The sequence below is a fragment of the Oncorhynchus mykiss genome, chromosome 17 (assembly GCF_013265735.2).
Source record: "Oncorhynchus mykiss isolate Arlee chromosome 17, USDA_OmykA_1.1, whole genome shotgun sequence".
Lineage (NCBI taxonomy): Eukaryota > Metazoa > Chordata > Actinopteri > Salmoniformes > Salmonidae > Oncorhynchus > Oncorhynchus mykiss.
Genome location: NC_048581.1, coordinates 26950028 through 27479571, shown reverse-complemented (window position 1 = coordinate 27479571; position 529544 = coordinate 26950028). Strand labels below are relative to the sequence as shown.

Here is a 529544-nt window from a genome sequence, read left to right as displayed (position 1 = left end):
CTATAGGCAGTCTATAGGAGACCAATATGACTGTTAACCGTTCATATTGTTCTCACCTGCATATTCTCCCTATCATATTTCATGCATTCTTTCATCAAATAAGGGTTGTGTGTTTGAGGTGTGTCAGGAATGGAAAGAGCACAAGGGAGTAGCTAACCACAAAGAAAGAGAACTTGATGGGAGAAATGGGAATGTAGTATTGAGTGGGAATCTGGGAGAAGATGCACAATGGGCTCACATGGGCTTTTAGTAATAAACAGGGTTAACCGTTAACTTTACAACAATACACACCAAGGTCTATCCTCATGGCTGTGTCAGAACAGACAACCTCAATTCAAGACGGAAAGCTAGGCAGACATGGGGGTCGTTTTAAGCAATCAAGACCCAGACAGTGGAAGTAGAAGTAATGAAACATCTGTGCAGTCCACAAAATGGACAAGGTTTTATTAAGCCACAAGTAGGTAGACAAGGTCTCACTTCCCTGAAATCATGTAATACCTATACTCTTAATATAACTTGAATGTTTTGCATTTCACCTTGACTACATTTTTTGTACTGTTACACTAATATCAAAACCACCGGAATGCTTCGCCTTTCCTGAGGTGCTGTTGCTATAAGTATTACTGTACTGTACTGGGAGTGTCTGCAGTGCTCACCAGCAAGCCGGGTATAGTTATCTTGGTGTTAGCAGAGCGGTGGCTACAAAGGTGGAATGTCAGTAAGCCTAAATGTGACTTAAAAGCACCGGTTACATTTTAGTCCAGCCAATAAAATAAACACGGACTACTTCTACGGATTTTTATGAATGACCGTATTCATCCCCAAGCACGCCCCCCAATCAATTTGTGGCCCTCTCCTTAACTCCACCCATTTGGAATGTCTGGCCCGCTGCCCGAATGATAATTGGCTGGACATATGGCGACGCATGGGGCGGAGTTTCTGCGTAGCTCACGAGTTGGTATAAAGTAGATCAGGATACTCTCTCTGTTGAATTATTTTTTTTTAGAGTGCTGTAACGATCTCGGGGAAGGGATGAAAATAACTGTTCTCTACACTTCAACGACTTCTGTTCATCCAACGCAACTGTGCGACTGTAGTCTATTCTTGAAAGAGGATTTAAAAGTTCAGAACTGTCTTCAAGCAGACTAATAACGGGGGCAGAGCTTGTTTTTTGACAACTGTCTACTGTTTCTTTGTGATTTTCAATAATTATGGCAAAACGTATCATCTTTGTTTTCTTGACAATGGCAGTCACCAGTCAGGTAAGTCGTATCACCTTGGCAGCTGTCAAATTAGTATGATTTTGATCATATGCAAATCATGCAACAAAATAGCAATGGATGAGTGGATTGCTTAGACTGTTTTGTAACGAGCAGTTGGCGGTGATTTGACTGTCATACACAAGTCATTGTATTTTAGAGACACAAGTGAGAACTTTGTCTACCGTGTTTTCTGTTAACTGAAGATATATATTTTCAAACTGCTGTCGCCTACAGACTATTTGGTAACACGCTTACAAGAGCGTGCTACTGTGTAACTGCTCGTGTAATTACAGTGTAACAATTTTTTGTAATTACTCATTGTTATAATTAGTTACAATGTACTTACAGTAGAAATCCTTAACCCTAACCCAGTGTTCTAATGAGTAATTACAATACTGGTTACACTGTGATTACAGGAATAATCACAGTTATGAGGGCACAGTAATGTAAAATGTGACTGACTTTTTTTGCAGCCTACCAGTCCTACCTTGACTTGTGTCTCTTTTTTTATAGGCATGTGTGTGCTTGTCAAATAACTTTGACTCACTGTCTGAGGGTGGGACTTTTTACATACTGTTGATTTTTTTTTTTTTATTGGAAGAAGTTGGCATGGAAGACTAATGTACTGTTACTCGATTCACGAGTTGGCAGGGGATTGGGTACAACACTTAAACAGCTGCCTAGACAGACAAGACATCCATGGGGATGAAGGGGTAGAAATTATATGAGCAAATTAAATTGACTACTTCAAATTGAAGTTCAAGTACATACATTCATTGTAAACGGTGTTCAAAACCACTCCAAAGGGGACACAATAATCAATTTAAATAAATCAGTTGACATCTCACAATGAATATAAAATGATCAAAATAGACTCCTAGAGCATCTTTATCACTAGTAGTGTTTTACCCATGAAGGCAGACCACAGCAAGAAAATACATGACAAAAATGACTTCCTTTCCTATGCTTCTTTCTTTATGCCTAGGAACCTAAACCTCTCCTCTATCCTCTTCCTCTCTCCTCCCCACACCTCCAGGTGGGTGCCAGCTGCCCGGCGGTATGTGAGTGTCCAGCCATGCCCCTCTCGTGCCCCCCCGGGGTGAGTGCAGTGGCCGACGGCTGCGGGTGCTGCAAGGTGTGTGCCTCCCAGCTGAACCAGGACTGCAGCCCCACGATGCCCTGCGACCACCACAAGGGACTGGAGTGCAACTACGGCAATGACGTGACCCTGGCCCAAGGCATCTGCAGGGGTAAGGTTGTGATAGGGGGAGGAAGTGGGGCGTTTGGAAGTGTGTATTGTAGAAGTGTTGGGATTCAAAGTGTGTAATGAAGGTTGTAGGTGTTCAGTGTTGGAACTATGATGAGGTGTAAATAGTGTATATCTTGTCAAGTGTGATGTGTAGTAGTTAGTTGATGCTGAGTTTTTATGTGATAGCATCTTAGGGTGCATGTATGAGAAATATTACCGTAGGACTAAACCATGTGTTGAACGTCACCACAGCCCCGGACTTAACACGTTGTATCCCAGTCGGGGAGAATATTTGGATGTTAAGTAGATTCCTTATGGAGCTCAATCTCACAGACCAAAATGGAACTAGTTCTAGCTACATCAAACCAAGATTCCAATCCTTCATAGACTAAGATTGGAGGCTTCCACCGTGTCCATGACATGCAGACAATGAGACTCTTCTGGATTCTTACTCACAAGACTTCCTTTCTCTGACCTCCCTCTAGATCTAAGTGTTCTCTCTGGGTTACAGTCTGTGTGCCGTGTCGGTGTCGTTTATTGTGTGTTTGCTAGTTGTTAAGGGGAGGATTGAGTAAAGGGGGTTTCAGCTGGTGTATCTGGAGTATATGACAGATTCCTCCCGGTCATACCTGGGATTGTCAGTGGAAGTTCTTGTATACTTTGACTTTAAAACACATCCTCATATTTAGACTCTCCAGAGACGGGGATGGATGGTTCCCAAAATACCCCCTCGTTACATGATAGCACATTACACACTGTAGACAGTAAGCAGTTCCTTGGTCCTGCTGATGTTTTTATGTGTATATAAATCATAAATATGTTACTACCTCAAAGTGGTCTTAGTATCCATCTAAATTGCCCCTAAAGGAATTATGAAGTTGAATTGAGTTGTACTGCACTGTACCGTACTGTACTGTACTGTGCTGTACTGAACTCAATGGAATTCAATGCATTCTCCTCATTTCCCTCTCTTAACAGCAAGAAAGGAAGGTCGTACGTGTGAGTATAACGGGAGGATCTACCAAAACGGTGAGAATTTCCGCGCCGGCTGTAAACACCAGTGTACCTGCATCGACGGTGTCGTGGGCTGTTCCCTGCTCTGTGCCAACCGTCTGCCCCCCGCCATCCCCTCCTGCCCCTACCCCCAGCTGGTCAGGGTGCCAGGGCAGTGCTGCTTCACTGTGGACTGCCACAAGGGTACCTGGCGCCTTCCCCCCACCAAGCAACATCGCCAACCAACACAACCCAAACATCATCCAGACCAGTACCAGCCGGATAACACACTGGGCAATGAGCTGGTGGAGAGAGGCAAGGGCTGGGAGAATGAACAAGGCTACAAGCACCTGCCTGGTGAGGAGCTGTTGCACTCTTGACATTGACCAAATGCATTGTTATTGATCATGATAGATACTTGGCTGTAGCTTATCATGTACACTGAGTGATCATCGCTAGCACTATTAGCATTTTTGGTATAATAGTTGAGGACTATTGGTCGATAGTTACTCATGTTTGTCTGTACATCAGTCAGTCATGTATCCTGGTTTCTTCCCTCTGAGGTATATTCTCCCTGTAACTCCCTTCCTTCCTTCCTTCCCTTTGTCTCCCATGCTCCTCTTCCTCCCACCCTTCCCAGTATGGAAGAATTCGTTGAATTGTGTTGTCCAGACAACGGACTGGTCCCATTGCTCACGAAGCTGTGGGATGGGAGTGTCCTCGCGCATCACCAACGACAATGCTCAGTGTAAGCTGGATAGAGAGACTCGCCTGTGCACCATCCGGCCCTGCGGTGACGTAGCCGTCCCGCCCAAGGTAAATTCCATATTTAGACAACGCAGTGGGCAACTGTAGTGTGTCTGTGTGCCCATCAGTGTGACTGCACATATTTTCATCCATCATCATCATCATCCCAGGCAGTAACAATATCTCCATTATAATTTACTGATCTGATATCACTTTGATAACAAACCCCAACCCCCTAGACTGTTTCCTCTGCGGAGCACGTCCCGGTGGGAACAGACTAGCGTTGATTTACTCACAGTGGCGGTGGCGCCCTTTTAAATATAGTCCCCTCCACCCCACCCACGGCATTCCTGCCAAGCAACTGTCCATAGCTAGGCGCCTGGGCCCTGTGCACTCAGCCAGGGAGATGGTGTGTCTATATTAATCCTCATCTGTTTCTCTGGATCAGTGCTTGCGACCCAAATGCCACACCCTATTCCCTATTTAGTGCACTACTTTTGACCAGGGCGCATAGGGCTCCTGACAGTGCCCATAAGGCTCTGGTCAAAAGTAGTGTACAATGTAGGGAATAGGGTGCCATTTGGGATGCACCACTGTGGGCTGGGAGATTATAGCTGATTTACCACTGAGACTAATAAGGCCTCTGTCTGGCTGAGTGCGAGATTAATGAGTTTCAGTGAGTTTGATTTAAAACTTTGTTTTGTCACTGTGTTCAGTTAATTTCATAACTTTACTATAATTTAATAAACTTCAGTTTTGTTTTCAGTACTGACACTTTGTTGGTGATAAGTTCATGATTTGGTTGCATAAGCCTTCCGGACATTTAATTCAAAGATGTTTTAAAGATATCTGCAAAAGTTTGTCATTTTATTGAAACAATACAGGTGCCCCGACAGTACAGCATGAAACTTTTACTTTCCTCTGCCCTCTCTGACTATCTCCCTTTTTCTCTCTTTCCCCTTCCTCCTTCTATTCCCTTTACAGAAGGGCAAGAAGTGCTCCCCGACTCCAAAAGCGTCAGAACCCATGCGTCTGTCATATGGCGAGTGTCAGAGTGTCCGCCTCTACCGGCCCAATTACTGCGGCGTGTGTACGGATGGCCGCTGCTGCTCGCCGCGTCGCACGCGCACCGTTCCTGTGACTTTTGTGTGCCCGGATGGCGAGCGTTTCCAGAGAGACGCCATGTTCATCCAGTCGTGCAAGTGTAGCAAGGAATGCGGCCATCTCAATGAAGTAGCCTTGCCACCACAGCACTGGATGTATGGAGACACACATAAGTTCATCGACTAGCTTGATCGTGTTTTAACAGAATCCTCAAACTTGACTGAGAACATTGACAAGGGAAGGGTGACATTTAAAAAAATAAATACCATGGGCCTTGAGGGTGTTTTTCTCTGCAGGCCTCAAATAACAGAACTGAGCTTCACAATGGGCTCTCAGTGAAAGCCTGGCACTATAGTAGCAAACCCCCAAATAGTAAAGTACTTACTGTATGTTTGACTGGAGTGGTTTTGATTGACAGGTGATCCATCCACTCCTGAATGTTCCTCAGACATGGCTCTGAACTCCGGCCTACAGTCCCACCTGGCGTTTTTGTTTAGTTACGGTGTGACATAATGAGTTGCTAGGGCCTTCACAGCAACGACAGAGAGAAAAAGATGAGAAACAGGTGACAACACAGCACTGTGTTGTAGAATAGAAACACATGAAGGAACTGTACAGGGTTATTTGCTGTATAAAGTGATATGATGCTTTGCCTACACTAACCAGGGTCATATTCACTAGGCACCGAATGGAAGAAAAGAGTCTGACACAGGGAGGGACAAGCTGAAGTTGTTCAATAATAAATACTTGCTTTGGTTATCCGTTGCAAAACATTTTTCTAGGGTGTGCACTAAGACTACAACCCAGCTCTATGAGGGCTGGCGTGATACTGGGGCATAACACAATGCACTGAGAACAGTGACTTTAGAAGATAAGTGACGTCAAGCCTGGATGGGCTGAAACGTCTTGACGAAGAGGCTGACAAGATGGAGCATTTAGCTCAGCGCAGGGTACTTGAGTATTAACATTATTTATTCGTATTCTTGTCCAAAGAACTTGACACTAACTCTCTGCAGTAGAGAGTGACGTTCAGTGTAGTTGGGATGATGAGCTGTCTAAAAACAGAGGTTTATGTGAGAGGTGGTAATGAAAGAAATATGTGTCTCAAATGGCACACTATTCCCTATATAGTGCACAAAGTAGTTCTCTATGCAGGGAATGGTAATGATAGCCTGTCTCCACTGACTGCAGTACTAAAAGGAGCTCTGTCTGTAAATGAGACGTGTTCAGAAATGACTGGACCAATACCAATTCACTTCAAATGACCTCTAATCTCTTACCAGATTCAGATGAGTTTTATTAACATGAATGACAAAGCCACTGTTGCTAAAGCGAAGTGAGATAATGTAATCAACAATACCAATAAACATAATGAATACATAATAATAATAATAGAGAATAGTCAATGAATAACATTGGTGAATAATTTTCAATATTGTGTATATGTTTGGGATTCATTCATGTATTGTATGCTGTTCCTGAAATCCGAAAAACTATTGCTTACACATCTTTAATTATGATTTGTTACTCAAACTGTCAAATGAAATGTTTTACAATAAAACTGTTATACAATTGTACAACGTCTACTTCAAATGTGTGTTTGTCATAACTGAGAATATGTAGCCAAGCTATTAACATGGCACTAGTGATTGTTGTTGTTCACGTGATACAAAGCTGACCTGCCTGTTTCAGTTACATGTGATGTTTTATTTGAACTTGGCTTGTATCGTTTCAAATTCTTTCATTTGGCAGTCATTTGATTAGCAAGAGGTTGATAAACTGAAAGGATTCGCAAAACACACCACCTTGCCTGCTGACATTTTTGGGAATGTGTTAAAGGGATAGTTCACCCAAATTACAAAATTACATATTGGTTTCCTTACCCTGTTCGCAATCTATGGACAAGGTAAGACAGTAGTCACTGGTTTGGTTTTGTTTACATGGTCACTGTTTCCACTATTGGCACAAATCCAGTGCAAGTCAATGGTACTGATATAAGCATTTTTCATGCTTCATGTCCAAATCATCTATTGTAACTTCCCCGAGCTACACAATCAATTTGAGATACTTTAGGATGATTTGGTCAGTAAGCACAAAACAATGCTAATATCAGTACCTTTGTGCCACACATGCAAAAAAATGTAGGATTTGGAGACAGTAACCAGGTAAACAAAAACCAAGCATGGATTGCTGTCTTACCTTGTCCATAGACTGCTAACAATAAGGAAACCAGTAGCCTGTATGCCATTTTGTAATTTGGGTGAGCTATCACTAACAGAGGACTAATGAACAAAATACTAAACTGTTCCTTTAAGACTACACCTTTAAGGCTGAGCCTGGGTGAGAAAAATGCTAAAAAGCCACTCTGTTATTTTTATCACTAAACAGGAACTCCAGTATTGATTCCATCAACACAAACAGACAGGGTATGGGTGGATTCTGGGGGATGCACGGACTAGACCAGTCAGTATGGGGCAGAATGTATGGAGAGACCCATTGGGGACCATAGACATTGAGGTTTAGGTGGTTTAGACCTATTATTAAATGTATTGAATAGTATCTGCTTCATAGTGTACTGAACACAGAGATATCACAGGACAACACTGACATTCTCACATAATCATATGCCGACATTTACAATAAAAAGCATGTTATGTGGACATCCAAATCTGAAAAACTGAAACGTGCAGTTGGCTGCTCATTCAGGACAAAACAAATGTGTCTAGAAAACTTCGCCCTCAGGTGGTGATTTTTTAACAGTATATTAGGTTTGGGCGAAATTTGCAACTTTACCTGTCATCAACTCCCAGTTTATCAAAAATTATCTGTCTGGATTTCGCATATCGGATAGGATTAAATGCACGGAATTATAATGACTAGGACGGCTGTCCCCATTCAAGTCAATGATTCGTCCGTTATGTTCATAATATTTTTATCCATTTAATCCTGGCTGCTGTTTATGGGTTTTTCCCGCTCCCGCTAGTGTACCTCTTCCAACTCTCAGCATCCAGTGGTCCTCGCGCTCTACTGAGTTGGTGAAGTCACGCACAGGCTGCTGTCGGGCGCGCCAGAGCAGCGGTGGTTCTCGCCTCGGGGATGGTGCCCTCTGCTTCGGTGTTCAAGTCGGGTTTTCAACCTCAGGACAACAAACTTCCGATGGAAAGTGTCCTTCCCGACGCGGAGCAGCTCCTGCTGTTCCTCAGGAAACTCAAAGAGGTGTTCGACTTGTGCGACGAGGATTCGGATGGTTATATTCGAGTGGAGCATTTCGTAAACCTCGGTTCACAGTTCGGCCAAGGAGACGAGGTAATAGAAATGCCAATCAAGCATCCCCTGGTGTTTTATGGAGTAACGTTGCGCTACAGTAGCGTTTGTTTATACGTTTAAAGGCTTCGTTTCTATGTTTCTTGTTGTATTTTATGTCGTGTAGACGATGTTATTACACATGCATAGATATTTACTTACAATATACTAATTCATTCATGTTTGGCTATTCAGAACATATAGCCTATACCATAAAGTGGAACAGGCTCTTTGTACCAAAAGCTGAACAAAGTTCAGTCTTACACCTGTAAAAGTATATTTTCTTGGATGCTAAAATACAAGATAGACGTGAGATTTTATTTTCAAGTAACTGTTAACGTTATAACTAGTTTTCAGTGTGGCTGTGGAGGAGAGTACAGTAACACTTTCCAGTGAGATAATCTGATTCAGCCTTTCTCTCCCATTCCTTGTATTCAGGCTCTAATTTTGGCCCAAAAAGTGAAACTCATTTTCGTCCAAATGTGTTATTTTGTGGTAGAGAAATTAGGTCAACTACTGAGAGAGAGAGACTGGAAAATAGGCTAATTGTGTTCTTCTGACGGTATTAATGGACTATAGCCAATAGCTCTCAATTGCATCAGCCTTTTGATATTTAATATAATATGCCAGCCTCAACATAGTAATAAACATAGGCAGACAGGTTTGTTTTAGTAAAGGAGTTCTCTGTTATAAATTAGGCTTAACACAAGCCTTCTGCCATTTGTCATGGCATGGCTGCGCTCTGCTGAACTGGGCTGAGTGATTGTGTGAGCAGGGAGCGAGCATGCATAGACCTGCCTGTGTAGATTCAGAAACAGATATATAGCCTAGACTAGAAACAGCGCAAAGCACCCAAGAGACTTTATCTTATCCTAACCCGTCACTGACCTGCTCAGTCTGAATAATAATTGTGTGCAATGAATTGGCACTCTCTTTATGTGAACAATTAACTATTTTAATTGGCGCTGTGTATCTTTGTAAATGTAATCAGGTTGGTAATAGACCACTTTGCCTGTCTCCATACAGGCTTTTTCCAGTAAGAATGATTCATAGGCTGTGTCTGAAATGGCACCCTATTCCCTATATAGTGCACTACTTTTGACCAGAACCCTGTAGGTCCTGGTCCCCCTGGTCAAAATAGGGTGCCATAGTATGCATACACAGGCAGATCGGCGTAGCTCTACAGGAGTCCACTGTCCTGCAGTGTGTCCTACTGTTCTGATTGTGAGTTGGGGATGGATGCACTCAACTTCCCACAGGTTGATAAGCATAAACTGATCTCAGACCAGTTTTAATTGGACAACCCATACACTCCCGACTTTGTCATTGGCTAAATGATACCCGTTTGGTCTTGATGTTTTAACTGTTGTTGACAATGGCCCATCCAAAAATAGGTTGTTGTTCACACAAGTCCCTTGTGTTCCAATGTATGTCACAGGGCTGTAACATTAGTGTTGATTGGCTCCCCCGTGTTCTGTTGCTTATCACTTCTCTGGAACATTAGCTCTGATTGGTTCCTTTAGGATGCTTTGCATGGACTGTGGGCAAATGGATCAAATCAAATTTTATTTGTCAAATGCGCCAAATACAACAGGTGTAGTAGACCTTACCGTGAAATACTTACTTACAAGCCCTCAACAATGCAGTTCAAGAAATAAGAGTTAAGAAAATATTTACTAAATAAAATAAAGTAAAAATAAAAAGTAACAGTAGAATGACATAACAATAACGAGGCTATATACAGGGGTCCAGTACTGAGTAAATGTGTGGGGGTACAGGTTAGTTGCGGTCATTTGTACATGTAGGTACGGGTAAAGTGACTATGCATAGGGAGCAGCAGCAGTGTAAAAACAAAGCGGTGGGGGGGTCAATGTATATAGTCCGGGTGTCCATTTGAGTAATTGTTCAGCAGTTTATAGCTTGGGGGTAGAAGCTGTTCAGGAGCCTTTTGGACCTAGACTTGGCGCTCTGGTACCGCTTGATGATGTGGATAGGGGTTAAAAAGGGGTGCTATTAATAGTAGGTAGTGTGGGTGTTCAACTATGCATGTAGCATCAACACTCTCCTCAGCAGATGTAGTGAATAGGTCTATATGGACACTGAATTCTCATGTTGGAACTACTTTAGTTCAACATTAAATGAGCATTTGAGAAAGAGGCAGCTCGATGAAACTACATCTTTTCAGCTAAACAATTTCCACAAAGCTTCTCTCAATAGTTTTATTAGACCACAATGGTCCACTCTGTTATTTGACCCTGATGGTCATCTATGAAAGTTTGAACATCTTGAAGAATGATTTGGCTTTAATGGCCATGTACTCTTATACTCTCTACCCGGCACAGCCAGAAGAGGACTGGCCACCCCTCAGAGCCTGGTTCCTCTCTAGGTTTCTTCCTAGGTTCCTGCCTTTCTAGGGAGTTTTTCCTAGCCACTGTGCTTCTACATCGGCATTGCTTGCTGTTTAGGGTTATAGGCTTGGTTTCTGTATAAGCACTTTGTGACATCTGCTGATGTAAAAAAGGCTTTATGAATACATTTGATTTGAGTTACGCACACAGAACATGATGCAGATGAGATTAAACCTGTCTGGACCTCTGTGTCCCACTGGCCACACATAGCCTCAACATCATCCTTTCACTGCTCCCATATTCTGACCTATCCTGTCCACTCCCTCTATCCACCCACTCACAGTCACACTGATCCCCTGCTCCTCCTAATCAAGCAAAACTTAATATAATCTCCTACAAACTCAGACTCACTGGTCCAAATCTTCCAACACAATGGCCTTCATTTCACCCAGTACTTTCCTGTTGACCCAGTTGCCGTGCCGACAGTAACTAGGGCATTAGAGCCGTAATTGTCTGGTGTGTGTTTTGACTGATAGCTGGCTGACACAGTGAGGGATGGTGATGCACAGCTGTATAGCAGAGGTTGGACAGATGGGAGCAAGGACCCATCGTGCGTGTGTGGTCTGTTGAAGGACTGTCTCCCACCACATTCTCAGACACGCACACAAATGTACGAGCATACACGTACACACACAAACACACGCATACGCAAGCACACACACACAATCTCTCTGGTATTCACACAGTCATTCTCAGTCACTATTAGGTCTCTATCCCCAGCATTTACCATTTCATGACACATTCATGACACATGTTTTACCAGCCCCAGTCTAAAAGTAGGAGTTGAAAGAGTTGCAGGTAGCATCTAAAATGCATTAAATGCATAATTCATGAGTACAGTACAGTACCCCTGTGTCTCTGCTTCAGCCCACATGAAAAAAGAAAACCAGCCCCGTCACAGACCAGGATGTCTTACTCCCAGGCAGACTAAATAACTTTTTTGCCCGCTTTGAGGACAATACAGTGCCACTGACACGGCCCGCAACTAAAACATGCGGACTCTCCTTCACTGCAGCCGACGTGAGGAAAACATTTAAACGTGTCAACCCTCGCAAGGCTGCAGGCCCAGACGGCATCCCCAGCCGCGCCCTCAGAGCATGCGCAGACCAGCTGGCTGGTGTGTTTACGGACATATTCAATCAATCCCTATCCCAGTCTGTTGTTCCCACATGCTTCAAGAGGGCCACCATTGTTCCTGTTCCCAAGAAAGCTAAGGTAACTGAGCTAAACGACTACCGCCCTGTAGCACTCACTTCCGTCATCATGAAGTGCTTTGAGAGACTAGTCAAGGACCATATCACCTCCACCCTACCTGACACCCTAGACCCACTCCAATTTGCTTACCGCCCAAATAGGTCCACAGACGATGCAATCTCAACCACACTGCACACTGCCCTAACCCATTTGGACAAGAGGAATACCTATGTGAGAATGCTGTTCATCGACTACAGCTCGGCATTTAACACCATAGTGCCCTCCAAGCTCGTCATCAAGCTCGAGACCCCGGGTCTCAACCCCGCCCTGTGCAACTGGGTACTGGACTTCCTGACGGGCCGCCCCCAGGTGGTGAGGGTAGGCAACAACATCTCCACCCCGCTGATCCTCAACACTGGGGCCCCACAAGGGTGCGTTCTGAGCCCTCTCCTGTACTCCCTGTTCACCCACGACTACATGGCCACGCACGCCTCCAACTCAATCATCGAGTTTGCGGACGACACAACAGTGGTAGGCTTGATTACCAACAACGACGAGACGACCTACAGGGAGGAGGTGAGGGCCCTCGGAGTGTGGTGTCAGGAAAATAACCTCACACGTTGCGTGTGAGGTCAACAAAACTAAGGAGATGATTGTGGACTTCAGGAAACAGCAGAGGGAACACCCTCATCCACATCGATGGAACAGTAGTGGAGAGGGTAGTGGAGAGGGTAGTAAGTTTTAAGTTCCTCGGCGTACACATCACAGACAAACTGAATTGGTCCACCCACACAGACAGCATCGTGAAGAAGGCGCAGCAGTGCCTCTTCAACCTCAGGAGGCTGAAGAAATTTGGCTTGTCACCAAAAGCACTCACAAACTTCTACAGATGCACAATCGAGAGCATCCTGTCGGGCTGTATCACCGCCTGGTACGGCAACTGCTCCGCCCACAAATGTAAGGCTCTCCAGAGGGTATTGAGGTCTGCACAACGCATCAGCGGGGGCAAACTACCTGCCCTCCAGGACACCTACACCACCCGATGTCACAGGAAGGCCATAAAGATCATCAAGGACAACAACCACCCGAGCCACTGCCTGTTCACCCCGCTATCATCCAGAAGGCGAGGTCAGTACAGGTGCATCAAAGCTGGGACCGAGAGACTGAAAAACAGCTTCTATCTCAAGGCCATCAGACTGTTAAACAGCCACCACTAACATTGAGTGGCTGCTGCCAACACACTGACTCAACTCCAGCCACTTTAATAATGGGAATTGATGGGAAATGATGTAAATATATCACTAGCCACTTTAAACAATGCTACCTAATATAATGTTTACATACCCTACATTATTCATCTCATATGTATATACTGTACTCTATATAATCTACTGCATCTTTATGTAATACATGTATCACTAGCCACTTTAACTATGCCACTTTGTTTACATACTCATCTCATATGTATATACTGCACTCAATACCATCTACTGTATCTTGCCTATGCCGCTCTGTACCATCACTCATTCATATATCTTTATGTACATATTCTTTATCCCCTTACACTTGTGTCTATAAAAGGTAGTAGTTTTGGAATTGTTAGCTAGATTACTTGTTGGTTATTACTGCATTGTCGGAACTAGAAGCACAAGCATTTCGCTACACTCGCATTAACATCTGCTAACCATGTGTATGTGACAAATAAAATGTTATTTGATTTGAAGATGTGGGTTGATGGTGGGAGCGGCTATGGAGTTGCATACATTTCCTCCATCACAGGGAGTGCAGGTCGGTACTATGGGCTGTTTACAGTAAGATACACCCTCTGTCTCCCCCTCCTCACTTTCACGTTGACTATTACACAGGATCATCAACCGAGATCTACCAGTTCACCTCTGACTGGTATTGGCTGGTTTTATTTATTAATTGTATTTTTATTTATTTTATTTATTTCACTTTTATTTAACCAGGTAGACTAGTTGAGAACAAGTTCTCATTTACAACTGCGACCTGGCCAAGATAAAGCAAAGCAGTTCGACACATACAACAACACAGAGGTACACATGGAATAAACAAACATACAGTAGAAAAAGTCTATATACAGTGTGTGCAAATGAGGTAAGATAAGGGAGGTAAGGCAATAAATAGGCCATGGTGGCGAAGTAGTTACAATATAGCAAATAAACACTGGAATGGTAGATGTGCAGAAGATGAATGTGCAAGTAGAGATACTGGGGTGCAAAGGAGCAAGATAAATAAATAAATAAATACATTATGGGGATGAGGTAGTTGGATGGGCTATTTACAGATGGGCTATGTACAGGTGCAGTGATCTGTGAGCTGCTCTGACAGCTGGTGCTTAAAGCTAGTAAGGGTTCGTTCCAGTCATTGGCAGCAGAGAACTGGAAGGAAAGGTGGCCAAAGGAAGAATTGGCTCTGTTGAGTCTGCCGATAGGAATGTGGTGATTGACAGAGTCGAAAGTCTTGGCCAGGTCGATGAATGTCTCTTATCGATGGCAGTTATGATATCGTTTCTGTGTGTGTGTGTGTGTGTGTGTGTTATATATATATATATATACATACACACACACACACACACACACACACAGTGGGGCAAAAAAGTATTTAGTCAGCCACCAATTGTGCAAGTTCTCCCACTTAAAAAGATGAGAGGCCTGTAATTTTCATCATAGGTACACTTCAACTATGACAGACAAAATGAGAAAAAAAATCCAGAAAATCACATTGTAGGATTTTTAATGAATTTATTTGCAAATTATGGTGGGAAATAAGTATTTGGTCAATTACAAAAGTTTCTCAATACTTTGTTATATACCCTTCGTTGGCAATGACAGAGGTCAAACGTTTTTTGTAAGTCTTCACACACTATTGCTGGTATTTTGGCCCATTCCTCCATGCAGATCTCCTCTAGAAGTGATGTTTTGGGGCTGTTGCTGGGCAACACGGACTTTCAACTCCCTCTAAAGATTTTCTATGGGGTTGAGATCTGGAGACAGGCTAGGCCACTCCAGGTCCTTGAAATGCTTCTTACGAAGCCACTCCTTCGTTGCCCGGGCGGTGTGTTTGGGATCATTGTCATGCTGAAAGACCCAGCCACGTTTCATCTTCAATGCCCTTGCTGATGGAAGGAGGTTTTCACTCAATCTCACGATACATGGCCCCATTCATTATTTCCTTTACACGGATCAGTCGTCCTGGTCCCTTTGCAGAAAAACAGCCCCAAAGCATGATGTTTCCACCCCATGCTTCACAGTAGGTATGGTGTTCTTTGGATGCAACTCAGCATTCTTTGTCCTCCAAACACGACGAGTTGAGTTTTTACCAAAAAGTTATATTTTGGTTTCATCTGACATTCTCCCAATCTTCTTCTGGATCATCCAAATGCTCTCTAGCAAACTTCAGACGGGCCTGGACATGTACTGGCTTAAGCAGGGGTATACGTCTGGCACTGCAGGATTTGAGTCCCTGGCGGCATAGTGTGTTACTGATGGAAGGCTTTGTTACTTTGGTCCCAGCTCTCTGCAGGTCATTTACTAGGTCCCCCCGTGTGGTTCTGGGATTTTTGCTCACCGTTCTTGTGATCATTTTGACCCCACGGGGTGAGATCTTGCGTGGAGCCCCAGATCGAGGGAGATTATCAGTGGTCTTGTATGTCTTCCATTTCCTAATAATTGCTCCCACATTTGATTTCTTCAATCCAAGCTGCTTACCTATTGCAGATTCAGTCTTCCCAGCCTGGTGCAGGTCTACAATTTTGTCCTTTGACAGCTCTTTGGTCTTGGCCATAGTAGAGTTTGGAGTGTGACTGTTTGAGGTTGTGGACAGGTGTCTTTTATACTGATAACAAGTTCAAACAGGTGCCATTAATACAGGTAACGAGTGGAGGACAGAGGAGCCTCTTAAAGAAGAAGTTACAGGTCTGTGAGAGCCAGAAATCGTACTTGTTTGTAGGTGACCAAATACTTATTTTCCACCATAATTTGCAAATCAATTCATTAAAAATCCTACAATGTGATTTTCTGGATTTTTAAATAATTTTGTCAGTCATAGTTGAAGTGTACCTATGATGAAAAATACAGGCCTCTCATCTTTTTAAGTGGGAGAACTTGCACAATTGGTGGCTGACTAAATACTTTTTTGCCCCACTGTGTGTGTGTGTGTGTGTGTGTGTGTGTGTGTGATATATATATATACACACACACACACAGTCTTATGCATTCATGATGTGTGCTCTATATGAGTGAGATCCTCTATGTGTGAAGAGCCGTACTTCACCTCTAGGTCATAACAACATGAGGTGTGTTGTAGTGACTCAGTAGTGATTCAGAGAGGGACTGTTAGAACAGGTGATGGTGGGAGGCTCACAGCTACAGGTCACACACACACACACACACACACACACACACACACACAGCTGTCAGCAAGAGTCAGACATTGACAGGTTGTTTACAATTTCATCTGTACGTTTGCATAGATTCTATGAAGCCAAACTCATGACAAATTGTTTTTGTTCAGCCGTTTTGTTGCCTGTCCCATGTTCTCCAGGTGAAGAAGTTGGCCAAATGCTTGGACCCCAATACTCAGGGCAGAATCAACTTCAAGGACTTCTGCCATGGAGTGCTGGCTATCAAAGGTAGGAATGAGAGGCTTGGACAGGGAACCAACCATCGGCAACTGCATAATTCAGTTTTACTGGTGTGTGTGTGTGTGTCTGCGTGCATGTGCATCTTGCATACATGCATATGGTGTCTTCCCACTGAGGCAGAAAAGCATCATTCAGCAACACTATTCTGCCATTACCCTCCTACTCAGGTTATAGATGCTGGGACTGAAGAGGATGGGTAACTCCTACTGCCTAGTTACCATGTAGTTACCATGGAGTAGAGTTGAGTCACATGTTCATACATACACAGCCTACCTACAAAATGGTATTGTGCTCAAACAATATTGTACTCATTTTCATAAGAAGGTAGTCTAGCTCAAACCCCCAAAATATTTTTTTTATGAGAGAACCAATCAAAGCTCAGCCAGAAATAAGTACAACTTGGTGCGAATATTGCATTTACAATGGCCTCAGCATCAGAAAGTGAAGGTGGAGAGACATAAAGGATGCTGGAGAGTTAGTGTCAATCAAAAGTGAAGCCCTACAATTTAGAGAATAAAAAGTCCTGCCCATGATTGAATCTTAACATCTTCACTATGGTCAGTTTGTTTTTCTCTGCTACACACTCAAGGCTGTTTTCTGCCAACTCATCATAACTGCTCTAACTGACCGGCCGGCCTCCTCTTTGGCCTGTCTAGAGAGAGAGAGTCCCTGTAAACCAGGTCAGTTTGTTTTTCCCTGCTACATCCTCCAGGCTTGTTTATAACAACCAGGACACATGAGTGGACACCAGCCAACCAGGACACATGAGTGGGGAACCAGCCAACCAGGACACATGAGTGGGGAACCAGCCAAACAGGACACATGAGTATGGACACCAGCCAAACAGGACACATGAGTATGGACACCAGCCAAACAGGACACATGAGTATGGACACCAGCCAAACAGGACACATGAGTGGACACCAGCCAACCAGGACACATGAGTGGGGAACCAGTCAACCAGGACACATGAGTGGGGAACTAGCCCCGCCAGGACACATGAGTGGGGAACCAGCCCTGCCAGGATGTTGTGGTGTATTGTTGGGGCCAAACACGTTAACGGCTAACATCTAACGCTTACCCCATAGAGCTCCATTGCAATTGATTGACTGCAGGTGTGCATACTTAGCAGTGACCTGCCTCTACTCTGGCCCAGCTCAGCCACTGCAGCCAGGGGCTAAATCCACAACCCGCAGATGGTGCAGTGACGCTAAGGCAAGGTATGGGCACAGGGAGTTTGCCTTGTTAATACGGTGCATGCGTGGTGTCATGTCAGGTGCCAATGTGAATTTAGGATGATGAACCACAGATGATGGACTGAAGGCTCTGTTTTAGTCAGATTAAACTGCTGCTAGTCTACTCCCACTAAGTTAAAGCTGAGCCCTCATGTCTCCCTCTTACAAAGCCGAAGACTGCGTTTCTAACCTACTCCCAACCAATCATTAATTCATACCAACAAACTCCTTCAGCCCTCCGTGTCACTGTTGGCTCACTGTCTGTGTGAATATGTGTGTGTTGAATTATAGATAGGAGAAAAGTAAGTGCACGTGCAGAAGTGCACGTTTCCTAAATACTTACAGGAAATGGATTGTGAACTCAACTAGTCTACCTCATTTAACTGTGGCAGTTGTTTTCTGTCTTGATGTCTCATTACTTTATGCTAATTTAACATCTAACAAGTACAGCAAGGTCTCACATCAAGGATTTCATTTGATGGAAAGAAAAGCTACCCAGGGATGGAGAGACAAGTTGACAGTGGGAGTTAAAGAATATCATGTTATTCTATACAGTATGTATAGAACACCTTCTCCCCCTCTCGCTTTCAGGCTGTGAGGGGGTCCTGAAGACCACACTGGGAGCTCGCAGTATCACACAGCGTCCCTATGAGACCGACAACGGTTACTACTACCAGGTACATAATGTGTGTGTGTGTGCCCTTTTGCCAGGCCAGCCTCTATAGTTGTACACCCCTCTTTTCATTACCAAGTCAAAGTCATGTGAAACCCTCAAACTATATTGTTTTCTTGTAACATGGGAGCTTTGACTTTCTAAGCCCTTCATCCGAAATCAGACCCATAATGTGGTTACATTTTTACACTGTCTTTTCTCTCCCTGCACGGTAAACCTAAATTAATGTCAGCATGTGAATCTGGACATAAACTCTAGCCAGAGTCAAGGCAAACTCCCACACAATGGATTAACAGGCATCACATCAAATATAGTGAGTTGTACCATACCTTTACAAATGTATGTCTTTACCAACATTACTTATTTTGATTTTATTGTGGGCCTAGTAGTTTACTTCAAAGTAAAATTATATAACATGTTTGTGTAATTACAGAGTACAATTTTTCAGCGTAAGTACCTCATGTGACCAGAGGGTGGCGAACTTTATCCATTCCATTGCCAAAGAGTAGTAACAGTAGCTGGCCCAGATTCTCCCCAGCCCAGCCCCATTCTGTAGACATGGCCTTTGTTTCACGCTTCTCTCTCATTTAAGGTCAGTAAACTTAGATAATTGGCTTATTATGTCATGGGGGGGGGGGGGGGGGGGGGGGGTGTGTACAGTCTATAACATTGTTCCCAAGTGATGCCGCCCAAGCTTTCACCACACTGGAGCAGACCTGGGTTCAAATATTATTTAGAATCATTTCCATCTGGCACTCTAGGCAGGCTAGAGCAATCGCTCAATGTATTTGAAAGATTTCAAATAGTATTTGAACCAAGGTCTGCATTGGAGAGGAAGATCCCCATATTAGGTGTTACAGGATGTGTCATTGTAATGTCCCACTCATCGGGTCATCTCTGGGGAAACAAGATATGGTGTGGTAACGATTTATACCACGACACTAGACCAGGGGGTCTCGTACATTATATGTAAGCAATGTTGAAGCATTGATTTAATGTCAGTGGGTATTAACTAGTGAATGTTTTGCGTTTGTTTTCAATTGTGCCAGTGTATGTCAGTGTATCCTTTTATATAAGCCCTCTGAGTACCCAGATTGAGAGCGTTTTTTTCTTCCAAGGCTTCTGCTGCAAATGCATTATCCACATGGAGAAATATATCAAATCAAATGTATTTATATAGCCCTTCTTACATCAGCTGATATCTCAAAGTGCTGTACAGACACCCAGCCTAAAACCCCAAACAGCAAGGAATGCAGGTGTAGAAGCACGGTGGCTAGGAAAAACTCCCTAGTAAGGCCAAAACCTAGGAAGAAACCTAGAGAGGAACCAGGCTTTGAGGGATGGCCAGTCCGCTTCTGGCTGTGCCGGGTGGAGATTATAAGAGAACATGGCCAAGATGTTCAAATGTTCATAAATGACCAGCATGGTCAAATAATAATAATCACAGTAGTTGTCGAGGGTGCAGCAAGTCAGCACCTCAGGAGTAAATGTCAGTTGGCTTTTCATAGCCGATCATTAAGAGTATCTCTACCGCTCCTGCTGTCTCTAGAGAGTTGAAAACGGCAGGTCTGGGACAGGTAGCACGTCCGGTGAACAGGTCAGGGTTCCATAGCCACAGGCAGAACAGTTGAAACTGGAGCAGCAGCACGACCAGGTGGACTGGGGACAGCAAGGAGTCATCATGCCAGGTAGTCCTGAGGCATGGTCCTAGGGCGGGAGAAATACCCCAGATATAACAGACTGACCCTAGCCCCCAGACACAAACTACTGCAGCATAAATACTGGAGGCTGAGACAGGAGGGGTCAGGAGACACTGTGGCCCCATCCGATGATACCCCCGGACAGGGCCAAACAGGAAGGATATAACCCCACCCACTTTGCCAAAGCACAGCCCCCACACCACTAGAGGGATATCTTCAACCACCAACTTACCATCCTGAGACAAGGCCGAGTATAGCCCACAAAGATCTCCGCCACGGCACAACCCGGGGGGGGGGGGGGGGGGCCGACCCAGACAGGAAGATCACGTCAGTGACTCAACCCACTCAAGTGACGCACCCCTCCTAGGGACGGCATGGAAGAGATATATATATATATATATGCTCTTGAATAATATACAAAGCCTGTAATTGAATACATAGCCGTCACCTGCCATCAATAAAATAGCTTTTGTAAAGTGACTGACATTACAAAATGCCTCTCTCGCCTTCACTGGAAATGTCATTGAACTAAGGTAGTCTCATTCACAAGGCAATGGAACTGTATGACCTTGGTGGTATATGTAGTAGTTAAACTGAAGTTGACTCAATTCCCCCATACAGTTGAAGCTATAAATCCAACACACACACACACACACACACTCACAGAGGCAATAGTGTCTGGTTGATTTACAGCTGCCCTAATACATGTGAATCGATTGCTGTTTGTACCGTGTTCCAAAGAGAAAAATGTCATCACCATGGCCATGGGTGGAATGGTGCGGGGCCCAACTTATAGAGAGACACACAGAGTTCCCTTACTACCCTACACTCAATGCGTGCGTGAACGTGTATGTGTGTGTAGGTGCGCGCGCGTGTGTGTGTGTGTGTGTAGGTGCGTGTGTGTGAGTCGGCCTGGTCCTAGATAAAGATGGTTCCAGTTCCAGGGGCTGACTTGCAACCCGTTCACTTCTCCCTCCTCTAGTGTCTACTCAACCTGTTGCACTAGATACTGGGAGAGGTTGGGTGTCTCATACCTGGTATAGGCACAGGTAGCTGTGGTGAACAGGGAATGTACCTTTTAGCTGAATGTATATACAGTCGCAGGACAAGTTTGGAACTATTTGTAAGTACATTGTGAATAGCTTTTCTCTTTAGGATCAAGATTGTTTTTGTATTGATGTTTTGGGGGTTAGTTTGGGTGGGAGAGTGTAGTTTTCTGGGACAGTGGGGTTGTTATCCAGTGTTCCAGCTGAGCTCTCTGGACTAAAGAGGTTTGTGGAGGGAAAACTTGGTTGCCATTGTGAGGAGACAGAGGAATCTCAGAATCTCTGTGCTCCAGTGCAGCCTCTAGGAGGTGAGAGAGAAACAAAGAGAGAGAGATATGAGGAGGAGGAGAAGTGTGTGATCTGCCTCATTAGTGTAAGAGGAGGTACACAGGATTTATTTGCCTGTTCACTCAAATGGATAATGTGCTGAGCGAGTGCACATAGACACACACACACACACACACACACACACACACACACACACACAGAGGGGGAAGGCTGGGGGAATTAGTTTTGGCAGGTAAACAGAGACAGATGAAGCTGGTGCGCTGAGCATTGCAAGGGAGGAGAGAGCGATAAAGACTGTGTGTGAGTGTGTGTGTGTGATGAGAGCTTGGTCTAGATGTGCAGCACCAGGGAGGTAGGGGTAGAGAGATAGCAGATCCGAAGGAAAACCGGCTCCTGTAATTGACAAGCCTGGTTTACAGAATCAGGTCAGAGCAAAGAGTGGGAGCAAAAGAGTGGGATCCCCTACACAGTGGCACTAGCAGGGTAACAGAGTCATGTCTACCACCACTCCTGTTGAAGTTTAAAACTGCCACTGGTATATAGGAGCTAGTACAACGTTGCGTATTGTACCCACGTAGCATCGCATATCAGACATTTCTACACTATTAGACGTCAAAGTTTATGATGTAGCTCTGTGTCTGGTCATTCCGTGTCATCCGAGTCATTAGGATTGAAAATATCATTGTCTGTATTCAATAGCTCAAAATAAGCCAAACTAATTAATGAAAATGGCTAATAAAGTGAACAAAATTCAAGGAACTGCAAACTTCTACTGAAGCATAGGGAGTAGGGATCAAGCTTGTTGGTGTTTTAAGGAGTCAACTGTGTTCTGAGGGTAGATAAATCATGATTGGTTCTTAAAACATTAACAAACTGGAGACTTACATCCCCCAGAGACCCACTTCAGTCCTCCCAAAAGAACCCCCTCTACAAACCTCTTACTGGTACTGACTCTGAGCCACACTGAGCTGAGATATCCCTCACTGCCTTAAGGCGCTTGTCCTCATTAGAACTGCATGGATTACACTGACATTCCACCAGTGCAGTTAGCATGCTAACAGATTAGCAATGAATTCCATTTTGGAATTATCATGCTAGAAGATTAGCATGGAACTCTCCCATTAAGAGGCGAAGGTTAGTAGCTGGCACAGCCACAAAGTAATAACATCTGATTTGAAACCTTTTTATATTTCACCTTTATTTAACCAGGTAGGCTAGTTGAGAACAAGTTCTCATTTACAACTGCGACCTGGCCAAGATAAAGCAAAGCAGTGCGACACAAACACAGAGTTACACATGGAATAAACAAGCGTACAGTCAATAACACAATAGAAAAAAAGAAAGTCTATATACAGTGTGTGGAAATGGCATGAGGAGGTAAGGCAATAAATAGGCCATAGTAGCGGAGTAATTACAATTGAGCAAATTAACACTGGAGTGATAGATGAGCAGATGATGTTCAAGTAGAAATACTGGTGTGCAAAAGAGCAGAAAAGTAAATAAAAACAATACGGGGATGAGGTAGGTAGATTGGGTGAGCTATTTACGGATGAGCTATGTACAGCTGTAGCGATCGTTTAGCTGCTCAGATAGCTGATGTTTAAAGTTAGTGAGGGAAATAAGTCTCCAGTTTCAGCGATTTTTGCAATTCGTTCCAGTCATTGCAGCAGAGAACTGTAAGGAAAGGCGGCCAAAGGAGGTGTTGGCTTTGGGGGATGACCAGTGAGATATACTTGCTGGAGCGCGTGCTACGGGTGGGTGTTGTTATCGTGACCAGTGAGCTGAGATAAGGCGGAGCTTTACCTAGCATAGACTTATAGATGACCTGGAGCCAGTGGGTCTGGCGACGAATATGTAGCGAGGGCCAGCCGACTAGAGCATACAGGTCGCAGTGGGGGGTGGTATAAGGGGCTTTGGTGACAAAACGGATGGCACTGTGATAGACTGCGTCCAATTTGCTGAGTAGAGTATTGGAAGCTGTTTTGTAAATTACCAAAGTCGAGGATCGATAGGATAGTCAGTTTTACGAGGGTATGTTTGGTGTCGTGAGTGAAGGAGGCTTTGTTGCAAAATAGGAAGGCGATTCTAGATTTAATTTTGGATAATCCTAACCAAACCCTAACCTTAACCACACTGCTAACCCAAATGCGTAACTCTAACCTTAAATAAGACCAAAAAGCTAATTTATGTTTTCATACATGATTACAGCAGAAATTGCTCAGTTCTGCCTCAAGGTTAAAACTAATCCCAATAAACGTCAACCTGCTTAAGAGGCATTAGAAGAAGACAAAAATGTATATTACCATTTGAATGACATCTATTGCAGGATAAATCAATGTTAGAGTTTACATACGCTATATATACAAAAATATGTGGACACCCCTTCAAATTAGTGGATTTGGCTATTTCAGCCACACCTGTTGCTGACAGGTGTATAAAATCGAGCACACAGCCACACAGCCAAAATCGAGCACACAGCCACACTCCATAGACAAACATTGGCAGTAGAATAGTCTTACTGAAGAGCTCAGTGACTTTCAATGTTTGTCGGGAGCTTCATGAAATTAGTTTCCATGGCCGAGCAGCCGCACACAAGCCTAAGTTCACCTTGCGCAATGCCAAGCGTCGACTGGATTGGTGTAAAGCTCGCCGCCATTGGACTCTGGAGCAGTGGTAACGTGATCTCTGGAGTCCGACGGACGAATCTGGGTTTGGCGGATGCCCGGAGGACGCTACCTGCCCGAAGGCATAGTGCCAACTGTAAAGTTTGGTGGAGCAGGAATAATAGTCTGGGTTCGGTCTTCTTCATGGTTCGGTCTAGGGCCCTTAGTTCCTGTGAAGGGAAATCTTAACGCTACAGCATACAATGACATTCTAGACGATTCTGTGCTTCCAACTTCGTGGCAATAGTTTGGGAAAGGCCCTTTCCTGTTTCCGCATGACAATAGCCCCGTGCACAAAGCGAGATCCATACAGACATGGTTAGTCGAGATCAGTATGGAAGAAAAGTCATCTATATCTTTTCAATTAAAAAAAGTGTCAGATTTCCAGTCATTCCAATTAATGTAATACCCCTTGATCTTCAGGAAAAGGACTTGGAAATATGGGAATCTAGATTAGCCAAATTGTTTTACCTGAGCACCACCCAGAAACTAAGGACAGCTTAATCTGTTGTTTTTTGTCAAAAAGAAGTTGACAAAGAAATGTTGCTCTTGGAACAGCATGCTTTGAGCACTATTGAAAAATTGTCCATGAAGAAAATTAAAGCCCCACTCGTTGTCTTCTTAAATTAAATTCCTTTTTGACAGTATTGAGCACAAACATTTATTCCATAGGCAGGGATCCGCACCATGCAGCTGTTACAAAATACACATTTTCACTGGCTGTCCACTGGGGGCGTATTCATTACTCCGATCCTGTTGCAAAACGTTTCTTAAACAGAAGGAAACGGAACTAAATGGGGAGGGACCTACCTGAATTTGTTCAATAGAAACTCTTTTTGCTTTATGTTTGGTTTTCAAGCGGTAAACGGTTTCCGTAATGAATACACACCTGGCTGCAAAAACAATGATTGATAGGCAGCTTAAACTTCTTAAATTCAACCTTTTATTGGGTTAAAATGCACATATACATTCATGAACAGCCATCCACAACAACCAGAGGTGCAAATAAATGAGAGCAGCAGGGTGATTCACATCAATGCGCTATGTAGCCTAAATTTCCATTAAAAAAATCTGTATCGCCTGTAGGGTACACCACTGTTGTTGTCCTTACCTCCAAGCGTTTATTCAAGTTCGCTGATCTTTGGATGCCGACAGCAGTCGCACCATTGGTAGACATAGCTTGGACTGTAGCCTTCAAAAGCCTATTCCTGCTATTTTCCCGCGATCCATCAAATGCATTTGGTGTGTCATCATAGGGATTTGTGCTCAGACTCGCTCAGGCGGAACAAACTAAACCTTTTTTCAATGCTGATTTGAATGTTATTGAGAAAGCAGAAAGGTGTCAAAAAAGGTTTCGCAAGCATCTTTTCTGAATTTAATAGTAGTCCTAGAAGTAATCATCTAGTTTTTCAAAAGTATCTATTCTGATTACAATATTTTTGCTGGTAACGTAACTACAGTTACATTTTTTTTTTGTTATCTGTTACTCCCCAACCCTGGGTGGCTGTAGGCTCACTAAAACAGTGACTATTGACTCAAAATGGCGGCTCGTAATCTTCAATGTAGTCTGTACTGCAAGACTCTGTCACAAACAATGAGTTACCCCAGACTTATACTGTAGGCTACGTTCATTGTGTTGGTTCATAGAGAAGTTTAAGAGACATGTTAGTTAACTTTTCTTGTTCTGGTGCCGACAGGCCAGGCAATTCACTAGGGTTTACTCACCTTAATCTCCTGTCCCTGTCGAATTCATCTAGTCTCTCTATTCTCTTAATTTTGTTGAAATCTTTTCATAACTTTGCATCTTATCTCTCCGTTCCCGGAGCACCAGGCAAGCTTCGTGATTCAACATCAGAGCAGAACAGTGTGTGAGGGAGCTCCCAAAACCAGCTCTGAAATTAACTGTGTTATCTCGCCCCCCCCCACTCTCTGTTCTTTCATTCTCTTGCACCATCTCTCTCGTGTGCTTACACTCACTCTCTAAATCGGTTGGTTGGTCTTGCTCTATCTCTCTCTCTCTCTCGCTCTCCTTGCAGGGTGCTTTCTCTCACCCCTTTCCTCTCATTTATCTATTTTTCTCATCCCTCTATCCATGTTAGCATTGGAGGGAGGACTATACACTGTCAGCCACTGCAGTCATTTCATGCTCGAATTTAAGAAGACAGAAAGAGAGAGAGACAGAGGGAGAAGATAAATAAAGCGATATGGAGAGGGAGCAGTAGAAATAGAGAGAGAGACACAGAGAGAGAAATACAGAGAAAAGGGAGAGAGAGAGAGAGAAGGGATATTTACTGTGTGGGCACTGCTGGAGCATACTGTGCGAAACACACTCATCTAGATGAGTGAAGGAAGCGTGCGGAGATGGAACCGCTTTGAGAATACTGTGCTGCAGACTTATGGCTTGTCATAATAGCCATAGAGATCCTATTATTCATCTCAATGATAATAGCTTTTAGGGATCCATAGTTCTTCAGAATTGTGCAGTCAATGGAATAACTCAAGCAATGGTCTTCTTCTGTCTACGTATAGATGGTTAGAGATCTTTAAAGAGGTTGATGTTAAGTCACTGTAACCATATGCAGTACCAGTCATTGCCTTAGCTTGTTACAAATATTCTGAATGATTCAAATGATCATCATTACGAGAGCCTGATTGACTGATTTCACATAGACCCACACATATCATTTGGAAAGATACTGTGACGTAGAAGTCCGTCACTGGCCGCAGGCAGCATTTGGTTCTTTAACGCACACACATATTCATCACTCCTCCCTGCGCCATTATACCATAAGTTAACAATGTGGGTCGACACACAAATTAACTTCTGTCTTGGTGCAGGCATTTCACACTTGTCAATGTTCATATTTGAGAGATACAATAATTATTATACTTATCAATGTTGTGGATGAGCGCATTGTTTGTTTGTTCTGTTCCTCTCTCTCCATCTCTGTAGCTTTCGGGTATGCTGGAAAAGGACCCGAGCTAAGGGAATTGGGTTGGCTTTATAGTGCCTGTCCCAAATGGCTCATTAATGCATATGGGCATATTGAAAGATATTGTCAGTAGTGATGTAATGTTGTAAATGTTATGTTGTGATATTGTTTAAAACCGTGTTGCAATGTATATCCTTTAGTATGTTTAGTTCATGGAAAATGTAGGTTTGTATTGTTAATTGATTAATTAATTAGGGTTAATTGTTCTGAGGGGAGGGGCTAGCCCTACAAAAGGAGCCTCTCTCCAGTCTCTAAGGAGGGCATTTTTTTGGATTGAGCTGTGGATGGGGCAGCATTGTTTTTAAGCTGTCCCATAAGGTAGACGTTGATGGCAGTACTGTTGTTTTTTGTTCCGGAATCACTTGTAAATAAACACCTTTGCACAGAAGAACTTTTGCGGCTCCGCCATCTTTTTATTTTGATAGAGGTTAGGTTATCCAGTTTAGCCTTCTGGCCTACTCTACGTGACATATGGTGGCAGTGGTGGGATGGCGTACCGCAAATCAGTGAATTCCAACAAGAGAGGTAAAGGAATGCGTACAGGATTGCGTTCTCAGCAACAGCAGCAACTGTCAGAAAAGGTACCTGAAGTTGAACCGGGGTGGAATACCATGGAATCGTCTGGAGAAGAAGAGGTCAAGTATGAGAAACTAGGAGCCCGACCGCGGGGCCAAAGACAACCAGAACTGGGTGAGCTGCTGACTGAAGGAGCAGTTGGGGGACCAGAACCACACCCAACCATGGTAACCCTTTTTCAGCAACTTTTCACCTGCCTTGAGAGGAGGGACGAAGACCTCAAGCAGGAATTACGTGGCCTACGCCAATCTATCCTCACAGCTCCCCACCAGGTGGAACTCGTCAGTGAGAGCCCAAGATTGGGTCTTCCAACACCAGGACGACAAAGGCTCGATGCAGCAGGGACTTCAACTCCACAGCAGGCACCCCAAGCAGTAATGAGGCCAGCACCAGGAGACCAGTCCAGCAGTGTTAACGTCCAGCTTCCAGCATTCCTGAGGAAGGAGCCAAAGATGCCCTCATACCAGCAGGGGGAGGACATTGAAAACTACCTGCTGAGGTTTGAGCGCATGGCTAAGACGTGGCAGTGGCCTGAGGTAGAGTGGGCCTGCAGGCTTGTCCCATTGCTCACGGGCAAGGCCTTAGAGGCTTACACAGCAATGGATGAGGGGCTGGCCAATGTCTACAAGGGCTTGAAGGAAGCGCTGCTGGTGAAGTTTGACATCTCACCGGAAACCTACCGTCAACGCTTCAGAGCTGCATCAACGCCATCGGGTGAGTCACCGACAGAGACGTACCACCGCCTCAAGGGTCTCTACCGACGATGGGTTCGACCGGGGGAGAAGACACAGGACGAAATCGGGGAGGTCATCATCCTCGAGCAACTTCTACAAGTTCTACCACACGACATTCGAACCTGGGTCCGAGAGCACGAGCCCAAGGACGGTCTTATGGCGGCCAAGCTTGCACTGCAGTATCTTAATGCACGTAAAGGGGGCCCACCACAACCTGCAGCACCCGCTCCAAGGAGTCTCAGAGACACAAGGGACATCAGAAACGCCAGAGATGGTGGAGGTAACTCTGGGGGTTATGTGTCTGGGAGGGAGGTAAGGGATCATGCAGTTCGCTCTGATGGGAGGGGTCTGACCTGTTTTTACTGCCGGCAGCAGGGGCACAAAGCTTCAATGTGTCCGCTACGTAAGTCCAAGCTCTCAGGTTACTGTTATGTACCCAGAGAGGGGGATGGTGTTCAGAATAGACAGACTCGGGAAGGGTCATGCTTGGTACCTGTAAAAGTGAATGGTAAAAGTCTTACTGCAATGATTGACACCGGCAGTTCCCTGTCATTGATCAGAAAAGGTAATGTACCTGTTAATGACATCGATTATGGTCATCAGACACTGATCCAATGTGTCCATGGTGACCAGTCACAGCAGCCCACAGCTGAGCTCACAGTTGAGATTCAGGGTCAGAAATACCTCCTCAAAGTTGGGGTAATGGAGAAGCTACCTTTTGAGATTATTTTGGGGAGGGATGTGCCTGTACTCTCTGATCTGTTGGGAAGTGTGGGGGGTCAGCTATATGAGGAGTCAGTTTGCCAGTCTGATGTTCAGATGGCATGTTCAGTTGTCACTCGTGCCCAGGCCAAAGCTGGTTTACAACCTCTGCCTGACTTGTGTGATAGTCTGTGCGAGGGGGGAACCAAAGGGCCCAGAAAGTCACGCCGCCAGCGGCGTCTTGAGAAGTATGTGGGAACCCCTGTACCTGTAGCTGATGTGTCTGGGTTAGAGGTGCAATGGGATGTTCCACAAAATTTTGCTACACTGCAGAAGTCTGACGCAACCTTGAAATGTTTGTTTGACAAGGCCTTAGCTGGGGACAGTCAATCTTCATGTGGGGGGATTTACACAGTAGACAACCACATACTCTACCTTGGGTCAGAGGCAGATAGCAGGAAGTTGGTGGTGCCATCTACCTGTAGACCACTTGTTCTCAACCTTGCACATACAGTTCCATGGGCAGGCCATCTAGGGCAACATAAGACCTATCTTAGGCTAGGCTCCCGTTTCTTTTGGCCCTCCATGTATACTGATGTACAAAAATACTGCAAATCATGCCCCACGTGCCAGAAAACCAGTGCTGTCCGTAGGTCTGAACGGGCTCCTATGTTCACTGCCAGTTATCTCTACCCCATTCAAGAGAAGAGTAGTGCAGGTTACAAGTATATATTGGTGATCTGTGACTATGCCACCCGGTTCCCAGAAGCCTTCCCACTCCGTTCCATAACCACTCCAAAAATAATCAGTGCTCTTGTTCAGCTCTTCTCTCGTGTAGGAATCCCAGATGAAATCCTGACGGACCAAGGGACAAACTTCACCTCGCGACTGATGGTTCAACTCCACCAACAGCTGGGCATTAAAGGCTTGAGGACTACTCCCTACCATCCCCAAACGGATGGGCTCGTAGAGAGATTCAATCAAACGCTCAAGAACATGCTGAGGAAGTTTGTGGCTGACACTGGTAAAGACTGGGATAAGTGGTTACCCTTTCTGCTTTTTGCTTACAGGGAGGTGCCTCAGGCATCGACAGGTTTCTCGCCATTCGAACTCCTCTATGGATGGCCAGTGCAAGGACCACTGGACCTGCTGAAGAAGTGCTGGGAAGGTTCCCCAGTAGCTACCTCAGGACAGGGGATTGTCCAGTATGTCCTCCAGATGCGAGACAGGTTGGAACGGTACCGAGAGGAAGCTAGAGCAAACCTTCAGCAAGCCCAGAAGGCCCAGAAGAGAGGCTATGACCAGCACGCTCGCCACAGAGAGTTTGAGCCAGGACAGAAAGTCCTGCTCCTCCTTCCCTCGTCTACCAGCAAGCTCCTTGCGCAATGGCAAGGACCGTACCTAATCGGGAGGAAGATGGGCCCAGTGACCTACGAGGTGCTGCACCCGGACAAGGGTAAGAAGAAGCAAACCTACCATGTGAACCTTCTCAAGGCCTGGGAGGAGAAAGAGGAACTCTCCAAAGGAAAGTCCTTTCTGGTCCGCAGAGTAGAAGAGGATGAGTCGGATGGGGTCACAGAGGCATGGAAAGAACGAGCAGAAGTCATACTGGCTCACCTGGAAGAAGACAAGCAAGATGAGCTGAAGCAGCTGTTTGGCAAGTATCCGGCCCTCTTCAGTCAGAGACCAGGAAGAACCAAAGTCCTGGAACACGTCATTCGTTTGAAACCTGGCCAGAACCCTGTCCGCCAGCATCCTTACCGTGTGCCTGAAAGGCTGGTGGTAGCCCTGAAGGAAGAGGTCCACACCATGATAGAGATGGATGTTGTCGAGCCATCTTCAAGTGAATGGAGCAGCCCTATTGTCATTGTCCCAAAGAAGGATGGCTCTTTGCGCGTCTGCATGGACTTCCGTAAGGTGAATGCCATCTCCCAGTTTGATGCCTATCCCATGCCCCGCATTGACGACTTACTGGAGAGAATAGGTAGAGCTCATTACATCACCACATTGGATCTCTGCAAAGGGTACTGGCAGGTGCCCCTGGATGAACAATCCAAGGCCTACACTGCATTCCGGACGCCAATGGGCCTGTTCCAGTTCAAGGTCATGCCGTTTGGCCTTCATGGGGCCCCTGCGACTTTCCAGAGGCTGATGGACAAGGTCCTCCAGGACTGTGACGATTACTGTGCTGCTTACTTGGACGACGTGGTGATCTACAGCCACTCCTGGGAGGAGCACATACAGCATCTTAGCAGCGTCCTGGGGAAGATCCATGAAGCAGGCCTCACGCTTAACCTCCTGAAGTGTGAGTGGGCGAAACAGGAGACAAAATACCTGGGGTACCAGCTGGGTAAGGGTGAAGTTCGGCCTCAGGTGGAGAAAGTGGAGTCCATCAGGAATAGCCCTCAACCCAGAACCAAGACACAGGTGAAGTCCTTCCTAGGTCTGGCAGGGTGGTACCGGAGATTCATTCCACAGTTTTCGACCATCGCTGTCCCTCTGACCAACCTCACTTCGAAGGGGGCCAGCAACCGTGTGAAGTGGACTGAGGAGTGTGAGGAAGCCTTCATGACACTGAAAAAACAACTGTGCTCATTCCCTGTTCTCCAGACCCCTGATTTTAAGAAGAGATTTCTCGTGCAGGTGGACGCTTCGGCTGTAGGAATTGGAGCTGTACTGGCCCAAGGGGAGCCAAGAGAAGAGCTTCCTGTGCTGTACCTGAGTCGGAAGCTGTTGCCCAGGGAAACCAGGTATTCTACAATCGAAAAGGAGTGCCTGGCTATAAAGTGGGCCCTAGATAGCCTCCGTTACTACCTTCTTGGGAGGGAATTTGACCTGTACACGGACCACAGAGCACTGACCTGGATCCAGACCATGAAGGACCGGAATTCTCGTGTGACCAGGTGGTATCTGGAGCTCCAGCCCTTCAGGTTCTGTGTCCGTCACAAGGCAGGAAAAGAGAACGTTACTGCGGACTACCTATCAAGGCTCCCGAACATGGTCGCTTCAGGAGAGGAGGAAGGTAATGTGACGTAGAAGTCCGTCACTGGCCGCAGGCAGCATTTGGTTCTTTAACGCACACACATATTCATCACTCCTCCCTGCGCCATTATACCATAAGTTAACAATGTGGGTCGACACACAAATTAACTTCTGTCTTGGTGCAGGCATTTCACACTTGTCAATGTTCATATTTGAGAGATACAATAATTATTATACTTATCAATGTTGTGGATGAGCGCATTGTTTGTTTGTTCTGTTCCTCTCTCTCCATCTCTGTAGCTTTCGGGTATGCTGGAAAAGGACCCGAGCTAAGGGAATTGGGTTGGCTTTATAGTGCCTGTCCCAAATGGCTCATTAATGCATATGGGCATATTGAAAGATATTGTCAGTAGTGATGTAATGTTGTAAATGTTATGTTGTGATATTGTTTAAAACCGTGTTGCAATGTATATCCTTTAGTATGTTTAGTTCATGGAAAATGTAGGTTTGTATTGTTAATTAATTAATTAATTAATTAGGGTTAATTGTTCTGAGGGGAGGGGCTAGCCCTACAAAAGGAGCCTCTCTCCAGTCTCTAAGGAGGGCATTTTTTTGGATTGAGCTGTGGATGGGGCAGCATTGTTTTTAAGCTGTCCCATAAGGTAGACGTTGATGGCAGTACTGTTTTTTGTTCCGGAATCACTTGTAAATAAACACCTTTGCACAGAAGAACTTTTGCGGCTCCGCCATCTTTTTATTTTGATAGAGGTTAGGTTATCCAGTTTAGCCTTCTGGCCTACTCTACGTGACAGATACTGTAGCATTTCTGCCATCTCATATAATGACACCATAGTCACAGCAACCCAGACTGACTAGCAGCACACATTACTCACCCTGCTATCACAGCCCACACCACTCACCCTGCTATCACAGCCCACACCACTCACCCTGCTATCACAGCCCACACCACTCACCCTGCTATCACAGCCCACACCACTCACCCTGCTATCACAGCCCACACCACTCACCCTGCTATCACAGCCCACACCACTCACCCTGCTATCACAGCCCACACCACTCACCCTGCTATCACAGCCTACACCACTCACCCTGCTATCACAGCCTACACCACTCACCCTGCTATCACAGCCCACACCACTCACCCTGCTATCACAGCCTACACCACTCACCCTGCTATCACAGCCTACACCACTCACCCTGCTATCACAGCCTACACCACTCACCCTGCTATCACAGCCTACACATACCACATCACTCACATTGCTTTCACAGCCCACACATACCACATCACTCACCCTGCTATCACATACCACATCACTCACCCTGCTATCACAGCCCACACATACCACACCACTCACCCTGCTATCACAGCCCACACATACCACATCACTCACATTGCTATCCCAGCCCACAACTACTGATGATCAGCATGCATCTGGGAAGTGGTGATCTCCATATTCCCTGTTTAGTACACTACTTTATCCTATTCCCTGTTGTCGTGTCTTTACTATCATTAACTGAAGACTGATAGTTTTTATCAAAGATTCTCTGTAATTAGTTATTACGCGATTAGACTGATTAATCATGTAACCGTAATTACTAGGAAGTCAGGGGAACCAAGGAGAAATATTCAGATACAGATTCAGATTACAAAGTTATCATTTCCTAAAATAACTTTTCAGATATTTTATCTGATCAATTAGTCTTCGAATTAATTAATTATTTACCTCACGTTAGTCTCATTCCAAACGTTGTAAATTGTTGGTTATTGTAAGGGATTTCCTCCTCTTCTTCCGAAGAGGAGAGGCGAGAAGGATCGGAGGACCAATATGCGGCGTGGTAAGTGTCCATGGTTCTTTTAATAAGAAATACTACATATGAACAACTGAATACAAAAAACAATAAACGTGGAACGAACGAAACCCAAAACAGTACCGTGTGGTGAACAACACAGACACGGAAACAAACACCCACAAACCAAAAGTGAAACCCAGGCTACGTAAGTATGATTCTCAATCAGAGACAACTAATGACACCTGCCTCTGATTGAGAACCATACTAGGCCGAAACACACAAATCCCCAAATCATAGAAAAACAAACATAGACTGCCCACCCCAACTCACGCCCTGACCATACTAAATAAATACAAAACAAACAAAATAAAGGTCAGAACGTGACAGTTATCTGCACAAACCCAGTCTTCACTATGAGTCATCTATACATCAATTGTCTTAAATAATTGATTTATTACTAACTAAGTAATTCACAGAAATGCATAAACAAACAAACAAACAAGGTAAATGTGGTTACATGAAATGAGAATGTGCCCTAGTGGGCTAAACCGGCATGGCGGCTTGTTAGACAAAAGGGGAAGTGGGGGTCGACTAAGAAGTCACTACAAAGTGATAATTATAACAATTGAAATGCTGTGGAAAACCCGGATGAAGAAAAAGGGCTGTCCCAGGAGGCCTGACCCTAACTGGGCTCAGGGGCGGTCCTCTGAATTAGTTCAAATCAAAAAGGTATTGTATTTTCCTTCATTAAACAGTCCAAAATCATATTACACAATTATACAAACAGTATTATGCTCACTCATTCATCTCATACAACAATTAGATGTAAACCTCATATCTGAGGCTATTATATAAACAGCGTTATGGTAATGTGGCCAAACCGTCTCCCATGAGCTTCCCCAAGTTGTGACAAACGGACCAGTTCGTAGCTGGATTCTTCACCGATCTTTTATACTTTCTCCGGAACATGAAATTTGTTCGTACCTCAAGTTCTGTGAGGTGGAAGGAATTGCTTTGTTCTCTATGAAAATGTACCCTCTCTATACTGTGTGTCCATGAGGAGATCCTCAGGAATTTACGACGTCTCTCTGGCCACAGCAACCTAGTTGAAGGAGGCAAGGGGGAGGCAGGGAGAGGGGGATGGGGCTTGCTATATCCAAAGAGGCCAACGTCATGACATGGTGGTTTGGATCTTGTTTGTCCTGCAAGTTACAAATCAACATAAAATCATGAACACATGGTGTCCTGTTTGTAGATCATCGTTGCAGTCCCCTCTGGTGGTTGACCTTGGTAGGCTTCTCTGAAAGCAGAGCAGTCCACCACAAGGATGGCAGTTGATGTCCGGTTGGTGATCGCCGTTGCGGTCCCTTCTACTGATGTACCTTGGTAGGTTCCCTGGAGGGCCAGGGAGGGCCAGGGGATGTCCTGGTTGGTGATCGCCGCTGCGCCCCCCCCCCCCCCTCTGGCGGTTTACCTTGGTAGGCTCCCTGACAGCGGGGCATGCCGCCACAAGGATGGGCCGTGGGTGTCCGGATTTGGGGTCGCCGTTCCGGACCCGTAGTCTGGTCGTTGTCCAGACTGGAAGATCTGGGCAGTAACTTAGGCAGATGTTAACAACGTACACACACTCATGAAATATATATAATTACATTCATTCCCCAATGAGCGGTGATGGTTGTATGGGGACTTTGTTTATGGCTCTATCACTTCCTAAGTGTCACAGGAACTGAACCGAAAAGGAATGAAAGCATAAACAAAAGATATACAAAATATAGTTCTCACACAAAAATAATCTAATTGGACTGTATTCTATATACAGTGGGGCAAAAAAGTATTTAGTCAGCCACCAATTGTGCAAGTTCTCCCACTTAAAAAGATGAGAGAGGCCTGTAATTTACATCATAGGTACACTTCAACTATGACAGACAAAATGAGAAAAAAATTCAGAAAATCACATTGTAGGATTTTTTATTAATTTATTTGCAAATTATGGTGGAAAATAAGTATTTGGTCACCTACAAACAAGCAAGATTTCTGGCTCTCACAGACCTGTAACTTCTTCTTTAAGAGGCTCCTCTGTCCTCCACTCGTTACCTGTATTAATGGCACCTCTTTGAACTTGTTATCAGTATGAAAGACACCTGTCCACAACCTCAAACAGTCACACTCCAAACTCCACTATGGCCAAGACCAAAGAGCTGTCAAAGGACACCAGAAACAAAATTGTAGACCTGCACCAGGCTGGGAAGACTGAATCTGCAATAGGTAAGCAGCTTGGTTTGAAGAAATCAACTGTGGGAGCAATTATTAGGAAATGGAAGACATACAAGACCACTGATAATCTCCCTCGATCTGGGGCTCCACGCAAGATCTCACCCCGTGGGGTCAAAATGATCACAAGAACGGTGAGCAAAAATCCCAGAACCACACGGTGGTGGGACCTAGTGAATGACCTGCAGAGAGCTGGGACCAAAGTAACAAAGCCTACCATCAGTAACACACTACGCCGCCAGGGACTCAAATCCTGCAGTGCCAGACGTGTCCCCCTGCTTAAGCCAGTACATGACCAGGCCCGTCTGAAGTTTGCTAGAGAGCATTTGGATGATCCAGAAGAAGATTGGGAAAATGTCATATGGTCAGATGAAACCAAAATAAAACTTTTTGGTAAAAACTCAACTCGTCGTGTTTGGAGGACAAAGAATGCTGAGTTGCATCCAAAGAACACCATACCTACTGTGAAGCATGGGGGTGGAAACATCATGCTTTGGGGCTGTTTTTCTGGAAAGGGACCAGGACGACTGATCCGTGTAAAGGAAAGAATGAATGGGGCCATGTATCGTGAGATTTTGAGTGAAAATCTCCTTCCATCAGCAAGGGCATTGAAGATGAAACATGGCTGGGTCTTTCAGCATGACAATGATCCCAAACACACCGCCCGGCAACGAAGGAGTGGCTTCGTAAGAATGATTTCAAGGTCCTGGAGTGGCCTAGCCAGTCTCCAGATCTCAACCCCATAGAAAATCTTTGGAGGGAGTTGAAAGTCCGTGTTGCCCAGCAACAGCCCCAAACATCACTGCTCTATAGGATATCTGCATTGAGGAATGGGCCAAAATACCAGCAACAGTGTTTGAAAACCTTGTGAAGACTTACAGAAAACGTTTGACCTCTGTCATTGCCAACAAAGGGTATATAACAAAGTATTGAGATAAACTTTTGTTATTGACCAAATACTTATTTTCCACCATAATTTGCAAATAAATTCATTAAAAATCCTACAATGTGATTTTTTGGATTGCTTTTTCTAATTTTGTCTGTCATAGTTGAAGTGTACCTATGATGAAAATTACAGGCCTCTCTCATCTTTTTTAAGTGGGAGAACTTTCACAATTGGTGGCTGACTAAATACTTTTTTGCCCCACTGTACGTCCAATGTTCTGGCAAAATGACTATCATGGCATTGTCTCTATTGCCATATCTAGGGTTTTCCTACTTGGTGTGTTGCTTAGGCACTATCCTAAGTTGATAACTATATGATAAGTTTACAGCTGTAAGGCACTAGTTTTGGGCAGTCTACAGGGATGACCTATGGACTTCTGGGAAGAAAACTGGTGAGTGCTGTAGAGTCAAAAGCCTAGAAGTAAATGTTCAACTTTACTAAGGCTGGTATTTTGCTTGGACCCTTAAGTGATCCTAGCATAAATCCTAATTGGATGTTCCGTTGTGCATGTGCGTTTATGCTTACACAAGCGCTCATGTCAAGGGAAGAAAACCAAGTATCCTGGCAGATTACAACTTGTTCAGAATCTGACGTAGTCAGGTAATTTTCAGGTCAATGCCTGGAGGTCAGTCAGAATTGGTGTCGAGGGAGTCTGTAGTAGTTTTTTTAGTAGTCATAGCTATGTTATCCACGGAGGAGCTAACCTCATGACGGAAGTATTCTTTAAGTATTGGACCAGTCGTACGTGGTGTGATCGTGGTTAATGATTCTAATAATTTTCCTCCTGAATGGAGGATTCTATTTATTAGTGACATGTCTGTTAACCATTGGAAGAGTGCGCTGGAGATTACCTTCCACGTGTTGCACTCTGAGTGACTCCTATGTCGCTATTGTCAAGGGTAATTTGATTGGTTAGGTCTCTAACCTTCTTACTGATTGTAGCTAGACTGACTGTCGCTGGTATAGGTACTGGTGCTCAAAGGAACCAGTTATCCTACCGATTTATTCTGAAATATTATACTACCGGAACACATGATTGGAGCATTTTACTAGTTGTATTGTAGTTGAACTGTAACGGCAGATTTCCTCTTCGTCTGAAGAGGAGAAAGGATCGGACAAAGATGCAGCGTGGTAAGTGTTCATGACGATTTATTAAAAACGAACTGAACACTGAAATACAAAACAATAAACGATGTGATGAAAACGAAAACCGAAACAGTACCATGTGGCGACAAACACTCACAAGGAAACAAACACCCACAAACCAACAGTGAAACCCAGGCTACCTAAGTATGATTCTCAATCAGAGACAACTAACGACACCTGTCTCTGATTGAGAACCATACTAGGCTGAACACAAAAACCAACACAGAAAAACAAACAGACCGCCCACCCCAACTCACGCCCTGACCATACTAAATAAAGACAAAACAAAGGAAATAAAGGTCAGAATGTGACATGAACCTACACATGGCAAGGAATGATTATTGTTGCCATTTGTTTTGGAGGTGGACAAGTCCACTGGACTTCCTTTACGACCAGTGTGGTACACCTCAGTACTATCTTAGATGTGTTCTAAGATAATCCCCGTCTAGGGGCCTGTCTGCTCCTCACTGTTCTCATAGGGGAGTTTACAACTAGATTTAATTTATGCTCTGGCGGCCTCGTACGGTGTTGTCCGTAGTCTCAACCCCCCCACCGGCCTCGATGAGGCTCATCATGGGTCTGGGATACTATCCCCCCCCCCACCACCACCAGCGGGTGGTGTTGGTGTCCGAGGCGCAAACAAAAAGGTCGGACCCAATGTACGAGTTGTCAGTGGCCGCGTTGTTATGAGAATGGCTGTAACATTTCAACCAAATCTCCTGGTGTTTGTGCTTCAAAACGCTCAGTGGCTGTAGAGGCATGTCAGTCACCACCGCGTCCGCATGTGGCAACCTCTTCAGTACCTGCGAACTGAGACGAGGATATCGTCTGTGATATCGCAAAGTGTTTCACCAGTGGGAGTCATGGGGTCAGTTGCTGGACTGATGCCATTAGTGTCATTGTAAGGGGTGACAGTCCCCAACAAAGCAGAAGGTGTATCATCGGAAGCAGAGTATACTCTGCGCATCAATGTTTTTCTTGTTGATATGGCCGCAGTGCTTGCGGAAGTGTCCGAAGGGCAAGAGGATTTCATCTCAACTACCGTATTGCATGACTGCAAGGAGGAGGGAAGTTGCTTATTCACAGAGACAGCTGGCTCGAAATCATGAAAAGAATGGTCAATCAGGATGGCTGATGGAATGTGTCGAGATATCGTAATATCTCCTTGGATCGGATTCTGCCCCAAGAGGTTTTTAAACATCTTTTTCCCAAGGGGTGCTTTCGACAGATACCCCTCGTGAATGACTGCGTTGCAGCTAGCGTCAGTGAAAGACAGTGTGGTCAGTGGAGGAGGCACGGTGGCCTGTGACCATACCTGGTTGGTTTTCCAATCCATCAATGGGAGTAACCGATCCATCAAGTCTGCTCCAAGTAGCAGGGTTACAGTTTTGAGGCTGGTAACATACACAGGGTGAACGAGCGATACGTCCTTGAAATGTAGTTTCAGCATGACTCTCAATGTGAGAGACGAGGTAGTCTGAGTGACCCCTCGAAGTGTAGTGTCGCATCGTTCCAATTTTAACCAACGTTTAGTTGGCTTCAAAGACATTTTGAGATCATCAAACAATGTTTGAGAGATGAGTGATATTGTCGCACCCGAATCAATTAGCGCATGACAAGTTAAGCAGTCCTCCAGGACTGTTTCCAGGTATGGCCGTTTAGATTTGTGGTTAGTGGACATATTCCCCACAAAGTGGAGTGGTCGTTCGCAACGACATGATGTGCCATTTCTGTTCAAGGTGGAAGCAGATTGACTTTTCCGATATTGAGTGGGCGTGGCTTTAACGAAGCGTTTTACCTTTTTCTTCGCATCCTTTGTATCAGAGTCTATAGACAAAGCCCAGGGGCTTGTTTCTTGATCAAGCAGGCCCTGGATAGGGTCTTGAATGAGAGCAGGAGAAATTTGAATTTTAACGTCCTTGCTATGGGTGTTAATTCCTGTGGATCTGGTGTCCGGTAATTCCTCGTCTAGTCCTTGTGACTTATCTTTTACCCTTTTCTCAAATTGTTCTCGCTTTTGTTCTTCCCGTAGTGGAACTTCTGGAGAACATTGGTCTATGTTTTGATCGTCCTTCAACCCTTTGTTACCCTTGTGCTCTGACACTTTGTGTGGGTTGGGTGCAGGAATGTAGCGAACAGGTCAATTGTAGCGGTAGTCATGTGGATGGCGACGTACTTTACAGTTATTTCGACTGTGGAGCCCCATGGGCCCTGGCCAAAGGTAGTGCACTTTATAGAGAATCGGAAGCCATTTGGGACTGCACCCTAGTGCATTATGTAGGAATAGGGTGCCATTTGGGACTCACACTGAAAGCGCTCTCTGATGGATGGAGAGGTAATTGCTAGTCAAAGGTATTGATCCATGATGGCTGGCTGGCTTGCAGCCTAATGGAAGCTGAAGGGACATGGCTTGTAGTGTAGTGATTTATCTAATGAGGGGTGTGTAGTGTTAGGCTAGCTGTAGAAAATGGGTTGGTATCTGTTGACATTTCATTCCCTATCATTGCTTTAATTAATGGCTATTTTATTACATGCTACGTTAAGCCTTCCCTTCTTTTAAGAGAGGAATTGTATTACATTCAAGGCAGCCATATAATATTGAAATATTCTCCCCCAGTCATTAATATTGTCTATAAATTAGTCTTTGACTGTGAGAGATGGATTCAATTCAGCAATACATTTCTTCACAGCACTTGAGCACTAGTTTTAACCATGTTTATGTGTGGGTGTTAAAATCCAAAACAGATGTTACCACACCATACCTTAATCCTCTATTTGGGAGGGATACTGTAAGAGGATCTCACTGGGGTTTTGGTGGTTTGATGCTATTGTGCTCCTGAGTGTATTACAACTTATAAGCAGAGTGCAATACACTGTCCCAACAATACCACACACCGCTGTCACTATGGGTCTTTAAAGGGTGGCTTGCATCTTTTGAGCTTTTAACTCATTACACTTTAAAACCACAAGTTCCTAGATGACAGACATCCTCCACTATTCTAATGTGATGTGATAAAACATAATGACAAGCTTTCGTTTAAAGTGAAGATTCAATGTTTGTGACAACCAAGACTGTGCTATTCCTGTGACATGGTAATTACACGGTGCTCTCTGTCATGATAGATGTCACGTTGTTATTTCAACGTCTGAATAAGATACTGTATATTCCAAAGGGAGAACTGTAGTGGGTTTTCAATGCTTGGCTAAAGATAACACAATCCAATGGAATTGGACTGCCTAATAGAAGACAATGGAGTCAACCAACAATGTCCAATACCATATACACTCTTAGATTCCAAGAGGGTTCTTTAGTTGTCCCCATAGGATAACCCTTTCGGGTTCCATGTAGAATCCTCTGTGGAAAAGGTTCTACATGGAACCCAAAAGTGTTCTACCTGAAACAAAAAGGACCGAAACCTGGGACCAAAATGGTTCTACCTGCATCCAAAAAGGTTCTTCAAAGGCTTCTCCTATGGTAACAGCTGAAAAACCCTTTTAGGGTACTGTAACTAGGGCCAAGAATAACTCCTGTCCCATACAGTATATCCCTTCTTTATCTGACTATACAATCACTGTACTGTATTGTACTTGGTCATTGATAACAGCACCCTATGTGTTAACTAATTTATCCATAAACACCTTTACTTTATTTCCTGAATGGGGATTTCGAGATGAATCTCCTTTGATAAATCGCCGGCCACATGCCCTTGGTGTGATGTATGGAGCATTGTTAAACATTTAAACCTTCTACTAGTACCACAGCCTGCAGTATGTACATATCATTGATACTGAAGGGGTCCAGCTATTTGTATTCTGTGCATTCTGTGAGGGAGATTGAGAGATAGGCAGAGGCAGAGGGAGAGAGAGAGATAAGCAGCAGCTCTCTGTAACTAATATATTAACGGGAGCAGCGTCTTGCCACTGGCCCTCATAGAAACCCATTAATATACACTAAATGATGGTATGAGAAAACACTTTTCCATCAGTCTGTCACTCTGTTTCTGTACAGAATACAAGAGGCTGTATGTATTAAGTGTTGGAGTGATAATTTAGGATTCATTTAGCCTTTTAGATCACAATGAGTAAGGTTACATGAACAGGAGGGACCTGATCCTAGATCAGCACTGACCAGTATCAAAGCTAAGCGTTCAAAATAAAACCAAGTGCTGGACTCTTCCTCATAATCCATATTGCTGAATTGCAGCTCTGGATCCACTCTTGCCAAGCCATGTATGAAAATATCAATGGTATCAAAAGTGAATGCTGCTGTTCTCTCATATGTTCAGTACAGTACATCACCCTCATGCTTGGTTGTACTTTTAGTGGAGGCATTTTAGACAGTTTAAAGTTTGAAAGTTGAAAATCAAAATGAGGATGGAGAGAAAATTGTTAAAGGGGTGAGAGACAGACAGAGAGAGAGCGAGAGAGAGAGAGAGAGAGAGAGAGATGAAGTGATGACCAGCTTGAAAATCAGATGGATGGATGGATGGAATAACAATTCTCAGTTGGAGAGATTGAAGAGGAGGTAGATTGCTTATCCTCCACTGGCTTTGGCATGATGATGTTGTGACTGGTTGTGGTCCATAGACGTCCAGCTGAGAGCAGCAGTCACCAGTCTGGATGGTGGTACTGTAGACAGCCCAGCTCAGCCAATTATTTATAAATACACTAGAGGACTGATCGGGGGAGCTGTGTTGAAGCCACTGTGCCTCCATTTTGGCACGCGCCTCCACAGCGCCCTCACCTCCACAGCGCCCTGCCCTCACCATTGTAAACAATATTTTGGAAGCTATAGAAATGTCACGTTTATTATATTACACACAGCTTCATGCAAACTTCTAAAATAAAAATATATATAAAGACATTTTCTTTAAAGTATAATTTTTAGAGATGACTAATGTTTCTGACCCCACTACAATAACAAAATTACTTAAATACATGTCATTTTGTCCTTAAAACGTTTAAGTGTTGGCCTCCCGAGTGGCACAGCGGTCTAAAGCACTAGCTGCTTTACTACATATCCTGGTTCGATACCGGGCTGTGTCACAGCCGGCTGTGACCAGGAGACCCATGAGGCGATGCACAATTGGCCCAGAATCGTCCGGTTTAGGGGAGGGTTTGGTCTGCCAGGATGTCCTTGTCCCATCTTGCTCTAGCGACTCCTGTGGCGTGCCGGGTGCATGCACGCTGACACTGTCGCCAGGTGTACGGTGTTTCCTCTAACACATTGATGCAGCTGGCTTCTGAGTTAAGAGGGCAGTGTGGCTTGGCGGGGTTGTGTCTCGGAGGACGCATGGCTCAGGAGTTGCAGCGATGGGACAAGACTGTACCTACCAATATGAAATTAGGGGGAAAATGTCGAAATAAGATACATTTAAGTGAAATACTGTAGAATTCCATTCATTCCTATGGAGGACTGCTCCTACTAGGGAGTGCCAATATGGCCAACCAGTGGCTTCAAAGCCTCTCAATGGCCAATGCATAGCATCAGCAATCCAGGGTTTATATACATCATTGGCCCCAGCAGTCCCTCAATGATAGCCAAGGACAGAGCAGGCATCATTAAACAGTACAGTCAGTGGTTAACAAGGAGGACTGCAAATGACCATCGACAGCTACCTCCTCTTTCTCTCTTTGTTTCTCTCACTAATTCTCTTACGCATTATTCTTACACAATATTAGGTTATCTCTTAATACATTTTTCACATGCAATACTCTTTCTCCATTTCTCTCCCGGACTCTTTCTCTCTCTCTCTCCTCTCTCTCATACACACAGATTAAAGAATATATACGGCAGGTAGCCTAGTGGTTAGAGTGCTGGGCCAGTAACCGAAACGTTCCTAGATCGAATCCCTGAGCTGACAAGATTGAAAAAATCTGTCGCTCTGCCCCTGAATAAGGCAGTTAACCCACTGTTCCTAGGCCTTCATTGTAAATAAGAATTTGTTCTTAACTGACTTGCCTAGTTAAAAGATATATACAGGTTGCATCTTTGATCTCATTATGTGCGATGATGGTACAGGTTTTACGTGATATACAGGGCTCAACATTGGCTTTAAATGACTTCCCCACCTCAGCTAATGTCACTGTGCGCATGTGTGTGCATGATCTATGTGTTTTTCTTATACGTCCTGGGGTAACAGTTTCAGTATAGATGCAGAACATGAGAGCAACTGCACTTTGAAGTATTGTTTTTATGCAGCATAACTGAGGAGATGCATTGAGTTCTTCAGGCAACACTTACAGCACTATCATCATATAGTAAGTAGTACAGTGTTATCATGTTACAGCCTTGAGAATGGAGACGCTGAGTTATAGCGGTTGAAACATACATTGGATTTAAAATAAGCAGTGGAATGATTCAGGGGAAAATGTGACAGAGAAGAGGAAGATACACTATGTGGACACCGATTCAAATTAGTGGATTCGGCTATTTCAGCCACATCCATTGCTGATTGATGTATACAATCGAGCACACAGTCATGCAATCTCCTTAGACAAACACTGGCAGTAGAATGGCCCGTACTGAAGAGCTCAGTGACATTCAACGTGGCACCGTCATTTGATGCCAACTTTCCAACAAGTCAGTTCCTACATTTTCTGCTCTGCTAGAGTTGCCCTGGTCAACTGTAAGTGCTGTTATTGTGAAGTGGAAACGTCTAGGAGCAACAACGGCTCAGCCGCGAAGTGGTAGGCCACACAAGCTCACATAACGGGACTGTCGAGTGCTGAAGCGCATTAAAAACGCCTGTCCACGGTTGCAACACTCACTACCGAGTTCCAAACTGCCTCTGGAAGCAAGGTCAGCACAATAACTGCACTCAAGCTCAAGATCACCATGCACAATGCCAAGCGTCGGCTGGAGTGGTGTAAAGCTCGTCACCATTGGACTCTGGAGTAGTGGAAATGCGTTCTCTGGAGTGATGAATCATGCTTCACCATCTGGCAGTCCGACAGACAAATCTGGGTTTGGGGATGCCCAGAGAACGCTATCTGCCCGAATGCATAGTGCCAACTGTAAAGTTTGGTGGAGGAGGAATAATGGTCTGGGTTGGTCCAGTGAAGGGACATCTTAAAGCTACAGCATACAATGACATTCTAGACGATTCTGTACTTCCAACTTTGTGGCGTTTGGGGAAGGCCCTTTCCTGTTTCAACATCAGAATGCCCCCATGCACGAAGCGAGGTCCATACAGAAATGGTTTATCGAGATCGGTGTGGAAGAACTTGACTGGCCTGCACAGAGCCCTGACCTCAACTCCATCCTAAACCTGTGGGATGAATTTGAACTGTCAGCCCTAATTGCCCAACATCAGTGCCTGACCTCACTAATGCTTATGTGGCTGATTGGAAGCAAGTCCCCGCACCAATGTTCCAAAATGTAGTGGAAAGCTTTCCCCGAAAAGTTTAGGCTGTTATAGCAGCAAAGCGGGGACCAACTCCATATTAATTCCCATGATTTTGGAATGAGATGTCCGACAAGCAGGTGTCCACATACTCTTGGCCGTGAAGTGTAGCTCCTCCTTCAGTAGCTGTTTTGGAAGTTGAAATGCCCTCTAGTCAGTATATGACTTTGGCATGTTGTGCATGTGTGTTTTGAACATTTTTGTGCCCTTCACTGGCATATGTGTGTTTCAGTGTGTGTGTGTGTGTGTGTGTGTGTGTGTGTTTGTGCCACAGGGCCAGGCTGTCTGACTGGCAGAGCTGAGGTCACCCCCTGCCACGAGCATCTGGACAGATACTCTGAAGCATGGACTCTCTCTGAGATGCACTAGGCCACACACATGTACTGTACTAATACACAAACCTCCATGCTGTTCTTGTTTGGTGATGTTCTATAGGAACTGTGTATCTCCATTCTTTCTGCTGTTTGGCCAGAGGGAGAGAATATGGGCGCTTATTGGGACTGCTGCCAACTTTCTCTCTCTCTCTCTCTCTCTCTCTCTCTCTGATACAGACACACACACACACACGGCTGAGGGAAGGATGGAATGTCAGTGTGTGTGTTTGCTTGTGTGTCTACGTGCGTTGATTTGTGTGTGGGTGTTTCAACCCCCCAACCCTTTGCTTTGCCATCACTTTCTACTGTTTGTTTCCTGGCAGACTTTCACTGTGTTCTCTCTCAGTTCCCTATGGATCCTAGTACTGTACACTTGAACTCTAGCACAGCTAAAGGCACATTACAGACTGTCCTGGAATGAATTTAAGGGGGTCAGCAAAAGGATAAAGTGCATGCACACGCAGCCAGGCACGCACACACACACACACACACAGGCATAAAAACACACACACACACACATTGCTGAACCGTAATATTAACCACTAGTTTGGCTGAATCTGTTCACCTAAGCTTAAAGGGTGTTAAGTCTAGAAATGTCATTAGTTTAGCTCTACCACTCACAATGGTCGAGACTAGACCCTGGCTATGAAGAGTTGATCCTAAAGAGAGTGTGACTGATAGGATTCATTCTGTCATTGATACTCACTGTAGCAGCATGCTGAGTCCACTCATCTAGAATGGTTTTACTTGTCATGCCTATAGCTTGAGTGAATGGTTATCCAGACTTCTCTCTCCCACTCTCTCCCTCTCTCTGTCTTTCTCTTTCTCCCCTGACTCCCTCCCACTCTCTCTATATCTCTTTTTTATTTTTTTTTATTTTTATTTATCCGTTATTTTACCAGGTAAGTTGACTGAGAACACGTTCTCATTTACAGCAACGAGCTGGGGAATAGTTACAGGGGAGAGGAGGGAAGTGAAAACCAATTGATCTCCTTAGTACAGCAGTGTAGGTATGTGTATGCCTATGCCCTGCTATGTTATAAATCTATAATAGGGAATATATTCTAAGGGATGAAGTGCTTGCGACAGCATTCTTGCCCCTCTCTCCACCTCTCCCCAAATCTGAGCCAGCACATCTGATATAGCCCAAGGCCAAGGTTTTAACTCCCTCCCTCCAACCCTACCCCTTTTTCCAATAGCCTCCCTCCTTCCCTCTGTTCTAATCTATCATTCTCTTTCACACTGTAGCTTCTTTAGCTACGCTTGCATGTTGTTCTCCTTGTCATCTACTCATTGATTTGCTTGCTCCTTTCTTATACTGCCCACTTTTCTGTTGTCTTCCAACCCCTTTCTATCTCTCCATCTATCCAAACCCTGTCTGTCCCATCCTTTCTCACAGTCTCTCTCTCTGCTTATTTAATTAGGTCGCTGATATTCCTTTGATGTGGCGGCTGAATAGAGGAGCTGTCACAGGAGCTCTGTTCTGGCCCGCTGCCTCCCTGCGCGCACACACGAGCACACACACACACACACACACTCACTCACTCACTCACTCACTCACTCACTCACTCCAAACCTTTCCGGCAAACTTCACATTCTCCCACTGTACAATGGTCAAACCAACAAACACACGTCCTGTCTCACAGACTCACTCTAAACCTCACACAGTGTTACTCCTTCTCACACCCACACTGTGTTCCTCCTTTGAGACCCAATTTAGTCACAACGGAATAACAGAAGTGATGTTATAGGGTTGGAAAACATAGCCTTTACCAGCACAATGATGTATGGAACACACATTTGGTATCATCATTCCCTGCAGCAATAGAGGAAGTTTATTCTATAGAGGAAGCTTACAGTGCCTTGCGAAAGTATTCGGCACCCTTGAACTTTGCTACCTTTTGCCACATTTCAGGCTTCAAACATAAAGATATAAAACTGTATTTTTTTGTGAAGAATCAACAACATGTGGGACACAATCATGAAGTGGAACGACATTTATTGGATATTTCAAACTTTTTTAACAAATCAAAAACTGAAAAATTGGGCATGCAAAATTATTCAGCCCCTTTACTTTCAGTGCAGCAAACTCTCTCCAGAAGTTCAGTGAGGATCTCTGAATGATCCAATGTTGACCTAAATGACTAATGATGATAAATACAATCCACCTGTGTGTAATCAAGTCTCCGTATAAATGCACCTGCACTGTGATAGTCTCAGAGGTCCGTTAAAAGCGCAGAGAGCATCATGAAGAACAAGGAACACACCAGGCAGGTCCGAGATACTGTTGTGAAGAAGTTTAAAGCCGGATTTGGATACAAAAAGATTTCCCAAGCTTTAAACATCCCAAGGAGCACTGTGCAAGCGATAATATTGAAATGGAAGGAGTATCAGACCACTGCAAACCTACCAAGACCTGGCCGTCCCTCTAAACTTTCAGCTCATACAAGGAAAAGACTGATCAGAGATGCAGCCAAGAGGCCCATGATCACTCTGGATGAACTGCAGAGATCTACAGCTGAGGTGGGAGACTCTGTCCATAGGACAACAATCAGTCGTATATTGCACAAATCTGGCCTTTATGGAAGAGTGGCAAGAAGAAAGCCATTTCTTAAAGATATCCATAAAAAGTGTTGTTTAAAGTTTGCCACAAGCCACCTGGGAGACACACCAAACATGTGGAAGCAGGTACTCTGGTCAGATGAAACCAAAATTGAACTTTTTGGCAACAATGCAAAACGTTATGTTTGGCGTAAAAGCAACACAGCTCATCACCTTGAACACACCATCCCCACTGTCAAACATGGTGGTGGCAGCATCATGGTTTGGGCCTGCTTTTCTTCAGCAGGGACAGGGAAGATGGTTAAAATTGATGGGAAGATGGATGGAGCCAAATACAGGACCATTCTGGAAGAAAACCTGATGGAGTCTGCAAAAGACCTGAGACTGGGACGGAGATTTGTCTTCCAACAAGACAATGATCCAAAACATAAAGCAAAATCTACAATGGAATGGTTCAAAAATAAACATATCCAGGTGTTAGAATGGCCAAGTCAAAGTCCAGACCTGAATCCAATCGAGAATCTGTGGAAAGAACTGAAAACTGCTGTTCACAAATGCTCTCCATCCAACCTCACTGAGCTCGAGCTGTTTTGCAAGGAGGAATGGGAAAAAATTTCAGTCTCTCGATGTGCAAAACTGATAGAGACATACCCCAAGCGACTTACAGCTGTAATCGCAGCAAAAGGTGGCGCTACAAAGTATTAACTTAAGGGGGTAGAAAAATTTTGCACGGCCAATTTTTCAGTTTTTGATTTGTTAAAAAAGTTTGAAATATCCAATAAATGTCGTTCCACTTCATGATTGTGTCCCACTTGTTGTTGATTCTTCACAAAAAAATACAGTTTTATGTCTTTATGTTTGAAGCCTGAAATGTGGCAAAAGGTAGCAAAGTTCAAGGGGGCCGAATACTTTCGCAAGGCACTGTAAGTTCCATTATATCTGGCAGACTATTTCAGCAGATAGTTTTCTCCTCAACACGGTACCACAGCCAGCAAAATAACAAAGAGAATGAAACAAAACCGAAACAGTTCTGTAAGGTGACGAAAAACACTAAACCGAAAATAATCACCCACAAAACACAGGTGGGAAAAGGCTACCTAAGTATGATTCTCAATCAGAGACAACGAACGACACCTGCCTCTGATGGAGAACCATACCAGGCCAAACACATAAACACAACATAGAAAAAAGAACAGACTACCCACCCCAACTCACGCCCTGACCAAACTAAAACAAAGACATAACAAAGGAACTAAGGTCAGAACGTGACACATGTCTTCTACACAGTATCTAACAAAGATATATTGACAGGGGAGATCACCGTGAGGGCTGCATGAGAGTATGAGTAGGGAAAGGTTATAGAAAGCTACTAGGGACCTTGATAAACATCTCCTGTGAGACACTGTCATCATGGTCAAAATGTGTTGGAGACAGTGTCACCGTTTAATCTTATCAATAGATAGATATTAATGATGGGTTCCAATCCCAATTTAGAATTGCCCACTTAACAGGTTATTTGGTAAAGATCTGTTGATGCAGTGTTTGGTAATTGTGTTAATGAGACACATTGTATTCCTGTATAGTTAAATGAGCCCCTAGTTAAGAAGACTAGACCCTACTAGGTTTATTGTTATTCATTCTCACTTCAGTCTTTCATCACACTTATCTTCACAGATGGTGTTAAAACACTCCGTACCAGTGATAGTGGTCCAAAGCAACTGCTCCTGTGTTGCAGGAAGTTCTATGTGCAATCATCTGGTGGCCCTTCTTCCTGCTGCACCACCAGTTCACAGATACACAGACACAGAACAGCGTTGGCACGAGCCAAGAACACTTGTGAGTCTATCAAGATCCATAAAAAAATGCACCTGAAAAGTATTCAGCCTATGCAACAGTAAATCCTTGTTAATTAGGGTGTGAAGCCAGGTCCGGTTGATGGGATAGAGTTCTGTAAACCTACTAACTCGTGTGCTGATGGAATAAGGTAAGTTGGAGGTTCCTAGAATGGAAACATTTAAGAAAACAACATTTTCTTGTGATTTTTTTTTGTATCCAGATGATAAGCCTGAACAGTGGCGTCTTTACGATGTAATGACAAAGACTAGGTGTCACGCCCTGGCCATAGAGAGGATTTTATTCTCTATTTTGGTTAGGCCAGGGTGTGACTAGGGTGGGCATTCTAGTTTCGTTATTTCTATGTTTTCTATTTCTTTGTTTTTGGCCATGTGTAGTTCCCAATTAGAGACAGCTGTCTATCGTTGTCTCTGATTGGGAATCATACTTAGACAGCCTTTTTCCCACCTGTGTTTTGTGGGTAGTTGTTTTCTGTAAAGTTTATGCACCTTACAGAACTGTTTCGGTTTCTTCACTTTGTTATTTTGTTCAAGTGTTTTGGTTAATAAAGAATCATGAACACTTACCACGCTGCGTTTTGGTCCGATCCTCATTACGACGAGAGCCGTGATACTGGGGGAAAATATATAATCTGTATATTTCAATCAATTTTATTTGAACTTTCGGGCTTGTGCTGTTTCTGGAAAAGTTACATGAGTCTTCGTCATAGTAATCTCTCCAACCTGATAAGGTTTTAAAATGTTTGCAGAAGTTCTCTGCAAAGCACTCAATGGATACATGCCTCACATGAACCTTCTCCGCATCCCAGAAACGTATGCCAACTTTTTTTCATTTACTGCCCCTCTTGTGACAACAATGGAAATGTCAGCTGACGTGCTTCTGGTTGAGTCCGCCTTTGGGCCAGTGCAAGCTGGCAGTGTGCTGTCCTATCAACTTCCTCAGCCAAAGACCCGTGAAATTGTGAAGATTGCCGATGCCCCTTCTCCACCAATCCTTCCATTAGATGGCTACAGACTTCAGTCTTCCCAGTGTGCTCACATCCTTAGTTATTAGTGAAGTCATTACAGACAACCTACGAGATGTCACACAAATTCGAGGTTGCTACAAGGGAGCAGAGCAGCAGCTCTGAATGGCATCAGCTTAGGAAAATGAGAATAACATCCTCTCGTTTCCGAGAGGTTTGCCATGTCCGGGGAGAGACCTCAGCTGACCGTCTAGCTGAACGGATGTTCAAGGGATCTGGTATGCAGACCATGGAGATGAAGAGGGGGCTAGCCATGGAGCCAGTGGCTGTACAGCAGTACTGCACACTGAAGAATGTTAACTTCTTTCCGTGTGGCTTCGTAGTGCACCCAGATGCTCCTTGGTTAGGATCCTCACCAGATGGCATCATATTTGATCCCAGTGTGAGACCACACTTTGGACTCTTAGAGGTCAAGTGCCCAAATGTACCAAGTTATGTTGACTGCCCTTACCTGAAGATACAGAATGGAGAGCTGATGTCCTTACCTGAAGATACAGAATGGAGAGCTGATGTCCTTACCTGAAGATACAGAATGGAGAGCTGATGTCCTTACCTGAAGATACAGAATGGAGAGCTGATGTCCTTACCTGAAGATACAGAATGGAGAGCTGATGTCCTTACCTGAAGATACAGAATGGAGAGCTGATGTCCTTACCTGAAGATACAGAATGGAGAGCTGATGTCCTTACCTGAAGATACAGAATGGAGAGCTGAAGTTGAAGAGATCTCATGCTTACTACTGGCAGGTGCAAGGTCAAATCCTTCTCACAGGTTGTAGCTGGTGTGACTTTGTCATCTGTGCACAGGAGGTCATCCTAGTTGAAATTATATATAATTATATATCATCTACAGGTTTCAAAAACTATAAGAGAGCTGATTGGCCACTTATTTTTACCACTATTTGCAGAAGTGTCGATCTCGCACCTGAATGTATCCCCTGCATGGGTGCCATGTTCTTGTTAAGAAAACTACAGTAGAATAGATTTGTTTAAAAAAAATTTATTTCAGCAAATGTTCAACAGTTCAGTTAATCAATTACACATCTCTAACATTGTATTCAGTCTTGCATTCTGGCTATTCTGTGTTGACTTTATTTCTTTCCCCCACCCCTAAACTCATTGCCAAATTAAAGCCAATAGAAGCTCCACACAAACTGATGTTCACTACAACACAAATGATTGATACATGTCGTAGATAAACTAATTATTATTTTGCTGCTAGCAAGTAAACACAAGTACATTTACACTGACTTGGCCTATGCTCTGACCAAAGGTCCGTTTTGATAGTTGGCCAACAGGCACGCCACTGCAAATAATTGGTTGATGCTGCCTGAGATGGTCAGCGGGGTGACTGTGTCAAACAGCCTGTGCTCCTTTACTCTGTGGATCATTCTTTCAAAATGCACTCTCAGCCTGGCAATGGACTGGGTCTCCCTAACCTCATGCGCTGGCCTCTGTGTGTGTCTTGACAGAAAGACTGTCCGGTAGCCCTTGCACGGAACAATGTCATCTACGAGAAGGCCATTATGGTGGATAATGGCCAATGTCAGGGGTGAGTAAGGAAATAATTCCAGACTGCTTGAAGATCTCCATGTCACTCACATATGTGGTGACATTCCCAACATGCCCTTAAAGGTACAGTGTGACTTGTAGGAAGAAAACGCCTCACTCTGCAGTAGTAGGGAAGATGTTGTCTGGCAGTCGATCACTACCTGGGTGTCTGGACAGTCCTTGAACTCAGGTGGCAGGTGGGCTTTGATGGTTTCCTTGGGGATCCATATCCGTGCTGATCCAAGCAGACAGTAGAGGAAGTTGGCCCAAGAGATGATAATCCGGCTCACTGTCGATTGGTGGATACTGAACCGATGGGCCAAATCCTTCTGTTTCAGACCCAGAGACAGATGAGTCATAAACAAGAAGAGGTCGTCGATTGATGGCAGTGTCTGAACGTAAAGAAAACCGTTTTAGTACAATATAGTCCTCATATTTGGCCCATAACAAAAAGTAAATCATGTTTAACAATTACAGTAAGATCAAATAATATTCTCTTAAGTATTTAATGAAGTTGTCCCTTACCAGTTTTCTTAAAGTAACACTTGTTTCAGATGAATTGGTGCTTGTGACTCTTATAAACCTGGTCTCTGCTGCCCCTTCAAACAAGTGCCAGAAGGCCATCAGGTGGGTGTAGCTTGCACATCTAAAGACGAACCCAGAGTATTTGAATACCAAAAAAGCTCATTACTATTATTGCCCATCTTCTCTAAGCATCAAGTAGCACTAGACATGACCTAGTTGCTATTGTAGCCTGTTTTGTTGTTACTGCAATTCATACTGTAATTCACAGCAGCTATCATCACAGCAGTGAATTTGTTTTAAATGTTCCGTTATTTAACCTGGGAAGTGGACTAAGAACCAAATCTTATTTGCAGCAACGATCTGGGAGCATCTGAAAACGAATGTAAAGACGATATGCATTCAATGTGCCTACTTATGCTAAGATATGCTAGCCTAGTTTTAAATAACAATGAACATGTTCTTAAAGGTAAGATGGACTTTGGGATAATAATAATAATTAATAGTAAATATAACAATAGTAATGCTGGATAATAATAAATCATTACTGTACCTTGTGTAAAAACGTATCTCCTCGTCAGAACCAGCAAATCGCTGTAGACCAAAGCCGTGTTGGGCAATCAGTTTCTCCAGCTTGGCTCGAAGCTCCTAAATTTCTCTTACGTGCTCATGGTTTTTCATTTTCTTTCCCAAACACCAGGTCTCTTTTGAATGTGCCAGTTCCACGCCAAGACTGTAGGAACAACACCTCTTTTTAGGTATTGTCACTTCCTAATGTTTACCTCAACAAAGTCACTCAACGAAATGTGTACAACACATATTTGTGTGTTTGGTGACAGTAAAGTTGTCACGACGTACTGCCACCAACCACCTTTTTCTGAGCTCTACACCGACCGGGAAACTATGGAAGCGCACAATACCATTCCATTTGGAAGAAACTGAACACAGACGCACTGAACAATGTTCATTAGCACCTCCTTCGTGGGGCTGTAATTTAAACGTAGTCATTGCAAACTATTTCAGTCAGAAATGCATCAACGACATTTAGATAGCTAGTAAGCTAATGATAAAAACAATAGCAGAAATCGCTCCGGAAGTCATCAACCCGGACGTTGGAGGCGGTATAATGCATAGAGCCTATTGACAGCCATGGTGTGATGCATATCATGTGTTTGAATCTGCTGGTCTTAGTTCAGTTCACACTGATCTTACTCAGGGCTACTGACTTCTGTCTGAAATGGCACCCTATCCCCTATAAAGTGCACTAAAGTAGTGTATTATATAGGGCAGAGGGGGCCATTTTGGACACAGACAGTGACTGCTTTCCACGACAACCCCCAGTAATAGGGGAAGTGATCTATCTAGTCTTCAACATCCTTTCCAACACTTCCCCTTCAGCAGTGATGTGCAGCCTGTCCTCATACATGTCTAGTAGTTTGACAAGCATTCTATCTTTTCATTTAGATTTCTCTCTCTCATACATTTTAGTCATTTAGCAGACGCGCTTATCCAGAGAGACTTACAGGAGTGAGTGCATACTTTTTCTTGTTTGTTCGTACTGGTCCCCAGTGGGAATCAAACCCACAACCCTGGCGTTGCAAGTGGGACCCCTACTCATACTTACTCCAAGCGATCTCACACACACACACACACACACACACACACACACACACACACACACACACACACACACACACACACACACACACACACACACACACACACACACACACACAAAACCCCCTCAACCCGTCTCTCTCCCTATACACAAGTCCACCTCGCCCCCTTCTATCTCTTTATTCCTCCCATTAATTCCCCTTCCCCCCTGGTCCCTGTGGCCTATTAACAGCATGATAGATGATCAGGCTTTGATCCACCGTCACTCACTGGCAGTGAGGTCAGCACCACCTGACCCAACGGCCATGTGAAGACAGATCCCTAAAATAACTTCTGTCTTGGTGTGACTTTGACTGCCCAGTTCCAATGTGTGGTGGTGAGAGATGTATAGGGAAGAGGGATGTGTGTGTTAGGGCGTGTCTGTTTGTGTGTGTGTGTCAGCTCTTGCAGGGTGGGATGAGCGGTGAGCCTTCATACCAACCACTATAGTGTCCTACCACTAGATCATAGCAAGTCAAGGGAAAGTGAATGTTTGTCCCCTTGGCTTTGCACTATTATGGCTAATATCTTAGGAACATACTGTGGACAAGAGTACAGACAGTATACCGTTTTTTGTGTTTATTTTTTGTCGCTTGTGTTTGTTCCCATTCTACATGGTATACTGTAATAAAGAGATCCTAACCTTTCCAGCAAAGGCAGAAGAATGTGTAGTGTTTATCAATACCTCCACATAACTCTTTTAATAGTGCCCTGAGGGCGCCACTAACCCAGTGACCTGGTTTCACCATAACACAGCTGTGTACTGATATCAGTCACACAGACAGAATGGGACTGGGTAACTTATCCTGTTAGAGCTAGAGAGGAGCGCTGTTTTCTAGCCTAGGCTATATATCACCTGTAACACCTTGCGCTGTACAGTCACAGTGGCATGGTAGTTAATAGTGATTTTACCATAGTTTTGATTTTGGGCCAGATCCTGTTTTTTGCAGCCAACCATGTCTTCAAGCTCCGCTTGTATAGACGCTGCAGCTATTGCAGTTGTATGTTATAAGGAGGGCTGTGTGTGTGTGCTGCCATTCTGTTGTGGGTAGAGAACAGCTGAATATTTCATGGCGAGCGGCAGCAACGGGATCTGATCGCTAGTGTGCGTGTGCGACTGTGCGTGCGTCCATGTGTGTGATCTCTCCATTTCATTCCGCCATAGTGTCTGCAGATCACTCCCTCTGAGCTTAGAGAGATAGACAGGGCAAATAGGACTGTGTGGAGGCTTGATTCTGCCTGCCCTGAAAACGAGAGACACTTAACTGCTCTGGAACGCCACTTACCTTGGGAGAGAGAGGGGTTATGCAGTCTGGCCATGCAATATACATTCTAGACCATACTATAGCAATTTGGAGAGAGAGTGCAAATGTATAGGTAAATATCAAGTCAGTCTATCACACACAATAGAGGAATATCAACTCTCTGTCTCTCTCTCCCTTTCTCCTTATTCTCTCTCTGTCTCTTTCTTTCTATCCCTCTCTCCCTTTCTCCCATTCTCTCTCTTCTCTCTTTCACACTGTCTCTCTTTATCCTATTTCTCCCTCCATTCCCCCTCCCCCCCTCTCTCTCCTCTATCCCGCACTCTCTTTCCCTGTCTCCCTTTATCCTATTTCTCCCTCCCCCTCTCTCTCTTCTCTCTCCCTGTCTCTCTCTCTCTCTTTCTCTCTGTCTCTCTCTCTACCTCTGCCTACGTTATCATTTTGTCACTGTGTAAAGTGGTGCAGTAGGTGTTTGCTAATTCTCTCCATGTACAGCAGCTGTGGCTTCAAAACGCTGATAACATACCAGACCAGCAAAATATATACCTTGCTTTAACATCTACAGCAGCCTATTTTTCTCTCTGCGTCCCAAATGGCACCCTATTCTATATGTAGTGCACTAGTAGTGGTCAAAAGTAGAGCACTATATAGGGCTTAGGGTGCCATTTGGGATGCCAATTCTGTTAGAGCCTAAGGAAATGTATGAGAAATGTCTCAAAGTGAGAGGGACATATGTTGTCTGTGTTCTTAATGAGTTATGATGCTCGACTCATTATGTGGTGGTTCCAGAGTCTGTGTTCAAATGCACTGTTGTGTCTTTGGCTATGCCGGATTAAGTGATTTGACATGCTATTCTATAAAATCCTTTCTACGTAATTAATATTACCTGATTGAGCTAATCATGTAAATGTAATTAACTAGAGAGTCGGGGCACCACAAAATAATATTTATAGAGCTGTTATCTTCCGAATAAACTCTTAAAGACCTAGTAATATTTTACATCAATAGCAATCGTCACCTTAATTCAGTCTCATCTGAAAGTTGTAAATTCTTGGTTATCTTCACGAACCCTGGCTAACAAGTTGAATCAGCAACACAAAATTGGGTTTAATTATTTATTTACTAAATACCTAACTAATCACACAGAATTACACATACACATGATTAATTATAACTTGATTACAAATTACGTCATAAAGGAAAACGTCCCTGGCGGGCGGAACAGATATGAGAGCTTGTTACACAAAAGAAAAAGGGCTAGGTTTGAGTGGAAGAGCGGGAAGACTGAGTAACAAAGGAAGAAGCTGTGCTATCGTAAATACAGTATTTTATGCATTCTAAATTACCGCCCATTTGCAAAAGGAAAATGCAATAAATATTTACTCTGAGCTGCGCTTCAGTAGGTTGGTGGTAGATGGAAGGTCGTGTTACCAAACCGAGCCCTTTGAAGAATGTCTCTGGTGGTCAATTGGATACATTGTAGTAACGTCGTTGTGTGATAGACGGAATACTCTGTCTGTTCCTTCCTAACCCTCGTTTGCAGCTGCTGTTGCTAATTCAACGGCTAGGAGGTATCACTTCTGTAGTGAATAAGAGTTCAAAGTTCATAGCATTCGCAACCAAAGCTCACGCTGATGTTGGCTTCGTTCTGTAGTTATTATCTGAACCATTCTGACATCGGACCGTCGTCCTCACATCCTCAGAACAGGAGGTTATAATATGGTCGTCAAGGCTTTATATAGGAAGGGAGAGGAGGGCGTGTTTGAAAAGTTTTATAACCCATGTCCCTTCACAGGGGCGGGCCACTGATTGAGCAGAGCTCTAACCTTATGAAAACTCAAATCTCTCATTTGGAAGCTAAAATTACATTTAATCTCTTCACCAATAATTTTATATTCAAACATTTAAATTGAACAACAATTCCATGTGAATCCGATAACTCTGATGTGTAGACTTTCCACTGTAGAGTTTATGTCATCTTATCATTGATGAGAATGTTTCAGATGACAACCGAACTGACATCATATTCATTAAGTACCACCCCATATGTTCAATTGGTCGGATTAACAGAATATAGTTAATTTCCCTCCACCTTCTGATGTTCCCAGAGTCTCTATATTAACCAAGGGGTTTTCCAAAGGGGGGAAGAGGTATTTATGACTGTCATAAACCTACCCCCAGGCCAACGTCATGACAGCACTTATTGTGAGTCACTCTAAAGTTTCTCCAGAGTGTTCTGCAATTGTTATGCATTGTCTTTTCTGGTATATAAACACTTTTCCTTCTCCAGTCTATATGCCTTTTGAACCATGCATCCCACTGTTGGCACTGCTGGTCGGTCCCTGGATGGGGTACCAGATGCTGCTGGAAGTGGTGTTGGAAGGCCAGTAAAAGGCACACTTCCCTCTGGTTGAAAAAAAATATCCCAATGCCCCAGGGCAGTGATTGGAGACATTGCCCTGTGTAGTGTTCCGTCTTTCAGATGGGACGTTAAATAGGTGTTCTGACCATCTGTGCTCACTGAAGAACCCATAGCACTCATAAGAGTGGGGGTGTTAACCCCGGTGTCCTGACTAAATTCCCAATCTGGCCCTCATACCATATTGGCCACCTAAACATCCCCAGCTTCCAGTTGGCTCATTCATCTCCCTTGTAATTATTCCCAAGATTGTTTCTGTAGATGAGAATGTGTTCTCAGTCAACTTACCTGGTAAAAAGATGGCAAACTATTGAGTCGAACACGCTAATTCCTCATTCTCTGGTACAGATCAGAATCTGGAATTCTCTTCCACCATAGCCAATAATGACAGCATGGTCAGTGGTCCAGTGGCCTAATCAATCCATCCCATTGTCCAGACTGTGTGTGTGTGTGTGTGTGTGTGTGTGTGTGTGTGTGTGTGTGTGTGTGTGTGTGTGTGTGTGTGTGTGTGTGTGTGTGTGTGTGTGTGTGTGTGTGTGTGTGCATGTGTGATTGGCTATAGAAGTCTACAGGAAGAGAGCTACGATGGACTGATAAGCAATCCTAGTTGCACGGGTACCAGTGATTAACCAACATTTCATATTTTTCCCGTTATTAAACAACTAATAACCGATGTTGGTTCAATTACTAATGAACTACAATGACCATAATCCACTGCGCCTGTTCTTTCCGGCTTGGACAGATGGATACACTTTTATGCTTGCTACGAAAGAATAGATACACAGACCGCATGAGAGAGGAAAGTACACAACACAATGAAGAGGGAGATGGATAGAGACGGTTCATGAAAGTATGCCTTATCTACTTTGAAGAACTAGTAAAATGATTTAGTCAGACAGCCCTGCAGCATACGGTGTGCAGGCACAGAGAATGTTGTCTGGCTGTTTGGCTGCTACTGCCTGAGCAGAGATGAGATTAGGATTTTTAAGGAATGAAAAGTAATGAAAAGTAATAGTCATCAATTAAAAACAATGTAATATACATGTAACGATCGTCTTCGGGAGAAAGAGAGGAGGACCAAGGTGCAGCGTGGTAAGTGTTCATGTCTTTTTAATAAACAAACTGAACACTGGAACAAAACAATAAACGTTGTGAACAAAACGAAACAGTACCGTGTGGCCCAAACACTCACATGGAAACAAACACCCACAAACCAAAAGTGAAACCCAGGCTACCTAAGTATGATTCTCAATCAGGGACAACAATTGACAGCTGCCTCTGATTGAGAACCATACTAGGCCGAACTCAAAAACCAACATAGAAAAACAAACATAGACTGCCCACCCAACTCACGCCCTGAGCATACTAAAACAGAGACAAAAACAAAGGAACTAAGGTCAGAACGTGACAATACACAACTGAAATATTGAATTATTTCATAGTAATTTCCTATTTTTCTATTGCTGTCTACTCAATGTGGACCTGACAGAGACAATGGAATATTTCAAATGTTTTGGCAATTGAATGTCCACTATTTTGGGCTTTGGAATAAAAATAAATACATCTAAAATCATTTGAATCTCATTCTTTCATAATGCATGTAATGTTCAAAAACATGCAGCTCTCTTCCTGATGGCTTCTATAGCCAAAGAAGTAGAGTAGGTCTACAGGAAATGGTTTGCCCACCTTGGTAGAGTAGAAACATCGGACTATGTGTGTATGTGTGTGCATGTGTGTGGCTGTGGTTGTGTTTGAATTCCCCCAGTCCTGCATCTTGGCAGTAGGAGAGTAGCACCGTTGTTGGCATTCACGTCAGCCACTCCACAACACCACTCACTGTATCCATGTCTTTACCCCTCACTGTATCCCTGGTACCCCTCACTGTATCCCTGGTACCCCTCACTGTATCCCTGGTACTCCTCACTGTATCCCTGGTCCCCCTACTGTATCCCTGGTACCCCTCAGTGTATCCCTGTCTTTACCCCTCACTGTATCCCTGGTACCCCTCACTGTATCCCTGGTACCCCTCACTGTATCCCTGTCTTTACCCCTCACTGTATCCCTGGTCCCCCTACTGTATCCCTGGTACCCCTCAGTGTATCCCTGTCTTTACCCCTCACTGTATCCCTGTCTTTACCCCTCACTGTATCCCTGGTACCCCTCACTGTATCCCTGGTACCCCTCACTGTATCCCTGTCTTTACCCCTCACTGTATCCCTGGTACCACTCACTGTATCCCTGTCTTTACCCCTCACTGTATCCCTGTCTTTACCCCTCACTGTATCCCTGGTACTCCTCACTGTATCCCTGTCTTTACCCCTCACTGTATCCCTGGTACCCCTCACTGTATCCCTGGTACCCCTCACTGTATCCCTGTCTTTACCCCTCACTGTATCCCTGGTACCCCTCACTGTATCCCTGTCTTTACCCCATCACTGTATCCCTGTCTTTACCCCTCACTGTATCCCTGGTACTCCTCACTGTATCCCTGTCTTTATCCTAACTGTATCCCTGTCTTTACCCCTCACTGTATCCCTGGTACCCCTCACTGTATCCCTGGTACCCCTCACTGTATCCCTGTCTTTCCCCCATCACGGTATCCCTGTCTTTACCCATCACTGTATCCCTGTCTTTACCACATCACTGTATCCCTGTCTTTACCCCATCACTGTATCCCTGTCTTTACCACATCACTGTATCCCTGGTACCCCTCACTGTATCCCTGTCTTTACCACATCACTGTATCCCTGTCTTTACCCCATCACTGTATCCCTGTCTTTACCACATCACTGTATCCCTGTCTTTCCCCCATCACTGTATCCCTGTCTTTACCCCTCACTGTATCCCTGTCTTTCCCCCATCACTGTATCCCTGTCTTTACCCCATCACTGTATCCCTGTCTTTACCACATCACTGTATCCCTGTCTTTACCACATCACTGTATCCCTGTCTTTACCCCTCACAGTATCCCTGTCTTTCCCCCATCACTGTATCCCTGTCTTTACCACATCACTGTATCCCTGTCTTTACCCCTCACTGTATCCCTGTCTTTACCCCATCACTGTATCCCTGTCTTTACCCCTCACAGTATCCCTGTCTTTACCACATCACTGTATCCCTGTCTTTACCCCATCACTGTATCCCTGTCTTTACCCCTCACTGTATCCCTGTCTTTACCCCATCACTGTATCCCTGTCTTTACCACATCACTGTATCCCTGGTACCCCTCACTGTATCCCTGTCTTTACCACATCACTGTATCCCTGTCTTTACCACATCACTGTATCCCTGTCTTTACCCCATCACTGTATCCCTGTCTTTACCACATCACTGTATCCCTGGTACCCCTCACTGTATCCCTGTCTTTACCCCTCACAGTATCCCTGTCTTTCCCCCATCACTGTATCCCTGTCTTTATCACATCACTGTATCCCTGTCTTTACCCCATCACTGTATCCCTGTCTTTACCACATCACTGTATCCCTGGTACCCCTCACTGTATCCCTGTCTTTACCACATCACTGTATCCCTGTCTTTACCCCATCACTGTATCCATGTCTTTACCCCATCACTGTATCCCTGTCTTTACCACATCACTGTATCCCTGTCTTTACCACATCACTGTATCCCTGTCTTTACCCCTCACAGTATCCCTGTCTTTCCCCCATCACTGTATCCCTGTCTTTACCACATCACTGTATCCCTGTCTTTACCCCTCACTGTATCCCTGTCTTTACCCCATCACTGTATCCCTGTCTTTACCCCTCACAGTATCCCTGTCTTTACCACATCACTGTATCCCTGTCTTTACCCCATCACTGTATCCCTGTCTTTACCCCTCACTGTATCCCTGTCTTTACCCCATCACTGTATCCCTGTCTTTACCACATCACTGTATCCCTGGTACCCCTCACTGTATCCCTGTCTTTACCACATCACTGTATCCCTGTCTTTACCACATCACTGTATCCCTGTCTTTACCCCATCACTGTATCCCTGTCTTTACCACATCACTGTATCCCTGGTACCCCTCACTGTATCCCTGTCTTTACCCCTCACAGTATCACTGTCTTTACCCCTCACTGTATCCCTATCTTTACCCCATCACTGTATCCCTGTCTTTACCACATCACTGTATCCCTGTCTTTACCCCATCACTGTATCCCTGTCTTTACCCCTCACAGTATCCCTGTCTTTCCCCCATCACTGTATCCCTGTCTTTATCACATCACTGTATCCCTGTCTTTACCCCATCACTGTATCCCTGTCTTTACCACATCACTGTATCCCTGGTACCCCTCACTGTATCCCTGTCTTTACCACATCACTGTATCCCTGTCTTTACCCCATCACTGTATCCATGTCTTTACCCCATCACTGTATCCCTGTCTTTACAACATCACTGTATCCCTGTCTTTACCACATCACTGTATCCCTGTCTTTACCCCTCACAGTATCCCTGTCTTTACCCCTCACTGTATCCCTGTCTTTACCCCATCACTGTATCCCTGTCTTTACCCCTCACTGTATCCCTGTCTTTACCCCTCACTGTATCCCTGTCTTTACCCCTCACTGTATCCCTGTCTTTTCTTCCACTTCCACCCTACTCCTTCTCTCATTCTCTCTCATTCTATGGTGCCACTCTCTACTCCTCTCTCACCCCCCCCCTCTCTCTCTCACACACACACACACACACACACACACACACACACACACACACACACACACACACACACACACACACACACACACACACACACACACAATCTCGCTATTTTCCTCTGTCTCCCTCTCTCTCTCCCTCCCTCCTCTGTCTTGTTGCTGCATAGTGAATGCTGGCTGCCTCTCAAGTCCCCACGGAGCTTATTGAACTGAACCCTGCAACATACACTATTTGTTTGGCTTATTTATTTTTCTTTGGGAGGAATGTGTGTGTGTCAGAGAGAAGAAGTGAGTTTGTGTGGTTGAAAAGCGGTAGCGTGTGTGTACTGTATGTGTGTGCAATGTGTGTGATGTGCGTGTGTGATTGGAGTGACAGCATAATGCAGTACAATAATTTTGCCACAAATCTCCTCTCGCTTCATTCATCCCTTTTGATTCATTTTTCACCTCACTATTCCTCCAATACACAGTTCCATACCCCTGGAGAATCGTTTAATCACTCTATTCTGCTCTCTGTGAATAACATCAAGAAATCACATTAATGCTGGATCTGAAAGCATTACCCTCAAAGTATTACTACATGTCTCCAACTGAAATACAATACGCCAGTCTCACCCAGGTAGACCTGAATAGAATGTGAAAGGAGAAGGCCAGCCCTCTAACAAATAGCGTATTAACAAATAGCTGTGGGACCGTTGTTTGACGTGTAGCCAAAGTCTTTGAGTGTGAGAGAGAGAGAGAGAGAGCGAGAGAGAGAGAGAGAGAGAGAGAGAGAGAGAGAGAGAGAGACAGAGAGAGAGAGAGCCAGAGAGAGCCAGAGCCAGGAGGGGAGCATTCCTTGCCACATAATTAGCTTTAATTTGGGTCCCCTGGCCTGGATCACCCTCTCTATCCCTTCTTCTCTCACCCCTTCCTTTCATCCTTCCTTCCCACCCTCTTTATATAAATCTCTCTCTCCATATATGCATGTCAAGCACTTGGTGATCTAGTGTCTGTGAGGTGAGGATCTGATACATATGTCAGTTCCCTCCGGAGACAGTCTGAGTCATAAAGACAAAGGGGGCAACAGGAAGAACAGGAAGAAAGGAAGAGGTAGAGGCTGAGAAGCAGAGGGAGAGGGAGAGATGGGAGTAAGCTGAGAAATGAGGAGAGAGAAAGGTGAGAGAGAGGAAGTGGTGAGGGAGAGGAAGAGAAGTGTTCTCCACCCTGAAATGTTACAGGGTTTGGCTTGGCATGCCAGGCACAGTCACCATTGTTTGGAGCAAGTTTGTCGCAAAGAAACTAGTTTGGCACGGTACATAGCGATAAGGTGTATTATGAGTGATCAGGTTGGTTGACAGGAGAGTACCTTGTTTACAACTGTCCTGTATGGGAGACAGCTCCTCTTGAAGAAAGTAGGACATCACTGAGACATAACAGAGACAGCAACTGCTCCCGGAGCGCCAATGATGTGGACGTCAATTAAGGCTGCCCCCCCCCCCCCCCTTTTGATTCAGAGGGGTTGGGTTAAAGGGGAAGAAGGGGAAGGGGAAGACACATTTTGGATGAATGCATTCAGTTGTGCAACTGACTAGATACCATACCCCACTTTCCCTTCCATTAACACAACAGCACAACAGGCAGGTGCACAAGACACCATAGTGACAACAGCATTACCACAGACAGGTGCTAGTGCTACCACAGTGAGATGCTATCGTTTGGAGCTAGGAAGAACAGGGCGATTTACATGGCGTAGTTTGCACAGGTGCAACAGAGAGGCTGCTGTGTAGGTAAAAGACTCCTACGAAGTGTACCGCACCTCTAAATGATAACGCTGATTAATCAAATTCCATATGTTGACCGCAAGGCACTGCAGAGGGTGGTACACTCAGTCGAACGCACCACTGGGTGCACACAGCCTGCCATCCAGGACATCTACAACACCAGGTGTCGCAGGAAGGCTAAGAAGATCATCATTGACCCCAGCCACCGTAGGCAGTACAGGAGCATCATGGCTAAAACTAACAGACTGGCCAATAGCTTCTACCCCAGACCATTAGGCTGCGGAATAGTCAGTTACCTGTCCCTGATATTTATATTAATCATTGTCACAGTGGAAACAGTTATATATTATTAGTATTATTTATTGTTTCATTCACACCTGCACTGTTGGAGCTCGGAGTTTAAGAATTACACTGCAACTACCTGTGACTAATTAAAAAAGATCTATCTAATCTAGAATAAATCATTTGTTTTAATAATGAATTTCACCATGCAGGTGATGCACTGCACAGACTCACCAGTATTCCCCTCACCATTCCACCCTCTCATCCTGTCTAGCAGTTTGAGCTGTTGTCTTGTAGTCCGAGGCTGCGTCCTAAGTGGCACCCTATTCCCTATGTAGTGCACTTTTGACCAGAGCCTGGGACACAGCCTGACTCTATCCTTCTACTGCCCCTGCCAAAGTCAACTTATTATGTTGTGAGACAGTTGGGCTCAGCAGGCTCAGACTGTGTGGGTTTAACATTAAGCTGCTGGGCCCTGGGAGAGGGAGAGGGGGTGAAGGAGGGTGAAGAAGTACAAGGAGGAGGGGAGCTGGGGAGGAGAGGTAGAGGGGAGATTGGGGAGGAGATAATGAGAGAAGGAGGTGTTAAGGCTGTAGCTGTGTTGTGATGTGGTGCTGGCCTTTTGGGATCCACTGTTGTTGACTCAAACACTGCCTCAGCCAGGCTTTTTAGAATATTAATTCATTAATTTATTTATTTTTGTTTATTTAACTAGGCAAGTCAGTTAAGAACAAATTATTGTTTACAATGACAGCCTAAACCGCCTAAATCCGGACGACGCTGGGCCAATTGTGCGCCACACTATGGGACTCCCAATTACCGCCGGTTGTGATACAGCCTGTAATCGAACCAGGGTGTCTGTAGTCACACCTCACGCACTGAGATGCCGTGTCTTAGAACGCTGCGCCACTCGGGAGCCCCAGACTATCAGGAAGGGAAGGAAGGAGGAGAGAAGCCTCAGCCTTCCCCTCTCTTAAGGGTTGGGGGATCTGAGGAGGTTGGTGGGGTGGAGAGTTCATCACCAGATCTCAAAGTCCATTGTTCCAGTGGGAACTGTGTGAGTGACGGAGAGGGTGTGTGTTTTGTGTGTGTGTCTGCGTTTGACCCTTTCTCTCTCGCTATCTTTCTGTCACTCTGTCTTTTTTTCAGACATGAGTTTATTTAGCTCTTTCTTCCAGTGACACTGTAGCCTACCAGCTATCTCCCTCGGTCTAAAATACAATTTCTCACCATTCACTCTTCTCTATCAATTCAATTCAATTCAAGGAGCTTTATTGGCATGGGAAATGTGTTAACATTGCCAAAGCAAGTGAGGTAGATAATATACAAAAGTGAAATAAACAATAAAAATGAACAGTAAACATTACACATACAGAAGTCTCAAAAGAATAAAGACATTACAAATGTCACATTATATATATATAGACAGTGTTGTAACCATGTACAAATGGTTAAAGTACACAAGGGAAAATAAATAAGCATAAATATGGGTTGTATCTATCTCTCTCTCTCTCTCTCTCTCTCTCTCTCTCTCTCATATACTCACACAGAAGCTCAAATATGCAAACAACTTTTTATACACCTGATTGGGACACCTGACACTCTCTCCCCTTCCCTTATCTCTCTCTCCTCCTCCCCACTTTCTCAAATCCTCAAACCCACACAGAAGAACTCCATCACTCCACTTTCCAGGTTTTGAACCTGTAGATAAATGTGCCATGTCATTCGATAAGACTGTTTGAGTGGAGATAGAATGTTACTTCAGCCCTCTAGTAAAGCCGCTCTGTTCAATGGAAGAGAGGCAGGGCTTGATATGCAAATGCAGCTTGAGGGGGCGGAGGCCAAGAGAGAGTTTGCAGCAATGTGACTCTCTCTCTCTAGGGGCTGGCCCAGCTGAAGCCAGTTGCCCGGCAACAGCTCAGGGAGAGGGGAGGAGGGGGGAGTGGCCTAATCTCAACAACTGTTGCCAGAACTGAGCTCCCTCTGTGTGAATGTGAGCCAGCCAGAGAGCGAACAACCAAATGAGTGTGTGTGAGAGAGTTGCTGCATCTCTGCATGTGTGTGAGAGAGTGAGGTAGTTGCAGTGTGTGTGAGTCGTGCTCTCACAGAGGAGCTAAGCCAGCCAGCACAGTTTTAGAGGCTCTGAAAGAGCACTCTCTCCTCTCCTCCTTTTCTCTCCCTCTTTTTCTGGACAACACTGATTCAAAGGACTGCCATTTGGACTATCTAAACCCCCGGCACTTTCTGTGCTGACCTGGCTTCACCTGTGTGTGTAAGACAAAAGGCAGAGGACTTCGCCCCTGGTTTGAGGGGCGCGTTGGATGACTTCTATGGATGAGGGCTTGGCCGGTGGAGTTTTGGGCCAGGCGGACCACCATGGCTCCCCCCAAATAATGGATGGGGTAAGAGACAGCACCTCTTTGCTAAAGGACGGGGGTAAGGGGATAGAGGGGTAGAAGGATAGAGAGAAGGATCTGGGGCGGAGGTTAGGGGTTGGGGGATCTGGGGGGGTTGGTGCAGTGGAGAGTTCAGCACCAGAGCTCAAAGTCCATTGTTCCAGTGGGGTGTGTGAGTGACGGAGAGTGTGTGTGTTTTGTGTGTGTGTCTGCGTTTGACCCTTTCTCTCTCTCGCTCTCTTTCTGTCACTCTGTCTTATGCTCTTTCTTCCGCTGCCACGCTGTAGCCTACAGTCTATCTCCCTCTGAAATACAATTAATCACCATTTACTCTTCGCCTCATCTCTCCCTCTCTCTCGCTCCCCCTCATTCTCTGACCAGCCAGCCCCGGATTTCAATTAATCCCATTACAATCAGAGGAGGGGTGAACCGAGACAGCACCCAGCCACCGGCTGGCTATACAGAGAGAGAGAGAGACTTAAACATTGTGGGTTTTTAGTGTACAGTGCAGTATGAGCTTGGCTGAAGCTCAATGTTGTCCGTTCCGGCTGTGTAACTTAGCCTATGGTTCAGTGAGAAAGGAGAAGTTTATCCCACACAACAATGTGTCAAAAAAGGAAGTCTACATTCAAACTGTTGGAATGGGTGATAGGGTTTCACAATGTTTGTGTTTCCTTGATCAGTACCTGTGACTTTGTCAATATAATTACCGACATGTTGTAATTGTGGTCTCAGTTCCACAGAAAAGAGGAAAGATGTCTATTTGTCATACAGTAACTAGTTTCTCCCACAGTGACATGTGACATGGCTAGCCGTATCTGTTTGAACAAGATGGCTCATGTTCTGTAACAAGACATTAAGTCATGAGATGCGTCCTCTTATTCTCAAACTAACTAACATTTCTCCTTTGCCAAGATAATTAATCCACCTGACAGGTGTGTCATATCAAGAAGCTGATTAAACAGCATGATTATTACACAGGTGCACCTTGTGCTGGGGACAATAAAAGGCCACTAAAAGGCCAGGTTTGTCACACAACACAATACCACAGATGTCTCAAGTTTTGAGGGAGCGTGCAATTGGCATGCTGACTGCAGGAATGTCCACCAGAGCTGTTGCCAGAGAATTGAATGTTCTCTACCATAAGCCTCCTGCAACGTCATTTTTAGAGAATTTGGCAGTAAGTCCAACCATAGACCGCGTGTGGGCGAGCGGTTTACTGATGTCAACATTGTGAACAGATTGCCCCATGGTGGCAGTAGGGTGGCACCTATCTATCACTTTCCACTCTCCATTCCAAGGGCATTTTTAGCACAGCTTTTCTGAACTCTGATATGGCCTGTCTCCATTATGGTGTCTATATCAGGGCTTTATTCTGGTAGTTGGTGTAGGTTTTGTTTTGATATGAAACAGCGGGCTCTAACTGGTTCGTTTGAACATGACCAGGGCCCAGTTGCTCAGCACTTGTTGCTCAATGGCAACAGGTTTAACACCATGAGAACAAATGGATGGTCAGCATGTTGATGACACTGCATTCTGACTCCTAGGGCACTGATACTGATACTAGGGAATATTACACTGACTCCATTGGCTCTCTCACCCTCTCTTTATCTGTCTGAGTATGTGTTCCTGAAATACACTTTCAGATAGTCAGGATGACCGGACTGATTCCTCAGCGGGCGTCTTAACACCCATTCCCCCTCACCAAGGATACCTTTTATCTATCTGACAGACACACACACACACACACACACACACACACACACACACACACACACACACACACACACACACCCTACTCAACATAACCCCCCTAGCCCAATCTTAGTCCTGCTTTGAGGAAAGAAAAAACAGCTGAGGGAAATGTCACCACAGGGCCGTCCAGCCAGGGTGGCACAGACAGGGACACAAACACGCGTTTGTTCCCACTTGGCTCTTCAGGGAACAGATAGCTGACAAAGGACAAGGACAGAATGGAAAGGGAGTGGCTCCCATAGAGGTATACAGGAGACTGTGTTGAAGTATTTTTACTGGGAAACCCAATACAGCCAATTGGGTTGATACAGGGACACTCTGGGAAACACTCTGGGGTGGGTGTGGGTGTGAAATGGGTCCTTCCTATTGTCGAAGAGAAAGTGTGTGTTTGTTTGAAACACACACCCTGAAAACATGACAGATCAATGGCACACAATGAATGGTGGTTTGGAGGAGCTGAGTCCACAGAGAGACTTGAGGACCTACTACTGTACAGGTGTCCTAGAACAAGCATACAGGAGCGGCCATCAGTTATGAGGTTGTGTGTATGAGGTTGTGTCCATTTCTAAGTGTGTGTGTGTCTGGGCTTTATAGTTTATAGTCTATGTGTCAGCACGTGCCTCAAGCATTTCTGTTTGTGTCTGCGTGTGTGTCTCAGTAGCCGAAACCTGAAGTGCTTTTAGAGACTTCTAGTGCTTACTTCACAGAATGCGGCTGGATTATGAGTCATCAGTTCCTGTTCTCTTTTGACTCTCAGGGTTTTTTTACTCCATCTGTGAATGTGTGGGCTGAGAGTCTCTCCATTGCTGTAAGAGGTTGAATCATAAAGATCCAAAACACACACATAGGAAACGCTGGAAATAACCTCAGCTGTACTCAGAGAAGGAAACATACTGACTAAACAGTTAACACATAGGCCTACTGGTAAAGGACAGTAAAATAGACTTAAAAAGCAATATTGTTTAGTGACTGCACAGGTAGACTCCATTGTGTTGGAGAGAGCACTTGAATCAAATGCCGGCTGCTGAGTTAGAGTGTAAGTCCGAGATAAAGAGACTGAAAAGCGCTCTGCAGTGCGTCAACAGTATGAGATTGGATTTGGATCTTATCTTCTCAAGCACAGTCAGAGAAACACCAGCAAAGCCACAGTATGGCTCTCTCTCTCTCTTTCCTTCTTTCTCTCACTGTCGCTCACTCTCCCAGTCTATCTTTCTTTCCCTCCCTCTCGGTCTCTCTCTCTCCCCCACTCCTGTTTCTGCTGACACCCACAAAATCAAAGCCTCCTCTTTTGAATTTCGACAGTCAATGTCTGTCCCAGTGGGTGGCTGCTCATACCTGCTGCTCTCTCTCGCTCTCTTTCTCTCGCTCTCTTTCTCTCGCTCTCTTTCTCTCACTCTCTCTCGCTCTCTCTCCGTCTCTCATCTCTCCAACATACCCAATATCCATAAAAGATCATCCAGACTTTAATTCAGGGAATAATTATCCAGACTATCTAAATATTTCCCATCTCTGGACAGCGGGAGAGAGGGATGCAGATGGTGGGAAAAGGATAGGATCCAGGCTAGAATACATGGAATAGCTAAATTATCCTTTCAGATTTCCCATGCGGAAGTTGAAAGGTATTACGACGCATGGGAAAGAATAGACGGACACAGGCCTTCTGTCTCTTTCTCTTTAGGCTAAATACTTCCGGGGCCGACAGAGATGGCCGCCTCGCTTCGGGTTCCTAGGAAACTATGCAGTATTTTGTTTTTTTACGTGTTATTTCTTACATTGGTACCCCAGGTCATCTTAGGTTTCATTACATACAGTCGGGAAGAACTACTGAATATAAGAGCAACGTCAACTCACCATCAGTACGACCAGGAATATGACTTTCCCGAAGTGGATCCTGTGTTCTGCCTTTCACCCAGGACAACGGAATGGATCCCAGCCTGCGACCCAAAACAACAAAGTCGTAAAAGAGGGAAACGAAGCTTCTGGTCAAGCTCCGGAGACGGGCACATCGCACACCACTCCCTAGCATACTACTCGCCAATGTCCAGTCTCTTGACAACAATGATGACATGATGAAATCCGAGCAAGGGTAGCATTCCAGAGGAACATCAGAGACTGTAACGTTCTTTGCTTCACGGAAACATGGCTCACTCGAGAGACGCTAACGGAATCGGTGCAGCCAGCTGGTTTCTTCACGCATCGCACCGACAGAAACAAACATCTTTCTGGTAAGAAGAGGGGCGGGGGCGTATGCCTTATGATTAACGAGACGTGGTGTGATCACAACAACATACAGGAACTCAAGTCCTTCTGTTCACCTGATTTAGAATTCCTCACAATCAAATGTCGACCGCATTATCTACCAAGGGAATTCTCTTCGATTATAATCACAGCCGTATATATTCCCCCCAAGCAGACACATCGATGGCCTTGAACAAACTTTATTTGACTCTTTGCAAACTGGAAACCACATATCCTGAGGCTGCATTCATTGTAGCTGGGGATTTTAACAAGGCTAATCTGAAAACAAGACTCCCTAAATTGTATCAGTGTATCGATTGCGCAACCAGGGCTGGTAAAACCTTGGATCATTGCTATTCTAACTTCCGCGACGCATATAAGGCCCTCCCCTGCCCTCCTTTCGGGAAAGCTGACCACGACTCCATTTTGTTGCTCCCTGCCTACAGACAGAAACTAAAACAAGAAGCTCCCGCGCTCAGGTCTGTTCAACGCTGGTCCGACCAATCTGATTCCACGCTTCAAGACTGCTTTGATCACGTGGATTGGGATATGTTTCGCATTGCGGCGAACAACAACATTGACGAATACGCTGATTCGGTGAGCGAGTTCATTAGAAAGTGCATTGACGATGCCGTTCCCATAGCAACGATTAAAACATTCCCGAACCAGAAACCGTGGATTGATGGTAGCATTCGCATGAAACTGAAAGCGCAAACCACTGCTTTTAACCAGGGAAAGGTGACTGGAAACATGACCAAATACAAACAGTGTAGCTATTCCCTCCGCCAGGCAATCAAACAAGCTAAGCGTCAGTATAGAGACAAAGTAGAGTCACAATTCAACGGCTCAGACACAAGAGGTATGTGGCAGGGTCTACAGTCAATCACGGATTACAAAAAGAAAACCAGCCCCGTCACGGACCAGGATGTCTTGCTCCCAGGCAGACTAAATAACTTTTTTGCCCACTTTGAGGACAATACAGTGCCACTGACACGGCCCGCAACCAAAACCTGCGGACTCTCCTTCACTGCAGCTGACATGAGTAAAACATTTAAACGTGTTAACCCTCGCAAGGCTGCAGGTCCAGACAGCATCCCCAGCCGCGTCCTCAGAGCATGCGCAGACCAGCTGGCTGGTGTGTTTACGGACATATTCAATCAACCCTTATCCCAGTCTGCTGTTCCCACATGCTTCAAGAGGGCCACCATTGTCCCTGTTCCCAAGAAAGCTAAGGTAACTGAGCTAAACGAATACCGACCCATAGCACTCACTTCCGTCATCATGAAGTGCTTTGAGAGACTAGTCAAGGACCTTATCACCTCCACCCTACCTGATACCCTAGACCCACTCCAATTTGCTTACCGCCCAAATAGGTCCACAGACGATGCAATCTCAACCACACTGCACACTGCCCTAACCCATCTGGACAAGAGGAATACCTATGTGAGAATGCTGTTCATCGACTACAGCTCAGCATTTAACACCAAAGTACCCTCCAAACTCGTCATCAAGCTCGAGACCCTGGGTCTCGACCCCGCCCTATGCAACTGGGTAATGGACTTCCTGACGGGCCCCCTCATCAAGTTTGCGGCTTGATAACCACCAACAACAACGAGACGGCCTACAGGGAGGAGGTGAGGTTCCTCGGAGTGTGGTGTCAGGAAAATAACCTCACACTCAACGTCAACAAAACAAAGGAGATGATTGTGGACTTCAGGAAACAGCAGAGGGAGCACCCCCCTATCCACATCGATGGGACAGTAGTGGAGAGGGTAGCAAGTTTTAAGTTCCTCGGCATACACATCACGGACAAACTGAATTGGTCCACCCACACAGACAGCGTTGTGAAGAAGGCGCAGCAGCACCTCTTCAACCTCAGGAGGCTGAAGAAATTCGGCTTGTCACCAAAAGCACTCACAAACTTCTACAGATGCACAATCGAGAGCATCCTGTCGGGCTGTATCACCGCCTGGTACGGCAACTGCTCCGCCCACAACCTTAAGGCTCTCCAGAGGGTAGTGAGGTCTGCACAACGCATCACCGGGGGCAAACTACCTGCCCTCCAAGACACCTACACCACCCGATGTCACAGGAAGGCCATAATGATCATCAAGGACAACAACCACCCGAGCCACTGCCTGTTCACCCCGCTATCATCCAGAAGGTGAGGTCAGTACAGGTGCATCAAAGCAGGGACGGAGAAACTGAAAAACAGCAAACAGCCACCACTAACATTGAGTGGCTGCTGCCAACACACTAACTCAACTCCAGCCACTTTAATAATTGGAATTGATGGAAATTGATGTAAATAATATCACTAGCCACTTTAAACAATGCTACTTAATATAATGTTTACATACCCTACATTACTCATCTCATATGTACTGTATATGTATATACTGTACTCTATAACATCTACTGCATCTTTATGTAATACATGTATCACTAGCCACTTTAAACTATGCCACATTGTTTACATACCCTACATTACTCATCTCATATGTATATACTGTACTCGATACCATCTACTGCATCTTGCCTATGCCGTTCTGTACCATCACTCTTTCATATATCTTTATGTACATATTCTTTATCCCTTTACACTTGTGTGTATAAAGTAGTAGTTTTGGAATTGTTAGGTTAGATTACTCGTTGGTTATTACTGCATTGTCGGAACTAGAAGCACAAGCATTTCGCTACACTCGCATTAACATCTGCTAACCATGTGTATGTGACAAATACAATTTGATTTGATTTGAAATAAAAGGAGAAGAGAGAGTGGAAACATTGCCGGTGGAAAACTTGTCCTAATGCCTTAGGTATAGTGTAGTACAGCATATATACCTTGTTGTTATGGTGAGATGTTGGCCTGCATCATGCTCACTGTTCAGTCATGATGAAGCAGCTTCTTAAACCATCTCCCATCCTCTTCCTTCTTCCTCAGTCAATAGTAGTGTGAACTGCATGGTCATCCAAATGACTGCCTACTGTCCCTGGGCTGCAGATCAATGACATGTCCAGCACTCAAGGCTTTCCCAATATTGTTAATGTTACATGACATTTGTGAGAGAGAGAGATAGAGTGAGCAAGAAAGATGTGTGAAAGTAGAGACTACAACTTTCCAAATCTGTTTGAGCAGGATGAATGTCGCCCATATTCATCCCATATGTGTATTAACATATCCATGTTATCTCGCCACACTCTGAACAGATGGTGCTTTAGGATGGAAATGTCTCTTTTCCACTAACTTGCTGAATTGACCAAACTATTTATCAACGTCTTTTCTAAAGATTGTGTGCCAACATGCTGTAAACATCATGGACGTGTTGACTACGTAGTTGCGTGAATATCATTTGACTGTGGGTCAAGCTTAGAATACATGGATGCCAAAGATAAGCTGGCGTAACTGATGCTGCAAAATACCAGGGACTCAAATTGAGATGATTCAGAATTGTTATAGAGGTGTATTTTACTGTTGTATAACACATACATGTGCAGGTGTACTACCTTCCTTGATCACTCTGTTGTCGCAGCAGGAAATGCAAGTTGTAGTGTGTTCAAGTTTTAAAAAGGCGTCTAAAGTTAGTAGTTTCCACTCTAAAATGTCAGACTTGACTTATCCTAACAGAAAATGTGTCAAGCCCTAAGAATATGTATCCGGCGTAATAATTCACATTTCCTGTTGCTGCAGGATTATCTTCCTGCTGTGAGGAACTGGTCAGCATGTACATGTCCTGGTTGGTTGAATAGTTGTAGTTGTGTTCCCAGCTCCAACAGCGCAGTAGTATCTAACAAATCACAACAATACACACAAATCTAAAACTAAAAGAATGGAATAGAGATATATATAGATATAAGAAAGAGCAATGTCGGAGTGGCATTGACTAAAATACAGTAGAATACAGTATACGCAGTGCCTTCAGATAGTATTCAGACCCCTTGACTTTTTCCACATTTTGTTAAGTTACAGCCTTATTCTAAAATTGATTAAATTGTTGTTGTTTTTTTACCATCAATCTACACACAATACCCCATAATGACAAAGCAAAAACAGGTTTTTAGAAATGTTTGTACATTTATTAAAACATTTAAACTGAAATATCACATTTACATAAGTATTCAGACCCTTTACTCAGCACTTTGTTGAAGAACCTTTGGCAACGATTACAGCCTCGAGTCTTCTTGGGTATGACGCTACAAGCTTGACACATTGTCACGGATCCCTCCGGTACGGTTGCTCATTCCGTGCACCAGTTTCAGAGGTCTATGTCACCAGCCTCTAGGCACTGAACTGTGTCGTTACGCACACCTGGTTCCAATTCCTCACTGATTTGTATAAATGTGCCCTTTGTTTCACCATTGGGCTGTCGATTATTGTTCTAATGTCCGTTGGTCGTGTGAGTACCTGTACCTTGTCGTTTTGGATTTCTTGCCACTTGTATTGTGCAACACGGTCTCGTCCCGTGTTGTATTATTGTGCGCTTGTGTTTCGGGTCTCGTATTTATTCGAGGTACTCCTCGCTCTTTTGTTTGGGTTTCAACCCTGTGTTTTGTATACGTGTATTATTGGTCTTCATCCCCGTGCCTTTACATGGCACGCTGTAATTTGGGTAGAGAAATTTTAAAAACTATTAAGCATTCCTGCGGCTTTCTCCCGATCCTTTATACCAACGTGACACACATCTGTATTTTGGGAATTTCTCCCATTCTTCTCTGCAGATCCTCTCAAGGACTGTTAGATTTGATGGGGAGCGTCGCTGCACAGCTATTTTCAGGTCTCTCCAGAGATGTTCGATAGGGTTCAAGTCCGGGCTCTGGCTGGGCCACTCAAGGACATTCATAGACATTCATAGACTCCTGCATTGTCTTGGTTGTGTGCTTAGGGTCGTTGTCCTGATGGAAGGTGAACCTTCGCCCCAGTCTGAGGTCCTGAGCGCTCTGGAGCAAGTTTTTATCAAGGAACTCTGTACTCTTTCCCACGATCCTGACTATTCTCCCAGTCCGTGCCGCTGAAAAACATCCCCACAGCATGATGCTGCCACCACCATGCTTCACCGAAGGGATGGTGCCAGGTTTCCTCCAGATGTGACGCTTCGCATTCAGGCCAAAGAGTTCAATCTTGGTTTCATCAGACCAGAGAATCTTGTTTGTCATGGTCTGAGAGTCCTTTAGGTTCTCTTTGGCAAACTCCAAGTGAGCTGTCATGTGCCTTTTAATGGGGAATGGCTTCTGTCTGACCACTCTACCATAAAGGCCTGACTGGTGGAGTGCTGCAGAGATGGTTTGTCCTTCTGGAAGGTTCTCCCATCTCCACAGAGAAACTCTGGAGCTCTGTCAGAGTAACCATTGGGTTCTTGGTCACCTCCCTGACCAAGGCCCTTCTCCCCGGATTACAGTCGTGGCCAAAAGTTTTGAGAATGACACAAATATACAATTTCACACAGTTTGCTGCTTCAGTGTCTTTAATATATTTTTGTCAGATGTTACTATGGAATACTGAAGTATAATTACAACCATTTCATAAGTGTCAAAGGCTTTTTATTGACAATTACATGAAGCTGATGGAAATAGTCAATATTTGCAGTGTTGACCCTTCTTTTCCAAGACCTCTGCAATCCGCCCTGACATGCTGTCAATTAACTTCTGGGCCACATCCTGACTGATGGCAGCCCATTCCTGCATAATCAATGCTTGGAGTTTGTCAGACTTTGTGGGGTTTTGTTTGTCCACTCGCCTCTTGAGGAAGGACCACAAGTTCTCAATGGGATTAAGGTCTGGGGAGTTTCCTGGCCATGGACCCAAAATATTGATGTTTTGTTCCCCGAGCCACTTAGTTATCCCTTTTGCCTTATGGCAAGGTGCTCCATCATGCTGGAAAAGGCATTGTTTGTCACAAAACTGTTCCTGGATGTTTGGAAGAAGTTGCTTTCGGAGGATGTGTTGGTACCATTCTTTATTCATGGCTGTGTTCTTAGGCAAAATTGTGATTAAGTCCACTCCCTTGGCTGAGAAGCAACCCCACACATGAATGGTCTCAGCATGCTTTACTGTTGGCATGACACAGTACTGATGGTAGCGCTCACCTTGTCTTCTCCGGACAAGCTTTTTTCCGGCTGCCTCAGTTTCTCCCCCCTTCTCTCTGACTCCCCCTCCTTCTCTCTGACTCCCCCTCCCTCTCTCTCCCTCTCTCTCTCATCCCTCTCTGTCCAGCTCTGTGATCTCTCCACTCTGTTCTCCCTCAGTGGGTGTGTGACTGGAGGGGAGGAGCAGTTCCTTTCTTTCCCTCCTCTTCCTTTCTCTCTCCCTGTCTTTTCCTTCTCTCACGTCCTCTCCTCTCTCACGTCCTCTCCTCTCTCATGTCCTCTCCTCTCTGCTGCGCTGGATGTGAATAATAGATTTCTCTACTGATCCTCCTCTCAGAGATCCGTGCTGCTCTCTCTCTCTCTCTCTCTATCAGACTGCAGCACACAAACCCAGTGTCTGCAGGAGCATATTCTGTTTAATAGTAATGATTTGGTATGACTGTATCTAGCACTTCTCTGCTGTCCAAAGTACTTTATATTATGACTCAGTGCTTGCACCACCGATGTGGAGCCATTTCTCATTATCTCTTTTTGTGCAGCACTATCACCCACCTGGCAACCATCTCTCAGTAACTCTCATTCTCCTCTACCTGCAATATGACAGCAACTGATACTGACCCCACTTTAGTACCAATTGTCCCTGTGACACACAATCCCACGTCTGTAGGAGCCTCTAGTGTTTTTATATTAGTGTAGATAAAGAACAGGGGATGATGAGAGGAAGACATGTTAGACTATTGAGATGCATCCCTTGAAATATAATTGCTTCCATGTCTGTAGTGTAGATGGAGACGACGAGGACAGGAAGACAGCTTAGACTATTGAGATGCGTCCTTCTGACACAAAAACACAAAAACAGCATTGCATCGCCCAGAGCTGGAGCCGCTCTACTATACTGTGTGTAGCAGAGCATCAATAACAGTAATTTTACTGTTGGGCTTTTCTCTCTCCACTGAGTGAGCAGGCCATGATAAGCCTAATAAAGACGTCCGGCAGGCTGGGTTGGCCGATGACTGAGGGTGTGAGGAGAGATGACAGAGAGAGGAGAGTAGAGATGGGAAAGAGGAAAGGAGAGATGTGAGAGATGGGAGATAGGAGAGGAGAGATGGGAGAGTAGAGATGAGATGGGGGAGAGAGGAGAGATGGGAGATAAGAGATGGGAGAGAGGAGATTAGAGATGAGAGGAGAGATGGGAGAGAGGAGAGGAGAGATGGGAGAGATGAGAGGAGATATAGAGGAGAGGAGAGATGGGAGAGAGGAGAGTAGAGATGAGAGGAGATATAGAAGAGAGGAGAGATGGGATAGAGGAGAGAAGAGATGGGAGACTAGAGAGATGGGAGACTATCTGGCATCATAAACACAAGGATGGGGGAAAGGGCTGAGTCTTTAACATGAACACACCCGAGTTCACATATGTGACCGACCACCTTCAGGTCTTATGGTGCAAAATTACATTTTGTTTTTTACATTGGATAACAGCAGAGACACAGAGCTACAAAATGGTATATCATAGACTGTGTTTGAGGAACAATGGGACTTGTTTCTCACTTTTGAGAAAATGTCAGTTGAATGTTTTGGTACCTATTGGAGAGCTCTTCTTTGTCTATACCAATTCAGCATCATTCACACCCTCTTAAGCTTTAGCCCCACCCATCTCTTTAAGGGTTGATCCGAGCGTCAAGCACCCAAGCTAACTGTCTAACATTGGCTAGCTTGCCAGCTACTTCCAGACACAAGTAGAACAGCTCACTGACCATTTTACTCTCCCTAGCAGAGCTGGTTAGGCTGTTTTTATGTTATCCAGAGCGTTGGTGACAGCAACTGTGCTGCTGGCATCAATTTACGCTTTTCTGCCAACGTTTACTCAAAATCAAATCAAATCAAATTTATTTATATAGCCCTTCGTACATCAGCTGATATCTCAAAGTGCTGTACAGAAACCCAGCCTAAAACTCCAAACAGCAAGCAATGCAGGTGTAGAAGCACAGTGGCTAGGAAAAACTCCCTAGAAAGGCCAAAACCAAGGAAGAAACCTAGAGAGGAACCAGGCTATGTGGGGTGGCCAGTCCTCTTCTGGCTGTGCCGGGTGGAGATTATAACAGAACATGGCCAAGATGTTGAAATGTTCATAAATGACCAGCATGGTCAAATAATAATAATCACAGGCAGAACAGTTGAAACTGGAGCAGCAGCACGGCCAGGTGGACTGGGGAGAGCAAGGAGTCATCATGCCAGGTAGTCCTGAGGCATGGTCCTAGGGCTCAGGTCCTCTGACAGAGAGAAAGAAAGAGAGAATTAGAGAGAGCATACTTAAATTCACACAGGACACCGGAAAGGACAGGAGAAGTACTCCAGATATAACAAACTGACCCTAGCCCATACACATAAACTACTGCAGCATAAATACTGGAGGCTGAGACAGGAGGGGTCAGGAGACACTGTGGCCCCATCCGATGATACCCCCGGACAGGGCCAAACAGGAAGGATATAACCCCACCCACTTTGTCAAAGCATAGCCCCCACACCACTAGAGGGATATCTTCAACCACCAAATTACCATCCTGAGACAAGGCCAAGTATAGCCCACAAAGATCTCCGCCACGGCACAACCCAAGGGGGGGGGGCGCCAACCCAGACAGGAAGATCACATCAGTGACTCAACCCACTCAAGTGACGCACCCCTCCTAGGGACGGCATGAAAGAGCACCAGTAAGCCAGTGACTCAGCCCCTGTAATAGGGTTAGAGGCAGAGAATCCCAGTGGAAAGAGGGGAACCGGCCAGGCAGAGACAGCAAGGGCGGTTCGTTGCTCCAGAGACTTTCCGTTCGTTTACTGACACGGCAATATTCAACAGATGTTGAGCTTTCGTAAATTCGTCAGTTATTCTGTGTTCTGGCACACTTAGACGAGAGTGCTCTGAAATGAGTAGGTAGCCAGCGCGAATTTTGCAGCTACATCTATCAACAGTTGTCACAGTGACATTCTATTTAAATGGTTACTTGCATAGTGGAGTATTTTGTTAGACATGTAGCTAGCTAGCTAGGTAAACAATGAACCATAATCCCCACTCATGACGTTACTACCCTGCATTAATCTGCAGGTAGCTAACCAACCAGGTTCAATGTTAGCTAGCTAACATTAGGCTATAACTAGCAAAGCAAATGGCTCTGAGATATGAATACTAAGATCATATGCGTAACGTTAGCTAGCGAGGCAGCCAGCTAACATTAGCTAGCTAGTTAACAGTACACGTTAGCTTGAAATTAAAACGACATTCTGTCAAAATTAGAAACATGTCATATCTGAAAATGTAGCTAGTTAGACTATCTTACCCGTATACATCATAGATGGACACCTCTCCCTGTCATGGATGCCCTGAGTTTGAAGATGTAATCCGAAGACAGGTGTTTACTCCATCTCCTTAGCTATCATACTCTAATTCCACTGATTTCAAAACTTGATCCTCCAGAAAGTGGAGAGCAACACTTATGCAGTTCTACTAAGTGTATATATTATATATACTATATTATATATATTTTTCAAAGCTGCATTAGACAGGATTACCTACACGTACTGACCAGCTCAAATAGACAGACATGCTACATGGTGAAAGTTTAAATTCAAATGGATACTTATTTTCCACCATAATTTGCAAATAAATTCATTAAAAATCCTACAATGTGATTTTCTGGATTTTTTTGTACCTATGATGAAAATTACAGGCCTCTCTCATCTTTTTAAGTGGGAGAACTTGCACAATTGGTGTCTGACTAAATACTTTTTTGCCCCACTGTATGCACACAAACACACGCGCACACACACACGCGCGCACACACACACACACACACACACACACACACACACACACACACACACACACACACACACACACACACACACACACTAACAGTCTGATGGCAAACCAACAACTCTTTGGCAATAGAAAAGCCTTCTTCCACTCCATCACCTCATCCCCTCTACCTCTCCTCACAGCCCCTTCCAGCCCCTGATGTCATCTGGGATGTGTGAAAGCGGAAGAGGAGGAGAGAGAGGGAGAGGAATGGGTGTTGGCCTGGATATCAGGAAACCAGGCCAGAGCCCCTGGGTCTTGGTCTCTCAGGTTTTTGGGGGCTTCCCATCTCTCACTTGATCTTGAATGGGAAACCAGAGAGAGTGAGAGCGAGAGGGAGAGTTATAGAGAGACAGAGAACTCCAGTAAGTGATCTAGAGCTATCAATATAGAGAAGAGCAAGAATGGGCATATCCTGGGAGGTGGTGATCAACTGTACCCTCTCTGATGTTCTTAAAGCTTGTACTAACATGGCATCATTAAAGAAGAGTGCAACACCCTTTGGCATTCAGGTAACACCCACTGGCTGCTGTGAGGTCATTTGGTAACCTCCACAGACATCTGTATATATGGCTCTGACAGCATCCTGGTACACTTTTGGGAACACAGTGATGTGTTAGCCCGTGGTAGCCTAGTTATTCAGCTGTTATGGCCTGCAGGCTTTTTAGGAGTAGTTTGTTGTGCAAGGATCCGGTAGAGAAGCCGGTCTCCATACACACACACACACACACTCCACCCCCTCGGCCCCTCCTGTTGATCACCCTGTTCCCACCTTTGTCAGAACAGCTCAGGAGTGACTGGAGGAGTGCCAGCTGAACCCCATCCAAAACAAACCACTACCCCATCCTTCTTTTCCCTGTCTCTTCTGACCTAAACTACCAACTGCTTACTGGCATAAAGGCATTCACCCACCCTGACCAAACTGTCCCAGTCTCTATTGTACTGGACTACCAGGGCTGGGGTGACGCGGTTTGGCTGTCTGGCTGTCTGTGTGTGTGTGTGTGTGTGTGTGTGTGTGTGTGTGTGTGTGTGTGTGTGTGTGTGTGTGTGTGTGCGCAGAAGGGAGTGTGTGTTCATTTTGTTTGTTTGTATGTCTGCCCTCAACTGAGCTTTAATTCAGACGGATTGGATGCTCATCTGTATGTAATAGCCCTATCTGAGTCTCATGTCTTGAGGGAGAAGACCTTTGGAAGTTGCTCAACTTCTGTCTACTGAACTATACTTTAACCATTCTTAGCCATGCCCACCATACAGCACCAAACACAGCAGGCAAGATCCTACCCCGTACACACTGGCTATGCAAAGCGGCTTCCTCACGCCCAAATAGTTCTTCAGCAACAGGTGTCAAGTCGGGTTAATCAACACCATTCACCTAAAATCGTAACAACTCTTCCTACTGTGTGTTTTTCTTTGTGTGTTTCCTGTAAGGAATTTACACTCTTCACTACTGCTACTTTTTTCTTGCAGTGTAATATTTCCATCCCGAGAGGTGCGATGGGGCCTAGGTTATTGCCTCTACCCCATGCTGGGTGGCATTCCCTGGGGCATGGAGATGTGAAGACCCCCTCCTGGTCCTCTATGGAATACTAAACAGGCTCTTTCTCCTTGTATTGTCCCTGGCCCTCCCTGCCTCTGGGTCCCTGCTGCTGTCGCTTAATCCTACAGACAGTGTGTGTGTGTGTGTGTTGTGTGTTTGCCTACAGGTTGTGTGTATGGGTGTGTTTGTGTGTGCGATCAAGGGTTGGGTGTGTATTCTGGGAGGCAGACAGGCTCCAACAGCGCTTTAGTGAATTTAGGAATAGTGCTTTTGGCCTCCAGCCCTGAGTTTTCATCCGTTAGCAGTTCAACCAGTATTGAGAGAGAGAGAGAGAGAGAGAGGTGAGGTGAGAGCCCTTGAGTGATAATGCCTTTATTATCCTCTAAAGCTGTCTAATGCTCTGTGTGGGATGTACCTGTATGTAATTGGGCTGGCCTCTGTACCTCCCTCTTTCTCATCTCTCTCTCTCCCTCCCTCCTACTTCTCCGGTATGTAGAGATAAAGTAGGGTTCCTCTATTAGCATTAGACTGGATTAGAGCTGTTGGAGCGACACTGAATGAATGACAAGTGTCTTATGACCTTTAACCTTTAACCCCCCCCCCCCCACACACACACACACCTCAATACCCTCTGTGACCTCTTGGGTCTTCTGACAGTGACGGATTCCACTAGCCTAATTGAAATTCCTTTAGTGTTTCACTTACGACTTTGAGCACTTGTTCTAGCACTTGCATTTTAGGTTTGTGCTCACTGTTCACTGTTCAACCAACATGTTTTGACCTTTACTGAAAGCCTAAGAATGTATCTGTCAGTGTTTAATGCTATCAATGTTTTGACTGGTGATGTTAATAAGGCTGACAGTACTATTTGCGTTGTCCTATAGTCTGCACAAAGATGTCTGTGCGCTTTCCAGGTGGTTACTGTGTACGTGCGTGTGTGTGTATTTATGTGTTTGTGTGTGTGTGTTCTGGGAGGCAGACAGGCTCCAACAGAGTTCTAGTAATGTTAGGAAGAGTACTTTTGGCATCCAGCCCTGAGTTTTTTAAATATTTTTAATTCAACCTTTATTTAACTAGGCAAGTTACAATGACGGCCTACCCCGGGCAAATCTGGACGATGCTGGGCCAATCAGCCTACTGATCAACAACATTTGCATAGAAGCATCACTCCAGCATGTCACGCCTGTGTGGAAGGACATCATGTAGGCACTGCTGTTAGTTTGAGAATATAAAAGGCAAATGGGTCCACTTTAACGTCATGATTTGTGATCATGGATGCTTATCAAACTAGTATATTTTGTCATTTTCTGTGATCTGGATTTTTTTCTTATATTTCTCAGTAAGCATCTCTAATCTGCCTGGACGAAATTCAAAACAACTCAGTTGGCTAGTTCAGCTATCTGTCAACAATTGGGCTGTTTGTAACTTTATCCTACAGCTACGATTGGATAGAGCGAGGAACTCCGCTCCCTTTCACATGTCCTAACATCTATCTCCATCGCTCATATCACTTGGTGATGTTTACTGCTACTATGAGAACTAGCTCAATGGCGATGACATTTGCTGCCAAGCCATAAATGTGCATAATATCTAACAAGGATAGCAAGGGTAGGAAAAAAGATGAAACGACCAAGCACGTTCTGTCTGAATGAATCTGCCAATAGTTTGAGACGTGAGAACGCACAAAGACGTGATGATCTTGTTGCGTCCGTCGTCGGAAAGAGACCAAAGCGCAGCGTGGAAAGTCTTAATTTATAATTTATTTTAGAATGGACACAAAAAAAAGATAAACGAAAATAAAGTTATACAGCTACTGTGCAAAAACAAGATCCCACAACATAGGGTGGAAAACAGTCTGCCTAAGTATGATTCCCAATCAGAGACAACGATAGACAGCTGCCTCTGATTGGGAACCATACCCGGCCAACAAAGAAATAGAAAACTAGAATGCCCACCCAAATCACACCCTGACCTAACCAAATAGGGGAAATAAAAAGGCTCTCTAAGGTCAGGGCGTGACAGATCTATAGCTTTCTTGGTCCATACACATTAAATATGCAGAAATATTCTTAGGTAGCTAAACCTATTGCCAACCTTTATTTAGGCATTTTATAACACTTCTTTCTTTCCCTATTACGACAATCATTTAACCCGACTATCAACTGTCAATTTACGGATTCAATTGCGGCAGGTCAGATCAGCACACCTGTAAATAGATAACTTTACTCCGCAAGTCAGATATTGTCTCGTTGCTGAAAAGGGTGCATGTTCAAAATGATAACCAGCTAACGTTAGCTTGCTACGTTGGCTATTAGCTCCTATCTGATATCTTAGCACCTTGTTTGTCTAGCCAGCTAGTTAGCATAGTAGCTAATATAGCTAGCTAGATAACACCACAGATGAAATGGTTAGTTATCGTAATATTTGCTAAAAGGTCACATAGCTATCTCCTTAACTTATTGCATGCATGTCGGGGCACGTCGACACAAGCCTTATTATTAGTGAATTAACTAAACTAATATTTGCAACAGGAGTTTGATTTTGGTCACTGTGTCAATTTATCCATTTCTCAATACTGCACCTTTCTGTTGGAGAACGAGCTAGTTCGCTGCGGCTGACTTTCCCAGCTAGACATTCCTCTGCATTGTGCAGTGCTCGTGGCTCAGGCAGTGAGTGGTGGCTAGCATAGCAGCAGCTTTGCTACGTAGAAGGGACTATTGGCTAAGCCGATAGAGAAGGGCCGATAGTCGATAGACTAGAAAAGGCCAATATTGGTCCGATATATCGGCTCGGCTGATTATCTGTCACCGGTCGTTCTTTACTCTATTACCATTAGACTGGATTAGAGCTGTTAGAGTGAAACTGAATGACTAGTATCATGACCTTTGACCCCAACTCAATACCCTCCATGACCTGCTGTGACCCCCAGAGTGAAGGAATCCACAAGCCTGATTTAAATCCCTTTAGTGTTTTACTTAGCACCTTGTATGAGTTAAGACCTCATTTTGAGCACTAGTTCTAGCACTTGGATTTCAGGTTTGAGCTCACTGTTCACAACCAACATGTAACCTTTGCTGAAACCCTAAAAACATGTCTAACAGTGTTAGACGCTATCAATATTTTGACTGAAGGTCTGAGAGTACTATTTGCATAGTCCTGTAGTTCTGTCGACTGCACAAAAACGTGTGTGTGTGTGTGTGTGTGTGTGTGTGTGTGTGCACGCATGCCTGTGTGTGTGTGTACCTCCCCTGCTTACCTCACTCCCTCTCTGTATGTAAATGTTAAAATCTTTTGTCTGTAATGTGTTTTTCGTTATGTTTCAGACCCCAGTAAGACTAGCTGTCTCCATTGGCGTCAGCTAACGGGGATCCTAATAAATCACATCTCTCTCTCTCGCTCTACAGCGTGTTGACAAAGCCCTTGCACATCCGGTCCTCATGTGCACGCGGGTGTCCCTTAACCCAGAGCCTGGGTGCCATCTATTCCCAGAGGGAGAGGAGAAAGGAGAGGTGGAGGGCAGAGAGAGGGCAGAGTTAGACATGGACAGTGCTGTGGAGAGCAACCCAGGATCAGATGTCTCTGAAGGGGGGAGGAGTGGAGGAGACAAGGAGTATGGACTGGGAGGACTTTTCTTTCCTGGAGACAAGTTAGTTGTTAGTCTTTGTGTGGTGTTGAACATATGGTGTCTTTATAAGTGAACTCTCTTTATAAAAGAACTGTAGAGATTAGACTTGTTCATGTACATGTAACTCATCTACCTCATGTGAAATATATCATTTGCAATCCTATAAAAAAATCTGCACTGTCAGAATCTGAATAGTCACCCTTATAATTGAAAAATGAATGTACTATTTGTCTATTTTCACTACGACACTTTAAACGTATTGAACGTTACTTCCTGAAAGTCTACTTCCTGTTTTTGCAGGTGCAGTCAGCTAAACCCATCGGTGACCTCTGACCTGTCGACGCGTTCCTCTGCCTCTCTGAACGAGGAGCAGTTTGAGGACTACGGAGAGGGAGAGGACGTGGACTACACTCCCAGCAGCCCCTGCCCCGAGGACGAGACGCGCACCAACGGCTACTCTGACCTGGGCTCCTCTGTACCCTCCAGGTAAGAGGAGACCCTGACACACTAATACACAGACACACTATTACATAGAGTATCATTACAACATCCACATAAAATTGGGGAACACCATATGCAATGAGAAATACAAACGTATACACGATCAAAACTGTGTGTAATGATATAAGACAGAAACACAAACACGAAGATGATTCATTACCTGTCAAACATCATGTGACCCAGAAAGGCCAACTGATCAACTAGAGAAATCTGCATAACACTGTGCAACAAAAAGATGACAAGTGCATGCACAGCATCACCCAACCCAGAATACAAACACACAGAGCTAAGAGTTTGAACGATTTCAGATCCAAGTGATGATTACTTACTGAACCCCACTGAGCATAATGTTATATTTTCCCTGTCCCCCTGTCCTGTAAGTCTGTGACCCTCTTAATCCCCTAGTGTGTGTGTGTGTGTGTGTGTGTGTGTGTGTGTGTGTATGCCCACTTCAGGCTGCTTCTCTATTCTCTCAGAGCCTCACTTACCAAACTCATTAGTTTTTACTCTTGACTGGAACTGAGTGTGATGGTGTCCCAATGTACCCTATTACCTACATATTGCGCTACTTTTGAACAGAGACCTATTGGCCCTGGTCAAAAGTAGTGCACTATAAAGGGAATAGGGTGAAATTAGAGACGTAGCCTATATGGCCCCCAGGGCCTCTCTTGATTAAAATTCATCTATAGAGCTGTTTTGAAGGAGGATTTACTCCCAACACTATTCAGCTTCCTTGGTCCTGCTCCGAATATCAAGTACCTAAACTCATTACTATGGACTTATTTTTGTCCTACTTCTGAGTTTAGAATAGAGCTTTATGATATTTGTAGATGGTTGTGTACGTTTCCATGGGAAATAGTGTGTTATGTGAACTACATGTTAACATGTAGTAAACCCAGACAGCTGTGTGTGTGTGTTTGTGTGTGGTTGTTTGTACGTGGTTGTTTGTACGTGCAAGTAATGTGTTTGTGTGTCTACTGTATTTGTATATTTGTATTTATGATGATCCCAGTAGTTCTGTCATGTACTGTCATGTTGTGTCTTGTCTCTGTCCTTTCCCTTCACCCTGTCTCCCTCTGCTGGTCGTTGTTAGGTTACCTTTTCTCCCCCTCTTTCCCCCAGCTGTGCCTTGTCTCCTCCTAACCACCTCGTCACCCCTTTTCCCACCTGTTCCCTTTTTCCCTCTGATTAGGTCCCTATATCTCTCTCTGTTTCTGCTCCTGTCCTTGTCGGATTCTTGTTTGTTTGTGTTATTCATGCCTGAACCAGACTATCGTCATGTTTGCTGCAACCTTGTCCTGTCCTGTCGGAATCAGCCGGTCCATCTGAGCCTACGTTTGTTTTGTAATTAAAGAATCTCTGTTTACGTTAATTCGCTTTTGGGTCCTCATTCACGCACCGTAACAGAAGAATCCGACCAAGAATGGACCCAGCGACTTCGGATCCTCTCCACTCAGCCGTCGGGATCCAGGGAGCGATGCTAGGCAGACACGAGCAGGAATTGTCTGCTGCTCGACATGCCGTTGAGACCCTGGCCACCCAAGTCTCCAACCTCACAGAACAGGTTCACCATCTCCGCCTCGATCCACCGGCCACTTCCAGGGCTTTCGAATCTCCGGAGCCCAGAATCAATAACCCGCCGTGTTACTCTGGGGAGCCCACTGAATGCCGCTCGTTCCTCACCCAGTGTGATATTGTGTTTTCTCTCCAGCCCTACACTTTCTCCAGGAGCACTGCTCGTGTCGCCTACGTCATATCTCTCCTTATTGGACGGGCTCGTGAGTGGGGCACGGCAATCTGGGAGGCAAGGGCTGAGTGTACTAACCAGTATCAGGACTTTAAGGAGGAGATGATACGGGTTTTTGATCGATCTGTTTTTGGGGAGGAGGCTTCCAGGGCCCTGTCTTCCCTATGTCAAGGTAATCGATCCATAACAGACTACTCTATTGAGTTTCGCACTCTTGCTGCCTCCAGTGGCTGGAACGAGCCGGCTTTGCTCGCTCGTTTTCTGGAGGGTCTCCGCGCAGAGGTAAAGGATGAGATTCTCTCCCGGGAGGTTCCTTCCAGCGTGGATTCCTTGATTGAACTCGCTATTCGCATTGAGCGACGGGTTGATCTTCGTCACCGAGCTCGTGGAAAGGAGCTCGCGTTCTCCGTTGCCCCCCTCTCCGCATCACTACCATCTTCCTCTGCCGGCTCGGGTGCTGAGCCCATGCAGCTGGGAGGTATCCGCATCTCGACTAAGGAGAGGGAACGGAGAATCACCAACCGCCTCTGTCTCTATTGCGGTTCCGCTGGTCATTTTGTCACTTCATGTCCAGTAAAAGGCCAGAGCTCATCAGTAAGCGGAGGGCTACTGGTGAGCGCTACTACTGCTGTCTCTCCTTCAAGATCCTGCACTACCTTGTCGGTCCATCTACGCTGGACCGGTTCGTCAGCTTCCTGCAGTGCCTTAATAGACTCTGGGGCGGAGGGCTGTTTTATGGACGAGACCTGGGCTCGGGAACATGACATTCCTCTCAGACAGTTAAAGGAGCCCACGGCCTTGTTCGCCCTGGATGGTAGTCCTCTCCCCAGGATTCAGCGTGAGACGCTACCTTTAACCCTCACTGTTTCTGGTAATCATAGTGAAATCATTTCTTTTTTAATTTTTCGTTCACCTTTTACACCTGTTGTTTTGGGCCATCCCTGGCTAGTTTGTCATAATCCTTCCATTAATTGGTCTAGTAATTCTATCCTCTCCTGGAACGTCTCTTGTCATGTGAAATGTTTAATGTCTGCTATCCCTCCTGTTTCCTCTGTCTCTTCTTCACAGGAGGAGCCTGGTGATTTGACAGGGGTGCCGGAGGAATATCACGATCTGCGCACGGTGTTCAGTCGGTCCAGGGCCACCTCTCTTCCTCCACACCGGTCGTATGATTGTAGTATTGATCTCCTTCCGGGAACCACCCCCCCCCCCGGGGTAGACTATACTCTCTGTCGGCTCCCGAACGTAAGGCTCTCGAAGATTATTTGTCTGTAGCTCTTGACGCCGGTACCATAGTCCCCTCCTCCTCTCCCGCCGGAGCGGGGGTTTTGTCAAGCGGAGCGGGGGTTTTGTCAAGAAGAAGGACGGGTCTCTGCGCCCCTGCATAGATTATCGAGGGCTGAATGACATAACAGTGAAGAATCGTTATCCGCTTCCCCTTATGTCTTCAGCCTTCGAGATCCTGCAGGGAGCCAGGTTTTTCACTAAGTTGGACCTTCGTAACGCTTACCATCTCGTGCGCATCAGGGAGGGGGACGAGTGGAAGACGGCGTTTAACACTCCGTTAGGGCACTTTGAATACCGGGTTCTTCCTTTCGGCCTCGCTAACGCTCCAGCTGTCTTTCAGGCATTAGTCAATGATGTCCTGAGAGACATGCTGAACATCTTTGTTTTCGTTTACCTTGACGATATCCTGATTTTTTCACCGTCACTCCAGATTCATGTTCAGCACGTTCGACGTGTCCTCCAGCGCCTTTTAGAGAATTGTCTTTTTGTGAAGGCTGAGAAGTGCACTTTTCATGCCTCCTCCGTCACATTTCTCGGTTCTGTTATTTCCGCTGAAGGCATTAAGATGGATCCCGCTAAGGTCCAAGCTGTCATTGATTGGCCCGTCCCTAAGTCACGCGTCGAGCTGCAGCGCTTTCTCGGCTTCGCGAACTTCTATCGTCGTTTCATCCGTAATTTCGGTCAGGTGGCAGCTCCTCTCACAGCCCTTACTTCTGTCAAGACGTGCTTTAAGTGGTCCGTTTCCGCCCAGGGAGCTTTTGATCTCCTCAATAATCGTTTTACATCCGCTCCTATCCTTGTTACACCTGACGTCTCTAGACAGTTCGTTGTCGAGGTTGACGCGTCAGAGGTGGGCGTGGGAGCCATTCTTTCTCAGCGCTCCCTCTCTGACGACAAGGTCCACCCATGCGCGTATTTTTCTCATCGCCTGTCGCCGTCGGAACGTAACTATGATGTGGGTAACCGCGAACTGCTCGCCATCCGGTTAGCCCTAGGCGAATGGCGACAGTGGTTGGAGGGGGCGACCGTTCCTTTTGTCGTTTGGACTGACCATAGGAACCTTGAGTACATCCGTTCTGCCAAACGACTTAATGCGCGTCAGGCGCGTTGGGCGCTGTTTTTCGCTCGTTTCGAGTTCGTGATTTCTTATCGTCCGGGCTCTAAGAACACCAAGCCTGATGCTTTGTCTCGTCTCTTCAGTTCTTCAGTAGCCTCCACTGACCCCGAGGGGATTCTCCCTGAGGGGCGTGTTGTCGGGTTGACTGTCTGGGGAATTGAGAGGCAGGTAAAGCAAGCGCTCACTCACACTCCGTCGCCGCGCGCTTGTCCTAGGAACCTTCTTTTCGTTCCCGTTCCTACTCGTCTGGCCGTTCTTCAGTGGGCTCACTCTGCCAAGTTAGCCGGCCACCCTGGCGTTCGGGGTACGCTTGCTTCCATTCGCCAGCGTTTTTGGTGGCCCACCCGGGAGCATGACACGCGTCGTTTCGTGGCTGCTTGTTCGGTCTGCGCGCAGACTAAGTCCGGTAACTCTCCTCCTGCCGGCCGTCTCAGGCCGCTTCCTATTCCCTCTCGACCGTGGTCTCACATCGCCTTAGATTTTGTCACCGGACTGCCTTCGTCAGCGGGGAAGACTGTTATTCTTACGGTTGTCGATAGGTTCTCTAAGGCGGCTCATTTCATTCCCCTTGCTAAGCTTCCTTCTGCTAAAGAGACGGCACAAATCATCATCGAGAATGTTTTCAGAATTCATGGCCTTCCGTCAGACGTCGTTTCGGACAGAGGTCCGCAATTCACGTCTCAATTTTGGAGGGAGTTTTGCCGTTTGATTGGGGCTTCCATCAGTCTCTCTTCCGGCTTTCACCCCCAGTCTAACGGTCAAGCAGAACGGGCCAATCAGACTATTGGTCGCATCTTACGCAGTCTTTCTTTTCGCAACCCTGCGTCTTGGTCAGAACAGCTCCCCTGGGCAGAATACGCCCACAACTCGCTTCCTTCGTCTGCGACCGGGCTATCTCCTTTTCAGAGTAGCCTCGGGTACCAGCCTCCGCTGTTCTCATCTCAGTTCGCCGAGTCCAGCGTCCCCTCCGCTCAGGCTTTTGTCCAACGTTGCGAGCGCACCTGGAAGAGGGTCAGGTCTGCACTTTGCCGTTATAGGACGCAGACTGTGAGGGCTGCTAATAAGCGTAGAACTAAGAGTCCTAGATATCGTCGCGGTCAGAGAGTTTGGCTCTCCACTCAGAACCTTCCCCTTAAGACGGCTTCTCGCAAGTTGACCCCGCGGTTCATTGGTCCGTTCCGTATTTCTCGGGTCATTAATCCTGTCGCAGTTCGACTTCTTCTTCCGCGATACCTTCGTCGCGTCCACCCGGTCTTCCATGTCTCCTGCATCAAGCCCGTCCTTCGCGCCCCCGCTCGTCTTCCCCCCCCCCCCCCATCCTTGTCGAGGGCGCACCCATCTACAGGGTCCGTAGAATTTTGGACATGCGTCCTCGGGGCCGTGGTCACCAGTACCTCGTAGATTGGGAGGGGTACGGTCCTGAGGAGAGGAGTTGGGTTCCCTCTCGGGACGTGCTGGACCGTGCGCTGATCGAGGATTTCCTCCGTTGCCGCCAGGTTTCCTCCTCGAGTGCGCCAGGAGGCGCTCGGTGAGTGGGGGGGTACTGTCATGTACTGTCATGTTGTGTCTTGTCTCTGTCCTTTCCCTTCACCCTGTCTCCCTCTGCTGGTCGTTGTTAGGTTACCTTTTCTCCCCCTCTTTCCCCCAGCTGTGCCTTGTCTCCTCCTAACCACCTCGTCACCCCTTTTCCCACCTGTTCCCTTTTTCCCTCTGATTAGGTCCCTATATCTCTCTCTGTTTCTGCTCCTGTCCTTGTCGGATTCTTGTTTGTTTGTGTTATTCATGCCTGAACCAGACTATCGTCATGTTTGCTGCAACCTTGTCCTGTCCTGTCGGAATCAGCCGGTCCATCTGAGCCTACGTTTGTTTTGTAATTAAAGAATCTCTGTTTACGTTAATTCGCTTTTGGGTCCTCATTCACGCACCGTAACAAGTTCCTGCCATGGCAGCAGCTACTCTTCCTGGGGTCCAGCAAAATTAAGGCAGTTGTATACAATTAACATTTACATTACATTTCACAACAGATTTCATAACACATTAAGCGTATTCCCTCAGGCCACTACTTTACTACCACATATTTACAACACAAAATCCATGTGTATGTTTGTGTATGTTGCATTTGTTATCATATGTGTTTGTGTATGTGTGTGCCTGTATCTGTTTATGAAATCTGATTTTACTGTGTGTGTGTGTGTATATTCTGTCTCTAACGCGTTGTCTTCACCTGTGTGTGTGTAGTGCTGGCCAGAGCCCCAGGAAGACACGCCACCTGTACAACAATGAGATGATGGACGTGTACTGTTCCCAGTGCTGTAAGAAGGTCAACCTACTCAACGACCTGGAGGCCAGGCTGAAGAACCTCAAAGCCAACAGGTAACACAGGACAGGACACCCACCGACACCATTACACGTACGAGCCCAGAGCCCAGCTGAGTAGGTTGAACGGGCGCAGGTCATGTCAGATCACGTGAACAGTTAAACTCCTGGCTCTGAGAATGAGATGTGTTCTCACAGAAAATGAACCTGGTCATTATTTCAGGGAAGTGACACACTTCTATTGTCCACTATGTTTACCCTGACTGACTATTGTACTGTAGGTAAGATAGGTTAGATAATACTGTCATAGTGACCTGCTGTTTATTTTGATGATGTCACCAAAAGCTTAAATGTCTTGTCCCCGCCCACACACACACACACAACTTGTTACATAAATCCCCAAATGTCAGAATGGGTCACCACCATTCATCGACCCACATCATCAGCGTGTGTACAGTGAGAGTTGTAGGCGGTCAATTTTCAGACACGTTATCCTGTGTGATCTTTATGGATTGAATCACTTCCTCTGTAAACTAACGCACCCACACCTTCTTTGATGAACACACACTGACTGAAACACTCACAGCTCACATAGAACTTACTTATATAGACTTGCACTCTCTTGTACACAGACACACACACTCACACCCACCAAGACACGCACACACCTGCACCCCTACTATATGTAAGCTATAGCAGTAGTGGCCCTAGGCTGGAGAACTCGGTAATGAATGCAATGAAGTGGTGAGGACTCTGGAATCGTTTTGTCTTCCCTTCAACTACAGCTCTGTCTCTGCTGACTCTGCAGTTCTTCTGCCTGAAAAGGTTACTCTCTACTGAGATGAATACCTGGGCTAACAGTAATTAGTCAGACCCCTACCTTTCTCAGGAGAGCAAGTAAAGAAAGGGGGAGTAGTAAAGGGAGGAGAGGGAGAGAGGATGGGGATGGGAGAGGGGGAATGGGAGTGGGAGAGAGAAAGTGAGAAGGAAGAGAGAGAGGGAGAGGAGGGAGGTGAGAGAACGTGGGATGATAAATAGGTGAATGGGCATGCAGAGGAGGAAAAAGCGACAAAGAGAGGGATTGTAGGAGAAGGATAAGTTAAAGCAAAGATGGATGATGCAGAGTCGCTGCGAGTGAAGTGTTGCTGGCAGAGAGATGGAAGACTTGACAAGATCAATCCTTGAAGGAGGGACAGGAGGAGACAGAAGATGCCCCGTCAGCATGCAGTCAGTCTGGGGAGATGCTTGAAATGGCATAAATGTGTGTGCGCACGAGGATTTGTGTGTGCATAAGGTGTACTCTCACACCTGTGTGTGTGTGTGTGTGTGTGTGTGTGTGTGTGTGAGAGAGATTTCTCTCTTTGATTTAATGGTGAAGCAGACACAAAGCTTTGAGACAGAACTATTGCTGAGCCCACAAAACTACTGTTCCCAGCAGCACCCTCAGGGAACGTTATTTCATTAACATTGACATGCCCTTCATGCCATACTCTCTGGTTGTGTTTTAAATGGCACCCTTTTCCCTGTAGGGCTCTACTACTGACCAGGGCTTATAGGGCACTACTATTGACCAGGGCTTATAGGGCTCTGGTCAAAAGTAGTGCACTATATCCTATAGGGAACATGGTGCTATTTGAAACACACACTCTCCTTCTCCTCTTGTATAAAATACTGATTAACAATACTACTACCTAATACCTACTACCTAATTAACCTACTACCTAATACCAATCAAACAGCAATTAGCTTTACTATCTATAATTCACTGTTATAACTAATAAACTAAAGTCTCTAGACATATCCATGACTTCTGACAAGGATAAAGACTAACTGGGATGTTCTCTGACTCTTTTTCTCCAGCCCCAATAGGAAAATCTCCAGCACAGCCTTTGGCAGGTCGGTCATGTCTCCATATGTGTGTGTGTGTTTACTGTGTTTGTTTTTGCATGTTGGCCATTTCCTTATTGTTCCAGTCCGTTAGTCATGTGATCATCATGTCAGCCAGTGTATTTGACTGCTGTCTAGGTAATTCTTCCTAAGTAATATGGTAATGGTTTAGGTATACTGAACCTCTCTACCTCTTCTGTGTTCACTTTACTACTACATTTACTACTGTGTACAGATCTTAATTTGACCAGTTTCTCACAGCAGGAAAATAAAATAAACCAACGGGAAATATGGGCAAATGAAGGAAATTGATCAACAGGGTGATCAAATGAAGATGCTTGTTTGTACACATTGAAGCAAGGGCACTGTGTTCAACATACAAGTGTACCTGTATACAATGCAGTGGAGGCATTATTATAGGTTGTTTTACAATACACATACAAACGACAACATCACACAAACATCAACTACATCACACCTGCCCAGACCCACATGCTGACTGACACCCCCATCTCAAGCGCCCGCCTCACTCTCCGCCACATGGCCTCAAACGGCACCGTCTTGTTTCTTTCTCTCTGTCGCCCACACACTTCCAACATTTAGATAACAAAGCATTTGACCTTTCCACTGTGTTAACAACGGAGGTTTGGTTGATTTCCAGTTTTTTTAAGTATTCGTTTTTTCAAGATGATTGACGAGAAAAGTATCGTCCCAACCCATTGGGTATCTCACTACACCCCCATATGCCATGTCTTGAAATATGCAGACAGACGGATTAAAAGCACATTTACATTGTAATATTTCTGACAGACAACTTTCAACTCCGCCCATACCTTTCCAGAAGGCATGGATTATTGATTCAGAGTTAGTTTTACACTTAAGACATACATGAATCTGCTGTTGTGCTGTAGAATTTTTTAATTTTGTCTCCTCTAATACAATTCTATACATTAGTTCATACTGGATTAAGCGTACATTTTAGTTAATTGTAATTTTGTTAGTTAGGTTCCAACATTCCCTCCATATTGTGCCAATATCAGCTCTTGGTTCCAATAGTTAATTTTTTTCTAAGAAATTGTCAGTTAAATAGGCTCTTTTTTGTATAGCTTACCTATCATATAAATATCCTTTCATTGTGGTCAATGTACAGTGTCTAGGGTTTTGTCCTACTTCCCTCTAGAATGTGAATTAAACTGACAAAGAGATATTGGCCTGCCAGCACTGATCTATGTGCATAGTGTTCTCCCCAACCTCTCCTCTCTCTACTCTCTCCTCTCTCTACTCTCTCCCTCTCTTCTACTCTCTCCTATCTCTACTCTCTCCCTCTCTTCTACTCTCTCCCTCTCTTCTACTCTCTCCCTCTCTTCTACTTTCTCCCTCTCTTCTACTCTCCCCCTCTCTTCTACTCTCTCCCTCTCTTCTACTCTCTCCCTCTCTTCTACTCTCCCTGTCTTCTACTCTCTCTCTCTCTTCTACTCTCTCTCTCTCTTCTACTCTTTCCCTCTCTACTCTCTCCCTCACTTCTACTCTCTCCCTCTCTTCTACTCTCTCCTCTCTCTACTCTCGCCCTCTCTTCTACTCTCGCCCTCTCTCTACTCTCTCCCTCTCTTCTACTCTCGCCCTCTCTTCTACTCTCTCCTCTCCACTCTCTCATCTCTTCTACTCTTCTACTCTCCCTATTTTCTACTCTCTCCCTCTCTCTACTCTCGCCCTCTCTTCTACTCTCGCCCTCTCTTCTACTCTCGCCCTCTCTTCTACTCTCTCCCTGTCTCTACTCTCGCCCTCTCTTCTACTCTCGCCCTCTCTCCCTCTCTTCTACTCTCTCCCTCTCTACTCTCTCCCTCTCTTCTTCTCTACCACTCCTCTCCCTTTCCTTTCCTCTTTACCTCTCTTCCTCTCATCTCCTCTCTCCCTTCCCTTCCCTACTCTCTACCTCTCCTCCTCTCCTCCCCTACTCTTTCTCTCCCTTTCTCCTCCTCCTCTTATTGATGAATAGTCTCTGTAATGGAGGCTGGTGTGAAGCCATTCCATTAGTTAGAGTGGGGCTAGATGTTTTGGTGGCAGTTTGAATGCCACTGTGTGTGTGAGTGTGCGTGTGTGCGTACATATGGGCATGCATGCCTGTGTGTCTTTGTAGTGTAATAGTGTGTGATGTGGGCATGTGTGTGTGATGTGTGCATGTGTGTGTGTGATGTGTGTGTGATCAGCTCCCCCACTAGCACAGCCCTTTTGCTTATAGTCCCTTTTACATCCTATCCTGCAGCATTCTCTCTGCAGGAGTGGGGACACACACACACACACAGTGGCATTATGGTTCAGGACTAAAGCTCAGATTGATGCCCTAAAGGGTGAAGCTAAAAAAGGATAGCTCTAGGACTACCACAGTTGGGAGAGATTGGATTGTTTTTTTCTTCAAGTCTTGTATAACAGCCTCTTCCTCTCTCTTCCTCTCTCTCTGTCTGCAGGCAGCTCCTCCACACCAGTAATTTCAGCAGCAGCAACGGCAGCACGGAGGACCTGTTCCGAGACAGCATCGACTCCTGTGACATCGACATCACTGAGAAGGTACCGTAGAGATACGTTGTGTTCTGTTTAATTCTATGGAAGGGACTACCATTTATCGTATCTGTCTCTATCTGTGACCATTCCACTACCTGCACTCCATTATATTAAGGTGAAAATTGATGGGATACTGATTGTGAAATTGATTGCATTGGCTGCTACTGTCAAGAGGTGTTCTGCTGTGAATCGAGCTGAATGGCTCGAGCTTGTTGCTGATTGTGCTGGCTGAAGTAAGGACATTGGATGAATGAATGATATAACAACATCTCTTACCCTCTCTCTCTTTCACTCTCTCTCGCCCTCTCTCACCCCCCCCCCCCCTTCTCTCTCTCTCCCTCTCTCTCCCACACACAGGTGAGTTACCTAGAGAAGAAGGTAGCAGAGTTGGAGAATGACACCCTGATGAACGGAGATCTCAAGTCCAAGCTGAAGCAGGAGAACACACAGCTGGTTCACAGGTAGGAGATTTACACACACACATGTATGCCCACCCACCCACGCACACACACACACGTAGATACGCACACACACACACACACACGTAGATACACACAAACACATACACACATACACATGTACGAATGCACACACACGTTCATTCTTAAATATATATATATGTGTGTGTGAGCATTTGTGCTAATGTTTCTGTACGTGTGTGTGTGCATGCGTGTGTGTGTCACTCATAGGGTCCACGAGTTGGAGGAGCAGTTGAAGGACCAGGAGGCGCGGGCAGAGCAGAACACAGACGAGGAGCAGAGACGACACCGTGAGGCCTACAGCAAGATGGAGAGAGACAAGAACACTGAGCTAGAGCTGCTACACAACCGGTATCACACACACAAACACACTTACTTCAATCATTTATACATTGCATCATAGATACTCATATTTACATGTATGCGTGTACACAAAGGTGTTATCTATAACTTAAAAGGGTTATTTGGCTGTCCCCATAGGAGAACCCTTTGGGTTCCATGTAGAATCATTTCCACAGAGGGTTCTACATTGAACCCAAAAGTGTTCTACCTGGAATCAAAAAGGGTTCTCCTATGGGGACATCCTAAGAACCCTTTCTTCTAAGAGTGTAGTCCATAGCGCTAGGTAGATACCATAGATTAGGCCTTGAGCTAGATACTGAATCCAGACCTTGAGGTCTGCTGTACTGCTAATGTCCATTTCTCTTTGTTAGTGGCCTTGTTTTGAATAACCCGGACATACAGTATAGTAAACATGGATGAATTATCATAATGTGTTTCCTCTTCTTCCCCTACAGAGTCCAACAGCTAGAGGAGGAGAACGGGGATATATCGGTGAACATGTGCAGACTGAAGTCTCAGACAGAGAAACTGGACGAGGTATGTGCGTGCTTGCGTACATATCATCCTCAGAGACACAGTAGGCTACGTTGAGTACAAACACACGCTCTCACTCATGCAACTTCAGTACTACTATCTCTACACAGACAGAGACCCCATCAACAGCACGTGACCAATTGCCACAGTCACACACACACACACACGTTTGGAGATGTGAAGGCTACAGCTGGGCTCATATCAACACCTCTATTTCTAGCCTGCCTTTGCGAAAACATGCAAGGGAGTTGGCATTACTGGTCTGCGTGATCAATTAATTGTGTGGTTGTGGGAACAGACAGTCACACTAACTAATTACTATACTATACACTTCAGGTTGCCTGACGACTCAAACTAAATTATTTCGCTCACCTCATACTTCAGTCTGAGACTGCCATCGCTGAAGTCATTTGTGGTGACGTCAAAATCATCAGCGATTTGATTGTATCAAAGCCAATGCCGAATTTTCAAACCTCAGCTTTACCGATGTGTATTCTGTCTCTAGCCCAACCCATTGGTTTCTGGAACCAATCACAGTGGCTAGAATGTTGTTCCGTTCTAAAAATCATCGGGGAGGGACTCAGATCCAGACTCATTGCGGAGTAGAAACTCATTTTTCTTTATTTTTTATTATTTCACCTTTATTTAACCAATTTTTTTCATTATATTTTTTTTTCATAAAAATGATAGTTAATTTTAAGGTATGTGTCCTAATGCTTCTTCTTACAGGATTATTCACTGTGCATTATTAGACTGACTGTGTTCTTGCTTACCGCATACATCCTAACAACCCAATGCCTTATTCATACTGTGGGACCTTTATTGTGTGAACACCATGTGACTTTTATTTTGATGAGCTACTCTGGAGGTTGGGGGTAGAGCCGAGATTATTGGGTAATCGGGGTCAGTTTTGAGATTGAGTGACTCCACCCTCCCCAGTTTGTTGCATTATTTTGCCTCTCCCTAAGCTGTTGTACTTGGCTTATAGGGCCGCCCCAAACTGCACTGTGCTGGCTTGGGGCTCTTCTATTCACATTGGCCGTCCCAGCACGGCTCCAGCAACTATAGTGGATGCGTAACCAGTCCAGCCCAGAACAGATTGCCTTGGCTTTGGTCTGTAATGTGAATCAGGCATACGTTTGAAAAACGATCCGTGCTTCATTCTCTGTGCATCATCACATGTATTCGAATGTGTCTATACGTGTGTGTTGTCAGGAGAAGCAGCGTATGACAGACAAGCTGGAGGACACCAGTCTGAGGCTGAAGGATGAGCTGGACCTCTACAGGAAGATGATGGACAAGCTGAGGCAGAACAGACACGAGTTCCAGAAGGAGAGGGAGGCCATGCAGGAGGTGGGAGGAGGGATAGCACACACACAGGGACACACGTGTGCACACACACACAAACAAACACACACGCATGTACACACACTTATGCACACTTTTACATGTAGTGTGAAATGGAAGTTTATGATGCCTCTCCCACTCTTCTGAAATCTCTAGTAGCTGAATGTTTGTACAGAATACATTTTCAAATAAACCAGCCTGCCCATTGCATCAGACTGGTCTACATGGCTACCCCAGGTACTCTTCATACTAAACAGTCTTCACGACAGCTACCGCATATCATCCCTGGTTGTCTCCCTCCTCCTGCAGCTGATTGAGGACCTTCGTCGGGAGCTGGAGCACCTGCAGCTGTTCAAACTGGAGACAGAGAAGCCTGGCCACGGCCGCAGCTCCTCCTCTGGGCTGACGGAGTTCAACGCCAAGACCAGAGAGATGGAGCTGGAGCACGAGGTCAAGAGACTCAAACAGGTGGGCTTGAGAGCTAGTGGCTAATGCTAACTCTGTATGAATGCATTGTTACTTCCTCTTTTGGGGTATTTGCTAGGATTTAATTGGGCAAGAGACTCAAACAGGTGGGGCTCAAAAACAATCTTTTACACAAAGTGTTTTTTTTTTTTTTTTACACACGTTCCCCCTCAATTCCACCTCTAAGGATAGTGTATGTGTTTGTATATGCCACCACTATATGCTTTTGTGCGAGCTAACAGTGTTCCGTGTGATAGTCTAATGCTGGGAGTACACTCTCAACATAGAGAGTGGCATACACTGGTCATATCTACCTACAGTGCGTCTTATCTACTATAGGTTTGTCCTTTTCGACTTCTTAGATAGTGTGCCATTTCTAGGTGGTGAATACCAGTGATATCTGTCGGTCAAGGGCAGTGAAATGATATTGTTAATGTTCCCCATCCTTGTTACGAGCATCGGACCGAGTATAACCATGAGACAAGAGATCAAGATGAAAGTGTTTCAAAGATGTCCTCTCAGACAAGGCAGAGGCTCTAATGCTGAGACATGCAGTATTGCGGTATCTTCATGTGTAAAGATTTGATATTCTACTCTAGGCTTCTTTCTTGCCTTCGGTCAGTACACTCTGTCAAACTGACAGTAACGCTAGGAGAGTAGTGCCTCGCCTTGCCTGCAGCTTTCATCTGGATCTGTCTTGCTCTCTTATCTCTCTCTTTTTTTTTCTCTCTCTCACACTTGCCTGGTGGCCGTCTCTGCTCAGCTGTTACATTTGGCAAATGACAGGAGTGGAATGTTAGCTAAAAAGTCTGGTACCCAAACTACACAGACAAGTAAACCATTTTCTGCAGTCACAGGCTTTGATTCAAAGTTTAAACTACAAGGCTGGAAGAGAAACATCTCTAATTGGTGTCAGGCAGATATGCGATGCCCTTTTTCTCTTTTCTCAACACTTTTAGATCAAATGGTGCTTATCTAAAAACTCCTTATTTAAAACACTCATAGGTTACTTTTTCAAATCGGTTATTTTATTAATGGCACTGTTTCATATTTGAGAAAGGGTTCAAAAGAGAATGCAGATCAGCTAGCTGATGTGATAGTATTCCAAACAGGGATGAATGAGTCTCTTCCCTCTCATGTCTCCCTGTGCTCCTCTTTGCTCCTCCTCTGTGTGTCCAGCGGTTTGTCTCGCAGGATTTTCCTCTGACCTCTGACCTCCGCCACCTCGTAGTATCCGCTGGGGCACGCCTCCGTCACGGTCAGACGGTAAACAAACCCACTGTTGTTTCTTGTGAGCTTTAACCTTTGACCCCTCCCATTAACCACAGCATAATCATCACCATACAGCGCCTATAGAGCTTCACCCCCTGTCGACACAGGGTGCAGTTTGTGCCATAACACCGTGATAAACATAATAACCCGTGTCCTGTCCTGTAGGTGTTACCGTAGATGTGGTGTGCTGTGTCGGCTGCTGTTGAAATCGAGAGATGGTTTGTCGTGGGTGTATTTGTGTGAGGCTTCAGTAGTCTAATCTAACAGGCCTTGCCTACTGACACAGTGTGGATGAAGTGAGGCGCTTGGAGAATTGAGATGAATCTCATCAAGCTGTGGACTCCCTCTAAACCCATCGCTTCAGTCTGTCAAATCAAGCTATGATACTCATCTCGCTCTCTCTCTCTCTCTCGCTCTCTCTCTCTCTCTCTCTCTCTCTCTTTTCTCTTTTCTCTTTCCCAAACTATCACCCTCCCTCTATGTCCCTCTCCTTCCCTCCCCCCTCCACCCAACAGGAGAACCTGAAACTGAGAGAACAGAACGACGACCTGAATGGTCAGATCCTCAGTCTGAGTCTGTATGAGGCTAAGAACCTGTTTGCCACACAGACCAAGGCCCAGTCGCTGGCTGCTGAGATAGACAACGCCTCACGTGACGACGTGAGTTTTTCATTCATAATGCTAATCATTTGATGATTTGATCATTTCGGAGTAACCCTGCAAGAGTAACCCTAATGAATAAGGTCATAGTACGCATGGAATTTAGACAGTAGGCATGTATGTGGTGAGTAACCTTGCCTAAGACCTGAAGAGTTTCATTCTGCATGACATCAGGGTTAGCTGGTATAACCAGATAATGGCACCTCCATATCTAATGGTAACATCACATTGCTTTGATATTTCTCCACAGTTGATGGAGGCCCTCAAGGAGCAGGAGGAGATCAACTTCCGCCTGCGGCAGTACATGGACAAGATAATTTTGTCTATCCTGGACCACAACCCCTCCATATTGGAGATCAAGACCAACTAGAACCCCCCTACTAGAAACCCACTACTAGAACCCCCACCGGGAATGGGGAATTTGAAAGGGAAAGGAAGACTAGCCACGCTGGGGCCTGGGACAGCTAGACATCATTGCCCCCTGCTGCCCCAGGAGTGGAACTGTGAACTTGGGTGTATTCATTAGGCACAAAACAGAAGAAAACAGACTGAAACTGGGAGGTACTACCGGGACTTGTTCAATTAGAAACACTTGTTTTTGTGTTCTGTTGCAAAACGCTACGGTCTGGCCTAATGAATACGGCCCTGTTTTCTCTCAGCGACTGGAGCTATAGTGGATTTTCTGTGTTGACGACTAAAGGGAGTTTTGGTACTTCACCGTCGTACTTCTGTTCTATTCTGTGACTCATCAACAGATGTTGATATCTCCCTCATACTCCTTCATGCACTTTCTTCTATGTTCTCTATTGTTTCCTCGCAGCCTCATCTTTAGTCTAAAACACAATCGAGATGAATTATTACTGGGGAAAATAATTATACTGGGCAGGTGCTTTGAATAGGTAGGGCATTACTGGTTGTTGAACACTGGATATATGTACTCTAGTGGTGTATGTAGAAACAATGTGAACAAAAACCTATTCACCTGTTGTAGCCATTGGGGAATAAAGGAACAGAGAGAGGCTGGCAGATAGCCACACAGATATCTTTAGCTTCCAGACAACCCTATCCCCACTGTTTCCTTAAAGTGGATCTGTGTTTGATCGCTGAAGACCGGTATGTGGGTAGAGGCACGTTGATGAAGAAAGCAAAGCAGCACGTGTTTCTGTGAGTAAGAAGAGTGACAGAAAGAGATGAAAGGAGGGAGAGAAGGAGCGAGAAAGTGTTGTACAAGCATCTCCATGTCAAAAGGTGTTGGCATTGACTGAAGAAGATATCAGTCATGTGAAGTGATAATGAGAGGCAGCAGAACTTGGTGTGATGGAATGCTTTCAGGAGGATGGAATGGCTTAGTGAAGTCAAAGAAGGAACAGATGAAGTGTATCGGTCAGTACAGTACAGGGGAAGAGAAGAGAAGAATGCCTTCCTAGGGAACTCTGAGATGACAGTACAGTATGATCTGTGTAGAGTAATACCATGTGATAAATCCATATTGTAAGTTGTTAATTGGCTGGTTAAGAATTTCAATGCCAATTCCTCTTAATCATGGGTTCCCATTCATTATTTTCTACTCAGACATTCTGTAGTAAGTCTGTCTAAATAAGTTGGTTAGACCCGGGATATCTGCTATGAAGGATGTCCCATTGCATTAAGCTGCTATAGCTACCCACACAAAAAACTATAGTATACTATGGAATAAATACTATAGTATTCACTGTAGTGTTTTTGCAGACTTTTTTTCTGACTTACGGAGTCCGCAAAAACACTGCAGTGAATACTGTAGCATTTATTGTAGTATTTACTGTAGTATACTGTATTATACTGTAGTATTTACAGTTAACTAAAGTATAAATACTGTAATAATAGAAAACTGTAGTGTATACTATAGTAATAATGTATTGTTTTTGCGGTTTGTAGTATTTACTGTAGTGTTTTTGCAGACATTACTGTAGTATTTACTACAGTGTTTTTGTTTTATTATCTTTGACATAGAAATGGAGGCTTTCTCCTTCAGGAAAGCTACTGGAGAAATACCAAAAGAGCACATTTTCCATAACCTGTAGGTAGGACTGGGGTCTAAACAGATTGTTCAGTGCTTCTGCTCTTTTCTATAACCTGTAGAGAACACACTATATGGTCTATACTTGGCATGTAGGTTTCTCACTTAAGGGTGGCACAAATTGCGACATGGGGGAGGGGAATGGGCAGGTTATATGCAAGGAAGATACTGTAGTATTTACGACAGTGCTTTTTTTATGGCTAACACCACAATATTTACTATAGCACCTACAGTATACTATAACGTTACATAGTACTACTGTTCACATGAGCGAGGGATACTACAGTGTGTAGTATAGTATAGTACAGTTTACTCTAGAATTCTATAGTAAGTACTTTAGTATTCTATAGTATAATATAGTGTTTTTTTATGTGGGTATTAGCCTATATGCTTTATATTTCTGTGTCGGACACTGCCACTCCACTCTCCCTATATCCCTACTGAACTAGAGACAAACCCTGCCAGCACACAGGGATGTCAAGTCAACAGCATAACAATGTACAAGCACATGAATGTAACCCAATGGATGTGAATGTACAGAATGCTTAATGCATTCTGCATAGAGATAGATACAGTATTTATCTCTATGTTGTTCCACATCTCAATGTGTTTTATGAATTTCCTCTGGGTGTTAAGCCATGTCAGTGTGGCTCATTAAATCATCCCTATCGTCTCTATATAAGATCCTGTAGTATACTGCGGTATATTCATCAGAAGTTCACTTACTGTAGACTAGAGTTTGGTACTAATAAGACTGGAATAGCAATCATACTGGAGTCTATACAGAGTATATGGGTAGTGTTTGCCCTTTGGCTAGTATACTGTAAATATCATGAATGTCTCACGTAGCTAACATTCTCTCTGTTAAAACCTAATGTTTTTTTTGTGTACAAAACTACATTTTGTTGAGACAGTTTTCAAATGTCATACAGTAGGCCTTTGCTGTACTACTGTATTTGAGAGGACGTTGATAGGCAAGGGGGATAATCTGCTGTAAATTAAATAGCTCTAAACGTACATTTTGCTTCCTTGCACAAAAATATGTCGTTTTTTCTTCTTTTTGCATGTTCTCACATTTTCTGGTATTCGTGCCTTTAAAACAGTATATAGCTATGTTGTTTAGACAACGTAATAATGAATATTTTTACTGTTGCTTTAAAATCTGTGTCTGAACGATGTTCATGACTTGTAAATGTTGTACAGGATTTGTATTGTGCCACTCACCACACTTTTACTATTTTATACAGTTCTATCAGGAAATGGCCAGGTAATCAACTCTAGTTAATAAAACTGTTACAGCACAGGTTTATTTTTATTTATTTATTTTTGTACTTTTTACCCCTTTTTCTCCCCAATTGGTAGTTACAGTCTTGTCTCATTGCTGTAACTCCCGAACGGACTCGGGAGAGGCGAAGATCGAGAGCCAGTCCTCCGAAACATAACCCTGCCAAGCCGCACTGCTTCTTGACACACTGCTTGCTTAACCCGGAAGCCATCCGCATCAATGTGTTGCAGGAAACACTGTACAACTGGCAACCGAAGTCAGTGTGTATGCCCCCGGCCCGCCACAGGAGTAGCTAGAGCACGATGTGACAAGGACAACACGGCTGGCCATAACCCAGACGAAGCTTGGCCAATTGTGTGCCACCTCATGGGTCACCCAGTCACGTCTGGCTGCGACACAGCCTGGGATGGAACCCGGGTCTGTAGTGATGCCTCAAGCACTGCGATGCAGTGCCTTAGACCGCTGCACCACTTGGGAGGCACAGCCCAAGGTTTTTTATTTAAAAACAGATGAGCGTTGGGGGAATATTTAGGTTAACACAGAAACAGAAAAAACTATCTATGAATGCAGTGTCCATTGCTTTTCAGGTTGCTTTGGTTTCTGTGTCCTTTCAAAGTACGTTGATATGGTTTCCCCCTGTCTTCCTATACACTAAATAAACTGGTGAGCAATACTACTTTTCTCTATACCATACCAACCTGGCACTACAAGGTTTACTTCTACAACCTTGAAAGATTTACTTCACACAAATTTAAATGATATTGAGATAAATTGAGATATGTCTTCAAATTGAGCTTTGACTTCGTCCTCATGTAGAAGCCCTCCTGTCGTTTGAGGAGTTGTTGATCATTGGCATCCCATTTCAGACAGTGCAACAGCCAATCACCTGTTGAGCACTGTCACAAAGTTTCACTTGCAACGTTTTTAAATAAACTGAAACGTTTCCCATTCGTTGGCTCCTAAATACTTCTTAACATAATGAAAGATGTAGTCTCCTGTTCTTCAAGATATTGAGAGGTTGGGTTTTAAAGCGCACAAGGGGTGGCATTGTGGCAATAAGAATGGCTTGAGCTTGTGATATCTTGTTATTTTCTGTTACCTAGTTTCTGTCGTCCTATTTCTCTACCACGTACCACTGTTACGCATACATTGAAGCACTGTACTTGCATGTGGCTGTAAGTAGGCTACTACTTATGATATGAGGTCTTATCTGCAATTGTGATGTACAAACAACTTTAAGCTGTAAATAAAGAGATTTGCCCTGGCATGATTACAACCTGATGAATGCTAATTTCTTAAATGAAAATGTCAACTTCTTACAGTATGATGAAAGGAATACTCTGTCCCGTTTTAGGAATAATAATGTTTGCCATTGATTCAGAAATGCAGTAAAACAGGTTTGCTACAATTGATCAAATGTGGGATTTCCTGTATTCCTGTAGACATAACTCTCTAGCTGCAGTGTGCCTGATGAGGAGCCTCTATCTATGCTGACCTAAATCTCACAGTCCTGAGAAATGACTTGTGGGACCCAGAGAATTCTCAAAGAGATGGAAATGATATGGTCCAGTGTACTTCAACACATACATTAAACCCCTGATTCACACTGTCAATTGATTTAATATTATGATGGTGGAGTGGGGAACTAAAACTTGTATTATTTGCATGATTCAATACATTGTCCTACAGAGAATACATAGGGTTGGATTGAAAACAAAAACCCGACACAGTACAAAATAATAAACCAAGCAGTAACCCACGTGGATGTCAGAACAGAGGAGACTCCGCCGTGCGCTTGACGTCATACACCGCATTCGAAGCCCACCGGAGGTACATGTACGATGAATTGGTTAATTAGCTAGCAATTTACCTTACCTTGATTGTATTTTTATAATTGCCCATACTGAAACCCACGTTTATGTAGTTAAATTGGGCTGTTGAGTTTACATGAAAGGGGAAAAATTATATGATAATTGATGCTGGTATAAAGTGAGTTTCCTAGCCAGCAATCGACGTTAGCTAACTATCGAACAATCAATATATTAGCAACCGGAAGACTTAATTTAGCAACGTAATAAAAATAAAAATGTTCATGCAGAATTTTGTTGTTAAATGTAGCTAGCCTATTGCTGTATTCCATGTTGTCAGTTTAATTATTTGTGAAGGAGGACTTGCCTCGACAAAATTTGTGGCAGCAAGGTGATATCGATAGTGCACGCTTTCTCTATCTAGAATGATGCTGTGAAGAAACATTTATTTTGCAAAAGTGTCAGACGTTATTAGCCGTGCTTGACTTGGACCGATATAGGTGCCGGTACTGTTTATATTTTGGTGCAGGAGCTCTACCATACTATTGAACAGGAGCTCAGGAACTCAAGCGTATACAATTTGACGTGCAGCTACTCCGCTCTGGCGATCTCCTGCCCATGTCAATCACGGCTTATTAGCTAACATGACAACATTTCTGTGTTCATGCTTTTCTCTGTAGGACTACAGTATGGAGATGGAGACCTGTAACAGTGGACCATGCTCCAGACAGTGAGTAACCCCCCGGGCTTGTGCATCAGTGCCAAAACCATTCCAGAGAGAAAGCTGATATATTCCTGCCCTGGCGCCACAGACCCTGTTCCAGAGAGGAAGCTGATGTATTCAGGCAATGGTATACTGGACCCTGCTCCAGAGCGTAGGTACAGGCAGGCCTATTTTTCCAGGTATAGGTGGAAATGGAGGAAGAAGTCCCAAAAAAAAACACAGCCGTTGCCGCCAGCCCCACCTCTGCCACCATATGAGGAAGAAAACTGGGAGGACGAGATGGGAATCGTAGAGACGTATGGATTTGCTCCATATGGTAAAGAGGGGAGAGATACAGTGGGGTCTGGAATTATTGGATCTCTTGATTAAAAATGAGGCAAAAATACAGTTTAAAATACAAATACTGAGCTATATTGTATGAAAATTGTTATTTTATTGCACAGAGAAGGGAGAAAAAAAGATGGGGTCAAAATGATTAGTGCTGCTGTTTTCAATACTCCATCACCCTCCCCTTTGAGAATAAGGAAACGGAACATTTTTCTAAAATGTTTTATGAGATTGGAGAACACGTTGGGAGGGAACTTAGACCATTCCTCCATACAGAATCTTTCCAGATATTTGAAATCCTTTGTTTGCGCTGCACTTCCCTCCTCAATTCACACCACAGGTTTTCAATGAGGTTCAAGTCCGGAGACTGAAATAGCCATTGCAAAATGATGATTTTTGTGGTCAATTAACCATTTCTTTGTGGATTTTGATGTGTGCTTGAGGTTATGGTCTAGCTGGAAGATCCACGTGCGGGCAAGTTTCAGCCTTCTGGCAGAGGCAACCAGGTTTTTGGCTGAAATGTCATGATACTTGGTACAAGATCCCCAGGACCACTGAAAGCAAAATAGTCCCGTAACAATCGAAGATCAACCACCATTACTTTACAGTAGGGATGAGGTATTTTTTGCATATGCATTCCATCGATGGCCAAACCGGTCGATCCCGATCTACTGGTCGATCTCCAAGAAATTCCTAATCGGTCGCCTTGCGTTCCTGTTTTTTATTATTTATTTGTTTCACGCTGTTTGTGGTAGTTGCTCTTGATTTAAGGTGCCCTGCGCGCCGGGAAGTCGACGTTTCATGTGTCTGAAGGTACAAACTCCGCGTACCCAACGAGCCTAATCAAGTGCACATATAGGCTTACAGCTGGCCAATCAGATAACTCTGATCACCGTGCAGCTTCCATGAGTCCACAGAGAAGCCTGAGCATCATTTCTTTCTTTCTGATGAGAAAAAAAAATGCTTCTGTCTGGGAAGGTTCTCTTCTGCACAACCAATCCAGTAAATGGGGAGGAGGATTTAAAATGCGGTGCTGCCTTGTAAATGTCCAAAAGCAGATGTCACATCCTTTATTTGTAGCACTGGTGCACCTAACTTCACAAAGAAAGGAGAACCAGACAAAATGTAGGCCCACCAGATTTTTTTCTATTTTTTCCTGCATATGACTGTCGTATCATTCTAAAATGTCATCAGTTGTTACCTTGACGTAGAACGCATCACTAGACATTACAAGACATCACAATAAAAACAACTTTTAATATTTGTATTCAAAAGTGCAACAGCAAACCTATTTACATAGGTCATTTGTTTTGGACAAACAAATGTAACATACAAAACAGATTTTTTTGTATTCAAAAGTGCAATAGCAAACGTATGTATGTGTGTGTGATTTAAAACATTACCTGCATTGTATTTAAAAGTGCACATTAAAATATAATCTCTCTGCCTGGTGATCGGCTTTCTGTCACATACCGCTGCCCGGTACTAGACGTGCCTATGATGTTGCTGCAGCTCTTTCCTCGTACTACAAAGTGTATCGATAAGCTTTGCTAGTATTAGTGGCTTGTCTTTTTAATATCGAGTAATATTTTAACGTTCTCTAACAACATGAATTGGTGGATGAGGCAGAAATATTGAAGTGAGATTCGAGTTTCGCCATCGCCTGGAAGACTGTAATATGCAGGCACCATCAGTCCAGTAAAATAAAAAAAGGCAAATTATTTCAATTTATGCTGACTCAGCTGTGCATAACAAGTAATACAACAAATTATCTAATATTACCAGTGTGATCATAAACCTCAAGTTTTGAAATATAATACAATTGTCTGAGAAGAACAATATTATAATGCCATTTGCAGGGCAATTCAAGCATAGCCAAAATGCTGTGATAATGTATCAGGCTATAGCCTATTGCACAAATTTCATAGGCTAATGTAGCATTTGTTTATGTTTTTTATGTCATGTTTCAAAAATGATCTGAACGGTAGATCTCGGCCTGCATTTTGACTCAAAATGATCTCGGCTCTGAAAAGGTTGGTGACCACTGGTCTAGGACAAGTTAGATTCAAATATTGGACTCTATTAATGTATGTAACTTACTGCCATTACTCCCAGGTCAATAACAATGTATCCATATTACTAGACAATCGGTAGTATAAGGAAGGAACCATTATTTATTTCAGACCTAATATCATATCAAGTCTTGTCTTGTTCTCTTGGTTTGTATAGAAATGTTGACACAAAGTTTTGGTAGCACTAACAGTGCAATTTTACTTGTTTCTATACAATTTCTCTAACTAAGGACTTTTTTAATGGAGGGTGGTGTTCAGTTGTACCAAACTGGAGGACACATTTAGCTGAAACAGAGGTGCTAGAGGACTTCTTCAGTAAGAAAATGTTTGGTTTTCCATTTTGCTATATCGTGCCCTACTGAAGATTTTCAATGCGCTGCTCATAACAAAACATTAGATATAAATATTATAGAACAGACATACAGTTGAAGTCGGAAGTTTACATACACTTTGGTTGGGGTCATTAAAACTAGTTTTTCAACCATTCCACACATTTCTTGTTAAACTATAGTTTTGGTATGTTGGTTAGGACATCTACTTTGTGCATGACACAATTCATTTTTCCAATAATTGTTTACAGATTATTTCACTTATAATTCACTGTATCATAATTCCAGTGGGTCAGAAGTTTACATACACTAAGTTGACTGTCCTTAAACAGCTTGGAAAATTCCAGAAAATAATGTCATGGCTTTAGAAGCTTCTGACATCATTTGAGTCAATTGGAGGTGTACCTGTAGATGTATTTCAAGGCCTACCTTCAAACTCGGTGCCTCTTTGCTTGACATCATGAGAAAATCAAAAGAAATGTGTAGACCTCCACAAGTCTGGTTCATCCTTGGGAGCAATTTCCAAACGCCTGAATGTACCACGTTCATCTCTACAAACAATAGTACGCAAGTATAAACACCATGGGACCACGCAGCTGTCCTACTGCTCAGGAAGGAGACGCATTCTGTCTCCTAGAGATGAACGTACTTTGGTGCGAAAAGTGCAAATCAATCCCAGACCAACAGCAAAGGACCTTGTGAAGATGCTGGAAACAGGTACAAAATGATCTATATCCACAGTAAAACAAGTCCTATATCGACATAACCTGAAAGGCCGCTCAGCAAGGAAGAAGCCACTGCTCCAAAACCGCCATTAAAAAAAGCCAAACTATGGTTTGCAATTGCACATGGGGACAAAGATCGTACTTTTTGGAGAAATGTCCTCTGGTCTGATGAAACAAAAATACAGTGCCTTGCGAAAGTATTCGGCCCCCTTGAACTTTGCGACCTTTTGCCACATTTCAGGCTTCAAACATAAAGATATAAAACTGTATTTTTTTGTGAAGAATCAACAAGAAGTGGGACACAATCATGAAGTGGAACGACATTTATTGGATATTTCAAACTTTTTTAACAAATCAAAAACTGAAAAATTGGGCGTGCAAAATTATTCAGCCCCCTTAAGTTAATACTTTGTAGCGCCACCTTTTGCTGCGATTACAGCTGTAAGTCGCTTGGGGTATGTCTCTATCAGTTTTGCACATCGAGAGACTGACATTTTTTCCCATTCCTCCTTGCAAAACAGCTCGAGCTCAGTGAGGTTGGATGGAGAGCATTTGTGAACAGCAGTTTTCAGTTCTTTCCACAGATTCTCGATTGGATTCAGGTCTGGACTTTGACTTGGCCATTCTAACACCTGGATATGTTTATTTTTGAACCATTCCATTGTATATTTTGCTTTATGTTTTGGATCATTGTCTTGTTGGAAGACAAATTTCCGTCCCAGTCTCAGGTCTTTTGCAGACTCCATCAGGTTTTCTTCCAGAATGGTCCTGTATTTGGCTCCATCCATCTTCCCATCAATTTTAACCATCTTCCCTGTCCCTGCTGAAGAAAAGCAGGCCCAAACCATGATGCTGCCACCACCATGTTTGACAGTGGGGATGGTGTGTTCAGGGGAAGATGGTTAAACGTTTTGCATTGTTGCCAAAAAGTTCAATTTTGGTTTAATCTGACCAGAGCACCTTCTTCCACATGTTTGGTGTGTCTCCCAGGTGGCTTGTGGCAAACTTTAAACTACACTTTTTATGGATATCTTTAAGAAATGACTTTCTTCTTGCCACTCTTCCATAAAGGCAAGATTTGTGCAATATACGACTGATTGTTGTCCTATGGACAGAGTCTCCCACCTCAGCTGTAGATCTCTGCAGTTCATCCAGAGTGATCATGGGCCTCTTGGCTGCATCTCTGATCAGTCTTCTCCTTGTATGAGCTGAAAGTTTAGAGGGACGGCCAGGTCTTGGTAGATTTGCAGTGGTCTGATACTCCTTCAATTTCAATATTATCGCTTGCACAGTGCTCCTTGGGATGTTTAAAGCTTGGGAAATCTTTTTGTATCCAAATCCGGCTTTAAACTTCTTCACAACAGTATCTCGGACCTGCCTGGTGTGTTCCTTGTTCTTCATGATGCTCTGCGCTTTTAGCGGACCTCTGAGACTATCACAGTGCAGGTGCATTTATACGGAGACTTGATTACACTCAGGTGGATTGTATTTATCATCATTAGTCATTTAAGTCAACATTGGATCATTCAGAGATCCTCACTGAACTCCTGGAGAGAGTTTGCTGCACTGAAAGTAAAGGGGCTGAATAATTTTGCACGCCCAATTTTTCAGTTTTTGATTTGTTAAAAAAGTTTGAAATATCCAATAAATGTCGTTCCACTTCATGATTGTGTCCCACTTGTTGTTGATTCTTCACAAAAAAATACAGTTTTATATCTTTATGTTTGAAGCCTGAATTGTGGCAAAAGGCCGCAAAGTTCAAGGGGGCCGAATACTTTCGCAAGGCACTGTAGAACTGTTTTGCCATAATGACCATCGTTATGTTTGGAGGAAAAAGGGGGAGGCTTGCAAGCTGAAGAACACCATCCCAACCGTGAAGCACGGGGGTGGCAGCATCATGTTGTTGGGGTGCTTTGCTACAGGAGGGACTGGTGCACTTCACAAAATAGATGGCTTCATGAGGTAGGAAAATGTATGGATATATTGGAGCAACATCTCAAGACATTAGTCAGGCAGTTAAAGCTTGGTTGCAAATGCATCTTCCAAATGGACAATGACCCCAAGCATACTTCCAAATTTGTGGCAAAATGGCCTAAGGACAACAAAGTCAAGGTATTGGAGGGGCCATCAAAGCCCTGACCTCAATCCTATATAAAATGTGTGGGCAGAACTGAAAAAACATGTGCGAGCAAGGAGGCCTACAAACCTGACTCTCTGTCAGGAGGAATGGGCCAAAATTCATCTGACTTATTGTGGGAAGCTTGTGGAAGGCAACCCAAAACGTTTGACCCAAGTTAAACAATTAAAGGCAATGCTACCAAATACTAATTGAGTGTGTAAACTTCTGACCCACTGGGAATGTGATGAAAGAAATAAAAGCTGAAATAATAATTATCTCTACTATTATTCTGACATTTCACATTCTTAAAATAAAGTGGTGATCCTAACTGACCTAAGACAGGGAATCTTTACTAGAATTAAATGTCAGGAATTGTGAAAAACTGAGTTTAAATGTATTTGGCTAAGGTGTATGTAAACTTCCGACTTCAACTGTACTTCTCTGCCATGCTGAATAGGGAATAATGTCCGCTCTATTACAAAACATTTATCTGCAACATTCAGAGCGTTGCTCCTCTAGAACATGACCCAGGACTGTGTTCAGTAGGGAGAAAATGTTTTGAGCTGAATGAAACTGGGAGGGTATACCTCCAATGAGAACACAGATTTCTGTTGTAGGTTTCAATATGTTTTGCTACAGTTTGCCCAACTGAACACAAACCAGAATTGCCATGAACCTTCTGTTCCTCTCTTCAGGCCCAGAGGATGTGGATAGAGTGGCCCTACAGGGGTTGACCCTGAACCAGGCCCCCTGCCCTCCCCACCCCCAGACAGCAACCGACTACAGCCCTGCCACCCACCACCAAGCCCCCATCAAATGGGTCCGCCACATCATCCGCAGCGTGGAGGAGCAGTTTGTCGACGCAGAGGTTTGAGGTCCGGTGTGTCCCGATTCGCTTTTATTAGTAATACTCTTTAATTGTGAGCTCTTAGGAATGATTTTAGTTGGTTTCTCAGGTGTTTCAGTTCTGCTTGTTCCTTGGTTGGTTATTAATGAATTAGGATGACGAATTTGTAGCCTAGTTGACAGTTGGGTCACGTGTTAACACTTCATGATTTTTGTTTTTTAGGTGTATAGTCTAACTCTTAACTAAAAGAGAAATCATAGTTTTTATATTTTATATACTTTTGTTTTAAAAGCAAATAACTGATATAGGCCCATGTGTTCAACTGTCACACTCCCTTTAAAATCAAATGTGTTAAAATAGAGAAGGCCCAGTGCAAGAATAAGATGGGGTTATCAGGTTTATTACACTGATATGTTTGGATTTATTCTCAAATGGATTCACCTGATTGGACTGATTCTGAGCCCATGGAGAGCAAGAGGTCAGGTCACCATGACTACAGCAACTCTAAGACACAACCCACTGGGCACAGATGTCAATTCAACATCTATTCCACATTGGTTCAATGTAATTTCATTGAAATGGTGTGGAAACAACATTGCTTCAAACAGTGTGCGCCTAGTGAGAATGAAATTCAGCTTTTAAATTCCAGGATCTCTTTAACAGGAATAAACCATGCATTTTAACAACAACCCTTCTACACTTCATTCCCACAGTTTTTGTTGTAGTAGTAATTCAGAAGAGAAATGGTAGCATTAGTTGCCCACCTGGTGGCAGTGTTGGTTAAATATTACATTCACCTCTGTTGTGCTGAATTCTTTCCATGCAGCTCTGGGTTTATATAGTGAGTTCATTCAGTTCACAGGCCCCGTTCTAATACTCAAAAAATGCATCCTTCCTTCCTACCTTTTCTTGAAAGTAATTACAGATCTGAATTTGTGAAAACAAGAAGGAGCTAACCTTGCTCTGGGCCCGGTTTCCCTAAACCATCTTAAGGTTAAGTTCATCGTTAGAACCTTCGTAGGAGCATTGTTAAATCTCTGAGCTGGTCACCAAAACTCTTGTTATTAACGTTGCACTTTAAAACGCTCGTAATTTTAACGCCTGCCTCAGACCACTCATAAAACAGTTAAATGTGTCGTTAGTGTTCTGTTCGGACGGTACAGACCGAAGTTAGCTGATCGGCTCTACCGACTTCAGACGAGTCCCAATATGCTTGTGGGGGTCGTAGAGCAAAACAAAGAACACCCATCGTGTTCGTCAGAGTCATCTTTCCACAGAGGGGTCATAGTAGTTTGGAGGCCAAACCGTTCAGACGCTACAGACGGGATTTTCGGGGTGTCCCCATGGCCTGACACACGGCTCTAATTCTGCCACTTTTCACCGCAGATGCATAAGTGCAACATTGGCGGATGTGGTGGATTGAGACGCATCCAATGCACATATCCCTAGTTTAAACTGGTGATGTTTTTATTATGCTAATTAGACTAACGTGTGCAATGATGTGACAAATCTGTGATTTCATTTTTTTTTTGCCTATTTGGGTAAGTATTAGAATAAGCAGCCTCAATATTGCAGCCGTAATTGGTAATATCTCTCTAGGAGCTGATCCGTTGTCAATATTGTGAAATAACATTACAATTAAGGTAGATTTTAATGGAGAAAGCTGATCCGAGAGCAGGGCTCCCTTTCTTTCGATCCGACCAGGAACGATACATGCGCCAACGACGCACTTAGACTGCTCTCTCTGTGTGTTGTTTTGTGAAATGCATGTTACATCTTCGACCGTTGTAGGAACGACGCATCGTTAAAACGCTTCTAAGCCTAAATTCCATTGTGATCAGGGAAACCGGGTCTAGACCTATCCAATTTCGAATAAATCTGTCTTTACCTCAAGGAAGGAAGGAAGGAAGGATGCATTTCTAAAGTAGAAGTACAAGGCCCACACATTCACTTGCCAATTTAAAATGACTTTCCCTAGTATCATTCACAAAGGCAGTTGTTTTGATGAGCTAAGAATGAAATGATTTATTATTATCTAACATGATTTAGTGGTGTGCTTTGTCCTCAGATATTAGGTGTTTGTCCGAGATGATCAAATGCTTTGGAATTCTCTGCTCCGTGCCTGTAGATTAATTTGAAAACAAGGCTCCTCCGTCTTTTAAAGAGAGAATTATTTAAGATTGGATCAATCACCATCAAAGCAGACCACTTGCAGTTTGATGTGCTTCTATAATCATCTGTGAGAATTTAAATGTTGCTCCAAGGGCACTGTCAGACAGTCAGTGTGATGTTGCACTGTCAGACAGTCAGTGTGATGTTGCACTGTCAGACAGTCAGTGTGATGTTGCACTGTCAGACACTCAGTGTGATGTTGCACTGAAGGCCAGTTCTCACTGGTGATTGTCTTCATTCAAGAGAACAACATCCCTCTTGTCATGATTGGGAATGGGGATACTCAACATAGGCCATACCATCAACTGCTATATAAAGAGCATAACGTGTAAAAGGTTTTCAATCCCTTATGGGAACGTGGCTTTAAAGGAATTAAGCATGAAAATGACATTTTCCCCTGGTAGGCTCAATCCAGGTCTGTGCAAGCACCCCCATAGACTAGATCTGGTTTGCTTGTTGTGAGTTGTATTAACAGCAGTGAATGCATTGTTGAGACACATGTCTATTGTCAGATGTCAGTTCCAATCATGTGGAGAATGATTAATACCCCGCTGTCCCAGTAGATATCTACCACCACTTACATTTTGGAGGAGTTTCCAATGGTGGGTGGTTGATCAACCCTAGCCACAGATCTAGGATCAGTTTACACTACAAATATTTTACTTGACCTTTATGACAGGAAAACACAAAACAGACCCCAAATCAGATTCTAGTAACAACCTACTCGTACTCTCCTGTATCTGGATCAGACTCGGGCAGCTCCATATTTCTCCTCTGTGACTCCGCAGCCATTGCTTTGTGATCTCCATCCAGTGTCCAGTCATTTAGTCCGGTAATTGATCTGGTTATAACCACAGATCTACGATTAGTTTACCCACCCAATCTATAACCATTAGGAGTGGAAAACTTAAAGCCCAAGATCAGTGACTAGGTAGGCGCAACATAACCAGCACCAGCTCCACATAATTTCCACTGTGTGACTCAGCAGCCACAGCCGTGTGATCTCCCTGGTGATTGATCTGGTATTAATAGCCACGTTTAGGCTCTAGCACAGAACAGGAAGAGGCTGTTGTTAGCTAGCTGCAACCAGAACTGACCAGAACAGACCTACAGCAAACTGCTCCTTACTATATATACTCTTATAGCTTAGATACACTTAACACCTCTGACTACCGACATTTTGTTTAATCTCTTTTGTGTTCACACAGCAAAGACCTTGAAGTCGTCAACCACTCAGCCTTGTTAAAATACTCCAAACCTGGAGGTGGCAGTAGTGTTTTTTGGCAATGCATGTCAATGTCTGTTGCTTAGTTTATGGTCTAGTTTCCAATGTTGGTTAGCTAGCTAGATAATGATGTTGCTATGTTGTAGAAATCCCTTGTTGATACTAGCCAGATGGACACAGCTAGATAACTACCTAGCAAGATGATGAAGAAACAACACAATTCACTCTCCATAATCCCATTTGAGTTGGCAAGAAAGGCATTTCACTGTGCATGTGACATTAACTTGAAACTACTGCCAGTGTGTGCCAGTCCATAGCCAAATGTATACCTAGCTAACGTTAAAATATTCGCTAGCTAAGGACATTGTACTAACACAGGCAGCTGTTTCAATGAAACTAATCCACTGTGATTTAATTATAATGTCAACGTCAGTGGTTAGCTAGCTTGGAGGAAGTATTTTGTGTTTTTTGCATTGCATTGCATCTGTGCACTTAGCTAGCTACCATCCCATAGCCTACATTGCATATCAAGTGTGACTGGCTCATCTATTTAACCATGGAGGTGTGGAGAAAATGCTGTATATTTTTTCTATTCCTTTTCCTTTTTGTTGTCACTCCTTTTGGCTTCTCCATGTGGGAGTTTGTGCTCTCTGATTGGCTCAAAGTTGTTGACCACTGATGAACTAATGCGATTTTACAAGTATAATATCGTCGTTACCGGGTCGGCATGCAGCAGGTACCATTTTTGTGTTAATTGCTTTTAGCAGGGGTCTTTTAACCCACCAAAGGGCAAGTCTTGGGAGAGTCTTGTTCAGTGGGGTCTTACTTCATTAGACCTTGTATAGGTTTTTCTTGTTTAGTTGCCACATGAGACTAGTATATTCACTAGATACCACTGTCCAAGGCTGTGTTTACACAGGCAAACCATTTCTAAACTTTTTTTCCCAAAATGTGTATTTTGTTTTGTAGAGCTGGTCTGATTGGTCAAAATACCAATTAGTGAAACAAATATAAGAATTGAGCTGCCTAAGAACCATGGTGATTTGGTTTTAATTCAATGTGACTTGACCTAGTGGGATGCCATCATCCATTCCAGGGTTTGGGGTGACAGTGCACTGACTGACTCTAGTCTTCCATGTCTCCTTTGTCTGTGGAAATAGCTGGCAAAGGTCTCCATGCACATTGCTGACCGGATAGACGTTAGGTGTTTCCTAACGTCCACGTGGGACAATGAAATGGTGCAATGCGAAAGGACAGACACTGGCCAGGAGGGCTTCCAAGTGGGCCAGCCCTGTTAATTTACAAACCCCTTTTCAAACCCCGGTTTCAAAGCTAATTGCTGTAGTCATTGCGTAAGTAATGTTTGTTAAATTGTGTTTTTCTTTAAATATATATATTTTGATTAATTACAAGGCCACCACCAACATCTGGTGAACATGGCCATGTTTTGCTGAGTCACTTCCATTTCAATTCTTCTGTGTTTTTGAGGGTTGCCACACTATGAAACAACAGTAAAGTTCAAAATGGGGTAAGATGGATGGAGTTAGATATATGGAGTTAGATATATGGAGTTAGATATAGCCTTGATTTTAGCAATTTTCTTACAATCAACTTTAGAAGTGTTCTTTTTTTTTCAAGGTTTGTCATTCGCATCGCAACGTGTCTGCCTTACCCTGCTAATGCTGTTCTCGAAATGCTTACAAAACCAATCTCCTGTTTTCACCTCAGTCCCCCAGCCTGCAGTACCACCCCAGGCCCAGAAGGGGCCAGTGTAGCTGTGTCAGTCGATCAGTGGTGGTGGTGCCCTCTGGCCTGTTGGGATGCAGGGCTCATAGCTGGTAGCCTGGCTGACTGCTGTGTCTGTGCTGTGCACTGGCCTGTGACGCCTCCCTGTCTTTGTCTGCAGCCATGTGGTGTCTGGGTTAAGGTGCTGCTAAAACAAAGCCCTTGAACAGTCGATCTCAGACAGATAGAGAGAGAGAGCGAGAGAGATGGTGTGAAAGAGGGAGGAGAGGATGATGATATAGGAAGCACCTATTACGTATTGGTACTTTTAGCCCAAGCAGCAGGACTGTGAATCTATGGGGATTGTATACTGATGAATGTCTGATGTTTCTGTCTGTTTTAGCAGAATTTTTATCACATATGAGACTGACTAGTATGAAGCTGATAATCCAGGGTGGATATTTAACAAATGTAGTGCAACCTATTGTTCCCATCCTATTGGTCTTTTCCTAATGTGGCTATGGTCTCTCTACAATATCTCCACTCCAGAGGAGGCTGGTGGGGGGAGCTATAGGAAAATGGGCTCATTGTAATGGCTGGAATGGAATGAATGGAATGGTATCAAATACCTCAACATATGGAAACCTCGTGTTTGACTCCATTCCAGCCATTACAATGAGCCTCTCCTCCTATAGCTCCTCCCACCAACCTCCTCTGCTCCACTCCTACCCTGTTATCTGCTGTGTTAGCTGTACAGCTCCCTCCTCCGAGTCTCATGGTCTTTAAACCTTTGATCGCAATGCAGAACCCTGCATCCTCATTCTGTGCATTACTCTGAGCGGTGATAAGCATGCCGGTCGGCCCCCCTGACTCCCACACGCTCTCTACATCACAACACCAGGAATGTGCCTTTTACATGATTTACTCTTGTCTTTATCACAGGCACTGATAGACCCTCACCAAGGTTTCTCAGGACCTTTTTTTTTATCCATTCAGTGGATAAATAAACTTCCTCCGGTTCTCTTAACCCCCTAGCTCCCTCGTTTCTCCTCTTTCTTCTCTTGTTCAGGAGTTTGTTTGATCATCCACTGGCCTTGGGTTGGCCGGGGTCGTGTTCGTTAGGGCACGCAACAGAAAGTGTTCTAAAACATGAACATGAGCATTTCTTATTGGGCAAATCCAGGCTGTCCCTCTGTGTTTCAGTCTGTTTACTTCCGTTTGGTGCCTCATGAACACGGCCCAGTTCTTGTGGTCAGTGGAAACAATGTGTGAGTAGCGAACTCCTGTACAGCTGCTTACAAATCTATTAGGCCGAACTTCTCCATAGAGATTTAAACAGCACACAACACTGGTATGTTACATGTCATAGCCCAGTGGGATGTCTGTGGCCACGAGTCTTTGTTAGTCATCAGGTCAGCACTGGGCCACTGGCAGGCGGAGGCTCGGCTGTTTGCTGTTTCCTCAATCACTACTGATGGACTGAGTCAGTCGGGGCCCAGAGTGTTTCCTGCTTAGTTCATGTGGTCTGACCTAAGCATTTGATATATTCCACTGTAATCAGGGCTAGGAATTTGACCTAGCCTGGTTATGTGACCTGTGCCCGTATTGATCGCTGATCTAAGATCAGTTTTGCCCCTCTCATAAATAAGGATTAGATCTGAAGTGATGAAGGAAACGGACACATACAGGGAGGTCACGAAGAAATCAAACCACACAACACTCAGATTTCTGGACGTTGTGTTTGGTGTTTAGGATTCTGTGTTCTCTATATATTGATGACTATTTTTCCACGTTACTTTTGATCAGCACTCCTACTCTGACACACTGACCAGGAAAAATGACTTGCCCTACGTATAGTACAATAACGGGTCAACTATGGAAGTAAAGTCACCTAGTCTATTGAACACCAGTGCTCCAGCACACGCATGAACCGTCCATGTTAATGTATCTTCTATCTAGGCCTTGGGCAGGTGCCAGTAGTAGTGGCAGAATGGCAAATTTTGGAAGCAACGGTGACAGTTGGCACAAGGCAGGCAGAATGGTACCTCTGTGCCGGTAGCATTGTGATTTGGAACACACTGACTGCACGAGCCTGGCATGCACGCAGGTGTGTGTCTGACACTGTGGGCTCTGTTTTCGGCTGTCATTAAGGCGGCGCTAGTGTCAAACGCACGTTAGTTTGCAATTTAGTCATGTAAAAACGCACTACCTTTTTCCAGCCCTAACGCCAGGTTCAGCAATTTACCTGTGTTATATCAGCTCGCTTGCGCTCAGATGAGCAGGGTGGAAATATTTGAGGTGTCCTTTAAAAACATGATCCAAAGTGCCAATTTCAGGCAGTGCTGATAGGGATATTTAAGACCAACAAAAAGCTGGTTTTAGTGGTAACGCAGTTGGTTATTGAGTTCCACAGTCAATGTGTCATAATGCCCATAAAACCTAGCTGCCAAACAGGGAAATGGTTCCAATTGTTTTTCCACCATTCATTTTTCCCGTAAGGGATTTTAGAAACACTTTAAATAAGGGCTGTGTTTCGTGTAGGCTTACCCTGGTGGGACGTTTTGTAAATCTCTCTCGGACAGGGTGACTTTTATCAAGATATTCAGCAAATTTTTATTCCAACCAAACTTATTAGAATGATTCACCTTCCTGGTTTTATCGTGACAATGTCCTTGGCACGCTTGCAATGCAACTTCTGGAGATGTGTGAATGCGATCTGATCTGTAAGATGGTTCTGATTTTTGTTCATAAAACATAAGCCTATTTGGGAGCAGTTTAACGGTTAGTGGACATTCTCCCTTTCTCTTTATATTGGGTCCCCTGTGAAAAGTTTGGATGTGTGTAAAACTCTCCATAGTCTGCATTGTTTTAATATTACATGCCCACGGAGAGAAATGATGGTGCCTGTAAGTGTGACACAGCCTATATTGAAAACAAGTTTTTGCTTAGTTTTGTTTTGAATTATTCGTTCTCTTTTAATGCTTTATCAATTTAATCCTGATTATTGACAATGTTTAGCATGCCCATGCTCAGCCGTAATGCAATTTACGCTCGACCTAGCCTTTATATCAGTGTGAATGCTATTGAGGCTATGCAATTACTTAGAACAATGTGGACTGCAAATGGTTTCAAGTGAACGTATTTAGCAAAGATAGGTCTACGTTTTGTTATCTGGTTTCTGTAAGCCATTTAAAAAGCTATAACAGAGTAACATTGGATTTGGAGTTGATTCCAAGTCTATACATAAGTCCATAAATACACAACTTGAAGCAACCACATATTTGGCCATGGAACACATTCAGATTGACCAGTGAGGGGCCAAGCCTGGACACACCCACAACTTGTTTATTCATCAAAAGGCACCTTTTTTGAGCCAAGTTCACCGATTTAATTGTGATAGTGAAATAAGCAACAAACAAAAAAATTCTGACACACTCTGAACCTATAGTGCTACCGCCTGCGCTTAGATTTACTATTGCGATAGGTTTGTTAAAATAGAGCCGTGTGTGTGTGGCAGGTAGCCTAGCGGCTAAGAGCGTTGGGCCAGTAACCAAAAGGTTGCTGGTTCGAATACCTACGCCGGATAAATGAAAAATCTGTCGGCGTGCTGTTGAGCAAGGCACTTAACCCTAATTGCTCCTGTAAATCACTCTGGATACGAGCGTCTGCTAAATGAACAAAATGTAAAGTGTGTGTATATCCAGGACGAGCAAGGCCGCTGGTGGTTGAGTGCTCGTAGGAGTTGGTGACCTCGTTCACTCGATCTGCGACAAAGGAAAGGCAGGAGACGCAGGGAAGAGCTCAAATCACTGGTGTCTGTCCCAGTTTCTCGCTCCCTCTGGTACACTTACACACACTGGCTCTCTCTCTCTCACACACACACACACACACACACACACTATCCCACCCCAGTCAGACACTTCAAGAGATTGGCAGATTTCCCTCCAGTACTGTACCACCTCTGAGAAGAATGGACCATCGCCCCACTGCCCAGCATGAAAGCTATACCCTGTGTTTATTTATGACTTCCATTTCATCTTGAAGCAGCCATTCAGCCCTCTAGAGTACCTTTGTACATAGCTGGTTGCCACACAATGACTGCATTGAGACATTAAACGGAGCCATGACAGACCTAAATTGGTTGGAGTCCTTGTGCGTAGCAGCGTGTAAATCTGAGTCGGGATCGCAGGGCATCTTCTTCAACTGAAATGTACTGTATTTGCCTTTCGCCAGGCAGGAGCTTTGGTGTGTGTGTGTGTGTGTGTGTGTGTGTGTGTGTGTGTGTGTGTGTGTGTGTGTGTGTGTGTGTGTGTGTGTGTGTGTGTGTGTGTGTGTGTGTGTGTGTGTGTGTGTGTGTGTGTGTGTGTGTGTGTGTGTGTGTGTGTGTGTGTGTGTGAGAGAGAGAGAGAGAGAGAAAAGGACAAGCGTTATCGATGGAGGCCAGAAGTGAGGCTGGTTGGAGGGAAGGATGTTCACTGACTGGGAAGGGATGAAGTTACGTAGCTCTTTCTCTGTGTACGTTTTTCTCTGTCTCCTCTCCCTGTCTGCCTGACCAACTGACCCCCACCCCTCCCTCCATCTTTCTCTCTCTACTATATCATCAGGTCCTGGCACCACCAGTGAAACTCCCACACTCCTCTCCTTTTGGCCTCCTTTACTGGGACGTTTTATCTACACACACACAGTGTGTATGTGCTGGTGGCAGTGTACATGAGTTAGTGTTCAGTCTGACACTACTACACACCATCTGCTTGTAAGGATATCGGAGGAACATTCTAGCCCTTTCTCTCCCGCTTACATAACTGCTTCTATCTTAATTCTGAGCTATCGAGTCACTAGTGCGATTAAGCATGGGATACTTGGGTATTCGGAAACACACCGGATGCTATTCTCTCCCGATGCCCTTTGAGACCCCACATATCAATTATAGACCTGGGTTCAAATACTATTCAAAATCATTTCAAATACTTTATTTCTGCTCATTTGAGCTTGCCTGGTTTAATGGACCAGTAGATTCTTCCCAAAACTCTCCAGGCTAGAACAAACGCTTAAAGTATTTGAAAGATTTTTAATAGTATTTTAACCCAGGTCTTATGTGTTGCTGTGAGGAATGTGGTCAGTGTGACTGTTTAATGTAGGTTCACCTGAGAGGTTTGGCCTTCACACCTCCTCATCAGCCGAGAGGTCAGCGGGGCCACTGGTAACTGATCTCCGTGGGCATTGGCTACGGCTACCTCACCGACTCGTGCTCTGGCTCTCCTTTTCTGACACTAACACACACTCTCGCTCTCTTCTGAATCTCTCTCTCTCGATATAGATACAGTGCCTTCGGAAAGTATTCAGACCCCTTGACTTTTTCAAAATGTTCTTACGCTTCAGCCTTATTCTAAAATGTAAAAAATAAAACAATATCCTCAGCAATCTACACACAATACCCCATAATGACAAACACAAAAACAGGTTTTTAGAAATGTTTGCAAATTTATTAAAAACAAAAAACAGAAACCTTATTTACATAAGTGTTCAGACCCTTTGCTATGAGACTCAAAATCGAGCTCAGGTGCATCCTGTTTCCATTGATCATCCTTGAGCTGTTTCTAAAACTTGATTGGAGTCCTCCTGTGGTAAATTCAATTGATCGGACATGATTTGGAAAGGCACATACCTGTCTATATAAGGTCCCACAGTCGACAGTGCATGTCAGAGCAAAATCCAAGCCGTGAGGTCAAAGGAATTGTACGTAGAGCTCCGAGACAGGATTTTATCTGGGGGAGGGTACCAGATCTGGGGGGAGGGTACCAAAACATTTCTTCAGTATTGAAGGTCCCCTAGAACCCAGGCTGTAATCGCTGCCAAAGGTCCTTCAACAAAGTACTGAGTAAAGATTGATGAGGGGGGAAAAAACAATTGAATCAATTTTAGAATAAGGCTGTAACCATATATAATGTGGAAAAAGTCAAGTGATCTGAATACTTTCCGGAGGCACTGTATGTGGCTGGACAGACCAGGCCAGGGGGGGACCTCTTTGCTTTACTGTTTCCAGGAAGCAGGAAACGCAGTCTTGAGTTTCCCCTTCCTTCCACCTCCTTCCCTCCCGCTTCCAGCCAGGTGGAGAAAATAGACAAGTGTCTCGACATTAAAAAAAATATAAATAATAATAATAATAAAATAATAATGTTCCACAAACAGTGCCTTTGGTTCGTCTCTTGCTTCAAAGAGAGGTTCCTACTACAGTATGTCTCACGATTCACTTATCCTGGCTCGTCATCTTTTTTCCCCCTGCTTTGACGGAATACCCGAACCAATCCAATGCAGCGAGAAGATTGTCTGTCATCGTGACTTAAGTTCTCTCTTACATCATGCCCTGCTATACATCATTAAGAGCTCGGCTACTATAAATCTTCACTCAACGTTGAACTAGAAGAACGCGAATGCCAAGAAGGAGATCCCATCATCCAGATTGGTTTCAATGGAGGGAATCAGGAAAAATCTAGCCTGGTACCAGATCTGTTTGTGCTCTTGCGTGACTCATAGGAGTTGACAAGACTGTGCAGCAGATCTGGGACCAATTTAACCAGGATTTGGATTTGAAAGCTCCCGCTTTGTTTGAGCAGTGCACAATTGACCCAGCATCGTCCAGGTTTGGCCGGGGTAGGCCGTCGTTGTAAATAAGAATGTGTTCTTAACTGACTTGCCTAGTTAAATAAGATTGTTTTCAAATGTTTTTATTTAACATTTATTGGCTGGGTTCGTTTTGGATTCTCGGAGTAAGGGGAAGGAAGAAGCTGTGCAGGCACTTTCTGGAACTAACCGTCAATCATCTGACATCATATTGGCCATCAGAAGAACATCTACACTTTGAAGACCACATCTCTCTTCGACATGTGACCACTTCTGTCAGCACGGTCTGACTAAGAACCTGGATGGTCTTACCCCAGGAAACTGGGACTACTTTGAAAAAGGAGGATAAAGAGCATTCAATGTCTGCATAATTAGTGGCTTATGCTTTAACTGGGACAAAACTATGCAATTATCCCCATACCATCACTTCCGTATCTGACATTTCCCAAATGTATTTTGTTATTGATTGTTCTTGTTGTCATGTGACCAGGCCCTTCAGCATGTATCCCCCCCCAAACAATTAACATTTACCTTTTTGAGGTAGCCTACTAACCTCCTGTTGGCAGTACTCACTACAAACCACTGTTTTTGGTATTTCAGGAAGGCTTACTTCTTCGGGAGGTCCGGAACAATAGGGTTTGGCTTGCTTAGCTTTGTTGTCGGTTGCATCTCTTATTTAGTTAGCTTAACTGTGTGTGTGTGTGTGTGTGTGTGTGTGTGTGTTGTAGCTCTTGTTGAGTTTGCCTGTGTGTGTGTGAAAGAGAGAGAGAGCGAGAGGGGAACTCCAGTTCTCTCCTCCCCCTCTATCTGATGACTCAGAGAAATGTGCTTGGCTCCCGGCAGGCCGGCCTGCCAAAGCACTGGGCCTGATGAAAACACACTGAAATTGACGGGAGAATTCCTTGGTAGAATCTTCTAGGATTATAGGGCCTAAAGCTTTCTCAGAGGCCCAGATCTGATAAGTAAGAGCATAAAACTAAGAGCATAAATGTGTACTGAAGCCTCAAAGCCTCCTAATGGGTTTACTTTGCAGCTTTGGTACGGCATGTGAGTCTCCACGTTTTGTGTACTTTGGATGTGAGCCAGTTGGGTGACTTTAAATCCAATGCAGTTGCACTTACATTAAGGATACAGAAGTGGATTGGTTGTCTTGTACGGAATATATTTTTTTCCTACATGGTCGAACAAGGCTACACTGGACTACAATGCCAATGTGGCATAGTCCACTTCGGGGTCGTGTTCAGTTGAGCACGCCGTAGCAAAACTATTTGCAGTTGACTCTTTTGTCTCTTTCTCTCTCCCCGCCCCCAGGATTCTACTGAATTGCTCTAAGAAGCCCGCACCATTATTTCTTAGAATACACTGTTCTTTTGTTTTTCATAAGAAATTTAGACAGAACCACCAAATGTAGATATCTCGTAACTCAACCGACTGCTTCCACATAGATGGTCTAAATGGGAAGATAACAGTTGAGTTTCTTGGCTGTGGGGTTTAATGTATTGGCTGTAGTAGTAGTTGGCTAACTACCTTAAGACTGCTTTGTTGAGATCCGTCAAGCCTATTATGCTGGCCAACGATGTTCTTGTGGAATTGCATTCTCTTTTGTTTTCTGTTCCAAGGTACCCCTCGTATCACTTCCATCCCATGGTTATAAACAGTAGGGCCACGGTGTGTGTGTGTGTTGATACGATCTACAGTGCATTCGGAAAGCATGTTATGGCCTTTTCCCCATTTACACACAAACCCCATAATGACGAAGAAAAAAGGTTTTTAGAACTATTTGCAAATGTATACAAAATAATCAACAAAGGAAATTATATTTTCATAAGTATTCAGACACTTTACTCAGTACTCAGTCAATGAAAACCGGATGCACCTGAGCTCAATTTCGAGTCTCATAGTAAAGGGTCTGAATACTTATGTAAATAAGGTATTCTGTTTTTATTTTGAAAACATTTGCAAATATTTCTTAACCTGTTTTCGCTTTGTCATTATGGGGTCTTGTGTGTATATTGAAAACATGCTTTATTTAATCAATTGTAAAATAAGGCTAACAAAAATGTGGAAGAAGTCAAGGGGTCTAATTACTTTCTGAATGCACTGTATGCATGGCCTGCATAACAGTGATCAATCTGGACAACTATACTGAGGAAAGAACGACACCAAGCCAAGACAGTCCTAGTCTAGTGTGTTTTTGTGTGTGTACGTCTGGCAGAGTGCTTATGTTTGGGCGGGTAGATGCGGCAGGTAGCTTAGACGTTAGAGCGTTGGGCCAACAAGGCACTTAGCCCTAATTGCTCCAGATCCGCTGTACGACTATGGCTGACCCTGTAAGACAACACATTTAACTGCATGTATCCGGTATATGTATAAAACAAATATGTTCCAAGGGAAAAGGTCCATCGACTTTGATGTCCGTGATGGACTGACTTGACTCATGTACTCCCTCCCGTATGCCAACCATGGCCTCCTGTATATTCCACGTCTGTATGTCAGTTACTCTGTGTGTGTGTGATGTTTTGTACGTCTCGCTTTGTGTATGTCCGTGCAGCACTGCAGGAATGGAGGTGTTTAATATGGCGGCCACACTGCTGCTGGAACTCTCTGTGTGAGAGAGGGAGAGGGAGAGGGAGAGAGCAACAGCTCGTTTGTAGTCTGCGACTGAGCCTCGCATCAAACGGCAGTTCTTCAACCGTTTTCAGCCCGTTCCCTCACACACACACACACACGCTCACCCCAATGCCTCCTCTCACACTTTGCATCCCACCTAGTTTTGATCCCCTTCATAGTTCATACTACAGATGACAGAGTCACCGATAACCAACATCAAACACTCCCAGATAGCGGCCGTTTTGTTTGCTCCCCCATATTACCTTTCGGTCTCACTCCCAAACCTCGTTCGCACTGGGACAGAGACTCTGACTCATGTCTTTGTTACATATATGTTTATATTGACTACTAAGTCCATGCGTCTTATGTATGGGCTCCTATATGTCGATCTTTCAGGACTAATTCATTATCTAATTAGTCATTCAACTAGACATCTGTATTTACATGGGCCTAGTTTAGACGTCTACTTACTCACACCAACTGTCATTGGATGTAGCTAACTGCACGTTGAGGTCCATAAGGACTATGATGTTAGTAGAATAGTCAGAGATGCTGATGAGAGGCATGTCTCTTATGGAGGTGAGGAATTATATGTTCATATGGCTTCGCTCCCTGACACTAGTCCTGTATGGTGGGTTCGGGCTGGGTAGAGTACACGGCCTCTCTCTCTTCTCCTGGAGGCCTATGTGACAGGTTTCCACTCCGCCCTTGCATGGGGTGGTGTGTGTTTGTGTGTGTGTAGTCTGGGTCGTGAGGGTTGAGGGTGAGTCATCCTCTGAGCTCTCCCCTCATTATTCCCCCTCACGTCCCCCCCACACACACACCGCACCGTGCACCAGACACCTTCAAACAACGCTTACCAAACAAACAGGCACAGCACAGTGTTACATGTCAATCATTCTATCCCTTTCACATGTATACAGAGAGAGACAGAGCAGTTATCCATCTCCAGCTGAGTGGCAGGAAGACACCTGAGTCTGCTGAAAATGGTAATACAACAAACCTTTCATTCCAAACTTCCATGCAAAGCTAACATTGGCATGAATGCATGATTTGCGTCTAAGTCAGGATGTTGACCCATAGGCCTTTATGTACAGTACGTTTAATATTATCTCAGTGGTTAGTAGCTGGTACAATAAGACGTGCAGGCTTTTTACCTGTAGGCAGGTAGAACGGGTCGGGTGATATCTGCAAGCATGAATAATTTCTCCCAGATACAAACCTCCCAGATTCCCTGGGGTTTCATTCCCCCTTGAGCCTCGCTGAGGTTTTCAAAGCCAAATGTGTTGAATAAGTCCGATTTGACTGGGAATTGGATTCGCACGCTGAGAGGATCCAACTCATTGAGCTCCCACAGGCAACTGGGTTCTTGTAGTACTGCATCGCTTCCTTTCCTTATCTCCTTTTCTTGTCTCCTTTCCTTGTCTGATTTCTTTCACGACTCTAGTAACTGTCCTTTCACTGCCTACTCTTGGCCTACTTTTTTTATTGTTTTGTATTTATTTTGGTACTTTTTATATTTTCCTCCCCAATTTTGTGATATCCAATTGGTAGTTAGTCTTGTCTCATCGCTGCAACTCCCGTATGGACTCGGGAGAGGCGAAGGTCGAGAGCCATGCGTCCTCTGAAACACAACCCTGCCAAGCCACACTGCTTCTTGACAAACTGATTGCTTAACCCGGAAGCCAGCCGCACCAATGTGTCGGAGGAAACACCGTACACCTGGCGACTGTGTCAGCTTGCATGCGCCCGGCCCGCCACAGGACTCTCTAGAGCGCGATGGGACATGGAGTTCACGGCCTGTCAAACCCTCCCCTAACCCGGACGACGCTGGGCCAAATGTGCGCCGCCTCATGGGTCTCCCGGTCATGGCTGGCTCCGACACAGCCCGGGATCGAACCCAGATCTGCGATGCAGTGCTATAGACCTCTGCGCCACTCAGAAGGCCCCTCTAGGCCTACTTCTAATCATCACAAGAAGGAGCCCTTAGAGGTCTTGGGTCAAGTTGACTAATAAACTGGCTATCCTGTGGAATTCCACTCTCCTTAGGTATGTTTTGCACTTTATTTAGATGGAACAAGGGGGAGAGACAGTGAGAAGGAAGGACATGGGGATTGAACCCGGGTCTCCAGTGGGAAACAACATATGTGGTTAGAGCCGTGAGCGTTACTGCAAGAGAACAGGCTCTGCACCTGTCTTTATAGTTGATACCTATCAACCGTAGAGACGCGTATTGCAATAAGTGGCGCCTGTAGACGTGTACTACAACTCGGCACACACTTGTTCTGCTGAACATCATCGTACGTGTCAGTGTTACGAGATGACGTCAATCCTTCTCCAGTATATTGCTATAAACAAACAATATGCTCTATGTCCCAGATGGCACTCTATTCCCTATGTACACTACTTTAAGCTAGAGCCCTTTTGGGGTGCACCCTATAAATTCCAGAAGACTGATTTGTCCAGCGATGGTCCAGAACCGCTCAGCTGCCCGTCACCATGGGATTGTCCAATGTGGATGGAGCTGGAGCGTGGGCAGGCCCGGTAACCAATAGGAACCCGTTGAGGGCAGCATGCGTGGGACGAGGGTCTAGTTAGTTGGTTAGCAAGGAAGGATTTGGAAGTACCTTCCAACTGGGAGAAATTAAACTGTCAAGACTGCAGTTTGATTGGGTAATGGATCTGGTATGTTTCTCCTCTTTGATCTAGTGCTGATCTAGGATCAGGTCCTCCCTGCCCATACAATCTTACTCAATATGATCTGAAAGGGGAAACTGATCCTAGATCAGAAGATTCAGCTGCATTGGGTAGTGGATCTGGTATGTTTCTCCTCTCTCTAATGCCAGGATGCCATAACAGAAGTTTCTCTGATGTGGTTCAGGACTCCAGGGCAGGGTTGGCTCCGTGGTGGTTTTTTAGAAATAACTGTCAAAATGGTGAGGGCGGAGGGGAGACAGTTACCCAGAGACAACCGGATTGGCTAGGCTTGGTCTCACCGCAGCCATAGCAGTCTGGTGAGCTGGTTTTGCCTGGAGATAGAGGGAGGAGGGGTGGTTTAAGAGTTCTTGGCTAGAGTTGATCTGGTGTTACTGAGTGTTTGAATGGTTCTTTTTGTTCCGTTTCTACCATGACTCACTCTCTTCTAACTGCTGCCCTGAGGGGAGAGGGTACTGATGTGGTCAAATCATTAGGAGACTGCATGTTCTCCTTCTACGGTAGGCATTGGCCTACTTTCTGACCAATCAATAGCCTAACTCAGTCCCTAGGATGATGAAGTGAGAGTAGATTTCACCAAACAGCTTTCCCCTTCAGTTCTGTCAGTACTGCCTGGACACTGTCGATTGACTTATCTCAGCTTGAGTTGTGGTCGATATGCACATACTGTAGCTAATCACATGATACTCTGCAATTCTCAGAGTATTTTCTCAAACACCATTGCCTAATGTAGGTCCAGAATGATACTTATTCAGAACACCACATGGCACTTATCTACGGATGTTGTCTGCCTGATCTTATCCGTAAGCAGAAATGAAATGTATTCCACTGTCATCGGACAAGCTAATGAATAGTCAATGAACCAAATGCCCTCTCCACCTGCCGGTGTCTCCCCTCCCTCATCAGACCACCAGCGGCCATGTTGTTTCCACTGGTGGGTCGTATATTTAGTCCCGTCGAGGACCTTCGAGTGCTCTCCTCGTGTCTCCTGAGGGAGAAAGCCACAGGTGTTTTCTTAGCCTCTCCTCGAGTCTCACCTCACTCCTCTGTCAGCTTATTTAGCCCTCCCATACCTCTCTCTCTCTCTCTCTCTCTCTGGTCTCTCTCTCATTGTCATTGGAGTGCGATACCTCCTCCTTGAGGCCTCGGTCCTCGGGGCACTCGAAGCCCTCCACGTGTCCTTCCAGCTCCGGCAGCATTTCAAAACCATCTGACCCCGGTGTGCTAACTGGGCTATTTTGAGAAGCAGGGATGGCAAAACCGTCTGTCTGCTCTCTGCATGCAATGCAGTGGCCATCTGAAAAAACAGGACTGTTGATTTGGGTGGTGTGTGTGTGTGCATATGATTGGAGAGGAGATGGGTGTTTGGAGATTGCGACCCAGTTAAGTCTTGGGGTGAAGCTGTGTGTTTCGTTGAGTAATGGGGACTAGTGTTGGAAATGGAGATCTCCTACTGTTGCAAAACAGTGATGTCCACAATGATGTCCCTTTCACAGTTGTCTGGGTAATGGAGCAATAGCCTATGTCTTGTCACTTTCATCATCATTGACATTAAATATGACACAATGCCCGAATCCCTCAATTGTAGCCGGGCAGTGAAACCGGTCCTTTCCTTTTCGTAATGATCATAACTAATAACTATATTTTAAACGTATAGCCTACGTAAGATGTAGTTTAGGGTGTATCAATTTAAATAGCACCATGACAAGTCCTAGATCATCACCACGATAACTTCACTTCTCAGCTTATTTAGTCGGCACAAATCTCACAAGAGCTAACCACATGCGTTACCTTTTTCCTGTCTGATTTACAGTCTGCTTTCCTACCAGGTAGACAGAAATCCCCTGAAGTGGAGTACACACTGAGTTTGCGTCCCAAATGGCACTCCGTTCCCTACATAGTGCACTACTTTTAGCCAGAGCCCTATGGGACCCTGGTCACAAGTAGTGCACTTTATAGGGAATGGGGTGCCATTTGGGACTTAACCTGAGGCCTCCTCTCTCTAATGTTCCTGATCAACTGGTTCAGCAGTGGAACATGCCAGCTATTAACAGAACATAACAGAATCTCATGTAATATTTATGTGGGATTTGAAAATATTACAATGTTTACTTTGAGGAGGCCTAGATTGATAGTAGGCTGCGGTTTTGTGGGAATAATGTAATAATGACTGGTAGGTTTTCTTATCCTTAATTGGGTTTAGATTACTTTAAAAACAAATCTGTTCTCATATATTGTATAACTAACATCTTAATTTAATCACAACGCAGAACATTTCAAACTTGTGTATTTGAGGTTTAAAAAGGCTTCTGAAGTTTAATTTCCACTTTGAAATGTTTATTTTTCCTTGTGAAAAATCTATCAACCACTACAAAAATGTAAATGTAATTATAATCCACATAATAACTCACATTTTCCTTTTTCTCCAGGATTATTTTCCTGCTGTAGCAAACTGCCGACCCCTCCCACACTCTACACCCTCAGTTTGAGAGACTTCCCTCTGGCCGCCGCTTCAGAATGCCCATAGCCAGGAAGAACGTGTTCAAACATTCCTTTGTTCCTTGTGCCTATGGACTACTAAATGCAAAGTAAATTGTATCTGTATATGCACTTCTCTATCCAGTGAGTGAGCGAACATATCAATGTCCACTATGTTTTTAGTGTATGAAATGTGATGGACTGACTGGTTTAAATGTGTATGATGTGAAAATGTATGTGATCCTTTTAATGGAAGGTGATGCCAAAGAACAACAACATCCATCCTGGACGAACAAAGTGTTATTCTAAATTTAAGATCCTACATCTGTAGGCCAATCTACATTCTACAGTGCGTATCTAACCAAAACATCTGTAGGCCAATCTACATTCTACAGTGTGTATCTAACCAAAACATCTGTAGGCCAATCTACATTCTACAGTGCGTATCTAACCAAAACATCTGTAGACCAATCTACATTCTACAGTGTGTATCTAACCAAAACATCTGTAGGCCAATCTACATTCTACAGTGCGTATCTAACCAAAACATCTGTAGGCCAATCTACATTCTACAGTGTGTATCTAACCAAAACATCTGTAGGCCAATCTACATTCTACAGTGTGTATCTAACCAAAACATCTGTAGGCCAATCTACATTCTACAGTGCATATCTAACCAAAACATCTGTAGACCAATCTACATTCTACAGTGCATATCTAACCAAAACATCTGTAGGCCAATCTACATTCTACAGTGTGTATCTAACCAAAACATCTGTAGACCAATCTACATTCTACAGTGCGTATCTAACCAAAACATCTGTAGGCCAATCTACATTCTACAGTGTGTATCTAACCAAAACATCTGTAGGCCAATCTACATTCTACAGTGCGTATCTAACCAAAACATCTGTAGGCCAATCTACATTCTACAGTGCGTATCTAACCAAAACATCTGTAGGCCAATTTACATTCTACAGTGTGTATCTAACCAAAACATCTGTAGGCCAATCTACATTCTACAGTGCATATCTAACCAAAACATCTGTAGGCCAATCTACATTCTACAGTGCGTATCTAACCAAAACATCTGTAGGCCAATCTACATTCTACAGTGCGTATCTAACCAAAACATCTGTAGGCCAATCTACATTCTACAGTGCGTATCTAACCAAAACATCTGTAGGCCAATTTACATTCTACAGTGCATATCTAACCAAAACATCTATAGGCCAATCTACATTCTACAGTGCGTATCTAACCAAAACATCTGTAGGCCAATCTACATTCTACAGTGCATATCTAACCAAAACATCTGTAGACCAATCTACATTCTACAGTGTGTATCTAGACAAAACGTAGCATTGAGTTGAGCTGGATACACATCATATGACCATTGAATGATTGCTGTGAATCACTTCAACCCTCCGAACACACACACACACACATGCTAATGTGTCTGGGACGTCACACACTGGTCTGAACATGCAGTAGAATAGATAGCTAGTGTAGTACCCCTGAGAATAGGATCTGTAATGTGTCCCCTGTCAGTTGCGCATGTGGAGCTGCCAGCATTGTTCGCTGGACGCTGACAGCTGTGTGTACTTATCGAGAATAAACACAGCTCACAGATCTTGGACACATTCGCATGGGAAGACAAGGAGAGGAGAAGGCAGACGGGAGTGACTCAAGCCTGTTGTCCACCTACAACACTCTGCTCCATTGACATTAACATGTATCTCAAAGGGGGGGGGGGGGGGGTTAGAATACATGTTGGTTTTAGCCTCCCGATTATCTGCTTTATCTTTCAGCTCTCTGGGGGCTGGCTTGTTCTGTGTCTGGCAGTAGTGCTAGGGGAAGTACAGATGAGGAGTGTCTGCATAGTTGACAATCCTGGGCTGGTCCCACTGGCCTGTGTGAGTGAGTGGGCCTTCTGATGCAGCTCCAGGGTGGGGCTCGTGGACTGTCTGAATGGTCCTCCAGGGTGGGGCTCGAGGACTGTCTGAATGGTCCTCCAGGGTGGGGCTCGAGGACTGTCTGAATGGTCCTTCAGGGTGGGGCTCGAGGACTGTCTGAATGGTCCTCCAGGGTGGGGCTCGAGGACTGTCTGAATGGTCCTCCAGGGTGGGGCTTGAGGACTGTCTGAATGGTCCTCCAGGGTGGGGCTCGAGGACTGTCTGAATGGTCCTCCAGGGTGGGGCTCGTGGACTGTCTGAATGGTCCTCCAGGGTGGGGCTCGAGGACTGTCTGAATGGTCCTCCAGGGTGGGGCTGGTGGACTGTCTGAATGGTCCTCCAGGGTGGGGCTCGAGGACTGTCTGAATAGTCCTCCAGGGTGGGGCTCAAGGACTGTCTGAATGGTCCTCCAGGGTGGGGCTTGAGGACTGTCTGAATGGTCCTCCAGGGTGGGGCTCTCATCGCCAGCCTCCCACTCATCTGAGTTATTAGTACTGTAGGTTTTATCACAAAATCTGTGAGTCTATAGGACACTCAGCATGGCCACATGGTTAATACCAACAGACCACATTGTATCACTGCACTAAATTAGGCTAAGTTAGCACAGTGAATGAGACTCAATGGATGGTTTCGTCTCTGTGTGAACCAGGAAGATGACTCTGTAAGGTAACAGCTGAAGCGCGTCGCCTGAAATGCATTTAAACATGACTTAATGCACCACTTCAACTCCACTCTGAAGTGTTAGACCTTTTGGTAGTCGGAGAAAGCAGGGTGCTTGTCATGCTTGGTATGCTGGTGACTCATCAGCAGAGTGTGTGTGAAAGGGAGAGGGGGATACTTAGTCAATTGTACAACTGAATACATTCAACTGAAAGGTGTGTAACTTGTGTTTACTCTGTGTGTGTGTGTGTGTGTGTGTCAGTCCTCTTGTAGACATAAGTGGGATGTCACCCAGTCAAAGAGATTGAGGTAAACAAGGTTAGAAGATTTGCACATTGCTTTCCCCCTCAGCCTAAAGAGCTCTCTCTCATTTATATATTTGCTTTGCATGGGAGATGGAGTGGCATTGGTTTTACATAGCAGCTGAAATCTCAGGTTTTGCCAGGTGTGTGTGTGTGTGTCATAGAAGCAGGTGTCTGGATCCTCACCCAGACAGTGATTCTTCACACTTCTCCTGTTAAACCTCACAGATCCCCATGCCTGTCATTTTATTCTTATGGCTTACTGTGTGTGTTGAGCTGCAAGCGGTAACTCGATAAGCTAATTCTACCCCCATTTTAATTTGGGGCGCCCAAGGAACCTCATGCATAGTGGCTAGATGCGTTACCGTGACAGCAAAGCGTCTGTCCCATAATATAAAACTCAAGCTGTGACACTCGAGGCCTTTTACCTTTGTACACACTGGACTCCAACACCTCTTTATTCGCTGACTTCATCATGGCAGAGAGCGCGTCAAACAACACATTAACACATCCCACAGCTGCTTCTGTCACATTTCACCTGGCTAGAAGCTACCATAGACAAGTGGTTCCACCATGTTAAATACCATTTAGTACAGTTACAACACAATCAGGCCTTTTCATATCAGTCTGTTGGTGAACCCAGTCCCCTGTACTGCACACAGTTTCTTAAGTGTTCCTTAAATATGAAGGGCCCTGGGTGGCTGGCCTGGTGCCAGCTTGGGTTGCCTGCCTGGGGATTTTCCTCTTAATGACTCTGCCTTGTGATCAGCCAGTCAACCAGCCAACACTGTATACTTCCCTTCCCCTCTATTTGATTTTGCTCTCCTTTTACATGCGTTCAATAATACGATCATTGTTAATACTCTAATTGAATGTAATAGTTTGATTAAATGTTGACATGCTTTGCAAGAAGAATGATTTCCCTTATAATCAGGAGAACGGTTCAGAATGTTGGGGATCGATGACAGAAATCCATCTAAATATATGCACATTCCCCTCCATTTCTGCACCCATTGGTAGATTTAAACAGACTCTGATCTTGTAGATAATTTAGGATTAGGGAAGTATTTATGATTCATTAAAAAAATGGTTTGGAGAGCATTTACACACAATATATTGTGTAGTTGACTTTTGAGTCATCTCATTGAGACATACTGAGAAGTAGGCTATGTCCTCTCATTGGGTACATCTGACATGCATACGATCATTTTGAATACTCTGATTTAATATAATAGTTTGATTTCAAATGTTTACATGCTTTGCAAGAAGACTGATTTCCCATGTCAACAATCTGGTTGACATGGACAGCTGATACTCAGGCTACCTGGTGGAACTTTGAAAAATGCAGAAAATCACCAATCAAAATCAACATTCCATCACAGCGATCATATATGTTCAGATATATAAAGTCTCTGAACCATTTCGAAGATACATTCTGAAGGATTTCCCAAACTCACTTCACTAGCGCCAAAAAGAGGGAGGCTCACGCTGGTCATGCTAGAACATGCGCAGCTGAAATGTTCTAATAATTACAAACATTGGTCAAAAGTCTAGGTGTTTTAGTCTGTTTATGCTTACGGCCCAATAAAAGGCCCAGTGCAGCCAAAAACGTGATTTACTGTGTTTTATATATATTTCCACATTATGTGGTTGGAATAATACTGTAATAAAGTTTGCTAGACCACCTGAGAGGGGGAGCAAGTACTGGATTGAACAGAGTAGTGTGAAGCTGCCACCACATTTGTCTGACCGGTATGGTCCGGCGGCGGAGGTTAGGACACACCAAAACTCAATGATCTTTATTAAATACACCATTTCTTAAGACAACGTGCATGAAATGCTAGGTGACCTACTAAATTCCTGCAGTCTCTGTAACCCAATCAGGAGTGCTGCACCTACTCATTCAAGGATTTTTCTTTATTTGGACTATTTTCTACATTTATAGAATGGTGAAGACATCAAACCTATGAAATAACACATATGGAATCATGCACTAAGCAAAAAAGTGTTTTATATTTTAGATTCTTCAAAGTAGCCGCCCTTTGCCTTGATGACAGCTTTGCACACTCTTGGCATTCTCTCAACCAGCTTCACCGGAATGCGTTACCGGAATGCTTTTCCAACCATCTTGAAGGAGTTCCCACATATGCTGAGCACTTGTTTGCTGCTTTTCCTTCCCTCTGCAGTCCAACTCATCCCAAACCATCTCAATTGGCTTGAGGTCGGGTGATTTGTGGAGGCCAGGTCATCTGATGCAGCACTCCATCACTCTCCTTCTTGGTCAAATAGCCCATACACAGCCTGGAGGTGTGTTGGGTCATTGTCCTGTTGAAAAACAAATGATAGTCTCACTAAGAGCAAACCAGATGGGAAGGCGTATCGCTGCAGAAGGTTGAGGTAGCCATGCTGGTTAAGTGTGCCTTAAATTCTAAATAAATCACTGGCAGTGTCACCAGCAAAGCACCATCACACCACCACCTCCATGCTTCACAGTGGGAAGCACACAATGCGGAGATCATCCGTTCACCTACTCTGCGTCTCACAAAGGCACGGCAGTTGGAACCAAAAATCTAAACATTTGGACTAATTAGACCAAAGGACAGATTTCCACCGGTCTAATGTCCATTGCTCATGTTTCTTGGGCCAAGCAAGTCTCTTCTTATTGGTGTACTTTTAGTAGTTTTTTTGTTGTTGCAGCAATTCGACCATGAAGGCCTGATTCACGCAGTCTCATCTGAACAGTTGATGTTGAGATGTGTATGTTACTTGAACTCTGAAGCATTTATTTAGGCTGCAATTTCTAAGGCTGGTAACTCTAATGAACTTTTCCTCTGCAGCAGAGGTCACTCTGGGTCTTCCTTTCCTGTGGCGGTCCTCAGTTTCATCATAGCACTTGATGGTTTTTGCGACTACACTCATTTTCCGGATTGACTGACCTTCATGTCTTAAAGTAATGTTGGAATGTCGTTACTCTTTGCTTATTCGATCTGTTCTTGCCATAAAATATATATATTATTTACATTTAACCTTTATTTAACTTGGCAAGTCAGTTAAGAACAAATTCTTATTTACAATGACGGCCTACCGGGGAACAGTGGGGCAGCTCGGGATTCGGTCCGGCAACCTTTCGGTTACTGGCCCAACGCTCTAACCACTAGGCTACCCGCCCCGCCAATAAATCTGGACTTAGCCCTATTAGGTAAAATACCATCTTCTGTATACCACCGCTACCTTGTCACAAGACAACTGATTGGCTCAAATGCATTAAGAAGGAAAGAAATTCCATAAATGTACTTTAACAAATTACACCTGTTAATTGAAATGCATTCCAGATGACTACCTCATGAAGCTGGTTGAGAGAATGCCAAGAGTGTGCAAAGCTGTCATCAAGGCAAAGGGTGGCAATTTGAAGAATCTCAAAATATATTTTTATTTATTTAACATTTTTTTGGTTACTATATGATTCCATAATAGTACAAATTAAAACCCTGGAATGAGTAGGTGTCCAAATTTGACTGGTACTGTACATTTAAGGAGAACTGAACATCCAAGGTGCTGCTACCACTACTTCACTGCAAACTGGGCCTAGTCCAATGAAACACAATTGTACAAACATGCAATTCACTGCAGGGGCATAATAGCCTACACACTGTCCAGAGAGCCACAGTTTTTAGCCTGATTAAATTACGTAGAGGAGCGCACTACACTTGCAGAGCGCTCTGTTTTACTAACACTGATTAAAGCTTAGCTAATTAATTTGCATGTCCAAGAACATCCTACAATGAGCAGCGCGGTCTGTTTCCAATAGCGGGGGAGATGGCTTGAACTGCTAGCAATCCCACTATCTAATCTGGTTCCCCAAATTCCCCCTCACTACCTGTCTTTGTCGCCGGCTGCCCTACCCAGCAGCGAATGACATCCTCCCCTGTTAAGGTGAGTGCAATGTAGATACTTGCAAAGGCTACAAGCCCAACATTCATCAAAGCACAGCTCCCCCTCCAAGACCAGCCAGCGCTCTCGGCTCTGCCTTAAATGTTTCTCAGCGTACCGGGCAGAGTCTTGCAAGCAGGCACAGGTGCGTGCAATTAGTTCATGATTTAGTGTCATCCTCCCTCACCACAATACTGTGAAAATTACATGGCAGTTTAGTGTAAGAGCGGTTTGAAAAGACTGCCTGAAATGTCAGCCTGTTTTGGTGGGATGGAGTTTTGGCCTGCCTGGTGACATCCCCAGGTGGTAAATTAGTTAATAGACCAATAAAAAAAGAGTTCCAAACCTCTGCCACAGGTAGTTTTCAGTCCCCTCCCCACTCAGATCACTTGCAGAATTTGCTAAGGAACTATTTTTGTTTCTTTTTGACTATTTTAATTAAAAATCACACTAAGGTACTTCATTGGTACTCAGAAATGATTTGATATTGAGATAAAAACATCTGCTTTAGGCTTAAGATAATCAGAGTACCCTATGCCAAACTATGAGTATTGCCATAATCAGCTTAAAGGTAGACTCCGCGTTACGAAGTAGATGCAGAAAGTAAACAGCATAGTGGGTCAATTTCCACAACAACCTTGAGTGTTGAAGAGAGGCTCAACTTCAGTAACAGCGTGAAGCAAACCCGCAGATACTGTGTGAGAGCGAAGTCTTGCATCTCTACCTTTTTTAATATCGAATTATTACTGTGCATATAAACACTCACTGAGACACAGAAAAATATTGACACAGAAGATAAGAGATTGGGAGTTAGAAAAAATAAGGGCCTGATTCAGATTTTATATGGCTTTCCTATGCATTTTCATTTAAGCACTTTGCAGTATTTGGTATTCAGACTTACCTTATGCGGGTGTGCAAGGAGTTCTTTGGGAGTGGCTCCCTTATTTACACTAAAAACATTTAATTCAACCACTGAAAATCCTCCCACTTGCTGGCCAACAAGTTTCCTCATGGAGTTTTTATTTCAATGGGACTTTCAGTACATTTATCTAAAGCCATCTCTTTAAATACGGTGTACTTTTTACATTTGAATTTTCTCGACAGACTCCTTCTATTCGAGAACGGTTCAGAATGTTAGGGATCGATGACAGAAATCCATCTAAATATATGCACATTCCACTCCATTTCTGCACCAATTGGTAGATTTAAAAATACCCCTTGATCTTGTAGATCATTTAGGATTAGGGAAGTATTTATGAATCATAAAAAACAGGTTTGGAGAGCCTTTACGAACAAAATATATTGATGAATAAAAAAATACATTGAAAGTTGCCATATTCAATTGTTCAAACCATGAAATATTGAAAGGTGAGACAAGTGTACAATAGGGGTTGAACAAAAGTCCTATAAATAACCTATTCCTCACTAATCATGGAACTAATGACAACGGTCAAGTTGTCGTGATCCGTGTGCCAGGTTCCAGGTTTAAAAAGCTGCCACCACCATGCTTCACCGTAGGTATGGTGCCAGGTTTCCTCCAGACGTGACGCTTTGCATTCAGGCCAAAGAGTTCAATCTTGGTTTCATCAGATCAGAGAGTCTTGTTTCTCAGGGTCTGAGAGTCCTTTAGGTGTCTCCAAGAAGGCTGTCATGTGCCTTTTACTGAAGAGTGGCTTTCGTCTGGCCACTCTACCATAAAGGCCTGATTGGTGTGCTGCAGAGTTGGTTGTCATTCTGGAAGGTCCTCCCATCTCCACACAGAGAAACTCTGGAGCTCTGTCAGAATGACCATCAGGTTCTTGGTCACATCTCTGACCAAGGCCCTTCTCCCTCTATTGCTCAGTTTGGCTGGGCGGTCAGCTCTAGGAAGAGTCTCGGCGGCTCCAAACTTGTTCCATTTAAGAATGCTGGAGGCCACTGTGTTCTTGGGGACCTTCAATGCTGTAGACATTTTTTGGTACCCTTCCCCAGATCTGTGCCTCAACACAATCCTGTCTTGGAGCTCTACGGACAATTCCTTCGACCTCGTGGCTTGGGTTTTGCTTTAACATGAACTGTCAACTGTGGGACCTTATATAGACAGATATGTGCCTTTCCAAATCATGTCCAATCAATTGAATTTACCACAGGAGGACTCCAAGTTGTAGAAACATCTCAAGGATGATTAATGGAAACAGGATGCACCTGAACTCAATTTCAAGTCTCATAGCAAAGGGTCTGAATACTTATGTAAAGATATTTTGGTTTTTAATACATTTGCAAAAATATCTAACAACCTGCTTTTGCTTTGTCATTATAGGGTATTTTGTGTAGATTGATGAGGGGGGAGAAATAATTCCATCCATTTTAGAATAAGCCTGTAACGTAGCAAAATGTTGAAAAAGTCAAGGAGTCTGAATACTTTCTGAATGCACTGTAGGCTACATAGCTCAACTTACTGTACAGCATTAGCCTAATATGATCCACTATTGCTAGCAACCCTCAGGAACAACTACAAAAAGAAAGAAAGGTAAACGGAATGGAATGTAAAGGAATAATGCCAAATGTACATATTCAAGGAAACAAACACTAAAGTGACAGTTATAAATGTTTGTGGAAATAACTGACGGTGGCTACCAATAGTGGCTAATACTTAACATGATACAAATTGTAAAAAAATAATAATAATTAAAACGGAGAAAAGCCCGGCCATATAATTAAAACATTCTAGAGCTCATAAATCAATTTGGTAGGTTCGGCGCTACAGAGGTTTATAGCTTGGGTCTCTAAATTTCAACCCGGCAAATTATGAGGACATACAATTACAATTCTGAATAATGGCACAGATATTTATAGCTTTCTTCACTGTGGAAAAGGGGCCAAAATGCATATCATGTTAATATGATTTTCAGTTTGCTTCCATTTGGCTGGTTTCACATTAATCTCCAGCGATCATAAGGAAAAATGATCTAAAACAATTGCTATTTGTAATTAAAATCCCCTTCTCCAAACGGATTACTCATTTACCTAGTTCTTATCAATTTATACTACCATTCCAGTGTTTTACTTGCTATATTGTATTTACTTTGCCACCATGGCCTTTTTTTTCCTTTACCTCCCTTATCTCACCTCATTTGCTCACATCGTATATAGACTTGTTTATACTGTATTATTGACTGTATGTTTGTTTTACTCCATGTGTAACTCTGTGTCGTTGTATGTGTCGAACTGCTTTGCTTTATCTTGGCCAGGTCGCAATTGTAAATGAGAACTTGTTCTCAACTTGCCTACCTGGTTAAATAAAGGTGAAATAAAAAATACGTTATAGTGCATGGAGAATGGTGTTATTTCTATCAGAAATAGTAGGTCTTTCCACCTGGAACCGACTGGTGCTCGACCTTATTCATGGTTTCCTCTCAAGTAAAGGTGGTGGAATTATGAGGGAGGGAAGTCGGGCAGAATACACCGTATTCTGCCCATCACTGCCACACCTCCATCTATGACCTCCGGCCCAAATGAATAGCTGGCTGTCAGGCGTTTCCTCATGCTTAAATTCAAGGTCAGATGATTGCATAGGAAGGGCATGAATTCCCCACTAAGTGAAGAAAAATAATGACTCCCACACACTATGTACTTGCAAATCAAACATTTTATTGACAAACACAACTTTTCGGTCAAGACATACAGAAAAGGAAGTGAATTTATGGGATCACATGAACAGTGTGTGTGAAATAGCTTGTCTGGACTTCCTCAACTCAAAACCAAAGGGGTACTCCCGGGGCGAATGGCATTAATCTACGCAGTCCGGTTCCTGTGTGTGTGTTGTGGCTCGATTGTGTGTGTGTGTTGTGACTCTTGACTGTGTGTGTGTGTTGTGACTCTTGACTGTGTGTGTGTGTTGTGACTCTTGACTGTGTGTGTGTGTGTGTGTGTGTGTGTGTGTGTATGTGTGTGTGTGTGTGTGTGTGTGTGTGTGTGTGTGTGTGTGTGTGTTGTGACTCTTGACTGTGTGTGAGGGGGGTTTTGGCTATAGCGCAAAGTTTTTTTATTATGGCTTTTTACCCACGAGACTCGGCGTGTGGAACGGGATGGAGACCTCATGACTGCAGTCTGGGGCGGCACGTCTCCTTCCTCCCCCCCCCCCCCATCCTTCTCCTCTCCTTCCCTCCTTCTCTCTTCTCTGTGTATCTCCTTTGTCTGATAAGAGGTTGGGCTCCACGCCCCACTCATGTCATGTGCAGCTCATCACCATCGCATGGCAACACACACAAGAGCGTGTGTTGATGTCTCTGACTGGTAGTCTGTGTCTCGGGATGTATTTTGAATGTGAACTTCACATTTAGCATTTTGCTATCTCTGTGTGTGTGTGTGTGTGTGTGTGTGTGTGTGTGTGTGTATGTGTGTGTGTGTGTGTGTGTGTGTGTGTGTGTTGTATCTAAGTGTTTTAGCATGTGGTAGCAGTGGACCAAGGAGCAGTCCTCTGAGTGGTGTTAGGTCCCTGTGAGTGGGTGTGTATGGTCTGGGTCACCGGCTTTTAGTACTGCAGGACCCCCACTCACCATTCATCTACACCCACGCCTTTCTCAATCCATCCTCTCTCCATCCATCTCTAGTCTCTATCCTCTATTTATCCATCTCTAATCTCGATCCTCTATCCATCCATCCATCTTCTCTCCATCCATCCTTTCCTGTGGACCAAGAAGCATTCCATCCGGTGATTGTTGCATGAGATACTGTATTACATTGACACACACACATACATGCATGAACACAGTTACACATTTACACACACACACACACACACACCTTCAGGGGACGTTCTCCTTGCTGTAGAACAAACAACAGGACAATTGTATTGATTTAATTAGCAAAAGCTTCTGTTCTAAAGTAAAGCATTTCAATGATTGGACTATAGCATTATAGGGTTATGAAATCCAATATCAGTTCTGGCCTCATCACCCTGCTACAAGCTGTGTCCAAACATCTCGCCAATAATGGAGAGACAGAGAGCATTGTTGATCTATCAGGTCAAGGTTGGGCTGCTTCTGGATCAGCTGGATTGATCTGTAGACATAAACATGTATGCTGGGCCCGTACACGCCTGTGATTGAGGGCTTTGGGAGTTTGTGTGTGTCCTCTGTTAAGGATCATTCGTCTATGTGTGCGTCTGGTGGGGGTTATTCATTGTGTGTGTGTGCCCTCTGGTACAGGGTGTATGTGCCCTCTGGTACAGGGTGTGTGTGTGCCCTCTGGTACAGGGTGTGTGTGTGCCCTCTGGTACGGGGTGTGTTTGCGTGCGTGCCCTCTGGTATGGGGTGTGTGTGTGCGTGCCCTCTGGTACGGGGTGTGTGTGTGTGTGCATGCCCTCTGGTACGAGGTGTGTGTGTGCCCTCTGATAAAGAGTGTTTGCGTGCCCTCTGGTACGGGGTGTGTGTGTGCCCTCTGGTACAGGGTGTGTGTGTGCCCTCTGGTACGGGGTGTATGTGTGTGTGTGTGTGTGTGTGTGTGTGTGTGTGTGTGTGTGTGTGTGTGTGTGTGCGCCCTCTGGTACGGGGAGTGTGTGTGTGTGTTTGTCTGTGCCCTCTGGCACGGGATGTGGTGTGAATGCACAGAGCGCTATCAGCTACACATCACATTTCCCCTGTATTTGATGTGTGGGCTTTAAATGTACTCTTTCTACATGGCCTGTCTTTAACAAGCCAAGTGGGAATGGGCTTTCTCAGATAGGGCTTAAGCTCCTGCTAGGAATATATCTTGCCTCAGCGTGTGTGTCTGCGGTGTGTGTGGCTGCTAGTAGGGGGGGCATTCACCTCTGTGTGTGCGCCTGCCAGTGTGTGTGTGTGTGTGAGTAAGGAGCAACGGTCGTAACTCACAGTGACTGTAAGCAGAGGCCCTGGCAGGGTGGGACAGCTGTAGACCTGGCCTCAGCGGGGCTGCTGCGGTGCCGGTGGGCCCTTCTCCATGTCACACACAGACCACCAAGCCTCCCTCCAACTTGACACTGCTGCCTGCCAGAGACCTGCCTCAGGCCCAACAGCACAGACCAGCTCAGGTAGCACATAGTCAAAACATATGGAGAAATAACAGCCAGGCTGAGAGAGAGGATGAGAATGAAGGAGAGAGAGGGGTGGGGGGGTCAGAAGAGGAAAAGACAGGAGTATACATGTAGGTGAAGAAAGAGAGAGGTGGGGTGATAGAAAGAGCGGGGTAGAGGGGAAGGAGAAAGGTGAGAGTGAAAGAGAGCGGGGGAGATGGAAAGGTAGAGGGAGAGAGTTTGACCTATGACCCACAAGTTAAATATGTCCTCCCTCTTCAACCTGATCTCTTCAAGCTGTGTGGTCTTCATTTCCACCCGTCACTGGATGCTTCATGACCTTTAACCCAGCCTATATGGATAATATGTATACAGTGAGAATACATTCATTCAACGTTAATTCAACATTTTGGGATGGAGATTGCAAGAGTTGACTCAGTTGTGAAAGCATTTAAAAGGTAGTGTAAGGAGGATGTTGTTTTTACCTGACAACTGCAGCCGAAGTTTTGAATGTAGCAGAGACACATGCTACCTTAAGATGTTTACGTTGGCGGCAGTTGGTGTTCAGGTTGTTTACTTGCTGTCAATGGCAATTCCCTATTTGGTGGAGGTTGAGAAACTCCATGGAAGCCATCTGGTAAACCACTCTAAACAGGGCAGATGACATTGTTGTGTCATTGTTCAAAAACACATACAGCACAGTGAGTTTCCCTACTATATTCAAAATACTTTGTAGTCGACCGAGGATACAGTGCATGAACATCCAAACATCTCAATACATACTGGTTAAAATGATGTACTCCATCTTAGTAGGGAAGTAAACGTAGGGACACTTTAGGAAGGGAAAGCAAGAGTCACTGTGTACAGTGCCTTCAGAAAGTATTGACACCCCTTGACTTTTTCCACATTTTCTTGTATTACAGCCTGAATTTAAAATGGATTAAATTGAGACTTTGTGTCACTGGCTACACACAATACCCCAGAATGTCAACATGTCAAAGTATGTTTTTCTAAATTTGACAAATTAATTAAAAATGAAATGCTGAAAAGTCATCATCCTCTTTGTTATGGCAAGCCTAAAATAAGTTCAGGAGTAAAAATATGCTTGACAAGTCAAATAATAAGTTGCATAGACTCACGCTGTGTGCAATAATAGTGTTTAACAATGTTTTTGACTTGACTATCTCTGTACCCCACACATACAATTATCTGTAAGGTCCCTCAGTCGAGCAGTGAATTTCAAACACAGATTCAACCACACAAGACCAGGGAGGTTTTCCAATGTCTCCCAAAGAAGTGCACCTATTGGTAGATGAAAATACATTTAAAAAATCAGACATTGAATATGTACACCCAGTCACTACATAAATACAGGCATCCTTCCTAACTTAGTTACCAGAGAGGAAGGAAACCTCTCAGGGATTCCACCATGAGGCCAAACAGTTACAGAGTTTAAAAGCTGTGGTAGGAGAAAACTGAGGATGGATCAACACTGTAGTTACTCCACAATACTAACCTGAATGAGAGGGGAAAGAAGGAAGCCTGTACAGAATACAAATATTCCAAAACATGCATCCTGTTTGCAATAAGGCACTAAATCCATGGCAAGACTTGAAAATGGTTGACTAGAAATGATCAACAACCAACTTGACAGCGCTTGAAGAATTGAGCAAATATTGTACAATCCAGGTGTGCAAAGTTCTTAGAGACTTACCCAGAAAAACTGATGCCGAAGGTGATTCTAACATTCATTTCATTTTCAAAAAATATGCTAAAATGTGTAAAGACATTGGGTTTTGTGTGTAGATGAGTGTGAAGAAAATCTGTTGAATCAATTTTGAATTCAGGCTGTAACAGCGAAATGTGGAACACGTTGGGGGGTATGAATACTTTCTGAAGGCACTGTGTATATTTACTGGGCTCAGCGCAAAGCAACCTGGACCTGGGAGGGAGGGAGTAAACACGGACACACACTTCCTCAGGGCAACACACTGCACGGTGATCTATTGGAGTTGGGTGACAGATACTGAGAATGCCTGGGCCTAAATTCAGCCCTCCACTCCATCAGAAATATCCTTCCTCCCTGGCCAAGGTGAGGGATGTATACACTTCTCTTGATGGCTGGGAGCAAGGCAAACAGGCCATGCAGCGTGTCACACTTAAATATCTCCCCCTGTCTGGCGAGAGGTAGATACACATATAGGAATACGCGCGCACACACACACACGCAGGTGCACGCCGGGGTACATACACGAATAGAGGAGCATACATACAGGCGGGTGAAAACATACTACACACACACACACACACACAACACCATGGTGTGACCCACATACCAGGCAGCTGCATAGAAAAAGGGAGGAGAGCAGAGAAAAGTACCACTTCACTCCAGCCCCTTGTGACTCTACTATTGTAGTAAATCTCACCCAGCCATCCCGTCCCACTCCACGCCATAGTAAACTGCTGCCTGCATGAGAGGAAAGTCCCACCTTCATTTATTTGATCTATCCTTTGTTTAACCTGGCGAGTCCCACTGAGATGGTCATCTGGTTTACAAGGGAGTTGATTCTCTAAGCTCATGACTACCTAATGCTCTGTACAGTATAACAGACCTATACAACAGTAGTCAGTCAGCCAATCAGATGGCTATTTAACACACATGACCGGCCTAGATGCAGTTTCTAATGGGAAATGGTGAGCTTTCACTTCACTTCTCTCCCGCCTCTGCTGCTAATACTACTCTGTTCCCACCTCTAATTACTACGCCTTTTGAACAAACCAGAAATGAATCCATTTCATTCTCTTCGCCCAATTAAACCATCCATCCTCTTACTTACGCCCACCACAGGGTTACCTTTCTCTCTCTCTCTCTTTGAATGAGACTTGAGAGTAGTTTAAAGATTCTCACTATTCCGGTTGACTTCCTGGAAAACTAGCCCCACCGTGACTGTCTCGTTATCTTAATGCTGGAGTCCTAGAGTATCCCACAAAGCCGGGGCTCAGTCGGATCACAAGGCCATTAGACTGTCTGAACCTGAGGAGGGAGAGGAAAAGGAAGAGATAGAGAGAGAATAGAGAAAGTGTGGTGTGTTCATGCTATCCTCTCTGTTAACCAGAGGGCATTCGAGGCTACATCACTACTCTGTATGCTAATTGGTTGCAGCCTCTGTTACTCGGCAGCCAATCCCCCGTCAACACCTCCACAGACACCCAGGGTCGACGTGTGTGTGTGTGAAGGTGTTTTCTGCCGGATATACAATGTCTTCAGATATACCCTTCCACATTTTGTTGTGTTATAGTCTGAATTCATAATGCATTCAATAGATTTTATTCTCACCCATCTACACACAATACCCCATATTGATAAAGTGAAAATATGTTTTTAGAAACGTTTGTATATGTATTGAAAATTAAATACAGAAATATGTCATTTGCATAAGTATTCACACCCCTGAGTCAATAATACATGTTAGAATTGCCTTTGGCAGCGATTACAGTGGTAAGTAGTTCTGTGTAAGTCTCTAAGAGCTTTGCACACCTGGATTGTATAATATTTGCACATTTATTATTTAAAAAAATATTCAAGCTCTGTCGAGTTGGTTGTTGATCATTGCTAGACAGCCATTTTCAAGTCTTGCTATAAATTCTCAAGCAGATTTAAGTTAAAACATGTAACTAGGCCACTCAGGAACATTCAATGTCATCTTGGTAAGCAACTCCAGTGTATATTTGGCCTTGTTTTAGGTTATTGTCCTGCTGAAAGGTGAATTTGTCTCCAAGTGTCTTTTGGAAAGCAGACTGAACCAGGTTTTCTACTAGGACTGTGCCTGTGCTTATCTCTATTCTGTTTATTTTTTATCCGAAAGAAACTCCCTTGTCCTTGCCGATGACGATCATATTCATAACATGATGCAAACACCCACCATGCTTGAAAATAGGAAGAGTGGTACTCCGTGATGTGTTGTTGGATTTTCCCAAAATATAACGTTTTGTATTCAGGACAAAATGTTTTTGCCACATTTTTGCCATGATTTTAAGGTTTACTTTAGTGCATTATTGCATGTTTTTAAGGTTTACTTTAGTGCATTATTGCATGTTTTTAAGGTTTACTTTAGTGCATTATTGCATGTTTTTAAGGTTTACTTTAGTGCATTATTGCATGTTTTGGAATATTTGTATCTGTACAGGCTTCCTTTTCACTCTTTTCATTCAGGTTAGTATTGTGGAGTAACTACAATGTTGTTGTTCCATCCTCAGTTCTCCTGTCACAGCCAACTCTGTAACTGTGTTAATGGCACCATTGGCCTCATGGTGTAATCCCTGAGCATTTTCCTTCCTCTCCAAAAACTGCATTATGAAGGACCCCTGTGTCTTTGTAGTGACCATCCATTGATACGCCATCCAAAGTGTTATTAATACATTCACCATGCTCAAAGGGATATTCAATGTGATTTTTTAAATTGTATGTATCTACCAATCGGTGCCCTTCTTTGTGAGGCATTAGAAAACCTCCCTGGTCTCGGTGTTTGTAATTCACTGCTCGACTGAGGGACCTTACACACAATTGTATGTATGTATGTGTGTACAGAGATGAGGTAGTCATAAATCAATTATGTTAAACACTTATTGCACACAGAGTGAGTCCATACAAATTATTATGTGACTTGTTAAGCACATTTTTACTCCTGAACTTATTTAAGCTTGCCATAACAAAGAGGTTGAATACTTATTGACCAAAGACATTTCAGATTTTCATTTTTAATTAATTTGTACAATTTCCACTTTGACATTACTTACTTACTGACTTTATTGTCCCCATGGGGAAATGTTGTTGCGGTGTCATGTACACATTTAAAGTGGCGTTTAAATACAAAACAAAATTGACAATACAACTTTCATAACAGTTACATACCAAAAAACATTAAAACATTTTTTTTTCAAAAGACTAGCCTGCTGGCCTTACTGACTCGATAGGAACATTAGCCGGAGCTATTTAGGAGGGATATCACACCTGGCACAAATGATTGTCTAGTTCTGTTTTTCCTGCTGAGGGGTGCCCTATACCTGCGCCCAGAGTGAAGTAGTTCAAAGTCCGGGTACAGGGGATGGCTTGGGTCTAAAATTATTTTGTGAGCCTTGCGGAGGGCCCTGACCTTAAAGATCTCATCCAGGCCTGTTTGTTTGGGGTATTGTGTGTACGCTAGTGACACAACATCTGAATTTAATCCATTTTAAATGCAGGCTGTAACACAACAAAATGTGGAATAAGTCCAGGTGTGTGAATACTTTCTGAAAGCCCTGTAAGCCCTATGCCCGACACTTTTCAAGCGTTTCTCAGCCTTTGACAGAGGCTAACCTGGTTTAAATTGGTATCTCATCATTGAAAACCAATTATCTTATGTTACTTTAAAGGGCCTCGGTGTTAGCTTAGCTGGAAAGTGTTTCACTTGTTGGAACAGGTTATTTTTAGGCGAGTTCATGAACGAGGCAAAGTTGAGTTCAATTTACTGCACTAGATACATTTTTCTTCTCTCTCGCTCTGGGAACGGAGACGAGTGTTTACTCCAATACAACTTCTTTATTGACTTTATATATATCTAAAATGGCCGTGGCGGAGGCTGCGAAAGCTTCAAAAGGCTGCAGTCGTGTGGTGTGTTACATCATAAATATCCCCCTACTTCAGAAGATATCTACAGCCATATTCTAGAGATGGCGGCATGCATTGATGCAACAGTTGGCTACTGAATAAAAACCTATTTATTGAGAAGAAGGTGAAGACCATGAAGAGGAATAATAAGATGAAGAAGGCAGGGACCACCTGGAATGATCCAGAGCAGGCGGTCACATACCTTTTCTGAGTCGGATCAATTTCTGATGCAAGCCGAGATCTACCGTTCAACCCTTTTTTTGTTGTTGTACATGATTTTAAAAAACGTAGGGCAAGGCAACATTAACCTATTAAAAACGCTACTGTAGTAATGAGGTGTGTGCAGTAGGCTATAGGCCCAATACATTATCACTGCATATTGGCTTTGTTTCGCAGACCCTTTTTTACAATTATATTTCAACATTTAAGGTAGGCTATATGATCACACCGGTAATAGGTCATTTGTTGTATTATTGTGAGGGACCGCTGAATGAGCATACACTTCAGTCATTTTAATTTTACTAGGCTGGTGGAGCCTGCATCTGATGGTCAGTCTCAGCGGAGGGAGAGAGCAGCAGACTTAGGGTCCTCCTCTGACACTGTTCAAAAAGGGACACAGTCTTCAAATCAAATGTTATTTGTCACATGCGCCGAATGCAATGTGAAATGCTTACAAGCCCTTAACCAACAATGCAGTTCAAGAAATAGAGTTAAGAAAATATTTACTAAATTAACGAAAGTTAAAAAAAGTAATAACATCAAAAAGTTACAAGAAAATTGCATAACAATGAGGCTATATACAGGGGACACCAGTACCGAGTCAATGTGCCGGGGTACAGGTTAGTCGTGGTAATTTGTAAAGTGACTATGCATAGATAATAAACAGCGAGTAGCAGCAGTGTAAAAACAAAGGGGGAGGGGGGGTCAATGTAAATAGTCTGGGTGGCCATTTGATTCCTTGTTCAGCAGTATTATGGCTTTGGGGTAGAAGCTGTTAAGGAGCCTTTTGGTCCTAGACTTGGTGCTTCGGTACCGCTTGCCGTGCAGTAGCAGAGAGAACAGTCTATGACTTGGATGACTGAAGTCTTTGACAATTTTAGTGGCCTTCCTCTGACACATCCTGGTACATAGGTCCTGGATGGCAGGAAGCTTGGCCCCAGTAATGTACTGGGCCGTACACACTACCCTCTGTACCGCCTTTGCTGTAGCTTTCTTTTATGCCTGCTATGTTACTGCAGACAGTCCTCCGATTGGTAGGCCTATAGTGTACTTGATTTGCGCCTTCAAACATATGAAATGGTTCAAAATGGGAACACATCGCATACCTGGAGCGCAGGGCAGCTGAATCGGGTGCACCTACCAACAACAGCGTGAGACAAAAAAGAAAAAATAGGAACGCAAGGCTTATTGTTGGGTTTTTTACAGAAATATTTGCCGATCGACTAGGAATGCCTTGGAGATCGACCTGTTGATGACCACTGATCTAAAGAAAGCGTTCCAAAACAGGGTTTCAATGTAGAAGTGCTGTAAAGCCCCTTTACTCCACTACAAACTAAAAGGGAAGTCAAGGAAGTCAAAAGATCCTACTGGCAGTGTTGGAGTGTGAAACGGTCGGAGGATTGATGCCAGTGTCAACTCTAGACGTCACATGACCAAAAAAACAATGCCACGGTGTGTGACGCCTCAGATCCCGCAGAGCTATGTGCACAGGAACTGGCCAAGACAAAGACTTGTGGAATAACAAAAAGCAAAAGGGGCAGCGAAAGATGCTGTCCACAAAAGAAAAATACATTTAGGTGTCGTGAAAAAAACACTTGCCCTCTTTGCTTACACATGGGCAGAACTGTTGGTTTTGGAGTTGTATGGATGGCCAGGCCAAGGGTTTCCATGTCCTGGAATGAGAGAGTGGCTCCAAGAATAAGAAGGCACATCACTAGCTGCTGGGCAAGGGTCTTCTGAGGTCTGCCTTGTCACATTGTGATCCACAGACCTCAATCTGGTGCCAACATAAAACAGCTCTTTGTTCGGCCCTGGAGAACAGTTGCGCTACACACACATTTCCCCCCTGAAACGGACTATAAATGGATTTAGCTTCTCCTTCAAGACGAAAGGGTGTTTGCCAACATAAAGACCAAAGAGGAACAATCATGTTTTCTCTATGATTTTGAAGGAGCTCCAATGACAGTTTTGAGAGGGCCGGAAGACCTTTCTAATGTAATGTAAGAGGGGTTTTGAGGAAGATGGATTTCCGGTCATGTCGTCCTATCAACTGAGCCAGGTTGGACAAGGAGGACTAGACCGTGGGTCTTCAAGCTGTAGCTTCATGCTGTGCTGTTGAGACCGACTGAGAAATCCCAAAGATACTTGAGAAACCATGAAAATCTCATTAAGTTCACCAGCCCCACTGTCACGACTTCGGCCGAAGTTGGTCCCTCTCCTTCTTCGGGCGGCGTTCGGCGGTCGACGTCACTGGCTTCCTAGACACCACCGATCTATGTTTCATTTTCGTTTTGTTTTGTCTTGATCATACACACCTGGTTTCCATTCCATTAATGATGTTCCTTATTTAACCCTCTGATTTCCCTCTCTGTTTTGTGCGTTATTGTTTGTCATGTGGGTTCTCATTGTTCGTGCTTGGGATTATTGTATTTGTTCCTTGTTGGAGTACATTTTGGATGATTACTCAGAACTGTGTCCTGCGCCTGACTCTGCATGTTTTCATTTTACCAACGTCCTCACACCCACTCACCAGTCCTTGAAGACTGCAGGAGGCCATTTGAGGTAGCAAGGTTGTCTCCCCTTAGTCTTTTCCAACGTGCTGTGCAGAGATTTGAACTGTTGAGCATCTTTGCCTTATTCTGCGAAGTCCGTTTTAGCGTAAAAGCTATTAGTTACTGAATGACAGGGATTTTGTGCATTCTTGCCAATACAGACCCCTGACAACATGTAATCGACTGTGAATGCCTCATTCAACGGCCACAACCATATCTAAAGCATCAAGCATCATCAGACACATGCCAGTCACCCAACAGAGTGCTGTGTACATTGCACAATGCACGTCGGGGGCCTCCTGGTTTTGCAATGCAAACTAAGAGAGCCGGCGAGGTTTGCTAACATGCATCGTTGACCCCAAATTGCCAGAAAAAAACAACAAATCTGTCAGCACCTCCCCCATGGCTGGTTGGCGAAGACAAGGAGGGTGGAGAAGTACCTAAATGGTCTTCCATAATATTTGTGCTGAATGAGGCAGTTTCTCTGAAACTGGACCACGTTGGGCTTTGAGGACCTATATTCACAGAATGGAAACACACAAGCACTAAAGTTAGCACTGAATATGAATATGAGGTATGCATATAGGCAAACAAACTCACCATGACAAACACTGGAAAACGTTGGCCCGCCCATTAGTCTGCAAAGGATTCATTCCATGGTTTGTCGGCGACTCAGCGCACAAGCCTCCAGGCCAACAAGCAACTTGACATTCCCGTCCACATGAAACAAACCAAACAGTGAGTTAAGGAGCCGCCAGAAGTGCAGCATTAGTGTACACAGCCATAAGTCAAGAGATCTAATCAAGATCAAAAAATGGACAGGAGTCCTGATTAAAAAGGCAGGGAAAGCCTGGGACAAGTGTTTACCTGACCTTTCAACTCCTCCTCAACGCAGGCTCATTGTGCAACATTGGGCTCTGCGTCTTGGTTGTTTACAATGGTGATATATGGAGGCGGATTAAATTGTTCCCTGCTGTTAAAATATATTGGATTTGTTGATGCTGGTGGGTGGACTCTGTTTAGTGAATGCTCCAATTAAACACAATCAGGCTATTTCAGAATGATGGGGATTTACCAAGGCAGACCGTATTATAAACACTAACCAGGTGATTGGGAGAGAGAGACATTTAATGATGAGTAATTACTGGAGGAAATTACCATTATGGAGATGCAACACATGGTTAAGCCATGGCTAAGTCATTCTATTTACTCCCGGTTGTCCCTATCATAAAGTGTCTCAGAGAAGGAGTGCAGATCTAGGTTCAGTTTTTTGCCTTTTAGACCATAATGAATATGTTTGTATGGACAGGGGGGACCTGATCCTAGATCAGCACTGCTACTCTGAGACGCTTTGTGAATACGGGCCCAGACTCTCAGTAGCTGGTTGGCTGAAATCAGGTTGGAAGAGTTTGTTTATAAAGGGGCATACAGCGGAGGGTGAAGGTGTGCTCCACTTTCTCGCCTGGCCTCTCTGCCTTTGTGTCGGAGGGTTTGTGCAGGATTTGAGTGCCTCTTCAAGTGTTTGAGCTTCATCAGTTAGGACAATACACTTTAATCGTGGCACCCATAGTCAGTGAGATCTAGGACCATGCCGCCGCTGAAGGGAGCCTGGGCTCGTCCCATGGGTGTGGCCTTCCTCTCGTGTTGAGTCATGCATCACACAACATCAACTCCTCTTCATGGAGACACACACACACCATAATCTCCCTCCACACTCACATCACACAAAACATGCACACAACAATACATGCACGCACTGCACACCTATACACACACCCAACACACACCAGCCCCCACCTGTCGGCTGACCAGCCCTCCACTGTTGGCCATTATCAACACCTGATTCACCACTCACAGCTCGGCGTCTTTAGGCCTGATGACTCACACTAGAGGGGGCGCATAGAGAGTCCGTATTGCATGTCATACAGGTAGTTCTCTTTCTGGAAATGTTTGTCATCATCACTCAATGAAGCTTTGTTATTTGAAAGAATTTATCCAATGACAGAGCTGGAGGAGGAGCATCATCACTCAAGAAAGAAACAGGAAGAACTGGACAATAAACGGCCCAACTCACCTCCCCTCCCATCTAGATAGTCACCGGAGACACTTCCCAAATCTTCAAGACTTTTGTAATGGAATATTTTGACAGCATGCAATGCTTAATTACTTTGCTGGAGTTGCAGAGCTTCAAACCTGCACCGACTTGCTGTAATAGAAAGACGTAATTCATTCAATAAGAAGGGGGGCATGACTTTGTTTCAAAGTGCGAGGACAGGAATATACTGCTCTGTTCTGTTCCTCTTCAATGGAAACCAACGGCCCTTAGCCGTCTTACCACTGCCATTACCACTGTGCCTAAGGACAGACTTCTACAGAGCCTCAGAGCCTAGTAGAAGCACAGTGTCTGTCCTGTGATAGCTGTATGAGATTCCACATGCTCGGAGTAATTCGTAATTCCTCCCTCCCTCCCCCTCCTCCCTCACTCCTTGTGCGGTGCGTGGCCCTGAGTCATCAGCCCAGCCAGGCCCCCACACTTTCCTTCACAGCCCCTCTCTGGCTGTGGCGAGGAGGACGGCGGATTCACCGACCAACCGAAGGATCACGATCCTCCCAGAGTGAACTCACTGAATAGCCTCCGAAGGCGATGACTCACCCCCACGGAGGAGCACTCCTCTCCGTCTCCTCCTCCAGCCAGCCTCCCCCTCTCAGACAGTTCTCCAACCCCACCACACCCCACCCCAACCCGGATCAGATCAGAATCCTTCGCCCGTCTGTCTGTCTGGCCTTTGGCACAAAGTCAAGAAACTGAAGGACATATAGCTCACTTGTCTGCATGTTAAACAATGGATACTGGGGAGATAATGACATCCTAAGGCCAACCTGCAAGGTACATAGCTATCATTATCAATCACATTTATTTATAAAGCTCTTCTTACATCAGCTGATGTCACAAAGTGCTGTACAGAAACCCAGCCTAAAACCCCAAACCACAAGCAATGCAGGTGTAGAAGCACGGTGGCTACGAAAAACTGCCTAGAAAGGCCGAAACCTAGGAAGAAACCTAGAGAGTAACCAGGCTATGAGGGGTGGCCAGTCCTCTTCTGACTGTGCCGGGTGGAGATTATAACAGAACATGGCCAAGATGTTCAAACGTTCATAGATGACCAGCAGGGTCAGATAATAATAATCACAGTGGTTGTAGAGGGTGCAACAGGTCAGCACCTCAGGAGTAAATGTCAGTTGGCTTTTCATAGCCGATCATTCAGAGTAGCTCTACTGCACCTGTTGTCTCTAGAGAGTTGAAAACAGCAGGTCTGGGACAAGGTAGCACATCCGGTGAACAGGTCAGGCAGGGTTCCATAGGCGCATAGCTATCATTAGTGAGGATGAAGATGTCTATAGTTCTGTCTGGGCAAAGTGTGCTCTGGTCTTTAATCATCCCACTCATCTAAAGAAGGGGTTCTTAAACTTTTTCAGCCTGGGACCCAAATGAGAAATTCTATGTTTTCCTGTGACCCAAGTTTTGGAAAATATGCAACTCTATGTAAATATTGGTACATTTCATTGCCCATATGCCTAAAAACAAATGCAGTAAAAACAAATAACAATGAAATGAAACATATATGTATTCCTCATTAAAAACACGGTTACATATCTGTTTAGGGGCGGCAGGGTAGCCTAGTGGTTAGAGCGTTGGACTAGTAACCGGAAGGTTGTGAGTTCAAACCCCCGAGCTGACATGGTACAAATCTGTCGTTCTGCCCCTGAACAGGCAGTTAACCCACTGTTCCCAGGCCGTCATTGAAAATAAGAATTTGTTCTTAACTGACTTGCCTAGTTAAATAAAGGTAAAAAAAAAAAAAAAAAAAAAAAAGGTTGGAACTGTTGTTACATATCTGTCTAGGTTGGAACTGTTGTTACATATCTGTCTAGGTTGGAACTGTTGTTACATATCTGACTAGGTTGGAACTGTTGTTACATATCTGACTAGGTTGGAACTGTTGTTACATATCTGTCTAGGTTGGAACTGTTGTTACATATCTGACTAGGTTGGAACTGTTGTTACATATCTGACTAGGTTGGAACTGTTGTTACATATCTGACTAGGTTGGAACTGTTGTTACATATCTGACTAGGTTGGAACTGTTGTTACATATCTGACTAGGTTGGAACTGTTGTTACATATCTGACTAGGTTGGAACTGTTGTTACATATCTGACTAGGTTGGAACTGTTGTTACATATCTGTCTAGGTTGGAACTGTTGTTACATATCTGTCTAGGTTGGAACTGTTGTTACATATCTGACTAGGTTGGAACTGTTGTTACATATCTGTCTAGGTTGGAACTGTTGTTACATATCTGACTAGGTTGGAACTGTTGTTACATATCTGTCTAGGTTGGAACTGTTGTTATATATCTGTCTAGGTTGGAACTGTTGTTACATATCTGTCTAGGTTGGAACTGTTGTTACATATCTGTCTAGGTTGGAACTGTTGTTACATATCTGACTAGGTTGGAACTGTTGTTACATATCTGTCTAGGTTGGAACTGTTGTTGTGTCGTGATGCAGCACCTTCAACGAGACGTGAACTCCGGATAAGAACGCCTGAGGCCAGAGTTGCATCTAACTAGATTTGTTTGACTAATTCATTGACAAGTTAGGAAAGCACCCTGACAACGTCCGTAATTTGTCGAAATGCGTCAGTTGGGAGTAACAAATAAGCATTTTCTATTCAATTTTCAATGCCCTCCAACTTGCTTCAAGACAATCTGAACATATTTCAGGGACTTGACAATGTGACCAATGGATTTCATAGAGCTTGTAACATGTCCGTAAGAGTGCGTCGCCACATAACAGAGACTTGTTCTTATAGAAGATTCTGTTGACCATTGCAAGAGCAATAAGGATTTTTAGGGGCATTATGACTGGGTTAATTAAACACAGCTGCCCCTAAAAGTCCCTCACTTTTCTTGCTGCCTTTTTCTCGTTCTCCATCCCTCCCTCTCTCTCTCTCTGTCTCTGTCTCTGTCTCTGTCTCTCTTTCTCTTATGTCTGTTCCAACTTTTTTGAGATTGAACCGTTGCGTTTACTGGTTGAGGAGTGGGTTCACAGCTTGGATTAGTTGGGTACCATCAGAACCGTGGCTGGATCATTCGGAACAACAAACAGAGGTGAAAGAAGAACCAACCAGCCTGTCAATAGGCCAACACATTGGACTTTGAGTTTAAGTGGATGAGGCTAGAGGGTTGCATATTTCACAGAAAGCAATTTATGAATTGTATATTTATAATGGCTGACTGTTATTGGGATTAGTGCGGGCATTTTAAAGGGGGTTGAATGAGTTCAGAGCTTCAGTCTTTCTCAGAAGGGTCCCTAGTCTAGTTCATTAGCTCTTCAGCTTTACTGTAGCAGACAAGGTAAACACAACCTAGGCCAGTTGAATTAGAGGAGTTTGCTCTATTCACAATTACTACGTAATGACAATATATTACACATGTTATGGCTTTTGAATTGCTGTGTTTCAGTTGGAAACTCGACGAACGAATCCAATGACCTGACATACCTTGAACAAGCATTCCCTGGCATATGCTCGCACATGTAGTGTAGGCCCAGGCCTAGTTACAGCTGCAGCCTGGGTTAGAGACTGATATGGTCTAGTTAAAGTGATTACAAAGACTATTGCAAGTCGCGAGATGAGTCTGACTGGACCTGGAACAATATAAAATGCCATTGAGAAAGGCTTGGCAGGCAGTGAGCACTGTTTATATCCCAACTTAAATCAGCACTCTTGGTGGATATCCCAGATGTCCAGCATAGCCATGGTGCTTATTCAATCCAGGCCCGTGTTACCAGCCTCCCAAGCCTTCCCACTTAGGCACTCTACACTCTCACACTCTTACTGGCTGTTTTCCTGGTTGGTGTTGAGGAGGAGTTGTGTCATGCAATGTTTTTGGTTTAGTTTTTGTAGTGAGTCATTTCATCTTTATGGTGGTAGGATGTAAATCAGCTGTGGCCTACATATATCTTAAAATGACCTGAAACAGAGCAATAGGAACGTTAATGACGACGTCTCACTTAGTTTGAGGGTGTAATCTATTTGATTCTGTTTTTAAACTTGAAACTGAGTTCACGCGTGAGCTCTATCATTTCAGTTAGAAGATACCTGAAGATATCTTAGAGGAAATCATTCCAGTTAGAAGATAACTGAAGATATCTTAGAGGATATCATTCCAGTTAGAAGATAACTGAAGATATCTTAGAGGAAATCATTCCAGTTAGAAGATAACTGAAGATATCTTAGAGGATATCATTCCAGTTAGAAGATAACTGAAGATATCTTAGAGGATATCATTCCAGTTAGAAGATAACTGAAGATATCTTAGAGGATATCATTCCAGTTAGAAGATAACTGAAGATATCTTAGAGGATATCATTCCAGTTAGAAGATAACTGAAGATATCTTAGAGGATATCATTCCAGTTAGAAGATACCTGAAGATATCTTAGAGGATATCATTTCAGTTAGAAGATACCTGAAGATATCTTAGAGGATATCATTCCAGTTAGAAGATAAAGTTTCACAAATGCTAATCTTCAAGGTTTACTGTCTTTTGTCCTTACACTGATGACAACAAACAAATTAAGTGTTAAAATTAGCACACTGATGTGTAAAATAGTTCAACAGAGCTGACAGCTGACAGCCGCAGCTTTGTCACAACTGTAGCTTAAAATGGCAGGCTTCTATAAACAAAGTCTGTTGCAAAGGAGAGAGAAGAACACCGCCTACTTAAACTGTAAAAAAAAAAACAGCACTGTAAAGAAATGTATTGATGTTAGTCAGATGGTGAGATAGTAGGCCTAAATAGTAGAGAGTACTATGGCAATGATCATTATACTTAGATATATAATAATTAGATAGTATTGCATCCATCTTGGAATAAAACACATGCTTCAGCATATGTCTTACCTAGGTGTCATTTGAGCATGTAGATGTCACCATCAGCATTGCTAATATTAATTACGTAACACATTTAGGGAATAGATGCTAAATTCACTAGTGGGGTATGTAGACTATTGCATTTGGCTGGTGAAAATATGCCTGAGACTAATTTGGTAACTGACTTCACTGCTACTTTTATGACTAACACACTTTAAGCTTATTAGAAGATGGACTTTTCTCCCCCTCAGTTGAATTCAACTTTTGTCTTAGACATAAAAAATGTATTCTCAAGTAGACTGTTAAGAGATGTCATAAAAGTTATTGTATCTTTGCAATGAAGACGTTTTTTTTAATGGGCCATTTTAAGATGTAGGTCTGGATAAATGTTGAGAAGAACACGTTGGCCTGTCAAAGAGATTTAAGCCCACGTGTCATATGTAGAAAACATATGGACTTGATATTAATTCATGTAAAAGCAGTAGATCAGTGTTGTAAAAGTTGTTTTGATGACTTGTCATAATTTCTTGGCCAATCTTATTACAATGATTTTTAAAAAAAAGTTTTTTTGACCCTCTCACTTCTAGAATAAGGAACCATATAGGCTATATATTAATTGTGTGTTATAATTGATATTTTGATATCAATCCCTGTGAGGCCCTTAAACTAGGCTTGTGCGTTTTGCGAAAAAGTTATATGCTTGGTTAGGTAGTCCATATTCCGGGCAGTGTGCAGTGCATGTCGTCTCCCTAAATTGCATTAGTGCGAAATAGTTCACAAGTACAGAATCTATATTTTGTCAGTTCACTTGTAATATATTCTGAACGTGTTGGTCACATGAGTCAGAAACTGGGACTTTGTAGGCCAGTTGAATGAATGAGGACTCACCTTGCCCGCAAAGACCCAGCCTCTGGCACACACTGATTTCAGAGCACTCTATAATTGTGTGAGGAATTGTGTCTTGTCCTTGAATTATAAGTGGATTATGATGAATAATGATGAACAAAATAGCCGAAATCCTTTGTAGTTTAGCATTCATTCAGTATATCCTATTCAAAAACGCAGTTGGCACAAACTAATTGTTCCAATAGTGTCGACTTCTTCCTATCCAGACAAGGCACAACAATTAATTCAAGGAAATCCACAGAACCACAATAGGCTATTCATATTCACTGTTTGACTGAGCTAACGTTGTCTTTACCTGATATTCTCCAATGTCACAAACATGTTCAGCATAAATGCGCAAAGCCGTAGGGTCCGTGATGTCTCGTCCGCATCCCTTGGACAGCAAGATGACTTCGCGCAAAACCCTCGCTTGATGAGTATATGGGAGAGATTGGAGATGCGTGCGAAGTTGAAGTTCGCTGCTGCTCATCACACCACCACCGCCCCTCTTTTTGATCAGTGGCGCTGGTATTGCACAATCACCAAATTTAGAAAGAATATCCTTGGGGACGTATTGCACCATTTTCTTTCAAAATAACTTGAAATGTTGTTTTCTCCCAAATAAGAAAAACGCAACAGTGTAGCACTCGGGATTCCCCTAAGGTTAAAAAAAAGGATAAATGCGATGTTTTCCAGTCTGAGCGAACCCCGTGCGCACGCATCGCCGACGGCACTCAAAATATCCATTCTCTAAACGGACTTGCAGATGTTATTGCCCAGTTGTAGGCTATATGACCACGGCAACACCAAGAGCTGAAATGATTAGATATATTGTGTTGCGCCCTTGTGCTGGGACCTCCCCAAAATGGACTTCTGCTAAGTGGTAACCTGGTTATTTTGAGCGCGTCACTTCGTCTTGTCTCCAAGTTATAGGTTCCCATTGCCAAGGTTGGGCGCAGCACTTAACTGATATTGTTATAGGCTACTTATTGATGGAGTAGACATCGATAGAAATCGGCACACTATTGACAACACAACGAAAGAAAGTTGGACACATTCCTGTGGTTTCTTTCTTATCCGAATGATACATTTATTTGGCCTACATAATAATGTCATAAAATTCGCATATTATAGCCTAATAGGCATAGTGGCCGTTATTAAGAAACATCTTAGAATTTATGTAAACTTGGCACTAGGCAATATTAAGATTTTAGATTATTATTATATTGGCCCGTCATTTCTCTTGCGCTCCTACTTCTTTTGGTGGTGTGGTGCGACTCCACGTGGCAACAAATTGAGGATTATTGTAGTAACAAGAACGAATAAACCCAAAGAGCACGCCCTACTCTCTGTGCGTAATGACGCACTTGCGCAGGAGCAATGTCACAGTCGCAACACCGAGACAGCGCCACCGATTTATTCTAAACTGAATAATAATTGTTATAAACCACAGATACGGATGTTCATCCTTATTCCAACAACGATTTGCATAACATTTCCAATCCCTTGGTGAGTATTATTCGTGTGTGTGTAATAGTCGCATAATGTCGCGCTGGCGAACTTTGACTCGAGTTTCGACCAAAGGATGATGTTGATGATGCGGTTTTTTAAAAAGCTCTTGTTTTGGCCAAGTAAATTATCGCAATCAATATTATTTTATCTCCTTCCTGTGTCATGTCCTGTTAAATATTTGCTAAATGCCATTGGCTACAAGGCCATAGAAGTTTAGGAATATGGCGCCTCGATATTTGCGCACATAGGCTATTCAAATTGGTCCCAGTTTTGAGTTGTTTTCTCGTGGGGAACTCATCACTAATTAAATTAGATTTTTACATTCATCGTTTTATTCCATCGCAACGTTCCTTATTTACTAAGATGAAGATTGTCAGGAGGGACCAACAGGCTATATCTGTGCCCTGATGTCAGACAGTCAGCTGGTGTTAGTCTCGAAGGCTACGTAACAGCTGGTCAAAGATGAGAATGATACCTATTCTAGAAAAACAGCAATCATAACATGTTGTGGATGATGAATGAATATCATATTGATAAATTGCCTGAACAATCACAGATATATCACCTGTCAGGAAAACTGTCTCAAAGAACCTGTATGTAGAGCTACTTCACAGTTTCCTCTTTCCAACTGCCCATATGACCTCCATTTAAGGGGTCAAAGGTCACCATAGTGTGCCCTGTGTGTACCTATCTCTCATTCCCCCCCAGTGAGGGTCGTGTAGTGGGGCCCGTGAGCGGCGGATGAGGCTGGGGTCCAGCTTCAGCGGCGCCCTGCAGCCTCCCAATGGTCTCCCCCACTATGAAGGCACTGGTGGACGCTGTGTGGGCAGTGTGGAGCATCGGTGCCTCCGTCTATGACTACATCCACACCAGCGCCATGGAGGAGCGCATCCACACGCTGGAGACCGTCATCACCATTCACCAGTGTGTCATCGCAGCGCTGACCACTGGAGTGGTGGTGCTCTTCACCTACATACTGTTGAGGAAGCATTGAGGGGGAGTGAGGAAGGAGAAGCCACGCAGGGCCCAGGAGGCTAGTTTTGAGGACAACACAGGATTACCAGAGTGATCAGAAGCATTGAGAGTGTGGGTCTGGAAAGTCATCCAGAGCCCTGGAGAGGCCTACCGGCCTACATGGATTAGATTGAGGAGGACTTGATTAACAAGGGATTTTGGCTACTAGAAAAGTTTTTGGCTATTTGGCCTTTATCTCGGCTGCCAATTGTACCATTCTACTGCGGAGGTGTTGCTGGACACTGTGTCTCTGGGAGTCAATGGTTTCACTCACTTTGCACCCATGGAAGATGAAGACATGGACAGAGATGGGCAAAAGATGCATGAAAATGTATCTTTTTACAAATACAAGTTACTTTAAAGACCAATGTATCAAACTAAAATACAAAATACTTTTGCGAAGAATTGTATTTAGAATGATTCATTCTTTAATACAAAATACATTTGCAAGTACATGCCTTCACTACAACAATATTCTCAGTAACAGAAACAAAAACACATTTAACTTGCTATGACTGTAATATGTGGTTGTTTATCTACATTGGTTGAATGCACTGACTAAGTCACTGTGGATAAATGTCTGCTAAATGACCTAAATGTAAAAATGTAATAATTGCAAAGCACACTTGGTATTATTATTGGCCTTATTTTGTGGGCGGAGCTCATCAATAATACCCAGCATGCTTTGCAGGTGTACATTTGTACATTTACATGTTGTTCATTCAGCAGACACTCATATCACACCATAGTGCCGTGACTTCTGATACCAATGCAGGGTGAAAGGGGGCCTCCAAATGTTGAACCGCTATAAAATAAAAAAGGATATAGAAAATGTATTTTGAAAATATAAATGACAGGTCTCAAGTATGTTACAAACTACATTGGATTGTAGTTCAGGCCAGTGAAATACAAAATGACAAAATACTCAAAAGCAAATGAAATATGAATTTCAATTACATGTAACAGGAATACTGCCCATCTCTGGATGTGGGGATGCTAAAACCACAGCGACGACACAGCCTGCAGATTGTAAACTAATAACGCACTAAAGGGATGATAACTATCATTAGGATTGACTGCCTTAATATGCCTCAAGTGGTTTCACTCCCCAGATGGAATAACATTATCAGTTAGTTAGGTTTTTATGTTGGCTCTAATTGCTTATCCCACCTGTATGATGCATTGGAAAATTGGAAACTCCCTCTTCAAAACCATGATTGTACTAGGTGCCAGCCCAACAGTCTATACAGGTCTATAATTGGAAGTCTTGGTCATGAAGATGAAAGTGTTCACTTAGAGGTTAACTATTATATCACCCAGTGAGGGAGAGTGAATATCATGGGACGGGCTGAATGTATTCTCAAAAGGCCTTATTTGTTGTAGAAAACTGGCCTCAAGGTTCTCCTGTGAATTCCTCTGTAGGAGAAGGAGTTTCTGTGAAGCACTCAAAGGTCAATACACTGGTCGCCATGAATGCCATTTAGTACCGTACATGTTCTTTGATAAAACTCCTTTTAAAGCATGTTTATTTGATTGCTAAAATAAATCATTGTAGATAGTCTTGTAATGCAAGACTTTGTAGTGGCATTTCGTGGCGTTAGTTGAACATGGCTACAGCTGTGAAGGTTACGTCACTAGAAAGAGTATTTAGAAGCATCCTTACCTGTCAAATGTGAATCAACCTGAATGTTTTGGTACATTGTTTATAAATGTTTCAGTAATGATCACTCTTAACATTTAAAAGGGTATAAAACACATTGTAGGACTTAATATATTTATGGCAGTTTAAGTGCAATGTTATGTTGTATAATTCATTTAAATTGTTCACTTGCTACAATATGACGAATACACAATGTTTGCCCTCTCATCTTGTTCAGATTGCCAAAATGGGCCTCAATGGAATGTTTCAGGTATATCAAATGTGACTTACAGGTGACAAACGGCCTCCATGGCAACAAAACATTTAATCACCTCCTGGATCTTTGTGTGAATGTACAGTGCCTTCAGAAAGTATTCAGACCCCTTGACTTTCTCCACATTTTGTTAAGTTACAGCCCTATTCTAAAATGGATTAAATAAAAACATTTCCTCAGCAATCTACTCACAATACCCAATAATGACAAAGCAAAAACAATTTCATCGATTTTTTTTGCTAATAAAAAAAAGATATGTAAATATTGTTTCTGTTTTTCATGACTATTCAGACCATTTGCTATGAGACTCGAAATTGAGCTCAGGGGCCTCCCGGGTGGCGCAGTGTTCTAAGGCACTGCATCGCAGTGCCACCAGAGACTCCGGGTTCGAGCCCAGGCTCTGTCGCAGCCGGCCGCGACCGGGAGGTCCATGGGGCGACGCACAATTGGCCTAGTGTCGTCCGGGTTTTGCCGGTAGGGATATCCTTCTCTCATCGCGCACTAGTGACTCCTGTGGCGGGCCGGGCGCAGTGCAAGCTAGGTGTACGTACGGTGTTTCCTCCTACACATTGGTGCGGCTGGGTTGGATGCGCGCTGTGTTAAGAAGAAGCAGTGTGGCTTCTCGACCTTCATCTCAAGCCTGTTGTAGCGATGAGACAAGACAGTAACTACCAACAATTGGATATCACGAAATTGGGGAGAAAAAGGGGTTAAAAATAATAAATAAAATAAAAATAAAAATTGAGCTCAGGTGCATCCTGTTTCCATTGATAATCCTTGATGTTTCTACAACTTGATTGGAGTCCACTAGGACTTAATATATTTATGGCAGTTTAAGTGCAATAATTGTTGTATAATTCATTTAAATTGTTCACTTGCTTCAATATGACCAATACCCTATCATCTTGTTCAGATTGCCAAAATGGGCATCAATGGAATGTAAATTCAATTGATTGGACATGATTTGGAAAGGCGCACACACACACCTGTCTATATGAGATCCCACAGTTGACAGTGCATGTTAGAGCAAAAACCAAGCCATGAGCTCAAAGGAATTGTCCGTAGAGCTCCGAGACAGGATTGTATCGAGGCACAGATCTGGGGAAGGGTACCAAAACATTTCTGCAGCATAGAAGTTCAAGGAACCACCATGACTCTTCCTAGAGCTGGCCATCCAGCAAAACTGAGCAATCGGGGGAGAAGGGTCTTGGTCAGGGAGGTGACCAAGAGCCCGATGGTCACTCTGACAGAGCTTCAGAGTTCCGCTGTGGAGGAACAGCACCACTAATCAGACCTTTATGGTAGAGTGGCCAGATGGAAGCCGCCACTCAGTAAAAATATAAAAATAAAAAAAAAGGCACAGGACAGCTCGCTTGGAGTTTGCCAAATGGCACCCAAAAACTCTCAGACCATGAGAAACAAAATGCTGCAGTCTGAATGCCAAGTGTCACGTCTGGAGGAAACCTGGCATCTAAACGAGACCTGAAAATAGCTGTACAGCAACGCTCCCAATCCAACCTGACAGAGCTTGAGAGGATCCTCAGAGAAGAATGGAAGAAACTCCCCAAATACAGGTGTGCCAAGCTTGTAGCGTCATACCCAAGAAGACTTGAGGCGGTAATCGCTGCCAATCGTTCAACAATGTACTGAGTAAAGGGTCTGAATACTTATGTAAGTGACATTTCACTTTTTTTTTAAAGAAATAGCAACAATTTCTGAAAACCTGTTTTTGATTTGTCATTATGGAGTAGGGTGTAGATCGAAGGGGTAAAACTATTTGCATTTTAGAATAAGGCTGTAACCTAACAAAATGTGGGAAAAGTCAGTTTCCAAAGGCACTGTAATGGTACTAAGGATCAGGAGAGTGCAATGTTCTGACTACAGATAAGTCTTGTGTAGAGCTAAATCTGTTTACTCTGTAATCAAGAAAAGGTTTCACAAAGCACTGGTTGGTGATTGGACATACTGCCATCCCTACGCTCCAATCTGAGTAAGCAAGTCAGGGGTCATTCAGGGACAGGGTCATAACACTCACATGTATGTAAGTAGTCATGTGACGCACTGGTTATTAAGACAGAATAACGATAATCCCATGTGCTACAATGTGATATTGACCTACAGACAGAACACTGTAGAAACACCCTGACCAAGGAGACTATTCATGGTTTTATTTCAAGTTAACAGTGACAAGGTTAATGTTTTGTAAATACATAATGTTATTCTTACTGATGTGTACATTAACATAACTATCTTCAAAATGAAATGATTCAAGTTGTAAACTTGCATGAAACACCACGTCGTATACAAAATGCAAGGAAATGTAAAGTACAAATGTAACTTGTCATATAAAAACAGAACAGCTTGTTAACCCTGTCTCTATGTAGTTGCCCTTAACTACAGATCTACCCTAACCTTAACCATTAGGTTGATCAAATATATCTGACTCTGTATCAGTGGTTAGATCAACTTCTACCTACTCATCCAAACTGCAGTAAGTAGTTTCCTACAACACTGTTGGACCAGCGGGGGGGGGGGGGGTCAGGTGTGTTCTAGATGTGTCCAGTCTGCAGCAGGGTGTACTGGGCAGTGAATCTCTCCACACTCTCCCCCTCCAGCATCTTCATGGCTCTCCAGTGGATCATCCCACAGTTTTCTGGCTGGCCGCTGGGCCCAAGCTCCTCTCGGATGTACTCCAGCCACAGATCTGGAGGGAAAAAGCCATATACAGTCCTGAGTGACCATCTCAACTTACTTTATCCCAGAAAACTACATGGAAGTAAAGGTTTATATGCATGCCATACTAAAACACCTCAATCAGCTAATCAAAGTTGCTGTTGAATCAGGTGTGTTAATGTTGGGCTGGAATAAAAGCCTGCAAACCCTGTAGTTCCAACCATGTGTGTCTTGTTCATTCTTCTACTGGCCTACTGGAAGTCTTTTAGTTGTTAGTGAAGCAACTGACATGCAATTATCCCCGTGGGACTGCGGCTGCTTTGAATGCGCTTTTCAGAATCTCACCATCATCTGTGGAGCCAAATTCCCTCAGGGCTCTCTCATAGAAGTCCCTCAGGTTGCTCATCTTGGGAGTCTCCTAAAAGAACAGTCACACCATTCCAGTTAGTACACCCGCCTTGACAACGACCATAGGAGTTGGCTATGCAGGACAAACAGATCTGAGAACAAAATCCTAACAGTAGTGAATAGGTAATCCCTCGATACAACATTTTGTACATAAAGCCACAACAATATGTGGCAATATTGGAACAACAAGCTAGTTTGAGACTATGCTTTGGTTGGTTGCGACATACATTTGTTAGAGCGTGGACATGTGTTCTTGTTTCCCCATCCATTGTGACTCAACTCACTTGATTTTTCTCCATCTGGATCATTCTGGTGAAAAAGGCCTTGGAGAAGGGCCGGCTCTCATGCAAACTGGAAAATAAGAAAAGGTACAGCTTTGATTTTCCTTCTACAAAATGCTGAACGTAAATGCGTATTAATAAGTCATCTAAACGAGGATACCTTGTTGTACAAAATAACTACTGTGAATTAGAATCATCATTGTAATGATTGCCTTCACAATGCAGAACTGGTGGGAAATGAATAATCTAATAGTACTATTCATATTCAGTACCTTGTGAAGGTCTTCCTGGCTTTCTTGTAGCCTCCGGCCCTGTAGGACCAGTCAAGGTACTTCTCCTTTATCTCCATGGAAACGGCAGGCACCACAGACAGCAGACCTCTCTGAGAGCAGAGGAGAAACGAACCGTTACAACTAATTCTCATCCAACCAGACATTGTATGTAGGGAAATATGACTGTGTTTACACACATTAGTCTTTTGACCAATCAGATCAGCGCTGAAAAAGATCTGATGTGATTGGTCAAAAGATCAGAATTGGGTTGCCTAACCCTAATTACATAAACACAGCTTATGAGGCACTACTGCTTTTGCACTATGACACAATGGAGGCTAAGAATGACATAGAACCAGAAAAAGCTTGGTCAAATCACTGTCTGGACAGAGCTTTGAATTATCACAAGTGTAAACTGTTATTGTATTAAAATGTCATAAACTAATGTAATTTGAGAGGTTGGGCTTGGTTCTGTACCTGAAACAGGGCCTCAGTTTCCACTGGGCTCTGTGATGTCATGCTCCACTCCACCTGCAGCTGCCACAGGGGCAAACTCAACTGGCAACAGACAAGACCAGGGTGGTTAACATCAAGTAAGATCTTATTTTACATATAGACACATATACACATATTTTCATGGGTTGCTGGGCTGGAAAATTGTTACCGGTAAGTACACAGATTTTTTTATTTATTTAACTAGGCAAGTCAGTTAAGAACAAATTCTTATTTTTCAATGACGGCCTAGGAACAGTGCCTGTTCAGGGGCAGAACGACAGATTTGTACCTTGTCAGCTCGGGGATTTGAACTTGCAACCTTTTGATTACTAGTCCAACGCTCTAACCACTAGGCTACTCTGCCGCCCCAAACATTTTTGTAACATACTCCCTTTCTCATAAATCTTAGTCAAAATGTTTTTTTTACATTTTACTATATTATTTCGCAACTCACATTCCCGGATCAAATATGTCTTTGTGACTACATAATTAAATAACGAATTGGAGGGTGACCATACCATCAGCTACCAAAGCTTCTCGTTAGCCGCCCCTTATATTGCACAACACTCGTCATAACATTGATAGACTAGCTACAAGATCCATATTGCAATAAATTGCCTGAATTGATGCAATAACAATAAATAAAAGGATATGTTAATAACAATGTGCACCAGTTGTTTTAAACTACTATTACTAATTGCCCCATAAACAATCAACCATATTAGCAAACCTTTTCATTTCTCTAGTATAGGCTACTTAGCATGACGAAAAGTGATCGGTATGGTCGGTGTCGATAATTGATCGGTTTATCATCCCAGCTCTACTACATACTACCCACTGGGCACAGATGTCAGTTCAACGTCTACGAACGTGAAATCAACAAAGTCCTGGTACCTGGTATTAGTTATAGGTTTTTACAGTACCTGAAGAATTTACCTGTAAGGAAAGTCTACCCGGTATTAGTAAATGGGGTTTAACAGTACCTGAAGCCATTCTGTCAGATTGTCTGTCATGTCATTTGACCACAGGAAAAGGAACTACCACGTAAATACTGCACTGGGGGGTTTGATTGAATTGAGCCCTTCCAGTCATATTGGAACTGGTTTCTAGCAGGGAATAGCAGTCATTTGATGAAGTTCATATGCTGTAGGAAATTATCTGGGACAGAGTTGGAGCTGCCCCACTTTCACAGCAGCCCTTAGTGACCGTGTATGTGTGTGTACCTTGGGATTCACGTGTTTCAGGGCGTCCTGGAATAGCTTGCCTGTGGCGCCACTCCCCAGATGCACCATCGTCTGCAGGGCCAGGCACCACACGTCCACAGATTGTCTGTAGCGCTGGGTGGCTGCCATGGCAACCGCAGCGGTCTGCTCCGAGTCTCCTGATGAGAGTAAGACCTGCAGCTGAACAGACCGATGGAGGGACACACGCACAGGAAACCGTTACATGTTGTGAACCTCATGTATCCTATTGGTTGCTATGCTGTATGTTTGTACGTTAGAAAGCCTATGTTTATACACTTGCTGTCCTAGATTTACTCTTGCCATAAGACATCTTCTTACCCAGTTCTTGTAGAAGTCCTCCTTCAGCAGTGAGGAGTCGTGGGCACGCTGAAGCACTGCCAGCAGCCTCTCCTGCCTCTGAGGGATGCCAACACACACACAGGCCAGATTTCAGTCTTAGAAAACCCTTCACTAAATTTCACTAATATACTAGATCATCAATCTATCAATATTCTTCCCTAAAAAAAAGTGCTCATCGGCAATTATAGTCAACGGTTTGAAATGTTAACCTTCTCCTTCAGCTCCTGGACGTTGGTTTTCCTCTTGAACCTCTCCAGGCAGAAGGACACGTAGCACGCCCACATGGCCTCTGGAACACAGCAGAGAGACCACCCATCACTAGGGTTGTTGCGGTGACCGGCAGTCATGAGTCATGACCACAGTCAAATTCCACATGAAAGTTGAGTCACGGTACTCTCCTCCTATGCTCTCTGTACATGAAAAAGGCACCGATGCGTTGGTAGTACCCAACTCGCTAACGATGTCAGAAGGCTAACGGCCTGCTACCCAGCGCTTCATTGTCCCTCTAATCACTCTGAAATGAATGCAAATGTAGGCTACATTGTTTGACCTCACTATGATCGATCAATTTGAAGAAGTTCAACAGCAGATTGAAACAGTGGAAAACATGGTCGTTGTGGATCTTGTTTCAAAGCCAAACAACGAAAAGGGACAGTGCTTTCTAAGGTGATGATTCATGCAAAGCATTTAAGACGTCGCAGTTATACAATACTGCATATTAAGCACAGCAGAAAAACATGTTATTTTTATTTTTTTTAACTGATTTTAAGATGTACTTGGTACATAATTGGTGTAGGCTACAAACTATAGTAATCCCCTTTGAGTGTGGACTGCAGTATTATGCATACTGGATGGACTGGTTACCTTATGCTACCCTCTAAAACGTTCTCTCCATCAGTCTGGGAGAGAACATATAGGCCTAGGACGGTGTTCCCCAAGCCTGGTCCTTGGGTAACCCCAACAGTACACATGGACAAACACACCATATTCAACACATTGAGGGCTTGATGATTAGCTGACAAGCTGAATCAGGTGTGCTTGTCCAGGTTTACAATACAAATGAGTTCTGGAGGACCACGGTTGGGAAACACTGGCCCAGGCCATGTGTTTTTTCGTTGATTGTGCAGGGAGGCCATACAATTATAGTGAATTTGTATTTGATGTTATTAGGACTTTGAATAACCTAATAATATGGCGTTTGAATTTTTGTTTTTTAATAGGCTGACATATTACCTTTAGCTACAGAATATTTCACCACCGTGCGTTTCCATTTCCTCCTCATTCCTTTCTCCAGCGAGCAGAGAGAGGAGGCATCGGCAGTTTCATGAAATATGTTTTGTTGTGAAAACGTGACTATTGATGTTCCTGAATAGATTTCACTTGGTAGCGGCAGGAAACAGGTTTGGAGACACCATGGCATACAGTTTGAACGGAATACGACCCGTCACACAGCGAGAGGATGCTCCTCAAACAGTGGTTGATGCGTGGAGTGAAAGTTTTCTTAAAAGCCCAGACATTTCTATATGCAATGTGTGAAAGCAGAGTTTTACTGGTTGCCACAACAAACAGAGGATACCAGTGCTACTATATTATTCAGCTGCTAATATACTATTCTGAAATACATTTTCTTCATATCATATTTCTTTACACCTGCCTAAAATAAATGATGGATTTGTGATGGTGTATATTAGTTGGATTTTGTTCCAAAGGCGGAGGCCTGGAGATGCTAACCGGGTTTGTTAATTAACCGTCAGTTGGCATGACAGTTACCGTCTGACAAAATGTAATGACTGCCACAGCCCTACTCATCATTTACAGAGGGAAAACAATCATGGTGTTTGTAGAGATGGGCATGAGTAATCGAGTACACAAACAGACGTCAAAACATGATGTTCAACCAGATTTTTTCTTCTTCAAATACGGTAAAACTATTTCTCGTTTATTTCAGAACTTCTCAATATTAAAATGTGTTATATTGGGAGTACGGGGTTAACTATCACATTACAACTTCTTTATTTAAGATTTTAAAATGGCAAATATTTGATGGCAAGTGCTTCTGATTGGCTGGGGGGGGGGGGGGGTTCAGGCACAGAGTGAAATGGGCACCATCAGCATGTCGGCCAAACGCAGTAAGGGTTGAAAGTATATTGCATAGTTTGCAATGCAAATATCAAGCTCTCCTGTCATAGCACAAGTAACATTCTCGGAGTGGGACAAGCAGCAGCAATCTTGCACAGCATCTACTGTCACTGAAAAGCACCGCTGAGATCCCACCAGAGCCGAGCAGTTAACACAGCTCATTACTGTTTCAATGAATGATTCTCAAATGGCTTGTTTTTTTTATTGACTGAATAGATATGGGGCGATTTCAGTTGATATTTACTTAGTCCTTTTGATTCCTAACAGAGGGCTTCTACAAGCACCACCACCACTGAGGTTACTGCCTTTTTTAACATTGTGTTCCACAATATAATCAGTTGATATTACGGTTTCAACATCTTAAATGGCACTTGTTTTTTGACTGAATATATATGGGGCAAGTAACAATTAGGATTTATTAGGCATTGTTGCGCACTGTTGGCATACAGACAAATGCCCCCAAAAAATCCAGTGCAGGCCTTGTTCTAAAAATATATATTTTTATTTGAATACTCGAGTACCAGGAAAAAAAACTCATGCGAGTACTCGAACAGTAAAAAAAAAAAGAGTAAAATGCCCATCCCTAGTTGTTTGTGACCAATATGATTTGAAGCAGTGTCACCTGGACCCCAGATGACGGCATTAGCCCACCCAGGTTTTGGAAGCAAATGTAACTTTTCAGGTCTCAGGCAAGGTTACCCATCACGAACGTGGTCCTCGAACCTCCTCCGTTTCACTTCATCCAACACGTCACTTCTGTCGAGTTGTGTAATTATTGTATTGTGTCTGTGTTGAGGTCTTTATTTGCATTATGTTATGTCTACCTGTGTTAAGTTTCGTGTTGTGTCTTACCCGTGTGCTTGTAATGTGTTGCGTTTCTGTCTAACCTGTGTTGGTGTACGTACCGGTGTTGATGTGTGCATTTCTGTTGGTTGTGTGTACGTACCGGTGTTGATGTGCATTTCTGTTGGTTGTGTGTACGTACCGGTGTTGATGTGCATTTCTGTTGGTTGTGTGTACGTACCGGTGTTGATGTGTGCATTTATGTTGGTTGTGTGTACGTACCGGTGTTGATGTGTGCATTTCTGTTGGTTGTGTGTACGTACCGGTGTTGATGTGCATTTCTGTTGGTTGTGTGTACGTACCGGTGTTGATGTGCATTTCTGTTGGTTGTGTGTACGTACCGGTGTTGATGTGCATTTCTGTTGGTTGTGTGTACGTACCGGTGTTGATGTGCATTTCTGTTGGTTGTGTGTACGTACCGGTGTTGATGTGCATTTATGTTGGTTGTGTGTACGTACCGGTGTTGATGTGCATTTCTGTTGGTTGTGTGTACGTACCGGTGTTGATGTGTGCATTTCTGTTGGTTGTGTGTACGTACCGGTGTTGATGTGCATTTCTGTTGGTTGTGTGTACGTACCGGTGTTGATGTGCATTTCTGTTGGTTGTGTGTACGTACCGGTGTTGATGTGCATTTCTGTTGGTTGTGTGTACGTACCGGTGTTGATGTGCATTTCTGTTGGTTGTGTGTACGTACCGGTGTTGATGTGCATTTCTGTTGGTTGTGTGTACGTACCGGTGTTGATGTGTGCATTTCTGTTGGTTGTGTGTACGTACCGGTGTTGATGTGTGCATTTATGTTGGTTGTGTGTACGTACCGGTGTTGATGTGCATTTCTGTTGGTTGTGTGTACGTACCGGTGTTGATGTGCATTTCTGTTGGTTGTGTGTACGTACCGGTGTTGATGTGCATTTCTGTTGGTTGTGTGTACGTACCGGTGTTGATGTGCATTTCTGTTGGTTGTGTGTACGTACCGGTGTTGATGTGCATTTCTGTTGGTTGTGTGTACGTACCGGTGTTGATGTGTGCATTTCTGTTGGTTGTGTGTACGTACCGGTGTTGATGTGCATTTATGTTGGTTGTGTGTACGTACCGGTGTTGATGTGCATTTCTGTTGGTTGTGTGTACGTACCGGTGTTGATGTGTGCATTTCTGTTGGTTGTGTGTACGTACCGGTGTTGATGTGCATTTATGTTGGTTGTGTGTACGTACCGGTGTTGATGTGCATTTCTGTTGGTTGTGTGTACGTACCGGTGTTGATGTGTACATTTCTGTTGGTTGTGTGTACGTACCGGTGTTGATGTGTGCATTTATGTTGGTTGTGTGTACGTACCGGTGTTGATGTGTGCATTTCTGTTGGTTGTGTGTACGTACCGGTGTTGATGTGCATTTCTGTTGGTTGTGTGTACGTACCGGTGTTGATGTGTGCATTTATGTTGGTTGTGTGTACGTACCGGTGTTGATGTGTGCATTTCTGTTGGTTGTGTGTACGTACCGGTGTTGATGTGTGCCTTTCTGTTTGTTGTGTGCACGTACCTGTGTTGAGGCCGTTGAGGCCCTCCTCGTAGACCTGGCAGCAGCGCTCCTCTCTCCTGGCGATGTCAGAGGCCCGCCCCTTGGCTGTCTGAAGCTCCTCCCCCACCGTCGCCTCCAGCTCCCGCTTGGCCATGAAGTCCCACGTCAGTGAGTCGTCTGTGTATTTGCTCTGCAGGCTGAGGACAGGACATTCAGCATGGTCAGTGTGAGTCATGTTGAAAAATGAATACAGAGATCAGCAACCCAAAATGTAGCCGTACTCTTGTATAATGGTGTCCTGTAGTTCTTTAGTGAAGTCAAAGATGGCGGCGATGGTCAAAAGAGACAGGATGAAATCGGCTCCTGTGGACAGCACAGAGAAAACCATTAACATCTCCAAAACACTGTCTCTACTCTCTTAATAACCAAAGTAGACATACGGGATGACTGTTAGGCAATACAAATGGCATAGAACAAATACAATGCGATGGAATACAGCTCACCTTGGATTTTCCCAGTAGCATCTCTGTACACCAACTCGGCCAGTTTGCCACTCATGATCTCAGGGGAGAACTCGTACCCTCCCTGTACAGTGAAGAGGACAATCAGTGACCCAGTACAAAAGAAGAAACTCAAAAGGTGTGTGTGTGTGTGTACTCACCAAGTCCATCTCAGCCTGCTCCAGCTCCTTCTGTTGCTTCCTCAGTTTCTCAGCGTGCAACAGCTCCATACGGAAGTACTGTTCAGATAGAGACACAGGTATCAATCATCCTGGGGGTTTTAACAGTGGTCCTGCTACATTTAGGCTTTTGTGTGCATTCATGTTTGCTACCACAGCACTTAGATTTCCATAGCATCTCAGCTTCGAGCCAAATATGGTAATTCTTCAATTAATTGAAAATCAAATGCCACTCTGTACCTCTTGGTAGACCTTCTTGCTTTCCGGGTGGAAGCGCAGGGCACGCAGGAACAGGTGTCTGGCGCTCTCTGACAAGTTTCTGTCCTCCAGCTCGCTCTTGGCAGCCATGATCCAGAGGGCTGGAGAAAGGAGAGGCAATCAATGATTCTGCTGACTAGGCTGTCATCCAATCAAACAACTGGGGCAATGATAGGACCCTGTGTAGTGTAGATAGTGGTCCTTTGCAGCTCAGTTGGTAGAGCACGGCGCTTGTAATGCCAGAGTAGTGGGTTTGATTCCCAGGAGTACCCATATGTAAAATGTATGCACGCATAACTAAATTGCTTTGGGTAAATGCATATGCGAAATGGCTTACTATTATACACTAAGTGTACAAAACATTAGGAATACCTGCTCTTTTCATGACAGACTGGCCAGGTGAAAGTTATGATCCCTTATTGATGTCACCTGTTAAATCCACTTCAAAATCAGTGTAGATGAAGTGGAGGAGACAGGTTAAAGATGGATTTTTAAGCCTGGAGACAATTGAGACATGGATTGTGTATTTGTGCCATTCAGAGGGTGAATGGGCAAGACAAAAGATTGAAGTGCCTTTGAACGGGGTATGGTAGTAGGTGCCAGGCGCACTGGTTTGTGTGTGTCAAGAACTGCACCACTGCTGGGGTTTTCACGCTCAACAGTTTCCTGTGTGTATCAAGAATGGTCCACCACCCAAAGGACATCCAACCAACTTGAAACAACTGTGGGAAGAATTGGAGTCCACATGGGCCAGCATCCCTGTGGAACACTTTTGACACCTTGTAGAGCCCATGCCCCGACGAATTGAGGCCGTTGTGAGGGCAAAGGGGGGGGTGCAACAATGTGTTCCTTATGTTTTGTACACTCAGTGTATATTACAAGGACATATGCCATTGACGTGGTATGTCACCATAGTATAATGATGATAAATCTACCTGGTTTCTCAGGATGAATGGCAAGCATGGAGGAGAACACCTTGCTGAGTTGAGCCTTTGTGTTCTATTTGAGGAGATAACAAAAATAACCGTTTCAGCACCAGAACACAACATTTATTCAATGTTTATCAGTAAAGAACCAAAGAGAACTTAAACTTACCCATTTCTTACAGAAAGCAATGTGAGAGAGCCACAACTGCACATCATCCTGCAAAAAGAGGAGATCTAATGTGTCTGTCCATTGACTTCTTTGGTGCCTTCTGCATAGCGCTGTTTGATATATTCAACATCCCGTAGCTAATAGCTAGGTCATATAGGGCTTGTACAGTACCTTCCATTTAGTTGTGGCCCTTCTGAAAATGCTGTTGATCCTCGAGATGATGGAATACTCTATCTCCTCTCTTTTGAACTGATAGCCGATGCGCTAAAAATGAAACATGATGAGGAACAAATATGAACTCCTGATACAGATATTAAATATTTCCATAGAACTTCAAGTGGATTTGCAGGATTTCATTGGTTGTAAACTATAGCACGATACCGAAAGTGGATATTATTATTAGTGGATTCTGTCGTTGCCATGGCGCTGTAAGGCAGCCAAACAGAGAGCTCTGTATATATATATATATATTTTTTTTTGATAAGTCATTGAGTGTTGATTGGATATATATATCTGGTTGTTTCTACCCACAAGTGATGGCAAGTCTGCTTGTTTAGGCTAGCTAGATAGCTAGCTGCCGACTAACGTTTGCATTTAAAAGACGCATCAGACTCAGCACCGGCTTCTATGTAAATTAAAAAGTGGAACATTGCCTGTCCGACCTCGGAAACAGACAACTAGGCTTATATTAAGCTCTTCCTTATAAGACCTGACTGCATTGTGGAAATGGTAGAGTGTTCGTAGTGAGGATGACTACTGCTCTGGATTGATGTGTGGTGAGCTTTTTTGTGCCATAGTAATAAGTGCAGAGACATCACCCAAGTGGGTGCACAAGTCCAGGCTACAGAGAGGTTGAGCTGAGGACGACATCAGGGCCACCAAGCCAACTCCATCACAGGAAAGCTACAGATAGGCTGAGGACAACATTATGGCCAGCAAGCCAAATTAAATGCATCACCATCACACCAATGGGTTGCCAGAAGCACCAGTCTGCCATGAGCTGGCACACGGCGGAACCCTCCGAAGCTGGCTTCATTAACATCACTTTCATTGTTTTGTTAATCTACCTAATTGTTATTCTCTTTATTTGTAGGCCTATACCACAATTGAACTTGTAGCTGCAAATGTGTAGCCTACAAAATTAAATGAACCAATGAAACAAATCCAATCCAAATCATGTATATAATAGTTAATATGAGATTCAAAACTTACTGATCTTCTCTTCTTTATCAGCTCTAACACATTGATTTCATACTGAAAGAAATAAAACAGATTAATAAATTGTTATTGTTTTTGATTGACCATACTCACATTTTCAAGCTATATTCACTGGTATTTGGCACTCACCTGAATGTATGCAATGAAGTCAACTTTGGTTATGATCAATCGATGCAGTTTGTATTCTAAAGCTGTCGCCCTTTTTAGCATGGATCTGTAATTGGAAAATTAATCGGATTTAATACAACTTCAAAGATTTTTGCCAACATTGCTAGTTGGCTAAGCTAGAGTGGTTTTCATCTTACTTGACTTCTTTTTTGCTGAACAGTCCCACTCTCTCCAACTGTTCCAACTCTGGGATTCGATTCTCGATCCGCTGTTGGACTATCTCAGCCATCGTCACTTACTTGGTGCTTTAATTTTGACTGCCTTCTGTTGTAAATGTTATTAAAGTATTCCGTAAAAACAAGAATAGTGAACTAAATTAGCCCAAAAGCATTTTTCACACGTGTGGAAGTTGTGATTGCTGTACTTCCGGTTCCGTGCTTCAACTGGGTCCGTGCAAAAACATGTGAATTTACAATAAATTACCGTTTGACAAGCGAAAAACTCGGTATTGGTCTTTATTATTAGACCATGCATTATAATCAGATGTAATGGTCTGCATTTACATTCACCATAAAACTATATAACATAGACAGTACATTTCCTATTTCATCAGTTTTCTGGTTTGCATAAGTTTAGAACTGAGAATATTTGGCAACAACTGTTTCTGCAACATGTGTATTGATTTATAATTGGCACCAGAAATATGCAAACGGCTAGGCAGAAAAGTAAACAAGCTTCACGAATCGTGCCCGGTTGGTGGAAAGATTTCCCGCAAAATCGTTGAAAAGCAAGAGAAAGCGAGCGGCAATTTGCCTCTTCCACCGAACATGATGGTGTCACTTACAGTTGCGTCTGCCCAATCACAAGTCTCAAATTCCATATTCGAATTTCTATTGGATGAGAAGTATTTCTAGATGTCCAGTAAAGACTACACGATTTTAGCATAACGTGTAGCTCATCTGAAGTTTTAATGTTTTTCATATAATCAGTAACATAATCTATTATTTTTATGTAAATATGATGGATGTACTTTACTAGTCGACTTTGTGTTAATCGTTGGAGGGAATACTGGACCGCAACATTTGGGATTTCTTCTCGTTAACCCAGTATGCTAGTTTAGCTAGCAGCAGTTTGCTTCCTTGCTAATTTCATGGGTTACCTGTGTTGGTGAGTCTAGCTGGATAGCTAATCTAATGCTCACAAGGTTAGCTTCAGTGTTGTACAGTCAGATAGCAAAAAAACATTTTGTGTTTTACCCGTTTCGAATAACACTCCCACACGTTTACTAGCCATCTAGTTATAATTTAGGACATTTTGACTATTTGTTTATGTTAGCTAGTTAGCCTTGCTGGCTAACTAGCTAACAAAAATCCAGATGCTGGAATTTGAGACATTACGGTAGCTAGCTAATGTGTTTATCTCTATATTTCTTACAAAAATATGTATGTGTGTAGTTAGCTATGGTCTTTCATAGTCTTATGGGATGTTGAAATTGAAAAATATAATGTTATACAAAGCCAATAGTAAAGTAGGTTAGCTAGCTTGCTAACCCAACTAACGTTAGCTGATATGATTATGTTTCCTTTGTTTTGAAAAGGACCATAATAATGTTTGTTTCATCTGCATGGATGCACTAGCTACAGCATTCAGGTGAAGTCATGAGTGGGACCAGTTGTAAAGCGAACGGCGCCGTCTACCCGGCCTCGACAACTGTAATGACCACGGTGAAGAAACCGAAGATGGAGCAGATTCAAGCAGACCATGAGTTGTTTCTACAGGCCTTTGAAAGTGAGTTGCATGACTTTTTATTTATACCAGGAAGTAACGATTTTAAGCCAGGTGGAAATCTTTGAAAATAACCAATAGCGTATAATTTAGATTTTGTTACTGTTGTCTACTTTTCTCACAACTAATATCAATGACACGGACTAATACGAGGCCTATATCTGAAGTGGGCCTGGAACCATAACATGCATAGGATATATATCTGTGCTGCTCTGCAATACTATACAGCTCTGTGAATACATTCATACCACAATTCTATTCAATTCTTACTAAAATCATAAAAAATAAGATTATTGTATTTGCAGAGCCAACTCAAATCTACAGATTTCTCCGCACAAGGAACCTGATTGCAGTAAGCAAATATTACATCCATAATATACATAATGTACAGAAACTAAACTAACCTTCAGAAACTATTCACACCCCTTGAAATTTTCCTTATTTTGTTGTTAGTCTGAATTGGATTACATTTAGATTGTGTGTCACTGGTCTACGTAAAATAACCCAAAATGTCAAAGTGGAATTATGTTTTTAGAAATGTTAACAAAAAAATAAAAACAAAAAACTGAAATGTCTTGAGTCAATAAGTATTCAACCCCATTGTTATGGCAAGACTTTGCTTAACAGGTCAGATAATAAATTGCATGGATTAACTCTGTGTGCAACAGTGGTGTTTAATGTGATTTTTGAATGACTACCCCATGCATACAATTATCTGTAAGGTCCCTCAGTCGAGCAGTGAATTTCAAGCACATATTCAACCACAAAGACCAGGAAGGTTTTCCAATGCCTCGCAACGAACGGCACCTATTGGTAGATGAAGAAAATATCAGACATTGAATATCCCTTTGGGCATAGTGAAGTTATTAATTACACTTTGGATGGTGTATCAATACATTGTCACTACAAATATACGTCCTTTCTAACTCGGTTGCCGGAGAGTAAGGAAACCGCTCAGGGATTTCACCATGAGGCCAATGGGGACTTTAAAACAGTTACAGAGTTGAACCTCTTAGATGGAAATCAACATTTTGCCTTTACATCTATATAGACATACCCAAAAGGAACTGCTATTCATGTGTAATTACATGATACTGACATGACAAAAATGGCTATATCTGGAAAGAAGACATCTGGGAGATTGAGGAAATGATCAGAAGATAGGAGTTACATAGGTCAGAATACACAAGATCAAGCACACACAAATACAAATACTTTGAAAGTAATCTTTCATCAATAAGATAATTATTGATGCCCAGAGCTGGAAACACATCAGATGGGGATTGATAGGCCTAACAACTAGAAATGGGCAGTTGTTTTAGTAAGTGTGGTCACGGGATGTTTCCAAGTGTCCCTAAACTTCTTCAAAGTGGCATATGTCTGTAAATTAGATCATTCCAGTGCTATTACACATTTGCAATCCCTAAATGCTATTTGTTCAGTATAAAAACAATTTCTACTATATCAACCTCACTCAAACATTGTGGTGGTGTTATGTGGTATCCAGGGTACATTCAAGTGTTCTTTCAACCTCTCCAAATTGTCAGAATGTGGTAATTGCACATGGATGTGCCTAAAAGTTATTTTTCACTATAAAAACAAAGTTTCTACAACACCAACCTCTCTCAAACTTTGTGGTGGTAACGGGGGACATACAGGGGATATCCAAGTGTTTTTAAAACCTCTCAAAAGTGCCTGAATGTTTAGCCTAGGCATATCCAATGTATTGGTCCCACATACATATGAACTGTTTACAAAAACAATATAAAAGCAACAGATATACATTCAAAAATATATAAACATGTCTTATCAAACACAAAGTTGGTTACACACGTGTCCTTCACGTGTGCAAAAATAGAAATAAGCTGAACGTTTTATATCCCGGGTGTAGATGATTAGATTTCACTTTCAGCATAGCTTGTCCGTGTCGTGATAGTCTTTGAAGCAGTCCCTCTCTGCCAGGAAACAAAAATCGAACTGGTATTTCGGGCAGAAGACCTGGCATTTCACACTTTTTCGCCCCCTGTGTTTTGTGCAATGCTTGCAGTTCTTCCTTTTGTCTTTTTGCATGTGTGTTGGATAGTGGCGCTCACCTTGAGTGGGGGGTCTTGTGATGGTTGCTTTGGGCCCCCAATTCAGCCATTTCCAACACCAGCTGCTCTCGGAAGGCCAACTGGGAGAGAGGGGGTTGACCTTTTTTGCTTTGGACATCTGCTTGTGGAGAATGAAAGCATTTACTGTAGCAATGTCCACAAAGTGGTTTAAAAAAAATCTTATACCACTTCCTGGTCTTGTGGAGGACCTGGTAGTAGCCTATCGGAGCATCAGATAGGTCGACACCCCCCATGCTGGCACTGTAGTCCTTCATAGAAATAGGAATGGGGACATTCTTCCCTTTTCACCCTCCTTAAGACATGGTTGTTATTGAATGCTTTGTGGTGAGCATGGTTACTTCTCTAGTGTCCTTCCATTTCACAAAAAGTAGCTTGTTACTCCTGTTCCAACGTATGGTCCCCCTCTCCGCTGTCATTGTCATGACGTTTACCTTGGTCTTGGGGAAACCATTTTTGTTGGGACGAATGGTGCCACAAGCCCTTATTTTCTTTTTCAAGAGGTCTATGAAAAGTGGATGTAGAACCATCAGACGGGGTGATTGGCATAGCAGTGGGGGGCGCTTGCTGGGGAGGGGTGGTTCCCAAACGTCATCGTCTAAATCGTCTGCATCCTCCATTCTGTGGTAAACAAAATAAAGGAAAAATATTGTAAGACACACAGTTGACTAAATTTACAAAAAGACATTACTGTGAAGTAAAAACAACAAGTCTTTATCTGTACAGGGATTCAAAATAGGTGTGAAGCACACACACACACAATGCAAACAGTAACACTTTGGACACAAGGGCAGAGGTGAGAACCACAAAAACAATGGTCATGAGAGTTTAGTGGCCTCTCCAAAGTTACAAGGATGAAACTTAGAACAGCAAATAGTGAACTAATATGAAACAGACAATAACAAAAATAAACATTATTACTCTCGGGCTGGTGATCAATAACAGTAGGTCACAGGGGCGGCAGGTAGCCTATTGGTTAGAGCGTTGGGCTAGTAACCGAAAGGTTGCTAGATCAAATCCCTGAGCTGACAATGTAAAAATCTGTCGTTCTGCCCCTGAACAAGGCAGTTAACCCACTGTTCCTAGACCGTCATTGTAAATAAGAATTTGTTCTTAACTGACTTGCCTTCTTAAATATCTAAAAAATGACAAAAAAACAGGCAGACAAATAAGACATCCCCATGATCTGTGGAGTCCCGGCTTTTTGGTGTGTATAGACGTGTTCCGTGTTTATTTTGTTCATGCTAACTGCAATGTAGGTAGCAGCCATCTTGGAATTAGGTCGTCGGCTCGGCCTGCCCTTATACATTTGTATGCCCATATATGGTAGGAAGCCACACCAAAGATTTTAAGGCACAGGTCAATAAGCCAAGATACTGAACTTTCTGCAGACACCCTGCTTTTGCAGATAGGGGCTACCGTTCTCATACCAGACTGAATAGAATAAAACCAATCTAATAGACTTACCCAGAAAGACTCATAGTTGTAATTGCTGTGATTGTAACATGTATTGACTCAAGGGGTTGAGTACCTATCTATTCAAAATATATTAGTGTTTTATTTTCCATAAATGTGATTATTATTATTTTTTTCCACTCTGACATTATAGTATTTTGTGTAGATTGTTGACAAAACATTACATTTATTTTAAACCCATTTTGTAACACAACAAGGGGTGTGAATACTTTCTGAATGCACTGTATATATAATAATAGATATATACATGTCATTTTATTTCTCATTTTCACAATGTCTGGTGTATTAATGATTAACCTCCAAATGCTTCCATTTTAGCCTATATTCTTGCACAGGACTCTTACCTTCATGACCCACAGAAACACTCGAACAAATGCCAAAAGGTAACATATATTGTTCTCTGATTGATCTGAAAGGGATCAGATGATTTTTATATGGTAGTAAGACATTAATCAGAGATGGTATAAAGTAGAACCTCAAAGATAAGAACCTCAAACTTACAGACTGGACGTTAACCCAAACGGTCAATATCAAACCGGGACATGTATTAAATGCAAAACCAAACTTATGTGGGCTACACACAAGCGTACACCTTGCTTACGCGTGTAAATACGCTATCTATATTTTCTATAAAGGTAGATGCGGTTATCAAGATAACTTCAAAGTTACGGACGGCCATTTTATGGACCTCCATTCCCGACATCTTTGAGGCCCTACTGTACTTTTTGTTTTTATCTCATCAAAGTTAAAGCCGCTTCTAAGGTCCTAATTTGGGCTGTGCTTGAACTTGTGTGCTCAGGAAAACGTTCAAGGTGGATGACATGCTGCTCAGAGTTGAGAAGATGAAGGGAGAGCAGGAATCTCACAGGTAAGAGTTAGGGAGACGTAACATATTATGAGACGTGTTACACGTTTTAATGGTTCATGCATGCTTATCATAACTTATAAAGCCTTGAGCCGTATAGTTTTATTTTCTTTAAATGTCTTTTATTTGAGGTGTTTTCACTTTATTTAGACAAAGTAATCGGAGGTGGAGACTGGCAAGTAGGAGAGAAACAGTGGGAAGGGTGGAGAGCCTTATATGTGACTTGTGCCTGAGAGTGTTAGCAGCTCTGCATCTTTTCTGATTGTGTATTACTGCTTTTTCTTCTAGCTTGTCCTCACACCTGCAGCTTACCTTCACTGGATTCTTCCATAAGGATGGTATACCCAATCAATACTCTCCTGTTTGCACCCTGTTCAAATGCAATGTATTTGTATGCCTTATGCCAATGTGTTGGTGTGATATTTGTACAAAAACGGAAGAGACAAACGGGTGAAACATAAGACACAAGTTTTTTTTTCTCTCTCTCTCACTTTCTCCCTCACAGAAAAGCCATCTCAGAATTCAGAAAACGAACAGAGCTCGGTCTCTCTAGAGGTGCTACTTGTCAAAGTCTGCCATAAAAAACGAAAGGTCAAAACAATGCTTTGTTTCTCTCTCACATTGTCTCAATCACGTGAAATTGTTTATAAACCAAACTCCTAACTCAACTCCTAGCTAAATCCTAACTTTTCTCCTGTAACGTTGTTTTCCATAGGATGTCAGCTGCCCGGTGAAGCAAGTGCCTACAGGTAAAAAGCAAGTGCCTTTGAATCCTGACTGCAGCAACCAAACCAAGCCCGGCTCCCTGCCCTCCCTGCTGGTGTCCAGTAACGAGTTTGAGCCCAGCAACAGCCACATGGTCAAGTCCTACTCGCTCCTGTTCAGGGTCTTACGCACCGGGAGGAGGGACATGAACGGCCTTGTGAACGGCGAGGCCAACGAGAACATAGGCAAGTAGTTGCTCAAACACCCTCGGGGATGTTGGATGACTTACTCAAATCAAATGTCTGTTTGTTTGGAGAGAAAACAGATTAGTTGTAGGGACACTACCTCACGAAGGTAGTTGAGAGAATGCCAAGAGTGCAAAGATGTCATCAAGGCAACGGGTGGCTACTTTTTAAGAATATAAAATATATTTTGATTTGTTTAACACTTCACTGGTTACTACATGATTCCATATGTGTTATTTCATAGTTCTGATGTCTTCACTATTATATATATATATAATATGGGGACCGTTTTGATGCTGTGGCATTAATTTCATGAGGCAAATATCTCGTTTTTGTTTGTTTGGTGTCTTTACATGTTCAGATGTGACAGAGGTGCCCAACAGAAAGAAGAGAAGCTCCGCCCACAGAGAAGATGGAGAGACCACAGAGACCTTTGTTGCACAGATGACCGTCTTTGACAAGAACAGGTAAACAACATACCATATATGGCAAAATGGTAGTAATTTATCCCCAGGTGGCAACTGTCATTAGCAAGTTGCTGCTGCACTTTGACCTCAAGGATATTTAGCCGCTTGCGAGTTTTTTTTCTAAAGTGCTATAAACTCTGACCCCTATTTTTGAATTAAAACCATGACCACATATATTCTATAACTGTTCACACTCATTGCTAAATGCATTACTCATTAGTTAATAAGGGACCTCTGTCATGTGCAGGAGATTGCAGCTGCTGGATGGGGAGTATGAAGTGTCCATGCAAGGGATGGAGGACTGCCCTGTCAGCAAGAAACGAGCCACATGGGAAACTATTCTGGATGGGAAGGTGAGTGTGCCAATGGCATGTGTGTGTGCCAACCTAGCAGGCTTTGGTTTCAGGCCAGCACTAAAAACACCTGATTTTAATTACAATAATCAGTCTAGATAAGTCTGAATTGAATCCGGTGTTGTTGTGCAGAGCTGAAACAACAGCTTGCCCAACCAGTAGCTCTCCAGCACCAGGGTTAGGGACGACAACTATACTATCAGTAGGACACTCCACATCGAAATGTGTGAATGATGGTACTGAGACAATGTTTCCGGGCTCTGTTCACACAGAGGCTGCCACCGTTCGAGACGTTCTCTCAGGGACCCACGCTGCAGTTCACTCTGCGCTGGACAGGTGACGCCAGCGACAAGTCCACAGCCCCCGTGGCCAAGCCCCTGGCCACACGCAACTCTGACGGCTCCAGCCCCGTGGAGAGCAGGCCCAGCACACTCAAATCTGCCCCCCTGGGTAGGAGACACAACACACTCACTAGCAACTTACTTGGCTTTTACCCAAAAGGAACAACACATTGTAACCTCCCATTAGATTCACTCACACCAATTTCAGTATACTGTTCTCTTGCCTCGACTCAAAATGTGTGTATCTAAGGCTGGGTTTACACAGGCAGCCCAATTCTGATAATTTTTTCATTCATTGGTGTCCGATCTGATGTGATTGGTCAGAAGGCCAATTAGTGTGGGGGGGGGGGGGGAGATCAGAATTGGCAAGTCAAGGCACACACGCAGCCTTGGTCACCATCTAACCAATACTAGAGCCATAAATATACTATGACTTTAACTTTATAATAAAATTGACCAGACCGACATGCAGCTGCATCACTAGCACAATAATGTCCCGAAAAATGGTTTGTACTATCTAATCATCTCTGACTCCTTCATTTCTCCCTCCCCTCCCTGTTGTAGCTGTGAAGGCCTCTGTCAGCACAGACATACAGATGAAAAGAGAACAGATCCTGTGTGAACCCAGGCAGAAACTGCGTATATTTTACCAGGTTTGTTTATGCACCAATATGAAATGTTTCACAGCGCTTTACATAGTAAGGGGGGAAACTCGCCTCATCCATCACTAATGTGTAGCACACGCCTGGTTATGATTATCCTGATACACCTCTAAGTACAGGGGAAGAGTTGCGTAATATACTTAAATGTAAAACAAAATATTTTTTGAGCATCACTCAGAATGGTTCAGTTATTAATAAACCAGTAATGAACTTCCATCTTTTTGTCCCATGGCAGTTCCTGTACAACAACAACACACGGCAGCAGACGGAGGCTAGAGACGACCTCCACTGTCCCTGGTGCACCTTGAACTGTAGGAAGCTTTACAGCCTGCTAAAACACCTCAAACAGTCCCACAGCCGCTTCATTTTCAATTACGTGGTGAGAGACTAGGGCTGTGTGTGTGTGTGTGTGTGTGTGTGTGTGTGTGTGTGTGTGTGTGTGTGTGTGTGTACAGGATTCCTATGTTTGAACGTTTTCCTATTTCAGCAGGCTTATATGGAAGGACATTCAACAAGCTCAGCACTTATACAAATGGCTGATGATTAAAAGATTGTGGGGGCTGTTTTGTTCGACTTCAGTTTCGCTTTTGACATTATCGATCATAGATCACAAGAAAATAATTGTGTTATGGCTTTACACCCCCTGCTATATTGTGGATAAAGAGTTAGCTGTCTAACAGAACACAGAGATGTTCTTTAATGGAAGCCTCTCCAACATAATCTAAGTAGAATCAGGAATTCCCCGGGGCAGCTGTCTAGCCCCCTTACAGTTGTCAATCTTTACTAACGACATGCCAGCCAGAGTGTCTATGTATGCGGATGACTCAACACTATACATGTCAGTTACTACAGCGACTGAAATGACTGCAACGCTCAACAAAGAGCTGCGGTTAGTTTCAGAATGGGTGGCAAGGAATAAGTTAGTTCTCAATATTTCAAAAACGAATAGCATTGTATTTGAGACAAATTGTTCACTAAACCCTAAACCTCAACTAAATCTTGTAGTAAATTATCTGGAAATTGAGCAGGTTGAGGTGACAACTGCTTGGAGTAACCCTGGATTGTAAACGGTCATGGTCAAAACATATTGATACAACAGTATCTAAGTTGGGTAGAAGTCTGTCCATAATAAAACGCTGCTCTGCATTATCAGCAAGGCAGTTCCTACAGGCTCTAGTTTTGTCGCACCTGGACTACTGTTCAGTCGTGTGGTCAGGTGCCACAATGAGGGACTTAGGAAAATTGCAATTGGTTCAGGACAGGGAAGCACAGCTGACCCTTGGATGTACACAGAGAGCAAACATTAATAATGTGCATGTCAATCTCTCCTGGCTCAAAGTGGAGGAGAGATTGACTTCGTCACTGCTTGTATTTGTGAGAGGTATTGACATGTTGAAAGCACCGAGCTGTCTGTTTAAATGACTAGCATACCCCACAAGATATGCCACCAGAGGTCTCTTCACAGTCCCCAAGTCCAAAACAGACTATGGGATGCGCACAGTACTACATAGAGCCATGACTACATGGAACTCTATTCCACACCAAGTTACTTATGCGAGCAGTAGAATTTTTTTTAAATACACCTTATGGAACAGCGGGGACTGTGAAGCAACACAAACATAGGCACAGACACTTGCATATACACACACACGATAACATACACACACGTACTCATGGATTTTGCATTGTAGATATGTGGTAGTGGAGTATGGGCCTGAGGGCACACACTTAGTGTGTTGTGAATTCTGTAATGAATGTATTGTAATGTTTTAAAAATGTTAACTTTTAACTTATGCTAATTTGATCTTTTGATTAACCCTATACAGGTAAAAAAAAATAAAAACTGTTAAAAAGAAAGGAGATTTTAAAGCCATCTACTACCAAGTACCTGGCATACTGTATGTTGAATATTTGAGTTGTTGAGAGTTTGAGAGATAGTTATTGTAATTGAATTGATGTCCCCCTGTGTGTCTCCAGCCTCACCCTAAAGGTGCTAGGATAGACGTGTCCATCAATGAGTGCTACGACGGCTCCTACGTGGGCAACCCCCAGGACATCCACAGCCAGCCCGGCTTCGCTTTCAGCCGCAACGGCCCCGTCAAGAGGACTGCCGTGACACACGTACTGGTGTGCAGGTAAAGAAGGCGTCTCCTGTCTCCACTTTCACCTCACTGGCTCTCTCACCCTCAGTCAACCAGTAGCACGGATTGCATGTCAGAATCAAAGCGCTGAAGTAAAAAGATTCACTTGGTTATGTTCAGCCTCCTGGGTAATCATGTGAAATGATTTTTGTATTTGCTGTGTGCTTAAAAAGTAAAACTGCCATTTTGATTGGCTGACGTATTTCATATTTCCTCACTTGGATGGTACCATCATAGCCATATAGCTAGCTGAGAATGTGTACTATTTGTCCACTAGCTTGCCTGCGGGTGTGTACCTAACCTAACCATAGCCTCTGACCCCTAGTGCATTTCTCCTGTCTTGTAGGCCCAAGCGGACAAAGCCCAGCCTGTCAGAGTTCCTGGAGTCTGAGGATGGGGAGCTGGAGCAGCAGAGGACCTACGTGAGCGGACACAACCGCCTGTACTTCCACAGTGACAGCTGCATGCCCCTCAGACCCCAGGAGATGGACGTGGACAGCGAGGACGAGAGAGACCCTGAGTGGCTGAGAGAGAAGACCGCCACGGTCAGTCCCTCCGCTCACACTGTTACTCAGACTGAGATGATGTACAGTGGAGTCAAAGATAATAAAAAATGTAACAATGACTGCCTGATGTTTATACAGAATGGACTGCCTGATGTTTATACAGAATGGCCCATGTCCTAACTTTAGATAGATGCATATCAAATGAGTGTCCCATTGAAATCAATGTATGAAATTCGAGCATCTCAAGATAGGATTACACCCTATATGAAGCCAACAGAAATGAGTGTCGGCTTGAACTACAGCTGTGCTTTGTTTCCATATACTAAAACGTACCTTCTGGTTGTGTTGGTAGACTAATCTATGAGTGTTCCACCCACAGCAATTGGATGAGTTCACAGACGTCAACGAGGGCGAGAAGGAGGTGATGAAGCTGTGGAACCTGCACGTCATGAAGCATGGGTATGTACCTAAAAGCTGTGGGTATGTATCTCTAATCACTAGCCTCTTACGGCACTATCGTAGATAACTTAGAAATACACATACAGCCACATCACCTTGAAGAGTTTACCTCTTAACATGTGCTATAAATGGTGTTTAAGTAAGGATAAAAACAGTCATCCTTGTGTTCCTGTAATTTAGAAATCCACATAAAGCCATGACACTTTGAGAGTTTACATCTAACGTGATATAAAATAGCATAATGTATTTTAAAAAAGTTGTCCTTAATCTGACTCATTCTCTCTAGTAAAATCAGTATTCTAACCTCATTTCCCCCCGTTGTGTTCTGTTTCCTGTCCGTATCTAGCTTCATAGCCGACAACCAGATGAACCAGGCCAGCATGCAGTTCGTGGAGAAGTGCGGCGCCTACATCGCCCGCCGCAACCTCTGCCGCAATTTTCTGCTGCACCTGGTCAGCATGCACGACTTCAACCTGGTCTCCGTGGCCACCATCGACCGCGCCATGTCCCGCCTCCGCCACATCCAGGAGGAGCTGCCTGACGCTGGGGCGGACGACCAGGCTGACCGGGCCCTCATGGAGGGCGCCTGCAATGGCACCGCAATCGCCTGCAGCTCTGGCGGGGGTCGTGGGACCAAGCACGGCAAGAGGACAAAAAGCTCCGTGACTGACTGATGAACTGATGGCATTTGGTGGCAGCAGTCGATCCGACCCATTCATTTTCATTGTTATAACTGTCACCCTTGGTGCTTAGCTAGGTGGGAGGAAGATGTCAACGGAGGATTGTCTTGTATTGACTCAAGACATACAAATATAGCTACACACACACAACACAGGCATATGAAGACTCACTATAATGTGAGGTTTTACCAAGTCATTATGCACCGTAGCCAGTTTAGTGATTCTTGGTGGTTTCGGGGGTGTGAAGAAACTGGGGGAATCACTTGAAAGGTATTGTAATCATGCTTTGACTGCCTTTGTTATCACGTTGTAATCAGAAACTGTATTGAGTGGATATGCAGTAAGTCATGCATATTGGTAACATTGTCACTCCTGATGGTCTGTATCCCATAACCCTGTCTGTTTGGCTCTCATGATCCTTTTAGTTGACTATTGTTTTAGCACTTGGTAATAATTTGTATTCGTGAATTGTTTTAAACTTGAGTTGAATCACTTTTTTTTTTTTTTTTCTGCGCAACTGCATCAATTGTCAGATTCACCCCGTCTGTCTGTCTTGAATCCCCTGGATCCTTATCGGGATTTGATGTATGTTGTTTCTCATGTTTCTGTTGATACTATCTTGAGTAATGGAGGATCAGTGGACTATTTTTCCACACGACCGGATTACTCTCTGCATCCATAGCTTGAGGATATTAAGCCAAGATGAACCACAAACTGCCAGCACATTCACCCTTTTTATGTAGACTGCCTAGCTCTTCTACAGGGGTGTGTTCACTAGGAACCAAACGGAAGCAAACGGGACAAAACGGGGCGGGGACCTACCTGCATTTGTCCAATAGGGAATTCTTGTTTTTGTTGCAAAATGTTTTGCCACAGTTTGCTACTGTATGCACTAATGAATACACCCCAGAAAACATGACTACAACCAATGGATGACATGCTGGAACCTGTATTATGGTTAACTAGGTTTGAGGGACATCTGGAACTCAAGCTGTTTTTGATGTTCATTTATCTTCATAAACGGGTGAGATAGGAAGTGTTGGACAACACTCCTTACAGACACTTTGTATACATTGTAATAATGTCAATATTTAGCTATATCCCATTGTGAACCTGATTATCACTGATTATGGACATGTAGGATTATTCTTCAAAGGCAATAATATGCTGTTTGTTCATTGGAAATGGGTCCTAGTTGATATGTGTCTAACCTACTATTAGTCTCTGTTTAAATGCCAAAGGGGGTGATTTTCAGTAAGTCTCTCAGTTCTTCGTACATTTTTGTTTGCCTCATTTCAAAACGTTAAATGACGAGCGGTGTATAAGCCTTAGCTGTGTTTGCGTTGTGTGAGTGCACAAATTGAACATAAGCAGTAGTTTTGGTGCCTCGTTGGACACCTTTTCCCTCAACTCCATGGACCAGTCTTTTACTTCCTTGTACCTTTATGCACGTTTTTGATCGGCTGGATATAAGGGTAGAAAACAATCAATTCACCATATTGTCAAACCACCGTTGAAGTCGTGAACTATGTAATAAACTTTGGATATGGGGATTTTATATTTAAAATAAAATACATTTGACCTTGTCAGTTTTCTTTATTCAACTGATATCAACATTAATGAAATATAGAATATTTTAATATGTTCAGAAAATGTAGATCAGCCTACTACCAAATGATTTGTAACGTAAGTGCCTAGGGGCGGGACCAAATATTCATGACGTAGTACTCAAATTGCTGTCTGATTGGTTGATCTGGGTTTGGCGCATTTATTTGAACATACGGAAGCGGTAAGTTACACAACATTTAAACATTTGGCTGCGCGTGCTGATTAATGTTTAAGGAATAGCTAAATCAAGAAATTAGCGTGAAAGTAAGCATGTTTACAGTAACTTCCTCGGGAAGCTATTATTGTCTTGTTCAGAAGCTCATATCAGAAAGTGAAGTTCTCTAACTAGCTAAGTCTATGTTGTTGCAATGTGTCAACGGTTGTGAAAGTGCTACTTTATATAGGTAACTAATTGCAGCACCTGCTGCCATCTGGCACTTCGAAGACAAAAGTGAAAGTAACTTGAATGATATGAATGCCCTTGATGTTATGACAGTAATGGTGACATCTTCAGAAAGGTATTTGATGTATTTATTTGTATTTAACTAGGCAAGAAAGATGTGGTTATCGCCCTACTTGGCCATTGAGAAGAAGGCAGGGTGCTCCAAATCCAATGACATCACAAAGTACTTCAGTATAACCGCACAACCTCTTGGGAGGAAGAGCCTTATTTCTGAGCAGGTGAAAGAGAAACCTAAGATGGCGCCTTGTCATATTGGGGGGTCTTATGATGAGGTGCCTCTCTCTGTGTCACGGTCAAAAAGTAGGCTGCACAGATTCAAGCAGAACAGATACCCCAAAGCAAGAACAAGCCTCATCAAGGATAGCTCCTGCTCAGACCCTCCTAGTAATGTTATAGTGATTTCAGAGTCAAACTGCTCCAGTGCTGACACAGCATTCAGGAGCAGGGCAGTGATGGGGTCTGTGGACCTGGCTCAAGTCACTGGCCGATGCCATGGAGCAGGAGTTGGACTCGGATCTGGTCAGAGTGAAATAGCATGTACCCTCACAATTCAAGCAGCGGTGCAGTCTGCCTCCGGGACAACCAGGGTCTCGGATGAGAAAGTGGCATCCATTTTCACCAGGAAACGGGACACTAATAAGGCCAATAGTCCCCAACACTCACAGAGATGGATTTTGAATTGGTGTTCCAGGTCAACACTTAAACACAACCAGGCTGAGAGGAAGGGGTCAATTACCTCTGGCTGGAGAGAGAAGTTGTCAGGGACTGCCCGCAAGGGGTCTCTTGAAGAGGTCAAATTGTCTAACCCACTGTTCCCAGTGAGAAGAGTCTTCACTATGCTGCTGAAGAAATACAAACCTAAAATTCTGGAGTCAGAAAGTCCCGGTAAGATTGAGAGACTATAGTTGACTCTATAGTGTGGTGTCATATTCTAGTATCAGATTCCGTCTTATTGGTCGCCTTTTCTTTCAGAGACAGAGATAGGCGCTACATCTACTAGCTCTGTAGGAAAGAGGAAACATCAGAATGAGAAGGAGGACCCTGAAACCGTACACAAGCGCCAAAGGTCTAGCCCGGGGTTAGAGGAGACCAGCTTGACTGGGTATAGTCCCTCTTTAGAACACCAAGTCAGGGGGTCTCTTATCCCCTCTTCCAGGGGTCAGCCTAGAAGAAGCCGGCTGAGCCGAACACAAAGACTCAGGCAGCAACAGCGGGAAAGTCGAGGTCTGGGGATAGGTCATGAACTGACCCCTAACCCACCAAACCAAGCAGAATCTCCTCAGAAGGTGTATCCTGCCCAACCACAGCAATGCCTTAGGAGAGGTGATGATTCCTAATACATTGTAGTTTCAACAACAATCAGTATTTACTTTTCTTTGTCCAATTTTGTATGTCCTAAATATGTATGTCCCTGACCACTAGGATACAGAGGTGCTTTAGCTCGGTCATTGATTGGGATCTGCCATAGGTTTTTAAAATATGTACCTTTATTTTTCTGTTGTGAAGTTCACAACATTGAGGATTTGCTGTGGACAGAGAAGTACCGCCCTCAGCACTCCAGTGAGGTAATAGGCAACTCTGTCTCTGTAAAGAAGTTACACAGGTGAGTTGCTAACACCACTGTTAGCTCCTTCAATGTTTAGCTTTTATAGTATGGTGTCTTAAATGCATTTCCTTATTTCTGTTTGCAGTTGGTTAAAGAAATGGAAACGGAGAGCTGACTGTGAAGAGAGGAGTAAAGAGCGAGACAGGAAACTAGAGGAAAACGCCAACAGCAATGGTAAAAATATATATTTGTTTAGATGTTATGAATTGATGGGGGAAAATGTGTCAAATGAAACCACCCACTGTATTATAAAAAATCAAGAAACATCACTGACGATGAATCTTCCATGAATAACATTGATTGTAGCGTTGACCTCCGGTTTGGCTGTGCAGACTCGTGGGACTGTGGTGAGTTCCAGGGAGAGGCTAGAGTGGAGGAGGACGAGGAGGAAGATCTGTGTAGCACCATGCTGATCACAGGACCTCCAGGGGTCGGCAAGACTGCCTCAGTATACGCCTGCGCTCAGGAGCTAGGCTTCAAGGTCAGTGTGGGCTACTTGGAAGACCTACAGTCCCATTCACATGTGTAACCTTTTATTTAACTAGGCAAGTCAGTTAAGAACAAATTCTTATTTACAATGACAGCCTACACCAGCCATACCCGAACAGCGCTGTGCGCCACCCTATGGGACTCCCAATCACGGCCGGTTGTGATAAAGCTGGATTTGAACCAGGGTGTCTGTAGTGCCACGTCTAACACTGAGATGCAGTGCCTTAGACTGCTGCGCCACTCGGGGAACCCGAATAGGACCTACTGATTGGTGTTAGAATATGGTACAGAGACATTCCTCTATTTTTAACTTTTAAATGACAGTTTGTGGGTAATTGGATAAGATGGGTAAAGCAGAGAACCAGGAGAGGTTGGCTCATGTTCATTCAGTCATATGATTCACCAAAACAGGTTAGCTTTCATACAGGTGTATCCAATCATCTTCTAACCTGTGTAATATATGTACGGTGGCTGTCTTGACTGCTCATTTCCTTGGCCTCTCCAGGTGTTCGAAGTGAACGCCTCCTCCCAGCGCAGTGGTCGCCACATCCTGACTCAACTGAAGGAGGCCACCCAATCTCACCTGGTGGAGATCCAGGGAAGCACCACCTTCAAACCATCTCATCTCAGTAGCTACAACAACACTTCAACTAAATCTGACACAGTAGCTGGTAAGTACACCCAGCTACTGAAAAGAACTTTATTGCAGTCTAAGCATAACCATCTACTGAAAATCACTTATTTAAAGTGACAGGAACTATTTTGTATGGTGTTTGTCCAATGGAGACTGTGGGTTACATCTATTTTGTGCTCTCCTCACACAGGTAAAGTGGCCTCTCCAAGAAAGGTTTTCTCATCCTATAGGAAGAGGCCTCAGCCCCCTCGTAGCTCCCACCATAAGAGAGGTGGCAGTGCAGCCTCCATGATGCTGGCTAACTTCTTCAAGAAGAAGAGTAATCCAGAGATCACAAACTTAGATGGGCCTTCGTTATCTACAAAACAGGATGAGCACCTACCAAACAGTTAAGAAAAACAGGAAACACCTTGCAAGTTTAGTTAACCACACATAGGCATGTGTGGATCTTGGGAGGCTGGTGGGAGGAGCCATAGGAGTACGGGCTCATTGTAATAGCTGGAATGGCATGAATGCAACGGAGCCGTGTGGTTTCCATATGTTTGATGTGCTTGATACCGTTCTATTTATTCCATCAATTACAATGAGCCCATCCTCCTATAGCTCATCCCACCAGCCTCCTCTGGTGTGGCTATAGTTAGTCTTTTTGTTTAATTGTTGATATTATTTCCTACAGGTTTTGTCTCGCTCAAGACCGTGAAGAAGGCAGATATTATTAACCCTCTGTTAGTCAGTCAACTGTCACCAGACATTGAAGAGCCACCAACAGGTAGCCGGAGTAAAAGGATGTCCACATCACTCATTCTATTTGAAGAGGTAAACCACACAGCAGTCAGTTGTATAGCAGTGCTATAGGTTGCAGACTAGACTGCATAACTGTAGTTTTAATGAAGTGACCGAGCTGCACCTGCTCTCCCGCAGGTTGACGTCGTATTTGATGATGATGTGGGATTCCTCACAGCAATCAAGACCTTCATGACGACAACCAAGAGACCTGTGATACTGACCACTAGTGGTGTGTGTATATACTGCATACTGAAAAATATGAATTAAATTGGATTGAAAATGACGAAGTTGAATCATAACACAAACTGTCTTCAGATCCCTCCTTCAAGGCAAAGTTTGACGGCAACTTTGAAGCGATCCTTTTTAAAACCCCTTCAGTAGTGAGTCAAGCATCTTGGCACCATTGCATCCCCTCATCTAATGTGCATGGTATGGTATGAAGCTGCTACTCCATTTAGTTTCTGTCTGTGTTGTGCACCCTCCCAGGTGAACGTTTGCAGTTATCTGCAGCTGCTGTGTCTGGCTGAGAACGTCAGGATGGATGCTGGGGACATCACCTCTCTGGTGACCCTGAACCAGATAGACATCAGACGTAGCCTATTGCAGCTGCAGCTCTGGGTCTGCAGTGGAGGAGGACAAGCATCTCAGAGGGCAACCCCACTGAAGGACCCTGCAGGTGGTGTGCATGGAAGTGAGTGATGACAAACTATTAACTAACTTCAATGGCTAGGTGTGTTAGTATATCACATGTATTGTGACCCCTTAGTTCTTGGTCCCTGTCTAAAAGAGTTTACGTCAAGTCTTACAATTGAATCACTTGATTGTTTTGGATAACCCTAGCTCTGGATGTTGCTGCAGTGGAAGACATTGCAGTGGGTGAAAATACTTCTCCCCGCCATCCGCCCTGTGACGTGGGCTGCACTCAGAGCATGCTGGGGCTCCTGAACTCTGGCCTCGGCCATGACCTGCAGACCACTCTAAAGGCACGTCACCTCAGAGGCCCTGTGAACTTGAACTAGATGAACATGCAATGCATTTATTCAGATAACAACATTGAATGACAGTATAACTGTATGAGGTGCCTTTCTCTTTGATTCCTCAGTGCCAGTCCTGGGCTAAACCAGACACCATCAAGCTGATGGAGATCCTTACTGAGAGCTGGAGGAGAGGTGTAGCTTTGCTCTACTCGAACCTGGAGCTCCTCCTTCCCCTACCAGTCAGGACCCAGCCCAGTCCTCTCCTCACCCCAAAGAAAGTGACTCGCCCTAGGCTTCAGAGTGAGCCAACACCCCCTGACATCCACCACCCTCAGATCCCACTGATCCTGGATCAGACCAGTCCAGTTAAGGTGTCCTCTGGCTCCAGGCTGAGGAGAAAGAAATGTGTGCCAACATCTGATTCCAGATCAGCTCACAGCATGTTAGTAAAGCCTTACAGAGCCTCACTGTCTCTGAGGGCTCATCCAAGTGTATCAAATATTACTGAGACTGTTAATGACAAACTTCAAACTGAGAAGGCGGCAGATGGCTTGGTGTACCACTGCTTAGATGCAATGACTGACTTTATGGACCTCATGTCCTTCATTGATACCTCTCTACAGAGTGAGTCTTCACATAAGGCTGGCCCATGCAGACCAGGGGCTTTTCTCTGGACAGGGGCAGAGGTTAAGGATGGACTGCTAGATGAGATGAGAGAGGAGGATGGGGGCTGTAGGTGGTGGTGTGAGAGGACTTTGGAGATCCAGGCTGCAGTAGAGGGCCTGGGTTACCACAGGTGCCTGGCCAGGGTGTCTGAGGGGTGGACTGGATCCCAGAGGCTGGAGGGGGAGCAGAGGGGGAGGGTGATGGAGAAACTCACCCTCCCTGTCACCCCACCCAGACAAAGTTTCAATGTCAATCAGACCACTTCCTGTGATCCTAGGTGAGTGCAGTTTCCTGATTTGTTCTGGTATTTTTTCACTGTAAGAAATGCGTTGGCGGCTCAGTCCTCTAAATTACCATACATGCTTATGTGAAGTTAGTACTCAAGTTTAATGTTGTCAGAAATTAGCATTATTACAAACAAAACCTTGATATAAGATTAAACTTAATAGAACTCTCATTGTAAAGCTCCAGTTCCATTGAGTCAGTGTGGTATCTCAACAGCAGTTTGTCTTCCAGTGTGGTCGAAAGGAGATATGACATCATCAGAACCGTCCTCTCAAGCAAAGCCTTCTGCACCTTGGGAAACAAGCAGGCTGTTGCCGTGGACTACCTGCCTGTCCTCCGCACCATGTGCCAATCGGAGAGAACTCAGCAGGGCCAAGGCCGGTGAGTCAATACACTGCATGAGAGCACCTTATTCATTTCTACTAAGAGAAAACAAAGTTAGAATTAAAAGGATTGCGCAAGATGACTTATGAATGCTGTTTCTGCATTACCTCAGCAGTATTCACCTTGGCCTCCCTAAGGCTACTGTAAGACTCCTTGCAGATGACTTCCCATGACAATGACCATTTAAGCCAGCAAGACTACACAAACAGATCTGCAACATTTCTGGCTCTACACTGGATGACAGGAAGGTTAATGCCATCATCTCTCCCCATGTTAATGACTTGTGATTTAGTGAATGTAGGCAATATGGATGTTCATGATATATTTTGCTATACACTTATTTTTTCTTACACTGAATGGTAAATTTAAGTTTACTGTATTCATTCAAAATGTATAATTGAAATAATCCTATTCATGCGTAAAAATAAAAACATGTTACTTTTTATTTTAAGCTGGTTCAGTGAGTTGGTGTTTAAAATCAGTGGTATTTCAGGCATCAGGTATTTCATTAAACATTTGCCCACAAAGGTACAGATGTAGGTGGTCACACATGACAAATCATCACTGTACATATTCAAGCCTGTTCGGCTTTACTGGTGGCCCTGAGAACATTTCTATTCATGGGAAAGTGAAGAAAGCCTGATGTGTGGTGTCTGTACGAGGAAAGGCTTGAGTACAGCTGCTGGGGCCTGAACTGACACCTCAAGTGCAAAACCATCTGACTCTACAGGTGGGAAGTGTTGTAGTATACATTTTAAATATAAGCTAGTGTCAATTTCCATCAAGCCTCCAATATGCAGGTCTCTGGTTAGCTCTGAACTTCGACACCACCAGGTCACACATACTGTACACAGTCAACTAGTTTCAGTCTGGTGAAAATGGAGCGTGGAAATTGTCGCTGTAACATTAACTCGATTCACTGAGCAGCTCGTAAAACGCCACAGCCTGCAACATGGCATCACACAGCTCCTCCCCCCGACTCCGCCCGCCCATCTGGAAGGAATTCCTGTATTTCACCAACAGGTTGTGAGGGAATGTCACCCTCGGAATCTTCTGAGTCACTGACTCCGTCATCATCTGTTGCATCGCCTGGGCCCCGCTGGTGCGGGAGTCACCCACCATGAGGCCAAAATGGCGGCCGACGGCGGTGCGCATCATGTTGAGCACCTTGGGTGGAGCAGTGTTGTCAGGCTGGGTGTAGCGGGGCTCCAGCAGGGCGAACAGCATAGCCTCCACTGTACGCATGTGAGCCATTACTGGGTACAGGGCAGTGTTCTGAAGGGAGATGGATGTCTTTTCCACAACGAAGAAGTCAGCTGTGGGGAGGTGGGATACCACACTGGATATCTGGTGATGTTATGGCACATAATGAGATGTGATTCAGTACAGGAGTTAAGCTATTTGGATATTACAGAGTCAATGATTATGTGCTAAGCTGAAACCTAGCCCTGTGACATGGCTGTAGACTGACACCATAGGAGTCTCCACAGTCATGTCTCAGGGCTAACCTACTTACCCAAATGCAAGAATACCTTGGTCGGAAACATTCAACTTACGTCATCCAAGTAGGCAGAAGCCATGTAGGTTCCCTTCAGAAAGTTGTGGCAATCCTCATGTTTCCACTCCAACACGTTCATGCCACGATCCATGTGCGCCCAGGCTATTTTATTCACTCCACACACAATGGACACTATGGAATTTGCTTCCTGGAAGAAAGATGGATTAATACACATGTAATAACACTGATGTATTTCTATGGTGAAATGACAGCGGGGACTGACCCTGTGGGCTGCCAAACTGTGCCATCAACATCCAGACCTCAAGGCCATCCGTCTAGCTAAATAATCTTACCTCTAGCCAGGTCCTTTCCACCTCTGGTCTGATGAACTTGGCTAGCTGGATCTTTACTTTTCTTTTCTCCTTCTTCTCCGGAGGGTTGAGGATGGAGTTGAAGACAATGACTGCACTTTTGTGTTTCAGAAGCGGCACATTTGTGACGCTTTCGAGATTTTTAAAAGGTCCATTTCTAGTCCTGTATTCCACAATGTTGACAGACTTGCGGCCACGAAGGAGCTTGACAGCAGCAAGCTCCGACTCTGCCGCATTGTTGAGGAGCTGCAGAATGACACCTCGCTGCTCTGACGTGTAGTATGCGTCCAGCGACTTGTCGTCGCAAGGAGTAGTAGATGAAGAGAGGGTGTCATTAAGGGTTTCAAAGCCTGCGACTGGGATCCGACTCCTCCAGCAGCACGTGCAGTTGAGATACCGGAATTCTAGTTTGGGGAGTGAGCCCTGGGGTTGGTAGAATAAGCCATACTGCCCTGCAAGAATAGATGGAAACACATAATAGGGGGCGGTATAATTTGTGGAACGTTCCAACAGAAATCTGTTGCAAAAACTTCGTAAAGTACAAGGTTGTCAACAAACAACGCATACAATGTAGCATGACCTAGCTAACTAGCTGCCGAATAGACATCAACTCACCACGTAGTTTATTCTTTAAGTTTTTCCATAGGCTACCAGAGTGAGGACATACATTTTCGGAATAAATGTGGTGAGTGAAACATGAATTAATTAAATAGCCCACTTCCTACCCGGTATCAACTTTGTATGCCGTGTTTGTTGGCAACCTTGTTTCCGCAGTTTTTGGAACAGATTCCTGTTGGAACGTTCCACAAATTATACCCACCCGCTAACAAATAGCACCTGAAAAAAATAATTAAGAAGTTACGAGAAACTTGACAGCTTGAATAAAACATTTGTGCATACCTCTCCGGGCGATCAAAGACATAAATCGCCTTGCAACCCACATTGTAATCGTGATTTTACAGATAATTCATTCAAACTTTTGCCCTTTCATTGTTCGCCGATCTCACGCCGATGCGGAAACAAGGATCACGCATACTTCGTTCCGAGGCACTTCATGTTCCCCCGCTCTCCAGGTTATTTATGCTGCATTTGAAATCTCACTGACTTTCATCTCAAGTGCCTTCGTTTTTATATATTAAGATATTTTATTTATTTACATTTCAATATGAATATGAATTAACTTTGGTGACATTTTCAAGGCATTATATATTATCTCGATATATGTTGTTGTAATATATACTATAAAATCAAGTACAGTTGTTTTTCTTGGATATGACTATTCTGTCAGGCCTACTTGTCCGTTTATAAATTATGCGTAATATATGGTAACGCCTTTTTCGCTTCCCCTACTCATTGTTATTTGATAGTGCGTGTTTGTGTGAAGAACAATAAACGTCATGTTGCTATGCCAGTGAGAAAAGGAAACGTCGGCCAGTGACCGCGGTCAAGTGAAACAACAACAAAAAATGTCCTGACACCTGTTAGAAGTAATACATTTGAGTGAATGAAAAGGCATGGACCTAAGTAAAATAAGAAATTCGTTTGTTGGGACTTGATTGAGGCAGAAGAATAGCCGATTTACTTATGGCAAGTCCGGAGAGAAATAAGAAGATTCTGCTTGATATGGTGAAACAGCCCAGCAACGACCATTGTGCCGACTGTGGGGCCCCTGGTGAGTTATATTTAATAGAATACATGTTAAAACATTATTGATAGCCTCTAACATTTGACATATTTAGGTTACCATTGTGGTTAGGATATGGTACAGATAGGAACTGTAAAACGGGGCGGCAGGGTAGCCTAGCGGTTAGAGCATTGGACTAGTAACCGAAAGGTTGCAAGTTCAAATCCCCGAGCTGACAAGGTACAAATCTGTCGTTCTGCCCCTGAACAGGCAGTTAACCCACTGTTCCTAGGCCGTCATTGAAAATAAGAATGTGTTCTTAACTGACTTGCCTAGTAAAATAAAGGTAAAATAAAAAAAATAAAAAATAAAAAAAACAAAAGTTTAAAGTAGTGAAATATTGAGGGACCCCAAACAGAAGCTATGTCTTCTATGTGACTATTTCATATTAATGATCGACTATTTCAGTGTGATTGTCTATTGTTTATAGAATGTGGAGCATGAGCAAAAACCTAAGCCATGTAAGACAAGTGAGTTATAGTTGCATTTGCATTTATTCCACTGGATTTCACTGCTGATTATGTTCTTACTACGACTGTGATGTGGTTGTCTCACCTAGCTATCTTAAGACGAATGCACTAACTATAAGTCACTTTGGATAAGAGCGTCTGCTAAATGACTAAAAAGTCAAATTAGTACAACCATGGCATGTCTTAAAGTTATAGTCCATTCAGTCAATGATTACAAGGGTTCCTCCTTTCCAGTAACTCTCTACAACTCATCAACCAGCCTAGAAGAAAACAACCAATCAAGGCATGACATACTACAGAGTCCAATATCCAAACTATAGTAATGTGGTGCAAAGGTATACAGGCTGCAAACATGTCCAGTGTCTGATTGATTGATACAGTGTCCTATTACTGCTATTCACAGAGCCAGACTGGGCCTCATACAAACTTGGTGTGTTTGTATGTGTGAACTGTTCTGGGACACATCGGGACCTTCCTGCCATCAGCCAGATAAAGTCCATACGCTTGGATTTCTGGGATGATTTCCTAGTAGAGGTACAGTTTAACATGTCACCATGGCCCAGGAGTGTACCAAGGACCTTTACACCTTGAAGGATGTACTCTCAAGATCACTCAATAGTCACAATCCCTTTGATGTTGTCATGTTATAACATGCTTATTATGTTATTATTATGTTATAACGTTCCTATTATGTTTCTAATTGTAGTTTATGAAGACAAGGGGTAACGCAGCAGCCAATGCGTTCTATGAGAAGTGTGTTCCACCCTTCTACTACCGGCCACAGGAGAAGGACTGTGTGTGAGTGGAACTATATCAATGTCTTCATTCGCTCACTCAATTTAAGGAAGTGTAAATTGTGATGACTTGACAGTTGTTCATTCAGTGGAAGGATGTAGTATTATTTCAAGAGAAGAAGAAGAAACATCTTGGCGTCAATTAGCCTACAATTGACTGAGTTGGCAAATACTACAGGGTTTGTGGTCGAAGTTGAGTCATATATTCAACACAAAAAGTTTGTATTTTTAAAATATTAGTTTTTGTATTTCAATCTTTAACCTTTTGGTTTCCTGACAGTGTTCTTAAAGATCAGTGGATACGTGCTAAGTATGAGAGGAGAGAATTCACAGGAGAGAATAACTCCCTTCAACAAGTTTATAGTTCAGGTAAGTGCTAAATTTTGACAAGCCTTCATGGATAAGTCTATTTATTTTATTCAAATTGTCTAGGAACACAAGACATTACATCGCTGTCTACAGAGCAAGGCATAGAACCAAACGTACCAAAATACTGCGCATGAAGAGACGAGGGATACTAACTAAATCAATGTTTTGTATTGGTTGGATCACATTCAGGACTTTACGAAGGAATATTATGGAAGAAAGGCAAGGACAACAAGCAGTTCCTGAAAAGGAGATTCCTGCTCTCTGAAACTGACTTTACCTTGAGATACTTCACCAAGGAGGATGTAAGTTGGTTGAAATGCAGAAGACACATTTCAGTTGAATGTATTCAGTTGTACAACTGACTAGGTATACCTCTTTCCCTTTAAGTAGCTTCTCTCCATCCTCTTCAATCAGATAACCCAGCTAACAAAATGTCGTCCTGGGTACGTGCCCAGAACGCTTTGGAAAAGTCACAGGGAACAACCCCAGTTACTTAAAACAATGGGACTCCCTAAATCTCTCTCAGATCATTACCAATCCCATGAGGTATGACCCCAAATACCCAGAAAGGCTACTCTCCTTGATGTTATCCTCACAAATAATCCTGATAGGTATCAGTCTGGTGTTTTTCTGTAGTGACCTTAGTGATCACTGTGTTCTGAATTGGCTGCTCAGTTAAATTACCTGTACTGATTTGTCATAGACGCTTGCTGAAAAACTTGAATGAGAAACCTTCCTTCATGACCAAGCCTCTGGAAATTAGCATAGAATCCGCTTGGTCCCTCCCCTCTGTCGAAGATGCTTGGACCTTTTAAAAAATATATTTTCAGTGGTATTGTTAAATTAACAGGCATGCCCCCATAAAGAAAATTATCATTAAAAACAGGTTCAGCCCCTGGTTCGACTGTGATCTGGCAGAGTTACTTCACCTCAAGAACACTATTTGATGAAAGGATCTGTATACAAATACTCAGGCTGACTGGCTGTTGTTCAGGCAATTGAGAAAGAGTGCACTCAGGCACGGAAGGCCAAAGTCAGTTACTTTAAGGAGCCGTTCTCTCTCTGTGGGTCTAACCCAAAGAAGTTCTGGAAAATGGTGAAAGACCTGGAGAATAAACCCTCCTCCTCACAGCTGCCCATGTCCCTCAATGTGGATAATGTGGTTGTGGCTGAGCTCTTTAATCATCACTTAATTGAGTCAGGATTCCTATTTGACTCAGCCATGCCTCCTTTCCCATCCAACACTTCCTCATCTCCCAGCCCTTCTAATGTGACTAGCCTTGATGCTACTCCCTCTTTTTCCCCTTCCTCGCTACTCAGCTTCTCCCTGCAGGCGGTCACTATGTCTGATGTGCTAAAGGGGCTCCTTATTAAACTTTACCCCAAAGAAGCATCTGGGACAGATGGCTTACATCCTTTCTTCTTTAAAGTTGCAGACCCTATAGTTGCCGAGCCTGTCTCTCCTCTCTGGGGAGGTTCCCAGTGCTTGGAAGGCAGCCACGCTGAAACCTTTATTTAAAGGGGAGATCAAGCTGATCCCAGCTCTTATAGGCTAATTTCTACAGTATCTTGCCCTGTTTACCAAAGTGTTAGAAAAACTTGTTAGTAATCAACTGACTGGCTTTCATGATGTCTATAGTATTCTCTCTGGTACGCAATCTGGTTTCCACTCTGGTTCAAATCAAATCAAATTTTATTTGTCACATACACATGGTTAGCAGATGTTAATGCGAGTGTAGCGAAATGCTTGTGCTTCTAGGTCCGACAATGAAGTAATAACCAATGAGTAATCTAACCTAACAATTCCACAACAACTACCTTATACACACAAGTGTAAAGGGATGAAGAATATGTACATAAAAATATATGAATGAGTGATGGTACAGAACGGCATACATATGAGATGAGTAATGTAGGGTATGTAAACAAAAGTGGCATTGTTTAAAGTGGCTAGTGATACATGTAGTACATAAAGATGGCAAGATGCAGTAGATGGTATAGGGTACAGTATATACATATGAGATGAGTAATGTAGGGTATGTAAACATTATATTAAGTGGCATTGTTTAAAGTGGCTAGTGATACATTTTTCCATTATTAAAGTGGTTGGAGTTGAGTCAGTATGTTGGCAGCAGCCACTCAATGTCAGTGGTGGCTGTTTAACAGTCTGATGGCCTTGAGATAGAAGCTGTTTTTCAGTCTCTCGGTCCCTGCTTTGATGCACCTGTACTGACCTCGCCTTCTGGATGATAGCGGGGTGAACAGGCAGTGGCTTGGGTGGTTGTTGTCCTTGATGATCTTTATGGCCTTTCTGTGACATCAGGTGGTGTGTGTGTCCTGGAGGGCAGGTAGTTTGCCCTGGTGATGCGTTGTGCAGACCTCCCTACCCTCTGGAGAGCCTTACGGTTGTGCATCTGGTTATGGATGTGTCACTGCAACCATAAAGGTCCTAAATTATGTAATCACTGCCTTTAACTCTAAGCATTGCTAAACTGCTATCTTTATTGACTTGGCCAAGGTTTTCGATACTGTAGACCATTCCATTCTTGTTGGTCGGCTAAGGTGTATTGGTGTCTCTGAGGGGTCTTTGGTCTGGTTTGCTAACTACCTCTTTCAAAGAGTGCAATATGTAAAGTCAGAACATCTGCTGTCTCAGCCCACCTGTCACCCCAATGCTCGAACCCAGGCTCCACGCTCTTCTCAATTTACATCAACAACATACCTCAGGCAGTAGGCTCTTATCCACTTACAGTGCATTCGGAAAGTATTCAGACCTCTTGACTATTTCCACATTTTGTTACGTTACAGCCTTATCCTACAATGGTTTCAATTGTTTTCTTCCGCTCATCAATCTACACACAATACCCCATAATGACAAAGCAAAAACATTTAAAAAAAACATTTTTGCATATTTATAAAATTTTAAAAAACTGAAATATCACATTTACATAAGTAATCAGACGCTTTACTTAGTACTTTGTTGAAACACCTTTGGCAGCGATTACAGCCTCAAGTCTTCTTGGGCATGACGCTACAAACTTATGGGTAGTTTCTCCCATTCTTCTCTGCAGAGCCTCTCAAACTCTGTCAGGTTGGTTTCATCAGACCAGATAATCTTGTTTGTCTGAGAGTCCTTTAGGTGCCTTTTGGCAAACTCCAAGTGGTCTGTCATGTGCCTTTTACTGAGGAGTGGCTTCTGTCTGGCCACTCTACCATAACGGCCTGATTGGTGAAGTGCTGCAGAGATGGTTGTCCTTCTGGAAGGTTCTCCCATCTCCACAGAGGAACTCTGGAGCTCTGTCAGAGTGACCATCGGGCTCTTGGTCACCTCCCTGGCCAAGGCCCTTCTCCCCGGATTGCTCAGTTTGGCCGGGCGACCAGCTCTAGGAAGCGTCTTGGTGGTTCCAAACTGCTTCCATTTAAGAATGATGGAGGCCACTGTGTTCTTGGGGACCTTCAATGCTGCAGTCATTTTTTAGTACCCTTCTCTAGATCTGTGCCTTGACACAATCCTCGGAGCTCTATGGACTATTACTTTGACCTCATGGCTTGGTTTTTGCTCTGACATGCATTGTCAACTGTGGGACCTTATATAGACAGGTGTGTGTTTTCCAAATCATGTCCAATCAATTGAATTTACCATGTGAACTCCAGTCAAGTTGTAGAAACATCTCAAGGATGATCAATGGAAACAGGATGCACCTGAGCTCAATTTCGAGTCTCATAATAAAGGGTCTGAATCCTTATGTAAATAAGGTATTTCTGTTTTTTAATTTTAATTGATTTGCAAAATTGTCTAAAAACCTGTATTCGCTTTGTCATTATGGGGTATTATGTGTAGATTGATGATGATTTTTTAAAAATTGTATCTATTTTAGAATAAGGCTGTAATGTAGCAAAATGTGGAAAAAGGGAAGGGGTCTGAGTACTTTCTGAATGCACTGCATCCACTTATATGCAGATGATACAGTCTTATAATCATCTGGCCCCTCCCCAAATTGTATATGGAATGCTCTACAACAAAGCTTTCTTAGTGTCCAGCAAGCTTTCTCTGCCCTTAACCTTGTTGTGAACACCTCCAAAACAAAGGTTATGTGATTCGTTAGGAAGAATATCTTACTGACACTGGTGGCTGCTTCGCGTGATGTTTTTTTTTTTATCTCTACCATTTTGCCCTTTGTGCTGTTGTCTGTGCCTGATAATGTCTGTGCCATGTTTTGTGCTGTTACCATGTTGTGCTGCTGCCATGTTGTGTTGCTACCATGTTGTGTTGTTGTCATGTTTTGTGCTGCTACCATGTTGTGCTGCTGCCATGCTGTTTTGCTACCATGTTGTTGTCTTGCTATGTTTTTGTCATACTGTGTTTCTGCCATGTCTTGTTGTTGTCATGCTGTGTTGCTGCCATGTTTTGTTGTTGTTTTAGGTCTCTTTATGTAGAGTTGTGTTGTCTCTCTTGTTGTGATCCGTGTTGTCAATTTTTGTAGATTTTTTATCCCAGCCCCCGTCGCCACAAGAAGCCTTTCCCTCTTGCTAGGCCGTCATTGTCAATAAGAATTTGTTGTTAATTGACTTACCTGGTTAAATAAATGTTAAATATAAAATACCTGAGAAGGGCTCATCATAATGCTGCCTGTTGTGTATTATTGACCCTAGTCCAAGAAGCCCAAAGCAGTCATCTCTATGAAGGACCTCAATGCCGTGTTCCAGCCGGAAAAGATAGGCCACGCCCACGGGCTGCAAATCTCCTACCTAGAGGGAGAACGGACCAGAAACCTGTTTGTTTACCATGACAACAGCCAGGTAATAACCAATGACAAAACTTAATTGAAACGTTGTCATGAAGACGTCTAGAGATTCAAATTCCTCTCTCCTTCTAGGAAATTGTGTCCTGTTTCAATGCGATTCGGGCCACCCGGTTTGCTTACCTCAAGAAAGTCGACCCTAATGCCAGGGAGTGTGACGTGAGTACAAACTGTTTCAAAGTAGAAGTCTTGTATCGCCGTAACTGACATGATATGTCACAGGTGACGTCATACTTTCAAGGATTTCCTTGGTACAGATCTGTCTCCTTTCTATGTTTTTTGTTTGTGCAGCTTGTACCTTTGATAACCAGAAGTAGCATTAAAGAAGGCTACATGGAGAAAACCGGCCCCGCGGTTAGTAATCCATCAAATCCATTGAACATAGTGAAGTTCTATTGTGATATACATCGAGAGCCCCAGAAACTCAACCTGTATGATGGTCAGCCAGGACTGATTCTGTATCTGTTCTTAGCAATGGGAGACATTCAAGAAGAGATGGTTCGTCTTAAACTTAACGGACAGAAAGATGTCCTACTTCAAAACTTCACTGGTAATGACAACAGAGAACATGCATAAACCATTTGTATTTGTGGAGAAGAATGTTGTAACTAGTGTGTGTGTGTGTGTGTGTGTGTGTGTGTGTGTGTGTGTGTGTGTGCGTGTGTCTGGCTGTGTCTATGTGTGTATTGCTGTGTGTCCGTCCATAGGATGCTTTGGAACTAGGAGCTGTCTTCATCGGCACAGAGGTCCATGGCTACTCTGTGAGGGAGGTCCAGCCTAAGGGGAACCGCAGTGGCAGGTGGAGGTTCGGGGTCACCTTGGAGACGCCAGACAGGCAGTTTGTCTTCCTGTGTGACCAGGAGCAGGACCAGAGGGAGTGGATAGAAGCCTTCAAACTAGTAATCTCCCAGCCTATGCTACCGCAGCACTACAACAGTATGAAGACCATTCACTGTTCACCATGTTTACAATATACCAGCAGCATGAGACTTATGATTATTATAAACGTGGTCAATGACAAGAAATTATACTTTTGAGTAGCTGAAATAAGTTTATTTTTTATTTTTTATGATTGACAATGTGTCTTTATTTGTTTTTTCAGCTGAGGCAAACATGAGAAGGATGACAAAATGAATGGTGTATAAACTGGAGGAAAGGAAAGCAGCATTTACATGAAGAAATGGCAATGTGTGAGGCTGGCTGCCTGTTTCAGAGAGCCTACCAGTGACAGGCGGAGGCTTCTCACAAGAGGGGATCAGTGAACTCTTCAATGGAGTCATGTTTATCGGAAAATGATGAGAGGCTAAATGAACTCAGGCTAAAGAGGCTAAACGAACTGAAGAGCTGCCAATGTGGACCAGCACTGGTAATCATTGCAAGTCACCATTATCCAGGGCACCTTGCAAACCGGTGACAGGACTGACTATTATGAGATGGGAACTGATGTCATTGTCGGGGACATTGGGAATGTAATATATACTTTCTATTAACTACTGTTCATATACACTGAGCATATAAAACATTAAGGACAACTTCTTTCCATGACAGACTGGCCAGGTGAAGGCTATGATCCCTTATTGATGTCACTTGTTAAATCCACTTCAATCAGTGTCGATGACGGGGAGGAGGTTAAATAAGGATTTGTAAGCCTTGAGACAATGGAGACATGGATTGTGTATGTGTGCCATTCAGAGGGTGAATGGGCAAGACAAAATATTGAAGTGCCTTTGAACAGGATATGTTAGAAGGTGCCAGGCGCACCAGTTTGTGTCAAGAACTGCAACGCTGCTGGGTTTTTCATGCTCAGTAGTCACGTGTGTATCAAGAATGGTCCACCACCCAAAAGGACATCCAGCCAACTTGACACAACTGTGGGAAGCATTGGAGTCAACATGGGCTATGTTGGGCCTGCATCCCTGACACCTTGTAGAGGCCACGACATGTGACAGACCAATACCTCACGAGGTATTGTTCTCAAAATAAGGTCTGGGCATACTGCCAAATTGCAGCTACTGATAGTGAGGATTCGTTCAGTCAGCCACTTGCATGAACACAGAAATTGGTTTTAAGAAAAGCACTAACATTAAAATTGCCATTACAAAGGCAGTCCCCACCATTACCAGGATTTTAAGGATGTTGCTCTGGGTGGCCAGTCCACCTCACACCACAGGAGCAACAGAACAGCCACCAACTCCTTGAGACAAATCAAATGCTCCTTTAGAGCTGCATCTGGTGGCACCTCACAGAGACTGGAGAACAGCCGGCAACACTGCCCCCACACCACTCTCCACCACTTCTCTTCCCAGGAACTGCAAGCAGATACACTGAGCTATGCCCAAGCTGTACACAGTCAAAGAGGCCCAATACAGATTTTGTAGCCACACTGCCCTCCACACCAACCTCTTCAATTCCCCCTAGAACCTCCCTCCTATGCCACCAGACCAGGCCTATCACAGCACAGCTCAACCAGACCCAGCCCATCACAGCACATCTGTCACACCCTGATCTGTTTCACCTGTCCTTGTGCTCGTCTCCAACCCCCTCCTGGTGTCATCCATCTTCCCCATTATCCCCTGGGTACTGATACCTGTGTTCTCTGTTTGCCTGTTGCAGGTTCATCTTGTTTGTCAAGTCAACCAGCGTTTTGTCTCAGCTCCTGCTTTTCTCCAGTCTCTCTTTTTCTCGCCCTCCTGGTTTAGACCCTTGCCTGTCCTGACCCTGAGCATGCCTGCCGTCCTGTACCGTTGCCCACTACTCTAGATTATCGACCCATGCCTGCCTTGATCTGTCGTTTGCCTTCCACTATTACTGTAATAAAAAAATCTTCAACACAGTCTGCATTGGGGTCTTACCTGAAACCTAATATCTCTACCAGACCCGGCCCATCACAGCACACTGTCGAGGGTAGTGCACCACATGATGCAGTCCACACCATGCATCATTCACATCATCAGCCCTCATATGCTGAGAGTTTGGAGCTTCGCCAGCCACACTGCCCTCCACACCACCCTCCTCAATTCCCGCCACAACCTCTCTCCCAGGCTAGTTTCGGTTTCCCTCCCTACTCCCATCCCCAGGTCAGGCCTGAGACACTCCTGCCCCCCATGGAAGCCCCAACCCTGCAACAGGAGCCACACCAAGGCATCCTGTGCACACCCAGAAGAATGCAGCACTGGCAGCCACTCCGGTCCTCTGTAGCAGCTCCACTCCTTTGGTGGGAGCTTCATCCGGGTGGACTGAGCTCTGCCAACACTGCTCTCCCAGTTCCTGGCCCAGCCTCTGCGTCCTGTGACTTGAGGGACGACTGCCAAATGCTCAGTTTGTTCTGCTCTCACGTGGTTGCCAGGGGCCTTGGCAAAGGTTCAGCTCACTCAAAAAATAGTTACAGATGATCTTATGCCTGTTAACTCTTATGTGAATAAGCTGAATACGCCCTCTGACTTTAAATCTCGAAGGGGGCTTGGGATAATGCACTTAAATATGCGAAGTATGATTTTAAAATGAACACAATTGACATTTGAGCACAAGACTAGTGTCCTGACGTTCTGGTTCTCTCGGAAACATGGTTCAATGGTTCTGTCTTTGATAAAGACATTGAAGTAAATTATTATAATGTATTTAGATGTGACAGATCACAGAAAGGGGGAGGAGTGGCCATATATGTAAAATATAACTCACGGTGTCATAAGAAAAAATGCAACCCCCTCCCCAACATTAAAAATATTTTCACATGACCCTCCTCTTTTACTGTGAAATACATTTAACACCCTCCCCCCCTCATAGTATGAACTAAAAATAATGTTTTTGACCACAAGTAACAATAACTGTAGTGACCCAATGTTCATAAATGTTGAAATTGAATTTGCCCCTTCAGAATACTTTTGTAGCTCAGTTGATGCCAAGCAGGGCTACTTGGACTGACCCCATTTTGGTTGACTGAGAAGTCTCAAATATACACTACCAGTCAAAAGTATGGACACACCTACTCATTCTAGGGTTTTTCTTTATTTTTACTATTTTTTACATTGTAGAATAATATTGAATACATCAAAATTATGAAATAACACATCACATAGTAACCAAAATAGTGTTAAACAAATCTAAATATATTTTATAATTTAGATTCAAAGTAGCCACCCTTTGCCTTGATGACAGCTTTGCACAGTCTTGGCATTCTCTCAACCAGCTTCACCAGGAATGCTTTTCCAACAGTCTTGAAGGAGTTCCCACATATGCTGAGCACTTGTTAGCTGCTTTTCCTTCATGCTGCGGTCCAACTCATCCCAAACCATCTCAACTGGGTAGAGATCAGGTGATTGTGGAGGCCAGGTCATCTGACGCAGCACTCAATTCGACCATGAAGGCCTGATTCACTCAGTTTCCTATGAACAGTTGATGTTGAAATGTGTCTGTTACTTGAACTCTGTGAATCATTTATTTGGGCTGCAATCTGAGGTGCAGTTATTATAATGAACTTAACCTCTCCAGCAGAGGTAACTCTGGGTCTTCCTTTCATGTGGCAGTCCTCATGAAAGCCAGTTTCATCATAGCACTTCATGGTTTTTGTGACTGCACTTGAAGAAACTTTCAAAGTTATTGAAGTTTTCCAGATTGACTGACCTTCTTGTCTTAAAGTAATAAAGGACTATCGTTTGTTTCTCTTTGTTTATTTGAGCTGTTCTTGCCATAATATGGACTTGGTCTTTTACCAAATAGAGCTATCAAGTGTATACCCACCCTACCTTGTCACAACACAACTGATTGGCTGAAACGCATTGAGAAGGAAAGAAATTCCACAAATTAACTTTTAACAAGGCACACCTGTTAATTGAAATGCATTCCACGTGACTACCGCATGAAGCTGGTTGAGAGAATGCCAAGTGTGTGCAAAGCTGTCATCAAGACAAAGGGTGGCTACTTTGAAGAATCTCAAATATATTTTGTTTTGTTTAACACTTTTTTGGTTAATACATGATTCCATATGTGTCTCTCTTGTTGTGATGTGTGTTTTGTCCTATATTTATATTGTATTTAAAAAAATATATAATAATAATCCCAGGCCCCCGTCTCCGCATGAGGCCTTTTGCCTTTTGGTAGGCCGTCATTGTAAATAAGAATTTGTTCTTAACTGACTTGCCTAGTTACCTTAAAGGTCCAATGTAAGACCACTCTGATTACCTTAAAGGTCCAATGTAAGACCACTCTGATTACCTTAAAGGTCCAATGTAAGACCACTCTGATTACCTTAAAGGTCCAATGTAAGACCACTCTGATTATCTTAAAGGTCCAATGTAAGACCACTCTGATTACCTTAAAGGTCCAATGTAAGACCACTCTGATTACCTTAAAGGTCCAATGTAAGACCACTCTGATTACCTTAAAGGTCCAATGTAAGACCACTCTGATTATCTTAAAGGTCCAATGCAGCTGTTTTTATAACAATATCAAATCCTTTCTGATAGCAATTATGTACCTTACTATGATTGTTTTCTATTAAAATGGTAAAAAATTATGCTAGGACTGTCTGGGAGTGGCCTGAGTGGGAGAGGAAAACTGAAAACTACCTGTTATTGGTAGAGAGGTTTGGAACTCTTATTGGTCTATTAACTCATTTACCACTTGGGGATGTCACCAGCCATGCCAAAACTCCATCCCCCCAAAACAGGCAGACATTTCAGGCTGTCTTTTAAAACAGCTCTTACACTGAAGGGGCATTATTATAATTTCCACAACTGCAGAGTAGTACTCCAACCATTTAGTGTGGAAATATATATAAAACATTTAAATCACGTTTTTGACTGCACTGAATCTTTAAAGCAGAAAAGGAGGGTGATCTGCACATCCTACACTTGAGAATACCAGTTTGGGCAAAAAAATAAAATCAGGTGGCAATGCTTTCAGTAGGAGAGAAAGTTATGGTTATTTACAGTTTTGAGGTGAGTGAATATATTAACCAGAAAATGGCAGTCTTGGAAGTGTCTAACTTTTTAACAATTATAATACTATAGGGGCACAAGGCGAGACCCAGATGCAGACACTGGAGGCAGATGGTTTGAGTCTTGATATTTATTTAACAAATCCAAAAGGGGTTGGGGTTATTTTATTAACAATCCATAAGGGGTTGGCAAGAGAATAGTCATGGACAGGCAAAAGGTCAAAACCAGTTCAGAGTCTAGGAGGTACAGTGTGGCAGGCAGGCTCCGGGTCAGGGCAGGCAGAATGGTCAGGTAGAGAGTCCAGAAAACAGGCAAGGGTCAAAAGCCGGGAGGATTAGCAAAAGAGAATAGAAGCAGGAGTACGGAAAACCGCTGGTTGACTTGAAAAACATACAAGACGAACTGGCACAGAGAGACAGGAAACACAGGGATATATTCACCAGGGAAAATAAGCGACACCCGGAGGGGGTGGATACAATCACAAGACAAGTGAAACAGATCAGGGTGTGACAAATACAACAAACAGACGTTATACAAGACAAGCCTACAGTTGCATTGATTGACATATTCTCATGAAACCTCTCTCTCAGCAATGAGCAACAGCCTCAAGACACAGACATACTGTATTTCCGTGCTTTCAAACACACACACAGAAAGAGAGAGATAATTAATTGGTGTTTATTAATTAAGTACATTTTTTTCTTCGAGAGGAAAAATCCCTTTCGGAAAATTTGCAATCTGCCTTACTGTACTTCCCCTTACTGCACTTTCGGTTTCAATTCAGGCATTCTAGCCTACACACCGAACCGCAATGGCGTTGCTACATGAAGAACTTCTTACAGATATAGGAAAATGTCTCACATGTTCAATATGCTTTGACATTTTCACTGATCCGGTGACTTTAACTTGTGGCCACAGTTATTGTATGAAATGTTTAGAGGATTATCTACTTGGAAAAACGAAGACGAGGAAGGATTGTCCCGGTTGCAGAGGAAAAATTCGAACAGGTTTTAAACTGAATAAAAATGTTCTACTTTGTAACATCGTGAATGTTCATTACGAACATAAACGTTTTGTATCCACTGAAATTTTTACAAAAGGACATGAAATGGAAGTGGTAAGTTAAAACGTTTTTATGAACACAGTATGCTTATTGACTCCTGTCACGATCAACGTCGCTACATAATAACACGGAATTTTAAATAGGAATACATCAGTTTGGAGGATTCACTTTTATATATTTTTTACCATAAACAAGTGCACAACTATAAATAACTTTATAGTAGTTATCAATTAGTAGAAATAGTTTAATTGTATTATATAATATTACATTATATAATTGTTAGGACTTCAAAGAGGATAAAGCTGAAGAATGTGTGGCCTCACACTCACAACAGACTGATATCAACAGACCATCTGAGCTGGGAAGTACTATTCAACAGCAACAGGTAAACTTTCCAGATACAGTATTTACAGTAGGCTACAACTTCCTCCTTAGTTGGTTTTCTTTTTTAAAGATCATATTTTTTAAAGATCATATTTTTTAAAGTTAATTTTCATGCTCCGGTGTTGTGTTATCTTGTCATATAGATGGAGGCCCCTGTTGTTATAAATGACACAAGCTCAGAAGTGACAGATGACAGATGTCCAGATGTCCCAGCCTCCCATGATGGTCGGGTTCAGGAGTTGCCTATCTCCCCTCCTTCAAATGACAGACACCGGGCTGAAGGTAGACTGTAGGATTTGTCCTATTCTTGAGTCTCATTTGAATATTACTCCTTAGAATGTACTGAATACTGTAAATATAATGTGCTGTTTTCACCAATCAACCACTAGATGGGGTAGCCTATATACAGTATAGCCATTCGAAGACATCTGTTGAATTAGAGTACATCAGATACCAGTGGATTAAAGTACTTGAATAAAAATACTTTAAAGTACTACTTTTGGGGGGTATCTGTACTTAACTTTTAATATTTTGGACAACTTTTACTTTTACTTCACTACATTCCTAAATAAAATAATGTAATTTTTACTCCATACATTTTCCCTGACACCCAAAAGTACTGGTTATCTTTTGAATGCTTAGCAGGACAGGAAAATGGTACAATTCACACACTTATCAATAAAACAATCCAGGTCATCCCTACTGCCTCTGATCTGGTGGACTCACTAAACACAAATGCTTTGTTTGTAAATGACGTTGGAATGTGCCCTTGGCTATCCGTAATTTAAAAAACAAGAAGATTGTGCTGTCTAGTTGGCTTAATATAAAGAATTTGACATGATTTATACTTTTACTTTTGATACTTAAGTATATTTTAGCAATTACTATTAATTTAGATACTTAAGTATATTTGAAACCAAATACTTTTAGACTTTTACTCCAGCATTATTTTACTGGGCGACTTTCCCTTTTACTTCAGTCATTTTCTATTATAAAGGAACACTCCACCCAAAAACAATATTTTGGTATTTGCAAAATGCATCATACAGGGAGGATTTTGGTATTTTGAAAGTTACATATCTTGAAAACTTGATTGCTGACAAGCAAACATTTTGGGACTTTGTCAACAAAGAACTAATGAAACAAATAGTTTTTGATGGGATTCTTTTTTAATGGTATTTTTACTTTTACTGAAGTATGACAATTAGGTCATTTTTTCCATCATGGTCAGATACAGTAGGCTGATAAACTTGACTGTGTTCATCTAATGACTTCAATCTCACATTTTGTCCATGTCTGTCAGCAGGCTTTGCCCCTCCACCCCATCCTCTGCCTGGGGTCAGCTTCTCCTGGCTCACCTTCAACCCAGCCCTAGGCCACAGGAGCCTGACCTTCATACCCAAAGAGCACAGAGTGGTGACCAAGAGGACGTCCTCCGCATGCCATGACGGCCGCTTTGACATCAGCCAGTGGATGGCGGAGCAGGAGTTCAGCGAAGGCTGCCACTATTGGGATGTAGATACGTCGGCGAGCGTGGGCTGGGCTGTCGGGGTTTCCTACCCCAGCATCGGCCGCAGAGATCAGCTGGGTCGCACAGCCAACTCCTGGTGCCTGGAGTGGAGCAGGAACAAGCTCTGCTACTGGCACGATAACATAGAGGAGTTTATCAAACATGGCTGCCCCAGTATCGTTAGACTGGCTCTGGATGTGACGAATGGGACCTTGTCATTTTATAGCCTGTCTGACAGTCAGACTCTGCTGCATTGTGTGGAGGAGGGATTCACAGAGCCAGTGAGGCCAGTGTTCTGGCTGTTTGGGCTGAAGCTAAACAATGCTCTGTCCTTTCCTCCTTGCGTGTCATAAGGATATGTGAGGATGGGGACAACATAAAGAGTTGTCTGTTTACGAGTGAGATAAATAAAATAACATATTTAGTAATTAATATATTTAGCACAATATTCCTATTAGAGGTCAAAATAAAATGACAATCACCCATATTTTTAATGTTACTTTTTTATTTCACCCAAAGAGTGTATGGAGTTTTGCGTTGTTGTAGTAGCTGTACAATATTTGTCTCCTCGCTCGCCTCGTTGGAGGCGGGTCGTAATTTCATGTTCAGGCTAGCTTGCGCGGTCGTAACACTCAAGTTTGTGTGCAGACGAATGACTAATAATATAAATGTCAACCTCAGCAGCTACGCTTTATGTCTGAGAGGTTTAACTCTTTCAAAGGACCCGTTTGGTAATATCATTCAGTAGGGCATTTACTACAGTTAGGTTTATGTTGGTGAAGCTCAACTGGGAAAATGCAAACGTAAACCAGGCCACATAGCGGAACGCTGGCTGTATTAAACCACACGAGAACATAAATGATTTCATGAAAGCATTTGCAGATTTGGTCTTCAGCAGTGGTGAAGATGCGGAAAGACGTCAGAATATTACTGGTGGGAGAGCGTAAGTGGATTTGTTTTGGTCTACTCCGTAGTTCTGTTTTACTGTCAAGCTCGAACCTGCATGCATGACAGCCAGCTGGAAGAGCGAGTAATGCTGATGAAAGGACTCTGAGGAATAACGTTTTATAGCTAACGTTACACTACCACATACACACACCATGATGTTAACTACACACTACTCAGCTAGTAGTGTCATAACATGGCTATCTAGCTAGTATCCTTAACAATTTGATGTTTAGACCCAAGTGACATTGGCTATTTACCATCTGCTGTGAGGTTGACAAACTGCCTGTCCACATTACTTGTTTGTCATATCAATGCATGGTTTGCCTTTATCTAAGCAATCTAGAATCAGCTTCCTATTTCGCAAACAAAGCCTCCTTCACTCATGCTGCCAAACATACCCTCATAAAACGGACTATCCTACCGATCCTTGACTTCGGCGATGTCATTTACAAAATAGCCTCCAACACTCTACTCAGCAAATTGGATACAGTCTATCACAGTGCCATCTGTTTTGTCACCAAAGCCCCATATACTACCCACCACTACGACCTGTATGCTCTCGTTGGCTGGCCCTCTACATATTCATCGCCAAACCCACTGGTTCCAGGTCATCTATAAGTCTTTGCTAGGTAAAGCCCCACTTATCTCAGCTCAATGGTCACCATAGCAACACCCACCCGTAGCACGCGCTCCAGCAGGTATATTGCACGGGTCATCCCCAAAGCCAACACTTCCTTTGACCGCCTTTCCTTCCAATTCTCTGCTGCCAATGATTGGAACAAATTGCAAAAATCACTGATGCTGGATGGAGTCTTATATCTCCCTCTCTAACTTTAAGCATCAGCTGTCAGAGCAGTTTACCAATCACTGTACCTGTACACAACCAATCTGTAAAGAGCACACACTACTACCTCATCCCCATATTATTTATCTTCTTGCTCTATTGTACCCCTGTATCTCTACTTGCACATCATCATCTGCACATCTATCACTCCAGTGTTAATGCTAAATTGTAATTATTTCACCTCTATGGCCTATTTCTTGCCTTACCTCCCTACTCTTCTACATTTGCACACACTGTGTTATTGTTCTACTGTGTTATTGACTGTACGTTTGTTTATGTGTAACTCTGTTGTTTTTGTCGCACTGCTTTGCTTTATCTTGGCCGGGTCGCAGTTGTAAATGAGAACTTGTTCTCAACTGGCCTATCTGTTAAATAAAGGTGAAATAAAAATTAAGTTTGCCTTAGCTAAATGTCAGCTTTAGTTGATGTGTTCAAAACATTCACTCTCTCACCTAGGTAGCACCTGTCCACTTTAAATATACTTTTGGCCATGAAGTGTATGTGGACACCACTTCAAATTAGTGGATTTGGCCATTTCAGCCACATCCTTTGCTGACAGGTGAATAAGATCAAGCACACAGCCATGCAATCGAGGCCGCCGAGGGCTGAAGCGCGTAAAAATCGACTGTCCTCAGTTGCAACACTCACTACCAAGTCCCAAACTGCTTCTGGAAGCAACGTCAGCACAATAACTGTTTGTCGGGAGCTTCATGAAATGGGTTTCCATGGCCAAGCAGCCAAGCCTAAGATCACCATGCGCAATGCCAAGCGTCGACTGGAGTGGTGTAAAGCTTACCGCTTATGGACTCTGGAGCAGTGGAAACGCGTTCTCTGGAGTGATAAATCACGCTTCACCATCTGGCAGTCCGAAGGTCGAACCTGGGTTTGGCAGATGCCAGGAGAACGCTACCTGCCCGAATGCATAGTGCCAACTGTAAAGTTTTGTTGGGGAGGAATAATGATCTGGGGCTGTTTTTATGGTTCGGGCTAGACCCCTTACTTCCAGTGAAGGGAAATCTTAACGCTACAGCATAAAATTGCATTCTAGACCAGGCCTGGGCAATTATTTTCCATGGAGGGCCACATTAGAATATATTTTTGCCATTGCATGCCAGAATCATATTACAGGATTATACATCATGTGTATGACTGTGTTTACAGATATCTACTGTAAACACAGCAAATCTACTGTAAATCACATCCAGACATGCTACTTAACTTTTTTAACCACATTCATGTTCTCCTTTTGGTAGGTATTTTCATTATTAAACATGCAATGAACTACACAGAGGGAAAAGTACACTGTGCATTCAGCACCACGGACAGAACTCTTGTTAACGGGTATGCACAAAAACACAAGAAATTGAGAGCTCAACATTGCATTTAAACTACTCAATCAGTGTGAAGGGTGAAGTCTCTGATGGGCATTGACTAGAGCAGTGAAGTCGGATATAGTTTCTGACGTTGCTTTGCGCAGGATCGCAGAGAGAGTCAGTAAGAGATGATCTGTGCCTTGACTTGTTATATTTCATCACTGAAAATGTCTGTTCACATGCATAGGTTGACCCAAACAGTACAAACATCTTCTGAGCATGACTCCTAATCTTTGGAAAGTTTTGTTAAGCGAGATGCATAGAACCTCATCAGTGACATTGTTTTGAATACTTCTCCAATCATTGCATCAGACTGAAGATCGGTAAACTCAAGTTGCAGGTCAGTGGGAGCGTTATCCACATTGAAGGTGAAAGGAGAGGAAACCAACAGCATGTCATTTTCCAACTCTTTGAAATCCTCAAAATGACGAGAACTCACCTTTCAAAGCACGTAGCAGCGATGTATACTTCTCTATCTGATACGGAACAGACTATTAGTGTTGGAAGGTGTGTGAGATTGTTGGCTTCTACTTGGCGGGTCAGGAGGATTCATTTTCCCTTGAAGGCTATGACTAGGATGTACATCTAATGTGCAAAAATACCAAAAAACACCCTACATTCATTGTCTACTTTCCTTTTCTTTGAAAAACACATTTTTGCTCAATTTCTAGCTAGCTATTATTTGTAACTGTGACGTGTCAGCCTGTCAGTCACTGTCTGTCCTCTCCACACAATACCCTATAATGACAAAACGAAAACAGGTTTTTAGAAATGTTTGCAAATTTATAAAAAATAAAAAACATACCTTATTTACATAACTATTCAGACTCTTTTGCTATGAGACTCGAAATTGAGCTCAGGTGCATCCTATTTCCATTGATTATTCTTGATGTTGCTACAACTTGATTGGAGTCTGCCTGTGTTAAATGCAATTGATTGGACTTGATTTGGAAAGGCACACATCTGTCTATATGAGGTCCCACAGTTGACAGTGCATGTCAGAGCAAAAACCAAGCCATGAGGTCAAAGGAATTGTCCGTAGAGCTCTGAGACAGGATTGTGTTGAGGCACAGATCTGAGGAAAGTTACCAAAACATTTCTGCAGCATTGACTGTCTCCAAGAACACAGTGGTCGCCATCATTCTTAAATGGAAGAAGTTTGGAACCACCAAGACTCTTCCTAGAGCTGGCTGCCTGGCCAAACTGAGCAATCGGGGGAGAAGGGCCTTGGTAGGGAAACCTTGGTCAGGGAGGCACCATCCCTACGGTGAAGCACGGTAGTGGAAGCATCATGCTGTGGGGATGGTTTTCAGCAGCAGGGAATGGGAGACTAGTCAGGATCTAGGCGAAAATGACCGGAGCAAAGTACAGAGCGATCCTTGATGAAAACGTGCTCAGGACCTCAGACTGGGACGATGTTTCACCTTCCAACAGGACAACGACCCTAAGCACACAGCCAAGACCACACAGGAGTGGCTTTGGGACAAGTCTCTGAATGTCCTTGAGTGACCCAGCCAGAGTCCGGACTTGAACCCAATCAAATATCTCTGGAGAGACCTGAAAATAGATGTGCAGCAACACTCCCCATCCAACCTGACAGAGCTTGAGAGGATCTGCAGAGAAGAATTGGAGAAATTCCCGAAATACAAGTGTGCCAAGCTTGTAGCGTCATACCCAAGAAGACTTGAGGCTGTAGTCGCTGCCAAAGGTGCTTCAACATAGTACTGAATAAAGGGTCGGAATATGTAAATGTAATATGTCATTTTTTTATTTGTAATTTAAAAAATGACATATTAAATGTGTAATAAATTTGCAAACATTTATATACCTGTTTTTGCTTTGTCATTATTGGGTATTATTTGTAGATTGGGGGGGGGGTTAAGACATTTTTGTGGAAAAATTCAAGGGGTCTGAATAGTTTCTGAATGCATTGTTTTTGTTTATACAGCGAACCAGGGCTCTATCTTTCACATTTGCCAAATTCAATTATCTTCCCTTCTAAAGCAAAGCCCAATTGTGATTTAGTAAGCTGTCAAGTCGCTCTGTCTGGCCACGAATGGGCTTAGAGCCAATGCTCATGTCTTAGATTTGGGAGGCAACTTGGTGTAGGAGATGAGGGATAGAATATTTCACTGCCGCAGCATCACTATCTCACCGTGTGTGTGAAGCACAGAGACAGACTGCCAATTTGTACAAAGCATAAAGAGGCTTGCCATCTGATGGTAGAAATGTGCAGAGAAACAATGCATGACAGGCTGCACTTCTAAAACAGTTACTTTACGTACACATAACATTCCAATAGAAAGTGAGGCTGAGCAAATACCCTTTTCTTCTGTCAATTCTAGAATGGAGAAGAGTCTCATTGCCAGGCGTGACACTGAGCCAGTATGACATCCTCTTTGTCTTTTTTTCCAACAGCCAAGGTGGGGAAGACTTCCCTGATCATGTCGCTGGTCAGCGAGGAGTTCCCACAGGTGGTACGTAAAAAAGCTTCCTGGAACCTCTGTGTTTAGTAAATAGATTGAATAATGTCTATTCAGCCTATGAAGCACTTTCCTCAAACTGAGAGTGCTTTGAATTGTATTTGGTAGACTGTTAACTCCCCGTGGGAGATGCACATCTTGATGATCAGCAATAATACTAATAAACAGTTATAATACATGTATTACCTACAGTTGAAGTTGGAAGTTTACTTACACCTTAGCCAAATACATTTAAACTCAGTGACATTTAACCCTAGTAAAAATTCCCTGTTTTAGGTCAGTTAGGATCACCACTTTTATTTTATGTGAAATGTCAGAATAATAGTAGGGAGAATGATTTATTTAAACTTTCATCACATTCCCAGTGGGTCAAACTTTTCCATACACTCAATTAGTATTTGGTAGTATTGCCTTTAATTGTTTAATAACCTGTTGTGACTAAGGGGTAGTATTTTCATTTTTGGAAAAAAAATGTTCCCGTAGTAAACGGGATATTTTGTCAGGAAAAGATGCTAGAACATGCATATAATTGACAGCTTAGGATAGAAAGCACTCTAAAGTTTCCAAAACTGTAAAAATATTGGTTGTGAGTATAACAGAACTGATTGAAAAATCCAATCCGGAAGTGCCTCATGTTTTGAAAGTGCTGCGTTCCAATGAGTCCCTATTGAGCAGTGAATGGGCTATCAACCAGATTACTCTTTCTTCGTATTCCCCAAGGTGTCTACAGCATTGTGACGTAGTTTTACGCATTTATGTTGAAGAATACCCGTAAGCGGCTACATTGCGCAAGTGGTCACCTGATGCTGCCAGAGAGATTCTCGCGTAAAATACAGATGTAGCCATTACTCCAAACGGTCCTACTGAAAAACGAATTGTCCCGATGGACATATTATCGAATAGATATTTGAAAAACACCTTGAGGATTGATTATAAACAACGTTTGCCATGTTTCTGTCGATATTATGGAGCTAATTTGGAATATTTTTCGCCGTTTTCGTGACTGCAATTTCTCAGCCAAACGTGAAGAACAAACGGAGCTATTTCGCCTACAAAAATAATATTTTTGGAAAAAAGGAACATTTGCTATCTAACTGGGAGTCTCGTGAGTGAAAACATCCGAAGCTCATCAAAGGTAAATTATTTAATTTGATTGCTTTTCTGATTTCCATGACCAAGTTACCTGCTGCTAGCTGGACAAAATGCTATGCTAGGCTATCAATAAACTTACACAAATGCTTGTCTAGCTTTGGCTGTAAAGCATATTTTGAAAATCTGAGATGACAGGGTGATTAACAAAAGGCTAAGCTGTGTCTCAATATATTTCATTCGTGATTTTCATGAATAGGAATATTTTCTAGGGATATCTATGTCCGTTGCGTTATGCTAATTAGTGTCAGGCGATGATTACGCTCCCGCATGCGGGATGGGAAGTCACTAGAGGTTTTAACTTGGGTCAAATGTTTTGGGCAGCCTTCCACAAGCTTCCCACAATAAGCTGGGTGAATTTTGTCCCATTCCTCCTGACAGAGCTGGTGTAACTGAGTCAGGTTTGTAGGCCTCCTTGCCCGCACACGCTTTTTCAGTTCTGCCCACAAAGTTTCTATGGGATTGAGGTCAGGGCTTTCTAATGGCTACTCCCAATACCTTGACTTTGTTGTCCTTAAGCCATTTTGCCACAACTTTGGAAGTATGCTTGGGGTCATTGTCCATTTGGAAGACCCATTTGCGACCATGCTTTAACTGCCTGACTGATGTCTTGAGATGTTGCTTCAATACATCCACATCATTTTTCTCCCTCATGATGCCATCTATTTTGTGAAGTGCACCAGTCCCTCCTGCAGCAAAGCACCCCCACAACATGATGCTTCACGGTTGGGATGGTGTTCTTCTGCTTGCAATCCTCCCCCTTTTTCCTCCAAACATAACGATGGTCATTATGGCCAAACAGTTCTATTTTTGCTTCATCAGACCAGAGGACATTTCTCCAAAAAGTATGATGTTTGTCCCCATGTGCAGTTGCAAACCGTAGTCTGTCTTTTTTATGCTGGTTTTGGAGCAGTGGCTTCTTCCTTGCTGAGCAGCCTTTCAGGTTATGTCGATATAGGACTCATTTTACTGTGAATATAGATACTTTTGTACCTGTTTCCGTCAGCATCTTCACAAGGTCCTTTGCTGTTTTTCTGGGATTTTCACACCAAAGTACGTTCATCTCTAGGAGACAGAACGCGTCTCCTTCCTGAGCGGTATGACGGCTGCGTGGTACCACGGTGTTTATACTTGCGTACTATTGTTTGTACAGATGAACGTGGTACCTTCAGGCATTTGGAAATTGATCCCAATGATGAACCAGACTTGTGGTCTACAATTTCTTTTTTTAGGTCTATGCTGATTTCTTTATATTGTCCCATGATGTCAAGGAAAGAGGCACTGAGTTTGAAGGTAGGCCTTGAAATACATCCACAGGTACACCTCCAATTGACTCAAATGATGTCAATTTGCCTATCGGAAGCTTCTAAAACCATGACATAATTTTCTGGAATTTTCCAAGCTGTTTAAAGGCACAGTCAACTTAGTGTATGCAAACTTCTGACCCACTGGAATTGTGATACAGTGAAATAATCTCTCTGTAAACAATTGTTGGAAAAATGACTTGTGTCATGCTTGTCATCCAACTTGCCACAACTATAGTTTGTTGACACATTTCGTGTGGAGTGGTTGAAAAACGAGTTTTAATGACTCCAACCTGAGTGTATGTAAACTTCCGACTTCAACTGTATGTAGAATGTCCGTTTTGAGTATCCCATTGGTGTCTCTTTATGATGGTCATCCTTGGTTGGTTCCTTGTAACAGGTGCCCTACCGGGCTGAAGAGATCACCATACCGGCAGACGTCACCCCAGAGAGAGTTCCTACACACATAGTAGACTACTCAGGTACTGTAACTGTACTAACAGTGTAGCTATATAATGTGTACCTTACCTCTGTTGTACTATGCAAACCATGGATACGCATGTTACTGTACATTCAAGCCACACTGAACTACTACACTAATACTGTCCTGTTGTTCACGCACTGCATGTTTTAACATGCACAGAGGCGGAACAAACAGATGAGCAGTTGTCTTCAGAGATATCAAAGGTAATATTAGAATCAATGTCCAGTATTGTAGAAAGATGTGTGTCGAGGTTTGAGAGTGCTGCCGAGTCCAGATTGTCATGGCTGTCGCTCCCTTTACAGGCCAATGTGATTTGCATAGTGTACGCCGTCAACAACAAGAAGTCCATTGAGAAGGTAAGTTTAGTCATAGTACTTGACATAGCCTAGGCTATTTAATTGTATTTGTGTTTTCTTGAAGTACTGTATGCACATTGTTTTGATATCAGCCAGTTCACACTCAGGTTTGCTTTTTGTATCTTCACCATCTTGTTTCCCTTTAGGTGACCAGCCATTGGATTCCACTTATAAATGACAACACAGACAAGGACAGCAGGTGAGGGATACAGTCAATTGGAGGTGTACCTGTGGATGTATTTCAAAGCCTACCTTCAAACGCAGTGCCTCTTTGCTTGACATTATGGGAAAATCAAAAGAAATCAGCCAGAATCAGACCTCAGAAAAAAATTGTACACCTCCACAATTTCCAAATGCCTGAAGGTTCAACGTTCATCTGTACAAACAATAGTACGCAAGTATAAACACCATGGTACCACGCAGTCATCATACCGCTCAGGAAGGAGACGCATAATGTCTCCTCGAGATGAACATACTTTGGTCAGAAAAGTACAAAATCAATCCCAGAACAACAGCAAAGGACCTTGTGAAGATGCTGGAGGAAACAGGTACAAATGTATCTATATCCACAGTAAAATTAGTCTTATATCGACATAACCTGAAAGGCAGCTCAGCAAGGAAGAAACCACTGCTCCAAAACCGCCACAAAAAAAGCCAGACTACGATTTGCAACTGCACACGGGGACAAAGATTGTACTTTTTGGAGAAATGTCCTCTGGTCTGATGAAACATAAATATAACTGTTTGGCCATAATGATTATCGTTATGTTTGGAGGAGAAAGGGGGATTCTTGCAAGTAGAAGAACACCATCCCAAACGTGAAGCACGGGGGTGGCAGCATCATGTTGTGGGGGTGCTTTGCTGCAGGAGGGACTGGTGCACTTCACAAAATAGATGGCATCATGAGGTAGGGAAATTATGTGGATATATTGAAGCAACATCTCAAGACATCAGTCAGGAAGTTAAAGCTTGGTCGCAAATGGGTCTTCCAAATGGACAATGACCCCAAGCATGCGTTGTGGCAAAATGGCTTAAGGACAACAAAGTCAAAGTATTGGAGTGGCCATCACAAAGCCCTGACCTCAATCATATAGACAATTTGTGGGCAGAACTGAAAAAGCGTGTGTGAGGCCTACAAACCTGACTCAGTTACACCAGCTCTGTCAGGAGGAATGGGCTAAAACTCACCCAAATTATTGAGGGACGCTTGTGGAAGGCTACCCGAAACGTTTGACCCAAGTTAAACAATTAAAGGCAACGCTACCAAATACTAATTGAGTGTATGTAAACTTCTGACCCACTGGGAATGTGATGAAAGAAATAAAAGCTGAAATAAATCATTCTCTCTACTATTATTCTGACATTTCACATTCATAAAATAAAGTGGTGATCCTAACTGACCTAAGACATGGAATTTTTACTTGGATTAAATGTCAGGAATTGTGAAACTGAGTTTAAATGTTATTTAATATTTAATATTTGGCTAAGGTGTACGTAACCTTCCGACTTCAACTGTACGTTGTTTTCCTTAGGAATGTAGTGAAGTAAAAGTATTTAAAAAAATATACAAATAGTAAAGTACAGATAACCCAAGAAAACGACTTAAGTAATATTTTATTTTTACTTAAGTATTTCACACCACTGCACTTATCGCACTAACAGAGGAGTGATACACCTCCAGATGTAGCACAGGGGCTGCACTGATGATAAATCAATGAACTGTTTAAAGAGTGGCTTGAACAGTTCCAGTATCTATTAAAGATGTATAGCAGGGGTGGTGCTTATATTCTAGCAGTCCTTCTTCTACAGCCTATACAGCTTTTGGTGTGCTGCTATACAGCTTACAAAGGTTACATGTTGTAAATCTAAATCTGTAGGGTTTAAAGCTGGTCCCAGCTTGACGTTCTCTATCTCTGTAGCTTTTACCGTCATCATGCAGGGTGACAGTGAGTCCATACAAAGACTATATACACTAAGACTATATGTTGTGCTTGTTTACTGTATATGCACTTTGGTTCTATAGCCTATGTTGGGCATTATTTATGAGTATGACCTTCACCCAGACACGCTTCATGCTATTTTTCTCATGGTGGGAATTCCATGGGTCAATCATGTGCTTAGCGTGACGCACGGGTCAGTTTGGTATTGGTTTCAGTCTAGACTCTTAATGGAGCTATTGCTAAGGGATTTCTATAGCTTGCTCAAGTCGGTATGTGAGTGTACATGCATTTTTAGAGAAATATTAAGCCTAATGGACAGGTTGCGTGTCAATGTGCGTGTGTGTGCTCCTCGTCCAAGAGGTGTACTATGGATACGTTTGATTGTCAAATCAAGGAAACAGACTTGACAATCAAACTGATCCAATCAAACCTGGAGTTTGACCCCCATGGCTCTCCTCCACCCAGCTAGCCATAGAGGCATGTCCACAGTTCAGCTTGGCTGCTAACTCCTCCATGTTTCACAGACTGTCTAATTAGTATTGGCTTATCCCTCAGACCAATCCCCGGCTGGTAGATCCTCCCAGGCCCCAGCCAGCCAGGTCACTATGGAGACCGATCTTGAACACTACTATACTCTACTGTAAACAACTCTCACTTTCCTGACCCATCTAGTGGAAAGAGAGGGAGTTTGCCGTGCACGGCTTAAAGATGGAATCCGCATCTCAGCACCTTTGTTATTGTTTTGTGGACGAAACAGAGGTGAGGTGCGTCGAGCAAATGTTCGTTGTTTCCACTAACTTCATTGTTGTTGCAATATCCCAAATGGACGTGGCTGTTTTCACAATTTTTAAAGATTCCAACTTTAAGTATTTAGGTATTTTAGTTCTGCACAGGAACTGTGTTGTTTTTTTGGTATGTTGGTAAATATTAGTTCAGGATGAATGAAATTCATATTTTGTATGTTCTTCCTTCTGTATTTCCGTAACTTTTTTTTTTAGTGTTCAGCAAAGAACCTGAAGAACATATCAGAGTTGTTTTACTACGCCCAAAAGGCTGTCCTGCACCCCACTGGCCCTTTATACTGTCCAGAGGAGAAACGGGTAAAGAGTGAAGATGCCCTGTTGACAGAATGTTACAGAATAAGAATTGTTCATAAAGTCTCACATTTAGTTTGAGGCCAACTGTGTCATTATACTGTTGATTGGACTTGATTCCCAGATGAAGCCTGCTTGCATCAAAGCGCTGACTCGCATCTTCAAGGTGTCAGACCTGGACAACGATGGGATTCTCAATGATAACGAGCTCAACTTCTTCCAGGTGAGTTTTCAACTCTGTGACTCCTACAGCAGAACAAGTGCACTAACAAGTTCACTAGCCCTTTTCCTTTCAGGTGAAGGGTTCAAATAGTTATTTCAGTGTTTTCCTTGTCAGCTTTGGGGATGTGTTTGTGTGTGTGCGTGTGCAGAGGGCATGCTTCAATGACCCACTGGCGTCTCAGGCTCTGGAGGATGTGAAGAACGTTGTGAGGAAGAATGTGATCGACGGTGTGTGTGACAACGGCCTCACTCTCAAAGGTATGCTCTATTGACAAAGGGAGGGAGCGAAGACAATGAACTTCCTGTTGATCCAAATGTGTGTAATTATCTGTTTCTTTGACCACTGCATTTCTTATAAAACTAGTCACACCTTTCTGAAGCACCATGTTGGGGTATGTTGGGGTATGTTTGAATAATGTCCCAATATTCCACATTCCGAACACACACACACACACACACACACACACACACACACACACACACACACACACACACACACACTGTAGTTGACCTATATCATGGTGGTGGTCCTCAGGGTTCCTGTTCCTCCACACCCTATTCATCCAGAGGGGGAGACATGAGACCACCTGGACGGTCCTCAGGAGGTTCGGCTACGACAACGACCTGGAACTCCACCAGGACTACCTGTTCCCACTCACGTGAGTATGCTGCCTGTTTCTGCACGTCCACTACAACCTGTTCCCACTCACGTGAGTATGCTGCCTGTTTCTGCACATCCACTACAACCTGTTCCTCCAGGGTGTACTGGCTGCTTCTACACCCATACCAACAAACTATTTCCCATATTAGTGATGGGGAGGGGAAATCAATACAGTTTCATATCGGTATGTTATTATTGATGAAATATTGTATCATTTTGACAATATCGTAAAATATAATTTTTACGCTAGTTGCCTGTACCTGCACCAAGACTCCAGTATTTTTCCTTCATAGCTTGTTATCAATCTTCTTTTTAAATAGGGAGACAATTTTTCAGCGCTTTTTTTTTTTCAATGACAGATCAAAACTTGTTTTCTCTTGTCCCTCTGCAGCAAACATGGTGAGCAGTATGTTTGGAAAATCAAATCGCAATAAAAACAGTATCGAATCGCAATACGTATCGTGGTAATATTGTATCGTGGCAATTACCAGGCCTACCTATTAGTGTGCATGTCTATACCTCTACCCACAGGCACAGATATTGACTGTTCCGTGTGCTTAGTTCATCATGCTTTTCTTGCCTTTGTGTTCCTCGGGACGATCTGAGACTTACGAGACTTCAAATACGTAATAATAAATATCAACATTGATTCCCATGCAGAAATACACTTAGGCTTCACCCAGTACAACAAAAGATGTCTGCCTCCCATCTTTCAGATTGAGACGAGCCACTAAGCCCCAGTACAGTCAGGATTAACATCATCCCCCTTCTGGCTCTGACCTCAATTACCCACAAGTCTCTCTCTCTCCCCCCTGCAGAGCGTCCATTGAGGACACCATAATTGAATCTGTGTTCTTATTTATCTCGTAATCTTTCCAGGATTCTCCATCTAACTGTTGTGCGTGCGTGCCTGCGTGCGTGCGTGTGTGTGTGTGTGCGTGCGTGTGTGTGTGTTCCCCACCTCTACTGTACCTCCAGGTTGAAAATGCCTCCAGACTGCACCACCGAGCTGAATCACAATGCCTACCTTTTCCTCCAGAGTGTATTCGACAAACATGACAAGGTATTGACCTTTCCTGTGGTAAATAATGCCATTTGAATTTGGAGCCAACATTTCAGACTAACAAAAGTCAAACCGTTTCTAAACCCTGCTGGCAGTGAATTAACAATAAATCGAGTGGTCAAGCTAGTGTGTGTCCTAATGTTCTAGATGCCAATGACCTGTGAGGTGTGTGTGTTTTTCAGGACCGGGACTGTGCCCTGTCCCCAGAGGAGCTGAAGGACCTGTTTGACGTGTTCCCTTACATGCCCTGGGGTCTCGACGTCAACAACACGGTGTGCACCAACGACGAAGGCTGGATCACCTACCAGGGCTACCTGTCCCAGTGGACGTAGGTTACCACTGCACGCACAGACAGACAGGCATCTATACAGACACAGGCAGACAGGCATCTATACAGACACAGGCAGACAGGCATCTATACAGACACAGGCAGACAGGCATCTATACAGACACAGGCAGACAGGCAGACAGGCATCTATACAGACACACACAGACAGGAATCTATACAGACACACACATATAGGCATATATACAGACACAGACAGACAGGCATCTATACAGACACACACATATAGGCATATATACAGACACAGACAGACAGGCATCTATACAGACACACACATATAGGCATATATACAGACACAGACAGACAGGCATCTATACAGACACACACATATAGGCATATATACAGACACAGACAGACAGGCATCTATACAGACACACACATATAGGCATATATACAGACACAGACAGACAGGCATATATACAGACACAGACAGACAGGAATCTATACAGACACACACAGACAGGCATCTATACAGACACAGGCATCTTTACAGACACACACAGACAGGCATCTATACAGACACACACAGACAGGCATCTATACAGACACACACAGACAGGCATCTATACAGACACACCCAGACCGGCATCTATACAAACACACACAGACAGGCATCTATACAGACACACACATACAGACTTGAGAACGCACAGACAGACAGACCGACCAGAAAACGCACAGACAGACAGACCGACCTGAAAACGCACAGACAGACAGATACGCACTCAAATCCAATTTTATTGGTCACATATACATGGTTAGCAGATGTTATTGCGAGTGTAGCAAAATGCTTGTGCTTCTAGTTCTGACAGTGCAGCAATATCTAACAACTACCTAATACACACAAATCTAAGTAAAGGAATGGAATAAGAATATATACATATAAATAAATCGATGAGTGATGACCGAGCAGCATAGGCAAGATGCAATAGATGGTATAAAATACAGTATATACATATGAGATGAGTCATGCAAGATATGTAAACATTATTAAAGTGGCATTATTATACTGACTAGTGATCCATTTATTAAAGTCTGTATGTAGGCAGCAGCCTCTCTGTGTTAGTGATGTCTGTTTAACAGTCTGATGGCCTTCAGAGAGAAGCTATTTTTCAGTCTCTCGGTCCATCTTTGATGCACCTGTACTGATCTCGCATTCTGGATGGTAGCCGTGTGAACAGGCAGTGGCTCGGGTGGTTGTTGTCTTTGATCCTTTTGGCCTTCCTGTGACATCGGGTGCTGTAGGTGTCCTGGAGGTAGTTTACGCCCGGTGATGCGTTGTGCAGACCGCACCACCCTCTGTAGAGCCTTACGGTTGAGGGCTGTGCAGTTGCTGTACCAGGGGGTGATACAGCCCGACAGGATGCTCTCAAATGTGCATCTGTTAAAGTTTGTGAGGGTTTTAGGTGTTGCACCGCCTTCACAACACTGTATGTGTGGGTGGACCATTTCAGGTTGTCTGTGATGTGTACGCCGAGGAACTTGAAGCTTTCCACCTTCTCCGCTGCTGTCCCGTCGATGTGGATAGGGGGGTGCTCCCTCTGCTGTTTCCTGAAGTCCATGATCATCTCCTTTTGTTCTGTTGATTTTGAGTGAGAGGTTGTTTTCCTGACACCACACTCCAAGTGCCCTCACCTCCTGCCTATAGGCTGTCTCGTCATTGTTGGTAATCAAGCCCACTACTGTTGTGTCGTCTGCAAACTTGATGATTGAGTTGGAGGCGTGCATGGCCACGTAGTCATGGGTGAATAGGGAGTACAGAAGGGGGCTGAGAACGCACCCTTGTGGGGCCCCAGTGTTGAGGGTCAGCGAAGTGGAGATGTTTCCTGCCTTCACCACCTGGGGGCGGCCCTTCGGGAAGTCCAGGACCCAGTTGCACAGGGCGGGGTTGAGACCCAGGACCTCAAGCTTAATGATGAACTTGGAGGGTACTATGGTGTTGAATGCTGAGCTGTAGTCAATGAACAGCATTCTTAGATAGGTATTTGTCTTGTCCAGATGGTAGGGCAGTGTGATGGCGATTGCATCATCTGCGGACCTATTGGGTCGGTATGCAAATTGAAGTGGGTCTAGGGTGACAGGTAAGGTGGAGATGATATGATACTTGACTAGTCTCTCAAAGCACTTCATGATGACAGAAGTGTGTGCTATGGGGCGATAGTCATTTAGTTCAGTTACCTTAGCCTTCTTGGGTACAGGAACAATGGAGGCCATATTGAAACATGTGGGGACAGCAGACTGGGATAGGGAGAGATTGAATATGTCATGTGAGGGCAAAATTGCAAGATTATGTTGTAATGCCGTAATTGCATCAAATGGTTGTTTTATGCAACAGAAAAGAGTTCTTATAACTCTATTGTGTCTGTGTGAACTGAAAGTGGGCCTCTGGGAGATTTAACACTGACAGGAGATTTATTATGTCTTTGGGTGGTACCGCATTCCAGAGCACGAGTTAATGTTTTTGTACTGGGGTACAAGGGCGAGATGGCTCCAGTATGGAGTTGGGGGGCCAGACCCTGGTCTCTACACAATAAGGACAGTATTTACAGCAGATACTGTTTGCTGTGAATTATTAGTAACCTTGTGACCCATTCCATACATCTGTTGTTTGTCATGAACATCCAGGAGGATGGACTTTGTTATAAAATGCTGTGCATGCTCTGAGGACACAGCTAGGAATGCCGTCTGGGCCGGCAGCCTTGCGAGGGTTAACGCGTTTAAATGTCTTACTCACGTCGGCCACGGAGAAGGAGAGCCCACAGTCCTTGGTAGCAGACCGCGTTGGTGGCACTGTATTATCCTCAAAGCGGGCAAAGAAGTTGTCCAGTTTGTCTGGAAGCAAGACGTCGGTATCCGTGACGTGGCTGGTTTTCTTTTTGTAGTCTGTGATTGTCTGTAGACCCTGCCACATCCGTCTTGTCTGAGCTGTTGAATTGCCACTCCACTTTGTCTCTATACTGACATTTTGCTTGTTTGATTGCCTTGCGATGGGAATAACTACACTGTTTGTATTCGGCCATATTCCCAGACCTCTTTCCATGGTTAAATGCGGTGGTTCGCGCTTTCAGTTTTGCACGAATGCCGCCATCTATCCACGGCTTCTGGTTAGGGTAGGTTTTAATAGTCACAGTGGGTACAATATCTCCTATGCACTTTCTTATAAACTCACTCACCGAATCAGCGCATAAATCAATATTATTCTCTGAGGCTACCCGGAACATATCCCAGTCCGCGTGATCAAAACAATCTTGAAGCTTGGATTCCAATTGGTCCTTATCACACTTGAACAGACACAGACAGACACACACAAACACACACACAAGAGAGATGTTCTGCTGTGTTAAATCCACAAAGTGTATTGTTTCTTTATCTAAACTATGAAAGTCTGAATGAACCCCCAAGACAGTGTTTCTTACAGTGTACGTATGACAGTTTCCATTCACTCCTCTGTGTTTCCCTGTGCCCAGGTTGACCACCTACCTGGATGTCCAGCGCTGCCTGGAGTACCTGGGTTACCTTGGTTACTCCATCATCTCTGAGCAGGAGTCCCAGGCAGCGGCCATCACAGGTGGGAGGACAGCCCGTTGTCATGGCAACTGAGATGACCGCTATATTAGATATGAGCAGAGACCTATAGATATGGCTCTGAATGTGGGACAGTGTATATATTACGGTGTTATTAGTGCGCATGCGCAGGAGTCTTGTTGTAGATGAACCTGGCCTGAGTGCAATGGCAGTCATGCATTGTGCTAATACTGTTGAGTAAACGTTGTTAAACTGGAACCTTGTCGTATTTGAGTGAACAGTATAGAAGACGAAGATGACTGATACCAAAGTTAGCTGTAAGCTCTAGTCTACAGCCAACCAGTAAACATTGCGTGTTAGAACTTCATGTTGTACTAACTTCTCTATCTAGAGAGGAGGGACGAAGTTACTCTTACTGAAACCACATTCTGCAGAGGACTAAAGACATCCACAGCATTCATTCATATACTTTCATTTGCTGTATAAACTTAACAGAGTGTGTGTGTCCTCTCCGTTCTACAGTGATGAGGGACAAGAAGATTGACCTGCAGAAGAAGCAGACACAGCGCAGTGTGTTCCGCTGTAACGTCTTCGGGGACAACGGCAGTGGCAAGAGTGGCTTCCTGCAAGCCTTCCTTGGAAGAAACCTCACGGTCAGTGTCAACATTCATTCATTCCCTCAAAGACTACGTTGTAAGTCGGTGGCAAGGAAAACTTCCCTGGATGGAAGAAACATTTGAACAACTCCGCGCAACTCCAAATACTTCCGTCTACTGCCTGTTTAAAACTTTTTGGAATTCCTCTCGGTATTGGTCAACTTTATTGTTTGAAGTCATTTTTCACCCTCTTTGTTTCTCTCAGCGTCAAAACATCATTAGCGAAGAGCATATGTCCTACTATGCTATCAGCACTGCATATGTGTATGGTCAGGAGAAATACCTGATGGTGAGTCGTCTGTTTTGACTAACTCTTAATCGACTCGATGGTGTTTATTTGTCCACAGCTTTTCAGTCTAAAAGTTGTCTGTGTTTCTGTGTGTTCATTACCTTCTTCCATTTTGTTTCCTCTACTCTCCCTCAGCTCCACGAGGTCTTCCCAGACTTTGACGTCCTCTCGGACGCTGACCAGGCTTGTGACATTGTGTGTCTGGCGTACGACGCCAGCAACCCCCACTCGTTCGAGTACTGCGCCAGAGCCTTCAAGGTATGTGCCGTTTACAACCAGTCCTTCTACCATCCCTGTTTGTCTATTTAGTCTTTCAGGATGTCAATACTATTCTAATCTACAGTACCACTGAATGAAAGTAAATGTTTTTAAAGCGGAAACCATCTGTTATTACCATATTATTACCAATATGTGCTTCTTTGGAGCATTTACATATTTTCATTGTCTTTTAAAAAAGTATATTGCTGAATGGAATACGACAGTGTCCAATAACAATATCCCTCTGCCTTTTGCAGCAGTACTTCATGGACACCAAGACGCCGTGCATGATGATCGCAGCCAAGTCAGACCTCCAGGAGACCAAGCAGCTCTACGCCCTCACCCCTCTGGAGTTCTGTAGGAAGCACAAGATGCCCCCTCCACAGGCCTTCACCTGCAACACGGCAGATCTGCAAAGACATCTACACCAAACACACCACCATGGCCATGCACCCGTGGGTAGTGGGTCACTCTGTTGTTTTAGGCCCCATGTCGAACCTTTAACATCCCTCGCTCAAACCCTAACATGCTGACCAGACCGGACACATCGCGTGCATCGCAAAATACATTTTGAAATCCATGTTATTAAATTATTCCACCCACACTGCTCGCGCGCGCCAACGAGCGTCTGCGATGCCAAGGGCTAAAATAGAACTCCTTTCTATTTCTGACGCTGATCGCGCTGAAAGTCCTGCCTCTCCCATCTCCTCATTGGTTTATATAAGCAGGTACTCACGTGCCATCTTCTCATTGGTTATACCCACGTGGGTGATTGAAAGACAAACTGTTTTGCCAGTAGTTGTGGTAATACTATGAAAGTTTAGATGCTGATCACCATATAAGTTCAAAGATGAAAAAGTCCGGAAGGAGGAGAGATGACTAGAAACGTTTCGTTTGGCCGTTTTATGTTTGGATTAATTGTCGGAGTAGAGGACCTTGTGCATTTCAGGTAAAATAACAACTCCATGTTTATATCCCAGGACAAATTAGCTAGCAACATCAAGCTAGCTAAATGTATTTTGTCCCCCCACACCAAACGCGATCACGACACGCAGGTTAAAATATCAAAACACACTCTGAACCAATGACATTCATTTGGGGACAGGTCGAAAAGCATTAAACATGTATGGCAATTTAGCTAGTTAGCAAGTGCAAGCTAACTAGCTAAATTGGGGGGACAAAATACATTTATGCACGATGGCACATGCGCGCAGTTGGTTTGGGTTCCGTGTAAAGCTCTACCGTAAGCCCTTAAACACTCTCCACAATCCCTAAAATAAATCATTTAAAATATTTTAAGACCTCATCTCATGCTGTAAAACCTATTGCCCCAAAACTGCTCCTACCTCAAGCCCCAAAACTGCCCCTTAGCTGTTAAATTCTACCTCATCCCTCACTTCCCAAATTGGTGCCACTTCACATTGAAATATAGAGACTCTGAACTCTTGGGGTGAACAGTATCCACCATCTTGGTTAGACGTGGTGGTTAATGCGGTGGATTCAATTTGCCATTTGCTGCAATTGTATGTTTACTGCCCTTGCGTGCCCCTTTTCCCACTACTCTGTCAGGCTGTTATCCACACTGATCACCTCTCTGGCACGGTGGACTGGACTCATCTGAACTGTACTCCTCAGAACTGTAGCCAACACATGGGGGACAGCATCAACGTATCATGTACTTAAACGAGTGCATTTTTATTTAATCTATGGACCTCTAACTCTGTGGTGGCATAAGGACATTTTAACAATGTTGAACATGATCCAAAGTGGCTATTTGGAGATTACTAACCCCAATAGTGTGAGGTGAAGATTACAATGAATCAGACTTATGGTCATGCTCTCCCTTTGTTCAATTATACAATTATCCTCCTCTCTTCCTGGGTGGGTGCTCTTGGTTTTTAACCCCATAACAGATGAGCTCTATGGCCCAAAGAGCTCAAACCTTCTGGTGACATTGGTCTTTGATCTAACTCTCTTCTTCTTTGTGCCTCTGTATGTGTGTCTTTGAACACGTGTGTGTGTGTGTGTGTGTGGGTGGGTGCACCTCTCTCCTTAGTCATGCTCGGCTGCGCTGTAACAGGTGCACCTTCTGCCACCTGCAGAACTTCATCAACTCAGAGCTGGTGCAGACAGGGAAGGCCAAGCTCTACACCGCCATTCTCAGCAGGTCCTCAGAGACCTTCCAACTCTTCCAACTCTTCTGTTTCACAATCCTCCTCTTCATTTGTCCCTGTTCTTCATCAGTGGCTGTTCATCGCCTTTGTTTTGACCCTGTTCTGGAGTTTGGGCTGTGGATTGTCATAAACCACTGTTTGTTTTCATGTAAATCTTCATGACATCTCACTCTTATTCTTTTGCCTCACCCAAACGTTCCCGGATTCTGAGTTCCTTGATCCTCTCTCTTCGTCATTCGTCACTTGTTTGACCATCTTGTTCTGTTCCAACCTTGTTCGTTATGTTCCTCTTCATTAATGAATAATGCATATGTAGTCTAATAATGCAGATTTCTAGTGTCTTGTCTGTTCATCCTGTTGGACGTTCATCTTTTGGCATCTTTAGTTGTGATTAGTGCATAGGACTGTACGGAGGTTCAAAGCCACACTGTTTTGAGTGAATTCCTACATACAGTGCATTCGGAAAGTATTCAGACCCCTTGACTTTTTCCACATTTTGTTACGTTACAGCCTTCTAAAATTGATTACATCATTTTCTCCCACTGCATCAATCTACACACGTTACCCCATAATGACAAAGCAAAAACAGGTTGTTTGACATTTTTACAAATGTTTAAAAAAAATCGAACTGAAATATGACTTTAACATAAATATTCAGACCCTTTACTCAGTACTTTGTTGAAGCACCTTTGGCAGCAATTACAGACTCGATTATTATTGGGTATGACACTGCAAGCTTGGCGCACCTGTTTTTGGGGAGTTTCTCCCATTCTTCTCTGCAGATCCTCTCAAGCTTTGTCAGGTTGGATGGGAAGCGTCGCTATTGTGTCACAGCTATTTCCAGGTCTTTCCAGAGATGTTTGATTAGGTTCAAGTCTGGGCTCTGGCTGGGCCACTCAAGGACATTCAGAGACTTGTCCCGAAGCCGCTCCTGCTTTATCTTGGCTATATGCTTAGGGTTGTTGTCCTGTTGGAAGGCGAACTTTCGCCTCAGTCTGAGATCCTGAGCGCTCTGGAGCAGGTTTTCATCAAGGATCTCTCTTTACTTTGCTCTGTTCATTTTTGCCTCGAAACTGTCTAGTCTCCCAGTCCCTGCCACTGCCACCTACCATGCTTCACCGTAGAGATGGTGCCAGGTTTCCTCCAGACGTGACGCTTGGCATTCAAGCCAAAGAGTTCAATCTTGGTTACATCAGACCAGATACTCTTGTTTCTCAGGGTCTGAGAGTCCTTTAGGTGCCATTTGGAAAACTTCAAGCGGGCTGTCATGCCTTTTACTGAGGAGTGGCTTCCGTTTGGCCACTCTTCCATAAAGGCCTGATAGGTGGAGTGCTGCAGAGATGGTTGTCCTTCCGTCTGTCCTTCTCCACAGAGGAACTATGGAATTCTGTCAAGAGTGACCATCGGGTTCTTGGTCACCTCCCTGACCAATGCCCTTCTCCACCGATTGTTCAGTTTGTCCGGGCAGCCAGCACTAGGAAGAGTCTTGGTGGTTCCAAACTTCTTCCATTTAAGAATTATGGAGGCCACTGTGTTCTTGGACATTTTTTGGTACCCTTCCCCATATCTGTGCCTCGACACAATCCTGTCTCGGAGCTCTACGAACAATTCCTTCGACATCGTGTCATGCACTTTCAACTTTGGGACCTTTTTATATAGACAGGTGTGTGCATTTCCAAATCATGTCCAATCAATTGAATTTACCGCAGGTGGACTCCAATCAAGTTGTAAAAATATCTCAAGGATGATCAATGGAAACAAGATGCACCTGAGCTCAATTTCAAGTCTCATATCAAAGGGTCTGAATACTTACGTAAGGTATGTTAAAAAAAAAAATGTTTTATACATTTGCAAAAATGTCAAAAACCTGTATTGTGTGTACATTGAGGAGGATTTTTAAAATACATTTTAGAATAAGGCTGTAACGTTACAAAATATGGAAAAGGGGAAGGGGTCTGAATACTTTCCGAATGCACTGTAGCATGTATCGTGATCATCTGTGTAAGCAGAGAGGTTATGTAAAAGCATTACATGTTGTTGTCTCTGACGTAATGTGTCTCACTGTTTTTCTCTCGCTCTCTTTCTGTCTCTGGATCCTCTCTCTCTCTCTCTCTCTCTCTCTCTCTGTGTATCTTTCCTTCTCTCTCTTAGACATGTGACACAGGCTGACCTGAAGAGCTCCACATTCTGGTTGAGAGTGAGCGTGGGAGCCACCGTGTTTGCCGTGCTGGGCTTCGCCATGTACAGAGTGCTGCTCAAACAACGGGGATCCAATGCAAACCCAACCTTTGCGAGACTTGTACCCAAATCTTTTTGTGCTGTTTTGCCAACTACTATGGTGTATGGAGTGAATCCTAGCTTCCAGTTAAGTTGAATTTACACTTAGTCTCCCATTGACATCAATACATGACTAAGTAAAAATTAAACATAAGTGCAAGTTCTGGATCTGCCCCATTGGCAATAGGAGATGGCAGGACAGCACAGACAGATCTGGGACCAGGCTAAACCTGGCACCCTCTCCCAATAAATATCTCTCTAAGATCATAAAAGATCCAGTATGTCCCCCATGTGATGAGGGGGAAAAAAAGCTAACATTATTTAGTTTTATACCTAGAGATTTCACAAGAAAATGACTGCTATTGTTCTTTATTTTGGCTTCTGCAAGTCTGTACTCAAAAGTATATCATATTTATATTGAAAATGTGATTATATAACTACTACTGATGAAGCTAGTGATTTCTTCTCTTTGTGCAAAATATCAATTTCTTTTGGTTACCTGTGTGGATTGAAATGGGAAAACAATTCCATCTTAAGCAGTTGAAGTAAGGGTAGTGAAATGAGTATGCAAAATAACCAATACCATACACAAAAATATATGCTTTAAAACAAGCACTGAAACAATGTGGAAATAATGTATATATAACTGCTTGTATATTTGTTTTCCCTTGAACAAACGGGACGTTATGAAGTTCAAATGCTGACTCTATAATGGCACAACAAAGCCACATTCAATGCTATAAAGGCATTAGCTTTCTATCATGTATTTAGTATTTTCAAATGTTCTCAAACCAGTTCAGTAAAGGCTGCTCTACTGTTATTAAAATGTTGTTCTTTAGTTTGCCTTCCAGGGTCCGAACCTCGGTGGCACACTTACAAATTTGTAAGGCTGAATCAGCCCATATTCAATCAATGGATGTTCCGTATGGGATGATACTTTTTGTCTGCGCCTTACCCCTAGAACTCAGTAAGGCTCTGTAGCCCACCCATGGCTTCCTGTATGGGTATGGACCACCCAGGTGGTGTGTGTGTTGGGCATGCATGTAAAGTCAAATTGTGTGTGTTGGGCATGCATGTCAAAATTGTGTGTGCTTGCTATGTGTGTATGTGAGGCTGTACAGTTATTGTATTTGCATGCTTTGCTTTTTCTGATCATCCTCCAATATTGTTATATCAAATATATTGTTATTATTAAGCCAACATTCCTCTCAATGGTATTATTCCAATTATCCAAATGTTACCCAGCACCCCCAACTCCCAGAACATTAGGACAATTGTGTTTCACGTTTGCCTTTCCAATGTTTATAATAAATACATCTACTTTAATCCTGTGTCAATAATGTTTTATTGCATTTGGGATCATTTTTTTAATGAAAAGCAGCAGTTAATGCACACCCAAAATAGTCAGAGGTGCTGACAAATGGAGAGGTACGTTTAAATAAATAAAGTTGCGTAATATGTATGCTTCCAATGATTTATTGGGTATCACCAATGTTTTCGGAACAGTGCCTTCCTCAGTGCACGTTATGCAAGAGATCTGCCGAAGTGATTGGTATGATTTTGACTTCAGAGTATTTGTTGTAGTATTGAGGTAATGCCAACATGCTGCTGAATGTTCTCTTAATTTCAGGTCCTCACTACATTGGTCCAGGAAGGTCCTACTGAGGGGTAGGGAAGGAGGCAGCCAGCGATGTCATTCCCCCTGATTTCACGTGAAGGATGAGGTAATGTGATGTAGTAACTGTAGGTCTGCCACTGGACACATGGAGGCAGTATTATCAAAATAATGATTCCAATGTCTACAGACAGCACACCACCACGTTTTTTTAATGATTTGTTATACCTTTATTTAACTAGGCAAGTCAGTTAAGAACAAATTCTTATTTTCAATGACTGCCTAGGAACAGTGGTTTAAATGCCTTGTTCAGGGGGAGAACGACATATTTTGACCTTGTCAGCTCGGGATTCCACCCAGCGACCTTTCGGTTACTTGTCCAACGCTCTAATCACTAGGCTACCTAATAACAATATTCAGGGCGCAGTCGGATCCCTCAGGGATGAGCTGTAACTAGTCTCTAATGATCCCCACCAGACTGCATAAAATTGCCTTTTTAACCATGAAGATTATTCCCTAGGGCCTAACTGATTGGTCTGTTCTTCTCTCTCTCTCTCTTTCTGTGTGTGTGTGTGTGAGAGAGAGAGCGAGAGAGACGCAAATACATGGAACGCAGAGCCTTAACAGTGTGTATGTGTGAGTGAGTACATGTCTGTCTAGCAGGTCATTTGATACCCTGATGAAGACAGCTTGGCTGTCGAAACGCTGGTAATTATATTTTTGAATCTGAGCTCCTAGAGTGTGCGGCTCTCTTTTATTTTCAAGCTTTCTACTCCGCTAGCCAGCACCTCGCCTAAATAGGTGTGTGTTTCTTTTTCTTCTAGATAGCAGGTCATTTGTACCTGTTTTCACCAGTTAACACCTACGCAGACAGAGCTACTAACATTCTGAGACAGAGTTGATAAGCATTCCTCTCACCGTGCAGGTGTTTACCCGCGGTTAGCCTCAGTTCCTCTGCGCTCTGTTCCGTGGGCTGTTCTACTTTCAGAGCTGAAGCCACCAGCAGTTGACCTGTGAAAGTTGACATGTGAACTCTTCACCCAATTAGATTTAAATTTAAATATGCGGTTCCCCTCCTCTCCCGTGTTGGGGTGCGCTACAGGCGGGCCAATGGTTTGAGTCACTCACTGGTGATATGGGGGATGTTGATACTATGAGTGTCTCCAAGTGTCGCTGTAACTCATAATGAGTAACATATTATGAGTAAGTGTCTAACTGACTGGCCAAATTGCATAGATTGCAGTATGTGCAACCAGCAGGGGATTGGAATGCTTTGCTCATGGGTTAGTTAAGCCAAGGCTATCGGACGGTGATACTCAAGTGAGCATGATCTAAGTAGAAGTTTGAATGGAAACCACAGCAGTGTTAGGCTAAAGTAATAGGAAAAGTCTTTAGAAATAGAGACCCCACATTCAGTATACGTATAGAGTAGTTGAGATGTGGTTCTGGGTGATGAGATTAGTTTAATTGTGATCTCAAACATGGTAATTGCACAGCTGACTGCAGATGGCATCCCAACAGCTTCGCTCTCTCTCGGAGGAAGCGTTTTGAGGCCAGTTGAGGACGGGTAGTATAGGATTTCGCTGTTAAAACATTGTTGGCTGCAGTTTCATTCAAAAGTGCTGTGTAGGTGTCACAAGACCCATAAGGTTAAAAATAACCTATGGCCATATTGTTTCCATGGTAATACTATCAAATAGCATGTGCAGGTTTTGTGAGAGAGATACAATCTCTTTACAGTGCTACCAGCCCACTCAAAAGCAGCTGCACCCCACAGCCACAAAATAACTTACACACACAAGTGGGCACACACAAGCACATGCATGTGCACACAAACAACACAAAACACACAGGTTGATCTTAAATGAATGGTTTGTTTGAAGTGATTATAGTTAATGGGTAGGTGGTCCTCTGGAATGGAAGACCCATCATTTTGCTGATTGTCATTGCAGGCCTGCAGGGGAGGGTTTGTTTATGACCCTAAAACACAACCTGGAAATTACAGGCCCTTATTACCCTCCTCAACCTCAACCCACTTACCACCCAGATACAGAGGGGAAGGAAGGTGAACAGAGAAGTAAAACAGTGTTTGGTACTTGGTACCATAAGTGTCCTAAACTGACTATCATAGTAGATCAGTGCTATGCTTCATGATTGAATTCATCACCCTTTCAGTGAATGTTGGATGGAAATATTACAGGATAGAATTGTCCCTCTTTGAATTAGATCCGTATCAGGCACTTATACTGTCTGAATACTATGTTGTGTATTTAATAGCCCACACCCACATTTGTGTGTTGAATTTGGATCCTCTTCAGCCAAGTCTACCCGCTGAGTCACATGTGCGCACTGTCTATCTGATGACATAACGTGATAAAGTACCAGAGTGAGAGCCAGCTGGTGTGAACCGGGGTTCCTCGAAGCCTTCTGTGGTTGTGGGTGGTGTTCTCACCTCGCAGCCAAAAATCCATCTTTCTCTGCGCCGGAGGCATGTATGCATGCGACAGTGCAACGGAGCCGAAGGTGCTTGCCTGCTTGCCTACCGGCTTGAACAGTGCTAGAGTGCCGGCTGGTCCCGATCCAACTCCGGGAGCGGAGTCAGTGTGTTCCTAGAGGCTGCTGACTGAGACAGCGGGGTTGGGCAGCTGACCGAGCTGCGTCGCTGTAAACAACTGCGAGGGTACAATGACGCACCTGAATTTACACTTGCGCGACTTTTGGACGGTCGACTAGACATCTTTGGAGTCAGTGTTCCGTGACGGACTGCCATGACATTTAGGCTACCCATGCTGCTTTTTGCGCCGTAGACTGAGTAGCATTATATGCTGTTTTATGCTGAGGGGTTTTCCAACTATGCCTATTTCCTTGTAATGCACCATGACGTCTTACCTTATTCACTATTGAAGTGAGTAGCCAATTTCATTCATTATTGCCACACACACCTCTATTCTATTTCATTTTCAGGTGAGTCACATTGGAATGAACAATCACTGCTGTCAACTTGGATAGTTGCCTGCCTGTCCGTCCCAATGAGATTTCAGTACTTTGGCAGTGAAATATGCCGTCTCTGTCTACAGAGAGCTGGACTGAGGTGCAGGTGGGCTGTCGTATGAAATAGGAGAAGGACTTGGTGGACACACACCCCCAATTCAGTTGTTACACACACACTGTCGCTCGGAGTGGCGAGACGCAGATGCGCACTCCACAGACACCCAACTCGGCACCCAACTTTTGCTCTGTGCGTGGATCTATTAAACATATATTTTCTCTTCAATGAGCTTGTGAACAAACGGAGGATAGATGTTATTTTGCGGGCTAATATATTTTTTCTAAATAGCCGCAAAGGACCAGGGTTGGAGTAAGGATGCCCGATTGTCTTTGAGACACCTGCGTTGATTTATTAGCCTCGCTTGGTGATTTCTCAAATATGGATTATGTGCGTAATGTGGCTCAAATAGCAGAGAATGGATATTGTTTGTCGGTAAGGATTTCATATTGAATCGCCCAGTAGTGCATTGAGGAGAGGGGCAGCCGCAGCCTGACGATGCCGGACGCGTCTCGGGACGTGCCGGTGCATTCCTCTCCAGCAGTGGCGGCGAACGCGGAGGGAGACGAGATAGAAGTGCTGGAGAGTATCGATGTTCTTCCCGTGGCCCCAGAGGACGTAAGTCTGGAGCCATATTCATATTGTCATCAGCGTTTTTCAATTTCATCCCAATACAGAAAATCACATTAAAGGCACGTTTTTCCCACGGTGTATTCTACAGTAGCGAATATTTTTTATTCAACTAGACAATTCAAATAACACATTTGTATTGTACTTTTTATACTGTGTTATGGTTGTAAGCTATGAATATTATTATGCCAGCGACCATTCTCAGACAGCTTCATAGACTCATACATAGACCATAGTCATTATATCATCACAGTCAACAATCCATTGACTATATGTGTTCATTACAGCTAACTGAGCAGACATAGCATGGCTACTACCATACGTAATTGATGATGTCTTCAATTGTTCAATTATATTGATTCATTGAATGAAGGAAAGTTCTTATAGGCTACCTGCTGACTTCACTCCTTAATGACAGGTGTGTCTATCTGTTAAATGGCACCTTTCTCTCTGAAACCTTTTCTTTCCTCTTTTCTCTCTCTTTCCCTACCCACTCCTTTCCTCTTTCCCTATCTCAGCAATGGAAATCTCTGTTCGACAAGGTATGTATAGTTGTTGTGTTACAGACTCTCTCTGTTGCATGCGCACTCATGAAGGGTTTCTACTTACCTGTCTTTTTATGTGAGGAACTGTTTGCTGTCCGAACTTTAACTTGTTACAAGTTCACATGTGCTTTATTGCTACCGCATTTAGTACTAAAACTGTGACTTATGAACTGACCTTGATCTTCACCCAATAGTCATGGAATAGCAAGTCAACTATCCGTGACATTATTATAAAGTCTCTCTCCTGTCATTCCTGCGGTGGCGGTGAGTTGAGCCCTTGATGCCTGAGGAATGGGAGGCGGAGAACCAGATCAAATAAGCAAGCAGGTTGTGTTGGGTGTTTCCCTCATCCAGTCCTCCAGTCCTCCTGACATCGACCCTCCCAAATGCATTTAGAGCAATACATAATCCTGGTTACAGTTGCCGTTGCTCCGCCTGTGGGCTGTCATGTCGGCGGCCACAGTGACAAACAAGGGTGTGTGTGTGTGTGTGTGTGTGTGTGTTATGCCCAGGCCATCAGGTTGGCATGACAGACGGAATACCAGACCCTCCCCCAACTCGCACACCCTCTCTCCCACCACTCCATCCCATGGAGCTGCCTCAACACCTGCCTGCCCCAGCCTGGTTGGCGGGCCCCACACTCACTCCTGGTCCCCCAGGGGGGGACAAAGGAAGTATAAGGGGGTTAGGGAGGGGGACAGGGGGGGAAGTCAGAGGCTCGTGTCAGGCTCGCTCTTTCAAGCTCTGGAGGACTGGCTAGGGATTCATGGGATTACGTGAAAAGGGGTTTGGGGTCGTTGGTGTGTGTATATATGTGTGTGTGGGGGGGGGGGTATACATTGTGGACAGGCATTAAGCGGGCCTCTCAATCCACTGCCTTTATGCGGCTCGGCATCGCTTTGAATTTCTCAAGTGGCCTTCAGACTAGATGGGAGGGGGGCCGGGGGGAGAACCAAATATAGCCTATAGAAGGGGATGCTGTCCAGTCTGGCAGCTACAAATGCCCTTTCACTCTTTTATTCCCTCCCCCATCCACCTCTTAAATGACCCCTTCCATTTGTCATACATTGGAAATGTTGACCTTTAGGATCACTCAGCTCCTCACAGTGGACACTTAAGGAAGATAAATTATAGGGTGGATGGTGGACCAGAAATTGGGGATTTTTACTGGCAACCATTGGATGACTGAAAAAATGGAATAGTTGGACGTTCATAAATGGAGGAATAGGTCTTGCTCATTGGATGTTTAGTTCATAAATGGAGGAATAGGTCTTGCTCATTGGATGTTTAGTTCATAAATGGAGGAATAGGTCTTGCTCGATGGATGTTTAGTTCATAAATGGCAAAGTTTGTACCCCATATAGCACCGTATTTCCTACATAGTTGACTAATTTTGAACAGAGCAGTGTTCAAAAGTTGTGCACTATTTAGTGAATAGGGAACCATTTGGGTCACAAGTAATATGATACAGGGATGTTTCCCATAATTCTTTGCTTTGTCATCTAGAGAGCACAAACACATCACCCAGCTTGTTTAGATGGACCATGTGCCAACGCCTCTTTCTAGATTCCGTCCCAAATGGCACCCTATTCCCCATGTAGTGCACTATAAAGGGAATAGGGTGGCATTTGGGGCACATACCTACATGTCTCCCAGGCTGGTGTTTTAATCAAAGTGCTGTGTGCTCTGTTCAGTTCCCACAATGTCCCCTGAGAGGACTTTGTTGCAGTGAAAGTGCTTTCTCTTCAACCAGGAAATAAGATAATAAACCTACGATAGCTCTGATTTGTGTTACCTATCTAAGATCTTTAAACATACTAGGGAATGGGGACTACTACTACACACACGCGCGCACACACAAACACGCACACACACACGTGCACACACACACACACACACACACGTGCACACACACTACTGGCCTGATTAGTGATGATGGTGAAACCACTCAAGAGGAAACAGTCTGAGTATTTGTGTCTTTCCCTCACAGATTTTCAGCTTGTTTTCCAGGATTGGACCGATGTAAGTAGGAATGTATTAAGGGCTTGTTGTTATAAATGGGATGGAGCAGGAAAAATGAAACAAACAACTTGGTGTTTTCCCTTGAAAGATGACCCAAGGGATATTTGTTTTTGTTTTTATGACTGTGTAAGGCAGTGCAGTGTGCATTACAAATGTTATAGTGGATATTTGTTGCGTCACCTCATTCTGTTTCCTCAGTGGTTGGTGGAGAGGGAGAAGGAGCTTATTGTGTTTCTTGCTTGTTGCGCTGTCAGATTGCTGTGTACAACCCAGACTGTGTACACACTCAGTCATTATCTGGGATGGGAATGTCTCCATTAGTCACACCCCCTCTTACCTTCCCATGGAAGTGCCCAGATGAAGTCAGCACCAGACGTGGAACATTAAGTCCGTATACTGATGCAAATGGTTTGGAACTCCTGGGTGAAGGAACACATGGAGGCTACCCTGCTTGCTAATGTTACAACTCTCTGGCTGACCTTTGAATGACTTTAAAAAAAAAACTCTTAACACCATTTTATTTGAGACACAGAGTACATACCATAGAAATATAATCTATACAGCGGTTCCCAGCCCTATCTACAGATGATATTTCTATGGTACAGACTGTGACTGAACCATTGACCGGTAACAGAGAGAACCTGTGTTGAAGGAGTGCTGTGCGATAACACTTGTTCTACAGGCCCCAATCCCATTATTACCCCATCTGCCTTCCCTGTGTGTCCCCACAATGGCCAGTCGTCCCCACACTGTACCCTTTGTGTTGACATATGTGCCACTGTACTGTACACACACAATCCTGCTCTGCCTGCCTCTGGCCTGTTAAGACGCCAACAGGCACGCGTCCAGAACAGAGGGAATTATGGGGATTAAGACTTTTTCACATGGGCACACAGTGTACACCACAGGAGGTTGGTGGCACCTTAATTGGGGAGGACGGGCTCATGGTAATGGCTAGAACGGAATGGGTGGAATGGTATCAAATACACTAATTAAACACATGGTTTCCATTTGTTTGATGCCATTCCATTTGCTCTATTCTAGCCATTATTATGAGCCGTCCTCCCTTCAGCAGCCTCCTCTGATGTACACACATCCAGTTTAACCAGGATCCTGTCACATTATACGCTACAGTGAACTGGGGACATGAACCAGTCAAATGCTCTTTGATCGGAGTGGGGACCCACCTGTTCTTAGTGTGTGTGTGTGTGTGTGTGTGCGTGCCTCTCAATCTGGGCTCTTTATCTCATGCTGTTGTATGTGTCAATGAGCATGTGAAGTGGAGCGTGGCTGCCATTGACAGAATAGGGAGGCAGGCAGCCATCATTTCGGGCATCTTTTGTTTAGCGCCACTCACTCGGTCACCACATGGTACAGCTGCCAGCCTCTCAACCCTCTCATTCCTCTCCTCTCCAGTGTCATGACTCAGAGGATTGATTGTCAACGGTCCAGGTAACTGGTACTGATTGGGTTTGAGCCAAAATGGTGGCCCTGGTCTGATTGTAGGGTTGCCACACGTCCTCTCTCATCCCATTACTCTCAGCATTTAGGTGTTTACTTCCTGTTAGCTCCGCCAACTTGCGTCTGTCTGTGTTGATGCTGGTTTACCATACCTCCTCTCTGCCCCTCCCAAACCACTGTTCTCTCAGTAATGAGGTTTTCATCATAGAGATAGATCAGTCTATATGTAGGCTATAATCTCTATGCTATTTATTTAGAGACCCAATCTGCTTGCGTCTCTCTTGCTCGTCACTAAATGCTTTAAATACATTTCCTTATTTCCCTAATGAAAGGGAGTTCCAGTCAGTAAGTTGTGAGCAGCTCTTCTAATGTTGCGCTATAAATAGCCCCTCCCCTGCCTGTCGATCTGTCGATAGACAGAAAGATGTGCTGCTGCTTCAGTCATAATTGGCTGCGGACTGCAGTGTGTACACATGGAGAGATGAAAGATGGCAGCACAAAATTAACGTGTATCTGTTGATGGTTCAATGCTATGTGCTCTACCCACATGGCGCAAGGTGGTTCCGTGCGTGTGGGTGTGTGGGTGTGTGTGTGTGTGTGTGTGTGTGTACAACATATGTTTGTTTAATGTGTATTTATTTGTGTATGTGTGTGTGACTGTGCGTACATACGGTATGTCCCTGTGTTTGTCTTCGATATGTTAATCTGTTAGAAGGGGTCAGCGGGGAGGAATCGATGCCAGTGAGTGGTACTCTAGGGAGAGTGTTTGACTGTGTGTGTGACTGTGTGGATGTAGAGACACGCCAGCTGTCAGAGACCCTGTGTCATCTCTCTTTCCCTCTCCTCTCCCCCCTGTTCAGTTTTTTGGCCGATTTGGCTTCGGTTTGCACAGTGAAGTGGATAACATTGCTGAGGAGAGGAGAGTGCCCATCATCCACTTACAGGCTGTCTTAAGTTCACCGCCGCTTGAGTACGTTTATACACACACCAGTAGGTTACTGCAGGGGTCTGATGGGGTGACATCCTGTAAGTGACATCCTCTGGCTTTTTATTAACATGAGTTATTATACTCAGTATGTCATTCCCTTTTTACACTCAGTGAAAGTTCATCTTTGTCATTTCTCTCTGACTGTGGGAGCAAGTTACATGTCACTCATAGCTCCCAGTCTAGCCCATACGCTGAGTACAGTAGTAGAACCTACCCTGCAATGTCTGCAATATTTTTGTGAATTCCCCTATTTCCACAGAAACCCTTGACATACCCATCAAGATTCCCCGAACTTGGGAGCAGGCAGAGGTGCTAAACGGCTCCTATTTCAGCCTGTCACTCAGATCTATTGGGATCAAAGACACTAAGATCCATTCATTCCTTATGGCTGAAACTGTGATACCTTCCCACAGGTTGTGGTTACAGGGGATACTATACTGGGAGAGTCCTCTCCTGGCAGGGAGCCACCACTCTGCTCTAAACGCCTGGGGGCCTGCAGTATGTGTGGGTTTCATGCCTTTTGTGCCAAAGTCTTTCCGTGGTCTTTGTTTGTTGGAGTTTCTACGTTTTACTCATTGGGTTTGTGTGTTTCTTGTGAATGTGTGTGTTTGTGAGTGTGTGTATCAGGGTTATGGACCAGTTATACTGGGGTTTAGGTGAGACAAAAGGTCTAGTGCAGTGCTAACCAACCTTTTCTGAGTCAAGATCACTTAAGTTAGATTTTTTTCTCTTCGTGATATCCAATTGGTAGTTACAGTCTTGTCTCATCGCTGTAACTCCCGTATGGACTCGGGAGAGGCGAAGGTCGAGAGCTGTTCGACTCCTGTGGCGGGCCGGACACGGTCGCACAATGACACGGTCGCCAGTTGGACAGCGTTTCCTCCGACACATTGGTGCGGCTGGCTTCCGGGTTAAGAGAGCAGTGTGTCAAGAAGCAGTGTGGCTATGGAGGGTCGGGTTTTAAAGGACGTATGGCTCTCGACCTTCACCTCACCCGAGTCCATAGGGGAGTTGCAACGATGGGACGAGACTGTAACTACCAATTGGATATCACACAATTTGTGGAGAAAAAGGGGTAAAAACTTATATAATTAACAACTACTTTATATCGAAGGAGTGCCTTTGATTTGATGTCCTGCAGGTGTGCCGTTTGGAGCGAGACGACCATTAGACCCAACGACTTGTTTCTGCACATGAGCTTAGCGGGCCTACAAGTGTGGTCGGGGTTTCTATTGGAGGAGCAGTTTTATCCTATAGTCGTACTGGACTGTCTTTGCCAAGGCTTTATCGTTGTTTTATTTACAGAAATGTTTGGTGATCGACTAGAAATGCCTTGGCGACCGCACACACACACACACACACACACACACACACACACACACACACACACACACACACACACACACACACACACACACACACACACACACACACACACACCTGTCTCTGTGACACATTCCTGCACCTCAAACACTGGTTCAACACCGAAGCCCTGCAGGTGGACTGTTGACACTGCAACAATAAACAGTGTGTTTACCCATCCATGTGGTGAACAGGTGTGTGTGTGAACATATTTCTATCTCCCATCCTCACTCAAGAACTTCCCATTAGTGGCTGTGACGCATGTACAACTCAACATCTTCCAATATCGAACTCTTCTATCTTCTCCCTCGGTAGAACAATTGAGTCTTTCTTGAGTCTAAATTGACTACACGGACAGACAGAGGCTGCAGACAAAACCTCTACAGATGTTTCTCTCTCTGACGGGTTAATGCGTAACATTGACGATGCAGCATTATGCATTTAAACCCTAAACCTGTGTGTGTGTGTGTGTGTGTGTGTGTGTGTGTGTGTGTGTGTGTGTGTGTGTGTGTGTGTGTGTGTGTGTGTGTGTGTGTGTGTGTGTGTGTGTGTGTGTGTGTGTGTGTGTGTGTGTGTGTGTGTCTGTGTGTGTGTGTGTGCTTTTAATTTAAACCTCAAACCAGTGTAACTGAATACTTCCCTTGTGTTCACCCGGCCATGAAGCGGTCCCCTTTAAAACGCCTCACCGTCTAGCTGTGTGTATCGTCTCCCTTGACATTACACTAGTGTTGAAGTGAGGACAGCTTGCGGTTTAGATTAAATAAAGCGAGGGTCTGGAAAATCTAAGCTTGTTGGCCTTTCCTGCAGCAACTTTTCCTCCCACTCACAAACCTTTTCCTCCCACTCACAAACCTTTTCCTCCCACTCACAAACCCACTCTAAAATGCTAAACTGACCCTTTTTCAACACTCCTAGTCTGAGACTCATACTTGGTCTGTATCTTCCGTATTCTACCTCAGTAGCACTATTTCCTGCTTTGGCTGACACATCAAATCACATTTTATTTGTCACACGTGCCGAATACAATAAGTGTAGACTTTACAGTGAAACGCTTACTTAAAAGCCCTTTAACAAAAAGGCAGTTTTAAGAAAAAAACTAAGACAATAACAATAGCTGAACACTGGCATACTACAGAGGGGGAACAGAGAGAACGAAAGGGGGAATCAAAAGGAGGAGAGTGCTTGCTTTGCCCCCAGGGCTCCTGTGGTAACAGGGATTCACACAGCAGACAGCTGGGGGAGTGGTCCCCAATCGCCCTAAACAGTTTACCCACCCCCCCAATCGCCTGAGTCTGAAAGGAGTGTGTGGAATATGCGCACACATACACATGTGATGACTAATTCATGCACACACACACACACACACAGATACATCTTATTCATCATACACAAAAACATACACACATACACCTACAAAAGAAAAGTTGTGGAAGAAGAAAGAGAGGGTGATGGAGAGTCCATGTTGTTCAGACACAGGGCATGGGCAGGTCAGCACAGAGATAAAGACAGGAGGCCATAAAACTCTTCAGACAAATCTCCACATAACATTGGGGTGAGAAACCCTCATTACCAGCAGGCCAAGCCCTCATTTACAGCAACTGCCGTCAGAGGCCATTCTGAGGCCGTTCCCGAGAACGAGGGAACAAAAAGAGGGAGAAACATTTATCTGTCTGTTTTTCTCTCTATTCAGTCCTTTCTGGGGGTCGCCCTAAACTGACCCCTTTTTATGAGGGGGCGGCGGCTCCATTCACCATAGAGATTTATGGTCTTTAATGGGGAAATGGACCCGGCCTGGGGCTGCCCTCAGGGGGGCCTGATTTAAATTCTACAAAAACGTAGGAGAGGGATTGGGAGGAGGGAGGTGGTGATCGGAGTGGGTGGGGTGGGGTCCTCTTGTCTGTGACATTTTCAAGGTTGCCATCTGGGCAGGGAGTGGGAGCCTTCAACTGTCCGTCAACATCTCAAGCAACACTGCCCCCCCCCTGGATAAAGTTGCAGAGGAGGAGAAAGGGAAAACAACATCAACTGGGGGAAACAGATGCCCTCTATCAAAGCCTTGGTGGTGACTCGCAGGCTGCTTGTCCACCTGGGCCTTTTTCTCCACCAATAACAATAAGCCAGTCAGTCAGTCTCCTGATTTGTGGTGGCCTGGTTGAGAGCCCTGCTGCGGTGTGGATCACCCTCTATTTCATAATCCTATTACCATAATCCCAAAAGGTCAGGGAGCACAGAGCACTTTCTCCTCCTCTCTCCTACCAGAACGCCTCTCCTTTAAAGGTAAAAGGGAGTTAAACTTCGGCCCAAAGGTTGAAAGAAACTTCCAGAAAGGCAACTTAAGGGGAGAAGAGTTGGGGGGTATGATAATGGTTCTAACCTCCATGGGGCTCAGCAGAGTTATGACCTATAGGCAACCACCAGAACGGCTGAAGGTCTCCACAGCTAGCCTGCCAGAGGTCACTGTGGGCTATAGCAGCATGAGGTTCAACCACTTAGCCTCTCATATTGAGACCCAGGAATTTCATAAAAGTCCAAGATAAGTTATGATATTCGTGACTGGTTTCATTTTCTCACAGATAAGTTGGGAAGAAGCTGAGGATAAAATGAGAAGATGAGTGCCACAACCGTGAAATGAAAGACGGCCTTGTGCCCAAACTTTCATTCAAGGACATATATCTGTCGGGCTTTTCCCACAAAAACACTTTTCTAAAATGTAAAGGCAAAACCACAGTGTCCAAGCAACACGTAAGGTATCCCTTCATCTGTAGCGTTGGTGTGAAACATCCTCTTGGCAGACGCATTCTCCTCAAAACGTCATAATCAAACTATCACGGTAGGCCTAAAATCTTCTTATTCAAACTATCATAGAAGCAAAGACCACACAACTTTATATCAGACCTCATAGTCAAACTCATATTGACACTTTCAAGGCAACTCCTTGACAGCTCCTTGATTATACCCTGAAGAAGACAGCTTGGCTGTCGAAACGTTGGTATAACATTTTTGCATCTGAGCTCCAAGAGTGTGCGGCTCTCTTTTATTTTATTTTCAAAACTCCTTGACAGCAACCTTGATGAGACATGCCAGTTCTTATATTGTGACAAGTCCCAAATTGCACCCTTTTCCCAAAAGTGTCATGTTATTGAACATGGTCCATAGGTCTCTGGTTAAATAAAGTGCACTATGTACAGACTTTGGTGCCTCTGTGGTAAAGCCAGTAAACCAGGAAGGAATCCCCAGTTCCCAAACTCTCAGATGCTTCTAATTACACGCTTACCAGGATGACAGCCTTGAGAAACAAGATTCTCTGGTCTGATGAAACCAAGATTGAACTCTTTGGCCTGAATGCCAAGAATCACGTCAGAAGGAAACCTGGCACCATCCCTACGGTGAAGCATGTGGTGGCAGCGCCATGCTGTGGGGATGTTTTTAAGAGGCAAGGACTGGGAGACTAGTCAGGATCAAGGGAAAGATGAATGGAGCAAAGTACAGAGAGATCCTTGATGCTCCAGAGCGCTCAAGACCTCAGACTGAGGCGAAGATTCACCTTCCAACAGGACAACGACCCTGAGCACACAGCCAAGACATCGCAGGAGTGGCTTCTGGACAAGTCTCTGAATGTCCTTGAGTGGCCCAGCCAGAACCCAGACTTGAACCCGATCTAACATCTCTGGAGAGACCTGAAAATGGCTGTGCAGCAATGCTCCCCATCCAACCTGACAGAACTTGAGAGGATCTGCAGAGAAGAATGGGAGAAACTCCCCAAATATGGGTGTGCCAAGCCTGTAGCGTACTTATGTGATTAATTGTATTTAAAAATATATATAAATTAGCAAAAATGTCTAAAAAATTGTTTTGGTTTGTCATTATATGGGTATTGTGTGTGGATGGATGAGGGGAAAAAACAATTGAATCCATTTTAGAATAAGGCCGTAACGTAACTAAATGTAAAAAAAAGTCAATGGGTCTGAATACTTACATTTATGAACACAAGTTTGCGTTAAAAAAATAATCGTCATGGAAACATATTCCAGTGGGTGTACCAAGCAAGAAGACAGTAACTACTGTGTCAGAGGTCAGGGTCAATATGAATAAAACATGACCTCATAGTAAAACAACAGATTTCCAGTGATCTGCCTGTAACTCAGGCTGAACAATGAAAATACTTTAAAGACATTTTTCTCAGTTACACTCAATGAGCAGTTACTGCCCTTTTGCTTGGTAGGGCAGTGTAGAGCTCCTACACGCAATGGTTCATGACCTCAGTACCATTAGACACACCCTTCAGTCAAGAAATGAGAACACAAACCACGAGGCCCTGTGACAGACGAGCGTCCTGTCCAGGGGGTGTAGCTGTACATCAATCTGCCTCACGCTACAGAACGCTTCCACACCATTAAATCAAATCAAATCAAAACTTTATTTGCCACATGCGCCGAATACAAGTGTAGACTTTACCGTGAAATGCTTACTTACAAGCCCTTAACCAACAGTGCAGTTCAAGAAGAAGAAAGTATTTACCAAGAAGGCTAAAATAAAAAGCAATAATAAAAAGTAACACAATAAGAATAACAACAACGAGGCTATTTACAGTGGGCACCGGTACCGAGTCAGTGTGCATGGGTACAGGCCAGTTGAGGTAATCTGTACATGTAGGTGGGGGCGAAGTGACTATGCATAGGTAACAAACAAACAGCGAGTAGCAGCAGTGTACAAGGAGGAGGGGGGAGCCTTTTGGTCCTAGACTTGGCGCTCCGGTACTGCTTGCCGTGCGGTAGCAGAGAAAACGGTGACCTTATGGCCTTTCCTCTGACAACGCCTATTATATAGGTCCTGGATGGCAGGAAGCTAGTCCCCAGTGATGTACCGGGCCGTTCGCACTACCCTCTGTAGCCCCTTACGGTCAGATGCCGAGCAGTTGCCATACCAGGCGGGGATGAAACCGGTCAGGATGCTCTCGATGGTGCAGCTGTAAAACCTTTTGAGGATCTGGGGACCCGTGCCAAATCTTTTCAGTCTCCTGAGGGGGAAAAGGTTTTGTTGTGCCCTCTTCACAACTGTCTTGGTATGTTTGGACCATGATGGTTTGTTGGTGATGTGGACACCAAGGAACTTGAAACTCTCAAACCGCTCCACTACTATCAATGTTAATGGAGTCCTGTTCGGCCCGACTTTACCTGTAGTCCACGATCAGCTCCTTTGTCTTGCTCACATTGAGGGAGAGGTTGTTGTCCTGGCACCACACTGCCAGTTCTTAATTATGGTGTTAATTATGGTGTTGTAGTCGTGTTTGGCCACGCAGTCATGGGTGAACAGGGAATACAGGAGGGAACTAAGTGCACACCCCTGAGGGGCCCCAGTGTTAAGGATCAACGTAGCAGACATGTTGTTGCCTTCTCTTACCACCTGGGGGCGGCCTGTCAGGAAGTCCAGGATCCAGTTGCAGAGGGAGGTGTTTAGTCCCAGAGTCCTTAGCTTAGTGATGAGCTTCGTGGGCACCATGGTGTTGAACGCTGAGCTGTAGTCAATGAACAGCATTCTCACATAGGTTTTCCTTTTGTCCAGGTGAGAAAGAGCACTGTGGAGTCACCATCACACTGAAGCTGTGAATGGTAAGCAATACCTGTTCACATCAGTGCCTGTTCACATCAGTGATGCGACATATAGAGAGAGCGAGAGAGAGAGAGGAAGAGGGACACAGAGAAAGATAGAGTCAGAGAGATGTAAGAGGAGATGGCCCGGCGGTCCAAGTGAAAGCTAAGCACTGTCTGTCGATCACCTTGGGCATGTGCTGAGCCGACGAGGTGACCATGACGATGACAAAACAAGAGGGGGGACCGAGAGGGTTTCCCAAAATAACAGACCTGAGATCTCCACAATGCTCCAAGACTTACCAGAGAATTAGAAACAGAGAAAAGTCAATTCTGTTATCAGTTGCCACTTTTCTTTTTCCCCCAAGATGAATGAACTGCGTATCAAGCGGAGGTAAAAAGATATTCAGACAGCAACTCTTGGTAAGACAATGGAAGTTCAGTTAGAGGAGAGAAATAAACATGATTAAGTATAGAATACGTTATTCTATTCTAAAAACTACAGTGTCCTTTTACCATTAACTTCTCATGCTATATATTTAGCTCCCCAGCAGATTAATCGACTTTCCAAATGGCACCCTATTCCCTATATAGTGCACTACTTTTGACTAGGGTCCATTGGTGGTTGTGCACTATGTAGGGAAAAGGGTGCCATTTGATAATTGTTTCTTACGCTCCCATATGAATCGCTAGGGGACTGAAAACTACATTATTGGTTGCAGTGAGAAAACGGGTCTCTGCAATCATCACATAGGCTACAATGTAAGAAGGCGCCGGAGGGCCACGTCTTATCGGCTCTTAACAAACCATGCTATTTTGTTTGTCTTTTCGCGTTGTTCGTAACTTGTTTTGTACATAATAATTCTGCTACTGTCTCTTATGACTAAAAAGAGCTTCTGGACATCCGAACTGAGATTACTCACCTCAAATTGGACGAGGAGTACTCTTTCAATGAGTCGGACCCGAGGGATATACTACGGATGCCCGACCAGGCCAAGATCCCCGTGATTCGCTGAAAAAAGGAAACGTAGGTTTTGCGGAAAGAAATGGGGATGCCTTGTGAGGATCAGGTGACGAGTGGCTAATCTGCCCTTGCCACACATTCTGATAGCTGTCGTTCAATCACTGGAATATAAATGGGACAAACTGAAAGCACGTATATCCTACCAACGGGACATCAAAAACTGTAATAACTTATGTTTCACAGAGTCGTGGCTGAACTACGACATTAAGAACATACAGCTGGTGGGTGATACACACTATCGGCAGGACAGAACAGCAGCCTTTGGTAAGACACAGGATGGGGGCCTATGCATTTATGTAAACAACAGCTGGTGAACAATATCTAAGGTTTTGCTCTCCTGAGGTAGAGTATCTCGTGAAAAGCCGTAGACCACACTATCTACCTAGAGAGTTTTCATCTGTATTTTTCTAAGCTGTCTACATACGACCACAGACCAAGGCTGGCACTAAAACCTCACACCGTGAGCTGTATTACGCCATAAACAAACAGGAAAACCCTCATCCAGAGGCGGCGCTCCTAGTGGCCGGGGACTTTAATGCAGGAAAACTTAAATCAGTTTTATCTAATTTCTATCAACATGTTAATTGTGCAACCAGAGGGGAGAAAATTCTAGACCACCTTTACTCCACACACAGAGACGCATACAAAGCTCTCCCTCACCCACCATTTGGCTAATCTCACCATAACTCTATCCTCCTGATTCCCGCTTACAAGCTAAAATTAAAGCAGGAAGCACCAGTGACTCGGTCTATAAAAAAGTGGTCAGATGAAACAGATGCTAAACTACAGGACTGTTTTGCTATCACAGACTGAAACATGTTCCAGTATTCTTCCGATGGCATTGAGGAGTACACCACATCAGTCACTGGCTTTATAAATAAGTGCAACGAGGACGTCGTCATGGATTACAGGCAGCATCCGCACTGAGCTAAAGGCTAAAGCTTCCGCTTTCAAGGAGCGGAACTCTAACCCGGAAGCTTATAAGAAATCCTGCTATGCCCTCCGACGAACCATCAAACAGGCAAAGCATCAATACAGGAATAAGATCGAATCGTACTACACCGGCTCCGACGCTCGTCGGATGTGGAGGGGTTGCAACCTATTACAGACTACAAAGGCAAGCACAGCCGAGAGCTGCCCAATGACACGAGGCTACCAAACTAGCTAAATTATTTCTATGCTCTCTTCGAGGTAAGTAACACTGAGACATGCATGAGAGCATTAGCTGTTCCAGATGACTATGTGATCATACTCTCCACAGACCTTTAAACAGATGAACATTCGCAAAGGTTGCTGGCCCAGATGGATTACCAGGACATGTACTCCGAGCATGTGCTGACCAACTGGCAAGTGTCTTCACTGACATTTTCAACCTCTCCCTCTCTGAGTCTGTAATAGCAACATGTTTCAAGCAGACCACCATAGTCCTTGGGCCCAAGACCACTAAGGTATCCTGCATAAATTACTACCGACCCGTAGCACTCACGTCTGTAGCCATGAAATGCTTTGAAAAGCTGATCATAGCTCACTTCAACACCATTATCCCAGAAACCCTAGACCCACTCCAATTTTCATACCGATCCAACAGATCCACATGTGATGTAATCTCTATTGAACTCCACACTGCCCTTTCCCACCTGGACAAAAGGAACACCTATGTGATAATGCTATTCATTGACTACAGCTCAGTGTTCAACACCATAGTTCCCTCAAAGCTCATCACTAAGCTAAGGACCCTGGGACTAAACACCTCCCTCTGTAACTGGATCCTGGACTTCCTGACGGGCCGTCCCCAGGTGATAAGGGTAGGTAACAACACATCCGCCATACTGATCCTCAACACTGGGGCCCCTCAGGGGTGCGTGCTCAGTCCCCTCCTGTACTCCCTGTTCACTCATGTCTGCACGGTCAGGCACGACTCCAACACCATTATTACGTTTGCTGATGGCACAACGGGCCTGATCACCGACAACAATGAGACAGCTTATAGGGAGGAGGTCAGAGACCTGACTGTGTAGTGCAAGGACAACAACCTCCCCCTCAATGTGATCAAGACAAAGGAGATGATTGTGGACTACAGGAAAAGGAGGACCGAACACGCCCCCAATCTCATTGACAGGGCTGTAATGGAGCAGGTTGAGAGCTTCAAGTTCCTTGGCGTCCACATCACCGACAAACTAACATGGTCTAAGCACACCAAGACAGTCGTGAAGAGGGCACAGCAAAACCTATTCCCCCTCAGGAGACGAAAATATTTGGCACTGGTCCCCAGATCCTCAAAAGGTTCTACAGCTGCCCCATTGAGAGCATCCTGACCGGTTGCATCACTGCCTGGAATGGCTACTGCTCGACCTCCAACCGCAAGGCACCACAGAGGGTAGTGCGTACGGTCCAGTACATCACCGAGGCCAAGCTTCCTGCCATCCAGGACCTCTATACCAGGCGGTGTCAGAGGAAGGCACTAAAAATTGTCAAAGACTCCAGCCACCCCAGTCATAGACGGTTCTCTCTGCTACGGCACGGCAAGCGGTACCGGAGCGCCAAGTCTAGGTCCAAGAAGCTTCTTAACAGCTTCTACCCCCAAGCCATAAGACTCCTGAACAGCTAATCAAATGGCTACCCAGACTATTTGCATCCCCCCCCCCCCCCTGCTGCTGCTACTCTCTGTTATTATCTATGCATAGCCACTTTAATAACTCTACCTAAAATGTACATAATTACCTCAATTACCTCGACACCGGTGCCCCCGCACGTTTGCACATTGACTCTGCACCTGTACCCCCTGTATATAGCCTTGCTACACACACACACACACACACACACACACACACACACACACACACACACACACACACACTGGCCTCTAGCACCCAGCTGACAACCAAGCAGGAGTTTGTTACATTTCAGCCCCCCAGCGCCTCTTTGTTTTGTGTTGTTGCTATAGAGCAGCATCTGTCTATGCCTTATGATAGTACTGTACCCCATTTTACACTAAGCCTGCAGCCATTATGATGTGTGTGTGTGCATGTATGTGTGTATTGTTTAAGGCCTCAGCCCCCATAACTGAACCAAGAACATGTCTCAGTGCAATAAGACGGTAATTAAGTATTGTTGCCGTCAGGGTTTTGAGAGGAGGAGGACAAGGAGTGGGCGAAAAGTCATCTCACTCCCAGTGATAGATCTTGGCTGTCTTTAGCTGTACAGGTTGGGGCTACTGGTTGGAAATAGTGGACGGACGGATCACATACTGAACTGATTAATTAATTTTCTACTTGTTGATTAGGCCTATTGATACTGTTAAATCCCTGCTTGTTTTGGTTGCCGACCCAGCTACGCTGGATGATGTCGTTTAGATGTGATTGGATTAGGGGTTATGACTTGTTCACCTGTTGGTGTAATATGAATGTGGTTCAGGGTTAGAGGAAGAGATCAAGATGCGGGAGTGTTTCAGGGATACGGTGTTACATTGTATTCATTTAGCAGATGCTCTTATCCAGAGCAATTAGGGTTAAGTGCCTGGTTCAAGGGCACATCAACATATTTTTCACCTAGTTTGGGGGTTTGAATCAGCAACCTTTCGGTTACTGACCCAATGCTTTTAACCGCTAGGCTATGAGAACAGTGTAATACCAGAGACTCTGACATCTCAACCCCTCTCTGCCATGTAACATGGCAGTGTTGCTAGGTTACACACTTCGGGTGGAGCCTGATGAGAGTGATCTGATGAATGAGAGAGCCTAAAACACTGTCAGCCCAACACACACACACACACACACACACACACACACACACACACACACACACACACACACACACACACACACAGCCCACTGCTAAAAGACCAACTGGGCGAGGCGACACGCACCCAGCCATCATCCATTACCCCAGACAGAAAGGCACGTCACTCACCCCCTCCGCTTGCAGCATAGCCCAAAACAGGACTACCAAAAAACCTATAGCCTGATGCAAGATCTATATCTGCTGTCTTGCCAACTCTTATGGTCGTCAGGCATAACAACACAAACAGATCTGGGACCAAGCTAATCAACCGATGTACTACCCTTGTACAGCTCTGAGAGGAAAGAGAAAGATCACAGGTGCATGGTCTGAAAAACCATTTCAGCCAGTAAATTGGACTGTATGCAGAGTTATGAATCCTATCAGCCTTTTTGTGCTTTTAAAGAGATTCAAATGAAAGAGGGAGGAGAGTGAATAAGTTCACCTAGAGAGAGAAAGCAATCACCAGGCCAGGCTAATCTATCTCTTTTCACTTCCCATCCAGCCAGGGAATAAAGAAGATAATGATGCTGTGTCTTTGTAGAAAGGGGCGGTCTGTCTGTCTCTCCTCCTTTAATCAGGGGCTGGTAGGAATGGATAGAATACTGAAGGGGGAAGGAGATTGGTGGACTATACTGTCAGACAATGTATCCTTCTCCTGGGTCATGTTTATTAAAGCGCAATGTAGTAAAACAACCCCATGTGGTCCCTCCATGTTTTACTCCGTTTTCTTTCATTTGGTGCCTACTGATCAGTTTGGGGGTTGTTCTAACACAGTTTGACCTGACATTTCTCACACTGACAGGTCTAGAGACAGTCCTCGTCCATTAAATTAACCCATGTGCACGTTCATTAGACAGAAAGTCCTTGTCTCCCACACACATTGTCTTTTCCTCTCTCTCTCTCTCTCTCTCTCTCTCTCTCTCTCTCTCTCTCTTTTTGTCTTTCCTTTTTTCTCTTGACAATTATTCTGTCAGGGTAGCCTAGTGGTTAGAGCGTTGGGCTAGTAACTGAAAGGTTGCAAGTTCAAATCCCAGAGGCAGTTAACCCACTGTTACTAGGCTGTCATTGATAGTAAGAATTTGGCCTTAACTGACTTGCCTAGTTAAATAAAGCTCAAATAAAAAAAAATATTCCATTGTACCCCGGAACCCCAGTAAAAGTGCTGAACGGTGGCCACTTTAACTTGTTATTTTCCTGCTTATTGTGTGAAGAGATGATTATGGCAGAAGGAGAGTGGACCCAAATCCACTTTCCTTTGACGTAGAAGAGAAAAGGTACAGGAAGAGAGAGAAGGAAGCCTTAGAGTAAACACTAATTAAATATGTAGGCTACATTCTTAGAAAAAAGGGTTCCAAGAAGGTTCTTCAGCTGTTTCCATAGGAGAACCCTTTTTGGTTCCAGGTCGAAACGTTTTGGCTTCCATGTATGACCCTCCGTGGAAAGGGTTTTTACATGGAACCAAAATGGTTCAGCCTGAAACCTAAAAGGGTTCTCTTATGGGGACAACCGAAGAACCCTTTTAGATTCAAGATAACACATCTAAGAGTGTAGCGCAGGAGCACCCTTAACAGGAATCATGAGGTGTTGTTTTGGAATGGAAGGGGTGGGTGAGGACTAGGTGGAGATCTTGGAAAGGGTTGGAGATTGGGAGGATTGGATGGTGGGTTTTTCATGCTGTCCGGGTGAGAGAATGGAATGGAGTCTTGTCTTTCCCATATCTTTGTTCAACCTCCCACCTGCAGTATGAGAAAGTCTAAGTAGCATTGCTGTGGTTTCCACACGTTGCTTTATACTTGGTAGACTAAAATAGTTGCATATTGTCTAAATCTCTTTTATGAAAGAACATTCTCCTTCCCTAAAGGAAAAGCATATTCTTACCTCAAAAAACAAAGTTCTTACTTTGGTCATTGTAGATGTTAGTGTGCCGCCATAGACTCTCTGACCTGTCATCAGGGAACTGTGGACTCAGGCCTTATATTAGCTAGCTCACTAACGTGGATACAGCGTTGTACACAGGAGGATAATACGACTCTAGACACAGTCATTTATCACCTCATCTATTTTTACCTCTATTCTCACTCTCCTCCCTTCTTTTAACGAGTGAACCTCTGCACACACAAACGCACACACACACACACACACACACACACACACACACACACACACACACACACACCTTCCCTCCTGTCCTCTATGGATTATCACAGTCTCTTAGTGAGTGTGGACTTGAGGTAGCGTTATCGGACATTGGCATGGCATTAGAAAGGCTATTAGTGTCCTGTCAAAGCATTAGACATCGCTCAAGTCACAGTGGTGTAGGAAGTCCGCGAGCCTGGTCGTGACACGCATGGCTAACAGGGCTCCATTTGAGCCAGACGCTGACCTTTCCGCCGAGACGTTTGGCGACAGGAGAGATGATCTCTGGCGACGGGAGAGATGATGTCTGGGTAATTGACAGTCTGGAGATGATATCCTTCTCCTAGACCCGCCTCATTCTGCCACTCAATCATCAGCAGTTGCGCTGATAGTAACACCGTTATATTGGCGCTGATTGGATGCAAGACAAATATCCTGCCTTCTGATTGGACGAAGTACTAACATATCAGTGCTTATTGATTAAAAGACTAATGTTAGCACTGATTGGCACTGATTGGAAAAAATGCTGATATATTGGCACTGATTGAATGAGATGCTAATACATTGGCACTGATTGAATGAGATGCTAATACATTGGCACTGATTGAATGAGATGCTAATACATTGGCACTGATTGGACCAAATTATTAGACTGATATATTGGTTCTGCCAATCTCCATTTGCTGGTACCAGCTGAGACGAATGCATAGCTAAACCAAGACACCCATCAGAATGAGAACGAACGTGGAGATTCCAAAAGTGAATCAATGTGAATCTGTCCCACAAATGAGCTTGAATGGAGCTTTTAGCTTTGAACTGGGCAACTTTGAAAGTTGGTGTCTTACAAAAAATAGCATACACACACACACACACATAGACACACATATACACACACACACACTGAAAAAACAACAATCCCCTCATCATTTCCTATTGTATGGTGCTTGGAAAGCTCCTCTCCTTGAGGTATGAAAAGCATTGTTCTGTTCTGCAGAATTAACTCCCTATGTCGAAATCATGCCTGACGCACGTTCTTGTACCCCATCAGTGTCTGAGACAGCCAGCAGCTGTCAAAACACAACCTTTTGCTACGTCGACTTAACTTGGAGTGTGAAGTTGGTGTCAGATCTGGTCTGGTGAACACAGAGCCAGGTTCTTACAAATTGCCCAGGCTGAAGACTAGCTTTCCACAGACAATACTAGCCTAAATGTTCTATTCATACCACCCAGTCTGACTGAAGAAAACATATTTTCTTTACGTTGTCTTATGGTTTGGATGAGACATCTTTACGTTGTCTTATGGTTTGGATGAGACATCTTTACGTTGTCTTATGGTTTGGATGAGACATCTTTACGTTGTCTTATGGTTTGGATGAGACATCTTTACGTTGTCTTATGGTTTGGATGAGACATCTTTACGTTGCCTTATGGCTTGGATGAGACATCTTTACGTTGTCTTATGGTTTGGATGAGACATCTTTACGTTGTCTTATGGTTTGGATGAGACATCTTTACGTTGTCTTATGGTTTGGATGAGACATCTTTACGTTAGCCTTATGGTTTGGATCAGACCAACGGCGGAGGGATTAGAGTCAGATATTAGTGCAAGATGGGAAACACTGACACACCACACATCATGTTCCCATTGACAGCAGGACTACCTTTCATCATTTTTTGGTGTCACCCAATCTTGTCTGTAGGACTGTCTGGGGTGACTCTCTGGACCCAGTTGCCAGTCACAGCCATGACCCTTCAACCCTGGCTGTCAGGTCCTAGCCACGTCCCCTTTGTCCCCGTCCCAGCCCGCTTGCAAGCTGCTGTCTGCACTCAAGTTGAACTAGTCTCCTAGACGACAACGAGGAGAGAGTTAGCGCCATATTTCTCTCTGGTCAATGGCGGTACAGATCAACACGTGGTGTTGTATAGCCAGCCAATGGGAGTAGTGATGTAATCTAGCATTAGTATTGCCTCAGCTGTAGATTGTGGTGTGTGTGTGTGTGGAAACCCTGAATTAGCATTCGAATGGTAGTAGAGCCACAGTGTGTATGTGTATGTTTGTGTGCGTGGGCGTGCATGTCTGATGAGAGGGACGCAGAATATGGGGTTTGAAGGGGTCCCCCCCCCCCTCTTTAATCATGGACCACCCTACCCCCTGCCTCACACCATCCCTCTTCATCTTTCCCGAAAAACTTTGAGTCACAGGAGCGTCCCATTTCCCAGCTGTCAGCTGACCCCTTTAACACCCCAACCTACTGAGTCAAGCCCCTAACAGTGATGCATGGGCCAAAGAAAACTATACCGAACATGCAACAATTTCAAAGATTTTAGTGAGTTACAAGTTCATATCAGGAAATCAGTCAATTTAAATAAATACATTAGGCCCTAATCTATGGATTTCACATGACAGGGAATATTGCTATGCATCTTTTGGTCACAGATACCTTAACAAAAAGTAAAGGGCGTGGATCAGAAAACCAGTTAGCATCTGGTGTGATCAAGATTTGCTTCATGCAGCGTGACACATCTCCTTCGCGTAGAGTTGATGAGGCTGTTGATTGTGACCTGAGGAATGTTGTCACACTCCTCTTCAATGGCTGCGAGAAGTTGCTGGATATTGGCGGTTACTGGAACACGCTGTCGTACACGTCAATCCAGAGCATCCCAAACATGCTCAATGGGTGACATGTCTGGTGAGTATGCAGGCCATGGAATAACTGAGAGATTTTCAGCTTCCAGGAATTGTGTACAGATCCTTGCGACATGGGGCTGTACATAATCATGCTGAAACATGAGGTGATGGCGGCGGATGAATGGCACGACAATGGGCTTCAGGATCTCGTCACGGTATCGCTGTGCATTCAAATTGCACAAATGCAATTGTGTTCGTTGTCAGTAGCTTATGCCTGCCCATATCATAACCCCACTGCCACCATGGGGAATTCTGTTCACAACGTTGAAATCAGCAAACCTCTCGCCCACACAATGCCATACATGTGGTCTGCGGTTGTGAGACCGGTTGGACGTACTGCCATATTCTCTAAAGCAACGTTGGAGGAGGCTTATGGTAGAGAAATTAACATAAAAAAAGCTTTTTGTGGGTAAGAACATTTTCGGGGGTCTTTATTTCAGCTCATAAAACACGGGACCAACACTTTTCATGTTGCATTTTTGTTCAGTGTACATCTGCCACTCTCTTAGATCACTCACTCCATGTGTGTGTGTGTCTCCGTGAGTGATCTAATAGTAAATGTAGCTAAGTGAAGAGTGCTGTTGGAACACACACACACACACACTCCTCTCCATCTCCCTCAGGGAGTCAGATCACATGACTGGAGAAAGCGATCATTACAATCATATCGCTTACCAGGAGAGATGGGATAGTGAGTGAGTGAGTGAGTGTGTGTGTGTGTGTGGGCGAACATGCACATGTGTGTAAATGCATGCATGGGTGTGTGTGTGAATGTGTGTGTGCACTTGTGTGTGTGTGTGTGTGTGTGTGTTTGTGAGAGAGCGAGAGAGTGCGAATCACAGCCCTGAGACACTCCTGCCCTCCCCAGTGTTGCTCTGTAGTTAGCAGAGAGAAACAAGCTCCCCCCCACCAGTCTAGTAGCTTTTAATTAGACCAGCTAATTGGATCATGTCAAGGGAGCACTCTACCTTTGTGTGTGTGTGTGTGTGTGTGTGTGTGTGTGTGTGTGTGAACTTGTTTGTTCATGTGTGTGTGTGTGTGTGGCTCCCAGTCCCATGACCCTGCAGCATGTTCAGCTACCTGCCCCTCACCAGTTCTTCATCTATCATGATGAGTAGCTCGCTGTTGATCAATGGCATAATGAACATGTGTAGTAATGGCCCACTGCAGCTGACACTTCTAGGCTGTGTCTCAAACGGCACCATATTCCCTATATAGTGCACTACTTTTGACAGGGGCGGACTGGGACCACAAATTGTCCCTGGTATTTCTAACACACCGGCCCATTCTTTCCTTGAGGCGTCAGATGGCCAATCCGCCCCTGACTTTTGACCGCGGCCCATAGGGCTCCTGTCAAAAGTAGTGCACTACATAAGGAATAGGGTGCCATTTTGGAGACTAAGAGCCTACAAATAAATATATTCCCTGTCTGTTAATGTGTTTATAATTCTGCATGACCTGATTGTGTAGGTGTCAGGTGTTATCCTACAGCAGTGTAATTCATTGCATGCCTTGAGTGATTGAGCTGGTGAGGCCGATCGAGGGTCATATAAAACATTTAGATCTTCTATGGTTTCATGTAGCTACTGTAGACTCTGTCATTAAGTTGAACCCCATAGGATGGGGTAGAACCCTTCTCTAGAATAGCACGTAGACCATATGCTTCTTCAACTTTTATAAAGCTGGATAGAGAACAATTTTGACTTTGCCGGTTGTTGGTGTCTTGTTAAACGTTCACAGCCTCATCACCTGTTAAAGGTCCTCACCCATCATGCAGAGTACAGGAAGCCCCCAACGGGAACATAGAGTCACTAACGGCCTCCCTCAGCTCCACCGCAGTCTTTTGGCAGCTCTATGGGGTACCATTAGTCCCGTAACACGGCAGTTCTGTGAATTGTGAACCCCTGCTCTCAGGGTAATGCGTGTTGTTGCTCCCCCCCGTCAGTCAGGTCACGCATGTTATTGCACACGTTACTGTGCCGATCGGCCAAGTCATGCATGTTACCACGGCAACCTGTATGTGGTAAAGGAATGGGAATGAGGCGTCTCTATTTGTGGTTGATAATATCATTGTAGGTGAAATACTACTTCCATTATCCAACTTCACAGAGTAGACTATGTAGAATTGTGAATTTATTCCAGTGTTTTTGTGATTGGCATAGATCTGTTGACGATAAACCTGAAATTACCAACCATACCGATCACTTATCGCAGACATTTTGCTGATGTCATTACGATAAGTAGCCTATATTAGAGAAATGTGATGAGATAGTTTGCTAATATGGGTGATTGTTTATGGGACAATTGATGGCTACAATCGTCAAACTAGTAGTAGTAGTAGTTTAAAGGTGCACATTAATGTAATAAACTCTGTTCTGTTCATCGTTATCGCATCAATTCAGCCAGTTTATCGCAATATGGATTTTGGTCCATGGTAGTTTTTCCATGGTTCAGGACGTTATGAATTTGAACCATTTGAGTAAGATATCCACCTACAGGTGTCATGCTTCATGGAGACACCAGACATGGTAGTTCACAAAAGAGAGGATTTAAGATTTTTTTTAGCCTAAATATCAACTAACCACATATTTGAGAGAACCAGGAGCACAAAACTGAGTTGTCAGTTGTCTTTTCCAATTGAACTTCATTATCCTACATCATTACCATACATGATCCTACATCATTGCCATACATGATCCTACATCATTACCATACATGATCCTACATCATTGCCATACATGATCCTACATCATTACCATACATGATCCTACATCATTGCCATACATGATCCTACATCATTGCCATACATGATCCTACATCATTGCCATACATGATCCTACATCATTGCCATACATGATCCTACATCATGACCATACATGATCCTACATCATTGCCATACATGATCCTACATCATTACCATACATGATCCTACGTCATTGCCATACATGATCCTACATCATTACCATACATGATCCTACATCATTACCATACATGATCCTACATCATTACCATACATGATCCTACATCATTACCATACATGATCCTACATCATTACCATACATGATCCTACATCATTACCATACATGATCCTACATCATTACCATACATGATCCTACATCATTACCATACATGATCCTACATCATTGCCATACATGATCCTACATCATTACCATACATGATCCTACATCATTACCATACATGATCCTACATCATTACCATACATGATCCTACATCATTACCATACATGATCCTACATCATTACCATACATGATCCTACATCATTGCCATACATGATCCTACATCATTACCATACATGATCCTACATCATTACCATACATGATCCTACATCATTACCATACATGCTCCTACATCATTGCCATACATGATCCTACATCATTGCCGTACATGATCCTACATCATTACCATACATGATCCTACATCATTACCATACATGATCCTACATCATTACCATACATGATCCTACATCATTACCATACATGATCCTACATCCTTACCATACATGATCCTACATCATTGCCATACATGATCCTACATCATTACCATACATGATCCTACATCATTGCCATACATGATCCTACATCATTACCATACATGGTCCTACATCATTACCATACATGATCCTACATCATTGTCATACATGATCCTACATCATTGCCATACATGATCCTACATCATTACCATACATGATCCTACATCATTACCATACATGATCCTACATCATTGCCATACATGATCCTACATCATTACCATACATGATCCTACATCATTACCATACATGATCCTACATCCTTACCATACATGATCCTACATCATTGCCATACATGATCCTACATCATTACCATACATGATCCTACATCATTGCCATACATGATCCTACATCATTACCATACATGGTCCTACATCATTACCATACATGATCCTACATCATTGTCATACATGATCCTACATCATTGCCATACATGATCCTACATCATTACCATACATGATCCTACATCATTACCATACATTATCCTACATCATTGCCATACATGATCCTACATCATTACCATACATGATTCTACATCATTACATACATGATCTTACATCATTACCATACATGATCCTACATCATTACCATACATGATCCTACATCATTACCATACATGATCCTACATCATTACCATACATGATCCTACATCATTACCATACATGATCCTACATCATTGCCATACATGATCCTACATCATTACCATACATGATCCTACATCATTGCCATACATGATCCTACATCATTACCATACATGGTCCTACATCATTACCATACATGATCCTACGTCATTGTCATACATGATCCTACATCATTGCCATACATGATCCTACATCATTACCATACATGATCCTACATCATTACCATACATTATCCTACATCATTGCCATACATGATCCTACATCATTACCATACATGATTCTACATCATTACATACATGATCTTACATCATTACCATACATGATCCTACATCATTACCATACATGATCCTACATCATTACCATACATGATCCTACATCATTACCATACATGATCCTACATCATTACCATACATGATCCTACATCATTGCCATACATGATCCTACATCATTACCATACATGATCCTACATCATTGCCATACATGATCCTACATCATTACCATACATGGTCCTACATCATTACCATACATGATCCTACATCATTGTCATACATGATCCTACATCATTGCCATACATGATCCTACATCATTACCATACATTATCCTACATCATTACCATACATGATCCTACATCATTACCATACATGATCCTACATCATTGCCATACATGATCCTACATCATTACATACATGATCTTACATCATTACCATACATGATCCTACATCATTACCATACATGATCCTACATCATTACCATACATGATCCTACATCATTACCATACATGATCCTACATCATTACCATACATGATCCTACATCATTGCCATACATGATCCTACATCATTACCATACATGATCCTACATCATTACCATACATGATCCTACATCATTGCCATACATGATCCTACACTCCAGTTAACCGCTCTTCTTTGCGGTGGTGGTCACTGTTCCAGAAAATGCCTCATGGGTTTATCTCAGCGCGGGGCAGGGGGCCTGTTGGACAGTGACCCATATTAGTTCAGGTCAGAGGTCACTAGATGAGTGGAGCAGCTTCCTGGGGTGAGGTTAGGGATAAGGGATGTGGTAGAGTCATTATATCACAGTTGACAATCCCTCCAACATGTCTGTAGCTGCCTGAACACTATTGTTTATTAAGGTGGCTGGAGGGCTAACAGAATCACATTTCCCACGTGTTGGATGGATTCATCTGTTTGATTAATATTAGAAAGATATTAGATCTAAATAGGCCGGGGGAAGGACCTTGTGGTCAGCTCGTACAGAGGGAAAAAGGTTGCTCAAAATTAGACTTGAACCAATGATATTTCTGACTGTTTTGTGGGCTGTTAGGCTTGGTGGACTCCCTAAATTCTCCATTGCTGCTGCCTCAAGCTTCTTAATATGCAGCATTATGAAAATGAGGCTAAGGCCCCAGCCTAGTATTGTCCCCAATCTTCTCTTCTCTTCTCTTTTCTCTCTTCTTCTCTTCCCTTCCCCTCCCTCCTCTTCTCTCGTTTCCTCTATACTTTCCTCTCCTCAGCCCTTGAAGCTAGTCTATGGAGTCGCCCAAATGGCAGGATTACTGGGTGTGTTCGCGTGTCCGTGTGCGTGTGTATGTGTCAAATAAAGGCCTTTGTCTGCATAATACTCTATCATTGGTCAGGGGAAACAATCTGTTTGGTTTGTCTCACACCCCACACCCCTTTGTTATGCCCAAAACAACCCCCATGGTCAGGAGGAAGCAGTAGTAAGTCCTGGCTTAGCTTGTATTACATTTTGGGAGGAGATTGACATTTGAATATGGACAGTACAACATAATGATTTGTCCCTGTGTGTGTATGCCATGGTAACAGAGTTGAGCAGGTACTCACACTCGAACCATAAAGACGAAATCCCAAGGTAGCCCAGATGTAATTCCATACTCGAAATAATTCCAAACGTACCCGTGCAAATTGCAATAAGTGCTGAACAAAAAAGAACACACGTTTCAGCGTTTATGTCATCATCAGTGCTGTTCCCATATTCTAATGTGCCTATGTCATCATCAGTGCTGTTCCCATATTCTAATGTGCCTATGTCATCATCAGTGCTGTTCCCATATTCTAATGTGCCTATGTCATCATCAGTGCTGTTCCCATATTATAATGTGCCTATGTCATCATCAGTGCTGTTCCCATATTCTAATGTGCCTATGTCATCATCAGTGCTGTTCCCATATTATAATGTGCCTATGTCATCATCAGTGCTGTTCCCATATTCTAATGTGCCTATGTCATCATCAGTGCTGTTCCCATATTATAATGTGCCTATGTCATCATCAGTGCTGTTCCCATATTCTAATGTGCCTATGTCATCATCAGTGCTGTTCCCATATTATAATGTGCCTATGTCATCATCAGTGCTGTTCCGATATTATAATGTGCCTATGTCATCATCAGTGCTGTTCCCATATTCTAATGTGCCTATGTCATCATCAGTGCTGTTCCCATATTATAATGTGCCTATGTCATCATCAGTGCTGTTCCCATATTATAATGTGCCTATGTCATCATCAGTGCTGTTCCCATATTCTAATGTGCCTATGTCATCATCAGTGCTGTTCCCATATTCTAATGTGCCTATGTCATCATCAGTGCTGTTCCCATATCCTAATGTGCCTATGTCATCATCAGTGCTGTTCCCATATTCTAATGTGCCTATGTCATCATCAGTGCTGTTCCCATATTCTAATGTGCCTATGTCATCATCAGTGCTGTTCCCATATTCTAATGTGCCTATGTCATCATCAGTGCTGTTCCCATATTCTAATGTGCCTATGTCATCATCAGTGCTGTTCCCATATTCTAATGTGCCTATGTCATCATCAGTGCTGTTCCCATATTCTAATGTGCCTATGTCATCATCAGTGCTGTTCCCATATTCTAATGTGCCTATGTCATCATCAGTGCTGTTCCCATATCCTAATGTGCCTATGTCATCATCAGTGCTGTTCCCATATTATAATGTGCCTATGTCATCAACAGTGCTGTTCCTATATTCTAATGTGTCTTTCCTATGTCTTTTGTGAAGCCCTCAGAGGGACGAGGGGCAACAGGGTCTTATTGGGGGAAAGGGATTGGGTGAACCTTGCATGAAATGTCCATTAGGCCCCCATTGTTAAGGAGGGGTTCCTCACATCATCACACTCATCCCTGCCTGCCAGTGAGCCTGTTGACTGCAGAATTTGAACTGGAGTCTGAAGGGCTGGATGTGGAGCTGGTGTATGGGAATGTGTATGTGTGGGTCTTCGTGACAGTGTGTAGGCATGTGAGAGAAAGGGTGTGTGTTAGTTTCAGTTTGAGAGAGAGTTGTACAAGTGTGTGTCTAAGAGAGATGTGGGAGAGAGGGGGTCTGAGATCTGAATGTAGGCTAAAATGCGGTTTGGGGCTGGGTTGTATTGTTGGGGGGCTGAGAACAGGGGGTTTAGGGGGGGGGGGGGGGTGTTCAGTATGGGACTGTAATCCGTCAGAGGGGTAAACAAGCTCTTATTCTGGACCAGACAGTCTGGTAGATACAGACAGAGAGCAGTGGGACTGGACTAGACACACAGACAGTAGTCTCTTATGACACTATTAACTGGCAAACACACGTGAGATATGGTTCTGGGTTCTGGGATTACACAAACCAGAGACATGACAAGATGTCCCTGGCAGAAACTGGAAGACATCCTGCAGGAAAAGGTTTGTTTGGTTCACTTTCCCTTTCAGGGGGTGGTGTGTGTGTGTGTGTGTGTGTGCGTGTGCGCATGCGAGAGAGCACGGCATCAAGACAGATATAGTGTTGGAGTGCATGACTGTTCACACAGTCTACAGTCTGTGAAATTAGACAGTTAATGTCGATTTCAACATATTTATTTAGCACCAACTGAGTCTTTATAGTTATCAATGATCATTTAACCAAAATGCTCCAACCATATTGCAGCATCTTTAAAGATGACTTTTGGAATCACCGTAAAAAAGGACTCTATGAGAGTCAACTGTCACCTCTCAGTTGTTGTTCTGAAGAGCAGAATGGAACAGCCCTTTATGGCCTCCTGCAATTCTATTGCCGTAGAAATAGAATCGAATCAAATCCATTTGTATGAATCACGTGCGCCGAGTACAACTGGTGTACAGTGAAATGCTTGCTTCCGAGTTTTTACCAACGATGCAACGTTTAAAAATGTAATCAAAGTCAAATAAAACAAAATACACAAGGATGGAGCTATTTACATGGAGTACCAGTACCAGATAAATGTGGAGCTATATACATGGAGTACCAGTACCAGATCAATGTGGAGCTATTTACATGGAGTACCAGTACCAGATCAATGTGGAGCTATTTACATGGAGTACCAGTACCAGATCAATGTGGAGCTATATACATGGAGTACCAGTACCAGATCAATGTGGAGCTATATACAGGGAGTACCAGTACCAGATCAATGTGGAGCTATATACATGGAGTAACAGTACCAGATCAATGTGGAGCTATATACATGGAGTACCAGTACCAGATCAATGTGGAGCTATATACAGGGAGTACCAGTACCAGATCAATGTGGAGCTATATACAGGGAGTACCAGTACCAGATCAATGTGGAGCTATATACATGGAGTACCAGTACCAGATCAATGTGGAGCTATATACAGGGAGTACCAGTACCAGATCAATGTGGAGCTATATACAGGGAGTACCAGTACCAGATCAATTTGGAGCTATTTACATGGAGTACCAGTACCAGATCAATGTGGAGCTATTTACATGGAGTACCAGTACCAGATCAATGTGGAGCTATTTACATGGAGTACCAGTACCAGATCAATGTGGAGCTATTTACATGGAGTACCAGTACCAGATCAATGTGGAGCTATATACATGGAGTACCAGTACCAGATCAATGTGGAGCTATTTACATGGAGTACCAGTACCAGATCAATGTGGAGCTATATACATGGAGTAACAGTACCAGATCAATGTGGAGCTATTTACATGGAGTACTAGTACCAGATCAATGTGGAGCTATATACATGGAGTACCAGTACCAGATCAATGTGGAGCTATTTACATGGAGTACCAGTACCAGATCAATGTGGAGCTATATACAGGGAGTACCAGTACCAGATCAATGTGGAGCTATATACATGGAGTACCAGTACCAGATCAATGTGGAGCTATATACAGGGAGTACCAGTACCAGATCAATGTAAAGTGACCAGGCATCAGGATAGATAATAATAAGGTATATGAGGTAGATATGTACATGAAGGCAGGGTATAGTGACTAGGCATCAGGATAGATAATAATAAGGTATATGAGGTAGATATGTACATGAAGGCAGGGTAAAGTGACTTGGCATCAGGATAGATAATAATAAGAGTAAAACAAAGAACAGAGTGGCAGCAGCAAATGAGGAGTGTAAAAGTGTGTGCGTGTACAGCATGTGTGTTTGTGTTGTGTCTGTATGGACGTGTGTGTGTGTGTGTGTGTGTGGGTATGTAGTGTTTGAATGTGTGAGGGATCTGTGTGGGAGTGACAGTGTAGTGTGAGGTGAGTGTGTATATGGTGTGTATATAAAGTCTAGTGAGTGTGTGTAGGGTCAGTGCAAGATAGAGTCAGAGCAGACGGTTCAGGTACCATTAATTGATATTCATCAGTCTGGATATTTAGCGGTCTAGTGGCTTGGGGGTAGAAGCTGTCTCTTGGTCCGAGAGCCGATGTTCTGGTACCGTTTGCCGGACGGTAGCAGAGGGAACAGTCCATGACTTGGGAGACTGGAGTCTCTGTCAATTTTTCGAGCCTTCCTCTGACACCGCCTGGTATAGAGGTCCTGGATGGCAGGGAGCTCGGCCCCAGTGATGTACTGGGCTGTCTAATAAGTAGAAGGAGAATCCTCATTCAATTCAATGGCCTGTGATGTTATTTCTATGGCCTCTGTCTTCCGTTGTGCTGCCTGCCAAACGTGGCACATGGAGAAGGCAAACAAACTGTCTGAGGCTTTGCTCAGGGCGATGGAATTAGATTCACTGCTCATCTAGTCTGTATGTCACACACACACACTATACGCACGACAGCTGTATTCTGAGCCTATTCACAAATGACCTGACATTCAAGTCAAACACAAGCACATCGAGGAATAGAAGAGGACTCAAATCCAGGCCGTTTTACAGGCCGTTGAACAGACACATCAGAAGTCTAAAGTGGCTCCATTCAATTCAGTTTGAGTTCCATTGGAATTACTGTCACTCATAGCGGAGAGGATTGAGGTAATGTGTAAGAACGTTTGCTCATATAACATTTGGCATGAGAAAAAGCTATTGGTACTGTTCTCTTTGATTCACTGATGCAGTCACTGTGCTGTATATGCGTCATTGGTGAGAGAGGAAGAACTAAGGAGTGAGTGTGAAGAATTCCTAGTGTGGGATGTCTGGCATTTGCTTCTGCTGAATGTGAGAGACTGTTGTGTGGGTGGAGCCAAGGACTTGTGACCCTTGGAAGTGCTTTGTGGGTAGTAGGGGAAAGGCCATGATTTAGACGACCAGGATGGAATTGGTCAGATAGATACAATTTCACTTTATTTCAAGTGCATCTAAACGATTCAGGACACTTGACGGTATAATGAAATACACAACACTAGCTAACTTCTTTAAAGTGTGGATGTTCTCAGAAGTTATTGGCTCTTTCCTCAGCTACTGAATGTGATTCATGAAAATAAAAAATGAAACAAAGTGGCCGTTGGTTAGATGAGCTATTCGGGCTCATTTAAATTCTCGACAAAGTAGCTCAAACTATGAACAAAATGTTATTTTATGGCTTGTTTTTTTTTGTCAGTGTTGAATGTTCGGTACAAGGCTGTACTGTGAGATTATATACTGACTTAACTTATAATTCACTTGTGATAACAACCTTTGTGTGTCTCTATGCGATAAGGCTTGTGAGTATGTGCATTGTGCCTTTGTAAATGTGCTTTGTTTGACTACATCTGTCAAGTCTCTTGTGCGCGTGCGCGTGCGCGTGTGTCATTGTCCTTGTCTCTGTGTTTATCTACAGAACTTCTAACCACATGCCTCTCCCTGTGTGTTCCAGTTCGACTCAGAGAGTTCAGGCTTCATCAGTACAGAGCGGTTCAGAGACCTGCTGGCGGCCCACGGCTCGGAGCTGGACCCTCACAAGCTGGAGGTTCTATTGGCCCTCGCCGACGGCAACGCAGACGGAAAGATCTGCTACCAGGACTTTGTCAACCTGGTGAGAGTCCCGAGTCACTTCATGTTACCATAGTAACTGATAATAGTGATTTGTAGAAGCATAACATTGATTATACTGTACACTGATTGGTCATGTTGAGACATGAGAGGAAGTGGAGAGGAAGTGGTCTTATGATATCAACCCTCTATAAAGGCATCTACACCATGGATATTCCACGGTATTAGACAACACAGCTTGGTCTAAATTGGCAATTTCACGCGTCGTCTAGCACCTGTTGTGTTTCAGGTGCGAGGTTGAACTCTTGACCCTGGACGGTGAAGTCATCTGGAGAAATAATCAATTGTTTGGAAACGGGAAAAGTTGTGGCCGGTAGGGGTTGGGTTTGTGAAGGTTCCCCAACTCTCCCCTCTCAATTTCCATTTCTCCTATTCTCTCTTTTGTCTTCTCCGCTTCCTTCAAAGCTGTCCATTATCTTGTACAGTGGGCTGAGAATGGGCCTGTGGGAAATTGTGAAAGAGGATCTTTGATTGGTCGGTCCAGGTCATGTGACAGGTCAAAGGTCAAGGCGAGGAACTGGAAGTGGGACAGAGGAATGAGGAACGAGGAACATGTTGTCAAGTGATGTGCGTGTGTGTATGTATGTGTGTGTGTTGGGGGGTGTGGCTGCTATTGTTACCCACAAAGACCCCTCACCCCCCCCCCCCCCCCCCCCGTGGCTTTCACATTCACTGGAACCACAACAGAAGCCAAGCAGGATGAGGGAAGGATAGATGGAGAGAGGGAGGAGGAGGAGAAGTGGGAGTGGAAGACAGAGACCGGCTTGCTGGGGTTTATTTGCAGTTCCATCTTTACTTTGCTCAGCTGCCTATTCCATAAAGCTGTCAGTGTGATTGGGAGTTATTGCCTTGCTCTCTCTTTTCTCTCTTTTCTCTCTTTCTACTTTTCCTTCTCTCTCTTGTATCTCTCTCGCTCTCTTTATCTCCCTGCCCCTTCTGTCCCTCTCCCCCCCTCTCCTCTCTCTCCCTCTCTTCCTCTCGCTCCTCTCCCTGACAGTATCTCCCAGTATAACAGTAGATTGTCCCTGGTACCACAGTCCTTCTTGGAGAAATACCAATCTCTCTCTACCCTGCTCTCTTCTTCGCTGTCGGTGAATAGATAGAACGTCACTCCCTTTCTCTCTCTTTTGATTGAAAATAAGAGGAGAAGAATTGCCCCTGCACTGCTGGAAGAAAGAAGACTGTGTCTTTATGCGGTTGGTGACCTGTGTGTGTGTGAGTGTGTGTGTGTGTGCGCGCGCACGGGTCCATTGCCATGTACAGTGGGTGCGTGTGTGTGGTGCAGAATGTGTATGTTTGGTACCGTTTGATTCCAACTCTCTGTTGGCTTTGGGCTGGGAGTGGCCATGGTAACCTACAGTCATGAAGAATCCCACACTGTCTCTTGACTGCAATCAAGACTCACATAATTGGAGATCTGTTCAATTTGAATGGTCATTATAGATTGAAGAACGGTGCTATTGTAAACTACTTTTACGATCGGAGATATAAAAAGAAAGAGAGAAATGTGTGAATGAGAGAGAGCGAGAGAGAGAGAGAGAAAGGTGGGAATCAGAGGGAGAGGAATCAGGGAGGGATAGAGAGAGAGGGACTTGTCCACATTCCATGTTCTATAGGAGGATCATGAATATTGCTGATCTGGGTAGAAGGGCTGCGTTGTCAGGCAGCTGCCGCCAGTACTTGGGACGAGGAGAAGGGCTCAGCGGTTGCTAGGTGATGACGGAGGCATTCTGTTGCTGGGGTGAGGTGCGAGGGTATGGCAGCGTGGTTGCTGTCACAGTGGGATGAAGGATGGGGGTGTCCACGACTTAGGGGAGCTATGACGACACAATGGGGTGTTGTAGGGAAGCCAGAGATAGTGTCAAGACCTGTATGGCTGGAATTTATCCTAATTAAAAATAGACAATTATTTTATGGCCATGTTTCTATGACGTTTCTGTCGCTCACATAAGAAAACTAAATTACTTATTGCAATGAAAGTCTCACTGAATGGACTGACTGTCAATGAAGCCTGACCTGCAGATGGACACTGGGTATTTGATTATGTATTTTGACAGACATCTGCACATGTGCTCATAACAGTCTCACTCTCTCCACCCCTCTCTCTCTCTCTCTATTCCTCTCTCTCCCCTCTCCCATCCCTCCCTCTCTATAAATCTCTCTCTACTCCCCCCCCCCCCTCTCCCTGCTAGATGTCCAACAAGCGCAGCAACAGCTTCCGGCGGGCCATCCTCCAGGGAAGTCGTCAGTTAAAGGGGGCTGGGGCCCTGGGGGAGGAGGTGGGTCTGGGTCTGTCCCAGAGGCTGGTGAGGCACATTGCCTACGAGACCCTGCCCCGGGAGATCGACAGGAAGTGGTACTTTGACAGCTACACCTGCTGCCCACCACCCTGGCTCATCTTGGCTATCACCATTGCTGAGGTAACGTTCCGCTCATGGAGGGGTAAATCCTAAGTTCTACTTCAGTCAAATTTCCCTTAGTCATGCATGAATGTCAATGGGAGACTAAGTGAATATTCGACAGAAGTGTTGAGTTAGGACGTGCCCATGAGAGATTTAGGGCTTAGGTTCTTCAAGCATCTTTGATTAGGGTTTGATGCTGTAAAGTATCGGTTTTGATAACAAAGAGAACCCTATCGTTCAACTTCTGTTTTCAAGATAGGGTGAATAGCGAGATAGCAACAGTATCATTTATCTTTTGCTCTTGGTTTCAACTCTCCATCGAGATAAGCCTTTGAAATCAGTCTAGACTATTGTGAAACGATACATTCTTCATGGAAACAACCTAAATATCTCTGTGAAAACTAAAACGTATCTCTTAGGCTAGTACCCAGGCTAGATCTTATCTTCCTCAACAATAACTTCCCCTTCTGTCCTCTAGGTGGCAGTGTTCATGTACTATGGCCTGCAGTTGGATCGCTGGGTGCTGCAGGTGTCCAGTCCCCACTTCCTAAGGGGTCCACTGCCATACCACCCCCAGCTACGGATTCAGGCCTGGAGATACCTCAGCTACGCCTTCATGCACGCAGGGTGGGTACCTAGCCTGGCTCGGGGAGGGTAAGACCCTCCTATAATCAGATTATGTCCAAATATACATACTTGCATACTACTTAGTATTTGGTGATGTATTGACCGTGCATGCTAATGCTAAGTATGAATATTGGGACAGTCTGATCAAATCAAATTTCTTTATAGAGCCCTTCTTACATCAGCTGATATCTCAAAGTGCTGTACAGAAACCCAGCCTAAAACCCCAAACAGCAAGCAATGCAGATGTAGAAGCACAGGGGCTAGGATAAACTCCCTAGAAAGGCCAGAACCTAGGAAGAAACCTATATAGGATCCAGGCTATGAGGGGTGGCCAGTCCTCTTCTTGCTGTGCCGGGTGGAGATAATAACAGAACATGGCCAAGATGTTCAAATGTTCATAGATGACCAGCTGGGTCAAATAATAATAATCACAGTGGTTGTCGAGGTTGCAACAGGTCAGCACCTCAGGTAAAAATGTCAGTTGGCTTTTCATAGCCGATCATTCAGAGTATCTCTACCGTTCCTGTTGTCTCTAGAGAGTTGAAAACATCAGGTCTGGGACAGGTAGCACGTCCGGTGAACAGGTCAGGGTTCCATAGCCGCAGGTAGAACAGTTGAAACTGGAGCAGAAGCACAGCCAGGTGGACTGGGGACAGCAAGGAGTCATCAGGCCAGGTAGTCCTGAGGCATGGTCCTAGGGCTCAGGTGCTCCGAGAGAGAAAAAGAAAGAAAGAGAGAAAGAGAGAGAGAATTAGAGAGAGCATACTTAAATTCACACAGGACACCGGATAAGACAGGAGAAGTACTCCAGATATAACAAACTGACCCTAGCCCCCCGACACATAAACTACTGCAGCATAAATACTGGAGGTTGAGACAGGAGGGGTTGGGAGACACTGTGGTCCCATCTGACGATACCCCCGGACAGGGCCAAACAGGCAGGATATAACCCCACCTACTTTGCCAAAGCACAGCCCCCACACCACTAGAGGGATATCTTCAACCACCAACTTACCATCCTGACACAAGGCCGAGTATAGCCCACAAAGATCTCCGCCACGGCACAACTGTGGGGGGGCGCCAACCCAGACAGGAAGATCACGTTAGTGACTCAACCCACTCAAGTGACGCACTCCTCCTAGGGACGGCATGGAAGAGCACCAGTAAGCCAGTGACTCAGCCTCTAGGGTTAGAGGCAGAGAATCCCAGTGGAGAGAGGGGAACCGGCCAGGCAGAGACAGCAAGGGCGGTTCGTTGCTCCAGAGCCTTTCCATTCATCTTCCCACTCCTGGGCCAGACTACACTCAATCATAGGACCTACTGAAGAGATGAGTCTTCAGTAAAGATTTAAAGGTTGAGACCTAGTCTGCGTCTCTCACATGGGTAGGCAGACCATTCCATAGAAATGGAGCTCTAAAAAGCCTTGCCTCCAGCTGTTTCCTTAGAAATTCTAGGGACAGTAAGGAGGCCTGGGTCTTGTGACCGTGGTGTACGTGTAGGTATGTACGGCAAGACCAAATCAGAAAGATAGGTAGGAGCAAGCCCTTCTAATGCTTTGTACGTTATCAGTTAAACCTTGAAATCAGCCCTTGCCTTAACAAGAAGCCAGTGTAGAGAGGCTAGCACTGGAGCAATATGATCAAATTAGTTGGTTCTAGTCAAGATTCTAGAAGCCGTGTTTAGCACTAACTGAAGTTTATTTAGTGCTTTATCCGGGTAGCCGGAAAGTAGAGCATTGCAGTAGTCTAACCTAGAAGTGACAAAAGCATGGATTAATTCTTCTTCATCATTTTTGGACAGAAAGTTTCTGATTTTTGCAATGTTACGTAGATGGGAAAAAGCTGTGCTTGAAACAGTCTTGATATGTTCGTCAAAAGAGAGATCAAGGTCCAGAGTAACGCTGAGGTCCTTCACAGTTTTATTTGAGATAACTGTACAACCATCAAGATTTATTGTCAGATTCAACAGAAGATCTCTTTGTTTCTTGGGACCTAGAATAAGCATCTCTGTTTTGTCCGAGTTTAAAAGTAGAAAATTTGCAGCCATCCACTTGATTAGCCCTCCCTAGAGGCAGACTGGCTATCTGGCATTTTGGGCAAATGTAAGATGGGCTGGTCCATTTTTAGCCCCTGTCCATTTTTAGCCTGTCTAACTTGGGTTTTTGCACAAAATGATCATTATCTGGATAATAAAAATTAGCCAGTGTGCTAAAAATGCTAGGGCCGATTTCTCATCCCATTCTGCCCCTGGCTCTCCCCGAATCCTAACCTCTAACGTTTGTCAATCAAGTCGTGTGATGCTGCCACCACCATGCTTCATCGTAGGGATGGTGCCAGGTTTCCTCCAGACGTGATGCTTGGCATTCAGGCCAAAGAGTTCAATCTTGGTTTTATCAGACCAGAGAATCTTGTTTCCCATAGTCTGAGAGTCCTTTAGGTGCCTTTTGGCAAACTCTAAGAGGGATGTCATGTGCCATTTACTGAGGAATGGCTTCTGTCTGGCCACTCTAACATAAAGGCCTGATTGGTGGAGTGCTGCAGAGATGGTTGTCCTCCACAGAAGAACTCTAGAGCTCGGGTTCTTGGTCACCTCCCTGTCCAAGGCCCTTCTCCCTTCGTTGCTCAGTTTGGCCAGGAGGCCAGCTCTAGGAAGAGTCTTGCTGCAGAAATGTTTTGATACCTTTCCCCAGATCTGTGCCTTGTAGAAACATCTCAAGGATGATCAATGGAAACAGGATGCAACGGAGCTCTATTTCGAGTCTCATAGCAAATGGTCTGAATACTTATGTAAGTAAGGTATTTCTGTTTTTTTATGTTTAATACATTTGCAAAAATGTCTGTTTTTGCTTTGTCATTATGGGGTATTGTGTGTAGATTAATGAGGGGAAAAAATGATTTAATCAATTTTATAATAAGGCTGTAACGTAACAAAATGTGGAAAAAGTCAAGGAGTCTGATTACTTTCCGAATGCACTGTATGCTGTACATACATTGTCATATCTACTCTATGGCTCTGTAGAGCAGTGTTTCTTAATCTATTCCTGGATGTGTGTGTGTCATGATATCACTTAAGTATCAGCTGTCTCCTTTCCAAATGATTATGTTCCCATGATCATACCCTGATGAAGACAGCTTGTCTGTCGAAACAGTTGGATATTAGTAGGTTATTAAATTATTGCACCTGAGCTCCTAGTGTGCGGCTCTCCTTTAATTTGTAAGTGTTTTACTTCCCTAGCCAGCACCTCGCCTAAATACAGTGCCTTGCGAAAGTATTCGGCCCCCTTGAACTTTGCGACCTTTTGCCACATTTCAGGCTTCAAACATAAAGATATAAAACTGTATTTTTTTGTGAAGAATCAACAACAAGTGGGACACAATCATGAAGTGGAATGACATTTATTGGATATTTCAAACTTTTTTAACAAATCAAAAACTGAAAAATTGGGCGTGCAAAATTATTCAGCCCCCTTAAGTTAATACTTTGTAGCGCCACCTTTTGCTGCGATTACAGCTGTAAGTCGCTTGGGGTATGTCTCTATCAGTTTTGCACATCGAGAGACTGAAATTTTTTCCCATTCCTCCTTGCAAAACAGATCGAGCTCAGTGAGGTTGGATGGAGAGCATTTGTGAACAGCAGTTTTCAGTTCTTTCCACAGATTCTCGATTGGATTAAGGTCTGGACTTTGACTTGGCCATTCTAACACCTGGATATGTTTATTTTTGAACCATTCCATTGTATATTTTGCTTTATGTTTTGGATCATTGTCTTGTTGGAAGACAAATCTCCGTCCCAGTCTCAGGTCTTTTGCAGACTCCATCAGGTTTTCTTCCAGAATGGTCCTGTATTTGGCTCCATCCATCTTCCCATCAATTTTAACCATCTTCCCTGTCCCTGCTGAAGAAAAGCAGGCCCAAACCATGATGCTGCCACCACCATGTTTGACAGTGGGGATGGTGTGTTCAGCTGTGTTGCTTTTACGCCAAACATAACGTTTTACATTGTTGCCAAAAAGTCAATTTTGGTTTCATCTGACCAGAGCACTTTCTTCCACATGTTTGGTGTGTCTCCCAGGTGGCTTGTGGCAAACTTTAAACAACACTTTTTATGGATATCTTTAAGAAATGGCTTTCTTCTTGCCACTCTTCCATAAAGTCCAGATTTGTGCAATATACGACTGATTGTTGTCCTATGGACAGAGTCTCCCACCTCAGCTGTAGATCTCTGCAGTTCATCCAGAGTGATCATGGGCCTCTTGGCTGCATCTCTGATCAGTCTTCTCCTTGTATGAGCTGAAAGTTTAGAGGGACGGCCAGATCTTGGTAGATTTGCAGTGGTCTGATACTCCTTCCATTTCAATATTATCGCTTGCACAGTGCTCCTTGGGATGTTTAAAGCTTGGGAAATCTTTTTGTATCCAAATCCGGCTTTAAACTTCTTCACAACAGTATCTCGGACCTGCCTGGTGTGTTCCTTGTTCTTCATGATGCTCTCTGCTCTTTTGACGGACCTCTGAGACTATCACAGTGCAGGTGCATTTATACGGATACTTGATTACACAGGTGGATTGTATTTATCATCATTAGTCATTTAGGTCAACATTGGATCATTCAGAGATCCTCACTGAACTTCTGGAGAGAGTTTGCAGCACTGAAAGTAAAGGGGCTGAATAATTTTGCACGCCCAATTTTTCAGTTTTTGATTTGTTAAAAAAGTTTGAAATATCCAATAAATGTTGTTCCACTTCATGATTGTGTCCCACTTGTTGTTGATTCTTCACAAAAAAATACAGTTTTATATCTTTATGTTTGAAGCCTGAAATGTGGCAAAAGGTCGCAAAGTTCAAGGGGGCCGAATACTTTCGCAAGGCACTGTAGGTGTACGTTTCTTTCGCCTCTAGATTATGCTCCCACACACACCACATCGGCCTCCTCATGAGAGCACATGGTCGTGGCAAGCCACACACACACAGCTCTGAGAGAGGCGGAGGCTGCTGGGAATTTAACCAAATATCTAACATCCCAAAGCTCTGGCTCTCTATCAGCAGTGTGTGTAGGAGAGGTCATTCAGTGTTGTGACTGCCACACACACACACACACACACAAAGCATCCACACACTGCTGTCCACACAGAATCCACACAGAATCCACACACTGTGTCCTTTATGCCCACAGTGCCCGTACTCAGCACTGACACATGTGGGTGCCACAGAAGTTCTCCCTTTCTCTGTCCCAGCTTGGTGGACATACTTTAACTATCCCATTTATACCATAGCGACGATAGCATGCCAAAACTATGCCCCCACCAAAACAGTGTGTTTCAGCCTCAGATATTATGAACACGTTGGTTTAAAACCCCTACAGCGGATGTATCCATAGAAACAAATCCCCAAACAGAATCAAATCTATGAGTTGTTTTGTTGAAGCAGACAAGAGCCCTCGTGCTGTAGTGAGAGAATCATTCTAGTTGACAATGAGACAAGGGTGATATTGATTGGCTTGTGGAGAAGCAAGGCCCTGTCCAAATACACAAGGACGTTCCACTGGAGATTAAAAGGACTATTCATTTTCCAGCGCTAACCAGTCCCAGAGGGATGCTTCTCTCACTCTCTCACTCACACACACACACACACACACACACACACGCACACACACACACACACACACACACACACACACACACACACGCGCGCACGCAAGCACGCACGCACGCACACACACACACACACACACACACACACACACACACACACGTTCCTATGAGAAGACATCCCGTTGCCTCATAACAATGACAATGTATGACAATATGTGAGGTCATACAAATACACATGCATGTACATATGTACACACACACACACACACACACACACACACACACACACACACACACACACGTTCCTATGAGAAGACATCCCGTTGTCTCATAACAATGGCACAGACAAATACACGGATCACTGTCATTCTCTAGACAACCACAAAGGAAAACAAAGAACGCAATGCTGTTTTCACTGAGCTGCTGCACTGTACACTCAATGCCAGCTTAAAGGCGGGAAAATAAGCCAAATCCTGCTTTTATGTTGAAAACATAAGGAGTTAAGCAGCCAAAACGTGATCAAACATAGGGGTGGCTGGGGAACGGCTTCGTCTTTGGTCAATGGTAACCTACTAAAGTTGTCCTAGACCCCCTAAAAACAATGACTAAAATAATACAAATGAAACGAGTTGTCCTAGACCTACCAGACAGAGCAGCTAGTCCTACCTGTAGGGTTAGTGGAGTGTTGTCCTGTGGTGTTTCTGGACTGATATGTGCATTCTGTTTGTGTTGTTGTCGATTGGAAGCAGTGTTGTTGACCCCAGTGAAGGGATTACATTGTGGAGGGGTGTAATATGTCGGACCTATCACAGTCAGACAGGTCACGACACGGCCGGCCAGATAGATAGAGAGGAGAGGAGGGACACCGCCAAAGCCTGTTAGGGATCCTGCATCATCGTTGCAGGATCTCAGCCAATGATGACGACGCATCAAATGTGTCAACTGCCAGCACATGGCAGCAGGAGCCAAGCGATGCTGGATCAATACTGAGACATCATCTACAAAAGGTTTACAGGAGGTTTATTGGGGTGTTCTCGGAATGTTGATGCACTAACACTAGAGCCAAAACCAGTGGATAGCACAGCAGCAACACAGTTGGCCTAGTTTCAGATGTTGAAGTAAAGCCTACGTTGCTAACTCCTTTCCCTCCAGAAGCATATTATCCCCAGTCACCATTGGTCCTTAGTCAAGTGTTGTTGTTGATAATGGCGGTATGAGCTGCTTCCTAGAGCTACTGTAAGTCCCCCCAGGGGAGACTATTACAGTATGTTCACTGGATAATCAATCTATGTTTAAATGTCTTACATGCTCTGTGGGCATGATTATCTTTCAGCAACACATTGCCATCCCTCCATCCATCACTTTCTACGACCATCGAGTTGGGCTAATTTAATGACAAAGAATTTAGTCTGGTGCTCATTGAGCGAGAGGTTACTGATATAGATTCAATTACTTTATGTCACTTACTCTCCTACAAACGGATTCTAAAAGCTATACAGGCATTCAATATAATATATAACATTTTTTTGGCTCGTATTCATAGAACATCTCAGAGTAGGAATGCTGATCTTGGATCAGTTTGACCTTTTAGATCATAATTCATGAGATTACATGAACAGAGGGACCTGATCCTAGATCAGGCCTCCTACTTCCAGGTTAGAAACAGATAATATGACCATAAACTGTATATGAGTGTGGATGCGTCCTGTCCTCTAACTGACGGCTGTGTGTTGTGACCCAGCAGGATAGAACACCTGGGTCTGAATATGGCCATGCAGCTGCTGGTGGGAGTCCCTCTTGAGATGGTCCATGGAGCGCTGAGGATAGGACTGGTCTACGTGTGTGGTGTACTGGCAGGTGAGTACTGGATTAGGGTACACACACACATGGCGCAGGTGCATGCACACACACATTCAACCCCCCGCTATCAGGCTTCACCCCACTGTGTTTGGATAACAGTCATTCAGAAAACACGTATGTCTGGGACAGATGGGCTTGTGTTCTGACAGGCTTTCTTATTGAGCATCAATGTTCCCCCACCGGTCCAGAACAACAGAGAGAGTGGGAAGTGAATCATCTTAAAACATGAGAGAGAGAGAGAGAGAGAGAGAGAGAGAGAGAGAGAGAGAGAGAGAGAGAATCCTCCTGGGATGTTATGCATCAGAAAGAGGAAGAGGACCAAGCCTATTGGGATGTTATGCATCAGAGAGATGAAGAGGACCAAGCCTCCTGGGATGTTATGCATCAGAGAGAGGAAGAGGACCAAGCCTCCTGGGATGTTATGCATCAGAGAGAGGAAGAGGACCAAGCCTCCTGGGATGTTATGCATCAGAGAGAGGAAGAGGACCAAGCCTCCTGGGATGTTATGCATCAGAGAGAGGAAGAGGACCAAGCCTCCTGGGATGTTATGCATCAGAGAGAGGAAGAGGACCAAGCCTCCTGGGATGTTATGCATCAGAGAGAGGAAGAGGACCAAGCCTCCTGGGATGTTATGCATCAGAGAGAGGAAGAGGACCAAGCCTCCTGGGATGTTATGCATCAGAGAGAGGAAGAGGACCAAGCCTCCTGGGATGTTATGCACCAGAGAGAGGAAGAGGACCAAGCCTCCTGGGATGTTATGCACCAGAGAGAGGAAGAGGACCAAGCCTCCTGGGATGTTATGCACCAGAGAGAGGAAGAGGACCAAGCCTCCTGGGATGTTATGCACCAGAGAGAGGAAGAGGACCAAGCCTCCTGGGATGTTATGCATCAGAGAGAGGAAGAGGACCAAGCCTCCTGGGATGTTATGCATCAGAGAGAGGAAGAGGACCAAGCCTACTGAGATGTTATGCATCAGAGAGAGGAAGAGGCTTTCAAGGCAAATGTCATCGCTAGCTCCCTAGTGACATTAGTTGCTAATGTCATTTGAGCGCCCAGGGCTCCCCTCTCTCCCTCTGCCCCTCTCCCCCCTGGCCCAGCGCGGCTTGGCTCAGTATGGCTCAGTGCTCACTAGATTACCATGTGACCATGGGGTATGTTCTACACTGCCTGCTTATCATGCAGTGTACATGAGGAGTGGAGCGATAATCCAGCTTTAGCTTGAATTACCTCTGGAGCCAAACAAACATTATCAGGGATTTCTGCCCGCTGCCCTCTGGAAACTAAATGCTCAGGAAACATTCAGAGTGGAAATATTTGGATGAAAATGGTTGATGTTTGGGGATATTTAGCAAGGATACAACACCCTGTGGGTGGGAAAAACTGTAGAAAGGCAGAGGATTGCCAGCAGAGAGCGTGATTTTGTACCTTTATTTAACTAGGCAAGTCAATTACGAAACAATTCTTATTTACAATGACGGCCTAACCCGATCACGGCCGGTTGTGATACAGCCCGGGATTGAACCAGGGTCTGCAGTGACACCTCTAGCACTGAGATGCAGTGCCTTAGACCGCTGCGCCATTAGGGAGCCCTATTCCATGTGTGTGTGTAAAGTTTGTGTGTGTGTTTATTTTACGGCGTGTGTGTTGTTGGAGATAAATATTGTATTTATGTATGAGGTTTTATATCTGGTTGTGTATGAAGATGGGTGTGTACACAGAAGCCTTTTGCCCCAGCTGTGGTGGCCTGTAGCTAAAACCCCCTACACACACACACACACACGGTGGTGGTACTGAGAGGGCCACTGTCCCCACGGGAACCTGCTGGTTAATTAGATATCGACCCACTGGAAGTGTGTGTGTGTGTGTGTGTAGAGGGAGGTTGTCTTCTGTGTTGTTTAGTCTGGGATAATGTTGTTATGGTGGAGAGAAGTGCTTAGCTGTACCAACAGGGTCAGAGGTCAATAGGGACTCAGAGGTGTCCAGCGAGATGTCAATACTCAATATGGGCTTTTAAGGCTGTAATACAAATCAAATCACATTTTATTTGTCACATGCGCCGAATACATCAGGTGTAGACCTTACAGTGAAATGCTTACTTACAAGCCCCTAACCAACAATGCAGTTTTAAGAAAATACCTTAAAAAAATAAAAAAAATAATAAAAGTAACAAATAATTAAAGAGCAGCAGTAAAATAACACTAGTGAGGCTATATTCAGGGGGTACCTGTACAGAGTCAATATGTGGAGGCACCGGTTAGTCGAGGTAATTGAGGTAATATGTACATGTAGATAAAGTTATTAAAGCGACTATGCATGGTTAATAAACAGAGAGCAGCAGCGTAAAAGAGGGGGGGGGGGGACATCAAATAGTCACTTAGAGAGACTCATGATCGAACGCAGGCACAAACAACAAAAACACACATCATATGTTTTACTATACTTGTTGGGACCTAAAATTGATTTCCATTCGAAATCATATTTTCCTTAACCCCTAACCCTAACTCCTAACCCCCAAACCCTAACCCTAACTCCTAACCCTTACCCTAATTCCTACCATACCATATTTGCAACCCGAAACCTAACCCCTAAGCCTAAAATATTTTTTTGTTCTCGTGGGGGCCGGCGAAATGTCCCCTTGTTTTACTACCCTTGTGGGGACTTTGGGGTATTTCCTGTATCCACTCTACCTCTCTCTGATGATGAGTAGCACTGATGCTGTGTAGATAATGTGGCCAAACGTAGTATTCCCTCATTGGCAGCGAGATTCATCACTATGTCCTAGTTTGGAAGTTTAACCAACAAACAAGATAGATGACACGTCAGTTTCTCACCCAACAACTGACCCAGAGGGCCTCCAGAGAGACTACAAAGGGAAGGAAGTCCTTTAGTGGGTGTGGGGGTTGTTACAGTGGTAAAACAATGATATTAACAGAGATAATTGTGGTAATAATGGTCTTCCCATCTGTCTACACACACACACCTTGAGCAGAGGAACCAGGGTGGTGTGTGTTGTCTAACAGGTGTGTGTGTGTCTCTCTCTCTCGTGTGTGTGTGTGTGTGTGTGTGTGTGTGTGTGTGTGTGTGTATTTCTCTCTTTCTCGCTATCTCTGTGTATGTTACTGTGTGCGTGTGTGTGTCTCAGGAAACATGTAATCATCAGCTTAGATCTCCATTCAGTGATTGATGCTTAAATACATTTTAATTACACACACACCTCCTCTGCTTTGATCTCTACTTCAGGAAGAGCACTAACTACCACAGCTAGTTCAGGTATTTCAGATAGTACAGTACATTCATACTTTTCTAGTTAATTGATGATGTGATGTACTGTTAAACTTCTAAGTGATGATGTAGTGGCTGCTTGGTCTCAGTGTGTGTGTATGTCTTCAGTGTCTCGATGCTCTCTCTTTTAGTCTGACAGACAGTACTTCCTCACTGTCCTCCTTAAAGGAATATTAATGTTACACTAAAAAAGGTAGATCCGATTTGTCCTTCATCTCCCTCAAATCCCTGACGGAAAGAAACCGTTGTCAATATGGGAATGGGGCCTCGTGTGTGTGTGTGTGTGTGTGTGTGTGTGTGTGTGTGTGTGTGTGTGTGTGTGTGTGTGTGTGTGTGTGTGTGTGTGTGTGTGTGTGTGTGTGTGCGTGTGTGTGTGTGTACATATGTACATGCATGTGTATTTGTATGACCTCACATATACAACTTAAGTAGTACTTTATTAAAGTATTTTTATTAAGTACTTTACATACTTAATAAAAAATACTTTAAAGTACTACTTAAGTTGTTTTGGGGGTATATTTGTACTTTACTATTTATATTTTTATAATATACTTTTTACTCCATACATTTTATCTGACATCCAACAGTCACATTTTGAATGCTTAGCAGGACAGGAAAATGGTCCAGTTCTCACACTTATCAAGAGAACGTCTCTGGTCATCCCTACTGTTTCTGATCTGGCGGATTCACACATGCTTCATTTGGAAATGATGGCTGAGTGTTGGAGTGTGTTCCTGGCTATCCATAAATGACAAAAACAAGAAAATGGTGCCGTCTAGTTAGCTTAGTACAAGGAATGTGAAATTATTTATACTTTTACCTAAGTATATTTGAACAATTACATTTACTTTTGATACTTAAAGTATATTTAAAACCAAATACTTTTACTCAAGTAGAATTTTACTTGATGACTTTTACTTTTACTCAAGTATGAAAATGTGGTACTTTTTTCACCACTGCATGTGTGTGTGTGGCTGGGCTCACCCCTGGCTGTTTTCCTTCCAGAAATAGCAGCCTGATTGTGATGACTTATTATCGAATGGTGATTTAACCTTTTACTGCAGTGGGCTGAATCAGAGTCACGCAGAGTGATTCTTGGTAGCCTTAAACAAATCTACTTTGAAACAAAAGTTTACACCTCGCACACATGGTTATGGGCTTAAAAAAAGAGGACACCTGTACCATGTCAGATATAGAGTTGATTTTATTACATTTTGAGTTTGCATCCCAATAGTACACTTTATATACGCCACAGAAGACTGAAATATAACAAAACCGTTTGAAATAGAAACACCGGATTTTCGGCTGGATTTTTTAAATAATGTTGATTAATTCTGAAAAATATGAATAACATTCCACTCGTGAGGCCACTAGGTCATTTGACTGCAGGATAGGGCTACTATTGTGAAGCTCCCATAGAGCAGACTCTTCATGACAGCAGCCATACCTACACACACGCACACACACACACACACACACAGTTGAGATTCATTCATCACCCCACATGTTCCCCAGTGCTGCGTAGGCAGGTGCGTCTCATGTAGTTAGCATCCATAATTCAAGCAAGCCAGCCAATGGACGCAGAGCTAAGGAGTGGGGAGAATACACCCCTGGGGTATAGTGTGTATTGGTAGGGGGGCAGGCGTGCGTGTACACTTGTGTCTGCGCAACACATGCCTGCATATAGAGTGTGTCAGAACTCATTTGTCCACACACCTTCCTAGGGAACACTAGGAACTCTCTCTCTCTATGCGTAATTCAATACTCCCCATCAGCAAGCAGTTCTCTATTGCTCTGGTTGTGTCTGTCGCTCTGGTTGTGTCTGTCGCTCTGGTTGTGTCTGTCGCTCTGGTTGTGTATGTCGTTCTGGTTGTGTCTGTCGCTCTGGTTGTGTCTGTCGCTCTGGTTGTGTATGTCGCTCTGGTTGTGTATGTCGTTCTGGTTGTGTCTGTCGCTCTTGTTGTGTCTGCCGCTCTGGTTGTGTCTGTTGCACTGGTTGTGTCTGTCGCTCTGGTTGTGTCTGTCGCTCTGGTTGTGTCTGTCGCTCTGGTTGTATTACACCAATTTTCACTGGGTAAGCCTCTGTTTTTGCTTCAATACAGCGACATAAAACATCAGGAGTGACTGCGTTCATATACAGTATCTACTGTTTCTACCTGTGAATGTTATTTATTTGAAGCTGCCCATTGAATCAATTATCATTATTCAAAGCTGCTCTGAGATACATTACAGCGATGGATATGAATTGACATATTCAATATGAATTTGCCTATTGATACAGTGAATATGAAGGTGATTGATTATTTGATTGATTCTAACCTCTGACCTCTGACCCTGGCAGGCTCCCTGGCCGTCTCTGTCACTGATATGACTGCTCCGGTGGTGGGGTCGTCAGGAGGAGTCTATGCCCTGGTCTCAGCACACCTGGCCAATGTCGTCATGGTAAGGATGTGTGTGTGTGTGTCGGAGCAGCCCTCTTGTCATGAGATTACTATCATGCTCAGACATTCATCATGTGGCATCAAAGCAGGGCATTCTGGGGCCCAGTGTATGGATTCCATACATTCCTGCCTTTCAGCTTTTCCATTTACAAAGAGTGGAAGGGTGTGTCGACTATCTAGTGTTGAAAGTGTGTGTGTGTGTTGCACGTGAGTGTGTGTGCACTGCATAGTGTTAGAGTGTAATTAGATAATTGTCATATAACTTGATTTTCTCCCATTCTGAGGCTGCAAGTAAATTCACCTTTGACCTTAGCTGTGCTCTGATTGGTTCAATCCATGCATACTACCCTACAAGGTTATAACCTTAGAAGTAGGGGCCATTAGGCCATACTGCTGTCTATATAATTGGATGGTCCCTGTCATCGAATATTTACACCAGTGGGCCCTTTACAATCCTCGGTGGTGCTTCCTCCTCTTTGACAAATTTCCTACAACACCAAGAAAAGGGAGAAGGTCACATGATGTCTTTGTTGGCTCTGAAAGCTATCATGGAAGGGGAAAGATATGTTATTGTTGTAATCTATGTGTCACTCTGAATGTTGACAGTTCTATAAGTCGCTTTGGACATAGTAAGTGTCTGTAACATTACTATCTTCTGTAAGAAATGAACGAGGCTTAGTGTCATGGATTAGAGTATCATTACTAATAGGGCCAGGAGTTTTTCCTGGTCAGGTAACATGGTCAGGGACAAACCCAGGTCCATGTTTTCTAACATGGGAAAACTCCTGGCCTGAATCATGAACCCTTTATCTTGCTCTCTCTCTCTCTCTCTCTCTCTCTCTCTCTCTCTCTCTCTCTCTCTCGCTCTCTCACTCCTTTTCTCATCAACTCACTCTGCTCCTCTCTCCCCAGAACTGGTCGGGTATGAAATGTCAGTTTAAGCTGTTCCGGATGGCCATGGCTCTGGTCTGCAGTAAGTCTGTCTAAACTCTGAAGTTTATCGATATTCAAATCCTATCTAAGATACCCCAGTCAGTCCCTACACCACTGTGTGACTAGCCACAGCCTGCAGGTAACCAAAACCAACACGCTGTTCATTTGGATCATTAAAAAACAAAGTCGCTAGAGGGAACTCCGGTCTTGCGTACTGTTACAACAACCTTGCTCTTGACCTAGTTCGTACCGTGGTGGATGTAGGTTTGGAGACAGGAAGGGCCCTGTGGCTAGCAATAGACACTTAGAAAGAACATACCTTACTGGTAAGATGAATGTGAGCAACGAGGACGGGTTTGTTGGGGTCTTAACCTTTATAGTACATAACCAACTTCTTATTTTTCACTTTCTTTCACTATTTTACACTTACAATTTGGCAAGTTACCAAGATTTGTAAGAGATAAACATAGCAGTATTTACAATAAAATAAAACAAAAAAATAACAATATCACTTGTTCACTATGGAAACAGGACTATTGCCAGCATTATGGTAACCCTTCTCTCTCCCCCCTCGTCAGTGAGTGTGGAGTTTGGCCGTGCCGTGTGGCTGCGGTTCTACCCGCCGGCCTTCCCGCCCTGCCCCAACCCCAGCTTTGTGGCCCACCTGGGGGGTGTGATGGTGGGGCTCACCCTGGGGGTTGTAGTCCTCCAGAACTACGAGCAGCGTCTCCAAGAGCAGTCTCTATTCTGGATCTTCTTCTCTGTCTACTTACTCTTTGTCCTCTGTGCTGTCTTCTGGAACGTCTTCGCCTACAGCCTGCTGGACGTCCGGCTCCCCCCCACGCTTTGAGCTCCAGAGGTGGCTACATGAGCTGCACCCTCGCCCCCAGGCCCACAGGCCTCCGAACAAGTCTGGTCACAATAGTGCAGGGCTGCATGCTAAGTCAGTTGGGCTTTTCAGAGAAAACTGAGAGGGCCAACTGCGTACCTCAGATCCGATGGAACGTAACAATCTAGGTCCAAGACTTCAGAATTTGTATCTTCATTCTAGAGTACTGTATGGAACAGAGTATTGCGGCATCTCCTCTTAAACCCAATGGTGCCTGTAACTGTAAGAAAGAGGTTAATATGACAGTTAGCTTCAATAAAGGACAATTTCATAGGGTTGGAGATTGTGATGATACCCATGTCTTCAACCTGTCATACTATAGTACTGTTATCTGAAATGAAGCTATGAAATGTTCCACTGTCGACATGTTACACTGTACTGAGTACATCTGATGTGACATGGGTTTGTTCCAACTTCCTGATTTTTGTCTGGTTACCTGACTGTTTATACATTCAACGATGCTACGTGTACATTGTTGCCTTTCACAATATGTCTGGCAAGACAAATGGCTAAAGCAGAATGAGATGGGAACTCAAGCTAGATATTTTCAGGGTGAATTGGCTTACGTTTTTGTTGTTGCCTTTGGTGTGTCTTGCTCTAAGTCTTAACTGTGTCAAGCACTCTTGTCACCTCAAAGCAGTGTGTGTGTGTGTGTGTGTGTGTGTGTGTGTGTGTGTGTGTGTGTGTGTGTGTGTGTGTGTGTGTGTGTGTGTGTGTGTGTGTGTGTGTGTGTGTGTGTGTGTGTGTGTGTGTGTGTGTGTGAGAGAGAGAGTTCTCACCTATACAGTATGGCATGCACAGTACTGGAGGAGTGGACAGTTTTGGAGGAGTGGACAGTATTGGAAAAGAGGACAGTATCATCCGGGTTACACTGATTTACATTATTTTGTTATGTGCAAATGGAAATGGAAGTTGAAACAAAGATAGAAGTGCGGTTCAAACCCTCTGTGTTCCTGACCGTTGCCAAAACCATCCCTTAACCAATAGCATACAAAATACAGAGCACTACAGAGAACATGTACTGTTTTAATAATAGAATATGTTGCCTTTTGGGATGAGTACTGGTTGAGTTGAATGTCAGCATTCTCCTTCTGGCACAGACTTATTGATAGGTATTCAATCTTTAACTCTGTTACAGACTGTGGAAATGGTGCTACATGTAAATAGGTCCCTCCCTGCAGAGTTAGCCTTCAGTTAGTACTGTACTGTCAATGCCCTTATTAAGGAGAAAGCTAAGCCATGTTGTATTGGATGCTGTGTTTGCTTCATCAGGAGAACACGTCGCATCTCAACCAGCCAAGGCTCAAATTAGCCTGGTCCCAGATCTGTTTGTGCTCTTACCAACTCCATTGCTGTCATTGTCAAGCCACAGATGTTTGGCATGACAATGAGTGACATGGAGTTGACATGGCACCAGGAACAGACTGGCACCCAGTCTAGCTCAAGAGTGTACTTTAACTTAACCTCACGTTATGCCGCTTCACACAAAATAAATAATAAGACTGTAACTATTAACAAATTAATATGTTAACATACAATAGCTGGTTGTTGATTCTTGAATTGGTCTACATTGTGATGTGTAAAATATCCTGTCTATTTAACATTTGTTGATTGTATATAATAAGGTCTATGATACGGAACATAGTGGTAACTGACAATATTTTAACATGTGCATATTTTGTAGATTTGATATGTAAATACTGTACTGGAATACATTAAACTGTTTTTATAATGAAACGTATTCTGACCTCTTGGTGTTATTTATGATTCAACCTGCACAAGTGTTTTGAAAGACCATTTTCATTCAATGCCTTTTGTTTTACTGCCCCCCCCCCTCCCGCACACACACACACACACACACACATACAATAACCCTATTGCACAACTACCCCAGCCAGACAGTTTTTTAGCAACACATTTTAACTCCGATGACTGTTCAGCAAACGGATTGTCTAGAGTAGACTAAGGCCTCTTTCACATAGGCAAACCATGGAGACAACAAGGGACCAATAGAGAAAAGGCCTCAGTGTTGTGAAGATATCTAAACAAACCCAATTGTGTCCTCGCTCCAAACATCATAGTGTCCAGACACACACAGCAGTCTTTCTCTGTGGTCAGGGATCACCCGACAGCTTATTACTTTCCAAATGGTGTTTGGCGAACACTCTAGCCTGAGTAGCCGAAGAGGCCTTGGAGAAAACAGTTGATGTCAAAGTAATCAATGAAATGCGTGAGGACATCAATAATGGCTGATGATGTTGAAAAGGCTTTCGACTGACCGTCTTGAGTGGTGTTTTCTATTAAAAACTTTGGAAGCATTCAACTTTCCAGTTGAAGTAATACATGTCATAAAAATATTATATAAATATCCTAAAGCAAGAATATACACAAATAATACAATATCTGAAGAAATTGCTTTAGAAAGGGGCACCGGACAGGGATGTCCTCTCTCCCCCCTCCTGTTTGCACTGGCAATTGAACCACTTGCAGAAATAATTGGACAAGAGGACCCAAACGTAACAGGTATCAGTATTGGTAAACATGAATATATACTAAACTTATTTGCCGACGATCTCCTGATATACCTGACTAATATTGAGTGTAATGCCCCCATTGTTAAAAATATTTCTGGAATACTCTAAAAACTGAAATAATGGCCATAGGAAAAATAAAAAGAATAACTCATGATCTACAGCAATCTGTTAAGTGGACCACAAAAAAATATAAAATACTTAGGATGCTTAATAGGTTAAAACAAAGAAAAAATACATAAAGATAACTTCATCTCATTACTCAACAACTTGAAAGCAGATCTAATTAAATTGATCAATCTCCCCATAAATCTTACAGGTAGAATACACCTCTTTAGAATGGCATTGCTCCCAAAGTTTTTATATTTGGTTTCGGTAATACTAATTACCCCACAGACGACATTCTTAGTATACTTGGCCATAACAGACTTTATATGAGCAAATAAAACTCATTGAGTAAATAGGATAGTTTTACATTTCCCTAAGTCTAAGGGTGGTTAGAGACAAAGTAAAGTCGCTCAAACACGAGACATATGTGGCAGGGTCTACAGTCAATCACGGATTATAAAAAGAAAACCAGCCCCATAGCGGACATCGACGTCTTGCTCCCAGACAAATTAAACATCTTTGCCCGCTTTGAGGACAATACAGTGCCACTGACACGGCCCGCTACCAAAGCCTGTGGGCTCTCCTTCACCGTGGCCAACGTGAGTAAAACATTTAAACGTGTTAACCTTCGCAGGGCTGCCGGCCCAGACGGCATCCCCAGCCACATCCTCAGAGCATGCGCAGAACAGCTGGCTGGTGTGTTTACGGACATATTCAATCAATCCTTATCCCAGTCTGCTGTGCCATCATGCTTCAGGATGGCCACCATTGTTCTTGTTCCCAAGAAATCTAAGGTAACTGAACTAAATTACTATCGCCCCGTAGCACTCACTTCTGTCATCATGAAGTGCTTTGAGAGACTAGTCAAGGATCATATCACCTCCACCCTACCTGATACCCTAGACCCACTCCAATTTGCTTACTACCCCAATAGGTCCACAGACGATGCAATTGCCATCACAATGCACTCTGCCCTAACCCATCTGGACAAGAGGAATACATATGCAAGAATGCTGTTCATCGACTACAGCTCAGCATTTAACACCATAGTACCCTCCAAAATTGTCATTAAGCTGGACGAGGTCCTGGACTTCCTGACGGGCCGCCCCCAGGTGGTGAGGGTAGGAAACAACATCTCCACTATGCTGATCCTCAACACTGGGGACCCACAAGGGTCCGTTCTCAGACCTCTCATGTACTCCCTGTTCACCCATGACTGCGTGGCCATGCATGCCTACAACTCAATCATGAAGTTTGCAGATGACACTACAGTGGTAGGCTTGATTACCAACAACGACAAGACAGCCTACAGGGAGGAGGTGAGGGCCCTCTGAGTCAGGAAAATAACCTCTCACTCAATGTCAACAAAACAAAGGAGATGATTGTGGACTTCAGGAAACAGCAGAGGGAGCATCCCCCATCCTCATCGACGGGACAGTAATGGAGAAGGTAGAAAGTTTTAAGTTCCTCGGCGTACACATCACGGACAAACTGAAATGGTCCACCCACACAGACAGCATGGCGAAGAAGGCGCAACAGCGCCTCTTCAACCTCAGGAGGCTGAATAAATGTGGCTTGACACCTAAAACACTCACAAACCGGGGGCAAACTACCTACCCTCCGGACACCTTCAGCACCCGATGTCACAGGAAGGCCAAAAAGATCATCAAGGAAAACAAACCACCCGAGCCACTGCCTGTTCACCCCGCTATCATCCAGAAGGCGAGGTCAGTACAGGTGCATCAAAGCTGGGACCGAGAGACTGAAAAACAGCTTCTATCTCAAGGCCATCAGACAGTTAAACAGCCATCACTAACATAGAGTGACTGCTGCCAACATACAGACTCAAATGTCTGACCACTTCAATAAATGTAATGTGTGGATTCAATAAAGTCACTTTCAATAACGCCACTTTAATAATGTCTACATATCCTACATTACTCATCTCGTGTGTATATACTGTATTCTATACCATGCACTGCACCTTGCCTATGCCGCACGGCCATTGTTCATCCGTGTATTTATATGTACATATTCTTATTCCTCCCTTTACATTTGTGTGCATAAGGTAGTCGTGAATTTGTTAGATTACTTGTTAGATATTACTGCACTGTTAGAACTAGAAGCACAAGCATTTCGCTACACTCACAAAATCATGTGTATGTGACCATTTTTATTTTTTTTTACTTCCAGACTTGGAAATGTATCAACTCGCCTCCCAAGCCTTTTACTTGTGACATATTGTTAAATGCACTAAAGAGGAAGAAAGGGTACATATTGAAGATTGCGCACGTTCATCCCCAGAATTGTTTCACGTGTCTGTTTTCAAAGGATGGAGCTGAGAACATGAACAACTTCACAATTAAGAACACTATAACAATATGAGGGACTTCTATTTAAGTCAGAAAATTATACTCATATGACAGATGACATATACAAAACCCTGCAGAAAGCCTATCTCTGACAGATATGACAGAATTACAAAGTCATTTTGGAGAGAACAATGTACAGTCATTGCCAAAAGTTTTGAGAATGACACAAATATTAATTTTCACAAAGTCTGCTGCCTCAGTGTCTTCAGATATTTTTGTCAGATGTTACTATGGAATACTGAAATATACTGTAATTACAACCATTTCATAAGTGTCAAAGGCTTTTATTGACAATTACATGAAGTTGATGCAAAGAGTCAATATTTTCAAGACCTCTGCAATCCGCCCTGGCATGTTGTCAATTAACTTCTGGGCCACTGATGGCAGCCCATTCTTGCATAATCAATGCTTGGAGTTTGTCAGAATTTGTGGGGTTTTGTTTGTCCACCCGCCTCTTGAGGATTGACCACAAGTTCTCAATGGGATTAAGGTCTGGGGAGTTTCCTGACCATGGACCCAAAATATCGATGTTTTGTTCCCATAGCCACTTAGTTAACACTTTTGCCTTATGGCAAGGTGCTCCATCATGCTGGAAAAGGCATTGTTCGCCACCAAACTGTTCCTGGATTGTTGGGAGAAGTTGCTCTCTGAGGATGTGTTGGTACCATTCTTTATTCATGGCTGGGTTCTTAGGCAAAATTGTGAGTGAGCCCACTCCCTTGGCTGAGAAGCGACCCCACACATGAATGGTCTCAGGATGCTCTACTGTTGGTATGACACAGGACTGATGGTAGCGCTCACCTCGTCTTCTCCGGACAAGCTTTTTTCCAGATGCCCCAAACAATCGGAAAGGGGATTCATCAGAGAAAATAACTTTACCCCAGTCCTCAGCAGTCCTATCCCTGTACCTTTTGCAGAATATTAGTCTGTCCCTGATGTTTTTCCTGGAGAGAAGTGGATTCTTTGCTGCCCTTCTTGACACCAGGCCATCCTCCAAAAGTCTTTGCTTCACTGTGCGTACAGATGCACTCACGCCTGCCTGCTGCCATTCCTGAGCAAGCTCTGTACTGGTAGTGCCCCGATCCCTCAGTTGAATCAACTTTAGGAGGCGGTCCTGGCGCTTGCTGGACATTCTTGGGTCCCCTGAAGCCTTCTTCACAACAATTGAACCACTCTCCTTGAAGTTCTTGATGATCCGATAAATGGTTGATTTAGGTGCAATCTTACTGGCAGCAATGTCCTTGCCTGTGAAGCCCCTTTTGTGCAAAGCAATGATGACGGCACGTGTTTCCTTGCAGATAACCTTGGTTGACAGAGGAAGAACAATGATTCCAAGCACCACCCTCCTTTTGAAGCTTCCCGTCTGTTATTCAAACTCAATCAGCATGACAGAGTGATATCCAGCCTTGTCCTCGTCAACACTCACACCTGTGTTAACGAAAGAATCACTGACATGATGTCAGCTGGTTATTTTGTGGCAGGGCTGAAATGCAGTGGAAAGTTTTTTGGGGATTCAGTTCATTTGCATGGCAAAGAAGGACTTGGCAATTAATTGCAATTCATCTGATCACTCTTCATAACATTCTGGAGTATATGTAAATTGCCATCATACAAACTGAGGCAGCAGAATTTGTGAAAAATAATATTTGTGTCATTCTCAAAACTTTTGGCCACGATTGTAGACATTTTCAAATATATGCAACAAAATGTTGACCTAAAAGCTTTTGGGCATCAGAGCAATGTTGAGGGAATGCAATTTGAGTCAGAAACAGATACCCATATGATAGATAGGTCCAGTAGCAATTTTGGAATGTAAATCTTGGTGGGGGGTGGGGGTGGGGGGTGCATGCAAGGATTGGGGGGTGCATGCAAAGGGGGGAAGGGGGGGTGCATGCAAGCAAAGCCTCTAGACAACACAACACTAACCAATACATTAATTGTATTATAAAGGTGAAAAACTAATGGCCTACATACCTTGCATTCGGAAAGTATTCAAACTCCTTGACTTTTTCTACATTTTGTTACGTTACAGCCTTATTCTAAAATGATTTACATTGTTTTTTCCCCTTGTCAATCTACACACAATACCCAATAATGACAAAGCAAAAACAGGTTTTTAGAAATGTTTAGAAATGTATTCAAAATAAAAAGATGAAATGGCACATTTACACAAGTATTCAGACCCTTTACACAGTACTTTGGTGAAGCACCTTTGGCAGTGATTACAGCCGTCTTCTTGGGTATGACGCTACAAGCTTGGCACACCTGTATTTGGGGAGTTTCTCCCATTCTTTTCTGCATATCCTCTCAAGATCTGTCAAGTTGGATGGGGAGCGTCTCTGCACAGCTATTCTCAGCTCTCTCCAGAGATGTTCGATTGAGTTCAAGTCCGGGCTCTGGCTGGGTCACTCAAGGACATTCAGAGACTTGTACCAAAGCCACACCTGCGTTGTCTTGGCTGTGTGCTTAGGGTCGTTGTCCTGTTGGAAGGTGACCCTTACTAGTCTCCTAGTCCCTGCCGCTGAAAAACATCTCCACAGCATGATGCTGCCACCACCATGCATCAGCCTAGGGATAGTGCCAGGTTTTCTCCAGACATGATGCTTGGCATTCAGGCCAAAGAGTTCAATCTTGGTTTCATCACACCAGAGAATCTTGTTTCTCATGGTCTGAGAGTCTTTAGGTGCCTTTTGGCAAACTTCAAGCGGGCTGTCATGTGCCTTTGTACTGAGGAGTGGCTTCTGTCTGGCCAGTACCATAAAGGCCTGATTGGTGGAGTGCTGCAGAGATGGCTGTCCTTCTGGAAGATTCTCCCATCTCCACAGAGGAACTCTGAAGCTCTGTCAGAGTGATCATCGGGTTCTTGGTCACCTCCCTGACCAAGGCCCTTCTCCCCTGATTGCTCAGTTTGGCCGGGTGGCCAGCTCTAGGAAGAGTCTTGGTGGTCCCAAACTTCTTCCATTTAAGAATGATGGAGGCCACTGTGATTTTGGGGGCCTTCAATAATGCAGACATTTTTTGGTCCCCTTCCCCAGATCTGTGCCTTGACACAACCCTGTCTGGGAGCTCTGGGAGCATCTTATAGCTTGGTTTTTGCTCTGACATGCACTGTCAATTGTGGGACCTTATATAGACAGGTGTGTGCCTTTCCAAATAATGTCTAATCAATTAATTTACCACAGGTGGACTCCAATCAAGTTATAGAAACATCTCAAGGATGATCAATGGAAACATGATTCACCTAAGCTCAATTTTGAGTCTCATAGCAAATGGTCTGAATACTTCTGTAAATAAGGAATTTCCGTTTTTCATTTTTTAATACATTTGCAAAAATGAATAAAAAGCAGTTTTCACTTTGTCATTATGGGGTATTGTCTGTAGATTGATGAGGGAATTTAAAAAAATCTATTTTAGAATAAGGCTGTAACGTAACAAAATGTGGAAAAAGTCAAAGGGTCTGAATACTTTCCCAATGCACTGTAAACCTGTCCCAGCAGCAAATCGCAACAGCAGTCCCAACACATAACCACTGCTACACCTGGCTATCAGTGGAGCCTTGTCTGGTATCCAAACAGTTCACTCAGACTCATTTACTGTCTTTAAAAAAACATAGCTTATATGGCATACTTGCTTAAACAAATGTGGTTTCTACTGACAATTGAGATGTTGAAACAATGGCATAAGGGGACGACAAGGGGATAAGAGGCTATCTGCATTTTCGATTAAGACATTAATGAGCGAGCTAGGACCGACGTAGTCAATATAACTATTTGTTCAGCACTTTTGAAATGTACAGCGACACCATTCAGAACATGGGCCGTTCTTACAGTGTTCTCCCTGTACACCAAGTCAGAACCGTAGGATAAATAAAGGGGACATATAAGCAGACAATGAAAGCTCTTCCAATATGCGATGATTACATTTCTCTAAAACAGGTTATAGGCTACATATGCACCACCAAGTAAGAACAGTAACGTTAGGTGAAATTAAGAGGGAAAAATAGACCAAATTATTAGGGTGCAGCACATGGACGACTAACAGCCTATTACACAACATACACTTAGTATTACTTTCTTAGCTACAGTATACATATCTCCCTGGCATATTACATAATTTATGCAGCAGCATACAATACATTTTTGGACTCACCTTGTTGTGCTGTGCTCACTTGAACATGAAGGTGGCACGGCAGTCCTTTTGGGTAGATTTTGTCATCAAAGTCTGGCATTCTCTGGATTTATGGTGCTTTCAAGACAACTGGGAACTCTGGAAAAAAAACTAGATCAAATGATGATGACGTCAGTGATCTTTAGGTTGTAGCTCTATAAAAGGCCAGAGTTCCCGACTTACAATTCCGAATTGGATGACCGTTCAAAAAGTAAACTTGTTTTTTCCTAATTTCCCAGTTGTCTTGAACTCACTGGTCAGATTTCTCAGTTACAAGTTAACAGTTGTTTTGAGCGTGGCAGAAATCATGCTGGATTGACAGCATGGCCAATGTTGAATGTTTATCATTTTAAACATGGAAAAGAGACCCTTAAACCCAGACTTGGGACCACACAGCCACCACTGAATAGCAGGCTAGTGATTGCTTTGCAAAGCTTGCAGTTAGCCACTGATTCCTTCCAAACCACTCATTGTTGAATTTGCGATTTCCAACTTGCTGTGTAATGTTTAGGTCCAATGGCCGATTAGCACCGATACGTTTTATCTATAATTTCTCTTCATTAAAAAGGATTTGCCAGTAGATTTTCGACTTGATTCATGATGATGACTGCTAGCTAAGATGTTGAAAGACCTTGAGCCTTCTTGGATGGGCACTTGTAATGTAACTCTATGGCAGCACCCAAGGGCTTTGAGTTTTCAAGCTCCTCATGAGTGACAGAACACTGAGCCAATCACTGCGCAACTAGAGAACATTACAAACTGCTACTCTCAGTGTTTTGCTAAAAATGATGGGTCGCCATTGGATAGGTCAGATATACAAAACCTTGTAGGCAGCCTACTCAACTGACAATCTATTAAAAACATATAGAACCTATTGGATCCAAGACTTAAAAATAACTGATATTGATGGAGGGAGTGTTGGAACATAATGAACGAAATTATATGCCTTATTATTTAAATATATATTTTAAAATCTGGCTACAGACAGAAACGACATAAAACAATTTGAGGTCTTACAAGCATTAGAAACAACATCGGGCGTGGATATGGTGGGAACATGTAGGTCTGAGCATGTGTGATATCATTCATATTTGTGAAATGTAGGTAAAAGTTCAGTTGTCTATTGTTTTTGATTATGTGTGTTTTTGTTTATGGTAAAAAATAAACACAAGTAAAATAAAATATATACAAATAAAATAAATGCTTGAGTACACAAGAGTCAGCCCTAATTCATTCAGAGATGGAGGCCTGCCACTGTGGTCTCTCTTTAGTCTAGTCACTGCCGTATAGGAAACAACAGCAGCTCCCAATGTATACAATTTAACATTCATTAGGAGCCCTGAAATTGGCTTCTGTTGTGTTTACTCACTTGCATAAATATCCCATTTTCCAAATGAATCATTTACCTTGGAGAGAGAACGGGAGGGAGGGGAGAGAAAGGGATGGAGGGGGAGCGATTTAAAGAGAAGGGAGGGAGGGTGAAGACGGAGATTCTCTGAAGTAGATTTATTGTTTCCTTTCTGCTCAGACTGCTGAGCACAGCACTGGGTATATTTATTTTCAGTTATTCAAATGAGTCTGGCTTATATGCAAGGCACTGGGCTGGGGGACTCGCAATCTAGGCCCTATTGAGTCCATGTGCTGATCTAATACATTTTTCTAGAACATTTTATTGAATCAAATGAAATTGAACATCCATATCATAATGCATGGCATGCATTGCAAGTTTGTGCTATTCAGTATTATAAACGGGGTGGTTCGAGCCCTGAATGCTGATTGGCCGTGGTATATCAGACCGTATACGTTGGTAACCAGTTTATAATAGCAATAAGGCACCTTGCGGGTTTGTGTTTTTTGGAAAATATACCACGGCTAATCGGCTGTATCCAGGCACTCCGCGTTGCGCGTAAGAAAAGCCCTTAGCCGTGGTATATTGGGCATATACCACATCCCCTCGTGCATTATTTCTTAATTATTGTTGTTCTACTATAAGGATATATATATATATATATTTATCGACATTTGAATTGCTCACAGCATTGACGCCTTCATCACCATACAATAGTATGGTGCAATGTCGCTCCCATGTGGACATTAAAGTTATTACACCGGCACAGAATGCATTGAAATGACGCGAGCAGAAACACATAAAATAATATAATAATGGTATGATTATTAATTTCCGAGGATTTCGGATCAAATCCCACAAGAAAATACAACTTCGTCAATGTACTGGAAAGACGTATTTAACGCACTTTTGTTTAGGGAATTGTGCACGTTTTCCATCAGCACAGCATTGTGGGAGCAAATCATAATCCACTTCCTCCACTTGAAGAAGCGCCATTTTCGGCGTTGTCATACAGCATGTCGCTAATGTTTATGACATAATAAGAACGAATTTCAGTGTTTGTTATTCTACGTTTGCTTTCCAAGTACTATCTGAAAGATGGGGCGAAAGAAGAAGAAGCAGATGAAGCCATGGTGCTGGTATCCTTTGGTTTGGGGTATAGACAAAACGCATGAAAGGAAAGTGAGGGCTCGAATGTTTAGCAAGGTAGCTAGCGAAGTAAGATAATGTAGGCCTCACAAGACCTGTTCGCACTTTTGATACTTTGTCGTATTTCTGTAATAATGTTGTTGCAATGTAATTTTCCAACACTCTCTTTTAGTTTTATCTCAACAAAGTAAACCCAAATGGTGTATATTGACGAACATTTTAGGCTGAAAACTAGCTATGTTAGCTAAGTAGCTAGCGGCATTATTAGTTAGCAAAGTAACTTATTGTATTCATTATGTAGCTATCTGCAACTACCCAGTTTATGACGCTTAGTCGGCATACCTTGTCTGTCATAGATGGTGGTCAGAAGTCGTGCTCAAAGAGTAACTATACCTTACGTTAAATTAAAGGAGCAACGTTATAGCAGGGAGGAGGCACCCTCGATTGAATGAAACCAACTAGCTAGCTTGCTAACGTTAGTATATACTCTGACATTTCCTTAATTCACAACTTGAAGGTATTGTAATCGAGATTTCGATGATGAAAAGATCCTCATCCAACATCAAAAGGCCAAACATTTTAAGTGCCATATATGTCACAAGAAGTTGTACACTGGTCCAGGGCTGGCAATCCACTGTATGCAGGTTGGTATTCACATTAACAACATGTTGGTTATTCATTAATCTGTGTGGTCATACCTTTTATTTGTTATATGAATCATTGATGGCGTGGGTCTTTCAGGTTCACAAAGAGACCATCGACGGGGTCCCCAATGCCATACCTGGAAGGGTAGACATAGAATTGGAAATCTATGGCATGGAAGGAATTCCAGAGAAGGATATGCAGGAGAGGAGACGGACATTAGAACAAAAACAGGGTTAGTTAGTGTCAACGTAATTTCCTGCATTTGTACTGAGAACCATAGAAGTCTACAGCCAGAACAAATCATCTTAAAGAACTACTGTGTGGCTAAAATACCCCTTTACTTTGTGTTCAGAGAGCCAGAAGAAGAAGCAGAATCAGGACGACTCTGACGAGGATGACGACGATGATGATGCTCCAGGCCCTTCGTTCGTTCAGCAGCAGATGCCTGCTGCCCAGCCCCAGGCTAGCTATGTCCCTCCCATGGCCCAGCCAGGCATCCCCCCCGGGGCCAGGGCTCCAGGCATGCCACCAGGAGCTTACTCAGGTAGAACATGGGCTGAATGGCCATACGATTGCTTTGTTCTGCCAGTAAGACATTTGCATCAAGTAATGATGATTGTAAAAAATGTTCAACTGCTCTGAATTGTGAATGAATCATGCCCATTCTGAACAAACCACAAACTGGAAAGAATTTTTTTCCCCCAGCATCACCAAATAATGGCTAATAAATTATACCTGGTGTATTGGTTAAAATCTAGTTTCCTTCCCTTTTCTTCCCAATGCAGGAATGCCCCCTATGATGCCAGGTCACGGTGTCCCGCCCATGATGCATGGGATGCCCCCTGGTATGCACGGAATGCCACCAGGGTGAGTACTAACTGATACTACTCAGTGGGTGACATTTTCCTCCCTCAATGCGTTTGCTCACTCTTTGCAGGAGTTAAATGTCGCCCTGAACTGGTCCGTCGCTGCAGGATCTGCCTTATTATTAAAACATCAGACAGTTAGATTTGATCATTCAGATTGTAACTCACACCTGTTGGTTTGATCTCCTTACAGCATGATGCATGGGATGGGAGGGATGATGCCTCCAATGATGCAAGGGATGCCTGGTATGCCGCCAGGTAAGCACTGTCGGTACCCCTCTTCCCCTCACTTACTCCAGTCACTCTGTACCCAGTGGGGTGGAATGGCATTGACAGGGGATAGAGCACTGTGGCCGTCTCTCACCTAGGACTATTCTCCTATATGAGGCTTGTGAGAGAGCTGACAATTTCACAAGATTAGCATAGAGCTGGGCGGCGTGGACACATCTATTTAACGATAGGCTTATAACATGAATGTGCACCACAGTTTTAATATTACCCTTAAAAATACTACTACTTTGAATGTTGTAGCTATCAATTGTCCGGTTATCAAACTTATTTTGTTTCAAACTTCACATTTCTCTAGTAGGGCCCTATAGGTTATTTATCATAATGAACGATATCAGCAAAATGCCCACGATAAGTGGTTATTGTCCTAGCTCTAGTAGAGCAAAATCATGTTCATTCTCAATTCTATCATGACCTAGAAACGACCTGCTATGATATTTGTCATGGATTCCCTAACTTTCTGAGAAAGGACTGTGATTTGATATTGAGACCTCATGTCTTGTCTTCAGGAATGCCACCCCACATGGGTCACCGTCCTGGTATGCCCCACATGGCCCAGGTCCCCACCCCGGCAGGGATGCCCCGACCCTCCGCAGCAGCCCCTGCTGCCGTCAGCAAGCCCCTGTTCCCCAGCGCAGTACAGGTGGGTCACCTTGCCAAGAGGCGAGGTGGGATGGAGCTGTATCTTGTCATAACTGTCTCATTGGTTTACCTTGTTCATTTTAAATAGAATAATTCACCAAGAGTATTTCCTCTGTGTTAAGATGGTTGTACTGGTGCGCTCATCTCCGGCACATGCATACTATCAGAATATCATCATTAATGGTGGGGAGTAGGCTTGGGCAGTATCCAGTGTGTCATACCTTCATACTGACCTTGTGCCATATTGGTATATTCGGTAATACCGGCACTGAACACAAGGGACATTATTTTCAAACCCCAGCTGAGCTTTTGTAATCCAAAGGTTAGCAATGCTAACAAGTACATGTAAAATCCCATAGAATGCAAACTAAATGATAAAGAGCGCATTGTGAACATGTAGACGGCCTCTGACCTAAACTATTTTCAGGACAGACATCCCAGCTCACAAAGTTCTAAAAAGTAACTCAGAAATGTTAGTTTGCGGACCGCACAACACAAATAGTAGACAGCAAGGCTCTTGATCCAAGAGGGGATTTTCTGCTGTTACCGGCAATATAATTAATTTTGTAAGATGCTAACCACTTAGCTGGATAGCTAACTAGCGACTAAATTAGCAAACCAAATGTACAGCTGCAGAGCATTTAGCACATTTTTAGACTGTTTTTACTTAAAAGTTATAAAACACCTAGCTGGTGAACATTTAGATGTGAATTCCATACTGTAACCTGATCACCTGGCGTGTGCTGCACAACAATGAATGACTCACAAGGCTCTGGTGTCTCGTTATTGTGTGCTTCTAAACAAACACCATGTGACTGGGTACTAGCGGTAAGCTTCATAATGAAAAATTCTGACAGGTGAAATGAAATACGCAATCATTATCTCTTACCATATTGCACAAGTTGACTGCAGGTATTTACTTGAAATGTAGCAACAAATATTCACATTTATGCAATCTTCTAAGAAATCATTTCAACGGTATTGAAAAACCATCCTGTGGCTATTTCCAAATACCCCAGTATATGGTATACCGCCCAAGCCTAATAGGGAGCAGCAATAGCAGAGTTGTATCAGTAATGCATCCATAGTAAGGAACTACAGCTCATTATCAAAATGCCCTCTCCTCGTTTTCCTCTCCAGAGCTGCTGGTATTCACTCTCGGTTCTGCTGGTGTTGTTCACTCTGCCTCTCTTCTTTATGCTGCAGATGGGCTCTCATGTTCCAAACACCATCACAGCCTCTCCCAGTAGCACTGCAGACTCTCAGTCTGCTGCCTCTAAGCCTCTGTTCTCTAACACTCCACAAGTAGGCAGGACTCTTTCACTTCCATGTCCTATAGACTCCTGTGGCATGCAGCGTATCAGCTTGATTTGGTTGGGAATGCTACAAAATGTCTGTGTTTTGACATATGAACTTAAGTTAGCATATTCAACAGGCTTTTTGTCATTCCGTGTGCATTTTTGTGAACCGCTCCACCAAAAGGATGAGCTGATGGTCGGCTTTCCCTTAGGAGGACTTGCTGCATGCCTGTGTGTGGCCTGCCTTAGTTTTCTTAGCACTGAGTTGGTGATTTAAAATATGTATTTTTGTTTAGGCACAGCTTGCTTTCTGCTTATTTTCCCCCTCCCCTGACTTATTATCATGGATTTCCTCAGATGGTATTTTGCACAATGCAATGCTCATCAGCAATGTGTGATATGAAATGAGTTTTTCTTGAGTGTCTCAGCTGAACTGATATTTTCCAGTCATTTAAAGTGCTAATCTGTTCAGCATTAGTTTGATGTACAGTGCACTCTGCTTGTGAAAATCTGAGGAATCAACCAATCGCTTGTTGTGGTCAAAAACCATGGGACAAATTCTGTTTAGAAAGCCCTTCTAAGGAGTCAGTAGGTCAAATGTCTGAATATCTGATTCCTATGAGAGGAGAGCATTGTAATCTGTGTGTGTGTGATCATGATGAGTCACTCACCCATCTGACAGTGCATCTTCCTTCCGGTCTCCCAGGCTCAGCAGAGTGCCTCTGGAGCTGTGCCCCACAGTGTGCCCTCCACCTCCTCTGATCCTCCCAAAGCAACATTCCCCGCCTACACCCAGTCCTCTGCCTCATCCTCCTCTAACCCCCCTAGTAACACTGTGGCCAAGCCCCCCGCCACAGTGACCAGTAAGCCGGCCACCCTCACCACCATGAGTGCAACCAGTAAGTTGATCCACCCTGATGAGGATATCTCACTGGTAAGTTGCTCCTGCTTTGCGTTTTGCCCTTTCACAGTAAGTAATGAATGAGAAAGTACTTTTTTTTCTATGTCGCGTTACTGTTGTTACTAATATTTGTTTAAAACAAATTAGTCAAATATAATGTAATTGAGTTGTGATTTGTCCTTGCCGTTGCACTGAAAGGGATAGGCTAGTGTTGTGTCCTGTCTAAGAATCCTCTCTGTGTCTGTCTGCCCGGTAACAGGAGGAGCGACGGGCTCAGTTGCCCCGGTACCAGCGTAACGTTCCCAGGCAGGGGCAGGTTCACATGTCTGCCCCTCCTGTGGCGGCCGTGGGCGGCATGATGCCCCCACAGCAGGGCATGCCCCCGCAGCAGCCTGGCATGAGGCACCCCATGCACGGTAAGATGTTATGGCATCACTAGACCAAAAAATTAACTGATGGAGAGAAACTTGTAGCCTTTGATGGCACGAAAGACCAAGTATCATACCAGTTAAAACATGTTTTTTTTGCATTTGCTTGCATTGTGATGTTTCAATATACTTCCTCCTCCCTCCAGGTCAGTATGGTGGTCCCCCCCAGGGTATGCCTGGCTACATGCAGGGCGGGATGCCTCCGTATGGGCAGGGCCCTCCGATGGGATACCAAGGAGGGCCTCCCATGGGCATGCGGCCCCCCGTCATGTCTCCTGCGGGACGATACTGAAGCAGTCGCAACGACCTGACCCCTCACTAGGTTTGGAGGTTAAACCTTTTCTCACCTTGTGCTTTTTAAAACTAGCCCAAGCCAATGAGCTGTAAGACCAACCAGTGATGGTGAAGAAAAGTATTAATGAAAAAAAATATATATATACGCAGCACACGGACATTTAACATTACATCTTTAATGGGGAAAAAACATAAACAACAAAACACACAAAACAACTTGATGATAATGACAACTTTGTCGTTGTGCAGATTTGATACATGTATGGTGTTTTCTTCTCATGTTTCACTCAGGTTTGTAGAAGTGAAGTGTGTTAAATATGGTTCATATTGTTTTGACTGCTCGCTGCTGGAGTAACATGATCGTATCGCCCTCCCCTTACAAAAAGGCAAGTTTCCTGTAAATATATGATTTTCTGTTGTGTAGAGTAAGTCGGTGACGAGGCCCTCACAGCACACTTTGTGTGTTGTTGGACGCCCTGTCCCCAACCGTATGGTTGGTGAGGGTCCTCCTTTATGATGACGATTCCAACTGTTTAGTAGTTTACCATGGATTATTATTATCTATCAGTCTCTAGCTTCATTCTTATTTCAGGTTTATTCCATGATCAAAAGGGTAACTTGTGTGAACTTATTCTCTGTACTGTTTTAAACTATCTATGTTGTAATAAAACTCACTTAAAATCCAACACTGTTTTCTTCCTGACCCATGGATGGGGATGAGGCTTCATGAAGGTTTGTACCATGGAGGTTAGTACCTTCATCATGAAGGTTTGTACATAAATGTTGTATTTATGAAATATTGTTCAAATTATAGAATGTCAACATTCCAGATCTGGTATTTTTAAACATGTTTTAATATACAAATTGTCTTGATGCAGATACATTTATAGCCTGATGTTCTTTAATAGTAATTCAATCATTTAAACCTGCACCCTGAATCAGTTTATCTTCCTCACCTTAGATTCACTAACATTTGCATGCAAGTGCTCTATACTCTGTGAGTGGTTGATGATAAATATACATTTTACTTGATGTCGGGTGTATTTTTCCTAAACCACCTACTCATGTCTGGGTGTTTAGCTTTTCAAGTCAGAGGGCCTTATTTGGTGTTATTCCACTATGGTGCATCAGTGTTTCCCCTATATGTATTTAGCAGCGGCGTTGTGCCGCTGCTAAACCGTAGCCGCCACTGCAAAAGATTTTAAACCAGGAATATAGAAACGATAATGGTGCAATATATTTGAAGACTAAAAATCGCCAAAATAAAGACTAGACAGTTGGCGAAAGTAAAATAAAAAAAAAATGTCATGATATAGGGCCACTTTTGATTTGGTTTGTCATTTTAGTTAAATTAGGAACAATGCATAAGCCATGGCAAAATGTGTAGAATTGTAGAAAATTAGCTTTAAAACAAATGTTCATGTCAAAATGTGTAGAATTGCAGAAAATTAGTTTTAGAACAGCTACAGTTTCTCTGTGGCCGAGAGGAGGGCCTCTAAAATGTGCCATTTGTCATGCCCCATACCCCCACACGCTAACTTTGCCACCGCTGTTGGAAAAAAAATACTAGGGGAAACACTGCATAGCATATTAAAATCGAAAAAAAACATTACTTTGAAACTTTTTGTAAGCCCATGTCTATTTTGATGGTAATGTCCTTATCTGCTTTTCAGCCTAAAACACAGATTTCTTGCGAAACAGGTCAGTTATATCTGTAAGTACCCATTCCCTTACCATAGTGTGGCTGTATCTTGCACCGGATGTACCGTTTAGTAGTAACTAGTTATTGAATCTGAAGTAATGCATTTTGGGAGTTTTTCCAAGATTTGTACATTGTTTTGAGTATTGTAGAGTTATTCTAAAGTACTTGCTCAAGATTTGTTACACCATTTGGTTGCATACAAATGTAATGAATGTTGAATGCTGTGGTGTGCCATTGTTGCCTCTTTCTGTCTGGTGGTGAAGGGGGCAGCTTGGTGGAAACTGGACACATTTTTACCCCACTCATTTGGTAAGTAGGATTTCACATCGGCTATGATGTACAGTGGCTTCATAAAGTATTCCTACCCCTTGACTTGTTTCACTTTTGGTTGTTACAGCCTGAATTTAACGGAGGAAATAGATTCTCACCCATCTACCCACAATACCCCATAATGGCAAAGTGAAATCATGTTTGAAAATTAAATACATATGTATTCAACCCCTTGAGTCAATCAATACATGTTAGAATCACCTTTGGCAGCCATTACAGCACACATTTTTCTGGGTAAGTGTTAAGAGCTTTCCACACCTGGATTGTATAATATTTGCATATTCTTCAAACTCTGTCAATTTGGTTGTTGATCATTGCTAGACAGCCATTTTCAAGTCTTGCCATAGATTTTAAAACAGATTTAAGTCAACTCTTAACTAGGCCATTCAGTAACATTCAAGCAACTCCAGTGTATATTTGACCAGTGTTTTATGCTGTACAGGCTTCCTTTTCACTCTCATTTAGGTTAGTATTGTGGAGTAACTATGTTGATCAATCATCAGTTTTCGATCACAACCATTAAACGCAAATGTACCTTTTTTATTTTGAATTTGCAGAACCATCTCATCTTTGCAGATAAATATTTTGTAGTCATTTTGTAATGGTGGGTGTGGCCTCATGGTGAAATCCCTGAACGGTTTCCTCTCCGTAGTGACTGGGTATATTGTGTGGTAGAAATTCTAATCAATGAGGAGAGGTGAGGTCAAGCACCAATCAGGACATTGCTTTCCTTATTAATACATTTCGAATAAAGTATAGAGTCATTGCTTCTATAATGATGAGGCTGGTCGGCTCAACACTTCCAAGTGTTGTGGTGAGTAGCTCTGACATACGAAGAATACATATCTTTTATAGAAAATATATGCCCTTTTAGTCTTCCTGACAAACAACAGATGCATGGAATGGGTCACAGGGTGTAACTTGATATATGAGAAAGGAGTATCCCACCAGATAGCATTTGCTTTGAAGTCTGTTCTTATTTAGTTTGGTCCCTAAGACGAGGCTCCGATCTCGTTCCTGGTACTTCAAAGCACAGAAACACCAATTCATTCTATGGCATAACTCAATTGTCAACTCTAGATACTTCCATCTCAAGTAAAACCCCTTCTTGACCACACGCCTGGACACTGAGGGAAGTGAGCCTCTAGGTCATACACTCCCCCAGGACCGGTGCAACATCAGAGATGACGTAATGGTTCCAGACACTACCCCACATCTTTTCTCAGACCTTATCTCCCCCAAGGAGGGAGTGACTGGCTCACGGACATTGTGGAGACAAGTGGTTCCCCATCAACCGCGCCATCCCTTCACATGGTTTAGAATAGGTAGACACATTCACATATGAAGACAATATTCCCTCCTGTCATATTTCTCTTTCTGATATTCTGCATAGCACCAGCGGCATGTGAAAGACGAGCCTGACTTCTCCCCTCTCTGGGCCCCAGCTGAGGAAGGAAGTGCAACTACCAACACCAGAGTCCAAAGGGATACATTCTAATAACAAGCATATCATATAAGCATATTATGCAGATAAGACATCTTAATTATCTATGTTACCTAAATCTTCCACCACAATTTATATACCATCCAAAGTGTTAACTTCACCACGCTCAAAGGGATATTCAATGTCTGCTTTTTATTTGAATTGTACCCACCTACCAATAGATACCCTTTGCGTGGCATTTGAAAACCTCCCTGGTCTTTGTGGCGAATATGTTTTGAAATTCACTGCTCAGCTTCGGGGACCTTTTTTATATGTATGTGTGGGGTACAGGATTGAGAGAGTTATTCAAATCATGTTAAGCACTATTATTGCACACAGTGAGTCCATACAACTGATATTGTGACTTAAGCTAATTTTCAATCCTGAATTTATTTAGGCTTGCCATAACAACAGGTTTGAATACTTTTTGATTCAATACGTTTCAGCTTTACATTGAATAAATTTGTAAAAAGTTCAAAAAAACAATTCTACTTAAACATTGTGCGGTATTGTGTAAGCCAGTGACACAATCTCAATTGAATCAATTTTTAAATTCTGGCTGTAACACAAAATAGAAAAAGTCAAGGGGTGTGAATACTTTTGGAAGGCACTGTACATGATGGCTGTTGTAAAATAATGATTGTAAAGTTCATTTGAAAACACTCCCAGACCATATTACGGTAATGTTTTTTTTCTTCAAGTTATGATCATTGTTTACAGATTAATAGATTATTAATAGTTATGGATTAAAGTATTTGGCCTGTTGGATGTTGTCGTCAACACTCGTCCGAACTCATCTTCCAACTTTCGCAACAATGCTCAAAACTGTCTTGGATGTGCTGCTGTGTTAAACTGTTACTCGGATTAGCTTCACCATTATAATTGAATTCTCCCCAGTTATAATTGTCAACATGCATCCTATAATGTTCTTTTAAAGGGAACATTGGCCTGTTTGTTCATTAACTATACATTTCACATAAAACAAATAGACATTATTTCACAAGACCATGTTGGCAGTATCACAGTTTCTCTCCATTTGCTGATGTGCATAAATGTATCCTAATGTAAAAATCCAAATGCTTTGTATCAAAACACACTATTATAAGAATAAATCATGTGTGTTGTGTACAATTTTCAGTGTCTGTTTTTTCAAGCCTATCTTGTTAAAAACCCATTTTATACCAGGAACAGGGCCGATCTGAACCATCTTTGTAAGAGGACCACTAGATGGTCTTGGGTCGTGAACTTGACTTTCTCAAGTAACTGTTTGCAATATCTCCCATGACGTTACAGTGAATAGTTGGTCATTTGTGGTATGTTGTAACTTTTATCATAACATTTTTTAAACCTTAAACATCTTCAAAGTAACTCATGTTTTGATACCTAAATATATTCTCTTATTAGCAGTATTTGGCTGAAATTGACAGATTTTTTGCAGCTTTACAAATGGCTAAATACTCTGGATTTTATACTCTTAGTATAAGGTCAACACACGTTCAGTATTTTGCATTTGCAGAACCATCTCATCTTTACAGATAAATATTTTGTAGTAATTATGTAAAGGTGGGTGTGGCTTTTTGCTATGACACTTGTGAGGAGTAGTTTACAAACGACTCTTCCTGTTCAGCGTTAAGGTTTGAGGTGGAGAAGTTCCTGTAACTAGTCACCAATTTCCCCTCATTAGGCTGAGACCCCCCCAGTCAAGTGAGTCAGACTCAACAATTCTGGTATAATACTCCACTTATGTCTGAGGCTCACTGCATGCTGCTCAGTGTGTGATAGCATCGTCATATAAGAACAAGGGAAGTCATTATGACTCTTCATCTGACAGGTGTTTGGCTGCTGCTCATCACACATACAGTGTTGGGTAAGTCTTGCTTCTGCAACTTTTGGTGTGGGGTTAGTTTATTGGGAACTGTGTTGACCACAGGAGGCTGCTGAGGGGAGGACAGCTCATAATGGCTGGTGTGAATGGAATGGCATCAAACACACAGAAACACGGGTTTGATTTATTTGATACCATTCCACTCATTCCTCTCCAGCCATGAACATGAGCTTGTCCTCTCCAATTAAGGTGCCACCAACCTCCTGTGGTGTTGGAATTTTTCTTCTGCCATTGCAAGTTTTGGATGACTTTATCATGGAGTAGTTTAATGCCTATAAAACAGCACTTGTTTGGGTTAGTCTAACCAGAGGCCTGAAACTGTTCCATATGACTACATTGATCATTATGCAGACGCTCGTAGGCGCAGCCGTCTAATGCAGTGCGTCTCAATGCTAGAGGCGTCACTGCCTGTTTAGTATCACAATCGGCCGGCCGTGATTGGGAGTCCCATAGAGGGCTCACAGTTGGCCCAGCGTCGTCCTGGTTGCTCATGGGTAGGCCGCCATTGTAAATAAGAATTTGTTTTTAATGGCACTGCCTAGTTAAATAAAGGTCAAATAAAAACGGGGAGCTAACGTTGTATTTATTACCTTCTCTATATGTTGCCTCCTAGTGTTCTGTGAAATGGAATTCCTGGAGAAAACGCAGGGTGACTCTATAGAGTTCTACTGTATCTCTGAGTTCAATGCCTCCAAGCCCATTGGGCTCTACCTGAAACGCAAGTGGCTGCAGCCCAACCAAGAGGTCATGTTCATGTTTACTGAACAAAAGCCTTCGTTTTACGGTGACGTCAAAGAGCGCATCAATGTCACGGGAGACCCGAGTACTCACCGGGTCAACGTGACCCTCAGCCAGCTGAAGGGAACAGACACAGACATCTACTACTGTGAGTTTGTCTTCCCCGATGCCTCCAGCGTCGATAAAAAGATTCCAAGCAATATGGAGTTCTTTCTGTACGTTGACACTGTTGGTGAGTATTCTTTATGGATTCCTTCATTTATTTCCTTTTTTATGTTGCTTGATACGAATAGAGTTGTTGACACCATAGTCAACAGTCACAGGAGCCTGCGTGTTTTCCTTTTTGTTGTTGTAATAACTCCAGACGCCATAGCTGAGCCATACTGTTCATGTTATGCATCCTGCCACTGCTTCCTTCTTAGAATAGCCCTGGCTCTAGCAACATACTCTCCTCTACCCCGCCCACAAAGCCAGTCATACTAGTGTTTGTTTCCCATCTGGAGAAGATGTCCCAGACAACAAGATGGATGTAGGCCTGATAGAGACGTGCGCCGGGGGGTCAGCTGTCCTCCCCTGCCTCGTCCCCAACGGTTCCCCCTCGGCCATGGAAGGGGTATGCCTGAAGAGGCGGTGGGGCCGGGCTCCAGTGGAGGTGCTGTTCCACTCAAAGCGCCCCTCTTCCTCTGCCTCGTTCCCCCCAGAAGAGAGGCTTCACCTGGGCACGGGTCTGGGCGGCCTGGCATACAACCTCACCCTGCTAAAGATGCAGCCGGAAGAGAGCGCCTTTTACAGCTGTGAGCTGCTGCTCCCCGGCAGGTCCGACAACAGTGCCAGGCTAGGGAGATACGTGTACTTTGTGTCTGTGCAAGGTGGGTGTTTATCATAGGGCTAGTGGATTCAACCCTAATAAGACACCTGATTTATATGGGGCTAGTGGATATAAACAAGTAACACTTGATTTAGTAAGGCTTGTTCATTCGTTGAGCTTACACATCACATTGGGAACTTTCTTTGTGTGCCTATGCGTTGTCTGTCTATACACGTTTTTGACCAGACCTTTACGAAAGGTCTCCACTTCCCCTCCCCACATCGGTCTCTATACTAATTTTGAAAATAGACAGATGCAGTAGGAAAATGGGGTCAGTGGTTTTGGTTTTTAAGGGATAGTTTGTGATTTTGGCAAGGAACCCTATCTACTTCCCCAGAGTCAGATGAACTCGTGGATATTTTTTTATGTCTGGTGTCTAGTATGAGGGAAGTTGGAGGTAGTTTCGCGAGACAATGCTAACTAGCGTTAGCGCAACGATTCAAACTGCACACAGGCATAAAATGGTATCCACAAATGAATCTGCCAAAATCCCAAACTATCCCTTTAAACTGTAAATTCATGCCAGTAAATGTCCAGGTCATCTGTGGAAGCTGTTTCTATGATGCTGTATTGTTTATTAACTCTAGTAGCCAACTCAGGTAACAAATATCAAACAGACAATGGTCTGTTAGTAATTCATTTAATCATACACAGTATATGAAAGGTTGTCAATGTATTTTTAATTTAGGAAGTGATTTGACATTCTTCAAAGTCTGACACTACATGTTGCTCATTGTTTCCCCAGGTGTTAGGTGTAGCTGTACTGGCTACACTCCACTGCTCTATGCCCTTTCTGCTGCTGTGGGGCTGCTACTCATCTTCCTTATGGCCCTGGGAGTGGCTCATTATGTGAGTAGGACTGTAACCTACTTACTATGGACAAAAGGATTGACACACAGATAATTATTTATATAAATGGTAGCCACTCCAATTTTTTTGCTGCTTTTATGGTCATAATTTAAAAAGTGTTACCATTCTGCAAATTTCTCATTCATATGACATTTTCTTGAAATCAAACAGTTCTCTGCTCTGAGTTTATAAAGCCACTCTGTAACATTTTACAGCCACACCTGTAACCTCTATGGTTGTAGACTGGGGAGGCATGATATTGTAATGTATATAGGTACTTACTCATTTGGTAGCTACTGTATTCCTTCAAGTGACAAATTGTCAGTACCATAACACTGATTTCTGACAGGTATGACTAAGTACCAGTGATTTGTCAAACACCTCAAATTGAGGAAGGATGCCACTGAATCAAAGCATCCATCCTCTTACTATTCACATCATTTCACACTTTCACCTGCTGCCTTCTCTGATTGGCTTCTGTCCTCTGTCAGGGTAAGACCCGAGGAGACCGTGTCAAACCGCAGCCCCACCAGGCTTCCATCTACGAGGAGATGGTTGGGGTGCGGCCCTCCATCCGGAATGGAAAAGTGTCTCCCTCTTACCACCCGAGGCCCCCCCTCTTGAGTTCTCAACAGGAAAACCACAGAGAGGCCCGAAGAGTCACCGCTAGTATCTGAAACTGCGAGGAACAAGGTCTGCCCAATCTCACCAACACGGTGTTTGACTACAACTACAATTTACATAACCTTAAATTTGGACAAACAAACATCCACCTAACTTAGTTTGTTGTACTGTAAATGCTGTTGTGGCGTTATAAACAATGTTTTGTATTTGATGTAAATGCTGGCAGTTAAATGTTGTAGCCTTGCTTTACTTTTTGAAAAGATATTGTATTTAAACCAACAAAAATATTAAGTGTAATACTTGTCTTTATTAGTGTTGTATTTTGACATGGTACATTTGTCCTGTGCTGGAAACAGATATTCATGGACTTACAAAATACCAATTTATACCTGGTGCTAACATCCCGTCCTTTGTCCACATTCTGAGACAGATGCGGACTATTAAATGCATTGTGGTCCGGTAAATTGTCTTGATATCAAGTGTAGACTGATAAAACCTTTATGGCGTCAAATGTCTCAATATTTTGAATACTGGATGGGACCAGGAAACCTGGTCTTAACTGGACTGGCTAATATGTGGACAAGCGCCAGGACACATGCAACAGGGTGCCTTTCCACATCGAGTTTGTTACCATGCTACATATCGGAAATGAACCAGTCATGGGATGGTCCACCGGATGTGTTTGCATGGTGTGCTGAACCACAGCTTCAAAATCTAATTGTATTTGTCACATGTGCTGAATACAACAGGTATTCAGGTCACCTGACAGTGAAATGCTTAGTTACAAGCATATAGAAAAATAAGTGAGGCTATACACAGGGGGTACAGGTAATATGTAAGCAGAGGTAGTGACTTTGCAGTTCAGTTGGATGTGAAAGCTGTAATGTCCTTCTGCGATATGCAAATTCCGAGAACTCACTCTGACCTGAATAAAGGTGCAATAGAGATTTAACTCAACAGCTTACTGTAAAAAAATAAATTTATAACAAGGGGTGCTTCAAGTGTATTCCTTGGTGGTGTGTGCGAGTTGTCTCAAGTTGCTTCCTTATCCGGCTGCATCTAGTTTACTGGCTTCCTCTGGGGGGGTTGTGGTTTCGTCTCTAGAGGTGCATTAATACTAAATGTCCACATGAAAAATCAAGACTACACAAGAAATCGACAAGACGCTTTTTAACAGCCAAGAAAAATGTCAATTTATTAATATAGTCCGAAAGAAGCTCCATAACTCATGGAAACATGTTTTTTTCCGGTGCATGTCATTAACAATCACATTCTATGAGGAGAAAAAAAAACATTAAAAGCCACAACTTTCTCAGTACAGACATTTCTCCTTAATGTTTATTTTTTAAATAAAAAGGCAGAGTACCACCCCCCAACCCTTACAAAAACCAGACCGCCTTAAAAGTCATGGGATTTTTCTCAGTATAACCCACAGTGCTTTAGCAGAAGGATAAGCGCTCATTGCTTAAGGATTACACAGCATGGCAAAGCAATACAAAGTTTTGCCATAAATCTGATGAGGGGGAAGAAAATCTAACATAGCAAATTTGTAGCACAAAGACACACCCCTACATCAAACCCTGAACCCCAGAGTACGAGTTCCGGGCCCCAAGAGAAAAGCAGGCCTGGACTCTCCCTCCCACTTGTGCATAGATCATGATCCTTTAAAAACCAGCTACCACCCCCCCCCCCACCCACCCACACTTCAAATCTGTCTCCTGAAAACCATCTATTAGACAGAATCTCTTAACTCATTGAATATCTGCCACAGGAACAGAGACAGTAATGCACAAAGCTCCTGAAAGTTACAGGATGGAACCTCAAAGAAAATGCATAAGTAAAACTAATCACTGCCGTTTGACAATTAAAACCATTGATCAATTTTGTTTAAATGTAAAGCAATTTTACATGTAAAGCACTCTACTTTTTCTCTCTCAGAGTTCATTTTCAGTCATTTATTTGGTAAATTATGTAACCACTATGGATTTTTAGAAGCAATGGTATATCATATTCTATTTAAATCCCTAACTTTCAGTGCCTGGAGTTACATTTCTCAAAGTTATTGTAATTTAAAACTCTCAAATTTAAATACAAATGGTGGAGTTTGAACTCTGGAAATCCTGGCCTTCCCGAGACAAGGTCCACATCTTTACGAGTGTGCAAGATAGTGAGCAAATTGCGTTGTCTTTTTACAAAGACAAAATTCAAATAATTCAATACATACAGTCTGTCGACATCAAAAAAAAAAAAGAGAAATTAAAAACGACAACAACACTGATCAATCCCAGAGTTCTGAAAGTAGCATAAATCTTCATTTTGCAAAGTTTGTTTTATGTTCATATTTTTTTGATGGAAGATGGAATTTGTCTTTTTCAACATTTCAAAATTCCTTTTTCCTCAACTTCAGACAAATGAAATGTTTGTAAACGACAGGTGGCTATGCATAAAAAAAAACAAGATTAGGCACCTCTGAAATGAGTCCTGTAACAAACTCATCTCCCCACATTATCCCTTTCTCCATGAAGTTAAGAGATTACTAGTCCTACCATCTATGGCCACAATTCTTAGATCATTTTTGTTGTCTTTTTTCATTACATTTGTATGTAATCAGAACAAAATGGTGCAATACTCAATGATAATCCTTGTTTTGGATTATTCCACAATAAAAGCCACTAAGGTAGATAAACATTTTACAGATAAAACAAAAACTTTTTTTCCATTAAGTCCTTGAGTAAACATTTACACATGAATTGTCACCCTCTCCCCTCGTTTGTCTACGATTAGCTGAGTGAGGGGTAGAAGACACTCAGTGCAACGTTAGAAGATAAATGTCTATCAGAATATAGTTTTGACAAGCAAAAAATAAACTGAATAAAAGAACAGACAACAATGTCAATACACAACATACTGAATGGAACATGACAGCAGTCCTGAGCCTGCCAAGCACACAGTTGTTTGCACACATACATTTGACTTTCAAGCACACAACCAAATGATTTTTGCACTTTTTTTCTCCAATCTTTTTTTTAAATTGATGACCTCAAGCTTGGAAGTGTACTAGTCAAATAGTTTTTTTTATTTTTTGTTTTTTTTTAATTATTTTTTTTACAAAAGAGACTTCACATTAGGTTATCGGCGCTCCTTGATTCAAGTATTTGTGTTTATATTTTTGTGTTGATATGTTTAATGATATTTCTCTCTACTGGGAAAGTATGCATTTAAAAAACAGGTGATTTAAGGTTGGGTTGTTTAGACAAATTCACATACAGTACAAGTACTTCAAGGTACTTACTGTAATATGTTCATAAATCCAGAACGTGCATATCCAACTCCAGGTAGGAAAGACATTACTCATGATCCATCAAGTACCAGTTTAACCACGAAACCCATTCCATTTCCTTCGTATCACTTATTTGCGGGGGGAATACATATTGCTCATCTTCAGTTTGTATTGAACCCAGACCTTTTAAGAGGAATAAAAGGTTTCAGAGATTGAGATCCAAGGTGTCTGTTGATGTGCTACCTACCACACACACCGAGCGTACATATCCATATATATCTATAGTTAAGCAGTAGAGAGAGAGCACGGCCTGCCCCTCAGTGCTGGTGCACACACACCGAGCGGACGTTTGGAGGCCCCCACCCGGCTAATTGGTCTCTGAGCTTGGATCAAGGCAGTTACAGAAACAGGCAATAGTGATTTTTGCTAGTGTGCTGCAGGACGCCGAACAGTCCCAAAAAGGTAGCCTTATCCCATTTTTTTTGTTATTTTTTTTTTGTTAAGACTTTGTACCTTTTGAAATGCGTCCACTCTCGTTGCCTACCGCAGAAACAGTGAGGCGAGCGACCTGGGCTGATACAGTGGGCCCGAAGCCATCTGGGTCTGTGGAAATATACAGTTGTGGGTCCGCTTTGAGAGGAAACTAACAAATAGGATAAATACAGCATCCACAAAAAGGCTCCCCAGCCTGCATTCTGACTCCCTGGATGGTAGAAGTTAGAGGTTGCTGGACTGGAGACATTTCAGCTAGAAGTGCAGAGCTTTAGTTTTAACATATTATAGATCTTTTATTTTAGTCCGTTTTTTATTTTTTTAAATTATTTTTTCTTCTTGATTTTGTGTCAAACTTCATATTAAAATGACGTTAAAATGCAAGAAATTCATTTTTGGTTTAAAAAAATATGTACCCAGGATTACCCAACATTAAAACTGACTGTGCACCATAGGATACTTGGATCCGCCAAAGATTTTATCAACAACAGGGCATTCCCCACAAATGGCACCCTAATGTCCCTATATAATGCACTACATAGTGAACAGGGTGCCATGAGAGACCCGGCCATATTATCTCAGTGGTTCAGGATGAGGTGTGTTGCCCCCACCCATCTGTTTGATCCCTCCTGCCCCCCTGCCTCCATCACAAAGGTTATCAAAGATCCTCCATCCTGGGAAGAGAAGAGCTCTTTCTCCAGATCGTATAACATGGGCTAGTTTGAGATCTATATATTTTATTGTATTGGCACATAGGATAACATTGGCATCTTACATGCAGAATGGGCTTCTACATTGTAACATTACAGTAGGCCTATAGTTGGGAAGGGAAACCATTACTGTCCCGTTCCCCAAAAACAATTCTCCAACCAAAACAAGTCTATAGTACTACTGCACAGCTTGCCATTAGTTAGTGTAGAACTTGGCTCTCTTACACTACAGCAAAAGGACATGCATACAGAGAGAGCTGCATCTTTTAACGTCATCTCCTACCCTGAGATCAAGCTGACAGGAGATCAGTCTTCTTCAGCACAGTAAAGAGAGGCCTACTATACCTCCACTTCAGTGGTACTAACTCCCCATAGAGGGAGGGTGGAAGTTTGGAATATGACAGTGTTGTGGTTTAAACCCAGCTATAAGGACCAAGAGCGGACATATTCTAAGTGCTGAAGGGTACATACAGCAGGAGGTTAATGGGTCTAGCTCTGAGTCGGTGCTCAACCCTTAAGGCAGGATTGGCACGTTGGCTGTAAAGGGCCCGCAGCCTCTAGTCTTTTGCATAGAAACAGAACTGAGTCGCTGTTTATGTCTGGTCAGGGGGGGAGGGCCATGGCCTAGGTTGTTTGCTTTGGTGGGGACTGGAGGGTGTAGAGTAGCAGCTGTGTGAGCGGGCGAGAGGGGACAGCCCTGGTGGAACCCAGGTGGAGCAGCTAGGGTCAGGCAGGACACACTCACCCATCTGAGACACCCTATTGGTCTAACTTACACGTCTTGAGATACTGCCTGGAAGTACTACAGAATACTGTCCAAAACAAAGCAATGATCAATCAATCAGTTAAGATACTAACTAATAATAGACAATCAATGACGGGCTGTAGTATTGATCCTCGTTTGCATTCAATACACAGGATGAACATACAGAGGCACCTCTGACCAAAGTGTGTCTGCATATGAACAGTGAAAAGGGCTAGTTTCAAGCAGCCATCTTGAAAAGACCACTGCATGTAGACAAAAATAACAAATCAAAAAATACATAACGTCAAACGAAATAAAATTCATCAAACACTGGCAAAATTCCAGAAATTTGACTGTCTCTTGACTTCCAGCTAAAGTGATCTTTGTGTGAAAGAAGATTAGGGGAAATGGAGAGGGTTGGTTGAGACGAGGTCGAGTGCTGCTGGCGCGGTCGTTAGCTGGCTAGCTCCGTGCTGATTGGCCAGTCTTGGAGGGAGCGTGGTTTCCTGCCGGGCTGAGGGTGTCCAATGGGAGAGCTTGGTGCCAGCCCAGGAGGAAATGCTGCTGTGGGGGTAGCCTTGCCTAGCGACCATCGCCATGGGCACCACAGCAGAGAGGCACTCAGTGGACCGTGACCGTCCCCCTCCCCACTCCGACCGACTGTTGGCCGGAGACAGGTAACATTGCATGTCTAGCGTCTCCAGACAAGAAAAAGGCTAAACATTTTGGAGTAACAGTGATATTCACTTTGATATAGTTAAAAGAAAATGTCTTTAGAAAAAAAATCAAACACTGCAGACTTTTTTGTCAGATAAAAGTAGACTTCCTTTTTTTTCTTTTCTTCATCCTGCTACCATTTTAAAGTTCATACAAGTCCTTGGACCAAAGAGGAACAAACAAATACCAGAAGTTATTTCCAAGTATAGATACAGTACAAAAAGAGCAAGAGTTCTTTTTTTAGACTTTTTTTTTTTCAGTTTTCAAAGTTGCTGCTCCATTTTTCTGATTTATTGGTTTGCAAGTTGAAGCGTTTAGCTCTCTTCATAAGTGCTATGATAAAACCCTTTGAAATAGACAAAAGGTTACTTAGTCTATCTTTAAAATTTTTGCACAGTACCAAATACAAGGAACACTCGTAGTAGATCTACTGCATTAGGATAAACCCCTCTTATTTGGTATTGTGCCAGATCTCCAGTGACCCTCCAGTGACTCCCCCACCTGGATTCAGTCTGTTCAGTCTGGCTGTGGCAACGTGGAGAGGAAGGGCTTTCTGATGGTGCTTTCTCATGTACCCCAGTTCAATGTGTACGTATGAGGAGTTTCAGGGCTGCAGAGACAGTTTCTGAACACACAGTTATAATAGTAACACCATCCTCGCTCCTCCTCTCCGGCAAGAGTTAACGCAACGGTTTTTCATGGGGGGGGGGGGGGTCAAGGGGGTGGCCTGGTGGGAATCAAAAATTAGAAAAGGTAAAGTTTCTGTAGTTCTTAAGTTCTTTGCTTTGATCAACGACAACAAAAATCAAGAACGAAAAATGTAAAGAAACCAGTTCCTGTTTGGACTTGAGCGTGGACGGAAGAAGAAGGGTCTGTGGCGTATATATTGCACAATGTAACTTTCACATCAAGTTGAAGCGTTTTTTGTTTGTTGTCATCGTTTCCAGAAACTGGTGGACCATAATGGGGACGAGAGGGTCAACAACGGAACCGACTAATAATGTTAATAATTGACAAGAAGCACCTGTAAGTCTCGTTAGGTGAGTATAGCTGAAGTCGTAGTTCTTCTGAGCAGTGGTAATCTGAACTCCCAGACGTGAATGATTAGGTTCCATCAGACATATACTCAAGAACACACATAAAACAGATGCAGCTAGGTCTGTCGATGTGTAATAATCTCTCAGCTTATGTTGCGATAGATATAAAAATGCGCCCGATATACAAAAAGAACAAAAACAGCAGTGTAAATCCCTTTAAAGAACAAATGAACGACCCAAAAAAAAGGTTGTAACTGATGATTGGTTGGGTCAGTGTTGACAGGCCTCATACTGCCGAGTGACTTGGGGGTCATATTCATTAGGTGCACACGTGGCAAAACGTTTTGCAACAGCATGCGAAAACAAGCATTTCTTATTGGACCAAGTTCAGGTAGTCCCTCAGTTTCAGTCCGCTTGCTTCCGTTTCGTTCCTAGTGAATACGACCTTGGTTGATCACACTTGTTCTGTTCCATTCACTGGCTCAGAGATGGGAACTGAGCAAGCTTTCAAAATCACAATATTTCTTCAGTTTCAAAACAATGTAAAAGGCTTGAGATTGAAGGAGGACCTGGGCCGCAGTAGAGCGCTTAAGGCTAATATTAGTGCTTGGAAACAAAACAATAACATAAGTAAAAGGTCTTTAAACCACGGGCATGCTGGGAATGGCCTTTTTTAAATCAATTTGTAGTTTTGTGGGCAAAGGAAAGATTCAAAATGGCAGCTTCTACGATTGCTTCTCCTAAAAAAAACACTTCACACAGAATGTGCGATATTCATGGAAAACTTAAAAACACTTAATGGTTCTCTCTTCATTGAGTCTTTTCGGCATTTCATTTTTGTTTGCTTCCAACATCTATCAAATACTAAAAACAAAATCCCCAAAATCCCCTTAAAAAGTCAACTAAAAAGGAGGGGGAAAAAAACGTAAAAACCGAAGGGTGTAGGGGTCAGCAGTGTTGTGTCGTCGCCCCCAGCCTTCCGGTACACGATTCACAGTTCCGTTGATACTGATTATCGCCACATGATTTGCTTGGTTTTGTTCCTGTTCATTGTCATTTTTTTCTGTATTTATTATTATTTTTCCACTGTCTGTTCCAGCGTTGAAACATCCATCCTCATGGTTGGTTTGTTAGTGTGTTGTCCTACATGGACTCTCCACTCAGCAGGTCGCCTGGCAACAGCGTGTTAATGGGGTTGGGGCTCCCGATAACGCCGCGACTATCATCGCCACTAGGGGGCCCCCACAGGCTGGAGTACTGGGGCACGCCCCCCCACAGCAGGTCTCCGCCGGTCTTGGCTCCTCCCCCAAGGCCGCCACTCCAGTGATGGCCAATGGCGTGCTGCTGCGAGCCTCCACCCATGCGCGTCTGATTGGTGCCGGGGTTAGGCTGCCAGCTGGTGGTGGGCGGAAGCTGTTGCTGCTGGCCTTGTGCAAAGTAGCGGTTCACCTCCTCCTCCCCGGCAAACTCTGCCAGGATGGTGGTGTTCCCCAGCACACACCTAAGAGGACAGGGCTCAGTTATACATCACATACTTACAGGTGTTATAGTATCAACATGGACTTTCTTACACGTGGTGAAGTACAGTACAAGTATTTCTTTATAGGCTTTGCTATTTTGTCAGTGAGATGTATATAGCCTAGAAGTTGAGACAATGTTTTGTTTAAGGTCAGACTGAGATAATCACTACCCTGAACAGCATAGAGTATGGGTAAAAGAGAAAACCCACTCCAAAACTATATTTTGGTATTTTTTTTCATTAGTCCACTAATACAGTCCCACAATGCTTCAAGTCAGCAGTCAAGTTCACATGATATTGGACTTTCAAGAAGCAAACGAGTCGCCGGCCACATCATCATGACGATCCAGATAGGTTTTTCCCCTTTAAGTTCGGGAGTCTTACATGTGCAGGGACTTCTGGGCCTTGGCAGCCTCCTCCTTGGAGCTGTATCGCACCACAGCGTTTCCCTGGGTCAGGAAGAGGTGGAATGTGATGAGGGGGCCGTGCTGCATGCACAGCGTCCTCAGGGTGGAGCCGTCTATCTGGGGGGTGAGGTTCCTCAGTACCAGCCAGCTACTGGTCCTGTTGGAGCTGTCTGTGCTCCAGGTTGTGCCCTCTGAGAGAAACAGAGGTTGATGATCAGTCAATATTCAGGTCCACATAAAATATAAAGCAATCATTTTTGGTCAATAACTTGTCTTCTATCGATGACAACATTTGTATGCATGTACATAAGTTGTCCATTGTTGTCATCTATGGATGTTCTTTTTTTGTATTTTTAAATGACATATTTTCATTGTCTCATGTAAGCACTTTTACTCTTGTACTATTACCTCAGTGTGACCTTAGGACTCATGTCAAAATAAGGTCACGCGGTTTAGGTTCTCTTTGAAGCCATGATAAAAGTCACTTAAGTCTTATCTGGTAAGCTGCAAGACTTCAGTTTGACAAGGGCCTCTAACCACAGCGGGGTGTGTATTGCTCCACCTTGCTACAACGAGTGACGAGTGGAGGGGAGCTCAAAACATAGTGGGGGAGAATCACACTGTACAACGAACACACCTAGGAAAATGGCACGCCTATGTGGTGTCCTACACTATGCTTCTTTAGGGAAATGTGTCAAAAACATTATGTTAGGGTAGGATGTTGACACAGCACAAAGTAAGGTCAGCTCAAATCCACAGTCAATGGTTTTCAATGAGCATCAAGTCAAAATCTCAAAACAATCTCAAAACTCCAAACCCCTGATCACAGCGTTCATTGATTTTCCTCTACTAGGTACATTACCAGGTTTAAGTCTTTCCAGGCTTCTTACAGAGCAACTCCCCCAGTCTATATTTCAGGCTGAGGAGTTCTACTGTGGCATCTCACCTGAGGTGTATGAGCTGCTCCAGCCTTGGGCCAGGCCCAGGGAGTTTCCTCCCCAGGTGGAGGAGGGCTTGGCGGGGTTGGTGAGGCCCGGAGGTGGCCTGGAGGGGGCTGTGTTGTTGCGGGGCCCCTGGGGGACCTTCCACAGCTCGTGGGACAGAGAGGCCTGGGAGGGGTGGGAGATGGGCCCCGGGGACCAGGTGGACTTCATGTCAGATAGTTTACCTGACGGAGAGCGAGAGAGAGAAGAGGGGAACCTATGAGACCTACTACTGTTGTAGAGATGGAGACCCTCTGTGGAAGCCTATGTTCTATGACACATTGAGGAAATGTATGCAGGCCTATAATCTGCTATTAGAAAGATTCTTAGACATCTAACTTTGGGCAGATGCAAAGTTTTAAAAAGAAGCCCCACATTAACACTTGTTCATCAACAATAAAACCTCGGCTTCTTGGGTTTATATATTTCATATCGGAGATCACATTGATGAATACAGGAAACAAATGTAAAAACAGAATGAGGGTCACTCAGACATTTAAAAAGGGGACATTTTTTAAGTATTCATAGTAATTCTGAGTGGGTTGCTTAGTGGCAACAAAAATGTCACGTCAACACATGCTTATGAATAGGCGTCTAGGGCCACAACATTCAAAGCATTTCTTGATTCAAACACTCAAACTTAATTCCATGAGGAGTACAACGCAATCACATCGTGGCGGACTTGATTAACCAGCACTGGGTAGTTGGTAGTAGGATTACATTTGGCAAAGGAAGGACCTATCTACCGTAACACTCAAACACAGACCACACACAAACAATAGGATAAAGGTGTGTTGCAATGGTGGTAATTAGGGGAAGGGAGGGGGGTCAAGCATGGGGACCATGGATCAGCATGTCCACATAGGGGGCTGGAAGGGGGGGCTGTGGTCTGTACCTGCACTCTCCTCATCCGGGGAGGACAAACTGAAAGAGCTAGTGAAGCAGCCACTGACTGGCCAGTCCGCGGAGGGGGGCAGAGCACCGTTCTGAGGTGGTGAAGGAGGGGAAGAGCCTAGCCGTGGTGGTCCATTGTTATGGACAGAGGGGGTGGTGGGGAAAGAAACATGTACAACTTGATTTGAAGAAAGTGTATAAATACAATAGGGCTTGTGCTACTGGGTGGCACAGTCACAACAAGTGAGGTAGTACTGTAACCCCTTCAGTGCCACAGAAAGGAATAGGATATAAGCTTAAAGTTGTCAATACAGTAATACAAGTCAACACCTGTGAGAATCAACAGCAGAGACATGCCCTGTTAATGAATGTATACAGTCTATTTGACGATCCGTGTATCTTAACAAAGCCAACTAACTCCAGCCCGTCTCCCTGATAGACCCCCCTCCTCACCTCCGCTGCGGTCACGGAGTAGGTAGCGGTTGACGTCCTGGATGTTGGTGTTGATGGTGGGGCCGCTGGGAACACTTCCTGGGGTCATGTTGGGGTCGTTCTCAGGGTCAATGTTCTGCAGGCCCTTCCAGGGCACGCCTGGACAGAACTCTGAGACGACAACATGGAGGACAATACAGTCAGTACATTGGTTATTTGACATTTAAAAAAATCACATGTTGTGGGGAACAACTTAAGTGTTTATCTTTCTAAAATCAAAACAGTTTAGAAGAGTTTTAAATCTCTTTTCTTTGTCCTCCATCAGTAAAGTGTCAGGATCACGTGTGAAATAAAGTTCTGATCTGATTGAAAGGGAGTTAGGAATGTCGGTCTTCTCTACCAACCTGGGGGCCAGTTGATATTCGTTCCGTTGGTGATCTGGTCCTTGGGGCTCTTTCCCGGTCCCTGGCCCCAGCTGTCAGGGGGAACCAGGGGGGAGGTGGGAGACTCAGACCCACCCATCATACTGTAGGGGCTGTAGGAGTCATCCATGTGGGGGGGCTTTCCAGGGGGGCCCAGATTAGAAGCAGCAGAAATGGCACCTAGGAAAAGTCAAAGGAATTCATTAATTTATTTGACATTTAAAATACATACAATACCAGTCAAAAGTTGACACATCTACTCATTCAAGGGTTTCTTTATTTTTACTATTTTCTACATTGTAGAATAATTCTCTCAACCAGCTTCATGAGGTAGTCACCTGGAATGCATTTCAATTAACATGTGTTCCTTATTAAAAGTTAATTTGCGTTCTTAACTTCTTACGGGTACGTGGGAACGGTAGCGCCCCATCTGGCCAACATCCAGTGAAATTGCAGAACGCGAAATTCAAAAACACTGAATTCAAATATTTAACATCCTTGAAATTATTTGTTATACATCAAAATAAAGCTCAACTTCTTGTTAATCCAGCCGCCGTGTCAGATTTCAAAAAGGCTTTACAGCAAAAGCAAACCATGCAATTATCTGAGGACAGCACCCCGCATAAAAACACATGAAAATCATATTTAAACCAGGCAGGTGCGACACGAAAGTCAGAAATAACGATATAAAAATACCTTACCTTTGATGATCTTCTGTTGGCACTCCAAAAGGTCCCAGTTACATCAAATGGTCCTTTTGTTTGATAATGTCCTTCTTTATATCCATAAAAACTCAGTTTAGCTGGCACGCTTCTGTCAATAATCCACTCAATTTCCGTCCATCAAAATGCATACAAAATGAATCCCAAACGTTACTAATAAACTTTTCCAAACAAGTCAAACAACGTTTATAATCAAACCGTAGGTATCCTAATATGCAAATAAACAATAGAATTTAAGACAGAATAGTATGTTCATTACCGGATATAAATAAGAAAGAACATGCTTTCCTCCACGCGCTTGGAAACACTACAGCCAAAATGGGAGCCACCTAGAAAACTACAATTTCTGGGTCATTTTTCCAAAAACCAGCCTGAAACTCTAAAGACTGTTGACATCTAGTGGAAGCTCTAGGAACTGCAATTTGGGAGGACTTGGGTGTATAATTTTAGTAGTAGCCATTGAAAATAGTGGTAAGCCAATATTTTTTTTTTGGGGGGGGGGGGGGGGGTGTTTGTCCTCTGGGTTTCGTTTACCATATCAGTTCTGTTATACTCACAGACATAATTTTAACAGTTTTACAAACTTTAGAGTGTTTATCTATCTAAATCTACCAATTATATGCATATCCTAGCTTCTGGACCTGAGTAACAGGCAGTTTACTTTGGGCACGCTTTTCATCCGGATGTCAAAATATTGCCCCCTACCCCAGAGAGGTTAAAGTATTTCAGCCAATCAGTTGTGTTATGACAAGGTAGCAGTGGTATACAGAAGGAAGACCCAAAGTTACCTCTGCTGTAGAGGATAAGTTCATTGTTACCAGCCTCAGAAATTGCAGCCCAGGATGCAGTGCTAGCTGTGCCACTAGAGATCCTGGTTCAAGTCCAGGCTCTGTCGCAGACAGCCGCGACCAGGAGACCCATGGGGCGGCACACAATTGGCCCAGTGTTATCCGGGTTAGGGGAGGGTCCTTGTCCCATAGCGCTCTAGCAACTCCTGTGGCGGGCCGAGCGCATGCATGATGACAAGGTCGCCAGGTGTACGGTGTTTCTTCGGACACATTGGTGCGGCCGGCTTCTGGTTTAAGCAGGGATTGTGCACTTCAGCTGGGTCGTGTTTCGGAGGACGCACAGCTCTCGACCTTCGCCTCTCCCGAGTACGTACTGGAGTTGCAGCGATAGGACTAGACTAACTACCAATTGGAGAAAAAGGTAACAGTAACAAGTAACAGACACATCGCAACATCAACTGTTCAGAGAAGACAGCGTGATACAGGCTTTCATGGCCAAATTGCTGCAAAGAAACCACTACTAAAGGACACCAATAATAAGAAGAGACTTGCTTGGGCCAAAAAACAAGGGCAATGGACTTTAGACCGGTGGAAACGTTTCCTTCGGTCCGAGGAGTCCAAATTTGAGATTTTTGGTTCCAACCACCGTGTCTTTGTGAGCCGCAGAGTAGGTGAACGGATGATCTCCGCATGTGTGGTTCCCACCGTGAAGCATGGAGGTTGTGGTGTGATGGTGCTTTAATTGTTCAGCAATCTTAGGGCTTGGAGGTAGAAGCTGTGAAAGAGCCTTTTGGTCCTAGATTTGGCGCTCCAGTACCGCTTGCCGTGCGGTAGCAGAGAAAACAGTCTATGACTTGGTGACTGGAATCTGACAATTTTTTGGGCTTTCCTCTGACATCGCCTAGTATATAGGTCCTGTATGGCAGGAAGCTTGGCCACAGTGATGTACTGGGCCATACGCATTACCCTCTGTAGTGCCTTGCGGTCAGATGCCGACCAGTTGCCATATCAGGCAGTGATGAGACCGGTCAGGATGCTCTCAATGGTCCAGCTGTAAAACTTTGAGGATCTGGGGACCCATACCAAATCTTGAGGGGGAAAAGGTGTTGTCGTGCCCTTTTAACGGCTGTCTTGGTGTGTTAGGACCATGATAGTTTGTTGGTGATGTGGACACCAAGGAACTTGAAACTCGACCCGCTCGAACACAGTCCTGACGATGTTAATGTGAGCCTGTTCATCCTGCCTTTTCCTGTTGTCCTCTTTTGTCTTGCTCACATTGAGGGATAGGTTGTTGTCCTAGCACCACTGCCAGGTCTCTGACCTCCTCCCTTTAGGCTGTCTCATTGTTGTCGGGTGATCAGGCCTATCACTGTTGTGTCGTCAGCAAACTTAATGACGATGTTGGAGTCATGTCTGGCCAGGCAATTGTGGGTGATCAGAGAGTACAGGAGGGGACGAAGTGTTGAGGATCAGCGTGGCAGATGTGTTGTTGCCTACCCTTACCACCTGGGGGCAGCCACTTCTGGATGAGCATTTTCTTGTTTGCAACAGTCTGACGTTTCCAAAACTGCAAAGATATTATCTGTGAGTGCCACAGAACTCATGCTACAGGCAAAACCAAGATGAAACTTCAAACAGGAAATGAGCAGAATTTCTGAGGCTCTGTTTTCCATTGTCTCCTTATATGGCTGTGAATGCACCAGGAACGAGCCTGCCCATTCTGTCGTTTCTTCAAGATGTCTGCAGCATTGTGACGTATTTGTAGGCATATCATTGGAAGATTGGCCATAAGAGACTACATTTTCCAGGGGTCCGCCCGGTGTCCTTTGTCTAAATTGGTGCGTAATCTTCAGCTGCGGGCATTTTCTCCTGGGATTCAGAACAGAAAGCACACTTCCACGAACGATATATCATCGAAGAGATATGTGAAAAACACCTTGAGGATTGGTTCTAAACAACGTTTGCCATTTTTCAGTCGATATTATGGAGTTAATTTGGAAAAAAGTTTGGCGTTTTGATGACTGGATTTTCGTTTTTTTTGGTAGCCAAACGTGACGCACCAAACGGAGCGATTTCTCCTAAACAAATAATCTTTCAGGAAAAACTGAACATTTGCTATCTAACAGTGTCTCCTCATTGAAAACATCTGAAGTTCTTCAAAGGTAAATTATTTTATTTGAATGCTTTTCTGGTTTTTGTGAAAATGTTGCCTGATGAACGCTAAATGCTACGCTAGCTAGCTACTGTTACACAAATGATTGTTTTCCTATGGTTGAGAAGCATATTTTGAAAATCTGAGATGACAGTGTTGTTAACAAAAAGCTAAGCTTGAGAGCTAGCATATTTATTTCATTTGCGATTTTCATGAATAGTTAACGTTGCGTTATGGTAATGAGCTTGAGGCTGTATTCACGATCCCGGATCCGGGATGGCTAAGTGCTAGAGGTTAATCTGGTGTCCAGAAGTTAGTTTTGGTCATAAGAGACGGTAGCAGCAACACTATTTACAAAATAGAAAAAAAATAAGTTAACTTCTTTGGGAAAGGGGGCGGCATTTTCACTTTTGGATGAATAGCGGGCCCAGAGTAAACTGCCTCCTACTCAGTCCCAGATGCTAATATATGCATATTATTAGTAGTATTGGATAGAAAACACTGAAGTTTCTAAAACTGTTTGAATGATGTCTGTGAGTATAACAGAACTCATATGGCAAGCAATAACCTGAGAAAAAATCCAAACAAGAAGTGGGAAATCTGAGGTTTGTAGTTTTGAAATCACCCCTATCGAATACACAGTGGGATATGGGTTATTTTGCAATTCCTAAGGCTTCCAATAGATATCAACCATCTTTAGAACGTTGTTTCAGACTTCTACTGTGAAGGGGGGCCGGATGAGAGGGGATTGAGTCAGCGGTCTGGCAGCAGCCTCGATCTCAGTCACGAGTATTTCACATGAGATGTAGCTCTCGTTCCATTGCTTTTCTACAGACAATGGAATTCTCCGGTTGGAACTTTAATGATAAAACATCCTAAAGATTGATTATATAATTAGTAATATAACTTTAATATAACTTTTTGTCTGACGTTCGGCTGGGCCTGAATGCGCGTTTGGATTTGTTTACCAAACGCCCTAACAAAAGAAGCTATTTGGACATAAATTATGGACTTTATGGAACAAATCAAACATTTATTGTCAAACTGGGATTCCTGGGAGTGCATTCTGATGAAGATCAAAGGTAAGTGAATATTTATAATGCTATTTCTGACTAATGTTGACTGCGCAACATGGAGGATATTTATTTTGGCTGTTTTGGGCTCTGAACACCGTACTTAGATTATGTTTTTTTAAAAATCTGACACAGCGGTTGCATTAACCCCTCTGCGCACGGAACCCGCTAGCGGGCTGAAATGAGCCCTAGGACCATGCGTCAGGACTACCTGGCATGATGACTCCTTGCTGTCCCCAGTCCACCTGGCCTTGCCGCTGTTCCAGTTTCAACTGTTCTGTTGCACCCTCTACAACCACTGATCTCCACCCGGCACAGCCAGAAGAGGACTGGCCACCCCTCATAGCCTGGTTCCTCTCTAGGTTTCTTCCTAGGTTTTTGCCTTTCTAGCGAGTTTTTCCTAGCCACCGTGCTTCTACACCTGCATTGCTTGCTGTTTGGGGTTTTAGGCTGGGGCTATATAAATAGATTTGATTTGATAGAGGACTGAGGGTCTTCCAAATATTGAAAGTGTGTAAATAGTTACCCATGTTATTTTGTAAATGTATATTTCAATTAAAAAAATAAATCTACATTTTTTTTTTGGGGGGGGGGGGGGGGTGTGTGTTAGAATACCATTTTGGTATGTTGTATATAGTTATTTGTTTCAAAATGTATACCTTCACCAATTTGGCCACTTGGATACATTTGGGCTACTTGTGTGGGACACCTGGGTGAATTCATGATAAATGTAATGTAGCACACTCATTTTGGAAGTTATCATTCTGAAACTTTGCACAGGTACTGTTGCCCTCTTATATTTTTCACTGAAATTGTCCCCATCATCCTATCTGAATGTTTGTTTTACCTTGTTCATTTTAAAGAGGATACAAAAATAAAAATAAAAAACATGTTTTTTTTCCATTGTTTTATCTAAACCAGAGCTATTGTGTGTTATTCTCTTACATTCAATTCACATTTACACAAACTTCAGAGTGTTTTCTTTCAAATGGTACCAAGAATATGCATATCCTTGGTTCTGTGCCTGAAAATTGTACAAAGTAGGGGGGGGAGCTGCAAGAGGTTTTAAGGAGAAGTTTATCTATATTTCCATGTATAACATGTATTTTCAACAAAATGTATAATGAGTATTTCTGTAAGTTGATGTGGCTCTCTGCAAAATCACTGCATGTTTTGGAACTACTGAACGTAACAAGCCAATGTAAAATTCAGTTGGTTAGGAGCACGTAAAACGTCAGCCATCCTCTCCGGCTCCATTCTACTTACTACAATGACACCACACCTCCAGGCTGTGTAAGGGCTATTTGACCAAGGAGGAGAGTGATGGAGTACTGCATCAGATGACCTGGCCTCCACAATCACCTGACCTCAACCCAATTGAGATGGTTTGGGATGAGTTGGAGCACAGAGTAAAGGAAAAGCAGACAAGTGCTCAGCATATGTGGGAACTCCTTCAAGACTGTTGGAAAAACATTCCAGGGGAAGCTGGTTGACAGAATGCCAAGAGTGTGCAAAGTTGTCATCAAGGCAAAGAGTGGCTTCTTTGAAGAATCTCAAATATAAAACATTTTTGATTTGTTTAACACGTTTTTGGTTACTACATGATTCCATATGTGTAATTTCATAGTTTGTCTTCACTATTATTCTACAATGCAGAAAATAGAAAAAATAAAGAAAAACCCTTGAATGAGTAGATTTGTCCAAACTTTTGACTGGTACTGTATATATGTCTCAGCCACTGGCGTACAAATATACATAAATGACAATCATAGAGGCTTAAAAACATGACAAAGTAAGAGTGGTTGTCAGTGTTGCTCTTTGTGGAGTATGGAGGGCAAAAGGAACACTGGGCTGCAAGAATACATCCAGATGAATACCAACATGAGACATCATTTGAGAAATAGATATGGATTTAAATAGTAATTTTAAGTGTCAGACACTAAAGAGATAACTGATTTCATACTAAATACTTCCAGTTGAGATTTCCCATACCGTTTCATCACTGAGATATGTGGAAACATTCAAAAGCCTTCGAGTAATGACAACGCCTGTTTACTGGTGCAAGTTGATTACTATAAGAAGTGCAGAACAGCAGCTTGATGCTCACGCTACAGTGGGAGAGGTTAGGGGATGTGGTGTTTGTGGCTCACACGTTATATTTCCAGTGTTAACGTGTCTGTTGTGAATGCCAAACAGTGTGACAGAAACCAAGAGAATGTCTGTGTTGGCGTGAAATACGTTAATGTTATTCAGAGTGAGTCAACTGAAAGACACTATTTCTTAGAATAAAGTGACTAAGTGAGCAGCTAACCCAATTTTGCTATCGAGAAGACTAATAGATTGACTTCTTGTTTGACAGCATAATATATATATATATGTACATACATACATACATACATACATACTGTTAAAAAAAATAAAGGGAACACTAAAATAACACATCCTAGATCTGAATGAATGAAATATTCTTATTAAATACTTTTTTCTTTACATAGTTGAATGTGCTGACAACAAAATCACACAAAAATGATCAATGGAAATTAAATTTATCAACCCATGGAGGTCTGGATTTGGAGTCACACTCAAAATTAAAGTGGAAAACCACACTACAGGCTGATCCAACTTTGATGTAATGTCCTTAAAACAAGTCAAAATGAGGCTCAGTAGTGTGTGTGGCCTCCACGTGCCTGTATGACCTCCCTACAACGCCTGGGCATGCTCCTGATGAGGTGGCGGATGGTCTCCTGAGGGATCTCCTCCCAGACCTGGACTAAAGCATCCGCCAACTCCTGGACAGTCTGTGGTGCAACGTGGCGTTGGTGGATGGAGCGAGACATGATGTCCCAGATGTGCTCAATTGGATTCAGGTCTGGGGAACGGGCGGGCCAGTCCATAGCATCAATGCCTTCCTCTTGCAGGAACTGCTGACACACTCCAGCCACATGAGGTCTAGCATTGTCTTGCATTAGGAGGAACCCAGGGCCAACCGCACCAGCATATGGTCTCACAAGGGGTCTGAGGATCTCATCTCGGTACCTAATGGCAGTCAGGCTACCTCTGGTGAGCCCCAAAGAAATGCCACCCCACACCATGACTGACCCACCGCCAAACTGGTCATGCTGGAGGATGTTGCAGGCAGCAGAACGTTCTCCACGGTGTCTCCAGACTGTCACATGTGCTCAGCGTGAACCTGCTTTCATCTGTGAAGAGCACAGGGCGCCAGTAGCGAATTTGCCAATCTCGGTGTTCTCTGGCAAATGCCAAACGTCCTGCACGGTGTTGGGCTGTAAGCACAACCCCCACCTGTGGACGTCAGGCCCTCATACCACCCTCATGGAGTCCGTTTCTGACCCAAACCTTCTTGCCACAGCTCGCATTGATGTGCCATCCTGGTTGAGCTGCACTACCTGAGCCACTTGTGTGGGTTGTAGACTCCGTCTCATGCTACCACTAGAGTGAAAGCACCGCCAGCATTCAAAAGTGACCAAAACATCAGCCAGGAAGCATAGGAACTGAGAAGTGGTCTGGTCACCACCTGCAGAACCACTCCTTTATTGGGGGTGTCTTGATAATTGTCTATAATTTCCACCTGTTGTCTATTTCATTTGCACAACAGCATGTGAAATTTATTGTCAATCAGTGTTGCTTCCTAAGTGGACAGTTTGATTTCACAGAAGTGTGATTGACTTGGAGTTACATTGTGTTGTTTAAGTGTTCCCTTTATGTTTTTGGAGCAGTGTATTTATTGCCCCCGAGGGAAAACCAGAATTGAATGGGACTTAGTCATACAGTTCCTAGTGTTCCTCCTACCGTGCTTATTGAGGTTGGCCTCCATGTGGGAGGAGTTTCCAGAGAGGCTGTCCATGGAGTTGGGGTGGGTCCACTGGGACAGACGGGACTGAGGCTGGGGAGGCTCCTTCATGGACAGGCCCCCCACCTCCATGCAGTTTACATTCATGTTTGGATTGAGTCCAGCTAAGAGAGAGAAAACATCTTAACATTGAATACACAGCTCAACACAAACCAGATTGATAAAGTAGGACATTGCAGGGACTTATACTGACGTATAGGCTTACTAGTTATACAAACAGCTTGTTTGTGAAAGATGTAGTGAGAGCATAGGGGCTGAAGGAGTGCATGTGTGAGTGACAATGTGCGTGTAGGACCTGTGTGCTGGACTCACAGAGGGGGTAGGGGCTGTAGGAGCTGGGAGAAGAATGCAGCTCTTTGGTGTGCAGGTCGGAGAGGCCCGGAGCCTGGGGGTGGCCTGGGAATGAGTCCAGGGCTGATTTGCCTTGGCCGGGGTGCAGGCCTGAGGAGGAGTGGGAGCCGGGGGGCTGCTGCTTCATCAGCAGGGCCTGGTACAGCTGACGCTGGTGCTGTTGGATCTGCTGCTGCATGTTATTGATTGTACGTGCAACCTGGGAGCAAGAGAGCGAGAAAGAAACAGAATGGGAGAAAGAGGGGGACAAAGGAGAGAGAAAGAGAATGGGGGCATAAGGCTACAATGACCGTGGCATGACTCCTACAATCAGCACCTCATCAACAGTCACTTTATCTGGTGGGAAAAGACTGCCTTTAGTGCAGTGGTTCACAAACTAGGGGTCTATGAAAATGGGGTCAGGTTTGTCTCTCAAAGTCATTGTAAATGTGTTTAACCTTAAATCTAATTCAAAATGATTCAAATCTAAAAGTATAAATTCAACCAGAGAGCGCGTTTAGGTCGGGGGAAAAGGCTGCACTTGAATCATTCTCATGGCCAATGAATAAGAAACCACACACTATTGCAGAGACTGATATTACCGACCGCAATCGATATGGTGAAAACAATGTGTGGGGAAGCAGAGGCACAGAACGATTACATCAATACCTTTGTCAGATAACACTGAATTGATGCTATAGCTAGCAATCAAGAGGAAACTGACAAAGACTCAAACTCCCCACCTTGTTCTCTCCAAACGGACGTTAGCTGCGAGGGCCGAGGTGCATCGACTTTTGCCAGGGGATGCTATTCACCGGGACATATTGTTCTGTCTCGATTGCTCGATTCCCGAGCATGAAACAGCACGAGTGATGAGCAGCGTGGCTATACTGACGAAAAACTCATTGCACTCTTATGCATGAGTCTCCCTCTACAATATGGACGCATTGTATGATACACCCACTGAGTTTTAATAGGTACACCGAAAGCAACTGCCGGCAAAAGAGGTGAGTGCTGAACTCTGATATGCAGCAGGTTAACTTCGATTGTAAACTACATCGCACTACTACTGTTCAAAAAACTGTGTGGAGATATGGGATCAGAGCACGACAATGTTCCATTTCACACCAAGGCTTAGTGGTTTTCGAGGGGGAGTGTTGGAAAGATTTTTTAGAATTCAGAGGAATTGGCATTTGCAATGGATGTAAAAACAGACTTTGATGAAAATAAAACGTGTCTCCTTGCCTATGTAACAGACATATTTGGGAAACTGAACTGAATCATGCAGGGTAAATACAAAAAAAATTAAATAAAATGATACAGATGAGTGACCAAATCAGCGAAATCCGTTTGTGATCCTGGCTCAGTTGACATATCGGTAAGTGAAAAGGAACAGCTGATCGAGCTGTAATGTGACCGTATGTTGCAGACAACGCATTCACGGGTCACTATTGAGGAGTTCTGGTTCCTGATTAAAAAAGGAACACAGTGTCGTCTCCCTCCGAGCATTAGAACTCATAGTTCGCCCATTCAGTGCTCTCGTCTGCATTAAAAACAAATATCAATCCAGGTTGGATGTGACAGGAGAGATGAGGTGTGCACTGTGGACCCCTTGACTTTAAGAAGCTCAGACGCGGCATGTTTCAAGTACACCCATATATTAGTGGTGGTGAGATAATTGTTCTTATGTCAGACAAATTTGTAATTGACTCTCATAGCCCCACATTAAAAAGTACACGATGGCGAGTTGAGAATACAAATCAGAAATACTGTTAGAATGTTTTGCAATTGCCTGCCATAGCCCTAATTAAGAAAGTAAACATTGACTGTTAACCACATGGTTGGGGTCATGAGAATTTTCAGATATCAAAATGGGGTCGTGTGCCAAAAGCATTTGGTGCTTTTTTCTTATCACAGATTAGTTCCCAATTTGCAAGAAAAAAGGATCCAACCACACAAACCACCAACTTCCGTAACTACTTCTCCATACATTCTAGAGAAATATCACTTTTGAGCAACTGGAGATGCTTTTGACAAACATTTCTCCTGCAACTTTAAGTAAGCATATCCGGTCTATTTCAACACAATACAATGTATAGCACATATCTACGCTATTATAGATATTTATTTATTTTTACCCCTTTTTCTCCCCAATTTCGTGGTATCCAATTGTTGTAGTAGCTACTATCTTGTCTCATCACTACAACTCCCGTACGGGCTCGGGAGAGACGAAGGTTGAAAGTCATGCGTCCTCCGATACACAACCCAACCAAGCCGCACTGCTTCTTAACACAGCACGCATCCAACCCGGAAGCCAGCCGCACCAATGTGTCGGAGGAAACACTGTGCACCAGGCCACCTTGGTTAGCGCACACTGCGCCCAGCCCGCCACAGGAGTCGCTGGTGCGCGATGAGACAAGGACACCCCTACCGACCAAGCCCTCCCTAACCCGGGCGACGCTAGGCCAATTGTGCGTCGCCCCACGGACCTCCCGGTCGCGGCCGGTTACGACAGAGCCTGGGCGCGAACCCAGGGACTCTGATGGCACAGCTGGCGCTGCAGTACAGCGCCCTTAACCACTGCGCCACCCGGGAGGCCCTATTATAGATTTTTTAATCATAATTTTTAACTATGTCAATGATCAAAAAAATGTGTAAAGTGATTGCAGATGTTGTAGCTTAGACCCGATTTTGATATATTCTTTGGTGTTTGAGTTGTGCCTGCCATTGGTTGAGACGCCATGCTCTTCAACACAGCGGGGACGTTCTAAAATGGGAATACATTTTAAATGTCAACTTTCTAAATGGTAGCAGGTCCACACATCAGAATGTTGACTTGAAAGGCGAATATCAGTTTTACATTATACTGTTAGTCTTCCATAGGAAACCTATCGAAATAAAACAAATAATAGAACAGACATTTATGTTCACATTCGACGGTGGGTGGACCAGCGGCCATCTTTGTCGTAGTGATTGGAAGTAAACGTTTCAATTCAAATGTCAATGATGTACCAGCTAAATTGCACCGGTTTGAAGGGATATGTCCATTCTGTTTCTATGATTGAAATTACACACACACACCTTGTATTCAAGAGCATGCCGTCTCTCAATCGATTGCAGGCACAACAAAAACCTCAGATGATGTCAAATAGGGTCAAAGCTTCAACATATTCGGAAATGCTATAATTTTTTGGGATATACCGTAATTTCCGGACTATAAGCCGCTACTTTATTCCCACACTTTGAACCTTCGCGGTTTATACAATGACGCGGCTAATTTATGGATTTTTCCCGCTTTCACAAGATTCATGCCGCCAAAAAACTGAGCACCGTCACATAATGTGACGTAAATCGAGCGCGCTCAAACTTCCCATCATTCTGATTACGGTAGTAATTTTGTCACCCTCATCATGGCAAAGACACGGAGAAATGCATATGATGCAGCTTTCAAGTTGAAGGCGATCGATCTGGCTGTTGGAAAAGGAAATAGAGCTGCTGCATGGGAGCTTGGCCTTAATGAGTCGATGATAAGACGTTGGAAACAGCAGCGTGAGGAACTGACTCAGTGCAAAAAGACAACAAACCTTTCAGAGGGAAGAAAAGCAGATGGCCCAAAGTATTTGCAGCCACTCGACATCAGCGTAAATCGTGCATTTAAGGTGGCGCTCCTTGTTCAGTGGGAGGCTTGGATGACAAATGGGGAGAAATCCTTCACTAAAACGGGCCGCAGGCGAAGAGCATCTTATGGTCAAGTCTGCCAGTGGGTCCTGACAGCGTGGAGCATTGTCAAAAAATCCACTATCATCAACGGGTTTCGAAAGGCTGGACTGCTGCGTGTTGAAGGGGCAGCATGAGCTCAGCGGGGTATTTGTCTCCGGTGAAAGTGACGAGAGCGACAATGAAAACGATCCAACATCGGATGAAGCATTTCTGAGGCTATTCAACTCCGACACCGAAGGAGATGACTTCAGTGGTTTCAGTGCACAGGAGGAGGCTTGGTAGGCTACTGTTTTAATTTTTGTTACAAGCCGTGTTTCGTTTAAAGGCTGTGTAAAGTTAATTTGTTTCAATGTACCGGTAGGCACCTGCGGTTTATAGACATGTGCGGCTTATTTATGTACAAAATACATATTTTTTAATAATTCAGTGGGTGCGGTTTATATTCAGGTGCGCTTAATAGTCCAGCAATTACGGTACTTTTTTTGTATACTTAACATTTTCAAGAAATTATAAAATAGTTTGTAAGCGTTTAAATTATATCAAACTCAACGGTTTATCTTCTCCAGTGACGAAGACATGGATGTAGGTAGGGTGGGGTATGCAAAATGGGTCAACTTTGAACACCTCCATCTTCTCACTTTCTGACCACTTGTACCATGGGCAAATATGCATGGAAAGTTTAGTTGAAAATCAAAAGGAGTGTGGTCAAAAAGTGATTGAAATCAAATGGAACGAGCCAGAGGGTCCCAGTGATGAGAATGTATTGGGGTTGAAACAGGGGCCTCTTACTTGCTGCTCTTGTTGTCTGATGGGACCGGAGACGTTGCGCTGAGCTTGCATCATCTGCTGCTGGATTTGTAAACGCTGGTACGCCTAGAAACACACAGAGAGAGAGAGAGAGAGAGAGAGAGAGAGAGAGAGAGAGAGAGAGAGAGAGAGAGCGCAAGAGAAAGAAAAAGAGATGGGAAGAGAGAAAGAGAGGCGCAACGTGAGAAAGGGAGACAAAGAGAAATAGAGGAAGGGTCATCACCTTATTCAAAAGACTGTGGGGTACCCCTGAGGGTGTCCATAAAAAATACAATAAGAATAGCCCATCCTGTCTGGTTCAGTTAGTACGCACCCTGTTTCTAATGCAGACCAGCCCATCCTGTCTGGTTCTGTTAGTACGCACCCTGTTTCTAATGCAGACCAGCCCATCATGTCTGGTTCAGTTAGTATGAACCCTGTTTCTAATGCAGACCGGCCCATCCTGTCTGGTTCAGTTAGTACGCACCCTGTTTCTAATGCAGACCGGCCCATCCTGTCTGGTTCTGTTAGTACGAACCCTGTTTCTAATGCAGACCGGCCCATCCTGTCTGGTTCTGTTAGTACGCACCCTGTTTCTAATGCAGACCAGCCCATCATGTCTGGTTCAGTTAGTACGAACCCTGTTTCTAATGCAGACCGGCCCATCCTGTCTGGTTCAGTTAGTACGCACCCTGTTTCTAATGCAGACCGGCCCATCCTGTCTGGTTCTGTTCGTATGAACCCTGTTTCTAATGCAGACCGGCCCATCCTGTCTGGTTCTGTTAGTACGAACCCTGTTTCTAATGCAGACCGGCCCATCCTGTCTGGTTCTGTTAGTACGCACCCTGTTTCTAATGCAGACCAGCCCATCATGTCTGGTTCAGTTAGTACGAACCCTGTTTCTAATGCAGACCGGCCCATCCTGTCTGGTTCAGTTAGTACGCACCCTGTTTCTAATGCAGACCGGCCCATCCTGTCTGGTTCTGTTCGTATGAATCCTGTTTCTAATGCAGACCGGCCCATCCTGTCTGGTTCTGTTCGTACGAACCTTGTTTCTAATGCAGTCACGGGCCTTTGGCTTTCACTCACCATTTGCAGTTGCTGAAGTTGGTACAACAGGGTCATTTGTTGAGGGTTTATTGGTGAGGTTAAAAGTGCAGGGTTCAGACCAATGTTTTTTGCAGCAAACTGCAAGAGCTGTGCTTGAACCTGGAGGGGAGGACAAGGAGACAGATAGAGGAAATGAGTTGGTCAGAACACCTCAAAGTATCTTCAAACAGAGTAAAGGAGTCCTGAGGAGAGCCTGGGGCTGCGGGAGAGAAACCGAGGTGGTGTGTGTACGGAGAGAAACTTGGCTGAGGTATAGTGTATGTACCTGAGGGGTGAGAAACTGAGGCACTTGAGCGCGTAGACTAGGCTGGGAGGAGCCGAGAGGCGGCACTGACGGCTGAGGAGGAGGCTGCTGCATGGCCCGGGATAGTGCTGCTCCACTACTGCCCAACATTCCACTCTGCATCTAGACACACACACACACACACACGAGAGAGGAAATGACTAAATGTCCATAAGAGTTGACATGGCAATCACTCAATCCCTACAGACAGCCGATGAATAGGATGTCCCTCACAATACACAACTCTGGTATTTGCTCACAGTCTCAGAGAAACCACAAATAAAGACACTACTGTAGTGATCAGCTTATTTCTCCATCACTTTCCAAATCATCCAGGGTCCATTTGAAAGAAAATTGTTGAAAACCTAAGGTCTACCTTATCAAACCACTGACCAATACTGGAGAAAATGGCACATTTGGAGTGCATTCAGTTGAATTAAATGGTGATCGTGATTAAACGATAGTGCTCTTTAAATGCCTCCCGCAATATGCCAATAAAAGGAAAAATGGGACACAGGTCAGGTAAAGAGAATTTTGTTCAGTGTCAGGCAAGAAGTTGTTCAATTCAATACTGTTATGACAGAGTTACAGTGCTTTGTTGGGCTTTCAAGGACTCTTATTTTCTAGTCAATATCAATGGGCTCTCCATGCAAGGTTACCGACACTTGAGACAGAGTGGTGGCAAGCTGAATGGAATTCTCAACTACATCCGAACTGTTCTCTCGAGGCCCCTATATTCTCCAGCTTCTGGCAATGGGTTTGTTCGTGTGTGAGTGAGTTAGTGAGATTGTCATGTAAGCATAATGTGTATGTGTGGGTGCTACTGTATACTTATTTACAGTAAAAGTGTTTGTGGGTGTGTGTATACCTAAACTCAGCAAAAAAATAAACTTATCTTTTTCAGGACCCTGACTTTCAAAGATAATTTGTAAAAATCCAAATAACTTCACAGATCTTCATTGTAAAGGGTTTAAACACTGTTTCCATGCTTGTTCAAGGAACCATAAATAATTAATGAACATGCACCTGTGGAACGGTCGTTAAGACACTAACAGCTTACAGATGGTAGGCAATTAAAGTCACAGTTATGAAAACTTAGGACACAGAGGCCTTTACACAGACTCTGAAAAACATCGAAAGATGCCCAGGGTCCCTGCTCATCTGCGTGAACTTGCCTTAGAAATGCTGCAAAGAGGCATGAGGACTGCAGATGTGGCCAGGGCAACAAATTGCAATGTCCGTACTGTGAGACGACTAAGACAGCGCTACATGGAGACAGGACAGACAGCTGATTGTCCTCGCAGTGGCAGACCACGTGTAACAACACCTGCACAGGATTGTACATCTGAACATCACACCTGCGGGACAGGTACAGGATGGCAACAACAACTGCCCGAGTTACACCAGGAACGCACAATCCCTCCATCAGTGCTCAGACTGTCCGCAATAGGCTGAGAGAGGCTGGACGGAGGGCTTGTAGGCCTGCTGTAAGTTAGGTCCTCACCAGACATCACCGGCAACAACGTCACCTATGGGCACAAACCCACCGTCGCTGGACCAGACAATACTGGCAAAAAGTGCTCTTCACTGATTAGTCGCTGTTTTGTCTCACCCAGGGGTGGTTGTCAGATTCGCGTTTAAGCGTTGAAGGAATGAGCGTTATACCGAGGCCTGTACTCTGGAGCAGGATCGATTTAGAGGTGGAGGGTCCGTCATGGTCTGGGGCAGTGTCACAGCATCATCGGACGGAGCTTGTTGTCATTGCAGGCAATTTCAGCACTGTGCGTTACAGGGAAGACATCCTCCTTCCTCATGTGGTACCCTTCCTGCAGGTTCATCCTGACATGACCCTCCAGCATGACAATGCCACCAGCCATACTGCTCGTTCTGTGCATGATTTCCTGCAAGACAGGAATGTCAGTGTTCTGCCATGGCCAGCGAAGAACCCGGATCTCAATCCCATTGAGCACGTCTGGGACCTGTTAGATCGGAGGGTGAGGGCTAGGGCCATTCACCCCAGAAAAGTCCGGGAACTTGCAGGTGCCTTGGTGGAAGTGTGGGGTAACATCTCATAGCAAGAACTGGCAAATCTGGTGCAGTCCATGAGGGGATGCACTGCAGTACTTAATACAGCTAGCTGGTGGCCACACCAGATACGGACTGTTACTTTTGATTTTGACCCCCCCTTTGTTCAGGGACACATCATTCCATTTCTGTTAGTCACATGTCTGTGGAACTTGTTCAGTTTATGTCTCAGTTGTTGAATCGTGTTATGTTCATACAAATATTTTACACATGTTAAGTAGGTTGTTAGGTTTGGGGTGACAGGGTAGCCTAGTGGTTAGAGCGTTGGACTAGTAACCGGAAGGTTGCAAGTTCAAATCCCCGAGCTGACAATATACAAATCTGTCGTTCTGCCCCTGAACACGCAGTTAAACCCACTGTTCCTAGGCCGTCATTGAAAATAAGAATTTGTTCTTAACTGACTTGCCTAGTTAAATAAAGGTAAAGTAAAAAAAGGTTTGTTGAAAATAAACTCTTTTTTTGCTAAATTTATTTGTGTGTATGTATGCGCCACAGACGGGATCTGAACCAACGTCTTAACAGTAAACCGCAGGAAGGGCTACCTCATTACGAGACTTTGATCCTGACTCCTTGTCCTCTACAGGTGCAGCACATGCCTTTCACCCCCCTTACCTGTCTGTTATTTAAGTTCTGCATGTTGAGCCCTGGGGAGCCCAGGGCCAGCCCAGGCTGCAGGTTGTTAACCAGGGGGAGCTTCAGGCTGACGGGAGAAGGCAGAAACGGTGAGGGGGGGGCGTCATCTGACAGACCACCGTCCTGGAACCAGGGAGGAGGGGAGACGAGATCAGTCAGTAAATCATTTCAGTTAATCACTTTTTTTGTATGGCACGTTTTACAAAGGATGTAAACTTCTCATAATCCCAACCCCGGTAATAAGAAAAGGTGGGACTGAAAACCTCAAAACTATTTTCACCATTCCATTTTCATTGGCAGGTGTGTGTGTGGTTTAATCCTTTGTCAATGGACATGCCTTTCACTAGCTGTCTTTCTATCGTATGAACAGAACTTCTGTTGATTCCTGATACAATGCTAGTGGCATTCATATAGTACCTTGTCTAGGAATGGGCTGCGGTCCGAGGAGGGGTCTTTGGAGAGGGCCTGAGGACGACAACCCAACGGCTTGTTCATCCCGTTGTTGTAGTCTGACATGCCCATGCCCCGCTTGTCCAGTTCAGTCTTCTTCTCCAACAAAGCACCTTGGGAGAGAGAAAGATCAGATAAGTATGGAATACGGATACACAGACCCCCACACACGCAGTCAGTCAGTCAGCCCAACACAGACACACACAGTCAGACACACACACACACACAGTCAGACACAGTCAGACACACACACAGTCAGACACACACAGTCAGACACACACAGTCAGACACACACACACACAGTCAAGACACACACACACAGTCAAGACACACACACACACACACAGTCAGTCAGACACACATTCAGACAGGCACACACACAGTCAGACAGGCACACACACAGTCAGACAGGCACACACACAGTCAGACAGGCACACACACAGTCAGTCAGTCAGACACACAGTCAGTCAGTCAGACACACAGTCAGTCAGTCAGACACACAGTCAGTCAGTCAGACACACAGTCAGTCAGTCAGACACACACAGTCAGTCAGACACACACAGTCAGTCAGACACACACAGTCAGTCAGACACACACCCACACACAGTCAGTCAGACACACACACACACGTCAGACACACACACACACACACAGTCAGACACACATACACACAGTCAGACACACACACACACACACACAGTCAGTCAGTCAGAAAGACAGACACACACAGTCAGACAGACACACACACAGTCAGTCAGACACACACAGTCAGACAGGCACACACACAGTCAGTCAGTCAGAAAGACAGACACACAGTCAGACACACACACACAGTCAGTCAGACACACACAGTCAGACAGGCACACAGTCAGACAGGCACACACACACAGTCAGTCAGTCAGACACACAGTCAGACACACACAGTCAGTCAGTCACACACAGTCAGTCAGACACACACAGCCAGTCAGACACACACAGTCAGTCAGTCAGTCAGACACACACACAGTCAGTCAGTCAGACACACAGACACACAGTCAGACACACAGACACACAGTCAGACACACAGTCAGACACACACACACAGTCAGTCAGTCAGACACACACACAGTCAGTCAGTCAGACACACACAGTCAGTCAGACACACACACAGTCAGTCAGACACACACACAGTCAGTCAGACACACACAGTCAGTCAGTCAGACACACACACAGTCAGTCAGACACACACAGTCAGTCAGACACACACACAGTCAGTCAGACACACAGTCAGTCAGTCAGACACACAGTCAGTCAGTCAGACACACACACAGTCAGTCAGTCAGACACACACACAGTCAGTCAGTCAGACACACAGTCAGTCAGTCAGACACACAGTCAGTCAGAAAGACAGACACAGTCAGTCAGAAAGACAGACACAGTCAGTCAGAAAGACAGACACACACACAGTCAGTCAGTCAGTCACACACAGACAGACACACAGACACACAGTCAGACACACAGACACACAGTCAGACACACACACACAGTCAGTCAGACACACACACACACAGTCAGTCAGACACACACACACAGTCAGTCAGACACACACACAGTCAGTCAGACACACACACAGTCAGTCAGACACACACAGTCAGTCAGACACACACACAGTCAGACACACAGTCAGTCAGACACACAGTCAGTCAGACACACACACAGTCACACACACACACACAGTCAGACACACACACACACACAGTCAGTCAGACACACACACACACACAGTCAGACACACACACAGTCAGACAGTCAGACACACACACACAGTCAGACACACAGTCAGACACACACACCAGTCAGTCAGACACACCAGTCAGTCAGACACACCAGTCAGTCAGACACACCAGTCAGTCAGACACACACACACAACAGTCAGTCAGACACACACACACACAACAGTCAGTCAGTCAGATCAGATAAGTATGGAATACGGATACACAGACCCCCACACACACAGTCAGTCAGTCAGCCCAACAAAGACACACACACACACACAGTCAGACACAGTCAGACACAGTCAGACACAGTCAGACACACACACAGTCAGATACACACACACAGTCAGACACACAGTCAAGACACACACACAGTCAAGACACACACACAGTCAAGACACACACACAGTCAGACACACAGTCAGACACACACACACAGTCAGACACACACACACACAGTCAGACACACACACACAGTCAGACAGGCAGACAGACAGACAGACAGACAGTCAGTCAGACACACACACAGTCAGACAGGCACACAGTCAGACAGGCACACACACGGTCAGTCAGACACACAGTCAGTCAGTCAGACACACAGTCAGTCAGTCAGACACACAGTCAGTCAGTCAGACACACAGTCAGTCAGTCAGACACACAGTCAGTCAGTCAGACACACAGTCAGTCAGTCAGACACACAGTCAGTCAGTCAGACACACAGTCAGTCAGTCATACACACAGTCAGTCAGTCAGACACACAGTCAGTCAGTCAGACACACACACAGTCAGTCAGACACACACACAGTCAGTCAGACACACACACAGTCAGTCAGACACACACACAGTCAGTCAGACACACACACAGTCAGTAAGACACACACAGTCACAGTCAGTCAGACACACACACACACAGTCAGTCAGACACACACAAAGTCAGTCAGACACACACACAGTCAGTCAGACACACACACAGTCAGTCAGACACACACACAGTCAGTAAGACACACAGTCAGTCAGACACACAGTCAGTCAGACACACAGTCAGTCAGACACACACACAGTCAGACACAGTCAGACACACACACACACACAGTCAGTCAGACACACACACACACACAGTCAGACACACACACAGTCAGACAGTCAGACACACACACAGTCAGACACAGTCAGACACACACACCAGTCAGTCAGACACACCAGTCAGTCAGACACACCAGTCAGTCAGACACACACACACACAACAGTCAGTCAGACACACACACAACAGTCAGTCAGTCAGATCAGATAAGTATGGAATACGGATACACAGACCCCCACACACACAGTCAGTCAGTCAGCCCAACAAAGACACACACACAGTCAGACACAGTCAGACACACACACACACACACAGTCAGATACACACAGTCAGATACACACACACAGTCAGACACACAGTCAAGACACACACACAGTCAAGACACACACACAGTCAAGACACACACACAGTCAAGACACACACACAGTCAGACACACACACACAGTCAGACACACACACACACAGTCAGTCAGACAGGCACACACACAGTCAGTCAGTCAGACACACACACAGTCAGTCAGACACACACACAGTCAGTCAGACACACACACAGTCAGTCAGACACACACACAGTCAGTCAGACACACACACACACACACACAGTCAGTCACACACACAGTCAGTCAGACACACACACACAGTCAGTCAGACACACACACACAGTCAGTCAGACACACACACACAGTCAGTCAGACACACACACACACAGTCAGACACACACAGTCAGACAGGCACACAGTCAGACAGGCACACACACAGTCAGTCAGAAAGACAGACACACACACACAGTCAGTCAGAAAGACAGACACACAGTCAGACAGGCACACACACAGTCAGACAGGCACACACACAGTCAGACAGGCACACACACAGTCAGTCAGAAAGACAGACAGACACACAGTCAGTCAGACAGGCACACACACAGTCAGACAGGCACACACACAGTCAGTCAGTCAGACACACAGTCAGTCAGAGACACACAGTCAGTCAGTCAGACACACAGTCAGTCAGAGACACACAGTCAGTCAGACACACAGTCAGTCAGAGACACACAGTCAGTCAGTCAGACACACAGTCAGTCAGTCAGACACAGTCAGCCAGACACACACAGTCAGTCAGTCAGACACACACAGTCAGTCAGTCAGTCAGACACACAGTCAGTCAGTCAGACACACACAGTCAGTCAGACACACACAGCCAGTCAGTCAGACACACACAGTCAGTCAGTCAGTCAGACACACAGTCAGTCATTCAGTCAGACACACAAACACATAGTCAGACACACACACACAGTCAAGACACACACACAGTCACACAGTCAAGACACACACACACACACACACACACAGTCAGACACACACACACACAGTCAGACACACACACACAGTCAGACACACACACAGTCAGACACACACACAGTCAGTCAGACACACAGTCAGTCAGGCACACACACAGTCAGTCAGTCAGACACACACAGTCAGTCAGTCAGACACACACAGTCAGTCAGTCAGACACACAGTCAGTCAGACACACAGTCAGTCAGACACACAGTCAGTCAGACACACAGTCAGTCAGACACACAGTCAGACAGTCAGACACACACAGTCAGTCAGTCAGACACACACAGTCAGTCAGTCAGACACACAGTCAGTCAGTCAGACACACAGTCAGTCAGACACACAGTCAGTCAGACACACACACACACACAGTCAGTCAGACACACACACAGTCAGTCAGACACACACACAGTCAGTCAGACACACACACAGTCAGTCAGACACACACAGTCAGACACACACAGTCAGTCAGACACACACACACAGTCAGTCAGACACACAGTCAGACACACACACACACAGTCAGACACACATACACACAGTCAGACACACACACACACACAGTCAGACAGGCACACAGTCAGACAGGCACACACACAGTCAGTCAGTCAGAAAGACAGACACACACACAGTCAGACAGACACACACACAGTCAAACAGGCACACAGTCAGACAGGCACACACACACAGTCAGTCAGTCAGTCAGACACACAGTCGGTCAGTCACACAGTCAGTCAGACACACACAGTCAGTCAGTCACACACAGTCAGTCAGTCACACACAGTCAGTCAGTCACACACAGTCAGTCAGTCACACACAGTCAGTCAGACACACACAGTCAGTCAGACACACAGTCAGTCAGAAAGACAGACACACACACAGTCAGTCAGTCAGTCAGACACACACACAGACACACAGTCAGTCAGACACACACACAGACACACAGTCAGTCAGACACACAGACACAGACACACAGTCAGACACACAGACACACAGTCAGACACACACACACAGTCAGTCAGACACACACACAGTCAGTCAGACACACACAGTCAGTCAGACACACAGTCAGTCAGACACACAGTCAGTCAGTCAGACACAGTCAGTCAGTCAGACACACAGTCAGTCAGAAAGACAGACACACACAGTCAGTCAGTCAGACACACAGACACACAGTCAGACACACACACACACAGTCAGTCAGACACACACACACACACACACACACAGTCAGTCAGACACACACACACACAGTCAGTCAGACACACACACACACAGTCAGTCAGACACACACACACAAAGTCAGTCAGACACACACACACACAGTCAGTCACACACAGTCAGTCAGACACACACAGTCAGTCACACACACAGTCAGTCAGACACACACAGTCAGTCAGACACACACACAGTCAGTCAGACACACACACAGTCAGTCAGACACACACACAGTCAGTCAGACACACACACAGTCAGTCAGACACACCAGTCAGTCAGACACACCAGTCAGTCAGACACACACACACAACAGTCAGTCAGACACACACAACAGTCAGTCAGTCAGATCAGATAAGTATGGAATACGGATACACAGACCCCCACACACGCAGTCAGTCAGTCAGCCCAACAAAGACACACACACAGTCAGACACAGTCAGACACACACACAGTCAGATACACAAACACAGACACACACAGTCAGACACACAGTCAGACACACACACACACAGTCAGACACACACACACACAGTCAGACACACACACACAGTCAGACACACAGTCAGACACACAGTCAGACACACACAGTCAGACACACACACAGTCAAGACACACACACAGTCAGACACACACAGTCAGTCAGACACACACACAGTCAGTCAGACAGACACAGTCAGTCAGACACACAGTCAGTCAGACAGGCACACACACAGTCAGTCAGTCAGACACACAGTCAGTCAGTCAGACACACAGTCAGTCAGTCAGACACACAGTCAGTCAGTCAGTCAGACACACACACAGTCAGTCAGACACACACAGTCAGTCAGACACACACACACAGTCAGTCAGACACACACACACAGTCAGTCAGACACACACACACAGTCAGTCAGACACACACACACAGTCAGTCAGACACACACACACAGTCAGTCAGACACACAGTCAGTCAGACACACACAGTCAGTCAGACACACACAGTCAGACAGGCACACACACAGTCAGACAGGCACACACACAGTCAGACAGGCACACACACAGTCAGTCAGAAAGACAGACACACACACAGTCAGACAGGCACACACACAGTCAGTCAGAAAGACAGACACACACACAGTCAGAAAGACAGACACACACAGTCAGACAGGCACACACACAGTCAGACAGGCACACACACAGTCAGACAGGCACACACACAGTCAGTCAGTCAGACACACAGTCAGTCAGTCAGTCAGACACACACACAGTCAGTCAGACACACACAGTCAGTCAGACACACACACACAGTCAGTCAGACACACACACACAGTCAGTCAGACACACACACACAGTCAGTCAGACACACACACACAGTCAGTCAGACACACAGTCAGTCAGACACACACAGTCAGTCAGACACACACAGTCAGACAGGCACACACACAGTCAGACAGGCACACACACAGTCAGACAGGCACACACACAGTCAGACAGGCACACACACAGTCAGTCAGAAAGACAGACACACACACAGTCAGAAAGACAGACACACACAGTCAGACAGACACACACACAGTCAGACAGGCACACACACAGTCAGACAGGCACACACACACAGTCAGTCAGTCAGACACACAGTCAGTCAGAGACACACAGTCAGTCAGTCAGACACACAGTCAGTCAGTCAGACACACAGTCAGTCAGTCAGACACACAGTCAGTCAGTCAGACACACAGTCAGTCAGACACACACACAGTCAGTCAGACACACACACAGTCAGTCAGACACACACACAGTCAGTCAGACACACACACAGACAGTCAGACACACACACACACAGTCAGACACACACACACACACACACAGTCAGACACACACACACACAGTCAGTCAGACACACACACAGTCAGTCAGACACACACACAGTCAGTCAGACACACACACAGTCAGTCAGACACACACACAGTCAGTCAGTCAGACACACACACAGTCAGTCAGTCAGACACACCAGTCAGTCAGACACACCAGTCAGTCAGACACACAGTCAGACACACACACAGTCAGACACACAGTCAGACACACAGTCAGTCAGTCAGTCACACACACACAGTCAGTCAGACACACACACACACAGTCAGTCAGACACACACAGTCAGTCAGACACACACAGTCAGTCAGACACACACACACAGTCAGTCAGACACACACACAGTCAATCAGACACACACACAGTCAATCAGACACACACACAGTCAGTCAGTCAGACACACACACAGTCAGTCAGTCAGACACACACACAGTCAGTCAGACACACACACAGTCAGACACACACACAGTCAGTCAGACACACACACAGTCAGTCAGACACACACAGTCAGTCAGACACACACAGTCAGTCAGACACACACAGTCAGTCAGACACACACAGTCAGTCAGACACACAGTCAGTCAGACACACAGTCAGTCAGACACACACAGTCAGTCAGACACACACACACAGTCAGTCACACACACACACAGTCAGTCACACACACACAGTCAGTCAGTCAGACACACACACACAGTCAGTCAGTCAGACAGGCACACAGTCAGTCAGAAAGACAGACACACACACAGTCAGACAGACACACACACAGTCAGTCAGACACACACACACAGTCAGACAGGCACACACACACAGTCAGACAGGCACACACACACAGTCAGTCAGTCAGACACACAGTCAGTCAGAGACACACAGTCAGTCAGAGACACACAGTCAGTCAGAGACACAGTCAGTCAGACACACAGTCAGTCAGTCAGACACACAGTCAGTCAGTCAGACACACAGTCAGTCAGTCAGACACACAGTCAGTCAGACACACAGTCAGTCAGACACACACACACAGTCAGTCAGACAGGCACACACACAGTCAGTCAGACAGGCACATAGTCAGACAGGCACACACACAGTCAGACATGCACACACAGTCAGTCAGAAAGACAGACACACAGTCAGTCAGAAAGACAGACACACACACAGTCAGACAGACACACACACACACAGACAGGCACACACACAGTCAGACAGGCACACACACACAGTCAGTCAGACACACAGTCAGTCAGTCAGACACACAGTCAGTCAGTCAGACACACAGTCAGTCAGTCAGACACACAGTCAGTCAGACACACACACAGTCAGTCAGACACACACACAGTCAGTCAGACACACACACACACAGTCAGACACACACACACACACAGTCAGACACACACACACACAGTCAGACACACACACACAGTCAGACACACACACAGTCAGACACACACACAGTCAGACACACACACAGTCAGACACACACACAGTCAGACACACACACACACAGTCAGTCAGACACACACACAGTCAGTCAGACACACACACACAGTCAGACACACACACCAGTCAGTCAGACACACCAGTCAGTCAGACACACACACACACAACAGTCAGTCAGACAAACACACAGTCAGACACACACACACACACAGTCAGACACACAGTCAGACACACAGTCAGTCAGTCAGTCACACACACACAGTCAGTCAGACACACACACACACAAAGTCAGTCAGACACACACAGTCAGACACACACACAGTCAGACACACACACAGTCAGTCAGTCAGTCAGTCACACACACAGTCAGTCAGACACACAGTCAGTCAGTCAGACACACACACAGTCAGTCAGTCAGACACACACACAGTCAGTCAGTCAGACACACACACAGTCAGTCAGTCAGACACACACACAGTCAGTCAGACACACACACAGTCAGTCAGACACACACACACACAGTCAGTCACACACACAGTCAGTCAGACACACACAGTCAGTCACACACACACACAGTCAGTCAGACACACACACACACAGTCAGACAGACACACACACAGTCAGTCAGACACACACACAGTCAGTCAGACACACACACAGTCAGTCAGACACACACACACACACACAGTCAGACAGGCACACAGTCAGACAGGCACACAGTCAGACAGGCACACAGTCAGTCAGAGACACACAGTCAGTCAGAGACACACAGTCAGTCAGAGACACACAGTCAGACACACAGTCAGTCAGACACACAGTCAGTCAGTCAGACACACAGTCAGTCAGTCAGACACACAGTCAGTCAGTCAGACACACAGTCAGTCAGTCAGACACACAGTCAGTCAGACAGTCAGACACACAGTCAGTCAGACACACACACACAGTCAGTCAGTCAGACACACACACAGTCAGTCAGACAGGCACACAGTCAGACAGGCACACACACAGTCAGACAGGCACACACAGTCAGTCAGAAAGACAGACACACAGTCAGTCAGAAAGACAGACACACACACAGTCAGACACACACACACACACACACAGACAGGCACACAGTCAGACAGGCACACACACAGTCAGTCAGTCAGACACACAGTCAGTCAGTCAGACACACAGTCAGTCAGACACACACACACAGTCAGTCAGTCAGACACACAGTCAGTCAGTCAGACACACACAGTCAGTCAGACACACACAGTCAGTCAGTCAGACAGACACACACAGTCAGTCAGACACACACACACACACACACAGTCAGTCAGGCACACACACAGTCAGTCAGTCAGACACACAGTCAGTCAGTCAGACACACAGTCAGTCAGTCAGACACACAGTCAGTCAGTCAGACACACAGTCAGTCAGTCAGACAAACAGTCAGTCAGTCAGACAAACAGTCAGTCAGTCAGACAAACAGTCAGTCAGTCAGACACACAGTCAGTCAGTCAGACACACACAGTCAGTCAGACACACACACACAGTCAGTCAGACACACACACACAGTCAGTCAGACACACACACAGTCAGTCAGACACACACACACAGTCAGTCAGACACACACACAGTCAGTCAGACACACACACAGTCAGACACACACACAGTCAGACACAGTCAGACACACACAGTCAGACACAGTCAGACACAGTCAGACACACACACAGTCAGTCAGACACACACACACAGTCAGTCAGACACACACACAGTCAGACACACACACAGTCAGACACACACACACACACAGTCAGTCAGACACACACACAGTCAGACACAGTCAGACACACACACACAGTCAGACACAGTCAGACACACACACCAGTCAGTCAGACACACCAGTCAGTCAGACACACCAGTCAGTCAGACACACCAGTCAGTCAGACACACCAGTCAGTCAGACACACACACACAACAGTCAGTCAGACACACACACAACAGTCAGTCAGTCAGATCAGATAAGTATGGAATACGGATACACAGACCCCCACACACGCAGTCAGTCAGTCAGCCCAACAAAGACACACACACACAGTCAGACACAGTCAGACACAGTCAGACACAGTCAGAAACACACACACACACAGTCAGATACACACAGTCAGACACACAGTCAGACACACACAGTCAGACACACACACAGTCAGACACACACACAGTCAAGACACACACACAGTCAAGACACACACACAGTCAAGACACACACACAGTCAAGACACACACACAGTCAGACACACACACACAGTCAGACACACACACACAGTCAGACACACACACACACAGTCAGACACACACACACACACAGTCAGACACACACACACACACAGTCAGACACACACACACACAGTCAGACACACACACACACACAGTCAGACACACACACACACAGTCAGACACACACACACACAGTCAGACACACACACACACAGTCAGACACACACACACACAGTCAGACACACACACACAGTCAGACACACACACACAGTCAGACACACACACACACAGTCAGACACACACACACAGTCAGACACACACACACAGTCAGACACACACACACAGTCAGACACACACACACAGTCAGACACACACACAGTCAGACAGGCAGACAGACAGTCAGTCAGACACACAGTCAGTCAGACAGGCACACACACACAGTCAGTCAGTCAGACACACAGTCAGTCAGAGACACACAGTCAGTCAGAGACACACAGTCAGTCAGAGACAAAACAGTCAGTCAGACACACAGTCAGTCAGACACACAGTCAGTCAGACACACAGTCAGTCAGTCAGACACACAGTCAGTCAGTCAGACACACAGTCAGTCAGTCAGACACACAGTCAGTCAGACACACAGTCAGTCAGACACACACACACAGTCAGTCAGACAGGCACACACACAGTCAGTCAGACAGGCACATAGTCAGACAGGCACACACACAGTCAGACATGCACACACAGTCAGTCAGAAAGACAGACACACAGTCAGTCAGAAAGACAGACACACACACAGTCAGACAGACACACACACACACAGACAGGCACACACACAGTCAGACAGGCACACACACACAGTCAGTCAGACACACAGTCAGTCAGTCAGACACACAGTCAGTCAGTCAGACACACAGTCAGTCAGTCAGACACACAGTCAGTCAGACACACACACAGTCAGTCAGACACACACACAGTCAGTCAGACACACACACACACAGTCAGACACACACACACACACAGTCAGACACACACACACACAGTCAGACACACACACACAGTCAGACACACACACAGTCAGACACACACACAGTCAGACACACACACAGTCAGACACACACACAGTCAGACACACACACACACAGTCAGTCAGACACACACACAGTCAGTCAGACACACACACACAGTCAGACACACACACCAGTCAGTCAGACACACCAGTCAGTCAGACACACACACACACAACAGTCAGTCAGACAAACACACAGTCAGACACACACACACACACAGTCAGACACACAGTCAGACACACAGTCAGTCAGTCAGTCACACACACACAGTCAGTCAGACACACACACACACAAAGTCAGTCAGACACACACAGTCAGACACACACACAGTCAGACACACACACAGTCAGTCAGTCAGTCAGTCACACACACAGTCAGTCAGACACACAGTCAGTCAGTCAGACACACACACAGTCAGTCAGTCAGACACACACACAGTCAGTCAGTCAGACACACACACAGTCAGTCAGTCAGACACACACACAGTCAGTCAGACACACACACAGTCAGTCAGACACACACAGTCAGTCAGACACACACACACACAGTCAGTCACACACACAGTCAGTCAGACACACACAGTCAGTCAGACACACACAGTCAGTCACACACACACACAGTCAGTCAGACACACACACACACAGTCAGACAGACACACACACAGTCAGTCAGACACACACACAGTCAGTCAGACACACACACAGTCAGTCAGACACACACACACACACACAGTCAGACAGGCACACAGTCAGACAGGCACACAGTCAGACAGGCACACAGTCAGTCAGAGACACACAGTCAGTCAGAGACACACAGTCAGTCAGAGACACACAGTCAGACACACAGTCAGTCAGACACACAGTCAGTCAGTCAGACACACAGTCAGTCAGTCAGACACACAGTCAGTCAGACAGACACACAGTCAGTCAGACAGTCAGACACACAGTCAGTCAGACACACACACACAGTCAGTCAGTCAGACACACACACAGTCAGTCAGACAGGCACACAGTCAGACAGGCACACACACAGTCAGACAGGCACACACAGTCAGTCAGAAAGACAGACACACAGTCAGTCAGAAAGACAGACACACACACAGTCAGACACACACACACACACACACAGACAGGCACACAGTCAGACAGGCACACACACAGTCAGTCAGTCAGACACACAGTCAGTCAGTCAGACACACAGTCAGTCAGACACACACACACAGTCAGTCAGTCAGACACACAGTCAGTCAGTCAGACACACACAGTCAGTCAGACACACACAGTCAGTCAGACAGACACACACACAGTCAGTCAGACACACACACACACACACAGTCAGTCAGGCACACACACAGTCAGTCAGTCAGACACACAGTCAGTCAGTCAGACACACAGTCAGTCAGTCAGACACACAGTCAGTCAGTCAGACACACAGTCAGTCAGTCAGACAAACAGTCAGTCAGTCAGACAAACAGTCAGTCAGTCAGACAAACAGTCAGTCAGTCAGACACACAGTCAGTCAGTCAGACACACACAGTCAGTCAGACACACACACACAGTCAGTCAGACACACACACAGTCAGTCAGACACACACACAGTCAGTCAGACACACACACACAGTCAGTCAGACACACACACAGTCAGTCAGACACACACACAGTCAGACACACACACAGTCAGACACAGTCAGACACACACACAGTCAGACACAGTCAGACACAGTCAGACACACACACAGTCAGTCAGACACACACACACAGTCAGTCAGACACACACACAGTCAGACACACACACAGTCAGACACACACACACACACAGTCAGTCAGACACACACACAGTCAGACACAGTCAGACACACACACACAGTCAGACACAGTCAGACACACACACCAGTCAGTCAGACACACCAGTCAGTCAGACACACCAGTCAGTCAGACACACCAGTCAGTCAGACACACCAGTCAGTCAGACACACACACACAACAGTCAGTCAGACACACACACAACAGTCAGTCAGTCAGATCAGATAAGTATGGAATACGGATACACAGACCCCCACACACGCAGTCAGTCAGTCAGCCCAACAAAGACACACACACACAGTCAGACACAGTCAGACACAGTCAGACACAGTCAGAAACACACACACACACAGTCAGATACACACAGTCAGACACACAGTCAGACACACACACAGTCAGACACACACACAGTCAAGACACACACACAGTCAAGACACACACACAGTCAGACACACACACACAGTCAGACACACACACACAGTCAGACACACACACACAGTCAGACACACACACACACACAGTCAGACACACACACACACACAGTCAGACACACACACACACAGTCAGACACACACACACACACAGTCAGACACACACACACACAGTCAGACACACACACACACACAGTCAGACACACACACACACACAGTCAGACACACACACACACAGTCAGACACACACACACACAGTCAGACACACACACACAGTCAGACACACACACACACAGTCAGACACACACACACAGTCAGACACACACACACAGTCAGACACACACACACAGTCAGACACACACACACAGTCAGACACACACACACAGTCAGACACACACACAGTCAGACAGGCAGACAGACAGTCAGTCAGACACACAGTCAGTCAGACAGGCACACAGTCAGACAGGCACAGTCAGACAGGCACAGTCAGACAGGCACACAGTCAGACAGGCACACAGTCAGACAGGCACACAGTCAGACAGGCACACACACACAGTCAGTCAGTCAGACACACAGTCAGTCAGTCAGACACAGTCAGTCAGACACATGCACACAGTCAGTCAGACACACACACAGTCAGTCAGACACACACACAGTCAGTCAGACACACACACAGTCAGTCAGACACTCACACACACAGTCAGTCAGACACACACAGTCAGTCAGACACACACAGTCAGTCAGACACACACACACAGTCAGTCAGACACACACACAGTCAGTCAGACACACACACACACACAGTCAGTCAGTCAGACACACACACACAGTCAGTCAGACACACACACACAGTCAGTCAGACACACACAGTCAGACAGGCACACAGTCAGACAGGCACACAGTCAGACAGGCACACACACAGTCAGACAGGCACACACACAGTCAGTCAGAAAGACAGACACACACACAGTCAGTCAGACAGGCAGACACACAGTCAGACAGACACACAGTCAGTCAGACAGGCACACAGTCAGACAGGCACACAGTCAGTCAGTCAGACACACAGTCAGTCAGTCAGACACACACACACAGTCAGTCAGTCAGACACACACAGTCAGTCAGACACACACACAGTCAGTCAGACACACACACAGTCAGTCAGACACACACACGCAGTCAGTCAGTCAGACACACACACACACAGTCAGTCAGACACACACACACAGTCAGTCAGACACACAGTCAGACAGGCACACACACAGTCAGACAGGCACACACACAGTCAGTCAGAAAGACAGACACACACACAGTCAGTCAGAAAGACAGACACACAGTCAGACAGACACACATACAGTCAGACAGGCACACACACACACAGTCAGTCAGAGACACACAGTCAGTCAGTCAGACACACAGTCAGTCAGTCAGACACACAGTCAGTCAGTCAGACACACACACAGTCAGTCAGACACACACACACACACACACAGTCACACACACACACAGTCAGTCAGACACACACACAGTCAGTCAGACACACACACAGTCAGTCAGACACACACACAGTCAGTCAGACACACACAGTCAGTCAGACACACACACAGTCAGTCAGACACACACACACACAGTCAGACACACACACACAGTCAGACACACACACACAGTCAGACACACACACACAGTCAGACACACCAGTCAGTCAGACACACACACAGTCAGACACACACACACAACAGTCAGTCAGACAAACACAGTCAGACACACACACACACACAGTCAGGCACACACACAGTCAGTCAGACACACAGTCAGTCAGACACACACACACACACAGTCAGACACACACACAGTCAGTCAGACACACACACACACACACACAGTCAGTCACACACACAGTCAGTCAGACACACACACAGTCAGTCAGACACACACACACACAGTCAGTCAGACACACACACACACAGTCAGTCAGACACACACACACACAGTCAGTCAGACACACACACACAGTCAGTCAGTCAGACACACACACAGTCAGTCAATCAGACACACACACAGTCAGTCAGACACACACACAGTCAGTCAGACACACACACAGTCAGTCAGACACACACACAGTCAGTCAGACACACACACAGTCAGTCAGACACACACACAGTCAGTCAGACACACACACAGTCAGTCAGACACACACACAGTCAGTCAGACACACACACACAGTCAGACACACACACACAGTCAGACACACACACACAGTCAGACACACCAGTCAGTCAGACACACACACAGTCAGACACACACACAGTCAGACACACACACAGTCAGACACACACACACACACAGTCAGACACACACACAGTCAGTCAGACACACACACACACACACACACAGTCAGTCACACACACAGTCAGTCAGACACACACACACACAGTCAGTCAGACACACACACACACAGTCAGTCAGACACACACACACACAGTCAGTCAGACACACACACACACAGTCAATCAGACACACACACACACAGTCAATCAGACACACACACACACAGTCAATCAGACACACACACAGTCAGTCAGACACACACACAGTCAGTCAGACACACACAGTCAGTCAGACACACACACAGTCAGTCAGACACACACAGTCAGTCACACACAGTCAGTCAGACACACACACAGTCAGTCAGACACACACACACAGTCAGTCAGTCAGACAGGCACACAGTCAGTCAGAAAGACAGACACACACACAGTCAGTCAGACACACACACAGTCAGACAGGCACACACACACAGTCAGTCAGACACACAGTCAGTCAGAGACACACAGTCAGTCAGAGACACACAGTCAGTCAGAGACACACAGTCAGTCAGACACACAGTCAGTCAGACACACAGTCAGTCAGACACACAGTCAGTCAGACACACAGTCAGTCAGTCAGACACACAGTCAGTCAGTTAGACACACAGTCAGTCAGACACACACACACAGTCAGTCAGTCAGACACACACACAGTCAGTCAGACAGGCACACAGTCAGACAGGCACACACACAGTCAGACAGGCACACACACAGTCAGACAGGCACACACAGTCAGTCAGAAAGACAGACACACAGTCAGTCAGAAAGACAGACAGACAGACACACACACACAGTCAGACAGGCACACAGTCAGACAGGCACACACACAGTCAGTCAGTCAGACACACAGTCAGTCACACACACACACACAGTCAGTCACACACACACACAGTCAGTCAGTCAGACACACACACAGTCAGTCAGTCAGACACACACACAGTCAGTCAGTCAGACACACACAGTCAGTCAGTCAGACACACACAGTCAGTCAGTCAGACACACACAGTCAGTCAGTCAGACACACACAGTCAGTCAGTCAGACACACACAGTCAGTCAGTCAGACACACACAGTCAGTCAGTCAGACACACAGTCAGTCAGTCAGACACACACACAGTCAGACAGACACACACACAGTCAGTCAGACACACACAGTCAGTCAGACACACACACACACAGTCAGACACACACACACACAGTCAGACACGCACACACACAGTCAGACAGGCACACACACAGTCAGACAGGCACACACACAGTCAGTCAGACACACAGTCAGTCAGTCAGACACACAGTCAGTCAGACACACACACACAGTCAGTCAGTCAGACACACACACAGTCAGTCAGTCAGACACATACACAGTCAGTCAGACACATACACAGTCAGTCAGACACACACACAGTCAGTCAGACACACACACAGTCAGTCAGACACACACACACAGTCAGTCAGACACACACACAGTCAGTCAGACACACACACACAGTCAGTCAGACACACACACACAGTCAGTCAGGCACACACACAGTCAGTCAGACACACACACAGTCAGACACACACAGTCAGTCAGGCACACACACACAGTCAGTCAGGCAGAGACACACAGTCAGACACACACACAGTCAGACACACACACAGTCAGACACACACACAGTCAGACACACACACAGTCAGACACACACACAGTCAGACACACACACAGTCAGACACACACACAGTCAGACACACACACAGTCAGACACACACAGAGGGAAAACCTACTCATGGCCTGGTCCAGGTTCATGTTGTTGCTCTTCAGAGCTTCCTCAGCAGGATCCCTCTAACACAATGACAACATGAGACACCAAATCAGTGACAACCTCAACTATACTACACACTGACTTCATGCTTGATACAGTTGAAGTCGGAAGTTTACATACACTCAATTAGTATTTGGTAGCATTGCCTTTAAATTGTTTAACCTGGGTCAAACGTTTTGGGTAGCCTTCCACAAGCTTCCCACAATAAGTTGGGTGAATTTTGGCCCATTCCTCCTGACAGAGCTGGTGTAACTGAGTCAGGTTTGTAGGCCTCCTTGCTCGCACACACTTTTTCAGTTCTGCCCTGTGCTTTGTGATGGCCATTCCAATACCTTGACTTTGTTGTCCTTAAGCCATTTTGCCACAACTTTGGAAGTATGCTTGGGGTCATTGTCCATTTGGAAGACCCATTTGCGACCACTAACTTCCTGACTGATGTCTTGAGATGTTGCTTCAATATATCCATGTCATTTTCCTTCCTCATGAGGCCATCTATTTTGTGAAGTGCACCAGTCCCTCCTGCAGCAAAGCACCCCCACAACATGATGCTGCCACCCCGTGCTTCACAGTTGGGATGGTGTCTTCAGCTTGCAAACCTCCCCCTTTTTCTCCAAACATAACGATGGTCATTATGGCCAAACAGTTCTATTTTTGTTTCATCAGACCAGAGGACATTTCTCCAAAAAGTACAATCTTTGTCCCCATGTGCAGTTGCAAACCATAGTCTGGCTTTTTTATGGTGGTTTTGGAGCAGTGGCTTCTTCATTGCCGAGCAGCCTTTCAGATTATGGTGATATAGGACTCGTTTTACTGTGGATATAGATACTTTTGTACCTGTTTCCTCCAGCATCTTCACAAGGTCCTTTGCTGTTGTTCTGGGATTGATTTGCACTTTTCGTACCAAAGTACATTCATCTCTAGGAGACAGAACGAGTCTCCTTCCTGAGCGGTATGATGGCTGCATACTCTCATGGTGTTTATACTTGCGTACTATTGTTTGTACAGATGAACGTGGTACCTTCAGGCGTTTGGAAATTGCTCCCAAGGATGAACCAGACTTTTTTTCTGAGGTCTTGGCTGATTTCTTTTGATTTTCTCATGATGTCAAGCAAAGAGGCACTGAGTTTGAAGGTAGGCCTAAATCCACAGGTACACCTCCAAATGATGCCAATTAGCCAATCAGAAGCTTCTAAAGCCATGACATCATTTTCTGGAATTTTCCAAGCTGTTTAAAGGCACAGTCAACTTAGTGTATGTAAACTTTGACTGACTGGAATTGTGAAAGTGAATTATAAGTGAAATAATCTGTCTGTAAACAATTGTTGGAAAAATGACTTGTGTCATGCACAAAGTAGATGTCCTATCCGACTTGCCAAAACTATAGTTTGTTAACAATACAGTTGAAGTGGTTGAAAAACTACTTTTACTGACTCCAACCTAAGTGTATGTAAACCTCCGACTTCAACTGTACATGCATTTAAATACATGGATTCTGAAACAATTTCAAATCATTTCAAATACTGTGCTTGACTGAACTTGCCTGGCTTAATGGACAAAATAATCACAAAACTGTAACCCCCCCCCTCAAGGAGGCTGGAGAAAAGGTCATTGAAATATATAAAATAGTATGAAACCAGGTCTGATTCTGACATTGCAAAATGTATCACATTCATACCGGGAAACCCATGTCAGTGAGCTGCTTGATGAGACGGTTCATGATCCAGGCTTCGTCTGGCTGGTTGCCCATCTTGCCCTTGGTCGGGCCCTTCTTGGGTGGCTGGCCCCACGAGTTACAGGAGGAGCTGTTCTCCTGGGAGGCGGGGCTGTTCCACACATCTCCGGCATCAGCATCCCATTGGCCAGAAGACATGCCCATCTCCTCCTCCCTCCCACCTCCCCAACCATCTTGCATAGATTTGAGGGCTGGATGAGGAGCAGTGCAGGGTAGATGTTAATGTTGTAGAGTTAAATACTAATTCAAAATTATTTAGTAAGTGCCTTCTTGTAATATAACTAGTTCACTGAAATCTGACACCTGACTTCAGTGCCAAACAATAGTCTCAAGCTAACCTCAGTATCTGTGTTTCTGCTGAACCAATATACTGCAGTCTGGAGTAGCACGTTGACAAGCAAGAATTTAACTGTACCATGTGCATGGGACCAATACACTTTGATTTGAGTTTTGACTGCTTGCAAAGATCAAGGGCAACCCCTTTGCGTGCAATTGGCAATGCAACCACTTGGTGCCAGTATTGTCACACAAGTCCCTTCATTTCTTGCTTGCCTTCTAGTATAACAATTATTTAAAAAGCACAAACAAGAACTGCCACATTGATCAAAGCATGCAACCAGGGAAACCTCTAGTGACACAATGTTATTCAAGACATCTAGAAAAGCAAATCTTTAACAGAAACTTTCAGATGCATACAAACACAATAGGGTATTATTTTTGTTGTTGTTTACTGATGAGTGTTGACCATGTTCGTACACCAACGGCGTGTGGTCCTAACCTGGCTTGCAGGGTGCAGGTCCAGAGGGTCCGTTGTTTCCCCTCCTGTAGGGTCCATTGGGCTCGTGCCCTCCATCGCCCCAGCCTCCAGGAACACCAGGGGGTTTGCCCCAGGCAGAGGTGCCGTTGTCCACTGCAGGAGAGGGGCCAGCGGGCTCCCCCCACGCCGGCTCTGGCTTGGGCTGCTGGACACTGGGCAGCTCCCCCCAGCCTGGGAGAGGACATATTTATAATGTATGCTTTAAAGTTGTGTGTGCAACACAATTGCAAGTATATTCACTTACAAGACCAGCAAACAGTGATCTGACATATTGTTAGTAATTGCAGTCTGGCAGTCTAGTTTTACTGCCAGCCAACTGGTTCCATTACTGATGAAAATGGAACCATAAAACTACTGAGGAACAGTGTGTGCTAGCTTCCATTCATTCACTTGCTCTACACCCCGTTGTACTCTCAATCCTCAGGCTTTTCCTCGTAAAACAGTGAGCCAAGTTGTTACATGTTAATCAGAGGCAGTATCGTTATGTACCAAATGGCACCCTATTCTTTATATAGTGCACTACTTTTGACCAAGGCCCATAGGAAGGCAGAGAAGGGGGAGAGAGGAAGGCAGAGAAGGGGAGGGGGAGAGGAAGGCAGAGAAGGGGAGGGAGAGAGGAAGGCAGAGAAGGGGAGGGAGAGAGGAAGTCAGAGAAGGGGAGGGAGAGAGGAAGGCAGAGAAGGGGAGGGAGAGAGGAAGTCAGAGAAGGGGAGGGAGAGAGGAAGGCAGAGAAGGGGAGGGAGAGAGGAAGGCAGAGAAGGGGAGGGAGAGAGGAAGTCAGAGAAGGGGAGGGAGAGAGGAAGTCAGAGAAGGGGAGGGAGAGAGGAAGGCAGAGAAGGGGGGGAGAGAGGAAGGCAGAGAAGGGGGGGAGAGAGGAAGGCAGAGAAGGGGGGGAGAGAGGAAGGCAGAGAAGGGGGGGGAGAGAGGAAGGCAAAGAAGGGGGGGGAGAGAGGAAGGCAAAGAAGGGGGGGGGGGGGGAGGAGCAGGACGGCAGCCATGACTGTTTAATTCCTGGCCCAGTTCCCAGACCCTCTTGTCCGAGCTGGCTGAGTCCACTGAGGAGGACTGTAAAGCAGGCAGTCCAGAGCAGTGTGTGCCAAGCCTGGCTGATCAGTCTCTGGTTACTGGGGTTGTACATAGAGTAACAGCAGGGGGCACTGGCCTTTTAGCAAGAACAGTGCCTTCCTGCCACAGTCAGCTTTCACTGAAGCTTTTGTCTTTGCAGTGGGGTGCTTTGAAAAGCCCCGGCATTGTGCATGTTCAATAATGCTGAGCGATTAGTGCTTTTTGAGGTTGTTTCGGTTTCGATTAAACACATTTTCAATTCCAATAATTTTACATGAAATGCACTACGCATTATGTGGGTTAAATGCTGTAACAACACACAATAAAACAATAAATAAAAGTCCCATGATGGTAGTGACTGTCCATTACTGCTTATCACCTATTAACCTTCATTCACATGACTTTACTCAAATATCTCACTTGTTGTGTGTTTTATTTGATGACTATTGTTTAATTCCAAGTCATTATCTCATCTCTATAGAGCTGATGCCTGTATTGTCTGACAAAAATCACTATTTTAGTAGTTCTTCAAAGTGAATAAGGCACGACTGCTGAATACCAATTATCAATCATTTAGATCATGTATTTTCAGTTAGAGAACTGCTATGCAACTTGCTCTCTATCACTCTTGATCACACATTCTTCTGTCTCTTATGTAGCAGGTGTAAAAGAAACAGACCGGACAAGTAGGCACCCAATGGATTATGATCACTGTAGGTAATTACCAAACTCCCTCCCACATCGCACAGCTCGGGCTTCGTCTGTTCCATATCTAAAGAAACTGTGCTGTGTGCGCATTGAGCTCAAAGAAAACCCCCAAACAAAATGGAATTTAAATCATTGAACCATGTCGCTCAATTAGTTGCTTAAAAACGATTAATAAAACATTTCGGTTAATGGCACTGCACTAATATTCAATGACAAAATATATACTTGAACGTTGGATATATCCTTAGACATACGACATAAGTCTGTCACTTGCAGTCTTTCCAGTATAGGTTAATCACAGGGCTAATACCACAATACATTACAGAGGTGCATGATAACCAGTTTAACAGACATTTCAGACAGTGAATGGGGTCAGTTTCTTACCTGGGTTAGCCATAGGTGGTCTGCCCTGGGGTCCTCCGCCCTGGTGCGGGGCGGCGGTGTTGGCGGATCCATTGTTGTTGCCGTGGTGCTGGCTGTGTGGCGGGGGCTGTCCGTGGTGCAGGTGGTGGTGGTTCATGTGGTGGTGATTGTTGTTGCTAGGGGGGACGGAGGAGTGGTTGTTGTGGCTGTTGTTGATGGTCAAGCCTCCGCTACTCTTGCTGGTCGGCGGCTGGGTGGAGTTGTTCCCTTGGTTACCGTTACCTCCAGTGGGGTTGTTGCGGTCCCACATATTCACGGTCTTGTTGTAGGCGCTGGGGTCTCCCCAGGTGGACGTGCCGTCATCGATCTCCATCTTGCGGCGGATGGAGGGAGGAGAGGGTTCCTCCCAGCCAGTGGGCTCCATCGCTGGGTCGGGTTTGGCTCCGGAGCTCCCCGGGCCCCAGCCGGGGTTGGAACTCTGCCTTACAGATGCAGGGCCGCCCCAGGACCCCATGCTGCCTCCTCCTGGTCCACCTCCTCCACTATTGCAGATGGGGCTTTCCTGAGGCTTGGAGCCCCATCCTGGTGCTGGGCTGCTGGGGCTTTCCTGGGGCTTGGAGCCCCATCCTGGTGCTGGGCCGCTGGGGCTTTCCTGGGGCTTGGAGCCCCATCCTGTTGCTGGGCCGCTGGGGCTTTCCTGGGGCTTGGAGCCCCATCCTGGTGCTGGGCCGCTGGGGCTTTCCTGGGGCTTGGAGCCCCATCCTGGTGCTGGGCCGCTGGGGCATTCCTGGGGCTTGGAGCCCCATCCTGGTGCTGGGCCGTTGGGATGCTGGTTCTGGGGCTCCCCCCAGCCACCAACAGCAGGGGCAGGCTTCGACCCCCAGCCGCCCCCATTTCCTCCACCCCCTCTGGGGCTGTCCTTCCACCCTCCTCCTCCTCGTCCATTTCCTCCTTCCCACATGTGGCTGGAGGACCCATTCTTCTTCACCTCGGCCGGTTCCCTCCACTCTCCGCCGTTGGAGCCGTTGGATCCATTGGAGCCATTGCTGCCACTTCCGTGGCCGGAGCCCCAGCCGTGGGAGGAGGACTTGGGCCCCTCTCCCCAGCTCTGGGTTTGGTTCTGCTGGGTCTTGGCTGGCCCGTCGTCCCAGGTAGGGGAGGACTTCTCCTCAGGGACACCCCAGGATTGACCTTCACTCTTTGGGCCATTGTTTGTGGTATTGGGGCCTCGGGCCATGGGGTCCCCCCAGCCACTGACGGAACCGTTGGGGGCCTTGTTGACAGGCTGCTCCCCCCAGCTTGAGGGTGGAGGGCCTCCCCAGCCTGAAGGTCCCTCACTCTTGCCTCCGGGGCCCCCTGAGCCTGGCCTCTGAGATGGTCCCAGGCTGGGGTTGGCTCCCCCGTTCCGGGGGTCCGGTGGGGATCCAGAAGAGGGGCTGTTGGAGCCCCTCCATGTGTCCCCTCCACCGCCTCCCCTCATCTCGCTGGTCTTCCTATCGTTGGCGGCACGCTGCTCCTCCATCTCCCAGGAGGTGTGCTGGCGGACGGGCGTCTGGCCCCAGCCTGTGTTGCAGAGCACACGGGGGTCCAGGTCCTGCCGAGGCAGGGGAGGGGGACCTCCGTCCTCGCTGCCAGTCTGATCCCTGCGATGGATGTGCCCCTCGCTGCCACCGCTCCCGCTACCCTCACTAGCCGGGGCCGGGGTTGGCTGGCCCCAGGAGCTCACCTGCTGGTCCTGGGCTGGGCCATCTGAGGAATCCCAGCCTCCTTTGACCTCTCCTCCACCGCTGTGCTTCCCCCAGTCTCCTCCCCAGCCTCCTTCTCCACTGCCAGAGTGGCCCCAGCCGGACATGCCTCCGGAGGGTGCTGAGTCCCAGCCTGAGTTCTTGGAGGAGTTAGCGGATGTCTTGGTGTCTTCGTTGCCCCAGACGGAGCTCCCTGCGTCTCCGTTGAGCTGGGAGGACTCAGTAGGGGACTGGCCTCCCCAGCCGGGTAGCCCGTGGATGGGGCTGAGGGGCTGCTTAGTGTGGTGGCTGTTTTGTCCGTCAGTGTTAAGGTTGGGGTGTTCCATGCTGCTGAAAGACACATTCTTATTGGAGGACGGGGCATCAGGGCTCATCATGCCTCCCCAGGTGCTGCTGCTGTTGTTCTCGTCCCCTCCCAGGCTCCCATTGCCCAGGATACCGTTGGGTGGTAGTGAGGCAGGGTTCGGGCTACCTCCAGCCCCCTCTTGCCCCAGCACGGGCCAGGCCGAGGGGTTGGCGTTGGGGTTCAGGTTCAGGCTAAAGCTGGGCTGGGAGTTCCAGCTGGGTGCTCCTCCACTCCGACCCAGGTTGGGCCCAAGGCCGTCGGGTTTGGCTCCCTCAGTGGGGCCCATGGGGATGGGGCCTGGTCCGGAGCCCCAGCCCCTGCTGCCGATGGCTCCAACTCCCTGGCCACCGCTAGGCTGCATCATGCTAGCTACGTTAGCGACGTTAGCTTTGAGAGAGGAGGGGTAGTGGGCCTGCTGGCTAGTAGCCCCCGCGGCCATGCTCATGTTGCTGCTGGTCTCTGGGTTCGTACAGTCAACGGCTGTGGCACATTCTGGAGGATTCACTGGTCGGCTGACGCTGCTGCGACTGATGGAGGGCCAGGCCTCGGTGTCGCTCCCGTCGATGATCACTTGATCCCAGCTACTACTGGTGGTGCTGCTGCTGCGGTCGGTGGCTGGTGGTAAGGCTCCCCAGTGGGGATTCTCATGCTGGGCACCAGGACCACTCTGGAAGGGCAGGTCTGGAGGAGAAAAAGAGAGAGATATGTATTTGTTTAACCAGGAGAAAACATTTGAGAGAGACAGAGAAACAGAGAGAACACCATGTAATAAACTCCCTCAGCTCCTGGAGAAAGTCATTGTACTACTGTATCTCCTTGGTTGGTTAAATTGTTACCATCCGACTTGGCAGCAGTGAGAGGAGAGCAATGGTCACGCTCTCCTGGTCTGTTCTCCAGATGCCTGCCATAATCAGAATGTACAGCAGACCATGCCCCGTATCCTATTAGCTATGGCATATCCATATATTCCTGCTTTGGTGCAGTCAGATGTGGAGTGACTGGGTGAGAGATAGGAGCCCTCCCTCTCCTACTTTCACTCCCACTAGCCCTCCTTCCTTCCTCTATGTGAGTGGGTGAAATGGAACCCTCCCTCCCACCTGCTCTCTCCCTCTCCCTCCTTCCCTCCCCTTGAACTGAGAGGCCCATTAGTCTCCCCTAGCTGTGGCCGTGAAGGGAAGCCCAAGTGGAAAGCTGCTCATTTATTGAAATGAAACCAAGATGGCTCCTCATCTATCACTCTCTATGCTCCAGCAGGTCCCCACAAAGCACTACCAGGTCTGGGCTGCTAGACACAGCTACACTCCGACACTGTGGAGACTGCAGAGTACGCACATTAAAACTCTGCCCTCTTCAATTCTATATTTCTTTCCTTCACACACACACTGAAAAAACTAAGAAAATAAATCATAAAACAGCATAATAACCAGAACACAAAAAAATGCTCCTATTAATATATGTCCTCACACCAGAAGAGGGAGAAAAACATGATATACACTACCGTTCAAAAGTTTGGGTCACTTAGAAACGTCCTTGTTTTTGTTTCTCGTCAGTCTATTCTTGTTCTGAGAAATGAAGGCTATTCCATGTGAGAAATTGGCAAGAAATCTTGTACAACGCTGTGTACTACTCCCTTCACAGAACAGCGCAAAATGCCTCTAACCAGAATAGAAAGAGGAGTCGGAGGCCCCGGTGCACAACTGAGTAAGAGGACAAGTACATTAGAGTGACTAGTTTGAGAAACAGACGCCTCACAAGTCCTCAACTGGCAGCTTCATTAAATAGTACCCGCAAAACACCTTTCTCAACGTCAACAGTGAAGAGGTGACTCCGCAATGCTGGCCTTCTAAAGCAGAGCTGCAAAGAAAACGCCATATCTCAGACTGGCCAATAAAAATAAAAGATTAAGATGGGCAAAATAACAAACACTGGACAGAGGAACTCTGCTTAGAAGGCCAGCATCCCGGAGTCACCTCTTCACTGTTGACATTGTGACTGGTGAGTGGAATAGCCTTCATTTCTCAGAACAAGAGTAGACTGATGGGTTTCAGAAGAAAATTCTTTGTGGCCATTTTGAGCCTGTAATCGAACCCACAAATGCTGATGCTGCAGATACTCAACTCATCTAAAGGCCAGTTTTATTGCTTCTTTAAATCAGAACAACAGTTTTCAGGTGTGCAAACATTGCAAAAAGGGTTTTCTAATGATCAATTAGCCTTTTAAAATGATAAACTTGAATTCGCTAACACAACGTGCCATTGGAACACAGGAGTGATGGTTGTTGATAAACGTCAGATTTTTTAAAGATTTTTATGGAATATCGTTTCCAGCTACGTTTCCAGCTACAATAGCCGTTTACAACATTAACAATGTCTACACTGTATTTCTGATCAATTTGATGTTATTTTAAATGGACAATTTTTTGTTGTTGCTTTTCTTTCAAAAACAAGGACATTTCTAAGTGAACCCAAACTTTTGAACGGTAGTGTAAGTCGAGCCCACACTGTGCAACATAGCCTCAGCCTACAGACACACAATACTCTCACTAATACCGATGAGAGAAACCAGTCTTGGTAACAACTAATAATAGGCTAATTTCGTGCCATGAGGCCGCAATGAATCAATGAGAGGCAGCTAACCAATGGCCTTATTAATGCTGCTGGAGAGGAGGAGGAGGTGGTATTGATCCACCAACCACCATGCAAAGCAAACCACTAAACTGGTCTTATCTACAGAGAGGACCTAAGAACACTGCTGTTCCCACTCACCTTCATTACTTGAGAGCAGGGTCGGGGCCAATTTTCATTTCAATCGAGTAAATTCAGACTGCCTAGAAATGAGACTGACCTCAAATCCTGCTTTTGTTACGAAACGGCACATTGTTGAAGGCTGTACTATAATCTATTTGTTTTTTGTAATTCACAAATCCAATAAGCTCATCAATTGTCATATCAAAAAGAAAGGTATCCCATTGCTAGCTATATTATCTATGACACAAAAGCATTCTCAATGTCAAAGTTGTCCTAGACATTTAGAAAACGTATAGCCTCCGGCTTTCCTTTGACGCGTCACAGAATGTTTTATTAATATGCGTGTGTGTAAAACAGTTGGGTAGGCCGTATTTGGTCATCACCTCGTTTCAAATAGAGATTCTTACCTTCTATTAGCTCGCTATTGGAGTCCATTGGATTCTATCAGATCGTTCCGTGATTTGCATAATTGCCTAGAGTTTATCCATCACAGATTAAGCTATGGTCAACACAATCCTGTCAAATAGTGGGGGGACTAGCTTCCGTCTGAGACACACTGACTGACAGATATGTGGTTAGGCTTAAGATACTGCGCAACACGCCTCTGAGTCCCTCCAAATGCAATTTTCCCCTCAACATACTTATCTCCTCTTCTCAGACTGCCTTATCACAAAGAGTCGTCAGTGTGTGTGTGTGTGTGTGTGTGTGTGTGTGTGTGTGTGTGTGTGTGTGTGTGTGTGTGTGTGTGTGTGTGTGTGTGTGGAAAGGCAGACACACACACTGTAGGCTATATAGCTCTACGCATGCACACACACAACCTGCAATCAGTTCTACACTTCCTAGAAAGTGGAACCACAGAGGTACCACAAAATTCCCATCTCAAATCCTAACTTCCAACAATGTTGCAAAAGATTTCCCATTAAAAGTTTCTCCTACTACATTTTTGGTGAGAGAAAAAAAACACGTGAGCAGGCTGTTCGGTTCCACCTCTCCCCCTCTCAAAACTGCACAAATAGAAAACATCTGGGGCATCTAGGGTCAAGCTGAGCTGCCCGTCTAAGACGCATCATCCCACAATGCACAGTGACAGACCAGCGTGCATTAGGCTGAGTGATCCTTATGTAAGCACATCATGGATCCTTATGCAAGTACCCTATATGCTCTGTTCAAAAGTAGTGCACTATAAAAAGGGAATAGGGTGCCATTTGGGACAACTTTTCTATGGCGTTGTTCACTTAGGGACACATATCGCCATACCACATTGATCATTACTCACCGGGACTATTTCATACATCTTAAACCCACAACAGAACCACAACCACCATCACTTCCTCATGGCCTTCGAGAAACAAATGCATCAAAGTCAGTACACATAACAGCTAATGTCAGTGGCCAGCGCCCACAACAACCAAAGAGATTTTGCATGATTTGCATATTTTAGAAGTCGTTCCAACAGAGCCCTGTGTGGGTGTGGGAGAGAGTCCGTGTCTTCGGCAGGCTTTTGCTTTGGTAGGTTTGGCACCGTTTAGCTAACCGCTAACCTAACATAGAAAAGCTCATTGTGGGTGTTGCCGTCAGCAAAACAATGTCAATCCATATACCTGCAAGGCTGTTAGGTTTTTGTTTATATGTGAGAGGAAGGAGAGAAAGAGGACAACAGCACCAGCGGTTCTGACGCCCCCCCCCCCTCCCCCTCTCTGGGTCTCTTCAAGCCCGCCGAGCAGCAAGGAACGCCATTTTATCAGGCAGACCTGAAACTCAGCCAAGAGCTCAGAGGCTGCTGCCTGCAGCAAGAACGTCTCGCTTTGCCCTCTGCTTTCTCCCTTTCATTTAGTCGCTCCCCCGCTCGCTCCCACGCACACATTTTCTCTGAAGGGGCATAAAAATAGGTTGCATGATAAATCAATCATATACTACACAGAAAAGCGTGCAGCTCAGCCCTATTTTTTTCCCCGTCACGGACAACTCTACGAGCGAAACAAAATAAAAACCCTGGAGTAGAGAGAGAGATAAAAGAGCTGACGGCAGCTGTAAAGAAGGGGGTCAGGGGTAGAGCGGAAAAATACCTGAAGAGAGGTGGTGCTGCTGCAACACCATGCTGTGAGGCGCTACGTAGAGCGGGGAGACGCAGCAGCCATCGCCATCCTCCGCCATTCAATATGTCTGCTACTGCTCGCTGCAAAGCGCCGCAACTGCTTACTTGACATGATGCCAAGAAATTGAGGCTGGCTGCGTAGTGTGTGCGTGTGAGTCACTGTGTGTTTGTGTGCGTGTGTGTCACGTCTCTTAGGTCTACTCAACCTTGCCCACTCTTTTCCTTACAACTCTGTACGACCTTATTTCTGGTAGGCATTCCAATAGATTAGTGAGAAGTCTTCCTGCGTCGGGGGAAAAAGGAGTGTGCGTGTGAGAAACGGGGGACAGTAACAAAACAACAAGGGAAAAAAAAGGGGGACAGTTCCATTCAGTCTCTGATGCTTCCATTCTGGTCCCAATTAGGAGGGCAGTGGGTACGATTGTGTACGCTGAATGAATAGCGGCGTCAGAAATCAAAACAAAGGGGCTTCTATTCTTTGGCTCTGCTGCGGCTCCCTGGCACCAAAGATGCAGTGCGGTGAGAGCACGCACATACTACATCTGCATCAACAAACACACTTCACATACCAGCTCAGCTTCCTATCGTAGAGCACTAGTCTACTACTCGGAATAAGACAAGGCGGCACTGATGCTAGTAGCCCTGCCGGGGAAACAACTACCGGGAGATCAGGCTGCTGCTGATAATGAGGATGCTGCTAGCAGGCAGCTCACATGAGGAACACGGGCAGGTAGCCAGAGGTTAGACACCGCCTTTCTCTCCCTATGAAAGCCAGGGTGACAGGGAGAGGGGGAGGGGTTGACAGTGGCAAAGGAAGAGAGAGCGAGAGCGGAGAGAGAGTGTGTATGAAGAGAAAGAAAGACACGGTGCACCAAAAAGGATAAAGTGCCTGTGGCCAACATCATGAGCAATAGCGTAGCCTTGGAGCTAGCTGTGAAATGCAGCAGAGAGCCATACGAATGGGGCCGAAACGGACGCCATTATTCTCCCATTCATTCAACACCGCCAATCCACCACATTATCTCCAGCCAAACCTCACGGTGACGCACCACAAGCAGTAAATGCACCATTTAATCCCCTTTGTCCTCAAAATAGACCCCCTTTCCCCTTTCAGGAACTTCTGAGTTCCGGTCTCCGGGATCAAAAGATTCTGGTTAGTTTTGCAGAAATGGAGAGACAGAGAGAGAAAAGGAATGAGAGTGGGCACAGGAGGGTTTAAAACCGGAGAGGAGAGGTAGTTTCCTCTTGGTTCCCTGGCAGAGTCTGGGCTAATGAGGCCACTAGGGGCTGGAGGGGAGAGCGAGCGAGAGAGAGAGAGGGGAGAGCGAGCGAGAGAGAGGACTAGCATTCTCTCTAGCCTCGTCTGGCTCGAGAACAGCATGTGCTTCAGCCAACTCCATTGACTAGTGCAGTCATTGTCATGCATATACCTCTGAACACTGTTCACTTACGTGGCCCTGACAACAATGATCAAAGGAATCGCCTTACAGCTAAACCACTTCAGGCAGTGATCACTGATGGGAATACCTGGCTGAACAGTCATCAATGGGACTTGTTATGGATTGGTCTTTATCCGCAGACAAAACAATAGCGTCTGGAACTGGAATCAAAAGAACAAATATGCCACCTCATCCAGGCGTTTGAAGACAAAGCCAAGGGGCCAAATGAGAAGGGCGGCAGGGCCAATGCGTGTTAACATCTAGCTAACAGTATGCCTTCTGGGCACATGCTATGTCACCCGGGGGCTTAGGAGACAGAGAGCCATGAATGAACCAGCTGTTGTAGACCACTGAGTGTGTTTCCCACAGCACGGCTTGCATCTCAGACACCCACTGTAGCACCTGCTATGCTACTAGACGAAGGCCAGACAGGCTAGGCTGCAGCACTCACTGAGTTGTAATGCCATCAGCTGTTGAGATTGTGTCTCAAGACATTGTGGTGTGGAGGTTGGGTTGTGTCTCAAGACATTGTGGTGTGGAGGTTGGGTTGTGTCTCAAGACATTGTGGTGTGGAGGTTGGGTTGTCTCTAAAGAGGACCACAATGGAAATAGAAATAGGCCTACGACTTATGTGTTTGTGTCCATTTTGATTTTGAATGCTTTGCTGTTCTCACACTCGAGTCATGTGCATTTAAAAATGGTCAGACAAAAAGTATTCATTATTGAATTGTTTGATTGGTTGATTGTGTGTATAGCCAGCTGAGCCTGTGGGCAGACAGATGAGAGAGGATGTAACTGGATCAAGGCAGTGACTGACTCCTGTAGTACAGCTACAGCAGGCCTCTGGGGCGGGAAGCGCCTGTGTCCCCTCTGAAACATGACGACTACACCAGCAGGGAGGTCAAAGGGAAGCTGACCCCAAAGACAGAGCTCATCTACATACAGTCTCTCACATTCAGCCTGGGGACAAATTAGATTGGCCCATGTTTGCATGAATTTTGTACGATGCTGGCAGGAAAAATGACGTTTTCCTCCTAAAATTGAGAGAACACAGCTAGACACCAAATCAAATGCATACTTCTCAACACTGCATCCATCCAAAACCTGTATTCCTCAGTGCCAAGACTAATGCTGTATCCCTTTCCATAATTGGCAGTGGAGTACAGCAGTAGAGAAATAAGCTATTCATGGTATGACAAGGCAGACAGCCAGAGGGAAGAACAGTTGATCAGAAACCCCAGGGACTTAAAGCCTTCCCCAGCTTGGGCCTCTCCTGCCTGGGGCCGTGTTGTGCAGAGGGCCCCTGGGAGAGTTGTCCAGCCAGTCAGTTAAAAAAAAAAACATTGGATATCAAACCATCAGTGTGTACTTGAGTGCGTATACACACACTGTGTGTGTGTGTGTGGCGACATGTGTCTGTAATGCCCTGTGCTGCCCAGGGTTTGCAGATAAATTCTGTTTACAGTGACGCTGCAGGCAGCCCCCTCAGAGTAAACATGTCAGTCAGTAATGGAAGACAGCACCACCGAGGAGGAGAGAGATTGGAGTAAAAAAAAGATGTGAACAGACACCGCAGAAAACTCTCCCTCCGTCTCGTCCTCAAAGTGTCGTACAAAAATGTGCGGTGTGCTCATCTGTTCATGTTCTGCGTTTAAAGACAACATATACTAGAGGTGTTGGTTGAAATACCTTCCATTGGGATGTGAAGACCGGTGGTCAGAGAAAAGCTGCAGGGTCGAGGCATAAAAAGGAAGACGGTAGGCTAACAGTGGTTCACCAGACAGCTTGCAGAGACCGCACGCCTCCCACTTCCTCACTGGAGGAAAAACAATGCTGAGAGACATTTACTCAAGGCTCATATTGTTTGTCCACTCACCTCTCTCTTTCGCTCTAAATTAAAGCCCACTGGCAGAGTGGGTCTCTTGGCCTGACATGTTTCTCTACGCGGTCCACAGATCCGGTCACTGGTGAGTTCATTAAAAAAGGTGACCGCGGGCGGTACAGGTCCTGAGTGCTCTCCAGTCTCCACAACACCTACACTCAGCAGCTAAACACCATCACGGCCATATTTCAACAGCGTCAAGTTAAAGCCTATCTGCAGTGCACAGAGCCCCTGTAGAAACACAGGTGAACCAATGGGTCAGAGTGGAGGAGAATCTCAGAGTAACACACCATCATCAATTCCCTAATGTCAGTGGACTAGTATAGAGCGAGAACAGGGGTAATATCACCTGCCCTGAGTAACACCAAGGTTTCGGACTGACCCACAGATGGACCCATCATACGAATTTGTGATTCGCCCCATTCCTCAACCTGTTGCAGGGCACTAACACTGAGACCATTTTACTCGCATATGTGCCTTAAATATTTTGCTGTCGACCTGGAATTTGAATTCTAGCACACCTAGGGATTTTGGGGATTATAGTTTTAATATCTCAAATACTATTCACTGCGCTCCTAAATGTATTTGTGTGCTCCTACAATTTTTCAAGTTAAGCACACACGTGTGCCTTGTAAAGGTCAGCGTAGAGCCCTGTGTTGAACAGCCTCATCCAGCTACTATGATGACCTGCGACACTTCATTTCATGGGACCAATTTAGTAACATCAGCTTCTCTATCAAGTTACACAGAGAAACGGGCCACATTCCTATTGAGGAAACAGATCTAGCCAAGGGTAAGACGCAATAAGCAGGGAACTGACCTGTGTGGCGCTTGCCTGCGGAGGAGGAAGAAGCGGGGGCACTGGAGATGAGTGGGTCAGAGGCAGGGGTCACGGTGAGGCTACTCAGGGCTCCGGCTGGCAGTGGCTGGCCCCTCTTCAGTAGCTGCTTGTGCTCCTGCTGGCGGAAACGCGGGGGAACCTCACGGGGCGGGTAGCGGGGGCCTGAGGACGACGGCGGAGGTGGGGTCAGCTGCTGTGGTGTTTGCTGGGTGCTAGGGAGGGCGCGCTTCCCATTGGTTCTGACTGAAGAGAAGGAGGAGGGGGGATGTGAGGCCTGGGGCAGGGTCACACTGGTGGTGGGGTGGTGGAGGGGACCGGGGCTGGGCTTAGCTGGCTCTGGCACTGGAGGAGGACACAAACACAACACAGGAAGCAAGGTATTAGCTAATGCTGCACAGCACACATCACTAATCCACTGTACTTTGCAAGACAACATTGTTGGTTGTAGCACCCAGAGCACATGAGCTGTGCACCCCTGAATGTGTTATCATTTCCCTGATCGAGTATGACACGAACACACTGATCATTTGAACTGATGTTCATAGGTTGAAACATCAAATTACCTCTAACCCTAGAGCAACCAGGCAAGGTTTTATTCTCAAAAACGTTATACCCCAAATATTTGACACCCGTATTATATGGATTGAAACATAGCCCTTATTTTCTAAGAAGAAATCAAGCGAAACGTGGTTAGTAATAACATTCCTTATGAGCCGACCTGTGCATGAACACCACCGACAGACAACCCAGACAACATGAAAGGGCAGGTTCTTACACACACTCGCATTCACCTCTGCATTCTTCTGTCTATTAGTTCCCCAGAGAGAACAGCCCTCTAATCAAGCCTTGACCAGACTGAGTGGTATTAGCAGTCGGTACTAGCAGGACCTACTGTGTCAGCCTACTGTGTCAGCCTACTGTGTCAGCCTACTGTGTCAGCCTACTGTGTCAGCCTACTGTGTCAGCCTACTGTGTCAGCCTACTGTGTCAGCCTACTGTGTCAGCCTACTGTGTCAGCCTACTGTGTCAGCCTACTGTGTCAGCCTACTGTGTCTAAAGGAGCTTAGCTGAGCCCTCTGGGTGAGCAGGAGGCTGAGGCTGGACAGACTAAGAGCTGCCCACGAGGGCTGGAGGGGAAACTGCACAGAGGCTTACGGAAGTGTGTGTGTGTGTGTGTGTCTGCACCAAGGCTTATGTAGCACAAGTGTGTGGGTGCGCATTACGCAACTGCATTGGAAAGAGGTTAACACCCTGCATATCTGACATGGTATGTGTGCTCACTGTCCATGCTGACTAGAAAAGCATGGCAGCCATATTGTCTCTCAATACTTTATGACCTTCATGAGCTGCTACATCAGTTTGGTGAATACGGTTTGTTGTGGTTTTATACTCCCTAGGTGGCTACAGAGGAGAATTCATAGGCTGGTTTTAAAAACAACAGGCTGGCAGGTATGCCTCGGGGGGGGGGGGGGGGGGGGGGGGGAGCGAGAGAGAGCGAGAGAGAGAGCGAGAGAGAGAGAGAGAAGGGATTGGCACAGGAGAGATGCAGATTAGCAACCAGGCAACAGATCTCTCACTCTTCTGGGAACACAGGAGCCACTGTGAGGACTCTGTCACGACACACATGGGCACATACAAATGCACACAATGACATTTGAGGTCATATCAGTCTGACCAATTAGGACAACTGCAGCTTTTGTCATTTTTTCATGGTTGTCCAAGTTGTGGCTCCAGAGAAAATAGAGCGAGAAACTAACAGGGTGTGACTGTGTAGAATCCCACACATGAACAGTAGAGGCCTGATGTGGCTGACTAGCTGCCCTGTGCTGCAACAGCGGGGGTTAAAGCAAACACTGCAGGCAGGCCCACGTATTCCCTCTGCCTGCCAAAGGCCTGTCCCACTGCCAACACCGTTTCTATAAACAGAGCACCCTCTGCACATGAGCTGTGCACCCCTGTGCCTCTGACATACATACTCAATATACATTCAAATATGCGCATACACAACTAGGTTCTCTCGCTCATAAACTGCATACTGCCTGCTGATCTACCTCCATCTCTGGTGGAGCTGGCCCCTCCAGCAGCAGGAGCTAGCTAGCTGGTTGGGCGCTGCAGCAGGCAGCTGGTGACGCACATATCTGATTAAATTCAGCCTCAGCCCGCCTGACGCAGTCACAGCCAATCAGCAGGCAGGGTGCTGTGTCCTCACCACGCACCCCCCCTCGGCTCTCTCCCTCTCCTTCGTCCTGCTCCTCTCTCTCTCCTTCCTCGCGCTTGCCTTTTACAATGTCCACCCTCTCCTGTTTCGTTTCACCCTCCGCTCAGCCATTTCATTCTCTCCCTTCAACCTGTCCCTCGCCCTCCCTCCCTTTTATTCTCTAGTGCTCCCTCCCCCTCGTTCATCCAATTCGGTCTCTCTCATTGTTCACTGCTGCTCTGAATCCATTAGAGGAAGCAGATGGACTGCTGGGCTGTTACTGGGCCGGCAGCCTCTCTCACACACACCCTATGAATCACAGCTTCTATGACGTGGTGGGAGGGTGTGCGGGTGTACATTGTGAGTGTGGATATCCCACATTATGCGAGTATATCTGAGGGGGGGTTGGTTGGGTGTGTGCGTTTCCACTCTATTCTCCAGTAGCCTCTGTTTATAACACTGGTGCTTTTACAACACAATTAAATAGCTATTAAAGCACTATGTTGTGCGTGTAAATGATCACAGTTTATCTGGTCTATGATGGGAAATTGCGGTTGTTATTCCAGCCAGCTGGGTATTGTGTATCCGTCTTTGGAATAATCTGCATTTAATAACTCAGTGAAAAAGAGTTTACTCAGGAGAGAGTAGCTGTGTGTGTGTGTGCACACGAGCGTGTGTGTGAGCATGAATGGCGGCTACGATACGACGTCTCTCGGCTCTAAATAAAAAGAGATCTAGCAAAACATTACTTTTATTTTTTGGGGAAAGAGTTGTTTTTTTTTAATCCATAACGGACACTAAAGCGCTTCGCGGGAGATTTGAGGCGAAACAAAACCCCTTCACCAGGATGAGAGAAAGCGATATCAAAATGCTGTCTAGTCAAGTTCTCTAGCGCCATCATTTGTGTGAGAGATTTTTTCATATATATATATATATATATATATATGTATGAGATTAATCTGTATGTCTGATGGGAGAGATAGCAGGTGATACGTGTGACATTGTCCTACACCCAAAGACTTAGAGGGGAGATTGAGAGATCGTAGGAACACCCAGAGCAAGAGGCAAAGTAAAGGGAGAGAATGAAAGATGGAATGAATGGAGAATGGTATACAGAATTAGAGAGAGCGCACAAATTAAGAGTGTGAGAACAAGAGAGAATGAAAGAGAAGGAGCGCAAACAAACTGCAATACTAGACCTTTTCGGGTCGCTAAAGCCTTAAAAACACTATTTGATGTTCAAAGGAGAGTCAATTAAATAAACCATTATAACGAGACACTGTAAATTCCATTAAACCCTCAAGGGAGGAGAAGCACTCCTAACCAAACTTGTAATTTTGGCCTCCTGTCCCCCACTCAATGGTTAACTAAGCCGAAAGAGATGAAAAAGCTTGAGTGAAAAGGATGATGGTCAAGAGGGCAGGCTCTGGAGCATAAGGAGCCATTGGCTCGGTTATGGAGTGTGTGCCTGGCTTTGAAGGGTTCTGGGAATCGTCCATGTCAGAGGTTAGCTACGTGCTGCTATTGTGTGATGAGGACCCATTTTAATATGTGACCATGTTTATAGTGGGGGAGGGCTGTGTGTAGAACACATAAGTGGACTACAGAAGAGGTTTATCTGCATCCTGTATGGAGTTATATACATGACTCTCATTGGAAATCAAATGTTAATGTGACTTCATGAAAAGCCATATTTTTCATATCCAAGCATTGGAAAGTAGTGATGTAGGGACTTAACTAAACCATCTGACCGATGAGGTGTATGTGTGTTTAGTGGCCTGTTTAAGTGGATACAGGGTAGTTGAGAGGACTGACAGTACTAAAGGTTAAGAGGGGCTATAGACTTTAGTGGTACAACAGGATCAGTAGCTTTGAGTGTTGATGGTTGCTTGTTAAGATACACCCAGACAGTCTCTTGTGAGAGTGTGTGCCATGGGGGGTGGTTGTCTGAGGTTCCATCTGTCAGTAGTAAATCGTGTAGCAGGTCAGAGACCCCCACACACACACAGAGACACTAAAAGGCACAGCTTTCCACCCCTGACCCTTCCCTGGGTACTAGGCCACCGCCCATCACCATGGAGATGCCTAATGCACCTCTGCGGGCCTCCTGTGACCCACCACCCCACCCTGAGCCCCGACACACACACTAATGAGCAGAGGGCTCATCTCAGCAGTGTTGACTCATTCTCGCCACACTTTCTACGTGCTTTAGGAGTCTGGTTGATCCATAGATACGATTCATAGAGACAGCTTGTTAGAATTCACTGCAGTTAACTATGGGTAGATAACACTAAGCCAAAGTCCCACACTTAGATACGATTCAGTCAGTCCTCCCTTATCCATACAGTGTATCCAAAGGAGATTGTTGCCCAAAGACTGATCTAAGGTCAGGTGTGTTCTCTACACACTATGGTGAGAAGGTAAGCTGATCCTAGATCTGTGCACAAGGACAGCTTCTATCCACATGCCTTAGGAGTCATGTGTATACCACTGAGCCAAAGCTTCCCAAGTAGATATGATTCGTCAGCATATCCTCGTCAACACACAAAAATGGCAGTGGTGTTGGTAGTTTGGACATGAAAAGGCAGAATGTGACCTGAAGCAGAAGACAGGAGGGCTGCCTCTTCCAGACACACTAGGCAGTCCTGCTCAGCCACACAACCCTCTCCCCCATGCAAAGCTTTATCTTTAAATGCCATTAATATCAGCACATACGCTTTTCTATTAATCTGCCTCTAAATGTGACATGAGCCCTCTCAGCTGTGATGTAACGGAGGGTATATTGAATTGCCTCTTCTGTCTGCAGCGTGTGAGTGATAATCCAACATGAATACATGCAGAAAATATCCCCCACTTCTCCGTCCCCTCCCTTCCACTTCATCCCCCTCTCTCTACTCCTAAATCAACCCCCTCTACTTGACATGCAAGCAAAGAGACAAAACAATTATCCTTCGCATCCATAAACCAGGATCCATTCACTCACTATTCATTTACAGAGTATTTATTAATGTTGCAGTTAGACACAGAAAGGCGACGGCGCCCCTGCCCCCCCCCACGGGAAAGTCAATTATCCCCCAATTAGATTGCGATTTAAGAAATCCTATCCGACTAAAAAGTGTTGACAATTAATTGAATGTGAAATTGCAAATTAATCCAATATGCATATTACGATGTGATGTCGTCCGGTTTCCCGGGTGGAAATAATGCAGTTCTCCTGTCACCGCGGTGACACCTTGTAAATATGTCAGTCGCCGTGGCAAATTGTTGGGTTGCCATGGTAGCAGGGCGGTCTCCTGGGAAGAGGAGAAAACAGCAAGGGTAAAGGTGGCATGCTTCCCAGCCGAAAACAGTTCGGTAGAGTAAGTGCATATAATGATGGCATTGTGACGTTTTTTGTTCATTTGGTACAGTTTTATGGGGCTGTTCGGGCACAGAATTCTCTCTCTAGTCAGTAGCCGAAGTCAGCAGCCAAAGTCTACGCCTTTTCGGCGGTGATTGGTCAACAGTGATTCTTCAATAAAGACTTGTCATTCAACAAGAGAACTCCTTTTCATGCATTTCTCATTGACAAATACTACACCAAACATCTTACTTAGATGTAAAATTGCACAACTAAGAGCTCTTAGATTAATTCTGACTATTTTAAGATGGTGTAAACTGGCTACGGCGTCTCAAATGGACAAACCGCACTATTGTTGCTTTTCCCCCCCTCTTTTTCATCAAAGGACTTAAGGGAGTATGCAAGTACACTCGTTCGGGTCGCCTAGCCGACATCGGCTAGCAGCCAGCCGAACTGAAGCATACCAGCGCTTTAAGGGGAAACGTAGGTAAAAGATTGACACGCATTACAGTTTGTTCTTGAATACATTATAAAGGCAGGCGCTGTTTTTCTGATTACACCAGGGCTGGGTAAAGAATGCGTCAGGCATACCCGGGTATTACTGATGGCTTTCGCTCACAAACTCGGAAGCCGCCACCTGTTTCCATTAATTGCGTCACTCTGAGCAGTAGGGGTATGGTGCATTATGTGTGTGCGCGCAGCACGATGGGGTTTGATTGTGGGGAATAATCAGCGTTCCCCTGCCCTCCATGCTAATAGAGGGCTGAGGCGCACTCCCTCTACCCCAACAGGGACTGCCTGGGTGGGGGGAGGCTGGTGGCTGGTCCCCCGTCTCACTGGAGCTCCATGGCTAATGGGGGGCACAGGAGTTAATTCCACAGCGCCAGCGCCTCATCTAATTTTCATACATATGATCGCACCAGGCAAGACCGATTACCGCAAACAAATTGAAACGTGAGCGGAAGGGAGGAGGAAGAAGTGGGAGAGGTGATTGGAGAAGGGACGAGGCTGTGTGTGAGGTTGTGGGTGTACAAACGTGTGTTAGAGAGTGATGAGAGATCATTTGATATGGACAGAGACATCACAGCTACATACTGATTTGCCCCCACACACACACACACACACACACCTTATTTAGTGACATGGATGCTAACTGAAGTAAAACAGTCCTATGCTACTTAGAGGGCTCTGTAGCAAATTGAGCGGAGAACATTTTCTCTCTTGCTTACTTTAAAAGTAGGCTATACAGTGTCCATTTAGTTGTTTCAGCTCTACAAGTTCCTTTTTGGTCCTATTCTCTGTAGGCTGACGCTTGAATGCACTCATCCCACCTCCTTTCCCTCTCAGTTTGTACACTCCTCTGTCATCTAACTTCAAACTAAACCTTCTCAGTCTGCTGTTAGACGCCCTAAGTCACCCCTCAGCTTAAAATGGTTCCTTCTCGCTTGGTGACTCACCAACAGACAGAGCACAGAGTCTCTCTCCCCCCAGAGATAATTAGACAGACCTTGATGAGGTCAGAGGTCAAGAAAGTGCCATTGACCTCTACACAACGCAAACGGACGTCAGGCCAAACCCCAATGTCTATTGGTGAGGGCGGTTAGCTGTTGGGGTGTGTTGGGGCCAATCCCTGGTAGCACAAACAGGACACACACACACACCTTTTAGAGGGCGAGGTGCTGACCAGCGCAAACTGAACAGATGCTCTAATGGGCTTTAGAGTGGACCAAAGCCCTGGCCCCATCTGTCTAATGCCTGCCTACAGGGGGTTAACACCTACACGCATTAACAACGACCCCCTGGCTTATTCACACGCAATGACACATTCTTCACACACGCTAGACTCATTTGTTGGCTAAATACAATAGGAAACATTTGACGTGGGGGACCGAGCGGCGCAGCGGTCTAAGGCACTGCATCGCAGTGCTAGAGGCGGCACTACAGACACTACAGCTGTATCACAACCGGCCGTGATCGGGAGTACCATAGGGCGGCGCATAATTGTCCCGGCGTCGTCCGGGTTAGGAGAGGTTTTGGCCGGGTTAGGCCGTCATTGTAAATAAGAATTTGCTCTTAACCGACTTGCCTAGTTAAATAAAGGCTGAATGGAAACACACGCAGAAATAGCATACATACTACCGATGTGAGCACACATGCTGCTGGGAGAGAGCGGAACAAGTCACCGTAGAAGGCAAGATGCCCCTTAAATAATGTCGCCCCTGGAACTGACTGAACGCCTTACCCTCCCGTTAGGAGCTCCCATCTGGACGCCCTCTCCACAAATCATTGGCCAGCACTGCTGAGCTCAGAGGAGAAGTCATTGTGTATCTATATGTTAAGACGACGCTGGGCCTGCTTCTACACAGCCCTTATCTGTGTGTTAGACGACGCTGGGCCTGCTCCTACACAGCCCTTATCTGTATGTTAGACGACGCTGGGCCTGCTCCTACACAGCCCTTATCTGTGTGTTAGACGACGCTGGGCCTGCTCCTACACAGCCCTTATCTGTATGTTAAGACGACGCTGGGCCTGCTCCTACACAGCCCTTATCTGTGTATTAGACGACGCTGGGCCTGCTCCTACACAGCCCTTATCTGTATGTTAAGACGACGCTGGGCCTGCTCCTACACAGCCCTTATCTGTGTGTTAGACGACGCTGGGCCTGCTCCTACACAGCCCTTATCTGTATGTTAGACGACGCTGGGCCTGCTCCTACACAGCCCTTATCTGTATGTATACGCCTTTGTGGCCCATATGAACTCCCTTAAAAATCAGAGCCGATTAGGGCCGTGTGTCAATCATTTTCATGTACTTTTAAAAAGCTGTGCGGCTATGAGCGGCAGTTAGTCATTCCACTCACCTTTGGTTTTCGTGTCAGCAGCCTAGAAGACACACAGGGAGAGAGAAGTCAACAGCTGTAAACGTAAAGTTGTTTTTGTTCAATGATTAATGTGGAGCTAGCAAAATGGTGTGTCATAAAAGTTTGTCATTAACTAAAACATTAGTGCATTACAGGAAGGAATGTACGTACTTTTACACAGCAGGGAAGGAAACTGTTAAACTCATAATCAAAGTAAACACGAGAAATGATATTCCCAGTAGAACTTCATCACATTGCAGGCTGCCAAATTGGATGCAGCCCACAATCGCATATTCATACAACGAATGGGTAAATATCTTAAATGAAAAGCCAATTGAAATTAGCTGAAAATGTAGGGATGTGGGACATTGAGACATAACTGGCAGTAGGCTGTGTGGGCCTGATTAGACACGCAAGGTAAAACGCCTCAGTCTTCAAGACCCAAACAGCCCCACCTGGGAAGACGCCTGCTATAAAGTGCCTTGGCACGGCTGCTGGCTAGTGGAAGTGATAATTACAGGCTGTCTGTCTAATCTGTCTGAGTGTATGTGTGTGTGTGTTAGCAGCCCGATCGATATGGGATTTGTGGGTCCGATACTGATACTAGGGAGGCAAACGTCACTGATATACGTGCCAATATGTATTTTTCAGAATGAAAAATATATTTTTCACAAATTGCACTCCAAAGGATTAACAGAGTCTAAATGATGACTTAACTAAATATTAAAATGAACATTATTGAAGAAAATTTTATTTGTGGCCTACATGACAACCACCAAAAAGCCACTATACCCTCTATGAATACAAAAGTAAATAAAAAAATTATTCAGTTGACCTTAGGTACATCTTTAAGTTGTGTCCATCTATGGCAGTGGATAAGAATGCAGAAGTGAAGCACGACAAGCACACTAATAAACAAGAATGTCTGAAAGAGTTCCTAATGTCGCCACTAGATGTCAGCATCTGTATTGAGTAGATTCACTACAGTGCTTTAAACAGTCAAGTAAAGAACCACTATGGCAACCTCGCGACAAGCGCTTGTTATGACAAGCCCGCGCTAGATGTTCATTGCGAAAATGTTTTCTTACTGAAACCATAATGTAAATTATACCGTTATTCAATACAAAATGTATGTATTTGGCTACATATTTCAACTGCAGACGGCATGCGCTGATGACTGAAAACATTCATGCAGGAAAATGTTTGCCGCACTGGTTTTAGTCACACGTTCAGGGATGTATCACGGATGAGTCAGTGTTCACTTTGGCGCCAGTCCAGTCGCACATAGGTAGCACAGATTGCTAGCTAGCTAGGCTAACTACCTTGCTGGCTAGCTAAGTGAGCATACAATGGAGGACAGGGCTCCTTGCTTGGTAACGGGTACTTTTGATTATTTCCTCATACGCCTTCGCTGGCTGTGAAAAACCACCATGCTCACGTCCTGAAGGATGTTCAAGGAACAGCTCTCAGAGCGCCCCCTTCAGGCAAACATTGAAAACGAATTTGTTCATTCTAAAGCTCAAAACAAATATTTCTGTGAAAGGGCTAATATCGGCCGATAATATTCGTCAACTGATTTAACTGTCGGGCTCGAGTATGCGTTTACGCATAGCATTGTGTTTTTATATGCCTGTGTGTACAATTGTATGACTGTGCGAATGGCGTGCGTCTATGTGCGACAGCAACATCTCCTTGGTTACCAGAGCCAGGCTAGTGTTTCCAACAGAGCAGTGTGTGTAGCTAGTGTGCCAGCTCTAATCTGTCTTTAAATAGGGTCCATACACCTGGCAGTGTGCTGCCTGCAGGGTTATAGGCTCTAGGCTAATCCATGAGGTTAAACTAGGGAGGAACTCCCACACTCAGTCATAAGGAGACTATACTGAACACACCTACCTGGGGAACACAGGTGAATGACGGAGAAGGAAGGAGGGAGAAGGTGTAGCCTGATGGAGAGGTTTTTCAGAAGGAGGTACTCCGTTTGAGGAGAGAGACGTAACAGCTCACCTGTTTCTGAGCAGCTTCCTTCTTGGTCTTTTCTTGCTTTTTATTTTTATTTTCTTCCATCAAATGGTTCTCTTCTCGTGTTGTTCGCTTCTCTCAGCTGCAAACAGAAAGGGAGAGGTTTTCAGCACAGGGCAGAGAGGAGCAGCAGGCTTTAAGTTCAGTAACCTAGGGCTACAATTTCCCTTTCATCTGTTTAGAGGTCAATGTCAGAGCAGCAGGCTTTAAGTTCAGTAACCTAGGGCTACAATTTCCCTTTCTTCCGCTTAGAGGTCAATGTCAGAGCAGCAGGCTTTAAGTTCAGTAACCTAGGGCTACAATTTCCCTTTCATCCGTTTAGAGGTCAATGTCAGAGCAGCAGGCTTTAAGTTCAGTAACCTAGGGCTACAATTTCCCTTTCATCCGTTTAGAGGTCAATGTCAGAGCAGCAGGCTTTAAGTTCAGTAACCTAGGGCTACAATTTCCCTTTCTTCCGCTTAGAGGTCAATGTCAGAGCAGCAGGCTTTAAGTTCAGTAACCTAGGGCTACAATTTCCCTTTCATCCGTTTAGAGGTCAATGTCAGAGCAGCAGGCTTTAAGTTCAGTAACCTAGGGCTACAATTTCCCTTTCATCCGTTTAGAGGTCAATGTCAGAGCAGCAGGCTTTAAGTTCAGTAACCTAGGGCTACAATTTCCCTTTCTTCCGCTTAGAGGTCAATGTCAGAGCTAGCAGACCTTTTCCAGAGAAGACTTTTAGAAGCCAAGCACATTCAGCATTTCAGAAGTAACACATTGAGTTGCTTCTTAAATGCAATTTCCTTCATGGCCAGAGAGAGATTGGGGGTGGGGGAAGCAACAGATGGACACCCGGAAACTGACAGAGGGAGAAATGGGGGGGGAAGAGATAGGAAATAAGGAAAGACTGAGAAAGAAAGAACAAACTCAAGGCCTTTCCCAAAGTCTGTCTCCAGTGGCCAGCCAAGCAGCCTGAGGAGAGATCAGATAGCTGGAGAGCCTGCGAGAGAAATTGGTTTATTTAAGCCTTTATTTGTTTTGGCTGAAGTTCGGTGACGGTTCCTGGAAACTATTAAAGGCATGAGGAGAGGGACTGGGGGAGCCTGTGTGTGCATACGTATGTGTGTGTGTGTCTAAAGCCTACTAGTGCCGGTTAGCCATTCCAATCTGGTCAGTGTTGCCAGCTAAGTGCCACTCGGTGGACATTCTGGTTATTATCTGGTCAATGGGAAAACTCAAAAGTGTGGTCAATACTAGACAGCTTCCTGACTGGCTGTTCCTCTCACCGCAAATCCAGCCGTTTATCGTGGAACTCTGGGATCTCAACGTACTCTTCAACTCCCTCCACACAAACAAATCGGCCATTGTGCTCTGTCCTCAGCAATAGTAAGGCCATAAACACACATTTTTCTCAGTGCCTGAGTGACTGACACACACACCGGAGCTTACCGGAGTTTCTCCAGCCTCAGACAGTGTCCATAGGGGCCTGCACATGAATACATTGATGAATTATCATAATAATGACAGGGAGAGTAATGACATGCCCGCCTCCCAGTGTGTTGCCTGTTGGTAGGGAAATGGAACCGTCAGAGTGACAGGCAGAGGCAGGCTGAGAGTGAGTAAATGGTGGGGAGGAGTGTCCATAGGGACAGCCATGTTGAGAAAGAGCGAGAGGGGAGAAGGGAGAGAGCGAGTGGAGAGAGAGAGAGGGACCTGTTGCCTCAAGTTAAGGGAAACCAGTGAAGAACAAACACCATTGTAAATACAACCTATATGTATGTTTATTTATTTTCCCTTTTGTACTTTAATTATGTGCACATCATTACAACACTGTATATATAAGACATTCTTTTGGAACTTTGGGTGTAATGTATACTGTTCATTTTTTATTGTTTATGTCACTTTTGTTTGTCTATTTCACTTTCTTTGGCAATGTTAACATGTGTTTCCCATGTCAATAAAGCCCCTTAAATTGAACGGAGAGAGTGCGAAAGAGGGAGAGAGAAAGAAATTGGCAGGCAGGCATTAACTGTCAATCTACAGTACAGCTAGTGTACTGCTTAACAGCAACGAATACTGACAGAGGCCTTGTCTAGCTGTAATGACTGAGGGAGGACAGTACAACGCACTATCAGACTCTGTGTGTGTGTGTGTGTGTGTGTGTGTGTGTGTGTGTGTGTGTGTGTGTGTGTGTGTGTGTGTGGTGCATTAGTATCTAATCAGACAGAAAGGCTGGTTGATCTCTGCCTGGTAATAAGTAGGAGCTCAATAGTGTCTTCTCTCTCAGACCTGCCTATTAACCAGACCAGCACTCCTGCACAGCACTAACAATCCAACAACCTCATAGGCTACCACTCCCACTTCACCCGCCCCCTACTACCCCCTCGACCAATCACAATGCCCGGTCAGTCTAACTGGCATCTCTCCCCACCACCATCCTCCCTGCTGATATTCCTTGGCACCTGTCCAAAAAGCAAGGGGGCTCACTGGCACTGTTCTGAATGTTGAAATCACCCTCAGAATAGAAAGGGGTGGAAGGAGGGGAAGGGGACATTGGATCAGGATATAAAAATATCCGGTGGAACCCTTTAAGTGCTGGAATTTTCCAAAAGAGACCCTCCGACTCAGTCCATCTACTGCTTAGTGACTACTAGCCTACCGCCGTCCTAGCTGTTGTTAACATGGGATCTCCCATACAGTCCATCTACTGCTTAGTGACTACTAGCCTACCGCCGTCCTAGCTGTTGTTAACATGGGATCTCCCATACAGTCCATCTACTGCTTAGTGACTACTAGCCTACCGCCGTCCTAGCTGTTGTTAACATGGGATCTCCCATACAGTCCATCTACTGCCTAGTGACTACTAGCCTACCGCCGTCCTAGCTGTTGTTAACATGGGATCTCCCATACAGCCCATCTGGTGGGCCAGCTTATGACGGAGGAGACGGAAGCGGGGGAAGGGTTATGACAATAATAGTACACCACTCGTATTTACTTACGGACCTCACTTCCTAGAAAATACACGGTTAAGGAAACGGATGAAGGACGACAGAGGGTCTATTTTGGTAGCAGGCTAGTAGAGTTTGATCTAACACACCACGCTGTACAGTACAACCAGCTGTGTTCCTGTATCCAAGATCCTAACAAGCCACTGTTCACTGCCGTGCTGCCCCACTCATCCATAGGAGCAGCATTGAAATCGAAACCTGTGTATTGATGTGTAGCCTATATTTTGGGTAATTACAGGGCTCATCCGTAAAAGAGACCTTGGTCTCAGCATGACTTCCTGTCAAAATACAAGGTTAAATGAAACATTTAACCTGTGTGTATGCGATTCCCAAAATATTATGTTACAGATATCCATTTCTGCACCGCAGCAGACTAACTGAAAGGCATTTTTTTTATTTATTCTTGTTTTTAAAAAAATGTTTTTATTGAATATCCGAAACATACAATACGTGCAGTGAAGTCACTCCACAACTACACCATACCAGTCATCCAACAGACTGCCATTCAGAGCGACAAACAGAAGCATCCAGGGTCAATGCCCTGCTCAAGGGAACGTTGAAAGCGCTCCAACAAGGCCAAAAATGTGAACCCGAACCCCCAAAGATGCCCCCACAGTTACCCAATAGCTGTCCCTCAACCATTCGAGACCCCTCCCACAGCCCCCCATTCTCCACCCCCAAGAACCAACAACCAAGAGAATGAACTAAAGAGAAAATAGAAAGAAAACAGTAACCCCCCCCCCCCCCCCCCCCCCCCCAAAAAAAAATAGCTTTAAAACAAAGGACATCAAGAACAACTAAAATCATAACAGCAATGCCAACTGTATATGTGTGTGTGTATGTCTGGCACTATTACATGTATGTGTGTGTTCTTGTATGTGTTTATTTGAATGAGAGTGTGTGTATATGCATGTATACAAACACCTGCACGGCATCAGCCTCAAGTAAACCAGCATTAGTTGTAAAAACACTAACCCTCAGTGTCATTCAAACATACGTTTTATTAGTACTTTTATCTTTGGCCATTTTCTCCCCCACACAGCAACTCCACTCGTCGCCAACTCCACATCCCAACCCTCAGCCCATCCCATCTATCTCCACGTCGGGTTTCTACGCAACACATATCTTTCAACTATGCTGTGATGTTTAACGTACAATTTCAATCTATCTAATAGAATCCACAGATTGTGAGTTGAAGATAAATACTTTTACTAAGAGTATTAGAAATTGACTGACCCAGTCACTCAAGAACTCCTAAGTACTATTTCTAGGGTCAATTTTAGATCAATGCTATGCATTTTCAGCCATTCCTGAACCTGAGACCAGAAACATGCTACCTGGGGGAAAACACAAAATCAAATGGTCTATTGATTCTGTATCCTCACAGCAAAATCTGCAGCGCTTCAATGATTTTAAGCCCCAAATATTCAACATTTTGTTGGTGGCAAGAATTCTATATAATAATTTTAGCTGAAAAGCATGAAGTCTTGAATCTTGCGTTGTTTTATACACTGCTCAAAAAAATAAAGGGAACGCTAAAATAACATCCTAGATCTGAATGAATGAAATATTCTTATTAAATATTTTTTTCTTTACATAGTTGAATGTGCTGACAGCAAAATCACACACAAATTATCAATGGAAATCAAATTCATCAACCCATGGAGGTCTGGATTTGGAGTCACACTCAAAATTAAAAGTGGAAAACCACACTACAGGCTGATTCAACTTTGATGTAATGTCCTTAAAACATGTCAAAATTAGGCTTAGTAGTGTGTGTGGCCTCCACGTGCCTGTATGACCTCCCTACAACGCCTGGGCATGCTCCTGGACAGTGTGGTGCAACGTGGCATTGGTGGATGGGGCGAGACATGATGTCCCAGATGTGCTCAATTGGATTCAGGTCTGGGGAACGGGCGGGCCAGTCCATAGCATCAATGCCTTCCTCTTGCAGGAACTGCTGACACACTCCAGCCACATGAGGTCTAGCATTGTCTTGCATTAGGAGGAACCCAGGGCCAACCGCACCAGCATATAGTCTTACAAGGGGTCTGAGGATCTCATCTCGGTACCTAATGGCAGTCAGGCTACCTCTGGCGAGCACATGGAGCACATGTGCGGCCCCCCAAAGAAATGCCACCCCACACCATGACTGACCCACCGCCAAACCGGTCGTGATGGAGGATGTTGCAGGCAGCAGAACGTTCTCCACGGCGTCTCCAGACTGTCACATGTGCTCAGTGTGAACCTGCTTTCATTTGTGAAGAGCACAGGGCGCCAGTGGCGAATTTGCCAATCTTGGTGTTCCAAACTTCCTGCACGGTGTTGGGCTGTAAGCACAACCCCCACCTGTGGACGTCAGGCCCTCATACCACCCTTATGGAGTCTGTTTCTGACCGTTTGAGCAGACACATGCACATTTGTGGCGTGCTGGAGGTCATTTTGCAGGGCTCTGGCAGTTCTCCTCCTGCTCCTCCTTGCACAAAGGCAGAGGTAGCGGTCCTGCTGCTGGGTTGTTGCCCTCCTACGACCTCCTCCACGTCTTCTGATGTACTGGCCTGTCTCCTGGTAGCGCCTCCATGCTATGGACACTACGCTGACAGACACAGCAAACCTTCTTGCCACGGCTCGCATTGATGTGCCATCCTGGATGAGCTGCACTAGCCGAGCCACTTGTGTGGGTTGAAGACTCCGTCTCATGCTACCACTAGAGTGAAAGCACTGCCAGAATTCAAAAGTGACCAAAACATCACCTTTATTGGGGGTGTCTTGCTAATTGCCTATAATTTCCACCTGTTTTCTATTCCACTTGCACAACAGCATGAGACATTTATTGTCAATCAGTGTTGCTTCCTAAGTGGACAGTTTGATTTCACAGAAGTGTGATTGACTTGGGAGTTACATTGTGTTGTTTAAGTGTTCCCTTTATTTTTTTGAGCAGTGTATATTTTGTTATATGAACACAGAGTATGTCTACTTTATCAGCCCATTTTATAGGTAAACTGCAGAGTAATGTAATGTAAAAGCTGTATTTTTTAAAGATCCAATACATCATTTTGTACACTTATCATAATTAGGTTTTAATACAGAGAGCACAGAAAAGTTATCTAGATCTTCAATGAGACATTGCAGGGATCTAGCTTGTGGACTTAATTTAAAACTTGAGTCATGGACACCTTTGTTTTTAAGCCTTGGATTTCTAATCCTCTAATGTTGTTATTGGATCTGATTTTAATAGCTAGTATTTCGATGGCCATAACAAATAGATATGGTGACAGCGAGCACCCTTGTTTAACTCCTCCTGACAATTCAAAACTCTGAGAAGTAGCCGTTATTTACTATTTTACACCTGGGGCTGCTATACATTATTTTCCCCCATTTTATAAGAGCATTACCAACATTGAAAAAAATCCAGGCATTTATAAATAAAATCCAGTCTTAATTTATCAAATGCCTTTTCAAAATCGGCTATAAATATCTGCTACACATTTCGCTAGTATTTCTGCATCACAACATTGAAGTGTAAGGGGACTTTAGTTAATTAGATAGACTGGGTCTTTATATTTGCCATCTGGGTCTTGTTTTAATAGAGAAATCAGAAATTCCTGCTGAGTACCTGACAGACTACCATTTCTATAGGAATAGTTCAAACAATCTAACAATGGAGCTTTAGTATATCAAAAAAATACTATGCCATCAAATACGGTATGCCATCAAGCCCTGGGGATTATCCAGACTGAAAGGATTTAATAGCCTCAAAAAGTTATTCCTCTGTAAATTGGCCTTCCCACTGATCTTTCTGTGCATTTGTTACATTTTCCAATTATATATTATTTGGAAAGAATTACTTACCGTAATCTTCATTCAGTGGGAGATGAGACGGAAAAGAGAACATCTGCCTAAAATAATTAGCTACCTCTTAAATTATAATTTGGAGAATCATAGATGACACCGTCTTCAATAATGAGTTTCTACAAATTATTTTTGTTAGCGTTCCTGTATTGGAGATTCAGGAAGAATTTTGTGCATTTTTCACCATATTCCATCCAGTTTGCTTTATTTTTGTAATGGATTACATTAGATCGTTCTTGAATAAATTCAAGTTATTTTTGTTTTTCCTCTAACTTATTTTGTTATCTCTGTAGTAGTTTTTATTGCTATCTACCTGTACTATTAGTTCATGGATTTCCCTTGTTAGTAGTCTCTTTAGCCAGAAACTGCTTTTTTATTATTGATGAATATTGAATTGAATGACCCCTGAATGTACATTTAAAGATATTCCAAACAATAAGGAGATTTGCTGAACGTATATTATACTAGAAAAATTCAGTTATAAATTCTATTGTCTTAGTTAAAAATTGTCCTCCAGTAAACTGATTAAATTTACAATAACCCCATCCATGTGGAAAATCTACAAGAGTTATGTGAATGCCAATTAGATGATGATCCGATCGCATTCTGTCTCCTATTAAAACTTTTTTAACCTTTGATGCAAGAGAGAGCCTTTACGGTCCATTGAGGTACTTAACACTGTTCTAGTCTACCATAATGATTTGATCATTTGTTGCCTGTAAGTTCAATAAATTTGAATATTTTCGAAAAATTATGGATCATCCTGATTTGGACCATATAGATTATTGAGACAAATCTCTTTTTTGTCCACTTTCATATTTAAAAGGATCCACCTTCCTTTTTCTTTTATTTATTTTTATTTCACCTTTATTTAACCAGGTAGGCTAGTTGAGAACAAGTTCTCATTTGCAACTGCAACCTGGCCAAGATAAAGCAAAGCAGTTTGATTATTCCTTGTCTAACTCTGTGTCAAACAGTCAATAATACAGTAGAAAATCTATAAACAGCATGTGCAAATGAGGTAGGTAAGAGAGGTAAAGCAATAAATGGGCCATGGTGGTCGAGGTAATTACAATATAGCAATTAAAACACTGGAATGGTAGGGTGTGCAGAAGATGAATGTGCAAGTAGAGATACTGGGGTGCAAAGGAGCAAGATAAATAAATAAATACAGTATGGGGATGAGGTAGATTGGATGGGCTATTTACAGATGAGCTATGTACAGGTGCAGTAATCTGTGAGCTGCTTTGACAGCTGGTGCTTAAAGCTAGTGAGGGAGGGAAGAGTCTCCAGTTTCAGAGATGTTTTGCAGTTCGCTCTGGTCATTGGCAGCAGAGAACTGTAAGGAGAGGCGGCCAAAGGAAGAATTGGCTTGGAGGTGACCAGTGAGATATACCTGCTGGAGCGAGTGCTACGGGTGGGTGCTGCTATGGTGACCAGTGAGCTGAGATAAGGCAGGGCTTTACCTAGCAGAGACTTGTAGATGACCTGGAGCTAGTGGGTTTGGCGACAAGTATGAAGCGGGGGCCAGCCAACGAGACCATACAGGTCAAAGTGTTGGGTAGTATATGGGGCTTTGGTGACAAAACGGATGGCACTGTGATAGACTGCATCTAATTTGCTGAGTGTTGGAGGCTATTTTGTAAATGACATCGCCGAAGTCGAGGACCGGTAGGATGGTCAGTTTTACGAGGGTATGTTTGGCAGCATGAGTAAAGGATGCTTTGTTGCGAAATAGGAAGCCAATTCTAAATTTAATTTTGGATTGGAGATGCTTAATGTGAGTCTGGCAGGAGAGTTTAAAGTCTAACCAGACACCTAGGTATTTGTATTTGTCCACATATTCTAAGTCAGAAGCGTCCAGAGTAGTGATGCTGGACGTGCGGGCAGGTGCGAACAGCGAACAACATGCATTTAGTTTTATTGCATTTCAGAGCAGCTGTAGGCCACGGAAGGAGAGCGAATCATTCCTGACTATTTGCACATTCAGATCTACATTTTTGTTAGTTAATATCACCACACCTTTTGAGTTCCTTTGTCCATGACAAAATTATTTCACCACCCCATTCCTTTTTCCACACAACTTCATCTAAGGATGTAAAGTGAGTTTCCTGTTAACAGTATATGTTATATTCCTTTTCTTTTAGCCATGTAAAGACTGATCTTTTTTTATAATCTGCTAACCCCTTACAATTATAACTGGCTTTACTTATTTCACCCCTTACCATAACTATTATGTTTGTTACAATATATATTACAAGATATTATGTGTGTAGTAAATCTGAGTAGGTTGATGTGTATGATATTGGATGTGATTTAGTGAGAGTGTGTACGATGTCTGTATAAGAGTAATAATGTGTGATGTCCAAGTAAAAAAATAACTCCATTCAATTATAACAGGCATCCCCATTCAAGTCAATGTTATAATCATCTGGTCGGAACCAGAGATTTAACATGACAGCACAGTGCCAGTGCTCTGTCCCAACAGAGTCTTAGTGTTGTAACTGTCTCACACTAAACCCAAAGTAGTTGCCATTCAAGCTAAATCCTAGAAAGCACAGTACAATTTGAAGACTTAACTAGCAGCTGGGCCTAATCCGAAAAGAGCCAAAAAAGCAGCATAATTGTGCCGACTAAGACAGAGACCGTACTGCATCCAGCTACCACACTGAAGCAACCGCTCTGTCTGCTCCAGGAGTTCCTCCTCACAGGAGGAACAGGTGTTCCTCCACACAGGAGTTCCCACCAGAGAGCACAGACTCGCAAGGGGTGGTGGTGAGCATTGTGCTCTGCTTCTCACTTCTAATTACCCTCAAGGAAACCAGGTGAGAGGAAGAAGAAAAGGAGAAAAGCAAAAGGGGATGAGAGAATGAAAAGAGAGAAAGAGAGAAATGTACAGTAAAGGTCACCAAATAGCATAGTTGTCCCATGACAGAACGAGAGAGAAAGAGACAGGAAGCAAGCAAGATAGTGATACAGACAGAGAGAGGGCACCAGTTTAGGGGAAATGACAAGAGCAGTGTGACTGTGCCCTTGTGTCCCTGCCCGTCTCCACTGAGCTGCTGACACCGTCACCCCCAGAGTCAGGCTGACACTTTGGGTTGGCTGTGGATCAAGTTACACCTGCCTGGCAGAGGCACTCCACACAGAGAGACTAGCTGACATACTCAAGTGAAGCAGTGCTCTCTGAACCTGGTTGGCACTCCAGTCTAGTAGGCCTATACAGTGTCATATGCTTGTGTTAGATACTGTGGAAGACCTGTAGCCTAGATACATGTAAACTCAGCAAAAAAAGAAACGCCCTTTTCAGGACCCGGTCTTTCAAAGATAATTCGCAAAAAACAAAATAATTTCATATATCTTCATTGTAAAGGGTTTAAACACTGTTTCCCATGCTTGTTCAATGAACCATAAATAATTAATGAACATGCACCTGTGGAACGGTCGTTAAGACACTAACAGCTTACAGATGGTAGGCAACTAAGGTCACAGTTATGAAATCTTAGGACACTAAAGAGGCCTTTCTACTGACTCTGAAAAACACAAAAGAAAGATGCCCAGGGTCCCTGCTAATCTGTGTGAACATGCCTTAGGCATGCTGCAATGAGGCATGAGGACTGCAGGTGTGGCCAGGGCAATGAATTGCAATGTCGTTACTGTGAGACGCCTAAGACAGCGCTACAGGCAGACAGCTGATTGTCCTCGCAGTGGCAGACCACATGTAACAACGTCTCAGTTGTTGAATCTGATGTTCATACAAATATTTACACATGTTATGCTTGCTGAAAATAAACGCAGTTAACAGTGAGAGGATGTTTCTTCTTTTGCTGAGTTTATATCGCCTTTCCCCATGTTTACACACCCGTTGTGTGTGTGTGTGTGTGTGTGTGTGTGTGTGTGTGTGTGTGTGTGTGTGTGTGTGTGTATGTATGTATGTATGTATGTATGTATGTATGTATGTATGTATGTATGTATGTATGTATGTATGTATGTATGTATGTATGTATGTATGTATGTATGTATGTATGTATGTATGTATGTATGTATGTATATATATATATATATATATATATATATAGATTTGCTTAGCCACTTTATAGCACACTTCTAACAATTGTTTATGAATAAAAATAGTAGTCGAGTTGAGCATTCAAAGGCATTACATTGCAAAGGTTTCCTTCCATCTGTGAGCTGTGTATAAACTCTGCATGACCAGAATCAAAGCAGACAGAAAGCATAACAGGGAGGAAAGACTTATGGTCTGTGAGGATCCTGCTACACAAAAATAGCAGCGCTTGTTAAGAGGGACTAACTGGTGTGTGTGTGTGAGAGACGTACAGCGGCACAGGGAGTCTGAGATGTGTTCACAGAGAGATGCTGAAGCTGCTGCTCACACCGGGGAGGAAGAGAGGAAAATCGGAGGATGAAAAGAGAGGCAGAGCAACACCAATTAAGAACAACAGCCGTCGGGAGAGGGAGATAGGGCAAGAAGAGATGAGAGAGGGGGGAGAGCATCTGTGAAGGGAGAGAGAAGAGAGAAAGCTCACTGGGGAGCAGAGGAAAAAACACAAAACGCAGCAGGATAGAGGAAGGCGAGAGAGAGAGAGATATGGAGAAAAGAGAAGCTTAATAATATCCATGCACCTTGGGTGAGCAAGCGAGGAAAGCCAGAGGAGAAGAGGGGGCTATAGCAGGGGGAGAGAGGAAGAGAGAGAGACAGTCAGGCTCAGGCTGTAGGGCAGTGTGCAGAGCAGAACTAGACGTCCCTGACACAGAGACAAGGTTGCCATGATGGCCGCAAGGCAAACAGTGCTGCTGTGTGTTCTGGAGCCCTTCCGGCTAACACTGCCACTGTACGAACGAACGATGGAGCAAAGCCATGGAGGATGAGGAAGGGAAGAGAGGGGGTGAAGCCACCAGTCTCCATCCCCCTTCCTTTTGCTTTCCTGCAGCCAGGCATTAGGAAAGCCGCAGCTCTCCAGAGCCCTTTCACACGGCCATTATCTAGGACGGCTACCAACAACCTGGCTGGAGAGTAGTAATCCCACAGCCACCATTAAAGACTGAGGAGACTAGTGTAATCTTAGGCTGTGTCCAAAATGGCACCCCTTTCCTTATAAAGTGCACTGCTTTTGGCCAACTCTGGCAACAGCCTTAGTCTAGTTCAGTTTTAATACATACATTTTTGGATTATAAATGAATGATTTGTAAACAAAGTAAATGTAAACAAAATTTAGCCTCAAAACATGCACAGAAATATACATTTTTAAGTCATGGATGGTCAGTACTTGCATCCATAGCCCGGTCTATGAATTTGAGGGAGGTTACATTTCTCCAGCCTCATTCCTCAGCTTTTTACCGAAACAGGGGTGGGGAGTTGGCTTTGTTATTGTTTCAATTGCTCATTGCCGCTTTAATGCTGATGGACGGGAAAACAAGCCTGTAAATTCCCCAACTGAAGTAATAAAAACAGTGTGTCAATCTCAGTTTTGGAGCACTCTGCTCATTCCAGTCACCAGTGCCCTGCTGCATTAAAGCCAGGTGGAGATGAGCATGTGGAAATATGCCGCCTGCCCTTTTGAGTGGGAACAACAGCTATCTCAACTATGCTGCTGGGCTGACTCAATGAATGGAAAAGAGGGGGCCGGTTTTCATACTCTTGGTTGCTGGCGGCGAGAGCCCAACGAAAGCTAAGAATAAAACTCCTTTGAAGTTCTCTTTTAGAAATGATTAGAAGTCAATGTTGTCCATAGCTGTTTCCTTACCAAATCAACAGGGAACTTTAGTTCTGGCAGTTCATTAGGTAAAGAAATCAAACTTCAAGTTGATAAAAAGCTTCTGTTGTGCCAAAGGCTATAGACTATTGAGCATATTGCAGTGTATAGAGACAGCACGGAGAGTCTGTCAGTTTCTATACTTTGATTTATTTAACAAGACAAGTCAGTTAAGAATAAATTCTTATTTACAGTGACAGCCTACCCCAGCCAAACCCTCCCCTAACCCGAACGACGCTGGGCCAATCATGGGATCGAACCAGGGTATGTAGTGACGCCTCGAGCACTGCCTTAGACCTCTGCGCCACTCGGGAGCCTGAAGGACAAGGCTGTCAATGGCTGCGTTTAGACAGGCAGCCCAATTCTGATATTTTTTCCCCACTAATTAGTCTTTTCACATCAGATCTTTTTCAGAGCTGATCCGATTGGTCAAAAGGAGAGAAAAAAAAAGATCCGAATTGGGCTGCCTGTAAAAGCAGCCTAAGCTGCCAGAGAAATGTGGATTGTGGACTGTGACCCTGACAATAAGGAAAAGTACCCTAGTACTTTTTTCTTGGGCTGAGAAGAGTTACATGACCATAACAGTAATTGAGAAAAGCTCTTAGTAGAGCACTGTACTCTGATAACCTGTACTTTAGCTGGGTTGACAAGCCACATAGGCCACTGGAGAGGTGAGAGAAAAGTGGGTTTATTTGTGAGAGTCATTCTACTTTTTCTTTTTTATTTCACCTTTATTTAACCAGGTAGGCCAGCTGAGAACATGTTCTCATTTACAACTGCGACCTGGCCAAGATAAAGCAAAGCAGTGCGGCAAAAGCAACAGAGTTACACATGGAATAAACAAACGTACAGTCAATAACACAATGGAAAATCTGTATACAGTGTGAGCAAATGAAGTAAGGAGGTTAGGCAATAAATAAATAGGCCAATAGTGTTAAAGTAATTTCAATTTAGCAATTTACACTGGAGTGATTGATATGTGCAGATGAGGATGTGCAAGTAGAAATACTGGTGTGCAAAAGAGCAGAAAAACAAAACAAATATGGGGATGAGGTTGGATGGGCTATTTACAGATGGGCTCTGTAAGCTGCTCTGACAGCTGACGTTTGGAAGGAACTGGAAGGCAGCAAAAGGGGGTGTTGGCTTTAGGGATGACCAGTGAAATATACTTGCTAGAGCGCGTGTTACGAGTGGGTGTTGCTATGGTGACCATTGAGCTAAGATATGGCGGAGCTTTACCTAGCAAAGACTTATAGATGACCTGGAACCAGTGTGTTTGGCGACAAATATGTAGCGAGGACCAGCCAATGAGAGCATACAGGTCGCAGTGGTGGGTAGTATATGGGGCTTTGGTGACAAAACGGATGGCACTGTGATAGATTGGATGCAGTCTGAGTAGAGTTTGAGGCTATTTTGTAAATGACATCGCAGAAGTCAAGGATTGGTAGGATAGTCAGTTTCACGAGGGTATGTTTGGCAGCATGAGTGAAGGAGGCTTTGTTGTGAAATAGGAAGCCGATTCTAGATTTAACTTTGGATTGGAGATGCTTAACTTGTGCAGCATTTTTACTTTTGGATGAATAGCGTGCCCAGAGTGAACTGCCTTCTACTCGGTCCCAGATGCTAATATATGCATATCATTATTAGTCTTTGAGTATAACAGAACTCATATGGCAGGCAAAAACCTGAGAAAAAATCCAAACAGGAAGTGGGAAATCTGAGGTTTGTAGTTTTTGAACTCACCCCTATCGAATACACAGTGGGATATGGGTTATTTTTCACTTCCTAAGGCTTCCACTAGATGTCAACCGTCTTTAGAACGTTGTTTCAGGCTTCTACTGTGATGTGGGACCGGATGGGAGCTCTTTAGGTCAGTGGTCTGCCTACAGCCTCGTTCTCAGTCACGCGCTTTTACTTGAGTTTGCTCTCGTTCCAGTGCATTTCCACAGACAATGGAATTCTCCGGTTGGAACATTATTTAACTTTTATGATAAAAACATCCTAAAGATTGATTCTATACTTAGTTTGACAAGTTTCTTCGACCTGTAATATAACTTTTTGAACGTTTCGTCCGAATGGACCAGATCGCACTTCTGGATTGTTTATCAAACGCCCTAACAAAAGAAGCTATTGGAATAAATTGACATTACCGAACAAAACAACCATTTATTGTGGAACTGCGATTCCTGGAGTGCATTCTGATGAAGATCAAAAGGTAAGTGAATATTTATGATACTATTTATGAATTATGTTGATTACCCAACATGGCGGATATTTCTCCGGCTGGTTTGGGCTCTGAGCGCCATTCTCAGATTATGCTTTTTCCAGAAAGGTTTTTTGAAATCTGACACAGCGGTTGCATTAAGGAGAAGTGTATCTAAACTTTCATGTATAATAGCTGTATTTTCATCAACATTTATTATGAGTATTTCTGTGAATTCATGTGGCTCTCTGCAATATCACTGCATGTAACTACCGAATCTAACACGCCAATGTAAAATAAGATTTTTGAACATAAATATGAACTTTACCAAACAAAACATACATGTATTGTGTAACATGAAGTCCTATGAGTGTCATCTGATGAAGATCATCAAAGGTTATTGATGAATTCTCTCTCTATTTGTGCTTTTTGTGACTCCTCTCTTTGGCTGGAAAAAATGGCTGGGTTTTTCTGTGAAAAACTTCGCTGTAAGCCTTTTGAAATCAGACACTGTGGCTGGATTAACGATAATTTTGTCTTTAAAATGGTGCCTTTAAAATGTTTGAGAAATTAGATTTGAGATTTCTGTTGATTTGTATTTGGCGCCCTGCAATTTCATTGGCTGAGGTGTACCTGTGACCAGCTCAGAAACCAGATTGCATAGCAGAGAAGGTACGGTGGTATTTGTTTGTTCTGTTTGTTCACTTGGCTTTCAAAGACTTTAGAAAGGCAGAGCAGGATAGATGTAGAGGTCTGTAACAGTTTGGGTCTAGAGTGTCTCCCCCTTTGAAGAGTTAAAAAAAATTACAAAAATTAACCTTTATTTAACTAGGCAAGTCAGTTAAGAACAAATTCTTATTTTCAATGACGGCCTAGGAACAGTGCCTGTTCAGGGGCAGAATGACAGATTTGTACCTTGTCAGCTCGGGGGTTTGAACTTGCAACCTTCCAGTTACTAGTCCAACGCTCTAACCACTAGGCTACCCTGCCGCCCCAAGAGTGGGATGACCACGTCCGCTTTCCAATCTTCAGGAATCTCGGGCGATAAGAAAGAGGTTGAACAGACTAGTAAATAGGGGTTGCAACAATGGCAGTGGATCATTTTCGGAAGAGAGGGTCCAGACTGTCTAGTCCAGCTGATTTGTAGGGATCCAGATTTTGCAGCTCTTTCAGAACATCAGCTATCTGGATTTGGGTGAAGGATATGTTTTCAATGACGAGACTCTTAGTTAGATAGCAAATGTTCATTTTTTCCCAAAAGATTATTTGTGTAGACGAAATAGCTCCGTTTTGTTCATCACGTTTGGCTAAGAAAAGCATTTTTTTTCCAAATTAGCTCCATAATATCGACAGAAACATGGCAAACGTTGTTTAGAATCAATCCTCAAGGTGTTTTTCACATATCTATTCGATAATCTATCAGTGGTGGTAGTTGCCTTCTCATCAGAAGAAAACGGAAAAATACTGCAGCTGGAGATTACGCAATAATTGCGAGGGAGGACACCAAGCGACCACCTGGTAGATGTAGTCTCTTATGGTCAATCTTCCAATGATATGCCTACAAATACGTCACAATGCTGCAGACACCTTGGGGAAAACGTGGAAAACGTAAGCTGACTCCTAGCTCCTTCACAGCCATATAAGTCATTGCCATGAGGCGGTTTCAAAAAATGCGGCATTTCCTGATTGGATTTTTCATCTGGGTTTTTTCTGTAACATCAGTTCTGTGGCACTCACACACAATATCTTTGCAGTTTTGGAAACGTCAGAGTGTTTTCTTTCCAAAGCTGTCAATTGTATGCAAAATATCTTGTTTAAAACGGGAACGTTTTTCATCCAAAAATTAAAATAGCGCCCCCTATATCCAAGAAGTTAAGAACACATTCTTATTTTCAATGACGGCCTAGGAACGGTGGGATAACTGCCTTGTTCAGGGGCAGAACGACAGATTTTCACCTTCTCAGCTCGGGGGATCCAATCTTGCAACCTTACAGTTAACTAGTCCAAAGCAATAACGACCTGCCTCTCTCTCGTTGCACTCCACAAGGAGACAAGGAGCCTGTTACGCGAATGCAGTAAGCCAAGGTAAGTTGCTAGCTAGCATTAAACTTATCTTATAAAAAACAATCATAATCACTAGTTAACTACACATGGTTGATGATATTACTAGATATTATCTAGTGTGTCTTGCGTTGCATATAATCTGACTGAGCGGTGGTAGGCAGAAGCAGGCGCGTAAACATTCATGAGAACAGCATTGTTGTGCGTCAAGCATTGCGTTGTTTATGACTTCAAGCCTATCAACTCCCGAGATGAGGCTGGTGTAACCGAAGTGAAATGGCTAGCTAGTTAGCGCGCGCTAATAGCGTTTCAAACATCACTCACTCTGGGCCTTCTAGTAGTTGTTCCCCTTGCTCTGCATGGCTAACGCTGATTCGATAGTGGCTGTTGTCGTTGTGTTGCTGGTTCGAGCCCAGGGAGGAGCGAGGAGAGGGACGGAAGCTATACTGTTACACTGGCAATACTAAAGTGCCTATAAAAACATCCAATAGTCAAAGGTTAATGAAATACAAATGGTATAGAGGGAAAGAGTCATATAATTCCTATAATAACTACAACCTAAAACATCTTACCTGGGAATATTGAAGACTCATGTTAAAAGTTACCACCAGCTTTCATATGTTCTCATGTTCTGAGCAAGGAACTGAAACGTTAGCTTTCTTACATAGCACTTTTACTTTCTTCCCCAACACTATGTTTTTGCATTATTGAAACCAAATTAAGTTAAAATAAAAGTGTTCATTCAGTATTGTTGGAATTGTCATTATTACTTTTATTTAAAATCGGCCGATTAATCCAATAAATAATCGGTATCGGCGTTGAAAAATCATAATCGGTCGACCTCTAATGGACTCCAACCTGAAATGCAAGCCGATGTTACTTCAATTCAAGATAGAGTGTAACATTGGCTGGTTGACAATAGTGCTGGAGCAACCTTTACAAACTCAGCTTTTGTTAATGTTATGAGGTTGTTTTTATTACTTCATCAAGATAACGACACAGAGCAAGAAGTTTATCAGGACCAGGACGAATGGGAGTCCAGGAAGAGCTGCAAGGCGCCAAGCGAAGACTCCAGTATCTACTATTTAGGCATTGGACTGCCTGTACTTCCAGTACTACTATAGTCTTAACAAAACTATCAAAGCGTCGAGGACTCAACAAAATGAAACCGACAGAAGAAAAAGGCAAACAGTTGGTCTCCTGAATGGAGCCAGTTGACTGCATTCCCTCAAGGTTGCTCTGACATTGACTGACTGCCTTTCACTGCTGCCAACAACAGCAGAGAGAGACAGGATCTGTCAAAAGAAAAAAAGCAGAACACACAACAGTTTGAGAAAGAGGAAAAATAATATAGCTCAGATCTGATATGTTTGAAAGATGCTGCGAGGAGAGAGACAGGGGGGGGCAACTTACTAATGCCTTCATGAAATGGCTGACAAGCTGGATGAGAAATTGAGCTAATGTGCAATAGGACAAGCAGGCCATCTTATCAAGGTACTGAAGTTACCCCATAAGTAGTTTATTACAAAAATGTTTGGCATTTAGTGCCATGTTCAACTCATGGAAATCTGAAGTCTTGTAAGATTCGGAGAAAAACAGCTAACATGCATGTAGGCTAAATGCAAACATGGACTCCAACCTGAAATGCAAGCCAATGTTGAAATATTTTTCCATTCAAAAGTGAAGTGCACAAACAAGTTCTCAATTGCCATGTGTGCTAAAGCACTGTCAACACTACACAGTCAAACTATGCCAACTATGAATGCCATTCATTTCACTGGGCTGATTTGTATTTATTTTTTACATTTAATCTTTATTCAGACGTGAGCGGAGATGTTGGCAGGTATGTTCAAAATAAACAAAGCCTAAACCTGACCTGGAAAAGCCTTAGCACACGTGACTTATCCCACAGCATGTAGCCTAATATAACTTAGTTATCCACATAACTGCGAAGCAAGCATTGGCTATCCCAGAGAATTTTTAAGAGTAAGTTGTCATTACATTGTTTAATATTCTGACACAAACAGTACGGTAAGTCCAGCTTCTCACTGTCCTCGACATGTGTTGATGCCTCTCCTCACGTCTCTCCAATTAGCCAACATAACGGGGAGGCGGGAGAGGGAGGCCCCCACCGGTCCCCGCCTCGACACCGACTGGACATTCCCCTAGATTGCTGCCAGACAGTTCCTGCCTGGACTCCCCCTCCTGACCCCCACCCCTGTAAGGCCCTCCCCTCTAACACAGACCGGACGTGCGCAGGCAGGCTGCACCATCGTTAGTTACAACCTACTACATTATGGGTCCTGGCCGATCGACTTCACCCACACCGTCCACATAAGCAACGGTTATGGCACTGGGGCCCTTGGGGGAGGATATTTCCATTTCCCACTTTCAACCTCTCCTGGCCTCACACACACGAGAGGCCGACTCCCCTTGAAGTAATTACATATTGATTTAGTTTACTTTCAAGGAAGACTGCTTTAGTAGGAACTGACAAGTGCTGGCAGAAAAATAACTAAACTAGCCGCCACCGTCCACCCCATTGAAAGATCTTCAATTCATTCCAATTTTGATTACATTACATCCGTCAGACAACAGCTGTTTGGCCCAAGCTTTACCCCAGGATTTATAAAGAACACCATACTGCTATAGGATAATGGGTTTGGCAGAAGGCCTCATTGAATTAAGTTGATTTCACTGTTGATGCCCCTCTACCGCCAGGCCCTGACCAGCCTTAGCCATGACGGCCCATTGGCACACAGAGAGAGCATGTCATCCATCAGGACTGAGTTGTTTTTTTGGTTTTAAAAGCTTGTAATCGCCAGGCTTAGTATTGCGGCGGTGCGCGGCAGCCTGGGCGAGACTGAGATCAGTGTGGGATGTGGATGGATAGACTGAGGCAAATAACACCCTGTGGGTTTGCCTACTCTGCTCATGATGTTTTGTCTGCAAGGCTGTTGAGGACATCGATGGAGATAATCCAAAACGGCTTGTGTTCTTACATCCGCCTCAGGCAGCCTTCACTCTAATTTCAAACAAATGATCCTTCTGAACAGGAGATAAGGAAGGGTTTTGGTGTAGTGTTGCTAGGCAGCCATCCCTCGGCTCCTTTACAAGACTCTAATCAAAACAAACGTGTCGTAATCAGTCCGGGAATGAAACAGCTCCCTCTCCAGTTCCATGCATATTTCATTCCCTAAGCACAGCTCTACATTGTTTTACAACATCAAAACTGTCAAGTCAAATATTTTAATAAAGAATGCTTTTTTTCATTAAAAAATAAATACAAATTGTAACGGAAGGCAAAACAATACCTGTAGGTTACAGGAATGTCATAAGTAGCCAACATCCTCATCATGTTAATACAACATGCCAAGTCAGTCCCTACACTGCCCCTTCCATCCCCATTGCCCCATCACCTGCTGTTGTCTGGAGAGGGTAATGTGACCACATGTCTCCAATCCCAAACAGTTTATGCATATATTATGACTTTTTTTATTTTTGGTCTTCGGCGAGGGTTTTTCCCAGCTGTTCGCAGAGCCGAAGTCTACGCCCCATCGCCGGCCATTGGTCAACAGTAGGGATACTTCAAATAAGTGTCTGTTGTCCATAAACGATGTTCAAAAAACACTTGAGAAATACTGCACCAAACATCTTAGATGTCAAATTAAAGTGACTAAGTGTTGAGTTATCCTAGATTCATTTGAGTATTTTAAGGAATTGTATACTGGTTAAGGCATCTCCAAATGGACAAAGAGTACTATTGTAGCCTTTTCTCATTTTTCAAGAGAAGGTCTTTTAAGGGAGTATGCGAGCAAACTCGTTCAGCCAGCTGAACCAAAGCATGCAGAAACCTTAAGCCACCAAACAGTATGGCAACCGACATAACTCCCCTTCACCAGCGACTGGCTTTCTCCCCACCCCCTTTTCACTTCCACTGAGTACATACAGACCCCTAAAACGTATTTACAATTTTCCCATCCCCTCCCCCTTGTATGCCCCCACCAGGGGGAGTTGAACAGGGTTGGCGAAGGAGGGGGGTGCCCGTCCCCCTGACCCTGGGGGAGAGGAAGGTTGCTGGGGTGGAGGGTTCAGGGGCTGTCAGCTGGGCTGAGGCGTTGCAGGGTGGAGGGAGAGGGGAGGCACCTTTACGAACTGATTAAGAACTGCAGCGCATTAACCAACTGGCAGCCAGAGCCTTCAGCTTGACATTAATGGTCACACTCCTCCCGGTAAGTACGTTAAGCATACTATATACCCACCATGTTCCCCCACTCCCGGTCTTTCTCACTGCTCGCTATGCATTTCATTATTGCCCCACTGGTGTCTGACGATTGAGATAAGATGGGGGGTGGGGACTACAGGATCTACTCCACCACTTTGGTATGGGAGGATGCATATGGATAGCATGGGGAAAGCGACAGTTCAATCACAACTCATACCTTCCTCTACTGTATGAAAAGGGGGTAGTGATGTCTAACAAATAAACAAACACTGCCCAGTGCAGTCCACATTATTGTAGCAATTTGATGGAATGTAATCAGAGGAATAACAATGAATGGTCTCAAATGTTATGGTGTGTGTGGTCTGCCTTTAGCCTACATTTCAAGATCAATATGACACAATCAACTGACTTATGACATGGAAAGTATTCCCACTTCAAGAAAAGCTGCTCTGTTCCTACAACACACATGTATTCGCTAGAATCATGAGAGCCAGTCAATTCCAGTGTCATTTCAACCCGCGCTAAACCGACCACTAATTAGATTATGATATAATCTGCCTCTGGTGTTCCTGGTTTGCGATTCTGAACACAAAACCCTCGTGCATTTACATCCAAACCCATGGATAAATCATGGTTTGTATTTTAGAGGAGGCAACCCCTGTCAATAACAGCTAACGTTACTAACGAGTTCTCATCAAATTCTTTATAACCGTGAAACTATGATGATCAGCAATGCGCGTTACCCTTGTAGTTATATTTAAAACTTCAGCTTGTTGGCATCAAGTCTTATCAGCCTAGCTACTATCATTGACATTAGCTCGTTGACTGTAAAGCAAAAATAAATACTGACTCGGCTCAGTGTAATGTCATGGTGGTAGGAATTTAACTTGCCATCTAACATAGCTGACGTAATGTATTGCTATAAATCATCAGCTAATACAAGCTAGTAAATAAAAGCAACGTAACTATGAAAACTGGAACAGTAGAAAAACACTAACGGTAGTGTTAGTGCTCGAGTCACATAATAATAGAACGCAATGTATGTGGCGGCTTGTCAAACAAGCTGTGGTTTTGGATATCAATAAAGTATTCCTTACCTTGCGTAATAACACGTTGAGCTTTGGCAGCTTTCAATACAGAGTTGGTGCATGAAAGAGAACGATGCAGAAAAGCATTCTGCTGTGCCTTTTCCGAAAAATACCCGTAAATTACAAATCAGGAATTCAGTCTTCGCAGTTATCCAGCTAGCTAGCATTAGCCAAGTGCAGCTCTCTTGCTGCAGGGGCTTACTGACTGACTGGATAACTGTTTGAGCAGCTTAATAACAAAAATACCGAGATCGATACTTGAAATACACACAGTAAGAAATTTGTATTTTAGCGCAACGATGCACTAAAAGTAAAATTTTCGAAACAAAAAAAACATGCTAAACGTAAGTATCACGATATAGAAACAAAAGCAACAAAACGAAAAAGCAAGAGAAACAATTCCGACTCAAAAAGTAGCGGAGTTAACGTTAGCTAGTTGGCATTAGTCATCGACTGTTGTAAGGAGTAATTTGCAAATGAAAGAAAATAGGCAGATTTCAGTAAATTGTCGACGAAAATGGCTAGCTAGCTAGGAAACTTGGGTTAAAGTGCAAAATGAAATTATTTGTGTTTAGGCCGCTAGCTGAGGAGCTAGCAGGTTAGCAACAACATCTGACCGACGACCTTGCTACTACGAATGCAAATTGAAAAACGAATCCAAGAAAATACATTCTCGAAAAATCCAAATGTAGGAGTGGACAGTCATAATGCGTTCAGTGAGCTCTCATTGACAGCGTTCTTGCAGCCATTTTGTTCAAACTAAAACCGCTCGCTCTCTCCTCTGAGCAGAAATAATGTAGGAAGTGGCCCCCATGCCCAAGCAGCCAATCCACGTGATCTCCCACTAACAACACAGCATGATCCAGCCCCGTCGTACCCTTGACAATAGCAGTCTGATTTTCTCATTAGAATAAATGATGGACAGGCAGATAGAGGCTGATAAAATAGTGCATGTCTTATTTGCAGCCTACCTTGGGCACTCTTCAGTTGCATATGTGTGGTAATCACTGCCATATAGGTTATTTCTGTAGGCCATGTACATCATCAATACGTTTATATTTATGGCAATGCAAAATAACACATTGAGTTCTGTGAATAAAAGGCTAAATAGTTTCAGTAATGTATCAACATAGTATGTGATTAGTTTGCAAATTAGAAGTTTATGTTAGAAGAATACATATTTTTACAAGGGCCCTTGATTCTATCACATAACCTTCCTCAAAATCTTGAAGTCCACCAAGAAGGAGCATATTTAAATTCCAGACTAATTAACAATTGATTGATGAAGGACAACTATTCCCCTTGTTCTGCTTCTCAGATTCAAGAAAGGATTCTGGCCCCAACTCATTCTCAATGCCTCTTTTCTTATGGAAATGACCATGCATTGTGCAGCATGCACACAGTGAGAATAGGTCAAAGTTGTGGTCCACAAGGGGGGGACTGACCAGTGAGAACAGCCTAGCCTAGACTGCACAGCCCCATAGATCACAGCAGAGACTGTCAATGAGAAAGCCAGAGGCCAGACAAAGTTTCTTCCTATTCAAGGCAAGCTGCCCAAAGCTATTGCGGAATTCAACTCTAGCTGAATGGGGAAAACAGCTGTTTAAACTTGGGGGTTAAAGGAGGTGAGCAAAGAAGGCTGCATTCCTTGGAGTTTGCATGTGATAACAAACTTGTAATACTACCACACACACAGTGAGCTCCAAAAGTACAACTATGAGGTTAAAATACAGACTGTCAGCTTTAATTTGAGTGTATGTTCATCCATATTGGGTGAACAGTTTAGAAATTACAACCCTTTTTGTACATAGTCCCCCCATTTTTGGGGACCAAATGTATTCTGGCAAATTCACTTATATGTGTATTAAAGTAGTAAAAAGTTAAGTATTTGGTCCGATATTCATAGCACGCAATGACTACATACATCAAGCTTGTGACTACACATTTGTTGGATGCATTTGCTGTTTGTTTTCGTTATGTTTAAGATTATTTTGTGCCCAATAGAAATGTATTGTAAATCATGTATTGTGTCATTTTAGAATCACTTTTATTGTAAATAAGAATATAATATTTTCTAAACACTTCTATATTAATGTGGATTCTACCATGATAATGGGGATGCCACCATGAATCCTGAATTAATTGTGAATAATGATGAGTGAGAAAGTTAGGGGCACAAATATCCTACCCCCAAGACATGCTAACCCCTCACCATTACAATAACAGGGGAGATTAGCATTTGGGGGGTTATGATATTTGTGTTGGCGTAGACGCAAAAAAAAAAGAAAACAGTGTCACTGTCCCAATAGCAATGCCATCCAGGCAGGCTAATGCAGAACTAACATCCACGTTTGCACAACTCTCATCACCAATTCTGTGACCTCACAAGTCATTAGTGCACTTTAAAAAGAGAGATGGAGATCTATGCCCCCACATAGGACACCATCACATCTCCCACTGTAACAGTGAGTGGCAAATAGATGGACGTGAATAAAGGGGAGAACAAAAGAGTAAACAATTGACATCTATTCTGAGTTTACATCCTAAATGGCACCTTTTTCCATACATAGTGCACTACTTTTGACCAGAGCCAGTCAAAAGTAGTGCACTACATAGGGAATAGGGTGCCATTCGGGACAATACTTAATCAATGACGCTATTTTTTTTAGGTGTCTCGTATTATTCTTTGACTTGGGCCAATTTCCCTAATTGCTTTCACATTTAAGCTAGCCGTCTGATGGAGTGGCGGCAATGAGAAAGGTCTGGTTGATATTCTGATAAGAGGAAATGCAGACGTGAGGCGAGGCGGACGGACTGCGGCGCTGGCAATCACTCACTTTCTCCTCTCTTCTGCTCTCCTGGGATACTCCTCTCCTCCGTCTTTCCCTTTCTTTCTTTTCTTCGTTTAAGCGCCCTGTGCTCATGTCTTTTGTTTTAATTCCAGTTCAATCATGAGTGCGTTCCACAGAAGGTTTTAATTTCATGCTGCCGTAAGATCTTGCTAGCAGAGAGACACTCCCACACACAAGTTACTGTATATCTGCGCACACACACTATTGTGGCTACATGTATATCTGATGCATGTGCTTTGGCAACAGTTTAACATTTTATACTTTAAGCATGCTTGCCATGAGGGGAAGTATCACTCCCTTCAGAAACATTTATAGACAGTCAAAACTGAGACAGACACAAAATCAGGAACCAATTGTACAAAGCGAATATCAAGAGGTTCGGCATTTCTTTAAGAAACAGACGGACATATTCCATGTGTTATGATGATGAAGAATACTAGCCTGGTCCCAGATCTGTTTGTGCTGTCTTGCCAACTCCTATGGTCATTGGCGAGCTTAACATTGAAGTTGTCAAGCCCGCAGAAACAGATCTTGAACCAGGTCAGAAGAATAGTACATCTACATGACAATCCAGCTTTTCCAACAGTCTACAATTTATCAGTTCTCATAACACTAAAGACCCTCTCCCAATTTCAGTTTATTGCCTTATCTTGTGGAATTAGGAATTAACAAAATAAATATGACCGGGTGAGAAGCCAAACAATTCACTGAACGATGAGCCAAAAAGTGGATCTTTGCTTAGACTCCCTCCCTTGTCATTACGTCTGAAAATGGCACCCTATTCCATATATAGTGCACTACTTAGTATTGTAACTAATGCACTATATGCAGTAGACAGGGAACCCATCACTGGTTCCCTGTCTGGTGCAGAATGATAGATGATAGGCCAGGTTTTTGGTATTGATCATGAGTCCTGAATCCTCCAGTCTGGAGATTATGCCTAGGAGTAATCAAAATGCAGACAGTGGCTGCCGCTCCGTTCAAAGTGACATTTCCAAAGGTATGACTTGACGTATGCTAAATGCTCCACTGATGATAATTCTGACATGGGAGTACCAAGAGACAACAACCAAAGTAGAGCCTGAGTGTCCCCAACTCTGCTGTTTTCACCCTACTGAATAGACAGGTGACTATCAACGCTCCACGCACCAATAATACAAACCAAAACATAATTACACGCCGCTACAGATTCATTTAGCAATCTATAATTTGTGAAACTAGTACATTTTATTTTACTGTATTAGTGGTAGGGCTGTCATATTACCAATACTGCCATCTTCTCTGAGGGCCATACCATTGTAATGCGAGAAGAGGGGCTTTAGAAAGCATATTGCCATACCCATCAGGTGGACAGAGCCTTTTTTTTTATTATAGCCTTGTAAACATTACAGTGAATTACCCAGAGAACAAGGCCAATAAAATCTGTGAAAGAGAGCGAGAGGAATAGAATCGGAATTAGAGAGAGAGGCAGAGCCTGTTCACCAGTGCAGTGTGTAGTGGACCTTGGCCACAGAGTGACTGATTCACTTTCTATACAGGGGACAACAAACAAGCAGAGCTTCTACAGAATAGCCGGTTACAGCAGCAGGCCTGGGGTACTGTATCGACTGAGGGAGGGTTGTGTGTGTGTGTGTGTGTATGAGTGTGTGTTGTAGTGCTGGTGGTTTGTTATATGGGCCGAGAGGAGAGTGGAGCAGTGCGGTGCAGTAGGACAGCGTTTCTGAGCTGTGGTAATTTCCCCCGAGAGTACTGGCCAGGGAGAGGGAGGAGAAGGAGGGAGGAGTGGAAGAGGAAGAGGAAAGGAGGGAGGAAGAGAGAGTGTGTTCAGAAATAATGAGGCCTGATACAAACAGCATAGACGGGAGTAATGGAAAGAGTGGCGAAAGAGAGGAAAGGAAGATTCATCCAACGCACAGCATCATTAAAAACTCTTTTTAAGCTTTATTTTTGGGACCACTCCTGTCAACACATTTAATAAGCCCATTTCTATTATCCTTTCCAACGTGTCATTTTTATCAATAAGCATTTTAAGAGCCCCATTGCTTTTGTTGCTAATTCCATCTATTAATTACACTTCAGGTTTACTGATGACCTTGCTTATTTTGTTGTTCGTGGTGCCCCTGAATATTAGCATACATTAAGCCCAGCTTATCTTTCATCCCCAAAGAATAGCCGTTTGCATATTGTTTTGTGTGTGTGTGTGTGTGTACATGTGAATGTGTGTATACCGTTCTGTTTGTGTGTGTGTGTGTGTGTGTGTGTGTGTGTGTGTGTGTGTGTGTGTACAGTGCTTGACTTGGGCAGGAGCTCACCGGAACAGAGTACCGGCAACTTATTTTCTACTTCTAGAGCTCCTGTTCCTCTCATAGAATATTAGCTCAAAAGTATTGTGGAGCACCTACACCTAAATATAAACAGTACCGGCACCCAAAATTAGTACCGGAACCTATTTCAGTCATAGTTAAGCACTGTGTGTGTGTGTGTGTTTGTGTGCATACATTAACGTATACATGGGTATTTTCCCCCGCCCTCTCCACAAATTAATTAAAGGGAATAAGACCTGCGTGGATTTTATGGTGTTTTGGGAACCGCCTGGCTAATCAGATTTATTGCACACTTAAGCTTAATTAATTGCCTTTATGGATTCAAATGAATAATGAAGTGCTAACAAGCGTTGTTTCTGTTTCATCAACCTGCAGAGAGGCAAGCCGCTGGAACGATGATAATGACCTGGGGATGGGACAGGAGAGCTGTCAATCAACTAAGGTTCAACTCAACAATATCTACTCTTACTGTGTAGAATGCCGTGTTCCTCTAACTACCAATGAAATTAGCCAAATGTAGCCTATTAGATGTATTTCAAATGGGGTTGGAATAATTAGTTTAGTATGCAAATATGGCTTCTGGTTCAGAAATCTATGATTATAGGAATAGACAACTGATTCAACCACTAACAGATTTACAACAGAGGGGAAAATTAAGTGTGTGTGTCTGCACGCACGCTCTACGTCTTTGTCCTCATTGGACTCCCCCATACGGTCCAAGCTTTCTATTAGAAAAGGTGGCACTTGTTCAATGAAAGCCAATGTGTATTACTGTGTATTACTACCTGGGCCTCCACAAACAGACAACATATCCTAACCTTCATATGATCTACCACCAGATCAATAGCATCATCATTGCAGAGGACTGTCCACAGATTAAACCCAGCCAGGGCTCTGGCACGCACGCACGCACACACACCTTCCCCCAGCAGGGCCCCATCGTCTTCGATCAGCCTGTATTGACTGACACAGAGCCACAGAACTGCCGTGTGTATAGTACACACACACACACACACACACACACACACACACACACACACACACACACACACACACACACACACACACACACACACACACACACACACACACACACACACACACACACACAGCTGTTGACTTTAATTTTCACTGGCTGCCTGGCTGGTGTGGAGATTACTGGGGGGGAGAGAGAGTGTGGGTGTTTTGGAATAGGAGCGATGGCTTGACCTTTGACTTGAGAGCACATACTGTACACAATGTTGGTGGGACATGCTGTGGTTTCACATTAGCTGGCAGAGTCACAATGTTATGGCTATGGATGGAAATCATATTACACACACACACACACACACACACACACAACGACAAACCACATCTCCATAAACATGCACCCACACACAAACAAAACAACAATGCGAGGAACAAGCAAATCAATAACAACACGGCTTTTATCGCCGAAAGGCAGCCGAATCATTCCATCTCCCATGTAAATGTAGGTGGCATATCCAAAGGCTAGGGCTGATATTTAGGAGTCTATTAACAGAGGTCTGAGATGGGTTAATTCACTGTTTGCAGCACCGGGAACCCCAGGGCCTCAGGGCACAGAGAGAGAAGGGAGGGATGCAGAGAAGATGGAGGGGGTAGGGTGTTGGTTGGGCGTTGGGCATTGGAGAGGGGTTTGTGTTGATCAATATCATCCCTTTCCCCTCTTTCTCTCTTTGCCTCTGCCCACCGCCGCGTCATTTTGATTAATGCTGCTTTCCTTTGAGGTCACAGGAATAGTGGGAACTCACCCCCCCCCCACTGGAGGGGGGTAACGGCGGCATAATTCCCTCCCTGGTGAAAGCTGTGCTCTCTCCACGGCGGCTGTGGCTCTAATCTGAAATGTGATCAAAACTGTCCGTAATGCAATGTGTTTCAAGAGGCTAGAGAGAGATGGAGGGAGTGGAGGAGGGAGGAGTCCTGGAAGGGGTTGTTGGGGCACACACTGATGCTCAGATATATAAATATACAGTACCAGTCAAAAGTTGGGACACACAATACTCATTCAAGGGTTTTTCTTTATTTGTACTATTTTCGATATTGTAGAATAATAGTGAAGACAGAAAAACTATGAAATAACACATGGAATCATGTAGTAATCAAAAAAGTGTTAAACAAATCAAAATATATTTTATATTTGAGATTCTTCAAAGTAGCCACCCTTTGCCTTGATGACAGCTGTGCACACTCTTTACATTTCAATTAACAGGTGTGCCTTGGTAAAAGTTACATTTGTGGAATGTCTTTCCTTCTTAATTCGTTTGAGCCAACCAGCTGTGTTATGACAAGGTAGGGGTGGTATACAGAAGATAGCCCTATTTGGTAAAAGACCAAGTCCATATTATAGCAGGAACAGCTCAAATATGCAAAGAGAAACGACAGTCCATCGTTACTTTAAGACATGAAGGTCAGTCAATGCAGAACATTTCAAGAACTTTTAAAGTTTCTTCAAGTGCAGTCGCAAAAACCATCAAGCGCTATGATGAAACTGGCTCTCATGAGGACAGCCACAGGAAAGGAAGACCCAGAGTTGCATAACCCCAGTATATCGTGGACAGAGAGCAGGTTGTTGGGTTGGTCGCAGGATTGTCAGGGAGCGGTGTCTCTCTGTGTCAATATGTGCCACTTCCGTAGAAGGTTCGGACCGGGCCACCCACGTCCCTATCCCGGAGGAGTACCGGGACCTACAAGTGGACTTTTCGAAGACTCGTGCCACGTGCCTGCCCCTTCATCGCCCAATCAATCTACTGTCTGGTTCTACCCTCCCACGGGGGCACATTTACCCTCTCTCGCATGCAGAGACCGAAGCCATGGAGGCCTACGTCCAGGAGGCGCTGGCCGAGGGATTCATCCGTCCGTCCATCTCTCCGGCCACCTCCAGCTTATTTTTCGTGAAGAAGCAGGGGGGTCTGCACCCCTGTATCGATTACCGGACATTACCGAATAAGGCTAGTATTAAATTCAGTTATCCCGCCTCTCATAACCACTGTGATCGAACAGATGCACGGTGCTAAGTACTTTACTAAATTGGATTTACGCAGTGCCTACAACCTGGTGCACATCAGAGAGGGGGATGAATGGGAGACCGCCTTCAGCACCAGCACCGGGTACTACAAATACAGGGTAATGCCCTACGGCCTGACAAATGCACCCTCTGTTTTTCAATCATTAATTAATGAGGTGTTTAGAGACATGTTGGGTCGCTGTGTAGTAGTGTACATAGACAACATCTTGGTGTACTCCACTACACGCGAGCAACATGTCTCTCATGTCAAGTCCGTTTTGGGGAGGCTGATAGGGAATCACCTGAACGCCAAGGCGGAGAAGTGTCTTTTCTTTCCGCAGGCGGTCTCCTTCCTGGGCTATTGGATATCCACCACGGTAAGTGGAGATGGAAGAGCAGAGGGTCAGTGCAGTACGGTCGCGGCCTGTTCCATCCCACATCAAGGCGGTGCAGCGCTTCCTTGGTTTTGTGAACTATTTCAGGCTCTTCATTAGGGGTTTCAGCACAGTGGTGGACCCTCTCACCTCCCTCCTGAAGGGAGGTCCTCGACAGCTGCGCTGGACTGGGGAGGCCAACGAAGCCTTCCGTTTTACTAACGCACCTGTTCTGGCTCACCCTGACCTGTCTCTGTCCATCGTGGAGGTGGACGCCTCCGAGGTTCTCCCAACACAATGGATTGCCGCCTAAGCTCTATCCATGCGCCTTCTACTCAAGGAAGCTGTCTCCTGCGGAGTGGAATTATGACATAGGGGATCATGAGTTGTTGGCTGTCAAGAAGGCACTGAAAGCATGGCGGCACTGGCTGGAGGGTGCTAAACACCCATTCATTGTCTGGACGGATCACAGGAACTTGGAGTACATTCAAGCAGAGAAGAGGCTGAAACCGCATCAGGCCAGGTGGGCCCTATTCTTCAGGCCAGGTTTGACTTTACCCTCTCCTACTGGCCGGGATCAAAGACTGTTAAGGCCGATGCTTTGTCCCGGGTGCATGACACAGAGGATTGGAAGGAGAAAGTGACGCCCATTATTCTCCTGAACCACATTATGGATCCTGTCGTGTGGAATGTGGATGCGCCATCAGTCGAGCCCTGCGACAGGAGCCCTAACCTGCCAACTCTCCCGAGGGGCGTACCTACGTGCCCTCTGATGTGTAGGACCGTCTCCTCGCCTGGGCACACACAGCACCTGTGTCGGGGCACCCGGGTATAGCCTGTACTATCGACTGTCTCTCTGCCAAGTACTGGTGGTCCACCTTGGCCCAGGACATCCGGGCTTACTTCTCTTCCTGATCTGAGCACAGAGCAAGACAACTAGACACCTCCCCTATGGCAAACTCCACCCGCTGCTGGTTCCAAAACAACCCTGGTCCCATCTCCCAGTGGACTTTGTCACAGACCTTCCCCCCTCAGAGGGGTAAACCGCCATCCTGGTCATTGTGGGCCAGTTTTCCAAAGCCTGACGTTTGATTCCTCTGACTGGTCTCCCTACGGCCCTGCAGATGGCGGAGGCTCTCTTCTCTTCTCTCACGGGATCCCAGAGGACATCGTGTCTGTGGTCCTCAGTTCACCTGCCATGTCTAGATGACCTGGGGGGTCACAGTCAGCCTCACCTCCAGGGTACTGTCCCCAATCAAATGGGCAAGTGGAAAGGGTAAATCAGGAACTGGATAGGTACCGTCGTAGTTACAATCAGGACCAGCCGGGGGAGTGGGCTGCGTTTCTGCCTCCTTCACTAACCTCACACCCTTTCATTGTGTTCGAGGCTATCAGCCGGCCCTGGCACCGGAGTCAGATCGAGGCTCCTGTGGTGGCTGATTGGTTCCGACCTGTCTCCAGCGCATCGAAGTGTGGCCATAGTCTTTCACTCTGGTGACTGGGTCTGACTTTCTACGATGGACCTGCCCCTCCGCCTGCCCTGCCGGAAGCTAAGCCCGCAGTTTGTGGGGCCGTTCAGTCCTAAGTCCTAAGGAGAGTCAATGAGGTGACGTACAGATTACAGCTCCCCGTCAATTACCGTATCTCACCCTCATTTCATGTATCTCTCCTCAGGCCGGTGGCAGCTAGTCCCTTGGCTAGTGCTGGCCCCGGCGTACTCTGTCTGTTGTACTCACAGCGCCATGGGGGCTTCTCCAGTACCTGTTCGACTGGGAGGGGTATGGTCCCGAAGAGCGGTGCTGGATTCCGACGTGGGACGTTCTGGATCGTTCAGCCTTCGCTTTGGCTCCCCCTCCTGTCCAGCTCAAGTGTAAGCATCACCGGCCTTCTAGCTGCTGCCGAACTTACTGCCGAACCTAACGCCCTTCACTCATCAACCCCGGACTTGTCGCGTCATCATTACATACACTTAGTTCCAATCCCCACTCTATCACTGTATATATACTCCCTCTGCCATTTGTCTTTGTTGGTCATTGTAAACTTGTCATTGTGTTACTTGTTTTCCTGAGAGGAATCTCTCCTACTATTTCCTGAGCACTTTATATTTTGCATTTTGGGTTTGCCCTGTGCCTTTTTGTTTATGAAGATATATTTTGAGCACAACAGTGTTTGGGTTTCGTTCCTCTTTATTTTTATAAACCTTTATTTAACTAGGCAGGTCAGTTAAGAACAAAGTTTTATGTTCAATGAAGGCCTAGGAACAGGGCAGAACGACAGGAAAGAACGACAGATTTTTACCTTGTCAGCTCGGGATTTGATCTTGCAACCTTTCAGTTACTAGTCCAACGCTCTAACCACTAGGCTACCTGCCGCCTGTTCTATGGAGTTTAAATAAATTCAGTAGTTCTAAACCTGCGACTGCCTCCAGTCTACTCCTCTCTGCACCAGTGACAAATAGACTCCCAAAGACACATACTGACACACACAAATACAAACACACATACTGTACATCATAAATGGACACTGACACATCAGCATTCTATGTTTGTTTCAAAGCCACAACACGAGTCCTCCTCCTCCTTTCTCATACCCATTCCCAGATGACTACCAGAGTGATGTCACAATCTTATGAATAGAGATGTGTTGGCTTGGCTCTGTCACCATGCTTCCGTTGGCCATAGCAGCTCTTCGCCACCGATGCCCCAGTCGGTTTCAGTCTGCCCCGGCTTGGCACAGACCTCATAGGATACATTCCAAATGGCAACCTACTCCCTATATAGTCCAGAACCCTATGGGCCCTGGTCAAAGGTAGTGCACTATAAAGGGAATAGGGTGCAATTTGGGACGCAGCCATAGACCAGACTGGAGCACGGGAGAGTGTGCCAGCCTGATTAACTCCATCATTATCACAGCACATGTTAGTACAGCAGACGCCCTCTGCTCTCTCCGTCTGCTCTGAATTCAATACTGTTCCATCAGAGAAGCATGGAGCTCTATGGCCTACGGACTATTTGAAAGCCCATTAGAGACATAGCTTCAGAAAGAGGGCATATAGGTTATGTGAGTCAGTAGTGTGTGTGTGTGTGCGACTCTTGCATGCGTTTGATGTGTACGTGTGTTTTTTGTGTGTGTGAGGGGGTCAGTGGCCAGTGCAGTGAACCGCAGGCCTGACCAACCAAGATGGCCGCCTCCGACTTTGGTCAAAGGAGAAGCCTGTAATCTCAGCCTGGAAGCCAGTCCTGCTGTGCACCATCAATTTGTCTCTCACTTCTTTCTCCCCCTCCCCCTCTCGCCTTTCTTCTCTCCCTGCTCCCTTTTTCCAGTCGGCAAGCACACACACACACACACACACACACACACACACACACACACACACACACACACTCCGGATCGTCATGAATCTTTCATGGCATCACTCTGTATAATCCCTGAGGCGTGCTCCCCCGAGACCCACACACACCCCGCCTCCATCACCTTATGCCAGGCGAGAGAGAGGGAGGGAGGGATGTCGAGAGAGAAAGAGATGGGGAAAAGGCGAGAGGGAGAGAAGGGGGAGAAGGGCGGGAAAGCGAGAGTGACAGAAAGGGGAAGGGAAGATAGATGGAGAGGGGGAGATGGAGAGGGAGGGAAGTGAGAGTGAGAGAGAGAGGGGTAGTCAAAGACAAATTGTAGGTGTGCAGAAGTACGGGCTTCACAGGGGTCTGAATCCACCACACCTTGGACCAAAGAGAGCGACTGACTAATGAAAGGAGGAGGAGATAACAAAAGAAAGGTTGGTTCTTTTCTTTCGTGCTCCAGGCATCAGTGCAAAGTCAATTGGCTGAGGCATGGTCTGAGCAAAGCACTGCTGAAGGTATCGATCCCTATGATAATAAAAGGAGCTGTGTGTGTGTGTGGTGTGATTAAAAACGTACACATGTACTTAATATGTATTGTGTAATGAATGTGTAACTTATGCTACGTAACTAAATTCCCATGATGTAACGTAATACAAGCTTAATAAATTCAGCTTAATAAATGCTGAATATTTTAACCTCGTGATGTCACATAATTAACGTCATATAATACATGCAGAGTATGCTTAAATGCTTAGTAGTAGATGTATTCCGGTGCACTGGGTTTTTGAGAGAGAAAGTATCTTGGGGACATAAGTCAACGTGGGAGCAGCAATGCACCCTGGGAGAGATGAGGTCTAGTGTGTGTGTGATGTATTCATGGTAGGGGGAGGGATGGATTAGACGCGTTAATTATGAGGAAAAACACACGGGAGGCGTCAAGGCATGGAGAATATCTCCTCACAGCCCAGATGAGCTTATTACGCCTCCTGATTTACACTGACGCTGATTAAGAAGGCTGTCCAGAAGTGAAAGTATGTGTGATAAAATTATAGAAAGAGGTCATTCCTCGACTGAGGTTGCAAAGTCCCCATACATGCAGACATAAAGAAAGAGAGAGAAAGAAATAAAGAGAGAGATAGAAAGAAATTAAGAAAGAGAGAGAGAAAGAAAGAGAGAAAGAAAGAAAGAAAGAAAGAAAGAAAGAAAGAAAGAAAGAGAGAGAGAGAGAGAGAGAGAGAGAGAGAGAGAATGTCATTACGCTGCTGAGGTTACAAGGTCACAATATACAGTATGTGCCATATATACTCAAGACATAAGGCACCCCTCTCACCTTAAACCAGAAGGGTACACTTCAAGGTCTTTGGTAAACAGGTTAGATAAAGGGTAACGTGTGTGTGTAGTAAATACCAGTGCATTTGGAGGGTCAAAAGTAGTGCACTATATAGGGAAAAGGGTGCCATTTGAGGTGCATACTAAGAGGTCAGTAATGTGTCCCTGCTGGACCTCTGCCCTTCTTTCCATTACGGCTCCCACAAATCCTGCTGTATTAAACATAGCAGAGGCTCTTTGCACATCACACACACACACGGCTCTGCCATGCGCTCTGTGTTTGAGCACCACCTACGAAATGCAATTAGGGTGAGTTATGGCCAGGCTGTAGTTGTGGGGGAAGGGGGAGGGAGCGGAGGCTAGGGGGTGAGAGGGGGGTGCATCCCCTCAGCAGCACAGCAACAACCTCAACCTCTGCAGCCCAGCCCAGTCAGCCAGCCGGTAAGCCAGCCAGCCATCTATGGTCCTTCCAGTCAGTCAGTCAGTCAATCAGCAGCTCCTTGGCAAGCGGAGAGAGGGGGCAAATGGAGGGGGCAATGCCAATTTCACGCCTCCGCTCCTGCCTCTTCCAGGTGCACGTTGCCTGCCTCGCTCGCTTCAAAACCTCCCTATCCTATCACCCTTCCTCCACTGACTACACCCTCTCTCTCCCTCCCTCCCTCCATCCCCTCCTCCCCCGGTCAGAGAGTGACAGCGCGGTGGCATGGGCATCCATCTCCAGATAATAACCCAGCTGCATAATAACCCGCCGCCCGCCACATCTGAGTTGCCGAGGAGGAATAAAAAAAGAAACATTTAGCATCAGCTAGCAGCAGCATGACAAACCACGTCCCCTTTTAGCAGCTCTGCAGCGATGCCTCGCTACGAGATGACAAATGCCTCGCTGTAGTCGCTAGTACATACCCAGTACAAGGACAAAAGGAGGGCATAAAAACGCCTTTATTTGCATGCGTAAAGGTAACATTTGTTTACCATTTGCGCAACACGGCACCAGATTGAAGCGCCTGCTAATTAGCCGTAATTGCTCAACAATAGAATCAGCAATTAATGTGAGATGCAGATGTACATTGACATATTCCCACCTGTGCAAATGTCAAAAATGCATTATTAAATGCCTGCTGTGGCTACCGCTATCTAAACAGTCATTAACATCAGTTGCTAACGTGTGTATCTTGTAGCTGTCCGCACGCGTAACACACACGGTGGGTGAAACACACTACAGGACTGCAATACGTTCTCTTCTTCCCAGTAACATGGCAAACAACACCCCTGATGAGTTTTACCGCTGCTAATTGGTGGCAGCAGTTGGATTTTTAAAGGCAGGAGTCGGTGAGGGTTTCTCTTTTTAGTGGAACACGGTTTACAGCCTCCACTGCAGAGCCATAGAGCAGAGATGCTTTTTTAGAGCAGAGATACTTTTGGTCAAAAGTAGTGCCCTAAATAGGGAATAGGTTACCATTTGGGAGTCAACCAGAGCCAGGGCTGCATGGCTGTCTTTGTTTGTACAGTAGCTCCTCCACGCAGTAACAGATAATCTCCACTGCTGCTCAGAACAACAGACTGCTGGCTAGCAGAGAGCCATGGTAGTCTAGCAAGAAGCCCCCTGAGGGAGAAGGATGGGGGGGTGGATGAAGGGTGATGAAGAGAGGGGTGGGGTAGAATGAGCAGTATGGATGTCTGGGTGGCTGGGGTGGGTTGGATGGAAGGCTGATGAGGAGAGATGTGGGGTTAGAGTAGCATGGGGTGGGTCAGCTGCATGGTGGATGCATGGGGGTAAGGGTGATGGTTATGGTGGAGGTAGAACTGAGGAGCAGGACGTATTCTGTTCAGCCAGACATGAGATGAACGCAGTCTTGTATAGACACCTCATTTGAGATAGAAGAACACAGGAGGTTGGTGTCACCTTAATTGGGGAAGATGGGCTTTTGGTAATGGCTGGAGCAGAATAAATGGAATGGTATCAAATACATCAAACATTGTTTGATGCAATTCCAACCACTCCGTTCCAGCCATTATGATGAGCCGTCCTCCCGTCAGCAGTCTCATGTGGAGAGGGGGTACTGTATAGGGAGGGAGTTTGGGGGGAGGGGGGAAGGGGTTTGACAATTTAGAAATTGAGAGCGTCCCTCCCAATGCCATCAATGGGATTAAGCAGATACTTAATTAAGCAGATACCAAGATACTTTTATTGAACCAGGGGGACCAACTGAATCAGGGGACAAATTTCTTCCAGATTTTCTCACCATTATATCCATATGGTGCCTTGCCATTTTCCCCATGATTTAAGGGAAAGAGACAGTGTCACCTGTGCTTCCTCTCCGGCCTCTAGGGCACCAGGCTGCTCGTTATGGCGCACCCTTGTCATCATCGTTACATGCACCTGCGTGTCATCAGACTCACCTGGACTCACCTACCTTCCCTATATAAACTCAGCAAAAAAATAAACGTCCTCTCACTGTCAACTGTGTCTATTTTCAGCAAACTTAACATGTGTAAATACTTGTATGAACATAACACGATTCAACAACTGAGACATAAACTGAACAAGTTCCACAGACATGTGACTGACAGAAATGGAATAATGTGTCCCTGAACTAACAGTAAGTATCTGGTGTGGCCACCAGCTGCATTAAGTACTGCAGTGGATCTCCTCCTCATGGACTGCACCAGATTAGCCAGTTCTTGCTGTGAGATGTTACCCCACTCTTCCACCAAGGCACCTGCAAGTTCCTGGACATTTCTGGGGGGAATGGCGCTAGCCCTCCCCCTCCGATCCAACAGGTCCCAGGCGTGGTCAATGGGATTGAGATCCGGGCTCTTCCCTGGCCATGGCAGAACACTGACATTCCTGTCTTGCAGGAAATCATGGACAGAATGAGCAGTATGGTTGGTGGCATTATCATGCTGGAGGGTCATGTCAGGATGAGCCTGCAGGAAGGGTACCACATGAGGAAGGAGGATGTCTACCTGTAACGCCCAGCGTTGAGATTGCCTGCAATGACAACAAGCTCAGTCAGATGATGCTTTGACACCGCCCCAGACCATGATGGACCCTCCAACTCCAAATCAATCCCGCTCCAGAGTACAGGCCTCGGTGTAACGCTCATTCCTTCAACGTTAAATGCAAATCTGACCATCACCCCTGGTGAGACAAAACCGCGACTCATCAGTGAAGAGCACTTTTTGCCAGTATTGTCGGGTCCAGCGACGGTGGGTTTGTGCCCATAGGCGACATTGTTGCAGGTGATGTCTGGTGAGGACCTGCCTTACAACAGGCCTACAAGCCCTCAGTCCAGCCTCTCTCAGTGGACAGTCTGAGCACTGATGGAGGGATTGTGCATTCCTGGTGTAACTCGGGCAGTTGTTGTTGCCATCCTGTACCTGTCCTACAGGTGTGATGTGCGGATGTACTGATCCTGTGCAGGTGTTATTATACGTGGTCTGCCACTGCGAGAACGATCAGCTGTCCATCCTGTCTCTCTGTAGCGCTGTCTCACAGTACGGACATTGCAGGCCACATCTGCAGTCCTCATGCCTCCTTGCAGCATGCCTAAGGCACGATCACGCAGATGAGCATGGACCCTGGGCATCTTTCTTTTGGTGTTTTTCAGAGTCAGTAGAAAGGCCTCTTTAGTGTCCTAAGTTTTCATAATTGTGACCTTAATTGCCTACCATCTGTAAGCTGTTAGTGTCTGAAAGACCGTTCCACAGGTGCATGTTCATTAATTATTTATGGTTAATAGAACAAGCACGTGAAACAGTGTTTAAACCCTTTACAATGAAGATCTGTGAAGTTATTTGGATTTACCGGGTCCTGAAAAAGGGCCATTTCCTTTTTTTGCTGAGTTTATGTAACGCCCTTTGGTTCCTTCCCCAGGCGTTATTGTTTCAGTTTTATGTCTGTGTGCTGTTAGTGTTTCTTGTTTTGTATTATGTTCCGTTTTGTTTATGAAAACACTCACTGCCTGAACTTGCCTCACGACTCTCAGCGCTCATCGTTACAGACAGCCAGTTTGTGATCTACAAATGAATATAATCGCCAACATGGATTGCCATGACCACCTCAGAACTCACGATACCTGAAAATTCCATGATTCCCTGCAATATCCCTGGAGAACGCCAGAAATGGATTTCACACAAATGAACTGTGAGATTCCTTTTTTTTCCCCTAAGGCATCTTTCAGAGCGTTGAGAAAATCCTGCCTTTTCTGGTCAATCTTACCTTATTCCCTGGCACGTTGTCCCAATTACACATTAGTCTTGGATTTTCCAGAAAAACGGGAATAGCCTACATTAACGGTCTAAGAGAGGTCCTTTTACAAATGACACATTATCCATGCGCGGGAAGTGGAGGCCTATTAAAGTTGAATCAGACATCCACGCTGTGCGTATCTGGAGAACAATCCCCCGGTTACGTTAATAACGGGCAATTAATCACCGGTCACTTAGCAGACGGATAACGACATGCTGTTAAAGACGTCCTAATCTGTCCGTCCGCCCGAGGGAAGGATGAAAGCAGAGAGTAGGATGAGGAAATTTGCACAGTGTAATCTGTCCGTCAATGCAGACTGAGGAGAGAAGGGTGGGGGAAATTGGCACAAAGTGTAATCTGTCCATCAGTCGACAGAGGAAAGAGGTAGATACAGATGGAGGGAAATTGGCAAAGTGTCAAATCTAAGAGGGAGCTGGGTGTTTTTTCTTGACAGCTTGCCAAGGTGAGGGGGTTATAGCCTGGTCCCAGATCTGTTTGTGCCTTCTTGCCAACTTGGCTAGATAGCAATAACAGATCAGGGACCAGACCATGAGGGGGTAGCTGGCTGCTGAGATCCCTTGCCATGCCCAGTTTCTGGGCACTGTTCTGGGCAAGGGATGAAAGCTGGAATGGAGATTAGATATGGGCAACAGCACTGGATAATGGCATAATGATCCAATATGTTCACTACATGTCTCTATTGCTAAGAGTTCTGAGGATGGACCTGCAACAGAAAACCATTCCATTGTTCTGTCAGAAAACCGAGAGAGAAGAGACGAAAGAGTAGGCAAGGAGAAACCAGTGGCGTAAAACATTTTGCAACAGAGCTGCATCCCCTCTCATATTCACTCCCTCCCTTCTCCTCTCCTTCTCTTTTCTCCTCTTCATCACCCCCCCCCCCCTCTTTAAACCCTTTATATCCCCCCCCCCCCCCCCCCCCCCCCCCCCGGTGGTCTACGCCAGTGACACTTCCCTATAGAATTCTCACTGTACAACAACAAACTACCCTGTCCCTGAACCTGTGAAGTCTACCCCCTCTCCAAACAAAACAATGACTGCACTTTCACCTACTACAATAACTGATAGATGGAAAGGGTCAACCGAGGTTAAAACCGAGCATTGAATATTAGAGTGGGTGAATTGAGCACAACAAAGGACATAATTGAGACGCTCCAACAAAGCAATTACATCCTTTAATAAAGCCATAATTGTGTTTCATTACGACACACGTGGCAGCGACATCTATTTGCGGCCTCCTTTTATTCTCTCCACTTCAAGTGTTGTGTGGGCCGCTAACCTCCGAGTGCCTCAAACAATGCATACTATTCTTTTGCTGGTGATCAAAGCACACACGTGCACGAACAAAGTGCACACACACACACACACACACACACACACACACACACACACACACACACACACACACACACACACACACACACACACACACACACACACACACACACACACACACACACACACACACACACACACACACCAGCGAGACACTCTGCTCACAGCGACACCGTGGAGATCTCTCCATTGAGAACCTGTAATTATAGACTCTCAAGATAAATCAATTAACGAGAACATATAGCCTTTAATTTAATCCACAGCTAATTAAAGAGGGATACAAGGGTGAGGAGAGGGAGAGGGAATGAGTTATGGGTGGTGTGTGTATCTAATGTTGTGAGTGAACGAGGCTGGGGGATTGTTCGGGTATAGAGAGAGTATAATTGCATCACAAATGGTACCCTATTCCCTTTGTGGTGCACTACTTTTGAGCAGGGCCCATAGTGGCTTTGGTCAAAAGACTTGCACTATATAGGGAACAGGGTGCCATTTGGAACATACCATATGAATAGCCTGATTGAAGCCAAATCCGTTGGTAGTTAAATCTCCAATGTTAGTTCAACCAACGAAAACATCACCTGGAGGTAGAGAGACTGACAGGTGACACTTTAATTGAACTGAATGAGAAGTTGATTAGAGAAATGGTAGGTCTGATGGGAGTGTGGGGTAAGAGGGGTAGAAATGAACGCTGGAGGCAGACACAAAATAACCTTGCTGAACGAATTGTCGAGAGCTCGAAACACGCAATCCTCCATCCTGCAGACCGAATCTCTAAGCGCAAATAAACATTCATTCTCACCTTCACTTTACTATAAAGGCAGTCTATTCGCAAGATGTTGTGTGTCTCTTGCAGTGGTAGTCAATGGGAAGCATTTAAACAGGATGTGACAAGTGTGTGTGTGTGGATATTGGAGAAACTCACTTCGCACATATCCCCCCATCGGGGATGGGAATCTGCATCAGCTGGTTGTATGTATGCGGCCCTGCTCTGATGGCAATCTCCGAGTTTCAATTTAGCCGAGCGGCATGGAGATGTCGGTGTGTTCCGGTCCCGCTGACTATCTCCTTTTTCAATCCCCCTCACCTCCACATCTTGCCGTGTCCGCCTCTCACACCAGCAAATTGAACAGAGTGGAACCGGAAGGAGGTGACAGACATCAAATTGTCCCGGTTAGGATAGGTTTGAACAGTTGAGTCCCTCGGATGGAGGGATATCAGGGGTGGGGGGAAGTGGATCTAGTCTTGTGATAAGGCTAGACCCAGAGTTTTCAGTGTGATACCTAGGTGCAAGGCAAGGGTTACAGTATAAGCCCTACTTTTACAATATTTTGATCCGATCATTTATGATAGCAACTGTATTTTTACTACATTTTGAAAGGTAATGTTAGCTAGTATTACTATGATGGTCCACTATGCTGAGAAAAGTGATATTGGATGATATTCCAAGAAGTTAACATATCGATAATCACATGTAGTAAAATGTGTATAACTATCTTGAAACTATATCAAACTCAGAGGGACTTACAGGAATCTCTTTGATCGATAAGAGAGAGAGGGGGAAAGGAGAGAAAGGGACAGGAAAAAGGAAAGAGAAGCCTTGACTGTGTCAGTGGCGTGCTGAGCGTGATGTCACCATAACACTACCACTACTGTTTATGACACAGGGAGTGTCTCTGGTCCGCCCCACACTGGGCACCAGTGGTGTAAAGTACTGAAGTAAAAATACTTAAGTAGTTTTTGGGGGTATTTGTACTTTACTATTAATATATATATATATATATATATATATATATATATATATATATATATATATATATATATACACATTTTAACTATATTTATTAAGTTTTACACATACACACAGACAGACAAGACAAAGCAATATAAATAATATACTCAACTAGAAAAAATACAAATAATACATAAAAAAAAAGCTTTAAAGATCCCATACTTTAGACAAGTTAAACACACCAGGCAGAAGGTACTATTAATATTTTTGACAACTTTTACTTTACTACATTTTTAAAGAAGATAAAATACTTTTTACTCCATAAATTCTCCCTGACACCCAAACGTACTCCTTAGCAGGACAGGAAAATAGTCTAATTCACACATCAAGAGACCATCCTAAACACATGCTTATTTTGAAAAATGATGTCTGAGTGTTGGAGAGTGCCCTGGCTATCCGTAAATTGAAAAAACAAGAAAATGGTGCCGTCTGGTTTGCTTAATATAAGGAATTTGAAATTATTTATACTCTTACTTTTGATACTTAAGTATATTTTAGCAATTACATTTCCTTTTGATAATTAAGTATATTTAAAACCAAATACTTAGACTTTTACTCAAGCAGGATTTTACTGGATGACTTTCACTTTTACTTGAGTCATTTTCTTTTAAGGGTATCTTTACTTTTACTCAAGTATGACAATTGAGTACTTTTTCTACCACTGCTGGGTACATACATCTTCATCTGGAGCTAATTCCTTTAGTCAGGAGGATTTGGAAGACCTGAGAGTCTGTGTCTGTCTGACAAAATCCACAAAATATATCGTACCACTTAGAATGGGACAATGTATAGGTCATACATTTGGTGTAGTCGGCAGGATTAATTACTCAGATCTATCAGTAAATCATCCTAAGCGGTGTTCTAAGTGTTACGCTAGTATGGACATTGATACGAAGCCTGTAACTGGAGGGAAGCACAGCATGGTTGAGGCTGGCTAGCTGGCTGTGGAATGACTGACTGGCTGGCTGAGCTGCCTTTCCTTGGTATTAGTGTAATTACAGCCACAGATGAGCTCTGTGATGCTATTGATTTTCTCTGTTCCAAACACTGGGGATGGAGAGAGCGAGAAGGAGGGAGTGAGAAAGTGAGGGGGTATGGAGATTACAGTTATGGACAACCTTGAATCAAGATAAGGACAAAAGAGAACCAGTGTAGGAGAAAAAATATAGGCATCTGAGCTGTATCTAAATGTATATGCATCATAAAGCTACCTTCAAGCTAATGAAGACAGACTTAGCCAAGACATTCCAACCTATAGGCTACTGAGTGCATATAGATGGATTATATGCGTACATTCTGCACCTACACACTGCACACACACTCTCCCCCCTCTGGACTCATAGAGAACTCATTAATTCCATAAATTTGCTTAAATGCCCTTATTTGATAATACCTTTCATGATTATTTGGACCTTAAGTATTCCCTAAGTGGGCCGCCGCCTGCGTGCCTCTGGTTCTGACAGTTTAGGGAAGGGGCTGTGTCCCAAATGGAACCCAATTCCCTATAGGGCTCTGGTCAAAACTAGTGCACTGCATAGGGAGGCAGGGCAGCTAGACCTCTCTTGCCAAGCACCGAGGGTCTTCACTAGCACAGTTACCTAGGCAACGGGCATCTCACGGCTGGCAGCCGATATGGAGGCTGCCAAATGGAAAATGTCAATTACAGGAGAATATGTAGATCTAGAGGAGAGAGGTGGTGGTGGAGGGAGGGAGGCTGGTGCAGTGGAGGGGGAAGAGGTAGACAACAGGCAGAGAAAGGCAGGGAGGATGGAGAGAGGGATGGGAGGGAGGAAGGGGTGTTAATGCAGAGATGAGAGGCTGGCTGGATTCGGAGAGAGAGCACAGTGCTGACAGGGAACGTCTGTCTACATCCATTATAACACCTTTCCCTTTGGAGAAGAGAGCCTGCTGTCTGTGTGGAAGTCTCATCTAACTCTCTCTCCCTTTCTTTCTCTCTCCCACATCTGGCTCTCTCACTGCTTTCCCCACCACCGCCTGCCACCTCGACTGGCAATTTGATTACACTTGTGAGATAAGGTCGGAGGGGTGAGCGGGGGATAGCGGGAGCGAGAGCGAGAGAGAACAGGATAGAGGGACGAATAGAGAAAGAGAGAGAGAGCCATTCTGTGGGTAATCAAAACATTGATCTCCTACCATATGGCAAGTGCTGATTGTGGAAGAGAGTTAGGTCCATCATGGGGTAACTATAAAATGGAGAGACCATGGGGAGGGGAGTGTGTGTGTGTTCTACTGATCTTTACAGCAGGAGTGATGAGATAATGCTGAATTAATGCCCCCCAAACCTCACTCACCCCTACCACCATCTGAGGTTCCTTGACCCAAGCACTCACTGGAATACACAATGGTTCATTCGAGGTTTGGAGGAGACCATTGCTGGAGAAAACAGGGCTGAGGCTATTTCCATAACATTGGGACATGTACATGTATTACCCCAGTCCTTTGTGTCTGGGTGGTCACATGTGGGATCTCTACTGGGATCTCTGCACAGCACACATGACAGGTAACAGAAAAGGATCACAACGAAAAAGACAAATAGACGTTAGAAAGGCAGATATATATTTAAGCAAGAAGGCCCGAGGGGGTGTGGTATATGGCCAATATACCACGGCTAAGAGCAGTTCTTAGGCACGATGCAACACAATTTAATATTGTCTCACAGCCGACATGCTCTCTCTCTCTGCTGACCTAGTTTGCAGTGATATCTTCAAGGACCAAGATGAGTAAGAAGGAAAATAAATTAAAAAGGCAATTTTAGTGTTCCTATAGGATCTGAGTTTGTCTGGGGTGCTGGTAGCCTGGAGGGAGGAAGTCCCTTCATTAATTTTCCCATGGCTTTTTGTAATGGGATTCACCTGGGTTTGTGACAGATGGCTATTTCATCGCACACAAGGGAGAATAATGTTGATGAAGGGAGAGCGAGCTCATGATGTTGTTGTGGGGGATGGGGAGGTGTGTGTGTGTGTGTGTGTGTGTGTGTGTGTGTGTGTGTGTGTGTGTGTGTGTGTGTGTGTGTGTGTGTGTGTGTGAGACAAACAGAGAGTGGGATCCCTATATATGATTATTCCTGCACAATTTTGCCACCGGACCGATCACTGACTGAAGTTTAGAATATAGGTCCTGCTGGTGCTTGTCTATGTACTTGTCTATGAAGGTACAAGTGTATTAGAATGAGGAAAAGGAAAGTTAGTAGTGCAGCTGGAATGAGACATGCTGCCATCTACAGCGAACTCTCTAAGCCTGCACTGACTAAGGACTTGTGCTCCCACAGTGCTAACAAGAGCCTGTAGCATATGCAAAAAGACTCGTCTTCTACAACCTCAACATCAGGAATAAAGCGTGGCAGATCCTCAACATACCGTGGACATGAGTGAAAAAGGAGTAGTAATAACCCAATGGAGTCATTTGAGATGGCCTGCTGCTCTGGGTCACCTGTCACAGCAGACCTCGGACAACGTCATGACATGACATTAACCCCCCCCCCCTGACCATGTTGACTAATGATGGGGACGGGGGGTGAGGTGGGAGGCATGGTGGGGGAGGGAGAGGCATGGTTGGAGGCCAGATGGACTCGCATCCAGAAGACCCAGCCAGAAGACCCAGCCTGGACCCCCTCCAACTGACCTGGAGCTAGTGTCTGAGATGCGTGCGTGCGTGAGTGTGTGCATAGCCAGACAGAGGCACGGTAGACTCTAGTCTGAAGGAGAATGTGTGTGTAATGTGTGGGAGTGCCTTTATGTCTGTATGCAAGTGTGTCTTTGAGAAAGAGTGTGTGCGCGAGCGTCATGTGTGTGTGTGTGTGTGTGTGTGTGTGTGTGTGTGTGTGTGTGTGTGTGTGTGTGTGTGTGTGTGTGTGTGTGTGTGTGTGTGTGTGTGTGTGTGTGCGTGTGTGTGTGTGTGTGTGTGTGCGTGTGTGTGTGTGTGTGTGTGTGTGTGTGTGTGTGTGTGTGTGTGTGTAAGAGACACATACATGAATCATAAATAAATCACCCAGCCAGAATGTGAGATGTTACCTTGAGCCGAAACGAATGGTAAAGGACAAAGCAACCAAGGCGACCAGAAAATGTCAACGAAAAAGAAGGGAAGGAGGAAATGGAGAGGAAAAGGTTGACTAAAGTGTATAAAAAAATATTATATTTTGGAGGGAGAGAAGAGGAAGTGAAAGCAGAGTTGGGGAAACCTTGTTCTGTCTGTTGACAAGGCTGGGCTCTGGGACACCACTCTGAATAGGAATGTCTGTTCTGTCTGTTGACAAGGCTGGGCTCTGGAACACCACTCTGAATAGGAATGTCTGTTCTGTCTGTTGACAAGCCTGGGCTCTGGAACACCACTCTGAATAGGAATGTCTGTTCTGTCTGTTGACAAGCCTGGGCTCTGGAACACCACTCTGAATAGGAATGTCTGTTCTGTCTGTTGACAAGGCTGGGCTCTGGAACACCACTCTGAATAGGAATGTCTGTTCTGTCTGTTGACAAGGCTGGGCTCTGGGACACCACTCTGAATAGGAATGTCTGTTCTGTCTGTTGACAAGGCTGGGCTCTGGGACACCACTCTGAATAGGAATGTCTGTTCTGTCTGTTGACAAGACTGGGCTCTGGGACACCACTCTGAATAGGAACGTCTGCTGTGAGAGAATGATAATGAAATGGGCCTGCACATTGGATAGGTAAGAGAACAGCGAGTGAGTGAGAGAGCGAGCGAAGAGTGACAGTGAGCAAGAGAGTGACAGAGAATGAAAGCCAGAGAGACACTGAGCCAAACAATCCCATGACAGATGACAGAAGTCAACCTCAACAAAACATCCGCTTTACATAAACGACAATCAAACCAACACATGGCGCGATAATGACATTAAATCACATTAAATCATAAACGCTTTCAAACACATGCATATATATCATCTCAAAATTAATCACATGCACAGTACACACGATTTGATTAGGCTACGACGCTAACGTGATATAATCCTGATTATCATTGTCATAATTACAAGTGTCACACACACACACACACACACACAATTCCATGCTTGAGTTCTCTTCCCTTTCAGTGTATCAAGGTGAGAAACCCCTCTCGTCACATACAGGGGGTCTTAGCTAGATTTACTTAATTCATCCACTCATAATCTCTATTAATCTGCCTTTCACAAATAGGGCTAATTTACTCTATCTCACCGCACAGTTTATTAGCGAGTTTGCGCTAAGGCCCAGCAGTGCATTACTATCGCCACTAATCCAATTAGCGCAATGTATTGGTGGAGGCCTACAGGGAGGCAGGGGGAGCGGGTAGGCAAGGCATGCAGTCGAGGCAGATCCCTGCTGGGGGGGGAGCGCATTAGGGAGGCCCCCTCCGTGCTACCGGTGCCTTTTGATCGCCATCGTTGTGGTAATGGCCTGATAACCCATGTGTGATTGTTTTGAGACTAGGGAAAGGTAGTGTGTTGTGTGTGTTTACACAGCTAAGGCTAGGTGATCACAGAGACCTCATGGGGCAGCCCCATTTCACAGCTAGCACAGACAGAACTGTAATGTCCTCCTCTCTATCCCCCCTAACTCAACTGGTCACCCTGACCAGCGGCTCTGGTGTCTGACATCCATAGCCAAAGCCATAATTCAGCTGTACATGTAACACAATACTGTATAATATGATTATACTGTATGTGTACAGTGTCTTCGGAAAGTATTCAGACCCCTCTGTATTTGGTTATTCTAAAATGGTTGTTTTTGGATTTTTTGTTTTTTCCCCCTCAATCTACACTCAATAACCCATAATGACAAAGGAAAAACATTTTAGACATGTTTGCTAATTTATAAAACATCAAAAATAGAAATATCACATTTACATAAGCATTCAGACCCAATTACAGCGTTGAGTGTTCTTGGGTAAGACACTACAAGCTTGGCACACTTGTATTTGGGGATTTTTAAAATGTAACCTTCATTTAACTAGGCAAGTCAGTTAATAAGAAATTCTTATTTATAATGACGGCCTAACAACAGTGTGTTAACTGCCTTGTTCAGGAGCAGAACGACAGATTTTTACCTTGTCAGCTCAGGGATTTGATCTAGCAACCTTTCAGTTACCTGCCACCGCTTCAAGTTTCTCCCATTCTTCTCTGCAGATCCTCTCAAGCTCTGCTGAGAGCGTTGCTGCACAGCTATTTTCATGTATTTGATCAGGTTCAAGTTCAAATCAAATCAAATTTTATTTGTCACGTACACATGGTTAGCAGATGTTAATGCGAGTGTAGCGAAATGCTTGTGCTTCTAGTTCCGACAATGCAGTAATAACCAACAAGTAATCTAACTAACAATTCCAAAACTACTGTCTTATACACAGTGTAAGGGGATAAAGAATATGTACATAAGGATATATGAATGAGTGATGGTACAGAGCAGCATAGGCAGGATACAGTAGATGGTATCGAGTACAGTATATACATGAGGTGAGTATGTAAACAAAGTGGCATAGTTAAAGTGGCTAGTGATACATGTATTACATAAGTATGCAGTCGATGATATAGAGTACAGTATATACGTATGCATATGAGATGAATAATGTAGGGTAAGTAACATTATATAAGGTAGCATTGTTTAAAGTGGCTAATGATATATTTACATCATTTCCCATCAATTCCCATTATTAAAGTGGCTGGAGTTGAGTCAGTGTCAGTGTCAGTGTGTTGGCAGCAGCCACTCAATGTTAGTGGTGGCTGTTTAACAGTCTGATGGCCTTGAGATAGAAGCTGTTTTTCAGTCTCTCGGTCCCAGCTTTGATGCACCTGTACTGACCTCGCCTTCTGGATGATAGCGGGGTGAACAGGCAGTGGCTCGGGTGGTTGATGTCCTTGATGATCTTTATGGCCTTCCTGTAACATCGGGTGGTGTAGGTGTCCTGGAGGGCAGGTAGTTTGCCCCCGGTGATGCGTTGTGCAGACCTCACTACCCTCTGGAGAGCCTTACGGTTGTGGGCGGAGCAGTTGCCGTACCAGGCGGTGATACAGCCCGCCAGGATGCTCTCGATTGTGTATCTGTAGAAGTTTGTGAGTGCTTTTGGTGACAAACCGAATTTCTTCAGCCTCCTGAGGTTGAAGAGGCGCTGCTGCGCCTTCTTCACGATGCTGTCTGTGGGAGTGGACCAATTCAGTTTGTCTGTGATGTGTATGCCGAGGAACTTAAAACTTGCTACCCTCTCCACTACTGTTCCATCGATGTGGATAGGGGGGTGTTCCCTCTGCTGTTTCCTGAAGTCCACAATCATCTCCTTAGTTTTGTTGACGTTGAGTGTGAGGTTATTTTTGTGACACCACACTCCGAGGGCCCTCACCTCCTCCCTGTAGGCCGTCTCGTCATTGTTGGTAATCAAGCCTACCACTGTTGTGTCGTCCGCAAACTTGATGATTGAGTTGGTGGCGTGCGTGGCCACGCAGTCGTGGGTGAACAGGGAGTACAGGAGAGGGCTCAGAACGCACCCTTGTGGGGCCCCAGTGTTGAGGATCAGCGGGGTGGAGATGTTGTTGCCTACCCTCACCACCTGGGGGCGGTCCGTCAGGAAGTCCAGTACCCAGTTGCACAGGGCGGGGTCGAGACCCAGGGTCTCGAGCTTGATGACGAGCTTGGAGGGTACTATGGTGTTGAATGCCGAGCTGTAGTCGATGAACAGCATTCTCACATAGGTATTCCTCTTGTCCAGATGGGTTAGGGCATTGTGCAGTGTGGTTGAGATTGCATCGTCTGTGGACCTATTTGGGCGGTAAGCAAATTGGAGAGGGTCTAGGGTGTCGGGTAGGGTGGAGGTGATATGGTCCTTGACTGGTCTCTCAAAGCACTTCATGATGACGGAAGTGAGTGCTACGGGGCGGTAGTCGTTTAGCTCAGTTACCTTAGCTTTCTTGGGAACAGGAACAATGGTGGCCCTCTTGAAGCATGTGGGAACAGCAGACTGGTATAGGGATTGATTGAATATGTCCGTAAACACACCGGCCAGCTGGTCTGCGCATGCTCTGAGGGCGCGGCTGGGGATGCCGTCTGGGCCTGCAGCCTTGCGAGGGTTAACACGTTTAAATGTCTTACTCACCTCGGCTGCAGTGAAGGAGAGTCTGCATGTTTTCGTTGCAGGCCGTGTCAGTGGCACTGTATTGTCCTCAAAGCGGGCAAAAAAGTTATTTAGTCTGCCTGGGAGCAGGACATCCTGGTCCGTGACTGGGCTGGATTTCTTCTTGTAGTCCGTGATTGACTGTAGACCCTGCCACATGCCTCTTGTGTCTGAGCCGTTGAATTGAGATTATACTTTGTCTCTGTACTGACGCTTAGCTTGTTTGACAGCCTTGCGGAGGGAATAGCTGCACTGTTTGTATTCGGTCATGTTACCAGTCACCTTGCCCTGATTAAAAGCAGTGGTTCGCGCTTTCAGTTTCACGCGAATGCTGCCATCAATCCACGGTTTCTGGTTAGGGAATGTTTTAATCGTTGCTATGGGAACGACATCTTCAACGCACGTTCTAATGAACTCGCACACCGAATCAGCGTATTCGTCAATATTGTTATCTGATGCAATACAAAACATGTCCCAGTCCACGTGATGGAAGCAGTCTTGGAGTGTGGAGTCAGCTTGGTCGGACCAGCGTTGGACAGACCTCAGCGTGGGAGCCTCTTTTTTTAGTTTCTGTCTGTAGGCAGGGATCAACAAAATGGAGTCGTGGTCAGCTTTTCCGAAAGGAGGGCGGGGCAGGGCCTTATATGCGTCGCAGAAGTTAGAGTAACAATGATCCAAGGTTTTTCCACCCCTGGTTGCGCAATCGATATGCTGATAAAATTTAGGGAGTCTTGTTTTCAGATTAGCCTTGTTAAAATCCCCAGCAACAATGAATGCAGCCTCCGGATAAATGGATTCCAGTTTGCAAAGAGTCAAATAAAGTTTGTTCAGAGCCATGGATGTGTCTGCTTGGGGGGGATATATACGGCTGTGATTATAATCGAAGATAATTCTCTTGGTAGATAATGCGGTCTACATTTGATTGTGAGGAATTCTAAATCAGGTGAACAGAAGGATTTGAGTTCCTGTATGTTTCTTTCATCACACCATGTCTCGTTAGCCATAAGGCATACGCCCCCGCCCCTCTTCTTACCAGAAAGATGTTTGTTTCTGTCGGCGCGATGCGTGGAGAAACCCGCTGGCTGCACCGCCCCCGATAGCGTCTCTCCAGTGAGCCATGTTTCCGTGAAGCAAAGAACGTTACAGTCTCTGATGTCCCTCTGGAATGCTACCCTTGCTCGGATTTCATCAACCTTGTTGTCAAGAGACTGGACATTGGCGAGAAGGATGCTAGGGAGTGGTGCACGATGTGCCTGTCTCCGGAGTCTGACCAGAAGACCGCCTCGTTTCCCTCTTTTTCGGAGTCGTTTTTTTGGGTCGCTGCATGGGATCCATTCCGTTGTCCTGGGTGAAAGGCAGAACACAGGATCCGCGTCGCGAAAAACATATTCTTGGTCGTACTGATGGTGAGTTGACGCTGATCTTATATTCAGTAGTTCTTCTCGACTGTATGTAATGAAACCTAAGATGACCTGGGGTACTAATGTAAGAAATAACACGTAAAAAAACAAAACACTGCATAGTTTCCTAGGAACGCGAAGCGAGGCGGCCATCTCTGTCGGCACCGGAAGTAAAGTTCGGGCTCTACCTGCGCCACTCAAGGCTCAACCTGGGCCACCCACTCCTGCCTTGTCTTGGCTGTGGGTTTAGGTCGTTGTCCTGTTGAAAGGTGAACCTTCGCCCCAGTCTGAGGGCCTGCGCGCTCTGGAGCAGGTTTTCATCAAGGTACTTTGCTCCGTTCCCTTTTGCCTCGATCCTGACTAGGCTCCCAGTCCTTGCGCTGAAAAACATCCCCACAGCATGATGCTGCCACCTACCATGCTTCACCGTAGAGATGGTGCCAGGTTTCCTCCAGACTAGAAGCTTGGCATTCAGGCCAAAGAGTTCAATCTTGGATTCATCAGACCAGAGAATCTTGTTTCTCACGGTCTGAGAGTCCTTTAGGTGCCTTTTGGCAATCTCCAAGTGGGCTGTCATGTATTTGACTGACAAGTGGCTTCAGTCTGATCACTACCATAAAGGCCTGATTAGTGGAGTGCTGCAGAGATGGTTGTCCTTCTGGAAGGTTCTCCACAGAGGAACTCTGGAGCTTTGTCAGAGTGACCATCGGGTTCTTGGTCACCTGCCTGCCTGACCAAGGCCCTTCTCCCCCGATTGCTCAGTTTGGCCGGGTGGCCAGCTCTAGGAAGTCTTAGTGGTTCCAAACTTCTTCCATTTAAGAACGATGGAAGTTACTGTTTTCTTGGGGACCTTCAATGTTGGGTACATTTTTTGGGTACCCTTCCCTAGATCTGTATCTCGACACAATCCTGTCTCGGAGCTCTACGGACAATTCCTTCGACCTCGTGGCTTGGGTTTTGCTTTGACATGCACTGTCAACTGTGGGACCTTATGTAGACAGATACAGTGGGGCAAAAAAGTATTTAGTCAGCCACCAATTGTGCAAGTTCTCCCACTTAAAAAGATGAGAGAGGCCTGTAATGTTCATCATAGGTACACTTCAACTATGACAGACAAAATGAGAAAAAAAAATCCAGAAAATCACATTGTAGGATTTTTAATGAATTAATTTGCAAATTATGGTGGAAAATAAGTATTTGGTCAATAACAAAAGTTTATCTCAAAACGTTGTTATATACCCGTTGTTGGCAATGACGTTTTCTGTAAGTCTTCAAAAGGTTTTCACACACTGTTGCTGGTATTTTGGCCCATTCCTCCATGCAGATCTCCTCTAGAGCAGTGATGTTTTGGGGCTGTTGCTGGGCAACACGGACTTTCAACTCCCTCCAAAGATTTTCTATGGGGTTGAGATCTGGAGACTGGCTAGGCCACTCCAGGACCTTGAAATGCTTCTTACAAAGCCACTCCTTCGTTACCCGGGCGGTGTGTTTGGGATCATTGTCATGCTGAAAGACCCAGCCACGTTTCATCTTCAATGCCCTTGCTGATGGAAGGAGGTTTCCACTCAAAATCTCACGATACATGGCCCCATTCATTCTTTCCTTTACACGGATCAGTCGTCCTGGTCCCTTTGAAGAAAAACAGCCCCAAAGCATGATGTTTCCACCCCCATGCTTCACAGTATGTATGGTGTTCTTTGGATGCAACTCAGCATTATTTGTCCTCCAAACACAACAAGTTGAGTTTTTACCAAAAAGTTATATTTTGGTTTCATCTGACCATATGACATTCTTCCAATCTTCTTCTGGATCATCCAACTGCTCTCTAGCAAACTTCAGACGGGCCTGGCGGCGTAGTGTGTTACTGATGGTAGGCTTTGTTACTTTGGTCCCAGCTCTCTGCAGGTCATTCACTAGGTCCCCCCGTGTGGTTCTGGGATTTTTGTTCATCCTTCTTGTGATCATTTTGACCCCACGGGGTGAGATCTTGCGTGGAGCCCCAGATCAAGGGAGATTATCAGTGGTCTTGTATGTCTTCCATTTCCTAATACCTGCTCCCACAGTTGATTTCTTAAAACCAAGCTGCTTACCTATTGCAGATTCAGTCTTCCGAGCCTGGTGCAGGTCTACAATTTTGTTTCTGGTGTCCTTTGACAGCTCTTTTGTCTTGGCCATAGTGGCGTTTGGAGTGTGACTGTTTGAGGTTGTGGACAGGTGTCTTTTATACTGATAACAAGTTCAAACAGGTGCCATTAATACAGGTAACGAGTGGAGGACAGAGGAGCCTCTTAAAGAAGAAGTTACAGGTCTGTGAGAGCCAGAAATCTTGCTTGTTTGTAGGTGACCAAATACTTATTTTCCACCATAATTTGCAAATAAATTCATTAAAAATCATACAATGTGATTTTCTGGATTTTTTTTCCTCATTTTGTCTGTCATAGTTGAAGTGTACATATGATGAAAATTACAGGCCTCTCTCATCTTTTTAAGTGGGAGAACTTGCACAATTGGTGGCTGACTAAATACTTTTTTGCCCCACTGTATGTGCCTCTCCAAATCATGCCCAATTAATTGAATTTCCCACAGGTGGACTCCAATCTCTAGTTGTAGAAACATCTCAAGGATGATCAATGGAAACAGGATGCACCTTAGCTCAATTTCGAGTCTCAAAGCAAAGGGTCTGAATACTTAAGTAAATAAAGTATTTCAGTTATTTTTAATACATTTGCAAACATTTCTAAAAACCTGTTTTCACTTTGTCATTATGGGGTATTGTGTGTAGATTGCTGAGGCTTTTATATTTTATTTTATTCATTTTAGAATAAGGCTGCAACGTACCAAAATGTGGAAAAATTCAAGGGGTCTGAATACTTTCCGAAGGCACTGTATGTTGCTCTGACTATATCTAGTTGCTATTCAAACACAGTGTTAACCTGCTGAACGGCACGCTGAAATCTGTCAATCTTCAGACTTAAATTCCACATTTGAAAAAATGTATATTACTTACCCACTCCCTTGACACACTACTTCGCCTGCTCACAGAAAACAAGTGTTTAGTTAAATGCATGTTTCCCTCAATGATGAGCTCAGACAGACACACACACACAGAGACAGACAGACAGAGAGAGAGAGAGAGAGAGAGAGAGAGAGGAGCTCAGAGAGAGATTAGCTCATACAGAAAGAGAGTGGAACTGTTTGCTGCACTCTAGACGCCAATTAGGACACAGTCAACTAATTAAACAAGCCTCGAATCATCCTCTAGGGGGAACCAGGTTTTCTGACATTAAGTACAACACCTCAAGCATTACTCAGCCTGGTAATTATGACGTGACAACAGCAAATATTAGCTGCAATATTTTACAGAGAAAAAGGTCTGTTTTGACAGTAAGTAGCCTTTGGTGTATAGTTTTGAAATTGATGGAAATCTTCCATTACCTAACAGCAGTTGTTACGCGAAAATGCAAGACTAAATTCTCAGGCTAATTTCGGTGCAGTGTTCAGAATTGCAGACAAGTAAATGGGTTCACATTATTTCACACAACAATTTTATCCACTGCGGCGTAAAAACCCAGACTGAAGAGTGGTCTTAAGAGGGTTCTTATTAAAATACTTTGTTCTTCACAAAATAAACACTCATACACAAACACGTATGCACGTCACACACGCACACACACTAGCATTAGCACTTGGGTGCCAACCAGTCATCTCCTGTTTTCCACATTTCTTCCTTCTGAGCCTCTCTCTCCTGGACCAGCCGGACTCACTAATAATCAGCACTATTGTCCTGGTTCCATTGTGAACAGGAGCGCAGAAGGACACGTGTGTGTGTGTGTGTGTGTGTGTGTGTGTGTGTGTGTGTGTGTATGTGTGTGTGTGTGTGTGTGTGTGTGTGTGTGTGTGTGTGTGTGTGTGTGGTAGAGTGGAGAGCTCTAGTCTAGGGCAATTATGACTTGTATATTGAGGATGTACGAGGTTTAACGCCAAACAAATAAGACCTGCCCAGGCATCATTGTAAAGAAACACCCAGCAGTGACGTTCTCTCAGTGTCCTTACCCTCAAGAAATATTCATTTATCTCAAATCCGAGGGTGCAAGCTCCACTTGAGTTCAAATACTATTTGAAATCATTTAAAATGCTTTATTTTGTGCTTGATTGAGATTGCATGGCTTAAATTAACCGATACAACAGTCCCAAACCCCACCCATCTAACACTCCAAGCAGGCTTGGGAAAATGCTCAAAGTATTTGAAAGATGTCAAATGCTGCTTGAACCCAGGACTGGCACGCTAGCTGGATAGTAGATAGGTTTACAATAGGATTTCGTCAAAAAGGCTAAACTAAAAAGGCTTCATGTACACTCTTCCAGTGTGAATAGAGCAATTTTCCAAGGTGCATTAGCGACCCAACATCCATCTTCACGTTATTACCATGCACTTACGAATACAACAACCCCACTTTGGCTTCTACGACAAACCTTTTTTTATTTTTCCTATTTGCTTTTTTCTCCTTCCTATTTCCCTGAAAAGACTGGAGGGCAAATGTTAAAAATGGAGTGATTGTCAAAGCTATTCATGGCCTTCCAACGAATTCCATTGAAGGCAGCTTGCAAGTCTTTCTTCCATTAACAATCATGTCTGCTTTGTGTCAGGACTAAGTATTGAGGCTTGTAGAAACTGGGCCTCAATCAGGAAGCCACCGAGGGGAATCCTACATGACAAGCCTAAAATGAAGAGAAATCAGGCCCTGTGATTGGACTGGGGCCTTTACCGTTATGATGGATGTTTGGGAGCTCTATTTCATGGAGCTTTTTGACTGGGTTGGATCTATCCATTTGGATGGTCATTATCGACAGAGAACCTAAACTCCCCATTGGGAATAGTACAGTGGGTTGCTAGAAAAGTGTTTACTCAAAAACATGGGAGAACAGACAAATAACACAGGCCAGCACACAGAGAGATATACCCCACCCACACCTTGATTATTAGGTAGAGTAAAAAGGGTTAACGAAGGGCTAACTTAAAAACATAGGAGAGCCCACAGGCCAACACACACAGAGACATTGAAAAACACGCGCGCCTGCTCTGATCATGAAGCCCAGTGTTTTTCTATGTAGTTGGTCTCAAAGAGGTGTCCCATGCTGAGCTCCCTGGTGGACAACCAGTCAGGGTTTTTCTCCTTGATCATCATCACAACTGAATCCTCGGACAGAAAAAAACCGACTGCTCCGTATTTGACTACACACAACGGCACAGGTGATCACGTGGAGCGTATCACGACGGCTTTACAGTCAGAGGAAAGGCAAAAGGCCCTGGATAGAAAAGCCACGTAATGAACTGAAATGTTCACAACCGTTTGGGTGAACATTTGTGGTATTTCTCTACAGTGGCTCATCTGAAAAATGTGGGGATGCGGATCCCTGACTGCGTCTCCCAGGACACCCCTGCTGTGGCTCAAACTGTACCCTGCTACAATAGCCCTCCTCAGAGCTTACTGAGGCACACCACCCATGGAGCACTGCTTTCACTCCCATAAGCCTATCATTCTGAACTTCAATGTATATTTGTATAAGGGTAAATAATGTATCATGTGTATATCATGAAATTGTATTATATGATTTTTTCTTCAGTTGAAGAGACAGAGGACTGAAGTTGTCAGTCCAACCAGCAGGGAGTCTTTGGTTGTGAGAACGGTCCATATACACCTTTTACATAGATACAAAGGATATATACAGTTGAAGTCGGAAGTTTACATACACCTCAGCCAAATACATTAAAAGTCAGTTTTCCACAATTCCTGACATTTAATCCTAGTAAAAAATCCCTGTCTTAGGTCAGTTAGGATCACCACTTTATTTTAAGAATATGAAATGTCAGAATAATAGTAGAGAGAATTATTTATTTCAGGTTTTATTTCTTTCATCACATTCCCATTGGGTCAGAAGTTTACATACACTCAATTAGTATTTGGTAGCATTGCCGTTAAATTGTTTAACTTGGGTCAAACATTTTGTGTAGCCTTCCACAAGCTTCCCACAATAAGTTGGGTGAATATTGGCCCATTCCTCCTGACAGAGCTGGTGTAACTGAGTCAGGTTTGTAGGCCTCCTTGCTCGCACACACTTTTTCAGTTCTACCCACAAATGTTCTATAGGATTGAGGTCAGGGCTTTGTGATGGCCACTCCAATACCTTGACTTTGTTGTCCTTAAGCCATTTTGTCACAACTTTGGAAGTATGCTTGGGGTCATTGTCCTTTTGGAAGACCCATTTCCGACCAAGCTTTAACTTCTTGACGGATGTTTTCAATATATCCACATAATTTTCCTTCTCATGATGCCATCTATTTTGTGAATTGCACCAGTCCCTCCTGCAGCAAAGCACCCCCACAACATGATACTGCCACCCCCGTGCTTCACGGTTGGGATGGTGTTCTTCGGCTTGCAAGCCTCCCCCTTTATCCTCCAAACATAAAGATGGTAATTATGGCCAATCAGTTCTATTTTTGTTTCATCAGACCAGGGGACATTTCTCCAAAAAGTAAGATCTTTGTCCCCATGTGCTGTTGCAAACCGTAGTCTGGCTTTTTTATGGCGGTTTTGGAGCACTGGCTTCTTCCTTGCTGAGCGGCCGTTCAGGTTATGTCGATCTAGGACTCGTTTTACTGTGGATATAGATACTTTTGTACCTGTTTCCTCCAGCATCTTCACAAGGTCCTTTGCTGTTGTTCTGGGATTGATTTGCACTTTTCGCACCAAAGTACATTCATCTCTAGGAAACAGAACGCATCTCCTTCCTGAGCGGTATGACGGCTGCGTGGTCCCATGGTGTTTATACTTGCGTACTATTGTTTGTAAAGATGAGCGTGGTACCTTCAGGTGTTTGGAAATTGCTCCCAAGGATGAACCAGAATACAAAGGTCTACAAAAAAAATTCTGAGGTCTTGGCTGATTTCTTTTGATTTTCCCATGATGTCAAGCAAAGAGGCACTGAGTTGGAAGGTAGGCCTTGAAATACATCCACAGGTACACCTCCACTTGACTCAAATTATGTCAATTAGCCGATCAGAAGCTTGCCAAAACTATAGTTTGTTAACAATACATTTTTGGAGTGGTTTGTGGACCTGGAAATGGCTGTCTAGCAACGATTAACAACCAATTTGACAGAGCTTGAAGAATTTTGAGCAAATATTGCACAATCCAGGTGTGGAAAGCTCTTAGAGACCCAGAAAGACTCACAGCTGTAATCATTCCTAAAGGTCCTTATACAAAGTATTGACTCAGGGCTGTGAATACTAAATGAGACGCTAAATAGTAAATTAGATATTTATGTTTTCATTTTCAATACATTTGCAAAAAGTTCTAAAAACAACAAAATTTCTTTCATTATGGGTTATTCTCAATTAGAGGTCGACCGATTAATCAGAATGGCCGATAAATATTATATTTATTTAACCCCCTGTTCCCCCAATGTCCTTGTCCGGTATTGTTTATTTTAAGTGCTTGTGCACGTTATGTCTGGTGTGCGTCGGGTTTTGTACCCATTTATTGATTGTTCTGGTTTCGGTGGGTTTTTATTATTAAACTGCGCCGGTCATCCGGTGCGAACACCGGAGCCTCACTGCGGTGGTGGTCTGCATTCTCTTTTTGGCGCAGCACGGCCCACTGAAGGTGAACACAGACAGCTTCCCATGTCTCCTCCGTGCGCCTGAACCAGTCATCCACCGCAGGAGCCTCGGTCTGACTCTGATGCCAGAACCGGCGTGCACACCAGTACGCACTGGAAGGGAGAGAGGTTAGTGAAGGAGTGGCGAAGCGAGTTCTGTGCCATCTCAGCCCAGGGCACGAACACCGGCCACTCCCCCGGCCGGTCCTGGCAATAGGACCGCAGAAACCTGCCCACATCCTGGTTTACTCTCTCCACCTGCCCATTACTCTCAGGGTGAAACCCTGAAGTAAGGCTGATCAAGACCCCAGACGTTCCATGAACACCTTCCAGACCCTAGACGTGAATTGGGGACCTCGATCAGACACTATATCCTCAGGCACACCGTAGTGCCGGAAGACATGCGTAAACAAGACCTTGCAGTCTGTAGGGCCGTAGGGAGACTGGGCAGAGGAAGGAGACGACAGGACTTTGAGAACCGATCCACAACAACCAGGATCGAGGTGTTACCCTTCGAGGTGGAGATTGGTTAGAAAATCCACTGACAAGTGCGACCAAGGCTGTTGTGGAACGGGTAAGGGGTGTAGCTTCCCTCTGGGCAGGTGCCTAGGAGCCTTACACTGGGCGTGCAGGAGGAAACATAAACCCTCACGTCCTTAGCCAAGGTAGGCCACCTACCACCTAAGCCAGGACAATGTGTCTGCCTTCATGTTCTGGGAGCCTGGTCTGTAGGAAAGGGTAAATACAAAACGGGTGAAAAACATGGCCCACCTTGACTGGCGAGAGTTCAATCTCCTCGCTGCCTGGATGTACTACAGATTACGGTGGTCAGTCCAGATGAGGAAAGGGTGTTTAGTCCCCTCAAGCTAATGTCTCCACGCCTTCAAAGCCTTGACGACAGCCAACAGCTCCCGGTCCCCCACATCATAGTTTCGCTCCGCCGGGCTGAGCTTCTTCGAGAAGAAGGCGTACCCGAGCACTGAGAGAGCACAGCTCCTATCCCAGCCTCGGACGCCTATCCCAGCTTCGGACCTCCACTATGAACGCCAAAGAGGGACCCGGAAAGGCCAGCACGGGAGCCAAGGTGAACAGAGCCCTCAGGTGACAAAAGCCCTGTCCGCCTCAGCCGACCACTGCAAACGCACCGGGCCCCCTTCAGCAGTGAAGTAATGGGAGCCGCTACCTGACCAAAACCCTGGATAAACCTCCGGTAGTAGTTGCCAAACCCTAAGAACCGCTGCACCTCCTTTACCGTGGTGGGAGTTGGCCAATTACGCATTGGCTGAAATGCGGTCAATCTCCATCTCCACCCCTGAGGTGGAAATGCGGTACCCTAGGAAGGAGACGGACTGCTGGAAGAACAGGCACTTCTCAGCCTTGACGTACAGGTCATGCTCCAACAGGCGACCAAGCACCCTGCACACCAGGGACACATGCTCGGCGTGTGTGGCGGAGTATATCAGAATGTCATCAATATACACCACTACACCCTGCTCGTGCAGGTCCCTGAAAATCTCGTCTACAAAGGCCTGCAAGACTGATGGCGCATTCATCAACCCGTACGGCATGACGAGGTACTCATACTGCCTTGAGGTGGTACTGAAAGCCGTCTTCCACTCGTCTCCCTCCCGGATACACACCAGGTTGTAAGTGCTCCTGAGATCTAGTTTGGTGAAGAAGCGCGGCCCGTGCATTGACTCAAACGCTGTGGCTATGAGCGGTAGCGGGTAACTATACCTCACAGAGATCAGGTTCAGACCCCGATAGTCAATACACGGGCACAGACCTCCCTCCTTCTTCTTCACAAAAAAATAAACTATAGGAGGCGGGTGAAGTGGATGACCTAATGTACCCCTGACGCAGGGATTCGGGGAGACATATGTATCCATAGCCTCCGTTTCTGCCTGTGAGAGGGGATACACGTGACTCCTGGGAAATGCAGCGTCTACCAGGAGATTTATTGCGCAATCGCCCCGTCGATGGGGTGGTAATTGAGTTGCCTTCTTTTTGGAGAAGGCGAGAGCCAAATCGGCATATTCAGGGGGAATGCGCACGGTGGAGACCTGGTCTGGACTCTCCAACAACGGAAACCCTTAAACACCTCCCCGATCACTTTCGTGACCAGCCCGTGAAAGCCCTCTGTGGCCAAGAAACAGTTGGGTCATGACAAACTAACCAGGGTAGGCCTAGCACCATGGGAAACGCAGGAGAGTCAATAAGGAAGAGACTAATTCTCTCCTTGTGACCCCCCTGCGTAACCATGCCCAGAGGAGCGGTGGCCTCCCTGATCAACCCTGACCCTAATGGTCGACTATCTAAGGCGTGAACGGGGAAAGGCACAGCCACGGGAACAATGGGGATACCCAAAACTATGGGCGAACAATCTAGCTATAAAATTCCCAGCCGCTCCTGAATCAACGAGCGCCTTATGGTGGGAATGAGGGGAAAAGTCAGAAAAGGTGACATACACAAACATATGTGTGACAGAGGCCTCTAGGTGAGAATGGTGCCGGCTCACCTGTGGTGACGCCAGAGAGCGCCCTGGCTGCTGCCTCGATACCCAGAGGAACCACCCGGCACCGACCGGCAGTGTGACCTCTGCGGCCACAGATGGTGCACGAGCTGGAACCCCATCCTGTCTCCCTGCGCACCGCCTCTCCCAGCTCCATGGGAATCGGAAAGGGGGTGCAGGGGGATGGAACCATCAGACCCCGGTCTGAACGTCCGCGGGCAGCCGGCAGGCTTTCCAGCCAGATGGACAGGTCCACCAGCTGGTCGAACGTGAGGGTGGTGTCTCTGCAGGCCAACTCCTGATGGACGTCCTCACGCAGACTGCAGCGATAATGATCGATCAGGGCCCTGTTGTTCCATCCAGCACCGGCAGCCAGGGTTCGAAACTACAGGGCGAAATCCTAGGCGCTCCTCATCCCCTGCCTCAAATGGAATAGGCATTCACTCGCTGTACCCTCGGGCGGGTGGTCGAAGTATGCCTGGAAGCGGCGGGTGAACTCCTCAAACTGGTCCAACGCCGCATCTCCCTCTCTCCACACAGTGTTGGCCCACTCCAGGGCTTTCCCGGTGAGGCACGAGACAAGGGCGGACACCCTCTCACGGCCCGAAGGAGCCGGGTGGACGGTTGCCAGGTATAAGTCCAGCTGCAAGAGGAACTCCTGGCAGTTCGCAGCCCTACCATTGTATTCCTGGGGAAGGGAGAGACGAATCCCACTGGGACCAGGAGAAGGAGGGGCGCGTAGTGGAGACCCCTGTGGGGCTGGTGGAGGTGTTGGGAGAACTTCCTGTCTCTGCCAGTGGTCCATTGTCTGGACAATGCGGTCCATGGCGGTGCCAATATGGTGGAGCATTGCTGCGTGCTCCCGGACGCGCTCCTCCACCCCTATACCCGGGGTACATGCTCCTGCTGACTCCATAAGTTGGTCCGGGATTCTGTAAGGGGTGCGTACTGGCGGCAGATAAGTCAGATGCAGGAGAGCAAAAACTGTGTTTCCAACGGCGCAGTTTAATAATAAAACCCCACCGGAAACCAGAACAATCAATAAATGGGTACAAGACGCACACCAGACATAACGTGCACAAGCACTTACAATAAACAATACTGGACAAGGACATGGGGGGGAACAGAGGGTTAAATACACAACATGTAATTGATGGAACTGAAACCAGGTGTGTGGGAAGACAAGACAAAACAAATGGAAAATGAAAGGTGGATAGGCGATGGCTAGAAGACCGGTGACTTCGACCGCCGAACGTTGCCCGAACAAGGAGAGGGACCGACTTTGGAGGAAGTCGTGACACAGGCGGCCCAAACTGTTCCATATACCCTGACTCTGCTTGCACTGAACACAGAGAAATTACATAATTTTCCCTAGTTAATATTGCCTGCTAACTTGCATTTATTTTAACTAAATATGCAAGTTTAAAAAATATATACTTCTGTGTATTTATTTTAAGAAAGTCATTGATGTTTATGGTTAGGTACATTTGTGCAACGAATATGCTTTTTTCACAAATGCGCTTTTGTTAAATCATCACCGGTTTGGCGAAGTTGAATTTGGCTGTGATTCGATGATAAATGAACAGGCACCGCATTGATTATATGCAATGCAGGACAAGCTAGTCAACCTAGTAATATCATCAACCATGTGTAGTTAACTAGTGATTATGTGAAGATTGATTGTTTTTTATAAGATAAGTTTAATGCTAGCTAGCAACTTACCTTGGCTCATTGCAGCCACAAGGTCATTTGGACACTGCGCTTGAGTAATAGGTGGTCAGCCTGCCACGCAGTTTCCTCATGGACTGCAATGTAATCGGCCATAATCAATGTCCAAAAAAGCTGATAACAGATTTTATAAAAAATTGAAATCGGCCCTAATTAATCGGCCACACACACAGGGGTCTAAGAGAGGCTGACTTCAAACACACAGAACATGCCTCCTCCCATGGCCTCCTCTCCACAGCCCTGTAGGAGGCCCACACAAACACACACACACACACACACACAGTCTATCTGGATAAAGACTCACATGCCATGGCTGTCGGACGAAGAACGCACCCTTGCCTTTAGAACACACATATCACAGACTAGCCAACATAGACCCACCTGTCTGCACCAGCACACATGCACATTAAAGTGTACACACACAAGCACCTCTCATTCTTCAATCTGCCAATCATCCCATTCCAAGCCCTGTCTGTATGGATGACTACAATGGATAACGAAACTGCTTTCTGCAGTTACGATTGGATTCCACTGTTCAAAAGCCACAAAGCCTCAATTGATATGCTGCTTTGGGATTGATGGATTCATGCTAACATTACTGGTGAGCACATAACACATCTCCATACATTATGCTACACAAAAACTTCTACTCAAAAACTGCTACGTGCATGCAAGTTTCATAATCTTCTTCGTACCCCCAGTGTGTGTGATAAACATCTGCCAGTAGCGGATGCTAATCTGTAGTGAAAGTCATTAGCTGTGTTTCCTGGGCCATTCGCGTAATACTAAGGGATTAGCACAGGCTGTGAATGAGGCTACATTGCTAACAGGAGCTAATCAGGGGGCATGTTTGGGCTGCTGTAAATGGTTTGTGAATCCCTTAAACCGGAGCAGTTTACAAAGGATGTTTTGCAAACTGGTATTATACAGTCAGTGTCTCTGCATACTACTGGACCAATGAAGAGTTTCCATTCAATTTTTTTTTTAAATCACTGTATTTTACCTAGCAACAGAAAGTCTCCAAAGCCTTCCTCTGGCATGTTAGGTAAAAACCATCCTGGGCTTTTACTAAATGATAAAATCCGTCAGCTAACGAGGCATGTTTCACAGCCATTTTACTTTTTAATGAACTGCTACCCAGAGAGGTTGACCCGCCGCTCTGCAACGGGCCGCTGCTATCGTACGCACCGTCAAGAATGAATCAAGGCCATAACTCCATATTAAACAGTCACAGATCCATATTTACCGAGGGTTCATTCACAAGCCCGGCCCCATGAGATATATACTAACTCACTATATGGCGGTGGGCAGTGTCGGTGGAGGGGTGCTTGTGTGTGTGTGTGTGTGTGAGTGGGGGGGGGGTACTTTGTGTGTGTGTGTATGGGGGGTACTTTGAGTGTGTGTGTGTGTGTATGGGGGATACTTTGAGTGTGTGTGTGTGTGTGTGTGTGTGTGTGTGGAAGGGGGGTACTTTGTGTGTGTGTATGTGTGTGCTTGCTTGGGGAGGGGGGGCTCGTACGGTGTGTGGCAGGAGGTAGCCTTGTCACAACCTGATCTGTTCCACCTGTCCTTGTGATTTGGGACAGCCCTCCAGGTGTCGCTTATTTTCCCTGGTGTATTTATCCCTGTGTTTCCTGTCTCTCTGTGCCAGTTCGTATTGTATTTTTGTCAAGTCAACCAGCGTGTTTTTTTCTGTACTCCTTTTTCTATTCTCTTCTACTAGTCCTCCCGGTTTTGTCCCTTGCCTGTTTTCTGGACTCTGTACCCGCCTGCCTGACCATTCTGCCTGCCTTGACCTCGAGCCTGCCTGCCACTCTGTACCTCCTGGACTCTGAACTGGTTTTGACCTTTTGCCTGTCCATGACTATTCTCTTGCCAACCCCTTTTTGGATCAATAAACATCTGCCTCCTGTGTCTGCATCTGGATCTCGCCTTGTGCCCTTATAAGCCTAGCGGTTAGAGCCTTGGACTTGTAACCGAAAGGTCGCTGGTTCGAATACCTGAGCCGACAAGGTAAAAAAACAAAAACTGTTGATGTGCCCTTGATGTGCTCCAGATCCACTGTACTACTATAGCTCACCCTGTAAAACAACACATTTTACTGCACCTATCCGGAGTATGTGACAATAAAACATATATATACAGTATTAGTCAAAAGACCTACTCATTCAAGGGTTTTTCTTTATTTTTACTATTTTCAGCATATTTGTGAACTCCTTCAAAACTGTTGGAAAAGCATTCCAGGTGAAGTTGGTTGAGAGAATACCAAGAGTGTGCAAAGCTGTCATCAATGCAAAGGGTGGCTACTTTGAATAATCTAAAATGTAAAATATATTTGGATTTGTTTAACACTTTTTTGGTTACTACATGATTCCATATTATGTCTTCACTATTATTCTACAATGTAGAAAATAGTAAAAATACAGAAAAACCCTGGAATGAGTAGGTGTTTCCAAACTTTAGAGTGGAACTGTATATATTTTTTTCATTTGTTATTTCCATATGTGCATGCGCCTGTGTCAACATGGAGAGTAACTGGTCTGGGTTAGAAAAAACCCTTCCACTTCAGACACACTCTTTAAAGCTTTAAAAGCAGAAACAAAATGATGGCTTCTTCTTCTTAGGCCCTGGGCCATCAACATCTGCCTGCAGTTCAAAGCTGGATCTGGAATAGATGACTGGCTGATGCAGAGCAGAGCTGAAGGAGAGCCAGGACGTTTGATGAGGGATACGGAGGAACAAACTCTGTGGCCAGGTGGGAAGATAGACGGCTCTGATAGCGGCCCTGTGGCGGAAGAGGTGACGAGAGGTGGCGAAAGGAGCAAGCGATGGAGTTAGGCAGAAAATGAGGGAGAGAGCTACAAACGGTTCCAGGATGAAAAGAAAACAGAAAAGAAGAGGACGAATTGGACTAACAGACGTCCTCAGTGGCCATCCTGCTTAGCATATTAGCCCCTTCCGTTAGGCAGGTCTACGCTGATGGCGGAGGCGATGGGAGGGATGAATGGAGCGAGAGAAAAGAGAGGAGGGGGAGGTCAGGAGCAACCCTATTAGCACGGTCCTTCACCTCTTCCCCCCTGGATCATCTCCAGAAAGGAGCTGACCCCCTGTGTTAGTGGCTCATTAGACCAGGGGGAGGGGAGACAGACTCCTGTCACCACCGAGACAGAGATGAAACGATGGAGGCTGAGGGAGGGGGAGAATGACAGGTTTGATCCTCAGAGGGAGGAGAGGGGAGAGCTGGGGGGCGATGACCATGACCACAGAATATGGGTGAGGACGATGGGAAAGGATGGGGGTGGAAGGTTTGATCCCTAGACGTAGGAAAGCAGTGAGGTGAAGTTGACCCTTCTCTTCTTTGTCCCTATCTGAAGCTATAATACAGAAGTGGACTGGAGGACGACTCTCAATGGCACTTCCTTTACTCAGTTCTCCTTATTCATTCTGCCGTCAATGAGGAACCAATATTGTAAATGAGAGCTGGTTTTCTACAGATCTGCATACCAGGTAAAGTGTGTGTGTTTTGTGTTTTGCAAAACAGGTCACCTCAGCTATAGACTCACTTCCACACTGAACCGCAACTGAGAACACATTTGTAGTGAGCTGATACACAAGGATATGGAGTGCGAGAGATAGATTGATTGACAGACTGTATGGCCATTCGGGTCAGTTCAATGTTTTTTTGGGATCCTCGCTAGGGAGCCCAATTGGTCCAGATGCTGTTCCCTCCCAATCTGCCATTGATTAAGCCTCGCGTCCCCACGCCAGACTCCCAGAGGACCAAACCAAGACAGGGGTCATAGTTTAGAGGTTAGGGGTCAGGGACCCAGTCTGGCTCGCTCCTATTGGATGTTGATCACCTCATAGCAAACGGATTGATAGATTGCTGACTGACCAACTGACCAATCGATATATAGCAGCTGGCCCCAACAAATGAGCATCTGATCCCTGATTAGTAGTGTTTGATCTCCATTGCAAATGAACAGATTTGTGACAAATGGACGTATTTGGATCTAAAACCTCTTGTCTCTTGCCTACCATCCAGAAGAATGCTCTTGATGCTTTGAGGCCATAGCTTTAAAATAATGTTTTACAATCTCTAATAATATACGGAAATGTAATGGTCCTCTATTGGTTTGTCAAAACAGAATTGATGTGGTATTGGAGATATTGCAAGTCTGCTCTGGCTAGTGAGTAACGGCTAGCCATTCTTTATGTGTCTTGTCTGCCTTCTTCATGTCCACTGTGATAGGATTTCCTCAGAGTTGTGTTATAGACTGCAGAAAGCAGAGGAATCAGAATAATCTCACCTCTGAGGCTTCACGGCCCACTGGCAGGGAGGAACACTGTCAGAGCAGAGAGTGTGCACGTGAGTGTGGCACTGTGTGTTGGCGTGCATGCATCTGTGTGCCAGAGTGTATACATTCCATGTGTATGTGTGTGCATAGTGCGTATGCTATTGTGTGTGCGTGGGTGTGTGTGTGTGTGCGTGCGTGCGTATTACCCAGTGGTTGTGTGTCCTTCCCTGTTAGCCCTGAGCTTCTGGTCCAGTGTGATTACTGCTGCCTTTCCTCATCACTGGCATCGTCTCTCCCAGCTCATTTCCCCTGCAGCTCTGCCGGCGATTGATAAGCCTGATCTCATCTCACCCCTCTCTCTCTCTCCCTCCACCCTTCCCTCCCTCTCTCTCCATTCTCTCTCTTTTGCTCCCACTCTCTTGCTTCATCTCTTTCCCCTTCTCTCGCTCTCAAACCCTCTATCCCCCTCTCCCATTTTCGTGCTCGCTCTCTTTCTGTATCCCTTCCTCCCATTTGAATGCTTTCTCCTTCTCCATCTCTCCCCTTCATTTTCTCCCTTCACCTGCCTCCTGCCTTTCCAGGGCTGTGCGCCTGCTTGCAATCTGCAGCCAAACACACAGAGGGCTCCCCAGAGAGTGGTGTGGGCTGGTTTATACTGTATGTCCGATTGGCTTTGAAAGGTGTATCATCTGTGCTTTCATGGATCTGAGAGTGTGAGCTCCCCACAGGCGATCGTTTCCTCCCCAAAGGGTCCTCTAAGGATTAAAGTGTAAACAGCACAGCCCTCCCAGCAAGGTTCCCACCTTTATGTGTGATACTGGAATATTAGTGAGCTTACAGTCTCACACACAAACACACACACGTATGCGCACGTATTGCAAATCAATACACACCTCTGAGTGAATTAAGGATTCAGTACCTCTTCCCACCAAAGGGAGATCCCTAAACAAATTTCCAGATCTCACAAACCGCTGTCTCTCTCTACCTCTTTACCTCTCACATTCCTCCTCTTTCGGTCTACTGTTTTAATGTGTTCCCAGGGACCTAGTAGCCATTTAAACATTTAAATAGACACACCTGCCTGTCAAGGGCTAGAGAATGGAGAGATAGAGATGGAGAGAACGGGGTAAACTAAGAGAGTCTCTCTTCTCCTCCTCTCACCCTGTCCCTCTGTCACCACAACACCACCCTGACTTATCTAGGATGCGTCCCAAATGGCACCCTAATCCCTTTATAGTGCACTACTTTTGACCAAGGCCTATTGGGCTCTGGTCAAAGGTAGTGCACTATATATGGAACAGGTTGCCATTTGGGACGCTTCATCCAATGTTTGCTTTAATTTGCTCGGCGGGCTGCGGCCCCTCAGCTTCTTATTTATTTTGATAAATCCAAGGGGAAGTCCTGCTAATAAATCAGCCTGGATGATGAATAAAAGCCCTAAATAGGAAATTAAGATTTATATCAGCCAGGCCTTGGACTCGCTGACAAGTACACAATCGTGGAGCGATTCTCTCTCAAGTCAAATTGGCCTGACTGATTCTCATGGCGCCGACAGAGTGGAGATGGATGGAGAGAGAGGTCGGAGTGAGAGAACGAGAGGGGAGCGAAGGAAAGAGAGAAGGGGAACAGAGAGTGAAGGGGGGGGGGGGGGGGAAGAGAGGGAGGGAGGGAGTGATAGAGCAGAGGGGGCTCTTTTTGCTGCAGCCTGTGTGTCATTGGCTCTGTGTGTGTGTGTCCCCCTCCCTGGGTCTGCAGTGTGATCACACACAGCCTTACTTACTGTGGAGGAGAGGCAAAGCTCTGACCCCAGGTACTGAAGCCCCGCCTGGAATAATTGCTTTTTTTCCATCCCCCTGCGGCACCAATCCCCTTTGTTCCTAAACCCAGAGCTCAGATCTGTTCGTGTGTACGTGTGTGTGCTCATGCGTGTGCAACCGAATAAATGAGTGACTGTGTGTATTTGAATGTATGTTGTGTGTGTGTGGCTGTTTCTCTATGTGTATGTGCTTTCATCTTCACATGTCCCCTCTATAAATGACGCACACGCTCTATTGAATCCCCCTGTACGCACACACACACACACACACACACACACACACACACACACACACACACACACACACACACACACACACACACGTGGGTAATTTCTGTTGCCGCTTTTGTCAGTCACTCCAGTATCTGCTCTATTAGACTGTTGAGTAATGCAGCTTTTAACTTGGTTCCCATAATTAAGCCCAGTGTACAATTGAGCACTCAGAGGCGCTGGGTAAGTTTCATGGGTAATGATTACAATTAAGGGTCACACACAAAGCTGGAGGCTGCCATTGGAGGCACGACGACGGCAATGAATTGAAAATGCAAATACGTACAAACGCTGTCGCTGATGAATCAGAAAGTCCCTCACTCGGCTCGGCGCCGACCCGCCTCAGAGGGGAGTGGGGATGCTTACTTGAATTCAAATCAAATTGTATTAGTCACATGCGCCGAATACAACAGGTGTAGTAGACCTTACAGTGAAATGCTTACTTACGAGCCCCTAACCAACAATGCAGTTTAAAAAAAATACAGATAACAATAAGAGATAAAAGTAACAAGTAATTAAAGAGCAGCAGTGAAATAACAACAGCGAGACTATATACAGGGGGGTACCGGTACAGAGTCAATGTGCGTGGGCACCGGTTAGTTGAGGTAGTATGTACATGTAGGTAGAGTTATTAAAGTGACTATGCATAGATGACAACAGAGAGTAGCTGTGGTGTAAAGAGGGGGTGAGGGGCACTGCAAATAGACATTCAGGAGTGTTATGGCTTGGGGGTAGAAGCTGTTTAGAACCCTCCTGGACCTAGACTTGGCGCTCCGGTACCGCTTGCCCTGCGGTAGCAGAAAGAACAGTCTATGACTAGGGTGGCTGGAGTCTTTGACAATTTTTAGGGCCTTCCTCTGACACCGCCTGGTATAGAGGTCCTGGATGGCAGGAAGCTTGGCCCCAGTGATGTACTGGGCCATTTGCACTACCACTACCCTCTGTAGTGCCTTGCTGTCGGAGGCCGAGCAGTTGCCATACCAGGCAGTGATGCAACCATGCTCTCGATGGTGCAGCTGTAGAACCTTTTGAGGGTCTGAGGACCCATGGCAAATCTGTTCAGTCTCCTGACGGGGTATAGGTTTTGTCGTGCCCTCTTCACGACTGTCTTGGTGTGTTTGGACCATGATAGTTTGTTGGTGATGTGGACACCAAGGAACCTGAAGCTCTCAACCCACTCCACTGCAGCCCCGTCAATGAGAATGGGGTCGTGCTCGGTCCTCTTCCTGTAGTCCACAATCATCTCCTTTGTTTGTCTTGCTCATATTGAGGGAGCGGTTGCAAGGCCAGGTCTCTGACCTCCTCCCTATAGGCTGTCTCGTCATTGTCTGTGATCAGGCCTACCACTGTTGTGTCATCGGCAAATGTAATAATGGTATTGGAGTCATGCCTGGCCGTGTAGTCATCAGTGAACAGGGAGTACATGAGGTGACTGAGCAGGCACCCCTAGGGGCCCCAGTGTTGAGGATCAGTATGGCAGATGTGTTGTTACCTACCATTATCACCTGGGGGCGGCCCGTCAGGAAGTCCAGGATCCAGTTACAGAGGGAGGTGTTTAGTCCCAGGGTCCTTAGCTTATTGATGAGCTTTGAGGGCACTATGGTGTTGAACACTGAGCTGTAGTCAATGAATAGCATTCTCACATAGGGGTTCCTTTTGTCCAGGTGGGAAAGGGCAGTGTGGAGTACAATGGAGATTGCATCATCTGTGAATTATTTTGGGTACAGAGAAATCAAATAAATTGGATGGAAAGAAAAGGAAATGCATTGCTCTGGGACTAGGGGGAGTCACACAGTGGGATGTGTAAGATACAGAGCCAGAACACAGACAATGGATGGTTCCATGTAATGCTCTCAAGGCTACACTATCTATTGTTGGATTCTAGCTTGAAATATACTTATTCATGTTACCAGATCTTCTTGATTACTGTACATGTACAAGGAATGTATATGTTGGGGTCAATGGAGGGTGGATAGGAACTAGGTGTATGGAAAGTTACTGACTGAGACAAGAGGGAGTGCAGAAAGTTGACATTCTGTTCAAACATATTATTGTTGAATATCAATGTCTATGCAATGGTCTAGCTTCAGTTTCTGATAAGGCAGGCCAGCTGCGAAACGAGGGAGGAGTGATGAATTCGGCTCGAGGTCAAGTCAACAGATGAAGTGAGAAGAAACCTCTGGGAGGGGAGCCAAAGGGGCCGACCACAGCGACCCTCCTACCACAGTCCTGTCTCACACACATACACTTCCACAAAGGTTCTAGCATCAGGCAAGGCCATGAGAGGAACCAATTGAGTTCCTGCCTAGCAACAGAGATGTATTGGCTGTCTAGATGTGTAAGGAGTTGACCCCGCCTAGTAGGAGGTTATAAATGTATATGCTTGTGTAATCATACCTTCTATTTGCAGCTGTATGACATAGTGGGTGAATAAACTTGGTTTGAGCTTTTCCTAGTCGCCCGTTTGAGTTATTACTCTGTTAGTTCAGAACCTAACAGTATCTATCCATCTACAGAAATATAACATGGATTTGTCATTAGAGGTACACGTTGAGGTTACATCCCAATGATCCAGCAATCAAACCATCACCTGTTAGTGTAACCTGATTGGAGTGAAATATAGGGTTACCATACGAGAACACACCCCGTGTGTTGCTGCAGTGTGCTGTTGTCTTGACAACAATAGAGGCACAGTGGCTCAACCCTGAGCTTTGGGTAGCGTGAGGAGAATGAATAAACAGAGCGAGAGAGAGCGAACAAAGAGGGCAGGGGAGCTACACACATTATAGTCTGCACACATAGAGACAGCCAACACATCACATCCAACACACGCCTGTGAACGAACATCAGCCTCGACACTCAAACATGCACTCAGGCACACAGCAACAGGAACAACAGTCCTACATAGACCTCATCGAGCTGGAGGAACAGGCTCAGTGTGCTGTCTAAAATGGCATCCCATTTCCTAAACAGTGCACTAATTTTGACCTGAGGCCAATGTACTATTGAGGAAATAGGGAGCCGTCTTAGATGCTGCTTCTCATTAGTATGTAGTACTCCAGACAGAGCAGCGCTGAATATTCCCAGTGTTCCCAGGCATTAGTTAAGCCAGTAGCTTCCTCCTTCTCCCGTCCATCATTAAAAGAACCAGAGAGAGGCCCCCAGGACCAAGAGGCTTAGAGCCTCTTCACACTTACTACACTCTAGGTTAAAAAAACACGGGCTACACATGTTACTCAAATGTAAACTTGTGTCCTTGCTACATCTCAACCGCTACCGTCGGAGATAACACACAACACTCACTTACCTGTCAGTTGCCACCCTTGAAGCAGGGCAGTGTAAATGGGATGGTCTTGTTGAGCCAACAGTCCTACAGTATAAATGGTAATGGCAGAGTGATGTTTTTGAAACAGGGGAAATTTAGAAATGTTCCTAATATTTGAGACTTGTTTTATTTCGTTTTTACCTGAAATTGCAGTAACAGCCTGTTACAGTCTGAAATGATCGCAGTAGCTGCCGGCTGCACAGAGCCACGTAAAACTATGGAAGCCCATCCCCACCAAAATGTACAGAGCACTCGGAAAGTATTCAGACCCCTTCCCCTTTTCCACATTTTGTTATGTTACAGAATGATTCTAAAATGTTCTAAAATTTTCGTCACTAATCTACACACAATACCCATAATGACAAAGCGAAAACAGGTTTTTATAAATCTTTGCAAATTTATAAAATACATAAAACAGAAATACCTTATTTACATAAGTATTCAGACCCGTTGCTATGAGATTCCAAATTGAGCTCAGGTGCATCCTGTTTCCATTGATCATCCATGAGATGTTTCTACAACTTGATTGGAGTCCACCTGTGGTAAATTCAATTGATTGGACATTATTTGGAAAGGCACTCACCTGTCTGAGGTCCCACAGTTGACAGTGCATGTCAGAGCAAAAACCAAGCCATGAGGTCAAAGGAATTGTCCGTAGAGCTCCGAGACAGGATTGGGTCGAGGCACAGATCTGGGGAAGGATACCAAAACATTTATGCAGTATTGAAGGTCCCCAAGAATGGAAGGAGTTTGGAACCACCAAGACTCTTCCTAGAGCTGGCTGTCCAGCCAAACTGAGCAATCAAGGGAGAAGGGCCTTTGTCAGGGAGGTGAACAAGAACCTGATGGTCACTTTGACAGAGCTCTAAAGTTCCTCTGTGGAGAAGGGATCATATTTCAGAAGGACAGCCATCTCTGCAGCACTCCACCAATCAGGCCCTGACTAGTCTCCCAAGGACTGGGAGACTAGTCAGGACCGAGGGAAAGATGAACAGAGCAAAGTACAGAGAGCTCCTTGATGAAAACCTGCTCCAGAGTGCTCAGGACCTCAGACTGGGGCAAAGGTTCACCTTCCAACAGGACAACGACCCAAAGCACACAGCCATGGCAACGCAGGAGTGGCTTTGGGACAAGTCTCTGAATGTCCTTGATTGGCCCAGCCAGAGCCCAGACTTGAACCCGATCGAACATCTCTGGAGAGACCTGAAAATAGCTGTGCAGCGACTCTCCCCCTTCAATCTGACAGAGCTTGAGAGGATCTGCAGAGAAGAATGGGAGAAACTCCCCAAATACAGGCGTGCTAAGCTTGTAGCGTCCTACCCAAGAAGACTCGTGGCTGTAATCGCTGCCAAAGGTGCTTCAACAAAGTACTGAGTAAAGGGTCTGAATACTTATGTAAATGTGATCTCCGTTTTTTTATTTGTAATACATATGCAAAAATGTCTAAAAACCTGTTTTTGCTTTGTCATTATGGGGTATTGTGTTTAGATTATTTTAGGGAGTTTTCTGACAGGCCTGATCCTATGTGCGGCTCCCCATGGCTCCACACTGCAGTGGGTCTAAGACCAAACCACTGGTGCTAGTGGATCTAATTGAACTACTGCTATGGGTTAGTATTGAGTATGGTGAATCTGCCCCATGACATTGATCTAAGGTCAGTTTGGCGTTTTACCCCCTGGTAGGGATGATTCTAAATCTGTGGCTAAGGGTAACTTCTAACTGGAGATTGCTTTATAGCAGCAAGGTCAATGAGAGGCCAGTCACTGTAAGTGGTTTCTGATGAAAGGGGAGAGTGGAAAGAGGGGAGAGACTGGCAGGCTGGTCCACTCAGAAGGAGGGTTGTGTGTGTGCCCATATATCTAGGACTAGATGAGCTTCTCTCTGTGCCAAGTCTGCACCAATGCCCCACGTTACTGCCACGGGTTAACCCCGGTCGGTCGTCTGTGCTGTGGCAGGGCACGGCTGGTTGTGCATGGCAGGGAGTGGGATGGCACCTGGCTGGTGAAAAACCTGATCTATGGCAGCGCCAGCCTTTCTCCTCTTGGGCCTCACTGTGACATGAGGAACTAAGGGGGTTAGCAGAACAATGGGTTACTCCAAGACACCCCATCAACCCTGTCAGCCCCCCCCCCCCCCCCCCCCCCCCCCCCCACACGAGGGGTGGTGAAGCAGTCAGCCAGGCTCTCTCACAGTCACGGTGATGTAGCCAGTCAGCCAGTCTGCTCGTTTACGTGTTAATTAGCCAGCCTGGCTCTCTTGTAGGGTAATTAAACTCAGCCGGGGCCACTGTCACTCGTTACGGACCACTACTCATGCCACGCAGGGTTGGCATGACAACATCCGGGCAGCGGGGAGGCGTCACAGAGACGTCACACTGGCATGAAGATAAGACAAACACTAAGATTCTACCTCTACTTGGGGACAACATACGCTAATATTAAGAATTACACCACTTCTTTATACTGTATAGTACTATAGAAAGAAAGGTCAAAAGAAAGGGAGAAAGAGCGTGAAAGAAACAGAGAAGAGGACACAATAAAATTGTTCCATTAGAAAACAGTGCGGGTGTTAAATTCAGAGATGAGAGAGTGAGACGGAGAAGCCCAGTGACTGGTGTCTCCCTCACACGAAAAGTGGCCCGTCTGCCTGTGTGCATCTGTCTGACAGGACAGATTAAGAGGAGTTTGTTTTATGGACGGCGGCTAATTGAGTTGGTTAGATTGCAGTCATCCCCCCGCCTCATTCCCTCCTTTCATATCTCAGTGCTGCAGCCGCCTAGCACATCTATCTCCATTCCTCCCTTCTCTCGCTTCTCCTCGTCTTCGTTTGGGCTTATAATCCTTCGTTTTAATTAAAGCCCTCGCCTGCCCTCCATCACCAACCGCCCCAGACACCTTGGCCAGCCTCATCCTCTCATTTCTCTCTCCCTCCATCTCTATGACCCCCTCGTTCTTGTTATCTCTTCCCTTCTCTGAATTCCACCCCCTCTCCCTCTTTCCTGTCTCCGTTTCTACCATTCCTCACAGTTCTTCACTGCCCTCTCCATTTTTCACCGCCCACTTCCGTTTCTCTACCCTTCTTTCCATCTTGCTCTCTACCCCTACTTCTCTCCTCCTTTTTCATCCCCGTCTAATTGTCAATTAGTTAATTAGGCTCCTCTCTGGCACCCTCTTGTCAAGCCCTGTACACAGAGGGGCAGCTGCCTGCCTGGCCCACTACGCTGATGATTCAGGGAGACTTTAAGAAGACAACAGAGAAAAGAGGAGAAAGAGAGAGAGAGAGAGAGAGAGAGAGAGATGATCATCCAGTACACACTTCACACTGTGTGTGTGTGTGTGTGTGTGTGTGTGTGTGTGTGTGTGTGTGTGTGTGTGTGTGTGTGTGTGTGCAGAGAGCAAGAGTGGGTATAATAGTGAGGAGAAAGGGATCCAGAAAGAAAAACATCATTATGGATTTGACAGTCTCTTCACAGTCATGTGTAGAAGACTACAGTATTTCCCAATGAAAATGGTTCCGTTATAAAACCCCTATAGACCCCAAGGCAAAAATGCACCGTTTTACAGGAACACAGCAATGGCACTAGTAATGTGGCTCAAAATTCCTCCATATCAGTGAATGAGCGCTAGAGCTAGTGTGAATGAGAGCTAGAGTACATGCTCAATGTCAAGACTTTTCCATTGGAGTTCTCAAGCCACTGACTATTGTGTTGAATTATAAACTGGCCTTTCATTCTCTGCTAATTAGCACACTGCTGCTCTGGAGAGGGCTATAGTGCTAAACGCCTCTGTCTCCATGGAGAATCTGCCAGCAGAGTAGTGATCCTCTGGAAAAAAGTGTCGCGACTGTAACCCTCACACTGCTAGAGTAGCTAGTCCTACACCAACACGACTGAGAGTCAATGAGGTTTCTCTATGGCAGGGGTATTCAACTCTTACCCTATGAGGTCCGGAGCACGCTGGTTTTCTGTTCTACCTGATCATTAATTGCACACACCTGGTGTCCCAGGTCTAAATCAGTCCCTGGTTAGAGGGGAACAATGAAAACAAGCAGTGGCACTGGGCTCCAGGTCCAGAGTTGAGTTTGAGGGTGTTTCTCTATGGTTAGACAGCCTTTTTTAATTTCGGAATTGGTTGATTAATAATAGTAATTCAAGGGCCCAAAGTCACTTTATAATTTTTGAAACGAAACAAAAAAAACTGAAATCAAAGCAACATCAGACTAAACAAAAACATCAAACAAAGAGAAAGAGTGTGGTGTGTCAGTGTATGGAAGGTGGAAGAATGATGATTTAACCGTTTGTCTTTATGCGGTGGTTCGAAGGAAAGGGTGGAGTCCAAGGTTTTCCAAGCTTGCGTGCGTCCCGGGGGCAGGGAGAGACAGTGATGTTGTCAATGGCGGGTGTGGGTTGCAAACTTTGGTTAGGGTGTATTTGTGCCTAAAGATCAAATTGAATTGCTACTTGTTATTTATATTTATTATGGATCCCCATTAGCTGGGGTCCAGCAAAATAAAGGCAGGTTATACAATTTTAAAAACATTACAATGCATTCACAACTCACTGTGTGCCCTGAGGCCCCTACTCCACCACTACCACATATCTACAGTATGCTATTGTGTGTGTGTGTGCGTGCGTGTGTGTGTGTGTGTGCGTGCGTGTGTGTGTGTGTGTGTGTGTGTCTTTGCCTATGTTTGTGTTGCTTCACACTACATAGAGCCATGACTACATGGAACTCTACTCAACACCAGGTAACTGATGCAAGCAGTAAAATTAGATTAAAAAAAAACAGATTTTTAAAAAACACCTTATGGAACAACAGGGACTGTTGTGCACCACCCATAGTCTGTTCTGGATTTGGGGACTGTGAAGAGACCTCTTGTGGGGTATGCATGGGTGTCCGAGATGTGTGCCAGTAGTTTATAGACAGAAATCTCGGTGCATTCAACATGTCAATACCTCTCATAAGTATAAGTAGTGATGAAGTCAATCTCTCCTCCACTTTGAGCCAGGAGAGATTGACATGCACATTATTATTATTAGCTCTCTGTGTACATCCAAGGGCCAGCCGTGCTGTACTGTTCTGAGCCATTTGCAATTTTCCTAAGTATTTTTTGTGGCACCTGACCACACGACTGAACAGTAGTCCAGGTGCGACAAAACTAGGGCCTGTAGGACCCACGCTAAACATGCTATCATGTTTAGCGTGGATATGCAGCATTAGGGACATTTTAAAGATGACACCTGTATACGACTTCTGGTAAGTCATCTTCTTTTCCTGTATGTCCCCCTCGTCTTCCTTTTCAATCCATTACATTTACCCTACAGTGTCATTTTAATATGTGAAAACCAACCAATTTGGCGTCGTTACGAAACATTTTCCACTCCGTCACGCGTTGTCAGGACGACCAGGCGGTTCTACTTTCCATGGTCAGCTGAACCCTTATTGTACGTAGACAAACGCCTTGTCAGGAGTACCAGGTGTACTTTCCCTAACAACTGAACCCTTAACTGTAGGAAAACAAACAGGTTCAGGCTGTTGTTCATGCATCATGACAAATATAGAAACACGAGGTCTAGAGAGTGGTGAGCTGGCCAGGAGATAATTTCCCTGCCTCTCCTCGATAAACAAAGCAATCAGTGACAGTCGGTGACACAATGAGGTAATTATAGAAAATAACAATTTCCTCTTCAACCTTTCACGCTTGTTTCAGAAGGCACCGACAGTTTTCACCTCATGTACCCTTCCGTGCACACACATACAGTATATTTGCATACACACACACCACCCCACCCCCAGAGCCCCTCTTAATTAGCAACCAATAAGCCATCTCATGGCAACACACTTGTCAATCTCACTCCTTGCCGTGGAGAGCGCTAATTAACAGATTTAAAGTGAGTGTGTAACAGAGTGACACAGAACACAAGTCTCCCCTTCCCCCTCCCTCATTCCTCCATCCCTCGATTGACCTGGCTGATTACTGATATCACCGCGTGAAGCGCCTCTCTGCCAACTGGCAAGCCCCCATGCTCTGTGCCCGCATAGCTGATTGCATGGCTGGCTGGCACAGGCTAACACGTTTCACAACATGGTCATTATACAATGGCTGGGTCCGTTGGGAGGGGATATGCTAAATGTTTGAATTAGAATGACATCGTGGTTTCAGAGAGCAGTAGTGAGTGACTGAGTGTTGATGAAAGCTAGGCAGATAGCCTGAGGGTGAATTGAGCAAAAAACAAAAATATATGAAAATAATAGCAATAGCTTGGGGGTACTAAGACAAGCAAGCAGTCATTTTCTTTGAGGGGAATGAACAAGATTGACAGTCTGTAGAAATTCTCTGTTTTTCTTAGGGCGTCATGGCTACATGGGCCTAGTACCAATGCAGAGGGGGCAGATACACAGGGGTACCCCGAGAAGACAAATCGCTGTGGTCCCCTCTGGGTCCCTGATCCTAACTAATGTTGAAGGCCAGCTCCACCAGAGGGATGTTAGCAGCATTAGGAGCAACTGGGTGACTAGACCAACTGGGTGACTAGAAACACCTCCTTCTCCAGATGAGGTCTGGGAGGAGGCATCATGGGAGGTCCTGGCCTGGGCGAGGCATTACCTATATATATATATATATATATATGTATATATATATATATATACACAGTGCCTTGTGAAAGTATTCGGCCCCCTTGAACTTTGCGACCTTTTGCCACATTTCAGGCTTCAAACATAAAGATATAAAACTGTATTTTTTTGTGAAGAATCAACAACAAGTGGGACACAATCATGAAGTGGAACGACATTTATTGGATATTTCAAACTTTTTTAACAAATCCAAAACTGAAAAATTGGGCGTGCAAAATTATTCAGCCCCTTTACTTTCAGTGCAGCAAACTCTCTCCAGAAGTTCAGTGAGGATCTCTGAATGATCCAATGTTGACCTAAATGACTAATGATGATAAATACAATTCACCTATGTGTAATCAAGTCTCCGTATAAATGCACCAGCACTGTGATAGTCTCAGAGGTCCGTTAAAAGTGCAGAGAGCATCATGAAGAACAAGGAACACACCAGGCAGGTCCGAGATACAGTTGTGAAGAAGTTTAAAGCCGGATTTGGATACAAAAAGATTTCCCAAGCTTTAAACATCCCAAGGAGCACTGTGCAAGCGATAATATTGAAATGGAAGGAGTATCAGACCACTGCAAATCTACCAAGACCTGGCCGTCCCTCTAAACTTTCAGCTCATACAAGGAGAAGACTGATCAGAGATGCAGCCAAGAGGCCCATGATCACTCTGGATGAACTGCAGAGATCTACAGCTGAGGTGGGAGACTCTGTCCATAGGACAACAATCAGTCGTATATTGCACAAATCTGGCCTTTATGGAAGAGTGGCAAGAAGAAAGCCATTTCTTAAAGATATCCATAAAAAGTGTTGTTTAAAGTTTGCCACAAGCCACCTGGGAGACACACCAAACATGTGGAAGAAGGTGCTCTGGTCAGATGAAACCAAAATTGAACTTTTTGGCAACAATGCAAAACGTTATGTTTGGCGTAAAAGCAACACAGCTGAACACACCATCCCCACTGTCAAACATGGTGGTGGCAGCATCATGGTTTGGGCCTGCTTTTCTTCAGCAGGGACAGGGAAGATGGTTAAAATTGATGGGAAGATGGATGGAGCCAAATACAGGACCATTCTGGAAGAAAACCTGATGGAGTCTGCAAAAGACCTGAGACTGGGACGGAGATTTGTCTTCCAACAAGACAATGATCCAAAACATAAAGCAAAATCTACAATGGAATGGTTCAAAAATAAACATATCCAGGTGTTAGAATTGCCAAGTCAAAGTCCAGACCTGAATCCAATCGAGAATCTGTGGAAAGAACTGAAAACTGCTGTTCACAAATGCTCTCCATCCAACCTCACTGAGCTCGAGCTGTTTTGCAATGAGGAATGGGATAATTTTGCACGCCCAATTTTTCAGTTTTTGATTTGTTAAAAAAGTTTGAAATATCCAATAAATGTCGTTCCACTTCATGATTGTGTCCCACTTGTTGTTGATTCTTCACAAAAAAATACAGTTTTATATCTTTATGTTTGAAGCCTGAAATGTGGCAAAAGGTCGCAAAGTTCAAGGGGGTCGAATACTTTCGCAAGGCACTGTATATATATATAGGTAATGCCTCGCCCAGGCCAGGACCTCCCATGATGCCTCCTCCCAGACCTCATCTGGAGAAGGAGGTGTTTCTATATATATAAAATATATATATAAAACTCTCCTTTGTCCTTAGTCCTGGGATCATCAACTAGATTCAGCCGCAGGCTTATTTGTTCTTAAGCTGATGGTCCGGGGGCCGGAACATAATTAAAAATAATTTGTAGACTGCAAATTTAACACAATAAGCCCAAATATATATAACATTTGACTAAAGCAATCATATACAATCACATACACTACTGGTCAAAAGTTTAGAATACCTACTCATTCAAGGGTTTTTCTTTAAAAATTATTGAAATGTTCCATATTGACTGGCCTTCATGTCTTAGAGTAATGATGGACTGTTGTTTCTCTTTGCTTATTTGAGCTGTTCTTGCCATAATATGGACTTGGTCTTTTACCAAATAGGGCTATCTTCTGTATCCCCCCCTGCCTTGTCACAACACAACTGATTGGCTCAAACGCATTAAGAAGGAAAGAAATTCCACAAATGAACTTTTAAAAAGGCACACCTGTTAATTGAAATGCATTCCAAGTGACTACCACATGAAGCTGGTTGAGAGAATGACAAGATTGTGCGAAGCAGTCATCAAGGCAAAGGGTGGCTACTAATCTCAAATATAAAATATGTTTTGATTTGTTTAACACTTTTTTCAAAATTCTACAATGTAGAAAATAGTAAAAAATAAAGAAAAAACATAGAATGAGTAGGTGTTCTAAAACTTTTGACCAGTAGTGTCTCTCTCTCTCTATTGTGCATGGGAATACTTTGGAACAGATTTCCAAAATTCATATCACTTGGAGCTGATTTGTTGGTGTTTGTAGAGTCGTATGTATAACTGTATTTGTTTTGTTAAACGTGTGTAACGTCCATTTTTATAGTTTACTTTGCCACTTTCTCTCTCCATGCCACTTTCCACACAGACCTAGCTCTGCCTCCTGTCACTCAAGGAGCACATTTGTTGTTCCTTGACCACGAGACATCAACAATGTTGATGACAATGATGCTGTTTTCACTTTTCTTCTTAATATAAATCCGCTAGACTTCTATAATTACTCTTTTGTATGTATTTCTTTTTGTAAACATTTTTCCATCTTTTTTTCTATGTTATTTTATTTATTTTTTCCATTTTTAAAAATGTTTCAATCATTTATATATATATATATATATATATATATATATATATATTTTATTTTTTATTTTTCTTTTAAATGTAATCGATTTTTTTTATTATTAAAAAAATATATCTTATTTTTTTTACTAATGCTAATTGCTAGCTAACTAATGAATTAGAGTTAGAGCAAACATAACTAGCTATACAGCCTGATAATACCAGTGATTGCGTAGACCTACATCTGCATATTTTTTGTGCAACAGTATCTTCTAAATCAAAGAGGAATAACGTAGCCAAAGATTATAGAGTCCCCTAGGAAACACTTGTCAACTCTTTGGTTCCTACCTCGTCACAATAACTGACATTTTCATTTGTTGTCATGTCAAACACTGTATTCAAAGTGACCACTATTATATTCTAACTATTTAAATAGAATAATCATTATATTTCCATGATTCCAACAGTTCACCCAAGTGTTTTGCTCAAAATCACAAGTCAAATCGCAATTGCAACATTTGGTTAAAAATAAGGGCTAGATTGTTTGCTTACATCGAGCAGCCCTATGTTGCAGTGTGGAAATTATCTCAAATGAGTGCAGGAAATGCAGCAATTGATTACAATTATTTTTGGTTGAAGTTGAATTGACCAGTATAAAACAATCAGAATGGAGAAAGACCCATTGAAATCACTTAGAATGTATGTGTTGCCACTCTAAGGTCACGACCTACTCATAAAGCAAACATAGAACTTGTATTATTCAAAAACATAAAATACGATCAAATACCGTCATACCGTCCTATTGTTACAAACATACTGTGATATGATATTTTGGCCATATCGCCCACTAGTCTCTGGCTGTGTCCCACTGGTCTTTGGCTGTGTCCCACTGGTCTTTGGCTGTGTCCCACTGGTCTTTGGCTGTGTCCCACTGGTCTATGGCTGTGTCCCACTAGTCTCTGGCTGTGTCCCACTAGTCTATGGCTGTGTCCCACTGGTCTATGGCTGTGTCCCACTAGTCTCTGGCTGTGTTCCACTAGTCTCTGGCTGTGTCCCACTGGTCTTTGGCTGTGTCCCACTGGTCTTTGGCTGTGTCCCACTGGTCTATGGCTGTGTCCCACTAGTCTATGGCTGTGTCCCACTAGTCTCTGGCTGTGTCCCACTAGTCTATGGCTGTGCCCCACTAGTCTATGGCTGTGTCCCACTAGTCTATGGCTGTGTTCCACTGGTCTTTGGCTGTGTCCCACTGGTCTTTGGCTGTCCCACTGGTCTTTGGCTGTGTCCCACTGGTCTTTGGCTGTGTCCCACTAGTCTATGGCTGTGTCCCACTAGTCTATGGCTGTGTCCCACTAGTCTCTGGCTGTGTCCCACTAGTCTATGGCTGTGTCCCACTGGTCTTTGTCTGTGTTCAATGCAGGCCATCAAAGGATGCCGACATTGAATCCAGGGGTTGGGATCCCATAAGGTCCAGTCTAGAGGTTGACTGATTAATTGGAATGGCTGATTAATTAGGGCCGATTTCAAGTTTTCATAACCATCGGAAATCTGTATTTTTGGAAGCCGATTTAAAAAATGTTTTTTTTTACACCTTTATTTAACTAGTCAAGTCAGTTAAGAACACATTCTTATTTTCAATGACGGCCTAGGAACGGTGGGTTTACCTGCCTTGTTCAGGGGCAGATCGACAGATTTTCACCTTGTCAGCTCGGGTATCCAATCTTGCAACCTTACAGTTAACTATTCCAACGCAATAACGACCTGACTCGTTGCACTCCACAAGGAGTGGAGTGTTACGCGAATGCAGTAAGCCAAGGTAAGTTGCTATCTAGCATTAAACTTATCTTATAAAAAACAATCAATCATAATCACTAGTTAACTATACATGGTTGATGATATTACTAGATATTATCTAGCGTGTCCTGCGTTGCATATAATCTGTCTGAGCAAACAAGCATACAAGTATCTAAGTATCTGAATGAGCGGTGGTAGGCAGAAGCCGGCATGTAAACATTAATTCAAACAGCACTTTCGTGTGTTTTGCCAGCAGCTCTTCGTTGTGCGTCAAGCATTGCGCTGTTTATGACTTCAAGCCTATCAACTCCTGAGATGAGGCTGGTGTAACCGAAGTGAAATGGCTAGCTAGTTAGCGTTTCAAACGTCACTCGCTCTGAGCATCCTAGTAGTTGTTCCCCTTGCTCTGCATGGGTAACGCTGCTTCAATGGTGGCTGTTGTCGTTGTGTTGCTGGTTCGAGCCCAGGGAGGAGCGAGGAGTGGGACGGAAGCTATACTGTTACACTGGCAATACTAAAGTGCCTATAAGAACATCCAATAGTCAAAGGTTAATGAAATACAAATGGTATAGAGGGAAATAGTCCTATAATTCCTATAATAACTATAACCTAAACTTCTTACCTGGGAATATTGAAGACTCATGTTAAAAGGAAGCACCAGCTTTCATATGTTCTCATGTTCTGAGCAAGATACTGAAACGTTAGCTTTCTTACATGGCACATATTGCACTTTTACTTTCTTCTCCAACACTTTGTTTTTGCATTATTTAAACCAAATTGAACATGTTTCATAATTTACTTGAGGCTAAATGGATTTTATTGATGTATTATATTAAGTTAAAATAAGCATTAATTCAGTATTGTTGTAATTGTCATTATTACCAATAAATAAATAAATCGGCAGATTAATCGGTATCTGCTTTTTTGGTCCTCCAATAATCGGTATCGGCATTGAAAAATCATAATCGGTCGACCTCTAGTCCAGTCTCATCAATATTCTCCATTATCAGTCTCTTTCTCCCCTATTCTGTATTCTACCATTTGCTGGACTAGTCTATAATAGCCTGCTTTGAATTGCACCCTCCCCAAGTAGTAGCTGTATCACGGTGGATGAAGAATAAAATAAATAGTCCACACCTGAACAAAACCCGCAACTATGTCACAGGTGTGGTTAAATCAGGAGGAAGCAAGTCTGATTGTCTGTAAAGTGAAGCAACAGGCTCAATAGAAGGTCTATTGGTCCAAAATAAAAGCCCACAGAGGGGAGCTTGGCTACCCCAGGAGATTGTGTCACAGACGCATAAAATAACTCAGGCTGCCTGTCCGCTTTGGATCCTATCAGACCTGGTTGTTTACAAGTCACTCTCTCTTTTCAGCACAGATGGGGGAAAATGAGAAAAGAGGGATGAATTGAAAGTAAAGGGGTTGTGCAGTGCTGGGTCTGGGCAGCCCGGTTTAGGAGGGCATTGTCCGTTGGCCATTCATTCTCCACAGCAGCTACTGCATATCTAGGATCATCACAATCCCCAGTAATGCCCTCTCTTCCTCTCCTCCTTCCTGCGCCAGGCTCTCCATCACGTCTCGAGATCCTCCGTTTTTCATCATTTTATCGCGGATAACTAATTCTTGCTTTATCCCCGAGTAATATTGCCCTTATCATGGGGGAAGGCGAGGGGAGGCAGGAGCCGGTTGGAAGTTTGAATGTCAGTATGGCGGAACTGATTGCAGCCCAGCGAGGCGTGCGTTGCCGAGCGGCTGTGGCGTAACCCAGTGCTGCTCCATTAACTCCCCCAGGTCCCCTGCCCTCCTAAGCCCCACAATATTGCCACTGATATTGCCCTGGCGTTACATCACTCAGCCCACGCACTGTCACTACTGTCACACCAACCCTGCTTGCCCACCACACACACACGCACACGCACACACACACACACACACACACGCACACGTGTCTGACTGACACAGCCGGGGAAAAAAACATTTCATTCCTTCAAACCCCCTCACCCCACCACCTCTATTTTCTCCTCCCTCCTCATTTTCTCATTCCACTTCTCAATTACTGGCAAGATACGGTGGGTGCAACCCTCAGCAACCCCCCGCCACACACACAGTAAACAAGGTATAGATGTCTGGGAGCATAGGAGTGTAGAGTACACCACCACACACTTATAACGTAACCTGTATACACACACACTCGTGCACACGCACAGTCCCAAGGTCAGTTTACATGACACAAGAGGTTCTCACTACATACAACATGCACTGTACTGTATGCAAATCATCCTCCCCCAATGTTTTATAAAGTACATTCATTTTTTGACACACATCCCTCAAACCGGGGACCTTCCAGGACACAGGGTTAATGAAGAACTATGACAGGTGTAGAGTTGACATTTAAAGACATTCTTCATCTTGCACCATTTTGTCCTGTGTGTCTGTCGGTCATTGGTTTTGGACCGAGAAACAAACACACAGACCCTGTAATGTGGAAACAAGCTCTGCCCTTGGCTACTACCCTCTCCCCTCTTTTCATCACCCTACCTTTCTCCCTACTCCACTCCTCCTCTCCCCGTCTCCGCTCTGCTCTGAGGGCACAGGCACTGGGTGATTGATGTGGATTGCCATGCGCGTTGCCATGGTGCTGTACCTGATGGGGAGGAATATGCTGCGGTGGTGTGTGTGTGCTGCTAGCGCTGCACGGGTCGCCTGCCAATGAGAGAGCGGTTACAGAAGCTCTCTCACACACACACACGCTGTCAGAAACACACACACACACACACACAGACGTGCACAGACATACAAAAACACACACCCTCTCACCATTCTCCACCAGAATTAAATCATGGTAGCTCCCAGACAGTAGTGCAGTTGAATTATTTATGGGTGCCCGTTGCTGAGGCTGGCCGTAATAAAGTTACCACGGCGACTAATTTGCAGTTTGATCAGGTGGGCTTTTAGCAGTGGGTCCTGGGCCCCAACATTAAGTAGATATTGTTTTTACAGATTTGATTACTTTTTTATTGTTATTTTTATTAATGCACTGGATTTGTACAGTGTAAAGTAGGCTAGACCGCCCAGGCTGGCTAGCCGGCTCAATACAAAAACCCAACGGAGCTTTTAGCTTAGACTGAATGTCTACTACCATGTAGGGAGCACAGGAGGCTGGTGAGGGGAGGACGGCTCATAATAACGGCTGGAAGGGAGTGGTATCAAACGCATGGAAACCCTGAGTTTGATGTGTGATACCATTCCATTAAATCCGTTCCAGCCATTACTATGAGCCCGTCCTCCCAAATTAAAGAACCACCAGCCACCAAATGTAGGAACCCATACAACATTATATAGGGATATCATCTAAGCTCTTTAAGCGTTCCAATAAGCTCAGGGCTATGTGATTAAAAATGCATAAGGCTGAGTATGAATCAGAGCTGAATTGGACCTGTGCGTGTGGGGGCGTGTGCGTGTATGCATCCCACAGTCGCCGTGTTGGGTGATGATAAGGACTGTATAGGACGGAAATGGGAATGGCAATATGTCCTACACCAAAACCTCTTAGCCATTATGAATGCTATGATAATCTGTACTACAATTATAGTTCCATTATTTATTATTATAATAACCTAATAATAATAATAATATTACTTTTAGTGACGTTAATACTACAATTAACTACAAATACTACAATTAACATTATTACTTCTGATCCTACTTATCGTCATTACTGGTATCTTCAATAATATCCGTTTGCTTCAATACTTCATTTCTACTGACTGCTCCTGGTTAAAAGTTATCTTTTTGTATAAAGTGCTTACATTATTACGCGTATTATTTCATTTGAAAGGAATTCATGCTCTCAGGGCTATTTTTTTTTTACAAAAGCTATTTTCAAGGGAAGGGTTACAATTTGTTATGGGCCTTAGGATCCATATGAAAAATGGAAACCGACTGATCAAAAAATAAAAATAAAATTGAAAAATACCTAGATCAAACTAAGTCGGAAAACATAGAAAAGTGTTGATATTTACTAAACAGAAATATTACAATAGTAGCCCAGAGGCCAAACTTTGACACTTCAGCATGCTTTGTGGCACAGTCAATGTCACGCAGGGCTACGGGCCAAAAGGTTGAGGGTTCACTGACCACCATGGAGGAGCTCGCTGTCCCTGCCAGGTTCATTACACTGGCCAGTAGGGATATCCTTGTCTCATCGCGCACTAGCGACTCCTGGTCGCCAGGTGCACGGTGGTGCGGCTGGCTTCCGGGTTGGATGCGCGCTGTGTTAAGAAGCAGTGCGGCTTGGTTGGGTTGTGTTTCGGAGGACGCATGGCTTTCGACCTTCGTCTCTCCCGAGCCCATACGTGAGTTGTAGTGATGAGACAAGGTAGTAACTACTAACAATTGGATACCACGAAATTGGGGAGAAAAGGGGGTAAAAAAACACACAACACCAAACGGCAGAACAAGAATAAATGGTACATTATCTCGCTCTTTTAACCTCCTAAAGACTTCCGCATGATTCGGTTTGGCTGGCGCTCAGCCTAACTCAGCTAGAGGAACCGAACAAGTGTGCTCCCTTAAATAATAAGACCTAAACTTGAAAAATTAGAAAAAGCGGCAATAGTTTGTCCATCTTGACATGCCATTGCCGGTATACTTTTCCTCAAAATAGTCAGAAGTAATTTAAGATAACTCAAGAAAACATTCAAATTTATGATAGTTTTACGTTTTTGCCAAGGAGATCTTAGTCGCGCAATTTTACATTTAACTAAGTTGTTTGGTGCAGTATTTTTCAAGTGACATTTTTTGCATGAAAACCAGTCTATCATTGAAATACAACAAACACTGAAGAAACCCTACTGTTGATCAGTGACCCACGAAGAGACGTACTGTAGACTTCGGCTAAAAAAACCTTGCTGAAGACCAAAACTAACAAAAACTTCAGAATATATGCACAAACTGTTCTGGAGTGTTTCAGATGGGAAGCATGCGGTAGGTCAACCAACATCCCAAGACATCAAGTTTAAACTTAAATGGGATCAAAATCAAGTGAAATACTTGATTACTATCCCTCAAGATCTGACAAAACTACATGAGTATGGCTTTAGAACACTGGACAACCAGTTTAAACAGGACCTTCAAAGATGGAATTGAGTACCTTAAACAATAACAGGAAGAATTGAAACTATTCAAATGAATATCCTCCCAAGATTTGTATTCCTGTTCCAAAATATACCAATAACTATTACTCCAAATACTTTTAAAAGGTGGGACAAATTCCTGAGTAAATGTATCTGGGGAGGAAGAAAAGCCTGTGTCAAACTTAAAACAATTAAACGATGTAAACAAGCAGGAGGACTAACACTACCGAATCGAATTATTACACATCCGCCCACCTAAATTCAATTATTGTATGGATGAACCAATACACACACTAGGAAGATAGAAAATACCTGCATCAAAAACACCTGGACAAATATCACCAAAACAAAATGCATCCAAACAGACCTGATTTACCTGCGAGAAATTGTTATAGACAGCGACTTTAAGCCAAGTATTATTCGCGATACATTTAAAATTATGGGCTGAAAAAGGACAGACCAGGTATCAGATGTTCACAGACATTTAGATACATTTGAGAATCTATCAAAAAAAGGTACAACCTCCAGAACTCTTAGTTTAATCATTATTTACAAGAAGTTATCTTACTAAGGAACAGTTTGCAATTTACTGGACACACCCTCATAGAATAATGTTTACGATCACAAATAACAATAACTAGCGATCCTGTGTTTATAAACATGGATATGAACTTTGACACTTCAACATGCTTTGTGGCACAGTCGATGTCACCAGGCTACGGGCCAAAAGGTTGAGGGTTCCCTGACCTCCCTGCCAGTTTCATTACACTGCGATCAGAGCCGGCTGCAGACGATGATCAGCTGGGGGGGAAATCAGATGTTCAATATTTTGATGCCATATTTATAATGATATAAAATGTATGCAACACATTTTCCACCAACAGGCTTCTCTGCCAATGCAGCGCACAACCAAAAAAAAAGCATACCAACTTCAGGTACTTCAATATCATGGTTTGCATTTTCAACACCACAATACATAGATTATGTCAATCTTGACCAACAGAAAATACATCCCTATCTTGTAAGGCATACCCAATATCGAATTGTGTTGTAACAGAAGTCACTTTCCATTCATCAAATGGCCGCTGTTTTGATTGATTGATTTTATTTGTCACTTTTTAAAAAACACACACACACAAAGTACAAAGTTTTTTTAAAGTGCACAATAACGTCGGGGACTTATTTTCATTGTGGTCCCGATTTTTTACATAAATACATATAAACCAAAGGGCGTTACATAAACTCAGCAAAAAAGGAAATGGCCCTTTTTCAGGGCCCGGTCTTTCAAAGATAATCAGTAAAAATCCAAACAACTTCACAGATCTTCATTGTAAAGGGTTTAAACACTGTTTCACATGCTTGTTCTATTAACCATAAACAATGAATGAACATGCACCTGTAGAATGGTCTTTCAGACACTAACAGCTTACAGATGGTAGGCAATTAAGGTCACTGTAATTAAAACTTAGGACACTAAAGAGGCCTTTCTACTGACTCTGAAAAACACCAAAATAAATATGCCCAGGGTCCATGCTCATCTGTGTGAACGTGCCTTAGGCATGCTGCAAGGAGGCATGAGGACTGCAGATGTGGCCAGGGCAATAAATTGCAATGTCCGTACTATGAGATGCCAAAGACTGTGCTACAGGGAGACAGGACGGATAACTAATCGTCCTCGCAGTGGCAGACCACGTGTAACAACACCAGCACAGGATCGGTACATCCGAACATCAGACCTTGCGGGACATGTACAGGATGGCAACAACAACAACGGGCAACTGCCCGAGTTACACCTAGAGCGCACAATCCCTCCATCAGTGCTCAGACTGTCCGCAATAGGCTGAGAGAGGCTGGACTGAGGTCTTGTAGGCCTGTTGTAAGGCAGGTCCTCACCAGACATCACCGGCAACAACGTTGCCTATGGGCACAAACCCACCGTCACTGGACCAGACAGGACTGGCAAAAAGTGCTCTTCACTGATGAGTCACGGTTTGATCTCACCAGGGGTGATGGTCGGATTCGCGGTTATCGTCAAAGGAATGAGCGTTACACCGAGGCCTGTACTCTGGAGCGGGATCGATTTAGAGGTGGAGGGTCCGTCATGGTCTGGGGCGGTGTGTCACAGCATCATCGGACTGAGCTTGTTGTCATTGCAGGCAATCTCAAAGCTGTGCGTTACAAGATATCCTCCTCCCTCATGTGGTACCCTTCCTGCAGGCTCATCCTGGCATGACCCTCCAGCATGACAATGCCACCGGCCACACTGCTCGTTCTGTGCGTGATTTCCTGCAAGACAGGAATGTCAGTGTTCTGCCATGGCCAGCGAAGAGCCCGGATCTCAATCCCATTGAGCACGTCTGGGACCTGTTGGATCGGAGGGTGAGGGCCAGGGCCATTCCCCCCAGAAATGTCCGGGAACTTGCAGGTGCCTTGGTGGAAGTGTGGGGTAACATCTCACAGCAAGAACCGACAAATCTGGTGCAGTCCATGAGGAGATGCACTGCAGTACTTAATGCAGCTGGTGGCCACACCAGATACTGACTGTTACTTTTGATTTTGACCCCCCCTTTGTTCAGGGACACATTATTCCATTTCTGTTAGTCACAAGTCTGTGGAACTTGTTCCGTTTAACCGTTTGTTGAACCTTATGTTCATACACATATTTTCACTTGTTAAGTTTGCTTAAAATAAACGCAGTTGAAAGTGAGAGGATGTTTCTTTTTTGCTGAGTTTACAATTATATGGATATAGACACATTACTGATATACAGACAAAAAATGCTCAACCTCCAGATGAGTACAAGGGGGGAGTTCAAGTACAAATCATACAATCTTGTTTGGCTGGTCTGTAGCTTTTTCTTTTGATGTTTGGGGCTGCTGGTGAACCCTGATGTGCAGGCATAATGGATGTGACACTGGACTAGCCCACTTACCAGAGTTGGTAGGGTGTCTGTAGCTAGGTTTCCACCTAATTGGCGACAGATTTTCATGCAAATATTCTAAAAATCTGCATAAAAACAATTAGAGAAATTTTCCAATCAGAGTTGTTTCCATCAAATTGGCTTGTTGAGGATAAAAGTGTGCATAAATACTTAGTGCACACAAAAATAACAGTTCAATTCCCATGCTGAGAATAAAAAGGACAAGTTAAATGGGTTTCCATCACATTTTCCACTCTAGACCCACTGATGATTTTGTCACTATAAATGTTGCCTAGGTGTAGCCACTCTGGTATTGTCACGTGTGCTCTAAAGGCTGGACAAAAGTGCAAGATCATTTTTATCTGGCAGGATCGATCTTCATGTCACCAGAATAAGAGAGCTTCAAGCTCATCAACGTGCACTTTCCACCACCCTTTAAAGTTCATCATAACCTATTTCATGTGTAGCCTAAAACTGCATGCTTTCTCATGATGTCGTGACATTTTCTATCAGACATAAGAAGTAAAAATACAGCCAAACTGGCCTGCTACTGTGCCTTTCTAGACCTTATAAAGACCCACAACGGATCCAAACAGAATGAAACATTCAAATCACAGGACTTATGCCCCGTTATTCAAATTCCATTTTCACTGCAGCCTGGAGTAGAATGTTGTACTCCGGCATTGTAGGTTAGTCTAGGTAGGATAACTGTATTGTGCCTAAACAAGATCAATAGGGGAGCTTTTTGAGCTGGGTGTCTCATGTCTTCACTGTTCTTTCATGCACAATGATGTACCTGGCCTCTCCGCTGTTTATCAGCTATTCTTATTTGTTCTTGTGGATTCATACTGAAAATGTATGCAGCTTTGAATGCTTTTATGTATGGTATGATTGCAAGTTAGCCTATTGCAGCCCACCCCCGCCCCCAAAAGCAGTGGGACCTAATAAAAACTCTTCAATGATATACAACCTTTAAATTAGATATAGCAAAGGCATATAACAATGTAAATGCCAAGAATGTGCTGGGGCACATACAGTATGCAGAATTATCGAAGGAAGAAACAAAAGATGAGACTATTATAGCGGTAACCAATTGGGAAGATGAGCTGTATTTAGTGATAACCCAAGAGGACTGGGAGGAAATATCTAGAAAAACTTCCAAGGCAATGAACTCTACTCTGGAGGGAATATTTCTCATAAATCCTATAATACAGTCAAAATACATCCGTGACATCACACCAAGTTGCTGGTGTAACAGTTGGGAGAGCAGGGCTAACCACACCCACATAGTATATTCTTGCCCAGTCCTCAAACCCCTCATGCACTGCTCCTCAAATCCTCTACAGCATTCTGAGAATAACGGCACTTAAACAGATTACTAGAAATTGGCTTAAACCGCTGGCACCACAAATAAGCAATTGGAAATAACAATTAATGAAATCTATTGTATGGAAATAATAACTCACAGAATAAGACACCAAAATGACTATTTGAGATACGGTAGAAGTGCAAGTCTTTATGCATGAATGGGTGTGTGTCTGTGTGTGTGTGTTATGCATGCAAAGACGGTGAAAACGCAATGCAGATAGGGATGCCAACACTATGCATAAGATTTAGTCACGTACATAAATTAAAACAATAATTCAGATACATGTCAACTGCACAAGCAAATGACAAACAAAGAACTTGCTTTTGCAGAAAATATAATTATATAAACAACATATGAATGTGTGTGTGTGTGTGTGTGTGTGTGTGTGTGTGTGTGTGTGTGTGTGTGTGTGTGTGTGTGTGTGTGTGTGTGTGTGTGTATGTATAGTCGCAGTCAAAAGTACTCATTCAAGGGTTTTTCTTTATTTTTACTATTTTCTACATTGCAGAATAGTGAATACATCAAAACTATGAAATAGCACATATGGAATCATGTAGTAAGCAAAAAAGTGTTAAACAAATCAAAATATATTATATATTTGAGATTCCTCAAATTAGCCACCCTTTGCCTTGATGACAGCTTTGCACACTCTTGGCATCCTCTCAACCAACTTCATGAGGAATGCATTTCCAACACTTGAAGGAGTTCCCACATATGCTGAGCACTTGTTGGCTGCTTTTCCTTCACTCTGCGGTCCAACTCATCCCAAACCATCTCAATATTGGTTTGAGGTCGGGTGATTGTGGAGGCCAGATCAACTGATGCAGCAGCATCATTTTCCTTCTTGGTCAAATAGCCCTTACACAGCCTGGAGGTGTGTTTTGGGTCATTGTCCTGTCGAATAACAAATGATAGTCGGACTAAGCGCAAATCAGATGGGATGGCGTATCTCTGCAGAATACTGTGGTAGCCATGCTGGTTAAGTGAATCCTACAGACGAAGAACCATATATGTGACATAAAAAAAAGAAGAGAGATATACAGTGCCTTGCGAAAGTATTCGGCCCCCTTGAACTTTGCGACCTTTTGCCACATTTCAGGCTTCAAACATAAAGATATAAAACTGTATTTTTTTGTGAAGAATCAACAACAAGTGGGACACAATCATGAAGTGGAACGACATTTATTGGATATTTCAAACTTTTTTAACAAATCAAAAACTGAAAAATTGGGCGTGCAAAATTATTCAGCCCCCTTAAGTTAATACTTTGTAGCGCCACCTTTTGCTGCGATTACAGGCTGTAAGTCGCTTGGGGTATGTCTCTATCAGTTTTGCACATCGAGAGACTGACATTTTTTCCCATTCCTCCTTGCAAAACAGCTCGAGCTCAGTGAGGTTGGATGGAGAGCATTTGAGAACAGCAGTTTTCAGTTCTTTCCACAGATTCTCGATTGGATTCAGGTCTGGACTTTGACTTGGCCATTCTAACACCTGGATATGTTTATTTTTGAACCATTCCAATGTAGATTTTGCTTTATGTTTTGGATCATTGTCTTGTTGGAAGACAAATCTCCGTCCCAGTCTCAGGTCTTTTGCAGACTCCATCAGGTTTTCTTCCAGAATGGTCCTGTATTTGGCTCCATCCATCTTCCCATCAATTTTAACCATCTTCCCTGTCCCTGCTGAAGAAAAGCAGGCCCAAACCATGATGCTGCCAACACCATGTTTGACAGTGGGTATGGTGTGTTCAGGGTGATGAGCTGTGTTGCTTTTACACCAAACATAACGTTTTGCATTGTTGCCAAAAAGTTCAATTTTGGTTTCATCTGACCAGAGCACCTTCTTCCACATGTTTGGTGTGTCTCCCAGGTGGCTTGTGGAAAACTTTAAACAACACTTTTTATGGATATCTTTAAGAAATGGCTTTCTTCTTGCCACTCTTCCATAAAGGCCAGATTTGTGCAATATACGACTGATTGTTGTCCTATGGACAGAGTCTCCCACCTCAGCTGTAGATCTCTGCAATTCATCCAGAGTGATCATGGGCCTCTTGGCTGCATCTCTGATCAGTCTTCTCCTTGTATGAGCTGAAAGTTTAGAGGGACGGCCAGGTCTTGGTAGATTTGCAGTGGTCTGATACTCCTTCCATTTCAATATTATCGCTTGCACAGTGCTCCTTGGGATGTGTAAAGCTTGGGAAATCTTTTTGTATCCAAATCCGGCTTTAAACTTCTTCACAACAGTATCTCGGACCTGCCTGGTGTGTTCCTTGTTCTTCATGATGCTCTCTGCGCTTTTAACGGACCTCTGAGACTATCACAGTGCAGGTGCATTTATACGGAGACTTGATTACACACAGGTGGATTGTATTTATCATCATTAGTCATTTAGGTCAACATTGGATCATTCAGAGATCCTCACTGAACTTCTGGAGAGAGTTTGCTGCACTGAAAGTAAAGGGGCTGAGTAATTTTGCACACCCAATTTTTCAGTTTTTGATTTGTTAAAAAAGTTTGAAATATCCAATAAATGTCGTTCCACTTCATGATTGTGTCCCACTTGTTGTTGATTCTTCACAAAAAAATACAGTTTTATATCTTTATGTTTGAAGCCTGAAATGTGGCAAAAGGTCGCAAAGTTCAAGGGGGCCGAATACTTTCGCAAGGCACTGTATACTGTTCTTCCACATTCTAAAAATTAAAAAAGAAAAAAAGTATTTTTTGAAATAACAAAAAAAATATAAATTGTTGTTGGAAGATATGGGTATGGTGAATTATTTGTCAACCATAAAACACCTAATGTGGTACACACAATTAATAATATAAAAATAACTGATTATCTTAAAATGGAAAAATTGTCACATATATGGTTCTTCGTCTGTAGGATTCAAGTGTGCCTTTGAATTCTAAATACATCACTGACAGTGTCACCAGCAAAGCACTCACACACAATCACACCTCCTCATCCATGCTTCACAGTGGGAACCACACGTGCAGAGATCATCCGTTTACCTACCCTACATCTCACAAAGACACAGTCGTTGGAACCAAAACTCTCACATTTGGAATCATCAGACCAAAGAACAGATTTCCACCAGTCCAATGTCTAATATACATTGCTCGTGATTCTTGGCCTAAGCAAGTCTTTTCTTATTGTCCTTCACTAGTGGTTTCTTTGCAGTAATTCAACCATGAAGACCTGATTCACGCAGTCCCCTCTGAACAGTCGATGTTGAGATGTGTCTGATCCTTGAACTCTGAAGCATTTATTTGGGCTGCAATCTAAGGTGCAGTTAACTCTAATGAACTTATCCTCTGCAGCAGAGGTCACTCTTGGGTCTTCCTTTCCTGTGGCGGTCCTCATGAGAGCAAGTTTCATCATAGTACTTGATGTTTTTTGCAACTGCACTTGAAAAAACTTTCAAAGTTCTTGACATTTTCCAGATTGACTGACCTTCATGTCTTAGAGTAATGATGGACTGTCGTTTCTCTTTGCTTATTTGAGCTGTTCTTGCCACAACATGGACTTGGTCTTTTACCAAATAGGGCTATCTTCTGTATACCCTCCTACCTTATCACATCACAACTGATTGGCTCAAACGCGTTAAGAAGGAAAGAAAATCTACAAATTAACTTTTAGCAAGGTACACTAATTGAAATGCATTCCAGGCGATTACCTAATGAAGCTGGTTGAGAGAATGCCAAGAGTGTGCAAAGCTGATTTTTAAAAATACTTTTTTGGTTCCTACATGATTCCATATGTGTTATTTCATAGTTCCGATGTCTTCACTATTATTCTACAATGTAGAAAATAGTAAAAATAAATAAAAACCCTTGAGTAGGTACTGGTACTGTGTACCAGTAAAACATTTGGACACACCTACTCATTCCAGGGTTTTTATTTATTTGTACTATTTTCTACATTATGTATTTATATTTTGTTGTTATTCTGTTGTGATCTAAAACCAATAAATAAGAAGTATTACTTTAATTTTTAAAATTCTACATAATTACAAAGAATTCTATGGTAGTTTAAAGTTCTGAAATGACACTTCTATAAACCAACAGAATGACAACTAATGAAGTATCCATTCAGACTATGACGCTTATCAACGGCAGCTAATTATCTATCCAATACAATAAATATCTTACAGTATCTCTCCAAATAAGACTCCCACCAATTTAACTATTCAATTATTTGATTAATGACACCAAGCCATATTAATATATTTTTAATACACAAGAAAGAAACATGATGACAAGCTTAACAATTAGGTCCATTACTGCATGACAATAGTTTTGTTGGGGTTAATGAGCAGCTCTCGTCATGAGGACGCTGTTCATCCGAGTGCCAATGACACGTTACAAAGCACACATGCTAATGAGTTAGCTCACCTACTGTACTTACAGACATGCATTGTGTGTTATCGACAGGGTGGTTTGTGACATGCCTGTGCATGTGAGTGTGTGTACAGAATTGTATCTGTGGTGTGTGTGTGCGGTGTGTACAGAATTTGTATGTGCCTGTGCAGTACGTGTGTGTGTGTGTGTGTGTGTGTGTGTGTGTGTGTGTGTGTGTGTGTGTGTGTGTGTGTGTGTGTGTGTGTTGGTATATGAGCCCAGGTTCCAGTGTGTTATCTATGCAGTAGCTGTAGGTATTAACTGTTCTCCTGATGAGCTGAGAGATAAGGCGAGGCGGTGCTCTCAGCCTGTGTTAGGGGGGCCAGCCCCAGCATGTGGAAGCCGATTAATTAATCAAAACAGGACACTTGAATCGCAGTGAAACCACTCCACAGGGCTCATCATCTCATCTCTCCCCCTCTTTTCTCCCTCCCTCCCGTCTCTGCACACACACATAGGCTATTCATACACACTGCAAGCACACACACACACACACACACACACTCTCTGTTTGGCGTGCAGTGTGCTATAGCGGTGAGTGCAAATGACAAATCCAGGGAGGTCATTTCCATATTCACTTAACAGTGGAGTGTCACAGCTCCCGCTCCTTTTTCAACTGAAGCGGTTTTAATCAAAGAGCTACGCTGCGGTGCCACCAGGTCGTAAATGGCCCTGAAGCACCTTTGAAACACAGTAAGCATTGACACTGGTGTCGCCCGTGAAAAGGACAGGCTTTTTATCCCCTTAAATGACTTGTAAAAAGGCCCCATTGACTAAACAGTCTTTCTTTCATGTTCTGTAAAGCGATGACTGAAGCAATGAAACCTCGACGACAAGTCTGTTCCAGCGGCATGAGTGTTTGTGCATGCATGTGTGTGCGTGTCTTTCAATAATGCAGAAATCACCGGAGGTAGCAAATATTTCTTGACATTTCCAGACCGGTCTTCTCTGCTTTAGAATGAAGAGTCTGGATCCTATAGAGCAGAGCAGTATCAAAACAGATGGAATGCTATTACTGTAATGTAAAATTCCCTCCTTCCCTCACACAGTCACACACACACACACACACAGTCACACAACGGCAGTGAAAGGAAGAAAATAAAAGCCATGGATCCTAACGACTTCAATAGGAAGGCTGTCATCCATCAGAGGTTATTGCCTGTCCTTGTTATGAGTCCTAATCCACTTGTTTCTACCAGTTATTCTCCTGATAGTAGACTAGCTCTCCTCAAGACTAATGGCTATGGAGTGCTGAGGATAGAGATATTCTGTATAAAGCAAGCACGCGCACGCGCACACACCCACACACACACAAAAGCATGCCAACCAGCATAAACATCATGCACACACACAGACATCAGATCTGCTCACTTCCCCCAAGGCACAGATATATAGTGCCTTCGTCAGACTGAAGAAGGAGGTACAGCGACACCACACAACAATGCATCGACTATTTGGTTACCCCTACACCGAGTACTCACTGATGTCGTATCAAGTGCAGTCATCTCCAAAGGTGCGATTATGGTGTGAGGTTACGTAAGCGTGTGTCTATGTGCTTGTGTGTGTGTGTCAGTGTCTCCCTCTGTGTAATTGAGCCTGTGTGAGCATGGCTCTATCAGCCCTCTCTATGTAGTCTCTCAATTAGCCCTGAGAGGAGGCCTGTGGGGAGGCAATGTTTGAGCTGCACTGGAAGACAAACAGGGCTGCTACCACTGAACACTCCCTGGGCAACACTTGAGACTGCAGCAGCACTCAGTCTGTACACGCACATACACACACAATTAAACTTGAAAGCACACACACACACACACAAGAACTATCTGGTGAATGAACCATAACCAAAGATCCAGAAAAATAGAGTGGGCCTAGTTGTTTTCCCACAAATTGTACCCAGTGGGATGGGCCCCATTTCAACAAGGACAGACCAAACAGCATTTGACGAGTGAATCGATATTCTCTCCTGCCACTTTCCATACACACTTCAATGATAACAGCAGCACCAGTGGTTATAGTAATATTTAACTTTGTAACTTGGGTCCAATTTGGAAAAGAATACAACAGATTGTTATTGATTTTGTCTCTCCAACTATCTATGTTTCTCTCTCACTCTCAGCCCCCCCCCCCCCCCCCCAACTCTCTCCCTCTCTAGAGACCAAAGAGGACTTTCAAGTCAAAAGTTTTATTTCATCCATAATGAGCGACCGTGTACCTTTGGCCTTTTGGAGCTCATTCACAGTTTTTATACTCCACTGAGAGGAAGGGAAGAGAAGGGAAGACGTTCAGGTAAGTCTAATAGCTCTCTCTTCATCTATTCTAGGATGCTTTCAGTTATTTTCATCCTCTTCCAGGGCCAACTAAAATCTCTAGAGGGAGACGAAGATGCACTTTTCATCTCCTTCCAGGAGTCTATTTAGCCTTCTGAATGTAAAACTGTAGAGATGACAGTATTTAAAGGAAAAAGAACGCTCAGTGGAGGATGTTACTAGCCCAGTAAGACCACGCAGGCTTTGGCCCTCAATCAACTAAGCCCGTTTGTAGTGAAGGAAGGACGTTCCTGGTTGATTAAGAAGTGTCTTATTCAAAGCATAAGAAGAGCATGTTAGAAAGCACGCGAATAGAATACATTGTATTACATTAACCGCATTTCCATCCACAGATTTCATGCGAGTAAGGTCCTACCACAGAGTTTCTAAACCCAGATGCGCAACATTGCGAGACTTCCTGGAATGCTTGCGAAACAGACCAGGCCAGGGTTTGGGGTTTGAGAAGTCAATGAGAGAAGTAAATAATTATTCCTTAGTTGTTCATTTTCTCGAGATCTAAAGGCACAACCCATATGCAAGACAATGTCTTAAGTAGCTGAACATGTTATTATTCCAACCTCGTAATAGTGACAAACTGGCACGTAAAAATTTCTGTAAAAAATAAAAAAGTATATCGATGGAGTCACATGCGCAGTTCAACGCGAGACGACCATTAGACCGATGACGTGTTTATGCACTTATTGTCTATAAGTGTGATCGGCGATTTCTATTGCAGAAGCAGTTGATGCCCTTCTTCATATTGTACTCTTTGGTCACGACAGCTGTGATGAAAACAGGAAGTTTCGGTACAATATTATAAATGCCAACAAACAATTTGTTCGTTCGACATGGTGGGATCTTTTTGTGTCAGTATAATTAATTATGCGAGAAATGGTGATGGAAACACCTTTATGCGGAAATATTGATATAATAACCATCATATCAAAGTAAACTTGGAGTCACGCAGCGATATGGTGTGGTCCTCCCACTGCGGCTCGGGAAACCATGAGGTTTATTAGGCTACATACGAAATGATGAACTTCACACGGTGGTGAAAGCGCACTGCTTTGAGCTTGATGCTCCTTTCCAATGAAAATCGAAGGTCTTATTTTGGTGACATGATGATCAATGCTTGACTGCCGTTTGACAAATGAAAACATTCTCGCTTTCATCTCATCATGTCGACTCGCCTACCCGCACAGTATCTGCGAGCTGTTGGCCAGAGCACACGTGCAAATACCAGATTAGGCACATTTGCTATTTAACGCAACAGTTTGTGACAAAACTAAATCGGTAGAGTTGAAAATTTGATGGAAACACATTGAACTTAAAAATATATATATATTTGGTACGTGAAAACTTAAAGTTGCAATATGGAACTTTTTGGCAACCTGACAAATTTTACTTAGAAATGTGAGTTATTGATCTGTCATTTTCATAGAAAGCAAGTCTAAGAAGCAGTAGATGTGTTCTATGGGCGCTATTTCTATGCTTCCCGTTTTTAAGTTTAGTTTTTGTATCTTTTACTTCAGTTTTGTGCACCAGCTTCAAAAAGCTGAAGATACAATATTTGGGGTTTTGGTAAAATATATTTCACAGTGGTTAAGATGGTACAATGATTCTTTCCACTATACTTGTTTTGTCACAAACTGAAATTAGGTGAACTATTAGAATTTTAAGCAACCAGGAAAAGGCGGAGCGATTTCTGCACAGTGCATCTGTAAGCACATTGTGAGCACTACGTCATCACTTATTGATTGTTAAACACCACTGGTGGGAAAATGCAACTATTTTTTTGGGGCAGATTTTAGAATATTTGCATGAAAATATGTTGTCAATTGGATGGAAACCTAGCTAATGGCCATCTCTATTAATCCTATGACAAACAGTTTGACAATGGGTTCAGAAATCTTACATGACTGTCTGGTATTCAGTTGGTATTCATGCCGTGGCATCTTGTGTTTTCTGCCTTCCTCCTGTCTAACCCATGCCAATTGGAAAGCAATAAAATACAGTGAGCAGGGCATCAACAAGAGAAACGACTTTCTGGACAAAGGCGGCAAAGCAGAATGGAATACACTTCTCCTGAGGCTAAGAAGGGGGGGGGGGGGGGGGGTGAGAGAACTACAGAGAGAGAGAGAGCGATGGATGGAGAAATCATCTTGCGCAGCAGCCCCATATCATTTGCATGGTTTATACTCTCCAAGGCCCTCCATGCAAATGAGTCATAAAGTAGAAATAGAGAGACTTTGGAAGGGGTGTCGGAGAGAATTTATATATGATTGCCGAGGCGCTGAGTGTCCTAAATCATTTTCAATTAGGTGACACTTTCAATATCGAGAGGCTGATTTAGAGATATTAAAACTTCTCCCCTCACTCTGGCTCTTTCCCAAATGGCACCATTTCCCCTATTTAGTGCACTACTTGACCGATAGGGCACTGGTCCAAAGTAGAACACTATAAAAGGAATAGGGGGCCTTTTGGGGCACAACCTCTATCTTCGGCAGAGTTGAAGGAAGGCAGGCTATGCTATTCCTGCAATACTGGGGTCCCCCTTCTCTCCTCCTCCCTCCTCATGTTTTTCTCATCTCCCTCCTCTTAAAGGTGCATATTAACAATATATTTAACAGGAATTGAAAGTTTAGAGGAAAGGTATTTTTCCAAGAATAAAGCATATTTTAGAGCGAATAGAGACTTTAATGTTGAAGGAAGACATCTGGACAACCATTTGCCAGGACAGCAGCTGATCCTTTAAAAATACTGTCCATAATGTTAATATAATCACACCATCAGTTTCTGAATGTCCTTGAGTGGCCCAGCCAGAGCCCGGACTTGAACCCGATTCGAACATCTCTGGAGAGACCTGAAAATAGCTGTGCAGCAACTCTCCCCATCCAACCTGACAGAGCTTGAGAGGATCTGCAGAGAGGAATGGGAGAAGCTCCCCAAACACAAGGGTGCCAAGCTTGTAGTGTCATAGCCAAGAAGACTCGAGGCTGTAATTGCTGACAAAGGTGCTTCAACAAAGTACTGAGTAAAGGGTATGAATACTTATGTAAATAACGGATTTGTATTTTATGAGGAAACAAATTATTGAATCAATTTTGGAATAAGGCTGTATAACAAAATGTTGAAAAAGGGAAGGGGTCTGAATACTTCCCGAATGCACTGTGTGTGTGTGTGTGTGTGTGTGTGTGTGTGTGTGTGTGCATGCGTGCGTGCGTGCGTGAGGAATACTTCTACTCGCTGTTTATTATTATCTATGCATAGTCCATTTACAGATTACCTCGACTAACCTGTACCCCTGCACATTGACTCGGTACCGGTACCAGTACCCCCTGTATAGAGCTCGTTATTTTTATGTACATTTCTTGTGTTTTTTTTTTTTTTAAACTTCTGTTTATTTAGTAAATATTTGATTAACTCTATTTCTTGAACTGCATTGTTGGTTAAGGGCTTGTAAGTAAGTATTTCATGGTAAGGGTACCTGTTGTATTCGGTGCATGTGACAAATAACATTTGATTTGGTTTATTATTGCACTGAGCTAGGAACATAAGCATTTTGCTACACCCGTGATAACATCTCAAAAATATGTCACAAATAAAATTACACTTGATTTGAAATACGCATCAGACGCATCAATACACAATAGACTAAAAAGAAACCATTGTCTGCATGGCGAATATTCATATTCCACCACCAACCGATAACCCAATGGGCATCAACCAATAACCCAATGGGCATCGCATCCTTATTACATCCACATCATGACAACATGTATTGATCTCAGTCACTTCAAATCACCCTGGCTAATTCTCATTACAGACAGGCTCCTCCATCTCAACCTTCCTCAATAAAGACCCATCTAAATGAAGTCAGGGGGCATACTCAGATGGCTCTACTACCACCCTCTCTCTATAGGTTCAACCCCAGCACCTTGAAAGACCCCATAGACACCGTCCTCCCACCTTTTTGAAGGCAATAAGGGAGTTTAAGATGGACATCTCCTCCCCTCACACCTCCCTCCCTCCTTTCGCCATACAGTTAACCCCAGCACCTTACGAGACATTACATACACCCTCACTGAGGCAATAAAGTCAAGGCTTAGATGGACATCTCCATTCATCCCATCCCTCCCTCCCTCCCTGTTTGATTGTCCCTCACACGGCCAAGGCGGCTGGCCGCCAGGTGTGGGTTCAGGTGATAACGTGGCGTCTGAACAATGGGAAAATTGTAAAGCTAATGGAAGAACTGGAGGTGGAGGAATCAGACACATAAATCAGCCTAGCTTGGCACTGATGGGGGTTTTCAACAGCAATAAGGGAGGCAATACCTCTCAGAGAAAAGGAGGCCCTCCGCACCTCCTTCCCATCTTGTGTGAAATACATTTTTTAAAAGCCTTCCAGATGAATGATACTCGCAGCCGCCAGCCAAAAGCACTCTAGAGTGGCAATGTGTCAATCTAGGAAGGAGTTTAAGCTTGCGAGAGTAATAAGCACAGAGAGGGAGTCATTTTACCTTTACGGTCTGTCACGCACACACACACACACACAACTTGGCATTTCAGTGTTAGCTAAGATAATGATGGGTGCTCTTAGTAATCACTGTCAATTAAATGTTTCCTATTGTGTCTTACCGCAAAGCTTTTCTTTCTCTGCCGTAATGTCCAATCATCAGAAAATGTATCAGATACAGTGCCTTGCGAAAGTATTCGGCCCCCTTGAACTTTGCGACCTTTTGCCACATTTCAGGCTTCAAACATAAAGATATAAAACTGTATTTTTTTGTGAAGAATCAACAACAAGTGGGACACAATCATGAAGTGGAACGACATTTATTGGATATTTCAAACTTTTTTCAAAATTGGGCGTGCAAAATTATTCAGCCCCTTTACTTTCAGTGCAGCAAACTCTCTCCAGAAGTTCAGTGAGGATCTCTGAATGATCCAATGTTGACCTAAATGACTAATGATGATAAATACAATCCACCTGTGTGTAATCAAGTCTCCGTATAAATGCACCTGCACTGTGATAGTCTCAGAGGTCCGTTAAAAGCGCAGAGAGCATCATGAAGAACAAGGAACACACCAGGCAGGTCCGAGATACTGTTGTGAAGAAGTTTAAAGCCGGATTTGGATACAAAAAGATTTCCCAAGCTTTAAACATCCCAAGGAGTATCAGACCACTGCAAATCTACCAAGACCTGGCCGTCCCTCTAAACTTTCAGCTCATACAAGGAGAAGACTGATCAGAGATGCAGCCAAGAGGCCCATGATCACTCTGGATGAACTGCAGAGATCTACAGCTGAGGTGGGAGACTCTGTCCATAGGACAACAATCAGTCGTATATTGCACAAATCTGGCCTTTATGGAAGAGTGGCAAGAAGAAAGCCATTTCTTAAAGATATCCATAAAAAGTGACGTTTAAAGTTTGCCACAAGCCACCTGGGAGACACACCAAACATGTGGAAGAAGGTGCTCTGGTCAGATGAAACCAAAATTGAACTTTTTGGCAACAATGCAAAACGTTATGTTTGGCGTAAAAGCAACACAGCTGAACACACCATCCCCACTGTCAAACATGGTGGTGGCAGCATCATGGTTTGGGCCTGCTTTTCTTCAGCAGGGACAGGGAAGATGGTTAACATTTATGGGAAGATGGATAGAGCCAAATACAGGACCATTCTGGAAGAAAACCTGATGGAGTCTGCAAAAGACCTGAGACTGGGACGGAGATTTGTCTTCCAACAAGACAATGATCCAAAACATAAAGCAAAATCTACAATGGAATGGTTCAAAAATAAACATATCCAGGTGTTAGAATGGCCAAGTCAAAGTCCAGACCTGAATCCAATCGAGAATCTGTGGAAAGAACTGAAAACTGCTGTTCACAAATGCTCTCCATCCAACCTCACTGAGCTCGAGCTGTTTTGCAAGGAGGAATGGGAAAACATTTCAGTCTCTCGATGTGCAAAACTGATAGAGACATACCCCAAGCGACTTACAGCTGTAATCGCAGCAAAAGGTGGCGCTACAAAGTATTAACTTAAGGGGGCTGAATAATTTTGCACGCCCAATTTTTCAGTTTTTGATTTGTTAAAAAAGTTTGAAATATCCAATAAATGTCGTTCCACTTCATGATTGTGTCACACTTGTTGTTGATTCTTCACAAAAAAATACAGTTTTATATCTTTATGTTTGAAGCCTGAAATGTGGCAAAAGGTTGCAAAGTTCAAGGGGGCCGAATACTTTCGCAAGGCACTGTATGCCTCTATTACATTTTTTTACATTCCCCATAGCCATCTAGGGGTGTGCAGATTGAGTAATTGCCCATACACTCTCATGGTTAAGTCAATGGGCAAAGAGCCTCATCTCTCACAGGTTGATGCCTGAAACAACTTTAACTGCAGTCACTGTCTTAGTACCTGTAGACAGCATGATACAAAACAATATATAGCCATGCCATTGCTCAGCCGTACGAAATGAGACCCAGCAACTTGCTCTTAACCGCTCAAACACAGGCGTACGCACACACAGGGATCTGGCAGTGTAAGATAAGTATCTTCGCCGGTCTAAAATCTCAACACTGTAATTGGTTATGGTGTCATTTCCTGACGGTGGCAAGTGTTCCACAATGAATGTAGGAGGGACGGAGAAGGAGAGGGGAAGAGAGAGAGCGAGAGAGAGAGAGAGAGAAACGGGAAAGAGAGAGCGAGAGAGAGAGAAATAAAGCGGGTGAGAAACAGTAAGAATGAGAAGGAGAGAGAAAAAGAGCGCGGGGTAGAGCGATAGTGATTAGACGTCTTCCACAGGTCTTAAATCTCCATTAATCATTGGCGTTCCTTCCATTCATTCCCAGTCTGGGGCCTCTGACACTGATAAGGGCCCGTAGAAAAGAGAAGGAAAGAGAGAAGAAACAGAGGGGAGATCCCAGACTTGTTAAAAATAATAAGCTGCTCAGGAGGAACCATGTGGAGTGGACCGGCGAGACGGGAATCACTGATTCAATTAAAGGCTCGTTAATCAGCCCTCCTTGACGACTCCCGTTTTTCTTGTTCATCTACATCGGCCCCAGTGGGGTGCCAGGTCTACACGTCCACGTCCCCCTCACGGTCCTGGAGAGGGTCAGGGTCAAGATTCAGCAGGAGGGGGATAAAGGGTGTGGAACCTGGCAACCCGCTCATGTCATTAACCAAAAACCATGGCTGTAAGGCATGAGTAGGCACGGTGGTTGTGGTGATGAAGGAGGTGGAGGGTGTTGGGAAAGGCAGCGTGTTTCATAATGACGCTAAACATGCTGATTATGCTGCTGAAGTCATTACGAATACTGCATACTATTATTACGTCACTCTGCCAGAGAGGGGTTTCCCCAGAATCAGTTTACAATGTGAAATCACCCATTACCATAATGAAATCCTGAAAAAGCTAAATCCTTGTGCTTGTGGATTGGTCTTACAGTTAAAGCCGTCTACATCGCATGTAGCCTACAATCCCCTGCCTGTGTGGGATCAAATTCCTTCTGCGGTGATACCCCTCGATCCGTCTCCCCCTCATTCAACCAATCACTGTCAGTAAAACACTTTAAAAAAAGAGCATCATCCCCATACTTTACAATGAACCAAGCCCTTTAACCGTTGTCTTGTCAGTGGACATCATGTATTGAATGGGAAGAAAACTAGGTATCAGATGGACTGGCACACCCACTCTCACATATCCCCTTAGGATCACCATATAAATTGAACAGAGCCCTTGACATATCTGACAACACCCACTTCTCTCCTCCGCCACAGCCCCCCCCCCCCCCTCCATCCCTCCATCCCTCCTCCCCATCCCTCGCTCCGCCACAGCCCCCCCCCCCCTCCATCCCTTGATCCGCCACAGCCCCCCCCTCGCTCCGCCACAGCCCCCCCTTGCTCCGCTACAGCCCCTCCTCCCTCCCGGCTCCCCATCCCTCCCTCCTCCCAATCCCTCGCTCCGCCACAGCCCCTCCTCCCTCCCGCCTCTCCATTCCCTCGCTCCGCCACAGCCCCTCCTCCTTCCCGCCCCCCGCCTCAACCATCCCTCGCTCCTCCTCATCCCCCCTTCGCTCCGCCACAGCCCCTCCTCCCTCCCGCCTCGCCATTCCCTCGCTCCGCCACAGCCCCTCCTCCTTCCCGCCTCCCGCCTCAACCATCCCTCGCTCCTCCCCATCCCCCCCTTCGCTCCGCCACAGCCCCTCCTCCCTCCCGCCTCCCCATCCCTCCCTCCTCCCCATCCCTCGCTCCGTCACAGCCCCTCCTCCCTCCCACCTCCCCATCCCTCGCTCTACCACAGGGCAGTGGAGTAATAGGATCCCTGGTTGAACTGACCCCCACATATCTAAAGGGCTGACACACACAACACCCACAACACACACACACACACACACACACAGTTACAAAGGAAATGGAATGGAGGCGAAGACGAAAGAGAGGAAAAAAAGAGGGAGAGAGCGGAGGTGTGTGATGGAAGGAGAGAAAAAAAAACAAGCGGCCAGCCATGTGTGAAAGACATAATTGAAAATGTCAAAAGATGTAAGGAATGACAGCAATGAACTGGCTGAGCACGGCGATGCAGTCTGTCAGAGCAGAGAGAGGCTGCAACCCTGAATGGATTTGTTCAATCTCACACACACACACACACACACACACACACACACACACACACACACACACACACACACACACACACACACACACTTAGTCTATTTCCTCCCATTGTAATCTTGTGTCTCGGTGCTACCTAACTCACAGTATTAACGGGCCTTATTGGCACATACTGTATATCTGCCCTCGTGATAATGGGTTTGTCGGTGTGTAAGCAGACACATGTAGACACTAATATGTGCATATAAGTGTAAGTGTAACACAGAGGGGTTGGCTCAACAGGTGGTGAGGAGAGACACAGGGTCTGGTCCCACGTGAACCACATCTCAGGCCCTTGACCAGACACAAGGCCTACTCCCCCCTCTTCTTCGCTCCGTCCATCCAGCTCTACTTCTTCAAAGATGTGATGCTCCACCCCGTGTGTGCATACATAACAGATCATTTGCTTAACTATGCTCCCATCTGATAGCTTCTATCTCATTTTAGCTGGTTAATGATATTCTTTCTAGGAATAACCAGATCCTGAACACGTCTCACGGGTACAGGACAGCTCATTGAACTGAGAAACATTGAACTGAGAAACATTGAACTGAGAGACATGGAACTGAGAGACATGGAACGGAGAGACATTGAACTAAGAGACATTGAACTGAGAGACATTGAACTGAGAGACATTGCCAAATAAGGGGGCTGCAGGTATCCTAGCGGTTAAAAGTGTTGGGCCAGTAACTGAAAGATCGCTGGTTCGAATCCCTGACCCGGCAATGTGGAACAATCTGCCATTCTGCCCTTGAGCAAGACATTTAACCCCCAACAACAACTGCTGCCTGGGTGCCGGTGACGTCGATTAAGTCAGCCCCCCACACCTCTCTGATTCAGAGGGGAAGAACGGCAGATTGAAGACCCATTTCGGTTGAATGCATTCATTTGTGCAACTAACTAGGTATTCCCTTTCTCATCCTTTAATGGAGACTTTTCTTCATATAAGCCCTTCTAAGTTCCGTGTCACACAGCTCCTCTGCACACTCCATTGGCTTCCAGATGACGCACGCCACATCTTCAAGACCCTAGTGCATGCCTACGGAGCAGCAAGGGAAAAGGCCCCTCCTTACGTTCAGGCTAAGCTCAAACCCTACACCCCAACCCGAGCACTACCTCTGGTCCCTTGGCACTGCCACCCCTATGGGAGGGAGGCTCCTGCTCATCCCAGTCCGAGCTCTTCTCTGTCCCGGCACCCCAATTGTGGAACACGCTTCCCCCTAAAGTCTGAAAAGTGGAGACCCTGCCCATCTTCAGAAAACTTCTGAAGCCCTTCCTCTTTGAAGAGCATCTTAAATAACTCACGGTGCCCCGACACTCTCTTTCCCCACAAGTACTGACTTTTCTAATAAATACTTTGTCTCACCTAGCTATCTTAAGATGAATGCACTAATTGTAAGTTGCTCTGGATAAGAGCGGCTGCTATATGACTGAAATGTAGAGAACCTCAGGGAGAACTTGAATCAAAACAATGAAAACAGAATGAGCAGTGTGATAAAAAAAAATCTGCCAACTCCTTTCAGATGTGTTTTGTAGCTGGGGAAAGTTAACACAAATTACTGTTGTCTGTTAATATTCTTTGCCACAATGCATATTTGAAGACAATTAGCTACCATTTTCCCTTGAGAGAGCGCTGAGCGAGAGAGAGAGGGAGCACTCTGAGAAAGAGAGTGAGAGAAGGAAAGATCATAATGTAGCGTTTCTTGGTTACAATGATCTCTCTATATGGAAATAGCAAGGGAGCAGCATATAATTATAATTATTTTATTTCGATCTCAGTTCGTCTAATTTGGCAGAGCGATCAGTTGTCTCGGTCTTTATAATAGGCAATCAATCCCCTAACATGAACTTGTGGCATTTTTGTTCTGTCCATCAATGACGTGAATGACAGAAAGACCTAAAGCTTGTGCAATTTCCCTCAAAAATATAACGTTTGTCCACATGGTGTGTTGACACGTCTCTCTATGGACAAATTGCCTAAAGCTATTGAGTGTACAGTAAATCAAGCTATTGAGTGTACAGTAAATCAAGCTATTGAGTGTACAGTAAATCAAGCTATTGAGTGTAGATCAAGATATTGAGTGATGCTCATCCACCACCAAAAGGTCAGATAACCCCAAGGCCTACAGGGGTTTTCACAGTGCACTTTATAAGCCCACGGGGTATCTGTAAATTAACTCTGGATTAAAACGGGCCCTAGGGCTTAACCCTTCTCAGCCTAGCAGATTAAGCAGAACAAATAACTCTATTACAAGCCTAGCTATGCCACAGTAACCCTGCTCTGGACTAAACAGGGCCTCGAAGTCCTGGGCTCAGGATCAAAATGAAGATATGAAATGTTGCTTAGACCTGGGCTATGAGAAAGCCTAAAAATGGTCCAGTCACACGCCCTTATGTGAAAGTTATGGTGGATCTCCACATGCCGAACAGTAGTAAGAATGATCGAGTTGGTAGACCGTAGGCCTATCAGCAACAACAATTCAATTCAGTAAAAAAAAGTGATATCACCATTTCTTCCTAAAAACCAAAGTGTAGCCTGTAGCCCGGTGGAAAGACAAAGTAAAGACAAAACCCTGAACACACACAATACAAAAGGCTGTTCCTCCTCATCGCCTGTAGGTAACAGTTATGTTTACATGGTACTGCTTCCCAGAAGAGAGAGAGATAGAGAGATATAGGGATAGAGAGATAGAGGGATAGGGATAGGGTAGGTAGGCAGGAATGGCTGCAGGAAGCGCCAAAGACAGAGTTTATTTAACATTTGAATTACACAGCTAGAGCAGAGGCGCCAACCCAAATTAAACCCTTAATGGCCATATTAACACAGTTGATATCGGAAGTTTACATACACCTTAGCCAAATACATTTAAATTCAGTTTGTCACAATTCCTGACATTTAATCCTGGTAAAAATTCCCTGTCTTAGGTCAGTTAGGATCACCACTTTATTTTAAGAATGTGAAATCCCAGAATAATAGTAGAGAGAATGATTTATTTCAACCTTTATTTCTTTCATCACATCCCCAGAGGGTCAGAAGTTTACATACACTTGTCACGCTCTGACCTTAGATATCTCTGTTTTTCAATATATTTAGGTCAGGGTGTGACTAGGGTTTGTACTCCAGTTTTTGTATGTCTAGGGGTTTTTATATGTCTATGTTGGCCTGATATGGTTCCCAATCAGAGACAGCTGTTTATCGTTGTCTCTGATTGGGGATCATATTTAGGTAGCCATTTCCTCATTTGTGTTGTGGGATCTTGTCTATGTATAGTTGCCTTAGTGTACATCAGTAGCTTAACGTTTTGTTAGGTGAGTTTCAGTTTATTAAAATTATGTGGAACTCTACTCAAGCTGCGCCTTGGTCTCATCATTATGACGAACGTGACAACACTAAATTAGTATTTGGTAGCATTGCCTTTAAATTGTTTAACTTGGGTCAAATGTTTCAGGTAACCTTCCACAAGCTTCCCACAATAAATTGGGTGAATTTTGGCCCATTCCTCCTGACAGAGCTGGTGTAACTGAGTCAGGTTTGTAGGCCTCCTTGCTCGCACACACTTTTTCAGTTCTGCCCACACATTTTCTATGGGATTGAGGTCAGGGCTTTGTGATGGCCACTCCAATACCTTGACTTTGTTGTCCTTAAGCCATTTTGCCACAACTTTGGAAGTATGCTTGGGGTCATTGTACACTTGGAAGACCCATTTACGACCAAGCTTTAACTTCCTGACGGATGTCTTGATGTTGCTTCAATATATCCACATAATTTCCCTTCTTCATGATGCCATCTATTTTGTGAAGTGCACCAGTCCCTCCTGCAGCAAAGCACCCCCACAACATGATGCTGCCACCCCCGTGCTTCACGATTGAGAAGGTGTTCTTCGGCTTGCAAGCCTCCCCTTTTCCTCCAAACATAACGATGGTCATTATGGTCAAATAGTTATATTTTTGTTTCATCAGACCAGAGGACATTTCTCCAAAAAGTACAATCTTTGTCCCCATGTGCAGCTGCAAACCATAGTCTGGCTTTTCTATTGCGGTTTTGGAGCAGTGGTTTCTTCCTTGTTGAATGGCATTTTAGGTTATGTCGATATAGGATTCGTTTTGCTGTGGATATAGATACTTTGGTGCCAGTTTCCTCCAGCATCTTCACAAGGTTCTTTGATGTTGTTTTGGGATTGATTTGCACTTTTCCCACCAAAGTACGTTCATCTCTAGGAGACAGAACGCATCTCCTTCCTGAGCAGTATGACGGCTGCGTGGTCCCATGGTGTTTATACTTGCATACTATTGTTTGTACAGATGAACGTGGTACCTTCAGGCATTTGAAAATTGCTCCCAAGGATGAACCAGACTTGCGGAGGTCTACAATTTTCTTTCTGAGGTCTTGGCTGATTTATTTATTTATTTTCTCATGATGTCAAGTAAAGAGGCACTGAGTTAGAAGGAAGGCCTTGAAATACATCCACAGGTACACCGCCAATTGACTCAAATTATGTCAATTAGCCTATCAGAAGCTTCTAAAGCCATGACATCATTTTCTGGAATTTTCCAAGCTGTTTAAAGGCACAGTCAACTTAGTGTATGTAAACTTCTGACCCACTGGAATTGTGATACAATGAATTATAAGTGATATAATCTGTCTGTAAACAATTGTTGGAAAAAGGACTTGTGTCATGCACAAAGTAGATGTCCTCACCGACTTGCCAAAGTTTGTTAACAAGAAATTTGCGGAGTGGTTGAAAAACGAGTTTTCATGACTACAACCTCCAATAAAATGACTTGTCAACGACAAGTCATTTTATGTAATTACTTGAACTTCAATATGGACTACTGTATAATTATTTTCCTATATTCATTCATGCATATGAACAATTTCCTAAAACACATGTGTGCATTCACAGAACACGCATGGTGTATTCATATTGTGGGAAAGCTGAGCGTGAGAAAACGTGCGAATTTGCATATGTGTGTGCATGCATTTTCTCTGTGTGTTTGCACGTTTGTGTGTGTGTGTCACATGTGTGCATTCACAGAACACGCATGGTGTATTCATATTGTGGGAAAGCTGAGCGTGAGAAAGAGTGCAGACACAGCAGACGATGCAACGGAGAGGGACACCCTGGCGAGGGACACCCGGTAATGGGATAAGTGGTGGTTTGCAAACTTGTCAACTAGACTGTGAACGCAGTGTTAAGTATGCAAATGAGATGCCAGCCAGTGCCCCGGCATGGCCCATCTAACCTATCACTGTGACAAACACATGTGTGTGTGTGTGAGAGAGAGAGAGAGAGAGAGAAATAATGAGTGTGTGTGTGTGAGAAAGGGTCTGTGTGAGTGTGTGTCACAGTGAGGGTTAACATACAGTAACATACTATAAGGGAAAGAGAGGTTTGGTCTTGATTGTTTGGGGTTGTGCCAAGAAAGGTTGAAGGTCAGTTCCATTTCAATTCAGTTCAGTTAAGAGATTAATTGAAAATGTATCTTCAATGAGGTTATTTTCCATGTTTGAATTGAAATTTCAATTCACCTCCTGTATAGTGAGATTGAATTGGAATTGACGCCAACCTAACCCTGGTATCTAGTCAAAGATTATAATGGAAATACATTCAACCAACAATGACCTCGTTCCATAGAAATGGAGTTTTATGAATAACGTATGTCTGACTGTCTGGATAGTGCTGCAGCTGTCCAAGTTCTCCTGACTTCACAATGAGATGCACTATTCACTAGTGAGTATTCTACAGAAGCTCACCATCGCCACATCTCCATGCTATCCAAAACCAAACCGTTCCCACAGTGTATCGTAGCCTTCAGTCACACGCTTGTGATATTTCACCTTCTCATCCAAAATGTATAAAAACCCAGGCAAGCCCAGGATATTCAAATCTTACGACTTTGAGGATTCTCCTCTGGAAATATAATGCAGAACTGAGGCAGCTCTGATTGTAGGCTAAAATGGCTGAATAGGAGAGGCAATTCAAGGCTGATGTGTTTTAAGATGCCATCCACATACTCCCTCTATATCCCTCCTAAATCACAGGCAATCTTGGCAGTGCTTTGTTTTTTTGTTCTGTGTTTGCATAATCAAAAGCCTTGGCCCAATGACGTCGTTGTGGCTGTTCTGCATTGTGTCCATGTGTTGTGTTGATGGGTTGTGTTGGCAGGTGTTGTGTTGTTGTGTGAAGCCTGGCATCACAGTGCAATATTACTCGGTGAGCCAATTTGCCCAGTGTCTTTTTGATCTGCCAACCTTACAGCAGGGGAGTTTGTTTGTCCCTTTGTCTGTAAACAAAAAAGACGGAAAGGGGAAATTGAAGGCGAGTGACTGAAAAAAAAAAGTATGAAAGAAAGGAACGGCTTCCTGATGAAATGGCCGCGACTCTTTTGAAGGAAAGTCAGGGGCCCTTAAGGTTCAGGAGGAAAAACCTGAATTCTCCTCCTCCGACACATCTTTCTTTGTCCTTTCAGCCCTCTCCACCCCCCTCCTCCATCCTTCCCCTACCCCCCCCCCCCCTTTCTAATTTTCCCGAGGACTGAGGAGCCTGGCACATGACATTGATTTCCATCAGCGCTTGGAAATAACCTCCGCCTGCAGTTGCTGGGGCAACCTGCATTTACCTTTTTGCATTTTTGCATAATGCTGCAAGTTTTCCATCAGCATCGGAGAGGGAGGCTGAGGCCGGGACTCATAATAAAACGACTAGTCGGGATGACAAATGTGCTCAGGTGGGGCGCGATGTGATGGCAGGGCTGGGGGGAGAAGGGATGGATGAGTGAAGGGGGCAAAGAGAGAAATAGAAACAGATGGGCAGGAGCAGGGGCTCCACAGCAGCTCTCTATTCTGTCATAAGCTGTGTGTGTGTGTGTGTGTGTGTGTGTGTGTGTGTGTGTGTGTGTGTGTGTGTTTGTGTGGGTGGGGGTACGGGGGTTACTGATGGCCTTCCATCTGATTCCGGGGCCGAGAGGGAGGAATAATAAAACACCAGAGCTCTGACACCAATGGACTGCTGCTTCCTAATTAACTCTATATAAGACAAGAGGCAGAGAGGCAGAGACTGACAGTGAGAGACAGCGCGCGCACGCGAGAGAGAGGCAGCGCGCGCACGCGAGAGAGAGGCAGCACGCGCGAGAGAGAGGGCGCACGCGCGAGAGAGGGAGAGAGGGCGCGCGCGAGAGAGAGGGGCGCTCGCGCGGCGAGAGAGAGACAGCGCACGGGCGTGAGAGAGAGAGACAGTGCGCGGGTGCGATAGAGAGAGACTACCACCATCATCATCATTAAACTGCTATAATTACCATCATCATCAGGGTCGCGAGAGAGAGAGACAGCGCGTGGGCGCGATAGAGAGAGACAGTGCGCGGGCGAGAGAGAGAGACAGCGCGCGCGAGAGAGAGAGACAGCGAGCGCGAGAGAGAGAGACAGCGCGCGCGAGAGAGAGAGACAGCGCGCGCGAGAGAGAGACAGCGCGCGAGAGAGAGAGAGACAGCGCGCGAGAGAGAGAGAGACAGCGCGAGAGAGAGAGAGAGACAGCGCGCGAGAGAGAGAGACAGCACGAGAGAGAGAGAGAGACAGCGCGTGGGCGCGATAGAGAGAGACAGTGCGCGGGCGAGAGAGAGAGACAGCGCGCGCGAGAGAGAGAGAGACAGCGCGCGCGAGAGAGAGAAACAGCGAGCGCGAGAGAGAGAGACAGCGCGCGCGAGAGAGAGACAGCGCGCGAGAGAGAGAGAGAGACAGCGCGCGAGAGAGAGAGAGACAGCGCGAGAGAGAGAGAGAGACAGCGCGCGAGAGAGAGAGACAGCACGAGAGAGAGAGAGAGACAGCACGTGGGTACGATAGAGAGGCGGGTGCGAGAGAGAGACAGCGCGCGGGTGCGAGAGAGAGAGACAGCACGCGGGCGCGAGAGAGATGTCTACCACCATCAGAGAGAGACTACCACCATCATCTTCATTAAACTGCTATAATTACCATCATCATCAGGGTCGCGAGAGAGAGAGACAGCGCGTGGGCGCGAGAGAGAGAGACAGCGCGTGGGCGCGAGAGAGACAGCGAGTGGGAGCGCGAGAGAGAGACAGCACGCGAGAGAGAGAGAGACAGCGCGCGAGAGAGAGAGACAGCGTGCGAGAGAGAGAGACAGCGTGCGAGAGAGAGAGACAGCGTGCGAGAGAGAGAGAGACAGCGCGAGAGAGAGAGAGACAGCGCGTGGGTACGATAGAGAGGCGGGCACGAAAGAGAGAGAGACAGCACGCGGGCGCGAAAGAGAGAGACAGCACGCGGGCGAGAGAGAGAGACTACCACCATCATCATCATTAAACTGCTATAATTACCATCATCATCAGGGTCGCGAGAGAGAGAGACAGCGCGCGGGCGCGAGAGAGAGACAGCGCACGGGCGCGAGAGAGAGAGACAGCGCGCGGGCGCGAAAGAGAGACAGCGCACGGGCGCGAGAGAGAGACAGCGCGCGGGCGCGAGAGAGAGAGAGACAGCGCGCGGGCGCGAGAGAGAGAGTCAGCGGGCGGGCGCGAGAGAGAGAGTCAGCGGGCGGGCGCGAGAGAGAGACAGCGAGCGGGCGCGCGAGAGAGAGAGAGACAGCGAGCGGGCGTGCGAGAGAGAGAGACAGCACGTGGGCGAGAGAGAGAGACAGCGCGCGGGTGCGAGAGAGAGACAGCGTGCGGACGCGAGAGAGAGAGACAGCGAGCGGGCGCGCAAGAGAGAGAGTCAGCGCGCGGGTGCGAGAGAGAGAGTCAGCGAGCGGGCACGAGAGAGAGCGAGAGAGAGAGAGAGAGAGCGGGCGCGCGCGAGAGAGAGAGACAGCGAGCGGGCGTGAGAGAGAGAGAGAGAGAGAGACAGCAAGCGGGCGCAAGAGAGAGAGAGACAGCACGCGGGCGAGAGAGAGAGAGACAGCGTGCGGACGCGAGAGAGAGAGAGACAGCGAGCGGGTGCGCGAGAGAGAGACAGCCATCGGGCGCGCGAGAGAGAGAGACAGCGAGCGGGCGCGCGAGAGAGAGAGAGACAGCGAGCGGGCGCGAGATAGAGAGAGAGACAGCGAGCGGGCGCGCGAGAGAGAGACAGCGAGCGGGCGCGCGAGAGAGAGAGACAGCGCGCGGGCGAGAGAGAGACAGCGTGCAGGAGCGAGAGAGAGAGACAGCAAGCGGGTGCGAGAGAGAGAGACAGGGCGGAGGAGAGAGAGACAGCGCGAGGGCGCGAGAGAGAGACAGGGCGCGAGAGAGCGAGGGCACGAGAGAGAGACAGTGTGCGAGAGTGAGAGGGCGCGAGAGAGAGACAGGGCGCGAGAGAGCGAGGGTAACTTACTTATGATTATACTTATTATTACTATTATTGTTATTACTATTATGGTTGTTTATCATTCCAAATAGTAGTGGTATGGCTAGTAGGGTGATGATGGTAATGATAGCAGTTTAATGATGATGATGGTAGTAGTAGTAGTAGTAGTAGTAGTAGTAGTAGTAGTAGTAATGATGATGGTAGTTGTAGTACTGGTGTAATGGTGAAGATGACAGTTATTTAGTTATAAGTTAGTTATAGTTTCATTTTCCATGTTTAGCTTTTTATATTTATTGCATTTTACTATATTGTTGTTATTTTTGTATTTAATTTTGTATTATTATTTATAACCATTTTATATTTTTATTTGTTAATGTTTATCATTTTCTTACCATGTATATTGTATACACTGTTGCTTTGGCAATATTGACACAATGTTTTTTCATGCCAATAAAGCAGCTTGAATTTGAAAAAAAATTTGAGCGAGAGAGCTGGGGGGGGGAGACAGGGTTTGTGATGAGATTAAAACAAGGGCGCCAGTACTGTACCTCTTCACGTCATCCCAACACTAACCACCACATCTCATCTTACACGTCCCTTCAACTCTCTGGGGCTTGAGTACACGATGTTCCTCCTCTGAGGGACAGCCTGCAGTAGCACTGGCTACTGTTGTTGTGTGTTTGTGGTGCCCAGGTCATCTGCAGTGACGAGTGACCTGAGTCTACTCTGGGGTTGATTACATCCATATGCTGTTGTTGGTCATGTCATACATTTGTCCAGTGTGGAGGGTGGGTTGTAGTGGCGGAAGGGTACGCGTGTGTGTGTGTGTGTGTGACAGGGACAGTGGGTGGGTGGGGGGGGGGCATAATGTGGTCAATGAGCCAGCGGAGTGTCAGCCAGGAGGGCTAGTGGCGGTTCGCTCGAGACATCCTAAGAAATCCCTTGACTTCTTCACCTTGTATCAACACCCCAGTCAAAGTGCAGCCAGGGAGAAAATTAATTTCTTATTACCTGATTATATTATTAGGTTTGGCTTGGAGTGTCTGTTAAATATTCCACATCAGCGTTTCATCAGCAGCAGGGCAGGCAGACCAGGGCTGAGGCTGGGAGGGGAGGGCTGTAATCACCTGAGCCGTCCCCATTAATATAAAGACTGGCGTTGGCAATATGCTGGCAGAAAGTCATTATCTAGAGCACTATTCCCTCTATTCTACACTCGGCAGGTACACGCACACACACACGCACACGCACACACACACACACACACACACACATATCAATGCCCATTCTTTCACAATGGGTCCGGTGAGTTCCGCTCAAGCATTTAGGCGCACACACCCACACGGACACACACCCACACCCACACAGACACACACCCACACGGACACACACCTACACGGACACACACCTACACGGACACACACCTACACGGACACACACCCACATGGACACAGACCCACACGGACACAGACCCACACGGACACACACCCACACCGCACACACCCACATGGACACAGACCCACACGGACACACACCCACACGGACACACACCCACACGGACACAGACCCACACGGACACACACCCACACGGACACAGACCCACACGAGCCGTGGGCTTTCTTTAAAATAAACTTGAGCTGACTGGATACATCAAGCCAGCCCTTAGTCCTCTCTTCGTTCTTTAATTCCCCCGCGCCTCTCCTCCAAACAGCGAGGGTTAAAGACATGTGCCTCTGAGCCCCCCCCCCCACCCCCCCCCCACCCACCAAGATGCTTGCCAACATTCGACAAATACACCACCCTCATGAGCCATTAGAGAGGAGGAAAATGAAACATGATATTTTTAAGACCGCCCCTGGCAGCAACAACCCAACAAAATAAATAATTAAATATACACAGCACAAGAAAGATGGACATTTCTAGCCTTAAATCAAATCTTAGGTTATGTGCCCATGGCTCAAAATAGACTGATAAGAGCTTTAAGGGAGGTAGGGTAAACAAATGGATCATTACCAAATTCACGAGGTCCAGAAATCCCAAACGTGAGTCTGTATCTTCCTACAGGGCAATGTTATTATTTTTCTCTACCGGGCAACAAATCAGTGTGCTCAGTGACCAAGTCTCGGGAAAAGGGCACATTTGCATACAGTCCATAAGGAAGCGAAAATCTGATCATATAAATGTAAATAAGGTGAGCTTGACTTGTATTTTCCTTGAAAAAACAGTGATAAGATGAGTGAGAGAGGGGTGGATGGGCTCAGAGCGGGCTGATGAATCAGAAAATGCATTAGTGTCAGAAATAAATTAGCTTCAGCCCATGGTGAGGGTAAACAGGCAGGAGGGTGAAATACTACAGATATACATCAGGGGGCAGTGTAGCAACACTATCAGCAGAGCAATAGCCTATAAGCATGAGCACGGTCAATAAATGAATCCCTGCCAAAACATAGGCTGTGAACTCTTAAAATGAATAACAACCTGTCCATTGTCTCCCAAATAAACTACATTCACAGATTTTGCTCAAAAAATTAAAATTGACGCAGCAATTTGCTTCAGTTTCACAAAAATAACAGAGTTGTACCGTGCAGTCCTGCACGACAGTATGTGATGTGACTGCCCAGAGAAAAACATCAACCTTCGGAGAAAATGAAAGGACACAGCCTGAAGCACCGCTGCCCATCTTAGACGGCAGGAAACACAAATACAATCTGTGTGGATGCCAACCCGATCCATCCGTAAAACTGCCTATTTCATTGACATGACTTTCACGGCACCATTTCCTCTGGTTTTTGTCCTTGGTCTATGTGGCCACCCTTGGCTTGCACCTGCCCACCCCTTACCAACCCCCTATTCCCATCTCAATACAAACAGCCTTGATAGGGTTGTCTCCCTACTTTCATCATTTGTGATTTATTATGCACCCCCCCCCCATCCTTAACACATTCCACTGGAGCTGGCTGCATGCCAACAGTCCCACCCTCCTACCCTCACCCACCCCTATGGCCTCACAGTGTACACACCCACCCATACATCACCCACGTCCCCGTAGGGGGCCCATACAACACCCCCTTAGCCCTCAGGGACGGCAAAGAGGACAAACTGAGGAAGACAACACACTCCGTGTCAAGTGTTGACGATACATGAGGAGAAAGCAAGCTCTCCTTGACTTGGCTCAAGGACGGTGAAGCGAAAGCCGCACATTTCACCTGCCAGTGTAACCGAACCTGAGACGTTGCAAAGCGTCTGTGACGTCACAGAACCACTGCATTCTTGCGTCCGTCTGCGATTTCACTCTCAATTTGTCTTGCTATCGTCACACACCACATTACTACAGTGTTAGCTTTACCCTCCAACCAATGAGCCAGTGTGGTCCATTACCCCCCAAAGCAGGCCCCGGGCAGCTCTTTTGTTCCACTCTTTTAGCTCCCTGTTTCCATCTGAAAATAGCAAACACTCACAACATTCACTAAGCTAAACAACCCTCCAGCTCCCTAGAGATGCAGCATGCCTCATCCTTGCTTCCTGTGTGTGTGGTGCCAAGTTTAATCAAATATGCAGCTGTCTTTTAATCAAAACTAGGCTAATTTGTATACAGGCAGGGCGGGGGCGGCAGCCCCTCCTCTCCGAAGGCCATCTGAGGGCTGGCTACGAGCCAGGAGATGGAAGCCCAGGGAGTGTCCTGACGTGGTTATGAATGCCGGTAATGAGGTGTGTGTGTGTGCATATGTGTGTGTTTGTCGATGGGTGATGGAGGTGGTGATAACGTGGCTGGAAACAAGCAAAATCCGAATTAAGCAAACTAACAGATGGACGATGGGGCATTAACATAGATCAACAACAAACAGGGGTACGGAACTCTCAGCCCGTTCGGGGAGCGGGGCTCTCAAGGGTAAAATGTTCAGAATAAGGGGGCGACTGGGTGTCTGTTGGGGGGGGAGGTCCCGCCGCCACCGGACAAACCCGGGGTGTCGAAAACCACCCAAAACACAGATTTTCAAGCGGCTTATTAACAAACAGCGAGGGACAGAAAAACAAAGCATTCATGCATGCTTTAAATGCGATGCCATTAACAATCCCGCAATTAATTAGCGACAAATTACCTTGTGTTGATTATTTGCGTCGGGAGGGGGGAGAGGAGCGGGCGTGGCTGGCGATCTTTTGTTTTGGTGGCGATCGTTTGTTTAGGCTTGAATGGGCTGTTTTTCACAGACGACGAGGATGGGGAGTAGTGTCGACAGACTGACTAGACGGACTTCTCCTGTGCTGCGTGTCTGAACCTCTGGAAGAGAGACTGAGGATGAGACTCACTGAGGAGGATGTGGGTTAGAAAAGAGAAGGAAATTCTCTCTGGTGCAATATTACCAATACAGGCAGTGTATCAGCCTATCAACTATGCCTAGCAACGACATAGCAAGCAATCAGTATGACTACATGCAGAGTGATTGTAGAGGCACCAGACAGTCAGCACTGTGACTGTATGTACGCCATCTTCCCTCTCTACCACCCAAACAATGCTTCCTCTATATGACGACACGTCTGTGTATATACCATGATAGGATTCAGAAGTGAACCGTCTCGGTGCCAAACGACCATGGCACCATGCCACATTAAAGCAATATGTTGTGAATACGGTGTGGCTGGCAGTCTGGCACACAAGGATGCGGTATATGAGTCCCTATAGACCGAACCCCCTGTTACACTTGGCATGAGTACCAACGTTGACTCAGCACTGGAGGGAAAAGGTGTGGTTTGGTCAGTTCCCCTTTGATGAATGCCACCCTCAGCTCAACATTGGTGCTCAAGACGCCATCCCTCACTCTCCCATAGCATAGTTTCTCATGACAGACTGACTGTTAACATAAAAGGTTAACAAAATCAAGATTTAGTTCTGGGTTACCCAAGATTACCCATTGCATTTATTGAGTAACACCACTATCAATGTCAATGCTTTATTTATGACAAAGAAATCATTGCATTCCCAAAGCAACAATATTGAACTATCCGACTAACTCCCATCCACTACAAAAGGCACAGATAGTCAACCAGTCAACCACAGACCACACACCCTGTCAAAAAATAACTGAAAACCTATTGAAACCCTGCCAAATGTGCATGTCGACGTCTGCTGCCCCCAGCCTCCAGCTTATGTACATTAGACTGTGTGATTGTCTCATTAATGCAGACCACCCAGTGATTCTCAGTGTACCACAGCGTGTTGACTCCCCTGGTGCCGGGTAACAAACAACACTGGAACTGCAGCAACACGGGGGCATCACCCTGACACATTCGCAGCTGAGGAGACACACACAGCACACACACACACACACACACACACACCCACACACCGCCAGAGAGAACTGTCTGGGAGACAAGACTAGGGCTCCCTTGAGCGCTATAAGCTCAATGGGGTTTCTCGCGCTGTCTGACAAGGGTCGCAGATACATGGTGTAAAAACAAACCAATCTACAGCTGTTTGATTACTAACTAACAAGTATGGCGCTACACTGCCCAGCCGCTCGCAAAACACAAACACATAGACACACACACACACACACACAAACACTCCATCGAGTCCCTGCGCCTGAAAAGGTTCACTGAATGGCAAATTAATTTAATTACACAGTGACACAAAAGCGGTGCTTTGGCAAATATAAAGGTAGGGGAGGAGGGAGTGTGTGTTCGGGAACAGAGTGAACACTCTGCTGCTATGGATCTGAGAGCAGCACATCTCTCTCCCTCTCCGTCTCTAAGGGATACGCCGGCGGCACCGTGCTGGAAAGAGTGTGAGATAATGAGCTGCTCTTTACCTGGCAGTGGCAGACAGAGCAAAATCCAAAACCTACTAGCCAGAGGAAAGGGTGTGAGAGAGGGATAGAGAGCGCCCACCCGGCTGGATGGTTCAGGGAAAAAAGGTGAGAGAAAGAGCCAAGGTGGGCGCCATTTTGAGTGCCGCCCGACCCCGACGTCTCGCCATTTTACAAGAGAAGGGGTATGAAAAGTCCCTGACCCACACACACTTCTAAACAAAAGCATTTGCATACCAACACAATAAGCGTCGCTCTTCACTGCCAAGAGGACTCCGTTAATTAGCCAACAGACAACTTGCGTTGAGTAGAGCGTTTTCAAGGCATCCTTTAACGATGGTTGGGGAGTGGTTGAGATAACTACTAAGTTATTCTGCGTTCATAACAAGTGGGGAACTCACTGTAAACTGGGCGCAACGAGTTGTGTGCGTTCACGTGCTTTGAACTCGTTGAGAATGCCATTTGGCTAATGGCAAACAGGCTCCGTCAACTAAAAAGTACAGCTTTTGTGCTCATGAACAATTTATAGAGTAGAAATACACTATAAATAGATAGCCATTTATTTCATAAATAATGTTTTGTTGTTCCATTTAACTGCTGAAAATGCTGTTATCAAGGTCATTTCCTTAGTCGGTGACGTCAGAGCTCAGAATGTGGGAGAAGTTGGAGCTCAGAGAGGAGACAAGTTTACCACTAGTAATTACGAGTTGGAGGGGCATTTGCTCATATCTGCAAATTTACGAGATGTTATAAACACAGCATTAGGTACCATCCTAGTATATGTACCACTATATCTACATCATGGCAGGTGTCATTCGTATATACAACATTTACACAGCCAGCACACCTTATTAACATGAACACAGTTGTGTATAACCCATCACCCACCTCTTATACCCTAGTGGTAGTCAGCATCAATGTCAGTAGAGCCTAGATGACTAGGCGTCTTCAATGTTCAGGCAGGTCTTCCAAAACTAGTCTGGGGAGGCAGGGAAAGGCATAGAGTGAAAGTGTGAGATAGACTGACCTATTCAACTGAACAGCTAGTTAAACATGCCAACGTGGATTGAGGAAAGATGACAGGAGAGGTATGAATGAGTGTACCCAGCGTTGCGTGAACAAGGTGTGATTCGTGAAGCTCCGGTTTGAAGCGTTGTTATGGCCTGTCGTGAGCTAGTTGCTATTTTCCCACTCTACCTGTCTGGCCTTGAAAATGTAAGAGTTGTCAGAACAGCAATTCTACTAGGCTACTGTAAAATTAATAAATTCGTTCTAAAAAACAAAAAGTAGCCTAATGTCTTCTGTTATAGCCCAGGCTCACACTTGTTTACCTTGGAACATTTTGGAATAACTTTGTAGTTTCTCTATTGTAGTTTATTATCCAACATTGTTTATTAGGCCCATAAAGGCAAATACATTGACCACCTTCCAATCCTAGAATATTTCCATTAATTATATTCCCCAAAGACTGATGTTTACTTGCAACGGTACAACTACATCATCACCAAACTAAAAATATTTAGAAGTTTCATTGCAATTCGGTAGGCATATTTTACCCCCATCATTCCACTTCCAGTATCATATTGTTTGATTGTTTTGTAAATACCTTGTAATTTAGTTCTCCTCATTATAACTTTGAAAAAAATAATCCGTCATGACAATAAAACCCAAACTTCAATGGTAAAGCTTTGGTAAATAGCCTTTCTGGTAGTTTTCGAAATTAACTGTGTTTCGCAACGATTCAGAAGTGCCAAATTGCGTATGAGGAAATGGGCTTTTGTGATTGGTTGAGTCAGATGGATAATTGGCAATCAAGAGAGAATAAGTGTAAACAAGAAAATAGTCTATTTCTTCGAGATACATTAAGATGCATCTTTGATACGCTATCATATCATAAATTACACAACAATAAACATTGTATTACCTTTCGCCATATTTTTATGTTACGTAAGCTACATTGCTGAATGAATAGTACTCTTGGTTTTGACCTCTGTCCATGAGTTTTTGGCGGAGTGAAGAATTGTGTTTGGCAGAATGGCACATTTATGACTTTGGAATAAATGTTTAGTAGGGAAGATAAGGGAGTTAAACATTGACTACACCGGGAATGCAAAACTGTCCGGGAACTAAATATTAAAAGCTACATATTACTGAGGTCCTATTCTGTATCATGTCCAAAAATACAGAATGTAAATCTAGATTCATACAATTCCCTATGAATAAATGGGAGACAGAGTATGAGGGCAAGGAGATACTGATAAATATAACCAAATGGGGTCTACATAGGTTTTCCTTGCCTGGCTACCTAGACTCAAAGGCTATACCAACGGACGTTAGTTACTTCTCCATAGGGAAAGAGCGAGCAGAAGAATTCCAGGAGAACAACGGGCGTATTTAGAAGCTGGTAGCCTATGAGCATCATCTAACTCAATTAAAAGTGAGTACATGAGGGGCATAAACAGAAAGGACATGTATTTGGTTTACAGAAGAG

General features: G+C 44.5%; 13 protein-coding genes, 3 long non-coding RNA genes, 1 other non-coding gene and 1 pseudogene across 41 annotated transcripts; 13 read left to right on the top strand and 5 right to left on the bottom strand.

The window, feature by feature from the left end:
• Positions 1 to 987: 987 nt before the first annotated feature.
• LOC110493578 (CCN family member 1) lies at positions 988 to 6897 on the top strand. The gene is made up of 5 exons (XM_021567932.2): positions 988 to 1262; positions 2299 to 2512; positions 3490 to 3861; positions 4145 to 4320; positions 5236 to 6897. The coding sequence occupies exons 1-5, from the start codon at positions 1212 to 1214 to the stop codon at positions 5539 to 5541; spliced, it is 1119 nt and encodes a 372-aa protein (XP_021423607.2). The 5' UTR covers positions 988 to 1211; the 3' UTR covers positions 5542 to 6897.
• Positions 6898 to 8299: 1402 nt separating this feature from the next.
• Positions 8300 to 19121, top strand: LOC118940368 (rab11 family-interacting protein 4A-like). 2 transcript variants are annotated; one of them, XM_036949512.1, is made up of 3 exons: positions 8300 to 8661; positions 16827 to 16914; positions 18753 to 19121. In XM_036949512.1, the coding sequence occupies exons 1-3, from the start codon at positions 8452 to 8454 to the stop codon at positions 18884 to 18886; spliced, it is 432 nt and encodes a 143-aa protein (XP_036805407.1). In that variant the 5' UTR covers positions 8300 to 8451; the 3' UTR covers positions 18887 to 19121. The 2 variants fall into 2 exon arrangements, with proteins under 2 accessions (XP_036805407.1, XP_036805406.1); XM_036949511.1 differs by lacking the exon at positions 18753 to 19121 and having other exon boundaries at positions 16827 to 17265.
• A 33778-nt stretch (positions 19122 to 52899) lies between these two features.
• LOC118940369 lies at positions 52900 to 55120 on the bottom strand. The gene is made up of 3 exons (XR_005036905.1): positions 54542 to 55120; positions 53992 to 54112; positions 52900 to 53858 (listed from the first exon to the last, which is right to left on the bottom strand). It is a non-coding gene; the product is annotated as an uncharacterized LOC118940369 (long non-coding RNA).
• A 12895-nt stretch (positions 55121 to 68015) lies between these two features.
• On the top strand, positions 68016 to 108650 carry rab11fip4b (RAB11 family interacting protein 4 (class II) b). 2 transcript variants are annotated; one of them, XM_021567929.2, is made up of 14 exons: positions 68016 to 68434; positions 87296 to 87537; positions 87817 to 88002; positions 94407 to 94541; positions 96345 to 96380; positions 98837 to 98936; positions 99288 to 99391; positions 99620 to 99760; positions 100207 to 100288; positions 101501 to 101638; positions 101942 to 102100; positions 103277 to 103363; positions 103885 to 104028; positions 104279 to 108650. In XM_021567929.2, the coding sequence occupies exons 1-14, from the start codon at positions 68354 to 68356 to the stop codon at positions 104396 to 104398; spliced, it is 1755 nt and encodes a 584-aa protein (XP_021423604.2). In that variant the 5' UTR covers positions 68016 to 68353; the 3' UTR covers positions 104399 to 108650. The 2 variants fall into 2 exon arrangements, with proteins under 2 accessions (XP_021423604.2, XP_021423606.2); XM_021567931.2 differs by lacking the exon at positions 103277 to 103363.
• Positions 108651 to 146323: 37673 nt separating this feature from the next.
• Positions 146324 to 165408, bottom strand: LOC110493575. 6 transcript variants are annotated; one of them, XR_002469169.2, is made up of 4 exons: positions 165284 to 165408; positions 157585 to 159350; positions 149212 to 149373; positions 146324 to 149078 (listed from the first exon to the last, which is right to left on the bottom strand). It is a non-coding gene; the product is annotated as an uncharacterized LOC110493575 (long non-coding RNA). The 6 variants fall into 6 exon arrangements; XR_002469168.2 differs by lacking the exon at positions 165284 to 165408 and having other exon boundaries at positions 146324 to 147380; positions 148566 to 149078; positions 157585 to 160168; XR_002469167.2 differs by lacking the exon at positions 165284 to 165408 and having other exon boundaries at positions 157585 to 157659; positions 157745 to 160168.
• A 583-nt stretch (positions 165409 to 165991) lies between these two features.
• LOC110493576 lies at positions 165992 to 169668 on the top strand. The gene is made up of 2 exons (XR_002469173.2): positions 165992 to 166476; positions 167188 to 169668. It is a non-coding gene; the product is annotated as an uncharacterized LOC110493576 (long non-coding RNA).
• A 1891-nt stretch (positions 169669 to 171559) lies between these two features.
• utp6 (UTP6 small subunit processome component) lies at positions 171560 to 183703 on the bottom strand. Its single transcript, XM_021567927.2, has 19 exons — positions 183168 to 183703; positions 182992 to 183076; positions 182857 to 182898; positions 181816 to 181908; positions 181645 to 181692; positions 181485 to 181548; positions 180532 to 180650; positions 180274 to 180351; positions 180116 to 180197; positions 179894 to 179975; positions 179634 to 179809; positions 175328 to 175407; positions 175098 to 175175; positions 174759 to 174938; positions 173518 to 173598; positions 173041 to 173150; positions 172772 to 172838; positions 172425 to 172497; positions 171560 to 172110 (listed from the first exon to the last, which is right to left on the bottom strand). The coding sequence occupies exons 1-19, from the start codon at positions 183257 to 183259 to the stop codon at positions 171956 to 171958; spliced, it is 1785 nt and encodes a 594-aa protein (XP_021423602.2). The 5' UTR covers positions 183260 to 183703; the 3' UTR covers positions 171560 to 171955.
• Positions 183704 to 183850: 147 nt separating this feature from the next.
• LOC110495120 (polycomb protein suz12-B-like) lies at positions 183851 to 197352 on the top strand. The gene is made up of 17 exons (XM_036949510.1): positions 183851 to 184137; positions 184608 to 184758; positions 185061 to 185107; positions 188661 to 188725; positions 189142 to 189210; positions 189496 to 189545; positions 189713 to 189798; positions 189923 to 190157; positions 190519 to 190624; positions 190872 to 190977; positions 191250 to 191427; positions 191883 to 191971; positions 192216 to 192359; positions 193958 to 194115; positions 194468 to 194666; positions 195007 to 195107; positions 195433 to 197352. Exons 2-17 carry the CDS (start codon positions 184629 to 184631, stop codon positions 195758 to 195760), a joined length of 2091 nt encoding a protein of 696 aa, XP_036805405.1. The 5' UTR covers positions 183851 to 184137; positions 184608 to 184628; the 3' UTR covers positions 195761 to 197352.
• A 165-nt stretch (positions 197353 to 197517) lies between these two features.
• Positions 197518 to 204113, top strand: LOC110493570 (ATPase family AAA domain-containing protein 5). Of its 5 annotated transcripts, none has more exons than XM_036949508.1 (16): positions 197518 to 197555; positions 197924 to 198722; positions 198810 to 199160; positions 199344 to 199440; positions 199529 to 199617; positions 199776 to 199924; positions 200438 to 200603; positions 200757 to 200954; positions 201243 to 201382; positions 201488 to 201581; positions 201668 to 201732; positions 201839 to 202043; positions 202193 to 202335; positions 202455 to 203272; positions 203512 to 203661; positions 203777 to 203862. In XM_036949508.1, exons 2-16 carry the CDS (start codon positions 197933 to 197935, stop codon positions 203835 to 203837), a joined length of 3516 nt encoding a protein of 1171 aa, XP_036805403.1. In that variant the 5' UTR covers positions 197518 to 197555; positions 197924 to 197932; the 3' UTR covers positions 203838 to 203862. The 5 variants fall into 5 exon arrangements, with proteins under 5 accessions (XP_036805403.1, XP_021423595.2, XP_021423596.2 ...); XM_021567920.2 differs by lacking the exon at positions 197518 to 197555 and adding an exon at positions 197566 to 197638; XM_036949509.1 differs by lacking the exon at positions 197518 to 197555 and adding an exon at positions 197667 to 197778.
• tefm (transcription elongation factor, mitochondrial) lies at positions 203364 to 206590 on the bottom strand. Its single transcript, XM_021567926.2, has 4 exons — positions 206434 to 206590; positions 205516 to 205985; positions 205221 to 205370; positions 203364 to 205011 (listed from the first exon to the last, which is right to left on the bottom strand). Exons 1-4 carry the CDS (start codon positions 206474 to 206476, stop codon positions 204571 to 204573), a joined length of 1104 nt encoding a protein of 367 aa, XP_021423601.1. The 5' UTR covers positions 206477 to 206590; the 3' UTR covers positions 203364 to 204570.
• Positions 206591 to 206777: 187 nt separating this feature from the next.
• On the top strand, positions 206778 to 215311 carry LOC110493571 (arf-GAP with dual PH domain-containing protein 2). 2 transcript variants are annotated; one of them, XM_021567925.2, is made up of 11 exons: positions 206778 to 207205; positions 208091 to 208221; positions 208394 to 208485; positions 208762 to 208850; positions 209040 to 209152; positions 213504 to 213650; positions 213728 to 213811; positions 213944 to 214006; positions 214125 to 214202; positions 214360 to 214551; positions 214755 to 215311. In XM_021567925.2, exons 1-11 carry the CDS (start codon positions 207118 to 207120, stop codon positions 214767 to 214769), a joined length of 1092 nt encoding a protein of 363 aa, XP_021423600.2. In that variant the 5' UTR covers positions 206778 to 207117; the 3' UTR covers positions 214770 to 215311. The 2 variants fall into 2 exon arrangements, with proteins under 2 accessions (XP_021423600.2, XP_021423599.2); XM_021567924.2 differs by having other exon boundaries at positions 206782 to 207205; positions 214360 to 214588.
• A 4741-nt stretch (positions 215312 to 220052) lies between these two features.
• Positions 220053 to 223032, top strand: LOC110493569 (E3 ubiquitin/ISG15 ligase TRIM25). 2 transcript variants are annotated; one of them, XM_021567918.2, is made up of 4 exons: positions 220053 to 220705; positions 220935 to 221036; positions 221179 to 221317; positions 222339 to 223032. In XM_021567918.2, exons 1-4 carry the CDS (start codon positions 220400 to 220402, stop codon positions 222896 to 222898), a joined length of 1107 nt encoding a protein of 368 aa, XP_021423593.2. In that variant the 5' UTR covers positions 220053 to 220399; the 3' UTR covers positions 222899 to 223032. The 2 variants fall into 2 exon arrangements, with proteins under 2 accessions (XP_021423593.2, XP_021423594.2); XM_021567919.2 differs by having other exon boundaries at positions 220079 to 220705; positions 222342 to 223032.
• Positions 223033 to 223128: 96 nt separating this feature from the next.
• Positions 223129 to 247421, top strand: LOC110495119 (annotated as a pseudogene).
• Positions 247422 to 249990: 2569 nt separating this feature from the next.
• On the top strand, positions 249991 to 303580 carry rhbdl3 (rhomboid, veinlet-like 3 (Drosophila)). Of its 5 annotated transcripts, XM_021567917.2 has the most exons (9): positions 249991 to 251270; positions 251801 to 251824; positions 284162 to 284320; positions 286530 to 286757; positions 287218 to 287366; positions 294700 to 294812; positions 300439 to 300539; positions 301451 to 301511; positions 302050 to 303580. In XM_021567917.2, the coding sequence occupies exons 1-9, from the start codon at positions 251151 to 251153 to the stop codon at positions 302319 to 302321; spliced, it is 1227 nt and encodes a 408-aa protein (XP_021423592.1). In that variant the 5' UTR covers positions 249991 to 251150; the 3' UTR covers positions 302322 to 303580. The 5 variants fall into 5 exon arrangements, with proteins under 5 accessions (XP_021423592.1, XP_036805399.1, XP_036805400.1 ...); XM_036949504.1 differs by lacking the exon at positions 251801 to 251824; XM_036949505.1 differs by lacking the exons at positions 249991 to 251270; positions 251801 to 251824 and adding an exon at positions 280586 to 280776.
• Positions 303581 to 313823: 10243 nt separating this feature from the next.
• Positions 313824 to 320083, top strand: znf207b (zinc finger protein 207, b). Of its 2 annotated transcripts, XM_021567912.2 has the most exons (11): positions 313824 to 314025; positions 314553 to 314679; positions 314777 to 314912; positions 315033 to 315224; positions 315466 to 315547; positions 315740 to 315804; positions 316344 to 316477; positions 317683 to 317781; positions 318481 to 318708; positions 318935 to 319091; positions 319250 to 320083. In XM_021567912.2, the coding sequence occupies exons 1-11, from the start codon at positions 313985 to 313987 to the stop codon at positions 319393 to 319395; spliced, it is 1407 nt and encodes a 468-aa protein (XP_021423587.2). In that variant the 5' UTR covers positions 313824 to 313984; the 3' UTR covers positions 319396 to 320083. The 2 variants fall into 2 exon arrangements, with proteins under 2 accessions (XP_021423587.2, XP_021423588.2); XM_021567913.2 differs by lacking the exon at positions 317683 to 317781 and having other exon boundaries at positions 313829 to 314025.
• Positions 315826 to 315954, top strand: LOC118940678. Its single transcript, XR_005037264.1, has one exon. It is a non-coding gene; the product is annotated as a small nucleolar RNA SNORA49 (small nucleolar RNA).
• Positions 320084 to 320365: 282 nt separating the features above from the next.
• Positions 320366 to 328869, top strand: LOC110493567. 4 transcript variants are annotated; one of them, XM_036949503.1, is made up of 7 exons: positions 320366 to 321098; positions 321363 to 321408; positions 324744 to 324779; positions 325411 to 325767; positions 326039 to 326404; positions 327149 to 327252; positions 327744 to 328869. In XM_036949503.1, the coding sequence occupies exons 4-7, from the start codon at positions 325422 to 325424 to the stop codon at positions 327927 to 327929; spliced, it is 1002 nt and encodes a 333-aa protein (XP_036805398.1). In that variant the 5' UTR covers positions 320366 to 321098; positions 321363 to 321408; positions 324744 to 324779; positions 325411 to 325421; the 3' UTR covers positions 327930 to 328869. The 4 variants fall into 4 exon arrangements, with proteins under 4 accessions (XP_036805398.1, XP_036805397.1, XP_036805396.1 ...); XM_036949502.1 differs by having other exon boundaries at positions 320366 to 321111; XM_036949501.1 differs by having other exon boundaries at positions 320366 to 321408; positions 326042 to 326404.
• A 1402-nt stretch (positions 328870 to 330271) lies between these two features.
• tnrc6c2 (trinucleotide repeat containing adaptor 6C2) lies at positions 330272 to 425121 on the bottom strand. 4 transcript variants are annotated; one of them, XM_036949496.1, is made up of 21 exons: positions 424306 to 425121; positions 402095 to 402191; positions 400091 to 400112; positions 391673 to 392035; positions 380620 to 383370; positions 378424 to 378633; positions 377589 to 377836; positions 375876 to 375933; positions 357485 to 357630; positions 357047 to 357190; positions 354332 to 354472; positions 354046 to 354165; positions 352960 to 353043; positions 348433 to 348670; positions 348060 to 348224; positions 339497 to 339694; positions 339114 to 339263; positions 338662 to 338778; positions 337730 to 337951; positions 336761 to 336974; positions 330272 to 336358 (listed from the first exon to the last, which is right to left on the bottom strand). In XM_036949496.1, exons 2-21 carry the CDS (start codon positions 402152 to 402154, stop codon positions 336001 to 336003), a joined length of 6009 nt encoding a protein of 2002 aa, XP_036805391.1. In that variant the 5' UTR covers positions 402155 to 402191; positions 424306 to 425121; the 3' UTR covers positions 330272 to 336000. The 4 variants fall into 4 exon arrangements, with proteins under 4 accessions (XP_036805391.1, XP_036805392.1, XP_036805393.1 ...); XM_036949497.1 differs by lacking the exon at positions 338662 to 338778 and having other exon boundaries at positions 336001 to 336358; XM_036949498.1 differs by lacking the exons at positions 391673 to 392035; positions 400091 to 400112; positions 402095 to 402191; positions 424306 to 425121 and adding an exon at positions 387503 to 387630 and having other exon boundaries at positions 336001 to 336358.
• Positions 425122 to 529544: the final 104423 nt, after the last annotated feature.

Bases quoted from the DNA above. Each gene is read 5' to 3' on its own strand.
- LOC110493578 (XM_021567932.2), top strand. From the start codon at position 1,212: ATGGCAAAACGTATCATCTTTGTTTTCTTGACAATGGCAGTCACCAGT. The intron at 1,263-2,298 runs GTAAGTCGTATC...CCACACCTCCAG, and splicing joins CAATGGCAGTCACCAGTCAG to GTGGGTGCCAGCTGCCCGGC. The intron at 3,862-4,144 runs GTGAGGAGCTGT...CACCCTTCCCAG, and splicing joins AGGCTACAAGCACCTGCCTG to TATGGAAGAATTCGTTGAAT.
- LOC118940368 (XM_036949511.1), top strand. From the start codon at position 8,452: ATGGTGCCCTCTGCTTCGGTGTTCAAGTCGGGTTTTCAACCTCAGGAC. The intron at 8,662-16,826 runs GTAATAGAAATG...CATGTTCTCCAG, and splicing joins AGTTCGGCCAAGGAGACGAG to GTGAAGAAGTTGGCCAAATG.
- rab11fip4b (XM_021567929.2), top strand. From the start codon at position 68,354: ATGACTTCTATGGATGAGGGCTTGGCCGGTGGAGTTTTGGGCCAGGCG. The intron at 94,542-96,344 runs GTAACACAGGAC...CTTTTTCTCCAG, and splicing joins AAGAACCTCAAAGCCAACAG to CCCCAATAGGAAAATCTCCA. The intron at 100,289-101,500 runs GTATGTGCGTGC...GTGTGTTGTCAG, and splicing joins AGACAGAGAAACTGGACGAG to GAGAAGCAGCGTATGACAGA.
- utp6 (XM_021567927.2), bottom strand. From the start codon at position 183,259: ATGGCTGAGATAGTCCAACAGCGGATCGAGAATCGAATCCCAGAGTTG. The intron at 180,651-181,484 runs GTAGATTTATCA...TCCTTTCTCCAG, and splicing joins CATTCATCCTGAGAAACCAG to CCCTCTGGATCATGGCTGCC. The intron at 180,198-180,273 runs GTGAGTACACAC...TTCACTGTACAG, and splicing joins AGCAGGCTGAGATGGACTTG to GGAGGGTACGAGTTCTCCCC.
- LOC110495120 (XM_036949510.1), top strand. From the start codon at position 184,629: ATGAGTGGGACCAGTTGTAAAGCGAACGGCGCCGTCTACCCGGCCTCG. The intron at 194,116-194,467 runs GTAAAGAAGGCG...CCTGTCTTGTAG, and splicing joins ACACACGTACTGGTGTGCAG to GCCCAAGCGGACAAAGCCCA. The intron at 195,108-195,432 runs GTATGTATCTCT...GTCCGTATCTAG, and splicing joins TATGTACCTAAAAGCTGTGG to CTTCATAGCCGACAACCAGA.
- LOC110493570 (XM_036949508.1), top strand. From the start codon at position 197,933: ATGTGGTTATCGCCCTACTTGGCCATTGAGAAGAAGGCAGGGTGCTCC. The intron at 202,044-202,192 runs GTGAGTGATGAC...GGATAACCCTAG, and splicing joins TGCAGGTGGTGTGCATGGAA to CTCTGGATGTTGCTGCAGTG. The intron at 202,336-202,454 runs GCACGTCACCTC...TTGATTCCTCAG, and splicing joins ACCTGCAGACCACTCTAAAG to TGCCAGTCCTGGGCTAAACC.
- tefm (XM_021567926.2), bottom strand. From the start codon at position 206,476: ATGTGGGTTGCAAGGCGATTTATGTCTTTGATCGCCCGGAGAG. The intron at 205,986-206,433 runs GTATGCACAAAT...CTATTCTTGCAG, and splicing joins GTCTTTGATCGCCCGGAGAG to GGCAGTATGGCTTATTCTAC. The intron at 205,371-205,515 runs GTAAGATTATTT...TCTTTCTTCCAG, and splicing joins TGGAAAGGACCTGGCTAGAG to GAAGCAAATTCCATAGTGTC.
- LOC110493571 (XM_021567924.2), top strand. From the start codon at position 207,118: ATGGCAAGTCCGGAGAGAAATAAGAAGATTCTGCTTGATATGGTGAAA. The intron at 208,222-208,393 runs GTACAGTTTAAC...TTCTAATTGTAG, and splicing joins GGGATGATTTCCTAGTAGAG to TTTATGAAGACAAGGGGTAA. The intron at 214,203-214,359 runs GTAATGACAACA...GTCCGTCCATAG, and splicing joins CCTACTTCAAAACTTCACTG to GATGCTTTGGAACTAGGAGC.
- LOC110493569 (XM_021567918.2), top strand. From the start codon at position 220,400: ATGGCGTTGCTACATGAAGAACTTCTTACAGATATAGGAAAATGTCTC. The intron at 220,706-220,934 runs GTAAGTTAAAAC...TATAATTGTTAG, and splicing joins AAGGACATGAAATGGAAGTG to GACTTCAAAGAGGATAAAGC. The intron at 221,318-222,338 runs GTAGACTGTAGG...CATGTCTGTCAG, and splicing joins TGACAGACACCGGGCTGAAG to CAGGCTTTGCCCCTCCACCC.
- rhbdl3 (XM_021567917.2), top strand. From the start codon at position 251,151: ATGCCGGACGCGTCTCGGGACGTGCCGGTGCATTCCTCTCCAGCAGTG. The intron at 284,321-286,529 runs GTGAGAGTCCCG...TCTCCCTGCTAG, and splicing joins ACCAGGACTTTGTCAACCTG to ATGTCCAACAAGCGCAGCAA. The intron at 301,512-302,049 runs GTAAGTCTGTCT...CCCCCTCGTCAG, and splicing joins GGCCATGGCTCTGGTCTGCA to TGAGTGTGGAGTTTGGCCGT.
- znf207b (XM_021567912.2), top strand. From the start codon at position 313,985: ATGGGGCGAAAGAAGAAGAAGCAGATGAAGCCATGGTGCTG. The intron at 314,026-314,552 runs GTATCCTTTGGT...CACAACTTGAAG, and splicing joins CAGATGAAGCCATGGTGCTG to GTATTGTAATCGAGATTTCG. The intron at 318,709-318,934 runs GTAAGTTGCTCC...GCCCGGTAACAG, and splicing joins CTGATGAGGATATCTCACTG to GAGGAGCGACGGGCTCAGTT.
- LOC110493567 (XM_036949500.1), top strand. From the start codon at position 321,318: ATGCTGTGGTGTGCCATTGTTGCCTCTTTCTGTCTGGTGGTGAAGGGG. The intron at 324,780-325,410 runs GTAAGTCTTGCT...GTTGCCTCCTAG, and splicing joins CATCACACATACAGTGTTGG to TGTTCTGTGAAATGGAATTC. The intron at 325,768-326,038 runs GTGAGTATTCTT...TCCCATCTGGAG, and splicing joins TCTGTACGTTGACACTGTTG to AAGATGTCCCAGACAACAAG.
- tnrc6c2 (XM_036949496.1), bottom strand. From the start codon at position 402,154: ATGGAAGAAAATAAAAATAAAAAGCAAGAAAAGACCAAGAAGGAAGCT. The intron at 338,779-339,113 runs GTGAGGAGGGGG...CACCACGGCTAG, and splicing joins ACTCCGTGACCGCAGCGGAG to GCTCTTCCCCTCCTTCACCA. The intron at 336,975-337,729 runs GTGAGATGCCAC...TGTTTCTCTCAG, and splicing joins GAGCAGCTCATACACCTCAG to AGGGCACAACCTGGAGCACA.